The 519,497-nt window shown below is 40.9% G+C and overlaps 1 protein-coding gene, 1 long non-coding RNA gene and 1 other non-coding gene across 10 annotated transcripts; 2 read left to right on the top strand and 1 right to left on the bottom strand.

Moving 5' to 3' along the window:
• The first annotated feature begins 114,471 nt into the window (after positions 1 to 114,471).
• Positions 114,472 to 213,661, top strand: LOC138988877 (uncharacterized). Of its 3 annotated transcripts, XR_011465094.1 has the most exons (4): positions 114,472 to 114,590; positions 153,190 to 153,343; positions 160,114 to 160,201; positions 211,200 to 213,661. It is a non-coding gene; the product is annotated as an uncharacterized lncRNA (long non-coding RNA). The 3 variants fall into 3 exon arrangements; XR_011465091.1 differs by lacking the exon at positions 160,114 to 160,201; XR_011465093.1 differs by lacking the exon at positions 211,200 to 213,661 and having other exon boundaries at positions 160,114 to 161,229.
• Positions 159,421 to 501,008, bottom strand: FRMD3 (FERM domain containing 3). 6 transcript variants are annotated; one of them, XM_005903054.2, is made up of 15 exons: positions 500,400 to 500,726; positions 339,796 to 339,900; positions 306,624 to 306,666; positions 284,719 to 284,797; positions 278,998 to 279,095; positions 272,900 to 273,023; positions 253,972 to 254,059; positions 251,822 to 251,910; positions 248,679 to 248,742; positions 247,251 to 247,339; positions 237,494 to 237,568; positions 237,113 to 237,181; positions 230,890 to 231,014; positions 164,354 to 164,812; positions 159,421 to 159,643 (listed from the first exon to the last, which is right to left on the bottom strand). In XM_005903054.2, exons 1-15 carry the CDS (start codon positions 500,544 to 500,546, stop codon positions 159,630 to 159,632), a joined length of 1,668 nt encoding a protein of 555 aa, XP_005903116.1. In that variant the 5' UTR covers positions 500,547 to 500,726; the 3' UTR covers positions 159,421 to 159,629. The 6 variants fall into 6 exon arrangements, with proteins under 6 accessions (XP_005903116.1, XP_070231524.1, XP_070231521.1 ...); XM_070375423.1 differs by lacking the exons at positions 159,421 to 159,643; positions 500,400 to 500,726 and adding an exon at positions 500,882 to 501,008 and having other exon boundaries at positions 163,891 to 164,812; XM_070375420.1 differs by lacking the exon at positions 159,421 to 159,643 and having other exon boundaries at positions 163,891 to 164,812; positions 230,896 to 231,014; positions 500,400 to 500,728.
• TRNAC-ACA (transfer RNA cysteine (anticodon ACA)) lies at positions 323,822 to 323,893 on the top strand. Its single transcript has one exon. It is a non-coding gene; the product is annotated as a tRNA-Cys (tRNA).
• Positions 501,009 to 519,497: the final 18,489 nt, after the last annotated feature.

Below are 519,497 nucleotides of genomic sequence, written 5' to 3'. Positions count from 1 at the left end.
TCTTAAGCTTATAAAAAGATTACTAAAGGAGCCCTATTGAGTTGCCTTTTGTATTTTCAAGTGTTTAAAGTACCTCACAAAGTACTTAGGAATGCTTTTGAATATTTCTAGCAATATACTCAGGGGAAGGCAAAGGTTATATAATCTGTCTCTAATTTTTTTTTTTTTTTGAAGAATTAGGGGAAAGAGAGGAGCAGAAAGAAATAGGAGGCATTTCTTTTCAGTTTTAGTGTCCAGAAACAGCTAATGAGGAACTGGAGATAACAGAGCAGCCTTTGAGAGCCAATGAATTGGTAGGTAAGGAGAGCTTGCTTATAGCTATCAGCACGACTTTTTAGAAAGATCAGCTTGCTTTGTGGCTGCTCAAGGATTTTAAAAATCAGAGATAATCTTGTTAGAGCATGTTTCTCAAAAGAGTGAAAGATACTATTGTGATGAAATATGTTTCTAAAACACAAATACATTTGGAAAAGAGTCCTACCATATCCCTTCTAAGATAAAGAATGCCGTTTATACTTGTTTAATATTTCCTAAATGTATTTGACTATGGAAGCTTTTAGGTTTGGGTTTTTTTTTTTTTTTTTTTTTTCAATTTCTGTGGGCTATCCACAGAATTAGTGCTCTTGGGAACATACTTTGGGAAATCTTGTGATAGACAATGACAAGCATAATGAGTAATGAGAAATTATCCTTTGCCACTACATCCTAAATAGACCCAACTTCCTATAACAGGGAATGAGCACTACCCCTTATCTTTTTCATCCAGTAAATGGGAGAGGCTTTTGTTGGAAGCCTGTTGTAATCGACCCGCAAGGACTCTCCTTGCAGGTACAAGACCTTTCCTCAGAGCTTGACTTAACTCTGAAGTTACTCTGCCCCAGAAAGATCTGATAAGCCTATTAAGATGGAACTAGATATCCAAGTAATGGCATACCACTGAGGGACCAATTAGTAGGTTTAGGAACTCTCCTAAACAAACACAGCCCTGCAAGAACTTCTGAGTTTTCACATGAGTATTTACTCAAGGCTTCTTATTCCTAAGGAAGTCATAAGGAAATTTTGAAAAGTTTACAAAGAAGACTGTGTCAGCAAGTTTACATCACAGTGATTTACTCAAATTTGCTCAAAGTGTAAAGAGTAAGTGTGTACTCATATCCCACTGTGGTCTTAATTTACATTTCCCTGATGGCTGCTGATGTACACTTTTCATATGCTTAGCCTATTCTTGTATCTTCTTGAAGGGAATGTCTGTTCAAATTATGTGCCCATTTTTTATTGACCTGCCATCCTAATAAGTTGTAAGCATTCCTCATATATTCTAGAAACAGGTCTTCTGTCATCTATATACTTTGAAATTTTCTCCCATGCTATGCTTTGCCTTTTCCTTTTCTTAATGGTGTCTTTTGAAGAGCCCATGGTTTTAGTTTCGATTAAATCCAACTTAATGTTTTATTTTATGGTTTATATTTTTGTGACCCGCCTAGGAAGTCTCTGTCTACCCAGAGTTGCAAAGATATTCCTTCTGTTTTTTTTTTTTTCTAGAAATAAAGATTTTTCATTTTCTATGACACCACCCTTATGGCAGAAAGTGAAGAAGAACTAAAGAGCCTGTTGATGAAAGTGAAAGAGGAGAGTGAAAAAGTTGGCTTAAAGCTCAACATTCAGAAAACTAAGATCATGGCATCCGGTCCCATCACTTCATGGCAAATAGATGGGGAAACAGTGGAAACAGTGTCAAACTTTATTTTTCTGGGCTCCAAAATCACTGCATTTGGTGACTGCAGCCATGAAATTAAAAGACGCTTACTCCTTGGAAGGAAAGTTATGACCAACCTAGATAGCATATTAAAAAGCAGAGACATTACTTTGCCAACAAAGGTCCATCTAGTCAAGGCTATGGTTTTTCCAGTAGTCATGTATGGATGTGAGAGTTGGACTGTGAAGAAAGCTGAGCGCCGAAGAATTAATCCTTTTGAACTGTGGTGTTGGAGAAGACTCTTGAGAGTCCCTTGGACTGCAAGGAGATCCACCCAGTCCATCCTAAAGGAGATCAGTCCTGGGTGTTCATTGGTAGGACTGATGTTGAAGCTGAAACTCTAATACTTTGGCCAGCTGATGTGAAGAGCTGACTCATTTGAAAAGACCCTGATACTGTGAAAGATTGAAGGCAGGAGGAGAAGGGGACGACAGAGGATGAAATGGTTGGATGGCATCACCGACTCAATGGACATGAATGTGGGTAAACTCCGGGAGTTGGTGATGGACAGGGAAGCCTGGCGTGCTGCGGTTCATGGGGTTGCAAAGAGTTGGACACAACTGAGCAACTGAACTGAACTGAACTGAATCTGCCTCTCATTCCCGATAGTCTATTAGTGAATGAATAGACATGATTCTGTTTTTGTATAACTGTTCTTATTCATTTCTGGGCCTAACCTAGATGTCAACATAAAAACCTCATTATTGCCCCCAGAGAGTGCAGACAGATTTCTGCTGAGGGTTTTCATGAGCACAAGACTGGTGCTTCTAGGAAAACAAATTCGCTAATATGAGAAATGCAATGAAAGGACAGGTTTTATACTGCTGTAACACTTTTCTCTCACATTATTTAATGGCCACTGGAAGTTCCCATCACTATCACTTTTAGAACAAAACATTCTTTTCTCTCATCATTGAGTAAATCCTGCTAAAATTAGCCAGGCTCTGCTCAAGAGGTATCATGGCTCCAAGAGTTGTAGTAAAACAATGAGGCACTGATGTTCCTGAGTGCCTGACATACATTTATCTACTCAGTCACCGCTCTGTAAATTAAACTACTGAAGTACTGGCTTGGGTGCAATAAACAATACAGTGTACTTGTTTTGAATGAACATTTGAATCAACAGGATGGGAGTAAAATATTGGGTTGGCCAGAAAGTTGGTTTGGATTTTTCCATTGCATCTTGCAGAAAAACCTGAATGAACTTTCTGTCCAAGCCAATATAAATGCAAGATAACAAGGAGGCCTGAAATACTTTGAGAGTTCCTGGAAAGCCAACAAAAATGGGGATGTTGCCATAGTTTCCAGGAAACACACACTGCCTAAAATCTCAGTATCAGAAGGAAACTGAAAATGCAGCATAATAAGCTCTAGAGTCAGGGGTTATTCTCTCCTCTGTGCTTTAATTAGTGTGATCTTGGCCTTTGGAGACAAGCCACAATGAAAAAAAAAAGTGTCTTCAATTCTACCTGTTGGCAACGTTCTATCCTTATGAAGCTCTTTGGAGCTTCTGCTGGGTAATGAGAGACACAACCTCTGTCTAAAATGAAGATGATTTCCTAATTAGGGAATTGATGGGAGCTTCAAAGCTCAGCACTGTCCGTAACCCAAGGAAACTGTGGTTCTAGCTGAATCACCCTTTTGTTAGTTCTCCATCACCCAAGAAAGCTACTTTATCCCAGAGACAAAATCAGTAGTAAAAATCTAACAGTGGCTTATCGTTAGCCCCAGCATACCCCATATTCACTTTTTTCTTCATTATATGTTACTAAGATAGTTATAAGTGAAATTCAAGAATGTATAACAAGTTCATCAAAGGGATCATAACTGCAATCTTTATCCAGATATTCACAGATGAAAGACAAAAAGAAATGCAGAAAGAGAATTTCCATCTGTAATAGGGCTTAAACATAAATAACAAGTTGGGCCTAAATTAAAATGAGGCTTCAGAGCTGTAATTGTGTGCATGCATACTCAGTCACTTCAGTCATGTCCAACTCTTTGTGACCCTATGGACTAAAGCCCATCAGGCTCCTCTCTCCATGGGATTCTCCAAGCAAGAATACTGGAGCAAGTTGCCATGCTATCCTCCAGGGGATCTTCCCGACCCAGGAATTGAACCCATATCTTCTGCATCTTCTGCATTGCAGGCGGATTCTTTACCCACAGAACCACTGTAAATTTATTATATCTTTCTTTCTATTTACTTTGATTTTTCTCATATAAGAGTTTGCAGGACTCAGAAGTTTACTCCACCTACCACTTGCTGCATAAATGATGGAGACCATGGATGGAAGTATAACTAGAAAGAAGGGCTTCCCTGGTGGCTCAGAGAATAAAGAATCTGCCCACAGTGCAGGAGGCTGGGTTTCAATCCCTGGTTCACAAAGATCCCCTGGAGAAGGGAATGGCTACCCACTCCAGTATTCTTGCCTGGAGAATTCCATGGACAGAGGAGCCTGGCGGGCTGCAGTCCATGGAGTCACAAAGGGTCGGACATGACTGAGTGACTAACACTAGCATGAGCACGGTAAACAGCAGGGGCAGCATACCAATTTTGTAAACCCACCAGGGTGTTGTGAGCATACTAATGTGCAAGCACAGGGCTATGTGTGTGCAGTAAATACCTCTATGGTAAATGAGTGAAAAATACCTGAGTAGTTTGATTTCATGTCTCTCCAGTATGGCCCAGTTTTTTTCCCCATTGAGATCCATTCCTGGACCCTATATCTAATTAAACACACAGTTCCACAGGCAGAAACTAAGTACAATCATTTTCTTTGTTCTGGAATATCAGTGGATCACAACTTAAATGCCCCCTTAGAGCATGTGAGTTCTGTAAGAGCTTTGTCTGTGACTCTTGAATTGATAAATGATTATCTCACATATTATCTTTAATTAGAGATTTTCAAGTTTAAGAGATTTATGTTTTTATCATTTTGACATATCTAAAACCATGTATACTTTATATATCCTCATATGCTATGCTATGCTAAGTCGCTTCAGTCGTGTCCGACTCTGTGCAACCTCATAGACAGCAGCCCACCAGGCTCCCCCGTCCCTGGGATTCTCCAGGCAAGAACACTGGAGTGGGTTGCCATTTCCTTCTCCAATGCATGAAAGTGAAAAGTGAAAGTGCAGTTGCTCAGTCGTGTCCAACTCTTAGCGACCCATGGACTGCAGCCTACTAGGCTCCTCCATCCACGGGATTTTCTAGGCAAGAGTACTGGAGTGGGGTGCCATTGCCTTCTCCAATATCCTCATATATTCTACCTTAAAATATACTCAATATATGAAGAAAACCCAAGAGAATTAACTGAAAAACTTTTCATAAATGATACACTTGGACAAATACCTACAAAATATTTTAAAGAACAAGCATTAATACCCTAACATTAAAAAAAATATTTTATTGAAGTACAGTTGATTTACAATGTGTTAATCTCTAGTGTATAGCAAAGTGACTTATTCTTTTCCATATTCTTTTCCATAAATAGTTTATCACAGGATATTGAATCTAGTTCCCTGTGCTATTCGGTAGGACCTTATTGTTTGTCCACTCTATTATATATACTAGTTTGCCTAACATTTTTTGAAAAATGCAAATCTATGAAATAGGTGTACGTTTGAATAGTTAAAGGGGCCAAAAAAATCCATACATATACACACACAAAATAAAAACAAATCAAGAAATACAAAGGGCCAGTAACAGTATTAAAAAATTAATGCCAAGAATCATCAGCAAAACAAATTAAAATAAGACACTCTTGACATAATGTTGGCTAAATATTTGAGAGCACTGGAGTCCAAAGGTGCGGCAAACTCAGGACCTTCATATATCACTATTAGAAGAATAAAATGTATAGCCTTTCTGAGGGCAACATAGTAATATTCACTTGAGATCCTTTAAGCTGTTCATTTTGTAACTTTTGAACTAGAAATTTTGTTTCTAGGGCTTTATACAAATTAAATAATAAAATATAAACATGCAAGGGTATTTTTTACTGTTATATTTTTCATGAGTGAAATCAGAAGCAATCTGTATGTTCTCTATGTTCAACAATAGGATAATATTGAAATAAATAATATCAAATTTCTATAATGGAATAGCAAGCATCAAAACAGTGTTCTTGAAAAAATAATGAATAAGAACATGGTACAAGTTCAGATGGAAAGAGAGAGATACAAAACTATATTTACAGCATGACACATACTTAAGTATATTGTAATAATTCCATATCTTAATTTCATTACAATAACCTAGAAATGTTTTATTTGATTATGAAAATCCTAAATCAGTGGTCAACACACTTTCTTAAAAGGCCACATTGTAAATAGTTTAGGCTTTGTGAGATTTAATTTGTATTTGATCACAGGCTAAGAGGAAAAATAGCAAAGGTATAATACAGGTTTTTATACTTTTATACAACCATTTAAATTATAACCATTTAAAGTTGTAAAACGGAGAAGGCAATGGCACCCCACTCCAGTACTCTTGCCTGGCAAATCCCATGGATGGAGGAGCCTGGTAGGCTGCAGTCCATGGGGTCTCGAAGAGTCCGACGTGAATGAGCGACTTCACTTTGACTTTTCACTTTCATGCATTGGAGAAGGAAATGGCAACCCACTGCAGTGTTCTTGCCTGGAGAATCCCAGGGGCGGGGGAGCCTGGTGGGCTGCCGTCTATGGGGTTGCACAGAATCGGACACGACTGAAGTGACTTAGCAGCAGCAGCAAAGTTGTAAAAACCATTTTTAGCTTGTTCAGTTCAGTTCAGTCGATCAGTCGTGTCTGACTCTTTGTGACCCCGTGAATCGCAGCACGCCAGGCCTCCCTGTCCATCACCAACTCCCGGAGGCCATGTTAAATAACAGGCAGCTGACTACAATTTTCCATTCCTATCCCCACATTAGTAACTAACTTGGTAAGCTCTCAAGTTGCTTTCTGGTTTAAAATGTCCTATTCAGTAGTTGGGAATATTAATACTTGCCTGATGCACTTCGCAGGACTGTGCCAAGAATCTGATGTGTAGGGAAGCTTTTGTCAAATGTAAATTCTAATACACACTTTATATATATATCTCTCTCTCACAGTGTAGAAGAATTTTCTGTCTTCTGGAGTTTCTTTTCCTTTTTTCTGCCTGCCTAAATCCTACCAGTCCTTCAAGGTTAAACCCTTTCCCAAAAAGCCACCTCCACTCCTAAAGCTCTAACAATCTCTTTTTTCCTTCAAAGGATGTGCATGCCATTTAGATTTCTGTATGTGTGTGTGATTTTCTTTTTTCTCAAATTAGATGACAAGTACCTTGAGGGAAAGACTTGTCTTGGATATTGTTTTCTATCCCTCACTACAAATAGCTCATTGTAATTATTTTGAATTTATTATATATTTAAAACACATCAGTTAAATGAAATGACAGGAATTGTACTATTGCATCTGTTTCAGCATACTCAGCTTTGTGGTTCCACAAAGAAGACAACAACAATGCAGTCTTTTATTTGAAATTTTAAAAATTGTAACAACAAATAGGTATAAGAACATCATTTAACTTTCCAGGACAGCAAAATTGTCTCCAGTAACTCACAGCTACCACCATGCCCTCCTACTTCACTGAAAACTAAAAAGTAGTAATGGTGATAATACATGGCATCTAGGGAGTCCATGGACTTCTTTTAATTATAGGGAGTTGATTGTCTATATTTAGCTATTCTAAACTAGTATCATTTACAGATATAAAATCTCCATTTTCACAAGATGAAATCACTGAAGCACCATTAAAAAGAAGCTGCAAAACTTCAAACAGTAATTAATAATGTGCACGAGATGCTTCAAACTGCACACATTCCAAACGGACACCTCTTCTATGTTTCTTATTTAGTTACTAGACATTATTAGACAGATTTCTGCTTCACTGACTATGCTAAAGCCTTTGATTGTGTGGATCACAACAAACCGACCACCTTACCTGCCTCCTGTGAAACTTGTATGTGGTCAAGAAGCAACAGTTAGAACCAAACATGGAACAATGGACTGGTTCAAAATTGGGAAAGGAGTATGTCAAGGCTGTATATTGTCACGCTGCTTACTTAATTTATATGCAGAGTACATCATGCAAAATGCTGGGCTGGATGAAGCACAAGTTGGAATCAAGATTGCCTGGAGAAATATCAATAATCTCAGATATGCAGATGACACCACCCTTATGGCAGAAAGTGAAGAAGAACTAAAGAGCCTCTTGATGAAAGTGAAAGAGGAGAGTGAAAAAGCTGGCTTAAAACTCAGCATTCAAAAAACTAAGATCATGGCATCTGGTCCCATCACTTCATGGCAAATAGATGAGGAAACAATGGAAACAGTGACAGACTTTTCTTGGGCTCCAAAATCACTGTCGGTGGTGACTGCAGCCATGGAATTAAAAGATGCTTGCTCCTTGGAAGAAAAGTTATGACCAACCTAAACAGCATATTAAAAAGACCTTTGCTGGCAAAGGTCTGTCTAATCAAAGCCATGGTTTTTACAGTAGTCATGTATGGATGTGAGAGTTGGATTATAAAGAAAGCTGAGCACTGAAGAGTTGATGCTTTTGAACTCTGGTGTTGGAGAAGACTGTTGAGAGTCCCCTGGACTGCAAGGAGATCCAACCAGTCCATCTTAAAGGAAATCAGTCCTAAATTTTCATTAGAAGGACTGATGCTGAAGCATCCATACTTTGGCCACCTGATGCAAAGAGCTGACTCATTGGAAAAGACCCTGATGCTAGGAAATGTTGAAGGCAGGAGGAGAAGGGGACGACAGAGGATGAGATGGTTGGATGGCATCACTGACTCGATGGACATGAGTTTGAGCAAGCTCTGGGTGTTGGTGATGAACAGGGAAACCTGGTGTGCTGCAGTCCATGGGGTCGCAGAGAATCGGAAATGACTGAGCGACTGAACTGAACTGAAAATTACTATGTTGAAGCCCTAACTCCCAATGGGACAGTATTTGAAGATGGGATCTTTGGGTAGTAAACATTAGATGAGGTCATGAATGTGGGACCATCATGATAGGATTGGTGCCCTTATAAAAAGAGACACCAGAGCATTGCAGTCCCCCCATCCTCCCACACCCCCTTTAAGAATACAGCACAAAGGCAGCAATCTGCAGGCCAGAAAGAGAGCTCTCACTGGAACACAACACTGCTGACACCCTGATCTTGAACTTCCCAGGTTCTAAAACTGTGAGAAGTACATTTCATTGTTTTCTTGTACTGAGTCTATTTTGCTATAGCAGCCTGAGCAGAGTATTCACATTCTATGTTATAAGGCCAGGGAGCACTGGTTCTGGATATACCGATTCTGGGCTCTGGAGGTGAGAAGGGTTTGAAATAAAACAAAAAGAAGATATTTCTAGAAACTCCAAGAGATGGTAAAATTGAAAGAGCTATATCATTAGGAGTTCAAGAAACCAAATGGAATGACTTTTTAAAAGCTATGCCCAAGAAATAGAAGGCTTTCCCTAACTCCTAGAGAAAGAAGTAAGTGACCGAGGCCCCAAAGATAATATCAGGGAATAGCAGAGTGGCTGAAATCAGGAATAGTTCAACTTGGCAGTTTGGGTGTCCAAAGAGGAAGAGTGGTGGCCCCATCACCATGGCAGGTGGAAACTAGGAGAAAAAAGTGGAGGAATGGCATAAGCAGCCAGAGCAAAGAGACAGCAGAGACAAGGGCAGCTGCTGGACTCTGCAGACAGATGGACACATCACTGGGTCTTCTTTGAGAGACACAAACTATAGAAGAATGGGAGTGCAGCCACTTGGCTAGTGGGAATTACAAATCTGGCAGATTTAGGGGCAGTCAGTTAAAGGAAACTTCCCCAGGAGACATGAGGTAGCAGAATGTTGGGCCCATTAAGATTTTACTTCATGGGGAAGATCCACTGGAGAAGGGAAAGTCTACCTACTCCAGTATTCTTGGGCTTCCCCTGTGGCTCAGCTGGTAAAGAATCTGCCTGCAATGCGGGAGACCTGGGTGTGATCCCTGGGTTGGGAAGATCCCTGGAGAAGGAAAGGCTATCTGCTGCAGCATTCTGGCCTGGAGAATTCCATGGACTGTATAGTCCATGGGGTCGCAAGGAGTCGGACACGACTGAGGCACTTTCACTTTTACCAGTCAGTGTACGAATAAAAACATCAGGTTTGTAGAGGAGGCATTCCTCTGTGATAAGAAATGATAGTTTACCAAGAAGATACAAAAAAACTCCAGAAAACCAAGTTTAAATGCACAGCTATGTCATTTTATACAGGGCTAAAGAACCCTATGCACCTTTATATCCTGCAAGGCCTCAACCACCCATCCATGAGTTGATGAACAATTATGTTGCTTCTGTATCTTGGCTATTGTAAATGACAGTGCTGTGAACACTGAAGTGCATGTATCTTTCTGAATTAGTGTTTTCATTTTTTCTGGATGTATATCCAGGAGTGGAATTGCTAGATCATATGATAGCTCTGTTTTTAGGTTTTGGGGAACCTCCATACTGTTTTCAAAAGTGGCTGCAGCAGTTTACTTTCCCACCAACAGTGTATGAGGGTTCCCTTTTCTCCACATCCTCGCCAACATTTTGTTATTTATGGTGTTTTGATGATAGCCATTCTGACAGGTATGAGATATATCTCATTGTAGTTTTGATTTGCATTTCTCTAATGATTAGTGTGCTGAACTCCTTTTCATGTACCCATTGGCCTTCTGAGCCACCAGGGAAGCCCCATTAAATTTACCTAGTAGTAAATATTTACTGAACTACCAGTGCTCTTTGTTTGTTTCTATTGATTCACATTACTCCTAGATAGCACATTGAAAAGCAGAGACATTACTTTGCCAACAAAGGTCCATCTAGTCAAGGCTATAGTTTTTCCAGTAGTCATGTATGGATGTGAGAGTTGGACTGTGAAGAAAGCTGAGCACCGAAGAATTGATGCTTTTGAACTGTGGTGTTGGAGAAGACTCTTGAGAGTCCCTTGGACTGCAAGGAGATCCAACCAGTCCATTCTAAAGGCGATCACCCCTGGGTGTTCTTTGGAAGGACTGATGCTAAAACTGAAACTCCAGTACTTTGGCCACCTCATGCGAAAAGACTCTGATGCTGGGAGGGATTGGGGGCAGGAGGAGAAGGGGACGACAGAGGATGAGATGGCTGGATTGCATCGCTGACTCGATGGACGTGAGTCTGAGTGAACTCCAGGAGTTGGCGATGGACAGGGAGGCCTGGCGTGCTGCAATTCATGCGGTCGCAAAGAGTCGGACACGACTGAGCAACTGAATTGACTGACTCTTTATTGTCTTTTCATTTAGCTCACAGGACTCTTATTGTTTCTTGTAAAGTAATAATTTCTAATTTTACCTTCATTTTTAAAGGATAGTTCTTACTGGATTTAGAATTTTTGGTTGAGTTTTGTGTGTGTCAGTACTTTGAATATGTCACCCTACTAACTTCTGGCCTTCAGAGTTTTTGGTGCAAAATCAGCTCTGATGCTCATTTAATCTTAATGAACATCATTTATAGATGATGAGTTTCTGTCTTTTTGGTTTCAAGCATTTCTCTTTGTCCTAGTCTTTAAAGAACTGAATGATGATTTATCCACATATGGATCTGTTTGAGTTTATACTACCTGGAATTTATTGAGTTTCTTGGATGTACAGATTAATGTTTTTCATCATATTTTAGAAATTATGGGACGTTAGTTCTTCAAATATACTTTCTGTTCCTTTCCTTCTGTAACCCCCATTATGTGTATGTTGATCTGCTTTAAGATTCCCGGCAGGTTTCTCAGGCTCTGTTCATTTTCCTTCATTCTCTTTTCACTGTTTTCCTCAGACTAGATACTCTTAGTTAATGTATCTTCATGTTCATTGATCCTTTCTTCTGCCTGGTCAAGTATGCTGTTAATTTTGCATTTCAGTTATTATACTTATCTATTGCATAGTTTCTATTTGGTTTCTTTTTACTTCCTTTTATTGGTATTTTCTAATTGACATGAATATTTTCTATTGATATACACATTGTCATCAGACTTTCCCTTTAATTCTTTAGACATGGTCTTTGAGTATATTTAAAATAGGTGATTTAAAGTCTTTATCTAGGAAACCCAATGGCTGAGATTCCACCAGGACAGTTGTTACTAGTTGATTTAATTCCCTTTGTATGGGTTTTACTTTTTTGTTTCTTCACATGTCAAATAATTTTGGTTAACAACTGGACATTTAAAATAATATAATAAGGCAACTTTAAAATTCAGATTCTCCCCCTCTCAGAGTCTGTTGTTGATGCTATTTATAATTCTTGTTGGCATTTATTGTTTAGTACTTCTATGAAATAATTTTTTTGAATTCTGTATTCTTTATCATTTGCAGCTGCTGAAATCTCTGCTGAGTTAGTTTAGTGCTTAGCCGATGACTTCACAGAATGTTTCCTAAACGTCTGGAACCATTACATTCTCCAGGGACTCCTGTGTGAGTTGAAGCGATGCCGTCAATATTCAGTTAGGTAGGTAACTCTGCCTTAGTTTTTACTTCATATTTTCACAGAGCCTCAAGGTCTGTGAGTATTGTGGGCCTTCTCAGGTATTTTTTGAGTATTAACATAGCTTTGCACATGTACATCTCTTTCCTTTTGAGCTTTTTGTTAGTGTATTATTTGTGTCAGCTGTTCTCCACTGCCTCAAGCAGCTGTACTGTAAAAATATTTACCAAATGCTCTCTCAGGAGATGCTTTTGGTACCCAAGTTTGAATGAGGCCAAATAAAAACAAAACTTTTGATTGAGGTCTTACAGGGAATCACTGGATAGGTGAAATAATAATTCTTTGGGAATGAACTCCTGTCTGCTCTTTCTAGTATCAGGAATGTGGACTGTTATTTTCCGGTGATCACTAAGCTGGGGTGGGGAATGGAAGTGAGAAATAGATTTAAGGGCCTAGATCTGATAGAGTGCCTGATGAACTATGGAATGAGGTTTGTGAAATTGTATAGGAGACAGGTATCAAGACCATCCCCATGGAAAAGAAATGCAAAAAAGCAAAATGGCTGTCTGGGGAGGGCTTACAAATAGCTGTGAAAAGAAGAGAAGTGAAAAGCAAAGGAGAAAAGGAAAGATATAAGCATCTGAATGTAGAGTTCAAAGAATAGCAAGAAGAGATAAGAAAGCCTTCCTCAGCGATCAATGCAAAGAAATAGAGGAAAACAACAGAATGGGAAAGACTAGAGATCTCTTCAAGAAAATTAGGAATACCAAGGGAACATTTCATGCAAAGATGGGCTCGATGAAGGACAGAAATGGTATGGACCTAACAGAAGCAGAAGATATCAAGAAGAGGTGGCAAGAATACACAGAACTGTACAAAAAGATCTTCATGTCCCAGATAATCACGATGGTGTGATCACTGACCTAGAGCCAGACATCCTGGAATGTGAAGTCAAGTGGGCCTTATAAGGCATCACTACGAAAAAAGCTAGTGGAGGTGATGGAATTCTACTTGAGCTATTTCAAATTCTGAAAGATGATGCTGTGAAAATGCTGCACTCAATATGCCAGCAAATTTGGAAAACTTAGCAGTGGCCACAGGACTAGAAAAGGTCAGTTTGCATTCCAATCCCAAAGAAAGGCAATGCCAAAGAAGGCTGAAGCTACTGCACAATTGCACTAACCTCACATGCTAGTAAAGTAATGCTCAAAATTCTCCAAGCCAGGCTTCAGTAATATGTGAACTGTGAACTTCCTGATGTTCAAGCTGGTTTTAGAAAAAGGCAAAGGAACCAGAGATCAAAATGCCAACATCTGCTGGGTTGGCTTAAGCTCAACATTCAGAAAACAAAGATCATGGCATCTGGTCCCATCACTTCATGGGAAATAGATGGGGAAACAGTGGAAACAGTGTCAGACTTTATTTTTTGGGCTCCAAAATCACTGCAGATGGTGACTGCAGCCATGAAATTAAAAGCACTTACTCCTTGGAAGGAAAGTTATGACCAACCTATTTGCCAACAAGGTCCATCTAGTCAAGGCTATGGTTTTTCCAGTGGTCATGTATGGATGTGAGTTGGACTGTGAAGAAGGCTGAGCACCAAAGAATTGATGCTTTTGAACTGTGGTGTTGGAGACTCTTGAGAGTCCCTTGGACTGCAGGAGATCCAACCAGTCCATTCTGAAGGAGATCAGCCCTGGGTTTCTTTGGTCAAGCATTTCTCTTTGTCCTAGTCTTTAAAGAACTGAATGATGATTTATCCACATATGGATCTGTTTGAGTTTATACTACCTGGAATTTATTGAGTTTCTTGGATGTACAGATTAATGTTTTTCATCATATTTTAGAAATTATGGGACGTTAGTTCTTCAAATATACTTTCTGTTCCTTTCCTTCTGTAACCCCCATTATGTGTATGTTGATCTGCTTTAAGATTCCCGCAGGTTTCTCAGGCTCTGTTCATTTTCCTTCATTCTCTTTTCACTGTTTTCCTCAGACTAGATACTCTTAGTTAATGTATCTTCATGTTCATTGATCCTTTCTTCTGCCTGGTCAAGTATGCTGTTAATTTTGCATTTCAGTTATTATACTTATCTATTGCATAGTTTCTATTTGGTTTCTTTTTACTTCCTTTTTATTGGTATTTTCTAATTGACATGAATATTTTCTATTGATATACACATTGTCATCAGACTTTCCTTTAATTCTTTAGACATGGTCTTTGAGTATATTTAAAATAGGTGATTTAAAGTCTTTATCTAGGAAACCCAATGGCTGAGATTCCACCAGGACAGTTGTTACTAGTTGATTTAATTCCCTTTGTATGGGTTTTACTTTTTTGTTTCTTCACATGTCAAATAATTTTGGTTAACAACTGGACATTTAAAATAATATAATAAGGCAACTTTAAAATTCAGATTCTCCCCCTCTCCAGAGTCTGTTGTTGATGCTATTTATAATTCTTGTTGGCATTTATTGTTTAGTACTTCTATGAAATAATTTTTTGAATTCTGTATTCTTTATCATTTGCAGCTGCTGAAATCTCTGCTGAGTTAGTTTAGTGCTTAGCCGATGACTTCACAGAATGTTTCCTAAACGTCTGGAACCATTACATTCTCCAGGGGACTCCCTGTGTGAGTTGAAGCGTGCCGTCAATATTCAGTTAGGTAGGTAACTCTGCCTTAGTTTTTACTTCATATTTTCACAGAGCCTCAAGGTCTGTGAGTATTGTGGGCCTTCTCAGGTATTTTTTGAGTATTAACATAGCTTTGCACATGTACATCTCTTTCCTTTTGAGCTTTTTGGTTAGTGTATTATTTGTGTCAGCTGTTCTCCACTGCCTCAAGCAGCTGTACTGTAAAAATATTTACCAAATGCTCTCTCAGGAGATGCTTTTGGTACCCAAGTTTGAATGAGGCCAAATAAAAACAAAACTTTTGATTGAGGTCTTACAGGGAATCACTGGATAGGTGAAATAATAATTCTTTGGGAATGAACTCCTGTCTGCTCTTTCTAGTATCAGGAATGTGGACTGTTATTTTCCGGGTGATCACTAAGCTGGGGGTGGGGAATTGGAAGTGAGAAATAGATTTAAGGGCCTAGATCTGATAGAGTGCCTGATGAACTATGGAATGAGGTTTGTGAAATTGTATAGGAGACAGGTATCAAGACCATCCCCATGGAAAAGAAATGCAAAAAAGCAAAATGGCTGTCTGGGGAGGGCTTACAAATAGCTGTGAAAAGAAGAGAAGTGAAAAGCAAAGGAGAAAAGGAAAGATATAAGCATCTGAATGTAGAGTTCCAAAGAATAGCAAGAAGAGATAAGAAAGCCTTCCTCAGCGATCAATGCAAAGAAATAGAGGAAAACAACAGAATGGGAAAGACTAGAGATCTCTTCAAGAAAATTAGGAATACCAAGGGAACATTTCATGCAAAGATGGGCTCGATGAAGGACAGAAATGGTATGGACCTAACAGAAGCAGAAGATATCAAGAAGAGGTGGCAAGAATACACAGAACTGTACAAAAAGATCTTCATGTCCCAGATAATCACGATGGTGTGATCACTGACCTAGAGCCAGACATCCTGGAATGTGAAGTCAAGTGGGCCTTAGAAAGCATCACTACGAAAAAAGCTAGTGGAGGTGATGGAATTCCAGTTGAGCTATTCCAAATCCTGAAAGATGATGCTGTGAAAGTGCTGCACTCAATATGCCAGCAAATTTGGAAAACTCAGCAGTGGCCACAGGACTGGAAAAGGTCCGTTTTCATTCCAATCCCAAAGAAAGGCAATGCCAAAGAATGCTCAAACTACTGCACAATTGCACTCATCTCACATGCTAGTAAAGTAATGCTCAAAATTCTCCAAGCCAGGCTTCAGCAATATGTGAACTGTGAACTTTCTGATGTTCAAGCTGGTTTTAGAAAAGGCAAAGGAACCAGAGATCAAAATGCCAACATCTGCTGGATCATGGAAAAAGCAAGAGAGTTCCAGAAAAACATCTATTTTTGCTTTATTGACTATGCCAAAGCCTTTGTGTGGATCACAATAAACTGTGGGAAATTCTTTAAGAGATGGGAATACCAGACCACCTGACCTGCCTCTTGAGAAACCTGTTTGCAGGTCAGGAAGCGACAGTTAGAACTGGACATGGAACAACAGACTGGTTCCAAATAGGAAAAGGAGTATGTCAAGGCTGTATATTGTCACCCTGCTTATTTAACTAATGTGCAGAGTACATCATGAGAAACGCTGGACTGGAAGAAACACAAGCTGGAATCAAGATTGCTGGGAGAAATATCAATAACCTCAGATATGCAGATGACACCACCCTTATGGCAGAAAGTGAAGAGGAACTAAAAAGCCTCTTGATGAAAGTGAAAGTGGAGAGTGAAAAAGTTGGCTTAAAGCTCAACATTCAGAAAACAAAGATCATGGCATCCGGTCCCATCACTTCATGGGAAATAGATGGGGAAACAATATCAGACTTTATTTTTTGGGGCTCTCAAATCACTGCAGATGGTGACTGCAGCCATGATATTAAAAGATGCTTACTCCTTGGAAGGAAAGTTATGTCCAACCTAGATAGCATATTCAAAAGCAGAGACATTACTTTGCCAACAAAGGTTCATCTAGTCAAGGCTATGGTTTTTCCTGTGGTCATGTATGGATGTGAGAGTTGGACTGTGAAGAAGGCTGAGCACCGAAGAACTGATGCTTTTGAACTGTGGTGTTGGAGAAGACTCTTGAGAGTCCCTTGGACTGCAAGGAGATCCAACCAGTCCATTCTGAAGGAGATCAGCCCTGGGATTTCTTTGGAAGGAATGATGCTAAAGCTGAAACTCCAGTACTTTGGCCACCTCATGCGAAGAGTTGACTCATTGGAAAAGTCTGATGCTGGGAGGGATTGGGGGCAGGAGGAGAAGAGGACGGCAGAGGATGAGATGGCTGGATGGCATCACTGACTCGATGGACGTGAGTCTGAGTGAACACCAGGTGTTGGTGATGGACAGGGAGGCCTGGCGTGCTGTGATTCATGGGGTCGCAAAGAGTCGGACACGACTGAGCAACTGAACTGAACTGAAATTAAAAAAACACTACAAAGTTCACTGTTCCTATAGAGATACAGCTGTTTTGTTTTGTATAAATGTGTCCAGGGTTGCTTCAAGTTACAGTTCTGGAAAAGTTTGATTCTGACAATTGTTGCCAGTTTTTTTCATTGCCTTGATGGAGGGGCACATTTGAAGGTCTTTACTCTGTCATTTTCACTCATACATCTTGGAAACTTAAGTTATGAAAATCTTCAAATGTGGAACAAACTATTTCCCTCAAAATGCCAGATAATAAGATGTTACTAACATGAGATGGCATTTTGAAAGCACATCTTCATGTTGATAGCTCCATGAATGTTTTAGTGGAGGTAGTCCCATGCCCAAGCTTAAGTGAGACTCTTCCTCTTATGGGTAAATGTAGGGCCCTTTGAAATGACTGAAGCAGCATCACTGGAAGAGTGGTCTATTATTTCCAATACCATGGGGAAGGGAGATTATGATTTGAGAATTTAGAAGGAAATGCTACTCTGGGGGAAAAATCGATGATGGTTCAGGAAGCATGAGTTGACAGGTTTCAAAAGCAGCTGGAATCAGTCAGCCCATACCCTGTGAGGTACCTGTGTAAGGGAACTGAGATTCCAGTCTTGGGACATGCTGCAGTAAACTGAGGTATTGAGAACATTTCTCCCTCGAAGAACCCAGTTGGCTTCACTGGAGATCTAGTTCCATAAGCATCACTGGAACAGGGGACCCTGAATCTACTGAACCATGAAGGATGAGTCTTTAACATCTCCCCTTGTGGCAGCAGGAAGCAAAGACAGTAGTGGACTCATGAGCTTCTTCTTTTCACTATGACCCTCCCTCCTTTTTTGACTGTAAACCTCTAAGGCCCCTGTATAATTTAGTGAAGAGGCAGACCAAAGAGAAAGAAAATAGATTTCCTGTAAATAAGGCAGGAATTGCTTAAATGAACAATTACTTAGAAAAGTAAATAAGTACTACCATATTTTAATTCTTATTTGTGTAGTGGTTCATACTAGGCTATATACAATATATCATTTGTATATATCCTTCTTGGCAAACAACCTCCCCTCAGTTGATTGGATAAATCTCCATTCATATTTTCATTTAGCATCTATAGCTTCCTTTTGGCCCAGCATATCATAATTGACATTATAAAGTGATAAACTGAAATGGATAAACTCATGATTCATGTTCTTAAACTACATAAAAAAGGATGATCTGAAAATTCCTATCTTCTTTTGCTTATCCCTATAGAACCTAGATCCAGATACTTGAGCTGGTGGCAGCTTCTTGCCAATGCATGGATGCCTGCATTGGTTACCTGTTGGCATTCACTCACATCAAGATACCTGTAGAGTTTAATTTAAAATGATTTAGTAGGGACTTTCCACAAATTGGCACACTCACTTTCTCCTCTCTTAGCTAGCAGGACAAGAATTGGTGCGTCTCTATGAGGAGAAACACTAGCTTCATATTTAACTAGCTGAGAGAAAAGGCCATTTCTATAGAATTTGCTGCTATAAAGAAGACACATATGCTTCAAATCACATGGTGCATTGCCCCAAGTCTCAGTTTCCTAAATAGAGAAAAGGCTCTGTCTTCTATGTTCCACACATCTATTTGGTTAAGTACCATGAGCTCTGAGCAACTAACAAGTTTAGCCTTATCTAGATTTTCATAAAATGTTCTGATCAGAAGAATTATTTTAAAAAAGGTGTTAGAGATAATATAAACTATATTTCCATGATCAGAGTTCAAATAAAGCTCAAATATTTCTGCTGCTTTGTTTAAATAATTTAAGTATCAAAATCAAGAAATAGAAAAGACTGTTCTAAATGAAAAACTATTTGAGAAATCATTGTCAAATTTTTGCAAGGGCAAAAATAGCTTTAGCTTTCAGAATAGAGAACTTCTACATAAACATTTACACAGATACAATAATAATAACAACCATATTATTAACTTTGAATTGTTCCTGTTATTTATGTTATTATTCCCCTTTCTTCTTCCATTTCTAAAATCACCTTGTGGAGTCAGTTTATAATCCTTCAAACATCACCTCCTTCGTCTTCTCTTATTTCTAGAAACCACCACACCCTACCTGCCTTGCTTCTCCAGGGAAGCAAATACCCATCTCTAAAGCCTCTGCTTGGCTTGACTGGGAGCCATGGGTAACAGCTTGTAACAAGGTGCACTGCTGGTAGCAGGAATAACATTGGTTGCCTTTTACTCCTTTTCCCTTCTTCTAAACAAAAGAGGACATTCTTGGGAAGTGGAAAATTCACTAGATGAGTTCAGATGCTGGAGTCAAAAGTGCTGACGTTGTGTCCCTGTTCTATGATTCTTCCGTGACATTCAACCCAACTCTCTTAGAACACATAAAACCAGGATACCCCTAACTATGTATGTTGCTCATTAAAGATGAAAACAGTTTTCTTATTTAGGAAAAATAGCATAGGATGTGCAACCAGATGACTTGATGGGGAAGCCTACACTGCCACTTACTGATTAGGCAAATTTGGACATGTTACTTAATTCCTTTGAACCCCAGTTTCCCTTGGGGAAAAAATGGGGAGAACTGCTTAACACTTAAAGAGTTATTACTGTGAATAAATACATTTCTCTGTGAAAGTGCTAATCAAATAGAAGGCAACGTTATTTGACAGGTAGCATATTGTGGATTTCCTAGTTGCTCTTCTATCCCCTATGTTTTCAGGAGTGGTGTGGTCACTGTTTTCTGCAGTCTTTGATGCTACTGCTGGTGTCTTTGCCTTTTCAAAGTGCTCTTCCACGAGAGAGACACTTGTTTACAGTGAATGTTGTCTGGGTACTAGTACTCAATGGTGGGGAGAGCACTTGTTAATCAGATGACTGGGATCCAATCCCAGCTCTGCCGCTGCCCATCTGTGTGAGCTTGGGAAAGTCATGACATCTCTCTGGGTCCTGATAACATCCTCATTATTTAAGCAAGTGTTTGGATTAGGGGATGTTTAAGGATTTTTTCAGCTCAGAAATTCTAAGTCTATCATTAATTTAGATATATGACAAGTTATTGATACTTTCTTTTAGGTGCCTCACCTATAGGATGGCCCTTTTCTTTTTTTTTTAATGGGACACTCATGCTGGAGCCCTGAGCTACCATGTAAGAAGTTTTACTATCCTGAGGTCTCCCATGTTGTGAGGAAGCCTAAGCCGTAAGGAAAGGCCATGTATAGGTTCTTCAGCTGATGTTATCAGCTGAGTCCAGAGTTCAAGTCATCCCTGTCCAGATGCCAGACGTGAGTTAAGGAGCCGCCAGATGATTCTAGACCCAGTCATTAAGTCACCATGGCCTGATACTTCCCTGGTGGTTCAGTGGTTGGACATCTGCCTGCCAATGCAGGGGACATGAGTTTGGGGCCTGGTCTGGGAACTGGGATCCCACATGCCTTGGTAGCAACAGCTACTGAAGCCCATGTGCCCTAGAGTCTGTATTCTGTAACAAGAGAAGCCAGCACAATGAGAAGCCTGTTCACCACAACTAGAGAGTGGCCCCCCCTCAACACAACTGGAGAAAGCCCATGCACAGCAACCGGGACCCATTACGGCCAAAAATAATAGGTGAATAAATAAATAAATATTAAGTTACCTCAGCCTTTCAGTCTTCCCAGCTGAGGCCATAGACATGGTGGAAGAGAGACAAGCTATCTTTCCTATGCACTGTCCACATTAAAAAAACACAGACTCTAATGAAATGGTTATTTCACACTATTGAATGCCAGGATGGTTTTTTATGCAGCAACAGCAACTGAAACATACTCTTAACAACACCATATTGCATAAAGATACAAAAATTTCCCCATTGTCTTTTGAAGCTCTGTTATTTGGGATTAAAAGCTCTGCAATTTGGGGACAAAGTGTCATGAGATGGGAATTAATTAAGCAAATAGTGCCATGGCTCAGATCCTTGCATGCCACATCTTTCTCTGGTGAATGCTTGTGGGTAAGTGGGCTTCTGTCATGGAGTGCATTTCCTCTGTGACCACTCTGCCTTCTCTTACCTCTTCCCACTGTCCCAGCTCTTGCTTATGTTTGATGGTAAAAGAAAGAAGCAGTAGAGTTCAGAGTTCAGAATCCTTACAGTTCTGTTTTAGAATTCATATCCTAAATTGGCTCTTCAAAAAAATCATTCTATGAGGCCATCATCACCCTAATACCAAAACCTGACAAAGATGCCACAAAAAAAGAAAACTACAGGCCAATATCACTGATGAACATAGATGCAAAAATCCTTAACAAAATTCTAGCAATCAGAATCCAACAACACATTAAAAATATCATACATCATGACCAAGTGGGCTTTATCCCAGGGATGCAAGGATTCTTCAATATCCACAAATCAATGTAATACACCACATTAACAAATTGAAAAATAAAAACCATATGATTATCTCAATAGATGAAGAGAAAGCCTTTGACAAAATTCAACATCCATTTATGATAAAAACCCTCCAGAAAGCAGGAATAGAAGGAACATACCTCAACATAATAAAAGCTATATATGACAAACCCACAGCAAACATTATCCTCAATGATGAAAAATTGAAAGCATTTCCCCTAAAGTCAGGAACAAGACAAGGGTGCCCACTCTCACCACTACTATTCAACATAGTTTTGGCCACAGCAATCAGAGCAGAAAAATAAATAAAAGGAATCCAGATTGGAAAAGAAGAAGTAAAACTCTCACTGTTTGCAGATGACATGATCCTCTACATAGAAAACCCTAGACTCCACCAGAAAATTACTAGAGCTAATCAATGAATATAGTAAAGTTGCAGGATATAAAATCAACACACAGAAATCCCTTGCATTCCTATACACTAACAATGAGAAAATAGAAAGAGAAATTAAGGAAACAATTTCATTCAGCATTTCAACCAAAAGAATAAAATACTTAGGAATATTTCTACCTAAAGAAACAAAAGACCTATATATAGAAAACTATAAAACACTGATGAAAGAAATCAAAGAGGACACTAATAGATGGAGAAATATACCGTGTTCATGGATCAGAAGAATCAATATAGTGAAAATGAATATACTACCCAAAGCAATCTATAGATTCAATACAATCTCTATCAAGCTACCAATGGTATTTTTCACAGAGCTAGAACAAATAATTTCACAATTTGTATGGAAATACAAAAAACCTCGAACAGCCAAAGCTATCTTGAGAAAGAAGAATGGAACTGGAGGAATCAACCTACCTGACTTCAGGCTCTACTACAAACCCACAGTCATCAAGACACAAAGACAGAAAGACATACTGGCACAAAGACAGAAATATAGATCAATGGAACAAAATAGAAAGCCCAGAGATAAATCCATGCACCTATGGACACCTTATCTTTGACAAAGGATGCAAGACTATACAATGGGGAAAAGACAATCTCTTTAACAATGGTGCTGGGAAACCTGGTCAACCACTTGTAAAAGAATGAAACTAGAACACTTTCTAACACCATACACAAAAATATACTCAAAATGGATTAAAGATCTAAACAAGGACCAGAAACTATAAAACTCCTAGAGGAGAACATAGGCAAAACACTCTCCAACATAAATCACAGCAGGATCCTCTATGACCCACCTGCCAGAATATTGGAAATAAAAGCAAAAATAAACAAATGGGACCTAATTAAACTTAAAAGCTTCTGCACAACAAAGGAAACTATAAGCAAGGTGAAAAGACAGCCTTCAGAATGGGAGAAAATAATAGCAAATGAAGCAACTGACAATGAATTAATCTAAAAAATATACAAGCAATTCCTGCAGCTCAATTCCAGAAAAATAAACGACCCAATCAAACAGTGGGCCAAAGAACTAAACAGACATTTCTCCAAATAAGACATACAGATGGCTAACAAACACATGAAAAGATGCTCAACATCACTCATTATCAGAGAAATGCAAATCAAAACCACTATGAGGTACCATTTCAAGCTAGTCAGAATGGCTGCAATCCAAAAGTCTACAAGCAATAAATGCTGGAGAGGGTGTGGAGAAAAGGGAACCCTCTTACACTGTTGGTGGGAATGCAAACTAGTACAGCCAGTATGGAGAACAGTGTGGAGATTCCTTAAAAAACTGGAAATAGAACTGCCATACGACAGCAGTGGGATTGCACAATCCCACTACTGGGCATACACACCAAGGAAACCAGAATTGAAAGAGACACGTTTACCCCAATGTTCATCACAGCACTGTTCGTAATAGCCAGGACATGGAAGCAACCTAGGTGTCCATCAGCAGACGAATGGATAAGAAAGCTGTGGTACATACACACAATGGAGTATTACTCAGCCATTAAAAAGAATAAATTTGAATCAGTTCTAATGAGGTGGATGAAACTGGAGCCTATTATACAGAGTGAAGTAATCTAGAAAGAAAAACACCAATACAGTATAATAACACATATATATGGAATTTAGAAAGATGGTAACAATAACCCTGTATGTGAGACAGCAAAAGAGACACAGATGTATAGCCTTTTGGACTCTGTGGGAGATGGTGAAGGTGGGATGATTTGGGAGAATGGCACTGAAACATGTATATTATTATATGTGAAATGAATCGCTAGACCAGGTTTGATGCATGATACAGGATGCTCAGGGCTGGTGCACTGGGATGACTCAGAGGGATGGGATGGGGAGGGAGGTGGGAGGGGGGGATCAGGATGGGGAACACATGTACACCCATGGCGGATTCATGTCAATATATGGCAAAACCAATACAATATTGTAAAGTAATTAGCCTCCAATTAAAATAAATAAATTTATATTTTAAAAAAACATGAAAAAAAAATCTTTGGTCCAACAAAGTCTCACATATCCCAAATCATGCATCCATTCCTTTCCTTTTGCCTCAATTCCAGTCAGTGATGATGGGTCAAATCATTGCAGAGAATGATGCTGGCTGCTCTGCCAAGACACAAAAATGTATCAGGTGGAATCCTGGCTTCCAGTCCATTCATCCATCGACTAGAGTGTATTGGTTATTCCAGTGACTTAAATAAGGAAAAATCAAAAAACCAAAGCCAAAACCCTAAAGATTTATATAACCACTTTTCTGGGGTCTAGTTAGGATCCCACAGAGAAGAAAGTACCTGATAGTTTGCAGATAGGTGCTGATTGCCACCAAGCTCAAGTCTGTTACCTGAGAGCAGGAGCTGAGGACCAGACTGTCAAATTTAGGATATCATGTGACAATGAGATGGACAGTCTGATCTCTCACCTACAGGAGAAAACAGACAGGATTTATTTTCAAGCACATGTCTCTCTTCACAGAGAAGATGGGGCAATGAATGGAGAGTGTTAGAGATTAAAATGTTCGTTTTTCTCAGCTGTGTTATAATCATCATCACAATCATCATATTAATAGTTTTCATTGGAGGACTGCCTGAGGTATGTTGGATTCTGAGCAAGGGATTTATGTGTGTTAGCTCTAAATCTTTCAGTAGTCCCAACAAAATAGATATTTTTATCCCCACTTTACAAATAAGGAAATTGTGGGTCTGGTAATTAAATGTCTTGTTAAAGCTACCCCTGTGTAAAAAACAAAGCTGAAAATCAAATCTGGAACTGGTGATTCCAAAGCCCATGCTTTTTCCAAAGCATTTTCAGTTTAGAAAAAAACTGTGATCTGATGCAAGCACCAAGGTTCTTTATTAGTAAAATCAGCAAGTAAGAGAGACCTTGAAAAACTGATGATATAAAATGAAATTAGCTGTAAGATTCTAAAGTGAAAAATTTAAGTTTCATAGGTTGTGTTTTAATGAAACAAGTTATGAAACGCTAAGAAAGTAATATGTTATAAAGGATCAGAATGTACCAAACTGGAACCTGATAAATGTTGGAAAATCAGATATAATCTATGGCTAACTCCAAGATTTTATATGATTTTTCTACTTATCTTACTATTGCTCATTAGGTTTTTACTTTTGACCATCATTTTAATGACTACATAGTACTCTATTAACATAAATACTTTATTTCCCTAATATCATTATATAAAAAATCACTAATAAGCACCTAATTGTAATTAGGATGGTGCTAGGCACTGAACACAGACCCAAGCCATAAAAAAGGATGAAATCTTGTCATTTGTGACAACATGAATGGCCCTAGAGGGTATATGCTAAGTAAAATAAGTCAGAGAAAGACAAATACTGTATGATTTCACTTACATGTGGAATCTAATATAATAAAACAGGAACAGAGTTATAGATACAGAGAAAAAAAGAGCTGGTTGCCAGAGATGGGAGGGTAGGAGGAAGAGAGAAGTAGCTGAGGGAGATTAAGAGATACAAACTCCCAAATGCAAAATAAATGAATCGCAGGTATGAAATGTGCATTGTGAGGGAATATATAATTGTTTTTTTTTTTTTAAGTAAAACTTACAGAGTAGGTAAATTAAGAAGAAGCTTTCATTTTACAGATGATTCTAGGCAAAGTTCTTAAGTATAACAAGCTTTTACTATACATTCAAAATGAGAATTGATTCTCAAAAATTCAATTGACACATAATTTACTGTGATACAGCCTTCAGAGCCTGGTTTCAACCCAATCATTAAGTAAACAAAAATTTACAGTGCACTGACTATGTGCTGGGAACTGTGCTTTGCTTCGTGATCAACACCAAAAGCCCCAATGGCCTTTTGGGGCTAGGCTCCAAATCTGTGCTCTCGCACATCTGTTTTAGTGCCAGAATCTATAGAATCCCCATCTGAATATCAAGGAGAGTCATGGACATGCTTATCCCATATTGTGTTTAGATTAACAACAGAAACTCAAATATGATAGTAATACAGCATTATTACACTCAAATAATTTAATCAATAGGCCCTGTCCTTGTATGGCACCCATCATCTTATTTAGGATATTGAGTAATCCAGAATGGCTCACATAATGCTCATTTAGGAACTTTTCATGGATTAAAAGTGAATGCCTAGAAACTGAGTAAGATTGAGCTATTGTTGTGTGAGTTTGCTGTTTTGAGTGAAAAGAGACTAAGAATGAAAGCTTATTTATTCCCAGAATTTTGAGTTTGTGAAAGACTTCCCCAAACATATCTAAATACAACATCAAGCAAGCTAAGAGCAGACTGTCATCTCTTAAAGAATTCCTTTCAAAGACATGACATTTTGATTAAAAAGAAGGAGAAATATAGTATTGTTCTTCTCTTGTTAATTCATTCAGGGTTTAAGGCAAGAACACTTCAGAACCCAAGATGATCCTAGTAAAAAGAGAAAACTGAGAACTTAAAAATTTTAATGCAACTGCTGAAGTCAGAATATCTTTTCATTGGCTTCCAATCAACCAGCATCAAACAAAATGATAATAATCTGTTTTCAGCCAGAAGTACTATCCACTCCAAGCTCACAGAATTTCAATCAACATTCAATTTGTGAAAAGCAGCCTGTCCCATTGTCACATCACCGTTTGGCTAATCATGTCTGAGGGGGAGGACAGATTCCCTTCTCACACAGACTGAAGCCAAGTGAATATAGTGGGGGGAAGCCAGCAAACCTGGGTCCAGACTTACAAGCTTCGTGACCTGGACCATTTTTCTTTCACCTCCCAGAACCTCAATGACTCTACCTGCAAATTGGGGACAATGCTTCTTCTCACACAGGTAGATGGGAAGCTGGTGAAATAATGTGTGTAACAAGTGCCTTATATGTTCCTGAAACATGGAAGGGGCTCTGTAAATAATAGCTATTATCATTATCTCTTATTTAGTAGTTCCATTGAATTATTGTAAATACTAGCTCAGTTAGAAGAATGGAAAAAGATTCAGTTAACTAGATCAACTTTTAGATCTGCTACCTACATATTCTATAACCAAATAGCAATGTTTTCTCAGTGAAACAGTTTCAAATATTTCTTCTCTTGAGTAGAAGAAATGGTCCACTGTCCAAACCCTTTCTATCACACCGATACTCTGTGATTCTGTCCCCTGTAAAATGTACATTTCAGAACATTATTTCATGATGAGGTGGGAAAGACATGGAAGCATTATTTAGTTTCATGTTCTGAAAACTTAGGCAGGTGGAAACCAATTAAAATGTCAGTCTGAGTCCAAGAAGTCTCATCATTTTGAAGCCAGCAACATTAAGGGCAGTCACCTCTTGTAAGTTCTCCAGGCTCCGGACCAGGCAGGCCTTAGAGACCTTGGGGACTCTCCCAATATTCAGGATCTGAAGGTGTGAACACTGCGAGGCCAGGGAGCCCACACTCCTGGCAGTAAGAGCAAGGCAGCCAAATACTTCTATTTTGTGGAGACTCTGGAAGGAAAAAAAAAAAAGTAAAATATTATACTGTACTCCCTGATTCACTGCACTTGAGCAGATTCCCCAACTCACCCGAGTGACATTTTTACTTTTTCATGGTGGAAAGTCTGCATTTTAACATTATATTTGAGAAGTGAACATATAGTGCTGATAACACGAAATGAACTGGTAAACTTGATCAACAGATGAAGAAAATTCACTAAGCGTGGTGCCCTCAGCAAATCCAAGCCATGTTGACTCGCCTTATTTATGGTAGTTGTGTTCTAGGAAGCTGCTCAAACACTGGGTTAGCAAATCCTCAATCATTGCCTCTAAGGAAATACAGGGTTAGATTCCTGTGAGCTTCTGGTCATAATGTTTTTGTCAACTGGTTAATACATAACCTTGTTTTAATGTGTGTTTTTGTTTAAAAGCACCTCATTTAATGTATATTATTGATTCATTAACACTGAACTCATGGCCAACAGGACTATAACTCGTACTTGAACAAAGCCAGTTTGACATGTGTATTTACTCTACAAGACACACCATAGCCCTCTCACCCTTAGGAATACTAAATAGCTCTTCAGTACTATATTTGGAGGCCATTTTAATAGCAAGTCACTAATAAAAAGCACAAACAATGGGAAAACATGGCACTAAATGGACCATGAAAAGGATACCTCCTTATAGTAGGACTAAAACAAGAAGATAGAACCTCACCCTATTGGATCTCAGCTGAGAACATGCACCTTGGACAACTCAATTTTTCAGTTCAGTTCAGTTGCTCAGTTGTGTCCGACTCTTTGCGACTCCATGAATCACAGCACGCCAGGCCTCCCTGTCCATCACAAACACCTGGAGTTTACTCAAACTCATGTCCATCGAGTCGGTGATGCCATCCAGCCATCTCATCCTCTGTCGTCCTCTTCTCCTTCTGCCCCCAATCCCTCCCAGCATCAGGGTCTTTTCCAATGAGTCAACTCTTCATATGAGGTGGCCAAAGTATTGGAGTTTCGGCTTTAGCATCAGTCCTTCCAATGAACACCCAGGACTGATCTCCTTTAGAATGGACTGGTTGGATCTCCTCACAGTCCAAGGGACTCTCAAGAGTCTTCTCCAACACCACAGTTCAAAAGCATCAATTCTTCGGCGCTCAGCTTTCTTCACAGTCCAGCTCTCACATCCATACATGGCCACTGGAAAAACCATAGCCTTGACTAGATGGACCTTTGTTGGCAAAATAATATCTCTGCTTTTTAATATGCTGTCTAGGTTGGTCATAACTTTCCTTCCAAGGGGTAAATGTCTTTAATTTCATGGCTGCAGTCACCATCTGCAGTGATTTTGGAGCCCAGAAAAATAGAGTCTGACACTGTTTCCAGTTTCTCCATCTATTTCCCATGAAGTGATGGGACCAGATGCCATGATCTTAGTGACACCTAAATTATAGGATAGCAATGCTCAATGGCAGTGGAGGTTTATAAAAAATATTTTCACATTTCTTATAAATAGATTGTATTCAGGAATATGAAACCACCCCTCACTCTCAAATTACAGGACGTGTAAACCTGTCTGATTGTTTTAAAACATGAAAGCTCGCAGTTATTTGTGTCTGTTCTAGCAGCTTGGTGCTCTTGGTATATTTTTCACATATATCTGTCTGACCTGAGTCACTACTATGACCTAGAAAATTTCAGGTCGTAGTGAGGGCACAGGGAAGATAGTAAGTAATAATACTGTCTACTTGGAGGACTTACATTGTCATCCAGTGGTTAAGAAACTGCCTTGCAATTCAGGGTATGAGGCTTCAATCCCTGGGTCAGGGAACTAAGATCCCACATGCCACGGAGCAACTAAGCCTTTCACCACAACTACTGAGCCCGCATGCCACAGCTAGAGAGTCCATGCACCGCACGGAAAGATCCTGTGTGCCACAACTAAGGCCCCACACAGTTAAATAAATAAGTAAATATTTTAAAACAAACAGAACAGAAGAGCACATTGGGTACTTGCTATTAGACTGCAAGCCCATGCGTTGGTTCTGAAGAAATCAGGCAACTCCCACCAGTCCCTCTTTTTGTGTGACTTTCAGTTGAATGATTACCTAAAGCAGCAGCTCTCCTCCAAATGTGGTTCTGTAACCAGCAGTAACCTGTTAGAAATACAAATACCTAGAGCCCACCCCAGAACCTCTGAGGGTGGGGCCCGGTGACTTGTGGTTTAACAAGCCCTCCAGGTGATTCTCATGCCTCTTTAATTTGACAATCACTGACCTCAGGAATCTTCCTAATTATTCCCAGGTCACTTGAGTAGTTAGCACAGGCACATGGGTCCTGAGTCCATGATTACATCTTGGATAATTGAATTCACTACGGAATAATGAAGCTTTAATCTATATTCCCCAGAACCAGCACAACATAATAAAATACCTTTTTAAACTGACAGTGTATTTTTAGTACATTATTTCAAAATCAATTCATATTACATGAGTAATATGTTGACTTTACTGTTGACTACTGCAAAATTGGATGAGGTATGCAGGACCATGAATGAGTTATTGTGGGATATTTTAACACATGAACTATTAATTTATTGCCCCATCCATCTAGATAGGTTAATTTCTATTAAGGAATTTTTTTTTTAAGACAATAGGAGAGTATTCAGGTGTAGAATGAGTATATGTTGTGTGTTTGTGACTACATTTATGTGTATAGAAGCAAAAATCAGAAATAAAAACAGCATATTATAGAGTGTAAGTATTATAATAAAATACGACAAACCATTATAAGACATTTTTTCTGAGGACATGATTAATTTCCCAGTTATTTAAATACATATTTGTTCTATTGATTTGATAGTGTTACAGCCAAGTTACTCATAGTCCACTAGAACTTGTTACTGAATAGAAGTCAGATTTCACTAAAAGTTAACACAGTGGCTTTCCTGGTGGTTCAGTCAGTAAAGAGTTTGCTTGTAATGCAGAAGACCCAGGTTCAGTCCTTAGGTTCGGAAGATCCCCTGGAGAAAGAAATGGCAACCTACTCCAGTATTCTTGCCTGAGAAATCCCAAGGACAGAGGAGCCTGGCAGGCTACAGTCCATGGAGTGGTAAGAGTCAGACACAACTTAGTGACTAAACCTATCAACACCATGAAAGAATGTGTACTTTAGTATTAAAAAGCCTACACCTTTTTGCAGTGGATACTCTTAGGACCAGTCCTTTACCTCTCTGAGGCTCGTTTCCTCATATGTAAAATGAGGATGTTGAATTTATAAGGGTCCGTAGTGTCTGATCTTAGAGAAGGAAATGGCAACCCACTCCAGTGTTCTTGCCTGGAGAATCCCATGGACGGAGAAGCCTGGTAGGCTGCAGTCCATGGGGTCGCACAGAGTCGGACATGACTGAAGCGACTTAGCAGCAGCAGTAGGGTCTGATCTAACATTCTGCCTAAGGTGGAAACTGAGCTGGAAATGCAAGAGTTAGCTTGAGAACTAGAGTCTCAGAGAAGAGGAAACACTTGAGGTAGAGTCAGGTACTGAGAATCTCAGATATAACCCTTTACTGTTGACTACTGCAAAATTGGATGAGGTATGCAGGACCAGCAGGCATGGTGACCTAAGAGAAGAAATACTGGGGAAGCTTCAACATCAGAATGTGAGAGAACACTGCCTTTCCTACAGTCTTAGGGGAATGTATTTGAGGTGATATTCATATCTAAGAAAAATATAATTCCCCTGAATTCAGCCCACCTTGGGAAGCTAGCAAGATAACTGAATGATTGCCAATTATTATTCAGTTATGATGTCTTTCACATGCTGTTGACCTCATTGTCTGTCCCCTTCTGCTATTCTTTTAGTGTTTGACCTCCAACCCAATTACCTGACCCAGGACTGTCACCTGCTTCCAATTAGCTTGTTAGATCTTCCAGCAGCAAGTCTTGGTATGAAGTCTCAGAGAGTCTCAAATGGAACCTTTTCACCAGAATTTGATCAAGTCCCATCAATGAAAAGCCAAAAGGATCCTTTGACTTCCTGTTCCTATCCAGTCATCACTTTTCCTTTTTTCCTACCCTTTTAGACAAAATTTCTCTGTTCCATTCATTCATCATTTCATGTCAATGTGTTTTTTTACTCTGTCACACCCCTAAAACAGTTCTCATGAAGATCATTAATGATTGCTAGTAGCTAAATCCAATAAACATGCTAAAATCCCCAATTTATATACATTTTAAGTAGCACTGGACACTGTTAACCACTGCCTATTTCTTAAAATTTTTCTCCATTTCTCAAAATAACACATTTTTTTTGTTTTCCTCATATATCTTTGGCTTTTCCTTCTCATTCCTTTTGTAGACTCGGCTTCCTTACATAATCATTGACAAATGGGGCTTCTCAAGGCTAATGGCAAGACCCTCTTCTCCCCTCACAGTATAATCTCTTTCTAGATGTCAGCCATAGCTTCTACAATGTCCATCTCTAGGCAGATCCTGCTCTGAGCTCCAGAGTCCTCTATCCTTCAGTTCAGTTCAGTCCAGTCACTCAGTTGTGGCCGACTCTTTGCGACGCCGTGGACTGCAGCACACCAGGTCTCCCTGTCCATCACCAACACCTGGAGTTTACTTAAACTCATGTCCATTGAGTGGGTGATGCCACCCAACCATGTCATCCTCTGTCGTCCCCTTTTCCTCTGGCCTTCAATCCTTCCCAGCATCAGGATCTTTTCCAATGGGTCAGTTCATTGCATCAGGTGGCCAAAGTACTGGAGTTTCAGCTTCAGCATCAGTCCTTCCAATAAATATTCAGGACTTATTTCCTTTATGATGGACTGGTTGGATCTCCTTGCAGTCCAAGGGACTCTTAAGAGTCTTCTCCAACACCACAGTTAAAAAGCACCAATTCTTTGGTGCTCAGCTTTCTTTATAGTCCAAGGAAAAACCATAGCTTTGACTAGACAGACCTTTGTTGGCAAAGTAATGTCTCTGTTTTTTAATATACTGTCTAGGTTGGTCATAACTTTTCTTCCAAGGAGCAAGCATCTTTTAATTTCATTGCTTCAGTCACCATCTGCAGTGATTTTGGAGCCCCCCCCCCAAAAAAAAAGGTCTGTCACCGCTTCCATTGTCTGTCCATCTATTTGCCATGGAGTGATGGGACCAGATGCCATGATCTTAGTTTTCTGAATGTTGAGTTTTAAGCCAACTTTTTCACTCTTCTCTTTCACTTTCATCAAGAGGCTCTTTAGTTCCTCTTTATTTTCTGCCATAAGGGTGGTGTCATCTGCACATCTGAGGTTATTGATATTTCTCCCAGCAGTCTTGATTCCAGCTTGTGCTTCCTCCAACCCAGCATTTCTCATGATGTGCTCTGCATATAAGTTAAACAAGCAGGGTGACAATATACAGCCTTGATGTACTCCTTTTCCTCTTTGGAACCAGTCTGTTGTTCCATCTCTAGTTTTAACTGTTGCTTCCTGACCTGCAAACAAGTTTCTCAAGAGGCAGGTCAGGTGGTCTGGTATTCCCATCTCTTTCAGAATTTTCCACAGTTTATTGTGATCCACACAGTCAAAGGCTTTGGCATAGTCAATAAAGCAGAAATAGATGTTTTTTGGAACTCTCTTGCTTTTTTCGATGATCCAGTGGATGTTGGCAATTTGATCTCTGGTTCCTCTGCCTTTTCTAAATCCAGCTTGAACATCAGGAAGTTCACAGTTCACATATTGCTGAAGCCTGGCTTGGAGAATTTTGAGCATCACTTTGCTAGCATGTGAGATGAATGCAATTGTGCAGTAGTTTGAGCATTCTTTGGGATTACCTATCTTTGGGATTGGAATGAAAACTGACCTTTTCCAGTCCTGTGGCCACTGCTGAGTTTTCCAAATTTGCTGGCATATCAAGTGCAACACTTTCACAGCATCATCTTTTAGGATTTGAAATAGCTCAACTGGAATTCCATCACCTCCACTATCTTTGTTCATAGTGATGCTTCCTAAGGCCCACTTGACTTTGCATTCCAGGATGTCTGGCTTTAGGTGAGTGATCACACCATCGTGGTTATCTGGGTCATGAAGATCTTTTTTGTATAGTTCTTCTGTGTATTTTTGCCACCTCTTCTTAATATCTTCTGCTTCTGTAAGGTCCATACCATTTCTGTCCCGTCTTTGCATGAAATGTTCCCTTGGTATCTCTAATTTTACTGAAGAGATCTCTAGTCTTTCTGATTCTATTGTTTTCCTCTATTTCTTTGCACTGATCACTGAGGGAGGCTTTCTTATTGCTCCTTGCTATTCCTTGGAACTCTGCATTCTAATGGGTATATCTTTCCTTTTCTCCTTTGCCTTTTGCTTCTCTTCTTTTCTCAACTATTTGTAAGGCTGCCTCAGACAACCATTTTGCCTTTTTGCATTTCTTTTTCTTGAGGTTGGTCTTAATCACCACCTCCTGTACAATGTCATTAACCTCCATCCGTAGCTCTTCAGGTACTCTGTCTATCAGATCTAATCCCTTGAATCTATTTGTCACTTCCACTTATAATAGTAAGGGATTTGATTCAGGTCATACCTGAATGGTCTAGTCATATCTGAATGGTTTACCTCTATCCTTATACCTGCTTAATATCTCCACTTATATATCCTCAAGCACTTCAAACTCAATATAGCCAAGAACACACTCATTTTTCCTCCCCAAAATAACATTCACTTCCAAATTTTCTCTGTCTTTTCACAGAAGTATAGTTTGCAATAAACCAAAAATTGGACAACCTAAGTAAAATAAAAAGTGTGACATATTAGTTCAATGGGATACCATATATTGATTAAAATGAATATACCATAACCATATGTCTTAACATCAGTTCATCTCACAAAAATATTAAACAAAAGAAGGAAGTCACAAAATAATCTGTACAGAATGACTCCAGTTACAAAATTTTTAATAGGCAAAATTAAGCTGTTTTTTAAGGATGCATACACATGTGGTAAAACTATAAATAAAAACAAGATTAATGGTTCTCACAAAGGTCAAGGCCATTGATGGTCTCTATTATATAAGCAGGGTAATGTACATAGGTTTATAAGCAATCAATGATATTCTGTTTCTTAAGATGGTAAATATATGAGTGATTTCTGATTAGTTTTCTTTATACTTTATAATTACCTACTAAATGGTGTGCTAAAATATTTAATATGCAAGGAATTTTTCAAATACACATAATTTTTTAAGATAGAAGAAAGACTGTATTGGTAATGTTATTTATGTAAAGATTTGAAAACAGGGCTTTGGAATTATAGGGAAGGGTAGAAAGGTTCTCATAGGCAAAAGCGCTGTACAACTCACTACTACAAATTTAGGCTGGGCTTGTTATAAATTATGGGATTAGTAATCATAATCATTCTGTAAATGAAGTACTTAAATATGTAATAATATGTGTGTGTGTTTGAACTCACTGAAGAGGTAATCCATGCATGAACATGAGCTGTTGTGAACAATAGTTCTGGAGATGATTGTGGGCAAGCTGAAGCAAGAGATAAACATCAGTAAAATCACATGTTTTTGTAAAAACCTCTAACTGTTGTAAGAGGGTCATGTTGCAGAAGTGATACGTAAAGTCAGCCACTATTTCCACTGTTTCCCTATCACTTCATGGAAAATAGATGGGGAAACAGTGGAAATAGTGCTGACTATTTTTCTGGGCTCCAAAATCACTGCAGATGGTGACTGCAGCCATGAAATTAAAAGACGTTTATTCCTTGGAAGGAAAGTTATGACCAACCTGCTGCTAAGTTGCTTCAGTCGTGTCCGACTCTGTGCGACCCCATAGACGGCAGCCCACCAGGCTCCCCTGTCCCTGGGATTCTCCAGGCAAGAATACTAGAGTGGGTTGCCATTTCCTTCTCCAGTGCATTAAAGTGAAAAGTGAAAGTGAAGTTGCTCAGTCATGTCTGACTCTTAGCGACCCCATGGACTTCAGCCTACCAGGCTCCTCCGTCCATGGGATTTTCCAGGCAAGAGTACTGGAGTCGGGTGCCATTGCCTTCTCTGATGACCAACCTAGACAGCACATTAAAAAGCAGAGACATTACTTTGCCAACAAAGGTCTGTCTAGTCAAGGTTATGGTCTTTCCAGTGGTCATGTATGGATGTGAGAGTTGGACTATAAAGAAAACTGAGCCCTGAAGAATTGATGCTTTTGAACTGTGGTGTTGGAAAAGACTCTTGAGAGTCCCTTGGACTACAAGGAGATGCAACCAGTTCATCCTAAAGGAGATCAGTCCTGGGTGTTCATTGGTGGGACTGATGTTGAAGCTGAAACTTCAATACTTTGGCCACCTGATGTGAAGAGCTGACTCATTTGAGAAAACCCTGATGCTGGGAAAGATTGAGGGGAGGAGGAAGGGGATGACAGAGGATGAGATGGTTGGATGGCACCACCGACTCAATGGACATGGGTTTGGGTGGACTCCGGGAGTTGGTGATGGATAGGGAGTCCTGGTGTGCTGCAATTCATGGGGTTGCAAAGAGTCAGACACGACTGAGCAACTGAACTGAACTGAATATATACTTAACAGAATGGCAGTGGAGGATATAATGGATATGGGTACATTTGAAGATCATAAGCCCTAAAATGTGTTAATGATCTAAAAGCAAATGTAATGCCAATATTTATTACATAAAAGTGGAAGTGGTTACAATGGAATACTACTCAGCCATAAAAAAGAATGGCAGCAACATGAAATTATCATAATTAGAAAGTATCACACTAAGTAAGTCAGAAAGAGAAAGAGAGATACCATATGATATTACTTATATGTGAAATCTAAAATATGACACAAGTGAACTTATTTATGAAACAGACTCACAGACATAGAAAACAAAAAGGCTACCAAAGGGAAAAGGGCTTAGGGGAGGGATAAATTAGGAGTTTGGCATTAGCAGATATAGACAACTATATACAAAATAGATGAACAACCTATTTTATAACACAGGAAACCATATTTAATATCCTGTAATAAACCACAGTGGAAAAGACTACAAACATGAGTATGTATGTATATGTATAACTGAGTCACTTTGCTGTACAGCAGGAACTAACACAACATTGTAAATCAGCTATGCATGCTAAGTCACTTCAGTCATATCCAACTCCTTGAGACTCCAGAGACTGTAGCCTTCTAGGCTCCTCTGTCCATGGGTTTCTTCAGGCAAGAATACTGGAGTGGGATGTCATCCCCTCTTCCAGGAGATCTTCCCAATCCAGGGATCAAACCCAAGTCTCTTACATCTCCTGCATTGGCAGGTGGGTTTTTTTCTTTGTTTTGATTTTAACACTAGTGCTACCTGGGAAGCCCAAATCATCTATAATTCAATTTAAAAAAAGTAGAAGTGGTTAGGTAACATCATGAGAACTAACTCATGATGACATGAAGAGTACAGGCCTTTCTTGAGAAAAAATCCGTAATGAACCCAATAGAGGAAGATGAAGAGTATTCAGATCTTGAAAATTTGGACACAAGGATGGTGGAAAATCTATGTGGCTCCAGTAGGAACCAAAATTCTTAAGTTTCTTAAGTGGCTGAAAAAGATTCAGGGCCATAAGCAATCCAGAGCAGGATAATAATCTGGATCGATATCTAGAGCTGCCATTATTTATCTAATTTTAAAAGACTGACCTCTGGAAACTATTCTTGGTATCTTCTGTTCCTCATGTACTATTCCAGTTTCTTAGCAACTTCTATCCATTTCATTCATAAATATCTCATTTCTCTCTGAGTTTGCACCATCACCACCCTTAGATGCCTTCGTCTCTAAACCACATCCATAATGATTACTAGATGAGAGTCCTGCTACTCAAAGCATGTTTTACAAGCGGACAGTATCAGCACTTTGCAGGAACTGGCCAGATATGCAGATTCTCAGGTCACATCCTGGACCAACAGAGTCATAATCTGCATTTTAACAAAATCCCCAGGGGATTTGTATGCACATAAAAGTCTGAGAAGCACTGGATTAAAGGGCATTAGAAACTTCTTCACAATTCTGTGAGCCCATGATAGTATAAAACCAATTGGTTTTTAGTTTATACTACTGATCTGAGGGTAAAGGAAAGAAAGAAATTCTGCATCAAAGAAGGATTCAGATCAAATCAGATCAGTTGCTCAGTCGTGTCCGACTCTTTTCGACCCCATGAATCGCAGCACGCCAGGCCTCCCTGTCCATCACCAACACCCAGAGTTCACTCAGACTCACGTCCATCGAGTCAGTGATGCCATCCAGCCATCTCATCCTCTGTCGTCCCCTTCTCCTCCTGCCCCCAATCCCTCCCAGCATCAGAGTCTTTTCCAATGAGTCAACTCTTCGCATGAGGTGGCCAAAGTACTGGAGTTTCAGCTTTAGCATCATTCCCTCCAAAGAAATCCCAGGGCTGATCTCCTTCAGAATGGACTGGTTGGATCTCCTTGCAGTCCAAGGGACTCTCAAGAGTCTTCTCCAACACCACAGTTCAAAAGCATCAATTCTTTGGCGCTCAGCCTCCTTCACAGTCCAACTCTCACATCCATACATGACCACTGGAAAAACCATAGCCTTGACTAGACAGACCTTTGTTGGCAAAGTAATGTCTCTGCTTTTGAATATGCTATCTAGGTTGGTCATAACTTTCCTTCCAAGGAGTAAGCGTCTTTTAATTTCATGGCTGCAGTCACCATCTGCAGTGATTTTGGAGCCCCCAAAAATAAAGTCTGACACTGTTTCCCCATCTATTTCCCATAAAGTGATGGGACCAGATGCCATGATCGTCGTTTTCTGAATGTTGAGCTTTAAGCCAACTTTTTCACTCTCCACGTTCACTTTCATCAAGAGGCTTTTTAGTTCCTCTTCACTTTCTGCCATAAGAGTGGTGTCATCTGCATATCTGAGGTTATTGATATTTCTCCCAGCAATCTTGATTCCAGCTTGCGTTTCTTCCAGTCCAGCGTTTCTCATGATATACTCTGCATAGAAGTTAAATAAGCAGGGTGACAATATACAGCCTTGACCTACTCCTTTTCCTATTTGGAACCAGTCTGTTGTTCCATGTCCAGTTCTAACTGTTGCTTCCTGACCTGCATACAGATTTCTCAAGAGGCAGATCAGGTGTTCTGGTATTCCCATCTCTTTCAGAATTTTCTACAGTTTATTGTGATCCACACAGTCAAAGGCTTTGGCATAGTCAATAAAGCAGAAATAGATGTTTTTCTGGAACTCTCTTGGTTTTTCCATGGTCCAGCGGATGTTGGCAATTTGATCTCTGGTTCCTCTGCCTTTTCTAAAACCAGCTTGAACATCAGGAAGTTCACGGTTTAGCATGACTTAATTCCTACCCGACCCATACACCCAGAATTCAAGCTGACAGTAAAATGCTGAGAATTCTTATCAATCCTTCAAATATGAAGAAAAACAAAATAAATTGTGTATAATGGGCATATAAATCATAAGCTGAAGACTTTTTCCTTGAAAAGATAAGGAAAAAGAAGACTGAAAAAAATTTTAAATATTGATAGCAGATAATTTGGGGTGTTAGAAATACATAGTTATATTTATGTATGTTTTTCGTTTTCAAAGAACAATATCCAAGAATAAAATATTTCAAAAAATAATAAATATTTAACTGTGAAAAGAATCAAACATGTACTCCATAGAAGAATAGAGACAAATAATCAATAAACATGATGTTCAATTTTGCTATCAAAGAGCAGCAAAGCAAATTGATAATATAGAACTCCAGTCTATCAAAGAAGCAAATATTTTTATTTAAAATTATAATAGTAGTCAGTGCTAGCAAAGTGAGGTTAGATTACATTGTTAAATTCTGTTGGAATGCATATTGTGACCCCTTTCTAGAAAGCTGTTTTGCAGTATTTGTATTCTTACCCTCTGATCCAATAATTCCACCTCTAAGATTCTATCTTAGAATTTTCATCATATTATATATATGGTTAGTCATTCAGTCATGTCCAACTCTTTGTGACCCCATGGACTATAGACTGCCAGGCTCGTTGGTCCATGGGGATTCTCCAGGTAAGAATATTGAAGTCGGTTGCCATATCTTCTTCCAGAGGATCTTCCCAACCCAGGCATCGAACCCAGGTCTCCTGCACTGCAGGCAGATTCTTTACCGTTTGAGCCAGGGGAAGCCCAAGAATACTGGAGTGGATAGTTTCTTCCTTCTCCAGGGGATCTTCCTGACCCAGGAATTGAACTGGGGTCTCCTGCATTGCAGGAGGATTCTTTACCAGCTGAACTACCAAGGAAGTCCCATACTACATAAAACAGCAAACATTTAATAGTTGTCCAAAGATCTGTAGTGAAATTGTGCATTTGTTTTACACAATCATTAAAAATTATACTTTCAAAGGTTATTTAATGAATTGAGAATATTCTCTCCACGCACCTAATGAAAAGAAATACTACAAAAACTATCCTTGTGATTATAGTTTTGTTTAAAACATTTCCCCACATATAGAATACAGACTGAAAGTAAATAATAAGATGTAAACAGTGCTCATCACTGAGTATTAAAATTAAGGGCAATTTCAAAAAAGGAACAAATTCGAGTCAGTTGAACTGAGATGGATGGACCTAGAGTCTGTTACAGAGTGAAGTATGTCAGAAAGAGAAAAGCAAATATCATATGTTAACTCATATGTACGGGATCTAGAGAAGTGGTACTGAGGAACCTATTTGCAGGGTAGGAATAGAGACACAGATATAGAGAACAGACTTTTGGACTCAGCGAGGGAAGGAAAGGGTGGGACAAATCAAGAGAGTAGCATTGAAACATACACATTACCGTGTGTAAAACAGATGGCTAGTAAGAAGTTGCTGTATACCGTAGGGAGCTCAGCCTGGTGCTCTGTGATGACCTAGAGGAGTGGGATGGGGGATGGACGGGAGGGAGGTTCAAGAAGGAGGGATGTATGTATACTTATGGTTGATTCACATCGTTGTATGGCAGAAACCAACACAACATTGTAAAGCAATTATCCTCCAATTAAAGTCAAGTCAGTCAGTTGTGTCTGACTCTTTGCGACCCAATGAACTGTAGCCTACCAGGCTCTTCCGTCCATGGAATTTTCTAGGCAAGAGTACTGGAGTGGGTTGCCATTTTAACAAATTAATGGCAGTTTTTATGTGCTCCTTTAACTTTGTATGTTTTAAAGTAAAAAAAAAATTGTTTCAGCAAATATATAAGAAGTAAAATAAAACATACATAGAAGATTCTGACATCTAGATAGAAAAGTACTGTGCTGTCTTAAAATTAATGAAATTTCTTTGTTACAAAACCCACTATGCCTTCAATAGGACTTGAACAGAAAATTAATAATTGACAAAATGCAAATAGCAAATAGATAAAGATAAAACTAAGTAATCAAAGACAAGAATAAGAAAGTAATCTTACAAGAGAAAAAACTTTTTTATTCATCAAATCAGTGAAGTTCACTTTGTTCCTACCCCTCAATTTTCCACCCCCACTGCCAAAGAACAGTGACTGGCAAGTGTATGATGAACAGGCATTCTTTTCCACTGTTGATGGAGTATATGTTAATCCAGTCCTTGAGAACATTTGAAAATGTAAATTAAGAAAAGTTAAATCCAGAAATTCTACTTTGAAGAATCTAGCCTTAATAGTCATTAAGGGGGAGATGGGACTCTCCATGCAAAAAGGATCATTGGTGTAGCTTTTACTTCAAAACATTAGGAACATCCTAACTGTTCAAAACTTAAGAGATGGCTAATACATTTTGAAAAGGTTAAAATGATGCTAATAGCAAGCTTTCAATAATGTAGGAAAATATTTGCTAAAATGCTAAAGACAAAGGTTCTATACAATTATTTTTTTAAAAACTGATGCATTAGAAATAATTCAAAGCAAATACAGTCAAAATAGTTTTAACAAAGAAACAAGAAAAAGTACACTGGAACCTTCTGAACCAAAGCATTGTATTAATATTCCAAAGTGAGTGACCGTGAGATATGAAACTGTGGCAAAAGGGACCATTTTGGATTTCAATGCCAACACTTCATTTCTAGTTTTATCTTTCCATTTGACTATGGCAAAATTGTTCAAGGACTAGTATTCAAAAGACTTGAGATAATTCAGAGAAACCACAAGCTGCTGCCAACTTACATAAGAAATGTTGGCCTTCTTAATTTACTTAAATACTTTGCCAGTCAGATTTCAATTTGATGAGGTTTTATTGGCCAGTTCCAGGCTTTTTTTTTTTTTTTATCACAGGGGCCACACTCCTTGGTGTGTTTTTCTACCAAGTAAGCTATTACACAATTTACAAGCCATTCGAGGTGTTTCCCCAAGTTATGTCTTGCATTGTGCCTGCATTTCTGCAGGGGTTTAAAGTATTCTTGTGTTAAAAGTTGGTTAAGAAGACAAGGTTATAATTATAGAAACAGTTGGGAATGTGTGCTGTAGGCATTCAGAGTGGGGGATAATCAATGGAGCCTGGAATAAAATAAAGTAGCATTTATTGAGCACACACTAAGTACTAGTCACTAAGGGTTTTATGTATACTATTTTTTAATTTTCACAACAGCTCTCCTTGATGATTATTATTACCCATATTTTATAAATAAGGTAACTAGGGTTCATGGGCTAGGTAATGGACTTCCCTGGTGGCTCAGACAGTAAGTAATCTGCCTGCAATGCAGGAGAGCTGGGTTCATTCCCTGGGTTGGGATCATGGCATCTGGTCCCATCACTTCATGGGAAATAGATGGGGAAACAGTGGAAACTGTCAGACTTTATTTTTTGGGGCTCCAAAATCACTGCAGATGGTGACTGCAGCCATGAAATTAAAAGGTACTTGCTCCTTGGAAGAAAAGTTATGACCAACCTAGACAGCATATTCAAAAGCAGAGATGTTACTTTGCCAACAAAGATCTGTCTAGTCAAGGCTATGGTTTTCCAGTGGTCATGTATGGATGTGAGAGTTGGACTGTGAAGAAAGCTGAGCGCCGAAGAATTGATGCTTTTGAACTGTGGTGTTGGAGAAGACTCTTGAGAGTCTCTTGGACTGCAAGGAGATCCAACCAGTCCATTCTGAAGGAGATCAGCCCTGGGATTTCTTTGGAAGGAAAGCTGAAACTCCAATACTTTGGCCACCTCATGCGAAGAGTTGACTCATTGGAAAAGACCCTGATGCTGGGAGGGATTGGGGGCAGGAGGAGAAGGGGACGACAGAGGATGAGATGGCTGGATGGCATCACCGACTCGATGGATATGAGTTTGAGTGAACTTCGGGAGTTGGTGATGGACAGGGAGGCCTGACATGCTGCGATTCATGGGGTTGCAAAGAGTCAGACACGACTGAGCGACTAAACTGAACTGAACTGAACTGAACTGTCTCTGAGTCTCAGATTACTTGACAGACAACTGTAGGTAATGCCTACCTCAATGAGTGCTTGATAAGAACATCAGATAAAGAAATACAAACATACATAAATGGAAGCTACATGTAAATGAAATATTTATCATTATTTTACCTGTTTCCATGCTTTTTAACTAAAGCTGCAATGGCTTTGTCTGTGATCTGGGATCCATTAACAGAGTCCTTGCAGGCTGAAAAAGAAATTACATGTCAATAATATCTCTATTTAAAAAGAAGGATTTCATACCAAAAGCTTGCAGTTCACTAGTTATTCAAATAGCTGCAAAAAATATCTAAAGAAGATTTTGTTTTGATAAACCATGCACTCTAATTTTCTTTTGATAGCTTTGGAGGGCTCAATGAGTCAGACACAAATATATATCTTTATTTCTTGAACTTCTTTTCTGTTGCCTTGATTTCATCTTTGGGGGAAACATATTTTCATTTCAAATTATTTTCTTTATTGTGACCAAAGAACATGGTTGTGTAAGGGATATGGAATGCTCCTGGGTGTGGCCACTTAAAGTATAGTTTCCATCGTCACCACCATGTTATTCAGCCAAGAATAGTTTCCTATGGAGATAAATTAAGGAAAACATACAGTGACATCATGATCATTACACTTATTTTCTTTGCTCAACACCAAGCTTCAGTTAGAAATTGACAAAGAAATGAAATATAGTGAGTCTTACATAGCATTTCTTTTAAGATTTACCACTAAATATAATGGGACATGGGTGTCCCTGGTAGCTCAGCTGGTAAAGAATCCACCTGCAATGCAGGAGACCCCCCAGTTTGGTCCCGGGTCAGAAAGTTCCCCTGGAGAAGGGATAGGCTACCCACTTCAGTATTCTTGGGCTTCCCTGGTGGCTCAGATGGTAAAGAATCCACCTGCAATGCAGGAGACCTGGGTTCAATCCCTGGGTTGGGAAGATCCCCCCTAGAGGAAGGCATGGCAATCCACTGCAGTATTCTTGCCTGGAGCGTCCCCACGGACAGAAGAGTCTAGAGGGCTGCAGTTCACGGGGTTGCAAAGAGTCAGAAATGATTGAGCGACTAAGCACAGCAAAGACAATGATGTGTTTAACATGACACTACATGTGTTTCCCAAACAGTTCTTATACGGTGCAGAAAGTATATCTGTGATGCTTGACAACACATCTGATTTTGTGACTCTGGACGGAAAGCCATAATCACTGATTGCCTTTGGCATCTGATATATATTGACTACACAGATTCTATTAAAATATCTGAAGGAGTCCTTGCCTACTGCCAGAGAGCTACCATTAACTTCATCAGAGCTGGGCATTAGGTGGTTAGAGAGGCAGGTGGAAAACTAAAACTACTTTGGCCACAATTCTACTCTAAAAGATTAGTGAAGATCAATTTTGATGTCGGGATGACTGTTTACAAATGCCTGGTTTTCTCTTTCCTTCTCTTTAATCTTTGCTTTATGCTTTGAATATACAATATACAAATTGGAATTACTTCAGTTTGTTGGGGATATAATTAATTTTCTCATGAAAAATATTTATAAGGTAAAGTACTTGCAAAGATTATTTTGTATTCTGATTTTTCTGCAAATCAGAAAAAGAAAAAATTTTCAAGGCAACATATCAGTATAGGTAAAAACATCATACCATTTAAATATATACATATGTATATTAAACAGTTGGACATGACTGAGCAACTTTCACACACACACTTGTAAATATTGACCTACATATTAATATATGCAAAAGCTTTTATGCATGTGCTTATGTGGCTCATTTATGGGTAAGGAATCCATTACTTTCATCTGAGTCTCAAAGAAGTTGTTATCCATAGTATTTTAAGCACTTCTCAAGACTAGGAGTTAGCAAATTATGGCCCATCAGCCAAATGCATTCGCCATCTGATTGTGTAAACAAAGTGTTACTGAAACAGGACTATGTTAGTTTATTTACGTACCATCTAGGGAAGTTACAAAGGCAGAGTTAAGTAGTTATGACAGATTGTATGGCCTGCAAGACCTGAAATACAAACTACCTGGCACTTGAGAGACAAAGCGTTTGATCCCTGCTCTGGACGCTGGTCCATCTGGAAACCTGGCGCTCCTGGTTGTGAACTGAGCCTACCCAGGCCAAGTCTACAAAAATCATGGATGGCATGCTTAGAGCCAAACATTAAATCCTGAAGGAAACATCCTCATGTTTTATTTCTGTAAGAAATAGATATGAGGCAGAGGGTAGTCAGAATCTGAATCCCCTTGTTTAGGTTCCAGTTCAAACTACTACTTACTACACGTGTGAAGTTAGGCAAGTTACTTAACCTCACTAAGTCTAGGCTTTCCTCCTCAGCAAAATGAGGAAAATAATAATACCTATCACTTCATGGCAAATAGATGGGGAAACAATGGAAGCAGTGAGAGACTTTATTTTCTGGGGCTCCTAAATCACTGCAGATTATGACTGTAGACATGAAATTAAAAGACACTTGCTCCTTGGAAGAAACGTTATGACCAATCTAAACAGCATATTAAAAAGCAGAGACATTACTTTACCAACAAAGGTCTGTCTAGTCAAAGCTCTCGTATTTCCTTGGACTATAAAGAAAGCTGAGCGCCAAAGAGTTGATGCTTTTGAACTGTGGTATTGGAGAAGACTCTTGAGAGTCCCTTGGACTGCAAGGAGATCCAACCAGTCCATTCTAAAGGAGATCAGTCCTGGGTGTTCATTGGAAGGACTGATGCTGAAGCTGAAACTCCAATACTTTGGCCACTTGATGCAAAGAACCGACTCATTGAAAAAGACCCTGATGCTGGGGAGGATCGAAGATGGGAGGAGAAGGGGATGACAGAGGGTGAGATGGTTGCATGGCATCACTGATGCAATGGACATGAGTTTGAGTAAACTCCAGGAGTTGCTGATGGACAGGGAGGCCTGGCGTGCTGCAGTCCATGGGGTTACAAAGAGTCGGACATTACCGAGCAACTGAACTGAACTGAACCTCATAGAGATGTTCTAGGGATTAATATAATGCAGATATAACATGTAAAACAGTGGCTTGCATATAACAGGAACAAGAAAAGTTTTATTTTAAAAATATATTGTCAATTAATTAGTGGGGAAGTGGCAGGGCAACTTTTGATGCATTACCTTGAAACTGCTTGTATGAGTGCCATCATGCCCACATCTGTGGTCCCCAGACCAACTTAGATCCACTGCTGTCAATCTGCTAAAAAGGGCCCCTGCATGGAGCAGGACCTTGTCTCCCCTAAGCCCACGGCCACTGCTGCTTGTCTCAGTCAGCTCCTGGGCGGATTAAAACCAAGTGAGCCTTCATTAGAAATGCTTCTGAATCCCTTCAGAATAGGGCATGATCAGAAAATTTTTACTAAGAATACTAGGGAGTAAGAGAAATCAACACAGAGGCCAACAGCTGAGATATAAACAGCTCAGCAAAGGAGGAAGAAAAACATGAGGTGAGCAATTAAAACTACTCGGTATGTCTCTGTTCAATCAACTCATCTTCCTTCAGGCCTGCTTACTGAACCTGCCACACTTTCCTCCTGACAACAGGGGAGATAACTGTATTACCATGATAGGATTATCATGGAGCTCATTCAAACAGCCAATGATGATGTAGCCATTAAAAATTATTTTCCTGAAGAGTTTTTAATTAATTGAGAAAATGCTTAAATGAAAATGACTACAAAATGTTTTATACTTTTTATAATCTCCAGTATTTCTATAAATGTGTTAAAATGCCCTTAAATAAATATGTATTGATTTGTAGCTTAAAAAATGTTATTTATGAACAAAGTGAGGCCAATTTATAGTGGAAAAATCCAGATGAGTGATTACCTCTGGGGGATGGTGGTGTGGGGACTGAATGGGAAGGTGGCATGGGGCAACTTTCTGAGATGGTGGGAATGTTTGCATCTGGATGGGATGGGTAACACAGGTGTCTGCATTTGTCAAAACTCCATAAATGGTACACTTACAATATGTGTGTTTCATTATATATACTGCTGCTGCTAAGTTGCTTCAGTCATGTCCGACTCTGTGTGACCCCATAGATGGCAGCCCACCAGGCTCCCCCGTCCCTGGGATTCTCCAGGCAAGAACACTGGAGTGGGTTGCCATTTCCTTCTCCAATGCATGAAAGTGAAAAGTGAAAGTGAAGTAGCTCAGTTGTGTCTGACTCTTAGCGACCCCATGGACTGCAGCCTACCAGGCTCCTCTGTCTGTGGGATTTTCCAGGCAAGAGTACTGGAGTGGGGTGCCATTGCCTTCTCCAATTGTATATACATTTTACCTCAAAAATAAAAAGGAATTGTAATGATATACATGTTGAAGTATTTAGGAGTGAAGTATACCAGATGTCCATAACTTTGAAAAAGAACTCAAAGAAAATGAAGATGGATTGATGCGCAGATAGAGGAATGGATTGATAGAACTGTGGTAAAGTAAATATGCTATCACCCAACTATAGAGCCAAGGTGGCAAATATAGATGTTAACTATACAATTCCTTTAATTTTTAAACATATTTTAAACTTTTAATTACAAAATGATGGGAAAATGCAAACAAAACCTAAGTCTGGTCTGTCCTTCAATCCACACCAGAGCTTTGTACTAGTGTTGGAGGTAAGAGTTACTGGTAGGCTTTCATAAAGCCAGTTGGTGAAAACTAAGAATTCTAAATTAGATACTTGGATGTAAGTATTCTTTTTTTTTAAAAGGTTATTCATTTGAAATAAATAGCTGGAGGATATTATCAGTTGGATATGTCACTCTATTACTTTTATCTGAGCTGAACAGGATTCACCAAACCCCTAGAATCTGGACCATCTTAAACACATTCTCCATAATGGCGGCCTTACTGACTTACCAGTTCACACCTGTTTTCATTTTTCCACACATAACAGGAGTGACTGATGTAAAAAAGGAACAGAGAAATCAGTCTTTCTAGGCTAGAAGCTTGTCATCCCAGGCAACAGAAATTTTCTACCAGTAGAATCTAAAAGTTTTGAGAGGCTGAGTTAAAACTGAATTATATGAAATAATATTGACAGAGAGCCTCAACTTGATTTCTACTCCTATCCCAGATTCAATAGGCTAAAGACTGGGAGCTGGAGCATTATACCTAAAGCTCCACATTTTCCCTGGGAGGATTCCCAGTGGCTGCCTACTCACCTGGATGGCAGCTCTTAGCTTTTTACAAATAACCAACACTACCAGACATTTCCTGTTCACCATCAGCACCAAAAGTGTTATGCACAATGGTGTTCTAATTAAAGATCACCAAATTAATTTTGTTTTGATCTATTATATTTTTATTTGAAATAATAACTGGGGCTTTCCTCAGACACCAAAGAATCATGCATGGATTCTCAGCCCTGTCTATTTGTTCACAGAAGCATTTAGCCCTTTTTTTTGCCATGCACACCTCTGACAGCCTATATGAGCCTGTGCCTGAATAATGTTTGCAAATGAATAAATTATAATATGTAGGATTGCAAAGGAAACCAATTATATTGAAATACAGTAATCAAAATGTGAAGAAGTTTGTGATCTAACATATTTGCCTGTTTATTAATAGTGTATGTAATATGATTTAGCCACCTGGTACAGTAACTAACATAGTTTTGAAGTAGTGACAGACATAAACTATATTTTGAGATTATTCAATGATTTTAATGTGAAATGAAAATATGATTTCTGTTGGTGATCAAATCACACATTTTGCTAATATATGATCAGTTGCCTAGAGTCATAGTAGAAGGAGATGCTAAATGAATGAATTGTAGGGTAGAAATGAAAATAAATGATTTTTTTCCCCTATTGAAGTTCAAAACCCCTTCAATTCTATCCAGAGACCCCAGGTTATGAGTCCCTAGTCGAGACTTTAGTTATCTTTCTGTTAGAGCAAGCTGGGAAAGGAAAAGCAGGAATGGGGTGAGAAAAAGTCTCAGAGAATAATGAGATTGGGAGAATGAGTGCCAGAGTAGAACAATTCTAGCCATGTGAATAAAAGTGTTGTAAATGTGCTGGCAGGAAGAGTGGAGAAAGAAAAGGCAGGGACAAAAGTGAAATGATAGACTGGAACAAAAAGAAACTTCATTTCCAATGCACCGCGGGTGAGAGTTAGTTACAGCGTGTCCTGATCTGGGGGTGTGACCACTTTTACATGTGACCCTTTGTCTGGGAGCGTGAAACAGGATACTATTAATAATAGCAAGGATGTGGGAAACCTGGCAAGTCTACTGAGATGCGTACCCTAAAGTCTGCAGGAGCCACTGACTCACAGAAACAAATTTACAGATGATTTCCCTAATTTTTTTACTCGTTTCAGCCAGAACCAAACCTACTTGTGGTGGATAGTATATCCCAATATTTCTTAGATGAGTTGCTATTTGCTCCTATTCACTGTCCCAAAACTCAAAGAACAGGGCCCAAAAAATAGAGTGCCTGAGAGGACCATAAAGAAAGCTGAGTGCTGAAAAATTGATACTTTTGAACTGTGGTGTTGGAGAAGACTCTTGAGAGTCCCTTGGACTGCAAGGAGATCCAACCAGCCCACCCTAAAGGAAATCAGTCCTGAATTTTCATTGGAAGGACTGATGCTGAAGCTGAAACTCCAATACTTTGGCCACCTGATGCGAAGAACTGACTCATTTGAAAAGACCCTGATGCTGGGGGAAGATTGAAGGTAGGAGAAGGGGATGAGATGGTTGAGAGGATGAGATGGTTGGATGGCATCACTGACTCAAAGAACATGAGTTTGAACAAGCTCCAGGAGTTGGTGATGGACAGGGAAGCCTGTTGTGCCACAGTCCACGGGGTCACAAAGAGTTAGACACATAAGGGATTTGATTTAGGTCGCACCTGAATGGTCTAGTGGTTTTCCCTACTTTCTTGAATATGAGTCTGAATTTGGCAATAAGGAGTTCATGATCTGAACCACAGTCAGCCTCCGGTCTTGTTTTTGCTGACTGTAGAGAGCTTCTCTATCTTTGGCTGCAAAGAATATAATCAATCTGATTTCAGTATTGACTATCTGGTGATGTCCATGTGTAGAGTCTTCTGTGTTGTTGAAAGAGGGTGTTTGCTATGAGCAGTGCATTCTCTTGGCAAAGCTCTGTTAGCCTTAAACCTGCTTCATTCTGTACTCCAAGGCCAAATTTGCTGTTACTCCAGGTATCTCTTGACTTCCTACTTTTCCATCCAGTCCCCTATAATGAAAAGGGTATCTTTTTGGGTGTTACTTCTAGAAGGTCTTGTAGGTCTTCATAGAACCGTTCAACTTCAGCTTCTTCAGCATTACTGGTTGGGACATAGACTTGAGTTACTGTGATATTGAATGGTTTGCCTTGGAAACGAAAAGACATCATTCTGTTTTTGAGATTGCATCCAAGTACTGCATTTTGGACTCTTTTGCTTACTATGAGGGCTACTCCATTTCTAAGTAGTAGATATAATGGTCATCTGAGTTAAATTCACCCATTCCAGTCCATTTTAGTTTGCTGATTCCTAGAATGTCGACATTCACTCTTGCCATCTCCTGTTTGACTACTTCCAATTTGCCTTGATTCATGGACCTAACATTCCAGGTTCCTATGCAATATTGCTCTTTACAGCCTGTAACTTTGTTTCTATCACCAGTCACATCCACAACTGGGTGTTGTTTTTGCTTTGGCTCCATCCCTTCCTTCTTTCTGGACTTATTTCTCCACTGATCTCCAGTAGCATATTGGGCACCTACCAACCTGGGGAGTTCATCTTCCAGTGTCCTATCTTTTTGCCTTTTCATATTGTTCATGGGGTTCTCAAGGCAAGAATACTGAAGTGGTTATTTATATAAAGACAAAATATTTTCATTATGGAACATCTTAGCAATTCTGAGACTCTTTAAAAATAATGACAGATTCAATATAATAGTTTTTATTCCATATTATTTTCTTCTCAAACTCATACCTAGTAATTTGTTAATCACAATTTCAGCAAAATCAATGGTTTTATCCCTACATAGATCAGTTACTTTTAAGTAAAAACAAAGAAAAAAATCAAGTTATTGTGTATGTCATACAAAGCTAGTGGAGGTGATGGAATTCCAGTTGAGCTATTCCAAATCCTGAAAGATGATGCTGTGAAAGTGCTGCACTCAATATGCCAGCAAATTTGGAAAACTCAGCAGTGGCCACAGGACTGGAAAAGGTCAGTTTTCATTCCAATCCCAAAGAAAGGCAATGCCAAAGAATGCTCAAACTACTGCACAATTGTACTCATCTCACACGCTAGTAAAGTAATGCTCAAAATTCTCCAAGCCAGGCTTCAGCAATATGTGAACTGTGAACTTCCTGATGTTCAAGCTGGTTTTAGAAAAGGCAGAGGAACCAGAGATCAAATTGCCAACGTCTGCTGGATCATGGAAAAAGCAAGAGAGTTCCAGAAAAGCATTTATTTCTGCTTTATTGACTATGCCAAAGTCTTTGACTGTGTGGATCACAATAAACTGTGGAAAATTCTTCAAGAGATGGGAATACCAGAACACCTGACCTGCCTCTTGAGAAATCTGTATGCAGGTCAGAAAGCAACAGTTAGAACTGGACATGGAACAACAGACTGGTTCCAAATAGGAAAAGGAATATGTAAAGGCTGTATATTGTCACCCTGTTTATTTAACTTATATGCAGAGTACATCATGAGAAACGCTGGACTGGAAGAAACACAAGCTGGAATCAAGATTCCTGGGAGAAATATCAATAACCTCAGATACGCAGATGACACCACCCTTATGGCAGAAAGTGAAGAGGAACTCAAAAGCCTCTTGATGAAAGTGAAAGTGGAGAGTGAAAAAGTTGGCTTAAAGCTCAACATTCAGAAAACGACGATCATGGCATCTGGTCCCATCACTTTATGGGAAATAGATGGGGAAACAGTGGAAACAGTGTCAGACTTTATTTTTGGGGGCTCCAAAATCGCTGCAGATGGTGACTGCAGCCATGAAATTAAAAGACGTTTACTCCTTGGAAGGAAAGTTATGACCAACCTAGATAGCATATTCAAAAGCAGAGACATTACTTTGCCAACAAAGGTCCGGCTAGTCAAGGCTATGGTTTTTCTACTGGTCATGTATGGATGTGAGAGTTGGACTATAAAGAAAACTGAGCCCTGAAGAATTGATGCTTTTGACCTGTGGTGTTGGAGAAGGCTCTTGAGAGTCCCTTGGACTGCAAGGAGATCCAACCAGTCCATTCTGAAGGAGATCAGCCCCAGGATTTCTTTGGAGGGAATGATGCTAAAGCTGAAACTCCAGTACTTTGGCCACCTCATGCAAAGGGTTGACTCATTGGAAAAGACTGTGATGCTGGGAGAGATTGGGGGCAGGAGGAGAAGGGGATGACAGAGGATGAGATGGCTGGATGGCATCACCAACTTGATGGACATGGGTTTGAGTGAACTCCGGGAGATGGTGATGGACAGGGAGGCCTGGCATGCTGTGATTCATGGGATCACAAAGAGTCGGATACTACTGAGTGACTGAACTAACTGATGAAGAACATCTGAGATGGGAAAAAATATTTATGAAGCAGGGTAGCCAAGTTTTGAGAGACATATCACCAAGCCCTCCATTTCTGAGGAGACGGTTTTAGTGTGATGACTAAGATTTTATCTAAGGCCCCAACTTTCAAATGTTGAAAATCTAGTACCTGATGTTTTGGGAGTCACCTCCAGCTGGGGGATACTGTTCTCAAGCTAGCTCTCTTGAGTAAATTACTGCTTTTAAATCCAACAAGGTCCTTCCATTTCTCTAACAATGCATTTCATAATCTTTCTCCCCACTCTGTTTGCAAAATTCAACTGATTTTCTCTGTGCTATTGGTATTGATGCAATTCCATATACAATACTTCAAATATTTAAGTATCAATACTTTTCCACTCCTAACAATGGTATGTCATAGTTTGGGTTGCCCCATAAGTAGATCCTAGGACAAGAATTTAAGGGTTAGGAGGTTCAAGAAACACCAGTAGCTTATTGGTATGTCTCTCTAAAACACCAGTGGCTTATTGGTATTTTTCTCAAAGACATTCAATTTGTTAAAGACCCACTTTACTTGAAGAATATTTTCCAGGGCCATTATGGATTATAGTAGATCACTTGTGAACCTACTGCAGTCTAAAATCTAAGTGCCAAGAGATTGCATACAACCTGATTCAGTCACTGGCCTCAATGAAGAAGGCTAGAGTATTAACTTTTTCTGAGTCATGAAATCTAAATACCTAAGTGGGTACATCCATACAGGATTTTAAATAATGGTATCTTTTAGTACAGTCATGCCAAGTAATTCTTTTGTGACTTGTATATCTGGGTATCTCCAGAACTTGTGAAGACAGATGTTTCTGACCAGTCAATCTGTCTTTCTACTTCTGCTTCTACCAGAAACAGCTCCGGTGATTACTGCTTAAAGCAAATTCACAAAGTATGTTTCATGGAACCAACATTGAATAGATACCATAGGAAAAACAGGGTTCTGTATTTTCCAAATACAGTAGCAAGAGTATCTCCTGTCTACAGGCTCTTATGGAACTTTGCCACTTTCTCAGAAAGATGTGGAATTGAATTCCCTTATTCTTGTGGTCTTGTAACTCACCTGTAATTAACAGAAAACAGTGAAAGTAATGCTGCATAATTTCTAAGGTTATAGTCAAGGTTATATCACGGTGGCTTTCACCTTATGAGTTGAAATACGTTTTTGGAACTCTGAGTTTCCATGGAACAATCCTACTGCCCTGAGGACGCCATGCTGTTGGGAAGCGCAATGGAAACTAAATGGAAAGACCACAAGGAGAAGCCCTAATGAGATATGAAGAGAGATTCCCATCTGCTCCTACCTGCTGTTCTAGCACCAGTCACCACCTGTCTGGACCACATGAAAGATTCCAAGCCACAACCACCCAGGTGAGTCCTTCTAAAATTCCTGACTCATAGAAACTATGAAAAATAAGGAAATGATTATTGTTTTCAGACTTTAAGTTTGGGGGCATTTGTTTCACAAAAAAGTTTCTATAACAAAAATTGGGCAAAATTGAGTTAAACAAAATGCTATAGATTTTTGTTTCCCCTTGAAGGATTTCTCAGAGCCTCCCTATGTTAATGAGGATGTACATTTCCAAGACTGGCACTTAGTATGCAGTATTTTCCAATTCTTTTTTTCAAGAAACCATTTTTATAACTACCCTCAAGGGATAACTTTGGAAAATGCTGGGCTAAAATGATGCCCTCTTTTCATGGGTCTGTTTCTTTCTTCCCCAGTGATCTGAACTACAAAAAATAAAGATTTTATTTCATTGTGATAATAAACTGAAGAACAAATAATTATTGGTCAGCCCAGAAAGAGTCACCACTTGGTAACTCCCGGGTGTGACGTACACTCGTTCCAGCAGTATCAGAGAGCAAACAGCGTAAACTCTGAATGTCACTCATTATTTGCTGTGCCAATAATAGCTCCAGGATGTGCTGTTTGTTTTTCCAATGGGTTTGACAAACATTTCGATGCACTAAATTTCCATAACCCTCTGGCCCTTCTATCTTACTTTTAAACTGAAAAGCTCTTAGAAGTAGGCTAAAAAGAAAGATTCAGAGATTTTGGTCCCTAATCTCTCTGAGAGGAAGGAAGGAATTATGCAGAAAAAAAATCCAAATTCCACTCCAGGGTAGTATTAATTTCTTTCTTGGTTTTAAAACAGAGTGCTTCTCCTGTACAGAAAATTCTAAAAGGTCGGGAATGAGGATTAAATTGTTAGTGATTGGGAAATTTGTGCTGCTTTTGTGAGTATTAAAAAATTGGAGAGGCAATATTGAAAAAGTTAGAAATTTTTCATTTTTCTAATCGAACATGTGAAACTGGAATTGAGGTGAAGGGATCAGACTTCAGTAAATATATAACAAGGCAGTATCACCTATGATTTGATACAAGACTAGGAGTGAGGAGAAATTCTTCTGATCCCCAGTTAGGTCACTGTATGACTACAGCAAATAATCTAATCTACGTCTTGGTTTCTCAATGAATAAATCGCCACTCAGTTTTCTAGTTTCTTTACCTAAAGAACTCTAAATAGAGTCAGTGTCAGAGCTGAGACTAAGGTGAAGCCTTAGTGCCCCTTGGGCACACAATTTAAGAGAATACCAAAAATCTTAGTTATTAAGATACATAATATTTAGTGCAATATTTTTTTTTCTTTTTTTTTAAATTTTATTTTATTTTTAAACTTTACAATATTGTATTAGTTTTGCCAAATATCGAAATGAATCCGCCACAGGTATACATGTGTTCCCCATCCTGAACCCTCCTCCCTCCTCCCTCCCCTACCCTCCCTCTGGGTCGTCCCAGTGCACCAGCCCCAAGCATCCAGTACCGTGCATCGAACCTGGACTGGCGACTCGTTTCATACATGATATTATACATGTTTCAATGCTATTCTCCCAAATCTCCCCACCCTCTCCTTCTCCCACAGAGTCCATAAGACTGATCTATACATCGGTGTCTCTTTTGCGGTCACATACACAGGGTTATTGTTACCATCTTTCTAAATTCCATATATATGCGTTAGTATAGTGCAATATTTTTAAAAATCAAAGTTAATGCAAACAAAATCCATGATGAACAAAACATCAAACCTTCAACAAAGTCAGGATCAATATTACTGATTTTTCTTTTTACCCTCAGGCTCCAGTATAGCTCAGCACAGAACTGTTACCGAGCCCTTAAAGTTACATAAATTGAGCTCCACCAGTTTCTCACACATGATGATTGTGACAGACAAGAAATCGATGCTTACATTGGTTTAGGTTCTCCCATACTACTCAGAAACATACTTTTACATATAGGTTATAGTATTTATTTAAGCAAATCACTTCCGTACTTTGAATGAGTCAAATTCTGATAGCCAACTTCAACAGATATAGTTACAGACATAAACACGGGTATACAGACAGACATATATAGATAGATGGTTGTATAGACAAAGCAACCTATCCCAAATGTACTGAAATGGATTTTTTCCACTCACAGTTATTCCCATCCCTCTTCTCCCCTTCCCTATCCTGAGTTTCCTGATCAGCAGAGGTGGTTTCAGTGCACTTTCACAGGTAGGTGTAACAGAGAACACTTAGGATAGGACCTTAACAACTCACACAGGGAATCCTGTGAAGAACATTTAGCTCACACCTCTTTGCAACAGGTCTGTAATTTTGGATAAACTGATTGGGTGCAGATTCTTTCCTCCAACAAAGAATCTGTTTCCTTTTGATCGCAATAGCTTCTATATACAGCATAAGTGGGTCTTTGCTCAGTTTAAAGACAAAACGGGCACCCAAATGGATTAAAAGCCCGTTGCAACAGGCCTGGGACCTACAGATTGGGGTTTACAAATTTTTAAAAGTCCATCTTGTTTCCTAATTATTAAAGTAATATATGCCCACTATAGAAGAATAACTAAATGAAAGAGGAAAGGAAAGGCCAACTGCAATGAGACAGTAAAATGATGTAGCTCCTTCGGAAAAGACTCTAGCAGTTTCTCAAAAATATCAAATATAGAGTTCTCATGTGATACAGCAATTTGACGACCAGGTACCTAGCTAAGAGAACTGAAAACAAACACACGTCCACACACAAATTCATAAGTAAATGCTCATAGCAACATTGTCCATAGTGGACAAAAAGTGGGAACAATACAAATGTCCATCAACAGATGAATGGATGAATGGATAAACAAAATGTGGTATCATCCACACTGAGGAAACCAGAATTGAAAGAGACACGTGTACCCCAATGTTCATCGCAGCACTGTTTATGATAGCCAGGACATGGAAGCAACCTAGATGTCCATCAGCAGATGAATGGATAAGAAAGCTGTGGTACATATACACAATGGAGTATTACTCAGCCATTAAAAAGAATACATTTGAATCAGTTCTAATGAGGTGGATGAAACTGGAGCCTATTATACAGAGTAAGCCAGAAAGAAAAACACCAATACAGTATACTAACGCATATATATGGAATTTAGAAAGATGGTAACAATAACCCTGTATACGAGATAGCAAAAGAGACACTGATGTATAGAACAGTCTTTTGGACTCTGTGGGAGAGGGAGAGGGTGGGATGATTTGGGAGAATGGCATTGAAACTTGTATAATATCATATAGGAAATGAGTCGCCAGTCCAGGTTCGATGCACGATACTGGATGCTTGGGGCTGGTGCCCTGGGATGACCCAGAGGGATGGTATGGGGAGGGAGGAGGGAGGATGGTTCAGGATGGGGAACACATGTATACCTGTGGCGGATTCATTATGATATGTGGCAAAACCAATACAATATTGTAAAGTTAAAAAATAAAATAAAATAAATGTGGTATCATCAATTAACAAAGGAGTTACTTATCCATAAAAAAAGAATGAAATACTGATCCATGCTACAATGTGGATGAACCTTAAAAACATGATGCTAAGTGAAAGGAGCCAAATCCATTTAGGCATTTCCATACAACTTGTATGGAATTCTCAGCCTTGTAACGCTCAGCCACAACATAACCAATAAATTGGGCTTTGGGATTGAAATGCACACTCTGCTATATTTAAAACAGATAACCAAGAAGGACCTACTGGTAAAAAATATATATATAACCCATACACTGAAACTGTCAGTCATGAAGAAGATTCTCTAAAGAAAATACTAGAATAAGGAAGTAATTGTGCTGGAGGAGAGGTCTAGGAAATAGTGGATGACAAGTAGGCAGGGGGATCAAAGCAGTCTTACCCTGAAAATTAACTCTGACTTAAGTCCGACACCATCAGTTCAGTTTAGTGGCTCAGTTGAGTCTGACTCTTTGCGACCCCATGAATCGCAGCACGCTAGGCCTCCCTGTCTATCACTCACTCTGGAGTTCACTCAAACTCACGTCCATCGAGTCAGTGATGCCATCCAACCATCTCATCCTCTGTCGTCCCCTTCTCCTCCTGCCCCCAGTCCCTCCCAGCATCAGAGTCTTTTCCAATGAGTCAACCCTTTCCATGAGGTGGCCAAAGTACCGGCGTTTCAGCTTTAGCGTCATTCCTTTCAAAGAACACCCAGGGCTGATCTCCTTTAGAATGGACTGGTTGGATCTCCTTGCAGTCCAAGGGACTCTCAAGAGTCTTCTCCAACACCACAGTTTAAAAGCATCAATTCTTCGGCGCTCAGCTTTCTTCACAGTCCAACTCTCACATCCATACATGACCACTGGAAAAACCATAGCCTTGACTAGACGGACCTTTGGCAAACAGAACACTACAATGGAATCTGTTTTGAGGGGACTTCTATAACGTATCATCCAAATTGACAAGGGCATTTATTTTTATTGACTGTCAAATCTTCCAGATCAAAAGGGTATTTACTTTTATGGAATGTTAAAACAGCCACAACACAGTTCTTCTAGAGCAAAGCCAACTTTCTAAACCATAGCTCCAGACACAACTTTGGCTATTTTCCTAGGAAGATTACATTCTTTTCAGAAATCCTTTTGTGAAGCTACGTAATCTCTTGCTCCTCAAAGGACAGTCTGAATTTTTATAACATCACTTGCTACACAACAAACTCAAACTCTTAGACATTTTAAATAAATAAATAACATATGATTGGTGTCATGGAAATGATAAGTCTAATCTGTGGCTGTCACATTCGTCCTCTAACAATCCCCTCCCAGATTAAAAAAAAAAAAAAAGGCCATGAGTATTTGAATGTGAAATGGCACACATTATTGACAGAGTAATCACTTGGTGACAGTCTCTGCTTTGAGGGGAGAGGTCATAGAACACTAGGTTATAGAACACTGGGCCCTCAGTGAGTCTGGAAATGGAGATATTTCAGGATTTTCCCTGTTTGTATCTTCCTGAATGGTAACCCAAATCCAAGCTGGCTCCAAATCAGGTCAGCCCTCCCAGCACCTTACTGCTCTTAACCGCAGTGTCTACATCACCAGGGAGCTTGTGAGAATTGCAGAGTCTGCATTTTAACAGCACCCCCAGGGGATCTGTGCACACAAAGTTTTAGATGCCTTGTATATTAAAATTTGAGATTTGCTGCTCTAGTACACACTCCTCCAAGATACTTCTTTGTATACAAAGTAGAGCAGAAAATGCAAATTTTTAAGGAACTTAAGCTAAAAATATTAAGGGTCATAGAAAAAAATCTCCCCTGGACAAGAGAACATTTCATTAGTTTAGCCAGTATTTGGAAACTTTTATTACATGCTAGCAGGTTGCTAAGTTTCCACTTCAACTTTAAAATAGCAATGTGATAAGAAAATAAAATAGCAGTAGAAACTAAATCATCAATGATATCAAGGATGTTTTTAAATCACCGTGAGGAATTAGTTCTAACCGTAATGGAGATGAGTCATACTGAGAAATCATGGCCGGTGAGCTCATATATAAAGGTCTCTGAAAGATAGCAACGTAGACGTAAAAAATAACCATTGTATTAGAGACCTAGTTCCTGAGGAGAATCTTCCTCCCTAAAAGAATTCTTCCTGGAGGATTCTTCAGTGTTTCATTCCTAGGGAAACTTACAACAACCGGTATTTGAACCTGAGCTCAAGACGGAGAAGGCAGTGGCCACCCACTCCAGTACTCTTGTCTGGAAAATCACATGGACGGAGGAGCCTGGTAGGCTGCAGTCCATGGGGTCGCTAGGAGTCGGACACGATTGAGCGACTCCACTTTCACTTTTCACTTTGATGCATTGGAGAAGGAAATGGCAACCCACTCCAGTGTTCTTGCCTGGAGAATCCCAGGGACGGGGGAGCCTGGTAGGCTGCCGTCTATGGGGTTGCACAGAGTCAGACACGACTGAAGCTACTTAGCAGCAGCATGAGCTCAAGGGCCCATCAAAATTATACTCTGTCGGGTTAAGACCTGAGTAGGTGGGGGCAGAAAAAGGGAGGCATCCACTTGGGGGACTGGATGTTCTACTTCCAACAAAGCATGAGCTATATGCTGATTCAAAGTTTCAGTAATACGTACACTATAGTTAGAAAACCAGGTAATGGGAACAAAAATAGTCACACCTCAATAAAGTAATATTAAACAGGATAAATGTCTTCTAGACATTAAAAACTTAAATGCTAGGGATGTGTGCATCTGGTTGGCCTCTAGCATATTTCCCAAAAGGGAATTCTGATGGTGCATTGGTAGATGACAAGAGAATATGGGTCCTCTCAGTGGTCAAATGTCAGACTGGAACCTATTCTTCTTTGTTCAATTGAGTACTTTGGAAAGTTATATAACATGGGGCGTTTGCAAACCAAAGAATATTCTTGCTATAAAAATACAGAGAAAAATTATTAATATTACAAAATCAAGTAAAAATTTTAAAAACATATCTATTTTCAAAAACACAGAAGAAAGTAACTTCACAAAATTATGAAAAAACCCAATAAAAACAGAACTGAGATACCAGGCTGATATAAAAAGTCGACAGCAAGGAAATGACATTAATGTAAATAAATCTAGTGTTGCAATAGCTAACTACAGCCCATCTTGAAGGTGGTGCAGAGCAAAGGAAACAGATGAAGATGGTAACATAAAAAGAGACAGCAATAGATTACAAAGTTCCAATCAGCTGGCCATTGATATCATCCAGAAAAACCAATATAAAAGGGAGCCTTCTGGCTAAAGGCTGAGTGAGGAGGTCAACAAACCCTTTCCCCCCAACAGCATTAAACAATAATCTGTGAAACATTTGTGCTTAAAAAAAGAGCTGACCTGTAAGTAGGAACAGTGGGAGTCTGAAGCATTCTTGCCTGGAGCCCTTCCAGCTTAGTAGGCAGGGGGCAGGCTGTGCTCTGGGGGAAGGGAGTTCGCTCCACTTGGAGGGATGGCAACACCCTTGTCCAGTAGCATTGGTGGTGGAAGTGATGAGGTCAGGACTGGCACGAGTATGTTCCTAGCTCAGGCTTTGCTAGGACTTGGCAGGTGGGAGGGAGAAGGGATTAACTGCAAGTGAGGACAAAGGGACTTTTGGGGATGATGAAAATGTTCTGAAGCCAAAAATCACTGAACTCTTTACCACTAAGCATGTGCAAATTTTATATGAAATTGATACACTAATAAAAGTTTTTAAAAATCATATATAAAAAGGAAAACTTCCTATGGTGAAAAAAAAGCTTGAATTTATAACTCTAATGAGCTCACCATGCCCCTGGCAGAAATTATTGTTGCTCAGACTCCAACTTGTCTTGCCAACCATTTTATTCTCATGCCAAAAACTGTATAAGAACTATGACCTTATCCATGCAGGAAAAGAAAGCCACACAGATTACTGCACAGGAAGAACAATCACACTAAACCCAAGCTTCCCCTGTGCAAAAGTAAATAATAAAAGGAAAAAAATTTTATAGAATTTTAATAGGACAAATTGAGCTCTCAGAATTGTCTGCCAAACTGAGCTGTAGCTCTTGTCAAGGTAACAGAAATACAATCAAGTGCGCTCATTTGAGGGTTCAATCCCTGGGTCAGGATGATCCCTTGGAGAAGGAAATGGCAACCCACTCCAGTATTCTTGCCTGGAGAATCCCATGGATAGAGGAGCCTGGAAGGCTACAGTCCATGAGGTCACAAAGAGTTAGGCATGAATGAAGCGATTTAGCAGCAGCAGCAGCAGCAGCAGTGCTCGTCTGATGAAGAGTTAGTTTACAGTTACAATTGATTCCTCTAAATAGCAGAGAATATGCATTTTAGAAGGAGTTTAATTTGTAAACAATATCCCCCCAATACTTCATAGAAACCCATCTACTGCAAATCTCTGGAGCCTCAAGTTCAATAGCCTTCAGTGATAGTCAAATAACATGAAGGAAGAAGCCAGGTGTATTTCTATGGGGCCAGAGTCTGCATTTGGGGGTTCAGTACTGCTCTTGATAGCTCACTTCTGCATCAGAGAGTGGTGAGGACTGTGGCACGGGTTCCAAGAAGACTGACACTTTTCAAGAATGAGAAACTGCAACCATGTTGCTGGGACTTTTAATTTTTCAAAAGAAATCAGACTACCTAGATTTTATATTTAAAAATCTTGTTTATTCATCAGAAAATAGTTTGTCCAGAATAAGTGGCTTTCATGTTGTTCCATGTTTACAGAAACCTTTCTTCAAATCAAATTCTCCGTAGAACACAAAATATGAGCTAGAACTAGATTATCTTTCAAATACCTATGATTTTGCTTGTACTCGCTGAGTTGTGTCCAACTCCATGAACCCCATGGACTGTAGCCCACCAGGCTCCACTATCCATGGGTTTTCCCAGGCAAGAATACTGGAGCAGGTTGCCATTTCCTTCTCCAGGGTATCTTCCTGACCCAGGGATTGAACTCATATCTCCTGCAATTCTTTACCACTGAGCCACCAGGAAAGCCCCCCGTGATTCTATGAGATACTAAATAAGAGTTGGCTGAGTAATGAATGGTCTGTTATCTAGCTGGTCAGCATATTTAACTTATGCCAATCTAACTCACTAGGTTAGCTCAATTTAATATGTATTAAGTGATTATTATTGACCGGACATTTGCCTTTATAGATGCATGAGCACACCACTGACAGTCAAACATACTTATTTCAGGGCAGGGAAACCAGAACACACAGAGGATGTAGAAAATCCTTCTTGTAGAGGAGGAGGTGGAAGATGTCAGTCAAGGAGACTTTTCCACTGTGCCTTCAAGGATGGGTTAAGTTTTTCCAAGCAGAAACAGGACAGGGAGTGTCCAACAGCCCGAAGAAACACAATAGGTGTGAAAGTGCACAGTACCCCCAGGGAAAATAAGACAGCTGGCACACAAGAAGAAACAGCACCTAGAAATTAAGCATTAACCTGTAAACTGGTGAGTAATTGAATTACACTAATTATTTTCTTACAGTGATTTGCAAGGAGGCAGAGAAAAAAGAGACCTCAGAGTCTTAAGGATATAAATCCTAGCTTATGTTAATAAAATGTGTATTCAGTTATACATTTTCAGTTAGAATCATAAGATCATCTGTTAAAATTTTAATAAGTCAAATCCTCTTAAACTTTATAGATACTTATAGAAAAAATACCTACCGATTTTTTACACAAAATATGGACTTGATTGTCATCAATTTAGTCTTAACTTCTAAGATGAAAATCTATTAACTCATAAAGAAAACAATTTAAACCATCCCAAACTACTTTTCCAATCAATTTTTGGGGCTGCTTCCTCAGTTTTCTAAAAATCCTTAACAACTGGAATGATTAGCTGAAATGCAGACTGAAATCTTGTTCAAAAAACAGATGAGACAGAGTCCTATTTATATCTTTAACAAGGACTATAAAACTTACAGAAGAGATACTGAAACATTCCACATTTCTGGGGTTGAGTCATCCCACAATATAATTTTCAGGTCAGACTTAAGCCTATAACTGCCATTCAGGGCTACTAAACCACTTGAGGAAATCCTGGGTTATGTTCACTCTTAATAGATTACAGGTGACCTTTGAAGCAGGTTTCAACTGTATGGGCCCACTTACATGAGGATTTTTTTTTTCCAGTAAATATTGCACCTGTATTTTCATTTTACAGATCTTTAACTAACTGGCTATGTGAGGGGAAGTCTATATTTGATTAGAGATCACAATATGTGGAATCAAAAGAACTAGGGTTTGAGTCCTGATTCTACAAACTATCCAGCTTCCTGCTCCATCCCCACACTCTCACAGTGTTCAGCAGTCAACCGTATATTTGTAAGGTATACCATATTTTAAAATATGTGTTTAATACAATATTTATTTTCCCATTTAGTGCCTCTTTGAAGTTGAAAGAACCCTCTATTCTTTTTATATTCTTTCTGCCTATTGTTATCATTGTTGTTCAGTTACCCAGTTGTGTCCACTTCTTTGCGACCCCACCTATTCTGTTCAGTTGCTCAGTCATGTCCAACTCTTTGCAGACACACAAATTAGGGCTCCCAATTTTTTTCCAGTACTAAAAAGACAGTGTAATTGGATTCTCCATCTTTTAAGTTTGTCTCACCACAAATTCTACAGTGGGTCTATTGACAGTTTCTCACATACTTTGATGTGCAATAAATAGTAGAAGATGCTTGTTAAGCATAATATTGAAAAAGATCTCACACAGCTTAAAAATATCCATAGTTCAATAAGATAAAAACAAGAAGGGAGAAAATAAGAATAAACAGGAAAAGAAGGCAGAAAAAACTGAGGACAAAGTTTTAGGGTAGTTTACAAAATATAAGTCATAACATGCTCTGTTTTATTAAGATGTTTGATTTCACTTTCAGGGTCTAAGAACTACCATATACACAAAATAAATACTTATTTTTACATTAAAAAACATGTTTAATTTCACAAATCTGAGTCTGGATTTCCTTACAGCAAAGTTGAAGAAGAAAGCATAATCATACTTTCTATAAAGTAAACACAAACAAGTTGTCAGAAGAATGACAAATATTCCTCAGTCTGAGTTTCTTGAGAAATTTATTTCATGGACCCTTATAAAGAGGACAATTTGTAACATAGCTATAAAGAATATTTTGCCTTGAAAGTTTAATAATCCATGAACTTTGAAGAGGGCAAATAAAGTGCTAGAAAATCAAAAAGGAAAGCATTCTTGACAGTGCTACTCCTTGGGGAGCCACACAGTGACTCACAAGTGAATCCTTAAAGACATCGGTACAAAAATGCAAGATGACTGCTTTTTATAAGATCCCTCAAAACAGGGCAAGTGTTTGAGCAATCACCAGCAGCTCAGTCACTCTCTTAGGACCTCAGGATCATCATTTACAAAAAGGGGGGAGCTGATAAGGAGATGGAATAACCTAGATAATCTCTAAGAAATGTCTTTCTAGCTCTGAAAAAATGTTTGTAATTCTTGACTAAATTCTTACTGAGCGCCTACTATGTGTCCTGTGTGCTGTTTCCTGGATAAAAAGAATTCTAAACACACACACACACAGACACACACACACACACACACACACACACACACACACACACACACACACACACACACACACGACACACGTGCCCTCTGAGTATTTTATAATCTTGCTATTCTGAAGAGTAGACTTGCTATTGTTTGCCTGTTATTATATTGCCACCCTGCTTATTTAACTTATATGCAGAGTACATCATAAGAAACGCTGGGCTGGAGGAAGCACAAGCTGGAATCAAGATTGCTGGGAGAAATACCAATAACCTCAGATATGCAGATGACACCACCCTTATGGCAGAAAGCGAAGAGCCTCTTGATGAAAGTGAAAGAGGAAAGTGACAAAGTTGGCTTAAAGCTCAACACTCAGAAAACTAAGATCATGGCATCTGATCCCATCACTTCATGGCAAATAGATGGGGAAACAGTGGAAACAATGGTTGACTTTATTTTTCTGGGCTCCAAAAATCACTGCAGATGGTGATTGCAGCCATGAAATTAAAAGACGCTTACTCCTTGGAAGGAAAGTTATGACCAACCTAGACAGCATATTAAAAAGCAGAGACATTACTTTGTCAACAAAGGTTCATCTAGTCAAGGCTATGGTTTTTCCAGTGGTCATGTATGGATGTGAGAGTTGGACTATAGAGAAAGCTGAGCACTGAAGAATTGATGCTTTTGAACTGTAGTGTTGGAGAAGACTCTTAAGAGTCCCTTGGACTACAAGGAGATCCAACCAGTCCATTCTAAAGGAGATCAGTCCTGGGTGTTCATTGGAAGGACTGTTGTTGAAGCTGAAACTCCAATACTTTGGCCACCTGATGCAAAAAGCTGACTCATTGGAAAAGACTCTGATGCTGGGAAACATTGAGGGCAGGAGGAGAAGGGGACAACAGAGGATGAGATGGTTGGATGGCATCACCAACCCGATGGACATGGGTTTGGGTGGACTCTGGGAGTTGGTGATGGACAGGGAGGCCTGGTGTGCTGCGGTTCATGGGTCGCAAAGAGTCGACATGACTGAGCGACTGAACTGAACTGAACTGAATAGACAGAAAGAGTCTAGTATTTGCACACCCAATGATCCATGAAAGTCAACAGAGAGCAGACACCCTCTGTCCTTCTAAACTGTTTATCTCTGAACTTAGATGAAGCCTGGAAACTCTTATTGAATATTCAAAACTCTTTGTTGACAGCTTCTGTCAGACAAGTTTTCAAACTAATTTGTGCACAGGTGCATATGCTAAACAAGGCACTTAACCCATTGTTTTAAATGGACATTGTGTTCAAACTCCCAGGCATGTTTTCCACTATTAAAAACCCTTAACTGAAAACATAACTAAAATGTGTTGGGCTTTTGAAAACTTGGGGCAATATTGTGCAGAAAAGGCAAAGCCCCCAGTAATTGGATAAGAATAAATGAAGGGAGAATAGAAAAAAATTAATAATCTAAAAAGGAATTTTAAATGGTAATAGTAGAATCTTCAAGTCATTTTATAATGTCATTATGCTCAGCACCTCCCAGATAACACAAATATGTATCTTTATATACATATCATACATATACCATATATATATTTATACATATGTATGTATGGGTGTGTATATTATAGGGCAACAAAATTTGCCACCTAAAATTTCTCTTTGGCTTGCAGATTATTTTGAGTTGAAAACAATCAAGGCCTAAAAAACTCAGGAAGAAACTTTGACCTTCCACCTAACTGCCTGAAGAATTTAGAAAGAGGCTGTGATCTCTTACAGGAATAGAGCTGTCACCAGAGACATCTGCAATGAATATGGGCTGAGTGTGGTGGGGGGACTCTTAGAGATCTGAGTCCACTCTGTGTCCCATTGTGTCTCATGGCCCAGCAAACATCTGTTTATAAACATCTGCTTTTCCATCTTTATGGAATTTACCTTTCCCCCTTTTGAAGTCCCAAACCACTACCCTCAACATCCTGTTTTATCTTTAGTTGAAGATGGTATTTAAGGTGAGGGTTTTAGTCATTTTGGTGAGTTAGTCTTTCTGAGTCTCTCCCATGTATACATGTTATTATAATTTTGTGTGATTGTCTTCCTGTTACTCTATCTAATGCCAATTTAATTCTTAGAGCAGCCAGAAGAACTTAGAAAGGTAGAGGAAAATTTCTTCATCCCTAGCAATATACCTATACACGTGTGTCTTTCCCATAATAAGATGTAATACGTATAAGGCTTCCCTGATAGCTCAGTTGGTGAAGAATCTTCCTGCAATGCCGGAGACCCCAGTTTGATTCCTGGGTCAGGAAGATGTGCACATAGGGAGAATGCCATGTGAAGATGAAGACAGAGATTGGGGTGATGCTTTACAAGCCAAGGAACGCCAAAGATTATCAACCAACCACCAGAACCAAGAAGAGAGGGCTGGAATGAATTCTCCCTGACAGGCTCAGAAGGAACCATCCCTGCTGACATCCTGATCTCAGACTTTCAGCCTCCGGAACCATAAGACAATAAATTTCTGTGGCTGAAGCCACTCAGATTACAGACCTTTGCTAAGACAGCTCTAAGCAAATTAATGGTCCTCTGGGGTGGCACTAGTGGTAAGAACCCCTGGGTTGGGAATATCCCCTGGAGGAGGGCATGGCAACCCACTCTAGTATTCTTGCCTGGAGAATCCCATGGACAGAGGAGCCTGGCTGGCTACAGTCCATGGGATCGCAAAGAGTTGGACACGACTGAAGCAGCTTAGCACAGCACACACAGCGCAAGCAAATTAATACAATGTGAATGAGAGTGACACTTCTCAAAGGATGCCTTTTTATGCTATGTTCATTTTTTAAACCCAGTGAATGTAGTGGCACGTTCACTATATTACATTTTTATATAATTCCACACAAAAGAGATACTGTTTTATGGGGAGGGAGTGGGAAAGTGGGTAGAAAGTCATTAGAATCCAATCCATGCAATTCCCTGCAGGGCAAAAACTGTTCTACAAGGGGGCCTCTGGTGATACCTGAAGAACACCCCTTAAGTGCTGGAAAAGTCGCTTTAGGCCCTGGTCTGTCATAGCCTGGCCAGCATGGCAGCAGCAGTGCAGAGTGAGAGAGCTGGGCTGGCAGTGAACCAGAGCCACCTGCCAATGATCCTCCAGGATACAGCAATCTTCAATCTGGACCTGTTTCCCTGGGAAGGTGCTGCTGCTGCTGCTAAGTTGCTTCAGTCGTGTCCGACTCTGTGCGACCCCATAGACGGCAGCCCACCAGGCTCCCCCGTCCCTGGGATTCTCCAGGCAAGAACACTGGAGTGGGTTGCCATTTCCTTCTCCAATGTATGAAAGTGAAAAGTGAAAGTGAAGTCGCTCAGTCGTGTCCAACTCTTAGTGACCCCATGGACTGCAGCCTACCAGGCTCCTCCATCCATGGGATTTTCCAGGCAGAGTACTGGAGTGGAATGCCATTGCCTTCTCCTCCTGGGAAGGTGAGGGGGGGGTTAAAGAACAATAACAAATAAACCTTAAAGCCCTCCCTTCAACAACACCACAGAAAAGGGCTACTCGTGCCACAAAGTTTCCTAAGCGCCAACATGTGTCAGGAAACGTAACCACACAGAAATGGTGCCGGCCCTCACGCCACTCAGAGGCTAGTGGGGAGGCTGGCCTTCATCAGGTGGTCACATGCAAAACTGAATTAGCAACCCTGATAAATGCTAAAGTATAAGACGCTGAGCGATTATATTAGAAGTGTCAGGGTTCTGAACCCAATTACTGTGTGTTTGGGAGAGTTCCCAAATCACCAAGCGATTCCCCAACTCCAACTGGGTGTCCTACAGTTCAGCTCAGTCCCAACACTATCTGGAGCAGTGTCAGATCCCACAGCCTACGGGCTCAGTCCCACAAGACTGTCCCTGACATCAGATGATAACTGCAAGGCCAGGGGCTACCTTTGCTTCTGATCAGCTGGCTATAAATCAAAGGTTCCCATGAACCCCTCCTTGGGCTCAATTAAGTTTCTAGAGCAGCTCACAGAACTCGGGAAAGCTTTTTACTCACTAGATTACCTGCTACTGCTACCAGTTTATTACAAAGGACATCAAAGGATACAAATCTACAGCAAGATGAAGCGATACACAGGACAAAGTCTTGAACAAAGGAGCTCTGTCCTCAGGCAGTTTGAGGCCCAATAGGTGGTATTTGGAAGAGTTCCAGTTCCCCAACTTGGAAACTCTCTGAAAAAACCTTTGGGATTTTTATGGAGGCTTCTTTACAAGGGCATGATTGGTTAGATCACTGGCCATTGGTGTCTGGTTCAGAGTCCCGCCCTTCTTCCTTTTCCAGAGGTCACGAGTTGGAAGTTCCAAGTTCTACGGTTAGTTTCTCTGTACCCAGCCCTATCCATACATGTCTTCAAAAGTCACTCATTAACTAAACCAGTTGTGATGGAAAAGTTATGAATAATAAGATACCTGTTCCACCTTTATGGCTCTGAAGCATTTTCAGGAACTGAAGACAAGAGACCAAATATGATAACAAAATATACTCCCATTGCTCTTATTGCTCAGGAAAGTCCAAGGATTTGGGGAGCTGTGAGCCAGGAACATGGACAAAGACAAAAATATATTTAAAAAAACATATTTTTGCCCATCTAAATGACCAAATATACATTTCTTACAAATCACAATATCACAAGGTGACATTGGAAAGTTAGAGAAGCCTTCCTTAGGAAGAGATACTTACATTGAGAGGAGGGGTGGAGAGATATTTATACTGAGTGGAGGAGGATGAGAATTCACATGTCAAAGTGGGAGGGTGGCAGGTGAGAGAGGCTCTGAGGCCAGAGGGCTTGGCACAGAGAAAATAATAAAGGCAGGCATGACTAGCATTTAGACAGTGATTAGGAGTGACCCAGGACAAGGCTGTAAGATAGGTCAGGTCACACTATGTGTGCTTTGCAGGGCATGATGAAGGCTGAACTCAATGGGATTAAACAAGGATCAGATTTGAATTTAAGAAAATATCACTCTGCCTACCTCATGGAGGTTTTATAAATCATTTTTAATAATCTCCCCTCCTCTATAGGGAAAAATTATTTTCTATAATAATTATTATTTTCTGGACTTGTTTAGCTTTAGGGCTGTGCTGTGTGCTGTGCTTAGTCACTCAGTCATGTCCAACTGTCTGCTGCCTCATGGACTATATCCTGCCAGGCTCCTCTGTCCATGGGATTCTCCAGGCAAGGATACTGGAGTGGGTTGCCATTTCCTCCTCCAGGGGATCTCCCTGACCCAGGGATCGAACCTGCATCTCTTAAATCTGCATAACCTGCGTCTCTTATGTCTCCTGCATTGGCAGGTGGGTTCTTTACCACTAGCGCCACCTAGGAAGCCCCAATAGCTTTAAAAATGTATTTTCCATTTTAAAGACACTTTTGAAATGTAGTAAATCACTTCATGTATGAACAAAAAAGTACATGCACCAACGTTTTGCTGTTTTAAATGTTAAAATTATGACGTGTCTATGAGGGCACATAGAATAATAGAACTGAAGTAACTCAAGTTCTGTTTCCTTATCTTCATAATCCCTATGCTACTGTTTAGTTTGGATCTACTGGTTAAATGCTTGAATGTGTAGTCACATAAGGACTAGAGACATGAACTAGAAATAATCCACAATTTCTGATCCCGATTCATCAAGAACTCAACTTTCAAATCAATGCAGATTGGTCTGAAGTGTCCACTATTTTCAGGAGACTACTATGTAACTAGGACATCTCTTGAGTAATTTCCATGTATCAATAGAATGGAATGTTTATTAGAGGATAAGTATTAAAATGGCTAACTAAAGCTTATATAATCATTATTAAAATTATTAAAATTCAGCAGCTACCGCAGCAATTGAACTTATATCTTAAAAAGATTTTTTTCAGGGATTAGTACTTCACTGCCAAAATTATTTAGAATTTCCTGTGCATGCTGATAACAACAGACTGACTTTTAATACATACAATTTTTGCTTTTCAACCCTTTACAGTCAGATCATCCAGCAACTGACTGCACCTGGGCAGATCGTCCCTTTCCCCCGGTGCTCGGGACACTACTGGTGTGAAAGATGCATTGAAGGAGAGCCAGGGATGTGGAGGAGGCCACTAGGAAAGAAGCCAATGGAGAGAAAATAGAGACTTAACTGGGATGGTGAATTTGAGAGAGATGTAGGTGTTAGGTGTTAAGGCTTGGTGACTACATGGATATGCAGGTGGGGCAGGAAGAAGAGCATTCTAGCCCCTAGCGTTTTGGAGGGGATACCCAGTGGAATGGCTGTCTCACTGGTATGTAGAGGGGGACTGAAGCCATAAGAATTGATGCCATTGCCTGGGGAGAGGCATTTGTTCTCAATCATGTAATAGTTCTCAATCATGACGACTCTAATATTTAGAAGAGGATCCACTGCTAAATATTATTTCCAGTTTGCAACTGGAAAACCAAAGTGGTTCCATCACTTTTCCACAGCAAGTTAGAAAACCCAGGGTTAATTTTTGACTCATCACGTGCACCCGATAACTCAGCCAAATTGCATTTTAGGAATATCCTTTGGAGATGCTGAAAAGAAATATAGGGCTTGTCACTCTGCCACACCAGGGGACAACTGCCTACAGATGTCATGGTCTCTGGGACAGCTGGAATTTAGACTTAAAGAGCAGGTGGTATGAAGGCAGCAAGGCAGATTTCTTTTCTATATAAATAGATTTTTTAAAAGATTTAAGCACAGTTTCAGGAAGTCCAGGAAGGCTGCTGGAAGATGTAGAAGAAAAACAGGAGAGCATGGTATTACTATAACCAAGACACGACAGAGGACACCTATACTGTGTCAATGGCTCCCTCCTGAGGCAGATGTATTTTCTCCCCAGTTAGACCAGGATCTCCTTGAGAACAGGACTGGATTTTCTAATATCCCCAGTGCTTAGACACAGGGTCTCACACATGGTTGCTGCTGCTGCTACTGCTGATGCTAAGTCGCTTCAGTCGTGTCTGACTCTGTGCGACCCCATAGATGGCAGCCCGCCAGTCTCCCCCGTCCCTGGGACTCTCCAGGCAAGAACACTGGAGTGGGTTGCCATTTCCTTCTTCAATGCATGAAAGTGAAAAGTGAAAGTGAAGTCGCTCAGTCGTGTCCGACTCTTAGCGACCCCATGGACTGCAGCCTACCAGGCTCCTCCATCCATGGGATTTTCCAGGCAAGAGTACTGGAGTGGGGTGCCATTGCCTTCTCCAGCTGCTGCTGCTAGGTGCCCAATAATTGCAAAATGATGGTAAATCAGATGGGCTAGAAGGAACACTGGGCTAGGAATCAATTACCTGGACCTAGATCCAGCTCTAGGAAAAATCAAACATGCAGCCTCAATCAAATACTTTAACTCATCTGAGATTGTCCTGAACAGTGTCTTTTAGCTCTAAAATTCTACAGAAAGGATAAACAGTTCCAGGATAAGTAGCATTTTGCTCTCCATTCATCAGAATGAATCACAGATTCAAAATTCAGAACTTGAAGGGGCCTTACACACCATCTCTTTGCTTTACTCCCCTTGTTCTATGGAAGCCCAGGCTGAAAATGAGCCTTTATTTCAGAAAAGATGTCAGGATTTGAATCCACATCTTCTCCTTCTCAAGAAGACCACTATTCATCTTATAAGTTCACCATCTTTCTTCATGCATAGAACTAAAATGAAACTGTTTTTATAGGTCTTCCCCCTACCCTCAATATTTTCTCTTTAAAGTGTCATTTTGCACAGGGAGCTCAAACCGGTGCTCTGTGACAACCTAGAGGGGTGGGATGGGGTGGGAGGTGGGAGGGATGTTCAAGAGGGAGGGGACATATATACACCTATGGCTGATTCATTTTGATGTATGGCAGAAATCACAATACTGTAAAGCAATTATCTTCCAATTAAGAATAAAAATTTAAAAGTGTCATTAGGGTTCATTCCTGGGAATTCCACATTCATGTTATAACAAACTAAAAACGATCAGTGAAGGCCACTTGATTCTCTGAATATGGATGTGCATACATACACAACGGAAACTGTAACTGAAGCATCACTCAGAAACTCTGCTTATTTACTTCCCGTCTATCTTTCCGATCCCTTGCACAGTATTAAAAGTGTCAGCTGTGACAAAGAGATGAGAAAACTTCAGCACTGTTAACAGGACTAAACCTTGCTAGCCACATACACTCCTTCCACTGCAGTTAGTGACGCTTCACTCAGAACAAAATAAAACAGACCATTGGAGAAAGGAATAGACCAATGTTTTTACTCTGGCCTAATCAAAAGACTCTGTGCTGCTTAATCTTGCCACACACACACACACACATACACACAAAACCAGCTTCAGAAAACTTGTTTTGCAATATAAAATACAGTGGAAATGAAAAGCAAGTTTGATCAGTTCTAACCCAACTGCTGTAAATTCAGTCAATTTTCTCTCCTACAGTGAGATATTGGGCTTTCCTGGTGGTTCAGATGGTAAAGAATCCACCTGCAAAGTGGGATACCTGGGCTCAATCCCTGGGTTGGGAAGATGACCCTGGAGAAGGGAAAAGCTGGAGAATTCCATGGATAGAGGAGCCTAGCAGGCTACAGTCCATGGAGTCACAAAGAGTTGGACATGACTGAGTGACTTTCACTCACTCACTCAACTTGCTCACAGTGAGATATTATTGTGAACATCATCACTTCCCCTGACATATCCTAGACAACCCCTTACCGCCTCCCATCCCCCTTTTCTCTACTTCAGACCTACTGTCTCCCCATGACATTTATTAAACGATCTTGACCCCAATAAAGACATTTCCTGTTTGACTATGTATTGCTTATAAGAAACTTATTGTTCCCTGCGCATTCAAGGGAACCCACTATTTACTTTAAAATTTCCAAGGCACTATGAAATTGTCCCCATCTTTATGCTGTCAAAATCTCAGAGGAGGTCTGTACCCACTGCAAGTTACCGGGGCCCCTTTTGCTTCATTTCTTCATCATGGGGACCCTGAGCTGCCTTCCATACTTCCCCTGGCAAGACAGAGGCCTTTCTCCTCCAACCCAGCAATTCAGCTGTTTGTCTACAACTCTTGAATTCCACCTCCACACCACTGTGTTCTCATACCAGACAGATTGTATGAGGCTGTTTGATTTACCTTCTTTTGACATTCTCTTCTAGTCCTTAGCAGCAGAGTCCTTAAGATGGGACATAAAAAGATACAACTTCAAAAGCAGCACCTAACCATGTGGTGAAGGCCGTGCGGCATGTTTCCAGGCAGGGATAGCAGGCCCAGGTGTATCACCCACTGTCGTGGAATGCCGTCTCACTGAGGCTGGGATGAGAGTACCTGCTGAGTGCCAAGATGTTGTCAGATAACCTTTCTACTGCCTCTTAGTGAAGCTGAGTAATAGTGGAAAGTGCATGGGATAGAGTCTGAATGCCTGCATGGAAGTCCTGGCTCCGCTGTTTATTGCTCTGTGACCTTTTAAAAGTCACTTAACTTCTCTAAGCTTCAACAAATATGGACCTCAGATGGCTTGGTAGGTAAAGAGTAGACTAAGATAGCAGACCCATGTTCTTGTCTCCATTCTGCCATTTGCCAGCTCTCAGTCAATATGGTCTCAGCAGCCTTAGTTGTAAAATAAGAACAATTATATCTGCCCTGTTTGCATAGTGTTGCTACTAAAGGAAAGAAGTGATGGGATGTGGAAAGTCCCATGAGCTATAGTCTTCTGCAAACTGACTTGAGTGAGAGCCTCCTTGCCTTATCCATTTGCCTATAAGACTCTCTTTTGTGAAATCTAAAATTTGACAGAAATGAACTTATCTATGAAACAGAAACAAACCCACAGACAAAAAGAACAGACTTGTGGTTGCCAAGGGTGGGGGAAGGATGGAATGGGAGTCTGGGATTATACAGGATGGATAAACAACAAGGTCTTACTGTACAGCACAGGGAACTATATTCAATATCCTGTGATAAACATAATGGAAAAGAATATGAAAAAGAATGTATCACTTTGCTGTACAGCAGAATCACTATAAATTCAGTCAATTTGAATTACTTTGCTGTACAGCAGAAATTAACACAATATTGTAAATCAACTATGCTTCAATTTAAAAAAAGACAAAAAAAATCTCATTTAAAAGTTCAAACCTATCTAGAACCCTTCCCCACAGCACTGAAATTACCATCCATAGTCACACTTTCGGTCCTGTTATTTCGGAAGGACCGAGAACCCCAGAACATTGGCTCCCTCTATGCTTTAGAGTCACAGTGAGAAATCTCACAGCTGGGCAGTCAGCAAGCCAATCTCCTCCCTTCCCCTGCCCTGACATTGTGTTCTTACTTCCTGGGTACACATGATTGCCTTCCAAACACTAAAAATTCAAGAACTTTTAAAGCATAGAAAGTTTGGAGTTAACTCTCTGTCAATTCTGTGTGAGGTTTTTGATCTAAGCTGGCCATCTTTCTCTCTTCCCTGCTCCCAAATCTCCTCTCTCCACACCAGCATATTCCTTTTCCCTCCTTGCTCTTAAAATAAGAATCCTTGTGCTCACAAAGTTAATCAAGTGTTCTTCCTTAGACAAATCACAAACCACCTAAGGAAATAATGGAGAAAAGTGTTTTTATCCTTATTTTAGAATTAAAAAATATAGGGGCCAGAAAGACTGGGTGACTTGCCTGAAGGCCATATTGATAGTATGTGGCCAAGCCTGGTCCCACACACCAGCCTGCTGACTCAAAATCAACATGCTAACCACTACCCCTAGTGGGTTCCATAGGGAAAACAAGAGGCATAGCCAACACGAACACTCAGGCCTTCTGTTATAGATAGACAGCCAGAATCCAGAGATAAGCTGGAATCCAGAGGTAAAGCAGAAAGGAAATTAAAAAGGTCATTGACTCCAAGAACAATGGGCAGCATTTTGGGGTCATTCAATCCTTCAGAGTCATCTTAAGGTAGTCATTAGTACTCTGTATGGCCCTTAAGATTCCTGGATGCTTCTGCAATCCTTTTCTTACATCTGTGGCCCTACGTTCTATACCTTTTCTTCAGACTTCAAAAATATGGGACTTCTGGTGAAATATATATATATATATATATATATATATATATATATATATATAAAGTGTCTCCATTTTCTACTACTTGGATGGGGTAGGAGTGGAAATACTTAAAAGCTATCAATGAAAATATTCTGGAACAAATAAAACATAATTTTCTCCACTTTTGCATTCATTTCAACAGACATACAGATGGAGCCAGCTCGATGCTTAGGTTTATCAGTCAGTTTCTAGCAAAGTTTGGTTTGCAGAAATTCCAGGATAGCAGTTTAGTGCAGTGAAAAGAACGCCAACTTTGCAGTCAATTGACTTGAGTTTCCAACCCTGGATCTGCCAGTTAATAGTTATGTGGCCCTGGGATGCATTTACCCTGCGTGGGAACATGGGGATACCTTTATGAAAAGTTTTCACACGTAGCAGGTATCACAAATGTAGGGCCTGTGGGCCATATCTGGCCCATAGGCATTACTCCCTTGATTCTCAAGATTGTGAAAAGTAAAAGTAAAAGACTTCCTTTAGAAGAAGTCTGCTTTTACCTGTCTGGCACACTCACACTCCTCCCTCTGCTCTAATACTGACCTGCAATGGGGTTTGTGTTCTTTGCCCAGGCCTGTAGGGTATAGCTGAGTTCAGCTTCTTCTCCAGCAACCCTGTAAGGATAGGAAAACTCCAAGCAGATAGCAAACACTCAGTGAATACTCTGGCTCTCTGAAATTCAAGCACTCTCTGAAATCTGGTAAGTGACGTTCTGCAATTGTTTCAGTCTCTGTTGCTCATCCTCATCTCCTTCCCCATGACGGAGTCTACTGAGCTTGTAGTCTTGGGCCTCTCTTCTTCCCTGAGTACACTTATTCGCATAGGTGACCCCTCCAATCTACAGCTTTAAATATGATCTACATACTGATGATTCCCAAACACAGACATTCCCAAATATGTTCTAGAACAGATGCCTCCCAGGAATGTCAGGCTTTTTTATCTAATTGCCTACATGACTATCTCTACTTGACTATCTGATAGTGGGGTAATCATACATCCTTTTCTCTAGTACATTCTTGGTTTGCTTAGGACAATCCTGGATTGTGGCTATAGCCCCAGCAGCATCACATCTGATTGGGAAGGAAGAAATTACACTATCTGTGTTTGAAGATGATATGATTGTGTATGTAGAAAGTTTGAAAGAACTGACAAAAAAACCCTCCTGGAACTAATAAGTGATTATAGTAAGGTTTTAGATACAGGTTACTATATAGATACAGGTTATTATAAAAGTCAATTGCTTTCGTATATAGCACCAATGAAAAGGAGAATTTGAAATTAAAACATAATATCCTGGTGGCTCAGTGGTAAAGAATCCTCCTGCAATGCAGGAGACACAAGAGTCATGGGTTCGATCCCTGAGTCAAGAAGATCCCTTGGAGAAGGAAATGGCAACCCACTCTAGTATTCTTGCCTGCAGAATCCCATGGACAGAGGAGCCTGGCAGACTACAGTTCATGCAGTTGCAAAGAGTCAGACTTGACTGAGCACACACACACACACACACAGTTTGTACTAGCACCTTCCCAAAATGAAATACTTGGGTATAAATATAATAAAATATATACAAGATCTGTATGAGGAAAACTACAAAACTTTGATGGACAAAATCAAAGAACAATTAAACAAATGAAGAGATATGTCATGTACATGAGTATGAACACTCAATATTGTCAAGATGTCAGTTCTTTCCAACTTGATCTATAGATTCAATGCAATCCCAATCAAAATCCCAGCAAGCTAGTTCATGATATTGATGAATTGATTGTAAAGTTTATATGGAGAGAAAAAAAGGCCCAGAATAGAATATACAATATTGAAGAAGAAGAACAAAGTTGGATGACTCTTACTACCCAACTTCAAGTCTTGTTATGAACCTACACTAATCAAAACAGTGTGTTTTTGGTGAAAGAACAGACAAAGTGATCAATGGAACAGATTAGAGGGTACAGAAGTAGACTTCCCTAAATATAGTCAACTAATCTTTTTTTAAAAAGGGACAAAGGCAGGGACTGCCTTGGCAGTCCAGTGGTTTAGACTTTGCCTTCTAATGCAGGGGATATGGGTTTGATCTCTGGTCTGGGAGCTAAGATCCCACATCTCTCACAGCCAGAAAACCAATATATAAAACAGAAGCAATGCTGTAACAAATTCTATAAAGACTTTAAAAATGATACATGTGCAAAAAAAGGTGGGAGAGTATATAAAGGCAATACAATGGAGCAAAGACAGTTTGTTTAACACATGGTTCTGAAACAACTGGACATCCAGATACAAAGAGATGAAATCTAGACACAATCTTACATAATTCTTTAAAATGGACACAGAATGGATCTGACTGAAATTTAAAATGCAGAACTATAAAATTCCTAGAAGTCATCTTAAACCTCTGTTTCTCTCTCACACACCCTACACTAAATTCATAGGCAAATCCTTTTGGGTCTACCTGTAAAATATATCCAGAATCCAATCACTTCCCACCTACCTACTGCCAGTACCATAAGCTAAGACACCATCACTTCTCATTTCTCTTCCATCTGTCCTTGTTTCTCCCAAGCTATTCTCAACTCAAGAGTGAAATCCTTTTTTGAAAAAGATGAGTTTAATAGAATTTAAATATTACCATTTTGCAACACCTAATGGACTTACAAATCTAAGCAATGAATATCAACAGCTACAAACATCATACATACAAAAGAAACATTAGACATTATATATTTCCTGCTGGAATAATGCAACCATCTAAAAAGCAATCTGAAAAAAAATCGAACCTGAATCTGATAGACCTCTAGGTCTAATTAACAATTGATAGGAAATACAGGAGCCAAAAGAGTTATGTCAGGGTGCACCAAAAGATACAATCACAAGTCCAGGATGTGGAATCTGCACATCCAGCAACAGCAGTTTGGATTTTTTCCGTAAATAAACTAAAAGCTTAAGAATATAAAAAGAGAATGAGAGAGAGACAGATACAAAGAAAGAGAGAGAAACCCATGGATTCAAAAGGATTAATAGACATATCAACCAACTGCAAGGTGTGTCTCTTATTTGGATACTGATTTTAAAAAAACTTCAAAGTATGACATGGGATAACTAGAAGTATGAATATTAGTAGGGTGTGTGATGATATTAATGGCTTACTATTAATTTTAATTTGTTAATAATTTTATTAATAACTATTAATGCTTATCTGTAGGGTATGATTATGGGGTCGGAAGTATGTTTTTTATATGTCTTCTCAATAATCTCCAATGTCTTCTTATCTCCTTCCACATTAAAAGATACAACTCTTATAACGGTGTCATAAAACCTTTACAAACTGGCTCAATTTACCTGTCTCTTTATCTCTTATCACTCTTCCTCTTAGCTAACTAAGAGCTAAATGAAAGGCAGAGAACAGTTAAGAGGGTGGTGGAAGCTGCAGTCAATAGAAACAAGGATAAACTAGAACTAGTATAAAACTAAATGGTCCTTTCATTCTACCAACATTTCTAAGCTACTCTTCAACTTTCAGTACAGAAGCACTTATAAACGCTTTTTTCTTAAAATAAAATCACAGCTCAAATTTAAGTTGTTTTCAAAATTAAATAAAGAATAAAGAGGACATCAAGGAGATGATATGCTCAGGTATATTAAAGGGAAAGGGCTTCCCAGGTAGCTCAGCTGGTAAAGAATCTGCTGCAATGCAAGAGACTCCAGTTTGATTCCTAGGTCGGGAAGTTCCCCTGGAGAAGGACTAGGCTATCCACTCCAGTATTCTTGGGCTTCCTTGGTAGCTCAGACAGTAAAGAATCTGCCTGCAATATGGGAGACCTAGGTTTGATCCCTGGGTTGGGAAGATCCCCTGGAGGAGGGCATGGCAACCCACTCCAGTATTCTTGTCTGGAGAATCCCCATGGACAGAGGAGCCTGGCAGGCTACATTCCATGGGGTCACAAAGAGTCGGACACGACTGAGCGACTAAGCACACAAACTGTAGAAACACCAGATTATACAGAAACGAAGTCTTGTCTCTAAAAGGATGCTCTTAAAGGCACATTATTAATCCTCATGGAGGCTACACACTGTCCCCTGAATAATGAAGAGCACGGTCCTGGATTTAATCACCACCTGAACAGCAAGTATGACAGCTTCTAGCGCAGGTGAGTGCAGCTCTGCTCTCCCAAGTTGGTGCCAGGAGACTGCCCATTCTTCCATGCCAAGCCTGGAGCTGCACGTTTAACTGTTTGTGTGCCCCATCATATCATGAAAGAGGCAAACTGGCCCTTGTCCACAAGGCAAACACAAGAGTGGCTAGGCCTCCCTGCTGACAGTCAGGTGCAGACTGTGTGACTGGTAAGAATCCATAATTACATTTGACACACAGAGTTCCTAATAGAGATGAAGGTCACAGGAAAAGCACTATTATACCCGTAAGCCTTTTCTAAACAACAACCAGAAAGACAAGTCCAGGGACTAGCTGTGGGCTGCCCATTGACGCAGGATCCTGGGAGCCAGAGTGTAAAATAATATGCAAGTCTGTGGCCGTGTCAGCAGTTAGACGCTGTAAGGACTGTATTACTGCCATCACAAGAAGTGTGTGTGTGTGTGTGTGTGTTTATACACACAGGCACACACATACGTGCAGTGAGGAAGATTTGAGTCTCATAGCTGTTGTCCAGGCTTCTTCTTCAGTGGTGGTATGTTTCTAGGTGGGGTTTTCTTAAGATTGAGTACACACTTATCAATTCTGCTGGCTCCTCCTCTCCCTTGCCCATCCCACCCCCACTGCAGCTGGATCACCTGACAGATGAAGGATTTGCTTAGTTGCAAAGCAAACACTGCTCCAGGCTTTGGGCCTGGAAGTTATTAATTCTGTGATCACACCCGCCTTTGACTCTAGTGTTGGTGAAGCCAGTACCACCAGCACCCTCAAGTAGGGTTACCAGGGTCAGAGCTCTATACACCTGCACAGAGAGAATGGCTCTCTTCATCTCTTTCTACAACTGAGGTTTAGATCCAAGATACAACCATCAAGGAAGAGCAGGTCTCTGCAGAGTGTAGAGGTTTGAGAGCAATGCAGCCTGGAGCCAAACTCCCTGGGTTCAGATCCTAGTTTCACCACTGATCAGCTGTGTGGCCTGGAATAGTTCATCTCTGTGCATCCATTTCCTAATCTGCAAGTGGGGTCAAGGTAGCACCTTCTTCAGAGGGTTGTTGGAAGAATTTAATTATACTTGGCTCTCTGTATCCATGGGTTCTGCATCCACAGAGTCAGCCAACCATGGAACAAGAATATTCAGGAAAAAAATTCTAGAATTTTCCAAAAAGCAAAACTTGAATTTGCCGTGCACTGTCAACTATTTGGGCTTCCCAAGTAGTTGGCTCAGTGGTAAAATATTCGCCTGCCAATGCAGGAGACACAGGAGACGTGGGTTCAATCCCTGGGAAGCAAAGACCACCTGAAGTAGGTCTGGGAGGTTACAGTCCATGGGGTCACAGAGTCTGACAGACTGACTGAGTCCCCTCGTATGCCAACTATTTACATAGCATTTACGTCGTATTTACAACTATCTACATATCATTTACATTGTATTAGAGTATTATAAGCAATTTAGAGATACAGGAGGATGTGTGAAGTTTATATGCAAATATTACACCATTTTATACAAGGGGCATGAAAGTCCATGGATTTTGGTATACTTGGGGTTCTGAAACCATTCTCCCATGGATACCTGAAGACAACTGTGGTTAACATACCTGAAGGACTTAGAAACTACCTGGTACAAAGTCAGACTAATTTATGATTCCCTAAATAAGGTAATTAAGTTAGGTAATTAAATAAGGTAACTAAGATCATGGCATCCGGTCCCATCACTTTACAGCAAATAGATGCGGAAACAGTGGAAACAGTAGCTGACTTTATTTTTCTGGGCTCCAAAATCACTGCAGATGGTGATTGCAGCCGTGAAATTAAAAGACGCTTACTCCTTGGAAGGAAAGTTATGACCAATCTAGACAGCATATTAAAAAGCAGAGACATTACTTTGTCAGCAAAGGTCCATCTAGTCAACGCTATGGTTTTTCCAGTGGTCATGTATGGATGTGAGAGTTGGACTGTGAAGAAAACTGAACACTAAAGAATTGATGCTTTTAAACTGTGGTGTTGGAGAAGACTCTTGAGAGTCCCTTGAACTATAAGGAGATCCAACCAGTCCATCCTAAAGGAGATCAGTCCTGGGTGTTCATTGGTGGGACTGATGTTGAAGCTGAAACTCCAATACTTTGGCCACCTAATGCGAAGAGCTGACTCATTGAGAAGACCCTGATGCTGGGAAAGATTGAGGGCAGAAGGAGAAGGGGACGACAGAGGATGAGATGGCTGGATGGCTTCACCGACTCAATGGACATGGGTTTGGGTGAACTCCGGGAGTTGGTGATGGACAGGCAGGCCTGGTGTACTGTGGTTCATGGGGTCACAAAGAGTCAGACACGCCTGAGCGACTGAACTGAACTGAAATAAGGTAATTGAGGCAAAGTAAATGTGTGAGCAGATAACCCCAGGGAGAAAATAGCACAGTGGAAATAACACTGGACTTGGCTTTAGGGATGAGGGCTGGTGTTTCCTGGCTTCCCCATAAACCAGCCAATATCTTAGGTAAATCACTGAAAGTCTTTAGGCCTTATTTTTTGCAACTTGGTTAGTTTGGCAATAACCAATCTCTTTCTAAGATGATGATGAAAGCTCATGAGATGCTAGACACAGCAACATTTTGTAAAAAAGTGTTCTATAAATGTTGGGGATACATCACCTATATTTCTTTTCTCTATTGATATAATTCTCATACAACTCACTCATGTAACATGTACAATTCAGAGGTTGTTATTAATTTTGTAGAGTTGTACACACTCATCACCAAAACCAATTTTAGAATGCTTTTAACATCCCCAAATAGAAAACCAATATTCTTTAGCAGTCACTCCCCATTCTCACACCTCCCTCAAGCTGCTGCTGCTGCTGCCAAGTCGCTTCAGTCGTGTCCAACTCTGTGTGACCCCATAGATGGCAGCCCACCAGGCTCCCCCATCCCTGAGATTCTCCAGGCAAGAATACTGGAGTGGGTTGCCATTTCCTTCTCCAATGCATGAAAGTGAAAAGTGAAAGTGAAGTCGCTCAGTCGTGTCCGACTCTTAGCGACCCCATGGACTGCAGCCTACCAGGCTCCTCCATCCATGGGATTTTCCAGGCAAGAGTACTGGAGTGGGGTGCCATAGGCAGCCACTAATCTACTTTCTGTCTTTAAATTAAACTGTTCTGGAAATGTCATGCAAATGGGATCATACAATGCATGGTCTTTTGTGAGAGGGTTCTTTTGTTTTTTATTTTTTGGCTGCACTGTGGCTTGCTGCATCTCAGTTACCTAACCAGGGATTAAACCCAAGCCTTGGCAGTTAAAGTGCAGAGTCCTAATCTTGGGGTTCTTCAATGGAGGATAATGTTAACAAGGTTCATTCATGTTGGATCAATATTTTATATTGGAGTCCTTTATATTACTGAATATTTTATTCAGTAGTATAGGTACACTACATTTTATTACTCACTCCTCGGTTGATGAGCACTTGGGTTGTTTCTACTTCTGGCTGTTATGAATAATGCTGTTATGAACAATGCTGCACAAGTTTTTGTGTGGGTGTATGTTTTCAGTTCTCTTGAATATATATGTAGAAGTGGGCCCACTGAATCGTGAGATTAATACTATTTTTAACCATTTGAGGAACTGCCGAACTATTTTCCAAAGAGCCTCTACCAACATTGCCACCAGCAGTGAAGTATGTTAGTTGCTCAGTCATGTCTGACTCTTTGCGACCCCATGGAATGTAGCCCACCAGCCTCCTCTGTCCATGGGATTCTCCAGGCAAGAATACTAGAGTGGGTTTCCATTCCCTTCTCCACGGGATCTTCCTGACTGAGGGATTGAACCCAGGTCTCCCATATTGTAGGCATATTCTTTACCATCTGAGCCACCAGGGAAGCCAGCAGTGGAAAGAGTTTCAATTTCTCACATCTTTGTCATCATTTGTTATTTTTTTTTATAGCCATTCTAATGGGTATGAAATGTTATCTCACTGTGGTTTTGATCTATAGTACCCCAATGGCTAATTGAGCATCTTTTCATGTGTTTATTGGCTATTTACATAGCCAAATCCCTTGGCCATTTTTAACTGAGTAATTTGTCTTTATATCTTTGTGATTGGAGTTCTTTGAGTATTCTAGACACAAATCCTGTATTAGATACATGACTTGAAAAGATTTTTTCTTAATTGATAGGCTGTCTTTGTACTTTCTTGATGGTACTCTTTGAAGCATAACAATTTTTAATTTTTATGAAATCAAGTTAATCTATTTTTTCTTTCTTGTTTGTGCTTTTGGTGACATAGCTAAGAAACCACTGCCTAGTCTAAGGTCATGAAGATTTGCCCCCATGTTTTCTTCTAAGTTACAGTTCTTATGTGACATCTTTGATTTATTCTGAGTTAATTTTTGTGTATGGTGTGAAGGAGTCCAACTACATTCTTTCACATATGGATATTCAGCTGTCACAGTACCATTGACTGAAAAAGCAATTCTTTCTCCATTGAATTGTTTTGACACCCTTGTCAAACATAAATTGATATAAAAGTAACAGCTTATTTCTGGTCTCTCAAATCGATTCCATTGATCTGTAAGTCCGTCCTCGTGTCATTATCACATTATCACATCTTGTTCTTTAATCAGACACCTGTTTTTAAATCAGGACGTGTGAGTCCTCCAACTTTGTTCCTTTTCGAGAGGGTTTGGGCTATTGTGTTCCTTGATTTTCCACATGAATTTTAAAATCAGTTTCTTAATTTCTTCAAAAGGAAGCTAGCTAGGATTTTAACAGGGATTACATTGAATCTCTAGATCAATTTGGAGATTACAGCTATTTTAACAATGTTAAGTCTTCTGGTACATGAATATGGGATGTCTTTCCACTGACTTAGATCCTCTTCAACGTCTTTCAACAATGTCTTATAATTGTAATATTGTAAGTTTTGCACTTCTTTTGTTCAATTCATCTCCAAATGTTTTATTATTTTGATGCTTTTGCAAATGGAATTGTTTTCTTAATTTCACTTTCAGAGTACTCAATGTAGGATTATAGAAGTAAAACAAAATTTTGTATATTAATCTTGTATCCTATTATATTAGTTAACTCATTTAGTAGTTCTACTAATAGAATTAACTAGTTTTTAAGTGAATTCTTTGAGATTTTCCAGGTTCAAAAGCATGTCACCTGTGAATAGTTTTTATTTTTCCTTTCCAATCTGGATGCCTGTTTTTTCTTTTTATTTCCTCATTGCTCTGGTTGTTAGAATAGAAGTGGTGAGAACAGATATCTTTGGCTTGTTCCTTATCATAGAGAAAACCATTCAGTTTTCCATCACTAAGTATTATGTTAACTGTGGATTTTTCATAGACACACTTTTTTCAAATTGAGCAAGTTCTATTCCTAGTTTTAGTTTTGATTTTTTTTTTTATCATGAGGGGTACTGGATTTTGTCAGTCACTCTTCTGCATCTATTGAAATGAACATGTGGCTATTGTCTTTATTCTATTGATACAGTATATATAGTATTAACTGATTTTTCTTTTCTGTGTTAACCAACTTTGCATTTCTGGTAAATCCTACTTGGTCACGGTATAAAATCCTTGTTAGATGTTACTGGACTTGGTTTTCTAGTACTTTGTTGCAAGCTTTGTGTCTATATTCACTTAGTTTCAGTGTGGCTAAAGAATATGCTTTGTACTATTTCAGTTCTTTTAAATATACTCAGGCTTGGTTATTGGCCTAATATCTGATATATTCTGGAGAATTTTATATGTGCACTTGAGAAGAATGTGTATTCAGCTTTCGTTGAGTAGACTGCTTTATAGAAATCTAGTTTGTGTAAGTGTTGTTCAATTCTTCTATTTATGTGTTGATATTTTCCCTAGTAATTCTACTATTGAAAGTGGAATTTTTAAGTCTCCAACTTTCACTGCTAAACTGTCTATTTCTCACTTTGATTATGCTGGGTTTTGCTTTATTTATTGTGGCTCTGTTGTGTTTGTGTTTATAACTGTTATATCTTCTTGATGGGTTACTCTTTTTACTGTTATAAAACATCCCTTTCACCTCTAGTAATTTTTTAGCTTCAATATCTTTTTGTATGATATGAGTAAGGCCACTTCTGCTTTCTTCTGACTGTGGTTTGCACGATACATCTTTTCCATCCCTTTATGTCATGTCTTTGAATTTATAGTATGTCGAATAGATAACATAGTTGGATCTATTTATTTTATCCACTCTGACACACCTTTCTGCCTTTGTATTAGATTGTTTAATCCATTCACATTTTTTTTACTATATATCTTATATCAATATCTCATTTATGCATTTTGTTTTCTGTATATATCATGCCTCAGTTGCTCCCATTGAACTCCAGTACCATGAATCCAACTGCCTACTGGACATTACTTTTATGACTCACAGACACCTCAATAATAATAATAAACACACCTAAGACTGAATTTCCCTTTTCCCCAAAGTCTGTTGGTCTCTATTTATCTACTCCATATTTTGGTTAGTTACATCCAAGGGTCTATTCATCCAAGCCAGGTATCTGGGGACTTTCCTCAGGTCTTCCTCCCTTCTCGATTCACATTAAATTGTTCTGAGAGCTGGCCTTTCTTCAAATAATGTCTTTGCATTAATTCAAGATTTTATTGTTGGCCAATCTTCCATCTTTCTTCACTGCCAATCTGTTCTCCACATGGCAACCAAAGTGATCTTTCTAAACCACAAACTGTTTATTTAATCCCTTACCCAAACCTTTCCATTTGTACCCCTATCACCGTCAGCCACATTCTCCAACTTCAGTCATTTGAGAACTACGTTTGTGATTTCACCATAATAACCACCACCATCATCATCACCATCAGTATCATTATTTGCCTATCCAGATTTATTTCAAAAGGCAACGTGATAACTAGAGGTCTTCATCTTTGTGTCTCTTAGTATGAAGCAATAGTGTGCACAAAGAGGCACTTATTAAATAATTGATTAATATATATGTGTTAGAAACAGTGTCTGTGAAATTGACTGATGGATGTATTCATCATATATAAGATAAAATGTGTTTATAAAACACAAAACTTAAACAGCATCAGAAAAAGGAACATGGACAGTAACATCACTGCCCTAAAAACAAACGAACGAATACTGCAGAAGTGTCTCCCAAACAAACAGTATGCTCCTATGAAAAGCTGTTTCTCTAAGTAACTGGTTTGTTTTTCTTTTCTGAGCAATGAGAATTTTATGATATGGCACATTCACCTCTTTTCTCTCGGCCCAGTAAAATTCAGAGTCCATTGTGCAGTGATGTTACAATTATGAAAGGATAAAAAGAGTGTACATTTCTCTGTATTTATTCCCCCTTGACTTTTTCTGTCTGACCCTTATTTTTCATTTGCTTTGATATTACTATCTTACAAAATGAAACATATTTCTTACATTTTTATAAATATTTCAAATCATTTTAGGAAAAAGTAGGGTATAAATAAATAATTTATTAAAATGCTTCTAAGTACTTATAAAACTATCTTCTTATATAATTTAGTAAACAAAAATGAAAATTCATGATAATATTGTACAAACTCCTTTCTGTATATTTATCCACTCCTGCAAACAGGGAAACATAACCAGTTCAGGATATCCCAAAATGAATTATACTCTTATTCATGGCAGGCTGAATTCTATTTCAGATGAAGGAGATTCTAATGTAGCTCAAAGATGACCATACAGTCCCCTTGGGTGCTCTGAGCATGCAACTGCTCAAAGCATTTAGGCTCATTTTCAGGACCTTAGCCCAGGAGTCCTGCTCACTATTAACAACAATGTTCCTGATGCTTAAAACACGAATGTACTGTGTCTGAGCCACAAGAATCGGCTGCTTCCGGTCATTCAGTCTTGTTAACACAGCCAGTTAATTATTAGCTTTGAATTTCACCGTGAGAATGAAACCAGACTTTTTGACTAGTTGCAGGTGAAATTACAACTCATCACCAGACACTGCCACCACCTCAACATGTTTTGTTTACAGCTTAAAGCTTCCTTTGGCTGGATCATGAAAACTGGGAGTTTCCCACACATATACCATCGCCAACTGTCCCTGGACAATCAAAACTACATTGCAAATCAAAGGGAATCTGTGATTTACTTTTTAAGAATAATTTCATAGAAACGCTTTCAATAAGGCTATTTAATTAAAAACAGTTGTCTAACAAAGAATGATATCATTCGATTAGTGTTAACACTTAGACAAATGCATCCATATTTTGGTTTCAATTAATCAATTACATTATCATTAGGAGAATGGTCAGATCAATGGAATAGAATAAAAAAATTCAGAAAAAAATGCATACAAGTATTTGGGTGATTTACCATTTGGAAAAAAAGTTATTGTATAGTCCATAACTTGTCAAATTCCAGGTGGATTAAATATTTAAATGTAGAAAAGGAATTCATAAGAGTAGCAGAAGAAAATATAGGTAAATATTTAAACAACGTCAGAAGTACAAAATGTGTGTGTGTTTTAAAAAAAAAGAACAGAGTCAGAAACCATAAAAAGAGTTCATTACATTAAAATTTAACATTGCTATATCAAAACAACACCATAGAAAAATCAAAAGGCTAATGATAAACTGGGAAAACATTTGTAAAATACATAATAGGATGTTGAAATATTTCACCTTCAGCAACCAAGGCAATATGTGCCAATCACCCAGACTCTAAATGTTTATTAAGGGGAGTTTCTGAAAACCAGTTTTGCAGCCTTTAGCCACTCATCTATCTACTTTGAGAGGATCAAAGGGCTGGAGTTGAAGAGGCTGGAAGTTGGAGTTGAGAGAATTTCTTCAGAAAGATTTGTTGATGTACTGTGGGTAACAACCATGTACTTAGTTCTCCTCTCAGGCCTAGAGAGGAATAATTTAAGATTTCTCAAGGAGCTTGGATGCGCATCCTGGAGTGTGTAGAACAGGATGGATTTGTATTGACTCAACTCAACTCTAAATAAAAAGATGCCCACAAGGGAGAGACAGGCTGAAGAAAACTGGAGAATTATGTTTGGGAAATGACTCCTTTCCCAAAGAACAGGTCAAAGCACATGACCTAGGGAAGAGACACAGAATCCACAGTGTGACTGTCACCTAAAGGGTATTTTCAAAGGGGTCGTAGAGGCAACATCAGGGCATCTGTTTTGGGTAATTTAAACCACATCTCCCACTGAAGACAATTGTAAAAGCTAAGTAAAACCCATTTTAAAAAGTCACCAAAAGTGCTAAAAAACTAACTAAATGGTGAGAAACTACCTGCTGAAATCCTGGAAAAGCCATAACCCAGTGTGCTGAGTCTAGCATTTAAAACTCCTTCTTCCTTAAGGCATACACCCATCCAAGAAAGGCAGCTTAGAGGCCAAGCAGTGATTTTCTCAGTTTCTTGGGATAGAGAGAATCACAAGAAAGCACTCAGCCCTGAAAGGATCAGGACAGGGCAAATCCCCAAGGCAGCCACTCATGGGTTTAATCTGAATTTTAGGGTGAGTCTAGGACTTGGACTTTTCTAGGTGGCCAAGAAAATCTCAATTGGATAAAGCTGATTCTGTGTTAGTAGTGAGCCCAGGGGTCAAGCAGAATCAGATAAGAGGGCTACTGCTACTGCTAAGTTGCTTCAGTCGTGTCCGACTCTGTGCGACCCCATAGACAGCAGCCCACCAGGCTCCCCCATCCCTGGGGTTCTCCAGGCAAGAACACTGGAGTGGGTTGCCATTTCCTTCTCCAATGCATGAAAGTGAAAAGTGAAAGTGCAGTCGCTCAGTCGTGTCTGACCCTCAGCAACCCCATGAACTGCAGCCTACCAGGCTCTTCTGTCCATGGGATTTTCCAGGCAAGAGTACTGGAGTGGGGTCAAGCAGAATCAGATAAGAGTACCTGGCTTCAAATTTTCCCACAGATAACTTTTCAGAAACAATATTTCACAAATGATCAAAGAAAACAAAGCTTATAAGGAGATAACACAAACAAAACCTTGTAAAAAACCAGAAAATAAAATCTCAGAATGAATCTGGAAACTTTAAAGATGATATAGCAGATTTGATAAGGAAACAAATTCTAGAACTGAAAGATAAGAAAAAATACTAAGAACTCAATGGACAGGATGAGGGGAGTGGGTGAAATAGGTAGAGGGGATTAAGAAGTACAAATCTCCAGTTAAAAAATAAATAAGCCACAGGGATGGAATATACAGCATAAGGAATGTGATCAATAATCTTGTAATAACTTTATATAGGGACAAATGGTTACTAGAGTTATCATGGTGATCAGTTCATAATCTATACAAATCACTATGTAGCACATCTGAAACTAACATAGCTTTTTAGGTCAATTATATCTAAATTAAAAAAAAGAACTCAATGGATAGGATTATGTACCACGATGTGCTTACATTTAATATTCAAATGAAGAATAGTACTCTAAAAATCCTTGTAATTTATCATATTAACAGAATAAAGGAGAAAATTGTGTCATTTCACTAGATGCACAAAAAGCCTTTGATAAAATGCAATATTAATTTATGATAAAACCCTTAGTGAACTAGGAATGGAAGACTTCCTCAAGCTGATAAATGTCATCTACTAAAAACCAACAATCAACATCAATGGTAAAATATTACGCTATTTCCCCCTAAGACTGGGAAAAAGGCAAGAATGAATTTTCTCACCATTTCTAGTCAATATTGTCCTTAAGGTCCTACCCAATGCACTAAAGATAAAAGGCAAAAATATTGGAAAGGAAGATGTAAAATTGTCTCTATATTCAGGTAACATCATTATTTATATTCTCAGAAATTTAGAAACAAGTATTATATACATATATAAAAGTGAACTTAAAAAGGTAACAAGACACAATGTCACATTTAAAAATCAACTGTATGCTTTTTTACTAACAGCAAATGTTAGAAAAATTTACAAAATCAAGTTCATTTACAGTAGCATCAAAAATGATAACATATTTTATAATAAATTTAACAAAAGATATGCAAATCTCTGGAGACACAGGTTTGATCCTTGTGTTGGGAAGATCCCCTAGAGGAGGAAATTGCAACCTACTCCAGTCTTCTTGCCTGGGGAATCCTATGGACAGAGGAGGCTGGTGGGCTACAGTCCATGGGGTTGCAAAAGAGTTGGACACAACTTAGCGACTAAATAACAACAAATGCAAACCTCTACAATAAAATGTCGAGAACATAGCTGAGGAATACTATTTTAAAAAGTGAAATAAACGGAGAAATAGACCATGTTCGTGAGTTGGAAGATAGTACAGAATTAGCATAAGGACAAACATATAGATTAATGAAACAGAATAGAGAGTATAGAAATAGATTCACGCTTCTGTGGTCAGTTGACTTTTGATAAAGATAATGGGGCTACTGGGGAGGGGCAGGGGAGAAGGACTGTCCTTTCAACAAATGGATATCATTATGGGAATAAAATGAACATCACTCAAAAATTAACTAAAAATGAATAGACAACCTAAATGTAAAAGGTAAAACTACAAAAATTTTATAAAAAAAAAAAAATAGAGACAATTTTTGTGACCTAGCACTAGGCAATAATTTTTTAGATAGGATATAAAAAACACATATTACAGAAAAAAATTAAGATGAACTTTATAAAAATGAAAAAGTTTTGCTGTTTGAAAGGCATGATTAAGAAAACAAAAAGACAAGCCACTAAGTGGGAGAAAGTACTTGTAATATATGTATCTCATTAGAGGACTTATATCCAGAATATAAAGAACTCTTACAATTTAATCAAAAAAAAAAAAAAACTCAAAGAAAAAAAGGGGGTAAGCTATTTGAATAATTTACAAATGAAGATGTACAAAAGGCCAGTAAGCATGTAAAAAACTGTTCAATATTACTAGTCATCAGGGAAATGCACATTAAATGCACAATGAGATACTGCTACACACATCAGAGTGACCAAAGATAAGAAAGATTGATGACACTAAGTGCAAAACAACTGAAGTCTTACACATGACGGTAGAAACTTAAAATCATGTAACTCTTTTGAAATCTGGCAGTTTCTAAAAAAAAAGTTAACATTTTTACATGTAGCATATGACCTACCATTCACCAGGCATTTATTCAAAATAAATAAAAACACACAAAGCCCTGTACATGAATGTTTGTTGAGGCATTATTTTCCATAGCTAAAAAAGTAAAAATGTCCACCAATAAGTAAATGGATCAACAAAATGTGGTACCTCTATACTGTGGAATATGACTCAGCAATGAAAAAGAATGAGTAGCTACTACATGCAATAATATGGATGAGTGGCAAAATTATCATGCCAAGTTCAAGAAGCCAGACACAAAAGAGCACAAACTGTATGGGTCTATTTTTATAGAACGTTAATTTATCCAGAGAAGCAACGTGTTCCCTGAGACCAGGGGTTCAGGGTGGGACAGAATGCAAGAGTACGCAAAGAAATTCTGGAAGGTAACAGAAGTGTTCTACATCTTGATCGTGATGGTGGTTTCAGGAGTATAACCATTAAAGCTCATTGAATTATGTATTGGGTTGGCCAAAAAGTTCATTTGAGTTTTTCCATAAGATGTTACGGAAAAACCTGAACAAACTTTTTGGCTAACCCAACATATATGCACAACTCTGTGTAGAAAAAGCATTCTTACATATTCTATCTGCATGGTCAAGCAGTTACCATTTCACTGGACAATAAGCAATGCACTGCAAATCATTGAAAAATGCAGCATCTTAGACTGAATTCCTCATTATTTTTTCAATTCTTTTCATGAGAAAGTACACAAATACTAGACAAAAATTAAGGCATTAGAGGATTTTAGATATGGAAATAATTTATTTTTTTTTTTGACAACAACTTTCGTCTTTATTTGGCATTATTTGAGTGCTTAGTTATGTGAAAAATTTTGGTGTTTTGTCTCTGTTACATCAGTTTACTTCTCATATTTAGCTGTTCTATACTCATGAAGGGATTTAAAGCAATGTTCTTATATTTTCAACAAGCTTGATTTTTATAAGACTATAAGAAGTTTGATCCCAGGGTGAAGGTGTGACCTCCTGTGACCTACCAAAGCAGTAGAGATGGGAGCAGCATCTTCCCAGCAGCTGTGATTTCTCAATTCTAAGGACAGTCAATTGTGACAATTTACTTTAAATTAACATGGTTTTTAAAAAATGAATTTAATCAGCAGAGTTTTTCTTTCTACTGTTAACTTGACTTCTATCAAATCATTGTTATTATCTAATTTGTTATAGCACTCCAAAGCATTCATTATCTATGGTTGAATTATAATCATTTAAAAAAGTGGTCATTTGTACTACATGATAAAGTCAATGAAATGTTAAACTTACAAAGAGAACAGCTTCATTTTGTTTTTAAAACAAACTGTTGAGGAAATCAAAACTGTTCATCTTCTAATAAACACAAAATCTCAACTCTTAAAATAGACTGTTAATAATAAGAGAACAGGGATTTCACCCAGTGGGAGGCAGCCCCCTGGGGTGGATTCAGGGGCCACTTGCCAATAATCAGCTTTCCTCCATTTGTCAGAATCACCCAAAGGTCTATGAAGCCTCAGATCACTGGGCCCCAACCCAGAGTTTCCCATTCATGTCTAGGTGGGGTACACAGAGTATGTGCATTTCCAGCAAGTCCTCAGATATGGCCGATTGATATTACTGGTTTCTGGACCACACTTTGAGAACCGGAGTTGTTGCAGGTGAAGAGCTGAGAAAAACTGCAATTTACAGATGATGAGTACAATTTGGATGGGCTTCCCAGGTGGTGCTAGTGGTAAAGAACTTGCCTGACAATGCAGGAGACAAAAGAGACATGGGTTTGATCCCTGGGTGGGGAGGATCCCCTGGAGGAGGGCACAGCAAGTATTCTTGTCTGGAGAATCCCATAGACAGAGAAGCGTGGCAGGTTAGAGCACACAGAGTTGCAAAGAGTTGGACACAACTGAAGCGACTTAGCACGCATGTGGAACAAGTTGGACACAGGTTAAGTGGGGGAAGGAATGATATCCTTGTCAATGTAAGCTATTCACTAATAACTCATGGGGGGTTTAGGGAGGAACCAGAGTGTTTTAATAAAGTCCTTGGGAGCATCTGAGCTGTGCCATGTATGGGATGGTAGAAAAAGAAAAAAAGTGTAGGTCAGGTGAAGGAGCCCAGGAAAGGGACAAAGGATGAGAAAAGGCCTTGCAAAGTAGAGAAAGTTGTCAGGGAACAGTGAGGAATCTGACCAAATGGAAAGCAGCAGCGGATGACATTGGAGGGTAGTTCCAACTTGGGGGAATGCTCTTCTCTGTGGCCAAGAAGGGCATCACGCTCTCCAGAGTTAGAGGTTCTAACTCTGTTCAGTGAGACGCAGCAGGTCATGGCTCTGTGGTTTATTTTTTCCCCAGTACTACCCCTTTGCCCAGGTGAATCCTCTAACCACAAGGCCCCTCCTCACCATCCTTTATTTCACCATTCAAACCCCATCCTTACATGAAAGACTAGTTCAAGCCCTGTGTCATCCTGTGTTCCTTCTTAAAGACTCATATTTACATTGAATTGCTCTCGCCCTGATCAACAATTGGCTAGACATTGTCCTTCTTTCTCGTTTATATATATTTCTCATCTGTGCAGCCAATGAGAAAATTTCCTCAAGACAAGCGCCATTACCCCACAATACCTAGTTCAACACTTGGTCCATGTTCAGTCACTAAGTCATGTCCAACTCTTTGAGACACCATGGACCACAGCACTCCAGGCTCCTCTGTCCTCCACTATCTCCCAGGGTTTGATCAAATTCATGTTCATTGAGTCAGTGATGCTATCTAACCATCTTATCCTCTGTCACCCCCTTCTCATTTTGCTTTTTCTCAGGATCAGGGTCTTTTCCAATGAGTTGACTCCTGAACTCATGCTGAAGCTGAAGCTCCAATACTTTGGCCACTTGATGTGAAGAGTTGACCAGGTACATAATAAGATTAAAAACACCTTACTACTTGATTAGCAGATTGCTAATGATCAAAAACTGTTTTTGATAGTGGTACTCAGGGCTTCCCAGGTAGCTCAGGTGTAAAGAATCCATCTGATAATGCAGGAGATGTGAGTTCAATTCCTGGGTCAGGAAGATCCCTTGAAGAAGGAAATGGCAACACACTCCAGTATTCTTGCCTGAGAAATCCCATGGACAGAGGAGCCTGGTGGGCTATAGCATGGGTCACGAAGAATCAGATGTGACTTAGTGACTGAAAAGCAACAACAACAACAACTCAAAGTGTAGTTCCTGGACCAGCAGCATCAACATTTGGAAATATGCTAGAAATGCACAGTCTCAGGCCCTACCCAGACCTATGGAATCACAAACTGTGGGGGAGGGCAGGCATCTGTGTTTTGACAAGGTTTCCAGGTGAGCCACACTGAATGAATCACAAACTGAAATCAAGATTGCCCAGAGAAGGACTTCCCTGGTGGTCCAGTGGTTCAGACTCCAAGCTCCTGCCGCAGGAGGTGTCGGCTTGATTCCTGGTCAGGGAACTAAGATCCAGCATGCCATATGGCCAAAAAAAAAAAAAAAAGATTTCCAGGAGAAATATTAACTCAGATATGCAGGTGATATCACTCTAATGGCAGAAAGCAAAGAAGAACTAAACAGCCTCTTGATGATGGTGAAAGAGAAGAGTGAAAAAGCTGACCTAAAACTCAACATTCCAAAAACAAAGATCATGGCATCCAGCCCCATCACTTCATGGCAAATAGATGGGGAAAAAGTAGAAACAGTGACAGATCTTATTTTCTTGAGCTCCAAAATCACTGTGGACGGTGACTGCAGCCATGAAATTAAAAGACGCTTGCTCCTTTGAAGAAAAGCTATGACCAACCTAGATAGCATATTAAAAAGCAGAGACATCACTTTACCAACAAAGGTCCATATAGTCAAAGCTATGGTTTTTCCAGTAGTCATCTATGGATGTGAGAGCTGGACCATAAAGAAGGCTGAGCACTGAAGAATGGATGCTTTCAAATTGTGCTGGAGAAGACTCTTGAGAGTCCCTTGGACTGCACTGAGATCAAATCAGTCAATTCTAAAGGAAATCAACACTGAATATTTACTGGAAGGACTGAAGCTGAAGCTCCAACACTTTGTCCACTTGATATGAAGTACTGACTCATTGGAAAAGACCCTGATGCTGGGAAAGACTGAGGGCAAGAGAAGGGGGCCACAGAAGATGAGATGGTTGGATGGCATCACCGACTCAATGGACATGAGTTTGAGCAAACTCTGGGAGATAGTGTAGAATAGGGAAGCCAAGTGTGCTGCAGCCTGTGGGATCGCAAAGAGTCGGACACAACTTAGCTACTGGACAACAACCAGGTTAAGTCAAACCCATGATCAAGTTTAAGATCACTGCTTTTTACGAAGCCCAAGTCCCAAACAAATTCAGGCAGCTTATAAGGGCTTGTAGACATTATAGGGTATAAATATTTTAAATTGTAGAAAGTATTTTATATACAAACAAAAAATGATGTAAAGAGAAAACAAGGATAGGAAAACTTACCAGAGCCAGCAATATACTTGGTCGACAAAATAATGCGAAAAATCAACAAACAGAAGCCTCAATTAAATAGGATAAAGAGATCAGAAGGGGGAGCTCTCACACCCTGCCAGAAGAGCAGAGTCCATCCAGAAGAAAAAAGATTCCTTTTCTGGCAAGGACTCAGCCAATGAAAAGCCACAGACTCTTTGTTGACTACAGCTCTCCCAGCCTCTCTTTCCCTCTATAAAAGCAGTCTCCTCCCCTTGCTGTGTGGGGACTTGCACATGGCTTACTGTGGTTGCAGACCTTGGACTGCAATTCTCTGCTAATTCCGAATAAACTCATCTTTGTTGAGAAATACCTGGTAGTCTGCGTATTTGTTTGGTGGTGGTTGTGGCGTTGCTAACTCACGTCCAGCTCTTGTGACCGCATGGACTGTAGCCCGCTAGGCTCCTCTGTCTATGGGATTTCTCAGGCAAGAATACTGGAGTGGGTTGCCATTTCCTCCTCCAGGGGATCATCCCGACCCAGGGATCGAATCTGTGTCTCCTGCATCGCAGACAGATTCTTTACTGCTAAGCCACATTTGGGGTCAACAACAAATATCACCAAATCCATTATACATGTTAGAGAGCTAAAGTGGCACAATTATACAATTCAGTGTCATGAGACAAAATAAAAGAGTCAGGAGAAGCACAACTATTTCAGGTAGTAAGACCTGCCCATGGGAGACACAGAAAGAGGCTGTATAATGTTCTCAACAACAAGCTTCCAGAAAGCACGAGTCTCCTAGGGCTGTTTCTCAATTGAAATCAATGACCGTCAGAGGCCAGATGAGATTCCACTGAGCTGACAATGCAAAGCAGGAAGACTCAGCTCTTGAATGCCTGAACGTAAATCAGGGAGAGACTGAGGGTGCCTAGAAGAACAGGTGAACTGAAGGCCTCAGCCGCTTTCTCTCAGTGGGACTCCTGACAGGCTCTGGACTGCGGCAGCCACACAGGGCTGCTCGGGTGCAGCCACGTGGCTCCAAAGCTCAGGGGATCCTTATTAATTCTGGACTTTCCCCTTCTCAGGTTAGTGAATATGAAGCTACCCTGGAAATTAGAGGGGCTGCTTTAGCAACTATTTGCAGAGTAAAGTTCCCTTGAAAGAGTTCTTCTCTTACTCCACAAAAGAGTTACTTGGTTTGTTTTTATCCTTCTCCAAACATTTGTCCCAGTGTTGGAAAGTCTGACACCTAAAATCACAACCTTACAATGGCCTTTAATTAAAGTGAGCCACAAATAATTAACAGGTTATTTGCTTCACCAGAGGAAAATTTAAATTTGAGGACTCAGTATATACACTTGAAATGGTAATAACAATATGTATTAAATGTGAAACATAAAAAAGCCCTGTCATGAGCTTGCCGTTAATTTCCCACATAATTTACATAAACACCTGGGAGAATAGGCAAATAGAACAAATTTATTTTTGTTTTATTTGATACTATTTAGTTTTTTATTTTGTTTTTCAAGAAAGTTTAAGCACTATTCAAAAAAAGTACTAATTAAGCCCCTAATCTCACACTTAGGAGCAAAAGGATCCACAGTGTTCTCCCTCCATATAAATTACCCTGGAAGTGGAGCAATCAGGTAGTCTAATGTTTCAGAAAGAAGCCAACAAACTTCCTGTGAAAGTTTTAAAGAAACTTTAAACAGTAAATGCAATAGGTTTTGTGGGTCATATATACAGTCTTTGTCAAATGTCTCAACTTTGCCACTGTAACAAGAAAGCCGACACAGGCATGTCAACAAAAGGGCATGGCTATATTCCAAATTTTTTTGTTTGTAAAAACTGCTGCTTTCCAAATTTGGCCCCTTGGGCCAAAGTTTACAGCCCCTGATTTTGGAATCCTTTTGATCTTTCTGCTGTCTAGGGAAAAGCTTACCACAAACACCAAGGAGTAAGTTATCTAAAAAAGCCAAGTGACCCAAATTAGCAACCTCCTTCACTAATCCCTGGTCCCTTATTAAAAACTCAGCTCTGCCAAAGAATAACAAGGAGAGATAAGAAAGCCTCAAAGCAAAAATGCTCAAAGCCTTTGCAGTGATCAATGCAAAGAAATAGAGGAAAAGAATAAAATGGGAAAGACTAGAGATCTCTTAAAGAAAATTAGAGATACCAAGGGAACATTTCATGCAAAGATGGGCTCAATAAAGGACAGAAATGGTATGGACCTAACAGAAGCAGAAGATATTAAGAAGAGGTGGCAAGAATACACAGAAGAACTGTACAAAAAATACCCAGATAATCACCATGGTGTGATCACTCACACTCACTTAGAGCCAGACATCCTGGAATGTGAAGTCAAGTGGGCCTTAGGAAGCATCACTACGAACAAAGCTAGTGGAGGTGATGGAATTCCAGTTGAGCTATTTCAAATCCTGAAAGATGATGCTGTGAAAGTGCTGCACTGAATATATCAGCAAAGTTGGAAAACTCAGCAGTGGCCACAGGACTGGAAAAGGTCAGTTTTCATTCCAATCCCAAAGAAAGGCAATGCCAAAGAACGTTCAAACTACTTCACAGGTGCACTCATCTCACACACTAGTAAAGTAATGCTCAAAATTCTCCAAGCTAGGCTTCAGCAGTATGTGAACCATGAACTCCCAGATGTTCAAGCTGGATTTAGAAAAGGCAGAGGAACCAGAGATCAAATAACCAACATCCACTGGATCATTGAAAAAGCAAGAGAGTTCCAGAAAAACATCTATTTCTGCTTTATTGACTATGCCAAAGCCTTTGACTGTGTGGATCACAATAAACTGTGGAAAATTCATAAGGAGATGGGAATACCAGACCACCTGACCTGCCTCTTGAGAAACCTGTATGCAAGTCAGGAAGCAACAGTTAGAACTAGACATGCAACAACAGACTGGTTCCAAATAGGAAAAGGAGTACGTCAAGGCTATATATTGTCACCCTGCTTATTTAACTTATATGCAGAGTACATCATGAGAAACGCTGGGCTGGAGGAAGCACAAGCTGGAATCAAGATTGCCAGGAGAAATATCAATAACCTCAGATATGCAGATGACACCACCCTTATGGCAGAAAGTGAAGAAGAACTAAAGAGCCTCTTGATGAAAGTGAAACAGGAGAGTGAAAAGTTAGCTTAAAGCTCAACATTCAGAAAACGAAGATCATGGCATCCGGTCCCATCACTTCATGGGAAATAGATGGGGAAACAGTGTCAGACTTTATTTTGTTGGGCTCCAAAATCAATGCAGATGGTGATTGAAGCCATGAAATTAAAAGACACTTACTCCTTGGAAAGAAAGTTATGACCAACCTGCTGCTGCTGCTAAGTCACTTCAGTAGTGTCCGACTCTGTGTGACCCCATAGATGGCAACCCACCAGGCTCCCCCATCCCTGGGATTTTCCAGGCAAGAACACTGGAGTGGGTTACCATTTCCTTCTCCAATGCATGAAAGTAAAAAGTGAAAGTGAAGTCGCTCAGTCATGTCCGACCCTCAGCTACTCCATGGACTGCAGCCTTCCAGGCTCCTCCATCCATGGGATTTTCCAGGCAAGAGTACTGGAGTGGGGTGCCATTGCCTTCTCCGTATGACCAACCTAGACAGTGTATTAAAAAGCAGAGACATTACTTTGTCAACAAAGGTCTGTCTAGTCGAGACTATAGTTTTTCCAGTAGTCATGTATAGATGTGAGAATTGAACTATAAAGAAAGCTGAGTGCCAAAGAATTGATGCTTTTGAACTGTGGTGTTGGAGAAGACCCTTGGACTGCAAGGAGATACAACTAGTCCATATTAAAGGAGATCAGTCCTGGGTATTCATTGGAAGGACTGATGTTGAAGCTGAAACTCCAATATTTTGGCCAGCTGATGTGTAGAGGACTCTTTTGAAAAGACCTTGATGCTGGGAAATATTGAGGGCAGGAGGAGAAGGGGATGACAGAGGATGAGAAGGTGGGATGGCATCACTGACTCAATGGACATGGGTTTGGGTGGACTCCGGGAGTTGGTGATGGACAGGGAGACATGGCATGCTGTGGTTCATGGGGTTGCAAAGAGTCAGACATGACTGAACTGAACTGAACTGCCTTTGAAATAACAGGGTTATACTGCTGGGAGTTGTTCTCAATTTATTATTGAGCACTGTTTCTCTAATGATGGAATGAAGCCACAATAAGACAATGAGGGAAGCCACTGCATTCTTCTGGTCTGTCAAGCCAGAAACCTCAGTTGCTGTGGATACCAATCCCCACCAATCACCAGCTACCTGATCCTGTTGATTCTAGTAGAGAGGGTCTTAGGCAGGCATCCTCTCCTCTCTGTGCCCACTATTGGCATCCTGACACCTTCTTCTACCTGAGATACATTCCAGACTTCAATATATTGGGTTTTCTTCCTACCTATAGGGTTTTCTCTGCCTATGCAGTTTCACATTGATTCTAGATTGTTCTTTCTGAAACTGTCACTCCCTGCCCAAAGCCTTCAAATGTTTCCTGTTATCTAGAGGATAAAATACAAACTCAGTATATAGCATTTAAGGGACTCCTTCCATAGCTTGACCCCAGTCTCCTCCACAATATTCTCAACTCTACTTTCCACAAGCTGAGTGCTCACTCTTCTTGTCTTTAGCAAGTACAACTAATTACCTCTCCATTATCCATGTTTCTCATCTTCCTAAAAGAAACCCTGTAACATTGGGGAAGATGATGTAACCATGTAAAAAAGCTGAATTTCCTTCTCTCCCTAATAAAAGGAGGTGACTAATGAGATATAAAGTATCACTGAAGAAGTTTTAGGAAAAGAAATTTTTAAATGAGGTTTATGTAGATGATAGTTGCCTTTCTCATTCAGTCGCTCAGTCGTGTCCGACTCTTTGTGACCCCATGAATCGCAGCATGCCAGGCCTCCCTGTCCATCACCAACTTCCAGAGTTTACTCAGACTCACGTCCATCGAGTCAGTGATGCCATTCAGCCATATCATCCTCTGTCGTCCCCTTCTCCTCCCGCCCCCAATCCCTCTCAGCATCAGAGGCTTTTCCAATGAGTCAACTCTTCGCATGAGGTGGCCAAAGTACTGGAGTTTCAGCTTCAGCATCATTCCTTCCAAAGAAATCCCAGGGCTGATCTCCTTCAGGATGGACTGGTTGGATCTCCTTGCAATCCAAGGGGCTCTCAAGAGTCTTCTCCAATACCACAGTTCAAAAGCATCAATTCTTTGGCGCTCAGCTTTCTTCACAGTCCAACTCTCACATCCATACATGACCACAGGAAAAACCATAGCCTTGACTAGACGGAACTTTGTTGGCAAAGTAATGTCTCTGCTTTTGAATATGCTATCTAGGTTGGTCATAACTTTTCTTCCAAGGAGTAAGCGTCTTTTAATTTCATGGCTGCAGTCACCATCTGCAGTGATTTTGGAGCCCCCCAAAATAAAGTCTGACACTGTTTCCACTGTTTCCCCATCTATTTCCCAGGAAGTGATGGGACTGGATGCCATGATCTTAGTTTTCTGAATGTTGAGCTTTAAGCCAACTTTTTCACTCTCCACTCTCATTTTCATCAAGAGGCTTTTTAGTTCCTCTTCACTTTCTGCCATAAGGGTGGTGTCATCTGCTTATCTGAGGTTATTGATATTTCTCCCAGCAATCTGCCCTTTCCTATTATTTTTTTCTTTCTGGAACTCTGATGCAATGGTTGGAGCGCCAGCAGCTATATTGTGGCCATCAAGTGAACTTGAAGATAGAAACCATGACCTCTGGATAGCAGAACAAAAATAGAGAAGGAATCTGGTTCTGTGATATCACTGAGCTATTAAATCAGTCCTGGGCAACTTACCTATAGATTTCATGTTATGTGAGAAAAAAACAAAACCCCTTCTAGGTTAAGCTACTGTTACTTCATGTCTCTGAAACCAGTAACCTAAAGTAACCCCTAACTGATGTAACCTGTGTTTGCTTTAATATTATTCACCCTCTTCAGAATGACCTTCTGTCCTCTATATTACACCTTTTAAATTTTCCCACCTTTTAAAATACTACTCATTCTTCAATATTTGAAACAAATGCTATTTCCTCCTGGATTATTCCTTAATTCCACAGCTACCCAATAGTTTTCTTTTCATCTGCAGTACTAGAGTTCAACAATTGGCTCTGCCATCTACTAGCCAAGATAATGTAGGCACATTATTAAACTTCTTCAAGACTGACTTTCTTCATCTGCAAGACGGGGATGGAGAAAGTTCTGAGTCACATTATTGTTGGAGGAAATCAATGATGAAACAGCATAATGCCTGACACATAGACAGTACTCAATAAATAATTGTAATTATCATTATTATTGCCATTATTGTTGTGTCTCAGTTAATTGGCTAATAGATCTGTCCCCTTTAGCACAAAAGGACTCTTACGGTGGAGCTAATGTCTCAATCTCCTCTTCATCACCACAGCACCAATTTTATAGGTTGGATGAAGGGATAAATAAATTAATAACTAACAGTATTGTACAGACCAGCCAACATGACAATGGCCAGGAAAGTGGACTTTCCAAAAGACTTCCCTTACACAATGGAAAAATTAGAAAGCAAACCTGTAAAGCCAAATGGACACTGTCCTCCCCATTATGATCCATTCATTTGAAATATGTCTGCCTACAGAGGCTTTCATCACTTGCAAGTTGGTGGAAGTGGTGACACACTTGTGCAACCAGAGCAAGTTCCTGGTGAGACAGAAGGGAAAACATACAAATCCATATTTACTCAGGCAGTAGTAGCCACTGTGAGGAATCAGCATCTCTTTTGTGCTCCTGGAATGGAACAGGAGACAACGGGTAACTAAAAGGTTACCACAGAGAGGAAGGGTCACATATCTTCAAAATAAAAGAAATTAAATGCCTGGTATTTGCATACAGTATATATACTGCATGGAGACAAGTGTTTCTCCTCTTTCCTTCTACCCACCTCAGCCTAGGTCATCAAAGTACAACACAGAGCCCAGACCTCAAAGTTTGGAAAGCATCAGTAAAGAAACCCAACAGAAGACAAAAAAAAAAAAAAATTTTTTTTGGCTGCGCCACGTGAAGGATCTTAGTTCCTGCATGAGGGATTGAGCCCACGCCTCCCTGAAACGGAAGCACAGAGTCTTTATCACTGGGCCACCAGGGAAGTTCCAAGACTTTTTAACTCCTTTAAGTTCCCTACAACGCAGGGTCTCATCAGCATTGGTTAACTACAGTGCAGTGTCTTCTAACTGATCTCTGGCATGGAGTTGTTCACAAATATCACTGGTGGCAGGCAGAGAGACACCCCGGCCACAGTTCTGTGGTTCCCTGTTTGACTGCAATCCCATGGCCATGTGTGGCTTCAGCCGTAGGTGTGGGAAAGGGGCCTTGAACTGATCAAAGTGTCTCTGTCAGCAGCCTTCCATCCTCTTCCATGGATGACTCGTTTCTTGAGAAAGTGTGTTACTACTGAAACTGGATAAAAATCTAACTTTCAGATTATATTTTATTAGGAAATGTTTCAGATTTCCTCATCTTGGAGGTCTCTCATAACATCCCACAAAACTGGGTCTCCATCTGGAACATCTATTCCCAAACCATGTAGTTTCTGGAAAGTTGTAATCTCAATTTCAATTTTCATTCCCTTCTGGCTTTCAGCCTAACTCTAAAAATGATGATATTTCATGTCTTATTGTTGCTACTCTATAATCTAATATATTCCATAGGTAAGACAGACATGATAAATTTGTACTCTTGTCTCAATTTTGTTATAAATCTGAGACACTTACCTCCAATTTAGAATCCTATATGTCAATGTGGCAAAAATGTAACTCGTCTCGTCTAGAGCCTCTCTGTGTGTCTCATTCAAATAAACATCAATTTAGCCATCAAAAAATTTAGGTTTTTTTTTTCCTGCAATTCAAATATTTACTGGAATCTTTCTAAAAATATCAAAGGAGACTCAATTCCCATCAAATGTCTTAACCTCATGCTTCCCCGTTTTTCTTTCAAACTTCCTCACAACATGGAGTTCCCCACCCAAGACTACATTTCTTTCTCTAAACTCCCCCAAAACTGTCCTCATCCAATGGACTCCCATCCTCCTCCCTTTATGAATTCATTATCTCCCCCTTCCCCTGGTTTTATTCCTTTCTGGTATAAAATCCCAGGGGCCTATTTGGCTTTCTGCATCACTTTTCCTACAATATTCTAATCATCAACACTAACTTCTAAATAGCCCTATACTTATAATCTGTTGTCCCTGCTACATCAAGTATTTGCATGTGAACTATATGAACAACACAAGCCCTATGGGAAATACGCCCTTTAAAAGAATGTGAAAAATACACTGTATTATTACCCTCTCAGCCTTTCATCTTATGATTATGGATTTCACAACACTCAATAGTTTTATTCTGTGAAGCTATACTTTTTATCTTGGTGTTTAATGACAACAACTACATATTAGAAAAAAATGTACCAAAATAAGAATAGAACACCTGGAGAAGGCGTGGCTGTTTGCTCCCACCTGCTTTAAATCATTTGCTAATATACATAATTACCCATGTGCTAAGTGATAAGTCACTTCAGTCGCCCCTGACATTTTGTGATCACATGGACGGTAGCCTGCCAGGCTTCTGTCCATGGGGATTCTCCAGACAAAAATACTGGAATGGGTTGCCATTTCCTCCTCCAGATAATTACACATCATTCCCTTTAAAGGCATTTTCACTCCAATTGCCACAACTCTGCTAAAGCAATGATTATTGGGAAAAACTCTTGAGAGTCTCACTTGGCTTTAGGAAAAAACCATAATTCAGCGACTCACCAAATTCCATACCCATCTAATCACCAAAAGACGGTCTTACTCAAGCAAGGTTTTTCCTGCTTGGAATTCTTCAAAATTTAAGAAACACTGAGACTGGTAGGTTGATTACACAGTGCATGGCCTGGGTACCTCATTTTATCTCTCCACATCTTGAGGCACATTCTTACAAAAGCCTCTTTCAATGGATTCTAGAAGAAAAAAATACAGCACATGAGATCCATCAGAGGAAACCAAACAGCAATATATTCCTCTAGTGTAATGAACAAATACCCCCACAGCCTCAAGGAGTTTGCAAGTAACCACACTTAATTCAGAGAAAGGAAAGCCTCGGCTGTAAGCTGTGACAAATCTGTGAGTTTTGAACTTTGAATCACCTGGTAAACCAAATCTCAAACAAAGGCTCTGGAAAAGATGATGGCCTTTCTGCACACAGAGGGCATCTTAGTTTGATTATATTGTCCTATTACCAAGTGATGAAACAGCAGGCACCGATTACAACCCCCTGCAGAAACAGCCCCTTCCACCTCATAGCTTCCCTTTATTACTTCCTGACAGACTAAAAATAAAAGAGTACCAGGTGATGCAAACAGCAAAGCTACCGGTGCATATACTCATTTCATCTGAACAATTGTAAGGCACAGCTTGGTTACAATTTTTAGTCATCATTTTTCCTTTTTCTTTTAAATTTTTATTGGAGTATAGTTGCTTTACAGTGTTGTGTTAGTTTCTACTGTACAGAAAAGTACACAAAGATCATTGTGCTATCTTTGAAACTTTTAGTATATCTAAAATTACTCCAAATTTTAAAAAGTTAAAAAACCAGTTAGATAATAAAAATAATGATAAAGACTGCATCCGGAGCAAGTAAAGCAAATTGCTCTTGGTTAACTGAAGCAATGAAGAGTGCAGTTTAACCACAGAGAAAGAAACGGATGTGTCATGGTGAAGCAAACTGTTTTATTCCTCTTTCTTATTAAGATGATTTTACCATGGAAAAACATAAGAATGTTCATTGGACAATGTGCCCAGGAATCCTGTGAGGAATAAATAATAAGCTCCAGAAGTTAAATAAATGCATCCAACCGTATGCTAGACCTTTCTGAGGTTCCAGGTACAGAATAAGGAACATGTTTGCTGGGCAGAGCTGCTGGTATTCTTGCTTCTGTGGTCCAAGTGCAGCGGGAGTAATAGCCAACACCAGAAAGTGGGGCAGAAAAGAACCATCAAAACCATGGGCTTGTCCATAGCACCATGCTCCCCCACTCCTGATGGACAGCTCTGGTCCCAGACCCCTGCCCAGACTGCCTGCCTCTATGAGTCAACCAGCATCACACTCCACAGCCAGACTTGCTGGAGGGCAATACAGAAACCATCCCTGTTTTGAAAGATGACAGAGAACAAGGAGGGGTTTACTGTCCTGTCTAAGGTATAACTACCTATACTTATGTAAGATCAGAGATAAGGAAACTTAAGAACTGAGGACACTCACCTGGAGATATCTTTTCTCCACCCTCACTGGTATGAATGGGATTTCAAACACAAGATTAGTATGCCAGTAATTCTAAGCATTCTGTGCTCTAGAAAGAGAATCCATTCCCGAGGTGGGTGCAATTCAAACTCACTGCATTATTTGCATCGAATGAAACTAAACCAAATACAGCACTTGGCACACAGGAGGTACCCAGTAAATGATTGCTTCTTCCATCTAAACGGCCTCATGCTTATGGAGTTACGTGTTAAAAATCTAAATAACTGTTTCTTTATGGTAGTGAATGTGACAACTGAGACAAGCAGAATCATGTCTAAAAAAATAAGGGTGGAGAGAGTAAATTAGGCAGTAAATGGCTGAAGACCAATCAGCAAGGTTGAAGAGCTACAGTTTTTGCATAAACAGATTAGACAAGTATGTGTGCTTAGTCGTTCAGTCATGTCTGACTCTTTGTGACCCCATGGACTGTAGCCCGCCAGGCTCCTCTGTCAATGGGGATTCTCCAGGTGAGAATACTGGAGTGGGTTGCCATGTCCTCCTCCAGGGGATCTTCCCAACCCAGGGATCAAACTCAGGTCTCCAGAATTGCAGGTGGATTCTTTACCATCTGAGCCACCAGAGAAGCCAAAGTATCCTGAAGCCTGATGCCCTGAAAGACATTTTATATTTAAGGTCTGTTCAGTCACATCCCCAATAAAGATCCTCCAATAATCAAGGAGGGTCAGTTACTGAAGTGCCTGGCTGTATGGGCTCAGTGGGGCTGTAAGTGGAAGTATTCACTAAGTCAGCATCACTTTTGAAAATGAATCTTTTATTTTAGAATAGTTTCAGATATACAGAAAAGCTGCAGAGGTAATACAAACAATTCCTGTGTACCCCCCACTCCATTTTGCCTGTTACACCTTACATTACCATGGTATATTTGTCACTTCTTTTTTTTGCTTGTGCTGGGTCTTCCTTGCGGCACATGGGCTTCTCTTGTTATGGAGTGTGGGGTCTAGAGAACCTAGGCTCAGTAGTTGTAGTGCACAGGCTCTCTAGTTGTGCCTCGCGGGCTCAGTTGCCCTTTGGCATATGGGATCGCAGTTCCCCAATCAGGGATCGAACGCACGTCCTCTGCTTTGGAAGGCAGATTCTTAACCACCAGACCACCAGGGAAGCCCCAACATGGTATATTTATCACTTCTAAAATACCAACATGGACAAAACCAACACAATATTGTAAAGCAATTGTCCTTCAATTAAAAATAAATTTAAAAACCCACAAAAATCAACATGGGCAAATTACTATTAAACAAAGTCCACAGTTTATTCAGATTTTAATAACTTTTTTTTTCCACTAACATCTTTCTTCTCTTCCAGGATCCCATCCAGGTTACCTCATTACATTTAGTCATCATGTTTTCTTAGACTCCCCTTGTTTCTTATGACCTTGATGGTTTTGGGGAGTACTGGTCAGATATTTTGTAGAATGTTCTGTGATTTGGGATCATCTCATGTTTTTCTTATGGTGAGCCTAGGTTTATGGGTTTGGGGGAAGAAGACTACAGAGGCATAGTGCCCTTATGGGTCACAAGCTATCAACATGATTTACCACTGATGATGTTGACCTTGACCAAGATAGTGCTGCCAGGTTTCTCCACTGTAAGGTCACTTTTTCCCCTTTCCATACTCTAATAAATCACTAAGTATAGCACCTATTCTAATTGGGCAGGGGGGCGGGGGACAAGGGAAGCTTAAGCTCCACCTTCTTAATATATAAATTAATAATAAATAAATTATTTGTAATTTTTCTATAAGGAAGATTGATCTCCTCTGCTTATTCATTCATTCATTCACATATTCATCACATTAGCAAGGAAGGACTGATGGATATTTTATACTTTCAGTTAAAATCCAATACTGTTTAAATTATTCTAGCTTTGATCAACTCTTCCAGGATGGCTCCTGTATCCCTTCAGCATGGCCCATTCCTTTTTCTTTCTGAGCAATTCCTTAATTGCTGGTATGTACTATAAGATAGTCCCAGTTCATCTTCTATACCCACTGTCCCAGCCCTGGAATCAGCCATTTCTCCAAGAAGACCAGCTTCCTTTTATGAGCGGATGGTCCTAGAGAACAAGATCTGTGCACTGGGGGTTTGCCGTAGGTTTTTGCACTTTGAGATCACATTGCAACTAATAGGCTTGGCCCTCTGGCATCTTCTTACTGAATTATGGTTGTCAGGTGTCTGGGGTTTTGTGCTTTTCTGTGGTGGGGCCTCACTTTGAGTAATTTTCCTGCCCTCTCTCCCACCCACTCCTCGCCCTGGGCAAGGTACGGTGAATTGTCTGCTTGGTGGTTCTGAAAGTGAGAACTAAGTCAGCTCAACCCCCTAGGGAGCTCTCTCTCTCTCCACTGTGCCCAACAGGAGAGTAGGGACAGCAGTTGCTGTTGGCCCCTGTCAGGAGGGCCTGGGGTTGTCTAGGAAGCAGACGACTGGGTGGAGTCATCCTCACTTGGGGTGCAGGATGAGGAGGCCCCCTGTGGCCGTGCTGCTAAGTTGTGTCAGTCAGTCAACCATTCATGTATTTTTTTGTTTCCTTAATTAACTAACACTCATTTACCTCCTCCAGGTGCCAGGCTCTGTTCTAGGCACTGGTGATACAGTAGTGGAAAAACAGATGAACCAAAAACAGAGTTTCTGCCCTCACGGAGCAAACATACTTGTAGGAGAATAAAGACGACAAGCAAAAATTAGTATGTGAAGGTCAGGAGGCTGTCAGTGCTCTGAAGAGGCAGGGCTGGTGGCTAGAGAGCCAGTGAAGATGGGAGGGAACAAGAACAGGAGTGGAGGACAGGGACTGAGTGAGAGGAGAGGTCAGTCGATGGCTTTGAGCAGAGGAAGAAGGTTTTTCTTTTCCTCTCTTTTTTGAGAGCTCACTCTCACTGCTGTGTTTAAAATCATCCATTGATCATGGGCTGTGGGAAGGCAAAGAGCCAAAGCAGGAGGACCAGCTAGGAGTCTCTCTTGATCACCCAGGCTGGGGATGACAGTGGCCAGGGCCAGGAGGTAGCAGCAGGTGTGGCACTTGGAAGAGAGAAGGTGCTTGGTCTGCACAACTGGCTGGTGGCACTGGACCAAGATGAAAAGGCTGTCAGAAGGACAGGTAGGGTAGAGAGGATCAGGCGTTGACTGGAGACATGTTAAATTCATTACGGTAAGCAAAGTGTTTTGACCTCAGGCCCACAGATGGTTCCCTTAGAACCACCTTAGAAAAGAGCAGAGTGAAGATAAATGGGGAGTGCCTTTCCCACTCCATCATGTGTACCAGGATAGGGGGAGCTGTGGGTTGGCACGTAGGCATTGGGCCTGCATGTCTAGAATCATAAAAGATGTGAATGGGGAAGATGAGTTATGGCTTCTATGTGTCCAAGTAAGCCACATGCCTTGGTCCTCATTCATGCCCACAGCAGCCTTGCACACCTCATATGGGAGACAGTGCAAAAGGAGCTGTCCCTTGGCTTGCTGCCCAGACCCTGGATAACATGCTGTGCCTACTGCATGTCATGCTTTGTATCTTTCTATAAAACAATAGAATCGGAAAGACTAGAGATGTCTTCAATAAAATTAGAGATACCAAGGGAATATTTCATACAAAGATGGGCTTGATAAAGGACAGAAATGGTATGCACCTAACAGAAGCAGAAGATATTAAGAAGAGGTGGCAAGAATACACAGAAGAACTGTACAAAAAAGATCTTCATGACCCAGATAATCACGATGGTGTAATCACTCACCTAGAGCCAGACATCCTGGAATGTGAAGCCAAGTGGGCCTTAGAAAGCATCATTACAAACAAAGCTAGTGGAGGTGATAGGAATTCCAGTTGAGCTATTTCAAATCCTGAAAGATGATGCTGTGAAAGTGCTGCACTCAATATGCCAACAAACTTGGAAAACTCAGCAGTGGCCACAGGACTGGAAAAGGTCAGTTTTCATTCCAATCCCAAAGAAAGGCAATGCCAAAGAATGTTCAAACTACTGCACAATTGCATTCATCTCACACGCTAGTAAAGTGATGCTTAAAATTCTCCAAGACAGGCTTCATCAATACATGAACTGTGAACTTCCAGATGTTCAAGCTGGTTTTAGAAAAGGCAGAGGAACCAGAGAACAAATTGCCAACATCTGCTGAATCATGGAAAAAGCAACAGAGTTCCAGAAAAACATCTATTTCTGCTTTATTGACTATGCCAAAGCCTAACTGTGGAAAATTCTGAAAGAGATGAGAATACCAGACCACCTGACCTGCCTCTTGAGAAACCTATATGCAGGTCAGGAAGCAACAGTTAGAATTGGACATGGAACAACAGACTGGTTCCAAATAGGAAAAGTACAAATAGTACATCACCCTGCTTATTTAACTTATATGCAGAGTACATCATGAGAAATGCTGGGCTGGAAGAAGCACAAGCTGGAATCAAGATTGCTGGGAGAAATATCAATAACCTCAGATATGCAGATAACACCACCCTTATGGCAGAAAGTGAAGAGGAACTAAAAAGCCTCTTGATGAAAGTAAAGAGGAGAGTGAAAAAGTTGGCTTAAAGCTCAACATTCAGAAAACTAAGATCATGGCATCTGGTCCCATCACTTCACGGCAAATAGATGGGGAAACAGTGGAAACAGTGTCAGACTTTATTTTTTTGGGCTCCCAAATCACTGCAGATGGTGATTGCAGCCATGAAATTAAAAGACGCTTACTCCTTGGAAGAAAAGTTATGACCAACCGAAACAGCATATTAAAAAGCAGAGACATTTCTTTGTCAACAAAGGTCTGTCTAGTCAAGGCTATGGTTTTTCCAGTGGTCATGTGAGAGTTGGACTGTGAAGAAAGCTGAGCACCGAAGAATTGATGCTTTTGAACTGTGGTGTTGGAGAAGATTCTTGAGAGTCCCTTGGACTACAAGGAGATCCAACCAGTCCACACTAAAGGAGATCAGTCCTGGGTGTTCACTGGAAGGACTGATGCTGAAGCTGAAACTCCAATACTTTGGCCACCTCATGTGAAGGGTTTACTCATTGGAAAAGACCGTGATGCTGGGAGGGATTGGGGGCAGGAGGAGAAGGGGACAACAGAGGATGAGATGGCTGGGTGGCATCACCAACTCGATGGACATGAGTTTGGGTAAACTTTGGGAGTTGGTGATGGACAGGGAGGCCTGGCATGCTGCGATTCCTGGGGTTGCAAATAGTCGGACACGACTGAGCAACTGAACTGGACTGAACCGAACTGAAGTCTTACACAGCTCTACAGTACAGTTTGGTCAGCTCTTAGACTGAAGAAAATTCTCTAGTGCTGCTTCTTTAATGGGGCTTCCCAGGTGGCGCTGTTGTAGCCAAACCCCCTGGGAAACAAACTCACTCAGAAGGACCGTGCAGATAATGGAGTGCAGTTTATTACACTGGTGGGTCCAAGGCAGGGTTTCCTCTTTAGCCAGGCACCCTGACTGTTTTTTGTGTCTGCCTGTTATATCTCGTGTGTACGTGCCCAAGCCTACATTCCCAATTTTCTCAAGTCTGCTCTGAAAAATGTTAGAAGGAGATACAATTAAGTTAGTCATGTTTCACATTCTGAAGGTCAACTAGCTATGCAGTGCAGCCCACATTACTAGGCACCATTAAGATTACAGAAGGTATTCGATAACACAATGAGTTATCATATTCTTCTTCTCCAGGGAGTCTAGGTATGAGGTCAGCCTAGTCTGGTGTTTATCCTTCTGGGGGGCCTGCTCCATCACTGGTATGTTATCTCCATGGTTACCAGATATGTAGTCCAGAGTTCATTAAAAGTGCAAGATGGAGTTAGTTCAGTCTGGGTGATCTGCTTCTTCCCTTCTTCAGCACTAGTAGTAAAGAACTCCCCTGCCAATGCAGGAGGCGTTAAGAGATGCAGGTTCGATCTCTGGATTGGGAAGATCCCTGAAGGAGAGCATGGGAACCCCCTCCAGTATTCTTGCCTGGAGAATCCTATGGACAGTGGAACCTGGCGGGGCTACAGTCCATAGGGTCGCGAAGAGTTGGATAAGACTGAAGCAACTTAGCACGCATACTCACTTCTTTAATGAAGAATGGATAGTTCCCTACACAGAGACTGCAAGATGGTCTTCTGTGGTGTCTGGCCCTGAAAACTCTGAACAAAAGGGATCCACTCCATCTCTGAAAGTAGTTAATTTTTCAGAAGATTGCCAAATGCTTACACTTAGCTATTGAAAATGTTACTATGTGACAAAACAAGAGTGGTCTAACCTTGTCCTCACATCTCCATGTTTATGAGATGACCGTGTCCTCCATTTCCCAGTGTCCTCCACAGCTGGCCATCCGAAAGTCATTTATTCCACATACCAACAGGATTTCAGAGGTGCCTAGATTTTCACTTAGCCTCCAGCCGTCTTGAACTGCCAAACGCCCCAAGGAAGCACCATGACTCAGCAGTCCTCATGGATGACCAAAAAGAAAAGCTGACCGGACCTGGGCTGTTGGACCATGCTCCTTATAGCACCTTTTGAAAGTATACCCAGGTCCTTCCAGAAGATGTGGCCTTCTCCTAATGGAAGTTGATTAGAGTAAGCCAGGGCTCCTTGATTAGAATAACGAGGAACTTCTGAGGGCCTAGCTCAGCCCACATGCTTCTGAGAATACAGTCTGCATTCCCTGCCGAAGCCCTTAAGAACCTGACCTCCTCCATCGGGTTCAGCAGAGGCAGCAGTCCTTGGCAAGAAGGGCAGGATTGGAGAGTAAAGAAGAAACAGGAGGCCCACGGTCTGGGAATCACCTCGGTGTTTCCCGAGGTTGCTAGACAAAACCACACACCTGAGTGTTCTGGTGCATGTACCATGGGAGGGCTGTGCAAAGAAGGGTAAGTCTCTAAGGCAAGTCGAAATTATTAATTCCTTCAGCTGGGCGGGGGAGGAGGGTCAGTCTATCCCAAGCGTTTGAATCTGAATGTGAGATGTTACATAAAGGTACTAAGAAGACAGGTCGCTCGAATTCCGCGACCCCCTACCCCGGAAAAACAAAACTCTTACATCTTATTTTAAATAAAAAATGGGCACAAGAAATACTCAATAATAGTAGTAAAGTTACTTCTTAGCTTGACTGTCCTGGACTAGAATTTCCCTTCTCGGTCGGGGCGGTGGGCGCTGGGTCAGAGAGACGCCACCTTACACCGCGCGAGGGAAGCGGCACGCGGCGCAGCCCGGGTCGCCATGGAAACCACGGTGGCTGGGCTGACCCGGGGCAAACCCGGGCTGGTGGGTGGGGTTCCGCAGTGGCTGGTGGGGAGACAATAGAGCGGCGGCTGGGGGCTGCGAGAAAGGCCACAAGAAAAACTGCGGATTCGGGGTTCCCAGGACCCACAGCCCGGGGCCCGGGAAGGGTAAGAGAAAGTCGTTTCCCAGCCCACAATCTCCAAATCTGCCACATGATCCGAACCACGTGGTTAGACACCAGAACTCTAGGCGCTCACTCCCTCTGGCTCGCTAAATCAAAGTGTCCGCGGTGAGGACCCAGAATTTGCATTTAACCAGGTGCTTTATAGGGTCGGGGGGTTGGGAGACGGTGGGTTTGCCTGTTCTGTTTTCTCAGCGTGCCACGGTGATAGTAAAAGGATCCGCACCTCAGTTTCCTCCCTAGCGGTTCTCAAGGAGGGGCATTTCTGCGAGCTGGAAATGGAAACCCGGTGCAGTTTCTTGAACTAATGAGTAACTGATTGGAAGCGTCGCTGCAATTTTCGGGTTTCCCACTTGGGGGCAGCCTCTTCCTTCATTCCTATTCATTTGGCAAAGCGTGGCCCTCGGTGTCTAGTCCAGTTAATTCCGGCTGCAGTCTCCGTAATGTAAGGTCTTTATAGAAAGCGAATCTTGGGTGCAGAGAGACATGCCTCTTTAGGAGGAGTGGGACAGTAGCTGAACCTAGAGCTCTAAATGTAGGACTCTCTGAGCTCCAATTCCTGGTTCACACTTAGGGTACAGAACAATGAATCTGTGTTTGTGAAGAAATAATGTTTTTGTTGAGAGTAACATATGTGCACCAGAAAACAGATTTCTCAGCTCTCTGGGCCTTATCCTTTATTGGACGATGGGATTGGACCTCCATCTTGATTTGGACAGCCCTGGCCCTGGCTGGGCTTCAGAGTTAGGTCTGGACCTTGGGGAACCATGAGCCTCATAAACCCACTTTCAGGAGGCAGCATGGAGGTGAAATGGGAGAGGAACCCAGCAGCTACACTTGTGGGGAATTCCCATAGTGTAGTCCTCCCCGACAGTAAAAATGGAACCTACCAAATTTGCGCAGTCTTCCTTAGAAATCTAGATAGACTGAGCTCAATAGAATGGGTTAACCTATGGGTCTCTACTGACTTATGCATTTATATCCCATACTTTCTTATGATAACCTATGTTTATAGGTCTGATTTCTGTGTTATTGCATATATACCATGTGCTCCTCTTATACCATGCTCAGTCAGTTCAGTCGTGTCCCACTCTTTGCAACCCCATGAACTATAGTGGGTTTGCTATTTCTTCCTCCAGGGGATCTTCCCCACCCAGGGATTGAACCTGAGACTGCTGTGTCTCCTGCGTTGGCAGTGGATTGTTTACCACTGAGCCAGCTGGGAATGTTGTGTTATTGCATGCATGGCATATAACATCACATCCAAGCTCACATAGGCTGGAAGTGATAGGGCTGAAACTAAGCAGGATCCTGCAGGGCCTTCCCAGGAACAGATGTCCTGTGTCTCTGCATCTTTTTTGTAGAAGAGCTTTAGCCATTTAGACCTTTCCTGAATTCCAAAGAGCAATTTAATCAGAGAAGTGAGAAAATGCAAAAACAAACAATTGAGCAAGACAGAATAATAATAGTTCAGCCATAAAACAAAGGACCTTTAGTTCCTTCTCAAGTGCTATAGTTAATATCCTGCGCCATATCATTAAGTTGTTTTGCAGACACTTAAAACCCCCACCAGGTGGAAGAAGTCAACCCCATGCTGATCACTAGCACAGAAACCCCAGACTGATTGGAACCAGCAGGTTGATGATTATGATTCCTGAAATCACCCTGTTAACTTCCCCATCAACCAGTCAGAGAATTGTGCATGACCTGATGAAAGACCCTGTGATCCTCTCCCTCACACCGTTTTTAAAAAACCTACCCTGAAAGGCATCAGGGGGTTTGGGTCTTTTGAGCATGAGCTGCCTGTTCTTGATTGGCCCCATCTTGGGTGCCTTGCAGTAAACACTATACTTTCCTTCCCCACAGCCCAGTTGTTGCATGTCATTGTATGTTGTATGTTGGAGTTCTATGTTGGAGTTCTATGTTGGAGTTCTATGTTGGAGTTCTATGTTGGAGTTCTATGTTGGAGTTGTTGTATGTTGGAGTTGTATGTTGGAGTTGTTGTATGTTGGGTGAATGGACCCAAGTTTGGTTTGGTAACAGAGCCAGATCTTCCTTAGCACAAGACAGAACCCAGGCCCAGCACCAGGGCAGATGGCAGGGATTGGGGAGAACATCTGGTTTCATTTTCATGGTCACCTGAGTAATTAGTGTTTTCAAAGTTGGGAGTAGAGGGCAGTCAGCTTTCAAACCATGAGCAGAATAAAGTCCCCACTGTTGGCTTTTAAGTGTGAGCAGGAGGTAATCCTTCTTCAGAAGATATATGGCCAGGAAAAATTTGGAAGTTCATTAAAACGGGGTCAAAGCAAGTGACTTATTGACTGACAGAATTTGTATAGAGCCAGAGCAGAGAGCCAAGCTTGATTTTGAATTTCCTGGTTTCCTTGAGTGGGAGAAAGTAATGCTATTAGTAAGGCTTGGCAACAGCAGGGTTTCTTATTTCTTATTAATTTTTTAAAATTAAAAACTAAAAAAAAATTTTGTTTTGGTGGAGAGATAATAAGAGTCTTGGATAGAAAGAACCTGAAGGACCTGTGGGATACTTAAATGAACCAAAAACAGGTGTGTTGGGGCTGTATTCTGGATTATACGAATTTGTATTATAGGTGCTACTTAACACATTATCGGGGACTTCCCTGGTGGCTCAGATGGTCAAGAATCCATCTGCAATGCATGAGACCTGGGTTTGATCCCTGGGTCGGGAAGATCCCCTGGAGAAGGGAATGGCTACCCACTCTTGCCAGGGAAATCCCATGGACAGAGGAGCCTGGAGAGCTACAGTCCATGGGTCACAAAGAGTCAGACGCAACTAGCAGCTAACACATAGCATGTTACTGACTGGAGGACTTTTGCAGAAACTAATGTCTGTGGCTGGTGATTTGTTATGGAAGTGAATATTGAAACACTCTGGTCAATAATGTTAGGGTAACAAGAGACATATTCATATATCTCCAGTCAGTAAGTTGTTAAAATCATTAATATAGATAGGGTCAGCTGCTGCAGAGAAAACATTTTTGTGACTAGAGAGGATAGACATTTCAGGATACCCAAGGACAAAAAGATTTTGAAGGTGATAGAGATGGTTCTTTGAAATCCGAGTTTCCTTTTTGCTGTGCTCCACACAGACACAAAGTAATAGCTATTTTATCTGAAAAATAGAGAATGGAGATGGCAGAATACAGAGGGATTTCTCCATGCTAAGACTCGATTTCCCAAAAGCATTATGATTTTTTGGACACCCAAGAAACTTCTCTCTCATGTTTTAGGCCTCTATCAAAGAAAGGCTGAATCTCTGGAGGGGATGAATCAAAAGTTAAAAACGATAATAGAAAAGTCTGTGGTTTAAGCCTGCTCTTAAGTGTTAGTACGTTTAATTATGTGCGCTCCTGCCGGGAGCACATGGAAGGCTCATTTAAGCACAACAAAGATGCTGCCTGGAGCTTAGGAGGCTGTGCGGTCAGGTGGTGTGGGATTCCTGCTGGAGCGCTTCTCTTCCTGTTGACAGGCACACCCAGAGTGTTTTCAGTCTGCAGAGCTGGCCCAGAGTTAGACTCAAAGCACAGATGTCCTGAGAGAGGCAGAGAGAGTTTCCTGGCAATTCGTGTCTCTGTGTGAAACCAAGGAAGAACTACAAGCGAAATGTGAGCATCAAAGATGCGAAGCTGAGCAAGGCTCACATACTCAGCTACTGAAAGAAAAGGGCCTGGGGCCCGTTGCTTTCATGCATGGTCACAGTAATTAAATAGCAGGTGTCAGAAAATATCTGACGGCTCTTAGGCTTGAACAAGTGTTTGATAACAAGCAGTAGACAGTCTTCAAAAAAGTTCATTCCCAAAGTTGTTTGTATGTCCGCGAAGATGTTTTCATTCTCAGAACAGGTCCTCCAAACCTGTTTACCCCTGTAGACATTCATTTATTTTGTGGTCACCAACAGATATTTAGTAAGAACCTCCTGTATGCCCACAGAGTGTGAAACATAGAACAGTGAAGAAGCAGACAGAAATTCTAGCTACAATGGCTTAGATTCTAGTGGGAGGAAACAGACCATAAATACAAAGTAAGAAATAAGAGAAGCATGTTATGTTTTAGACAGGGATAAGTGCAAAAGAGAAGTAACAGGGTTGGGGAAAAGGAGTACAGGCATGCAGTTAGGGTAGACCTCACTGAAAAGGGGACATTCAAGCAAAGACTTCAAGAGGTGCAGAAGTTAACTGTGCTGGTGTTGGAGGCTTGAATCCAGGGCTGTGGGGAAACTGAAAGCAAAGGCCCTGAGGTGGAAGCATGATGGTGTGTTTGAAGAACAGAAGGAGGCAGTGTGACTGGTGGGGGCTGCCAGGTGGGAGAGTGATGGGAGATGAGGTCAGAAAAGCAGTGGTCAGAGCAGTGGCTCTGGGGAGTCTTGTGTTCTTTTGACATGTTGGAGCATTTTGAGAAGAATGGTGTGGTCTGACTTTTTAAAATATTGAGATGCAATTCATTTACTGTTCAGTTCAGTCACTCAATTGTGTCTGACTCTGCAACCCCATGAATTGCAGCACGCCAGGCCTCCCTATCCATCGCCAACTCCTGGAGTCCACCCAAACCCATGTCCATCGAGTCATTGATGCCATCCAACCATCTCATCCTCTGTCATCCCCTTCTCCTCCTGCCCTCAATCTTTCCCAGCATCAGGGTCTTTTCAAATGAGTCAGCTCTTCGCATCAGGTGGCCAAAGTATTGGAGTTTCAGCTTCAACATCAGTCCTACCAATGAACACCCAGGACTGATCTTCTTTAGGATGGACTGATTGGCTCTCCTTGCAGTCCAAGGGACTCTCAAGAGTTTTCTCCAACACCACAGTTCAAAAGCATCAATTCTTTGGTGCTCAGCTTTCTTAAATTCACCCATTTGCAGTATGTAGTTCAGTGCTTTTTAATCTATTCAGAGTTGTGCAGCTATCAGCATCATATAATTCCAGAACATTCTCATTATCCCCAAACTCGGTACCCATTAGCAGTCACTCCCCACCATGCTCCCATCCCCCAAGTCCCCGGAAATGACTAACCTACTTTCTGTCTCTTTGAAAGTTTGGGGGCATTTCATGAAATGGAGTCATATAACATGATAGCCTTTTCTATGTGGTTTTTCTTTCATGTTGTAGCACACATCAGTGTAACAGAGCTGGTTCTTAGACTCTTCAAATCAATGGAAATTGATAAGAGGCCAGAGAAGAAACTTAGGCAAGGCTTTACTGGGACTCATGCTGCATCAGGAGGGAACAAAACAAGTAACAGGTTCTTTTGTTCACTCCTTGAGTGAAGGTGAGTTGTTGCCTTACATGCGGTGAGGGTAGGGGCAGGTCCAGGGGTCAGGCAGGATGGGGTGACTTAGGCCCCTTCTCTGATGGTATTGTGTGTAGGGGACATAGAAGTTGGGTTTTTGGTCTTTTTATATCTTGTTCATAATTTTCCCCAACTCTGCATGCATGCAGTTATTTGTAGTCCTTATTTGGATCTTTGATCCATTTTGACTTAATTTTTAAAATTTGGTGTGAGAAATAGTTTCAACATCATTTTCTGTGTGGCTATGCAGTTATCCTTTTGTTGAAAAGGCTTTTCTTTCTGCATTGAATTGTCTTGGTACCCTTATCAAAAATCAGTTGTCCTAAATGTATGGGTTTCTCTCTGGAGTTTCAGTTATATTTTTGGATCAACCTATCTATCTTTGTATTCTGTTTCTTCAGGAGATGTTTGTTGTCCAGGTACAAGCACTTGTAGCAAAGGGTCCCAGGTCCCACATGTCTCATCAGTACCTCATTTTTTCCCATAGCTGAATAATACTGCATTCTATGGATATACCACATTTTATTTATCCATTAATTCATTGATGAACATTTGGGGGGAGTTTTCACTTTTTGTGCTATTATGGCTGATGTCACAGACATTCGTGTTTAATTTTTTTATATAAACATATGCTTTCAATTTTCTTGGTTATATACCTAGGAGTGGAATTGAAGGGTTGTATGGTAATTCAGTATTTAACTTTTTAGGGAACTCCCAAACTGTTTTTCACAGCAGCTATACTTCAGCAATCATGAGAGCTTCAATTTCTCCATATCCTTACCATCTTTTAAATTTTTTTAGCCATCCTAGCAGGTATGAAATGGTATTTCATTGAGCTTTTTGATTTGCATTTTCCTAAAGACTAATGATGTGAAGCATCTTTTCATGTGCTTAGTAGACATTTGTATGTCTTCTGTGGAGAAATATCTATTCATATCTGTTACTCATTTAAATTTTTTTGTTTTTACAGAGTTGTAAATGTCTTTATATATTTTAGATACTAGACTTTTTACAGATGCATGATTTAAAAATATTTTCTCTCATTCTCTGGGTTGTTTTTTCACTTTCTTTATATAGTCCTTTGAAGCACAAAAGTGTTTAATTTTGATGAGTTCCAATTTATCCATTTTTAAATTCTATTGATAGTGCTTTGTGTCATGTTTTAAAACCATTGCCTAATTTAAGATCACCAAATATTATGCATATGTTTTCTTTTAAGAGTTTTACAGTTTTGGTTCTTACATTTAGGTCTTTGATCCATTTTGAATTAAATTTTTAATTTGGTGTGAGGAATAGGTACAATGTGTGGATGTCCTGTTGCCCTTTTGTTGAAAAAGCCATTTCTGCTTTGAATTATCTTGTACCCTTTTCAAACATAAGTTGTCCATAAACATATGGGTTTATTTCTGGAATATCAATTTTATATCATGGATTAACCTGTCTATCCTTATGCCAGTACTATAGTGCCTTGATTACTGTAGCTCTGTATTAATTTTTGAAGTCTAGAGGTGTGAGTCCTTTAAATTTGTTCTTTTTTTTTGAGATTGTTTTGGCTATTCTGGGTGCCTTGCATTTTCATATGAAATTTTAGGACCTACTTTCCAATTTCTGCAAAATAAGCAGCTAGGATTTTGATGAAGACTGCCTTGAATCTGGATATCAATTTGGGGAGTAATGCTATCTTAATAATACTGAATCTTCTCATCGGTGAACATGGAATGTATTTCCATTTATTTAGGTCTTCTTTAATTTCTTTCAATGATAATTTGTTGTTACAGTGTTCAGATCTTGCACTTATTTTTTTTATTAATTATTTTAATTGGAGGCTAATTACTTTACAATATTGTAGTGGTTTTTGCCATACATTGACATGAATCAGCCATGGGTGTACATGTGTTCCCCATCCTGAACCCCCCTCCCACCTCCCTCCCTATCCCATCCCTCAGGGTCATCCCAGTGCATCAGCCCTGAACACCTTGTCTCATGTATCGAACCTGGCCTGGCAATCTATTTCACATATGATAATATACATGTTTCAATGCTATTCTCTCAAATCATCCCACCTTTGCCTTCTCTCACAGAGTCCAAAAGTCTGTTCTTTACATCTGTGTCTCTTTTGCTGTCTCACATATAGGGTCATTGTTACCATCTTTCTAAATTCCATATATATGTGCTAATATTGGTGTTTTGTATTATTGGTAATTTTGGTAATATTGGTGTTAATACTTGGTGTTAGTATTGGTGTTTTTCTTTCTGACTTACTTCACTCTGTATAATAGGCTCCAGTTTCATCCACCTCATTAGAACTGATTCAAATGTGTTATTTTTAATGGCTGAGTAATATTCCAAGGTGTATATGTACCACAGCTTTCTTATCCATTTGTCTGCCAATGGACATCTAGGTTGCTTCCATGTCCTGGCTATTGTTAACAGTGCTGTGATGAACATTGGGGTACACGTGTCTCTTTCCCTTTTGGTTTCCTCAGTGTGTATGCCCAGCAGTGGGATTGCTGGATCATAAGGCAGTTCTATTTCCAGTTTTTTAAGGAATCTCCACACTGTTCTCCATAGTGGCTGTACTAGTTTGCATTCCCACCAACAGTGTAAGAGGGTTCCCTTTTCTCCACACCCTCTCCAACATTTATTATTTGTAGACTTTTGGATCGCAGCCATTCTGACTGGTGTGAAATGGTACCTCATAGTGGTTTTGATTTGCATTTCTCTGATAATGAGTGATGTTGAGCATCTTTTCATGTTTGTTAGTCATCTGTATGTCTTCTTTGGAGAAATGCCTGTTTAGTTCTTTGGCCTATTTTTTGATTGGGTTTATTTTTCTGGAATTGAGCTGCCTGAGCTGCTTGTATATTTTGAGATTAATTCTTTGTCAGTTGCTTCATTTGCTATAATTTTCTCCCATTCTGAAGGCTGTCTTTTCACCTTGCTTATAGTTTCCTTTGTTGTGCAAAAGTTTTTAAGTTTAATTAGGTCCCATTTGTTTATTTTTGCTTTTATTTCCTTAACTCTGGGAGGTGGGTCATAGAGGATCCTGCTGTGATTTATGTCAGAGAGTGTTTTGCCTATGTTTCCTTCTAGGAGTTTTATAGTTTCTGGTCTTACATTTAGATCTTTAATCCATTTCGAGTTTATTTTTGTGTATAGTGTTAGAAAGTGGTCTAGTTTCATTCTTTTACAAGTGGTTGACCAGCTTTCCCAGCACCACTTGTTAAAGAGATTGCCTTTTCTCCATTGTATATTCTTGCCTCCTTTGTCAAAGATAAGGTGTCCATAGGTGCATGGATTTATCTCTGGGCTTTCTATTTTGTTCCATTGATCTATATTTCTGTCTTTGTGCCAGTACCATATTGTCTTGATGACTGTGGCTTTGTAGTAGAGCCTGAAGTCAGGCAGGTTGATTCCTCCAGTTCCATTCTTCTTTCTCAAGATCGCTTTGGCTATTTGAGTTTTTTTGTATTCCATACAAATTATGAAGTTATTTGTGTTAGTTCTGTGAAAAATACCGTTGGTAGCTTGATAGGGATTTTGAATCTATAGATTGCTTTGGGTAGTATACTCATTTTCACTATATTGATTCTTCCAATCCATGAACATGGTATATTTCTCCAACTATTAGTGTCCTCTTTGATTTCTTTCATCAGTGTTTTATAGTTTTTCATATATAGGTCTTTTGTTTCTTTAGGTAGATTTATTCCTAAGTATTTTATTCTTTTCATTGCAGTGGTGAATGGAATTGTTTCCTTAATTTCACTTTCTGTTTTCTCATTGTTAGTGTATAGGAATGCAAGGGATTTCTGTGTGTTAATTTTATATCCTGCAACTTTACTATATTCATTGATTAGCTCTAGTAATTTTCTGGTGGAGTCTTTAGGATTTTCTATGTAGACGATCATGTCATCTGCAAACAGTGAGAGTTTTACTTCTTTTCCAATCCGGATTCCTTTTATTTCTTTTTCTGCTCTGATTGCTGTGGCTAAAACTTCCAAAAATGTGTTGAATAGTAGTGGTAAGAGTGGGCACCCTTGTCTTGTTCCTGACTTTAGGGGAAGCGCTTTCCATTTTTCATCATTGAGGATAATGTTTGCTGTTGGTTTATCATATATGGCTTTTATTATGTTGAGGTATGTTCCTTCTATGCCTGCTTTCTGGAGGGTTTTTTTTTTTATCATAAATGGGTGTTGAATTTTGTCAAAGGCTTTCTCTGCATCTATTGAGATAATCATATGGTTTTTATGTTTCAGTTTGTTCATGTGGTATATCACATTGATTTTGCAAATATGGAAGAATCCTTGCATCCCTGGGATTAAAGCCCACTTGGTCATGATGTATGAACTTTTTAATATGTTGTTGGATTCTGTTTGCTAGAATTTTGTTAAGGATTTTTGCATCTATGTTCGTCAGTGATATTGGCCTGTAGTTTTCATTTTTTGTGGCATCTTTGTCAGGTTTTGGTATTAGGGTGATGGTGGCCTCATAGAATGAGTTTGGGAGTTTACCTTCCTCTGCAATTTTCTGGAAGACTTTGAGTAGGATAGATGTTAGCTCTTCTCTAAATTTTTGATAGAATTCAGCTGTGAAGCCATCTGGTCCTGGGCTTTTGTGTTTTGGAAGATTTCTGATTACAGTTTCGATTTCCATATTTGTGATGGGTCTGTTAAGATTTTCTATTTCTTCCTGGTTCATTTTCGGAAAGTTATGGTTTTCTAAGAATTTGTCCATTTCTTCCAAGTTGTCCATTTTATTGGCATATAGGTGCTGTAGTAGTCTCTTATGATCCTTTGTATTTCTGTGTTGTCTGTTGTGATTTCTCCATTTTCATTTCTAATTTTGTTGACTTGATTCTTTTCCCTTTTTTTCTTGATGAGTGGCTAATGGTTTGTCAATTTTATTTATCTTCTCAAAGAACCAGCTTTTAGCTTTGTTGATTTTTGCTACAGTCTCCTTTGTTTCTTTTTCATTTATTTCCACCCTAATTTTTATGATTTGTTTCCTTCTACTAACCCTAGGGTTCTTCATTTCCTCTTTTTCTAGTTGCTCTAGGTGTAGAGTTAGATTATTTATTTGATTTTTCTCTTATTTCTTGAGGAAAGCTTGTATTGCTATGAATCTTCTCCTTAGCACTGCTTTTACTGAATCCTATAGGTTTTGGGTTGTCGTGTTTTCATTGTCATTCGTTTCCATGCATATTTTGATTTCTCTTTTTATTTCTTCTGTGATTTGTTGGTTATTCAAAAGTGTGTTGTTTAGCCTCCATACATTTGTATTTTTAATAGTTTTTTTTTTCCCCCTGTAGTTGACATCTCATCTTACCACACTGTGATCAAAAAGGTGCTTGAAATGATTTCAGGTTTTTTTGAATTTACCAAGGCTAGATTTATGGCTCAGAATATGATATATCCTGGAGAATGTTCCTTGTGTACTCGAGAAAAAGGTGAAATTCATTGTTTTTGGGTGAAATGTCCTATAGATATCTATTAGGTCTAACTGGTCCATTGTATCATTTAAAGTTTGTGTTTCCTTGTTAATTTTCTGTTTAGTTGGTCTATCCATAGGTGTGAGTGGGGTATTAAAGTCTCCCACTATTATTGTGCTACTGTTAATTTCCCCTTTCAACTTGTTAGCATTTGCCTTACATATTGCAGTGCTCCTATGTTGGGTGCATATATATTTATAATTGTTACATCTTCTTTGATTGATCCTTTGATCATTATGTAGTGTCCTTCTTCATCTCTTTTCACAGTCTGTCTCAAAGTCTATTTTATCTGATATGAGTATGGTTACTCCTGCTTTCTTTTGGTCTCCATTTGCAAGAAATGTCTTTTTCCAGCCCTTCACTTTCAGTCTGTATGTGTCCCTTGTTTTGAGGTGGGTCTCTTGTAGACAGCATATGTAGGTGCCTTGTTTTTGTATCCATTCACCAGTCTTTGTCTTTTGGTTGGGGGATTCATCCCATTTACATTTAAGGTAATTATTGATAAGTATGATCCCATTGCCATTTACTTTGTTTTTTAGAGTTTATAAACCTTTTCTGTGTTTCCTGTCTAGAGACGATCCTTTAGCATTTGTTGAAGAGCTGGTTTGGTGGTGCTGAATTCTCTCAGCTTTTGCTTGTCTGTAAGGCTGTTGATTTCCCTTTCATATCTGAATGAGATCCTTGCTGGGTACAGTAATCTGGGTTGTAGGTTTTTCTCTTTCATCACTTAAGTATGTCCTGGTATTCCCTTCTGGCCTGAAGAGGTTCTGTTGAAAGATCAGCTCTTATCCTATGGGAATACCTTGTGTGTTATTTGTCGTTTTTCTCTTGCTGCTTTTAATATTTGTTCTTTGTGTTTGATCTTTGTTAATTTGATTAATATGTGTCTTGGGGTGATTTGCCTTGTATTTATCCTGTTTGGGACTCTCTGGGTTTCTTGGACTTGGGTGGCTATTTCCTTCCCCATTTTAGGGAAGTTTTCAACTATTATCTCAAGTATTTTCTCATGGCCTTTCTTTTTGTCTTTTTCTTCTGGGACTCCTATGATTCGGATGTTGGGGCATTTAACATTGTCCCAGAGGTCTCTGAGGTTGTCCTCATTTCTTTTAATTCTTTTTTCTTTGTTCCTCTCTGCTTCATTTATTTCCACCATTCTACCTTCCACCTCACTTATCCTGTCTTCTGCCTCAGTTATTCTGAGGTTATACTGCTGGTTCCCTCCAGAGTGCTTTTGGTCTCAGTTGTTGCATTGTTCGTTATCGACTGACTCTTTTTTATTTCTTCTAGGTTCTTGTTAAACATTTCTTGCATCTTCTCAATCTTGTCTCCAGACTATTTATCTGTAACTCCATTTTGTTTTTAAGATTTTGGGTCATTTTTCTGAATTCTTTTTCAGATAGACTCCCTATCTCCTCTTCTTTGGTTTGGTTTGGTGGGCATTTATCATGTTCCTTTACCTGCTGAATATTTCTCTGCCTTTTCATTGTTTAGATTGCTGTGTTTTGGGTGGCCTTTCTGTATGCTGGAAGTTTGTGGTTCCTCTTTATTGTGGAGGTTCCTCCCTGTGGGTGGGATTAGATGAGTGACTTGTCATGTTTTCCTGGTTAGGGAAGCTTGCATTGGTGTTCTGGTGGGTGGAGCTGGATCTCTTCTCTCTGGAGTGCAATGAAGTGTCCAGTAGTGAGTTTTGAGGTGTCTGTGGGTTTGGTGTGACTTTTGGCTGCCTGTATTTTAATGCTCAGGGTTATGTTTCTGTGTTTTTGGAGAATTAGCTTGGTATTTCTTGCTCTGAAACTTCTTGGCTCTTGGGTAGAGCTTGGTTTCAGGGTAGGTATGGAGGCTTTTGGATGAGCTCTTGTCGATCAATGTTCTCTAGAGTCAGGAGTTTTCTGGTGTTCTCGTTTTGTATTTAAGCCTCCTGCCTCTGGCTTTCAGTTTTATTCTTACAGTAGCCTCCATCCATACAGCACCAATGATAAAACATCTAGGTCAATGGTGAAAAGATTCTCCACAGTGAGGGACACCCAGAGAGGTTAACAGAGTTACATGGAGAAGAGAAGAGGGAGGAGGGAGACAGAGGTGACCAGGAGGAGAAGAGGGGAAATCAAAAGAAGAGAGGAAAAATCTAGCCAGTAATCAATTCCCTATGTACTCTCCACAGCCCGGAACACCCAAAGAGACTCACAGAGTTAAGTAGAGAAGAGAAGGGAGGGGGGCGGATAAAGGTGACCTGGGGGAGAAAAAAGAGAGTCAAAAGGGGAGAGAGCAATCAAGCCAGTAATCACACTTTGAAGATTGGATTCTTAAAGGTACAAAGTTAATAAATACCAAAAAGCAAAGATTAAAAGTCTAGATAGAGATTAGACTCTTAAAAATATGGTATTATAAAAACAAAACAAAATCTCAAAAATTATAAAAAATATATAAATGAAATTTGCTTTAAAAATAGGATCTTATTTTTTTGCAAAGTAATAGGTTATAAAAGTGAAAATTAAAGGGGTAATAAAAAACTTAAAAAAATTTTTTTAATTAAAAAATGATAATAGTAAAATATATCTAGGAATTTCTCTGGAGCTGTTGAGGGTAGTGTGGGGTCAGTTCAGTTTTACATAGTTCCTTGTTCCGGCTTCTTCTCGAGGTCTATAGGCCCCTTCCAATGTAGTTAATACTAACTACAGGGTTTTAATCTGTTGCACCTGTCACTTCCAGAGCGGTTCCCTCTTTGTTTATTTTGGCTTCCTCTGTTTGCAGGTATCTTCAGTGTCTAATTTCCATTCTGACCCAAGGGGGCGAAGGTGGTCACTTGTTTAGGCTCACTTGTTCAGTTGTGCTGTGGGGAGGGAGGAACACTGCAAACAAACATCACCGGTGTGTGTGGGGAGTGCTCGCAGTGCCTGGGCCACACTGGGTTTGCCCGCCTCATGGCGTGTGTGCTTTCCCAGTCTACTCAGGCTCCAGGTTGCTCTGCAGGGGAACTATCATGCATTTCCCAGGTCTAAGCCGTTCAGGTTCTCGGGTACTCCACAAAGGCACAGACTCGGTTGGTTGTACCTTCTGTGCCCTTCCCAGGTCTGAGCAGTTCAGGCGACCAGGTGCACTCTCCCAGGTGGGCAGTGAGTCTTGCCACCTCCCTGTTCCCAGCCCCAGGTCTTACCATCTCCCCGTTCCCAGCCCCTCGGTTTCCTGGGTGCACAGGGAGAGCGCCGTCTCAGGTGTGCCGTGTGTCTCCTCTGGGGAGCTGATCTCTGACTGCCACCCTCCTGGCGGATGTCAACCATCCAGGATCCCAGAAGACTTGGTTAGCAACTGGGAGCCTGCTCACAGTTTGGTGGAGGATGCTGTCTCTGGGTCCCTCATTGCCCCTTACCTTCCTGTTCTGGCTGTCGCCTGCCTGCCTCTCTGCCTCCGGCGGGGGGATAGGCCAGTCTGCAGCTGGCTAGCTCTCCTCTGGTATTCGCTCAATCCTTTGTTCTGTGAGCGGACCAAGCTCTGCCTTAGAGCTTTTCAAGGGAAAGTTCTCTCTCTCTCTCTTTTTTCCCTCTCTCTCTCTGGCTATCCCACAGTTTGGGTTGCTGTCTCACGTTAGCTCCCTCAGATTGTCCTCAGGGTATTCAGGCCCCATCCTTACCCTAAGCATGCAACCTGCACCTCCCTGTTCAGCCCCTGCTCGCTGCTGGCAGACGTGAGTGTCTGGGCTACTTCTCTGCTGGGAGTTGTGATTAGGCATATAATCTGTGGGTTGTTTGTTTGTTTTTCCTCCCGGTTATGTTGCCCTCTAAGATTCCAAAACTCCCCACAAAGCCGCCGGTGAGAGGGTTTCCTGGTGTGTGGAAACTTCTCCTCCTTCATGACTCTCCCTGGAATGGGTGGGTCTCCGTCCCTAACTCTTTTGTCTCTTTTTATCTTTTATATTTTGTCCTACCTCCTTTTGAAGAGAATGGGTTGCCTTTCTGGGTGCCTGGTGTCCTCCACCAAGGTTAGAAGTTGTTTTATGGAATTTGCTCAGCGTTCAAATGATCTTTTGATGAATTTGTGGGGGAGAAAGTGGTTTCCCCGTCTTATTCCTCTGCCATCTTCTTCTTCTTTTTTTTTTTTTAATGTAAGGTTTATTGAGGTATCATTTACATACAGTAAAACTCTCCCAGTTTACATATATAGTTCTGTAAGTTTTGAAAAACATATATAGTCATGTAATTCCACAAAAGTCAAGTTATAGATATTTTCAAAGCTCTTAGGAAAAGTTCCATCATGCCTCTTTATAATAAATTTTGCCCCTCCACCGTACTCTCTGGAAACCATTGATCTTTTTCTTGTCAACAATGTCATAAAAATGGAATCCCACAGTATTTAGCCTTTTGTATCTCACTTCTTTCACTCAAAACACTGTTTTGAGATTCATCCATGTTTTGCATGTATCAGTAGTCTGTTCCTTTTTACTTCTGAGTAGTAGTCCCATTTATAGATGTACCATAATTTCTCTCTCCCCTAGTTGGCTTGTTTCCAGTTTTTGACAATGATTAAAGATGCTATAAACATTTTTTATGGTTTTATGTGAATATCAATTCTAATTTCCTTTGCAAGGATACCTGAGAATGGGTGTTGCTGGGTTGTGTGGAAATTTATGTTTAACTTTCTAAGAAACTGCTGAAGAGTTTCCCAAAGTGGGCCTTTTTGTGCCCACTGGCAGTGTATGAGAGTTCCCAGTGCTCTGCATCCTCACTAGCCCATGGTAATGCCACCTTTTATATTTGTCTGTTTACATTCTAATAGGTTTATTGTGGTATCTCAGTGCAATTTTAATGTACATTTCCCTAATGACTAATAGTTTAGAGAGTCTTTTTTATGTTCCTGTTTGCCATCCACATCTCTTTGATGAAGTGTTTCTTCAAATCCTTTGCCCATTTTTATTTATTTATTTTTTCATTTTTATTTTTTTATTGTAACCATTTACAAAAGTAAAAATCATTATTAGCTCAAGCTCCAGTTAAAAGCTGAAGGCTGAATTTGTTCCCTGGACCAGCAGTTTGCCAGTCTTTGTTATGGGTCAGAAAGTGTTGGTCAATATACTTTTTACTGACCCAGAGCAAAGTTTAAAAATAGGGTAATGTAGTGAGCCAAGTTCATTCAGTTTAAAGAACTGCCCTCTGCTCTGAGTTCATGTCCTTCCTCCATTTTGAGGGAGAGAAAAGCATTAAAATCTTCTCTTTCTTATTGATGATATAGGTATTGATATAGGAATATTGATGATATAGGTAGTTTTGTCTTTTTTTTTTTGTTTTTTTTATAATGTAAATTTTTTTAAATTTTATTTTATTTTTAAACTTTACATAATTGTATTAGTTTTGCCAAATATCAAAATGAATCCATCACAGGTATACATGTGCTCCCCATCCTGAACCCTCCTCCCTCCTCCCTCCCCATACCATCCCTCTGGGTTGTCCCAGTGCACTAGCCCCAAGCATCTAGTATCGTGCATTGAACCTGGACTGGCATCTCGTTTCATACATGATATTTTACATGTTTCAATGCCATTCTCCCAAATCTTCCCACCCTTGCCATCTTCTTATTTTGTTAAATCACTGAGTATTTTATTGTTTGTGATGCTATTGTAAATAGAATTTTCTCAATTTCATTTTTTAATTGATTTTTAAGAAATTATTTGTTTTTGGTTCTGCTGTGTCTTGGTTGCTGGATGGGCTTTTCTCTAGTTGCAGCGAGTGGGGCTACTCTTTATTGAAGTGCGCAGACTTCTTATTGCAGGGGCTTCTCTTGTGGAGCATGGGCTCTAGGGCACGGGCTTCAGTAGTTGTAGCTCGTGGACTCAGTAGTTGGGGTTCCTGGGCTCTAGAGCACAGGCTCAATAGTTGTGGCAAATGGGCTTAGTTGCTCTGCAGCATGTGGGATCTTTCCAGATCATGGATTGAACCTGTGTCTCCTGCGTTGGCAGGCAGATTCTTTACCACTGAGCCACCAGGGAAGCCCTTATTTTCCTTTTTGATCGCTCATTGCTAGATTATAGAAATAAATAGTTGATTTTGTATCCTACAAACTGGTTGGACTCATTTGTTAGCTCTAATAGTTTGTGTGTTCTGTAGATTTCACAGATGAGAATAGAGATGGTTTTAATTCTTCCTTTCCAGTTTATATATGCTTATTATTTTATTTCCCTGCTTAATTGCTCAGGGTAGATGCTCCAATGCAATGTTGAATAGAAATGGTAAGATAAGATATTTTCCTGATCTTTGGGGCAAAGTTTTCATTTGTTGCTCATTAGGCATGATGATAACTGTAGGTTTTTCTTGTTAATATGCTCTTGACAAGGCTGAAGAAGTTTATTTTCCTAGTTTGCTGAGTGTTTCTGTCAAGAAAAGATGTTGGATTTTGTCAAAAAAGAGGCATACTTCAGAGAGATTGCAGGTTCGGTTCCAGACCACTGCAATAAAGTGAATATTGCAATAGTGAGTCATGAATTATTTTGGTTTCACAGAGCATAGAGAAGTTAAGTTTACACTATACTGTAGTTAAGTGTGATAGCATTATGTCTAAAAAATGTACATACCTTAATTTAAAAATGCTTTATTGCTAAAAATGCTAACCATTATCTGAGCTCTCATCTAGTTGTAATCTTTTTGCTGGTGGAGGGTCTTGCCTCAATGTCAATGGCTTCTGACTGAGCAGGGTGGTGAAGCCTGGGGGTGGCTGTGGCAGTTTCTTAAAATGACAACAATGAAGTTTGCCACATCAATTGACTCTTCTTTTCACAATGTCTCTGTAGCATGTAATGCTATTTGATAGCATTTTACCCACTTCTTTCAAAATTGGAGTGAATCTTCTCAAACTCTTCTGCTACTTTATCAACTAAGTTTATGTAATATTCTAAATGCTATGTTGTCATTTCAACAATCCTCATAGCATCTTCACCAGAAGTAGATTTCATCTCAAGAAGCCACTTTCTTTGCTTGTCCATAAGAAGCACCAACCTCATGATAAAATTTTATCATGACATTGCAGCAATTCAGGCACATCTTCAGTCTCCCTTTCTAATTCTAATCTCTTGATATGTCTACCACATCTGTAGTTACTTTCTCCATGAAATCTTGAACCCCTCAAAGTCATCCACGAGGGTTGAAGTCAATTTTTCCCAAATTTTTGTCGATACTTTGACCTCTTCCTATGAATCATGAACATTCTTGATGGCATCTATAATAGTGAATCATTTTCAGAGGGTTTTCAGTTTACTTTGGCCAGATCCATCAGAGGAATCTCTACCAATGGCAGCTATAGCTTTATGAAGTGTATTTCTTAAGACTTGAAAATTCTTGAACCATGGGCTACAGCATGGATGTGTGTGTTCAGTTCAGTTCAGTTGCTCATTTGTGTCCGACTCTTTGTGACCCCATGAATGCACAGCACACCAGGCCTCCCTGTCCATCACCATCTCCTGGAGTTCACTCAAACTCACGTTCATCTAGTCGGTGATGCCCTCCAGCCATCTCATCCTGTGTCGTCCCCTTCTCCTCCTGCCCCCAATCCCTCCCTGCATCAGAGTCTTTCCCAATGAGTCAATTCTTCGCATGAGGTGGCCAAAGTACTGGAGTTTCAGCTTTAGCATCGTTCCTTCCAAAGAAATCCCAGGGCTGATCTCCTTTAGAATGGACTGGTTGGATCTCCTTGCAGTCCAAGGGACTCTCAAGAATCTTCTCCAACACCACAGTTCAAAAGCATCAATTCTTTGGTGCTCAGCCTTCTTCACAGTCCAACTCTCACATCCATACATGACCAGTAGAAAAACCATAGCCTTGACTAGACGAACCTTTGTTGGCAAAGTAATGTCTCTGCTTTTCAACATGCTATCTAGGTTGGTCATAACTTTCCTTCCAAGGAGTAAGCGTCTTTTAATTTCATGGCTGCAATCACCATCTGCAGTGATTTTGGAGTCCCCCAAAATAAAGTCTGACACTGTTTCCACTCTTTCTCTTCACTTTCTGCCATAAGGGTGGTGTCATCTGCATATCTGAGGTTATTGATATTATCCCGGCAATCTTGATTCCAGCTTGTGCTTCTTCCAGCCCAGTGTTTCTCATGATGTACTCTGCATATAAGTTAAATAAACAGGGTGACGATATACAGCCTTGACGTATTCCTTTTCCTATTTGAAACCAGTCTGTTCCATGTCCAGTTCTAACTGGTGCTTCCTGACCTGCATATAGGTTTCTCAAGAGGCAGGTCAGGTCGTCTGGTATTCCCATCTCTTTCAGAATTTTCCACAGTTTATTGTGATCCACACAGTCCAAGGCTTTGGCATAGTCAATAAAGCAGAAATAGAAGTTTTTCTGGAACTCTCTTGCTTTTTCGATGATCCAGCGAATGTTGGCAATTTGATCTCTGGTTTCTCTGCCTTTTCTAAAACCAGCTTGAACATCAGGAAGTTCACGGTTCACATATTGCTGAAGCCTGGCTTGGAGAATTTTGACCATTACTTTACTAGTGTGTGAGATGAGTGCAGGCATGAAAACATTAATCTCATTGTACATCTCTGTCAGAATTCTTGGGTGACCAGATTCATTGTCAGTGAGCAGTAAAATTTTGAAGGCAATCTTTTTTGTGATATCCATAGTGGGCTGAAAATATTCAGCAAACCATGTTGTAAGCAAATGTGCTGTCATAGAGGCTTTATTGTTTAATTGATAGGGTACAAGCAGAGGAGATTGAACATAATTTTTAAAGGTGCTAAGAGTTTTGGAATGGTAAATAAGCACTGACTTCAACTTAAAGTTACTAGCTGCATTAGCCCCTAATAAGAGAGTCAGCCTGTCCTTTGAAGCTTCATAACCAGATGTTGACTTCTCTCTAGCTATGAAAATCCTTGATGGAATCTTGCAATAGAAGGCTGTTTTGTCTACACTGAAAATTTATTTTTTAGGCACTTTCATATATTATCTTAGCTAGATCTTCTGGACAACTTACTGCAGCTTCTACTCTAGCACTTGCTACTGGACCTTGCACTATCTGTTATAGAGATGGCTTCTCCCGCTAAATCTCATGAACAGACCTCTGCTAGCTTCAGACATTTCTTCTGCAGCTTCCTTACCTCTCTCAGCCTTCATAGAATTGAAGAGAGTTAGGGCCTTGTTCTGGATTAGGCTTTGGCTCAAGAGAATGTTGTGGCTGGTTGGATCTTCTATGCAGACCACTGAAACTTTCACCACATCAGCAGTAAGGCTGTTAAACTTTCATACCATTTGTGTGTTCACTCTAAAAGCCCTTTAATTTCCTTTGAGAACTTTTCCTTTGCATTCATAACTTGGCTAACTGTTTGGGGCAAGAGGCCTAGCTTGTGGCCTCTCTCAGCTCTAGACATACCTTTCTCACTGAACTGAATCATTTCTAGTTTTTTATTTAAAGTGAGAGAGATGTAGAGGCCAATTATAAGGTTGTTAATTTGTTTAATTTCGATATTGTTGTGTCTCAAGAAATAGGGAAGCCCAAAGAGAGAGAGAGAGAGATGGGAAACATCTGGTCAGTGGGGCAGTCAGAACACACATCTGGTAAGTTCTCCATCTCGTATGGGTGTGGTTTGTGGTACCCCAAAACAATTACAATAGTAACATCACTGATAATGGATCACCATAACTAATACTATAATGTTGAAAAAGTTTGAAATATTGCAAGAATTGCCAGAATGTGGCACAGATATGAAGTGAGCAAATGCTGTTGGAAAAGTGGTGCTGATAGACTTGCTCAACATGGGGTTGGCACAAGCCCTCAGCTTGTTAAACAAACAAACAAACAAAAAAACACAACAGTATCTTGAAGTGTGGTAAAGTGAAGCATGGTAAAATGAGGTATGCCTGTACTTTCTCCATATCTATTGAAATGATCATAATTTTTGTTCTTTATTAATATGGTGTATTATATTGATTTCTTTTCTTATATTGAATTAACATTGCATTCCTAGAATAAATCCCACTTGGTCATAGTGTATTACCCTTTTTATATGTTGCTGGAGTCTCTTTGCCTATATTTTGTTGAGGAGCTTTACATCTATTCATAAGTGGTATTTGTCTGTAGTTTTCTCATGATTTCTTTGTTTTGGTACCAGGCTAATGATTTGGGAGTGTTCTTTACTCATTTTTTTTTTTTTTTTTTTTTACAAAAACTTCTTAAATATTAGTATGAACTCTTCTTAAGATATTTGGTAGAATGAACCAGTGAAGCCCGGTCTTTCTTTGTGGGAGGTCTTTGATTATCAATTCAATCTCTTTATTTGCTATAGACCTATTCATTTATTCTGTTCCTTTTTGATCAGTTTTGGTAGTTTCTTTCTTTCTAGAAATTTACCCATTGTGACCACATTATCTAATCTGTTGGCATACAATTATTCATAGTATTCCCCTTCAATCGTTTCTATGTTTTTAAGGTCAGAAATAGTATCTTTAATTCCTGATTTTAGTAATTTGAGTATCTCTTTTCTTGTCACTTTAGCTAAGAAAATTGTCAGTCTTACCTTTTCAAATAACTAACTTTTGTTTTTATTAATTTTCTCTATCATTTATTTATTCTCAATTCCTGCTCTAATATTTATTCTCTCTTCAGTTCTGCTGCTTGTATTTACTTTTGCTCTATTTTCTTCTCGTTATGAAGGTGGAAAGTACGTTATTTATTTGAAAGCTGTTCTTTTTTTAACATAGGCATTTACAACTGTAAATTTCTCTCTGATCACTGCTTTTATTGTACTCCATAAGTTTTGATATGTTGTGTTTTTGTTTTCATTCATCCCAGTGTATTTTCTGATTTCCCTTATGATTTCTTCTTTGCTCTACTGGTTGTTTAAAAGTATGTTTAATTTCCACATGTTGGTGAATATCATATTTCCTTTAGTTACTGATATCTAATTGTGGTACCCTGTTTACAGCATATAGTTGGGTAATTCTGTCAGTATCTATCTCTTAATTGGAGTGTTTGGTTCACTAACACAATATAATTTCTGAAAGTATTTGCATTGACATGTCTCTGTTTGCATTCTGTATGTCTTTTGTCTTTTGTTTCTCTCTCCTTCCATTACTACCATCTCTTTGTACTAAATATTTATTTTCGAGTGACTGTTTTAATTTCCCTATCATTTATTTTCCATATGACTTCGAGTCATTTTCTTGGTGGTTTCCCACGGGGATTACAATTAATATCTGCCTCTTTTTCTCTCTCCTTTCCTTCTGGGAATTCCATTATTTTTATGTTAGTATCCTTGATGGTGTCTCACAGACGTCTTGGGTTTTGTTCGTATTAAAATTTATTGTTTTTATTTCTCTTTCTTAGACTGGCTAATCTCAACGTATTTTCAAATTTACTCATTCTTTCTGCTAGTTTAGATCTGCTCTTGAGCCCCTCCAGTGATTTTTTCATTTCAGTTATTGTATTTTTCAAATCCAAATTTTCTGTTTAGTTCATTTTATAATTTATATCTCTACTGATGATATTTAGGAAAGACATTAATCTCATACTTTTATTTAGTTCTTTAGGCATGATTCAGACATGATTGAGATAGCTGATTTAAAATCTTTGTCTGTTAAGTCAAACATCTGACCTCTTTCAGAGTCAGTGTTTATTTGTTCCTTTTATCCCCTTGTTTATGGGCCATGTTTTTTGTTGAAAAATGTACATTTTAAATAATATATTGTGGAAGTTTTGGAATTCAGAAATCCCTCTCCTCATAGTCTGTTGTTATTGCTGTTTGTTGTTTATTTAGTGGCTCTACTGAACTTATGTTAAATCTGTATTCTTTGTCAGCTACTGAAATCTCTGCTTGCTCAGGTTAGTTCCAGCTAATAATTGGACAGTTTCTCTAAATGTTGGTAACCAATCTCCCAGTTTTTTTTTTTTTTTTTTTTTGCTGAGGGACAATGTGTGTGTGTGTGTGTGTGAATGATTGTATGAATGTGTGTCTTTAACATTCAGCCAGACAGTTGACAGCTCTGCTTTAACTTTCACTTCTTGCTTGCCAAAAGCCTTAGGTGAGAATTTAGAACTTTCTCAGATCTCTCTAGGACATGTTCACAGCCCTGTGTATGCTGTAAACTCATGGTTTTCTAGATTCCTAGTAATATATCAATGGCACCCCACTCCAGTACTCTTGCCTGGAAAATCCCATGGATGGAGGAGCCTGGTAGGCTGCAGTCCATGGGGTTGCTAGGAGTCGGATACAACTGAGCGACTTCACTTTCACTTTCATGCATTGGAGAAGGAAATGGCAACCCACTCCAGTGTTCTTGCCTGGAGCATCCCAGGGACGGGGGAGCCTGGTGGGCTGCTGTCTCTGGGGTTGCACAGAGTCGGACACGACTGAAGGGACTTGGCAGCAGTAATATATTAGAGTTTTTCAAAGGCTCAATGGGCATCTCATTCCCCAGAGTTTCTTTTTTTCTTTTCAGGTTTTTAATAAGCCTGTTGTTTACCACAGTTATTCACTGCCTCAGGCAGCCTTTAAACAATTGACTCTAAATGTATTGTACAAGTGTCCTTGGGGGAAAAAGCTTTTCTCTCTCAGGGCAAGCTCTGAGCCAGGTCACATCAAGACAGGATTGCAAGGGGAGTCGTTCAGGAAGCACTAGGTAGGTCAGATAATGACAGTTCTCTGATAATGAGGCTTGGAAGGAGCTCCACCTTATTTTGCCACCTTGTGGCTTTCACACTGCTAGTTTTCATCGTCAGTATTATGCAAAGAATCCAAACCCATGGAAGAAAGCTTAAAAAAGAAAGTTACAAAGAACAAAATAAAAATTACTCACACAATCCTACTATACAAGAATAATCAATGTTAATTCTGAATTTTTTTAAAAATTGAAAAATGCTAAATCCTTCAATGTTGGAGAAGGCAATGGCAACCCACTCCAGCACTCTTGCCTGGAAAATCCCATGGATGGAGGAGCCTGGTAGGCTGCAGTCCATGGGGTCGCTAAGAGTCAGACATGACTTCTCTTGCACTTTTCACTTTCATGCATTGGAGAAGGAAATGGCAACCCACTCCAGTGTTCTTGCCTGGAGAATCCCAGGGATGGAGCCTGATGGACTGCTGTCTATGGGGTTGCACAGAGTCGGACACGACTGACGTGATTTAGCAGTAGCAAATCCTTCAATGTGGGGCAAAGGTACTGGGCAGGAGGTTTCTCAGAGTGTTCTGCTTTATGGTTTCTCACAATAAAAATATCCCCATTGACCATCATCCGAAGCTTTCTGCCTTCATGGTCTGACCACCCCTAACCTTCTTCCTGGCAGCACTGAGCTCTCATTTTGGGGACACCCTACATTCCCTGGCTACATGACTTCTCTCCCTGTTACTATTTCACGCCTCTGTGTTGCCTCCAAGCATCCAGTTATTCTGATACACAGCCTCACAGTTTCCCTGACCCGCTGTTGCCCATCCCAGAGGCCACTTGGCATGGTCCACTGCCCCAGCCTGACAACATTAAAAGTCGGTCCTCTTTTCCACTGTGTTGGTTTTTGGCTTCTCTAAATAGCATGGCTATCAGATCTCTGGCCTCCAGGCCACAGGTCCTGCCAGAGGATTAAGTTTCCAAAAGTTTGGCTTGTAATATGCAGATCAAATTTAAATTGGGTGCAGACTGCTCCATTCACTGGAATCCTCATGGTCTGCCCCTGCTCCTCCCCCTCAAAGGAGATCTCTAACCTTGGATAAATCCTTTTGCAAACATGCCAGTTCTTGCTTGAAGGAGAGAGTCTGTGTTCTTCAGGGGAGAATTCCATAAATAGTGCCATCATCTTCTCTAAGGACAAGAGAAAGGCATGTCCTCTATTCTCTCAGACATTTCTTTCTACATGAGCAGGACTGAGCTTCCTTTGATCTCTGCCTCTTTGCTTGACTAAGGTTTTCCGTTATTTGCAACTGAGCTTCTAGCAAAATGAATTTCTCACAGTTTTACCTGACCATATATCTTTTGAAGAAAATTACCTCCTGTCCACCATCAAAAGCCAACACTGGAGGCCTTCTCACTATCTGAGAGCTGACTGCCTTCTACTCATACTTCTCATTATTAATTGTTCAGGTGACCCTGAAAATGAAACCAGTTATTCTCCCCAACCCCTGCTGCTAAGTTCTGCTATGTACTAAGGAAGATCTGGCTCCAAATATTAGCTCTATCACTTCCTGCCTATGTGAGCTTGGATGGGGCATTTGAGAAATTTGTGAGTGTCAGTTTCTTTGTTTGTAACACAAACCAGAAAAAAAAAAAAAAAAAAGCATGGCACAAAGAAGTAGATCTGCAGAGTCTAAAGGATGCATCAGAGTAATGGTCAACACAACACATGTGCATGAGCAAGTTTATTTCATAACTGGAGAAGAACCACCAAAGAGATGAGAAGAAATAGTATCTGGCACTCACACGAGGCAGACAATAGTGCCTGTTCCCATAAGTAAGACCAAAAAACTCATAACTCATGGGGCTTTTAGTAAAATATACAGACTGGGATAAAATATTTCTAGGTGTATATGTGATATATAATGTCCACAATGTATAAAGAACTCTCAAAACTCAATAATTAGGAAACAAGAAACCTCATAAAAAATAGGTGAAAGATTTGAATTCATGTTAAACCAAGGAAGGTGTATGAATGACAATATTCTTAACACAATTAGTCATTAGGAAAATGAACAGTGAAAACTATAGTTAGATACCACCATACACTATTCAGTTCAGTTCAGTCGCTCAGTCGTGTCCGACTCTTTGCGACCCCATGAATCGCAGCACGCCAGGCCTCCCTGTCCATCACCAACTCCTGGAGTTCACTCAAACTTATGTCCATCAAGTCGGTGATGCCATCCAGCCATCTCATCCTCTGTCGTCCCCTTCTCCTCCTGCCCCCAATCCCTCCCAGCATCAGAGTCTTTTCCAATGAGTCAGCTCTTCACATCAGGTGGCCAAAGTATAGGAGTTTCAGCTTCAGCATCAGTCCTTCCAATGAACACCCAGGACTGATCTCCTTTAGGATGGACTGGTTGGATTTTTTTCCTGGATTGTGCCTTGGGTATTGTATCCAAAGTCATCACCATATTACCCAATTTCATGTAGGTTTTTCTCCTGTGTTGTCTTCTAGTGTTTTATATTGGTTTGTGGTCCATTTTGAGTTAATTTTTAAAAATTTATTTTGTTGAAATATAGCTGATTTATCAGAGAAGGCAATGGCACCCCACTCCAGTACTCTTGCCTGGAAAGTCCCATGGGTGGAGGAGCCTGGTAGGCTTCAGTCCATGGGATCGCGAAGAGTCGGACATGACTGAGTGACTTCCCTTTCACTTTTCACTTTCATGCATTGGAGAAGGAAATGGCAACCCACTCCAGTGTTCTTGCCTGGAGAATCCCAGGGGCGGGGGAGCCTGGTGGACTGCCGTCTATGGGGTCGCACAGAGTCGGACGTGACTGAAGTGACTTAACAGCAGGAGCTGATTTATATTTTGAGTTAATTTTTGTAAAGAGTGTATATTCTCTGCCTAGGTTCTTTTTTGCAAGTGGATGTCCTGTTGTTCCTGCACTATTTGTTAAAAAGATTGTCTTTGCTCTACTGTATTGTCTTAGCTTTGTCAAAGAGAAGTTTAAGTAAATTTATTTGGTTCTATTTTGGGTCTCTCTGTTCTATTCCATTAATCCCCTTGTCTATTCTTTCACCAGTACCAAATAGTCTTAATTACCATAGCTTTATAGTAAGAGTTGAACTCAGGTAGTATCAGCCAGCCAAGATTTTTCGTCTGCTTCTATAGTGTATTGACTATTCTGGGTCTTAAACGCTGGACTGGAAGAAACACAAGCTGGAATCAAGATTGCCAGGAGAAATATCAATAACCTCAGATATGCAGATGACACCACCCTTATGGCAGAAAGTGAAGAGGAACTAAAAAGCCTCTTGATGAAAGTGAAAGTGGAGAGTGAAAAAGTTGGCTTAAAGCTCAACATTCAGAAGATCATGGCATCCGGTCCCATCACTTCATGGGAAATAGATGGAGAAACAGTGGAAACAGTGTCAGACTTTATTTTTCTGGGCTCCAAAATCACTGCAGATGGTGACTGCAGCCATGAAATTAAAAGACGCTTACTCCTTGGAAGGAAAGTTATGACCAACTAGATAGCATATTCAAAAGCAGAGACATTACTTTGCCAACAAAGGTTCGTCTAGTCAAGGCTGTGGTTTTTCCTGTGGTCATGTATGGATGTGAGAGTTGGACTGTGAAGAAGGCTGAGCACCGAAGAATTGATGCTTTTGAACTGTGGTGTTGGAGAAGACTCTTGAGAGTCCCTTGGACTGCAAGGAGATCCAACCAGTCCATTCTGAAGGAGATCAGCCCTGGCATTTCTTTGGAAGGAACGATGCTAAAGCTGAAACTCCAGTACTTTGGCCACCTCATGCGAAAGAGTTGACTCACTGGAAAAGACTCTGATGCTGGGAGGGATTGGGGGCAGGAGGAGAAGGGGACGCCAGAGGATGAGATGGCTGGATGGCATCATTGACTCGATGGACGTGAGTCTCAGTGAACTCCAGGAGTTGGTGATGGACAGGGAGGCCTGGCGTGCTGCGATTCATGGGGTCACAAAGAGTCGGACGCGACTGATCTGATCTGATCGCCCTCTCCATATAATCTTCATAATAAGTTTGTCAATATCATGAAATAACTTGCTGGGATTTTGACTGAATCTATAAATCAAGTTGGGGAGAATTTATACATTGACAAAATTGAGTGTTCCTATCCATAAACATGGAGAAGGCAATGGCACCCCACTCCAGTACTTTTGCCTGGAAAATCCCATGGATGGAGAAGCCTGGTAGGCTGCAGTCCATGGGGTCGCTAGAGTCGGACACGACTGAGTGACTTCACTTTCACTTTTCACTTTCATGCATTGGAGAAGGAAATGGCAACCCACTCCAGTGTTCTTGCCTGGAGAATCCCAGGGATGGGGAATCCTGGTGGGCTGCCGTCTATGGGGTCGCACAGAGTCGGACCCGACTGAAGCGACTTAGCAGCAGCAGCAGCAGCATCCATAAACATGGAATATCTCCCCATTTATTTAATTTTTTCCTTGATTCCATTCATCAGAGTTTTTTAATTTTCCTCACATATCATCTATGTGGTAAAGAATCTGCCTACCAATGCAGGAGATGCAAGAGGTGCAGGTTTGATCCCTGGGTTGGGAAGATCCTCTGGAGTAGGCAACCTCTGAAATGGCAACCCACTCCAGTATTCTTGCCTTAAAAATTCCATAGATAGAGGAGCCTGGTGGTCTACAGTCCATAGGGTCTCAAAGAGTCGACATGACTGAGCCACTGAGCACAGCACAATGTAAATTAAAAATGTATTTTAAATTTCAAGTTCAATTTGTCCACTGATAAGAAAGCAATCAACTTGTATATTAATCTGTATCCTGCTTTCTTGCTATAATTGTCTATTACTTCCAGGAGGGATTTTGGCTATTCTTCAGGATTTTTTTTTTTTTTTACATAGACTATCATGTCACCTGAGAACAAAGACAGTTTTATGTCTCCCTTCCAAATCTGTATACTTTTTATTTCTTTTCTGTGTCTTACTGCATTGGCTAGAACTGTCAGTATGATGTTGAAAAGGAGTGCTGAGAGGGGATAATCTTGCCTAGCACCTGATCTCAGTGGGAAAGCTTCAAGTTTTTCACCGTTAAGTATGATGTTAGTTATAGATTCTTTATATCTATTCTTCGTCAAATTGAGGTTCCCCTCTAGTTTTCTGAGAGTTTTAATCATTAATGAGTGTTGAATTTTGTTAAAAATTTTTTTCTGCATCTATTAATACGACTGTGTTTTTTTTTTTTTTTTGCCTATTGATGTGATAGATTATATTATTTTGGATGTTGAGCCAGCTTTCCATAATGAGGATAAATCTCCCTTGTATAAAGTTCTTTTTATACATTGTTACATTAAGTTTGCTAATATTTTGTTGATGGTTTTTATATCTGTGCTCATGAGAGAGATTGGTGAGTAGTTTTTTTTACAATACCTTTGGTTTTGGTATCAGAGTGATTCTGACCACATAAAATGATTTAGGACTTATTCCTTTTGCTTCTAAACTCAGATTGTAGAGAATTAATGTAATTTCTTAATTAAACTTTTGGTAGAATTCATCAATGAACCTATCTGGACCAGGTGCTTTCGCTTTTGGAAAGTTATTAGTTATTTGATTTCTTTAATAAATACAGGCCTACTCAGATTATTTTTTTGTGATTTTTAGCAGGTTGTGTCTTTCAAGAAATTTGTCTATTTCATCTACTTTAATTTGTGGGCATGGTGGTGTTCATAGTATTTTGTTATCTTTTCAATGTCCACAGATTGATATTAGTAATTCTGATATTAGTTATTTAGTCCACAGATTCTGATAGTAGTAATTTGCATATTCTCTCTTCCTCTCTTTTTTAGTTAGCATGTCTAGAAGTGAACTGATTTTATTGATTCTTTTCAGAGAATCAGTTTTTGCTTTCATCAATTCAGCTATTATTTAAATTTTATTTAAAACAAAGAATTAGTAATGACCTGACCTGCAGAAGATTTGTCACACTGTAATTAGGATCATTTACTTTCTCAATTATACAGAAAAGGCTTCATTAAATCCTAGATACTGATTTTAACTTTTACACATTCTCCTTCACTTAGAGCCACTGTATTTAACCCAATCTAGTCACCAAAGTTTGAGAAAATAAAAATATTAGCAAAAAGATACCTCCCTCCCTTCTTTATAAAGGAAGAGAAAATGTTATCTGTAAGATAGACTCGTTATCATTAGATGGTTTTAAATTCTTCAAAGAAAAGGAAAAATTAGCCCATGTGCATTTGATTTTCACACTTAAAATCTAGACCTCAGTTCTAGTCATTAAAGGATTCTCTTCCAATGTTTCCTCCCTCCATTGTTTTAACACAGTCAAGTTCAGTGACATATTTGTCAATATGTCAATTCAGTGAGCCCACATTTGCTGGGCTCAGTGTGAAATTATAATGTGGAGCCCCTTGTTCAAAACACAGGGGGAAAGTGTAGTTGTAGTCACAAAATATAAAAGTTTTTCTTTTAAAAACATTTTATTATAAAACAAGTGATAGATGAGTAACAACATTTATGTATTTCAACAAGTAATATTACAAATTGTGGAAAATAATAGTTTGGTGCCATGATTTCATATAATAAAATAACAGTGCCCTTTATATATCAATATAAATATATCTTGTTTGCAACATAATTTTTTAAGCTTCACTTTTCTGCAAATTCATTTATTAAACCATTAAAACTTATTTTAGCAACTTCATTTTCAGTTGATATAATTGAAAGTAACATCATAGCTTTTAACAAATGCAAGATCACAAGTAATTTTTGATAACTTTTAATTTTGAAAAGGATCTCTGTTGATGCAACTGTTATTGGTACTTTTATGAGTATTTCATAGGCTTTAACAACTTTACAATAGTTCTGATCCGTTATTTTGAAATAGAAATTCAAATATCTCTTAGAACTGGTGGTTCTTCTAGAAAATTTTTTCTGAAATGTTTTAACTTTTCCCGCAAATCAGTTTTTTGTAAGTTTGATTTTAGGTTTAAATGTTAATAGATATAATGGTATTTTCCTGTTTTTTCTGACCTTTCCTATAACTTGCAGAGATTGTACGAGAATCTAAAAGTGGTTTCATGATTTGTATGGAATTTAAAATGCCTGTGTATGCGTTCTAATATTATATCTTCAGTCACAAGAAAAAATTATGTTACACTTATCCGTTAGTAGCCAGCCCATGCAAGGTGGTTTTTTTTTTTTTTTTTAATGAAAATAGTATCATTTTCGGTGAAATGTGAGGATCTTTAAATTTAATTTCTATTTCCAAGCCTTTGGATATTTATTTTGCAATGTTCAGTGATTTTCAATACCAGTGACTGTAAATTCTTTGAAAACTCCTAATTAGTCTCTGATCTAGTTTATTGCAATATCCATGTATACACTTTTATGTTATAATTAGTTAATGACAAAGTATACGACCTAAGTGGCAGGTCTTTTGTCCCATCACTCAGACCAGAGTTAATACCTGGGCCAATCCAAGAAAAAAAATCATGTATGGTGACAAAATCAACTAGAATTATTGTGATCATTTGTAGTATGTACACATATCAAATCATTATTTTGTACCCCTGAAAATAACATAATGTTGTATGTGAACTATACTTCAGTTTTAAAATTTTATTTATTTTTTATTTTATTTTTTAACTTTACAATATTGTATTTTATTGCCATATATGAACATGAATCTGCCGCAGGTATACACATGTTCCCATCCTGAACCATCCTCCCTCCTCCCTCCCCGAACCATCCCTCTGGGTCATCCCAGTGCAGCAGCCCCAAGCATCCAGTATCATGCATTGAACCTGGACTGGCGACTCATTTCATGTATGATATTATACATGTCTCAATCCCATTCTCCCAAATCATCCCACCCTCTCCCTCTCCCACAGAGTCCAAAATACTGTTCTATACATCAGTGTCTCTTTTGCTGTCTCGTACACAGGGTTATTGTTACCATCTTTCTAAATTCCATATATATGCGTTAGTATACTGTATTGGTGTTTTTATTTCTGGCTTACTTCACTCTGTATAATAGGCTCCAGTTTCATCCACCTCATTAGAACTGATTCAAATGTATTCTTTTTAATGTCTGAGTAATACTCCATTGTGTATATGTACCACAGCTTTCTTATCCATTCATCTGCTGATGGACATCTAGGTTGCTTCCATGTCCTGGCTATTATAGACAGTGCTGCGATGAACATTGGGGTACATGTGTCTCTTTCCCTTCTGGTTTCCTCAGTGTGTATGCCCAGCAGTGGGATTGCTGGATCATAAGGCAGTTCTATTTCCAGTTTTTTAAGGAATCTCCACACTGTTCTCCATAGTGGCTGTACTAGTTTGCATTCCCACCAACAGTGTAAGAGGGTTCCCTTTTCTCCACACCCTCTTCAGCATTTATTGCTTGTAGACTTTTGGATTGTAGCCATTCTGACTGGTGTGAAATGGTACCTCATAGTGGTTTTGATTTGCATTTCTCTGATAATGAGTGATGTTGAGCATCTTTTCATGTGTTTGTTAACCATCTGTATGTCTTCTTTGGAGAAATGTCTATTTAGTTCTTTGGCCCATTTTTTGATTGGGTCATTTACTTTGCTGGCTTTGAGCTGTAGGAGTTGCTTGTATATTTTTGAGATTAGTTGTTTGTCAGTTGCTTCATTTGCTATTATTTTCTCCCATTCTGAAGGCTGTCTTTTCACCTTGCTTATACTTTCCTTTGTTGTGCAGAAGCTTTTAATTAGGTCCCATTTGTTTATTTTTGCTTTTATTTCCAATATTCTGGGAGGTGGGTCACAGAGGATCCTGCTGTGATGTATGTCGGAGAGTGTTTTGCCTGTGTTCTCCTCTAGGAGTTTTATAGTTTCTGGTTTTACGTTTAGATCTTTAATCCATTTTGAGTTTATTTTTGTGTATGGTGTTAGAAAGTGTTCTAGTTTCATTCTTTTACAATTGGTTGACCAGGTTTCCCAGCACCACTTGTTAAAGAGATTGTCTTTTCTCCATTGTATATTCTTGCCTCCTTTGTCAAAGATAAGGTGTCCATAGGTGCATGGATTTATCTCTGGGCTTTCTATTTTGTTCCATTGATCTATATTTCTGTCTTTGTGCCAGTACCATACTGTCTTGATGACTGTGGCTTTGTAGTAGAGCCTGAAGTCACGCAGGTGATTCCTCCAGTCCCATTCTTCTTTCTCAAGATTGCTTTGGCTATTCGAGGTTTCTTGTATTTCCATACAAATTATGAAATTATCACTACAGATGGTGACTGCAGCCATGAAATTAAAAGACGCTTACTCCTTGGAAGGAAAGTTATGACCAACTAGATAGCATATTCAAAAGCAAAGACATTACTTTGCCAACAAAGGTTCGTCTAGTCAAGGCTATGGTTTTTCCTGTGGTCATGTATGGATATGAGAATTGGACTGTGAAGAAGGCTGAGCGCTGCAGAATTGATGCTTTTGAACTGTGGTGTTGGAGAAGACTCTTGAGAGTCCCTTGGACTGCAAGGAGATCCAACCAGTCCATTCTGAAGGAGATCAGCCCTGGGATTTCTTTGGAAGGAATGATGCTGAAGCTGAAACTCTAGTACTTTGGCCACCTCATGCGAAGAGTTGACTCACTGGAAAAGACTCTGATGCTGGGAGGGATTGGGGGCAGGAGGAGAAGGGGACGCCAGAGGATGAGATGGCTGGATGGCATCACTGACTCGATGGACGTGAGTCTGAGTGATCTCCAGGAGTTGGTGATAGATAGGGAGGCCTGGCGTGCTGCGATTCATGGGGTTGCAAAGAGTCGGACACGACTGAGCGACTGATCTGATATATAGGTCTTTAGTTTCTTTAGGTAGATTTATTCCTAAGTATTTTATTCTTTTCGTTGCAATGGTGAATGGAATTGTTTCCTTAATTTCTTTTTCTATTTTCTCATTATTAGTGTATAGGAATGCAAGGGATTTCTGTGTGTTGATTTTATATCCTGCAACTTTACTATATTCATTGATTAGTTCTAGTAATTTTCTGGTGGAGACTTTAGGGTTTTCTATGTAGAGGATCATGTCATCTGCAAACAGTGAGAGTTTTACTTCTTCTTTTCCAATTTGGATTCCTTTTATTTCTTTTTCTGCTCTGATTGCTCTGGTCAAAACTTCCAAAACTATGTTGAATAGTAATGGTGAAAGTGGGCACCCTTGTCTTGTTCCTGACTTTAGGGGAAGTGCTTTCAATTTTTCACCATTGAGGATAATGTTTGCCGTGGGTTTGTCATATATAGCTTTTATTATGTTGAGGTATGTTCCTTCTATTCCTGCTTTCTGGAGAGTTTTTATCATAAATGGATGTTGAATTTTGTCAGAGGCTTTCTCTGCATCTATTGAGATAATCATATGGTTTTTATTTTTCAATTTGTTAATGTGGTGTATTACATTGATTTGTGGATATTGAAGAATCCTTGCATCCCTGGGATAAAGCCCACTTGGTCATGGTGTATGATCTTTTTAATGTGTTGTTGGATTCTGATTGCTAGAATTTTGTTAAGGATTTTTGCATCTATGTTCATCAGTGATATTGGCCTGTAGTTTTCTTTTTTTGTGGCATCTTTGTCAGGTTTTGGTATTAGGGTGATGGTGGCCTCGTAGAATGAGTTTGGAAGTTTTCCAGAAAATTGCAGAGGAAGGTAGAGTTTGAATAGGATAGGTGTTAGCTCTTCTCTAAATTTTTGGTAGAATTCAACTGTTAAACCGTCTGGACCTGGGCTTTTGTTTGCTGGAAGACTTCTGATTTCAATTTCCGTGCTTATGATGGGTCTGTTAAGATTTTCTATTTCTTCCTGGTCCAGTTTTGGAAAGTTGTACTTTTCTAGGAATTTGTCCATTTCTTCCACGTTGTCCATTTTATTGGCATATAATTGCTGATAATAGTCTCTTATGATCCTTTGTATTTTTGTGTTGTCTGTTGTGATCTCTCCATTTTCATTTCTAATTTTATTGATTTGATTTTTCTCGCTTTGTATCTTGATGAGTCTGGCTAATGGTTTGTCAACTTTGTTTATCCTTTCAAAGAACCAGCTTTTGGCTTTGTTGATTTTTGCTATGGTCTGTTATGTTTTGCATTTATTTCTGCCCTAATTTTTAAGATTTCTTTCCTTCTACTAACCCTGGGGTTCTTAATTTCTTCCTTTTCTAGTTGCTTTAGGTGTAGAGTTAGGTTATTTATTTGACTTTTTTCTTGTTTCTTGAGGTATGCCTGTATTGCTATGAACTTTCCCCTTAGGACTGCTTTTACAGTGTCCCACAGGTTTTGGGTTGTTGTGTTTTCATTTTCATTTGTTTCTATGCAAATTTTAATTTCTTTTTTGATTTCTTCTGTGGCTTGTTGGTTTTTCCGCAGGGTGTTGTTCAGCCTCCATATGTTGGAATTTTTAATAGTTTTTCTCCTGTAGTTGAGATCTAATATTACTGCACTGTGGTCAGAAAAGATGCTTGGAATGATTTCAATTTTTTTGAATTTACCAAGGCTAGATTTATGGCCCAGGATGTGATCTATCCTGGAGAAGGTTCCATGTGCGCTTGAGAAAAAGGTGAAATTCATTGTTTTGGGATGAAATGTCCTATAGATATCAATTAGGTCCAACTGGTCTATTATATCTGTTAAAGTTTGTGTTTCCTTGTTAATTTTCTGTTTAGTTGATCTATCCATAGGTGTGAGTGGGGTATTAAAGTCTCCCAGTATTATTGTGTTATTGTTAATTTCCCCTTTCATACTTGTTAGCATTTGTCTTACATATTGTGGTGCTCCCGTGTTGGGTGCATATATATTTATAATTGTTATATCTTCTTCTTGGATTGATCCTTTGATCATTATGTAGTGACCATCTTTGTCTCTTTTCACAGCCTTTGTTTTAAAGTCTATTTTATCTGATATGAGTATTGCTACTCCTGCTTTCTTTTGGTCCCTATTTGCATGGAAAATCTTTTTCCAGCCCTTCACTTTGAGTGTGTATGTGTCCCCTGTTTTGAGGTGGGTCTCTTATAGACAATATATGTAGGGGTCTTGTTTTTGTATCCATTCAGCCAGTCTTTGTCTTTTGGTTGGGGCATTCAACCCATTTACATTTAAGGTAATTACTGATAAGTATGATCCCGTTGCCATTTACTTTATTGTTTTGGGTTCGAGTTTATACACCCTTTTTGTGTTTCCTGTCTAGAGAATATCCTTTAGTATTTGTTGCAGAGCTGGTTTGGTGGTGCTGAATTCTCTCAGCTTTTGCTTGTCTGAAAAGCTTTTGATTTCTCCTTCATATTTGAATGAGATCCTTGCTGGGTAAAATAATCTGGGCTGTAGGTTATTTTCTTTCATCACTTTAAGTATGTCTTGCCATTCCCTCCTGGCTTGAAGAGTTTCTATTGAAAGATCAGCTGTTATCCTTATGGGACTTCCCTTGTGTGTTATTTGTTGTTTTTCCCTTGCTGCTTTTAATATTTGTTCTTTGTGTTTGATCTTTGTTAATTTGATTAATATGTGTCTTGGGGTGTTTCGCCTTGGGTTTATCCTGTTGGGGACTCTCTGGGTTTCTTGGACTTGGGTGATTATTTCCTTCCCCATTTTAGGGAAGTTTTCCACTATTATCTCCTCAAGTATTTTCTCATGGTCTGTCTTTTTGTCTTCTTCTGGAACCCCTATGATTCGAATGTTGTAGCGTTTAATATTGTCCTGGAGGTCTCTGAGATTGTCCTCATTTCTTTTAATTCGTTTTTCTTTTATCCTCTCTGATTCATTTATTTCTACCATTCTATCTTCTAATTCACTAATCCTGTCTTCTGCCTCTATTATTCTACTATTTGTTGCCTCCAGAGTGTTTTTGATGTCATTTATTGCATTATTCATTATATATTGACTCTTTTATTTCTTCTAGGTCCTTGTTAAACCTTTCTTGCATCTTCTCAATCCTTGTCTCCAGGCTATTTATCTGTGATTCCATTTTGATTTCAAGATTTTGGATCAATTTCACTATCATTATTCGGAATTCTTTATCAGGTAGATTCCCTATCTCTTCCTCTTTTGTTTGGTTTGGTGGGCATTTATCCTGTTCCTTTACCTGCTGGGTATTCCTCTGTCTCTTCATCTTGTTTAAATTGCTGAGTTTGGGGTGTCCTTTCTGTATTCTGGCAGTTTGTAGAGTTCTCTTTATTGTGGTGATTTCCTCGCTGTGTGTGGGTTTGTACAGGTGGCTTGTCAAGGTTTCTTGGTTAGGGAAGCTTGTGTCGGTGTTCTGGTGGGTGGTTCTGTATTTCTTCTCTCTGGAGTGCAATGAAGTGTCCAGTAATGAGGTATGAGATGTCTATGGTTTTGGGGTGACTTTGGGCAGCCTGTATCTTGGAGCTCAGGGCTGTGTTCCTGTGTTGCTGGAGAATTTGCTAGGTATGTCTTGCTCTGGAACTTGTTGGCCCTTGTGTGGTGCTTGGTTTCAGTGTAGGTATGGAGGCGTTTGATGAGCTCCTGTCAATTAATGTTCCTTGGAGTCAGGAGTTCCCTGGAGTCAGGGTTTGGTGGGCCTGCATTTTGTGCCCTTCCCAGGTCGGAGCAGCTCAGGTGATGAGGTGTTTGGTGAGCGTGGTCGCTGCGATTTATCGCCTCCCTGCCGCTCGGTTTTCTGGGTGTACAACCGGCACACCTTCTTAGGCGGATGTTGACCATCCAGAACCCCAAGAAGTCTTAGTTAGCAAAGAAGCCTGCTTACAGTTTTGTAGATAATGTCTTTTGGGGGCTGCGATTGCCCCCTTCCAGCTCTGGCTGCCTGTCACCGGAGGGGGATGGTCTGCAGCCGGCTATCTCTGTTCAGTCCTTTGTTCTGTGCGCGGGCCTGGCATTGTCTTAGGTTAGGGCTAGCTTTTCGCGTGGTAGTTATCCCACAGTCTGGTTTGCTAGCCCAAGTTAGTTCACTCAGATAGCGCTCAGAGCTTCAGGCCAGCTCCTTACTCTAAGCGATGCAGCCCGCGTCTCCCTGCCCAGCCCCGCTTGCTAGTGGCGGGTACAGGCATCTGCGCAGCTTCTCCGCTGGGGGAGTTACTGTTGGGCTCGTAATCTGTGGGTTTTAATTGTTTATTTTTCCTCCCTGTTATGTTGCCCTCTGTGCTTCCAAGGCTCCGCACAGACTCAGCAGTGAGAGTGTTTCCTGGTGTTCGGAAACTTCTCTCTTTTTAAGACTCCCTTCCTGGGACGGAGCTCCGTGCCTCCCTCTTTTGTCTCTTTTTTTGTCTTATATTTTTTCCTACCTCCTTTTGAAGACAATGGGCTTCTTTTCTGGGTGCCTGATGTCCTCTGCCGGCTTTCAGAAGTTGTTTTGTGGAATTTACTCGGCGTTTAAATGTTCTTTTGATGAATTTGTGGGGGAGAAACCAGTCTCCCCGTCCTATTCCTCTGCCATCTTAGCTCCTCCCCCAGTTTTAAAATTTTAATTTAAAAGAGTAATAATAGTTCCTGCTTAATAGGATTATTGTGAGGGTTAATTAACTGTAAAGTGCTTTAAAAAAATATCTGTGCTGATGCTTCAGAGATGGGCTCCAGGGACCAAGTGGCAAGCTGGCCTCGCACCACAGGTTGTAGTGCTGTCCCTATGCAAAGCCTCCTGTCTCCCAGGGCCAGCTTCCACTGCAGCTGCCTGCATTGCCATGATCTGGGCTTAGGTTCTGGTGCACAGAGTCCCCTCAGGAGACCCTCAGGGACACCTGGGGTTTCAGTCTGCCGTGTGTGTGTGTGTGTGTGTGCATGCGTGTGCCCATGTTCCTGGCACTCAGACCAAATGCTCAGTATCCATGGTGCCCACTGTTGCCTGACTGATCTCCTGCACATTTTGTTATCTTATTGGAGTACACTGACATAACACAAGTTCTAGGATGATATTAAGAATTTCATGATGTGCAAGCAGAGCATTAAACCAAACCTTTGAGAGCAGGGCCCTGTTCAAGTTCACAGATCACACGTGTGCCTGTGAAACCACTCCTGAATCCAGTAGTTCTCAGTCAGGTGTCATCTTGCTCCTCAGGGTGGGCTACCTTGGGTTCTAATTATGTGAGATTCCAATTGAGCCCCTGAAAGCAAGAGTGACAAGATACATTAGCATCAAAAGTAGGCCCTAATCCTTCTTTTTGTACTCTTAGGCACAGGGAATTATCCAATGGAATCTTCTGGGTCATTCCTGTCCTGGGCAGTTCCTATACCTGCTGTCAGCTATCCTTCCCTTCTTCAGGCGAGCTGGACAACTTAAGTGATGGGAGAAGGAGTGGTAACAACAATGGACTTGGAAATCGCCAGGTAAGACTTTGTTGCCCAAGTAACAGTCTAAGATGGGTCTGGTTTAGGGTGAGGTATAGGGCGCTCCCTGGAGAAGGAAATGGCAACCCATTCCAGTGTTCTTGCCTGGAGAATCCCAGGGATAGGGGAGCCTGGTGGGCTGCCATCTATGGGGTCGCACAGAGTTGGACGTGACTGAAACGACTTAGCAGCAGCAGCAGCATAGGGTGCTCTGGGCTTCCCAAGTGGCACTAGTGGTAAAGAACCTGCCTGCCAATGCAGGAGACATGAGACTAGGGTTCAATCCCCGTGTCAGGAAGATCCCCTGGTTGCAGGGCAACCCACTCCAGCATTCTTGCCTGGAGAATTCCATGGACAGAGGAGCCTGGCGGGCTACAGTCTATAGGGTCACACAAAGTCAGACATGACTGAAGCGACTTAGCATGCACACATGCATGAACATAGGGTGATCTGCTCCATGGTCATTCAAGGATCTAGGTTGCTGGCAAGTATTGACATCCAGTGGCTCATAAAGGCTCACATTTAGTCCAGGGCTTAGAAGTGATACAGATCACTTCCCATTCAAATTCCAATGGCCAGAGCTTGGGAATACAGCCATACCCATGTACACTTGGGCTGGGAAATGTAGTCTAATTCTGTGCACAGCATAAATAAGAAATGGTTTTGGAGATCCCTTGCCAGCCTGCACCATAAGAGATTTGCAAAAATGGGAGATTTTGAGTAAGATGTGTATAATCCCCAACCCTCCTGAGACAGGCATGTCTGTTGGGAAGACTTCCCCAAGAGGCAGCTTTCTAGCTGTGACTCCTTGGACTTAATAGTGTTTGGTTCACATTACAGCTAATGTTTTAGGAAGGTCATGCACGGAGTATCTAGCATCAAACAAGTGTCAGGATGACTGACACCTCTTGTTATAAATGAGCAAGTTGGTTTTGGCATAACTGTCTTGAGTGTACTTAGTGTGACTCAGTTGCTCACAGTTAAGCTGATCATCATCACTTGTATGTGCTGATCAGAAGTGTCAAATTCATGACTACACAGGTAAAAGCAACCTTGAGATTGTTTTAACTCTCTACTTGTTTCACACTAAATAAGAAATTCATCATTACAAATGGTAAACAAATTGAATGTGTAGCACTAAATATTCAATGCCAGAAACCTCTTTTAAAATAATCTTCTGTCTCATGTATAGTCCCACACCAAAACCCATGATTTTTAATCTGATTCTTGATACAAGTAGGAGATCTATGACTACAGGGCAATAATCCTTCCCTGTTTTACCTTATCCATATTTAAGAGGAAACAAGCTGGAGGAATTGTTGAAAGAGGGCATTCTAGCTTACGAGGTAAAACTCTAAGACAGAGCATCAGAAAAGGTCCTAGTTAATACCCATTGCTGTGACATATTCTTTAAAAACACCCCCTTTCACTCTCAAAAAGAGTCCTGGTTTGGACAATAAATAGAAACCCTTAGAACCAGGGAGCAGTACCTCTCTATGGCCACCACTGTTCAGGGTCTGGCATGCAACTCTTCAGAGCCAGAAGCCCAGGGTTTTCAGGACACTGAGGCTGACTGAGCATGGAAGGGAGCTGATTCACACCATGGAAGTGACGGGAGACTGACCCCTAAACCAGGATGCTGTGTTTTTAACTTACTGCGAAGACTAACTGCCTAGCAAAGTGGAAACCAATGTTGGTTGGTTAGTATGTTCTCTCCCTTAAAGTGTAGTCTCCTTGGAAAGCTCAAAACCCTTGGGATGATCAAAATCATAGTTCTTGTGGATGAGGAGATCAAGATGAGCCATGTTAACAGAGCTAGAACAAATAATTTCACAATTTGTATGGAAATACAAAAAACCTCGAATAGCCAAAGCGATCTTGAGAAAGAAGAATGGAACTGGAGGAATCAACCTACCTGACTTCAGGCTCTACTATAAAGCCACAGTTATCAAGACAGTATGGTACTGGCACAAAGACAGAAATATAGATCAATGGAACAAAATAGAAAGCCCAGAGATAAATCCACGCACATATGGACACCTTATCTTTGACAAAGGAGGCAAGAATATACAATGGATTAAAGAATCTCTTTAACAAGTGGTGCTGGGAAAACTGGTCAACCACTTGTAAAAAGAATGAAACTAGAACACTTTCTAACACCATACACAAAAATAAACTCAAAATGGATTAAAGATCTCAATGTAAGACCAGAAACTATAAAACTCCTAGAGGAGAACATAGGCAAAACACTCTCTGACATACATCACAGCAGGATCCTCTATGACCCACCTCCCAGAATATTGGAAATAAAAGCAAAATAAAACAAATGGGACCTAATTAACCTTAAAAGCTTCTGCACATCAAAGGAAACTATCAGCAAGGTGAAAAGACAGCCTTCAGAATGGGAGAAAATAATAGCAAATGAAGCAACTGACAAACAACTAATCTCAAAAATATACAAGCAACTCCTCCAGCTCAACTCCAGAAAAATAAATGACCCAATCAAAAAATGGGCCAAAGAACTAAATAGACATTTCTCCAAAGAAGACATACAGATGGCTAACAAACACATGAAAAGATGTTCAACATCACTCATTATCAGAGAAATGCAAATCAAGACCACTATGAGGTACCATTTCACACCAGTCAGAATGGCTGTGATCCAAAAGTCTACAAATAATAAATGTTGGAGAGGGTGTGGAGGAAAGGGAACCCTCTTACACTGTTGGTGGGAATGCAAACTAGTACAGCCACTATGGAGAACAGTGTGGAGATTCCTTAAAAAACTGGAAATAGAACTGCCTTATGATCCAGCAATCCCACTGCTGGGCATACACACTGAGGAAACCAGAAAGGAAAGAGACACGTGTACCCCAATGTTCATCGCAGCACTGTTTATAATAGCCAGGACATGGAAGCAACCTAGATGTCCATCAGCAGATGAATGGATAAGAAAGCTGTGGTACATATACACAATGGAGTATTACTCAGCCATTAAAAAGAATACATTTGAATCAGTTCTAATGAGGTGGATGAAACTGGAGCCTATTATACAGAGTGAAGCAAGCCAGAAGGAAAAACACCAATACAGTATACTAACGATATATATGGAATTTAGAAAGATGATAACAATAACCCTGTGTACGAGACAGCAAAAGTGACTGATGTGTGAAAACAGTCTTATGGACTCTGTGGGAGAGGGAGAGGGTGGGAAGATTTGGGACAATGGCATTGAAACATGTAAAATATCATGTATGAAACGAGATGCCAGTCCAGGTTCAATGCACGATACTGGATGCTTGGGGCTAGTGCACTGGGACGACCCAGAGGGATGGTATGGGGGAGGAGGAGGAGGAGGGTTCAGGATGGGGAGCACATGTATACCTGTGATGGATTCATTTTGATATTTGGCAAAACTAATACAATTATGTAAAGTTTAAAAATAAAATAAAATTTAAAAAAAAAGATGAGCCATGTTAGCTGGAAGTGCTGCTGTAATTTGCAAGACAGGTTTTAATACTTGGTATCCATACAAAGCATATGCTCTATCCTATTTAAAATACTAAGAGTTTTCCTTTGCAATCAGGAAAAATGGATTTGGTTCTCATTCCAGAGATTTTTGAGGTCAGCATCAGCTACAGATAAAGAAGAGGAATGTGTGGTTCCAAGAAACCTCCTGTTCTTTACTAATACAGGAAGTCCCCCACATATAGTAAGTCCCCTTCAAGTTGTGAACTTTCAAAAATTCGAACGCACATTTGCATATCCAATCATGTAAGTTAGCTTATGTGTCTAGCGTACATTGTCATATGCATGCCTCCTCTAAAGTGGTTGTACTTTTGTGTGCTTTACAGAGTACAGTATCTTTATATAAAGTCCAGGAATGTTTGGAAGCAAGCATAAAAGCAGTAGTGATGTAGCTGGTACTGGCAAGAAATGCCAGGAATTGGAGGCCCAGAGAAAGGACGAAGAGACACAAGAGGAAGAAATAACTGAAGAACTGAAGAGGTTCATGATGCAGGAAATGACGAGGGGATTTTATTTGAGGAGGCGTTGTTAGTTTTTAAGGTACAGGACCTGGACTTAGAATGGTACGTGAAGGCTGCAGCAGCCATTCAGAATGCAGTCCAGCACTACTGTGTCATCTATGATAAATGAAACAGAGCTCCTAGCCAGATATCACTGGATTGTTTTTTCAAGAGGACAGGCAGAATTGAATCCAGCAAGGAACCAGAATCTGTTCCATCAACGTCAGGCGTGAGTGAAATTGCAGCTTGCCCTCCTATTGCTAAAGGTCCTTAGGCTCTGCCATCGCTCACCTCCTCTGCCTCCTCCTGTCAGTAGCCCTTCTTGCCTGTTCACTTAATGCCAGCCCCTGTGTGCCAGCTGTTGTGCTGTACTACTGTACTCTTCAAGGTACTGGACTGTTAGATTAAAGATCTCAACGTAAGACCAGAAACTATAAAACTCCTAGAGGAGAACATAGGCAAAACACTCTCCGACATACATCACAGCAGGATCCTCTGTGACCCACCTCCCAGAATATTGGAAATAAAAGCAAAAATAAACAAATGGGACCTAATTAAACTTAAAAGCTTCTGCACAACAAAGGAAACTATTAGCAAGGTGAAAAGACAGCCTTCAGAATGGGAGAAAATAATAGCAAATGAAGCAACTGACAAACAACTAATCTCAAAAATATACAAGCAACTCCTCCAGCTCAACTCCAGAAAAATAAATGACCCAATCAAAAAATGGGCCAAAGAACTAAATAGACATTTCTCCAAAGAAGACATACAGATGGCTAACAAACACATGAAAAGATGCTCAACATCACTCATTATCAGAGAAATGCAAATCAAAACCACTATGAGGTACCATTTCACACCAGTCAGAATGGCTGCGATCCAAAAGTCTACAAGCAATAAATGCTGGAGAGGGTGTGGAGAGAAGGGAACTCTCTTACACTGTTGGTGGGAATGCAAACTAGTACAGCCACTATGGAGAACAGTGTGGAGATTCCTTAAAAAACTGGAAATAGAACTGCCTTATGATCCAGCAATCCCACTGCTGGGCATACACACTGAGGAAACCAGAAGGGAAAGAGACACGTGTACCCCAATGTTCCTCGCAGCACTATTTATAATAGCCAGGACATGGAAGCAACCTAGATGCCCATCAGCAGATGAATGGATAAGAAAGCTGTGGTACATATACACAATGGGGTATTACTCAGCTGTTAAAAAGAATACATTTGAATCAGTTTTAATGAGATGGATGAAACTGGAACCTATTATACAGAGTGAAGTAAGCCAGAAAGAAAAACACCAATACAGTATACTAACGCATATATATGGAATTTAGAAAGATGGTAACAATAACCCTGTGTACGAGACAGCAAAAGAGACACTGATGTATAGATCAGTCTTATGGACTCTGTGGGAGAGGGAGAGGGTGGGGAGATTTGGGAGAATGACATTGAAACATGTATAATATCATGTATGAAATGAGTCGCCAGTCCAGGTTCGATGCACGATACTGGATGCTTGGGGCTGGTGCACTGGGATGACCCAGAGGGAGGGTATGGGGAGGGAGGAGGGTTCAGGGTGGAGAACATAGGTATACCTGTGGCGGATTCATTTTGATATTGGCAAAATTAATATAATATTGTAAATTTAAAAAATAGAATTTAAAAAAAAGTCTGCTTATTTATTTTTTTAATGTATTATTTGTGTGAAAAGTATTATAAACCTCTAAAGTACAGTACTATATAGCTGATTGTGTTAGTTGGGTACCTAGGCTAACTTTGTGAACTTATGAACAAATTGGACTTACAAGTGGGCTCTTGGAATGTAGCCTGTCGGGGACATACTATCTTATGTCCCAAGTTTCCTCACCCAACTCTAAGGGCTGTCAGGGCCCATATCGGTGGCAGACATCCTCTGATGTTTGAGGTTCAGCCAGGAGCAGCCTCCTCTGCTCCTACCTTGCTTGCAACACTGGAGGTGACAGACACCCTGAACCACTCCCCAGCGCCCACCCCACTTCTCCGTAGACAATATACACAATGGCCAGAAGAGGATTAAAATCAGCTTTATTGACAAATTGAAGAACACAGCTGGGATTTGAGGCCCAAGCGAGGTTTTTTCATCTTCTCTGAAGTGATGACAGCTGAGCCCACTGGGTGGGGCTAACCAAACTTACCCACCCCGCCGCAGACCGAGGCTGGAACGTGGAGAGCTGAGTCCTGGGTGGGCTCACCACGGGCAGGTCCCGCTGGGTTTGTTTACTGCAGGTAGACTGGAAGCCCCAAAGCAGGTCCAAGAGAAACAGAGAGAGAGAGAAGAAGCAGGAGGACAAGTAAGCAGGGTCCTTTAGCACATTATCTCCACCCAGTAGAGAAAGGTGGTCCCAAGAGTCTCAAGTTCATCAACCACAACCATCCCAACTGAGGTCACCCCGGTGGAAGCTTCTCCCCAGTACTTTCCTTCCATGCTCTACTGTAGTTAGGAGATCTTTGCCTTGATTGGCTGAGCAAGGAATGTACGAATAAGGAAAAAGGTTTCTCCCAGGAGGTAAGGGTGGCTTAGGAGCCTGGACTGCTCAGTGAACAAGTGGCCAGGGGCTATTTTGTATGAGCCTCCCAGTCGGCAGCCACGATGCAAACACAGGTGCTGGCTAGAGCTGGTGGATTCGGGACTGACTCCCGACATCTCACACCTGAACACTGACCACCAAATTCCTTTTCTTTCCTGTGCTCTGGTGCTCAGACCCCTGAGGACTGCTGAGGAAAGAACTGGGCAGACTTCACCCACCCCCGACCCCTGGATGGGTGAAATGGATGAAGGGGGTCAGAAGGTACAAATTTCTAGTTATAAGATAAACAAGTCCTGGGAGTGTAATGTACAGCTTGGTGATTCTAGTTATGATTCTGTATTGTATACCTGCAAGTTCCTAAGAGAGTCAGCAATCTTAAACGTTCCTATCACAAGGGAAAACAAATTAACTCTGTGAGGTGACGGACCGTGACTAAACTTATGGTGGTAATCAGTTTGCAGTATATACACATATCAAATCATTACCTACCTAAAGTAATATACTGGTATATGTCAATTATATCTTGATAAAACTGAAAAGAAAAAACCCACTAGGCCACACAGCTAGGGTATAATTCAGCTGGACACCTATGGTGTGCCTGTTGTAAAGAGAGTCCCTTTGACTCCAGAGTAACTGACACCTTCTGATTTAACTGTCAGGTGTGAAATCATTAGCTTTGTGCCAAACCAAAGCAGGAGGGCCTTTTAGGCCACACATGCAGGGAAGACAGGAGTAGAATAGGAAAACTCTTCCAGGGCCTGTGAACTGATAGACGTTTAATGGCACGTCTTGCAGAGTCGAGTCTGACGTAGCTCTCTTTGGCTCAGGAAGTAAGGACATACTGCTAGCACTCTGAAGTCCTCCCGCCTACCTGTCACAGAGAAAACCCCTTTTCTGTTTTTTTTTCCTGTGCTTTTCTATCTTGATGCCACTAACTATACTGTCTTCTATATTTGGATGCATTTCCAGTGCATTCAATATTTTGCCTTTTAGCATGGGTGACTTCTGCTAAGTGTTAATCCCATCCATTAGCCATTCTTTTCATAGTATCACCATTCAAGGGTGACCTCATTTCATGGCACCAGATGGCACCTTTCTGTAGTTTCCAACGGGCTATTTATACAACTTTACTTTGAATAAAACTGAATGATTGCAGAAACATTTTTTCCCCAGAGTATTTTTATTAGGGATTCCTGCCACCATATTAACATATAAAACAATCTGGATGTTGACACAGAAATGCAAATTTCACTGTACAAAGATAAGGCTCCAACCATAGGTAACGTGGCCCCCAGATCTCTAGTTTTTCAGTGAAATCAATCATTTTGACTTCTTCCCAGAGTTGTCTTTATATTAGACAAACCACAAAATATGTTCCAGATACATAACATTTTACAATATGTTCCAAGCACAGACAGAAATACACAATACTTCACCTACATTTTTTTCATATCCAACTTGCATTAGCACTAAAGATTGTGTGTGTATATGTATTTGCCATATGTGTGTGTATATAAAACCACAAATGTACACACAGTAATTTTCATGGAAAATTGAAACCTTTGAGGGTTTTATCCACTATGTTATCAGAGAGGGAAAATGAATAATACATGTCACAAATTCCTCAATTGGGGATAAATAAAAACATCTGTGTATGAAGGGCGTATCAGTTGTGTGTATACAAACACACATATATACACATATTCATATATAAACACGTATATACCAATAATATGGAATATACATATACTCACACACTTGCTTTCAATTCTGTATCTTACTATATTATATATCTTCTACCTTTGGAAGCAGTCTTCTCCTCTTTGATTCAGGCAACTGGTGACTGTTTTCTAAGAAAAGCGAGTATTTCTAAAAGACTGATCTGTCCTGACAAAATGGCATTTCAGGATCCGAGTTTTACTTTTGGTAGCTGTTGTTTAAATTCAGCAGACCTTATCCTGTCAGATCCTTCACTTAAAAATATTTTTATTCAACAGTGAAGTTTTTGCCTAAGAGATATTAGCTGGAAATGTTAAAATTATATAGTCATTACTCCTTAGTATAAATCCACTTGGCTAGACTATGTGTGATGCTCATCCTGTCAGCATTTTTCAATGTTTTATGATGTATAATATATGAATTCTATAATTTTAAAATGTTATTTAATATTAATGTAAAAGGAGAAGGGCTGGATGATTTGTTATGGTTAGAACTTCAAAGAAAATGAGATTAAGCATGATTAGAAGAGGGAACTAATTTTCTGCAGACTACTGGCACATCCTTATGTCAGAGATATGACTTTAAGTCATAAACAAGGGGGAAACCACTTCAATTTCAAAGGTGATCATTTGCAAACTTCCCAAATAACCTATAGAAAATATATTTCTATATTGGTATCAAATAATCTTTATTTAAAAGAAAAATCAGTCACTTAATGCACATGAGAAAGACCACCCTGTAAACTGAATAGCAAAGTATAGTATAGTTTGCTGAAGTCTTCATGAGCTGGCTTTTAAAAACGTATTTACAAAATCAAATGTCTAGTAAAGCACTCAGGGCTCCATGAATGAGTAGGACTGGAGTGGCCCTTTTGGAAATTACACTAATGGTAGAGCTGAAGTTAGGAGAGATTATAGGTAGCCCATCCCATGTCTTCATCCCATGTCTTCATTTACATTTTATGGAAAAGTCACTATGCTCTGTGCCCTAAGCTCTGTACTGAACCCTCTTCTTTCACAGTATTGGTATGCACTCTGCATGGAAGGCGTCAGAGCCTTTCTTTCTGTCATGGATTCAGTGGTATGAAGGAAGGTACGAGAGCATTTGTCCCACTTACTATCTAGTTAGGGGGTCATTTCACTACTTCATCCAAGCTGAAATGGTATATTATCTAATAAGTCCCCTCCAGTTTCTTAATTAGAGTCCCAATTATGAATAAGATCCTAAGGAAACCAGGAAAGGGAAAGAGTATAATGACCACCACAGAGGAAGATCATAGGCATTTATCAAAAAGCCAAGATCATTCTCCTCACATTCTTTCTGACTCTCTTGCTCTCTTTTGCACACATAGAATTCTTTTAAAGTTTCTTCCACAGAATCTCAATGAATGGCATGAGGGATCAAAAAATCTGCCTTCAAGTTTCTCCACTTTTATTTAGATCCACTTAGACATATTCATGTCCACTTGGACAGCGAGTTTACTGTTCTTTACATCATCCAGAACCTTGCATCACCATCACTTTCATAAAATCATTTGTCTACCACCACTTGCCTATCAGTCTCATCAGAACTCGTTTTGCTACTTGCCATTTGTCCAATTCCCATTTGCTTCCACTCTTGGGTTAATGTACAGTAATACACAACTAACTAGCATCTCCTTTAACTATTTTCCTTTAAAAATTTCACTTTCTTTTAAAACCATTCCATTGCCTCAGCCAACACATATGGACAGAATGCAAATGAAAGTAACAAGTCATCTTGTCCAAATATTTTGAAAAATGGACCACCCTGTGTCCTCTTGATGCTCACAATTTCTACTTCCTCCAGTTCCATCATCCGTTTCAGGAGCTTATTTTCTACAGTGTTTTTCTACCTATTTTTCTATCTCATATGCAGATAATAACAATTATGTGATTGTTCAGCCAAAAATATTTTAAAAAACAAACCAGTGCCAAGACATTAAAAATTCCTGACATACCCTTTGTGCATTAGTCTTACAATCTGTACACTTAAATAACTCCAGGAAGCTCCTTTTTTTTTTTGCTAAAAATTTACCAAAATATTTTGAACACATAAAAATATTTTTAAAAAAACAAAAGCAAAAGCCCAGCATAAATTTAGTTGTATAGGCATTGGTTAGAGGACATTGTTCTCACTAAGGATTATATTCAAAAAACTTTCCCTTGGGTTTTTACTAAAACTCTGATTCTGAACCTTATAGCTTGTAATGGTGCTATTAAAAAAAAAAGAATCTAATTCAGCTCAATGTATTATAATAGATAAAGAGTATGTCTGTACTATAATAAAAAAAAAACATATTTTTGGTTATTTAGAGGTCATCTTCCTGACCTATAACTAAAATAACTGTGTTTGATTTAAACTTACTTGCAGTGAATTATGGAAAGCTAACTTAAAGCTCTGAATAATCAGTTATGAGTAAGAACACCTATTGATGGTCCCATGACCATTCAGAACCAGGCATTTGCTGGAAAAAAAAACAAAAACAAACCAAATCACTAGTATTGAATATAGCCCTTAGTCATATGAGAAATGAGCTTTATGAGCAACCCAACATGTAAAGTACGAGGTTGACTTTGCCAGCCACCCACTCCTTGAGAGGACAGTAGTAGTCATAGTGAAACTGCTCAAACTCAGGCGTCTGGCGGATTTCACATAAGAAGGAGAGATCAATACCTGACTCCAAAAGGAGGAGGAGCAGGGGAAATACAAAGAGCAGCAGGCCCAGGCCCACCACAAGGAGCCGGGAAAAACTCTTGACCAGTGGGTTCACCCGAATAGTGCCACTCAGAATGTCATAGCTCCATGACAAAGCTTGGCGAGCCTCCTTCATCTCCTCCTCTTCTGCCATTAAAAAGGCATTTTCATCTGCTTCCAGTTCCTCGAATGAATCTGTGTCTTCTCTTTCCAACTCCAGCCTAGATGGACAGTCAAAGAGCATGTCAATCTCATCATCATCAACCGGGGTAGGAAGTAGGCTGGCACTTGGGTTGTATGCCAGTTCAGAGATTGTCAAGGGTTCTTCTTTTATTTTATCTTCCTCTTCACTTGATGGCTCTTCATACTCGTGGGATTCCTTCACTGGTGAGCTGGAGATCAAGGGGGCAGAAATATCTTCTTTGGGCAATGGAACACCTGTAAAGAGACATATTTTTCTTAATTTTAAATTTCAGGTTTTCTTTTTCCACAAAGATCTGTAATGGAAACAAACCCAAACTAATTACTGAATGAGAGGGAGTCCAGAAATTGTTCTGTAGAATCCTGACTTTTAACAAAGTCATTTTAGGAATAGATCCTATACTATAAATTCTTAAGGTCACCATGTTAAACCAAAAATAACCAAAATGCCTCAAATGGTTGGCAATATTTACAACATTTACATGTGAAATTATAGTCTGAAAAGCCTCCAATTTTGGTCACATTTGCAAGAACAAAATGACAAGAAATCACTATTATAATTTTGAGTGTTGTCTTTTGTAAGTCAATTAGAGAGTCTATTATCCAGTAGCATCTTTTATTATGTATTTTTTTGGTCTTCATTTTAGGCACAATTTTGTGGTTTCTCATTTCATGTAATTGCAATCATATTTGTATGAACAAATTTACATCTTACTCCTTTAGACATTTTCTATGTTGACATAAACTCCTACTGGCATTTATAATGGTTGCCAAATATTCTGTTTAGTTAATACAATAATAGTTGCCTAATATGATTAAGTTAATATTAATAGTTAACTATTAATAGTTAATATGAACCATTAATAGTTGCCCAATAATAATAGTTACAATCAAGATTGCCAGAAATATCAATAACCTCAGATATGCAGATGATACCACCCTTATGCAGAAAGTGAGAAACTAAAGAGCCTCTTGATGAAGGTGAAAGAGGAGAGTGAAAAAGCTGGTTTAAAACTCAACATTCAGAAAACAAAGAGCATGGCATCCAGTCCCATCACTTCATGGCAAATAGAGGGGGAAACAGTGGCTGACTTTATTTTTGGGGGCTCCCAAATCACTGCAGATGGTGACTGCAGCCATGAAATTAAAAGATGCTTGTTCTTGGAAGAAAAGCTATGACAAACCTAGACAGCATATTAAAAAGCAGAGATGTTACTTTGTCAACAAATGTCCATCAAGCCAAAGCTATGCTTTATCCAGTAGTCATGTATGGGTGTGAGAGCTGGACCATAAAGAAAGTGCTGAAGAATTGATGCTTTTGAACTGTGGTGTTGGAGAAGACTCTTGCGAGTCCCTTGGTGTGCAAGGAGCTCAAACCAGTCCATCCTAAAGGAAATCAATCCTGAATATTCGTTTGAAGGACTGATGCTGAAGCTGAAGCTCTGGCTACCTGATGCAAAGAGCTGGCTCATTGGAAAAGACCCTGATGCTGGGAAAAATTGAAGGCAGGAGGAAAAGGGGACGATAGAGGATGAGACGGTTGGATGGCATTACCAACTCAATGGGCATGAATTTGAGCAAGCTCCAGGAGATGGTGAAGGACAGGGAAGCCTGGCGTGCTACAGTCCATGGGGTCGCAAAGAGTGGGACACAACTGAGTGAGTGAACGACAAAACATTTAGACTGCTTTGCAGTTGTGGAAAAAAAAAAATTCCGTGAGGTATCGTTACATATACAGCCTCTTGTTTACATTTCTCCCCTTTTGTTTCAGTTCATTTGATGGACGTCTGAAAGGAAAATTACTTGGTCTAAAGGAATGAATATTATTTCTTAAAATTTATTGGGGGAGAGGTATGTCTCAACCCTTCATTTTATAGATGGGAAATCCAGTTACCTACTATCAGGCCTAAGGCCAGCTCTCCTGATTTTGAGTATTGGGTTCTTAGTGGGGAAGGAAGAATCAAAGAAATGTTCCCAAGATGGATCTACAGTATAATACCAAGTTGGGAGCCAAGTCCACTAGGTAAGCCTGCTTTGGGGCTTCCCAGGTGGCGCAGTGGTAAAGAATCTGCTTGCCAATGCAGGAGATAACATGAGGTGCGGGTTCAGTCCTGGATTTGGAAGATTCCCTGGAGGAGGAAATGGCAACACACTCCAGTATTTTTGCCTGGAAAATTCCATGGACAGAGGAGCCTGGCAGGCAGGTTCCATGGGGTTAACAACTGAGCTATTGATCATGGACATATGCAAGCCTGCTTTTAATGGGTACATTTCAGGATTTCCCTCTCTTCAAGATGTGCAGGAAATGATGTTACCAAGATGCCAACATGGGTTGTTCCTAACTTCACTCCAGCTCACAAGAACAGCAACTAACAGCCACTCATGAATGAGACACCAACAGAGAAAATCTTAAAACATGGAAGTGAGGCTGAAGTACCCTCCTGCACCAGAGACCAAGATACCCTGCATTCGAAGGGTAAGAGGAACAGTTATGTTGACCACATTGTCTGTTCCCGAAGCTGGCACATTAAACTGAGAGATCGCCTTGGTGGGAAAAGAGAGCTTGGGGTTACATCCAGCTACTTCCCCTGCATTGTGGGTCCCTTTATAGGAGCCCTTATTGTGGATTTCATCCCATAGTATCACTGGGGACTCAGTAGGGCTCAACCACTAGGAATCTATGAGGGAGAAGGGGGCGGGGAGGGACTTCCAACAGTCAGTACTCAGATCTTGGCTGACCAAATCCATACCTGCAGAGACAAGTACTAGTCCCAACCAGTGGCTTTGCTCACCTGCAGAACCAAGTTGATGGTGCACCTGACCAGGGAACTCAGTAGGGTGCAGGACTGCCTGATTTCAGTCCTCAGAGGAGAGTTAGGAGAGCCCTGGAGTCTGGTCTATTCACATCCAGGGAGAAGAAATGAGTCATAGATCCACCCACTGTGGAGTCTAGATCCCAGCCCCTTCCAACGAGAAAGTCTGGGGAAATTTGGAAGTTACCTAAAATGGGCCCTCCCAGTCCAGCCCAGGGAGGAGCTGAGTTATTAGCTCCATCTGACAGGAAGGGCTGGTAAGAATACCTGGAAGCTGCATCACCCAGCAACAATGGAGCTGAGAAATAGGTAGGCAAAGCTCATTACTTTTAGAGCAAAGCAAGTGGCCCAGTTTGGCTGTAGAACTTAGGGCCTGGGTCAACTTGATTGATGATGACAGACAGCCTTAGTGGCCTTGGAGCTGCTTTTACCACTATGCCTAAATTAGCTTAGTCAGGGAAACTAATTCATAGCCCCATTCATTGCTGAATATAGCCTTTAGTCCACCTGACGAGGGAGCCTTACCAGAGCACAAAAACCTGTGTAGCCCATCCAGCAGCCCTGCTTGCAATTCCCCAAACAATGAGTCATACAGGCACTGGGTCCCATTCTGCTGCCCTACCAGGGTAGGGGAGGTAATCCATACCCCATTTACTACTGAATTTAGTCCCTAGTCCTGACCAGAGAATCCAGACAGCAACAGAACCAATAGTACAGCCTCAGGTGAGCATGCAACCAAGCCAGCAATTCTATCCAGCTGTTATCAGCCAGTGGCAACACCGCCCCCACCCCGCCCCCTGCCATAGACACCCTCAGAGCTTTAACAGTTGCCTAGCTCCAGTGTTCTGGCCTGGAGAATCCCAGGGACGGCAGAGCCTAGTTGGCTGCCATCTATGGGGTCGCACAGAGTCGGACGCAACTGAAGCGACTTAGCAGCAGCAGCAGCCCCATAATAGACGCTAATAGTAGGTCTCATTTGCCTAAGGATGTTGCCAGAAGATACCAGAAACCCAAACTAAGCTGACTAATGAATCCAAAGTGAATCTGCAAAGTCTAGAAGAGGTCACTTATCAGACGCACATATACCAATGTAAGGAATCAAGGATCATGAAAAATCAGGTAAATATGACAACACTAAAGGAAACTAAAAAGGCACTAATAGCCTTAAAGAAATGGAGATCTGTGAACAAAGAATTCAGAATAATGCTCTTAAAGAAAAGAAGTTTTGTGAATTACAAGAATACACAACACTTAAACAAAATTGGGAAAGCAATGAATAAACAAAATGAGAAGTTCAACAAAGAAATAGAAAACATTAAAAAAAAAAACACAAATCCTACAGCTGAAAAATAACTGAATTGAAATTAATAGAGATTTTCAAAAGAAGAATCAGTGACCCAGAAGATAGGCCATTTGAAATTATCCTATCAGAAGCAACTAGAAAAAAGAATGAAAGTGAAGCCAGCCTATAGGACTTATGGGACACAATGAAAAGAAACAGTATTCATATTACAGGAATTCCAGAAAGGGCAGAGGAAAAGGACAGAAAATATATTTAAAGCACGAATGGTTGAAGACTTCCCAAACATGGGAAGAGAAGGAGACCTCAAGATACAAGAGACCAAAGGGATCCTAAAAAGGTTGAACTGAAAAGTACTACACTGACACATATTACAATTAAATTGTCAAGAGTCAAAGAAAAAGAACTTTAAAACCAACAAGAGAAAAACGGTAATACAAGGGAGCTCCCAAAGATGCAGATTTTTCAACACAAACTTTTCAGGCCAGAAGAGAATGGGTTGACATATTCAAAATATTGAAAGAAAGAAACTGTGAACCAAAAATACTACTGGTGAAGCTGTTCTTCAGAAGCTTTCCCAAACAAAAATTGAGGGAATTCATCACCATTAGATATGCTTTACAAGAAATGCTAAAGAGAGGCTGTTGAGTGGAAGTAACAGGACGCTAATTACCATCATAAAAAATAAGATGGCAGTGTAAAACTCACTGGTAATGGTAGAAACATAGTCCAAGTTAGATTGTGTAATATGGTAATACTGGTGCATAATTCACTTACAAATCTAGTTTACAAGTTAAAAAACAAATGTAAAAATAACTGTAACTATAATAATCTTTTATTAGTTATATAAAAATAAGCAAACTGTAATGTCAGTAAGCTAAAATGTGAGGAAGAGGAGAAGTAAAAGTGTGAAGCTTGGGAACTATATTGAAGTTGTTTTTAGCTTACACTAGAGTGTTACAATTTTAAGATATTTTTATGTAAGCTTCACAGTAACTACACAGGGGAAAACCTGCAGTAATTACAAAGGGAACATGATAAAGAAGTCAAAGCATACTGATAGCACAAAACATCAAAATAAGAAAAAGATTGCAGGGTAAGAAATAAGGAACAATGAATTTACAAAACAGCCAGGCAATAAGTTAACAAAATGGCAATAGTAAGTCTCCCTTTTTCACAATAACTACTTTAAACATAAGTGGATTGCATTATCCAACCAAAAGACATACAATGGCGAAATAAAAAATAAGACCCAATGATATACTGCTTACAAGAGACTCACTTTAGCCATAAAGACACATAGACTGAGAGAAAAGAGATGGAAAAAGATATTTCAAGGAAATGGCAACCAAAAAAAAGCAGGAGTAGCAATACTTATATCAGACAAAGTAGACTGTAACCTAAAAATGGTAGGGATAGACCAAGAAGGTAATGATAAAGTAGTCAATACATTAAGAAGATATAATAGTTGTATATTTATCATATTTATTTATGTGCCCACCACTGGTGCACCCAATTACATAAATCAAAACCTAACAAGAAACTGACCAACAAGATGGAAGAATAGAAGGACGGAGCTCACCTCTTCTTAACAAAAACACCCAAATCACAACTAACTTCTGAACAACCATGGACAAAACACAAAAAATGTTGAGCATACTAAAAAATATACCCTACATCCAAAGACAAAGAGGCAATGAGACACTAGGAGGAGTACAGTCACAGTGTAATCGAATTCCATACCTGCCACATGGGTGGCCCACAAACTGGAAAATAATTTCACTACAGAAATACTCCCACAGGAGTCAAAGTCCTGAGCCTCATGTCAAGTTTTCCAGCCTGGGGTTCTGGCAGCAGCAGGAGAATTCCTTTAGAGAATTTGGATTTGAAGGCCAATGGGGACCCCAAAGGACTGGGGCAAACAAAAACTTCATTCTTGGAGGGCTTACAAAAGTCCCATGTACACCAGGACCCAGGGAAAATAGCAGAGACCTCATAAGAGACTGGGCCAGACTCAACTACTAGTATTACAGGGTCTCCTGCAGAGGTGGGGAGTGCCTGTGGCTCACTGTGGGGACAAAGACAGTGGCACGTCTGGGGAGTACTCGTTGGTTGTGAGCCCTCCTCAGTTCAGTTCAGTTCAGTTGCTCAGTCGTGTCTGACTCTTTGCGACCCCATGAATCACAGCACGCCAGGACTCCCTGTCCATCACCAACACCCACTGTTCACTCAAACTCATGTCCATCGAGTTGGTGATGCCATCCATCCATCTCATCCTCTGTCATCCCCTTCTCCTCCTGCCCCCAATCCCTCCCAGCATCAGAGTCTTTTCCAATGAGTCAGCTCTTCGCATCAGGTGGCCAAAGTATAGGAGTTTTAGCTTCAGCATCAGTCCTTCCAATGAACACCCAGGACTGATCTCCTTTAGGATGGACTGGTTGGATCTCCTTGCAGTCCAAGGGACTCTCAAGAGTCTTCTCCAACACCACAGTTCAAAAGCATCAATTCTTTGGCGCTCAGCTTTCTTCACAGTCCAACTCTCACATCCATACATGACCACTGGAAAAACCATAGCCCTGACTAGATGGACCTTTGTTGGCAAAGTATTATCTCTGCTTTTCAATATACTATCTAGGTTGGTCATAACTTTTCTTTCAAGGAGTAAGAGTCTTTTAATTTCATGGCTGCAATCACCATCTGCAGTGATTTTGGAGCCCCCCAAAATAAAGCCTGACAGTTTCCACTGTTTCCCCATCTATTTGCCATGAAGTGACTGGACCAGATGCCATGATCTTAGTTTTCTGAATGTTGAGCTTTAAGCCAACTTTTTCAGTCTCCTCTTTCACTTTTATCAAGAGGCTTCCTCTTCACTTTCTGCCATAAGGGTGGTATCATCTGCATATCTGAGGTTACTGATATTTCTCCCAGCAATCTTGATTCCAGCTTGTGCTTCTTCCAGCCCAGCGTTTCTCATGATGGACTCTGCATATAAGTTAAATAAGCAGGGTGACAATATATAGCCTTGACGTACTCCCTTTCCTATTTGGAACCAGTCTGTTGAGGCCACCATTTCCACCCCAAGACCCTGCCCCATTCAACAGCTTGGAGGATCCAGTGCTAGGATGCCTCAGGCCAAAAAACAAACAGGATGGGAACACAGCCCCACAAATCAGCAGACAGGCTGCTAAAAGTGTTCCTGAGCATGGCCCTGCCCACCAGAGAGACAAGACACAGCTCCGCCCAATAGTGGAAAGGAAGCCTGCAGAAACCTCTTAGCCTTATCCACCAGAGTGCAGAAAGCAGAAGCAAGAGCTACAGTTCTGCAGCCTGCATAATGGAAATTTCAATCACATAAAGTTAGACAAAATGAGACTTCAGAAGAATATGTCCCAGTTGAAGGAACAAGACAAAACCCCAGAAAAACAACTAAATGAGGTGGAAATAGGCAATCCACCTGAAAAAGAATTCAGAGTAATGATAGCAAAGATGATCTAAGATCACAGAAAAGAATGGAGGTACAGATCAAGGAGATGAAAGAAATGTTTAACAAAGACCTAGAAGAACTAAAAAACAAGAGATGAACAATACAATAACTGAAATGAAAAATACACTAGAAGGAATCAATAGAACAACTGAGTCAGAAGAACAGGTAAGTGAGCTGAAAGACAGGATGGAGGAAATCACTGTGGCAGGACAAAGGATAAAGAAAAGAAGAAATGAAGACAGTCTGAGAGACTTCTGGGACAACACTAAATATCGGAATAGATAAGAGCTGAAAACTTCCCTAACAATGGAAAGGAAATAGTCACCCAAGTCCAGGAAGCACAGAGAGTCCCAGGTAGGATAAATGCAAGGAAGGACATGCTAAGATACACAGTAATCAAACTGACAAAAATTAAAGAAAAATATATTGAAACAACAAGGGAAAAGTAACAGATTAACATACACAGTTAATTCCCATAAGGTTATCAGATGATTTCTTTGCAGAAGCTCTGTAGGTTGCAAGAGTGGCATAATATATTTACAATGAAGAAAGGGAAGAACCTACAACCAAGAATACTCTACCCAGCAAGGCTCTCTTTCAGATTCAGCAGAGAAATCGAAAGCTAGCAAAAGCAAAAAGAATTCAACACCACTAGACCAGTTGTGCAGCAAATGCTAAAGGAACTTCTCTAAGTGAAAAGGAAAGGCCACTATGAGAAACAAGAAAATTACTAATGGAAAAGCTCACCAGTGAAACTCATGTTCATGAGTGCAGGCAAGAAATTATCTGCACAAAAATGTGATATCAAAACTGGCAATTATGAGAAGAGAGTACAGATACAGGATATAGAAATTAATATAAAATTAAGACCAACAACTTAATATTGTTTACATAGAGAATGCTGTATCAAAACCTCATGGTAATCACATACCAAAAATCCCATGATAGTTACACAAAAAAGAAAAAGGAACCCAAACACAACACTAAAGTTAGAAATCAAATCACAAGAGAACAGGAGTGGACGGCAAGAAAAAAGACCTAAACAAAACAAATCCAAAACAATTAAGAAAATGGCAATAAGAATATATATATTGCTAACTACCTTAAATGTAAATAGATTAAAAGCCCTAAAAAGACACAGACTGACTGAAGAGGCACAAAAATAAGACCCATATTTATGTTGTCTATAAGAGATGCACTTGAGATCTGGGGACACACACAGACTGAAGGGATAGAAAAAGGTGTATCCCATGCAAATGGAAATCAAAAGAAAGCTGGAGTAGCAATACTCAGAAAAAATAGACTGTAAAGATTGTTACAAGAGACAAAGAAGGGTACTACATAGTGATCAAGGGATGAATCTAAGAAGAATATACAACAATTGTAAATATATACGCACCCAGCATAGGAGCACCTGAATATATAAGGCAAATACTGACAACTATAAAAGGAGAAATTGACAGTAACACAGTAAGAGTGAGGGACTTTAAAAAAATTATTTTAATTGGAGGCTAATTACTTTACAATATTGTAGTGGTTTTTGCCATACATTGACATTAATCAGCCATGGGTGTACATGTGCCCCTCATCCTGAACCCCGCTCCCACCTCCCTCCCCATCCATCCCTCAGGGTTGTCCCAGTGCCCCAGCTTTGAGTGCCCTGTTTCATGCATTGAACTTGGACTGGTGATCTATTTCACATATGGTAATATACATGTTTCAGTGCTATTCTCTCAAATCATACCACCCTCGCCTTCTCCCACAGAGTTCAGAAGTCTGTTGTTTATATCTGTGTCTCTTTTGCTGTCTTGCATATAGGGTCATTGTTACTATCTTTCTAAATTCCATATATATATGCATCAGTATACGCTATTGGTGTTTTTCTTTCTGACTTACTTCACTCTGTATAATAGGCTCCAGTTTCATCCACCTCATTAGAACTGATTCAAATACATTTTTAATAGCTGAGTAATATTCCATTGTGTATATGTACCACAGCTTTCTTATCCCTTAGTCTGCTGATGGACATCTAGGTTGCTTCCATGTCCTAGCTATTGTAAACAGTGCTGCAACGAACATTGGGGTACATGTGTCTCTTTCCCTTCTGGTTTCCTCAGTGTGTATGCCCAGCAGTGGGATTGTTGGGTCGTATGGCAGTTATATTTCCAGTTTTTAAAGGAATCTCTACACTGTTCTCCATAGTGGCTGTACTAGTTTGCATTCCCACCAACAGTGTAAGAGGGTTCCCTTTTCTCCACACCCTCTCCAGCATTTATTGTTTGTAGACTTTTAGATAGCAGCCATTCTGATCGGCGTGAGATGGTACCTCATTGTGGTTTTGATTTGCATTTCTCTGATAATGAGTGATGTTGAGCATCTTTTCATGTGTTTGTTAGACATCTGTATGTCTTCTTTGGAGAAATGTCTGTTTAGTTCTTTTTTTTTTTTTATTTTATTTTTTTTTTGTGGTTCCCAAATCTCATTCTTTTTTTTTTTTTTTAAACTTTACATAATTGTATTAGTTTTGCCAAATTTTGGCCTATTTTTTGATTGGGTTGTTTATTTTTCTGGAATTGAGTTGCTGGAGTTGCTTGTATATTTTTGAGATTAATTCTTTGTCAGTTGCTTTGTTTGCCATTATTTTCTCCCATTCTGAAGGCTGTCTTTTCACCTGGCTTATAGTTTCCTTCGTTGTGCAAAAGCTTTTAAGTTTAATTAGGTCCCATTTGTTTATTTTTTGCTTTTATTTCCATTACTCTGGGAGGTGGATCATAGAGGATCTTGCTGGAATTTATGTCAAAGAGTGTTCTGCCTATGTTTTCTTATATTTAGATCTTTAATCCATTTTGAGTTTACTTTTGTGTATGGTGTTAGAAAGTGTTCTAGTTTCATTCTTTTACAGGTGGTTGACTTTTTACACCCCATTTTCATCAACGGACAAATCATCCAGAAAATCAATAAGGAAACACAGGCCTTAAATGACACATTAGAGCAAATTATCTTAATTGGTGTTTATAGAGCACTCCATTCAAAAGTAGCAGAAATCACATTCTTCTCAAGTGCACGTGGAACATTATCCAGGATTGACCACACACTGGGCCACAAGGTGAGCTTTGGTAAACTTTAAAAAACTCAAATCATATCAAGCATCTTTTCTAAGCAAAATGCAAGGAAACTAGAAATCACCTACAAGTAAAAACCTGTGAAACATATAAACATGTGGAGGCTAAACAATATGCTCTTAAAGAAGCAGTGGATCACTGAAGAAATCAAAGAGAAATAAATAAATACCTAGAGACAAATGAAAACAAAAGCACAATGATCCATGGGGAGCAACAACATTAGTTATAAGAGAGAAGTTTATAATAACAATCTTACTTCAGGAAACAAGAAACATGTCAACAAGCAACCTAATCTTATACCCAAAGCAACTAGGGAAAGAACAAACAAAACTACAAATTAGCAGAAGGGAAGAAATGATAAATATCACAGCAAAAATAGAGACAAAGAAAATAATAGAAAAGATCAATGAAACTAAAAGCTGTTTTTTTTTAAATTGATAAATCTTTAGCCAGATTCATCAAGAGACAGGGAGAGGGCTCAAATCAATAAAATTAGAAATGAAAAAGGACACTACAGAAATACAAAGGATCATGAGACTACTACAAGCAAGACTACTACAAGCAACTATATGCCAATATAACAGACAACTTGGAAGAATGGATAAGATCTTAGAAGGTTACAATCTTCCCAAGACTGAATTAAGAAGAAATAGAAAATATAAACAGACCAATTATAAGTACTAAAATTGAAACTGTGATTTTAAAACTCCCAACAAAAGTCCAGAACCAGATGGTTTCACAGGTGAATTCTGTTGAACACTTAAGAGTTAACACCTGTCTTTCTGAAACATTCCAAAAACATTTCAGAGGAAGGCCACTATCTCTAAGGCCACTATACCCTCACACCAAAATCAAAGAGAACATGCAAAGAAAATTGCAAAGGTCAATATCATTGATGAACATGGACACAAAAGTCTTTGACAAAATGCCACCAATCTGAATCTGTCAATACATTAAAAGAATCATACACATGGTCAAGTGAGATTTATCCCAGGGATACAAAAATTTTTCAGTATCTACAAGTCAATTAGTGTGATATAAATATGTCAACAAACTGAAGAATAAAAACCATATGATCTTCTCAATAGATGCAGAAAAAACTTTTAATAAAATTCAACACCAATTTATGATTAAAAAAAAAAACTCTCCAGAAAGTAGGCATAGAGGGAACATCAGGTCACTCACTCAGTTGTGTCCAACTCTTTGCAACCCCATGGACTGCAGCACACCAGGCTTCCTTGTCCATCACCAACTACCAGAGCATGCTCAAACTCATGTCCATAGAGTCAGTGATGCCATCCAACCATCTCATCCTCTGTTGTCCCCTTCTCCTCTCGCCTTCAGTCCTTCCCAGCATCAGGGTTTTTTCCAGTGAGTCAGCTCTTTGCATCAGGTGGCCAAAGTATTGGAGTTTCAGCTTCAGCATCAGTCCTTCCAATGAATATTCAGGACTGATTTCCTTTAGGATGGATTGGTTGGATCTCTTTGCAGTCCAAGGGACTTTCAAGAGTCTTCTCCAATACACAGTTCAAAACCATCAATTATTCAGTGCTCAGCTTTCTTAATAGTTTAACCCTCACATCCATACATGACTACAGGAAAAACCATAGCTTTGACTAGACAGAGCTTTGTTGGTAAAGTTGTGTCTCTGCCTTTTAATATGCTGTTTAGGTTGGTCATAACTTTTCTTTCAAGGAGCAAGCAGTCTTTTAATTTCATGGCTGCAGCCACCATCTGCAGTGATTTTGGAGCCCCCAAAATAAAGTCTCTCACTGTTTCCATTGTTTCCGCATCTATTTGCCATGAAGTCATGGGACCAGATGCCATGATCTTAGTTTTCTGAATGTTGAGCTTTAAGCCAACTTTTTCACTCTCCTCTTTCACTTTCATCAAGAGGCTCTTTAGTTCTTCTTTGCTTTCTGCCATAAGTGTGGTATCATCTGCATATCTGAGGTTATTGATAATTCTCCAGGCAATCTTGATTCCAGCTTGTGCTTCATCCAGCCCAGCATTTTGCATGATGTACTCTGCATACAAGTTAAATAAGCAGGGTGACAATAATACAGCTTTGACATACTCCTTTCGGATTTGGAACCAGTTTGTTGTTCCATGTCCAGTTCTAACTGTTGCTTCTTGACGTGCATACAGATTTCTCAGGAGGCAGGTCAGGTTGTCTGGTATTCCCATCTCTTGAAGAATTTTCCACACTTTATTGTGATCCACACAGTCAAAGGCTTTGGTATAGTTAATAAAGCAGAAGTACATGTTTTTCTGGAACTCTCTTGCTTTTTCAGTGATCCAAAAGATGTTGGCAATTTGATCTCTGGTTCCTCTGCCTTTTCTAAATCCATCTTGAACATCCGGAAGTTCATGGTTCACGTACTGTTGAAGCCTGGCTTGGAGAATTTTGAGCATTACTTTGCTAGTGTGTGAGATCAGTGCAATTGTGCAGTAGTTTGAGAATTCTTTGGCATTGCCTATCTTTGGGATTGGAATGAAAACTGACCTTCTCCAGTCCTGTGGCTACTGTTGAGTTTTCAAAAAATACTGGCATATTGAGTGCAGCACTTTCACAGCATCATCTTGTAGGATTTGAAAGAGCTCAACTGGAATTCCATCACCTCCACTAGCTTTTTTCATAGTGATGCTTTCTAAGGCCCACTTGACTTCACATTCCAGGATGTCTGGATCTAGGTGAGTGATCACACCATCATGGTTATCTGGGTCATGAAGATCTTTTTTGTATAGTTCTTCTGTGAATTGTTGCTACCTCTTCTTAATATCTTCTGCTTCTGTTAGGCCCATACCATTTCTGTCCTTTATTGTGCCAATCTTTGCATGAAATATTCCCTTGGTATCTCTAATTTTCTTGAAGAGATCTCTAGTCTTTTCCATTTTATTGTTTTCCTCTATTTCTTTGCACTGATCACTGAGGAAGGCTTTCTTATCTCTCCTTACTATTCTTTGGAACTCTGCATTGAAATGGGTATATCTTTCCTTTTCTCCTTTGCCTTTCACTTCTCTTCTTTTCTCAGCTATTTGTAAGGCTTCCTCAGACAACCATTTTGCCTTTTTACACTTCTTTTTCTTGGGGATGGTCTTGATCCCTGCCTCCTGTACAATATCACGAACCTCTGTCCATAGTTCTTCAGGCACTCTATCAGATCTAACCCCTTGAATCTGTTTGTCACTTCCACTGTATAATAATTGTAAGGGATTTAAGTCATACCTGAACAGTCTAGTGGTTTTCCCTACTTTCTTCAATTTAAGTCTGAATTTGGCAATACAGAGTTCGTGATCTGAGCCACAGTCAGCCACAGTCTTGTTTCTGCTGACTCTATAGAGCTTCTCCACCTTTGGCTGCAAAGAATATAATCAGTCTGATTTCAGTATTGATCATCTGGTGATGTCCATGTGTAGAGTCTTCTCTTGTGTTGTTGGAAGAGGGTGTTTACTATGACCAGTGGGGGAAAAGATGTCCTTTTCATTATAGGGACTGGAATGCAAAAGTAGGAAGTCCAGAGATACCTGGAATAACAGGCAAATTTGGCCTTGGAGTACAAAATGAATCAGGGCAAAGGCTAACAGAGGGAACATAACTCAACATAATAAAGATCATATATGACAAACCTATAGCCAACATCACACTCAACAATGAAAAGTAATCATTTCCCCTAAGATCAAGAACAAGATAAGGATTATGTGCCAGCCTGTATGGGGTGGGGTTTGGGGAAGAATGGATACATGTTTTTGTATGGCTGTGTTCCTTCGCTATTCTCCTGAAACTGTCACAACATTGTTAATCAGTTATACTCCAATACATGTGCTTTGGTGTTAAAAAATTAAAATTAAGAAAAATATCTTTTAAAAAAATACAAGGATGTCTACTCTAGCCACTTTTATTCAACATAGTTTTGGAATTCCTAGCCATGGCAATCAGAAGAGGAAAAATGAAAGGAATCCAAATTAGAAAAGAAGAAGTAATACTGATTTTAAAAAACCTAACACTGTGGGTTAAGGAACTAGAAAAAGGTGGTCAAACTGAGCACAATATTAACAGCAGAAAGTAAAAACTAATGATTAGAGCAGAAATAAAACAGAGCACAGGAAAATAGGAAAGATTAACCAAATTAAGAATTAGTTCTTTGAAAAAATAAACAGAATTGACAAAACTTTAGCTGGATAACCAAGGAAAAAAAGATAGAGGACTCAAATTAACAAAATTATAAATGAAAAAAAGAAACACGGCAGCTGATACCACATGAATAAAAAGAATCATAAAAGGCTACTATGAAGAAATATTGATATATGCCAACAAACTGGACAGCCTAGAAAAATGGAAAAATTCTCAGAAACATGCAAACTACCAAGACTGAAACAAGAAATAGAAAGTCTGAATAGACTAGTTACTAGTAAGGAGATTGAACTGGTAATCAAAAATCTCCCCATAAAGAAAAACCAAGGACCAGATCACTTCACCTGCAAATCTTAAGGAAGAATTAACACCAACCCTTTCTAACTCTTTCAAAAAAATCAAAGAGAAGGGAACACTCCCAGTCTTATTTTATGAGGCCCTTATTACCCTGATACCAAAGCCAAAAAGGGACACTATCAGAAAACTATAGACCAATATCCCTCATGAATATTGATGCAAAAACTCTTTATACTAGGAAACCGAATCCAGTAACACATGAAAGGAATCATGTGCTGTGATCAAATGGGATTTATACTTGGCATAGCAAGGATGGTTCAACATATGCAAATCAATGTGATATGTCAAATTAACAAAATGAAATAAAAATCATATGATCATCTCAATAGATGGAGAAAAAGCATTTGACAAAATTCAACATCTCTTTATATGATATAAACTCAACAGATTAGGTATAGAAAGAATGTACCTCAACATAAAGAAGGACATATATGATAAGCCCATGGCTAACATACTTAATGGTGAAAGATTGAAAGCTTTTCCTCTAAGATCATGAACAAGGCAAGGGTGCCCATTCTTACCATTCCTATTCAGCACAATACTGGAAGTCCTTACTAGAGCTGTCAGGCAAGAAAAATAAATAAAAGGCATCAAAATTGGAAAGGAAGAAGTAAAATTATCTCTATTTGCAGGTGACATGTTTTTATACACAGAAAATCCTAAAGACTCCATCAAAGGCTATTAGAACTAATCAATGCATTCAGTGCAGTTGCCCAATACAAATTTAGCATGCAAAAACTAGTAGTGTATCTTCATACTAACAACAAATTACCTGGAAAAAATGATCCTGTTTAAAACAGTATAAAAAACAGTAAAATATTTAGGAGTAAACTTAGCCAGAAGGTGAAAGATCTCTATTCTGAAAACTGTAAGACACTAATTAAGGAAACTGAAGAAGACAAAGTAAATAGAAAGGTATCCCTTGTTCATGGATTGAAACAATTAATATTGTCAAAATGTCAATACTATCAAAGCCATTTTTGGATTCACTGCAGTCCCTATCATAATTCCAATGAACTTTTTTTTTTTACGGAAGTAGAAAAAACCACTCTGCCAGGCTCCTCTGTTCATGGGATTCTCCAGGCAAGAATACTGGAGTGGATTGCCATTCTCTTCCCCAGGGGATCTTCCCGACCTAGGGATTTAACCTGGGTTTCCTGCATTGCAGGCAGATTCTTAACCATCTGAGCCACCAAGGAAGCCCCTATATGGAACCACAGAAGACTCTAAATATATACCAAAGCAATCCTGAGAAAGGAGAACAAAGCAGAAGCAACACACTTTGTGATTTCAAGCTGTTCTATATATAAAACTACAATAATCAAAATGGTATAGTACTGGTATAAAGACAGACAAATCAGTGGGACAGAATCTTGAGCCCAGAAATACACCCAAGCATATTACTCAAATAATATTTGACATGGGAGGCAAGAATACTCAGTGAAGAAAAGACTTTTCAATAACGGTGCTGGGAAAATTGGCTATTCACATGTGAAAGAATGGAACTACACCCAGAGGTTCCACTACTCACAAAAATTAACTTGCATTGGATTAACAACTTAAATGTAAAACCTGAAGCCGTGAAACTCCAGAAGAAAACGTGGTGGTGATGGGGGGAGGGTAAAGCTCCCTGACATAAGTCTTGGCAATGATTTTCTATATATGACACCTAAAGCACAAGCAACCGAATCAAAAACAAGTGGGACTACACCAAACTAAAAAGCTCCTGGAAACAAGAAGCAAACAACGATGTGAAAAACAACCTATGGAATGGGAAGAAAAATATTTCCAACCTATATCTGATTTAGGAGTTAATATCCAAAATATACGAAGAACTCATACAACTCAATAGTAAAAGAACAAATAATTTGATTTGAAAATGGGCAAAAGGTCTCAAAAGACTTTTTTTTTTTCTAAAGGGGATACACGAAAGACCAACAGTTACATGAAACTATGTTCAGCATCATCAATAATTAGGGAAATGCAAATCAAAACCACAATGATATATTATGTCATGCCTTTTAGAATGGCCATCATCAAAATGACAAGTAGTAACATGCTAGTGCGGATGCAGAGAAAAGGAAACCTTGGTGCACTGTTGGTGGGATTGTAAACTGGTTCAGGCACTATAGAAAATAATACAGAGATTCCTCAAAAAGTTAAAAACTGAACTACCATACAATCTAACAATTCCACTTCTGAGAATATATCAGAAAGAAACAAAAACATTGACTTGAAAAGACATCTGCACCCCTGTGTTTGAAGCAGGATAATTTACAATAGTCAAGACATGGAAACCACCTAAGTGTCCATTTATCTGTGAATATGTATACAAAAAGCAGTTACACACACACACTCAACACTAGAATATGATTCAGCCACCAAAAAAATGAGACAATCTTACCATTTGTGACAACATGGATGAATCTGGAATGCATTATGCTAAATGATATAAGTTCAGGTAGAGGAAAACAAACACTATATGATCTCATGTATATAAAGAATCTAATTAAAAAAAAACTCATTGAAAAAGGAATCAGATTTGTGACTATCAGAGGCAGGGAGTAATGAGGGAGAAGCAGAGGAAGAGTTAACAGATACAAATTTCTGGTTATAAGTAAGTACTAGGAATATAATGTACAACATGGTAACTATAGTTAATACTGCTATATGATATATATGAAAGTTGTTAGAGTAGGTCCTAAGATCCCTATCACAAGGAAAAAATTTTTTATTTTTGTTGTATCTATATGAGATGATGGATGCTAACTAAAGGTAGTGCAGTAATCATTTCACAACATTTGTAAGTCAAGCCATTATGCTGTATCAGTCAGTCAGTTCAGTCGCTCAGTCGTGTCCAACTCCTTGTGACCCCATGGACTGCAGCATGCCAGGCCTCCCTGTCCATTACCAACTCCTGGAGTTTACTCAAATTCATATGCTGTATACCCTAAGCTTATATAATGATGTATGTCAATTATATCTCAATAAAACTGGGGGAAGATGATGTGCAGGACTGAATTAATGGTTTTATCTTTGAAATATCAGGAGCTATTTCCTGATAGCTCTGATATGACAGTACTGAGCATCTTAGACGAAAGATACCATAAAACATGCAAGCAAAATAAAAAGGGCCAACAAGCATATGAAAATATGTTCAATGTCATTAATCGTTACCACAATAAGATAGCACTTCACACCCACTAGAATGGCTATTATTTTTTAAAATCTGAAGATAACCAGTGTTGGTTAAGGGTAAGGAGGAACTGGAACACTTGAACATTGCTGATGGGATTTTAAAATGGTTTAGCTGCCATAGAAAGCAGTTTGACAGTTCCTTAAGTCAGATGATTACCATACAATCCAGCAATTCTATTCCCAGGTATATATAACTCCAAAGAATTGAAAACAAGTATCCAAATACTTGTACAGAAATGTTCAAAGCAGCACTAATTCAAGTTAAAAGTCAGAAACAATCCAAATGTCCATAAATGGATGAATGGATAAAATGTGGCTTATTCATATGATGGACTATTATTCAATTGTTGTAGATGTATGACAACATAGATGAATGTCAAAAATATGCTGAGTGAAAGTAGATATCACAGAACCTCACATAACATATTTATCTCCATATGAAATATCCAGAACAGGTAAATCCATAGAGACAGGGATTGTACTGATGGTTGCCAGGGGCTGAGGGAAGGGATGAATGAGGAGTGTCTGCGTAATGGGTATCAGGTTTCCTTTTGATGTGATGAAAATGTTTTGGAACTAGACAGAGATGTAAGTTGCAAAGCTCTGTGAATGTACTAAATGGTACTGAATTTTTCATGTTCAAATGGTTGTTTTTATGTTGTGACCTTCACTTCAATAAAAATAAAAAAAATAAACACAAGCCATAATTTTCCTACCACCAGATAATATTCTATGAAACCTGAAGGGAGATAATGTTCACAGTGTAGACAGGAGTTAGGACTTTCTGGAATACTGCTTATTTACATATTTGGTATTCCATATCCCCAAAAGAAGGGTCATTTTACTCTCCTACTTGGGAAAGCAGTGAAACATACTGTATATGAGTGGTATTACTGCTTTAGGAAGACCACTCCTATTCCCCTTTGGCTATTTTCACCATCCTATGGTCACACGGATCTTCCATGTCTTACCTAAGGCATTTTCTCATATAAATGGTTTTTCCTCCTTAAGTCTCCTTTTCCTAATATGTAACCTGTTCTCCCTAGGCCTTCTGGTTTTCATATCTTTCTCCTAAAACAAGAGGAAAAGGGAAACCTCAAGTTTCCAGACTTGATTATTTTGTTGATGGCAACTCTGGTCTACCAGTTGCTCACACCAAAAAATTTTGACTTCTTCTGTTTACTTTCACAATGGACCTGTTAGCAACTTCTATGTCTCCACCTTCAAAACATACCCAGAATTGGACCACACTTTGTACAATGTCCACTGCCACCAACCTGGTCCAAGCCACCATCTTTCTCATTTAGATTATGACAGTAGCATCTCATCTGATCCCCCTGCCTCAACCCCTGCCTGTGTAAGGGTCACTGTCAACTTGGCAGCGGGAGTCATCCTCTGAAAGCAGTGTGGATTCGATCATGTCACTCAACTGCTCAGGGTCCTCTCATGGTTTAGTATCTTCCTCAGATTATAAGCCAAGTCCTTGCAGGGGTGTCTAGGGCCCTACTCAGTGAGCCCTCTTCTCCTCTCCTAACTGCTGAGGTGAACTTGTTATTCTAGGACCCTTCCCCTTGTTCACTTGACTCCAGCCACAGAAGACTGGCTGTCCCTCACATATGCTCTTTCTTGCTGTTCCTTCTGCTTGGAGTACTCTTCCTTCAGGCAGGTTCATACACTCTCCCTCTTTTTGTAGGTTGTTAAATGTCACCTTCTCAGTGACATTATGTAAAATTTCAGTCTGTCTCCCCATCACTCTCTATTCCCCTTTCCTTATTTATTTTTATTCTGAGAAATCTAGGATCTAAGGATGAAAAACAGAGCACTGGCAAAATGAAGTATTGGTTTCTGGGGGAGACATAATCATGGTCATTAGTCCAGGGTCACAAAAGTCAAACCTGTATGGAGTAGGCAGGTGCTTAACATGAATGAGTAAGGGCCAGGTATGGGATGGTAGGGAGTGGTGGTGATTGGGGGAAAATGGACCATATTGAGCTCTGTTTGAAAGCTTTATTATTCAAATTTTAAAAAACATCTGTGCAGTCTACACAAAATGTACCTGTGAGTATTTTTAGGTCTATAAAAATCAAAGTCAACAAGAGAGTCTGAAATGCAGTAGTACTTGAGTGCAATCTCAAAGATGACAGAATGATCTTGTTCATTTCCAGAGCAAACCATTCAACACACAGTAATCCCAGTCTATGCCCCAACCACTAATGCCGAAGAAGCTGCAATTGAATATTTCTATGAAGACCTACAAGACCTTCTAGGATTAACACCAAAAAAAGATGTTCTTTTCATCATAGGGGACTGGAATGCAAAAGTAGAAAGTCAAGAGATACCTGGAGTAACAGGCCAGTTTGGCCTTGGAGTACAAAATGAAGCACAACAAAGGCTAACGGAGTTTTCCAAGAGAAAGCACTGGTCATAGCAAACACCCTCTTCCAACAAACAACACAAGAGATGAATCTACACATAGACATTACTAAATGGTCAACACTGAAATCAGATTGATTATATTCTTTGCAGCCAAAGATGGAGAAGCTCTATACAGTCGGCAAAAACAAGACCTGTGGCTGACTGTGGCTCAGATCATGAGCTCCTTATTGCAAAATTCAGGCACAAATTGAAGAAAGTAGAGAAAACCACTAGATCATTCAGGCATGACTTAAATCCCTTACGATTATACAGTGGAGGTGACCAATAGATTCAAGGGATTAGATCTGGTAGACAGAGTGCCTGAAGAACTATGGATGGAAGTTTGTAACACTGTACAGGAGGTGGTGACCAAAACCATCTTCAAGAAAAAGAATGCAAGAAGGCAAAGTGGTTGTCTGAGGACGCCTTAAAAATAGTTGAGAAAAGAAGAGAAGTGAAAGGCAAAGACATACCCAACTGAATGCAGAGTTCCAGAAAATAGCAAGGAGAGATAAGAAAGCCTTCTTAAGTGAACTATGCGAAGAAATAGAGGAAAACAATAGAATGGGAAAGACTAGAGATCTCAAGAAAATTGGAGATAACAAGGTACTTATATTTCATGCAAAGATGGGCACAATAAAGGGCAGAAATGGAAAGGACATAACAAAAGCAGAAGAGATTAAGAAGAGATGGCAGGAATACACTATGCAAAAAAGGCTTAATGATCTGATAACCGTGATGGTGTGGTCATTCACCTCGAGCCAGACAATCTGGAGTGTGCAGTCAAGTGGGCCTTAGGAAGCATTACTATGAACAAAGCTAGTGAAGGTATTTCAAATCCTAAAAGATACTGCTGTTAAAATTCAGCACTCAGTATGTCAGCAAATTTGGAAAACTCAGCAGTGGCCACAGGGCTGGAAAAGGTCAGTTTTCATTCCGATCCCAAAGAAAGGCAATGCCAAAGAATGGTCAGACTACCATACAGTTGCACACATTTCACATGCTAGCAAGGTAATGCTCAAAATCCTTCAAGCTAGGCTTCATCAGTATGTGAAACAAGAACTTCCAGATGTTCAAGCTGGATTTAGAAAAGCTAAAGGAATCAGAGATCAAATTGCCAACATCCGCTGGATCATAGAAAAAGCAACAGAATTCTAAAAAAATCTGCTTCATTAACTACACTAAAACCTTTGATTGTGTGGATCATAACAAACTGTAAAATTCTGAAAGAGATGAGAATACCAGACTACCCTGTCTCCTGAGAAGCCTGTATGCAGGACAAGAAGCAACAGTTAGAATCAGACATGGAACAATAGATTGATTCAATCTATTAAACCAATAGAGAAGGGAGTACGTCAAGGCTGCATATTGTCACCCTGCTTATTTATCTTATTTGCAGAGTACATCATGGGAAATGCTGGGCTGGAAGAAACACAAGCTGGAATCAAGATTGTTGGGAGAAATATCAACAAACTCAGATATGCAAATGATACCACTTTAATGGCAGAGAGTGAAGAGGAGCTAAAGAGCTTCTTGATGAGGGTGAAAAAGGAGAGTGAAAAAGCTGGCTTAAAACTCAACATTCAAAAAATGAAGATCATGGCATCCACTCCTGTTACTTCATGGCAAACAGTTGGGGGAAAAAGTGGGAACAGTGACAGATTTTATTTTCTTGGGCTCCAAAAATCACTGTGGACAGTGACTGCAGCCACAAAATTAAAAGACACTTGCTCCTTGGAAAAATAGCTATGACAAACCTAGACAGCATATTAAAAAGGAGAGACATCACTTTGCCAACAAAGGTCCATATACTCAAAGCTGTGGTTTTTTCAAGTAGTCATGTATGGATGTGAGAGTTGGACATAAAGAAGGCTGAGTGCTGAAGAATTGATGCTTTTGAACTGTGGAGCCGGAAAATAGTCTTGATAGTCCCTTGGACAGCAGGGAGAGCAAACCAGTCAATCGGAAAAGAAATCAACCCTGAATATTCATTGGAAGGATTGATGCTGAAACTCCAATACTTTGCCCACCTGATGCGATGAGCCAACTCACTGGAAAAGACTCTGATGCAGGGAAAGATTGAGGGCAGGAGGAGAAGGGGGTGACAGAGGATGATACAGTTGAATGGCATCACTGACTCAATTGACATGAGTTTGAACAAACTCTGCAAGATAGTAAAGGACAGGGAAGCCTGGTATGCTACAGTTCATGGGGTTGCAAAGAGTCGGACACAACTTAGCGACTGAAGGACAACAAGGCTTCTGGTCTATAAATGCTGCTAGGTAAATGCAGTGACAGAATAAGCTAGATTCCTGATGTTTCAGTCACCTAAGTGCTCCAGTACTTTGATCTCAACAACAAAAGTATTCACTTATTTTTGTAGAAAGGAGGAGGTGGGCATGGAAATAAATGCTTTCTTCCCTGTCATAGTTTTTCTGACCACTAGCATTAGATGTGCTGGAGTTTCATATTACTTTGCCCCTCATCTCTGTGCTCACATTTTAAGGTAGTGGGATGGAGTGGAAAGTAGACCAAAGGTTGGACAGCCAAGCTCTGCCACTTATGAGATTTTAGTTCTTAAGTTACTTCCATTGACAGATGAATGGATAAAGAAGATGTAGTACACATATACAAGGGAATTTTACTCATAAAATGAAACAATGCCATTTGGATGGACATGGATGGTCCTGGAGATTATCATACCAGGTGAAGTAAAGTCATAAAGAGAAAGACAAATATGATATCACTTATATGTGGAATAAAAAATGATACGATTGAACTTATTTACAAAACAGAAACAGACTCACAGACTGAAAACAGACTTGTGGTTACCAAAGGAGAAAGGTCAATGCAGGGGTGGGGGATAAATTAGGAAGTTGGGATTAGCAGATACAAACTATATATAATAGATAAATAGCAAGGATCTACTCTATAGCAAAAGGAACTCTACTTAATATTCTATAACAACTTATATGGGAAAAGACTGAAAAAAGAATAGATACAAAGTATGTGTATGTGTATAACTGAATCACTTTGTTGTATACCTGAAATTAAGACAATACTGTAAATCAACTATACTCCAATATAAAATGAAAATTTTTTTAAATTGACAGAGCTCAGTTTAACCACAAAATAAAAGTAACTCCTACCTCATAAGGCTGGGTGAGGGCTACACAAAATTATGGATGCATAAGTGCTATCTGTATCAAAAAAGTTTTAGGAATTAGATGTTACTATCTTACCAAAGAATATTAGGTTACATTGATCTATACCAAGCAGTATGTACATTTGGTCTGTTATGAAGCAGTATCATTTCATAAACATGTAGATTAGTCTTCTTATAAATCCACTCATACAGAGTGTACAAGGAAAATTGCATTATAGTTATCCATATTTTCTTAATATTCTTTATATGATAGATGCTTAAAGTTTCTTTCCTACATGCCCTTTTTTGATAAATTCTAACAATGTCCAAAGAAGCAGAACTGTTAAATTAGTAAGACGACCTACATTGTTTCATTAAATTTCTTTTACTTCATCTATACATGAGAAGCCTCCTGGATGTATCCACAAAGCTTAATGGCTGAAAACTTTTTTTAGAAATGATAAAACAATGATTAAGGAAAAGGAAATAGCTTTCAAATTTATATAATTATGCAGCCCAATTAGGAGTTCTGACACATAGGAAACAAAAAATGTTGACTATTGCAATTATATTTTAGTATAGTAATATAACTGTTTTTATATCATTACCATCATTATTCAACTTGAAGAAATACTTTATGAAGTGAAGTAGCAAGAATCAAAAGATGATGAAGGAGAAGACTGGCCATCATTGATGGACAGGCAGTGTGCCTGTTGTGTATGGTCAAGCAGGTTGCACACTGCTCATTCCAGTCAACACCTTTCACATGATCCCAATGTGATGGCACTTCCTAAAGACACGCCATTTACCACAACACAGCCTACTCAGCCGGCTGCTGACAGATGCTGTTGCTGAAAATACTGTTCTTTATCTTATTGCGAAGGCAAAACATAGAGACCTTTTTTAGTACAGCAGCAAAATTAGTAGCAGGTAAAAATGGAATAAGCATTGCTCACATTTACATTCAGAAGTCAGCTCTCTATTAACACTGAGCATATTTGTGACAGAGTCCAAAGACCACAGCTGCAATTACCAGCAACTTGTATGGTACAAAACAGCCAAAGAAAATGGCTAATGGTCGTTATCTAGTTTGCCTGTGTATGAATGAAACAGTGCAGTATCGGGTGTCACCAGAGCAGATGTCTTAAAATAAAGATAACAGGAACCCCTATCTATCTCATGAGTTTGTGGAAAGGCTCAAAAGTATGTTGACATGTGAGAAAGCCCTTGGCAATATCAATATCAGAATATTGTTATTTGCGTTTATCCACACTAACTTCCTTAGCCAAGACTTTGGGTTACCTGGGGTAACTTTACACCCCTTTGGCAATGCCTTTCCTATCTGGAACCTACCATTGTTGCTGCTGACATTTGGCTGAAACCAAACTGGCTCACTTTGCAGGAGACACTCTTTCAGCCTTGTTGCTTGCTCCCCCTGCCATGACCACACAGTCCTCACCCTGGGAACATTGGGCCTTTCTCTATGATGAAGGCTTTGGCAAATGGCATATTTGGGACCCACCACTCTGGTTCCCTCTGTGGCACTCCAAGTCACCCTATGCTGATACTCAACTATGGAATGCCCCCTAAACCTACAGAAAGAAACAAAGTGAAGTTGCTCAGTTGTGTCAGACTCTTTGCGACCCCATGGACTGTAGCCTACCAGGCTCCCCAGTCCACGGAATCTTCCAGGCAAGAGTACTGGAGTGGGTTGCCATTTCCTTCTCCAGGGGATCTTCCCAATCCAGGGATTGAACCCGGGTCTCCCACACTGCAGGCAGACACTTTACCGTCGGAGCCACTGGGGAAGCTCAGAACAGGGACACAAAGAAAGCAGTACCACCACCTGGCAGGGAGAGGGGGGTATTTTGGAAGACTGTAGAGGATTTTTTGGAGGTCACAAAGATGGGAGTATATCATGAGAAATGCTGGGCTGGAAGAAGCACAAGCTGGAATCAAGATTGCCGGGAGAAATATCAATAACCTCAGATATGCAGATGATACCACCCTTATGGCAGAAAGTGAAGAGGAACTAAAAAGCCTCTTGATGAAAGTGAAAGTGGAGAGTGAAAAAGTTGGCGTAAAGCTCAACATTCAGAAAATGAAAATCATGGCATCTGGTCCCATCACTTCATGGGAAATAGATGGGGAAACAGTGCCAGACTTTATTTTTTGGGCCTCCAAAATCACTGTAGATGGTGACTGCAGCCATGAAATTAAAAGACACTTACTCCTTGGAAGGAAAGTTATGACCAACCTAGATAGCATATTGAAAAGCAGAGACATTACTTTGCCAACAAAGGTCTGTCTAGTCAAGGCTATGGTTTTTCCTGTGGTCATGTATGGATGTGACAGTTGGACTGTGAAGAAAGCTGAGCGCCGAAGAATTGATGCTTTTGAACTGTGGTGTTGGAGAAGATTCTTGAGAGTGCCTTGGACTGCAAGGAGATCCAACCAGTCCATTCTGAAGGAGATCAGCCCTGGCATTTCTTTGGAAGGAATGATGCTAAAGCTGAAACTCCAGTACTTTGGCCACCTCATGCTAAGAGTTGACTCATTGGAAAAGACTCTGATGCTAGGAGGGATTGGGGGCAGGAGGAGAAGGGGACGACAGAGGATGAGATGGCTGGATGGCATCACTGACTTGATGGATGTGAGTTTGAGTGAACTCTGGGAGTTGGTGATGGACAGGGAGGCCTGGCTGCGGTTCATGGGGTCGCAAAGAGTCAGACACAACTGAGCGGCTGAACTGATCTGACTGAAGACTGGCAGGGTCAGCATCATTTAGTGGGTGTGTGTCAAGGATATCAGACATCCAAAAATGCATAGGATGGCCCCACAAGGAATTATCTTGCATCCTACATGACTTTTAGGTGTCTATTAAATATTATATATGTAGGTGAGAAACCTATTTAGAATGATCTGAATTTAGAACCTACCTGTGTTTTACATTTAAACCTAAAGCATCTGGATAAGATTTTAACATACTTTGAATTTTTCACGCATACAACCACACTGGGAAAATTGAAGGAAGTATCTTGCCAAGAGTTCATCTGTTCAGAACATCACACCATGCTGTCCGAATGACCAAGGTGTCCAAGAGGCCTATACAGTAGCACATATTTCGGTATCTGTTGAGTGGCACCCATGTCCCCCCCATTACATTCACAGAAGAGCTAGTGTCCCACTCCTTAATTCTGCCTCTTGGTGAATCATGCTTAAGAAAAACCTTTGTGAGTTCCCTGGTGATCCAGCGGTTAAGAATTCACCTGCCAATATAGGAGACAAGGGTTCAATCCTTGGGCCATGAAGATTCCACATGCTATAGGGCAACTAAGTCCATGTACCACAACTGCTGAGCCTGAGCTCGGGTCTGTGAGCTGCAACTACTGGAGCTCACATGTCCCAGAGCCCGTGCTTAACAGCAAGAGAAGGCACTTCAATGAAAAGCCTGCACACCACAACTAGAGCCCACGCATGGCAACAAAGACCCGCTACAGCCAAAGATAAATAAATAGAAAAACATTTGGAAAGACTTGATTTTTTAATTGTAAATTACTTATAATTTCCCATGACATTATAGTTAGAACATTATTTTGACTTTTAAAGTTATGTGTAAGTAGACTGTGTTTTCTCTGAGGTTCATTTCAGGATGGTAGAGAGGATATTAAGATCTTTGTTATTACGTGGAGACACTGAATCTAAAAGGACTGACAATTGCTGCTTAAGAACTCACAAAACTGTCGGGTCTCTACAAAGGTCATATATTTGTTGCCTATTAACTGGAACCATCCTTGCTGTGGTGAGCTAACTTCTGATTGACCTACTTATGTTGATCAGTGTAGCTATCTTGGCTCTGGGAGGTGTGCTGTACTCTTGAATTGAGGGTAGGGAGAGAGGAGTGAAGGAAGAGTGTGAGAGAAGGAAAGAGGTCATCACTCCACTTCTAGGAAATTGGATGAAATGGATGGAGCTATAGCCTGGAATTCTGGGGACCTAGATTGCATTCCACCCAACTTTCTTTGTGTCCTTGGGTATGTCTATGAGTCTTGGACTTTTTAACCTAAAAATTGACCAGACCTTTCCCAGTTCCAGCATTCTTAGTCTAGGTCTTAATAAAATGTCTTAGGCTTGATCTTAGTCTGCTGCTGCTGCTAAGTCGCTTCAGTCGTGTCCGACTCTGTGCGACCCCATGGACGGCAGCCCATCAGGCTTCCCCGTCCCTGGGATTCTCCAGGCAAGAACACTGGAGTGGGTTGCCATTTCCTTCTCCAATGCATGAAAGTGAAAAGTGAAAATGAAGTCGCTCAGTCGTGTCCGACTCTAGCGACCCCATGGACTACAGCCTACCAGGCTCCTCCGCCCAAGGGATTTTCCAGGCAAGAGTACTGGAGTGGGGTGCCATTGCCTTCTCCAGATCTTAGTCTAGGACTCAATAAAATGTCCCACTTAAAACTATACATGCGCTTTCCCTGAAAGCACCAATCACCTGCATATAATAAACAGAGCTATTTCTGCTGTATCTATAGAACATTGCAGAAGAGGGAAAAAGACAAGGGCACTAAGATTTTTAATTTTTACAGGGCTAGACATTTTAGGCCTGTGATCATGTGATATTCATAAAAGGAGATGAGGAAAGTGAGGCTCAGAGAGGTTAGGTAACTTGCACAAGGTCATGACTCCAGGAAACAACATAGCAGGAGTTTGTGCCCAAACCTGCCTGACTCCAAAGCTTTGGAGTAACCACAATGGTCTTATTTACATTCCTGAAGAGAAGGTAATCTGGGAGGCCCAGAGGGACCCTCACTTCTCAATAAAAGAGGAAGAATCTTCCATGTTATTGGCCAATTTCATTTGCTGAAACCACACTATCATTATATGTAAGGTGAGCACTGGTCCCTGTTTGCCTGGTATAGTTCCTATTGCCTGCTGTCTTAGCAGCATTAAAATGCCTATTTTACCCCTGAAAGGTTTGCTTAGTAGATTTTATAGTCACCTAATTATGTTTCTATGTCACAGCTCCTGTGATTGTATCATGGCCAGGAGAGAAGCAAAATAAATAAATAAAACCACTTACTGTTATGGGGATTAGTGGTTTAGATTAGAAATAAACCTTCAAGTTTATTTTATTCTACATGTGCTATCAGTCTGTAAAATGTTTTCTATCCACATTAAGTAGCATGCAGACTTCCAACTGTAGTAACACAGTATGTCATAAACTATGTGACTCTTTTATCTTCCCTTTTTTGGGGATAAAGTCTAATACTTCAAGTGAAGCTTGTGTCACATACAACAGAGCTATTTCTGCTGTATCTATAGAAGAACATTGGGTTCTTCTAAACAGGATGTTTTCTTTTAAACCTAATGTTTAAAAGAAAATATCCTGAGGATGACTTGTACATTCTCAAAGGAGAGTTTCACTTTCAGGCATGGGCACTGCAAAATATCTCACATTAGAAATGTACCTGATGCCTCCGAATAAACTTGGGAGGCTGCCTGTTCATTCTATTTAAAACCGGTTAGAGTCATCCCAGTGACTCAGGAAAGTATAGACGAATGGAAACTTAGACAGACACACACACTTCACAGGAAATCCTAATATTCCTCCTAGCCATGAGCACCAATCTCACCTCCCTTTGTTATAACCCCCAATGTCTTGCTCATGCCTCTAAGAGTAGCTGAACATTTTGAAACCTTTTACGATGATTTTGATGTCAATATCTAGAATTCAAGAGAATCAATCCTTGTCTTTACATTGCAACAGTCAACTGCCCCTTCCAGACACTGAAGTGTCCCTCACCAAGGTATCCAATGATTAGCATGTTGCTAATGTGCACTCTTTCCTGTCCTTCTCCTGGCCACTGTACCTCTGTGACTCCACACACTCTTGGTTTCTGTCTCATGATTCTAAGCTACTTCTGTCTTTCCCACAGTCTTTTCATGTCTACTTGTGGTAGCCTCAGGTCTCTGCTCTTGTCACACTGTAGCCTGCCACTTGGCATCTCAACCGTATGCATGGCTCCACCATGCTCCTGCAGCATTTCTCTGTACAGCTCTGCACGTCATTAGTGTCCTTGCCCATTTTTCCTTGAAATTAATTTAGGAAACTGTGCACACTATTACCTTTTGGATATTACTATTAAGGTTAAGAGTATAAGATCTCATCAAAAAGTTACAGCTGTGGAAAACCATATGGAGATTCCTCAAAAAAAACTAAAAATAGAACTACCTCATGACCCAGAAATTCCACTCTTGTGTACATCCAAAAAACTTCAGTTTATCAAAAAAAAAAAAAAAACCTTAAAAACATTAATTCAAAAAGATAGATGAACCCCAGTGTGCATAACAACATTATTTACAATTGCCGAGATAAGGAAGCAACCTATCTACCAACAGGTATTTGAACAATGAAGATGTTGTGTATACATACAGTGGAATACTACTAAGCCATAAAGAAGAAAATCTTGCCATTTACAGCAACGTGGATGGACTTGAAAGGCATTATGTTAAGTGAAATAAGTCAACAAAGGCAAATACTGTATATTATCACTTATATGAGGAATCTAAAACACACTACAAACCAGCAAATATAACAAATAGAAGGAAAATCACAGATAAAGAGAAAAAACTAGCAGTTTCCGTGGACGGAAGGGAGGAGGGAAGGGCAACATAGACGTAGGGGATTAAAAGGTACAAACTATTAGGTATAAAATAAGCAACTAGGATATATTGTACAACACCAGGAATATAGCCAATATTTTATTTTATTTTTTAAGTTTTATCGAAATATAGTTGACTTATGGGCTTCCCTGGTGCTTCACATGGTAAAGAATCTGCCTGCAATGCAGGAGACCCAGGTTTGATCCCTGGGTTGGGAAGATCCCCTGGAGAAGGGAATGGCTACCCACTCCAGTATCCTTGTCTGGAGAATCCCATGGACAGAGGAGCCTCACGGGCTCCATGGGGTTGCAAAGAGTTGGACACGACTGAGCGAGTTAATTTATAATGTGTTAGTTTCAGATGTACAGCAAAATGACTTAAAATCCTCTTCTATTATAGGTTATGACAAGATACCAGGGCTTCCCTGGTAGCTCAGTGGTTAAAGCCTTTGCGTGCAATGCGAGAGACCTGGGTTCGATCCCTGGGTTGGGAAGATCCCCTGGAGAAGGAAATGGCAACCCACTCCAGTATTTTTGCCTGGAGAATCCCATGGATGGAGGAGCCTGGTGAGCTACAGTCCACAGGGTTGCAAATAGTTGGACATGACTGAGCAACTTCACTTTCATTTTCACAAGATACTGAGTATAGTTTTCCTGTGCTATACAGTAGGTTTTTGTGGTTTATCTAGTTTATATATTATTGTTGTCTGTCACTAAGTTGTGTCTGACTCTTTGCGGCCCCATGAACTGCAGCACGCCAGGCTTGTCTGTCCTCCACTGTCTCCCAGAGTTTGCTCAAACTCATGTCCATTCAGTCAATGATGCCATCCAACCAACTCATCCTCTGTCGCCCCCTTCTCCTCTTGCCCTCAGTCTTTCCCAGCATCAGGGTCTTTTCCAGTGAATCAGCTCTTCGCATCAGGTGGGCAAAGTATTGGAGTTTTAGCATCAATCCTTCCAATGAATATTCAGGGTTGATTTCCTTTAGGATTGACTGGTTTGATCTCCTTGCTGTCCAGGGACTCTCAAGAGTATTTCCAGCACCACAATTCAAAAGCATCAACTTTTTGGCACTCAGCCTTCTTTATGGTCCAACTCTCATATCCGTACAAGACTAGTAGAAAAACCACAGATTTGACTATATGGACCTTTGTCTGCAAAGTGATGTCTCTGCCTTTATTAAAAGGCTGTCTAGGTTTGTCATAGCTTTTCTTGCAAGGAGCAAGTGTCTTTTAATTTCATGGCTATAGTCACTGTCTGCAGTGATTTTGGAGCCCAAGAAAATAAAATCTGACACTGTTTCCACTTTTTCCCCATCTGTTTGCCATGAAGTGATGGGGCTTGCTGCTATGATCTTAGTTTTTTGAATGCTGAGTTTTAAGCCAGCTTTTTTACTCTCCTTTATCATCCTCATCAAGAGGCTCTTTAGTTCCTCTTTGCTTTCCGCCATTAGAGTCGTATCATGTGCCTATCTGAGGTGGTTGATATTTCTCCCAGCAGTCTTCATTCCAGCTTGCTATTCATTCAGCCTGGCATTTCCCATGATGTACTTGCATATAAGTTAAATAAACAATGTGACAATATACAGCCTTGATGTACTCCTTTCCCAACTTTGAACCAGTCTGTTATTCCATGTCCAATTCTAACTGTTGCTTCTTGTCATGCATACAGGTTTCTCAGGAGACAGGGTAAGATGGTCTGGTATTCCCATCTGTTTAAGAATTTTCCACAGTTTGTCGTGAACACACAGTCAATGAAGTAGAAGTAGATTTTTTTTTGGTAATTCCCTTGCTTTTTCTATGATCCAGTGCATATTGGCAATTTGATCTCTACCTGTGCCTTTTCTAAATACAGCTTATAAGTCTAGAAATTCTTGGTTCATGTACATTTGAAGTCTAGCTTGAAGGATTTTGAGCATTATCTTGCTAGCATACGAAATGAGTACTGTTGTAGGACAGCTTGGACATTCTTTGACATTGCCTTTCTTTGGGATTCAAATGAAAACTGACCTTTTCCAGTCCTGTGGCCACTGTTGAGTTTTCCAAATTTGCTGGCATATTGAGTGCAGCACTTCAACAACATCATCTTTTGTGATTTGAAATAGATTAGCTGCAATCCTGTCACCTCCACTAGCTTTGTTCATAGTGATGCTTCCTAAGGCCCACTTGACTGCACACTCCAGGTTGTCTGGGTCTAGGTGAGTGACCACACCATCATGGTTATCTGGGTCATGAAGACATTTTTGGATAGTTCTCATGTGTATTCTTGCTACCTCCTGTTAATCTCTTCTGTTTTTGTTAGGTCCTTGCCATTTCTGTCCTTTACTGTACCCATCTTTGCATGAAATCCAAGTACCTTGTTATCTCCAATTTTCTTGAAGAGATCTCTAGTCTTTCCCATTCTGTTGTTTTCCTCTATTTCTTTGCATTTTTCATTTAAGAGACTTCCTAATCTCTTCTTGCTATTTTCTGGAACTCTACATTCAGTTGGGTATATCTTTGCCTTTCACTTCTCTTCTTTTCTCAGCTATCCGTAAGGCGGCCTCAGATAATCACTTTGCCTTCTTGCATTTCTTTTTCTTGGGGATAGTTTTGGTCACCACCTCCTGTTCAGTGTTACAAACCTCCATCCATAGTTCTTCAGGCACTCTGTCTACCCTTGAATCTATTGGTCACCTCCTCTGTATAATCATAAGGGATCTGATCTAGGTCATACTTGAATGGTCTAGTAGTTTCTCCTATTTTGTTCAATTTAAGCCTGAATTTTGCAAGAAGGAGCTCATGGTCTGAGCCACAGTCAACTCCAGGTCTTGTTTTTGCTGATTACAAGTGCTGGTGAGGATGCAGGAAAAGGGGCACTCCTGTGCACTGTTGGTTTACCCACTATGGAAAAAAGTATGGAGGTTCCCCCCAAATTAAACAGAACTACCACTTCTGAGTATAGATCCAAAGGAAATGAAAACAGGATCTCAAAGAGAAATCTGCACTCCTATGTTCACTGCAGCATTACTCGCTATGGCGAAGATATGGAAACAACCTAAATGGCCATCAGTATATGAATGGATGGGCTTCCCTGGTAGCTCAGCTGGTAAAGAATCTGCCTGCAATGCAGGAGACTCCAGTTCGATTCCTGTGTTGGGAAGATCCCCTAGAGGAGGGATAGGATACCCATTCTAGTATTCTTGGGCTTCCCTGGTGGCTCAAATGGTACAGAATCCAACTGTAATGCAGGAGACCTGGGTTGATCCCTGGTTGGGAAGATCCCCTGGAGGAGGGCATGGCAACCCACTCCAGTATTCTTGACTGGAGAATCCCCATGGACAGAGGAGCCTGGCAGGCTATTGTCCATTAGGTTGCAAAGAGTCAGACATGACTGAGTGACAAAGTACAGCACAGCACAGATGAATGGATAAAGAAGATGTAGTATATGTACACAATGGAATATTATACAACCATAAGAAAGAAGAAAATCCTGCCATCTGTGACAGCATGGACAGGCCTTGAAGGCATTATGCTAGGTGAAATAAGTCAGAGAAAGACAGAAACCCCATGGTATCACTTATGTGTGGAATCTGAAGAAAAAGGAAAAGTCAAACTCATAGAAACAGAAAGTAGTAAAATGGTTGCCATGGACTAGGGGGTGAGAGAAATGGGGAAAGGGTACAAACTTTCAGCTGAAAGATGAATAAGGTTTGATGTTCAAATGTAAAACATGATCTTTATAGTTGGTAATACTGTTTTACATAGTTGACATACGCGAGAGAGTAGAACTTAAGTGTTCTCATCTGAAAAAAAGATAAATATGTGAGGTGATGCATGTACTAATACGGGGAACTTTTCACAATGTGTATCAAATTGCTACAATGTATACTTTAAATATCATTCAGTTTTGTCAATTATGCCTTGATAAACTGAAATTAAAGAGATTATAAGGTCTCTCTTAAATATTCTATATCTGAATCCTGGCCTTGTATTGTCATGTAACCTTGGACAAGCTACTAAGTCACTCTTTTCTGTAAAATCTATAAAATGGGAAAAATTCAGGCCATATCATATGGGGATATTGTGCACAGAGGAGTCATAAATAAACATGTGGGAAGTGGCTGGCACTTAGTAAACACTCAATAACATTACTATTTACATATTAAAATGTCTGAAAGATCCTAAGGAGAAGAAACCAGTTTTGTTTTATTTAACTTAATAACTGGTTTAGGACTTCCCTGGTGGCTTAGTGGTAAAGAATCCACCTGCCAATACAGAAGACATGGGTTCAGTTCCTGGTCAGGGAAGATGCCATTTGCCACGGAGCAACTAAGCCTTTCAAGCCTGTGAGCCACAACCACTGAGCCCATGTACCGCAGGTACTGAAGCCTGCATGTCCTACAGCTCATGCTCCCCAACAAGAGAAGCCACCACAATGAGAAGCCCACACGCTGCAATGAAGAGTAGCCCCTGCTCACCGCAACAAGAGAAAAGCCTGCACAGCAATGAAGACTCAGCACAGTCAAAATAAATACATACATAAAATTATTTTTTAAAAAACTGGTTTAACTTGACCAGAGATGTTTGAACATAACTTAGTTTGAGAAATACATCTTACTGCATTTCTGACCCATCTCAACTCAAAACCATCCAGTGAGCTACAGAGTCACCACACACCTGAGTGTAGGATCATCAACCTCAGCATTTCCAAATCCAAGCAATGTATGTCCCACCCCAGCCTTTTCCTCCTCTACTCGTTACTACATAATATTAATCTTTAAAGAGCACCACCCTCTGCCCACACCAGCAATCTAAGGGTTGGCCGTAACTTTTCACTCACTGCTTACTCCTAACCTGTCACCAGCTTCTACAAACTCTGCCACTATATTCACTTTCAAAGTGGTCCCTGCCTCCCCATCGCCCCATGCTTGAGAGTGAAAAAAGGTGAAAGTGTTAGTCACTCAATCATGTCCAACTCTTTGCAACCCTATAGACTGTAGCCTACCAGGCTCATCTGTTCATGAGATTTGCCAGTCAAGAATACTGGGGTGGGTAACCATTCCCTTCTCCAGGGTATCTTCCCGATCCAGGGACTGAACCCAGGTATCCTGCATTGCAGGCAGATTGTTTATCATCTGAGCCACCACAGAAGCCCAAAGAATACTGGAGTGGGTAGCCATTCCCTTCAAAGGGATCCCCACCTCTCCATCACCCCATGATTACCACTTCTCAACTGCATAAGAGCAGTGGCCTCCTCACTGGTTTCCCTGATCTCAGTCTCATTCCTGAATTGTTGCCAGAAAAATAGTTTTAAATGCCTAATTACTTGTATGAATTCTCTTCTTTAAATGTTTTTCATGCCTTTCAGGATAAAATGTAAACTCCATTTTAGTATATAAAGCACACCTCTACCCCACACATTTCCATCATTCCTATGTATTCTGTTGTCGTTCAGTCGCCCAGTCGTGTCCAACTCTGTGACCCCATGGACTGCAGCACACCAGGCTTCCCTGTCCCTCACCATCTCCTAGAGTTTGCTCAAGTTCACGTTCATTGCGTCAGTGATGCCGTCCAGCCGTCTCATCCTCTGATGCCCTTTTCTCCTTCTGCCCTCAATCTTTCCCAGCATCAGGGACTTTTCCAACGAGTCGTCTGTTCGCATCAGGTGCCCAAATATGTCACACTATATCATGCCTCCTTGACTTTGTACAAACTGCCTTTCCCTGGAAAGTCCTTCTGCACCCAGATGGCTCCTACTCATTCTTTAGAATTTAATGTTTCACCTTCTCTCAGAAGGCTCTCCTACATAGATGCTTATCTCATAGTTTCCGTGGTTGACTCATCCATTTCTCTCCCAGATAATTAGTCTAAGCCAATCACAGTAATTTAATTCTCTCTGGTTTGGAAGTGGGCATGTGAGCCAACCCTGAAAATGAAAAATGAAGGGAAGAGTTGCCTGGGGAGGGGGGAAGTTCTGAGAAAAGTTTCTTGCTTCTAAGAAGAACATACTGGACAGATAACGAACTTTCCCTTAACATTGTATGTGAAGAAGACACCAGGAATTCTGGCAGGTATCCTGTGGTGCTGACGGCAAATGGTTTGAGGGGGAGTTCTGGCTAACTGACAAGAGCAGTGCAGCGAGATGAAATGAACCTGGCTTCTCAATCCTGGAATCCTCCCTGACTCTGGACTTGGTGCAGTCTTGGGATAATAAATCACCTTATTATCTAAACCAGGGTTTGTTAGAGTTACTTGCTGCTAATGGTGTCCTAACTGATGCAGCTGTCACCATCTCATGGGTCTCTCTGTCATCACAGTCAATCATCACACCAAAATCAGGAACATGACAGAATACCCTCACTGCACTTCAGCATCATTGTGGTGAACTTCAATAATGCCATGTGATAAAGACAGAAAATAAGAAGCATAAATATTGGAAAGGAGGGCACAAAACTGTCACTATCTCTAGGTTATTGTATCAGCTACAGGAAAAGGCAAAGATTCTAATAAGAAGCTAGGGGGATTAATTATAAGTCAGTCAGGTGTTCAGCTTGAAAGCAACAAAGACCATGTAAAAATATGATGATGGAAAATCCCATTCAAAATAGCTAAACACACAAATTAGAACAGGCACATAATATCTAGGATATCCATAAGAAATATTCAAAACTTGCATGAAGATAATAATAAAACATAGCTGAATAACATAAAAGAATACCTTGGAAAAATGAAGGAATATAACAATGTTCCTGAATAGGAGAAGTTAATTATTTTGAAGATCCATATCTCTTCTAAATAAAATTCACTGCAATTTTAATACAAATCTCAACACATTTTCAAAAATGACAAACGAGAAAGTGCACATGATTATCAAGAAACTCTGGCTAAAAAAAGATCCATAAGGGGAATTTGACCTATCTGATGTCAAAACTATACTGTTGTTCATAATGGAGCAGGAATACTAAAATATGCAATTCAGAAATACACCTTTGAAAATAATGAGAGGTTATGATAAATAACTCTGAGAAAAATCATTAACCAATTGGAAAGGAGAAAAAGTATATCCTTACTTTCTGTCAAACACACATTTAAAATTCCAAAGAAGTCAGCAAGTCAGTTAAAAGCAAATATTAGATCAAACCACATGAAATCACTATTTTTGTAGGTCAAAGGCAGTTGACTATCAGAAATTTCACATAGTTAAAGCTAATACATTAATTTTGAGGATGAAAACACAGGAAACATGTTTACAGTCTTGGAATGAGGGGTACTGACAAAATATAAAACTCAGAAAAGAAGTCTGCACGTGTAGAAATTGTCTGTGCATATGAAAAGTACCTGTGCTACAAAGTTAACATTAAAATAAGTTAAAAGCTCAAAATCCTTCAAGCTAGGTTTCAACAGTATGTGAACCGAAAACTTCCAGATGTACAAAATGGATTTAGAAAATGCAGAGGAACCAGAGAGCAAATTGCCAACATCCATTGGATCATAGAAAAAGCAAGGGTAGTCCAGAAAAACATCTACTGCTTTATTAACTACTCTAAAGCCCTTGACTGAGTGGACCACGACAAATTGTGGAAAATTCTGAAAGAGATGGGAATACCAGACCACCTTACCTGCCTCCTAAGAAACTGTATACAGGTCAAGAAACACCAGTTAGAACTGGACATGGAACAATGGACTGGTTCAAAATTGAGAAAGGAGTACGTCAAGGCTGTATATTGTCACCCTGCTTATTTAACTTATATGCAGAGTATATCATGTGAAATGCCAGGCTACATCTAGCTGGAATCAAGCTCAAGCTGGAATCAAGATTGCTGGGAGAAATATCAATAATCTTAGCTATGCAGATGACACCACTCTAATAGTAGAAAGCAAAGAAGAACTAAAGAGCCTCTTGATGAAGGTGAAAGCTGTGCTTAGTCACTCAGTCACATCTGACAGTTTGCAACTGTAGCCTGCCAGGCTCCTCTGTCTATGGGGATTCTCCAGGCAAGAATACTGGAGTGGGTTGCCATGCCCTCCTCCAGGGGATCTTCCCAACCCAGGGACTGAACCCAGGTCTCCTGCATTGCAGGTGGATTCTTTACCATCTGAGCCACCAGGGAAGCCCAAGAAAACTGGAGTGGATAGCCTATCCCATCTCCATGGAAACTTCCTGGCCCAGGAGTCAAACTGGGGCCTCCTGCATTGCAGGTGGATTCTTTACAAGCTGAGCTACCCCGAAAGCCAAAGGTGAAAGAGGAGAGTGAAAAAGCTGGCTTAAAACTCAATACTCAAAAAACTAAGATCATGGTATCTGGCCCCATCATTTCATGGCAAATTGATGGGGAAACAATGGAAGCAGTGACAGACTTTACTTTTTGGGGCTCCAAAATCACTGCAGACAGTGACTGCAGCCAGGAAATTAAAAGATGCGTGCTGCTTGGAAGAAAAGCTACGATCAGTCTAGACAGCATATTAAAAAGCAGAGGCATCATTTTGCTGACAAAGATCCATTTAGTTAAAACTATGGTTTTTCTAGTTGTCATGTAAGGATGGGAGAATGCTGAATGACGAAGAATTGATGCTTTTGAATTGTGATGCTGCAGAATAGTCTTGAGAGTCCCTTGGACAGCAAAGAGATCAAACCAGTCAATCCTAAAGGCAAAAAGAAGCACCAATATTTTGGCCACATGATGTGAAGAGCTGACTCATTGGAAAAGACCCTGATGCTGGGAAAGATTGAAGGCAGGAAGAGAAGGGGGCGACAGAGGATGAGACAGTTGGATGGCATCACTGACTCAATGGAAATTAAAGAACAGGCAAGCCTGGAGTGCTGCAGCCCATGGGGTCACAAAGAGTTGGATACTACTGAGCAACTGAACAACAACAAAATTAAAAGCCAAGAACAAATTAGGAGGAAAAAAGATAATATAAGAATTCTCAAAATCCATAAGGGAAGTACAAAAATGAAACAGAAATGCACAAAGTAAACAAGTAATTCCAAGCAGAAATGCACATGGGTAATTATCCTCTGAAAAGATGTTCACCTTTACAAGTAAAAAGGAACAGGTATATTAAAATAATAAAATCTCATTTTTTTTTTTCAGTCTTAGAAATTGGTCACATCAGGGTTAGTGCTTATGTGGGGAAGAAGTCATTCTTGTACTCACCTTTTTAGTGAGTATTAGTTTTTCAGAGGATAATTTGTTTGCCTATTTCCATCAAAATTTAAAATGTGTATATCTGTCAAATCAGCAGTTATGTTTTTAAGAATCTGTCATAAAGAAATACTTGTATATGCACATTCCTTGGCAGCACTGTCTGTTACAGCCACTAAATAGGAAATATCAATTTCCAGTAATAATTTGGTGATTAAATTATGATATGTCTTCACTAAAAGATATTATTCAGCCAATTTCAAAAGGATACAGATTAATATGTTTTGATATGGAAAGTCCTTCATGCCATATGATAAAGTGAAAAAAAGGAACTATAATACATATCGAACAATCCCATTTATGATAAAAAAAAAAAACCTATAGCCATTCTACATGTCAGTGTACATAGATTGGCTATCAGGAACATTAGGGTCAAGGAAAACATTCTATAAAATTATACTTTAAAATATCTTTTATGAGAACACATCATCTATTATCTATGTCATTATACAAATACAACTAAGTTCACTTAGGAGTGATTTCCACAAATGTGCATGAGGTATGGCCAATTCCAGACATTTCCCAGGATTTTTAAAATTTTAATCATTTGGTGAAAACCACATATAACATATATATATATTCCCATTTCCTCCAAGGACCACAAAATACATTTTCAATGAAAAGGAAACTGGCAGAACCTCAGTTTGATCCCAATTCTTTAACTGATACTATATTTCAGGACCATATTTTAGGACAGCTCTACTTTGAAGATATAGGAGGGTCTTGCCTCATCCAGCAAAGCGCACTTGAAGATCTTACCCTTTAAACAATGAAAGGAGGGAGGAGCATGTTTTGATCGTCCAATCTGCCTTGTCTGTAATCGCCCCTCATTCCTGAGCCAATGGACTGGACACACCACCACTGCCTCCTTCCTAACCGAGCTACTGACTAGCATGTAATTCATTAGCCTTTAGGATGACTTTCTACCATTTCACTTAATGAAAGTGTCAGGACCTCCATTTGAAGCCCTCCCATTTTCTCTCAGTGCCTGCCCACTCTCCTTCCTGCCTCCCTGCTTTTCTCCCTCTTTCTCCTTCTCATCCTTATCACAGACTTCTGACATTGTCGGGTGAGTGGCAGCTGGAAGCCTGCACCCTTCTGAGGTGCAGACCAGAGCCCACTGCAGGGCACGTACCCGTGTTTCTGGCTGTGATCTTGGAACTGTGTCTCAGCAGACGGACAAACACATTGCTGTTGCAGTGGTTCACTAACTGCAGGCGGAGACCCCTCCGAGTCTGGATCTTGACCAAGCATTTTGCCATTACTGTTTCTTCAATTCTCCGTGTCTCCTCTGCCTGTCATGGCCCAGGGCAGCTACCACCAGCCATAGTGGCTTTGACCTTTCACTAACTGTCCATTCTGTTTTAAAGGACCGAGGCAGGGCCCACTGAATGAATCAAATGTCAGGCTCCTAATGCAGCCAACAGAAATAACTCAGGAGGGATCAGCATGGGGCCAGAGGAGGGAGGGGGATGCTATTTTTAAGCTCTCCACTCACTCCCCTGACAAACAATGAAACAATATACAACATCCTTACCCTAGCCAATTGGAAACCATCCAGGCCAGAGGACCCCAGCCCAATGTCCTACAGTGTCCTAGGAACTGAATGCCTCCCCCGCCCCACAAAAATAAAACAATACCCAGGCAACTCTGTGATGGAGAAGCAACCCACCTTGATTTCTTTTAAAAAATATTTGAATCTTTATTATGTTCTAGAGCAGTGCTTTCCAATAAAAATAAAATGCAAGCCAAATTAAAGAACAAAAAGGAAACATTTGAAAAGTGAAAGAAATAAAATTAATTTTAATGATGTGTTTTATTTGGAGCCAAGATATCTAAACTAGTATCATTCACCATGTAATAATATCAAAATAATAAAATAGTTTAGATACTTTTTAGTACTAAGTCTTTGAAATTGGTGTGTATTTGCACACTTACAGCATGTCTCAATTCAGCAAACAGCAGGACACGACTTAGCAACTGAACAGCAATATTGCCAGTGCTCAGCAGCCACGTGAGATTGCCGTATTGGACAACACAGCTCTGGACAAAGTGCTGAGGACCTCATGGCATTATCTCTGTCCTCACAAGGATGCTAAAATGTCCCTTTTTGGATAGAAAAGGAAACAGCATCCTGGAAAGAGTAACTGACCTGACCAAATTCACAAAGTAAGTGGCAAAGCCATGATTTGAACCTAAGCATCCAACATCAGTTGACTAAGAAGACAGTCTCCCAGGAGGACAGCTGCTGGTACCCCTACTTCTAACCTCGTGTTTCAAATGTAGGATCTGAATATAATGTAATTCTCTCTTTCAAGACTTTGAAAGTCCTGCACTCGTACCTCTGAGCATGAAATGTGCTTGCATCCCCGAGTCAGTGTTCTGGGAGCAAAGTATTTTCAATATTTTAGGAATATTGAAAAATTCCTATAATTGAAAATATTTCAGCTGATTAGTAACTGTGCCCCATATACTACCATTCAGTTCTATTTCTTGGCTGGTACATTTTCTCACTTTCATTTTTAGAAAAAAATTTTTTTCCTCCCACTATTGTACATATATACATTTTTCTTCTTTAAATAGCTACTGAGTGCAAAAGATAATTTTCTAATAAAAATATTCTTTTTTTCTCCTCTCTTGACAAAACAAAACATTATATGCAGAGCAGTCAGTTGAAGTTACGCATTATTATATCTCACTGTGGGAATATAAATTGATCTAGCATTTCTGGAAAAAAGCTTAGCAAAATACATTGAGTTTTATAGGCATGATATCTGTCGATTCAAAAATTCCACTTTTAGGAAATTAGCCTGAGGAAATAATGAGAAATGTTGACAAAAATTTATGGACAAAGATTTTCATCAGTGTCATTTATTGTGGAAAGAAAAAAAAAAGTCAATCTAAATTTCCAGTGGGAAAATGATTAAATACATGTGATAGAATATTGTATATCCATTAAAATGTATGTTTAGGAGTTTAATGATGTGAGGGAAAGCTTGCAATATATTGATTACTGGAAGAAGCAGTTTATGTAAGCAGTATGACCTCAACTATATAAAAAAGTACAGTACAGACCAGACTATAAATTTTGATCGGGGAGAATGGGGAAGCCAGCTATGCACTGTGGGTGGAGGTCACTTCTAGATATCCCCCAGAGGGCTCCCTCTCCCCACCCACAGTTCCAGTTTCAACAGGGCAGTTCCTCCTCTCACCAGGGTTAGTCAATTTTCAAACCTGACACTTTAAAGGAAAATACTCCTAAAAATTCACAATATCTTCACCCCTTTGCAGTTCCCTTTTTGATATAATTCTGAGCAGAATCCCTACTTATAAAAAGATAGGCTGCACAGAGGTGGAGCCCTGGGACAGTACCTGCTAGGCCTTCCCTCACTAGCCACCACCAGCAGTTCCTGAAAAACTACTGAAAATCTTTAGGATACTGAAAAACAAATCAGGAAGTCCCCATGCCAAACGAACCAATACTGTGCAGGAACACAGATCAAGGATTTTAAAGATTAATGTGGGCTCACTGGCATGGCAGTAGACCAGGCCTCAGATATTGAGAAAACCTCCCTTTGTCTATTTGGATGGAATATAGATGAATCTGTGTGCTTATCATTATAAATAAAGACAACATGATGTGACTTGATAGCACACGCTAAACAAAGAAACCCCAAAGCAACAACAAAAACAAAACGAAAACCCCTAAAAGCAAATAAAAAACCTGAAACAAAACCACCATCATCCCTTATATCTGTTCTTTTCCATGGAGAGTTATTCTCTCTTAATTCTCAAGCTTCAAGTTTCACTATAGTTTTGAAGTGTCTCCTTCCCTTTTAGTAACTATAATGATAAAAAAATATTTTGCATCTCGTGCATGTAAAATTTTTTTCTTACTTTAACTTGTTCCCACTCTTTAAGTTACTTTTCAGAGATCTTAAGTATGATTCTTTTACCCTCTTTCTTCGGGGACCTTCAGCTTTTATTTAGAGGGAAGGAACCTAGCAGGACCAGCATCCCGTATTATCCCAACCATTTCTGTCTACCTTGCCCTGTTCAACCCAGAAGTGTGGCTACATTTCAAGAGGAAGAAACAAAGGGAAGCAGAGCCAACCCAAGGATTCTGGGAGAAACTGCACAAGCAGCTTGTTCTTGTTCTAGGCACTGCACTCACAGACCCGACAGCAATAGCACAGCATTTGGATGCCCTTGAACACCCTTCCTGTTTAGATTTGTCTTGTTTGTTTGAAGAATCAGGAATGCATGTCTGGGCAGTGACAAGAAGCTAAAGAAAGCAGCAGATATGTGTGAGGAGAGGAATTGATTTTCCACAATGAGATGCCAGAAACACTGATAAATCAAGCAGAAGCCACCGCAGAGGAAGAGAGTTCAATGATAAGAGCTCTTCATAAGCCTGGATTTCATGTCTGCTTTGGGGACAAACTTCCTGGCACAGATTTGAGGCAAGGGAACAAGTCTGTCTTTGCTTTGTGCGTGAATGGGAGCTACTACATGACTTGGAACCCTAGGGCATCTGAAAGTGGAGACCATAAATCTTCACGGGTGTTAGGACAAAGAAATGAGACTGAGTATATCAACTGCCTTGCGTAGTGCTGGCTCCCAGTTGATGAAGGAGAACTTAAAGGAGTTACAGAAAGTAAAAGTAAAAGCACAACCTCTGGGTTCTAATCCTGGCTGTACCATTTATCTGACTTCAGCTTCCATGCCTGTAAAATGAGCAGAGCAAAGGCAGGACCTATCTCCCAGGGCTGCTAGGAGGATTAATGAAGGTGATCCACGAGGCATGTTCAGATCAGGGGCTATCACAGGAATTACTCAAGAAAAATTACTGATTTTTTCCTAACACATGCTCTCTCCTTTACTCAAGGGAAAGACTGAGGATTTTAAATAGTCTGGATTTTCTCCCTTCTGTCAGCCATCTGTTTCTAACATTTCTAGTTACTTTTCCCTAACTAGGAAACAGCATTGCAGGCTGTTAAGTTTACCTGACCAGCCCTGTGACCTCGGGAAAGCTATATAAGCTTGTTGAAGTGTAGTTTTCTGCCTGTAAAATAGTACTGATGTTGACATTCATGTAACTGAGTGCCTGATAAGTAGCAGGCACAGTAAATGCTAGCTACTCTATCATCATCAATATCATGTACCTTATTAGTTATTTTGAAAACTAACAGCTTTCACAGGTGTAGTGGGTTTGGCTTTTAGTTAAAATAGTTATGGAGATTCACTGAAATTGTAGCTGACAACTCCAGTTAGGAAGATAATAAAAAGTTATTACACACATTAAATGTTCTTCATAATAAATTTAGACATCAAGTATCAAGAAACTGATTGTCTCAGTTTATTTGATCCCTAAATTTATTTGATGTCTAAATTATTTGAAAATCCTTGGCACTGTCACATATCATATTTATCATATAATGAAGTATAATAATGTTATAAAATATTTTAATAATATTTTGTGATACAATGGGTATATTCTTGGACATATAATAACAAGAAATGGAAGCAGTTCCCAGCACCACTAAGTGACAGGGCTATTCGACCAGGTAGTCAGTCATTTGTATAATTCAATTTCCTCCTTTGTAAATAAAATGAGACAACATTATGTGTCCTATCCGTTTCGAAGAAATGGTCATGAGTCTCAAATTATAGTAATTCACGGAGAAAACTCTGAAAATGTGTAAGACGGTTTGGCATATTGGATAATCTTCCTCTTATTATCTCCCTTATCAGATGAAGCACTCATTGAGTGTCTCCTCCCTGTAACACAAGAGTACTGCTCGGTGGGGCCAGTCATCACATGCAGTGGTGGGACAAAGGCCAATAAACCTTCTGGAGAATTACAGCTGCAGACAAAACAGAATTCAAGCAGTGCAGCTGGGCTCTCCTCAACACCACTGTGGGGAAAGAGAACACTTTTCACAGCAACTTCATGGCTATAACAGAGCAGCGGTCCCCAATCTTTCTGGCAGCAGGGACCTGTTTCGTGGAAGAGAGTTTTTCCACGAATGGGAAGGGATGGTTTCAGGATGACTCAAGCTCACTACATTTATTGTGCACTTTATTTCTATTATTATTACATGCGCTCCACCCCAGATCATCCCCGGAGGTTGGGGACCCCTGCTGTAGAGGATTCTAACATAGGACTCATCTGTTTCCCTGACCATCCGATACACTGACAACTGCGGCATCTCTAAATAGGGAGCTTATGCGAGCTGTGTCAGAGAGGAACAGACAAGAGAGGGAGAGACAGTAAGAGAGTCAGGAAGGGCGGATGGAGTGTCACAGTGCTCTGCTCAGACCACTGGTGACGATTTCTAGACAGGCAGGAAAAACAGACTGGACGTTCCATCAGACACTGCTCTGCTTTCACTTCCTGCCTCCTTGTGTTCTGATCCTGACTTTTTTACCCCAAATGTACAGAATTAATATTCTTGAAAATAAATCTTAGGTGGTAGTTATTATTATTATCAAAAAAGCACTACCTGCACAGTGCAGGGAAGTAGAGAACAGGTAGGAAATTGGTGGAGGAGATCCCAATAGTCCTCAAAGGTGACAGCCCAGAGAAAATTGCTGCTGACATGTGCTCTGTTTCCTACAAGACCTGCAGGAGTTTTAAGTTCAAAGGGTTGCAAACATGGTTAAAATATTTACAAGTTGGTGAGGCCTAGAGAAGTCATAATGGAGTATGAAATTTTAACCTCAAAGCCAAAGATACCAATGTGTTGTGCTATAAATCATTCTGTGTGATGTTTTGAAACTTTTAAAACTCTATTTTTTCTTTACAGTACTAAAATCAGCTATCACTCCTCTGACAAAGGTCTGTATAATCAAAGCCGTGGTTTTTCCAGTTGTCATGTATGGATGTGAGAGTTGGACTACAAAGAAGGCTAAGCACTGAAGAATTAATTGATGCTTTTGAACTGTGGGGCTGGAGAACACTCTTGAGAGTCCCTTGGACTGCAAGGAGACCCAACCAGTCCATCCTAAAGGAAATCAGTCCTGAATATTCATTGGAAGGACTGATGATGAAGCTGAAGCTCCAATACTTTGGCCACCGATGTGAAGAGCTGACTCACTGGAAAAGACCCTGATGCTGAAAAAGATTGAGGGCAGGAGAAGGGGGCAACAGAGGATGAGATGACTGGATAGCATCACTGACTCAATAAATATGAGTTTGAGCAAACTCCAGGAGACAGTGAAGGAGAGGGAAGCCTGGCGTGCTACAGTCCACAGAGTAGCTCTTTCCAAATACACAGCATTTGCTTAAATTACCTTCACAGGTTCCAAAGTATGATGCTGGAAACATCTCTAGATCTTTAGGAGAAAAGGTATTAATTTTTGAAGTGAATGAGCTTAATGTTTTGTCTTCTAGGATTCTTTTTCTTTTCATTTTCTGGTATTCCAGATTCTACCCGTTAAAGAGGAAGGGCACCCACAGTGAGGTGAGGGGCAGGATAAGCCTAACGCTATGAAAGCCTGAGAAGGAGCATGAGATGCTCTAGCTACAAGGAAATGGGCATCTCAGCCTCAACCAGAAAAGTCATGAAGGACCTGCTGAAGACTGAGAATCACAAGGCTTACTGACAACTCTAAGAACTTCCCGCAATCCCTCATGTTTTCCTAACTTTTCAATGAGATGTGGATCTGCATCTTATTTACAAACAAGAAAGAGCATATCATTCCAAGCAGTCAGCTTTCCATAAGAAATAAAAGTTAAAAAAAACTGTTCATGAGAAGACAGATGTATTGCTGGGCTTCTACCTCTATCTTCCAAAGAATGAATTTAGTCCCTGCCCCTCCAAAATTGACTCTAAGATTTCTGAACAAAATGTTTAAAATGAGCATACTCTGTTTGAATAGGGAAATGTTTGTATACTGAAAAAAATAGAAATAGAGCAAAGAATATAAAAAAACTAACAAGTTATTTTTAAATGACATAAAAAGCCTAACGTGCATTGTACTTATATGAGTTCTCAGTGGAAGCAGGTTAGAACTCTGAATTTTTTGTTTTATTCCATAGCATGGCTTATATGTAATCTTAGAGCTTAGGGTCAGGAACAGAAAAGTCAGCTAGAAATGGCTCCCCTTCCATTAACCATCCACCCTTTAGTGAGAAGATCCCAGGCATCGTGCAGGGAGGGGCATGCAGTTAGACCAGACATGTAAACTGATGGTTAGAAAGAGGGGTTTTAGGAATCAAATATAAGTGGCAGCTCCAGAGAAATGGACAGCAGAGTGGTAGTTACCAGGAGCTGTGGGAGTGGGGATGTGGAGATGCTTGTCAGGGGATACAAACTTACAGTTGTTAGATTAATAAGATCTGGGGATCTAATGTACAGTATGGTGATTATAGCTAGTAATGCAATATTATATACTTAAATATTGCTAATAGTCGATCTTATGTTCTCACCAAAAGAAAGAAATGATAATTATGCTATGGGAGGGAAGTGTTAGCTAACTCTATGGTGATCATCATTTTGTACCATATAAATGTATCAAATCAATACACTGTACATCTTAAATTTATACACGGTTATATATAATTATATCTCAATAAAAAGAATAATAAATGCAAGATTGAAAGAAAAGAAAGCTACTAGTACTTTCTTCAGAGCCAGGAACATGTCATAGGGGAGGAGCCACTTGACAAAACAGTATGGACTGAGCCGGTGGAGCAGAGGAAAATTGGAAGAGCAGTCCCAACAAAGGAAACAGCAGAGGGTCCTGTGTGGGTCAGCAGTACTGGGTGGGGGGTGGGTGGAGAGCTGTAGTCACAGAATGATGAGAGGGTCAGGCAGGACCAATGGAGGGAAATATGGTGAGTGTGGACCAGATTGTGAGGACCCATGAACACCAGGGCTGGACTCTGCTCTACAGTCAATGGGGAAAGTTCTAGAAACTATTTTAATAAAGGTGATGGCTCCAGCAGGAGTTTATAGAGGATGGGTTAGATGAAGATAAATAAGGAAGACACTGCAATGTCTCCAGAAAGAGAAGAGGGGACCTGTAATGAAGATGTAACTGCAGGCTGAAGAGTTGGGGCAATGTCAGTTACTCCTGGGATGGACTTGACAGTGGTGGCCGAGTCGATGCGGGCATGGGAGGGGTATCAAGGCAAGGATGGCTTCCGGGTATCTGGCTGGGGCAACTTAATGGATGTTCTGTCATTCACCAAATCAGAGCAGGGGCAATTTGGAGACTGGGATTTGAGGAAGGAAGAGAACATGAGGGTAGTTGTAAGCCCATTAAGTTTGATGGGTTAGCTGTGAGCAATTACATGGCATCCAAGTGGAGGTGGCTAACAAGCAGAGGAGAGTGCAGGGTGGCAGCGAGGGGCTGGGCACTAATACAAGGAGGCTAATCCAAGAGAAACAGAGAAGGTCAAGGTCACTCTCATTAGTGAAAACACTGCATCTTGAATCCTGTCTCCTTATTCCAAGTTCAGTGGTCTCCATTTCCAAACAGCAGTGAAAAGCAAGCTTTACTGTCTTCCAATAGTGGTTAAGATAATGTTTTAAAATAACTGATTAATTCACCCATACTCACAAAAGTCCTGGAAGCCTTTTCTTGATCCTCAGCCCAGACAGCAAACTTAACCCACCCAACAATAAAACCACCACCACAAAGACTTTAACTGTAAATCTCATAAACCATTCTCCAAGACAGAAAGACCTCCCCCAACTGCAGACTGCTCAAAAGGATCCACACTCTAAGTAAAAGGAAAACCAAAGGGGTCACAAGTAGAGGAGAGTGTGAGATAAGAGACCTAATCTGCAAGGATCAGGTAGCATTCATTGACAGCAACAAGGTGCCCCCTGGTGTCATCATCCAACAAGCCACCCATTAATTATGCAGATGCAGAGTTGTCCATTCCCCTCTTATTCACTGGCCCATGGCACACCTAAAACCCTGTGAATAAAGATATGGCCTGAATACCTATAGATATCCTCTGTAGGATGGTGGTAACATGAAGGAAATCTTCCAGAGCTCTCCATACATGAAACCAGAAGAAAATCTCCCACAGACATTGGACAGGGACTAGGAATTTCACAGCTATAATGCATTCTTTGAAAAAGGTATGAGGAATTTCCCTGGAGAAGAATTTAACCCATCTCTCTGACTAAGACAACCTATAATTTAGATTTTTCCTTCCATATAAACAGCTTTTCCCCTGTCCTGGTCAAACCCAGGACTTAAAGTTTTGAGATGTTATAACTTAGATGTATCAAGGCAATTTATGCACAATGCAGTTTTGTCACATGCCAACGTAGGTACCTGAGGTATTCCTGGAAGAAATAGGTGCCAGTGCTGTCCTTACTGGCCCCAGTTAGCACAGCTGCCTCCGGTCTGTTTAGGATTCTCAACCAAGAGTCTATTTCCTCTGCCTCTGTACAGGGTGAATTTGTTTTCTCATCACTTCTGCTGTATTATTTCACTCCCTCCAGGCACAAGTCACAATTACAGATAAACCATTTTTGTCTGAGTAGAGGAAATTGAATTGGGCTGCATTAATAAATGGAGCTCTATTTTTTTTTTCCATATTTCCCAACAGCTTTACAAATGGTATTAAGAATCAGGCATCTGTGTCTCTCTGTGGGAAAAAAAACCAGGCTTTTTTGGAACTATGGACTCCTTATGTTGCTGCTCTGTAACCAAGGAGCTAAAGGCATCAAGTCTCAGTCCTTCACCCAACACAGCAGCCCAGAGCCTCTCTCTCTTGCATTTTAATTATATGCTCAAGATGAGAAACACAAATGGCCAAGAAATGCAAGAAAAATGTCTAGCCACTCTAAACCACTTTACAGTTTTGTAAAGCTACAATAAGAGACATTCATATATATAATTTGGTGGGAGGTAGGAGAATGAAAGATACTTTTGTATATTTATGTGATTAATAATGTATATATGTTAAAATTGTGACTTCCTTCACTCTGCATGATAGTCTCTAGGTCCATCCATGTCTCTGCAAATGGCACAGTTTTGTTCCTTTTTATGGCTGAGTAATATTCCATTGACTATATGCACCACATCTTCTTCATCCATTCCTATGTTTATGGACATTTAGGTTGCTTCTATGTCCTGGCTATTGTGAATGGTGCTGCAGTGATCACTGGGGTGCACGTATCTTTTGAACCATGATTTTCTTCAGATATATGCCCAGGGTTGGATTGCTGAATCATATGGTAGTTCTATTTTTAGTTCTTTAGGGAACCTCCAAACTGTTTTCCATAGTGGCTGTGCCAGTTTACATTCCCATCAACAGTGTAGGAGGGTTCCCTTTTCTCCACACCGTTTCCAGCATTTATTGTTTGTATGTTTTTTTAAGATGGCCATTCTGACCAGTGTGAGGTGATCCCTCATTGTAGTTTTGATGTGCCTTTCTTTAATAATTAGTGACATTGAGCATCTTTTCATGTGTTTGTTGACCATCTGTATGTCTTCTTGGCAGAAATGTCTATTTAGGTCTTTTGCCCATTTTTTGATTGGGCTGTTTATTTTTTTGATATTGAGCTGGATGAGTTGTTTGTATAGTTTGGAGATTAATCCCTTGCATTTGCTTTATTTGCAAATATTTTCTCTCATTCTGAGGGCTGTCTTTTTGTCTTGTTTATGGTTTCCTTTGCTGTGTAAAAGCTTTTAAGTTTAATTAGGTCCCATTTGTTTGTTTTTATTTTCATTACTCTAGGAGGTGGGTTGAAAAAAAGGTTTTGCTATGATTTATGTCATGGAGTGTTCTGCCTATATTTTCCTCTAAGAGTTTTATAGTGTCTGGCCTTACATTTGGGTCTTTAATCCATTTTGAGTTTATTTTTGTATATGTCAGAAAGAGAAAAACGAGAATTGTGTAATACCGCTTATATGTGGAATCTAGAAAATGACATAGATGAATTTATTTGCAAAGCAGCAACAGACACACAGACATAGAGAACAAAGTATGGATACCAAGGGGGAAGGAGGAGTGGGATGAATTTGGATTGAGATTGTCATACATACACTACTATCTTATAAGATAGATAACTAATAAGAACAGAGAGCTCTACTCAATGCTCTGTGGTGACCTAAATGAGAAGAACATTTTAAAAAGAGGGATATATGTATATGTATAGCTGATTCACTTTGCTGTACAGTAGACACTAACCCAACACTGTAAAGCAACTATAATAAAGATAAATAAAAAATTAAAATTGTAGGGGACTATTTAATGTCACAGAGATATGTTATATTTTAAGTGAAAAGCAAATTACAAAACAGTATATCTAGTGTTTTCTGATATTTATTAAAAATACATAAATGGATTATATACATTCATACCACAATTATTTTTTTGACTTTTCATACTGTTCATGGGGTTCTCAAGGCAAGAACACTGGAGTGGTTTGCCATTCCCTTCTCCAGTGGACCATGTATAGTCAGAACTCTCCACCATGACCTGTCTGTCATGGGTGGCCCTGCACAGCACGGCTCATAGCTTCATTGAGTTACACAAGGCTGTGATCCACGTGATCATTTTGATTAGCTTTCTGTGGCTGTGGTTTTCATTCTGAAGGCTGTAGGATTTTAGGTCTTGCTTCTTGGTTTTTCTAGTAGTCATGTACAGATGTGAGAATTGGACCATAAAGAAGGCTGAGCACCGAAGAACTGATGCTTTCGAACTGTGGTACTGGAGAAAACTCTTGAGAGTCCTTTGGACAGCAAGGAGATCAAACCAGTCCACCCTAAAGGAAATCAACCCTGAATATTCATTGGAAGGACTGATGCTGAAGCTTAAGTGCCAATACTTTGGCCACCTGATGTGAAGAGCCGACTGATGGGAAAGGACCCTGATACTGGGAAAGACTGAAGGCAAAAGGAAAAGAGGGAGGCAAAGGATGAGATGGTTAGATAGCATCACTGACTCAATGGACGTGAATTTGAGCACACTCCAGGATCTAGTGAAGGACAGGGAAGCCTGGTGTGCTGCAGTCCATGGGGTCGCAAAGAGTTGGACATGACTTAGTGACTGAACAAAAATAAAGAATACCATAGTTTGAACATAGGGGATTTCAGATTCCTTTTAAATTTTGGATTTGTGGCTTCTGTATTTTCCAAATTTTTTACAATGACTATATATACTATGACTTTTGATTTCAGATTAAAAACCAAAACAAAACATGTTTGACTTCTGGCAAACCCTAACCCTAGGAAATCATTCTCCTTATAGACTTTCTTTTACGTAAACAAAGGCTGTCCTAGCTGCATTTAGAATTCATTCACTCATTTGTTCACTAATTTGGCAAGCATTAATTTAGCTCCTACTGTGTATCAGAACATCTCTAAGTGGTGGGTATAATGTGGGGATAAGGCAGGCAAAGTTTTTGCTATCATGGAGCTAATGTTTTAGTTAAGGAAGACAGTCAACAAACAGGAGGACAAATAAATAAATTTGAAAGTGCTTAAAAGTGCTAAACACTCTGATGAAAATCAAACAGGGTGGTGGCATAAGAGAGAACAAATGGTTCTCTCTTAGGTTTAGAGAACCACTCAGAATTTGGTACTTAGGGTTTCCAGGGAACTGAAAATGAGGTAAGACTTAAAGAAACAGCCAATCATGCACAGATCAAAGGAGAGGCCCTTCTAGGTAGACATATCAGCTGTTCAAAGACCCTGTGGTGGGCACAGACTAAGAGGACCAGCGTGGTAGGAACACAGAGATTCAAGAGGAAAGCAGTAGAAAATGGTCTAAGGTGGGTAGAGGGCCAAGCATGAACCTCAGAGGCCAAAGTGAAGAGCTCAGATTTGAACCTAACTAGATACAAGTCAGACACGACTGAGCGACTTCACTTTCACTTTTCACTTTCATGCATTGGAGAAGGAAATGGCAACCCACTCCAGTGTTCTTGCCTGGAGAATCCCAGGGACGGGGGAGCCTGGTGGGCTGCCGTCTATGGGGTCGCACAGAGTCGGACACGACTGAAGTATCTTAGCAGCAGCAGCAGCAGATACAAGTTCCACTTGTAAAAGATCACCCTGGCTGCTGTGTGGAAAACATGGGTGGGGGCAGGGGACAGTGCAGAAGCAGAACTATTGTTATCTCCTGAGGGAAATAAGAGTGCCTGCAGCCAGCATGCTGCAGTGGCCATGATTCTGGGGTGTATTTGAAAGTGAATAGGATTTTGCTGATGGATCTGACAATTTTGTACTTCATGACACCACTGGCCAGTGGGAGAAGATTAACCAGAAAAGATGGGCATTTAAAATCAGACCCATCTACTCAAGATGGAGCCAGTGCTGGGAAAAAGTGTTTTGGGGAAGAACAGAACATTGTCCTGAGAGACATGAGACAGGAAGGGAGCTCCATGCAGGCTGTCTACCAGCAAAGTATGGTCCAGCCCCAGGGAGACGCGCCGTCAAGGTCCTGGAGGCATAGATTACCGGGGCTACCACCAGGGCAGGGACTAAGGAAGAGAGCAAGGCTGGCATATGGACTAGGAGAAGACCAGGCAGGGTAATAGAGAAAGCAAGACTCACATCCTGTGCCACAGAGCTGGGCTTCATCTTATTCATCCCCTCCCAGAGTAGGGTGGGATTGGCCCTGGAGTCAGGGGTGGAGCTAAGCCTGCATTTAGAGACCAAATGCTGTAGCAGAGGGGCTCAGGCAGGAACTGATGAGCCCAGAGATCACAAGAGCCATTATCTTTTTTCTAACATGGATACTCCTGCCTTTAATGGCAAAATCCAGTCTGTGTTCAGGTTATCATGTGGGTCATCCTCATAACCTTATTTATTTCTCTTTAAGCCAGAGCACTGACCCATTTAAAAATTTTTTTGTGTGCTGAAGTGGAGATTGGGGGGTTAAAAAGTTTCAAATTGGACTTCTTTTCTAGCAGGAGACATTAAAGGATGTGAGGGCTCTTTTAAGTGAGGAAATGTTCATTTTATATTCCCTTTTAAGCTAGTTGCTATTAATTTTCAATTTCATGCTGGAAGTTTACAATTTACAAAAAAAGAAAAAAAAATGTAACCCTGCTTTTATAGATCATTGTGCCACATGCTTACTGTTTCATTAACCACATTTAAAAAGATGTTTATACTTTTTCTTTTCTGAGGTAATGATGAATGATCCAAAAACATGTCATTAAGAAGAGCGGGAATGTGGGGAAGCACCAGTGAAGGACAGAGTGCGGAGGAAACTTAGAAGACATCTCACCATGTTTTTAAAAGAGGAAATAAGATCCAGATACTGCCAGTGTCCAGCATGTTCCAGAGAAGAAGTAAATACTTATCAAGTGAATGAATGAACTCCAGCCCTCTAAAATCTCTATCCAATGCTCTTTCTACTACCAGAGGATCCCCACTAAGGTTGTGTCCTGCATACACTCAGAAAGTAGAGTCCATCTCACTCCTGGGCATATATCTGAACAAAAATATTATTTGAAAAGATGCATGCACCCACATACTTATAGCAGCACTATTCATAACAGTGAAGACATGGAAACAAGCTAACTGTCCATCAGCAGATGAATGGATAAAGAAGATGTGGTACATACGTAAATGTAATGGAATACTATTTGGCCATAAAACAGAATGAAATAATTCCATTTGCAGCAACATGGATTAACCTAGAGATTAGCATACTAAGTGAAATAAGTCAGACAAAGAAAGACAAATACCATATGATATCACTTATATGTGGATCTGAAATATGGCACAAAGGAACCTATCTACAAAACAGGCTCACATAGAGAACAGACTTGTGGTGGAGGGCAGGATGGAAACTATTATATATAAGATGGATAAACAACAAGGTTCTACTGTATAGCACAGGGAACTATATTCAGTGTCCTGTACTAAACCAGAATGGAAAAAATATGAAAAATAATACATATATATATATATATAATGAATAACCTTGCTATACAGCAGAAATTAACAACACTGTAAATCAACTATACTTCAGTAAAATAAATTTTAGACAAAGAATGTGAAGGATGTTGAAACAATAACAACAATGACAAAAAGAAAGTAGAGTCCAGCACTCATGTAAATCGGGGACTCTGGGCAACTGCAGAACAATTCAGCAAGAGTGACACGGCATCTACCGAAGAGCTTGGCTAAAGTCTAGACTGTGCTTGGGTGACTCACCCCGGTTGACTAGCGTGGAAGACTGAAAGTATGTAAAATGGCATGTCACCCCTGTAACTAGAGCAGATAGATCTCGCGTCTATTTTAGGAATCTGGAGTTTTGGCATGAACAGGGATTTCAGAGTTTCAAAAACAAGCCCTTCATTTTATTCTTGGTGGACTCATCAGTAAGATCTAGAGCAGCTATAGCCAAACTTATTTTTGGGGGAATATGTTTGCTCATACTTAAGAAAAAAATGAGTATTTCTAAATCAGATACATGTACAACCATCAATTCTTTAAAAAAATATTTATTTCTGGCTGTGCTGGGTCATCGTTGCTGCATGGAGTTTTCTCTAGTTGTGGAATGGACTACTCTCTGGTTGTGGTGCACTTTGCCGTGGCTTCTCTTATGGAGCATGGGCTTTAGGCATGTGGGCTTCAGTAATTGTGGCTCACAGGCTTAGTTGCCCCGTGGCATGTGGGATCTTCCCAGACCACAGATTGAACCCATGTCCTTTGCATTGCAAGGTGGATTCTTAACCACTGGACCACCAGGGAAGCCCTGTGTACAGCTCTCTTGATGTATTATAACCTTTATAAAATCTACACAATAGAAATTGTCTGAGGAGGTGATAAAAGCTAAATCCCTAGAAGTCTGAATAGTCATTTCCTCCACCCCAGTGGGCCACTGGGGAAACCCATGGTCTGGGAGCAATGGCTCCAGGGCCTCCAGTTCTCCATCAGCCAAACCAAGAGGAAGGCTGCCTTACTTTGCAGATGGCATTGGGCATGCACCCCAGTGGACACGCCCAACATCCAGTCTTGTGCCAACCAACCAGAGCCTCTTTGCTGAACCCTGCCCATACTGTCCTAGACCTACCTTCATATCAGCCTGGGTATCATAAAGCGTATTTACTTAACACTCACTACCAATCTGCTAATAAAAACATGAGAAAATAGAATCCCATGCTGACTATGGAATCCAGAAAATTACAGCCTCTCTTTTCTAATGACAATGGCTTAGCAATATCTTCACTTTTCTTCTCCTGCGGTTTCTTAGAGATGGTGGTGGGAGTGTTTTCTTGTCCAAATGCCAAAGCAGAATATCTTGCCTGTCACAGACCACACTGGCTGTCACAGCTGCTCACACTGACGCTCTCACCTGGCTCACATCCCAGCCCTCAAGGACCGCGACCGAATTACTTCATGGGACACTTGACTGATATTTTTTTTTTAACCCCAGCTGAAGCCTTTAAAGCAATTAATTATTAATACCTAAGTGCGGCAGCTAAGAGCCAACCTGAGCAGGAGCAGTGATGTGGGAAGCTCCGAACTGAATTGCTTTCACTAATAAGACAAATATTCTCAGCACAAGACAATGAGTAATTAGAACTAGGCCTGGAGTGAGCTATTCTTTATTTAAGAGATTCAGCTTTAAAAATCAGAACATGATTCCCAGAGGGAGACAGCCTTCCTGCACTAAGGCTGTTTGCCCTGCAGCCTGGCTTTTTCAGGAATTCTGTTTGGTGGGCACCTCTGTCCACAGCCTTCCCACCATGGGGGCCCCGGGGAGGCAATGCTCCCAGTGGGCTGGACATTTCTGAGGAGACATTGGGTCCTGGCAGGCTGTGACTGAACCAAACGCTCAAACCCTGCCTTGAGTATGCAGCAGCTCTTCTTACCACTCACACAAGTTCCCTACGCTTACATAGAGTAAGATGTCTCTTTTGATAATTCATTTGATATGATTGAAAACTAAATGCAGCTCCCTAGTTAATGGTTCTGTTTTCACAAGAAGTTGAACTGTTTTAGATGTGTTTGATGTCATGCAAGACACCGAAGCCAGGAATCTGGTAATCAGAACCTGCTCGCAAACCCAGACGTACCTAGCTCTGCGACTTTGGGCAAACTGTGTCCTCTCTCTGGGTTTTCTCATCTGTAGATTCCCAAAAAAAGAGACCATGGGCTACCAGCCAGTTTGCCAACACTTGGGCTAGAACATCCTTAACATTCCTTCTAACCTCCAGAAGCTATGAAAAATATTCCTGTCTCCAAGTTCCCATTCTCATTGCGAAAGACCTCAAACCACAGTCCGGGAATTTGACCTTGACATTAGGCAAAAGAATTGAAGAATTTAGAGCTAGGAATCATTTGAGTGGTTCAGTTCAGTTCAGTTCAGTTCAGTTGCTCAGTCGTGTCCGACTTTTTGCGACCCCATGAATTGCAGCACGCCAGGCCTCCCTGTCCATCACCAACTCCCAGAGTTCACTCAAACACATGTCCATCGAGGTGGTGATGCCATCCAGCCATCTCATCCTCTGTCTTCCCCTTCTCCTCCTGCCCCCAATCCCTCCCAGCATCAGAGTCTTTTCCAATGAGTCAACTCTTCGCATGAGGTGGCCAAAGTACTGGAGTTTCAGCTTTAGCATCATTCCTTCCAAAGAAATGCCAGGGCTGATCTCCTTCAGAACGGACTGGTTGGATCTCCTTGCAGTCCAAGTCTTATCTTCTTGTCTTAGAGATGAAGAATATGAGGCTCCCAAAAGTGGATGAGCTGAGAGCAGAGCTTGTGTTTCTCACTGCTGCAAGGCATTAGTGCAGAAACAGAACAGCTATCCACAGCCCTGCTGTGTTTATGCCGAGGAGTGGGATATGTCTTAAAATGAACGATTTAAGGGATTTAGCCAACTACAGAACTGAGATGATGCACACACTGTTGGCATCATATGATGTAAAAATACAAAATCCTGGCAAGATAAAAACACTTAAATTGCATCAGGAACCAAGCATTTAGCTTCCTTTCAACAATGTAAACACTTCAAATTTCAAAGATCTCTTTCAAGTGAAATGAACTTCAGTTCAGTTCAGTTCAGTTCAGAAGCTCAGTGGTGTCCGACTCTTGGTGACCTTACGAGTACGTAATTCATCAGAAGATACCAGAAACCAAAGTTCCAAAGATGACACAAACTCCAAAGAAAAGCACAAAGTGGGGAAGGTGGAAGCTTTGAAGAGCTTGCAAGAGTGAATATGCAGAGCTCGCTCAGGCTTTTATTTATTCCCCTGAATTGCTCTTGGCATTTCCTACCCTAGAGGAGTTGCCAACCCAGACTTCTTGAGTTCAATAAATGTGATAAGGAATTCTGAAATTTGGCTCTGCAGTTATAAATAAAACCAGAAGCTGACCTCTGCTCTGCTGAGGCTCCTAGCTCCTGTGGAAGCAGGCTTGGCTGCTGTGGGCTTATTAGCAGTGGGAGACTGGGGCCATAACATGGAAAAGTTTGGGAGAGTCCAAACCTGTGCAATGCCAAAAAGTGCTTAAACAGTATTTTGTGTGAGTTCTAATTCAGTATGTTAACCCATTTGTCCACGTTTGAATTAAATATTCTCCCAATTCACTGTTTGACCTATAGTTCAATTTATGATACATTTTCATGCTCTTACGTTTTCAACATTAAGCAAACAAAGCAGGAATTTTAAAAACTGCACACACAGGATGACTGAAGTGGCATTTAAATGGATACGGAAGAAAACTGTTAACACATTGATTGCCTCTAGGAGGTGGGACAGTCTGGGAGGTAATTTTTTTTTTTTTTTGCTTATTTATGCCTTTTTGTACTGTTCAGATTTTCTAGAAGATGATGAATTAGTTTTATAATAAGAAAATACAAGCAAACAGTAAACCCCAAACCCAATGGCAGGGACAAGAGCCTGTGCTAACTGATCTGCTATCACAAGGTAGCACTAACTATAAGGGGAAAGGTGAGCCCATTGTATTTATAAACAGTTCCTGGTGTTCGATGAAACATAAAAGAAATTTCTGATGGACAATTGCATCACTCACAGTGCACATCCTGATATACCCTAAGCCAAAAGGAAGAAATTACTTAGGACATGGTGGGAAATGGCATGGAAGAGAGACAGTAACACACTGAGGAAATGGCCAGGGAACTCTATAAAGGAACCAAAGAGGGAGAGGAAGTTTCATATGAAGTAAGCAGGGAGGAGACCAGACTCAGTGGAGGCAGTGTAACCATGGCACCCTTGGGCTGTTAGACATTCCAGCAGTGATGGGATTGGAACAACTGTGTAGGGTATGTGAGGCTCTGCCTGGTATGGTACAGAAAGACCTGCACATGGAGAACACAGTCGGCCCCATGGGTCACCTTTTAAGTGTTAGGATGGAGTAGGGTGGTCACGAGTACGGCATGCTTGATGAATGAGAACTGTACTTCTTTATATGCTCAAAATGCCTTCACAGGTTCACATATAGTTTTTTTAGAATTTCAACGGTGCCAACTTAAATCACTTATGGTTAGGGCTAAATACTATAAATAATCCTTAAAACACCCCACTTCCCCCTCTGCCCACACACAGTCACATCCATGACATATATGTGCATTTACAAACATACACAGGAACAGAGCTAAAGGGTGGCTTGGGAGATTTAGTTTTACCATCTACTTAATTCACATCTGTTCTGTGATATAGATACTTTTCTCAATCATATGCAAGTGCAGGTTTAAGCCACCATCACACCAACCACATTGCTACTCGCAAGGCACTCCTTTATGGAAACTGTAGTTTCCCCACTGTGCTTCTGTTTTGCCAGCAAGAGGGTGTCAAACATTTTCTACTCTTATTAGTTGTATCTATCAAGAAGATGAAAGCATGGTTTCCTGCCTATTGAACTATGCCAACTTGTACCATCGCTCTGGTGGACAGCAATGCATTCCTCTTCTCTACCATAATCTTTTTTCCTTAATGAAAAATACACTCTACTAATAAAACATGCGAGCATTTTGCTACCTACACTGTGGGGACCTTATTCATGTGAAAATGTCATTTTCACCTAGAAAAATGCTCACTCTGAATTTTTTCTTCTTAGGAATTTCGTAAACTCTAAGGGGCACTTTTCAAATGGTTTGTTCTATTCATCTCAAGCTTTCCACAGCACTAATCTACTGGGATCCTGTAACCAAGCAACTTTGGGGTGACACTGAAAACGTTTCTGTTGCTTAGTGATGCCTAGGAACTGATTTTGTTTTTTCTACTCAGACACAGCCAGCCTCACAGCTGATCCTCCAGCTGTCGTTTGAGTGGCTGGGGTAACATGTTCTCACCCAGAACACTGCTGAACTCATCTGGGCAACAGTGGGCAACCCCAGCTATCTTTGGGAATCTTGAAGTTCCAGGAAAAACAGAGACTGTCAGGACTTCCCTGGTGGTCCAGTGGTTGAGAATGTGCCTTGCAAAGCAGGGGACACCAGGTTGATCCCTGGTCCAGGAAAATCCCACATGCCACAGAGCAACTAAGCCTATGGGCCACAATTACTGAATGCCTGTGCTCCTCAGCATGTCTTTGCTGCTTGATTTGGCTCTTGCTGAGACATAAAAAGTGCTAAAATATCACAATACAAGGGTAAAACTAAATTCATCACACTGTATCTGCCCAGAAAGAGAGCCCATCCACAAAAGTGGAGGCACCTTTGTTGAAAGCTGTATTCTCTGCCTCTCTTCTCTTTATATATCAGAGATATTTGAATCTATTACATTATCTACTTATCCCTATGAAATATCTAAATTCCACTACCTGATACTCAAAGACAAGACATAGGAAGCAGGATATGACTCTAAAACAGTAACTAAAATATAAAGGTATCAAGAACACAGCTGTGTTCCCTGTAGGAATTATAACTTTGAATTTCACAGTACCTAAGACAATTTTGCTCTCGTCTTTAGATTGGGGAGTTCTTTCTATCTGCTGGACATTGAACAATACAGTTGTTTCTACTTCTTTCCCTTTTGAGTAGATTCTGTATCTTGGAAGTTACTATGATTTGCTTGGTTTCAAAACCCACAAAGATGCTCCATAAGGCAAAAGTTCTTCTAGAAAAGAGAATTTTATTAGATATTTATAGAGCTATTTTGGACTTTTCATGAGAGAGACCTATCAGTGTGACTTTACAGCTGGTGAAAGAATTTCTGTAAAGTCACACTGATAGGTCTCTCTCATGAAAAGTCCAAAATAGCTCTATAAATATCTAATAAACGAAAATCCACTCCAGTATCCTTGCCTGGAAAATCCCACAGACAGAGGAGCCAAGTAGGCTACAGTCCATGGGGTGGCAAAGAGTCAGACGTGACTTCACTTTCACTTTTCATAATGCATATGTCTCTTGTCCACACAGTTGTAATGTTAATGACAAGGTTAGTATTTAGCAATGGAACTTCACTATAGAAAATGAAGCAAAATGGAAGTTTCTAATTAAATGTAATTAAGGGTCCAGGGGAAAGCTTACCCAAGCTCCCCCTTACATCTGGGATATTCTGATGTCATCAATAGTCTGGTTTCAATACTCTCCATGGTAACTGCTCTTCCAGCCTTTATTCCCATCTAGACTTCCATGTCTACAGATGACACAAAATCACAATCCCAAGCTTGGACTATCTTTTCTCCCCTCCTCTTCTCCATTAGCCACATCTTCCTTCATTCAATCTTAAGCTAATCCTGATGTCCAGAAAAAGTGATTTCCACTCCAAACAATATTCCAGGCATATAGGAGGAAGCCCAGAAAAATCACTGGTGATCAGAAACAAAAGCTGCTTTTATTGTGCTTTTGAAACATACAAAGACAGAGAAGGCACAGAAAAATGTAGACCAGCAACATGGATCCAGGGACCCTTGGGCTAAGAACATTAATTTAGCACACAGCTTACACAGTGAATTGTTGAGACAGAGCATAAAGGCCATTATAACAAATCAGTTCAGTTCAATTCAGTTGCTCAGTCATGTCTGACTCTTTGTGACCCCATGAACTGCAGCACACCAGGCCTCTCTGTCCATCACCAACTCCCAGAGTTCACTCAAACACATGTCCATCGAGGTGGTGATGCCATCCAGCCATCTCATCCTCTGTCGTCCCCTTCTCCTCCTGCCCCCAATCCTTCCCAGCATCAGAGTCTTTTCCAATGAGTCAACTCTTTGCATGAGGTGGCCAGAGTACTGGAGTTTCAGCTTTAGCATCATTCCTTCCAAAGAGAGGAGCTACCCCGCGTCTGAGGTCAGGGGCAGCGGCTGAGAGGAGCTACCCCATGTCCAAGGAGCGGTGGCTGCGTGGGCACAGGAGGGCTGAGAGGAGCCACTCCACATTCAAGGTCAGAAGGGGCGGCGGTGAGGAGATACCCCTCGTCCAAGGTAAGGAGCAGTGGCTGCGCTTTGCTGGAGCAGCCGTGAAGAGATATCCCACATCCAAGGTAAGAGAAACCCAAGTAAGACGGTAGGTGTTGCAAGAGGGCATCAGAGGGCAAACACACTGAAACCATACTCACAGAAAACTAGTCAATCTAATCACACTAGGACCACAGCCTTGTCTAACTCAATGAAACTAAGCCATGCCCGTGGGGCAACCCAAGATGGGCGGGTCATGGTGGAGAGATCTGACAGAACGTGGTCCACTGGAGAAGGGAATGGCAAACCACTTCAGTGTTCTTGCCTTGAGAACCCCATGAACAGTATAAAAAAGCAAAATGATAGGATACTGAAAGAGAAACTCCCCAGGTCAGTAGGTGCCCAATATGCTACTGGAGATCAGTGGAGAAATAACTCCAGAAAGAATGAAGGGATGGAGCCAAAGCAAAAACAATACCCAGTTGTGGATGTGACTGGTGATAGAAGCAAGGTCTGATGCTGTAAAGAGCAATATTGCATAGGAACCTGGAATGTCAGGTCCATGAATCAAGGCAAATTGGAAGTGGGCAAACAGGAGATGGCAAGAGTGAACGTCGACATTCTAGGAATCAGCGAGCTAAAATGGACTGGAATGGGTGAATTTAACTCAGATGACCATTATATCTACTACTGTGGGCAGGAATCCCTTAGAAGAAATGGAGTAGCCATCATGGTCAACAAAAGAGTCTGAAATGTAGTACTTGGATGCAATCTCAAAAATCGACAGAATGATCTCTGTTCGTTTCCAAGGCAAACCATTCAATATCACAGTAATCCAAGTCTATGCCCCAACCAGTAACGCTGAAGAAGCTGAAGTTGAATGGTTCTTTGAAGACCTACAAGACTTTTTAGAACTAACACCCAAAAAAGATGTCCTTTTCATTATAGGGGACTGGAATGCAAAAGTAGTAAGTCAAGAAACACCTGGAGTAACAGGCAAATTTGGCCTTGGAATACAGAATGAGGCAGGGCAAAGGCTAATAGAGTTTTGCCAAGAGAACGCACTTGTCATAGCAAACACCCTCTTCCAACAACACAAGAGAAGACTCTACACATGGACATCACCAGATGGTCAACACTGAAATCAGATTGATTATATTCTTTGCAGCCAAAGATGGAGAAACTCTATACAGTCAGCAAAAACAAGACTGGGAGCTGACTGTGGCTCAGATCATGAACTCCTTATTGCCAAATTATAACAAATGGTTCTTGTTATTATCATGCTATGTCCAAAAGGGGTATAGAGATGTCTCCAGAGGCCACCATCCTTTGTATCTTGTACATTTTCCTTCTACTCATGGAATTTGTGGCATCCAGTTGCCCAGTCCTGTTTCCAACCCTGAAAATTCCTTTCAGGGAAAGAGTTACTAAAATCCCTTACACTTCAGTATGAATCAGTTGCTATGACCTCCCCCATGGATATTTGCATGCCAGTTCAGTTCACTTGCTCAGCTGTGTCCGACTCTTTGCGACCCCATGAACCACATCACGCCAGGCCTCCCTGTCCATCACCAACTCCCAGAGTTGACCCAAACCCATGTCCATCAAGTTGGTGATGCCATCCAACCATCTCATCCTTTGCCATCCCCTTCTCCTCCTGCCCTCAATCTTTCCCAGCATCAGGGTCTTTTCCAATGAGTCAACTCTTCGCATCAGGTGGCCAAAATATTGGAGGTTCAGCTTCAACATCAGTCCTTCCAATGAACACCCAGGACTGATCTCCTTTAGGATGGAGTGGGTGGATCTCCTTGTAGTCCAAGGGACTCTCAAGAGTCTTTTACAATGTCACAGTTCAAAAGCATCAATTCTTCAGCGCTCAGCTTCTTTATGGTCCAACTCTCACATCCATACATGACCACTGGAAAAACCATAGCCTTGACTAGCCGGACCTTTGTTGGCAAAGTAATGTCTCTGCTTTTTAATATGCTGTCTAGGTTGGTCATATGCCAAGTCATGTTCTTTTATGGGCTGAAGAATTTCCCCCTAAGGAAGGGATTCTTGAATTAAAACTTCAGGTGAAGTTCATCTCTTGGGGACAGAATGACCCACCCTCTTGAAACTGCCCAGTATCCAGATTTTAAATGTCATCATAAAGTTAAGGAAAAGCCTGTTATGTTAGGGTTCATGGTTCTAATAATGTTATCTTATGTGAATTTTTAAAAATTTACTTTGAAATTAATGAGAGTGAAATTTGCCTCACCAGGGTGTGCATCAGTGTGGTAAGATTCTTCCCTGAAGTAAGTAAAGCCCTTAAAAATAAAAAAAGAAACCTAGAAGTACATATATTATATCATTTACAAATATAACAACTTTGGGGCTGAAATGGACCCTTTATATTTTAGCTTGTATTAAAACTGTCAAACAAGGCCCTGTGGAAAAGGGAATAAGGGGATATAAAAGCACTGAGGCAGAAAGGGGATGACTAGTGTAGAGATATTTATGAAGAATTTTTTATAACCACCAATATAATTGTGATTATAGCCGAGAAAATGCCAGTAGAACTTTCTGGAAGGATGGAGATGGTAGCCATTAGCCATGTGTGGCTACTGAGGACTGGAAATCTAGCTAATATGGCTGAGGAGCTGAATTTTTTATTTTAGGTAATTTTAAGTTATTTTTAAATAGCTACACATGGGTGCTTGTATATGTGCTCAGTCACATCTGACTCTTTGTGGTCCCATGGACTATAACTCACCAGGCTCCTCTGTCCATGGAACTTTCCAGGCAAGAATACTGGAGTGAGTTGCCATTTCCTACTGCAGAGGATCTTCCTGACCCAGGGATTGAACCTGTGTCTCTTGCATCTCCTGCACTGGCAGGCAGATTCTTTGCCACCAGCACCATCTGCGAAGCCCACGCGTGGGTAATGGCTACCATATTGGATACAGGTCTAACACCATTACTTCTTTAACATGTAATTTTAGGAATGCTTTGTACCAGTGAACTCTCTCTGGGAGAAACTTATAGAACTCTCAGGATAACCCAGCCTTCCAGATGTGAACAGTTTACTTACTAAAAACACAGTTTATGACTCACTTTGACCTCCGCCCCAACACATTACCCAAGGTGCCCAGGATTGATGCCTCCCTCATTCCTCCAGGGTAAGCCTGCAATTGCCGGCCTTTGGAAAGAAGTGTACTTACCCTCACCTGGTGGAAGTTCCTCTTCCTGCTCACTGGGGGAAGGCAGCAGGGGTTGCAGGGGCTCCATGTTAATGATGAGCTGCTTGTTCAAGGAGTGGGAGCTGCGGCTCTGAGAAATATTTGTTCTGAAAACAGATACAAGCCAGAGGGAACTGGTTTCCATCAGGAACACTGGCCCCTCCGTCTCAGTTGACTACCCAAGCCAGCCCCTGCCTCTAGATTCACATGGTGCATTAGGCCAGTGGTAAAGATGACACACAGCCCTTTTTATCCTTAAGGTCCTGACATGTCTTCTAATGTCTATGTGTGCCAATGCAACACAGTGAAAGAAAATATCTTTCCCCATATGTCCTCAGACTTGGACATGCTGTGCGACAAGACAAGGCATTGAAAAAAGACATGGGAATCAGAAATACACAAGAGAATGTATCACCGAACTAGATATGCAGAAAAGTGAATGGAGGGCATGGCTCAAAGTAATTTAACAACCACCAAAACCCACAAAAACAAAAACTCTGCCCAGAAGATGGCACAGGCCATCTACAGCTGAGAGTTATTTTGGTGTTGCTGGATGTCCAACATCTACTATCAATATTTAATATTCCCACTCAAATTCACACCCTACTCACTAAGCAGCCACAGAATGCAGTTCCACTTTCTCCTTTTGAAAGGAGAACATGTATGTTAGTAGCTGCAACAGGGAGCAGATGGCAAGGAAACTGTGCAGGTTGTCTCATCAAAACTACTGGAGGATAGCCAGGCAGCCCATTTACACTGTCTGCCCTGACAAAGAGGTGGGTGCCTCTGCTGGGTGTTTCAGCACCCTTCCCATCTCCATATTTCCTGTCCAAACTAACACCAACCCATCCTTCAAAGATGATGTCAAATGCCTCCTTCTTGAAGCCCTCCTGGATTGCCTTCACCACTAACTCCCTCTCCCCCTTTCTTCTCACTCTAGTGTCCCTTCTTTCACAGCTCAAATTTGTTATATTTGTTGCCCTGTAATTATTGGTGAATTAATCAGCCCCACCTTTTCTAAGGCAGGGACTGACCTATCCATTCTCATGTGCCTTTTAGCACCTCTCTTGCCATCTTGTTCAGGGGTGCTCAGTTTGAAACTGAAGTAAACTTGGCATTAAGTTGGCCTTTCAGACTGGCATGGGTGTTCTCCAGGCTAGTTGATGGGATTGCCTTAATAGCCTAGGCATTTCTGTTAGGCATCAGGGCCAGACAGAGAAGAAGCTAGTAGCATCTAGAGTTAAAAGCTGCCACTGGTTGAAAAGGAAATTTATAAGGACTTGCTTAACCATGGAGTTCTTGTCTTCATTATCTCATTCTACAATCCTTTATTTTGCAGCTGATATGTATGTATCATTCTGGGGAACCATGGTCCTCATCCTAAACTATTCACTCCCCAGAACCATGATTTTCAAACTTTTTGCACCAAGACTCACATTACAGAAATACATTTGATATCATCTCTCTGCACACACACCAGGCCAGGTGGCGCTAGATGTGAAGAACCTGCCTGCCAATGCAGAAGACATAACAGATGCAGGTTTGATCCCTGGGTTGGGAAGATTCCCTAGAGACGGGCATGGCAACCCACTCCACTATTCTTGCCTGGAGAATCCCATGGACAGAGGAGCCTGGTGGGCTACAGTCCATAGGGTCACAAAGAGTCAGACGCTACTGAAGCTACTTAGTACACATGCATGCTCTACACACATGCACACACAGATACAGGAAGACATAGCTAAAGTGTTTCTTGTGACAGCAGTAATCTTGCTATGTGTGAGACTCTATGTTTTACTTTCCATCCTACTTCATTTCGTTTAAAGCCCTGGTCTTGACCACTGTTTTCACTCCACAACTCCTTGCGTGTGCTACACAGAAAAGCACACATCTCATGGGAGACGGCCAAGGGTCCGGGGGGCGGCAGAAAGGGGCACCTGATCCTGCTGTGAGTGAGGGGAGAGCCAGGAAAGACCTTCCAGGGAAGGTAATGTCTGATAGGTCCTGGCAGGTGCAGTGGCCTATAGGAAAAGGAGGGGAAGCAGGGATTCCTCACAGGGGAAGAAAGGAAGGGAGGAGGAAGAGGGAGATTAAAATCACCAGGAGTGAAGGCTTCTTTTATTGTAGAAAGGTTCTTTTTTTCTTTTTTTGAGATTTTCATGGGATTTCTATCGGCCCTGTGGCTTTCATGACTGCAGTCTTAGTTCTGCAAAGCACATGCTGTGTGTGCAGACTAGTTTTCTGACCTCTGAAAAGCCCATTTTCCATTCTTGCACAAACTAATTCCGAATCATCCATCTCTGAACATGCATGCCAGCTGAACTGACAAAGGTTCTCCTCCAGAAATCACAATGTAGATCACAACCTGGAGGGACCCACAGCGAGCCTTTAGGGAGGCTCTTCTTTTCCCTATCAGGTGAGCGTCTGTGCTGTGGCCCCTCCCTCTCAGAGGCCACCTGCCAGCAGACTCTGCCAAAGTGCCAGGCCTGCTTTGCAGCCCACTCATGAGCATTCTCCATAGAGAAGTTTCTGAGTGAAACTGCTGTTAGGATTCTATTGAGAAGAACAGTTTCCTTTGGGAACTGAAAGTGTGTTCTAAGAGTGGCTTCAAAAAATGATGGCATAATATTGATCAACAAATACAAGGTTTGTGGAGTTAAGGCCACCACTCCTTGGAACAAAAGGAAGTGCTGGCCTGTGAGCAAAAGCTCCATCTGAAGAGACTTCAATGTGAACGTGTCTTTCAGATTCTAGCATCCCATTTTTGGATGAGCAGTGATAATAATATCACCACCTCATTTTTATTGCACTTCATAATTTTAATGCCCATAAGAAAACCTAGAAGCCGGGAGGGATACATGAATCTCATTGTATAGATGAACAAACTGATGATCTGAGACACTGACTTATGCAGGACATATACCACAGCAACAAAGCCAAGATTAGACCCATTCATGACTCCTCGCTTGTTGCTCATTTCAGGTACGAGTGCTGTTTTGGGGAATCCTTTGGTGGAGGCTCTATGCCCAGGTGGTTTAAGGAGTCGAATCTGAACTCTGAGCTACAGCCCTCTACTTCGCTGGGCCCTGGAATGGGCAGGTAATTCTCACCAAGTAGCCAGCTGATAGAGTTTCAGTTGAGGATCTTGTCATCAGCAAAGATCAGTGAGCTAACATGAGAGTGAGCATCTTCTCTTTTTGAAAAACAGAAAAATCCCAAGACAATGTTTTCAGTCTGCATCTGTTTCTCTATGTCACACACACATCAACAGAAGTAGAAGTCCAAGAACTGGCAATACTTTGAAAAGGAGAATCTCAAGGGAGAGGGAAGAAAGCTAAGTGAAGTCTTGTCATTGTTCTAGATGAGCAGAGCTCCTTGAGCACTGCCAGAGAAAGAGCTCACTACTATACTCTCACTTTTGACAGCCACTGCAAAGATGTCAAAACAATTTGAAAATACGATAATTGTTCCAGAGAAACAACTTCCTGCCCTGCAGCCAGCTACTGGGAAGGAACAAGAAGTAGCTGCTGAAAGTGGCACACACGTCACCCTGGCTCCGACCACAGTGCTACTTCTTGGGAGGGCGAGGTCCCCAAGGCAGCACCACGGACAGATCTCAAGTCTCAGAAAAGTAGAGGTAAAGCTGTCATCCCACACTCCCAGTGCATACATTCATTCAACAAATGTCTACTGACCTCCTACTTTGACCAAGCGTTGTGTAAAGTGGTGGGTAAGATGGTGGTAACCAAGATAGACCCAAGCCTTGTCCTCCCAGAGCGTACTTTGTATCATTACTTTAAACAAGTTCTTCCTTGTGATGTCAGAGGTTTGAGAGATACTGCCAAAGAACTGAGGGCCAGAGAGGCCTCCTTTCACAAGCATGTGAGAGAAGGGAGTGGAACAGCGAGAAAGAGCATGGGAATCAGTGCTGAAAGGGCCTATAGAACTTTGGTTGCAGCAATATTCTGGGAGATTTTAGGAGATTCCAGAAAAGAAAAACTATAAATTGAATTGATGGATGCCTCATTTCTCATCTGCTCTGGTGTCTCAGTCCACTCCAGGAAAAGCTTTTCACTTTTCACTAGGGTGAATCTGTACCCTCCACAACCTCCACCACCAGTAATCTAGAGTCTGGCTATTCAAAAGTGCAAACCATGAACTAGCCACATGGCCATCATCTGGGAGCACATTAGAAATGCCAGATTCACGAATCAGAATCTGATTTTAACAGGAACCCTAGATGATCCCTGTGCAAGGTACGGTTTAAGAAGCCTTGATCTAGGAAGGCTTGATTCTCACAAATGATGCAAACGTAAATTTAAAAGGGAAATGTTTTAAGATATTCTTTCCTGATCTCATTAACCCTCTGTAGACAGTAACTACGGGCTTTTGGAAAACCTTGCATGTTTGGAATAGGTCTTTCTGAAAGTATACTCTTAAAAACATTTTCCTACTTTGTGTCTGTGCCTTCAAGGGGGTTCCCCAGAATCGAGTATTTCTTTTAAGATCAAACACTCATGCTTCCAAGCTGGAAGAATAAAACCCAAGCTGAGCCCCTGGGGTAGGTTTGCCCCCCAGCTTCTAGGAGAATGCAGGGGCTTTCTAGGCAGCAGATACTACAGAGAAAAGAGCACAGGACTCAGGGGCACAACACTGGAGTTCTAGGCTTACTTGTGCCACCAAAATATTTATGATCTCAGACAAACCATTTAACTTCTCCAAGACTCAAGTTCCCCTATCTGTAAAATAGAAGCATTGAACAAGGTGATCCCTGAGGTCTTTCTAGACCAAAGAATCTGGAAACATTCCAATGATATGTCCTATTATTTCTTCTTTTTTTGTTTCTGCTTCACTGAGTAACCACAATTGGAGGCAGAGAAGGAGGTATAAAAAGGCTATTTTAAAAAAATGACCATTGTCATTAACAGGTAAACTCTGACTTTCACAGGCATTGCACCAAGGGGTCCCAGCCGGGGCACCCCTGATTCCCTCACTCTACAGTTTTCTCCTGCTTCTTAAAGCAGGAGAGACTGCTTTGCAGACTTGCATGTGACAGCTTCCCATTTGTTGTTCAGTCACTAAGTTGTGTCTGACTCTTTGCAACCCCATGGACTGTAGCACTCCAGGCTTCCCTATCTCACAAAACGTGGTTCCCTGCAATGGCAAACCACTTCGATATTCTTGCCTTGAGAACTCCATGAACAGTATGAAAAGCTCCCACTGGATCACCCCAAACCAGGAATGAATTATTCTCTGTACACATCTGCACAAGATTTCATTCTGACTGCAGTTCTGTTCGCCTGTGTGGGTGCCTACGCTGGCTGGCTTAGCTACACTTCTGAGAGACCGTGGCCTCCTCCTGCCTGACGGCCCCAAGGACCAGGTGAGAGGTACCCAGCTCACTGGATCACCTTGGAGATAGAGAAGGCTGAGCAAAAAATCTCAGCCTAAGGGAGAATCCAAGTTCAAAGGTGGGGAAGGAAGGACTGGTGCCCACCAGTGTGTGAAAACTTCCTAAAGAATATATTTTATGATGATCTTGCCTTCAAAAGGAGGAAAATCAGGATGAGAATGTCCAGCTTTAGATATGGAGCATGCTTGAAGTTTAGGATGTACAATGATCTGTGTAAACTGTGGTGATAAGAGGTCCAGCGTGGTTAAGAGAAGATTTATCATTCCTCAGAATTACAAATATTGCCATGTTAATAGAGAAGCACACCCTTGTCCTGATAATGACTAAGTTCTTCATTCCTCTGAGTGGCTTTGGGGAATTAAAGGTCTGATGAGCGATGGGCACCCTACCCCCTCATGTGAAATAGTCTAGGAGGAGTTGGACCAGTGGGAACTGGCCATGAGTGATGAACAGAGGCAAGGGCAGACGGCATTTCTAAGAGGACAGGATGACGGACTCAGGAGACAGCCCAGCTCACCCACGCCTCACACATTTCCTGCTTGTTCACGTGATACTCCAGGCCAAATCAGGGCAATGACTCCCTGCAGAGCCGGTAACTCATAATGGAGCCCGGGCAGACCTGAGTGAGACCAGGGGGATGATGGGAGTGCCTGGAACCGGGGTTGAAAACAACACAGGGCCAGGCAGCTAGTGCCCTTGCTCCCTTCATTGTTCTAGTGGATTTGGCGAAGTCTGCCTTGAAACCCTCCTGTCTACCCAGAAACCTCCCAGAGCCCTGGGGACCACCCCACTCACCTGTGCACCTCTGGGGGTTCTCTCTGGATTTTGGAGCTGGCTTCCACCACCTCTTTGGCAACTTTACCGCTGCAGAAAAGACAGAAACATGGCGTCTGTGCACAGATGCTCAGAGTGGAAGGGGAGGGGTGTGTGCACTTTTTTTTTTTAAACTTCACAGTGATCTGACCCAATAAGAATCCATGCCTTCTACTCCTCCATGAGGGGATATTACTACAGAGTTTGAGAGATCCTGTGGGCATAAGAGATGAGTGGAAAGGGAGCCCCCAAACTGGGGTATGGGCCAAAGTGCACTGATTTACAAGTATCAATACCATATTCCAACATCAAAGGCTGTGCCCAGCCCAACCCCATCATCAAAGTGGAACCATGGGTACCCACCTATATCGAAATCTACTTCCTTTAAAAAATATCTTGCTGCTTGACACTGTCTTGATCTGACTGGATTTTGCATACCTGTAAGAAAAAGCAGAGCAGAGGTGGTATACCACTGCAAAGTCCAAGTGGAACATGCTGTAACGTGTGGTAATCAGATATTTCTGATGGCCAAGAAAGAGATATGTTATACTGTTATCTCTCTCTCACACACACACACTCATACTCACACACACACACACTCATACTCACACACACACACTCATACTCACACACACACACCCCTGAAAGAAATGTTTTCACCATGTATGTTGCAATCTGGTCTTTTCTATCTGATGTCTTTTCATTACTGTATACGCTGTTGGTGACCCACACATTTGGTATCATAATCTATTACCAGGTCATGATCTGCAAAAAGGACCAGGAAATATTGATGATCATCAGGGATTCTTTCCCAGTTTCTGCTGCAGTGACAGGAAGAGAGTGGGCTCAGGCAGAGGGCATCATTACATTTTTTTGCTGGGCAGACTTTCTTGCCTGGAGCTCTGCCAGCACTGCAGCAGAAAGCAGTTCCCTGGTGACACAGGTCACTCCCCATGTCACATAGAACTCACCTACTGTGTATTTTCTGGGAGATGGCACAGGGGCCATGGAAATGATCACCATGGAAATGATCCCTGGTTTCTGAGTATTAAGATGGGTTAAGCCACCATGACCCAGTGCCCTTTAAAAGAAACCACACCGGTCGATGACTAAGATACATGAGGAGCAGAAGCCCAGCCAAGCCCTGATTCAGCACCTCTGAGCCCTTCCCGTAAATACGAGCAAAACACCACCACTCTGAAAGAACAATTCAGAACATGGGCAGTCCAGAGGCCACACATGGGGCATTTGATTCCTGTGATACCTCAGGACACCTCAAAGTCAGTCACCTTGAGCCTGATGCAGTTAAACCCAACAAATTAGAAAGACTGGGTCTACAGAGTTCAGGATCATTTTTAACTATTGATCATTACAAAATCTTAATAAAAAACAAACAGAACAATGAGCTCTATGGAATTCTAAGTAGAGACAATCACACAATGAGGGCTGTGTCTGGAAGCTTCGGTGAGGGCAGTGAGCTCCATCCCTGAGTCCATGAAGCCTGGCTTCAATCACTTAGCACTATCAACCAAGTGTCTCTTCTGCTCTATGCACCACACAGCTCAAGGAAGACACAAACTTTGCATTCATGGAATGTAACGCCCAGAGGGAAATGGATATTCATCTAGAAACCCCACAAAGAAGAGAACAAAGGTAAATTACAAGCAGTGGTGCTATGAAAAAAAAGATGCAATTAGAGTATGGGGGTGGTGCTGATCTGATCTGGGGGCCACAGAAGGTGGCCTAAGGAAGAGATCTCCCCTTCAAGAGAGGGAAGGTGTTAACATGGCGGGTGGTGGCTGTGTTCTAGGCAGAAGGCCCAACAGGTTAAAGCCCAGACCCTGAGCACTGGGGGAACTAAGATGATCTGATATGCATTTTCCTGTGCTATTATTGGAGAAGGCAATGGCATCCCACTCCAGTACTCTTGCCTGGAAAATCCCATGGATGGAGGAGCCTGGTAGGCTGCAGTCCATGGGGTCGCTAAGAGTCGGACACGACTGAGCGACTTCACTTTCACTTTTCACTTTCATGCATTGGAGAAGGAAATGGCAACCCATCCAGCGTTCTTGCCTGGAGAATCCCAGGGACGGGGGAGCCTGGTGGGCTGCCCTCTATGGGGTCGCACAGAGTCAGACACGACTGAAGTGACTTAGCAGCAGTAGCAGTGCTGTTATTACAACTGTTTTACACAGTTTCACTCACACATTCTCCCCACTAATTTAGTAGGACCTGACCTCGAGCTGTCCTTGTTAAAGATTCGGTCTTTGTCCTCAAGACAATGTAAAGTCACAAAAAATTCTCTTTTGCAAACCATCCAAACACACAGAGAAGAGTACTGGCTACAAAGGATGAATCCAGAGAGCAAGATAGGCAGGAGAGGGGTCAAGCCCAGGGAGAGGGAATCCTGTCAAGGCAGGGCCCAGAGAAGACAGCATGGGAGCCCTAAAGATAAACAGAGCACATGAAATCCACACCGCAGAGGGGTCTAGACGCCTAGGACAGGCTGCTGGCCAAAGCCAGACTACGGACCACATGCACTCAAGAGGAGAAATGGCCCAGCAAGCATCACTAATGGAGTCAGCATCGTTGTGCCTCCTCCCCTGAGGATGTGCCTGGTCTGGGCCTCTTTGCTACCCTACCTCCAATCTTAGCCCCAGAGAGTCACAGGCCTGGACACATTTCCCATCTCAGCAGAGTTGTTGCTCCCAAGTATTCAGAGGTAGGAGGTGAAGAAACTTTTTAAAGCAGTTTCTGCTTTTTTACTGTTTTGTTGTTATTGCTCTAGGTTCCTAAGGATGCTCAGGGCAAGATCAACTGCTAAAAAAGCTTACTAGGAGTCCTAATTGTAGTTTTTGAAATTCAGACTCAACTCTGTACCCATTTTATGGAGGTGTGGCTAGCACAGCAATTCCATAGACAGGGGCTCGTCTAGGGAGCAGTGGGTGGTCTCTCGCCAGTTCAGCCTCAGCTCCTGCCCTTCCAAGTCCCATGCAGAGGCCACTGCCTCAGAACAGCCTCTTGGTGGGAGGCCTCACAGCGCTCCACTGCATCTACACAAACCCACCAAGTACGTCAAGGAAAACTGGCTACAAGGCATGTTTCACAGAGAAAGCGAATAGCTGTCTGGTCAGGATGAGAGGAGTGAAAAAAGCGTTGGCTTCTTCTGACAGCTAAGTGCCCTCGACGGTTATTTGTGTGGTTTCACTGGCTCAGAGACACTCTATCGAGAGTGTTACCACCAATCCCCTGCCCTCCCAAATGTTCAGGGAGACGCCTGATAATGTCTGTGCTGAGATCTTTTATGGAGTTTTAACAGGGGAATTTATTCTGAGAGCGTGAACCTCACAAAACCCCTGGGAATTGGGAAATGGACAGCGGGATGGAAGGAAATGAATGAAGGCAAGAGAAAGGTGGCTGGGTCACAGGACACGCATGCAGTTGTGCCCACCTTTGGCTGTACATCAGTAGATGCTGGAGCAGGGTTAGGAGTACCAGCTCCCAGGAGCCATCACTGGAGAGGCTCATTCAGTCCCTCTAGATAGGGGCCTGGGAGTCTGTATTTTTATCAAACACTCCAAGGTCATTCCAAGGCCGCCTGCTTGCATCAGAGAACCTTGGCGTCCCCACATTCTCCTTGAATGACTCCCAGGTGGCATTTTACCCCAAAACGCAGAAGCTTAGGATCCTTTCCTGCTTTTGGTCCTGTGGCCTTTGTCAAGTCATGTAGCTTCTCTGAGCCTTAGTTTCTTTACAAATTTTTTAAAGAATGATGATATTAGAATACTTAATTCATAGTGTTCTGAGGAGGGTTAAATAAGAAGTGCTAAGTCACTTCAGTTGTGTCAGACTCTCTGTGACCCCATAGACTGTAGCCCACCAGGCTCCTCTCTGTCCATGGGATTTTCCCAGGCAGGAATACTGGAGTGGGTTGCCATATCCTACTCCAGGGGATCTTCCCAACCCAGGGATTGACCCACATCTCTTTTGTCTACTGCATTGGCAGGTGGGCTCTTTACCACTAGTGCTACCTGGGAAGCCTTAAATGAGACGAAATGGTCTGAAAACACCTAAGTACTCCTTGCTCATTATATGATACCTTCCCTCCCTCTCTCCCTTCCCCTACCCCTGATATCACTCTCCAAACCTCTGCATTGCCTTCTCACTGTTGAGCTACCAAAGCCAATTCTCTAAGCTGTGGCCATACCCGGGAACCATGTCAAACACTCTGAAGGCAAATAAAAGAGCTTCAGGCTCCAGCTCTAGCTGACCCGTTCCAGCTCTCTGTTCCCAGGCTCTCTCATCCATGAGCCCAGAGCAAGCCTTCCTCCCAGTGTAGGCAAGGCGGGCACAGCCTAGTAGCAGTAGCAGTTCCCTCTCCTCTAGCCTCCTTTCTGGTCTTCCCTCTCCCCACTTCCAGCTCCAGCTACTCATCAAAACCTCAGCACAGAAGCACTGGCTATTCTCAAATCTCTGACCTCACAGGGAAATCCAGTCCCCAGTTGACCAGCACCTGACTGGGTGACACCTGTGTATTCATATGGTGGCCTCGTCATTTCTCTCTTTTCTACTGTCACAACTCTCCCCGCAATCCCCTAGAACTTTTAGGGCAGAGTCACTCTACCTAGAGACCCCTTCTCATGGCGTTATGGAGTTCTGTCCAGTCCTGACACTGAAAGTCTGATTTAAATGGGATACTCACATTTAAATGTGAGATGTGCATACATACTCACAGTGCCTGGAACAGATAAAGCTTTCTCTGAGTATCAGTGTCATCTGATGTACACACAGCACAGCTCTGCAGGAATATGCCCCCACTCACCCCTGCTTCCAGCTTTTTTCTGGTACCTGTTACCACAGGAGCTGAGGATGGAGGTCAGGTTAGGTGCTGGGGAGACACTGGCTGGTGCTCTAAAGGCCACCTCTAGAACTAACAATACAATTTCCCTTTTCCCTGTGGTTTATAGCTTCTGGAGTAATCACTGTAATAACAATATATGTTATTACTGAGCCCTACTAGGCGCCATTCACCATCCAAAGCACACTGCATTCTCAGTTGCTCAGTCACGTCCGATTCTTTGCAACTGTATGGACTGAAGCCTGTCAGGCACCTCTGTCCATGGGATTCTCTGGCAAGAATACTGGAGTGGGTTGCTATTTCCTCCTCCAGGGTATCTTCCCAACCCAGGAAAAATCCCCCATCTCCTGCATTGCAGGTGGATTCTTTACCATGTGCTTAAATGCACTAATTTATTATTTAAAAATCACTTTAAATACATTAATTTATTTCATCCTCACAGCTCTCTCATAGGAAGAAGCAATCCACGTTCTTACATGAGGAAACTGAGGCACAGAAGGGTAAATTCACTTAACAACGGTCACATCATCGAAGCTGGGGGAACCAGGCTGCAAACCCAGGCTTTTCTGTATTTTTAAAATAATGTCTTGGCCATGCAGGTCCTCATACTTCAGAATGCATCAGAATCACTGGGTGGGCTTTTCAAAAATACAAGGTTCTGATTCAGTAAGTCCGAGTTTGAGCCAGGCCTTTATAACAAGTTCCCCAGAAATGCTGATGCTGGTCCAGGGACCCAAACTTTGAGAATCACAAGATTAGAGCATGAAACCCTAGGCTGCAGGCTCACCCCACCTGGAAAAGGTATATTACTACTAACATCAAGATCCTTCATCCCAGATTCTGAATTTTTAAAATAAAAGCTTTACTGAAATATAATTCACATAACATAATGTTCATCCTTTTAGACTGTACACTTCAGTGGTTTTCAGTATAATTTACAAAGTTAGAGATTCATAAAAAGTATTTTCATTACCCTCAAAAGAACCTCCCAATACCTATTAGAAGTCCCTTCCTTCTTTCACTCCTTAGCATCATGTTTTCAAGTTTCATCCCTGTTGTAGCAGGAATCAGTAGGTACTTCCTCCCTTTTATGGCTCAATAATATTCCATTGTATGGATATACCACTTTCCTTTATCCTTTCATCAGTTGATGGGCATCTGTTTTAACTGTGATGAAGAATGCTGCTATGAACACTCGTGTACACATTTTGGTGAGGACTCAGATTTCAAATTAATTGGGTCTCAGGTAGGGTCCATGTTGTTATTGTTTAAAAGTTCCCCCAGGTGATTCTAATGTGCAGTCAGGCTGAGGATCTCTGGTTTAGAACCTCATTACTCAAGTGTGGGCCATACACCTGCAGCACAGCATCACCTGGGAGCTTATTAGAAATCTGGACTCCTGGGCCCCACCCAGACCTACTGAACCAGAATCCACATTCTAACAGGATTTCTGGGTAACTCTCATGCTCACTGAAGTGTGAAAGGTGTCAGTTTAGGGAGATACTCTGGGTCCTTGACGACCAAGTGTAACACTGCTTCTTTGACAAAATGCACACTAACCCAGACAAGAAATTTATTAGGGACTACCTTTATGTCCTGCACAAAATTCCATAGAAAGCTGGGGACAGAGAGTGTCATTTGAGCTTCCACTGTGTCCCTAGTGCCTAGCACTGTCTCAGCCTAAAGCAGGTGTGAGACAGATTCATCAGAAGAACCACCAGGGAGACACTGTAGGGAATCGAGTGTGCTTTCAGGGAATCAGTGTCCAGAAATGGCACATCCCAGTGCTCTGGGGGTGGCAGCACCCAGAATGCATGGCAGGGAGGAAGCTCTCAGATGGTGACTGTCTAAGTCTGTGTTGGGGATCCCCAGGGGGTTGGAGCAGGAGGGAGAGTTTCTGTTTCTGGGCTCTGTTCCCAGGCAGCAGATCTCAGAGCCAGGGCTCTCAAACCTGATCGGTGGCCCCGGGCCAGCTGACAACTAGCAGCACATTCATGTGTTAAAAGCATACTGGGGAATTCTTGGCCATGGGGCCTCCCTGTTCTCATGACAGGTGAAGTGCAAAGGAGGAAACAAACCACTCCCAACCCAGGAAACAAGATCAGGGCTTTGTGACATGGATAAATCCAGAGTCAGCCATACAGAGTGAAGACAGAAGGAGAAAAACAAACATCGCATATTAACACATACGTATGAAATCTAGAAAAGTAGAACTGATGAACCTATTTCCAGGGCAGGAATAGAGATGCAGACATAGAGAACAGACTTGTGGCCAAGGAGAGGGTGGGACAAACTGAGAGAATCGCATTGACATATGTACACTACCATGTGTCAGATAGCTAGCTGGTGGGAAGCTGCTGTGCGTATAGCAACGGAAGCTCAGCTTGGTGCTCTGCAGCCATCTAGAGGGGTGGGACGGGGGGGGACTCGAGGGGGGGACTCAAGAGGGGTGTGTGTGTGTGTAGCTGATTCATGTTGTGCAGCAGAAACTAACAACATTGTAAAGAAATTATACTTCAATTAAAAAAAAAAAAAAAAAAAAAAAGATCAGCGCCTTGCTCTGCCGGCCCATATCATGAAGGCCAAAACCATGATCAGCTGGAAGCAGGGCCAGGAAAGGAAGCAGGCAGTGGAGGAAGCTCTGAGCTTCACAGAGTCAGAGCCCTTCAGAAGCAAAGGGACTGGGCTCTGCAACCAACTGGCACTCAGAAAACATTCCCCATTCATGGAGCAGGGGGTCATCATAGTCATAGCAGCAGCTACCACTTATTGATGGTCAGTGTGCCTGGCAGGACTAGACACTGCAGGGCAGGGATTACCAATTGAATTTTACAGATGAAAAATACAGATAAGGCTCAAAGTGTTCATTGTTTTGTTTCAGGTCACACGACTAGTAAGCAACAGAATCAAGGTTCAAATTCAAGTCTGTTGGCCTCCAAAGCCCACTATTCTTAACATGAGGCCGCAGTGATACAAGCAAATCATACCTGAGTCCCAGCTCCCTCCTTTCAACAGATGAGCCAGATGTGGCCAGCCACTGGTTCAAGGTCACACTGCTGGGTCAGGATAAGCTATATCTTTCCTCTTTCTTAAGGAACAGGGATAATTATGGGATAATGGTGGAACACAATGTTTGGGCAAATCTCAGGTCAGGATAAATATTAGGGATTAGAAGTCTCAATGGGAGAGATGGGGTAGCCTGGCAGAGGTGTTGACGCAAGGACCCAGTCAACTCTGTATGGTGCCACCTGTTCTCACAGTTACACTCCTTGGGTCTTCTGAAGCTTCTACAGATGACTGGAAGTGATATCTTTGATATGCCTACTTGGCCCATTCAATGATAGAATTGTCAGACTACTTTGTTAGCTGCCAGATAATAAGCATACTCCAAATGCCCCAAATGGATTCCTTTGATTTTGGGTTTTCCCGCTTTCTCTCCCCTCTTTTCAATTGTGTTTTTACATTTATTTTACTCCATATACCAACTGACTCTCTCACTCATGATAAAACAATACATGTGCAAAAACTATTCAATGTCCTGAATAATCAGATTGTGGTGATGGTTGCATAAATTGGTGAATTATACTAAAACCACTGAACTTACACATTAAAACCGTTGATTTTATAGTATGTGAGTATTATCTCAAATTTTTTTTTAATGATTAAAAACAAAAACAAAAATGTGTAGGCTCCAACTAAGACTAAGAGCACCAGACTGTCTGCCTTTCCTTCTCTCTGCTGTCATGTGAATGGAGTGGTCTAGACATGCTGAGTTTTCAGAGGTCATCAGCTATTCTTTGTTTACCAGTCTTCAAACACTGCAGGAGACTCACAGATGCCTTGATGTCTTACTGATATGCATCATCATTCCTAGAAGCACACATTTTGTGAATCATCTCATCCAAGCATTTTTAAATTATGCTCCTGATAGTATCTGCCCAAGACTTGGGAATTCTCATTCCAAACCTGGGAAAGTCATGGGCAAACTCAGACAACTGGTCACCCAACCTCCTGTGGAGCAGTGAGCAATGAGTCAAGGGTCTCTAGTCCCCAGTCCCAACTTGGTCCCCACCAACAGCACAGCTTCTCTATTTTTATCTTTTTTTACATAGGCTTTGTCTACACTTTCTGTGTAAGGAAGAGAGTTCTGTGGCTTAAAAGGGGTTTGAAAAACACTGTTTCAGCCTTCGTTCTCCTGAAGGCCCTTGTAAGCCAAAGCCCAGGATGATCAGAGATTCAGCAGTTTCAGATGAGTCTAATAAGTAAGACTATTTCAGTGTAGGGGGGCAGGGTGGCGGAGTGGAACAAAATCCACCTGGATGAACTCCAGGGGTGAGTGGTGCTGATACCCCAGGCAGGGCTCGCTAGGCTCCTGACTGCGTCCATCACCACTGCTCTTCCAATCAGTAATGATCTCAAAGAGGAGAAGCTAGAACTTACGGAAAAATCCTAAATTTGAACCTCTTTTGAAACCTGAGAGCTTTATGGATGGTTTCTGAAGTTCTATGCAGCACTGACTTTCTACGATCCTAGAAGACCCTGATGGCATTCTACCTACAAACCTTTGGCTCTCATCTCTAAACACTGAAGCCTTCTTACCAGGAATATGTGTGACTCTCTGCCTAAGGTTTATTTTTCTGTTGTTGAGAGCACATACAACCTAACTCAGAGTAAGCCAGAAGTGCTAGAAAGTATTAACTCTACCCTCGTAAGTGTCCCTAAACTAAAATGAATGGGGAATTGGTAGGTAAACAGACCAACCTCTTTGCCAGTCAGTGGAAGAACTTTGAGGCACATTCTGCAGTCTGCTAGGGTTCCCCAGCAGACACAGCTGAGTCCAGTGGCTCACAGTAGTAACTACTCAATATCATGCCCTGTATTTCTTGCTTCCCCTCTCCCTCCTCCACTCCCCTATTGGTACATTCAGTAACCATACCCCATTTGCACTAAGCTCTTCCCAAGGTCTGCTTCTAAGGGGGGCACCAACCAAAAACAGATCCTGTGACATGTTGAATGGAAACAATAATGCCCCTCCCCCCAAAAAGCCCATAGCAATTAGGAAACACCCAGTATAAAGTTCAAGACATGGTCAGGCCAACAGTGGTTGGGAGTCACTCTGAACAATGCAACAAATTTATAACTCACTTAAATATAATAAAAAAGGACTATATTAAAAGAAATGAATATGTAGCTGTTTACAAAACATAAAGGACTCCAGAAGTGCTTTTCAAACCTATGATTAAATGAATAACAGTGACTTACTTATAAAAGGCCTGGTTCTCCACCCCACACTTCCAAAGATGCTTGCAGGCAGCTGGTGTTGAAGTATGAAATGCCAACACGGCTTTTTTCTAATAAAATATAACAAAACAATTAAGGGCACATTAAACACAGTTTAAGTTTTTCATATTTTTCTTTTAAGAATTTACCTATTTGTATCCCATGGCATATCAAACAGAATTGAAGTAACTTATGCATTACTATCAGAGAAGGCAATGGCACCCCACTCCAGTACTCTTGCCTGGAAAATCCCATGGATGGAGGAGCCTGGTGGGCTGCAGTCCATGGGGTCACTAGAGTCGGACACGACTGAGTGACTTCACTTTCACTGTTCACTTTCATGCACTGGAGAAGGCAATGGCAACCCACTCCAGTGTTCTTGCCTGGAGAATCCCAGGGACAGCGAAGCCTGGTGGACTGCCGTCTCTGGGGTCGCAGAGAGTCGGACACAACTGAAGCGACTTAGCAGCAGCAGCAGCATGCTCTACTATGTACTTAGAAGATGCTAAAATCATATTCCCCCTTCCCTCACCCTTTGCAGATATAACTAACCTCTCCAGGTCCTGTTTTGGATAAAGAACAGCTTCATAATCTTTCTCAACACTCCAGGCATCACCTACCTCTCAATCATACTTGGATGAATTTTAAAATTTGCTCACCGTTCTTGAATAGCTAGTGCTTAAACACTAGGCTCAAGAAAATTGAGAAACTTTCAGACTGAGCTCTGAGGCTCTTCAGTAATGGCCTCCTCTCAAATGATAAACCCAACCTACATGTGGTAACTCCTTGATTTTAAAATTCCCAAGACTTATACTTTTCATAAAACTCTAATCAACACTGGTTGATGTCTATCTTTAAGTACTATTAATTTGTTTCCTAATTTTGTATTCTGGCAATTGATAGAGGTAGGGAGAAGAGCCATTAGCTATTTCTCAAGTCAATGAAAGTTAAAGTGTTAGTATCTCAGTCATGTCTGACTTTTTGTGTCCCCATCGACTGTAGCCCAACAGGCTCCTCTGTCCATGGAATTCTCCAGGCAAGAATACTGAAGTGGGTTGTCATTCCCTTCTCCAGGAGATCTTTCCGACTCAGGGATCAAACCCTGGGTCTCCTGCATTGCAGGTATCTGAGGCACTGGAAAGCCCAAGTCTATCACAACCTAGTTTTTACACAGGGGTATATGGTCAGCATTGTTCACTGGATTAATTCTTAAATGTGTAAACCTGGTGTTATTTACCTCTAAATTTCCGGTATTATCACAAACTTTAACATCATGGTCTTTGGGGGCTACATTACTACAGGCACATGTCATACCTGAAACTTTCTCATGCACAGGCACACCTGCACACACGCATGTACAAACACATGCATGCACACCCGACAATAGACAGTAGAAAAGCAGTTTCTGACCTCCTTCTGGGTGCCAATCACATAAAATGTCTTCCCTTCAAACTTCAATTTGCAGACATCTGGCCTAAGAAAAGAAAATCTCTTTGGGTGAGAAGAAAAACAAAAAGTGGCAGCTAATTAAGGTACCCGCTTTCCCACAGGAATCCATCTGACTCACAAATGCCAAGCAGACAGCAATGAAACAAGATATTATCTTATTGCTGGAGGCCAAATGAGCAGGGAAGAGCCCCCAAGTGAATTCTACAGCAATTTTCTTCCCAAGAGAGGAACTGTAGGCAGCTCAGAATTGTTTATTTTATATTTTACAGTTAAGCTGCACCTTTCTTCCAAGGAGCTCTAGAGGTTTCACGAATATTAATGACCAATATTAATTGGCCAACCCACTTTGTGAGGTAGGAAGTATGTAATAGTTATTTCAGATTTGGTTAATGAAACCATATGGATTCACAATATCTGTATCCTTTCACATCCATCTCCAAGACATGCACCACATTTCAAAATTCTCATTTCTGCCCTCCCTGTTTATACATGAACCATTTTGTTAGATAATGAAATGCTCAAAACTATAAGGATACCTTGAGGAACTATAGTCAAAAGACTTGAGGCTTCATTTAAAGGAGATGCTCAGTTAAAATCTACCTGAAATGTAGACCTAAGGTCACCTCCTTGTTAAGAAGATAACTGTAAAGAGAGGAGGGAATTCTATTTTTATTCCTTTGATCTAATTCCTAGGACAGTGATATGTGCCCCTGTGCTTTTCCTGGGGAAAAAGAACAGTGAGGTCATATTAAGCTGTGGTGAGGATTTGCAAGAGGGATAAAGTTCAGTGGATGTTCAAAACAAAACAACGCTAGGTTTAACGTGGGAAGAAAATTTATTTTAGTAACATGTACATGGCTGTTACAAATGTGTTCCTAAGCCACGGCTGGAAGAGATGGGGATGACAACATCCCCCCAGAAATACCAAGATTTAGAACCTAGAAACAGAAGATCTGGGGACTGTCCATCTCAACTCTTCAGTGGACCCGGGAAGAAACTAAAGCTCCAAGGGGAGAAACTTGCAATCAATATGCACAGGTCTAACCTATGGACTCCAGAGTTGAGTAGTACCTAAGGATCAAACACCCTGCAGGACCCTCAAGCCTTTTGTAATTGTAGGAGAGAATGGGGGAAGCCCTGCCCATGCTCCCTAAAGTCAGAAAATCCTTAGAGAACTTATTCTGGAATGGAGTGAAGGGTGGTTAACATCAGAGCTTCTTTACAAATACTGAAGACACAGAGAAGTAAGTAGGTAACCCACCATGCTATGTATTTATAAAACATCCTAGTTCACAAATCAAGTCACTTTCACACACACTATTTCATTTCCTTCTCCCCCATCTCCTTTCTTTCCTGAAAAGTAGTTGGATATAATGAATGCCGACTTTATGAATGAGTACATTGAGACTCAGACAGTTAAGTGATTTATTAGAGACACACGAAAGTTTAAGAATGCTCATTCTGGAGGAAGAGAGTATGTGGGCACAGATGAGAACTGACAGTATGACATGAATAAAGGCAATGACAGAGTAGGTAGGGAAGATATTTAGGCAAATTAGCGTTCTTAGGAAGAGAAGGCTGATCATAAAAATAGAGCAGAAGGTGTAGGAAGCAAAGTGGACATGAGCTGGTTGATTCTATTCTTGTAGAGAAGGTTTGAAGGGAAGGCAGGTGCTCAGAGAAGAGTGCCAAGAAGCGATGGAGTGGACGGGGACTTGATAAAAAGGTGCTGGAAGAAATCCTGATGCTAAAAGAACCATGAAATGGAGGTTCAGATATGCATGAGAGAGCAATTTCAATCCAGGACTGAGGGTGGATGCCCAGAGGCCCATCAAAAACTTTCGACCCCTAGGGCTCAAGCCAAGAGAGTGAGTCCACCACCCAGAGAGACCAGGTGACAAATCTGTCAAGGACCATCAGAGAGGGAACCAATCAAGCTGAAGCTATGAGCAAGACTAAGCCCTTACAATATTCCAATACACACACAATTTTCAGCTTTCTTCACTCTTTGTGTTTTAAAGTACAGTCAAGATAAGTCCAATTTTTTTGATTTGTCTTTCTTTTTATTTTTTAAAATTTTTTTATTGGAGTATAGTTATTTAACAATGTTGTGTTAGTTTCTGCAGACTTCTTCACTCTTTACCAAAACTATTTTGTTCCCTGATTGGACATAGGGGGCACTGCTGGTCCATTCTCCCACGTCCTTACGGACAGAATCCATACTTTATTCTTCCTCTAGATCAAGTGTTCATATAGATGATGTTCTCCCCAAGAGGATGAATCTTGATTTGACCAACCTCATCACAGAATTCTACTTCTTGGAAGGATTGGTTTAAGGAGGCACATATGACCCACCCTGCCCAATTACATACACAGGAAGTCTCTTACAGAGCTTCTGAAAAAGCTATCCTTGTCTTCACAGGAGACACATGCAAAGGGCTATTCTCCTTGAGGGTGTTGCCATGGGAAGATCTGACAACTGAAGTTGAATGCATGGCCATTTTACCTGGGGACAAAAGCTACCACCCTGCGACTGCAGAGAAGAAAATGCAAAGGCGCAAGTCCTTCATGATGCTGCCAGGTAGTTAAGTTAAAGGACCATGGGGCTGCCAGACCCCTGGAACTTTTGCTGTCCTCTCATCTGTAAGCCACTGTGAGCATACATTCCTGTTCCTTTGAGTCAGAATCATCTTCACTGGTGCTTTTGGATTACAGAGGGGTGGGTCTGCAGCAAGAATTCAACAGAAGAGAATGAAAAGAAGTGACAGAAATAGAGGGGGTCCTTGTTGTCTGAGGGAACTTGCACCCTAACCCTGCCCTGAGGCACCCTGTGGTCACCCCTGGTATTTCTTCACCAGGAATCCTGGACACCTTCCCTTTGGAGGCAGAGCCTCTGAGCCTGGGACACACTCCAGGTCTCCTGAGGCCTAGGGAAACCAAGATTGAACTTCATTTATAGATGAATAATCTCTTTGTAAGAAGCTTCAAGGCAGGGAAATGGATCTTAGGCATTCTACCTGGCAGTTCCAAATAGAAAGTGAAAGACTGGGAAAGAAAAACAAGATTAAGAAAAAACAAGAATTATTTTCCAAAGAAGTACTCACCACTTTAACAAATGGATTCTCTTATTTCCCTGGAATACCACAAAGCCTGCAGCGGTGAATCCTAAAAATGTTGTTGTGCCTGTTGAATCCTGAAAAAAAAAAAAAAAAAAACAGAAATAAGAACATATTCAATTAAGGAATATCAAATAAAGGGTAAATTATATGCTTATTCATCCTCAGTCTGGGTGAATTTTAGGTTAAGTACAAAGATCATAGCCATAAACTAAGTTTCTAAGATGGGACTTCCAAGGGTAGTACCTCTAAAATGTGGGCGAGGGCCAGGAATGTGTAGCTTTTCTATTTGAGGAGTGGACCTCTGCCTCCCCAGAAACCTCCTGGGAAAATACAGGTTACTCCCAAACCACTAGTCTACTTCCAAGTGCCTTATGGGACTACCTGAGTTGTCAGATCTACCATGTCAATAGGAAAACTGTTCTTGGTTGTCATTAGCCCTGAAACCAAAGCCCTGAGCATCTAAACTAACTAGTCAACCCCATATGGGATTTCTGGTAATGTAAAAATAAAGATATGCCTGGAAATGCCTCCTTTGATTCCAGCCTCCAGCAGGAAAACTAAGCATGGATAAATTAAGGCAAAGGAACAACAAGGATAACAACAAAACTCAAGTCAGTCTCCAGGTAATAAATAAAACAGACAGGATCAGATTTGTGGATAAAATCTAATTCAAGAAGTGGAATAATCTAATTTATACCATTAGCAGAAAGAGACATCTGGCAAATACTCTGAAATAATCATGTGGGCAGAGGCAGAAGATGCACATGCCACTGTCAACCAGCCTGCCAGCTCTCTGCCCAGGCTGCACCTTCACATCCCCATGCGACTGGACAACAGGGCATGATGGGGCTCCTCAGGCCCTTCTAAGGTCCAGCCTGAGCTGTGAGCTCTAGTACTGGGGACTTCACCGAATACCATTAGCTCGTCCCACCTGGGTAAAGAAATGTCCCGCTGCTGCTGCTGCTAAGTCGCTTCAGTCGTGTCCGACTCTGTGCGACCCCATAGACGGCAGCCCACCAGGCTCCCCCGTCCCTGGGATTTTCCAGGCAAGAACACTGGAGTGGGCTGCCATTTCCTTCTCCAATGCGTGAAAGTGAAAAGTGAAAGTGAAGCCACTCAGTCGTGTCCAATTCTTCGCGACCCCATGGACTGCAGCCCACCAGGCTCCTCCATCCATGGGATTTTCCAGGCAAGAGTACTGGAGTGGGGTGCCATCACCTTCTCCGAAGAAATGTCCTAGTATGACTCAAAAACACACCTTTAAGAGCCTGGTTGATATAAATGCTTAGTTTAGGATTCAGGTTAGTGTCTGGTTTATGTGCAGTGGGTTTAGGATATGAAAAGAACACTGTTTTCATAAAATGCTTCTGAAACACATGTGCTTGAGTACCACGTTGGGAGCTTGTTTAAAAGGCAGGTTCCAGGTTCCCCAGAGATGCTGATCGATGGCTCTGGGGTGGGGCCTGAGTGTTTCTGATACACGTGGTCTTGATCTCCCACTTGAGAGAAAAACTGTCAAGTAATTCAAGTAAAGGAAGAAAGAAAAATATATACTCTAAAGATCAATTAAAAGATTTTCCCTTCCACTTGTGTGTGTGCTATGTTGCTTCAGTCGTGTCCAACGCTTTGCGACCCCATGGACTGTAGCCTGCCAGGCTTCTCTACAATGAGATTCTCTAGGCAAGAATAGTGGGGTGGGTTGCTACGTCCTCCTCCAGAGGATCTTCCCAACCCAGGGATCAAACGCACGTCTGTTACATCTCCCTGCACTGGCAGGTAGGTTCTTTACCACTAGCGCCACCTGGGAAGCCCTTCCTTCTGCTTATCCATTGTTAAAGACTGCATTCTTGCTGGCAATGGCCTTTGCAAACAAACCTGTTAGGATCCCACAACTTCTCAGGGGGTAAAACCATCCAATTGATGGATGAGTGGATGAGCAAGCAATTAGAAGACTCCAATGGAGAAAATCAACTACCCAAACGTATGACTGCAGGACACTGTTGTCCCTTCTCATTAGGGGTGATGGATCAGGCTGTGGGAATATCCTAGAAGGGCTCCTTTAGGCCTGTATACCAATTAACTGTCTTTTGGGTGAAACAATCATTATCTGTCAACCTGTGGAGAGAGGTAGTTACCTTGCATGGGTGAGGATCCACCCCATAGGTTTCCAAAGTGTGAGCTTTCAGGAGTAAGTTAAATTCAGCAACAGGTGGGCTCTGCCCTCTGAAATCACACAAGATTCAGGGAGTTAACATGAAAAATAACAGAACCATGGGGTCCCTTCAATCAATAAAATATATTCTTAACTAAATCAAGAGAGAAATCCCTATAGAAATAGTGATCAATAAACTGGTCATTATTCCCCTCACAAGCAGCTTTTGCTAAGAAATCTTAGCCCGTGTTCCTTGGTTAATTGTTCCATAATAAACACACATGTGCTGTAAAGACTCCAGTGACGAGGACAGTTAAATTAAGGTTATCAAGTTACCAATAAGTAGGCCCTTGCAAATCCAATCTTAATACGAACTAAAACTCAGCATCTGTTCTTTCCTACTTATTTCAAAAGATTCTCCAGGATATAGGGCATTTTTTTCTTGTTTGGGGTACAAAGTGTTACACTATCAGCAGCCTAAACAGAGCCATCCAGGAAAGAAGAGCTGTCAACCATTCTATCGGAAAGCCCTGGATTTTGAAAGGAAATCTCAGCCATTTCTAGTCTGAGCTGTGTCCTCCAGGGTGGTAAACAAGGTCTTGGCCCCAGGAAGAGAAAGGGGGCTGCAAATACAGATGGCTGTGAAGTCCTTTCAGGGCTAGCTTCCAAACAAGGATTATGCAGCATTTCAAAGACTCTGCTTTTGACTAACATTAATATCTCACATGTATCATAGAGAATCCAAACCATTCTCCAAGGATAGTAAGTAACCTGAGCAACCAAGAAGAGTTTGCTAACAACAGGAATTCAGGTTTATATTCACAGTAGAACTATACTGCAATATTAATTCTATTTCCATGCATGCCTCTCCCCAAGATGGATTCCCTTCCCACTCCCTCATGACAGCTAAGAGTCCTTATGCTTCTAATCAAAACAGTATCCCAATTTTCTTCTCTGTGAAGCTTTTCAAAATCTCTTTACTCTGAATATTCACCCTGATACGTCTAAGGAACATCTTTATTCATTTGTCAAGATGAGCACTGTGGTTGTTTAGTCACCAAGTCGTGTCCAACCCTTTTGCAGCCCCATGAACTATACAGCCCCCCAGGCGCCTCTGTTCTTGGGATTTCCCAGGCAAGAATACTGGAGTGGGTTGCCATTTCTTTCTCCAGAGGATCTTCCTGACCCATGGATAGAACCAGTGTCTCCTGCATTGGCAGGCAGATTTTTTACCACTGAGCCACCTGGGAAACCCAAGCACTATAGGGACACTTTTCATCAGACAACTCTTCTTTTTCTAATTTTCCTTCTTTATTTTTGGCTGTGCTGGGTCTTTGTTGCTGCATGATCTGCATTTTTTTAGTTGCGGCGAGTGGGGGGTTGCATTCTTGTGGCAATGCACGGGCTTCTCTCTGCAGTGGTTTCTCTTGTTGTGGAACACAGTCTTTAGACCTCAACAGGCTTCAGTAGTTGCAGCTTCAGCTCTAGAGCACCATGGGCTCAATAGATGTAGAGCATGGGCTTAGCTGCTTCAAGGCATGTGGGGTCTTCCCAGATCAGGGACTGAACCAGTGTCTCCTGCACTGGGAGGCGGATTCTTTACCAGTGAGCTACCAGGGAGGCCCCCAGACAACTCATCTTTGGCCATTTGATTTTTTTCTTCTCTTCACAGTCTCCTTCCTCACCTCAACCACTCTCTCTTGCTTCTCTCTTTTGAGAGACCTTAGTAAATGGATCTTGAAACTCCTAGTATTATCCTCTATGTCTTTTTAAGCTTTCATTCTTTAAATATGCTTTTTATATTACATTCCAAATTATTTCTTTATTCAAGCCTCCAGTTTAATTTCTTCTTCAGCCGTGTGCATCCTATTTTTCATTCCATTTATGAGTGATTTTTAAAATATCAATTAAATGTTTCACTTCCAATGTAATATTTACTTGGCTCTTGAAATAGATGCCTGTTCTTGTTTTATGAAATAAATTCTTCTTTCTCCTCTGAGGATATCTACTTGGTTTCTTTTAAAGTCCAATCCCTTTGATTCCATTAATACTACTTTCTTGGTGACCGCCCTTTGGTTTGTTGCATCAGAGTGTCTTATTCAATGAACTGATGTTTCCTTCGTAAGTGTTTGGTGATTCTTGGTTTGATGCTCATCCTTGTATTTTATGTTATTTGTTTAGTACAATGGCCTCCAGAGGGTGTAGGGAAGGGCAGGACATGTCATATGAGAAGAGTATGAGTTAGTAACTTGATTTCAGGCTGAAGACTGTAGTTCCTTCAGGATATTATCCATACAAGTACCTCCAGCTCAAGCCTGCTATTGCCTATGACTTAGCACAAGGGAACCAATGTTCCAAATGCACCCACCATGATGGCTGCCCCGTTATCTGTTGCCAGAAGTACACAGAACCACTCCTATTCTCTATATGTGTTTGACCTGGATTCCTTCCATTTGTTTCCTATCTTCCAGAGATACCACAGGACTGCTGATGCAAAGATGGTAGTCTTTCTTGCATCTGCTTTCTAATACATTTTCTATTATCCACAGGGACTTGGAGAAGGAAGGGAAGGGAGCCAGAAATGCTACCTTTTTCTTTTAATAGAGGGGATAATCTTTAAATTCATCCTTTACAGAATATATTCCTGAGGGATTAACTCAAACACCTGCTTTAGGAGAGTTGCTGCTGCTGCTAAGTTGCTTCAGTCGTGTCCGACTCTGTGTGAACCCATAGACAGCAGTACACCAGGCTCCCCCGTCCCTGGGATTCTCCAGGCAAGAACACTGGAGTGGGGTGCCATTTCCTTCTCCAATGCATGAAAGTGAAAAGTGAAAGTGAAGTTGCTCAGTCGTGTCCGACCCTCAGCGACCCCATGGACTGCAGCCTTCCAGGCCCCTCTGTCCATGGGATTTTCCAGGTAAGAGTACTGGAGTGGGGTGCCATTGCCTTCTCCTGCTTTAGGAGACTTAAGTCTTTCTAAAGCCTTTCCTGATTTTCTCTTTAGTTTTGGTGTTCTGAAATTTCACTGGGATATATATAAAAGGCGCCTCTTTATTTATTCACCCCGCTCGGCACTATATGACCCTTTCAATCCATCAAATCCATCAGGATCATTTCTTTGATTCTTTTTTTTTCAAGTCATAGTCATAATTATTTCTCTTCTTGACAAAGTAACAAAAGATTCAAGAAAATCACCAAGTATTTTGTTGGAGAAGGGAAAAGGGAATTTCTGAAAGTTTTTTCAAAACATACAGGTATTTCTCTCTTCATAGCTCTCTCATAAGTTCCTGAAGTAAATGCATATGTTTCACCAGAAAATAAAGCAAATTATTGAATCCAAATATTAGGGGCTTCCTGCCTTCTTACCATGCCCACCCCACCCTCACATACACACTGTCTCTATTCTCTCTCTCTCACTCTTTCATACACTCACTCTACCCCCTGGCGGGGAACAAAGCACAAAGCTGAGCTAACTGGCATGTTCCTAAGCAGCACCCCACTCCAGTGGCCCTCAAAGCAAAACTTCAGCTCAATGACCCAGATGGAGGCCAAAGAGAACCAGGACTAGAGGTAAAGCAGCTGGCTCAGTGCCTCCCACAGCCACAGGCCATCAGCTCTGCTCCGGGAAATCCTGCTGCTTCACATGAAAGCCTCTTACTCTGCCCCATACTAAGAAGAGCTCCTCTGCTCCAGAGAGCTGGCCATTCCCCTTAGTGGTAAACTGTCAGCCTTTTTTGTCTAAGCCGCATATTGGCTTTTTTTTTAATTGGAGGATAATTGCTTTACAATGTTTTGTTGGTTTCTGCTGTACAATGATGTGAATCAGCCACAAGTATACATATCTTCCCTCCCTTCTGAACCTCCTTCCAACCCCTCCTCCATCCTACTCCTCTAGGTTGTCACAGAGCACCAGGATGAGCTCTTGGTGTTATACAGCAACTTTGCACTAGCTACCCATTATAAACATGGTATTGCATATGTTTCATTGCAACTCTTTCAAAAACCATCCCACCCTTTCCCTACCCCACTGTGTCCACAGGTCTGCCTCCATTCCTGCTCTGCAAACAGGTTCATCAGATACATTTGTCTGCATTTCATATATATGCATTAATATATATTTGTTTTTCTCTTTCTGACTTACTTCAGTCTGTATAACAGGATCTAGCTTCATCTACCTCAGTTCAACTAACTCAAATTCATTCCTTTTTATGACTAATATTCCATTGTATGTGTGTATGTATATATACATACATATCATAGCTTCTTTATCCATTCATCTGCCAATGTACATCTAGGTTGCTTCCATGTCCTAGCTATTGTAAATAGTGCTGCAATGAACATTGGGGTACGTGTGTTTTTTTGAATTAAGGTTTTCTCAAATTTTGTATGCCTAGTAGTGAGATTGCTGGTAGTTTTATTCCTAGATTTTTAAGGAATCTCCCTATTGCTCTCCATAGTGGCTATGTCAATTTACATTCCCACCAACAGTGCAAAAGGTTCCCGTTTCTCCACACCTCTCCAGCATTTATTGTTTGTAGACTTTTTGATGATGGCCATCCTGACCAGTGTGAGGTGATACCTCATTGCAGTTTTGATTTGCATATTTGTAATAATGAATGATGTTGAGCATCTTTTCATGTGTTCATTACTCATCTGCATGTCTTCTTTGGAGAAATGTCTGTTTCTCCAAAAACTGGAGAAACATTTTTTTCCCATTTTTTGATTGGGTTGTTTGTTTTTCTGATATTGAGATGCATGAGCTGCTTGTGTATTTTGGAGATTAATCCCTTGTCAGTTGCTTCATTTGCAATTATTTTCTCACATTCTGAGGGTTGTCTTTTCATCTTGTTTATAGTTTCCTTTGCTATGCAAAGACTTTTAAGTTTAATTAGGAACCATTTTTTTATTTTTGTTTTTATCTCCATTACCCTGGGAAGTGAGTCAAAGAGGATCTTGCTGCCATTTATGTCAAAGAGTGTTTTGGCTATGTTTTCCTCTAAGAGTTTTATAGTCTCTGTAAACTGAACATTGTTTATTCTTGAAATTCAAGTTCAGTTTTAAAGCACACCTTTTCTATTCAATCTGGGAACAAGTTAATTTTGAAAGGTTATAATTTAGAAGTTCATATTGGAAAGTGAGGAACTTTTTGCTTACCTAGGTGGTCTCTTTCTGACCACTTTCCTGTACTTTTATATGATGAACATCTAATTGCAAACACTCCACCCCAGATGGTAGCAGGGATGCAGTGCTATACAGCTCTGGAAAGCACACCATTGAACTCAAAGACTTCTTTTCATCCAGAGCATCACCCAGAAGTGAAAAGGCAAGCCCCAGTATGGGAAAAGATTTTGGCAACGTGTACAATAAAGAAAGGACTCCTATGTAGAACAAAAAAAAAAGCCTCCAATAAATCAATAACAAACAATAATTTAAAAAGATAACTCAGAAGGAAAAATGGCAAAAGACTTGAATACATACTTCACAGAATAAGATATTCAAATAGCTAATAATCACATGAAAATGTCCTCAACTTCTTTAAGGTCAGGAAAATGAAAAACTTTAAGAAGTTATTTACACATTCATTTGACAGCCAAAATTTAAAAGAATACCAAGCACTCATGAGAATGTGCAGCAAAAGCAACTGTCATATACTCCTGGTGGAAGAGTAATTTGGTAGAACTATCTGGAAAACTGACATTATCTACTGAAGTTAAACATACTGACCTATAACACGGCAATTCCACTCAAAATTATACATACAACAGGCTCTAGACCTGTTGCATCAAGAAACACATAGAATTTTCACAGGAGTGCCATTTGTAGTAACAAAAAATAGGAAACCAATGTCTACCAACAGTAGATTGGATATACAATGGAACACTATACAGCTGTTTTCACACACAAAATGAGTGACCATTACAAAAATAAAACTGAATGAAAGAGGCCAGATACAAACATATACCCACTGAATGAACTCCATTTATATGACTTTTTCAAATTAGCAAAACAAAACTAAAATATTTAGAGTCAGAGATGTGATTACCTTTCGGGGGGAAGGGAGAAGATAAATATTGGAAAGGGGCAAAATAGGGACTTCTGAGGAATTACCAATTCTCTATTTGACCTGGGTGGTGGTTACATACGCACTTGCTTTGTAATTTATGTTTTGTTGACTTTTCTCAGCTGGTATTGTGCTTCCACTTCTTCGAGTTTAAGAAAAAAAGGAAAGGAAAGGGAAAAGACTGTGAAGCACTGGGGACTCATACACTATGGATGTGGAGGGAGCAGCCTTTTCAGCAAACAAGCTACCATCTCCTAGAAAAGCTGAAACTGTGCAAACTCCATGACCCAGGTCTGAACCTGCTTTCTACACCTAGGTTGTATCTATGCTAGGGACTCTTTTACTTATATCCCTATGAGAAGTATTCAAGAAGCCATAGTAATTTTGTTTATAACAGCAGAAACCTAGAGACAATGTCCATCAACAGGAGAATGAATACATTAAATGTGACATGTTCATATGATAGAAAATTAATTACACAGAAGCAGAAATGAACACCTATGACTGTATGCATCAATGTGAAGAACCTCAAAACCATAATATTGGTGGGGGGGAAGTGAAAAACATGGATAGAGTTTGATTTCATTTGTATGAATGTCAAAAACAGGAAAAAAAAGTATATATTACTTACTGATGTATAGAGTATATTTATAAAAGCAAAATAAGAGAATGAATAACCTAAAATTCAGAATAGCATAGAGAAGGAAGGGAGGTGATTTGGGAGGGTCAGGTTAGGAGACCTGAGAGCATCTGGTACTGTTCTAATTCATAAGCAAAGTTATGGGGTCATGGGTGTTTTTCAACTACTCTTTAAATTACACATATATTGCATATACTCTCTTATATTTTATTCATTTACAATGATTAAAAGAGAAATAATTCCTGCCTTTTTTAATAGAATAATTACTGGGTGAAGCATTACACAATCTAAAAGCACTGCTGAATTAAACAGAATAGGTCAGGAATATAACAGATATCCATGCAGAGCCACCTTTTACTAAACTCTCCTGTTCTGAGCAATATATAATTGTTTATATTGCCAAGCAGTAGATATATTTTTTTTCACTTAATATTCATCAAGCAGGAATTCTTATGCTTATTTTATAGATGAGGATTCTGACACTTAAAGAGGAAGAGTAACCCGTTCAAGGTTACTCAAGTATTAAGTGGAGGAGTGAATACAAATCCAAGGCAGCCTGGTTCCAACATGCTTCTCAGGACCTGCACTAACAACACGATATGGTCCAGGGCCATCTGCCTGCTCTCATGGATACCAGGCTGAGCATTTCCAACTGACATGGTTTCTACTGGTTCTTCTAAAAAGCACTTTTCAAATTCTAAGCATTTTTCATCTTATCAGTGATGAGGCACTCCATCCCTGATGACAGGTATTTAGATCTGATTAGACAGCAGTGATGTTTCCATTTTAATCTAGGTCAGAGATCCCCAGACTAGACTCTCTGTGCGCTAAATCCAGATCACTGTCTGGTTTTACACAGCCCTGAGCTAGGAATGTTTTTTGGTTTTTTTTTTTTCCCCATTTGTAAATGGCCCGAAATGATCAAAGAATAATTTAATGCCCTGTGAAAATTATGTGATGTTCGAATTTCAGTCTCCATCAATTAAGCTTTTTTTGAACAAAGACACACCTATTTGCTTGGGTGCCATCTGTGGACACTGTCATGTTATGACGGCAAAAGGCGTGATTGCAACAGAAACCATGTGTCCTGCAAAGCCTAAGGTATTTACTAAATGGCCTAGGATAGAAAAGTTTGCTGAACCCTGATCTAGGAACTGAACACAGGAATAGAAAACTGAAGCTGTGTCTGTCTGTTTCCACACAATAAAGATTAAAAATAGTACCTATCTCTAAGATTTGGTATAAAGAATAAACAATTAACAGATATAAAGCCATCGGATTAGCACCTGGCACAGAGCGTGCTTCCTCCTTGTCCTCAGAATAGCATTTGTTCCCTTGCTAGCTCTGCACATGACTGAAATCAGAAATCTTTTTTTGGTGGAAGCGTCAGGAAGCATGCCAAGGTATTTACAATAGAGCAATGACCCCTCTTCAAAATAAAAGTACTCAAATTGGTATCGTTTGCATTGGGTTTGACTTAGATCTCCAATGGCTACACACTTAACAGAGTTAATCTAAAAAATCATATACAAAGAAAGGCTACAAATGTTCAGAGAAGGAAACAGGTTCAAAACCAAAAGGGAAAAAGTAGAGATCTCAACAGCACTAAGAAAATCCTGAGTTTCCCTGACTCATTAAGGAAGCAACCATTTAGTAGGTTTTCAGGAAGACAATTAGCTCAATTAAATAGAAATTTGTTTTTCTTTCAGATCTCCCACTGGCCATTTGTTTCTGGCAAAAACTCTGTTTGGTAATGGAAAATAATGATTTTCTATCCTTTAAATCTTGCACCAGGAACTGTTCTACTAAGATTAATAGTGTCTCTAATGAGATATTTAGAGATAAAGACCAGTGTTATGCTGAATTCTTTTTCGAGAACTAATAATTCTTAAGATATGCTTTTCTAATAAAATAGGCAAGGTCAAGTGATTATGTATTTAGCTATATATCTTCTTTCTGCCTGTCTTGAATACCTTTTTATGGCCAAGAGGAACACTCTCTTATTGATTCTCCTTTAGCATATCACTGCATAGAGTACAAAAATGCACAGCATCCCAAGAAGAAATGCAAATTATTAGTGGACCCTAATTGTGGAGTGAGGTGTGAATCTTGCCAGCAATGACTTGGGCCACTTGGAGCACAGTTGGACAGCGAAGGGGGTGGATTTGGCTCCACCTGATCCATTTGGGTCTGCAAGCTTCAGAATTAGGCTCATGGTTATAAGATCAATAGAATGATCTGCTACTGCAAAGTAGAATTCTCAACGTGCTTTAGCTTAGGTTTTGGTGCAACTGGATTGCAACTTTAGAGTTTGTTTACCACTGCTTCAAAAGTTTAAGAGTGCTCTCAGAACTTGCCCTTCAGCAGGGCTTGGATTCTTAGCATCCACGAGACTCTGGAGAGCTTGCTATGCTTTACAGCTTTGCTGTCAACTCTCTGAGCTTCAGGAAATCTCCTTTGCTCTTCAGTCCCACCCACGGCTCTCTGCACCTCAGATGATTATTTTTCTTCCTGTGGTCGTGTCCGTCGCCATGGTCAAGGGATGTTCTGCCGTGGCTCAAGGTCAGCAGTGCCTCAGAGGGGTTTCACTCAGCCTTCCCGCCCTGTCCAGCTTTGGCATACTGTCCTTCTTCACTCAGGGAAGGCCTGGGGTCCCAGACTCCAACTCACGCTAGAGACTCTGGGGTTCCAACCAGTCAGGTCAGCCCACTCATAGTCACTAAAGGCTTGTTAAAGGCTTAGCGTCCTCCCTGCCCCCCACCTCTGGCATATTCCTCCTCCTCTCCCTACCACCAGAGGTGAAAGCAGCAGCGGGTCTTTGCTGCCCCAGGAAGGACATTCTGGATTTTAGTACATTGAGGTTTCTTTGCATCCTCATGTTCAGATGAGTTTTTAAAATATGACTTTGTAATTTGTCTAGCTTATTGATGCTATCTTGGTGTTAGAGGGAGATCAATGTCTCATGCTTTCCACATCCTAACTGGAAGAGTGCCCAGTCTGTCATTTCTCTTTACTTAGGGAAATTATATTCTGTAAAATCTTTGAGGACCATTAGGGACCACATCAATGCAGAGCATTAAATAGAATGCTACAAATGTGGGTGGTTGCCATGCTCTGGAGGAGACAGTGGTGATGCTCTGGGGCCAGGCAGGGACAAGACATACAGAAGAGCAGCCACTTAGAGAAACTTCAGGGTACTTTATAGGAACACTCAGGTTTCAGGTCAAGTTCTGTTGCTTCATAATTGTATAGCCTTGAATAAGTGAGTTTCTCAGGCCTCTGTTTCCTTATTGGTGAAACAAGGTGGTCACAAACAATCAAATGGAGGAAGAATGTGAACGGGCTGAGCAGGATGGTGGCGACTCAGGGAACAAATGACTCTTTTAAAGGGCACTGCTGCTTAGCTTTGCTGTGTTGGTCTCAGGGCTTTGTGTTAACAAATCCCGCAGGTGCAAGTAAAGCTCGAATTTTATTCCAACTGATTTCCACTTTTCAAAACTATTATTTGGCCTAAAAACATCTATCTGTGTCAGATGGTAGTCCAAGGATTATCATTATAACCCCTGCTTTGGACTCCAAGAGTCTCTCAAGTGTCATAACTAGCTGTCAAGTTTCTTTGCTTTGGACCAGTGACCTCTTGATATTCAAAGGCTTTGAATGTTAATTATAGCTATGCTGCTAAGTCGCTTCAGTCGTGTCTGACTCTATGTGACCCCAGAGACGGCAGCCCACCAGGCTCCCCCGTCCCTGGGATTCTCCAGGCAAGAACACTGGAGTGGGTTGCCATTTCCTTCTCCAATGCATGAAAGTAAAAAGTGAAAGTGAAGTCGCTCAGTCATGTCCGACTCTTAGCAACCCCATGGACTACAGCTTACCAGGCTCCTCCATCCATGGATTTTCCAGGCAAGAGTACTGGAGTGGGGTGCCATTGCCTTCTCCAAATTAAAGCTATGGATGACCAATAAAAAAATTCAGAAGCAAGTTACTTGTTGCTTCATGAATATTGTTTTCAGGTAGAATCTTTCAAAAACATCAGGCCATGGAGCACGTAGATGATGAAGAGGCTCCCAGCTTGTTGGAGAAGCAGCTGAAGATCACTGGGCTAGGTAGGTCATCTGACACTTTTACAGTTTCTGCTACATAGTTGTTCTTCGACAAATATTTGCTGCATGAAGGGATGGACAGATATGTGGATGGATAGATGGATGGATGGATCATGGATGGGTGTGTGGATAGAAGAATGGATAAATACACTTATAATTTCATCAAAAGTTCAAAATGTCTTTGATTCTATGCATAATTTAGAACCACATGTCAAGGGTAATCAAAGAGTATAAGTGATGACTGAGTCCAGCTTTTAATACTACCCCTCTGTCCTTCTTCAAAGCTGTGTTGCACTTCCATGACATTGCTTTCTCCCTTCAAGTCACCTTAGCCAGATTTCATCTGTATAAGAAATGTTGATGGATTGGGTGCACACATCATTTCTCCCTGGCCGAGGAGCCTGGCAGGCTATAGTCCATAGGGTTGCAAGAGTCGGACACGACTTAGCGCTATCTTTCTTTCTTTTTTTTTTTTCTTTCTTTCTTTCAAGGCTTTCTAGAAATGTCCTGACTCTAAGCCACATAATACAAAGATTTAGAAGTCACTCAGTCATGTCCGACTCTTTGCGACCCTGTGGACTGTAGCCCACCAGGCTCCTCCGTCCATGGGATTCTCCAGGCAAGAACACTGGAGAGGGTTGCCATTTCCTTCTCCAGGGGATCTTCCCAACCCAGGGATTGAACCCGGGTCTCCCACATTGCGGGCAGACGCTTTAACCTTTGAGCTACCAGGGAAGCCCTTCAGGAGAAGCATTTGATGCCAAATCATTCCATCTTCCCATTCCTAAGAAGAGTATTACACCAGAGAATGAAAATGGATTTGATAACCTACCAGAGATAGGGAGAGGGGTGGCAGGGAGAGAGAGAAAGGTAAGGAGAAAGAGATTCAGGGGCAGGGTTAGGGAGGAGGAAGGTAGAGGGAGGGAGGAAGGGAGGAAAGGAGATTCTAGGCTTTTGGAATGAGAGCCTTGAGAATGGAAAGGATACAGGGCAAGGGGAAAGAGGGATGACAGAGCAAAAGCACATTTTAAGAAAGATTGGGGTTGTAAAATAATCTGACATTTCCCCTCTTCCTTTTAAACAGTAAACATTCTTCTCAAAACTGTACAAAATAGTTTCCTAAGAGGGCTCTTGTAAACTACTAATTGGAAGCACAGGTAGAGGGTCATTCCATAGCAGGACACTTATTTCTGGAAAGCTAGACATTTTTGATATTATAAATCCTTGCCAGGAAGCCAGGGCACATGATTTACACAGAATGTGAGTTCTGAGAAATAAAAAGAGAGATAACGAGTCTGTTTAAAATACACCCAGTGTCATCATTACTTCCAGCACAAAACACACTGTATTAGATCATTATGGGGATGGCTAATCCAATCATTTTTATGTTCTTTAAGGCAAGGAATACACCATCAAACCACCTCACTGCCAACTGAGATTTCTGAATATTTAAAAGCTGATGTCTTGTGACTGGAACTGATTCAAAAATCTTGGCTTCTAACAAGAAACCTGATGAACTGGTATTGAGAGGATTAGCTGAGTAGAAACTCCAGGAAAAACTTCAGGGAAGCCTATCAGGGTTCCTGAGAGTAAAGTCATTCTTATTCTTGATCTTCAACCCCCTCCAAGCACCCTCAGAGCTAATGGCAGAGGTCATCCCTCTTAACCCAGATGGTTGGGATTAAAGCTGTGGAAAACAGAAACCAAGAGAGTAAAACATAACTCACATCCCCAGGGATTGTGGGGGCTTCCAATGTAGTGCTGGTGGTAAAGAACCAGCCTGCCAGCGCAGGAGACATAAGAGACACGGGTTCAATCCCTGGGTTGGGAAGATCCCCTGGAAAAGGAAATGGCAACCCATTCCAGTATTCTTGCCTGGGAAATCCCATGGACAGAGGAGCATGGTGGGCTACAGTCCATGGGGTCGCAAACAGTCGGACACAACAGCACATACACCCAGCAGGGATTATGGCAATGGCGTCCTCCAGCCACCAGAGGGCTCTAGAAAGAGGAATATCCTATTTCTAAGCAGTCCTATTGCTAGAATCTCATCTCTGCATACCAAATTCAAAATGTATAAATCATGAGCTCATTTCTTATACCAAATTTTAAAAACAAATATGGATCTTTTTGCCTTAAAATTATCTTCAGAGTCAGGATTTGTTGTTCAGTCACCCAGTCGTATCTGACTCTTTGTGACCTCATGGACTGCAGCACACCAGGCTTCACTGTCCTTCACCATCTCCTGGAGCTTGCTCAAACATCCTGAGTCGGTGATGCCATCCAACCAGAGTCAGGATAGTGAAGAAAAAATTGATTCTAGATCTGTTCTGAAAAGTCAGTGTTAGTCACTCAGTCATGTCTGACACTTTGCAACCCCAGGGACTGTCCTCTGTCCATGGAATTCTCCAGGCAAGAATACTGGACTGGGTAGCCATTCCCTTCTCCAGGGGATCTTCCTGACCCAGGGATCGAACCCATGTCTCTTGCATTGCAGGCAGATTCTTTACTATCTGAGCCACCAGGGAACTCAGGTATTTAAAACAGGTCAGTGAACTAGAACCCATGGATCAAATCTGGTCCACAATCTGTTTTGTCAATAAGGTTTTAGTGAATCACCACTCACTCATTTATGTATTGTCTATGTCACTCTATAGAAGCAGAGTTGAGCGGATGCAATGGAGACCATACAGCCCAAAGAGCCAAACAAATTCATTAACTACACCTGATCTAAAAGAAGCATTTGCCTTCAGCAAGTTTTAGCACTGACATATATTTAAAAATGTGAATGATACGTATCTACATTCTTTAGTTCAGAGGACATTAAGAAGCCCAAAGATGCTTTTACAAAAAATCTTTCTAAATAAACCTCTGTCAGCTATATGCCTACTGCTGCTGCTGCTGCTAAGTCACTTCAGTCATGTCCGACTCTGTGTGACCCCATAGACGGCAGCCCACCAGGCTCCCCCGTCCCTGGGATTCTCCAGGCAAGAACACTGGAGTGGGTTGCCATTGCCTTCTCCGATGCATGAAAGTGAAAAGTGAAAGTGAAGTCACTCAGTCATGTCTGACTCTTAGCGACCCCATGGACTGCAGCCTACCAGGCTCCTCCGTCCATGGGATTTTCCAGGCAAGAGTACTGGAGTGGGGTGCCATTGCCCTCTCCGATATACCTACTAGAATGGCCAAAATCCAGAACACTGAAAACACCAAATGCTGGTAAAGATTGTGGAACAACAAGAACTCATGGCTGGTGGGAATGCAAAATGGCACAGCCAACTTGGAAGACAGTTTGGCAGTTCTTACAAAATTAAATATACTCTTACCATACAATCCAACAATCATGCTTCCTGATATTTACCCAAAGGAGATGAAAATTTATGCCCACACAAAAGCCTGCCCATGGACGATTATAATAACTTTATTCATAATTTCCAAAACTTGAAAGCAACCATATGTTCTAGGTAAAAGGATAAATAAACTGTGGTACATACAACAGAATATTATTCAGCAGTAGAAAGAAATGAGCTATCAATAGAAAGACAAGCAGGAATCGTAAGTACATACTGCTTAGTGAAAGAAGCTAATTTGAAAAGGCTGCATACTATAAGGTTTCAACTACATGACATTCTAGAAAAGGCAAAACTATGGAGACAGGTAACAGATCAGTGGTTGCCAGAGGTTAGGGAGGGATGAATAAGGCAGAGCACAGAATATGTTCAGGGCAGTGAAAATTTTCTATATGCTATTATAATCATGGATATATGTTATTATACTGTTGTCCAAATCCACAGAATGTACAACCTCAAGGGTTAACCCTAAAGTATATGGACTGTGCATAATACCTACAAATCAATGTAGTTTCATCTATTATAACAAATGTACCACTCTGGTGGGGGATGGACATAGATATGGGGGAAGTTGTACAAGTAGAGAGGCAGGGAATATAGAGGAAATCTGTATACTTTCCTCCTCTTAATTCTAATGTGAAACTAAAACTCTTCTAAAAAATAAAGTCTATTAAAACAAAAACTCTATTAGTCAATGAGATTGTGAAGGCCATTAAGAGATGTTTGCCAGCTGTTTCCACTTCACACCTTCTGGACACCTGAATCAGAACTGCACTTCCTGGCTGTTGTGTTGGGGCTTCCCTGGTGGCTCTGATGGTAAAGGATCCACCTGCAGTGCAGGAGATTTGGGGTCGATCCCTGGGTTGGGAAGATCCTCAGGAGAAGGGAATGGCTACCCACTCCAGTATTCTTGCCTGGAGAACTCCATGGACAGATGAGCCTGGCGGGCTGTTGAGTGGGGCCATGTGACTAGTTCTGACACAGTGGATAAGCAGAAGTGACATGTATCACTTCCAAGCTAAAGCAGGGCTTTCCACAGCTCTCTTTTTCCTGGCAAATCCAAGCTCGTGACTGCCCTAAGTGCCAATGATGAACCAAGTCCCCCAACTGACCTCTCATGGGTGTACATCAGAGCAAGAAACAAACGTTTCTTGTTCTAACCCACTGAGCTTTTAGGAGTTGTTTCCTCAGGAAAATCTAGCTTACCTTGACTGATACAAAGATGATCAATAATTGCAGTATTACACTTGCAAAACTATGTCTTCTCCCCTCTGTCAGTCAGTGATGTGGCACATTTGAAGAGGCAAAGCTGACCCATGAACTTCATTCACAAATCTCTTCAACATCTAAAAGAGTCTAAGCATGTAGTCCAAGCAGACTCTTACTAAAATCTTGGCCTTATATTTTCAAGCACCTCAAAATTCTGGAGTCTTTCTCTCTCTCTCTCTTTCTTCCCCCTAAAGAACTCTCTTATTAAGGTCTGTCTATCAAGCCACCTTGGGTCCACCTTCAAGTGCTGTGTAGCCTCCTAAGAAGGAAAGATTTTCCTCTCTGATTAATTTTCTCTCAAGAATCACAACTTTAGTCCTTCCACAGAGAGCATAGGAGGAGAATGATTCTTTCTAATCAAGTAAAAAGGCTGGAGAAGGTTGTGAACCCCCAGAATTAGTACTGTTTATCTGGCAAATCATGGTCCTTTTGTTAGTGTCTGAGAGTCTCTTTTGCCATCTCTTTTGTTTTCTTTCTTGATTTTTTCAGAAAACGGGTAGGAGCGGAACATTATTGGGAGGACCCTTCAAACCCCAACAAAGGCCAACTGGAAACCTTTCAGAAAGTTTCCATAACGACAGATCATTGATCATGCTTTATCCCTTTGCTGTGTGGGACGGTCACAGGTGTTGTGATAACCATGGAGAGTAAGATAGTAACACCCTGGTGCAGCCTCACCAAGTCACAGACGGGTCTCTACCATCTATGACTCTTTCCCGGCACTCTCAGGTTTGCAGAGCAGTCCAGCCAAAGGTCCAGTTCCCACACAAGAAGATCAATACGTTCATGACCTGTGCACAAAGGGCTTGCTGATCCCCAGGGTCACCTCCAGTCTCTGCAGCAAGTTCCCGGCCAATTCTAGAAAGCCCCTTCTCTTCTACCTTATCAGCTTGGCTGCTCTTCTTATCTTCTCATCAAACTTGAAATCTCTCTCTGCTGCACTGATTCATAAACATATGTCTACTTAAGGAGAAAAAGGAGCAAAAACACACAGGAAAATATCCTCTGAATCTCTCTTTGCAATATCACATGATTTGTGGCTGTTTCATCCTCCACACATACAACATTGACTTCTTCACAAGGGCCATCTGGGCATTACAAATGTGTCACAACACAGCAAAGCAGTGTTGGCCAAGCCGTGGCATCTACTTCTGGGATCTACAAACCACAGCTGACTGCTGATGCTCTATATTCTCTAGATGCATGATGACTACTTTCAGGGTTATCAACAAATTCAGGAGCTGGCACAAGGTCCAATCTACAGCTTTCTGATTACAAAAAGCAATCTGGAATCTTCTTTGATCCACTCATTTACTCATGAAACTCAGTAGGTCACCAAGTCTTGCTTCAATGTCTCTCAAGAACGTCTTTAGTTTTTTCTACTCCTATTCTTGTGAGGTCCCCGGCGTGTGTACTGGATGACAGAACTAACTGGTTTCCTATCACAGTCTCCACCCTCACCATGGTGATCACTGCGAAACATCCATATGACTACCAGGTTGCCTTCTGGCTGCTCAGCCCAGGGGATAAGAGCATGGGTGTTAGTGTCAGGTAAGAACAAGGTTCAAGTCCAGACTCTGCTACTAACAAGTCCTTCACTCCAGGCTGTGCTTTCTTCACCTCAGATGGGGAACAACAATGGAACCTACCTCGTAGAGTTCGGGAAGACTGAGTGGGATGATGTATGTTAGGCGCTTAGCATAGTATTTTGGCATCCAGTAAGAGCTCAACAAACATTTATTATCATATGTTCCAAGCATCTGAGGCCCTGCAAATTATGTTCAGAGCAGACTGTTGCACCTCCTTTCACTATTAAGCTGCACAGTGGCTGTGACTCCTTTGTCCCAAGGGTCTCACCCTGTGCTGCTCACATGCTGCTGGTCCACAGCCCTCATGGCAACACTGTGCTAGGTTGTTTCCGTTGCGCTGGACTCCTTGTGACCCCACGGACTGCAGCCTGCCAGGCTCCTCTGTCCATGGGATTCTTCAGGTAAGAATACTGGAGTGAGGTGCCATGCCCTCACAGGATCTTCCTGACCTAGGGATCAAACTTGTGGAATCTCATGCATCTTCTGCATCACAGGCAGATTCTTTACCGCTAAGCCACCTGGGAAGCCCCACGGCAACATCAGGACTTTACTTTTACCTCCAGCCTGCTAGTCCCCGAAATGTAGAAAGAGTAGGCAGACGGTCATATTTTCAACAAAACTTTCATTAGGAGACGATACCCTAAAATTACCCCTGGAAAAGGTACGTTAGTTTCTGAAATCGGTACAATTTCTTGATGTCTAATCATCTTTATCTCTTAAGAACAAAGGTCTTACTAAAGCAGAACCTTTAATGCCCACATGTACAGTCTTCTCAAACTCACCAGAAGGGGGAGTGCCTGCATCAAGCAGGATCTCGGCACTCCCTCTCAAGGGGACAGTTATTTGTTCCAGGGCTCATAATCCAATGACATTAGAGATGTGTATATATATATATATATATATATATATATATATATATATATATATATAATTACCAGGATCCCAGAAGGTGGAAGCACCTCAGTACTTATAGTTCTTCATCCATACTTGTCATATCACAGCCCATGCTTGCTATTATTATCAAAATGAATTCCCTGTTATTTACAAGAATCTAAGTTCTAGTTACTAGAATACCTGAGTTACCTGGATTCCAAACTGGTGATGATTCCTATCCATGCTTCATTCCTTCCTGTTAGCCTATGCATAGTAGAAGTACCACAATACTCAAAAGCCTGGAGCTAGGCCGCCTGGACTCAAACCCTGCCTGTACCATTTGCTAGCTGTGTGATCTTCGGTAAAATGTTTAATCTCTCTGTGCTTCAGTTCCCTCAACTGTAACATGGAAGAACCACGGGACCTATTTCCTGGACTACTGCAAAGATTAAATGAACAATATGTACAAGTACTTAGAATAGTGTCCGATACACAGTGAATAAATATTGTATGTGATTTTGCTCTTTTTAATGGTACTACTCTGTAGTTAACAATCATCCTAGAGCCTCACAGACAAGGCAAAGAAAAGCAGACACTGAATCTGTTATCTTGAAAGCAGCTCAGTAAAGGAAACCTTGCCAATGGATTCTATTTTATTAATTCTTGGGGTCAAAATTTCTGTAAAGACCACTGGACAGGGGAGAGGCAATGCAAAGTTCAAAACAGAAAGGATTACTTAATTATCCTAGATTTCACTTTCAGAAATTCAGGGTAGTCAAAACCCATAAGAAAATATACAGCTTTAATAATTGCTGATGGTTCATAAACAGGCACCCCGGGGACCCCACATCATTGAGACTGTCATTGATGAGGGACCTTGCCAGTGCCCAGAAATATTGCCCTGTCACCTGAAACAGTCTGCCCCCACATTACAAATATTTTTAGTTCACGACATGATTTCCACATTCCCTGTAGTATGAATACTTTCTCACCTCTATCATTCCTACAAACGTCTACTGCTATTACCTGAGTTCATTTTTATGGATTTCCACTATTTTTCTTTCCAGCTTCTGTGACTGCTTGGGGAAAATCTCAAATTCACTGATGTAATTCTCAGGATGCTCATCAGGATCGTAATCACCAAGCTCAGCTGTAACCAATAAAAAATAAACAGAAAGATTAAAAACAACAAAAACAGGATATACATGGAATGGCTCATGCCACCCAAAAGAAGAGAGTGGAACAAGCTCACGCAACAAAATGCTTTTGTCTCTATGGAAAGACTACAGCCTGAGTGTCTAGAAGGTCATATTCTAGTTTAGATTTAGCTGTGTGATCTTGGACACTTGTTGAATGAACTCTCTGAGTCTCATTTTCTTCAACTATACAGTAAAGGAATCTAAATTGTTGTTTCTCAGTGGGGCACTATTGGCATTTGGGAAAATAAACAATTCTTTATTGTTTCAGATCTTCCAAGGTATGAGCTCAACCATTGAGCACTCCCACCCTTCAGGTTCTAGGTGGTGGTGGCACACCCACTATTGTGAACACCCAAAATGTCTCCCAATATTTCCAAGTGTTCCCCATGATAGGAGTGTTACCACCTCTATTTGGAACCCACTGAGTGTTCCTCAAGCCTCCTTTCATAGCTAATTTTCTCTGAGTCGAAGAATTCCCTGACTGGAGCTGTTTACTCTGAGATTTGTGCAGGTGTGGCCCATTCAATGAAAAAAATCAAAACATAAAGGACCCAAGAGGATTTATTTATTTAAAAATAAATGGATTGCTCTTCAAATTAAAGAGTGCGTGTCTAAGTATGGCTGGACATCCCTGATTAAGGTTTCTGGGTTCTAATACAGGGTTCCTGCAGAGGGTCTTTAGGGGTAAAAAGAAATGCCTGCACATTTCTGAGCGCCCAGAAGGTCTATGAGAAGATGGACTAAGGATGAGCACTGACCACAGCCTGAAGCAGCAAAGGGGCTGTTCTTGCAATGGGAGTACATTCTACTGATTCCACAAGCTTTCTAAGAAAAATGAGCCAGAAGAGGCAAGCCTCTCAGGCAGAAATAGCCCAGGAAAGTAAATTAAAGGTGGTGGGAAAACTGTATTGGAGGAACTTGATCATCAACATGACTTTGAAGTAGATAGAAATCAATATGCCTTGAGCACATCTGCAAAATCACATCCAACTCTGTAATTTGCATCTACTGTCCCTGTACTGTTGAATCATCTAATGATGGTAAAAGGACAAAACTGGGAGGAAAGCAAAGCTCTTTAAAGCTTCTCAATAGAGTTCAAATTAGAGTACAACCTAAATGTACATGACATGAGGAAGGACTTTCAAAATAAGATCCCAAATGTCATCAGCCACAGAGGGGAAATTGATTAATTTGATCATATCAATATTAAAACATTTCACTAATATAGTCAAAATAATAAGTTGAAATAACATATTTGCAAAATACAAATCTGACAAAGGCTAATATCTAGAGTAAAGAAAAAAAAATTCCTACAAATCTATAAGTAAATGGGGAGGAATTCCAATAGGAAAAGGTGAAGGAATGTCAACAGCCAATTCACAGAAGGGGAAACCCAAAGAGCTCATGTATGGAGAGTTGCTCAAACTCAACAGTGCTGAGGGGGCTATGCAAACCAAAACTCGAAGATGTCACTTTATACCTATAAGATTAACAAAAAGAAAAAAAAAAAAAGATTAACAAAAAGTTTAGTAAGTCGGATGATTCTATGTGTTGGCCGGAACATGAAGAAATAGAAGTGCTTATGACATATTTGAAGATTCTTGATGCATGCAGCTCTTCTAAAGAGCAAGCCCAGAGTATTTAGTCTAATCTTACAACCCAGAAAGCCCATTTCTGGGCATATATTCTAGAAAAACTCTAGGTGCAACAAAAGATATGGGGCAACTTGGGTGTTCATTACTGCTGAGAGCAGTAAATAGCACAAGGGCAATGTACCCCACTGGACTCTGCAGCAATTCAAAGCAACAAAATAGAACTATACCCAGAAATGTGAGTAGATTCCCCAGGGTTCTGAGCATAAAAAGGAAGGATTAAATATAGCCCCATTTAATTTATGAAACTTAAGAATATATACACACAAAATAATACTAATCATTTTATAAGGATGTTATGTCAAGTCAATGACATACAAGAATCCAGTTGTTGCCTTTAGGAATGAAAATAAAGACTAATGAAAAAAAAGGAAACTCAACCAATAGGTGGGCCAATGGGACCAGGGATGAAAGTGAGCCACCAACTAGTGATTAACTCAATCTAACCTTCAAAAAAAACCCACCCATAACACACCGACACATATAAACACACACACACATACACATGACCCCTGTGAGCTGGCTATGGACCCCAAAATTTAGGAAATGGTATAACTCAGAGCCTACTTTTCCATAGGGAGTGGATCACTGATAGTAAACTATGCCACACCCAATGCAAATGTCAGCTTGCACAGTGGTTAGTAGCATTGTTTGTGCTTATGCAGTTTTGTGTTGCATTTGTATTGTTCGTGGTGGGTACTTCTCCTTTCAGGAAAACTTGTGAGATACAATGGCCTTGTACTGCTAAACACAGCAAATAAGTAGCCTGGCAAACTAAGAGAAGGAACGCCATGGAACCTGCACAGGGTTGCTGACAAGGTAAATGTCAACGTCTGCCCCATCACTTGCCCTGCTTTCTAGTTCTTTGAAGCTTATCTTTAACTTTGACTTCACCTGAAGCAAAAGCTTATGAATGATTAAGCTCATTTAAAATTCTGTTTTCCATCCCAAGAGGAGTTGGGTAAGCAGCATGTGGTTCTCTCCTGCGCATGGTATTGAGGGCAAGGTTACAACAAATAACATACGCACATGGGCTGGCATGTGAGAATGTAAAATTAAAATAAAAGAGAATTTAATTGTCAGCAAAATCCAAAGAGCTGAAGCCAAATGATGAGTGTGATCAGATGATGGCAAAATAGATATTGACTTTAAAGGGCACACAGGGCAGTGGCACTTCCCTTCTTTGGGGAGAGCTTGTTCCAAAAGAACTTGAGATACAAGACATTACAGCTCCAGGGTCGACTTCTTCAGAAGACTTCCCTCACCACCCTTGCTTGATGAGGGGCCGCATGGGATCAGAGTGGGGACCCCCTGTGTCCCTCTATGTAGACACTGAGACACCATCAAAACTTCCTGTTTACCTGTCTGCCCCTATCCCCCAAAGGGACTTCACATAACAATGCCTGCCACCTAGGAGTGTCCAATAAATGCTTGGAGAACACATGGATGAGGGAGTAAACCAATCACTCTTTCCCAGGTACAGAGATAGAGCATACTCTGGTGCAATTTATGCAAGTGCCCTGCTTCAATTAACATAGTGGAGAATTTACTATGTGCCAGACACAGGGGTACTGCAGTGAAAAAGACTCCCAGAGTCCCAGTTCCATGAAATTTAGATTCTACATAAGAGGCAATGCATAATAAGCCCCCAACCAACTTAACAAGATAATTTCTGATATAAGTGCTTATTAAAAGACAACAAAACAGAGACACTAGAAAGAATAATGTGCAGAGAGAGGTTCCTTTAATAGTCCAGGAAGACTTCTTGGAGGAAGTGACATCTAACACAGTTCTGAATAGCTAGAAGGAGCCACAGACCCACAGGGATTGGACATCCAGGAGTAGGAGATAAGATCAGTAATCCTGACATGTTACTGTTTTGCAGAAGGAACAGGAAAAGATGTGTACCAAGAAAGGCCAAAAATAGATCCCTACGGCTTTGGTGTTTGTTTTGCAATTTTCATTATGAAAGACAATGCAAAGCATGCATTGAAAATACTCACATTCAGTGTGTACAGGTAGCAAACTCTGGGTGGCTGCCTGTTTTATATACTCAGAACATTCTGAAAGCTTAAAACATGCTCCTTCAAAGAATGTTAGCAAACAAGATGCCAATAAAGAGTCACATGCCCTCAGCTTTCTAATCCTTTACTCCCCATTTCCTATCACTCTGAAAGCATAAGCAGTTCTGACAAAGCAGATCTTTATCTGCATTTGTAACGATCTCCAAGGCTGCTGTAATAACTCCCCCAGCCACAGAGAGTTTTATGAATCCAGCTTTTACTGGATTTGCTACAAATGGCCTGTGGACACCACTGCGTTTTTGAGCTAAAAGGCTTCTTTGAGGTCTGCCAGTCCATTTCCAACTCTACTCTCCAGACAGCATCTGTGAGTGTGGCCAGTGATAATAGCAATGAGGGATGAAATGGGACCCTGATCATCTGGATGGGGGCTTTGTGGTTTTATCTCAAACATAAAACAGGATGGAGAGTTTCCCATTACAGATCCATATTGAGCTTGCCCTTGGAGAATTGACCATGATTCACTAATGCTTAAATGCGTTCTGAAACGCTCACAGGCTAGTCTGCTGCTCAGATTAGTATTGATTTGCTTTTCCTTTATGGAAGACAGTGCACCCTAACCAGGAACTTGCAGTCTTCACAGGAAAGAACCATGGGGTTCGAACATTCTTTAGCTCTGTGTGTGAGAGGCAGCTTTCAGAAGCACGCACTCCACCTTGGAGTAGATGGAAGGACTAAATCTCATCAGGGTATCGCCGTCATCCTGATTTTAAACTTGAATGTCTCCAAGGGTTTTAACAGCGCTGCCAAAACCTGCTGAGCAGCACTATGTTGCTCCCAGAGGAAGGGGAAAAGCAACACAGATAAACTTCAGATTTCTCAAAGAGTGCGCACACCCAGAAACAGGGTCCTAGGAACCATTTCGCAGCACTGAGCATCCCCTGGGGACAGTGGTGAGTGACAGTGAAACCCCAGGGGAATGATGGGGGTTTCTCTTAGCTGTGAATGAAGCCTGGCATTGTGATCAGACAGGTGACTGTCATGAACCACTTATGACCCCATCATAAGCTCCTTCATTATTTCAGATCCTTTATAAGGGTGACATGCTCATTTGGTAATCTCTGTCTCACCCCCTCCCTCCTTCCTTCCTTCCTTCCCTCCCTTCCTCTCTCTTTCTCTCTCCCTCTCTCTGCATCCCTCCTCTCTTCTCCTAGTTCCCTTCCCCACCCTCCCTTTCTCTCATAAACGTGTCATCAGCATCCAAGCTACAAATGGCTGGAACACCCGAGTCCCTCCAAACAGGCCCAGCTGCCTCCCGGCAGGCCCAGGGGAACAGAACATCTGAGTCATTCTCCACGTGTGTCCCGAGCCCTTCCCCATGGCAATGCATTGCCTTGGGTCCTGGAGACTGCCTTCCCTCCAACAACTTTTTCTTACAGGTAGAAACAAATGAAAACCAACCTTGGGTCCTAAGTGTCTGCCACTTTCCACTAAGTGTTTGTCACTTCCCTCGGGGGCCTGTTCAACCCTCAGACTAAGTCTCATGAAATCATCATGCAGCAGTGAAGGAGGTATGACCACCTCTTTCAATATATGAAGACATTAAAGCTTAAAGAGTTTAAATCACTTGTCTGTGGTGAAATAACCAGGAAATGGGAATTCAGGCTCAAACTGAGAAATGACAGACTGTGAGCCTGGGGTTCTCCTCACCATGCTATGTGACTGTTGTAAAGGTGAAGAATTAGATATGGTACACATATATACACATACTACACATGTGGATATACCTGTATAAATGCCTTGACATTTCATCAAGGCATTCATCAAAGGTTTGAAATGACACCTGTTTGACACCAGCCTTCCTGGACACAGATCGCCCACTCAATATACCCAGCATACCCCACACTTGGTGTTTGGAGCTCAGGGCATAGAAGACCCCATAATCTTTCAGAGCTTGTTATAAAGTCATGCATTCCGTCCCCTTCGAAACAGAGACTCTGAGCTCTCCCTTGGGACCTTGAGGACTCTGTTCATGCAGAGGCCCCTGGGACCACAACAGCCCACCTTCCACCAGGACCCCAGGGGCTTGGGAGGGAAGGAGGGGGGCTCCACTGCTGACCACCCAGCCCTGACTGGCCTCCAACCATGACACGGACAGGATGAGCGCAGGCTGGGGAGGAGAGAGGCTCTGAACAGCCGAAGCTCTGCTGTCCCGTACAACAGTGGGGATGCGCAGCTGGGCCCACACTTACCTTGAACGATACAAGCACCCAGGTAGGCAGCATCCGAAAAGGAGCAGAGCAATCGACCATGGAAAATATCTCTTTTAATTTGCAGGTACAAAAGGTATCTGCAATGAAAAAGGAGAAAGAGTTGCCATAAGTTTTGGCTGAGGCCTGGAAGAAGCAGAAGGATTGTGTATCTTTCATCCACTTGGGTCCCCAGAACCCTACCTGCGCTGCTTGGAGGGCAAGCAGAGGAAAACTGGGAGGGGCCCCCAGAGTTCGGAAAACTTGAAGTGTCTGTAGCCACTTCCAAGAGAGACGGGAAGATAGAGGAGAGCCACGGGGCCTAGCAGCCACCGTCCCTGGGAGAAAAGTCCCACACAATGACAACCACAGCCACCCTCGCCCCCACCGGCACTTCAGGTACAGGTTGCCCGAGCTCTTGGTGGAATGAAGAGTCAGGAAACACACTCAGTCTTACAGAGACTAGTCCCACTCAATCAACCTCGAAAAGACGTGGTTACAAGGCCAGGAAGCCAGCTTATTCTCAGTGAGAGCTGTCATCTGTTTAGTATCCTCTCCTGCCATCTTCTCCAGGTCAGACAAACCTGATTCTGAGTGACAGGGGCTGGGGTGAGGGGTCGAGGAGCAGAGGACAGAAGGTGCTGGCTCCCGTGGAAGGATCAGCACCGTGCAGCTCCAGCATCGCAGAGACTCATTGAGAGGTAAAATCCTTTGAATTTTAATGTTGCAGCAAACTCTATTTTTGAAGACACTGTAGCGCCAAACAAAAAAAATATGCCTGGCTCGATTCAGCTGGGGATGGGTGGGGGGCGGGGTGTCAGCTTGCCACTCCTAGCTCAGGTCATGTCGCCACACTCTCCTCTGTTCCCCACGCCAATCATGCCCTCTTCAGATCTCCTCCTATTTCTTAGCTGGATTGATTCTTTCATTGAAGGGTCAGGCCTAGGGTCCTTATCTCTGACTAAAGTAACTTTACAGATGTTGCAGATTCTTTCTGCTTATTTTACAGTTTAAGTCGCAGAGATCAACCTTTTTCTTCTTTCCAGGTTCCTGAGGCCAGGTACGGGCAGCACCCCATCGGTCCCAGTCACTACCTCCAGAGCTCAAACAATCTCATCTTTTACTCAGCCTGAAGCTGAAGCTCCAGGATTTTGGCCACTTGATGCAAACAGCCAACTCGCTGGAAAAGTCCCTGATGCTAGGAAAGATTGAGGGCAGAAGGAGAGGAGGGCATCAGAGGATGAGATGGCTGGATGGCATCAATGATACAATGGACACGAACTTGGGCAAACTCTGGGAGATGGTGAGAGACAGGGAGGTTTGGCGTGTTGCAGTCCATGGCATCGCAAAGAGTCAGACATGACTGAGCAACTGAATGACAACAAAGCAGCTTCATGCACAGCCCCACTTAGAGAGCCTGCCTGAAGTGCTCAGACCATTCAGGTGCTGCCAGCCCACCTAGTCCCATCCCAGAGCACTGGAGCTCACCATCTCCTGACTCAGGGATGCACTGATGGGTTCAGTGGCTCCCTGGTGGTTCCATCTGATGAATCTTTACCTCACACCTGCTTTAGGCCCTGACAGTGCTAGGCACTGGGGACACCGTGGAGGCTCAAGTGACACTTTCTGTCCCCAGCTTTGTATGGAATTGTGTGCAGGGCATAAAGGTAGTCCCTAATAAATTTCCTGTCTGGGTTACTGTGAATTTTGTCAAAGGACCCATTTTGTCAAGGACCCAGAGTATCTCCTTAAACTGACACCTTTCACACTTTAGTGAGCTTGTGAATTACCCAGAGATCCTGTTAGAATGTGGATTCTGGTTCAGTAGGTCTGGGTGAGGCCCAAGAGTCCAGATTTCTAATAAGGTCCCTGGTGATGCTGAGCTGCAGGCGTATGGATCACACTTGAGTAAAAAGGTTCTAAACCAGAGGTTCTCATCCTGACTGCATATCAGAATTACACGGGGGAGCTTTTAGACAATACCAACATGGATCCTACCCAGACCTAATTAAATCAGAATCTTATTCCTCACCAAAACGTGTACATGAGTTTTCATAGCTGCATTCTTCATCATAGCAAAGCCGAATGCCCATCAACTTATGAAAGGATAAAGAAAAGTGGTATATCCGTATAATGTAATATTATTGACTCATAAAAGGAAGGAAGTACCTACTGATTCCTGCTACAACAGGGATGAAACTTGAAAACATTAAGCTAAGTGAAAAGTCAGACGTAAAAGGTGTATGGACCACATATTGTATGATTCCATTTGTATAACATTTTCACAATAGACCAGTCTACAGACACAGAAATGTAGCTTCATAACTGCCAGGGGCTGAGGGGAGGGGAGAACGGGAAGGACTGCTTGAGTACTCGGTTTGCTGCTGGGGTGATAAAAATGTTGTGGAAGGGGATCACAGTGATGGTGACACAACTCTGGGAACATACCAACCCCCCTGAACTGTATGCTCTAATATCTACCTAAGGGAACTAATGCTTTTGAAAATCCAATTGCCTTGGAGTGGTGGTTCTTGGAGGAGGGCATGGCAACCCACTCCAGTATTCTTGCCTTGAGAATCCCCATGGACAGAGGAGCCTGGTCGGCTGTAGTCCATGGGGTTGCAAAGAGTTGGACATGACTGAGTCACTAAGCACAGCACAGCACAGCTGTTCTTAAATTTTAACCTGCTTTACAATTACCTGCAAAGTCACTTCAGTTGTGTCTGACTCTCTGAGACCCTGTGGACCATAGCTTGCCAAGCTCCTCTGTCCATGGGATTCTCCATGCAAGAACACTGGACTGGGTTTCCATTTCCCTCTCCAACAATTACCTGGAGTGCTTATGAAAATACAGATTGCAGGACCCCATCCCAGGCCTGGGGCAGAGACCAAGTTCCCAGGTGACGCTGTTGCTGTTAATTCAGTGACCTGACTTTGAGGACCAAGGCCCTTGACTATTCAGAATACCAGGGTTGTACGAATACTTGAGATGATGAAATCTTTCTTAAAGATTTTAAACTGCCAGGCTGAATGCCATCAAGTTTCTTTGCTACATGCTGAATGTATACATTAAACCAAAAGCATTCCTTTCCACGTTTTGGTGAGTTTAGCAGTGAAAAATGGTTTCAAATAAATATTCACTCATAAATCAGAGGTTTGGGTTCTGATCCCATAACTCAGATATTGCGTCTGATGAAAGCTTCCTGAGAAAGAAAATCAGCTTTCACAACAGCTGAGATTGGGTCCTTACTCAAATTAGCAAACTCTAGAAATGATCATGGATTATTATGGGTTCCACATAATCCACTGAGCCTTGCAAATGGCTTCAGGTTCAGATACTCATTTTTTAATGTAACAGTCACCAAAAAACAACAATAATAATGCATTTACATGTAGTCTCACCCCTCCCTGCATGAAAGAATTAAGCAATGAAAACACAAGAGGATCGGGGTCACACATTATTATGTACCATTGGTGATACACTTCTCCATCTAGTATGAATTTAAAGATGGTTCTTACCAAAACATTTTAAAGCAATATGCTTTTATTACACTCAATTGTATATAGCATTTACCTAAAGCCCTAGAAATCTAAAAGATTGTAAGGTGACTGTGTAAATGGAGAGATAAAAAGGTTAAAAAATGATTTCAAATGTCCTTCTTGCTGAGTATTCTTGTTGTTTTGCTCTTTTAAAACTGCTTTTCTTTCTCAGTGTTTATTTACACCTAAGCCTGGTCATAAATGTGATCTTAGCTTCTCATTTATTAACTTCTTAAATTTTAGATTAATTTATGATAAAATAACTTATCAAACAAGAAAAACTAAACTCTTTCGAGATAGGGTTTAAACCTAAGTATCTGAGTCATTCCATAGTTTGCAGATTCCTTTCAAATTCTAAGGACAGTGTTAACTCAGAAAAGCCCATTTCTACCTGTGCAAGGACACAGTATTATCTTAATTTCCATCAGAGACATAAAAATGTTCCACTATTAATACCTTAGCTATTCAGACAAAAGTAGGAAAATGCTAGCAAATTTAACTGAGAGGGATTTAACTGGAGTTAGTGACTAAAACTTTGTACCCTTTTACTTTCAAAAGGGGCTTTTCTCAATGTCAACAACAAAAAACACATCCTTAATTTATATTGTGATACATACTCAGTTTTTATCCTCCAGAAAAGATTTTAAAGCAAACAAGTGACAAAAGTGAGCCATTTTGGCCCCCTGATGCAATAACGCCTGGCATGAGTATTTGATTTGATCTTCCTAATTACACTGTTAGCACCCAGAGGGGAGGACAAATATCTCCAATATGTCTCTCTCTCTATTTATTTAAGTAGCTCATACAGCCCTTGCAGATAGCAGAACTGAGGAAGAACTTAACAAATAAATGATTAAATTTTCAAGCCAAAAGCAGGCTGAAGCCACATACAATTTGATTCTATTTGCATGAAATGTCCAAAACAGGTAAACCCATAGAGACAGAAAGCAGATGAGTGGTTTCCTGGGCCAGGGGATGAGAGAGTGAGTAGTAACTGCTCATGGGTATGAGCTTTCTGGGGGTCAGGGGGATGATGACATGCTCTGGAACTAGATAATGGTGATGGTTGCCCAACATGTTGAATGTGCTTAATGGCACTGAATTGTACACTTTGAAACAACAAAAAATAATTTGTTATGTGAATTTTATCTTAATTTTTAAAAAAGGCAGGCCAGATTGCAAAATGCCAACCACCACTTACAATGTCCATCATCTCCTTTCCCCTGCATACCCTGCCCCACCCCTAAGCACAAACCTCCACCAATGGCTATGCACAAATTACTAATAGAGAAAGGCTCCCTTCCAACGTCACCCTTTGCCACTATGGTGGAGCCTGACTGGCCCCTCATGGATAATAAGACGGCACAACCCCCAAGAACCCTACACGTGCCTCTGCACACAATGATCAGAGCCAACTGCCTTTGCTTCTCTTCTGTGCTTGGACCCACACAGATTATTCTGAGAGAAGACTAGATGCAAAGACTTTTTGCAGTCATCAAATTAAAGCCTCATTAAGAACTAAGCATCAAATCAAAGCCTCATTAAGAACTAAGCACTAAGAGCATGGGCTCTTCTTTATACACCGAGTAGGCCCTCCTGGGACCCTGCTCAGTGGCACTGCCAAGGCTGCTTGTGGAACCTCCAGAAAGTAGACTATTTGCGCGTGGCCGCGGCAGAAGGAGACAAGAAGTGGGGGGAGGCCCAAGAACTAGAAAATGCAAATAGCTGGGCTGAGAACACTCTACAAGGAGAGGGTAGCTGGCTCCACGGTTGGTCGTTTAGCAAGTGGAATGTGGGATGACAAACATTCCATTCTGTCAAGGGATCTTTTCCCTTCCAGAAAATCTTAGATCCCCAGGATAAGTCCCAGGGGCTGCACTAGCTATGAATTTGCCCATATCCTAAAGACAGTCATCTTCTGTTTATTTTTAGCAACCCACTGTCAGATGTTTTCAGGGAGCAGCTCCTCCTTATCCCCACTGCTTTTTTGCACAGTTAATTACACTCCTAATGACAACGGTTTGAAAAATCCCAAGACAATTAAGTGCAAGAGAAACAATGCCAAGCCAAATACTGAGCTGAGGCGTCTGCTTGGTGGAGATGCTCTGCTCTAGAAGGAAGACTCAGCGGCCCTGGCTTTGGCTCAAGGGGCACGTTAAACACACAAACAAACAAACAAAATACCTGGTGAGCTCTTCTTTAATCTTCAAGGGTTCATGTGGGTAGAATTTCACTCTAAAGCACATGGTGTATGGTGGATGAGCTGAAACATCATAAAGAAAAAGCATGAGAAAAGCAGCAAAAGACCATGAACTCAAACACACACAGGCGAGTCAGCCATGCAGCCTTCCCCACTCTAGCCTGGGGGGAGTGGGAGGAGGATTTTCTGAAAGAAGAAACAAAGCAACAGTGACCACAAAACTCAATGGAAATGCTTGACAAGACACCTGAAGCAAACTAGGATACAGGTAACCTAGTCGGTCAGTACAGATTTCCATGTCACGGCTCCTTCCTTCTCTCCAGGCCACAGCTTCAAATAACATTTTCTCTTCCAATTCTTTCCACTCTCTTCTGACACATACATTGTTCCTAAGTACCACTCAGGATTTTGACCTAGTGAAATATTTTTTTAGCCTGTGAGATGGAAAAATGTCACCACATATGACTAGTTTTCCCAAAGTGATAGTGCCTTTGAACTAAAATCAAGATTCTTAAAATGCAGTCTGCCATGTACAGATTCTACTCTGTATAATTTTAGTATTATTTTAGTGTTATCTATCAATGAGGCAGTCACTTGCATGAAAAGAAACACTTTTATAACTTCTTGCTTTGTCTGAATCAAGATGGTTATATGTAGACTGAAATTCTGGTTGAGGTTTGTTGATTCTGGAATGTACTAATTGCATTAAAACATCCAGAACTCAATAAGCTCCCAAGGGGATTCTATAGGATTTCTGATACCTTTAATTATAAGACCCCTGTTGACTTGCAATATTAACCTAATAAATGCACACAAGTATAGTAAGATACATTTAGATTTCAGTTCATATACAAAATGAGCATCTTAAAATCAAAGAAGTATGATGATTAGTAGTATTATTTCTATGGACCTGACATTATTATTTGTCTCTGAATCATTATGGTGCTTGAGATCATCTCTGAGTCTACATCCAAATGTGACTATGAAATAGCACTCTCTTCTGTCTCAAATCTTCTTTCATAATAAGCAGGGGTTAAATCACCAGTCAATTCTATAACGTCTGGGACTATTCTGTATGTAGACAAATTCTTTATGTAGAAAGGACTATCAGCATCAAAAATGAATGTATAATGAGGGTAATTTAATCTGGAAAATAATTATTTAAAACAGTTTGGAAGAAAGCATCCAATTCCCAGGAAAACATAGCAGCATCTTGCTGGATATCTCAGGAAAGAAAAACTGATTAAAAATACACACGCACACACACAGGTGTCAGAACCCTTTACTCAACGCTCCACTTCTCCACCAGAAACTAGCAAATTTCTTAACTGAGTTGTTTGACTTAACTGTTTCTTAACTGACCGTGTGTTCCCTACATTTAAGAAAGGGAGCATTTTTCTGGAGCACAAGGGGAAAATGTACACCTCTTATACAGCAAAAAATGAAGAAAAACACAAACGGATTCTTAAGTCATTCATCTTTCACAATATCTAGAAACTCAGTTTTGATTCAAAATACTTTATCTTCACACGTTCCCCAGGTTTCTTTCAATTTGTTTAAATCATCTCTAAAAAATGAAAATTAATAGTGTTTTTAATGATAAAATGTGTCCTTAATAGAAAGATTGAGACAGTTGTTATACAAGCAACAGAACAAAAAAGAAAACAGCATTTTAAAAAGGCTTTTTCTCTTTTCTTTCTTCCTCCTTTTATTAAGGTCCTCAAAATTAATACATGTTTAAGCACAACCAATGAAGCTAGACAGACAGATGATAGAGAGATGAAAGACAGATAGACAGATGGATACTGATAGACAGACAGATGAGCCTTCCCCTTTCACTTTCCTTCACTTTTGTCTCCATTCCTGCCCTTTCTGTCCCCCAGCTCCCCACCCCACCCCAGACTCTCCAACCACTGTTAACAACCACTTCATCTCTATGCTTCTCCACTTTTGCCATCCTCACACATGATTACACACATAAGTAATTTTTTAATTTATTCTCACAAAATAAGATCATACTATGCATGTTTCTCTTATCTCATTCAACTATCTTGCCCATCCATCTAGGACATTAGGTACAGATCTAAATCACTGTCTATAACAACTGCACAATAGTTCATATGATATACTAGAATTTACTCATCTATTCTTTTTTAATTATTCAGGTTGTTCCAACATTACAATACATGCATTCTGTAATGTATACCATATATATTATTGATATATACAATAGTGAGTTATATCATTAAATGCAAGTGTTTTTATTCCATATATCATTAACTATTTCATATATTGTTAAATATATATATATATTTTAATATAGACTCCCAATATTTCAATTTGGGGGAATAAAATCAGCTGACTGAAGGCAAATAGAGAAAAGGAGGCTCACAGAAGGTAGACCCAAATGAGAGCTGTCATTTTCTCTTCTACCTGGTCAGCGTATTTCCTTGCCATGCCCTAGGCTGGCTTCAATAGTTATCTGAGCTCATCGGATACAAATGGGGATTTGCACTCCTCCTAAGGGACCACACAGTGAGGCTCAGAGGTGGTCCCCGGGCAGCCATCTTTGAATTCCATGACTGTAGGCAAGCCTTTCAGCCATCCTTGTTCCAAGACCTGAGGCTTCAGAATGATCTAATGCTTCTTCCACATGGAGAGCCCTTCCATCATTTGAAGACACAGCTCAAGGTCTTTCTGAGCCTTTTCTAAAATAAACATCCTGAGGGACTTGCCTGGTGGTCCGGAGTTAAGAATTTGCTTTCCAATGCAAGGGATTTGAGTTCTATCCCTGGTCGGGGAACCAAGATTCCTACATGCTGCGGGGCAACTAAGCCTGTACACCACAACCAGAGAGCCCACCAACCACAACTGCTGTGCCCATGTGCCACAGCTAGAGGAGCTGGCACACTGCAATAAAAAGCTCACACTGCCAAAAAACTAATACAAATAAATATCCCCAGTGCTTGTAACTGCTCCTCATATGGGAGTTTTGAGTGCCCTCACCCTGGATATATTCCTGCCCCCTCTGTGCTTCCTCAAGCCTGGAGCCCCAGCAGTTGCCAGAGCTGCTCAGGTGAGGGGACCATCACAGGCTTCACTTTGAACATAACTGTTGCTCCCTATCAACAGCCTCCTCTCAGTGCTGATTCACTCTGAGTTTACAGCAGACCAACAGCTGTAATTCTTTTCATATATGTTGCTGCTAAATCAGACAGGAAAAAGTCACTAAGCTCCTGCCATCTCCTCCTCCGTTTTCTGGGATGTGATCATGGAAGAAATTCATACAAGGTTCCAGTGGTAGGCTCACCACTAGATCCCTTATCAGAGAAGGGATGCCAAGCAGCTAGCAGAAAAATCAGGAGGTGGCATTTGTCTTGTTTTTTAGTAATTTTATGTATTTAATTTTTTTTCTTTTTTTTTTAAATTTTATTTTATTTTTAAACTTTACATAATTGTATTAGTTTTGCCAAACATCAAAATGAATCCATCACAGGTATACATGTGCTCCCCATCCTGAACCCTCCTCCCTCCTCCCTCCCCATACCCTCCCTCTGGGTCGTCCCAGTGCACCAGCCCCAAGCATCCAGTATCGTGCATTGAACCTAGACTGGCATCTCGTTTCATACATGATATTTTACATGTTTCAATGCCATTCTCCCAAATCTTCCCACCCTCTCCCTCTCCCACAGAGTCCATAAGACTGTTCCATACATCAGCGTCACTTTTGCTGTCTCGTACACAGGGTTATTGTTATCATCTTTCTAAATTCCATATATATGTGTTAGTATACTGTATTGGTGTTTTTCCTTCTGGCTTACTTCGCTCTGTATAATAGGCTCCAGTTTCATCCACCTCTTTAGAACTGATTCAAATGTATTCTTTTTAATGGCTGAGTAATACTCCATTGTGTATATGTACCACAGCTTTCTTATCCATTCATCTGCTGATGGACATCTAGGTTGCTTCCATGTCCTGGCTATTATAAACAGTGCTGCGATGAACATTGGGGTACACGTGTCTCTTTCCCTTCTGGTTTCTATGTATTTAATTTTTGACCGGGTTGGGTCTACAGGCTTTTCTCTAGTTATGGAGAGCAGGGGCTACTCACTAGTTGTGGTGCTAGCTTCTCATTGCAGAGGCTTCTCTTGCTGCAGAGCACAGGCTCTAGGGTGCTTAGGCTTTAGTAGTTGCACTCCTGGGCTCTAGAGCACAGGCTCAATAGTTGTGGTGCACAGGCTTAGTTGTGCTTTATAGCATACGGGATCTTCCCAGATCAGGGATAGAACCTGTGTCTCTTGCATTGGCAGGTGGATTCTTTACCATTAAACCACCAGGGAAGCCTAGAGGCAGCACTTTTCAAGTCTGAAATTTTCTACCCGTTTTTTTCTACCATCATATATGGTGGTCTCATATTGATCCAGCATCATTGGCCCTGTGTTGCCAACAAAAGAAAAAAAAAATTTTTCCTATAGGTTAAAAGAGTGCATGATCTTGACATAATGAACCACAGGTAGTAGCAGGCTTCTCCTTAAAGAACACACTGAAGGTTGTGGATGCAAAATTATATTATACAGCAAGAGGTAAAACTAAGGAATGCCCCTCACAGGGCTGGAAGAAGCTGAAAAGACAAATAATTTCCCCCTAAAATGTTGATGACAAGATTTATGAGGGTTTGGACCCTTATGTCTTATTCAGCTTTCCAGCCTCAGAGTTGCTTACTGATAAAGGATTAGTTCTCTCCCTGTCTAGATGAATTAATGAATGATGGTGCCCAACCTCTGAGGCAGATGTTAAGGCAAACAGCCAAGTGCTGCTATCACATTTATCCCGCTAGAACACTGGTCTAGAAGGTCCACAGTCTGAGTCACTACAGCAATTTCCAGGATTTCTATTTTGAAAAATCTCAGGTCCTACAAATCAATCTCTGCCCTTCAATAGCTGGAACAGATTCAGGGACTCTAGAGTTGCTTACAATAGCTACTTCTAGTGGGGGGATTAATTAAAATCAACAAAAAAAATGAGTACCTCCTAGGTATCAGGCACAGGTTTAGATATAAACAAAAAATTCTATCTTCATGGAAGACACATTCTAGTGGGATAAACAGATATAAAATGAAAATAAATACATGAAATATGTAGGACATTTGAAGCTCATAACTGCTATGGAGAAGAATAATGAATTTAAGGGGAGAGGGAAGACCATCCCCATCCCTGTTACCTTTTCCCATCTCCACACAAGCAAATCCACCAAACTAAGTGCAATTCTCTTTATTACCTTCTAGAAAATTAAACAAGGGGAGAAATACAATTATGTAAAATTTTAAAGCATTAAACCCAAATGTGTTGGCAGTGGTTTAGGGTCGAAAGCTCAGCTTTGGAGCACTGGCAGACACCCCACCAGCTGCATAAATGCTGGAAAAGGAGCTTTTCCAGGCTCCAGCTGACAGCTGGCATGTGCTCCCTGGGACTAGTCTAAGGTCAAAATCCTCTTGTGGAGATAAGCCCACTCCCTTCGTCTAGCAGCTCAGTTTCTCTGCTATTCCAGCTTCCATGCCTTATTCTTAAGCTACAGAGAAAGAGGAATAGGGCAAAAGATGACACTTATCTGCCCAAACATTTGGTTCAGAAGTGGAATTGGACATGTCTGATGAAGGAGCTATCTATAGAGCAAGAAATACCCAACACAGAGGTAACATGTAGGCAGTAACGCCTATGCTCTGCTCGGGGCCCTTCTCTGACAGTGTCATCAAGAAGAGCCACTATGTGGCATTACTAGATGGGGCACCCTGTAGGGGACAACACCCTCGTTCACTTCTACTGTGGTACTAAGGCTCTGGCATCAGTGATAGAAGCACCCAGGATGACGGGAAACCCAAGCCCACCAGGAGCGCTCAAACCTCAAAAGAGACTTCAGTGATCTTAAGCAAAACACTTAACACCTCTGTTTCCTGCTTTGGAAGAGGGAACAGCACCGGGGGGCACGTCAACCTCCCCAGAGGTGTTTGGACAGATCTAATAGGTTCTTGGTACATGCACTTGGCACAACATGCCAACAAACAAAAGTTCACATTTAGGTAAGCACTCCTAACAGAAGAACAGAAGGAAAAGGAAGGCTGGATATGGGAGGGAAGAGAAGAAGACTGAGTTGCACTTAAGTCAACAGCTGAAAAGCATTTACTCAGCCATGTAAGTGCTAAAAATGAGAACATCACTGAGGAGCAGAGTTGGGAAAAATGTAAAAATCCACTTTAAAATGCCAGGAGCAAGTAATTGCCCCAAGAACAGCAGGGCTCCTCTGGCACAGCCCTTTGTTACCTGCCAGATAAAGGCTGGGGAAGCCAAGTGCTACCGCAGGGAAGCTCAGGGCCCCCTTTTTTGCATCAGCAGATCCCAGGGTATTGTCATTTGGGTGGTTTGTTAACAGTGAGAACATGGGGAGAGGAACAGCCATTTATAAAGCAGAGACAGACTTCCTCATCTCCACTTTGAGATCTTGCCCAGAAATGGGGATAGGGATAAGAAACGATTAGGTGAGCAGCCTCCTCAGTGAAAATGGAAATTAAAAAAAAGGACTTTCTATTTTTAATCAGCATGCAAACACATTACGTCGCTTCAGTCACGTTCGACTCTGTGTGATCCTATGGAGTATAGCCTGCCGGACTCCTCTGTCCATGGGATTCTCCAGGCAAGAATACTGGAGTGGGCTGCCATTCCCATCTCCAGGGATTTTTAACCAGTAACCATCCTCAAATCTTATAAAAACAAATAGGTGAAACTTTTTTTTTTGGCTGGTCAAACATCCCTCAACAATTTTTCTTAAAATACAGTGGTCTTCCTCCAATCATTATAAAGAACAATAGAAAAACATAACTTTGGGAACATACATATAAACTCATGATCCTTCTCATGCACATTTTGGTTGACAGCTATGAACCAGTACCCCCCCCACCCCCCCGCACCGCCAACTCCTTTCAACAGCAGATAAGCATAGCGCCCATGGCTCCAGCAGGCATTTGTCAGGACAGTACTTATACCTAGAATATATCTCTCATGCCTCCCTCTGGGACTCTTGATAAAAGAAGTGTGATCCTATACTGGATGCTTGGGGCTGGTACACTGGGACGACCCAGAGGGATGGTATGGGGAGGGAGGAGGGAGGAGGGTTCAGGATGGGGAACACATGTATACCTGTGGCGGATTCATTTCAATATTTGGCAAAACCAATACAATATTGTAAAGTTTAAAAATAAAATTAAATTAAAAAAAAAAGTGTGATCAATTTTTCAGACTTTCAGACTCTGGAAAAACCACTACAAAGGGTTTGGTGTTGCAGGAAGGACTCCTAGCACTGCAAGTAAGAAAGAGGCTTACTTTCCAAAGGACCTCAAGCAGGCATCAGGGGTCCTTGGCCTGTTCAGCACAACTGACACCTTTTTATTTCTAACCAAAAGTCCCTCCCAGGTCCTTTCACGGGCTTTAGCTTGAGAGCTGAGGGCCACCCCCCACCTCCCCATTGGGCAGCGGTGCAAAGGGACCCTGATGAGCCACGTTCGGTGATGAAATAGCTCGGGAGCACACGTTCTTTCTGTGCATGTGGAAAAAGATGCTGCACACCAAAAGGGCAAAGCATTACTCATAATGAACTGTAACTCTTGGGGTATGATAAAATGAACCAGCCACAGAGAACTGCTCTCTTAACAACTGCTCTCTTCTAGTTGGAAATGATTATTACCATTAAGCGACAACTGTTACTATCATCATCAATGGCACAGATAATCCCTCCATCCCTCTTTGACTGAAATGACAAGCAGCAGCCTCCAAGATGTTACTGGTATTGCACCTCCTCTACTTCCAAAGCAGAGATTAAAAACAACGTTTCTTTAACTCATCTTCCTCCTGTTATAGCTCTCTCTTATGTTTCAATCACACACACACACAGGTACAGGCATATCCACACACCCACACGCGCATGGAGAAAATGAAGTCACCCTCTAAGCACTCTTTTAGGGGACACTGGAGTGCTGAGCAGCTGCCTCACAAATACATGTCCTTGGAATTCTCTGACCGCCTATGCTGTACAGGAGAAGCTCCATCAGGGACTTTGATATTCAACATGCCTAATCTCAAGTTCACCATTTGAACAAATTGCTATAAACTTAAAACTCTCAACTTTCATTTCCTCATCTGCAAAATGGGGATAAGAATGCAACCAACCACCTAAAGTAAAGATCTGTGAAATTTCTCTATAAAGGATAAGAGAGTAAATATTTTTCACTTTGCAGGCATCAGAGCAGCTATCTCAACTACTTCCATCAGTTGTTGAAGGGTGGAAGCGACCACAGACATGATAAAAACAAATGGCATGATGTGTTTTAATAAAACACTGAAATCTGAATTTAATACACTTTTCATGTCACAAAATAACATTCTTTCCTTCTGACCATTTAAAAATATGAAACCTACACCCAGCCTATGGCCATACAAAACCAGATAGCAGGTTGGGTCTGGCCCAGGGGTCCTGTTAACAGAGACCATGATGAGGATGACACAAGTTCATAGGGTAGAGTGCCCAGCAGACTGCCTGAGACCTTCACACTCAACCCAGAGGAGTTACTATCACCCTAGAAGTTGAAGAAGAAACCCATGTGGATGTGGTAGACTCCTTTAACTTGACCTAAGTCATATATCTTGGTTCAAAGGGTGAGAGGGGGACTGTCATTTTTCAGGAAGGAGTGGGGATGAAATACTCATGAAATAGGTGCCCAGATGAAGAGAGATTTGGCAGTTCTTCTAAAGAGGAACTTTGCTGCCTGGGACTAGGGTGCAGTGACCTGAGAATTTCAGCCAAAAAAAGTTAGTAAAAGTACATGAAACTGAAGGCAGGAGATCCAGGTGCCTGCTTGCTGCAGATGTGTAACTCACTGATCCCTCAGGAGTAATGTTGGTTGGTATAAATCAACTAGTAATAATAATTATTATCATTATAACAGCAAAAATAAAAATTTTTATGTAACTTGGTACTGAGGTGTTTTTTCTTACCACAAAAATGCATCTAAAAATGAGGCATTATAAAATATTTCCAGCCAAAGGGAAACAGAAATGAATAGAGCTTTCCTAACCCAGTTGACCCAGATTTGAACCACCTCTAGGATTCATATACCAAGCATGGAATCTCTTGGCCCATCACAGTTATCATTTCAACTTTTGTGCTGCCAACACATGTAGTTTTGAATCACATCACCCATTATGAAACAACATGGGCACTCCGGAAGGAAAAAGGAAGCCCTGAAAGTATCTCCCTGGTGACATAAAGGCTTCCGCTGGAGGATGCTCCTTTTCCTCCACTTTATCCATCACTCCTGCCACATTCTTTCTCTCCCATAAGAAGTGCTGGGTCTTCCCCAAAGCCTAACATTGTACTCAATCAAAGTGACATCCATGTCACCACCAACCACACTCTAAGGATAAGGTTAAAAATTAGAAACCCATGGCTTACCAAATGTGCAAATCAATTAGAATTGTACATTATAAATTTGAGGTATTTTGTCATTACTTTTGTTATCATTATTTCTATCCATGTTCTGAAATAAAGAAAGAACACAATGTGGAAATTATTTATAGGCCCAAACTGCCTATAAATGGACTTTTTCAGAGAAGGATCAAAAAAAGAAATTTTAGATGAAATAGTCAAACCTGGGAGAAAGAAAGACAGTTGGCCAAACCTACTAAGCTATGACAAGAATAAAAAAAAAAACCTGCCCCTAAAGCTGGAAAGAAGCATTGGAGAGAAGAAAACTGAAGAGGGCAAAACCAGCCAAAACTAAACCACAGCAGCTGGGGACTTAGTGTTATGCACTTGACTGATGCAATGGCTTTTGTTCAGACGTGTGAGTTTTACTTTGTCTTTAAAGAATATGGCAGTTTACATTCTTCTGCCTGCTCTCTAAAAGAAGCAGTTTGGTTCTAGACAATAAGCATTTATTATGAACTTACTACTTGCAGAGGCTCGTAGTAAGCCATGGACCAAGTAAAGAAATCTTCAAACTAAATACTAGGGATTAGATGAGTATATCTATATGCCTGAGGACAACAGGCCACGTTGCCCCAAAAATCTAGAGATGGGGATATAGCCCAAGGGATGTTTGAAGAAGTAAAATGTTTGAAGTTTTGCTGTCAGAGCATATGATCAAGTTCAACGAAGAATAACACATACACAAAGGAGAAGAAATGAGCCACAAAACAAAATCATGAAGGTTACCCAAACAGTAAATAGGAATGACAAAGGGTGTGGGAGATCTAAATTGGGGTGCTCAGTGCAGTGAGCTGGGTAGTGTAATCCCCAAATCTCATATCAACCTGAAATCCCTGAATGTGACCTCATTTGGAAATAGGTCTTTGAAGATGTAATTAATTAAGATGAGGTCATTCTGGGTTAGCCTGTGTGCATGCCTGCTAAGTTGCTTCAGCTGGGTCCAGCTCTGTGCGATGCTACGGACTGTTGCCCTCCAGGCTCCTCTGTCCATGGGATTCTCCAGGCAAGAATACTGGAGAGGGTTGGCGTGCCCTTCTCCAGGGGATCTGCTCAGCCCAGGGACTGAACCCAAGTCTCACGTCTTACCACTAGTGCCACCTGGGAAGCCCCCTACTGGGTTAGGGTGTGCCCTAAATCCAATGACTGATACCCTTTACAAAAGATGGAGGGGAAAGTTAAGATACAGACACAGAGAAACATAAGGAGAAGGCAGTGTGAGAGTGGAGGCAGACACTGGGGTGAGGCAGCCTCAAGCTGAGGAACGAATGCCAAGGCTGGCCAGCGATCTTCAAGAGTGAGAGGAGACTTCAGAGGGAGCATGGCCCTTTTGACACCTTGACCTCAGACTTCTAGCCCTCAGAACTGTGGCAGAATCAATTTCTATTGTTTTAAACCAGCCGTTGTATGGTACTTTGTTTTCGCAGCCTTAGGAACTAATATACTCAGCAAAGGGAATAATTGGAAGAATAGAATTATCATCCAAACGAGTCCCATGACTGGGTATGGACCTGTGGCTGTCCTCCTGTTCCTGACACTAGAGCAAAATCTATGCTTCTGGTGTATGCGTGCATGCAGAGTTTCTCAGTCGTGTCCAACTCTTTGCAGTCCCAAGAACTGTAGCCCCCCAGGCTCCTCTGTCCATGGAATGTCCAAGGCAAGAATACTGGAGTGGGTTGCCATGCCTTCCTCCAGGGGATCTTCCCAATCCAGGGATCGAACCCACATCTCCTGCATTGGCAGGTGGGTTCTTTACCCCTGAGCCACCATGAAATGGTCCTGGTACCCTCTGTCTGTGCTACAGCAGAATACATGCTCCCTATTAACAAAATTATATTGGCCCAGGTTTTTCATATATATATGAAAAACAATCATAACTTTGGGGAGGAAGCACCAAAGATATCAGCCAGCAACTTGACTCAACAGTGTTCTTATGGCTGAACTCAAATCCATGTGTTATTCAGAGGATGGGGTTCTCTGCACCTGATTTGCATGCAGAAGCCATTTCCAAGAGCCCTTATCCCGTCACAGAGCTTGGTGGCAGCATAGTACCTGGTTTATAGAGCAAGAATACGATTTTAACTCTTCTCCTGGGCTAATTAGGCACCAGCCAGGATTAAGCAGAGAGCCTGTTTAGAAGACTAAGCAGGCTTTCATCTAGGTCTCTATTTCTGCAGTACACGCTTAATGCATAATGCACTTTGATTCTTTTCTTCGTATCTTTACTCCTTTCTTGACTTTTGCATAAAGCTTCCTCTCCTTTTGTTTATGTTCTCTTTTTATTATCAAGTGATATATGAATATATTCTCATTGAAAAGATTGGCGTAAAATGTAACTATATGTAGTAAGACATGAGGGCCTCACCTCTGTCTACTTCATTCTCTTTCTCAGAGGTAACTACAGTCAGTATACATTTATTTAGTCCATCTTCTGTGCATTTACATAGTCATATAGATAATATGTATTTATTTCCATATAAATGATCTTTATATTTTCATTTATGATCATTCTATACTTGGTATTTTACTTGCTTTTTAAACTCTACAATATATCTAATAAATATTTTGATGTCAATAAAATATGTCTGTTTTTTTCTTTAAATGACTACATGCACTCCACATAATTTATTTAGCCTGGCCAAAACTTCTAGGCTTTTTAATTGCTTCCAGTTCCCAGTGTTATAAGCAATACTCCAATGGACATAATGGACATCCTTGCATAATATATACACATGCTAGAATAAATTTTGCTTTCGACAGACTCACAGAAATGACCTTGTTGTACCAAAGACATAGGGATTTTTAATCTTGAAAGACACAGCCAAATTTCCCTCCCAGATGGCTTTACCAGTTTATATACTCCCACCAGAAGTGTTACCCTCATCCTCATCAACTGGCTATTATCAATATTTACAATTTTCCTGGGAAAATAAGGGCTTCCCTGGTGACTCAGTGGTAAGGAATCTGGCTTCCACTGTAGGAGACATAAGAGATGCAGGTTTGATCCCCAGGACAGGAAGATCCCCTGGAGGAGGGCATGAAAACCCACTCCAGTATTCTTGGATGGAGAATTCCATGGACAGAGGAGTCCAGTGGGCTATAGTCCATAGGGTGGCAAAGAGTCGGATACAACTAAAATGACTGAATAGCAGTATAAAAATATTTTGTTTTAATTTGTATTTTGCTTGTTACTAACGATGTTGAACATCTGTTTATAAGTTTATTGCCCATTTATTTTTATTCCTTCTACATGTTTTTTTTCACATTTTGCTACTGAGTTTTTCTTTGGGCTTGTAGCATCAGAACTTTTTATATGTAGACTTTTTATAGTCTGCATATTACTACTTTTTATATACTTGACAAATGTTCTTCCCATTATTTTGCTTGTATTTTAATTCATTTTATAGTCATTCATCCAACAAATATTTACTGGGAATCTACTTTGTAGAGAAAACAAACCAAATATTCTAGTACAAACACTTAAATTTTGTATAAATTTGTTAGTATTTTGCTTTGTTACTTCTGGGTTTGATGTTTTCCTTAGGAAATCCTATTTGACTCCATAATTTAAAAAAATACTTCTGATGTGATACACCACATGAACAAAATAAAGAATAAAAATCATATTACCATCTGAATAGATGTAGAAAACTCAAATCCATTTATGATCTTTAAAAAAACTCTCAACAAAGTATGTATAAAGGGAACATACTTCAACACAATAAAGGCCATTTATGACAAGCTACAGATAATAAAAGATGCTTGCTCTTTGGAAGAAAAGCTATGAAAAACCTAGGCAGTATATTAAAAAGCAGAGACATCACTTGCTGACAAAGGTCTATATAGTCAAAGCTGTAGTTTTTTCAGTAGTCATGTATGGATGAGTGAGTTGGACCATAAAGAAGACTGAGCGCCAAAGAATTCTTGCTTCCTAAATGTGGTGCTGGAGAAGACTCTTGAGAGTCCCTTGGACAGCAAGGAGATCAAACCAGTTAATCCTAAAGGAAATCAACCCTGAATATTCATTGAAAGGACTGATGCTAAAGCTCCAATACTTTGGCCACCTGATGTGAAGAGCTGACACATTGGAAAAGACTCTGAAGCTGGGACAGATTGAGGGCAGGAGGATAAGGGGGTGACAGGATGAGATGGCTGGACGGCTTCACTGACTCAGTGGACATGAGTTTGAGCAAACTCTGGGAGATAGTGAGGGACAAGGAAGCCTGGCGTGCTGCAGTCCATGGGTTTGTGAAGAATTGGACACAACTTAGCAACTGAACTACAACAACAGCTAGTATATTCAACAGTGAAATGCTGAAAGCTCTTCTTTCTAGATCAGGAATGAGACAGGGATGCCCCCTCTTATAACTTTTATTTGACATAGTATTAGAAGTCCTACAACACTAATTAGGCAAGCAAAATAATAAAAGGCATCCAAGTTGGAAAGGAAGAAGTACAACTGTCATTACATTCAGGTGACATGATATTATATAGAGAAAACCCTGAAGACTCCACCAAAAAACTATTAGAACTAATGAGTGAATTCATTTATGTTGCAGGATACGAAATCAATACAGAAAAATCTGTTGTTATTCTATAAATTAATAACAAACTACTGGAAATGGATATTAAGAAATCAATCCCATTTATAGTTGTATCAAAAGAATAAAACACCTAGGAATAAATTTAATCAAGTAAGTGAAAGACTTGTATACTGAAAACAACATGACATTAAGGAAAAAAGTTGAAGGTGACACAAATAAATAGAAAGATATTCTGTGCTCATAGATTAGAAAAATTAATATTGTTAAAATGTCCATACTACCCAAAACAATCTAGAGATCCAATGCGATTCCTATCAGAATTCCAATGGCATTTCTCAACAGAAAATGTTTAATCTTAAAATTTGTATAGGGCCGCAAAAGACCCCAAATACCCACCCTCCAAAAAATCTTGAGACAGGAGAACAAAGTTGAAGTCATTATGCTCCATGATTTTAAACTCTATTGCAAAGCTATAATAATCAAAACCATATGGTATTTGCATGAAAACAGACACATGGATCAATGGAACAGAAGAGAGAGCCATAAAATAAACCCACTCATATACAGTCAATTAGTTTATGACAAAGGACTAGAAAATACTCAATGGGAAAAGGACAGTCTCTTCAATAGTGTTAGTTTTATCATAATCTTTGATGCTTAGCAATTGAAATATCACAATTTTTTCAATTATCCTTCTCTATTTTAATAGATTAATAGCAAATCACTTGCTTATTATATAATCCTCTGTTGTTGTGTAGTCGCTAAGTCATGTCCGACATCCTCTAACAAGGCCAAAAAATAAAGTATTACCAAAAAATAAAATACTCCTAAATTTTTACCTGAACTTCTTATAAATTATTAAATATATTTAGCTTTTGAATTCATTTGTTATTAATCCCATGCATGATGTGAAGGATGGTTTTAGTTTTTTTTCCCCCAAGTAAACACACAACCCTAAAATTATACCTTGAATCTTTATATCTCTGATATGAAATATAATCTTTCTTACAACCTATATTTCCAAACATAATGGGACTGTTTTTCTCTGTTCTACTGATTCTTTTCCTATTCTTAACTATATCTTAATTACTATATGAGTCTATCATGAGGCCTCTTTTAATTACTATAGCTCATAGGCCTTGATTTGCTATCTAATAGAACATGCACTCCATCATTGTTCATTGTTCTTTTTTGCATATTTATTGGGTACTTTTGAGCATTTTATTTTGCAAATGAGCCTTAGAATCAATTTGTTAAATGCCATAGAGAACCTGATTGAAATTGTGATGTGAAAAATTATTGAATGTACATATTAATATGTGACAAATTGATTTCATTAATATTAACCTGAAACAAGAGAAGTCTGCATTTATTGAGCTCTCTTATCTACAATAACTCCACAGTAAAATTTCATAGATTTATATAGATCTTACACATTCATTTATAAGAAATTTATGCTTTTACTTGTTATTGCTATTATAAACAATAGCACTTCTTTTATATTACATTTGAGAAACTGTTACTGCTTGTATATAAAAAAGCTATTGTATTAGAACGTTAATTTTATATCGAATGTTAAAAGCTATATTAGTTGTTGGAAAGGGGTAGGGAAGAAAGGCAGGTGGAGAACCTGGAGAGATCCAGAGAGGACGTAACCAAGGTTAAGATGCTTTATGGAGCTCTGAGAAGGAATTCAGATCCCTCAGCACCCTAGGCTTGGCTAACAGAGTGAAGGGTAGGGACAAGACAAAGAAATCCCAGAGTTTAGGGGAAGTGATACTTTGGAACTTTGGAGCACACCAAGGAAATGGCAGCATGACGTGTTTAAGCAGAGTGAGCCTTAGATAGTGTGCCAAGTTTCAACCCTGAGGCTGAAGCACGGCATGGAAGAGGCTAAGCAATGTCGGCTTGTCCCAGTGGTGAATACGGATGTGCTGAGATGCAGCCAGTGAGAGAGCCATGCAGCGGGGACCACAGGAGGGCAGAGTCTATAGCCGTGAAGGTCAAGACCATGGCAGGAGCCAGGGGTCTCAGCAGCACACGCCAGTGCATACTCTAGTGGCACCACTGCATCCAGAGAGGACGCAGTGGGAGTGGTGCCAGCAACCAGAGGCCAAATCACGTAAGACACAAGAGTCCTGCAGGACTCAGAGGATTCTGGGCTTGAGAGATGTCACCCTTGCAGCCACGATGGATGCTAAGTTTGCTTCTCGTGCCACGTGATACTGTTTGGTGAAGGACAACATAGGGTATGCATTTTCATATTTAAATTATGGATTCACTAAGCAATTTGCTGAAAGAGATCAAATATTAAACTGGCAGATCCTGAGTTACCCTGAAGTAACAAGGTTAAACTTTCCAGAGGAGATAGGGGTACACAGCAACTAGAATTCAGTCATGGGGAAATAAGGTTCCATTTCCATACTTTTGCCTGTAGAAGGGAAAGGCTACCCTCTCTGGCCTGGAGAATTCCATGGACTTTATTAGTCTATAGGTTCGCAAAGAGCTGGACATGACTGAGCAACTTTCACTTCACTTCCATACTTCTGAGTCATAATAACTTTTTAAAACCTTTACATGCTTGTATAATTTGTGTGATTATATAGATCCTATAGGACATACAATTTTTGTCCTCTTGATGTGTGTCTCTACATATATACACATTGGGCTACATTCCATAGTCATGGGGACAAGGCTAAAAGCTAGTAGGTTTGAAGTGAAAAGAGCCAGTGTGTATTACATAGCATGGAAATACAAGGACTCTTGTACATTCCTGCATGGAAAGCAAGGACTCTGAAAACCAAGCATTCAAAATATGCACTTCATTTAACACTTTGCTTACAGGCAGTCTATTATCTGAGTAGTTTAGAAAGAAAAAAATAACTACCAGCTCACTCCACATTTGTACCTATGGATACAATGACAGAAAAGGGAAATGAGAAAGATAATCCCTCAATGCTTCCCAAGTAAATTATAAAGCCTATCTAAATTCTTACCTAATATACAAGGAATTATTAAAAGTTGACTTTAAAATTTTAGTTCTGGGCAGTATGGACTAGTTACACCCCATCCTGTTTCTTGTATTGACTGCAGCTATAAAACCTGGACAGAATACAGTGCAGCAGCTATTTGAGGTCTCTGGAAAGTAAACAATATCAGGAAGATTGGAAACAAAGACAAGAATTAAAAGGATCAGCGAACCAGTGTTGAGATCATCACATATTCTCTTCTGTGTCCCCTGGACAGAACTCAGAGATACCTGGACATCAGTACAAACTTAGAAGCTCCTAGTTAAGGCCTGAAGAGCAAGAAAAGGGGTTCCGGCAGCATCAAAAATAGCAGCAAGTGGGCAGAAGATTTTCTTTCAGGAAGGTTTTAAATCTAGTATCCTTAATTGTAAAACTACTCACATTTTGTATTTCATCTTGGGTGAGCTTTGGTAATTTGTGGGTTTTGAGGAACTGGTCAAACTTATGTACCTAGAGTTGTTCTGTGGGGTCTGTAGTGACATCTCCTCTTTTGTTCCTGATATTGGTAGTTTGTGTCTTTTTTCTTCATGAGTCTTGCTAGAGGTTCATCAATTTTTCTTGATCTTTTCAAAGACCAACTATTCTCATTAATTTTCTGTATCATGTATTGGTAAATACAGGAACTTGGATGAATTTGAGTTATTAATGCTGAGTTAAAGTACCCAGTTTCAAAAGATTACAAACTGTAAGACTCAATTTCTGTGATCTTCTCAAAAGATACAAACTGTATTGACAGAGAATAGATCAGAGGCTGTTAGTTGTTCAGGAATGGAGAGTAACTACAAAGGGACCACAAAAGTAAGGTTTTTGGAGAGATGTGCTCTGTATCCTGACTGTGGAGATGGTTGCACAAATCTGTATGTTAAAAATTCACAGCACTATAGAACAAAATGAAGCCAGTTTTACCACGTATTCATTTAAAAAACCAAATTTAAAGTAACTCCCAAGTTCAGAGGAGAAATAAGACTAGTTTAAGAAGTTTCTCAATTTTAAAATTTATAATTAATAACTGTCTAGTTTTTTTAATTAAATATTTCACTTTCCTAATAGATTTGCTTCTGCTAAGTCACCTCAGTCGTGTCTGACTCTGTGCGACCCCATAGACGGCAGCCCACCAGGATTTGAGGTCACCATAAAAGTAAGTTTGATAATACTTATTTTTAACAAGATTTGGGGGAAATAAGAACTCTCATGTAACCGTAGAGGAGTAAATTACTATAAGCTCTTTGAATAGGTATTTATCTCTAAGGAAAGATTAAATGCATATTCTTTTTGATCCAACAATTCTATTTTTAGGAAATTCTAGTACAGATGGACAATATGCAAGAATATACATATAAGCATGTTTACTACAGCATAATTTATAATAGGAAAAGACTATAAACAATGCTGACCATCATTAATAAGTAAATCACATAGATATATACAATTAAATATCAGAAAACCATTTTAAATTTTGTGTTTATTTATTTTTTACCTGCTCCACACAGCATGCAGGATCTTAGTTCCATGACCAGGGATGGAACTCAACTTCCCTGCATTGGAAGCTCAGAGTCCTAACCACTGAACCACTAAGGAATTCCCAAAAACCATTTTTTAAATGAAGCTAATCATCAATCACTAATTTTTATTTAAAAACTCTAAAATTATTAAGAAAATGATAAGGTGAAGAGTCATATATAGAGACTGATCTCATTTTTGTTTACAAAAGGCCTTATATAAGTTGGGGGAATTTATATGTAAAGAAAAATTCCCTGAAGGATATATAAATATTCTTAGTAATAGTCATCTCTTTGGAGTAAGCATGGAGATATAAGGGAGAAGAGAAAGGAAATAGTTTAAACTTTTCTGAACTGCTAGAAAAACCACAAGCATGATACTATTAAAAAACTATTTTTAAAAATACTAGTAAGATATAATAATGATTTTGTAGAAAGTTTATTCATCAGGAGAGCTGTTCTTCTGCCTACTCTGGTAATCCACATAGTCTGAGGGATCTTAATGAGGTCAGGGCAAAGGACTGGAAAGCTGGTTATCACTGATGAGTGACATGGGAATGGAGTAAATTCTTCATCCAAGGAATTACTCTCTTACTGCCTCCTCAAAGGCAGTCAGAATATAAACTGCATCTCCACAACCAAAGTAAGATCAAATCAGTCAATCCTAAAAGAAATCAAGCCTGAATATTCTTTGAAAGGACTGATGCTGAAGCTCCAATACTTTGGCCACCTGATGTGAAGAGCTGACTCACTGGAATAGACCCTGGTGCTGGGAAAGATTGAAGGCAAAAGGAAAAGAGGGAGGCAGAGGATGAGATGGTTAGATAGCATCACTGACTCAATGGACGTGAATTTGAGCACACTCCACAATAGTGAAGGACAGGGAAGCCTGGTGTGCTGCAGTCCATGAGGTTGCAAAAGTTGAACACAACTTAACGACTGAACAACAACCAAAGAGGAAGCTGCCTGGGGTTCTGCAACCAGATCCGTTGATAAATTCATGGATGAGTTCCATGGATTTGTTGGACCCAATTTTTCTGGGTTAACAGTCTATATGCCTTAGTTTAAATTCTTCCCTAATTTACATTATAGTGACTAGGACATATGTATAAGAAAACAATAAATTCTTGATACTAAAAGACATCATCAACCATCACAAAACTAGCCTTGTGATCTTGAGAAAAATTACATAATTTTTTGTCTGCTAATGTTCTTAACAATACAACAGAGGACCAGGTAACTGGTAAGACCCTTACCCTTCAGGTAAGAACCTTGCTAGTTCCTAGAATCAGTGAGTCACCGTGTCTGGTTAGAAATTGAATTTTACACAATTATTTTTCCAGATTCAGATTCTATTTGTCGTTAGATTAAAACCAGCCAGTAGTCATATGTCAATCTTGAAACTATTTTTACAAAACATTATATATTCTAAGTTGGTTGTTCAGATTTACTAATTGTAGACACAAAGCTCTTAAGCAGAAAAATCTTCACAAATTTAAAATTTTCTCTTCTATTAAGTATTGAAATACATCTTACTTTATAGATGTTATATTTTAAAAATGTGTGTGGCTTAAGGAAACTATTTTATGACATTTAAGAACCAAAGTGAAACATGTAAAATATCATGTATGAAACGAGATGCCAGTCCAGGTTCAATGCACAATACTGGATGCTTGGGGCTAGTGCACTGGGACGACCCAGAGGGATGGTATGGGGAGGGAGGAGGGAGGAGGGTTCAGGATGGGGAGCACATGTATACCTGTGATGGATTCATTCTGATATTTGGCAAAACTAATACAACTATGTAAAGTTTAAAAATAAAATAAAATTAAAAAAAAAAAAAGAACCAAAGTCAAAGAACCATTTACTAAAAATAACTTTACTGGAAATTTGCCTAAATATTCTTAAATATATAAAAACAATATTAAAATTTTAAGTGATAAAGTAGTTAAGGGTTATCCAAGGATCAGCTAGTTTTTTCTCAGATAAATTAGTTTATTCTCATTAGCCTGCATGTCGTTCTATACAGAGCTCCCTGGTACTTGTGTCCTGCTACTTAATCTTGGATGCTTGTCCCAACTCTATTCCAGCCTCACCTCAAGGGGCTGACTTCTCTGAACTTTCCATGTGTTGCTGCCCCTTACCTGCACCTCTTTCTTGCCCTTTCTCTGCAGCATCATTTGCCCACAGCAGCTCTGGGTGCTAGCCTGAACCGCCCGGCTGACTGTGAGTCCTGCACTGGCCAGACAGAGTCTATTCTTGAGTGAAAGGAGAAGAAAGGGAAGAGACAGACAGAGGTCTGAGTGAGGACAGAAAAGGGATAGGGCAGGAGGGTAAAAGGAAAGAGTTAAGGAATAGATATGTTGGTTACCAGTTTGCCATCATAATTCAGTTTCTTCCTTCTCTTACTTAAAAACCTTGCCTCAAATAATTTCTTCATATTAAAAAAAGAAAAGACTCCCTTGAACGATGACTAGTGACCTAATACGTGCTAACCTGATCTCTGATGAGAAACTGATTAATCACCCACATTTTAGAGCCCTGGGAAAGTTGACATGAAGGGATAAATGGACTCCAGGGCAGGCAATGAATTTCTGAGGTGCATTTCAGAAGTTCTCCTCTAAACCATAAATAAAAGCAGGTTGACTACAGCCTGGCACAGGTGACCAGGACAAAACATCATGCCATCCAGGACCAGCAGTCAACACCCTATTCACAATGCCCCCAAGTGGATGACCAGATATTCTATGCACTACAGAGATGTTTCCCAAGCCAACTTTTCCAAGAGTTCATCGGGGGAGGCGAGGAGGCAGGTCACAACACCAGAGCTTGAAAACATTACTCAGGAAAGTATATTGGGGAGCTTGAGGAGTGGACAAGAATACTTCAATCTTCATTAATGTTATCAGCAAGATTTTAATTTCAAAATACACCTGCCTATCTTCCCACCCCCCTACAACACTGACTTTCCACCCTGAACCATTTACTAGCAAACCCCACAATCAAAGGGGAACTAGGCACCTGTGCCCCTGTTTGAACATGAAACATGAGGGTAAGATGGTGCAGAGGGGGAGAGACACAGGCCTCTAAGAATAGTGACCATGGGGAGCACCAAGGCCAGCAAATAAGAGAAGAGAAGTTACACAGCTCATGGAGAGGGAGAAGTCCCCCCACCCCCAGATCTTTAACTTCATCCATTTCTTTCTTGGCAGGAGAAACTCTGTAAAGAAACAGAATATCATTGGACATTTCAAAGCAAAAGTGAACCCACAGATTGACACTTACATTTCATTTGCTTGGAGATGGACTTGTTAGGTTCAAGCCAGTGCTGGGGAGAAAAAAAGCAGAGATTGTGGGTCAAATGGCTGGACCATGTGATGCATACTTAATAAAAGGAACTTAGTAAAGATATTCTTTTTCCAAAGTACAGCCTCAGTTCCCCATAGATATTCCTTGGGGTTCCACCCTCTGAAGATCAACATGAGCAATTGGGCAGTAATAATATCACAGGCAAGTGTATAAATTACAGAGAATTAATACTTTCTGAGTAGTATTTGAGTCATGCAGTTGCTAGGAGAGAAGGACAAGGGAGAAAATATGCACTTAAATGGGATGTTCCAGTGGCTCTAGTTGGCTCCTAGGTGATTCTTTGAGCTCCATCGCTCTGGGCAAGCCACAGAGGGCTAAAGACTTTGACATCCATGACCTCTAAGAGTCACAGTCCAGCACCATCCTTTCAAGTTAACAGTGAGGCAAGCCACCATTAGCCCTGTCACACACAGAGACAGTTCTTCCTTCACAGTAGGGAGGAACAAATTATTTTAAACATCTTATTTCAGAGGCCTGAGGTCATCAAGAAGAAAAATCAGCTGCAACACAAAACAAAGAAGCTCCAAATCCTGAATAGCTCAGAATCATGTTACCGATAAGTATTTGAAGCAGACACAATGCTGGACCCAGCAACCAGCTCTCTCCACACCATGAGTGAAGGTCACTTTGACATGCCAACACCAGGGCAGCCTCTGATGTTACAAAACATGATGCCCTTGAAGCTGCTTAAGGAATATCAGGAAACATCACTTTATACGCCAGAAGTTTAGATAGATAGATGGTAAGAGGGGTGCCACTGAGTATCCATCAAGATGCTGGGGAGTCCTCACTTATGGGGCACCCTCTCTCTGCTAGATACTGGAGACAAAAGAAGAGGAGGAAACTTACCATCAGTCAAGCACTTACACCTCAGTTTATCTCATTTGCAGGATCCAGTAAGCCTCAGGATTCTGTATTATCCCTATTGTTTGATGTAAATACATAGCCATGAAGTTGAATTAGGAGCTAGTACTGTTGAGGGTTCACCAAGTGCCAGCGTTTCCATAAGCCATCATTACTACCCCATTTACAGACAAGAAATCTGGGGCTTGGGATGTTAAAGAACTTGCCAAAGAAATGGCAAAGTGAAGAAATGGCGATGCCAGCTTTCTATGCAATTCTAGTGCAGAGGCCCTTAACCTTGGGCTTGTGGCTTCCCCACTGGCCAGTTCACTCTAAAATGTATTATTCTCCTCGCTGAACACTCCCTACCTTCCTAGGAACTAGAGAATTGAGTGTCCAGTCAGCAGGTTCCAGTCTAGGGTTTCAGATCTTTGCATTCTTTTAAGAAAAATGGGGTCTCCTGGCTATTTAAATCTAATTCTTCTAAATGAAGAATCTGCCAGAAAACCATGCATTCATCCATGACCTGTTGCACAATCAAACTAATATAGCAAATTTCTTTGTTTCTGGCCAGAATTCCACCAACCTATGTTGGGAACCCTGGTTAACTCCTTTTTCCCTTATTTTTTTGTGGTAAAATATACATAACATCTGGTCCCATCACTTCATGGCAAATAGATGGGGAAACAATGGAAACAGTGAGAGACTTTATTTTCTTGGGCTCCAAAATCACTGCAGATGGTGACTGCAGCAATGAAATAAAAAGAAGCTTGCTCCTTGAAAGAAAAGCTATGACCAAACTAGACAGCATATTAAAAAGCAGAGACATTACTTTGCCAAGGTCCATCTAGTCAAAGCTATGGTTTTTACAGTAGTCATGTATGGATGTGAGAGCCAGACTATAAAGAAAGTTGAGCACCAAAGAATTGATGCTTTTGAACCGTGGTGTTGGAGAAGACTCTTTAGTCTCTTGTACTGCAAGGAGATCCAACCAGTCTGTCCTAAACGAAATCAGTCCTGAATATCCATTGGAAGGATTGATGCTGACGCTGAAACTCCAATACTTTGGCCATCTGATGTGAAGAACCAACTCATTGGAAAAGACCCTGATGCTGGGAAAGACTGAAGGCAGGAGGAGAAGGGGATGACAGAGGATGAGATGGTTGGATGGTATCACTGACTTGATGGACATGAGTTTGAGTACACTCTGGGAGTTGGTGATGGGCAGGGAAGCCTGGCGTGCTGCAGTCCATGAGGTTGCAAAGAGTCGGACATGACTGAGCGACTGAACTGAACTGATACATAACATGGGCCTTCCCAGGTGCTACTAGTGGTAAAGAATATGCCTGCCAGTATGGGAGACATAAGAGATGTGGATTCAATCCCTGGATCGGGAAGATCCCCAGATCAGGAAGATCCCCCTGGAGGAGGGTGTGGCAAGCCACTCCAGTATTCTTCCCTGGAGAATCCCAACAAAGGAGCCTGGTGGGCTACAGTCCATAGGGTCACAAAGAGTCAGTCATAACTGAATCAAGTTGGCATGCACGCACGCATACATAACATAAAATTCACCATCCTAACCATTTTTAAGTGTACAATTTGGCATATTAAACACACTTACAGTGGTGTGCTACCATCACCACCATCCACCTCTAGAATTCTTTTCATCTTGTAAAATTGAAACTCTATACCTATTAAACATTAACTTTCATTTCCCCCTTTCTCCCAGCCCTTGGAAACCACCACTGTACTTTTGGTTATCTCCTTCTAATCAGAAATTATGCTTGGACTTTACACAGTTAAAATTGAACAATGAGAAAGGTATTGATTATACCACTTACTAGCTACAAAATGTTTACTTTCGGTCTCTGTTTTACAACTATAAAATGAGAACAGTAATTGTACCTACCTTGTAAGGTTGTTGTGAAGATTTTAAAAATTAATACATGTAAGTTGCTTAACAGTGCCTGTCATGTGAAAAATATTCAGTGAATGCTTGTTTGCTGATATTGTCACTGTTATTTAATAAGTACAGTTTAATTGGGAAACCACATTTTTCAATATATGGGACACATGAAAAGAATAATAACAGGGGTCTCTGGTGATTTAATTACTTTTCTAGAAATAAATACATAGCATAATTTAGAACTAAGGCATGAAAACAAATAATAGCAGCCTGAGATCAATACCTACTGCTATTGTTTCACAGAGGAGGATACAGTCATTTTGTGAACAGAGTCTGAAATGTAAATAAGTTATCCACATGCTCCTTGCTTGGCATTCTTTAAACTCCTTAGCCCTTCTCTGCCGAATTTCAACCTATCTTCCCACCTTCTCACTGCCTCCAGGGATGACAGGCAAATTTCATTTTGTGCACTCACAAAAGTTGATGGTAATCTTCCAGGGTTGTGAGGAGAACTCAAGATTGGGTGAAGGCTTGGGGAGAATGAGTGTCATGATGGATTGGTTATGTCTGCCATTCATGATGGATTGGCTATGTCTCCCATGGAAGGGGAGGGAACATTTAAGGCATGCCTGTGAGATATTTACCATCTGTGGTCTACATAAATTACTATAAATGATCTGGCCTTCTCATTGTCCTACATAATATGCCCAGCAGTTTCTGATCAGTTCCTATCTTCCTCTTCCTCTCAGCCTACTCATATCCTGCCCTTGTTTCTCAATTACCTTTGTCTAAAATTTAACTACTACATACATTTCCAAAACAACTATTCTTCCCCAGTGGGATAGTCATAGGGTATAGAGTTCTAAGAAAAATAAGCCAGAAGTAATCATGCTTTAAGGAATTTTAGGGAATCATTTATTCAAAGAGGGTCACGCTCAATTTATTGGTATGCACTGAAGTTTAAAGGCTTCCATGATGACTCATGGTAAAGAATCTGCCTGGGTTCCATCCCTAGATCGGGAGACCTGGGTTTGATCCCTGGATCGGGAAGATCCCCTGGAGAAGGGAATGGCTCTCCACTCTAGTATTCTTGCCTGGAGAATTTCATGGACAGAGGATCCTGCCGGGCTACCGTCCATGGGATCACAGAGTCAGATACAACTGAGTGACTAACACTTTCACTAAAATTTAAAAACCTGACTGGCCTATGGCCTAGCAGTTCCTTCACTCTAATTTGGCCATGTGAATGAAGAGGAATGAAACAAGGATTTTCACTGAAATATTATATAAAATTATAAAATATTAGAAATAACATTAATGGCCATAATCAGAAAAATGGGTAAATAAAATCTGGGAGATTCTGTGGCAGTCTTTTCTAGGAAGTAGATCTTTATGTGCAACATGGTTGAATCCCCAAGGCAAAGTGTAGGATGAAAAAAGTGAACTGCAAAATTTATAACCATGACCACAGTTAGTTCCCAAATTGTGCATAGGAAAGCACAGCCACAGTAGACATCTGCTGGACTCCGTGCAAACCCTGAGCTCAGGGAGGTCCACAGTCCCAGTATTAGCACCCACTAAATTCCTTTTAATGTCATACTTTTTCCAAAGTTGGGTTTCCTGTGGTTGCTGTGATTAAAAAAAAAAAAAAAAAAAAGTCCTGTGCAAATTAGGAATTTGGTGTAGAACAGGCAACGAGTGTGGCAGTGTCTGATCTGATCCCAAGGTTTGAGAGCCATGAAGTGTCCAACAGGCATATACTGCCAGTTAGTAGGTAATTATGGTTAAGAATGAACTGGATACTATTTTCACGTGTGTAATGTTTTGAATGGCTACTAAGGCCATAATGGCTATGTTAGGACATAAATACTTATTAAGTTGTTTGGATCTAATTCTCACTAGATGGAACTGTTAAATATTCTTTTGACCCAGAGCACCATGAAATAATTACTAAGATACTGAAAGAGCCATAAACCAAGACAATTCAAGACCCTCTGAACTATGATCGGAGAAGGCAATGGCACCCCACTTCAGTATTCTTGCCTGGAAAATCCCATGGACAGAGGAGCCTGATGCGTTGCCATCTATTGGGTTGCACAGAGTCGGACACGACTGAAGCGACTTAGCAGCAGCAGCAGCTGAACTATAGTATCATATGACTAATGTGTTCTCTTTTTAAAATAAAAAGTACAAAACAGTACCATATATTTTCAAAGAAGACTTAACAAGCATCTAAATGTATTTTTAAACATCTGAAATGATGCTAAACTGATCAAGTGAGGTGGGTTACAGGGAGAGAATAGGAATTTAGGGTTGTCAGTCAAAGAAAACCATGAAACCACAACTTCCATTTTAACTGTGATGCTTTAACTTAAATTTTCACATGCATTCGTACAGTACATGACTATTTAAAAATCAGTTGCAAAGAAATAGCTAAACTCTATCCAGAAAATGGCTCACAGTAAAGAATTCGCCTGCAATGCAGGAGACTTGCTGGAGACATGGGTTCGATTCCTGGGTTGGGAAGATCCCCTGGAGAAGGAAATGGCAACCCTCCCCAGTATTCTCGCCTGGAGAATCCCATGCACAAAGGAACCTGGTGGGCTACAGTCCATAGGGTTGCAAAGAGTCAGACAAGAACCAAACATCATCCAGAGAATAAAAGTGGATTTCATGTAGTTTAGACTCCAGAGGAAGAATCTCATACATAACAGGCCAATGACAAATCTAGCCAGGCATCCAGGTTGACTCAGGAGCCAGCAGGCCTGGATTCAGAAGCCAGCTCTGCCACTTACTAGTGAGTGGTGTGACCTCCATCAAGTTCCTCTGTTTCTTCAGTTATAGCATCATATGAGGTTTAAGTGGGTTAACTCACTTAGAAGCTCTAAGAACAGAGTTTGGATCACAGTGAAGGCTGAATAAACACCAGCTGTTCCCTCCGATCTTCCTCCCGTTCACTGAGAGAGATTCTTAAGTTGGTGACATAGGCCCTCTCGGTGAGACCATATTTGTCACTTTCTTCTCTCCCTCCCCACCCCACCTGCCTTCTGTGCTACATGAACAGATAATTCGCCTTCATTTTTTCATCCTTCCTTTTAGAGGTAGGAGTTGGACAATGAAATAGTCTGTACTATACCAACACATCCTGCTGAGATTGCATGTACAGATGGATTACACGCCCATGAGAAAATAACAACCATGTTGTGGTGTGCTTGGTAATTAGATGTAAGGCTTAGAACATTTATCACATTGCTATTTTCCCTTCAATTGCTACTTGGAATATATGTGATCTTTTAAAGTCTGTTTCCTTGCTGAAAACTGATATTCCTAGAGAGAGGAAGCAACGAAAACCTGCCAACCAAATATCTGAATTTGTGGCTGAAACCTTCATTTCCTCGAATCTTATTTAGAATAAAAATTTCAAAGACTAAGGAAGGTAATACCCAATCATTGATTCTACTTACTGAGCTTCGACAGAAAGATGAACCAGAGGAGGCATCCTTAGCATGAGTTGAAGATATTAGGAAGATGTCTGCAGGAAGAGTGTCTGAAGGCACAGCCCAGGTTCCCTTTCCCTTTAGTTATACAACAGTTAACTTTTTTTTTTTTTTTTAAAGAAGGCTGCCCTCAGGTTACTGGAATCCATTGCAGGGTGAAGAATGAATATCCCACACACTCCCACCTCCACCATCCCACAGCAAGTCAGCTCATAACTAATAATGGATGCTTTTGAACTGTGGTTCTGGAGAAGACGCTTGAGAGCCCCATGGACTGCAAGGAGATCAAATCAGTCCATCCTAAAGGAAATCAACCCTGAATATCCATTGGAAGGACTGATGCTGAAGCTCCAATACTTTGGCCACCTGATGCACAGAGCTGATTCATTGGAAAAGACCCTGATGCTGGGAAAGATGGAAGGCAGGAGGAGAAGGGGGCAACAGAGGACAAGATGGTTGGATGGCATCACTGACTCAATGGACATGTGTCTGAGCAAACTCCAGGAGATAGTGAAGGACAGGGAAGCCTGTCATGCTGCTGTTCATGGGGTCACAAAGAGTCAGACACAACTGAATATCTGAACAACAACAACAACTAATGACAGATGTGGGAGGATAAATACTCCTTATTCCCTTGGGCAGGACAACTCAAAGACATGACCTACACTCTTCCTGAACTCCTCTGTGGAACTGAGCCCAAGTTATTCTCTCTATGACTGCCTAACATCATACCCTGGCCCACCCTCCTTCTCTTAATGTCCCAATCCCCTACTCCCCTATAAGTCTCCTTCTGGGAACATTTCCTAATAAAATTGGAATTTTTATCTCAGGATTTGCTTTCTAGGAACTGAACCTAAGACAGCCTCCCTAACTCTCCAGCCAAAACTGCCCTCCATGGTATTTGAAATTCTTCTATTCAAGAAGAATTCTCAAATTCTTTTATTCCTTTCACCTTAGGCTTGAGCCCTAGTAGGCTGCAAATTCCCTGTGAAGGGTCCCAGTTTAGTATTGTTTTCAGCATTGAAAATCTGACCACATTTCAAGCCAGTTCTTATCTTCTGGGTTGGGGGTAGCAGATTTCAGAACCTCTAAGATTCCTTTAGCTCTCACATTTCATATACTATGAATTGAAGCAGATGAGAATGTTGCCAACAAATATTTCTTTCTAATTTTGCTGCTGCATTTAGCTCTAAGAGATAATTTTTCTCTTTCTCATCATGAGAAATGGTACATTTCTTTCATACTTTCTAATTCTGGCAAATATGGAGAAAAAGATGGCAGGAATGAGTTGGTGATTTATGACTGAGTAGATTGATTTTCAAATTGGTAGATTTTTTTAAAAAGCTACCAAAAGTAAACAATATAAAAGTTAGCTATCTTCAAATCTGGGCTTCTGTTGAAACTGACCCAGTTTGTGATTACAGAATAAATTACACACCTCTCTGTTATCTTTCTCAAAACCCTTGGTTCTCTACACCAAAGTATCTGTAGACTAGAGAAATGTGTTAAATAACCAATAGGGCTTTAAACAATAATGAATAGACCTTCCCAAACAGGAGATTGTTTTTCTCCTCAATAGTAACCAAATCCCAAATCTGCTCTGAAAAGATGGCCTGATTCTCACATCCCACCTGGACAAAGCCCCAGAGTAACTCAGTCCCTGCGTTAGCTAGCCAATTTATGCCATTTCTAAGCCCTTTGCTGGGGAAAAAAAGAATGCCATCAAAATGAAGGCAGCCTTAACAGTGTCCTGGATAAGAAAGTTAGCCTAGGCCTTAGTCATTTCACTCCTGGTAACAATGACTTCCACTCCAGTTTCAGTAAAATCTACAGCAACAAAAATATCTGTAGATCAGGTATACTCAAAAGTTATTGTCCTTTTGTAAGTCAATCTATGTAAGAAAGCCTCCATGGCTTTAGGAATAGTGTTTTTGCACTCCTTCAGCCATAACTGCTTTTGCTTTCTAGGTTCCTAGGGATGAGCAAAACAGAAGTAACTGCCAAGAGAAGAAACACTGTAGGAAACAGGAGAGCAAAAGCACCTTTTTTTTACATAAAGAACCAGATTGTAATTATTTTAAGCTTTGTGATCCATATGGTCTCTGTCAGGACTCCAACTCTGCCATTGGAACATAAAAGCAGCCACAGACAACACAGAAATGAATAGAAGTAGCTGTGTTCCAACAAAACTTTATTTACAAAAACAGATGAGTGTCATCCTGACCCTTGTGTGCCAACCTCTGCTCTACATCCAAGAAATCCATAGTGTACAAGAAAAAACAAATAGTGGTCTGAAAATATAATAGAGTTTGTAAAAAAAAAAAAAATGTTTATTGATGTGCATTTTAAAGTACATTAAAATACCAAAATGCAGTCATAAAGGGAATTATGGGCTTCTTTCATGCTTGTTACAATGGATTTTACCATTATCAGTACCCAGTTACATACTGTGGAACATCTGCCGTCATGTCATATAAATTTAACGATACTATCACCAAACTTTTCTAAAGTTCAAAATTCTCCTAGTTGTCAAACTTATGGATCTTTCCAAACTCTTTAAAGCATGGAATAGTAAAAAGATAAGTTATATATACTGATAACATGGATTAGTGCATTTAAACAACCCTATGGCACAGTTGCTTTTAGTATCCTCATTTCACAGATAAAGAAACTGAGGCACAGGCTAAGGTCAAAGTCATACAAACAGCAGATGGCAGGGACAGGATTTGACCCAGTCTTCCTGTTGTTAAATCTCTTAGCATTTGAGCAATAATGTCCTCTAATCTTCCTTCTTCTTGATATCAGAGATTTCAGTTCATTGTTTTTATGAATTCTGTAACTACCTATGCTTCTAAAATGTCTCTCTCTCTCTCCCCCCTCATTCTATTCTTTCTTCTCTGTATGTTCCTGGTTAGTCTTCATTGCAAGTTTCTCCTTCCGGACCATCCTTTAAAATATGGACATTTATTCAGCTTTCAGTTTCTCCTCTCAACTTATACTCTCTCCCTTAACACTGCAATCTATTCTTCAGGGCCTTAAAATAGTGAGGAGCTCATTGACTCCCAAAATCTCCATCTGTGACCTAAATTTTTTTAAATTTTAGATCCATTTCATTTTAGGGCCTAAGATTCAGATCTATATTTTCAACTATACTGCAAACCTCTCTGCCTCAACAGCTCATAGTCATCCCAACTCAACATGTCCAAAACTTATCAATCCAATGTTTTTGTACAGTTTATTTGGTAAATGGTTCCACTTGTACTTGGAACCTATGTAAGAAGTCCAAACACTCTGCTAGAAAAGCCATGTGGAAAGGCCCTGAAAACACATGCAGAGGAAGGGGGTCCCCAAGCCCCACCTTCTAGTCACCCCCACTGAAGCACCAGGCACATGAATGAAGATGTCTTGGACACAGACCATACCAGCCACTGGCTGAGTGAGCCCAGACAACCCCAGGCAGAGCAGAATTATCCAGCTGAACCCTAATCAAATTCCTGACCCACAACATCCTGAAATTTAATAAAACTGTGCTGTTTTAAACCAGCAAGTTTTGAAGAGAGTTGTTACATAGCAATAGATCACTAGAACTCTTCCTCCTTCTTATGGACTGAATGTGCCCTCACCCATTATACTCACATGCTCCAACCCTAACCCCAAAGTGATGATTCTGGAGGTAAGGCCTTGGCGAAGTAATAAGGTTCAAAAGACGTCATGAGAGTACAACCCACATGATTGGATTAGTGTCCTTATAAGACAACAAAGAAAGACCAGAACTCTCTTGAGCTCTTCCTCCTCTACTCCACCATGTAAGGACATAGGAGAAGGCAGCTGTCTGCAAACCAGAAAGACAGTTCTTACCAGGAAACAAACCCATCAGTACCATGATCTTGGACTATCCAGCCTCTTAAAACTATGAGAAATAAATGTCCTGCTTAAGCACCTGGTCTATGGTGTTTTCTTGCAGCAGTCCAAGATGCCTAAGACACTCTCATTATTACCTCCATCCATATAATACATAATTACAATTGAACTTTGAAAGATATCTATCTGCTGGAGCATAAATGAATAAGAAATATGTCTTCTTTAAACTGTCATTTCCTAATCTATACTGTTTTTATTTATCTAAGTTATACACTATACTCACACTTACATTGCAGTCTCTTCTCAGCTGAACTTAAAAACTGCCTTTAAAATGACTTCCAAACCTGCTTGTGTACATTTAGCTCTAAATTTCTTGCCACTGGAAGTCTCTAGTGAGTGATTTTCTTTATAATTATGGCACTTAAATCTTATTCCCCAAATTAATTTCTATCTTCATTCTGAACCAAACCCAGGAGGTTCCCACTACAGAGGAGAAAAACTGTCCTACATTGGATATCTTCCCATTTTTTCTAACTCAAACAGAGATAACATGGTATTTCCCAGCCCTACTTAGTTTTTGTCTGCCTTTTTAAAAAATTTCAAGTGTACAACATAGTGATTCAATAATTTTATACACTACAAAAATATCACCATGGTAAGTCTGGTTACCATCTGTCACCATACAAACTTATGGCAATATTATTAACTATATTCTCCATACTGTACATTATATTCCCATAGTTTATTTTATAACTAGAAGTTTGTACCTCTTAATCTCCCTCATTTATTTCACTCATCCTCCCACCATCTCCTCTCTAGCAAACACTAGTTCATTCTCTGTATCTATGGGTCTGTTTTGGTTTTGTTTTTTAGATTCTACAATAAGTGAGATCAAGTTCTATTTGTCTTCCTCTGACTAATTCCATTTAACTTAATACCTTTTAGATCCATCCATATTGTTGCAAATGATAAGATTTCATTTTTTTATTATATATATATATATATATATATATATATATATAATCACATCTTTATCCATTCATCTGTTGGTGGACACGTAGGTTGCTTTCATATCTTGGCTTCTGTAAATAGTGCTTCAATGAACACTGGAGTATATATATCTTTTCAAATTAGTGTTTTTGTTTTCTTTAAGTAAATATCCACAAGTGAAATCGCTGAATCATATGGCAACCTCACTTTTAACTTTCTGAGGAATCTCTAGTGTTTTCCACAGTGGCTGCACCGATATACGTCTCCACCAACTGTGCATGAGATTCCTTTTTTCCATATCCCCACCAACACTTTGTGTTTGTTATCTTTTTGATTATAGTCATTTCGACAGATGTGAGGTGATGTCTCACTGTGGTTTAAATTTGCATTTCTCTGATAATTAATGATTTTGAGTAGCTTTTCATGTGCCTGTTGGCCATCTGTATGTATTCCTTGGAAAGATGTCTATTCAGGTCCTCTGCTCACTTTTTAATCTGGTTTGTTTTTCTGATGTTGAGCTGTATGAGTTCTTTGTATATTTTGGATATTATCTCCTTATTGGATATCTTTGCAAATATATGCTCCAATTCAGTAGGCTGCATTTCACTGACAGTTTACTGTGCAAAAAATTTTTAGTTTAATACAATACATTTGTTTATTTTTGCTTTTGTTTCCCTTGACTGAGGAGATATATCCAAAAAATATTGCTAAGATTGATGCCAAAGAGCATACTGCCTATGTTTTCTTCTAGGAGTTTTATGGTTTCAGGTCTTACAGTTAAGTCTTTAATCCATTTTGAATTTATTTTTGTGTACGGTGTGAAAAAGTAGGAGAGTCTGATTCCTTTGCAGGTAGCTGTCTAATTTTCCCATCACCATTTATTGAAGAGTCTTTTTTTACCCATTGTATATGGCTGCCTCATTTGTTATAGATTAATTTACCATATAAATGTGGATTTCTGGGATCTCCAATCTGTTCCACTGATCTATGTGTCTGTTTTCATGTCAGTACCATACTGTTTTGATTATTATAGTTTTATAATATAATTTGAAATGACAGCGTGATATCTCCAGCTTTGTTCTTTCTTGAGATTATTTTAGCTATTCAGGGTCTTTTGATTCTATACAAATTTTAAAATTACTTGCTCTAATTCTGTATAAAATGTAATTGGTTTTTTGATAGGGATTGTGCTGAATCTGTAGATTACCTTGGGAAGAATGGTCATTTTAACAATGTCAGTTCTTCTAATCCATGATAACACTATAACTTTCCATTTGTTTGTGTTGTTGTCAATTTCTTTTATTGATGTCTTATAGTTTTCTGAGTGTAGGTATTTTAGCTTTTAATTTTTTCTCTGTATTTAATACTGTTCAATGCAATTGTCAATGGGATTGTTTTCTTAATTTCTCTGATAGTTTATTGTTAGTATAAAATAACACACCAGATTTCTGTATGTTAATTTTGTATCCTCCAATTTTAAAGAATTCATTTATTAGTTCTAATAGTTTTTTGGTGGTGACTTTGGGGTTCTCTATATATAGTATCATGTCATCTGCATTCAGTGACATTTTTCTTCTTCCTTACCATTTTTCTTTGCTTTTATTTCTTTTTCTTGTCCAACTGATGTGCTTAGGACTTGAATAAAAGTGGTGAGAGTGAGTATCCATGTGTTGTTCCTACCCTTAAAGAAAAAGTGTACAGCTTTTCACTGCTGAGTACAATGTTAGCTATGGGCTTGTCATATAAGGCTTTTATTATGTAAAGTATGTTCTCAATATATTCACTTTCTTAAGAGTTTTTATCATAAATAGAACTGAACTTTTATCAAAGCTTTTTCTGCATCTATTAGGATGATCATATAATTTTTACTATTCAATTTATTAATGTGATGTATCACAATGATTTACAGATATTGAAAAATCCTTGCATCCCTGGCATAAAGCCCACATGATTGTGGTACATGATCCTTTTAATGTATTGTTGAATTTGGTTTGCTAGTATTTTGTTGAGGATTTTTGCATCTGTGTTCATCAGTGATACTGGCCTGTAATTTTCTTTTTTTCTGGTGACTTTGTCTGGTTTTGGTATCAGGGTGATGCTGGCCTCAGAGAATAAGTTCAGAAGCATTCCTTCCTCCTCGATTTCTTGAAATAGTTTGAGAAGAATAAGTGTTAAATGCTTTGTAGAATTCTCCTGAGAAGCCATCTGGTCCTGGACTTGTATTTGTTGGGAGGTTTTTCTTAATTACTGATTCATTTTCATTATTGATAATTGGTATGTTCATATTTTCTATTTTGTACTGATTCAGTGTTGGAAAATTGCACATTTCTAAGAATTTATCCATTTATTCAGGTTGTACATTTTGTTGGCATATAATTGTTCTTCAGTTCAGTTCAGTCGCTCAGTTGTGTCCAAGTCTTTCCAACCCCATGAACTGCAGCACGCCAGGCCTCCCTGTCCATCACCAATGGCCGGAGTCTACCCAAACCCATATCCATTGAGTCGGTGATGCCATCCAACCACCTCAACCTCTAATGTCCCCGTCTCCTCCTGCCCTCAATCTTTCCCAGCATCAGGGTCTTTTCCAATGAGTCAACTCTTCGCATCAGGTGGCCAAAGTATTGGAGTTTCAACTTTAGCATCATTCCTTCCAAAGAACACCCAGGACTAATCTCCTTTACGATGGACTGGTTGGATCTCCTTGCAGTCCAAGGGACTCTCAAGAGTCTTCTGCAACACCACAGTTCAAAAGCATCAATTCTTCGGTGCTCAGCCTTCTTCACAGTCCAACTCTCACATCCATACATGACCACTGGAAAAACCATAGCCTTGACTAGACGGACCTTTGTTGGCAAAGTAATGTCTTTGCTTTTGAATATGCTGTCTAGGCTAGTCATAACTTTCCTTTCAAGAAGTAAGCGTCTTTTAATTTCATGGCTGCAATCATCATCTGCAGTGATTTTGGAGCCCCATAAATAAAGTCTGACACTGTTTCCACTGTTTCCCCATCTATTTTCCATGAAGTGATAGGACCAGATGCCATGATCTTAGTCTTCTGAATGTTGAGTTTTAAGCCAACCTTTTCACTCTCCTCTTTCACTTTCATCAAGAGGCTCTTTAGTTCTTCTTCACTTTCTGCTATAAGGGTGGTATCATCTGCATATCTGAGGTTATTGATATTTCTTCCAGCAGTCTTGATTCCAACTTGTGCTTCATCCAGCCCAGTGTTTCTCATGATGTACTCTGCATATAAGTTACATAAGCAGGGTGACAATATACAGAATAGAGTATTCCTTTTCCTATTTGGAACCAGTCTGCAGTTCCATGTCCTGTTCTAACTATTGCTTCCAGACCTGAATACAGATTTCTCAAGAGGCAGGTCAGGTGGTCTGGTATTCCCATCTCTTTCAGAATTTTCCACAGTTTATTGTGATCCACACAGTCAAAGGCTTAGACAATAAAGCAGAAATACATGTTTTTCTGGAACTCTCTTGCTTTTTCCATGATCCAGCGGATGTTGGCAATTTGATCTCTGGTTCCTCTGCCTTTTCTAAAACCAGCTTGAACATCTGGAAGTTCACAGTTCACATATTGCTGAAGCCTGGCTTGGAGAATTTTGAGCACTACTTTACTAGCGTGTGAGATGAGTACAATTGTGCGGTAGTTTGAGCATTCTTTGGCATTGCCCTTTTTTGGGATTTAAATGAAAGCTGACCTTTTCCAGTCCTGTGGCCACTGCTCAGTTTTCCAAATTTGCTGGCATATTGAGTGCAGCACTTTCACAGCATCATCTTTCAGGATTTGAAATAGTTCAACTGGAATTCCATCACCTCCACTAGCTTTGTTCGTAGTGATGCTTCCTAAGGCCCACTTGACTTCACATTCCAGGATGTCTGGCTCTAGGTGAGTGTGAGTGATCACACCATTGTGATTATCTGAGTTGTGAAGATCTTTTTTGTACAGTTCTTCTGTGTATTCTTGCCACCTCTTCTTAATATCTTCTACTTCTGTTAGGTTCATACCATTTCTGTCCTTTATTGAGCCATCTTTGCATGAAATGTTCCCTTGGTATCTCTAATTTTCTTGAAGAGATCTCTAGTCTTTCCCATTCTATTGTTTTCCTCGATTTCTTTGCATTGATCGCTGAGGAAGGCTTTCTTATTTCTCTTTACTATTCTTTGGAACTCTGCATTCAAATGGGCATATCTTACCTTTTCTCCTTTGCTTTTTGCTTCTCTTCTTTTCACAGCTATTTGTAAGGCCTCCTTAGACAGCCATTTTGCTTTTTTGCATTTCTTTTTCTTGGGGATGGTCTTGATTCCTGTCTCCTGTACAATGTCATGAACCTCCATCCATAGTTCATCAGGCACTCTGTCTATCAGATCTAGTCCCTTAAATCTATTTCTCATTTCTACTGTATAGTCATAAGCGATTTGATTTAAGTCATACCTGAATGGTCTAGTGGTTTTCCCCATTTTCTTCAATTTAAGTCTGAATTTGGCAATAAGGAGTTCAAGATCTGAGCCGTAGTCAGCTCCCGGTCTTGCTTTTGCTGATTCTCCATCTTTGGCTGCAAAGAATATAATCAATCTGATTTTGGTGTTGACCATCTGGTGATGTCCATGTGTAGAGTCTTCTCTTGTGTTGTTGGAAGAGGGTGTCTGCTATGACCATGTGTTCTCTTGGAAAAACTCTATTAGCCTTTGCCCTGTTTCATTCCGTATTCCAAGACCAAATTTGCCAGTTACTCCAGGTGTTTCTTGACTTCCTACTTTTGCATTCCACTCCCCTATAATGAAGAGGACATCTTTTTTTGGTGTTAGTTCTAAAAGATCTCGTAGGTCTTCATAAAACCATTCACCTTCAGTTTCTTCAGCATTACTGGTTGGGGCATAGACTTGGATTACTGTGATATTGAATGGTTTGCCTTGGAAACTAACAGAGATCATTCTGTTGTTTTTGAGATTGCATCCAAGTACTGCATTTCAGACTCTTGTTGACTATGATGGCTACTCCATTTCTTCTAAGGGATTCCTGCCCACAGTAGTAAATGTAATGATTATCTGAGTTAAATTCACCCATTCCAGTCCATCTTAGTTCGTTGATTCTTAGAATGTCGATGTTCACTCTTGTCATCTCCTGTTTGACCACTTCCAATTTTCCTTGATTCATGAACCTAACATTACAGGTTCCTATGCAATACTGCTCTTTACAGCATTGGACCTTGTTTCTATCACCAGTCCATCCACAACTGGGTGTTGTTTTTGCTTTAACTCCATCCCTTCATTCTTTCTGGAGTTATGTCTTCCCTGATCTCCAGTAGCATATTGGGCATCTACCAATCTGGAGAGTTCATCTTTCAGTGTCCTATCTTTTAGCCTTTTCATACTGTTCATGGGGTTCTGAATACTGAAGTCATTTGTCATTCCCTTCTCCAGTGGACCACATTCTGTCAGACCGCTCCACCATGACCTGTCCATCTTGGGCGGCCCCACACGGCATGGCTTAGTTTCATTGAGTTAGACAAGGGATGATCCATGTGATCAGACTGGCTAGTTGTCTGTGATTGTGGTTTAAGTCTGTCTGCCCTCCGATGCCCTTTCTCAGCGCCTACCATCTTACTTGGGTTTCTCTTACCTTGGATGTGGGGTATCTCTTCACAGCTGTTCCAGCAAAGCGCAGCCACTGCTCCTTACCTTGGATGTGGGGTAGCTCCTCTCAGCCACCGCCCCTGACCTTGGACATGGCGTAGCTCCTCGCAGCCAGCTCTTATGATCCCTTGTATTTCTATGGTGTCCACTGTAATTTCTTTTCTTTCATTTCTGATTTTACTTATTTACTTTTTTTTTCTTGATGAGTCTGGTTTATCATCTTTACAAAGAACCAGCTCTTAGTTTCATTAATTTTTTCCATTGTTTTTCTAGTCTTCATTTCATTTACTTCTGCTCTGATGTTTATTATTTCTTTCCTTCTTTTAACTTTGAGTTTTGCTTGCCCTTTTGCTTGTTCCTTAGACTTCCCTGGTGGCTCAGATGGTAAAGCGTCTGCCTACAATGCAGGAGGCCTGGGTTCAATCCCTGGGTTGGGAAGATCTCCTGGAGAAGGAAATGGCAACCCACTCCAGTATTCTTACCTGGAAAATCCCATGGATGGTGGAACCTGGTAGGCTACAGTCCATGGGGTCACAAAGAGTCAGACACGACTGAGCAACTTCACTTTCACTTAGATATTCTAGATTGTTAGATTTTTCCCATTTCGTGAGGCAGGCTTATATCACTATACAATTCCCTCTTGAAACTGTTTTCACTGTGCCCCATGGATTTTGGATCATTCTTTTTCCATTTTTAAATTTCCTCTTTGATTTTTTTCACCGACCCATTGGTTGTTTAGTGGCATATTGTTTAGCCTCTACATATTCATGTTTTTTTTTCCAGTTTTTTCCTGCAGTTGATTTCTAGTCTTACAGTACTGTGGTCAGAAATGGTGCTTGATATGATTTCAATCTTCTTAAACTTACTGAGACTTGTTTGGTGGCATAGCATGTGATCTATCCTATAGAATGTTCCATGTACACTTGAAAAAATGTGTATGCAGTTGCCATATATATATATGTGTGTGTGTGTGTGTGTGTGTGTGTGTGTGTGTGTGTATACATACATATACTTATATATAGTCCACTGGTCTTGAGTATCTTTTAAGGCCAGTGTTTCCTTATTGATTTTCTGGCTGGATGATCTGTCCATTGATGTAACTGGGGTGTTTAAAGTCCTCTACTATTATTGTGTTACTGTCAATTTCTCTCTCTATATATCTGTTAATATTTATGTATTTAGGTGCTCCTCTATTGGATGTTTGTGTGTGTGTGTGCGCGTGTGTGTGGACTCAGTCACTCAGTTGTCGCTAGACTACTTCATCTGTGGAATTTTCCAGGCAAGAATACTGGGGCAGGTTGCCATTTCCTATTCCAGGGGATCTTCCCAACCTAGGGATCAAATCAATGTCTCTTGTGTCTCCTGCATTGGCAGGTAGATTCTTTACCACCAGTGCCACCTGGGAAGTCCTATATATTTACAATTCTTCTGTCTTCTTCTTGGATTGATCACTTGATCATTACATAATCTCTCTCTTTGTCTCTTCTTATAGTTTTGTTTTAAAACTGATTTTGTCTGACAAAAGTCTTGCTACTCCAGCTTTTTTTTTTTTCTTTCATTTCATTTGCACAAATACTTGTTTCCTTCCCCTCAATTTCAGTCTGTGTGAGTGTGTTTAGATCTGAAGTGAAACTCTTGTAGACAGGATATATATTGGTCTTATTTTTTTAATCCATTCAGCCCGTTGTGTCCTTTGATTGGAGTATCTAGTCCATTTACATTTAATTACTTTTTAAAAATTAATTTATTTTTTAATTGAAGGATAATTGTTTTACAGAATTCTGTTGTTTTCTGTAAAACATCAACAAGAATCAGCCATAGGTATACATATATCCCCTCCCTCTTGAACCTCCCTCCCATCTCCCTCCACATCCAATCCTTCTAGATTGTTACAGAGACCCTGTTTGAGATCCCTGAGTCATACAGCAAGTTTCCATTGGCTATCTATTTTACATATGGTATTGTAAGTTTCCATGTTACTTTCTTGATACATCTTCCTCTTCCCCTCCCCCTCTGTCCATAAGTCTGTTTTCTATGTCTGTTTCTCCATTGCTGTGCTGCAACTAAATTCATCAGTATGATCTTTCCAGATTCCATATACGTGCGTTAGTATATGACATTTATCTTTCTCTTTCTGATGTACTTCACTCTGTACAATGGGCTCTAGATCTGTCCACCTCATTAAAACTGATTCAAATGCATTCCTTTCTTTGGCTGAGTAATATTCCATTATATATATACCACAGCTTCTTTATCTACTCATCTGTCAATGGACATCTAGATTGCTTCCATGTTCTAGCTATTATAAATAGTGCTGCAATGAACATTGGGGTACATGTGTCTTTCGATTTTGGTTTCCTCAGGGTACATGCCTAGGAGTGGGATTTCTGGGTCATGTGGTGGTTTTATTCCTAGTTTTTAAAGGAATCTCCACACTGTCTTCCATAGTGGCTGCATCAATTTACATCCCCACCAGCAATGCAAGGGGGTTCCCTTTTCTCCACACCCTCTCCAGCATTTATCGTTTGTAGACTTTTTGATGATGGCCATTCTGACTGGTGTGAGGTGGAATCTTGTTATAGTTTTGATTTGCATTTCTCTAATAAGGAGCGATGTTGAGTATCTTTACATGTGTTTGTTAGCCATCTGTGTATGTCTTCTTTGGAGAAAAGTCAGTTTAGGTCTTTTTCTCACTTTTTATCATTGCAGAGTTGACTACTGTGGGCATGCTCACAGGAAAGGCTGGTACCCAGCACAGTTGGCTGTCAAGCCCTGCTTCATTGGCTGCTGGCTCACTGGTAGGAAGGGCCAGGTCTCAGTACAGCTGACTATGCAGAGTCCTAAAGGGTCCTGCAGCTGGTGTGACCCTGTAGGTGGGCAGGACTGGGTATCAAGAAATCTGGCTGCAGGGTCTGGGGTGGTGGGAGAGGCCAGGTTCTGAGGCACTAGCTTCAGGGCCTAGAGGGTCCCCAGGTTGGTGCCAGCCCACTGGTGGACAGGTAAGCCCCCAGTGCTAATAGATCAGAAAAGAGCTCCAAAATGGTGCTTGGCAATATATTAATATTGTGATAGAATATATATATTGTCCTTGTGATAGAATGAGCTTCCCAAGATGGCTGCTACCAGTGTCTATGTCCCTAACAGGAGTCCCAATTGCCTCGGCCTTTCCAGGAGGCTCTCTAAGATCAGCAACTGGATCTGACCCAGGATCCTTTCAAATTACTGCCCATGTACTGGGATTTGGAGTATATGAGATTTTATACTCATAAAAAATGCACCATTTAAGAGCTGGATCTGTTTCCTACATCTCTCTGGCTCTCCCATATGCAAGCCCTGCTTATCTTCAAAACAAGATGTTCTAAGGGGACCACCTTCCTGGTGCAAGATCCCCAGGCTGGGAAACCTGGTATGGGGCTCAGGGTTTTCGTTTGTTGTTTTTTTTTTTAAATCTAAAAACAAGTTTTATTTGAAAAAAATTTTTTGAATAAGACTCTAAGGTAAAATATCTACCAAAACAAAGTTGCATACTCTTTAAAGACAACAAAATCTAGACACTCAACAGTGTAATACTCACAATATCTAACATCCAATATAAAATTACCAATTTGCAAAGATGCAGGAAAATGTGACCCAAAATAGAAGAAAATTCAGTCAGTAGAAATAGCCATAAATTCTATAGACCATATAATTAGAAGACAGAGATTTCAAAAGAGCTGTGAAAGTGCTGGACTCAATATGCCAGCAAATTTGGAAAACTCAGCAGTGGCCACAGGACTGGAAAAGGTCAGTTTTCATTCCAATCCCAAAGAAAGGCAATGCCAAAGAATGCTCAAACTACTGCACAATTGCACTCATCTCATATGCTAGTAAAGTGATCCTCAAAATTCAAAAGCATATTCAAAAGCAGAGACATTACTTTGCCAACAAAGTTCTGTCTAGTCAAGGCTATGGTTTTTCCAGGGGCCCTGTATGGATGTGAGAGTTGGACTATAAGAAAGCTGAGCGCCGAAGAATTGATGCTTTTGAACTGTGGTATTGCAGAAGACTCTTGAGAGTCCCTTGGACTGCAAGGAGATCCAACCAGTCCATTCTAAAGGAGATCAGCCCTGGGTGTTCTTTAGAAGGAATGATGCTAAAGCTGAAACTCCAGTACTTTGTCTACCTCATGCGAAGAGTTGACTCACTGGAAAAGACTCTGATGCTGGGAGGGATTGGGGGCAGGAGGAAAAGGGGACGACTGAGGATGAAATGGCTGGATGGCATCACCGACTCGATGGACGTGAGTCTGAGTGAACTCCGGGAGTTGGTGATGGACAGGGAGGCCTGGCGTGCTGCGATTCATGGGGTCACAAAGAGTTGGACACAACTGAGCGACTGAACTGAACTGATGGTAAAAATAAAAATAGCTAATGTACCTAAAGAATGCATCAACATAAAAAGGAGAGAGAGATGAAAGATACAAAAGTAAGCAAATGAAACTTCTAAAGGTGAAAAACTCTGAAATAAGAAATTTACTGAATGAGGTTTCAGTTCAGTTCAGTTGCTCAGTTGTGTCCGACTCTTTGCAACCCCATGGACTGCAGCATGCCAGGCCTCCCTGTCCATTACCAACTTCCCGAGTTTACTCAAACTCATGTCCATTGAGTTGTTGATGCCATCCAACCATTTCATCCTCTGTCATCCCCTTCTCCTCCCACCTTCAATCTTTCCCATCATCAGGGTCTTTTCAAATGAGTCGGCTCTTCACATCAGGTGGACAAAGTATTGGAGTTTCAGCTTCAACATCAGTCCTTCCAATGAATATTCAGGACTGATTTCCTTTAGGATGGACTGGTTGGATCTCCTTGTAGTCCAAGGGACTCTCAAGAGTCTTCTCCAACACCACAGTTCAAAAGCATTAGTTCTTCGGGACTCAGTTTTCTTTATAGTCCCACTCTCACATTCATACATGACCACTGGGAAAACCATAGCTTAGACCAGATGGACCTTTGTTGGAAAAGCAGTGTCTCTGCTTTTTAATATGCTGTCTAGGTTGCTCATAGCTTTTCTTCCAAGGAGCAAGCATCTTTTAATTTCATGGCTGCAGTCACCATCTGCAGTGATTTTGGAGCCCAAAAAAGTAAAGTCTGTCACTGTTTCCACTGTTTCCCCATCTAATTTTCCAGGAAGTGATGGGACCAGATGCCATGGTCTTAGTTTTCTGAATGTTGAGCTTTAAGCCAACTTTTTGCTTCTCTTTCACTTTCATCAAGAGGCTCTTTAGTTCTTCTTTACTTTCTCCCATAAGGGTGGTATCAACTGTGTATCTTAGGTTATTGATATTTCTCCTGGAAACCTTGATTCCAGCTTGTGCTTCATCCAGCCCAGCGTTTCTCATAATGTACTCTGCATAGAAGTTAAATAAGCAGGGTGACAATATACAGCCTTGACGTACTCCTTTCCCGATTTGGAACCAGTCTGTTGCTCCATGTCGAGTCCTGACTGTTGCTTCCTGGCCTGCATACATATTTCTCATACATATTCCCCTCTCTTGAATAATTTTCCACAGTTTGTTGTGATCCACACAGTCAAAGGCTTTGGCATAGTCAATAAAGCAGAAATAGATGTTTTTCTGGAACTCTCTTGCTTTTTCCATGATCCAGTGGATGTTGGGAATTTGATTTCTGGTTCCTCTGCCTTCTCTAAAACCAGCTTGAGCATCTGGAAGTTCACGGTTCACACTTGGAGAATATTGAGCATTACTTGACTAGCGTGTGAGATGAGTGCAATTAAGATACACTATATCAGTTGAATAAAGATAAGAATATTTACAGACTCATAATTAGAAATATGTACCAGAAAACATATAACAATAAACAAAGGGAGAAGTTGGTAAAAGGGTATAAGCTTTCAGTTATAAGAGGAATAAGGTCCAAGAATTAAAGTATAACATGGTGACTATAGTTGCACTTTATTATATAATTGAAATTCTCTGACAGTAAAACTTAAATGTTCTCACTACTCCCCCCCAAATAAAGGTAAATATGTGAGACGATGAATATGTTAATTAATTCAAAGGGGTGGGGTTCCTTTTACAATGAATATGTATACCAAACCATCCCTGTTATACACTTTAAACTTCTTGAAGAAAATCTCTACAGTTGTGACTATTCTCCTGTTTTTGGATTGCTTCCCCTGGGTGTGACCATTCTGTGTAACCACCCCTTCTACCTGTCACGTTGTGGTTCTTTCTTTGTATCTTTAATTGTGGAAGATCTTTTCTCCATCAGCTTGTTTTCATATATAGCTGCCCTTTAACAGTTATAATTATGATGTGCCCACAATAGAAAGTGAGCTCAGGGTCTTCCTACTCTGCATATTCCCAGAGATTCTTCCTTATTTCTTCATTTTGACATGAACAAGATGACCAGTTCATGAGTTTGATATCAGTTATGATATCTCAGTTGGTTAGATGACTTTCAGATTGCAACCTCTTTATCAGGCATCCCATTCCTTCCGAGGAGAAGACATCAGGTGTATGTTTATAGAGTCATTGGCAAGCAATCATTTTAGTTAAACATCAAATTCTGCTTTCTTCTGAAAGAATATGACAATTTCTCAAATCTGTCAGCGTTAATACCTTGGACCACAATTAAATTACTGACAACAAATCTGGTTCTCAAGCTGTTATGATAGTGACGTATTCTTTGTAACTTGAATACCCGAAGTCTTTTCCTGCAAAGCCAGGTTACTTGTCTGTCAGTTCAGTTCAGTTCAGTTCGGTCGCTCAGTTGTGTCTGACACTTTGTGACCCCATGAATTGCAGCATGCAAGGCCTCCCTGTCCATCACCAACTCGCGGAGTTCACCCAAACTCATGTCCATCGAGTCGGGGATGCCAACCAGTCATCTCATCCTCTGTCATTCCCTTCTCCTCCTGCCCCCAATCCCTCCCAGCATCAGAGTCTTTTCCAATGAGTCAACTCTTCGCATGAGGTGGCCAAAGTACTGCAGTTTCAGCTTTAGCATCATTCCTTCCAAAGAACACCCAGGGCTGATCTCCTTTAGAATGGACTGGTTGGATCTCCTTGCAGTCCAAGGGACTCTCAAGAGTCTTCTCCAACACCACAGTTCAAAAGCATCAGTTCTTCGGTGCTCAGCCTTCTTCACGGTCCAACTCTCACATCCATACAGGGCCCCTGGAAAAACCATAGCCTTGACTAGACGGACCTTTGTTGGCAAAGTAATGTCTCTGCTTTTGAATATGCTATCTAGGTTGGTCATAACTTTCCTTCCAAGGAGTAAGCGTCTTTTAACTTCATGGTTGCAATCACCATCTGCCGTGATTTTGGAGCCCAGAAAAATAAAGTCTGACACTGTTTCCACTGTTTTCCCATCTATTTCCCATGAAGTGATGGGACCAGATGCCATGATCTTCGTTTTCTGACTGTTGAGCTTTAAGCCAACTTTTTCACTCTCCTCTTTCACTTTCATCAAGAGGCCTTTTAGTTCCTCTTCACTTTCTGCCATAAGGGTGGTGTCATCTGCATATCTGAGGTTATTGATATTTCTCCTGGCAATCTTGATTCCAGCTTGTGCTTCTTCCAGCCCAGTGTTTCTCATGATGTACTCTGCATAGAACTTAAATAAGCAGGGTGACAGTATATAGCCTTGACGTACTCCTTTTCCTATTTGGAACCAGTCTGTTGTTCCATGTCCAGTTCTAACTGTTGCTTACTGACCTGCATATAGGTTTCTCAAGAGGCAGGTCAGGTGATCTGGTATTCCCATCTCTTCCAGAATTTTCCACAGTTTATTGTGATCCACATAGTCAAAAGCTTTGGCATAGTCAATAAAGCAGAAATAGATGTTTTTCTGGAACTATCTTCCTTTTTTGATGATCCAGCAGATGTTGGCAATTTGATCTCTGGTTCCTCTGCCTTTTCTAAAACCAGCTTGAACATCTGGAAGTTCACAGTTCACATATTGCTGAAGCCTGGCTTGGAGAATTTTGAGCACTACTTTACTAGTGTGTGAGATGAGTGCAACTGTGCTGTAGTTTGAGCATTCTTTGGCATTGCCTTTCTTTGGGATTGGAATGAAAACTGACCTTTTCCAGGCCTGTGGCCACTGCTCAGTTTTCCAAATTTGCTGGCATATTGAGTGCAGCACTTTCACAGCATCATCTGCCAGGATTTGAAATAGCTCAACTGGATTTCCATCACCTCCACTAGCTTTGTTCGCAGTGATGCTTCCTAAGGCCCACTTGACTTCACATTCCAGGATGTCTGGCTCTAGGTGAGTGTGAGCGATCACACCATCATGATTATCTGAGTCGTGAAGATCTTTTTTGTACAGTTCTTCTGTGTATTCTTGCCACCTCTTCTTAATATCTTCTGCTTCTGTTAGGTCCATACCATTTCTGTCCTTTATCGAGCCCATCTTTACAGGAAATGTTCCCTTGGTATCTCTAATTTTCTTGAAGAGATCGCTAGTCTTTCCCATTCTATTGTTTTCCTGGATTTCTTTGCATTGATTGCTGAGGAAGGGTTTCTTATCTCTCCTTGATATTCTTTGGAACTCTGCATTCAGATGGTTATATCTTTCCTTTTCTCCTTTGCTTTTCGCTTCTCTTCTTTTCACAGCTGTTTGTAAGGCCTCCCCAGACAGCCATTTTGCTTTTTTGCATTTCTTTTCCATGGGGATGGTCTTGATCCCTGTCTCTTGTACAATATCACAAACCTCCGTCCATAGTTCATCAGGCATTCTGTCTATCAGATCTAGTCCCTTAAATCTATTTCTCACTTCCACTGTATAATCATAAGGGATTTGATTTAGGTCATACCTGAATGGTCTAGTGGTTTACACTACTTTCTTCAATTTAAGTCCGAATTTGGCAATAAGGAGTTCACGATCTGAGCCACAGTCAGCTCCTGGTCTTGTTTTTGCTGACTGTATAGAGCTTCTCCATCTTTGGCTGCAAAGAATATAATCAATCTGATTTCAGTGTTGACCATCTGGTGATGTCCATGTGTACAGTCTTCTCTTGTGTTGTTGGAAGAGGGTGTTTGCTATGACCAGTGCATTTTCTTGGCAAAACTCTATTAGCCTTTGCCCTGCTTCATTCTGTATTCCAAGGCCAAATTTGCCGGTTACCCCAGGTGTTTCTTGACTTCCTACTTTTGCATTCCAGTCCCCTGTAATGAAAAGGACATCTTTTCTCGGTATTAGTTCTAAAGGGTCTTGTAGGTCTTTATAGAACCATTCAACTTCAGCTTCTTCAGCATTACTGTTTAGGGCATAGACTTGGATTACTGTGATATTGAATGGTTTGCCTTGGAAACGAACAGAGATCATTCTGTCGTTTTTGAGATTGCATCCAAGTACTGCATTTCGGACTCTTTTGTTGACCATGATGGCTACTCCATTTCTTCTGAGGGATTCCTGTGCACAGTAGTAGATATAATGGTCATCTGAGTTAAATTCACCCATTCCAGTCCATTTTAGTTCGCTGATTCCTACTTGTCCATACCTCTCCTAAAACAGACATCCAAGTAATCTTGATTTTTGATACCCCTGATACTTAAAAATAAAAGAGGAATCATTTGGTCTGTGACAACCTAGAGGGGTGGGATTGGAAGGAGATGGGAGGGGGGTTCCACAGGGCAGGGACACATGTATATCTAATTTCTATTCATGCTGATGTAAGGCAAAAACCATCACAATATTGTAAAGTAATTATCCTCTAATTTAAAAAATGTTTTTGTTTTTTTTTAAAGAGGACTCATTAAGCAGACCAATTCATGACCAATGACTTGAGGCAGAAGGACAGCCCTCCTCTTCAGTTTAGGGATGTCCTAGATCTCAGGTGCCCCTCTCATTCCTAGTTTCAAGCATCTGTGAAGCAATTTCCCCAGGAGCAGAAAGCAGCCTTTCAATGGAAGGAGCAGCTGGTGGGACATAATGCTATCTAGCTTCCTGGCACCATCCCCAGAGTGAAATTTCAAATCACTGGGCCTGTTTCTTTTTCCATTCCATGTCCTCCCCCAAAGGTACCTCCAACAAAAGCAAATTGCTCTAACATAGGCAAGGTCTTTTCCCATTGTTAACAAAACTCACTGATAGGCTCACTAGTTCTTTCTGGCTGCCAACACAAAAACCTCAAGGCTGTAATTATATTTGGAGGAAGTTCAGCACGTCCCTGCATCCATGATTTCCTAGGTCATCCTATCAGAAAGGACATCCAGTGGCCACATGACACAGAATGCCCTAAAACAAAGGTACTTGCAGAGACTGCCCCAGAGGTGTGATTTTACAAAGTAAATTTGCTGTCCTTGGGTATGTTTCAGAATATCCCTTAAGTTAGAAAAGTCAATGGCACTCATGTAAGTGGGTTAAACAGATGCTTAGAGAGAGGGAAGTTAAAAATCAAAAGCATTGGGTTCAGTCTCCCTGAAGTCTATAAACCAACTACCTACATCAAAGTCCTGGTATAATTCCTCCTCTGGCTGGCTAGGGCTGGGGCATGTCCTTAGCTCTAAAGCAGTGGGGGTGACTTCCCTAGCTGGGTTTGGGGAAAGGGGAAGTGTGGAAGAATAAGCAGGAAAATCCAGAGGATGAACATAACAAATCAAAGCCACAGAACTAGAAATATGAAACCCAACTAATTATTTCAAAACTTCTTTCCAAAGAGAAGTTACCTCAGCACCTGAGCAGAAGTAGTAGAAAGATTGCATTTAAGAAAAAAATACTTGGATAAGCCAAATAAGATCTTTTTCTTCTGGAATTATTTCTCCCAAGACTTCCACACTTGTAGCCTCAGCTTTCTCTTTCAGTAAATGAGGAGACTACTACTCACTTTCTTCCTAGTCTTAGGCAACTAAGATTATATGAGTTCTTTAGAAGATAAATTCGGTGGGCATTAGAGAGGATTTTATTGGCCAGTATTCAGTTTGTCCCTTCTTACATCAATATTTTAAAATAATGGAAATTCTGGGCCTTTGCTATTAAATAGTAAAGGTAGTCATCACTTACTGATTCAGTCCTCACCACTCTCACAGCATATGGGACACAAGACATCTTGTCACACATATGGTATTCCAAGTGTAATAGCGCTAAATATTTAATATTCCACAATAGTGTACTGTAAATCAAATTGTGAAGAGCTGTAGGCAAACCACCAACTCCCACAACAGAATAAGTTCCACATCAGCCTTTCTAACTAACTTGATTTTTTCTTGATTAGCTTTCTATCTAAATAATTCAATATTTTCCATGGAGAAAAAGCACACGAGCTGGTTAAAAACAAACAAACAAAAACCAAACTAACATTTGTCAACTAATCTCTGCTTAAGACTCTCATATCAGCATATTGCTGTGTCTTTGAGCCCTTTTTCTAATTATCCAAGGTTCTCTTCCTCCCTCTTCTCTCCCGAAAGATCATAATAATGGCCATCCTGCCTTTGAAAGAAGTTATCGTTAACATTTCTAGGTTTAAACTTGCCAATCATGGCTGTATTTCCTCATGTAATTGCCTCACCTAGACCTAGCTAATGCATGTGTACAAGGATGCTAAGTCGCTTCAGTCATGTCTGACTCTCTGTGACCCTATGGACTGTAGCCTGCCAGGATCCTCTGTCCATAGGATTCTCCAGGCAAGAATACTGGAGTGGGTTGCCATGCCATCCTCCAAGGGATCTTCCCGACCGAGGGCTTGAACCCATGTCTCTTATGTCTCCTGCATTGGTAGGTGATTTCTTTAACACTAGCTCCATCTGGGAAGCCCAGCTAATGCATAGTAATAGTAATAATATCAATAATAAAAATAACACATGCTATGTACTCCATATATATCATTTATTAAGCATTTACATATCTAATTCCGATATCAATTTCATATGTAGGTGTTGTTATCTATATTAATAATCAGGACAAAGACTCAGAGAAGCTCATAACTTGGTTAAGATCACACTTATTAACCAACAGAGATGGGATTTAATTTGCATCCATGTGATTACAAAGTCCAAGCATCTTTCTAAGTAAAAAGTCCAAGCCTCTTTCTGAGTACAAATTTCATACAATTTTGTATAGTAACTACTCTGCAATCCATGTGGAAGTTACACTCACATTGCATCCTCAAAAATCAAAAGGCAATAACAGCTAAATTACAGGAAAAACAGAACTATTCAGGCAACCCTCTAAGCAGTTTAGTGAATACATCAGAGAAGATGGTTTTGTTTTGGAGTGGCCCTTATTTTTTCCACTAATCTATTACCTGAATCTGAACATTAAAAATTAAGCTAAGTCACATCAAAATATAAAGAACAGTAAACACATAACCCAGAAACTTCAAGTTAAAAGAATAATTTTAGACATACAGAAAAGGTGCCTCATCTTTCCGTAGTGTTAGCATCTTATACAGCCATAGAGCAATTGCCAAAATTAGGAAACTAATATTAACCCAATACTATTAACTAAGCTACAGACTTAACCTGGAGTTCACCAGTTTTCCCACTCCTACACTTTTCTCTGTTCCAGTATCCAGTCCAGGATTCCACGTTGTCTTAGTTGATGTAGCTCTCTAATCTGTGAGAGTTTCCCAATCTCTCCTTGTCCTTCATGACCTGAACATTCTTGAAGGGTGTGGGTGAATTGTTTTGGAGAAAGTCTCTTCCTTTAGTTTGTCTGATGTTCCCTCAAGATTCGAATGAAATCATGCATTATTGCAAAGAATACCACAGAGAGACAGTGCCCTTCTCCGTGCTTGGTATCTGGGAGTCCATGATGTTGGTAAGGGTTTTTATTGCTGATGTTAATCCTGATTGCTTGGTTAAAGTGATGTCTGCCAAGTTTCTCCACTATAAGGCTTTTCTTTTTCCTCTTGTAATTAAAAAATACCAGGATGACAGTGGGTTGGGGGAGAGGATACCTTGAGACTGCACAAATATCTTGATTCTCCTCAAACTTTTGTCCACTAATTTTAGCATTCGTCAATGGATCTTGCCCACAGCAATTATTATTTTGGCACTCTAATAATGGCTTTTTATTTCTCTCATTCTCTCTATATTTATTAACTGGAACTGCTCTGTAAGGAAAAGCTACCACTTCTCCTCCTCTTATTTATCTATTCAGTTGTTTATCAGTATGAACTCATGAATATTTATTTTATTCTATGGATTATAATTCAGTACTATTACTGTTTTGGTCACTTCCGTTGTTTCAGTTCCGGTCATTGGCAGTTCTTTCATGTTGGCTCAGTGCCTTTCCTAGTGCTCTACATTTTGGTTCTTTGAGTATTTTTTTTTTCAAATTTCCTGGTGCCACATGATGCTCCAGGCTCACCTTGTTATTTCCCTATGCTGGCTCTAGAATCAGCCATTTCTGCAAGAAGCTCTTCTTCCTTTTATTAACATGGTATTTGAAACCAAGATCTGAGAGCTAGGTGTGCTCATTACTACTGTGGTATCATTGCCTCTAAGCCAGCTCCGTGGATGGAACTTGGAAATATATGTATGCATACTAGCTATCCACCTTAATACACATACTTATTTATTTCTGTATTTATCTTTGTATATTTAATAACATTAATTCATATTTATATCTGAGTCCAATTTGAAAGATTTTACTTATTAATGTTTTATCCAGAATCTCCCCAGTGACAGGGTTAAGAGGGACAAAAAAGGCTTATGCATTTAAGTGATATCCAGTTATTGTCTAGGCCAAGGGTCAGCAAACTATGGCCAACTGTCTTTTTTGTGAAATACTTTCATTGGAGAAAAAGTTCTACTGGAACACACACACATCCACTAATTTAGGTACTGTCTATGGCCATTTGCCATTAGAATTTAATTACTAAGAACTGCAACAGAAGTTTTATCAGTCACAAAGCTGGAAATACTTTCTGTATAGCCCTTTACAAAAAGGATTCACAGGTTCCTAATCTAGGCTGTGTTTCAAATTTTCACTTGAGAGATAAAATGGAAATAGTGTGGTTTTAAATACCATTCTTCCTTCCACAATTACTAGCCATAACTGTATCTCTGGGCCTCAGTTTCCCCCTTCTGGGGGGAAGACTAAAGACCATATGAGTAAAATTCCTCACATATGATAAATGCTCAACTAATGGTAGCTAGAATTACTTCTGCAGGTAGGCTGTTAATTTTGTATAAAAATCATTTTCAGCAGTGGTTAGATGACTGATGTTGTTCATAGTGTCTGTGTGGCCAGGGGAACTCTGAACCATAATTCTAAATTCAAGTACTTACTTCATCACTCGTTACCCATAGGGTCTTGGGCAAGTAACAATGTTTTTGAGCCAGTTTCTCTCTCCATGGGGCTTCCCAGGTGGCGCTAGTGGTAAAGAATCCACCTGCCAATGCAGGAGTTGCAAGAGACATAGGTTCGAACTCTCCCCATACAAGAGTAATATCTTCACAGGCCATAAGAAATTATGTCTATGAATATCTTTATGCCATAGTCTCCAACAGAAGTCAAAGCTAGGATGGCTGCATCAAAATTAGAATCAAGATGAATTAAAATACCTATTCCTGGCCCTGGCCCCGGCCCCAGGAATTCTGATTCAGGAGGTCTAGAATAAGGTCCATACTAATCGATTTTAGCAAACACCTAAACTGATTTAGTTGCAGGGCTAGTCTGGGAGTCACTGGTACTCAACAGTAAACACCATACAATCCCCTCCGTGATCTCAGCGGTCCCACATCCTCACAGTGTCCTGCCACCTTCCTCTTACTCAGGTAAATACTTGGTTCATTCAAGGGTTCCTGCAAGTGCTACAGGAAACCAAAACCTCCTTCTTCTGAGCCACTGCCTTATATTCCTTTATAGAAGGTTAGGTTCTACTGAAATGCAAATAAGATTCTCCATGTTTCAGAAAACTAATCTATCCCTTCAATATCCTCCTCCTTTACAAAAATACACTCTGTGAGCCTCTCCCTCACTGTATAAGGTCAGTAAACACAAAACCAAGAAGCAGGAGGGGAAAAAGAAATAGGAAAATGACCAGGGCCACCGGTAAGGAGGAGAGCAAATTAAAAAGGGTAGTCACCCCCAGCTGATCCCTTCACACACTGCCATGCTTATCAATAGAGCAGGGTAAGAACAGAGACTGGAGCAGATACAGGGCCTTTTTATGCATAGCTGGGACCCATGCAGGAATGAGAAGCTCTAGGTGGTAGGAGCTGGGATGGAGATTCCTGGGGTCTTTTCAATGTGAGGGACACATATCACTGTGAGTTTGGCAGATGTCATATCTGAACACTCTTAGACTGGTACTCCCGCTCAAAAAGCAAGACTACTCATGCACCAACAGAGGCCAGGAAGGATACATGTGTCTAGGAATAGGAATACAATATACTCAGTCACTCAGTAGTGTCCGACTCTTTGTGACCCCATGGACTGTAGCCTGACAGGCTCCTCTGTCCATGGGATTCTCCAGGCAAGAATACTGGAGTGGGTTGCCATTTCCTACTCCAAGAAATACAGTGGGGGCTGTCAAATTTGGTGGTTCCTAAGGAGAAAGCTTCAAAATAACTTTTGGGCTTCTCTGGTGGCTCAGATGGTAAAGAATCTGCTTGCAATGAAGGAGACCCAAGTTCGATCCCTGTCTCAGGAAGATCCCCTGAAGGAGGAAGTGGCAGCCCACTCCAGTATTCCTGCCTGGAGAATCCCATGCACAGAGGAGCCTGGTAGGCTACAGTCCATGGGGTCACAAAGAGTCAGACACAACTGAACAACTAACACTTTTCAAAGCAACTTTACCCATTATCTGCCAAAGTTTTTTTTTTTTTTTAATTGAGGCAATAGTCACTAACATAACATTTTAAAGTATACATTTTAGGTGGTATTTAAAACACTCAAAATGGTGTATATCTATCACTTCTATCAAGTGTCAAACATTTTCATCACCCTAAAAGAAAACCTCATGCCCATCAGGCAATCACCTCCTTGTTCCCTGCTCTAACAATGGCTTTTTATAGTGAAAGGTGGCTTTTTCTCTATAATGAGATTTTTATGTAATGACTGTCTGAGAAGCTTCGGCAAACTCTAGGTTCAAAGGGCACAAGAACATTCTCTCTTCAGTCAGGTGGGAGCAGCTTTCTGGAAAGGCTTACGGTTAAATTTCCGTTCCCCCTGCCTCAATAAGCCCAGTGAGAACAGTGCCAAACTCTTATATACTCTTATACACACAGAGACATATATACACATGCCCCGGGCTGGTCAATAACCATGTGATCAATAATTATGAGATCAAATGTATCACAATTGCTCTAAGAAGAACCTATTCAGCACCCTCAAAGGCTGAATGCCTCCCCAAGATGGATCTAGATGGTGGTCAACTCTTACCCGCTGCTTCTCTGGGTCCACATAACGAATACCAAAGTAGTCCTTCTCCAGCAAACTGTAGTAGTTGCAGATGTGGTCAATAAGAAACTGCCCTTTGGTCTCCCTCTGCAAAAGAAGCACGTTTATGTTTCAGTCAGAGCTTGCCTTGTACACTCATGTCTAACATGTGCCTCATTCACTCCGATAGGGCTGCAGGTACAGAAATCAATTCACTCATTCCAATCTCTGGAGCCGGGCTTCCGAACTCTTGAGTGCAATCCACAGTGAGAAATTCATTTTCACACGGTGAGCCATTTTACACACACACACATACACACACACGAAACCAAAGGGACACCAAAAAAGGAACCAAAAGAACACCAAACAATGCCCTGCATAGATGCAGCACACTTGACTATTTAATTCTAGTATTGCCATTTACTTTCTAGAATGCTTTTAATGATTTAGAACACTGATTTTACAGCTCAGTGTCTAGTAGAGACCCATAGTTTGCAAAACCACACACAATTCCACATACTACACATCTGGCTGCTTGCTCCAGCTGCTCTGTAGTATTCATTCATTCACTCTTCACAATAGCCTTACAAGGAAGGTCCCCATTTTAAATCTAAAGAGAGGTTAAGTGACTTGCCCAAAGTCACAAAATATGTACGGAGCAAAGCAGGATTTGACCTAGACCACCAGGCTGCAGAATCTGGGCTCTGTGTCATTTTGCCTCTCTAGAGCACTGGTGAACCTACTGGGACTCTGCTAGAACACAAGGTCTAGATGGGAAGGAAATGCAATGAATTTATCAGTGGAACCACCCCAATTCCCATCAGGGAAGGTGGAAAACCTGCTGCCTCAGGCCTCACAGACACATCACATCCATAAATCAACATATAAAAGCGTGTGGTAGACCAGGGTTTGGGGGGAAGACCAGGACTGGGATTCAGAGACAGGTCTGGGTGACCTTGAGCAAACTTCCCAGCTGTCTCCACATCAGTAAAATGAGTTGGTTGGACTAGATTCTAAATTGGCTAGATGATTTTTCCCTCTAAAGTTCTATGAGTAAGAGACGTATCCGCCAAATCTGATTAAGATAAATACCATTACAACAAAACTCCTTAATAGCAAGGACTCTTCCAAGCCCTCATCAGGATATTTGATAACTTTCTGCTTCAATCAAAGTCGCTGACAGACCCATGGAGTGTTGTGGGGATGGAATGTGACCTACAAAAATTAATGAAGAAATCAGAGACCTTAAGTGAGCCACTCTTCCAATCCACTTTAAAACAATTTCGGAAGATTGGTTTGGTCTATGCTACATGATTACTTTTTCATTAGAAACCACTACCACCAGATGAAGAAGTCATTCATTGGCCTGGGATGCAGTGCACTGAACAAAGGATTAGTGCTTATAAGCACATACTGTGATGTGAAGCCTCAATTTTCCTGAAATCACTTTTGAGTATAAATTTGGATGAGCTTTTAACCTTTTCTTTCTTTCTAACAGAACCCATTTGATGTAGCTCAAAAGGGACAAAACATCAAAATGGATAGATTTCTGTAATAGTTTTTAAATCAGGAGGCTCAAATCACAAGCTATATCTGATGACAGCTACATTTGATGTCCAGAATATAATCAATGGATATAGTACCTTTCAAAGATTTATTCTGCAACCTGTCCATCTTAGATGCAGCTGCAGGATCAAGTCACTGAACATAACACAAGTTCATCATTCTATGATTAGATTGCCAAGCTCTCCGCAGCAGAATTTACTATGGTGGACTACCCCCAACATATGCGAGACACACAAGACCTGTGGGTTAAGGCAATGCCTTGTAATGATGGGCGATTGAACAGGCCTTGATTGTGCAAGACAGCTACTGTGGCCTGAAGAAGTAGTACTCCAAAGCACAACAAAGATTTTTTTTAATGATTAAGCACAGCAACCAATATATACTCTAAAGCAATATCTCTGACTACTTAAGAACCTTGAGAGAAGGAAACACCACTGCAGACAATGTAGTGACTGGATAATACAACTCCATCAGAAACAGGGATCAATGCCTCCCACCAAAGCAGATGAGGCCAGTTCCCATGGGTCTAGGCTTCCACGTGGATTCCAGGTCTGTGCTCCTCAGAGCACCACTCTCAGTCCAGCAATATTATAGCAAACTCAGCATGACTTAGGAGGGAGCTTGTTAGAAACACAGGATTCCAGGCACTGTCCTAGACCAAGTGAACCTAACCTACACTTCAGCAAGATCTCTCAGTTATTCATACGCTCATTCAAGTTTGAGGAGCACTGGTCTAGAGAACTTTTCCCAATATGCTGCTGCTCCTGCTGCTAAGTCGCATCAGTCGTGTCCGATTCTGTGCGACCCCATATATGGCAGCCCACCAGGCTCCCCCATCCCTGGGAAGAGTGCAAAAATTGTATCTGTATCCAGAAGGTACATTTTTTTCTCAAGAAAAAAATGCCAATTTTTCCCTGTGAATTGTCTATTCCTAAGTCAGAAAGATCAAAGATTTTTCCAGCCTAGAGAACAGAAACTCCCCAGAATCTGAAACAGAAACAGAATCTGCAGGCTGTCCGCCAATCTCATCATCTCTAGATGCTCTGTGTTGCTTCCTCGTGCCAAGGAAGCCAGTTTACATCTTCATGTTCTGCTCTGTTCCACTCCTCCGTGGAAAGCATGACAATGCTTTTAAGTCACGGAAATTCCTATCAGTCTCATTTTTGTGCATGAAGCCCAGTACGTGCCTAAACAAAAAGACCACCTGGGCCCAGTGTCAAGAGTTGGAAAAGTTTGTTCGGGGATCAGTAATGCAAGAGTGTAGAAGTCCAGCGGCCAGTCCCACATACCTCACTTCAGTGAATGAGCTTAGGGGTGATCTCTGGTTCTACCCCACACCTCTAGCCCCTAGAACTCTGGTGAATGACTCAGACCTTCCATTGGTTTCCTCCTGAGGTTTCTGATAGTAGAGGCCATTATTCACACTCTTAGTGTCTACCTAAGCCGGTGTCTAGCACACTGTTACTGAATCAAAAAACGAGGCACTGCTTTCTCTCATGGAAAACCTAGGTTCTAGAAACTAACAGTGAGTCTCGGGCAAGACACCTCGTTCTATTTTTAGAGATTCTTCAAACATAGTAGAATTAGTTGACTTTCACCCTAATCCTTCAAGGTCTACACAGAGAAGTGGTTACCAAGGATTTCAAGTATTAATATAAAGACTTCTTTTTAATGTCAAAATTTCATTGATTCTCCCACAAGATAGCAGTTATATTTTTAGTACCAACTGAAGAGTAAAGAAAAATCAACTAGCTTCCTTAGAGCTGTTACACAAGTTGTGATTTATTAATCACAACAACTTTCACACATGTGGAGAACAATAGGGCACAAATGTGTGAGCAGGGCCTTCTACAAAGGTCAGTAGGATGTTATGGTCCACACCTCAAGAAAGCACTTGAAATACAGACTTTTGATGCCATCTCGAAATGAAGTTATATAGTCTCAGGGTTGAAAGAATAATCTGTTTACCATACACAAACTCGCATCCCAAAACTGGTCCACACTGTGAATTGACACTTACAAAGACTATCCTAAAATATTGTAAATACTGTTGTTTAACATTTTTGTGTGTGCTATGCTCAGTTGCTCAGTCATGTCTGACTCTTTGTGACCTCATGGACTGTAGCCCGCCAGGCTTCTCTGTCCATGGGATTCTCCAGGCAAGAATGCTGGAGTGGGTTGCCATGCTCTCCTCCAGGAGATCTTCCCAACCCAGGGATTGCAAGCACATCTCTTGCGTCTCCTGCATTGGCAAGTGGATTTTTTACCACATTTTTAATGTGTTAAAAATCTAAACAAATCCAGTCAAGGTGTGGTCTATGGACTTGCTAGAATGTAAAATCTTTGTTACTGGGCCATCATAAGTGCAGAAATTACATTAATTTATTGTATTGTGTTTTCTACAAGTATTGGTCAAAATCAGATTGGGGGAACAAGATCCAGTACTAGTTTCTCACCAGAGTTTAACACACTGACCTAAACCAGGCTGTCATGTTTGAGGGTTTGGTGTGGAGTCTCTTTATACCAGGAGCCTCAAACAGTGAAGGGGGCTGGGCCCTCTCTCCACCTCCTCTGTCCATTTTTTTTGACAATCCTTATTTTGCATGTGATCCCTGAACATCTTCCAGTAATCCCACATTATCTCAGGGTTCTCTTTCACAGATTAGAAAAGAACCTAATTTTCACAGTCAAAAACTAGACTATTTTTCAGAAAATCCCTCTCTCCTCCTCACCCCAAAGTTTGTACTAGAAAGCCTTAAGTCATGAAATCTCTGAGACTTAGTTTCTTCTTGCATGAAAGGGGAATAACAATGATAAATCCCAAATCTACCCCACTGGGGTTAATTTGAGGCTCATTCACGTATTTGTTAAACATCTGTCATACAACAGGCATTGGGATAGGAATTAGAGAAAAATAATGAGCAAAACACAATCTATAATCTCACAGACCTTAAAAATCGGTGGCTTGTAAAACATGAAAGCATTTTTGCAAACTGTAAAGCACTATACCAATGTAAGATATCATTACTACTGATAATTAGAATTATCATAATCTTAAATCTTTGTCTCCAGTTTCATAGCCAAGATACAAGAAAGTTAAGAAAAACAGTATTCACTTCTGAGAATTGGCCTCTATGTGAGAAAAAGTGAACAAAGAGACAAAGAACTTTTTTTTTTTTTTAGCTTAACTCCTTGTCATCAGTTGCTGATGTGCGTTTACTTCAACTCCCTGGTTCAATGACAAGGTTAAAACAACAATATATTTGTGCTTAAAGAAAAAGAACATGAAAAATCCACTGACTAAATCAGCCATGGCTTGTCTTCAGTGAAAAAGTATGGCACGTTTCAATTCCTAAAACTTCAGGTCAAGATTTTTGTTTTGCTGAAGAATTCCTTTTTATATAAATTTTAAAAATGTTATTGAAATATAGTTGATTTACAATGTTATGTTAGTTTCACATGTAAATCAAAGTGATTCAGTTATACATACATATCTTCAAGACATTTTGCTACCTTTTAAATATTGGTTAAATGAGGAAAAGAGTACCAACCCCCAAAATACTTAGTGTTTTGTTTTAGCAACACAAAATACTTATGTGTTGCTATAAACCAATATTTAGGGTTGAATAGGTAACTTCAGGAATGAAGGTATGAACATAATAATAATAATTACTATATACTGAACACTTACTGTACCCCAAGAATTGTGTTACACACATTTAATCTCCTAATAGCAGGTAGATTATCAGGTAACTCATGTTCTCCCCATGTCACAGATTTTTTAAATGGACTCAGAAAAGTTAAGTTTGTCATGTTATAGATTTTTTAAATGGACTCATAAAGGTTAAGTTTGTGTGTCAAACCCAGGTCCAATATGCCTAAGCAGTTGTAGGAACCCAATTTGCAATATTCCCCCTTTTCTCTATGTAGAGACAGGAGAAAACAATGGTATGAGGATTAGGGAACAGTATCAAGCGCCCCAGTTACTAGAATTTGGACCCTGGCAGGAAGACTCACTGGTTATCGACCATTATACCAGATCTAAAGAGAGGCAGTTTCATAAAATACAAACCATATTAGCATAGACGTCAACAGGTTAATTGCCCAGCATTCATACACCCCTTTGTCTTTCCTAAAAGAACCCAGATTTCGTTCAGTTCAGGCATACACATACATGTGTATAAACATTATGTGCAAACACAGGTGGACACAAACAGCATGAGCCTCAGGAAACGATAGGCCACTACTAACTTCTGGACTCAAGCTGAGTTAGTGAAAGGGTTTTCTCACCTCCCTTATCTGATTGGTTCAGGAAAAGACACATGACCTAGTTTAGGCCAATGAGACCTGAGGAGCAATTGACTGACGTTTCTGAGATGGTTTTCACTTGCTCTTCTGAAAGAGCTTATGGAAGAGACTTTCTGTTCACTCTGGATGTTGTTACATAAAAGCCTGAGGCCTGGAACTGCTGCAGCCATTTTGAAACCAAACTATTTCCAAGGAGAGTGGAGTTTGTGTTTGCAGATCATCAATCAGGAAGCTCACCCTAAGTGTGAACTTCCAAGGATGCCAACAACAGTCCTTGTTGTTTCTGACAGTACAAGTTGATCTTTCTGCTTATCATGCTCAACATGTTGCCTCTGGTGAGAAGGTAAATCAGTGCCTCAAGCCAAGCAGAAGAGCACAAGGAGAATGACAGTGCTGATGTGAAACACAGTCAGAGGTTACTGACTAAAGAACCAGAGAGTTAAGTCCATCTACCAACAGGTTCTATTTGGCCAGCACGGTGTTTTTGTGTCTTTAAACTGGGAGACTGCACATGATACCTGCTGCTGGCTGCTCTTGAAAAGGTAGAGGGTCTGGAAGGTAGACCGTGAAGGTTTGCTCAGCTCAGGATCACTGCCTCTTCTATGGTGGGGGAACCCTGCAATCTACTACATTTCCACGTCTCATCACCCAGTCTTCCACGTGTCTCACTTCTCTAACCCCTAGAGAAATGTGTTTACAACCCTAATCTGAGGCAAACTAGAGGCTTTTGAAAGGGTTCCTTGAAAGAATTTTCCTTTAACTACTCAGAAGCATCCTTATAGCCCAGAAAAGCCCTCAGTGGACACAGCTTTGAGCTGCCCTCTGAAGCTGTCCAGCCACTGAAGTGCTAGCACCTTTGGAGGGAAAAGGGCCCAACACAGGCCAGACTGTAGGAAGGATCACTGAGATGAGGGGAACAGGCAGTGGTCTGAAGAATCGGAAGCACAGACCAGGACGCTGGAAACAGTTCATTTTGGGGCTGGCACCCCAGGAACCCTCTCTGACAAACAGAAGTGGGGCTGCCAGACCTAGTTTTCTAGATATAAAGGTTGTGAGTTTCTTGTTCAAAGGGCCCCTTTGTTTGGAACTCTTCACTTGCAGGAGCTGCTCCTGAGAAGGGGTGGCCCCCGCATCTGCACATATAGGGAAGAGCAGCTTTGTCAGTCTCTGCTGGGTCTTCCCCTGGGAAGGAAGAATCCAATTCCCATGTGGATACCTAGAGACTCCAAATGGGGCTTCTAGACAATGGTGAGGCCCAAAACAGCAACCGTCATACTCAGTTTGCTGCCAGGAGCATGTCTTCTGGGCTTCCAGGTAGGTAAAGAACCTGCCTGTCAATGCAGGGGACTAAGAGACATGGGTTCAATCCCTGGATCAGGAAGATTTCCCTAGAGGAGGGCATGGCAACCCACCCCAGTATTCTTGCCTGGAGAATCCCACAGACAGAGGAGCCTGGTGGGCTACAATCCATGCAGTCGCAAAGAGTCAGACACAACTGAAGCGACTTAGCATGCACGTGTGCGTGTCTTCTAGGAACAGGTGGTTATATTTCTTGCATGAATTAAGAGCCTCAATCCATTCACTTTCATTGGCAGATAAATGAAAGATAGAACTAGAAACTGGCAAACTGAATAGTTCTGCTTCTATTGTGAAGAATAAGCATTTGTTGATTTAAGAAAGTGTGGTTTGACTGAATAACATAAAAAATGCTCTGTTTATATCTATGCTTAAAAAGTTCAACCATATTTGTGTAAATTCATACATTTTGTTTGGGAGACACCACAGCTTTAACCAAAACAGAATATAGTGTTAGAAAGGAATTAGCTTTTATAATTGGAATTTAAATAGCAAGTGATATATCACTTTGTTAATTGTTCCTTCCTATTGCAGCCAGTAACTGGTATTTAATATCTGGCTGTGACATATATTCAGAAAATTGTATCATCCTCAGACAGTGAGGAAAGAAGTAATATTAAGGCTGTTTAAATGAAGAGAAATTTAAAGGAAAACAAGTATAGAGGAATCTCTCATGGTTCAATCTGTGGTTCTTACACAGAAATTAAAAGTTTTTCATTTGTGTTATTCTTTTCAGAAATATAAAAGGTAAAACCAAGGTTTCAAGAAGCTGAAGGCCTAATTCTAAGTATTTATCTCCTTTATAGTAATAATCAGCATATTATGGCTAATTAGGAAAATATAGGCTAGATTGATTAAAGGCATTTTTGTTAAAAATACATATTTATAATGTGGGGGAAGAGAGGGCATAGTTATGACTGTAGCAGTGACATAAAAGTTAGAAAATAACAAAAAAAAATACCAAAGCCAGACAGTTACTGGGGTAAAAAACAACTGCCTGAAAATGAGTATCTGGCTAAAAGTAAAGGTCAGACAAAAGTGGCCACCTAGACCCACCAGGGTCTTTGGCAGAGAGTCAAAACCCACTACCTCAGTTCTGTGGTAGCCTCTACACACTCTGAGGAGACAGAAATATACTGCCATCCTCACAGCTAGAAGCTTACTTGTATCAGGGCTGAGGAAGATAAAGGGGTCCCATGGAAGAAATAAAACAAAACTGCAGCCACAAGAAGATAAAGTAGCCAGGACAGGTTGGCCACTCTCCCCACTGCCCGAGTCCTGAGTGGCGTCTTCTGAAGGGTGACCAAGGTGACTGAGCAGGCAGAGTGGCTTAGTCAGTAATGGCTCCATCTATTCACTTTTCTTCTGAGTGTTTTCCACCTCAGTTATCTCTCCAGTGTTCCACAGCTTCCATCCTAAAGGATGGGCTGTGTGTCTGCACTGAGTCAGAGGGTTGTTTCTCTTCTGACTGGCACACAGATCCATCCCAATGTTTGGGGAATCACATTTGATGTGTCCACTGTATGTTTGGGGAATCATATTTGATGTGTCCACTGTTCTTAGCAATTTCCATCACTGACTTGATGGACACGAGTTTGAGTAAACTCCGGGAGTTGGTGATGGACAGGGAAGCCTGGCGTGCTACAGTCCATGGGGTTGCAAAGAGTTGGACACAACTGAGCCACTGAACTGAACCTCTGAATGATTTTAGAGTTTTCCAATTCTAATTCTTTCCACAATTTCAAAAAGTGTTTTGTTGTGTTTTTGGTTTTTTTAATCTCAAGCTAAGGAATCCAAGGTTCAGAAAGTGTAATTAACTTATTCAGGGTCAACACAGCTAGAAAGTAGCAAAGTCAATATTTAAAACCAAGTCTGGTTGATTTGGTTATTATAGCCAATGATTAAAAATGAAATTATTCTTCACTGTATAAAGAACATCTGCAAAACAGCTAACATCATACTTAGCAGAGAAAAATTAGATGCTTTAAGCCAAAGCTAACATACTTAACTGAGAGAAACTAGATGCTTCCTCACTAAGATCAGATACAGGCAAGGACAGCCTCCTCACTACTTCTAAAACATCATGTTGAAAGTTCTAGTTAATGCAGTAAGAAGGAAATAAAAGACAACTAAAATCCGGTGCAGCCAAATAAATAAATAAAAGAAGTAAATGGAAGGCAGACAGATTGGGAAGGAGGCAATAAAACTGTCTCTATTTGAAGATTACGTGATTGTCTTTGTAGAAAACCCAAAAGAATGGACAAAAGAAAATTTCCTTAAACTAAAAAGTAATTATAGCAAGGTTGCAGGATACAAAGCAAAATATACAAAAGTGAATTGCGGGCTTCCCTGGTGGTCCAGGGGTTAAGAATCCACCTTACAATGCAGGGGACACTGGTTTGATCCCTAGTCTGGGAAGGTCCCACGTGCTGCAGGGCAACTAAGCCTGTGTGTTGCAATTACTGAGCCCACAGGCAGCAACTACTAAAGCCCGCACACTGTAAACCCGTGCTCTACAAGAGAAGCCACAGCCATGAGAAGCTCACACACCACCACTTGAGTAGCTCATGTTCTCCACAACCAGAGACAGCCTGAGTGCAGCAATGAAAACCCAGTGCAGCCCCCCAAAAGTGAACTGCTTTCCTATATATTAGCAAAGAACAACTGTAAGTTGAAATTGAAAACAGCACCATTTACATCACCACCAAAAATATTAAACACACTGGTACAAATGTGTACAAAATCTGTGTGAGGAAAACTACAAAATTCTGATGAAAGAAACAAAAGAATATCTGACTAAATGGAGAGCTATTCCATGTTCATGCAGATAAGACTCTATATTGTCAAGATGTCAGTTCTTCCCAACTTGAGCTACAGATTCAACGCAAGCCCAATTAAAATCTCAGCAGTTCCTTTGTGTATGCCAACAATCTGATTCTAATGTTATTACAGAAAGGGAAAAGATCCAGAATGGCCAATACAATATTGATGAAGAGCAAAGTCAGAGGACTGACACTACTCAACTTCAAGACTTAGTATAAAGTTTCAGTGATCAAGACAGTGTGGTATTGGCAGGGTAATTGACAAATATGGCAGAAACCAGAATAAAGAGCCCAGAACAGCAGAGCCCAGAAATAGACACACACAAATATAGTAAACTAGCCTTTGAAGAGAAGCAATGGCACCCCACTCCAGTACTCTTGCCTGGCAAATCCCATGGATGGAGGAGCCTGGTGGGCTGCAGTCCATGGGGTCGCGAACAGTCGGACACGACTGAGCGACTTCACTTTCACTTTTCACTTTCATGCATTGGAGAAGGAAATGGCAACCCACTCCAGTGTTCTTGCCTGGAGAATCCCAGGGACGGGGGAGCCTGGTGGGCTGCCGTCTCTGGGGTTGCACAGGGTTGGACATGACTGAAGCGACTTAGCAGCAGCAGCAGCCTTTGACAAGGAGCAAAGACAGTTCAACTGAGAAAAAGTCTTTTCAACAAATGGTGCTAGAACAACTAGAAATACACATGCAAAAAAAAAAAAAAAAAAAGGATTTGGATGCAGACCTTACACCTTTAAAAAAATTAACTCAAAATGGATTATAGACCTACACGCAAACCACAAAACTATAAAACCTCCAGAAGGAAATACAGGACAAAATCTAGGTGACCTGGGTTTTCAGTGGCTTTTCATGTACAATCCAAAAAGCATAACTGACGACAGAAAAAAAATTGATAAGTTGGACTTCATTAAAATTTAAAACATTCGTTCTGCAAAAGAAAACTATTCAGAGAATGAAAAAACAAGCCAAGATTTGAAGTGTTTGTGAAACACATATCTGACAAAGGATTTGTATCCAAAAATACACAAAGCACTCATAATTCAACAATAAATTACAAACAATTTTAAAAGTGGGCAAAAGACCTTAGCAGATAATTCATCAAAGAACACATGAAAAGATGCCCCACAATGCATGTCATTAGAGAACTGCAAACCGAAACAACACGAGATGCCACCACATGCCTATTAGATAGCTAAAATCCAAAACATTAACAACACCAAATACCGACAAGGGCGTGGAGCAACAGGAACTCTCACTCACTCCTGACAGAAACATAACACGGTGCAGTCACTTTGAAAGACAGTTTGGCTGTTTCTTATGAAGTCAAATGTAGGCTCAATCCAGTAATTTTACTTCTAGATATTTACCTTGAAGAGTAAAAATCTTATGGCCATATAAAAATGTGAACACAAGTGTTTATAGCAGCATTATTCACAATTTCCCCAAATTGGAAGCAACCAAGATGTCCTTCAAGAGATATATGGATAAAAAAACTGGTACATCTATATAATCGGATAATATTCAGTGGTAAAAAGAAATTTGCTTTTAAGCCCTAACATGAAAGAATAAAGTGAAAGTCACTCAGTCGTGTCCAATTCTTTGTGATACCATGGACTGTAGCCTTCCAGGCTCCTCTCTCCATGGAATTCTCCAGACAAGAATACTAGAGTGAGTTGCCATTTCATTCTCTAGGGGATCTTCCCAACCCAGGGATCAAACGCAGGTCCCCTGCATTGGCAGGAAGATTCTTTACCATCTGAGCCACCGGGGAAAGGAAACTTAAATGCACGTTATTAAGTGAAAGACGCTAGTCTGAAAAGGTTACCTATTATATTGTGTATAAATGACATCCTGGAAAAGGCAAAACTATAGAGACAGTAAAAAGATCAGTGGCTACTGACTGTGTGGATCACAGTAAACTGTGGAAAATTCTGAAAGAGATGGGAATACCAGACCACCTGACCTGCCTCTTGAGAAATCTGTATGCAGGTCAGGAAGCAACAGTTAGAACTGGACATGGAACAACAGACTTGTCCCAAATAGGAAAAGGAGTACGTCAAGGCTGTATATTGTCACCCTACTTATTTAACTTATATGCAGAGTACATCATGAGAAACGCTGGGCTGGAAGAAGCACAAGCTGGAATCAAGATTGCCGGGAGAAATATCAATAACATCAGATATGCAGATGATACCACCCTTATGGCAGAAAGTGAAGAGGAACTAAAGAGCCTCTTGATGAAAGTGAAAGAGGAGAGTGAAAAAGTTGGCTTAAGGCTCAACATTCAGAAAACGAAGATCATGGCATCCAGTCCCATCACTTCATGGGAAATAGATGGGAAAACAGTGGAAACAGTGGCTGACTTTATTTTTGGGGGGGCTCCAAAATCACTGCAGATGGTGACTGCAGCCATGAAATTAAAAGACGCTTACTCCTTGGAAGGAAAGTTATGACCAACCTAGATAGCATATTCAAAAGCAGAGACATTACTTTGTCAACAAAGATCCATCTAGTCAAGGCTATGGTTTTTCCAGTAGTCATGTATGGATGTGAGAGTTGGACTAGAAAGAAAGCTGAGCGCCAAAGAATTGATGCTTTTGACCTGTGGTGTTGGAGAAGACTCTTGAGAGTCCCTTGGACTGCAAGGAGATCCAACCAGTCCATCCTAAAGGACATCAGTCCTGAATGTTTATTGGAAGGACCGATGTTGAAGCTGAAACTCCAATACTCTGGCCACCTGATGCGAAGAGTTGACTCATTGGAAAATACCCTGATGCTGGGAACAATCGAGGGCAGGAGGAGAAGGGGACAACAGAGGATGAGATGGTTGGATAGCATCATTGACTCAATGGACATGGGTTTGGGTAGACTCCGGGAGTTGGTGACGGACAGGGAGGCCTGGTGTGCTGTGGTTCATGGGGTTGCAAAGAGGTGGACACGACTGAAGCGACATAGCAGCAGCAGCAGCAGCAGCAAAGCTACTCTAAAACAGAGTCTATTAACCTAAAAAGAAAGGAAGGGAAAGTGGGGAGAAGGAGAAGGGAGGGGAGGGGGAAACCGGCAGAGCACCTCAGGGGATATGAACATAAAACTTGCAACTCAGGAGACTGACCAAGGAAATAAATTTAACAAAATAATCTTGTAATTATCCAGAATAAAATTAAACATAAAGATCTCTTTTTCATTATTTAAAGTTCCAAAGGGGAAAAGTACTGCTTTAAGTAATCTCCACTCTGGTAGCTGAGACAAGATTTTAAGCAAAGTGCTTTCAAGCTGTCTGCATTAATCAATACTTCCAGAATTTAAGTACATCTTCACTTAATACCTGCTTTTTCCCTTAGTTTAGCCTATGATCTGCAACATTTGTCTCTCTAACAGGTGTTGTGAAATAGACAGGCCAAACCCTCTGGATTTCATGTCGCCCTGAGCCCCAGCATTAGGAGAGCAGACGTGAGCACTACCTCTTCTTCTGAGATTGAAATGGGCAGGAATTTGCTTAGAGACTCTTGAGTGGCTGGCATTGTGGACCACACTATTTCAATTACTTCAACTAGGCATTTAATTTAATCCACATGAGCCCAAGAGCTAGCTGCTTTTCCATTTTTAGGAGGGGAAAATAAAGCTTAGAGTGATTGAGTAACTTGCCCAAAGTCACACAGAAAGCAAATGGCAAAATTCAGGTTTGAACTCCAGCCTGGAGTTAGTCTGGAAAGGAAAGACCAGAATCATTAAAAGGAGCAATGTTGCCTGCTAAGTCGCTTCAGTCACGTCTGACTCTGTGACACTATGGACCATAGCTCTAGGCTCCTCTGTCCATGGGATTCTCCAGGCAAGAATACTGGAGTAGATTGCCATTTCCTCCTCCAGGGGATCTTCCCAACCCAAGGATCAAACCCAAGTCTCTTATGTCTCCTGCACTGGCAGGAGGGTTCTTTTTTTTTTTTTTAATTTTATTTTTTTAAACTTTACATAATTGTATTAGTTTTGCCAAATATCAAAATGAATCTGCCACAGGTATACAAGGAGGGTTCTTACTTTAATTTAAAAGGGGAAGAATTACAGGATGTTAGAGTTGAAAGGTACTGTAGAGAGAATCTGATCCAAACCATTTCAGAAATGGGGAAACTGAGGCTCAGAGAGGTTAAAATGAAATAACTTAGTGTTGGAGCTGAGACTTGAAATCAAGAGCTGGAGCCAAGATATACCAGTCAGGGTAGGCTAGGTTAAGCTGCAGTAACAAAAAATTCCAGGAACTTCCCTGGCAGTCCAGGTTAGGACTCCACACTTCCACTGAAGGGGGTGCAGGTTCAGGCCATGGCTGGGAACAAGAATCCCACATACTACCTACATGGCCAAAAAATACATAAAATAAAAAATCACTTCATTAAAAAAAGTCCAACATGTCATTGAGCTAATATCACAAAGGTTTATTTCTTGCCTACAATATATAGCTGATTCTGATTTGATAGGGGAGGGCTTTTCTCATCATAGCTTAGGGACTCCAAATGATGAATTCTTCTTGGAAGCAGCTTCAACAATAATCACAGCAGTGGGAAGGGAATATGGTGAATCCTATGCCTGCTTTGAAACATGTCACTTCAATGTGGTGTACACACACACACACACACACAGGAATATTACTCGGGCATAAAAAAGAATAAAATAATGCCATCTGAAGCAACATGGATGAACCAAAAGCAAAGCAAGTCAGACAGAGGACAAATATCACTTGATATAACATATGTATCATTTTAAAAAATGATACAAATGAACTTATTTACAAAACAGAAAGAATCACAGAGCTAGAAAACAAATTTATGGTTACAAAAGGGGAAGGGGCATGGAGAGATAAATCAGGAGTTTGGGATTAGGAGATACAAGGTACTACATGTAAAATAGATAAATTCCTACTGTATAGCACAGGGAAGTATATTCAATATCATAAACAATAATGGAAAAGAATTTGAAATATATATATAATTGTTTCATATACATATACATAACTGAATCACTTTGCTGTATACCAGAAACTAACATAGCACTATAAATCAACTCTACTTCAATAAAAAGTATGTCACCTCAGCTCATTAGCTAAAGCAAGTTAAAAATCTTGCCTAACTTTAAGAGAAGTTATTGCTGTTCAGTCACTAAGTTGTGTTCTACTATTTGTGACCCCATGGACTGCAACATGCCAGGCTGGGAAATGAAATTCCATGTGCCCATAAGGATGAGAAATGAAATACTTATGAAGAATCCTAATATTTGTCATACAAGGATTGGTCTGGCAGTTAACTTAATCAGCATAATATGCTAGATTTGCCCTCTGAAAGAGAATTTTTTAAATATTCACCTAGAACTACAGTATTGCCACCCACTTTGCAATCTTCACAAATTTACCTTGGGCATCTCTAACTACTTAAGGAATTCAGTGCCTTTGGAGTCTGAGATCTACCTGGAATCACCAGCTGATCACATTATTTTAACAATTATGTGAGAATATAGGGCTTTAAGAAAAACATGGCAATGGTCAACTAGGAGCTGCCATTCATACACAGGGAGAGCAAAGAGATCATTTTTGTTTATGGAATTCTCAAGGCACCCAGGAGCTTAATAAGGAAGATAGACTTTCTCCTGAAATTGCATACAGATGTCTACACTGAGCTCAATAGTTTTTAAAAAAAAAAAAAAACCATGTAGGTTCATTATGCATAGATCCCCTTCATAGTCCCTCCCGTCTATCTGTCGAGAGCCTTGGGCAGAGGGATCCTCCGGCTTCTGAGACTAATCTGACAAGTCAGATCTTGGTCCATTCAAAGTGATGAGGTAAAGCAGCTGGAACAAGAGTCATTGAATTGTTTATGGAGAAATTCAAAACCACTTACGTGGTTAGTGAGGCTTTGCTCAGCTTAAGGAAAGACTTTCCCCCATCCAGGCAGTTAAAAAAGAAATAAAACTAAACAAGGGCAAAGAGATGAATTTGCAAGCAGATCAATACATGTAGCTCTATTACATCCATGGGAGTCAACATGGCTCGGCCTTACACCCTACCCAAACACATTTAAGTACTGAAGAGAAATTCAATTCTCCAGAATTTGTTTTCAAGTAACATTTAGGAGAATCCAAGGTCTAACCCGCAACACTTCCCAAACCCTCTTTTGCCTCTCCAAATTGTCTTCGCCCTCCAGGTGCTGTGAAAACTCTTACTCCCAAATTCCCGCCCCATTGCTGAACTAAAGGCTTCATGTTTTATATCCCCATCCCCTCTCTCTCCTCTATTAGGATGCCTGTTGGTAGCCTTATTCACAACAAGAAATAATTTTTCCTCCCCAGGAGAATGGAGGAGGGAGAAACTGGGCAGAAGGGCAGCTTGAAAGTTCATGCAGGCTTAGAACTACAGAAGTGAAGAGGCTTTTTTTTCAATTTCTTTTTTTAATTGGAGGATAATTGCTTTACAATGTTGTGTTGGTTTCTCCTATGAACAACCTGAATCAGCTGTAAGTATACGTGTATCCCACCCCTGCCATCCCAGCCCTCTAGGTCATCACAGAGCACCGAGCTGAGCTCCCTGTACTGTACAGCAGCTTCCCACTAGCGATCTGTTTCACACATGCCAGTGCATATATGTCAGTGCCGCTCTCTCAATTTGTCCCTCCCTCTCCTTCCCCGATGATATATCTACAAATCTGTCCTCTGCATCTGAATCTCTATTCCTACCCTGCAAATCAGTACCATTTTTCCTGGATTCCATATATATGATAATGCGTTAATATACAATATGTTTTTTTCTCTTTATGGATTGCTGCTGTTGCTGCTGCTGCTAAGTCGCTTCAGTCGTGTCTGACTCTGTGCGACCCCATAGACGGCAGCCCACCAGGCTCCCCCGTCCCTGGGATTCTCCAGGCAAGAACACTGGAGTGGGTTGCCATTTCCTTCTCCAATATGTGAAAGTGAAGTCGCTCAGTCGTGTCTGACCCTTAGCGACCCCATGGACTGCAGCAGGCTACTTTTGTCCACAGGATTCTCCAGGCAAGAGTACTGGAGTGGGTTGCCATTGTCTTCTCCGATATAACAGCCTCTAGGTTCAACCATCTCACTCTTTAAAGGGCACTCTGCAATGGCGCAGGACACATCACCACCCAGGAAGTATCCTGACAAAGTTGCTAAGACTGGGGATGGAACAGGCTGGGAATGAAAGAGGAGATTCACTGAACTAGTGAATTAGTCCCAAAATATTTCCCACTACACCAGCATAAACATATCTAGGCATGGCTGCCCCACTGGGAATTTAATTCAGTGTGATAAATAATATGACAAAGGTCATAATCACAGTGAGAATTAAAGCTACAAATTACTGCTTGCTAACTATAAACAGGGTCGTGCTAAGAGCTGCAGAGAGATTACGTCATTTGCTCTTTCCAACAACCCTAGCTAGCATCGGCCCTATTTGGGTGGATGACCTTCAAGAAATGTATGATTTCCACCCACTTCCATTCCTAACTCTTCTAAGCTACAATTTTTTCCCTCTCAGACGCTACTCTTTATTCTGGCAAAAGACCAACCCAGCATGGTCCTTAACTTACACTCTGTGAAGTCCTAATGCCTGTGCTTCAATTCTAGAAGATTCTCGCATCACTAGTCAGGCAATTAGCTGGTCTGTAGTCCACATAGCCTCTGAAACTCCTGAAACAACCCTCTGTATGCTGGGGGGAATTCCCAGGCGCACACACACATGCACACACACACAAATGATTTATCACAAATATTTAAAGACTGAAAGATGTGGGCTGGGTTCCCCGACTATCACACTCCCCCTCTCTGCAAGGGATGAATCACAAAAGAGGAACAACATCTTGGTTATATTTACATCTCTTCTGACTACACAGCAACCCAAGCCAAGGTTTTCTTTCCTAATGAAATTTAAAGTATAAAGAATGACTGATGTGAATTTTATTAATAAAGGCCATTATCAACTATTGCAAATCAGTCTTCTTTAACTCTCCTCTGTTTTTTTTTCACTCCTTGCAGCAGTCAGGAGCTTCCTGGAAGAAGGAAAATATAAGATGCAATCTGCCAGCTCCTGATACCAAGGAATTTGGGCCCACTGTTTAGCAGTGCACAAATACATAATAATGCATAGACACTCTTGCTCAAATACACGTATGAAAGTGAGAACCCCGTCAGGAATTCACTCTTAAGAATGTATGAGAAGATATTAAAGACAACAACATAAAATGGGAAAAGTAAGACTATAAGATGGGATGAACATTTTTTATAAAATTCTCATTTTTACATACATGTGTGTATTTATACACATGCATTATATGTATATGTAGACATGAAGAATCAAGATTTAAAAGCTAAAATGATGACTATTCATGATGATACCTGCGGGAGATGAGAGCTTCTTATTTTTAGTTTTTCCTTGTGCCTGTTTGCATTTTCCAGTTTTTCTACAGATAACAAGCAATAGATTGGTTATCAGTATACTGTATTTCTTTCTAATCACTTTTTAATCGCTAAGGTTTAATCACTGGCTTCCTCTCTGAAGGGACCATAAAGACTATCCTCCCTTTCGCCACTGCCCTGAGGTATCCTTGAGACTCACAAACCAGAATTCCAGTTATTATCATATTATCTAAAAGTTTCACCTCCTTTTCATCAGGGAGGTAAAAGAAGCAAGAGATAAGAGGTTGCAGGTAGGGAAGATGCTTCTGATCTTGAATTCCCAGTACTGACTTAGAGTTCCCTGCCTCTGCCAAGTGATGACCCTGGGAAAGTCACCAACCAACTTTCTGGGTCTCCAGGTGCCCAGGTGTGCAACAGCGGACTGGTCCTGATGATGGTGAGCCTCCATCCCAGACCTGAGCTCCAGCAGTTCTGGGTTTCTGCAATGCCTCCTATGAAGAGGGCTGCCTCACTTTGTCTAGCACTCATGTGGATTCACTAACACCCAAACCCAACTAGCAGGGGTGCCCCCTGAAACTGACATCATGGAACAAGGAGGGAGAGGCTCTCGGATAAAGAAAGATGATATTGAACATGTCCATCACCCCTCTTCCAAGTCAATGTCTGTGATGAGGGTGGAACCAGGGTTGACAGAGGCTTTTAGCTTGAAAATGTTGTTGCGAAGAGGGCAGGACTGCAAATTGGCTCTTGCTTTCTGTCCTGATGGAAATTCTGACAGTTTTACTCAGTCACAGATTAAATAATAACTTATGGGGTGAGGGGAATGTGTGAAAATGGTACCTGCTTCCAGTTATTAGATAAGTAAGTTCTAGGGATATAATAACATGCAGTTACCACATATTAACTGCAGTTAATACTGTATTGTGTATTCAAAAGTTGGTAAGAGATTTTTTTAACATTCTCACCACACACCAAAAATTGACAACTATATGGGATGATAGATGTGGTAATCATTTTGCATCTTATACACATAAACCAAATCATTATGTTCTACACCTTAACATTACACAATGTTATATGTTAATTATACCTTAATAAATCTGGAAAGATAGTAAGAAATAGAAAAATACCATGACTAACCTCATATCCCTAGAGAAGGAGCTAGCAACCCACTCTAGTATTTTTGCCTGGAGAATTCCATGGGCAGAGGTGCCTGGTGGGCTACAGTCCATGGGGTCACAAGAGTCAGACACCACCAACCTCTAATATCGAGAGGTAAACTATAAGCCTTTTCATCCTGATGAACTATAGACGGAGGTTCGTGACACTGCACAGGAGACAGGGATCAAGACCATCCCCATGGAAAAGAAATGCAAGAAAGCAAAATGACTGTCTGAGGAGGCCTTACAAATAGCTGTGAAAAGAAGAGAAGCGAAAAGCAAAGGAGAAAAGGAAAGATATAAGCATCTGAATGCAGAGTTCCAAAGAATAGCAAGAAGAGATAAGAAAGCCTTCTTCAGGGATCAATGCAAAGAAATAGAGGAAAACAACAGAATGGGAAAGACTAGAGATCTCTTCAAGAAAATTAGAGATACCACAGGAACATTTCATGCAAAGATGGGCTCGATAAAAGAGAGAAATGGTATAGACCTAACAGAAGCAGAAGATATTAAGAAGAGGTGGCAAGAATACACAGAAGAACTGTACAAAAAAGATCTTCATGACCAAGATAATCACGATGGTGATCACTCACTTAGAGCCAGACATCCTAGAATGTGAAGTAAGTGAGCCTTAGAAAGCATCACTACAAACAAAGCTAGTGGAGGTGATGGAATTCCAGTTGAGCTATTTCAAATCCTGAAAGATGATGCTGTGAAAGTGCTGCACTCAATATACCAGCAAATTTGGAAAACTCAGCAGTGGCCACAGGACTGGAAAAGGTCAGTTTTCATTCCAATCCCAAAGAAAGGCAATGCCAAAGAATGCTCAAACTACTGCACAGTTGCACTCATCTCACATGCTAGTAAAGTAATGCTCAAAATTCTCTAAGCAAGGCTTCAGCAATACGTGAGCCGTGAACTTCCAGATGTTCAAGCTGATTTTAGAAAAGGCAGAGAAACCAGAGATCAAATTGAAAACATCTGCTGGATCATCAAAAAAGCAAGAGAGTTCCAGAAAAACATCTATTTCTGTTTTATTGACTATGCCAAAGCCTTTGGCTGTGTGGATCACAACAAACTGTGGAAAATTCTGAAAGAGATGGGAATACCAGACCACCTGACCTGCCTCTTGAGAAACCTATATGCAGGTCAGGAAGCAACAGTTAGAACTGGACATGGAAAAACAGACTGGTTCCAAATAAGAAAAGGAGTTCGTCAAGGCTGTATATTGTCACCCTGCTTATTTAACTTCTATGCAGAGTACATCACGAGAAATGCTGGGCTGGAAGAAGCACAAGCTGTAATCAAGATTGCCGGGAGAAATATCAATAACCTCAGATATGCAGATGACACCACCCTTATGGCAGAAAGTGAAGAGGAACTAAATAGCCTCTTGATGAAAGTGAAAGAGGAGAGTGAAAAAGTTGGCTTAAAGCTCAACATTCAGGGGTACTCTTTCTACCCCCTTCTGATGCCTATGTCAGAAGCTTTCTCTATCTCCTTTATACTTTAATAAAACTTTATTATACAAAAATAAATAAAAAAATAAATAAATAAAAATAAAAAAAGCTCAACATTCAGAAAACGAAGATCATGGCATCTGGTCCCATCACTTCATGGGAAATAGATGGGGAAACAGTGGAAACAGTATCAGACTTTATTTTTGGGGGCTCCAAAATCACTGCAGATGGTGACTGCAGCCATAAAATTAAAAGACGCTTATTCCTTGGAAGGAAAGTTATGACCAACCTAGACAGCATATTCAAAAGCAGAGACATTACTGTGCCAACAAAGGTCCATCTAGTCAAGGCTATGGTTTTTCCAGTGGTCATGTATGGATGTGAGAGTTGGACTGTGAAGAAAGCTGAGCGCTGAAGAATTGATGCTTTTGAACTGTGGTGTTGGAGAAGACTCTTGAGAGTCCCTTGGACTGCAAGGAGATCCAACCAGTCCATTCTGAAGGAGATCAGCCCTGGGATTTCTTTGGAAGGAATGGTGCTAAAGCTGAAACTCCAGTACTTTGGCCACCTCATGCGAAGAGTTGACTCACTGGAAAAGACTCTGATGCTGGGAGGGATTGGGGGCAGGAGGAGAAGGGGACGACAGAGGATGAGATGGCTGGATGGCATCACTGGCTCCATGGATGTGAGTCTGAGTGAACTCCGGGAGTTGGTGATGGACAGGGAGGCCTGGCGTGCTGCGGTTCATGGGGTTGCAAACAGTTGGACACGACTGAGCGACTGCGCAACTGAACTTAACTGAAACTATAAGCCAAAAAAAGTAACTTGTGTTTTATTTTATGTAAACAACTTTGTATCTTTTGCAGAAATTCTATCAAATTCCATTCCCTATCTCCATGCCTGCCCCCACTCCCCCCTCCCTGCACACACACACACTCTGTAAAGTTGGTTGTGATCTTTATGCAAAGAAGCCAGGGTTAGGAAATCAGAAAAACAGATCAAGAGCACTGCTTAGAAACTTTATGTATCTTTAGGCCTCTTAGAACATAGTCCCTTTCTGCTTCTTTCACCTCCAGCCATGGGGACACTGGGTTTTCCTGCTTCTTCTACTGTCCCCCACCCTGCACTTGCTGGCTCCTGTCTCTTTTTGCAAAGGGCCCCCCAGTCTTTCCTCATCATCTACACAGCCAAAACTTGGAAAATAAGGACATAAGTCAAAGGCCACCAGAGCCAAAGAATTCTTTACCACGACCTGAAGTGCCCTGTAGAACAGTCTGGAAGTCTTATTCTGAGTCCAGTGCACCACCGCAGAGTCTTCAGACACATACTTTGTGTAAACAAGGAGAAGCGAAGTTGCTCAGTCGCGTCCTACTCTTTGTGATTCCATGGACTGTAGCCTACCAGGCTCCTCTGTCCATGGGATTTTCCAGGCAAGAATACTGGAGTGGATTGCTATTTCCTTCTCCAGGAGATCTTCCCAACCCAGGGATTGAACCCAGGTCTCCCGCATTGTAGGCAGATGCTTTACCGTCTGAGCCACCAGAGATTCCACCTAGGCCTCCTGGGAGGGAGGAAAATCCCTACAAGTAACAATCAATGGTTAATTATTAATACAAAGTTCTCAAGAAAGGAAGATGAGGTGGCTTTTCTCTTGCAAATCAAAGAAAGATCCTGGTGACAGGCCTCCCAGAGCAGAACATACACTTCCAACCCACGAATGCTACTCCCTCAAGTTATAAGCTACATCTCAAAAAGTTACTTCCCTGGGTACTAAACAATGAGCAGGATGCCAAAGGGTCCTTGTTTGGTGGTTAGCAGATGTTGGCCAACGTCAGCAAGGACACACACCAAAGAGGAGAACAGACAGATTCAGAAATGCAAACTCTATGTATCTGTGGTTCAGCTGCTACTGCTAAGTCACTTCAGTCATGTCCGACTCTGTGCGATCCCATAGATGGCAGCCCACCAGGCTCCCCCGTCCCTGGGATTCTCTAGGCAAGAACACTGGAGTGGGTTGCCATTTCCTTCTCCAATGCAGGAAAGTGAAAAGTGAAAGTGAAGTCACTCAGTCGTATCGGACTCTTAGCGACCCCATGAACTACAGCCTACCAGGCTCCTCCGTCCATGGGATTTTCCAGGCAAGAGTACTGGAGTGGGGTGCCAACTAGCTTTTGTTATTATTGTTTTTTATTTTCCTCCAGTTCATTTTATCACTCACTCTTCTAAATGGTTTCACTCATGCCATTCCCTTGCATGAACAAAGCCCTCCTGCCTCTACTTACCAAAATTCTGTCACTGATGTATTTGCTAGCTCAAGCTAGAGAATTCACTGTAGGAGCTGCCCCTATGCTAGAGCCCTCACAGACTACCACACCCTCAATGACATGTCTGTCCTCTGATCTCATTCAAAAATTGATGAAGCACTACCTTGATCCTCTCATTGCCATATACAATGGTATAACTTGGGGTTTATCAGTCCTCTCAGCTTTCTTTTCTCAAGGAAATGTCTTCTTTGAACTTTTCACAGGAAATTCACAGAATAATTTGTACATAGTAAATGATTTAAAATTGTACCTATCAGAAAAGATGCTCAACATCACTCATTATCAGAGAAATGCAAATCAAAACCACTATGAGGTACCATTTCACACCAGTCAGAATGGCTGCAATCCATAAATCTACAAGCAATAAATGCTGGAGAGGGTGTGGAGAAAAGGGAACTCTCTTACACTGTTGGTGGGAATGCAAACTAGTATAGCCACTATGGAGAACAGTGTGGAGATTCCTTAAAAAACTGGAAATAGAACTGCCTTATGATCCAGCAATCCCACTGCTGGGCATACACACTGAGGAAACCAGAAGGGAAAGAGACACGTGTACCCCAATGTTCCTCGCAGCACTGTTTATAATAGCCAGGACATGGAAGCAACCTAGATGCCCATCAGCAGATGAATGGATAAGAAAGCTGTGGTACATATACACAATGGAGTATTACTCAGCCATTAAAAAGAATACATTTGAATCAGTTCTAATGAGGTGGATGAAACTGGAGCCTATTATACAGAGTGAAGTAAGCCAGAATACAGTATACAATACTGTACAATACAATACAATACAATACAGTATACTAACGCATATATATGGAATTTAGAAAGATGGTAACAATAACCCTGTGTACGAGACAGCAAAAGAGACACTGATGTATAGATCAGTCTTATGGACTCTGTGGGAGAGGGAGAGGGTGGGGAGATTTGGGAGAATAGCATTGAAACATGTATAATATCATGTTTGAAACGAGTCACCAGTCCAGGTTCGATGCACAATACTGGATGCTTGGGGCTGGTGCACTGGGACGACCCAGAGGGAGGGTATGGGGAGGGAGGAGGGTTCAGGATGGGGAACACAGGTATACCTGTGGCAGATTCATTTTGATATTTGGCAAAACTAATACAATATTGTAAAGTTTAAAAATAAAATTAAATTAAAAATAAATAAATAAATAAAATAAAATAAATTGTACCTATCAATTTCACAAAGCCAAAAGAATACAAAAATAGCTAACCCCATGGAGAGTGTAACAATGGAATTACATCCTAATGGAAGTAAAAATTAAACTGGGCAAGGGTGAAATTTTTAGATGTTAATTTAAGGAATTTTTTAATCCCTATTTTCTCTCCCTTTGCTCAGACTTCTTCCCCAGCTGGGGACTGACATGGTCATAACATGGGGTATCGGACCTTAAATTTTACTGCTTCCAATTTGAGTATTCAAAAAGAGAGATTCTATCTCTCAAAGCTGAGCCCTCTGGTTGTCTCCTTTCGTTACAATTACCAGAGCAAAGTTAAGATACCACAGGCACACAGCAGTGCATAGACTGAAAACTCAGCCATTCAAGTTCAGAGAAGATGATAGGGAGACTAATCTAGAGCTCAACTTGGAGATGGATTTTCCATCCCACGCTGGGGAAAAGAAGAGAAGGAAGAGGACAGCTACTCAGATAAAACCAATCTAACACCCAATCTATTGTCCCCAAATTCTCCCTAGGCAGTTCCAAGAATGTTACAATAAATTATACACTCTACTCCATTTTCCCAAAATAATCAGTTCTGTATAAATCAGCAGCACATTTGGGAGTGTAAAAGTTGTGGGTCTACAGACATGAAGGCTAACATTTTCTGTGCCACGATCTCAGAGAGTAGCCCTGATGGAGGAGGGATGCAGAGCAGAAAGGCCATGAAGATGGCAGCATGGGGTGTTTTAAAAGTACACAATATCCCTAGTGGTCCAGTAGTTAAAAATCCACCTGCCAATGCAGGGGGCACAGGTTCAATTTCTGGCCTGGGAAGATCCCACATGTGGTGGAACACCACAACTACTGAAACCGAGCTCTCGAGCCCATGAGCCACAAGTACTGAGTTCATATGCCTAGAACCAGGGCTCCACAATAAGAGAAGGCAACATAGTGAGAAGCCCGTGCCACACAACAAGGAGTAACCTCCGCTCGCTGCAACTAGAGAAAGCCCACACGCAGCAATGAAGACCCACAGAAGCCATAAATAAACAAAATGTTTTTAAAGTATACAATATCCAACCCAGAATAAGATGCCAGACCACTGGAATTGAATGCCCACTCCTGCTTTTGCAAGTTATTGGCTTGCAAATAGAATCAGTTGATCCACTCTTGCTGCCCTTAGCTTACATCTCCCTTCCTCACATTTCCCTCCATCCAACCTAACACTCATTTCTGAAGCTCCTAATTGTTCTCTGAGCAGCTTCTGCCCCCTCACCAAGGGGAAAAAAACCAACTCTCCATCAGCACAGGGAAAGCTCTACCAGCTTCTTCTCATGTTGGTTCAGAAAAAGATGGACAAGAGCTTTTGTAAGAAAATGTGAGACTCTTCAGAGTGGCCACAGCACACTCCTGTATATAATTACAACCTCTCAAATTTGTCAATAAAGGCAAACATTTTGTAATATATGCTCTGCTAAGTCATGGATGTGTATTAGCTCTTTGAATCCTCACAATCACTTTGGTAGATACATTACAGATGAGGAAATGGAGGCTCAAACAACAAATATGATCTGGACCAAGACCTAAATTCTCTTCTATGCTTCTCTAAAGCCTCTGCTCTTTCCTACCACTTTCACAGGTTCTCAAACGTCGGTGTGCACACTTTGGGAACGCTTCTTTCTCAGTAAGTGCTTCTGTTACCCAACCAGTCTTTCCCAGTTTTCCCAGTTATTCACTGGCCTAAGTGTAAAAGTCAGAAAAGGCAATGGCAACCCACTCCAGTACTCTTGCCTGGAGAATCCCAGGGATGGTGGAGCCTGGTGGGCTGCCGTCTATGGGGTCGCACAGAGTCAGACGTGACTGAAGCGACTTAGCAGCAGCAGCAGCAAGTGTAAAAATTTTCTACTGACAGCTTTCCCCCAGGTCAAGACCCCTCCTAATCTTGTTCCCACCACATAAGTGATAAAATCATCCCTAGGTCTTACTCATTTTTCACCAGGATCTTTGAGTGAAGTAACAGTGAAGGAGAAATATTATATGACATCCCTTATATGTGGAATCTAAAAAGAAATAATACAAATTAACTTACTTACAAAACAGAAAGAGACTCACAGACTTAGAGAATGAACTTACAGTTGCCAAGGGGAAGGATTGGGAGGAAGGGATAGTTATGGAGTTTGGGATGGACATGGACACACTGTCATATTTAAAAGAACAGGGACCTACTCTATAGCACATGGAACTCTGCTCAATGTTATATGGCAGCCTGGATGGGAGGAGAGTTTGTGAGAGAATGGATACATGTATATGTATGGCTAAGTCACTTCACTGTTCACCTGAAACTATCATATTAATTTGCTAATTTACTGTACTCCAATTCAAAATAAAAAGTTTAAGAATAAAACAAATGGAAGGGTTTTAGAAGTTTTGGCCACAGCAATCAGAGCAGAAAAAGAAATAAAAGGAATCCAAATTGGAAAAGAAGAAGTAAAACTCTCACTATTTGCAGATGACATGATCCTCTACATAGAAAACCCTAAAGACTCCACCAGAAAATTACTAGAACTAATCAATGACTATAGTAAAGTTGCAGGATATAAAATCAACACACAGAAATCCCTTGCATTCCTATACACTGATAATGAGAAAACAGAAAGAGAAATTAAGGAAACAATTCCATTGCAACAGAAAGAATAAAATACTTAGGAATATATCTACCTAAAGAAACTAAAGACCTATATATAGAAAACTATAAAACACTGGTGAAAGAGATCAAAGAGGACACTAATAGATGGAGAAATATAACATGTTCATGGATTGGAAGAATCAATATAGTGAAAATGAGTATACTACCCAAAGCAATTTATAGATTCAATGCAATCCCTATCAAGCTACCAATGGTATTCTTCACAGAGCTAGAACAAATAATTTCACAATTTGTATGGAAATACAAAAAACCTTGAATAGCCAAAGCTATCTTGAGAAAGAAGAATGGAACTGGAGGAATCAACCTACCTGACTTCAGGCTCTACTACAAAGCCACAGTCATCAAGACAGTATGGTACTGGCACAAAGACAGAAATATAGATCAATGGAACAAAATAGAAAGCCCAGAGATAAATCCATACACATATGGACACCTTATCTTTGACAAAGGAGGCAAGAATATACAATGGATTAAAGACAATCTCTTTAACAAGTGGTGCTGGGAAAACTGGTCAACCACTTGTAAAAGAATGAAACTAGACCACTTTCTAACACCATACACAAAAATAAACTCAAAATGGATTAAAGATCTAAACGTAAGACCAGAAACTATAAAACTCCTAGAGGAGAACATAGGCAAAACACTCTCCGACATACATCACAGCAGGATCCTCTATGACCCACCTCCCAGAATATTGGAAATAAAAGCAAAAACAAACAAATGGGACCTAATTAAACTTAAAAGCTTCTGCACATCAAAGGAAACTATTAGCAAGGTGAAAAGACAGCCTTCAGAATGGGAGAAAATAATAGCAAATGAAGCAACTGACAAACAACTAATCTCAAAAATATACAAGCAACTCCTACAGCTCAACTCCAGAAAAATAAATGACCCAATCAAAAAATGGGCCAAAGAACTAAATAGACATTTCTCCAAAGAAGACATACAGATGGCTAACAAACACATGAAAAGATGCTCAACATCACTCATTATCAGAGAAATGCAAATCAAAACCACTATGAGGTACCATTTCACGCCAGTCAGAATGGCTGCGATCCAAAAATCTACAAGCAATAAATGCTGGAGAGGGTGTGGAGAAAAGGGAACTCTCTTACACTGTTGGTGGGAATGCAAACTAGTACAGCCACTATGGAGAACAGTGTGGAGATTCCTTAAAAAACTGGAAATAGAACTGCCTCATGATCCAGCAATCCCACTGCTGGGCATACACACTGAGGAAACCAGAAGGGAAAGAGGCACGTGTACCCCAGTGCTCATCGCAGCACTGTTTATAATAGCCAGGACATGGAAGCAACCTAGATGCCCATCAGCAGATGAATGGATAAGAAAGCTATGGTATCTATACACAATGGAGTATTACTCAGCCATTAAAAAGAATACATTTGAATCAGTTCTAATGAGGTGGATGAAACTGGAACCTATTATACAGAGTGAAGTAAGCCAGAAAGAAAAACACCAATACAGTATACTAACGCATATATATGGAATTTAGAAAGATGGTAACAATAACCCTGTGTACGAGACAGCAAAAGAGACACTGATGTATAGAACAGTCTTTTGGACTCTGTGGGAGAGGGAGAGGGTGGGAAGATTTGGGAGAATGGCATTGAAACATGTATAATATCATATATGAAACGAGTCACCAGTCCAGGTTCGATGCACGATACTGGATGCTTGGAGCTGGTGCACTGGGACGACCCAGGGGGATGGTATGGGGAGGGAGGAGGGAGGAGGGTTCAGGACGGGGAACACAGGTATACCTGTGGCAGATTCATTTCAATATTTGGCAAAACCAATACAATATTGTAAAGTTTAAAAATTAAATTAAATTAAAAAAAAAATGGAAGGACCAGGAAGCCTCAGCTTCTCTTTCCAAAAACAACAGATTTGCTTCCCACCACCACAGGCAGAATAATGAGGCCCAGCCAGCTTAGAAGGCTAAGCTGCTTAGGAACTAGAACACACATCCCCAGAGGATGTGCCCCAAAGGCAAATGGTACCTTTTGTTGATCCTCAGGGTGTTTCAGAACATGACTTTTCTCAGCACAGCTCCTCCCTGGAATACCTCAGAGTGTCAGGGGCAAGAGTGAAGATCTTTATTGTCTCACCTTCCTCTAGCACTGTAACATCACCTGCCCATCAGACTTGGCTTATTAAACAGTCAATTCCCATCTGTGCTGAAGGCTTTAGGCTATTTCCTCCCAGGCTTCTAACAAAGTCATTTTTGAGTAGGTAAGATAAAGTTCACCATAATAATTTCAGTTAATATATGAGAGGTTCAACTTTTCAATGCTAGTTTGTCTACCCTATGAAAATATGTTAATCCTATATGGAACTGACTTCCTAGAATATTTTACTGTGTAAAGCAGTCCCTACTGAGGCAGGGAGAAATTGCTAGAGAGAAACGGATGAGAGATTTTATTTATTGAGAACTGCCACGTGCAAGCCCTTGGCTAGGTGCTTCACCTGCAGTATCCTGCCTGGCAATGATCCTATGAAGTGGCCTCATTCTACATCTGAGGACACTAGACCCAGAGAAATAGGAAGCAAGTCGCAAATTCCAAATTTCAAACTCCAGTTTGATTTTGTTCCCAAGCCCATGTTTCTTCCATCCCATCATGTTGTCTCCTACATATGTCCAGAAATTTCTCAGCAGTCCGGTGAGGCGCTGGGGGGGTGGTGGGGGCGGGGGGTGGGGTTGCTGACTGCAGTTCTAAATAGGACGGTCAGAATAGGCCTCACTGGGTGGATGGCATTTGATCAAAGAACTGAAGAACTTGAAGGTGTTAGGGGTAGAAATGAAGGAGGGCATGTGTCCCAGGGAGGGCAGGCAGGTTGGGCAAAGGTACAAAGGCTGCATTGTCAGGATGAGTCTGAGCAGTGTCGGGAGGATGGAGTGGGGCTGGAGCAGAGTGAACCAAGGAGACAGGTGCAGATGAGGGTAGAGAAGGGAAGGTGACCAGATCCTATGGGATCAAGGAAAAGGTAGGCCCCAAAGCACACTGAACGATTCAACTCCAAATTTACCCTAACAAGGCCATGAAGCATAATATTTTGTGGTAGTTTCTCATGGAGGGATGGAGGGAGGGATAGAGGAGAGAAGTCCTCAAAATACAGACTATTACTCTGCCAGATATCCCTTTGTAAAGCTGGGTTGCCATTCTGTCTAGGTGGGTGGAGAGCACAAACCTGAGTTTCTCAGTTTAATATCTTAGGTGAGAAGTCAGCCATTTGAGACATAGCTATTTCACTGAAGCTCACTATTATAGATTATTTCATCTCAAAGAGAGGTGAACGTGGAAAAATGTGCAATTTCTCACTCCCTCCATTAATTCTTGTCAAACTTTGAGTCTAAATACAGAAACTCCCTCTGAGTCAAGTTATCCATTCATATTTTATATCAGGTTACTCATGACTCTTCAAAATCTGCACCATTTCTAGAATCAGTGAATGGACAGAAATGGACTTTTATCAGATAATCCTCAATACATAAGGCAGGACTGTTCTAGCTGCCCTCTTTTAAGTAAATATTTTTATGGATATAACATACATGCAGTAAAGTACTCAAACCATAAGTATGCCGCTCAGCAAATTTTTACAAGGTGAACAAATCTACAGAACCACCACCCAGATCAAACATTAAAACATTACTCATGCTTCAAAAGCCCCTTCATACCCTCCGTCATCATCTCCCTAAAGATACCCATTACTGATTTCTATCATCAGTTTTGCCTATTCCTGAATTTTAAGTGAATAGAATCTTATAGTAACATTCTTTATGTCTCCTTTAGTTCAATATAATTTCTGAAAGTCTTACATGTTGTTGTGTGGTCATTGACTTTATTGCTGTACAGTTTTTCTACTGTATGATTACCCAATTCATTAATATATTCAACAGTTGTATAATGATGGACATTTGGGTAGTTTCCAGTTTTGTTTATGTATTACAAGTAAAGCTGCTATGAACATACTTGGACATATATTTGGTGAACATATATAACCATTTCTATTGGGTATATTATACTTAGAAGTGGAATTACTCAGACATGCAGGATGCATATGTTTGCCTATAGTAGATTCTGCCAGAGAGCTTTCTAAAGTGGTTGTACCAATTTATAGTCTCCCTGGTAGTGCAAGAGTGTCCTTTTCAAGCATGTTTAGTTCATGAAGCTTTTGGGTACAGTGGCTACATGCCCTACTACAGCAGACAGAGAAGCAAACTTCTCCATGCCGGTTATATGGCTTTTGCCATGACTGACTAGAAGAGTAGCCTTTGTGAGTAGCTGAACATGTCAGCTAAATGATGACTTGAAAACATTTCAACATCAAATTATGGTCCAAATAAATCATCGCAGTTGGCAGATATTCAATATTTGATGGCCTATAAGTAACTCTGTTCAACTAGTCAATTCAAACAGCTATGTAAGGCTATATTTTAAAATTAAGTGATCATATTGGGTATATCGAAAGTGTAAGTACATCTTTGGAGGTGACCAAGTGATAAGAACTGTTAAAACTATGTAGGCCCCAAACCATTTTTTCTCATACTTCATGGTACAAAAATCTAGGGAACTAGCCATCTATTTTTCCAGGCATGGGAGCAAAATGAAAGGTTCTTTCTGTGAGGAGTGTTGACTCTATTCATGACCCCCTGGCATCCATGCTTTATCCAGGGGATAAAGCTGCGAGCTACTGATGAGCAGAAATATAAGGACACACCAAACCCTTAAATGTTCACAATATGTCAATTCTGCCACCTGCATGTCTTGTAGTTATATACAGCACATGGATCCTACTTTAATAAATAATACAGCTAAAAATTGAACTCAGAGAAACAAAGAATAGAACGGTGTCACTGTGGGCTGGGAGACGATGGGGAGGGGGCAGGGGAGAGAAGATATAGCTTAAAGGGTACAAACTTTCAATTATAAGATAAATAAGCTTTGGAATGGCAAATAGAAGAGGGGAAAGTGGAAACAGTGACAAATTTTATTTTCTTGGGCTCCAAAATCATGGCAGAGGGTGACTGCAGCCATGAAATTAAAAGATACTTGCTCCTTAGAAGGAAAGCCATGACAAACCTAGACTGCATATTAAAAAGCAGAGACATTACTTTGCCCACAAAGGTCGATATAGTCAAAGCCATGGTTTTTCCAGCAGTCATATATGAATGTGAGAGTTGGATGTAAAGAAAGCTGAGCACTGAAGAATTGATACTTGTGAATTGTGGTGCTGGAGGAGAGTCTTGAGAGTCCCTTGGACTGCAAGGAGATCAAACCAGTCAATTCTAAAAGAAATCAACACTGAATATTCACTGGAAGAACTGATGCTGAAGCTCCAATACTTTGGCTACCTGGTGTGAGGAGCCAACCCATTGAAAAAGACCCTGATGCTGGGAAAGATTGAAGGCAGGAGGAGAAGGGGTTGACAGAGAATGAGATGGTTGGATGGCATCACCAACTCAATGGACAAGAGTTTGAGCAAACTCTGGGGGACAGTGAAGGACAGAGAAGCTTGGTGCGCTGCAGTCCAGGGGGTCAGAAAGAGTTAAACACAATTTAGCGACTGAACAACAAAAGCTCTGGAAACCTAGTGAATAGCATGGTGACTGCAGTTAATACTGCATGTACACTTGAAATTTGCTATGAGAATAGAGCATTAGATCTTAAGTGTTCTCACCACACACATACACATACAATCGTAACTATGTGAAATGAGGTTTGTGTTAATTAGCTTGACTGTGGTACTCATCATTTCATGATATATATGTATATCAAAACATCACATTGTAGGTCTTAAATATATTAAATATTATATTTTTGTCAATCATACTTCAATAAAGCTGGGGGAAAATTTTAGAAGAAAAATAAATAATATGGCTTCTTTGGCACTTCAGGCACTTACCCGTCAGAGAATCCCACTATGAAAAAGACTGATCCATCCTCACCCAAACCCTGCTTAAGACTCATGTGTTTAGCAGAACCACAGTGCCTGCTTGCGCCTTAGCTGCCTGAAGTTCCCCCAGTGTGTCCAGAAATCCATGTACACAATCCTTATTATCATAGCTTCTCACAGATGTGCTTTCCCTCATCTCAACTGGGGGATAGATAATCCCTTAACTCTTAGAGGGTGCCAACAGAAGAAATAACTGTTTGAACTTTTTCTATCTCATGCCAAGATGTAGTCAAAGACATTGCCTGTTAAACTACCCAATGCCTGTTATAAGACCTGTCACAAATATTTGATTCTTCCTGAAATGATGGAATTGAAGTCCTAGCCAAGAAGACTATGAAAAAAATGGGACTCTCTTTTTGCTCTGGCTTCTAGAAAGCTTGGAGTTAAAGGTCTGTGCTTAATAATTACCCATCACACACACATACACGAATCTGAAAGGCAAATCTATATAGAGAGAAAGTAGATTAGTAGTTGCCTGGTGCTCAGGGTGGGATCACCAACTCAATGGACATGAGTTTGAGTAAACTCCGGGAGTTGGTGTTGGACAGGAAGCCCTGGTGTGCTGAAGTCCATGGGGTTACAAAGAGTCAGACACGACTGAGCGACTGAACTGAACTGAACAGGGTGGGAAAGGGGAATGGCTACAAATGCAGACAAGGGTTTTTTTCCTTAGTGATGGAAATATTCTAAAATTAGATAATGAAGACAGTTGCACAACTCTGTAAATTCACTTTTAAAAAAATAATTGAATGGTACTCTTAAAATGAGTAAACTTAATGGTATGTAAATTATACCTCAATAAAGCTGTTTTTAAAAAATCAGAGTTGAATCATAGACATTAATGTGAAAGGTAAAACAATAAATCTTCTGGAAGAAAATATAATCATCATGATCTTGGAGGAAGCAGAGATTTCTTAAATAGAACACTAAAAGTATTAACCATATAATAAAACAAATGATAAACTGGACTTCATTAGAATTAAGAATATCTGTTAGACAAAGGACATCATTAGGACTGTGAAGATGCAAGCCACATGCTGGGGAGAGATATTTGCAATACTTATTTCTGACAAAAGACTGATATCAGATTTTATCTTTAAGACACACCTACAAATAAACAAAAAGACTAACAACCCAATTTTAGGATGGGCAATAGACTTGAACAAGTCATTCACAAAAGACAGATCTAATTGTCCAACACACACAAAAAGATACACAGACATGATGGCTACCTCAGTTCCTAGTTCTGATTCCTGTGCCTTTCATTTTCTTTAATGGTGCTTATTTCCTTGTTATATATTTTGATATTCACATCTCTCAAAATCCCAAGAGAAAGTTAATGGCACACTCAATTTAGAGTACCCACACCTCACTCCGTCATCCAAGTGGCCTCTTGGCTGGGACCCCTATTGGTCAAACACAACCAGAAGCCAAAGAACAAGGCAGCTCATACCTATGTCATTGATCAGATCAGTCTCCTGGGTCAGAGAAGGTAGAGTGGCTCTGGAGGGGCAAATGGAAGGGACCTGGCATGCCATTGCAAGCTGCCTGGAATCTCTAAATATGCAGGGAATAAATCATGAACAGAGACCACAACCAGTAAACCTATGCTCCTGGGAGACAAAAAGGGGATTCGTTATAGACATTACATAAGCTTCTCATATGCAATTTATGAAGGAGAAGAAAGGAATAGCAGTTCATTATTATATACTCAGCCAAGATAATGCCCTGCATAATTCATTTTCTATCGATCAGACATAGAGCTGACTCCTGTCCAAAAGTGAAATAGACATCCTCAGGAATAAATGACATACCTTCTTGGAAAGGGCTGTTCTTTAAATTTGCTTCAGAGCTAGTATCTGGGTACTTGGGGAAGGTTATTATCCTAAAGATATAAAGTGAATCTCCTCTTCAATACGGACTTCTTTGTCTGAACAGCCCGAAAGGGACCTTACAACCTCTCCTCCCATCTCCCCTCCATCATATTTTCTCAGCTGCCACATCCTACTCCCCCGAGCCAATTTTCTTTATCCACCCCCACTTACTTAGTTCTCAACCACAGTTTCCACTAGGGCAGGATCCAAGATGTTGTCTACATTGATTTTCTTAAAAGACTTTCAAAGTGTCCATCAAGAAGCACGCAGATGCTTACTTCTCTTTCACCAGCCTCAGTCTATAAGGTGATCTGGGACATAGTTCAGTTACTTCCCATTCTAAACTTCCTTGTATTATGCATGCATGCTAAGTTGCTTCAGTTATGTCCAATTCCTTGTGACCCTATGGACTGTAGCCTTCCAGGCAACAGTCTGTCCATGGGATTTTTTATCCTCTGTACAGTCTGTCCTCTGTTCATGGGATTTTCCAGGCGAGAATACTGGAGTGGGTTGTCATGCCCTCCCCCAGGGGGTCTTCCTGACCCAGGGATTGAACCCTTGTCTCTTACTTCTCTTGCATTGGCAGGCAGGTTCTTTAATAGCAACACCACTTGGGGAAGCCCCTGTATTACAGTACAAAGGAAAAACCAAGTGAATCTGTGCAGGAGACTTAATGAACATGAAAAAAATCCCCTTATTTATCAAACTATGTGTCTGCTGTCAACTCCATTAGAACAAAGATCCTTGTGAGCAGGGATTTTGTCTGTCTTGTTCAGCCTTCCTCGGGGTCTCACACAGCAATTGGCACCTGGTAGGCTAAATGTTCAAGCTGGTTTTAGAAAAGGCAGAGGAAGCAGAGATCAAATTCTCAACATCTGCTGGATCATTGAAAAAGAAAGAGAGTTCCAGAAAAACATCTATTTCTGCTTTATTGATTATACCAATGCCTTTGACTGTGGATCACAATAAACTGTGGAAAATTCTGAAAGAGACGGGAATACCAGACCACCTGACCTACCTCTTGAGAAATCTGTATGCTGGTCAGGAAGCAACAGTTAGAACTGGACATGGAACAACAGACTGGTTCCAAATAGGAAAAGGAGTTCATCAAGGCTGTATATTGTTATCCTGCTTATTTAACTTATATGCAGAGTACATCATGAGAAATGCTGGGCTGGAGGAAGCACAAACTGGAATCAAGATTGCCAGGAGAAATATCAATAACCTCAGGTATGCAGATGACACCACCCTTATGGCAGAAAGTGAAGAACTAAAGAGCCTCTTGATGAAAGTTAAAGAGGAGAGTGAAAACGTTGGCTTAAAGCTCAACAGTCAGAAAACTAAGATCATGGCATCCAGTCCCGTCACTTCATGGCAAATAGATGGGGAAACAGTGGCTGACTTTATTTTTGGGGGCTCCAAAATCACTGCAGATGGTGACTGCAGCCATGAAATTAAAAGGCACTTACTCCTTGGAAAGAAAGTTATAACCAACCTAGACAGCATATTCAAAAGCAGAGACATTACTTTGCCAACAAAGGTCCATCTAGTCAAGGCTATGGTTTTTCCAGTAGTCATGTACAGATGTGAGAGTTGGACTATAAAGAAAGCTGAGCACCAAAGAATTGATGCTTTTGAACTGTGGTGTTGGAGAAGACTCTTGAGAGTCCCTTGGACTGCAAGGAGATCCAACCAGTCCATCCTAAAGGGGATCAGTCCTGGTGTTCATTGGAAGGATGGATGTTGAAGCTAAAACTCCAATACTTTGGCCAGCTGATGCAAAAAGCTGACTCATTGGAAAAGACCCTGATGCTGGGAAAGACTGAGGGCAGGAGGAGAAGGGGACAACAGAGGATGAGATGGTTGGATGGCATCACCGACTCAATGGACATGAGTTTGGGTAGGCTCCGGGAGTTGGTGATGGACAGGGAAACCTGGCGTGCTGCAGTTCATGAGGTCTCAAAGAGTCGGACACAACTGAGCAACTGAACTGAACTGAGGGCTAAATGTATGCCAAATAAATGAGTAATTGGACATGACATTCTTTTTTAAAAACTTTTTGGCCACATCGTGGGATCTTAGTTCCCTGACCAGGGATCAAACCCATGTCCCCTGCATTAGAAGCAAGAGTCTTAACCATTGGACCACCAAGGAAGTCCCTGGATGTGACAATCTCTAACTTCTTCACTGGCAGCACCTGGCTTTAATTCTACCACCCACTCTAACTTGGCTACGTTTGTAATAAACAAGTCCATTTGAGATAAGTAAAAGAGACTAAAGGAAGCCCCTAAAACATCTCTTTGAAAAGCTGGCTGACAAGCTGCAGGAGCAGAGTTTACCATGCTGTTTCATGTCATAAATTACACATTGTCCCTTACTAGGGACAACAACGTCATGCAAAGCCAGCCATCTCAGTGGTGAACCCACATGCAGCCACCTGACCATGCCATTTTATCTAACCTATAGCATCTTCCTGACCACATTCTCCAAATACCACTCCTCTTCCCTTCTACTCAGACCTCGTAAGGGGAAACGGATGCCCTAGAGATTCTCAAACTTTACATGCATCAGATTCCCCCTGAGGGCTGTTAAGATGCAGATTCCTGAACCCTACCCCTAAAGCTTCTGATATAATAGGTCTGGAGTGGGTCTAGAATTTTTGTTTTTTGGTTTTTTTTCATATTTTTATTTTATTTTTAATTTTATTTTTAAACTTTACATAATTGTATTAGTTTTGCCAAATATCAAAATGAATCCATCACCGGTATACATGTGTTTGTAAGAAATTCCCAGGGGTATTAGTTTCCAATTGCTGCTGTAAGAAATTCCACAAAATTAGTGACTTAAAACTACAAGTTAAAACAATTACCTTATAGTTCTGAAATTCAAAACTCTAAGTCCAAAACTGGTCTTACTGGGCTAAAATTAAGTCATCTGCAGGGCTGTCTTTATTTCTGGAGGCTCTAGGGATAATCCATTTTCTTGCTTCTTCCAGTTCCTAGATGTGAACTGCATCTCTTGGCTCATGGTCACAATCTCTTATTTTCAAAGGCAGCAATGGCTGGGCAAGTCTTTCCTGCATCATTCTGACACTGCCTCCCTCCTCCAATTTAGACTCTGTGATTACATTGGACTCGCATGGATAATCCAGGGTGCTGTCCCTATTTTGAGGTCAGTGCTAAGCCATCTTAATGATACATGCTACCTTAATTTCCTGTTGCCTTGTAATTTAACATATCTACAGGTTCTATGGGCTTCCCAGGTGGCACAGTGGTAAAGAATCTGCCTGCCAATGAAGGAGATGCAAGAAATGCAGATGCAATCCCTAGGTCAGGAAGAACCCCTGGAGGAAGGCATGGTAACCCACTCCAGTATTCTTGCCTGGAGAATCCCATGGCCAGAGGAGCCTGGTGGGCTATAGTTCATGGGATCGCCAAGTCAGATGTGACTGAGCACACGTGCACAGGTTCTAGGAATTAGGATGCAGACTTCATTAGAAGGTCATCATCCTGCCTACCATGCAGGATGATGCTGAGACTTGTAGTTTGGGGCCACAATTTGAGGACGCTGGTGTAGGATGATGCTGGCTAACGATGGAAATTGAAGGCCACAGGTTCCAGGAAGGATAGGGAAGGAAGATTGGGTGAAGCAAAGAAATGGGGAGGAGTGAGCTCCAGGGGTAACCCAAGGGAAGAGAGAGAGATAGGGTGGTAGACAGGAGAAAAGCTGCTGCTGCTGCTAAGTCACTTCAGTCGTGTCGGACTCTGTGCGACCCCATAGACGGCAGCCCACTTGGAACTCCAAGTACTGGAGTGGGTTGCCATTACCTTCTCCTTCAGTCATTAGAGTGAGCCTCTCAGGTCTCACACAGAAAAAAAAGAAAGTACCACCACAGGGGTGGTGCTTAAGAAAGAAATTCGTCCCAGCTGAGAACGAAACAGCACCTATCAGAATCATTCCTTTCACCAGTGCTGCTCTCTCAAGAATGCACTGAATATTAACTAAAAACACCTAGAGCTAAAAACACAAACATGTTCTATGGGATGCATTAGTTATATATTTAGAGGGAAAATAAGATTTCTGTTGGTGGCAAGACACATAAGCCAGGGCTCATTTTTATCCTGAATTGGAATTTTCCATTCCTAGAGAACTTGACTAGTGAAGTACGTTACTTTTAAATAGTCTACAGCTGAGTTTGTTTTTGCTGTAACTTTTTTTTTAATTTGGGAAGAGAGAAACCTTAAAAGACAATATGTGTTCACAGTAATTTGAACAGGCATTATGATAGATCTCCCAGTCTCACAAGATGTAAGAGATGTCATCACAGGATTCAGGATCATGAAGGGCTGGTGTGATAGTAGGGACAGTGGAAAGTAAAGTGGGGTGTGTGTGGGGGGGCAGGAGGTGGGGGTGTGGGTGTGTGTTACAGATGGTGGGGATTGTGAGAAGCAAGATAGGAAAGACCTGGGAGGCATGATTCATGTTCTGTGTTCACCTTATTCTAAGAAGCACTTACATCAGCCAACTGAGAGAGTTAAGTAAAGCTCATCTGAATTTATTATTTTTAATAATTTTTACTGAAATATGGTTGATTTACAATGTGTTAATTTCTGCTGTCCAGCGAAGTGATATTCACATAGAGTCTCTTTCATAGTCTTTTCTGTTACGAATTATCACAGGATATTGAATACAGCTCCCTGTACTATACAGTAGCACCTTGTGGTTTATCCACCCTATACATAATAGTTTGCATCTGCTAATCCCAAATGCTCAATTATTATTATTATAAAACAAATGTTTGTCCCTTATGCTGCTGCTAAGTCGCTTCAGTTGTGTCTGACTCTGTGTGACGCCATAGACGGCAGCCCACCAGGCTCCCTGTCCCTGGGATTCTCCAGGCAGGAACACTGGAGCGGGTTGCCATTTCTTTCTCCAATGAATGAAAGTGAAAAGTGAAAGTGAAGTCACTCAGTCATGTCTGACTCTTAGTGACCCCATGGACTGCAGCCTACCAGGCTCCTCCGTCCATGGGATTGTCCAGGCAAGAGTACGGAAGTGGGGTGCCATTGCCTTCTCCGGTTTGTCCCTTATACCAGGTCTTAAAGGCATTTCTTTTCCACAGAGGAGGGAAACTGAGTTGACCCAAGCCACAGAACAACCTAAGGTAGACCACAGACAGAAACTCTGCCTGCTCCCTACACATGAAGTTTCACCTGTGGCTTAAAATAGAAAGCCATACCCTTCTCCTATGTCTCGCTATAAAACAGATCACATTTGCCAGAAACACAGCATCTTAATGGCTCTGTTCCCCAAAGGATGTGTCCAGCCAGCACTGAACTTCCTGGAAGATCATGTGCTCTGTTAGCCTGTAAACTCTACTGCAGGAAACATAATTCCAGCAGATAGACGGGAACATATCATGGATGGTGAGAGAAAGTGGAAGAGCTAGCCGAGAAAAGAATAATCCACCATAGCATCCTGAACTCCCTCAAAAGGCTGAACAGCAGAGAGTGGACCAGCTGACTTTAGAGATGTGGACACTGAGCATTTACATTTTAAGCAATCAGGCACTATGAGCAAACAGTTATACCTCCTGCAGTCTCCAAATTAACAAATATACATATTCCATGATCATCCCCAGAGAAGTTTGAAAGTAAGCTATCCCAGGAACTGGGTTTCCTCAGTATCCCACTCCTCTGCTTATGGTAACAGTAAATCTAGAAGATGCCTTTTGATCTAGAAAGACACAAGTCCTCAGTAGCTCTGAAATGGTCAGCAGAAATAATGGAAACGGTGATCATTTGCAGAGGGTCTGCTGTGTCCTCAGGACCCTGTATACATTCTTGCAGTGACTCCTCATTACAGCCCTGCAAAGCAAGTATTACTATCCCTAAGTTTTTTTTTTTTTTTAACTTTACAATATTGTATTGGTTTTGCCATATATCAACATGAATCCGCCACAGGTATACACATGTTCCCCATCCTGAACCCTCCTCCCTCCCCGTATCATCCCTCTGGGTCGTCCCAGCGCACCAGCCCCAAGCATCCAGTATCGTGCATCAAACCTGGACTGGCGACTCATTTCATATATGATAGTATACATGTTTCAATGCCATTCTCCCAAATCATCCCACCCTCTTCCTCTCCCACAGAGTCCAAAAGACTGTTCTATACATCAGTGTCTCTTTTGCTGTCTCGTATACAGGAGAAAATTGAGGTTCAAAGAAAAACAACAAACCACTTGCTTAAGATCACATAGCCAGGGAGCAGCAGAGCAGAGATCCAAGATCAAGTCTTTTGACTCCAAAGTCTGTACAAACCATGCAAAGAGCTACATTTGATCAATGAGAAAGTGATGACTTTCCTCTTGAGTACATGCTCAGTCGTGTTTGACTCATTGCGACCCCATGGACTATAGCGCACCTGGCTCCTCTGTCCATGCGATTTCCCAGGCAAGAATACTGGAGTGGGTTGCCATTTCCTCCTCCAAGGGATCTTCCAAGCTCAGATCGAACCCCCATCTCCCACACTAGCAGACAGATTCTTTACCACTGCACCATCTGGGAAGCTGACTTTCCCCTGAATAGCCTAAATATTCTTACCCTCTCTTCCTTGAAGCCGGCAATCACCATCGGCAGAATGGTTTGTAATAAAGTTCCCCACCAGTAATGCTAACTTCTCTGCATATTGTAATTTTCTAGCAAATGTTCTATATGCCTCATCCTAAATATGAGAAGTTGGTCAAACTAATCACCATTATCAGGAGAATTCAAAAGGAGAATAGCATGATGCAACGCTGAGACTCTAATAAATGTATTGAGTTCCCTGTCCCAGCGCTGCACATACACACACAAAACCTTGCTATAATTTTTGGGGTTCATGGACTCCCTGAAGCCCACTTACAGACGGGTATGTCAAGAGACCCAAACTTATAAATGTTACAAGCTGACTCTTAGGCCATGCCCAGGGAAGCTCTATGGAAGGCCCTTTACTTCTCCATACAATGAGATGATCACTCCAGCCCCTTCCTGTGCTCAGGGTCTAAATGGGGGTGTCTCCTAATCAGGCACTATTTAAGGACAAACATTAATATAAAGAAATGACAACCCTATATCTGATTATAAAACATCTATGAGGTGTAATCAAATGTACACTGATCAATAAATGTTTCCGTTTTAGAATAAAAGTTTGCTATCACACTAAACTTTATTTTCATCCATCAAATGACTCTTTACTCCCCCTGACCTCCACAGAACTCTGGGGTCACATGGGAGGAGGGGGAGACAGATGGTCCCAGAACTCCATTTGGTGAATTATAAGGGCTGTTCCAACCAGAACAGATGTTTGCATCATCGCTTGGCCATGTGTCCCCAGCGAACAGCCGGGAAATGTTTTGTGTTGCCAAATTTGATAAAAAAGAAGTTACGTTTGAAATGATGATTAGAGATGATCAGCATGGAGAAGGTAGGAAAAAGAAGAGACATCTTAAAATTACAGAAGCCGTGTCTCACAATAGCACAGGTGGTATTTATGGAGTAGATGCCCCACAGGGGCATGGCTTAGGAGGACCCAGAAGGAATGCTTGAGCAAAGATGTGGAAAGGAAAGTTTCTCAAGACCCCTTCAGGGGACCGTAATGAAAATAACTTGAACTAGAGTTCCCCATGGAGAAAGTGAAAATATTAAAGGAGAAAGAAGGTCAATAAAAAGCATCAATTTCTATTTTGTAAGTTAGATACATTGCAGATGAAGCAAAGTAGAGAAATAACATTTTCTGATACTCAGGGATTTGTGAAATAACAGAAATAACACAATTAGAAAAGGACAGTTATCAGTTTATTGTGTTGGCTTAGTGCAACTGAAGTTACTTTTTTCCTATCCAGCTAACCACTCTGAGCCTCCAGGAGAAAGTAAGGGTATCATGAATGCTGAAGCTCCTGGATTTATTCCAGGGACTGTGCATGGACCATGGTCACAGCGAGGACGAGGAATGGGCAGTGGTACTTCCTGGCCACGTGGGAAAACCTGACCGTGCCCTGGGGATGACGGGAGACAGCATTACCCTCCCCAGGAATCCTGCAAGCAAAACCTGGTAAAGTTTCATGCTGTGCTACCCAATTTCGTAGCCACACACCACATGTGACTAACTACATTCCAGTTATAATTGTTAAATATGCTTTAACTTTAGTCCTTGGTTGTACTAGTCCTATTTCAAATTCTCAGCCACATATGGCCAAGTGTCTACCGTACTAGATGGCACACATACAGAACATCACCATCGTCACAGAAAGTTCTATTAGACGGCACTGGCCAAGAGCAAAGCTTCTTTAAACTTTAATCTACATTTGAGTCTCTTTGAAGATCTTGTTAAGATTCAGCTTCTGATTGAGTAGGACTGGGATGGGGCCTGTGACTCAATCTCCTACAAGCTCCTGGTGATACTCATAGTCCTAGCCTGTGGACCCCTGAGAGGCTGGAGTGGATTCACAGCAACTCTGTTATATGCTGTCCTTGGACCGAATGGTAAATATTTGCCCTATTCTAACACAAAGAGGGCCTTTACGTTCACGTCACTGTTCCTCAAAATAACGAGCATTCAACCACATAGAAGTTGTTAAATCTTTCTCCTTTGCCTACGTCTCCATTTCGCACTCTCTGGTTTTAAAAAACTCCAAGATTTACAGAAAAAATGTACAGGGCACTGAATCTCTATCTTTGCGACGTTTCCACTATCTGCAATGGAGATTTCCTTGACAGAAAGCCTGGCATGATATAATTGAAGCAGCTGTGTTTTCAGAAGATAAGCACAGGCCTTTTATATCCCAGACACAGTGGTAACTCAGAGAGGAACAGTCAGGCATGTGCTGGGGTTCGGCATGGCTGCATTAGTGAAATACACAGAGTAACAAAGGGAAAGCAGCTCTCCCAGCTTAAAAACAGAACAAGCCTAGTGCCACAGCTCAGGACCAAATAATATGAAGCACTGTCGCTGTTTCCTAACTGAAATAACTCAGTTGGTTTAGTCTTTGAAAACAAGGAGAAAGTCTTACCTACATTATATATAACTCACCATTTCCACATTATCTCAATTAACCAACGTAACTATCCACGCAAAGTAAGTCTTATTATTTTCATTTTGACAGGTGTGAATACTAACTCCCAGAAGAACTGAGAAACCGAGTGGGCCTCACCCAGATCGCTCTGGCTTTCCAACTCATACTCTTTCCAAAGAGCACTGAAAAACAAGTTCATGAAGAGATGAGAGGAGGGAGATTACACACTCTAAGCAAAATAACTACTACAGACCAGCAACTTTTTCTTCCATCTAGCTATTATTTCCTCACCCATAAGTAGAATGCCTCACCCATTCATCCATTAAAGGATTAATGCCATCATTAAGAGATTTCTGCTAAAAGTGCTAAGGGAGAACATTAACCACTGTGTTCATTATTTGATCTTGCTGGGTTTTAGAGTACGTACAGCTCACAACTTACAATAAACATATACCCCAGTTCATAGAATAGCTGTCCAGAGCCAAGGCAACAGTGAGCTGGTAGCAGGGTCCCCATCATGAGAATTTGCAGCTGGAGCTGGAAGCCTGGGACTGGATCAGCAATGCAAACATTCTCACAACCCAGTGACTTCACTGAAAAGGTAAAGCATGAGATGTGTGGGGGGATGTGGCGGCGGGGGTGGCGCTTAGGAGTAGGGCAGTCACATTATTCATCACCCTAATTGGGATGACTTGAATAGTGAAGGAGGCACTCAGGGACAACAGGAGTAAGCATGCCTTATCCCAGGCACTGTGTGCATGAGCCAGGAAGAGAGATTTGGACTTTTCCCTAAAGGGAAAGGGAGCCACCCAGAGTGGCATAACCCAAATTTCTATTTGGGAAAACTCATTCCAGCATCTATGTGGAACAGGATCAGAAAAGGAAGAGGCTACTCAACCTCAGAGATGTGTGTGCGTGTGTGTTCACAAGCATGAGCAAACCCTACCGAGAAAATACAAAATTCAGGGCTAATTTTAAACCCACTAATCTTGACCTAAATTAGGCACAGAGAAGTGGGGTTCTTCCAACGCCAAAGCTAACCACCCACTCCGCTGATCCTCCCCTGGCGAGGTCTGCCACTTTGTAGAAAGTGGAGCCAACCCTTCAGGCCACAGGGCGCCATCTGGAAAAGCAACGAGTCATTGGGCTCAACAGGAAAACAGCCACAAACAGCAAAACGCAGCCAGACAAATATCTGTCTGGATTGCTGGAATCGTTTATTCACTCAGCAAATATTCGTTGAGTGTTTCCTACATGCCAGGCACAGCAAATATAAATAAAGGTAAACAAGGCACAATTCTTGCCCTCAATGAACTTACTGACAGATAAGGCAGTTGTCATAATACAGTGTGAGAAGCATGGCAAACACTGAGGGGCATTTACAACTCAAGGAGAAGCAGGTGATACCAAGCTGTGTCTTTACATTCTGTGATTCAAAGTGTTGTCCCCAGACTTAGTAGCTTCCTGTGGCACCCAGGAGCTTGCCAGGAAATCTGAATCTCAAGCCCCACCATAGACCAGTGGAATCAGACTCTATTTTAACAAGATCCCTGGTTTATCTGCATGCATGTTAAAGTCTGAGAAATACCATCTCTAAGGATAAGGATGAGAAGCCAAAGGGAGAGAAGTGAGTTGTTTTGTTGTTGTTTAGGTGCTCAATCATGTCTGACTCTTTTGCAACCTCATGGATTGTAGCCAGCCATGCTCCTCTGTCTGTGGGATTCTCTAGGCAAGAATACTGGAATGGGTTGCCATTTCCTCCTCTGGGGGATCTTCCTAACCTAGGGATTAAACCCACGTCTCCTGCATTGGCAGGTGGATTCTTTATCACTTGATTTACCAGGGAAGCAGAGAAGTGGGAGAGGAGATCTAAGATAGAGGAAAGAGCAGAAGAAAAATTACTGGTGTTAGACAGGTGGTCCCACATTCCCAAAGTACAGAGATCAACATGTCCAAAGCACAGAGTAAGTGAGAGGCAAGAAGTGGTCAAAGAAAGTGCTTTCTGAAAAGGGACAGGACCCAGCTAGGTCACTCGTGAATAAAGTGAAAATTTTAGTCGCTCAGTCGTGTCTGACTCTTTACAACCCTGTAAAGACTGTAGCCCACCAGGCTCCTCTATCCTTGGAATTGTCCAGGCAAGAATACTGGAATGGGTTGCCATTCCCTTCTCCAAGATCTCTCTCATAAGAGCTCTCAAATTCTTTGAAAGGTCTTATGCAGGAGACGTTTAAGAAGAACGTCCTGGCAACAGTATGGAAAGAGCAGGTTTGGAGGACCATGGAGAAAATCACAACACACGTCATTGTACCCGGCTGTGGGACATCAAGGAGGTCAGGTGGCCCAGGGCCAGCAGTGGGTCAGCAGGAGCCAAGAATCATTGGCACAGGCTTGATCACTTGGAGAGGGGAGTGTAGCTGGTTATATGAAACCAAGGACACTTCTTTCTGGACCCATTTGTTTTCCCTAATTATACTGCTTCTCAGCTAGATTTGTGCCAAAGAAATAAGAAGAAAAGCACCCAAAGGACCTTCTCTCACGAAACATCAGTTTCGGGAATGGAGCTTGGGCCAGATTTCCTGAAGACATCAAGACATAGGAATTACCTGTGGCATTTGTTCAAAACTCAGATTCCCAGGCCCTGCGGTCATACCCTATGGAAAGATATCACATTTAATGTGTCACTGTACATCATTAATGGCAGGCTTATTTTTCTCCCATATCTGATTCATCCAATACTCATCATTCAGCATCATATGTACAAGCAATTGATTCTTCTGCCAGATGAAGTATCAGTTAATGATAGTATAAATTGACTCTTGAACTCTGATAGATGATAGATAGACAGATAGATAGATGCCTGATGCAGAGCCCTTATACCTTTTATACCTTTTAAAAAACGAGTCTAGAAAAAAAAAAGGGCAAAAAGCGTAACAGCATTTCAAAGAAGAGAAAACTCATAAGGCTAGCAAGCTTGAAAAGATGCTCAACTGATCTACAATCAGGGAGATACTAATTAAAGAACAAGATTCCATTTCACACCCATGAGATTGGCAAGCTAAATTTTTTAAGTTTGGCCTGTAGGTATGCAAATGAGTACAACCAACTTAAAAAATGATTTGGCAACACCCAGCAGAGGTGAAGAAGTGAAGTGAAGTTGCTCAGTCGTGTCCGACCCTTTGCGACCCCATGGACTGTAGCCTATCAGGCTCCTCTGTCCATGGGATTTTCCAGGCAAGAATACTGGAGTGGGTTGCCACTGCCTTCTCCAGGGATCTTCCCCACCCAGGGATAGAACCCGGGTCTCCCACATTGTAGGCAGACGCTTTTACCAGCTGAGCCACCAGGGAAGCCAGGTGAAGGCGAGCACAAAAGTCCTTCCATTCTCTGGGAGAAAGCCTAGAACAAGTCTAGCAGGTGTGTACCGAGAGATATGCAAGAAAATGTTTAGAGCAGCATGCTTTGTAGTAGAATAAAACTGGAAACAATTCAAATATCCAACAAGAGAATGGCAAAATAAAGTTCCTAAACACACGCACTACACATACACAAAGTGCAGACACACACATGATGCTTTTATGTTGCTCTCTTTTATAAATTTAGTCCTCGGTTCATTTAGTGATTTACTATTATTTTCACCATTTATTAAGGCAGGTTCTAGGTATTTTCATAGATTTCTAATTATCATTGGAACATTGTAAGGTATAATTACCACCTTTGAGTTAGAGGACATAAAGCAATTCCTTTGGCCCAAGATCACACCACTGGGAAATACTATTGTCATATGGGTACCAATAACTCCAAAATCCAAATTCCTTCTTACCATATAACTGGGAGCTTTTTTCCAGAAGAATCTTAATCACCACAGTATGTGTTAAACCCGTTGTGTTGATAATGATGTAAACACAATAACTAGTTCCTCTTATATTGCTCTTGATGCGTAGCCCTGTTCTTCACTGCAGTGAAAAACAAAACAGCAAGCAAAAAACTCTTGTGACAGCATCTAGAAATAGCATAGTTTCCTTGGGGAAAAAATGAAAGGTAAAGTCATCTTTACTGAATCTAGGCTGGATTCATGTATTAATCCTGAATACAGGATTAATACTGAAGTATCTATAATTCATGAGAATTAATGTGAACAATTCATAGAAAATCTTTAGATAAAAAGAAAATAAGTGACTAATAACATTACTCCAGGTAATGTGAAATTGGCCATCAGCTTCCCAAACCGGTCACTCCTTTCAAATCTGTGGCCCTGGTGCTGTGAAGCTTCACCACTGCTTGGGGCTCAGGTACTGTGTCCACAGACAGCTTGCTTTCCAGTTCCTGTCACTCTGAAGATCTCTCTTGATCCCACCTCTCACTCCTGCTTTTCCTCTCAGCTCCATCCATTCGTAACCCATCTCCAGCTTTCATCTTCTGTATCTCCCTCTTCCTTTGCTCCTTTCCACTGGGTGACAAACATGCTCCTCAGGACATCCTCCAAAATCTCCTTCTTTCTCAGCTGTGCTCTCCCCATCAAGCTCCCTCTCACTTCCTTCATCACCCACCTTCTTGAAGGAACCCCGTTTGTCCCACAGTCCCACTTCCTTGCCAGCCTCTCCTGGCTTAACTGCCTCCTCATTTATAACAATCGGGCAACCACGTCTCTTAAGCCCAGGGGAGGCTTCAGTGAGAACGTGTATATGATGCCAGGTACCAAGTGGGAGCTCATTAGTTGTCCACTTCTTGAAGTGTTTTTCTCTCCTGGATTTCATTCAGCTCCCTATTCTTTTCCCTGGGTCAGGGTCTTTGTCTTTACTTCTGTGTGTCACTTCCTGAGGGATTTCATTCGTCCCCTAGATCCAGTTGTGACCTCTATGCAGAGAAGCAGATGGTATTTAAGCTCTAGATTCAGACTTGAAGTCTCACCTGTGAATCAACAGGTCCCAAACCAAACTCACCACCGCTGACCACTCTGATCCCCAGTTCTCACCGATGGCTTCTGCTTGCCACCACTTGCCAGTTTCTTATATTTGAGCCTTGGCAACCATCAGAAACTCCTTAATCTCCCCATCACTAACCACTTACTAAGTTCAGTCTAATTTTATGCAACCCATAATGCTCTTATCAAGCCCTTCCTTATCACACTGAAGCTACTTTATCCCTGAGTCCTAGTCTTGACAACTCTACTGGCAACAACTTCAAGAGACTCCTGCCTAACTAATCTCCCCCTCCTCCTCTTTATCCTCCAAACCACTTCAGAGGGATTTTCCTAAAGTACAGCTCTGCACTGCCATCACGTGCTTTCTGCAGTCTACATCTGCCAAATAGAAGCCAAGATCAGCTCAGTTTGGTAGAAAGGGAGTAATCAGTACCAAGAGCCAGGCAGAAGGATTTTTATCTATAGACATGTGTATAAGTATATAAATATATATGTATCTAGGTACACATGGATCACAAAGGTCTGACTGACTAAGGCTCAGAGTAGAAAAGAGCTGACACCATCTTCTTCACATATCCATCCTTCAAGTTGTTAAAATTGTACAATCATGACCTTGATAAAAGAAGAACTTTTCTTACATTTACAAACTTGCTTCAGTTTTTTTTTTTTTAATTCTTTTTAAAAATTTCATGCCAAGGAGCCAGAAAACATTCACCTGTTATCTCCTTACTCTAACATTTAAAGCCAGAGTTAGCACACTGGTGGCCGGACAGCCATTATCTTTGATGTCCAAAAGCCAATGTTTAAAAATTAGATTTCCCCTAAAATCTGAAACAGCTGGCCTTGCCTTGAAAACCCACCTGATCAGGTAACACTGGCTCAGCATGCCATGGCAGAGAGCATAACAATGGCCACCCACTGGCCAGGCCATCCACTTTCTTCCCATTAGTTCATTAAGATCATGTTGTCTGACCCACTAGGAGTTACATGTTTAATCCCTAAACAATGAAGTTTTATTGCAATTTATATGACATCAGAGCCCTCTGACACACAAAATATATCCTGTATATATGTGTATACTAGTTTTAAAACAACAATAATTAGCCTTCCTTGTAGGTGGGATCGACTGAACCCATTTAAGGAACATGTGTGTTTCAGAATGTGTATTTCTAGCTTGTGCAGATTGTCCAATAGTGTGGGTATTTCAGAACATCAGCCACTTTAAATGTACTACTTCCTTCATCCAACAAGACTTCCAATCATAAATGAGTATGATACCAGTGTAATATATTTGTTTTGCAAAATGATATTAGAATCAAGTGTGCACCAAATGTTTATTATTCCCTTGTGAATAATTTACTCTAGTACAGTTCCAGGAATATGAGTTAGGATGATTTGTTCTGCCATCCAGGATTGTTTTTCTTAAAAATTCTAAGACAAACAATTAAATTTCAAAGCTTGAATTTATCTTTGTTTGTTTTCAATCCTTTTTTCCTTATTCTATTCTGTTTCTTTTTTTCTGTTCTATTTTAACTTTTTACTTTGCAGTCCACAAGCTATAACCTTAAAAAGCTTTATGGTTCCATTTTTGTTTGTTTGTTTAACACTGAGGTTAAACATTTGACATCTCTGCTATTTTAGTCCCCAGGAGTATCAGCTTTTGCTGAACATATAATGGTGGAGAGTGTCCCTTGCCTTGGTCTTCCCTTTCCTCTGGATTCCAATGCCCCTTTACATTTCTGCAATCTTGTAGCTCCCTTATTATTTTGGCTTTCCTGGTTTGTGCCTGCATTTGGTGATATTTTTCCATGCTCTCACCCTGTGACCTGACATGAATTCTAATTGGAAGTTTCCATTTGCCTTTCAGGAATGAGCAGTTATCAAAAGATCACCAAGTCATAAATATGTTTGCTTGCCGGCTGCTAGCCCGCCACTGTACAGACAAGGCCATTTGGTTCAGTGTGAAGCTATGCCTTATTCAGAGAAACCCCGTGACTCTTCAGAAGGAACCTGTGGTAACTCTAAGCACAGACAATCCTCTTGAGGCACCAAACATCCCATTTAGTACTTGAACCCTTCACCCAGTCCTCCTTCCCTAAAGCACTCCCAAATCTGGAGGGGACCATGCACTACACCTGGCAGGGCCCAGATCAAAACCCTGCAATTCAAGAGTCCCCCCCATGTTCCTACCCTCTGTATGCCTAGCCTCCTCCCACGATGATGGTCCTTTATAAACGCTGCTGCTACTGCTGCTGCTAAGTTGCTTCAGTCGTGTCCAACTCTGTGTGACCCCATAGACGGCAGCCCACCAGGCTCCCCCGTCCCTGGGATTCTCCAGGCAAGAACACTGAAGTGGGGTGCCATTTCCTTCTCCAATGCATGAAAGTGAAAAGTGAAAGTGAAGTCACGCAGTCGTGTACGACTCTTCGTGACCCCATGGACTACAGCCTACCAGGCTCCTCCATCCATGGGATTTTCCAGGCAAGAGTACTGGAGTGGGGTGCCATTGCCTTCTCCATAAACGCTGCAGGCTCCTCCAAAAACTGCTTCTTCAGCTCTGGCCTTGCCACGGAGCCAGGAGCAGTGTTCTGCCTGGGGTACTGTGCTTCCCTGAACCAAGGAATCCAGGAAACCTCTCCCAGGCAAATACCAGAGACCACTGCCAAGTGGCAGGCAGCCACCACGCTTGCCCAGAGGCCCCAGAGGAATGTGACTGTGTGCCCTTTGTGTGGCCGCCTCCCCATAGCCTGGCCAGGCCCACACTCCCCAATGGCCCACTCACATTCCTAAGTCTAATGTGTGAATCACAGTTAACCCCATAACCACACCACAATGCCACCCACAGCCCCAAGGTCTCTGGAATTTGCAAAGCTATGCAGCCCAGCAGGTTAAACTTTTTAAACAAGGATTGTAGATCATTCACACAAAACCTGCAGAAATATCCGCTTGCAAGTATAATATCAAAGGTATATAAATTCAAGTACAATGTAAGTTCAAGAGCAATATAAAAGTGTTTGAATCATTTTCATTCTTAACATGAAAAAAAAAATCTAGGGACAGTAAGGAAGCCTATTAGAGCTTGCTTCCTGCCTTGTATTAACAAAGGACATGGGTGGAAGTGACGTTTACCCACTTGGTAAAATTCTGCATGCTCAGCAATAATGGTGAAATAAGAGGTTTGGATAGAAGCTAAGATAAGGGGCTTCACTGATGGCTCAGAGGGTAAAGAATCCCACTGACAAGCATGACACACAGGCCCTATCCCTGGGTCAGGAAGATCCTCTGGAGAAGGAAATGGCAACCCACTCCAGTATTCTTGCCTGAGAAATCCCAGGGACAGAGGAGCCTGGTGGGCTATAGTCCATGGGGTCGAAAAGAGTCGGACACAACTTAGTGACTAAACAACAACAAAACAATATAAGGGGAAGAAGGATTAGACCTTCCCCCAGAACCACATCCTGTCCCTCTCCTGTCTTCTTCACAGGCTATACTCCTTAGAGGGGATGTATCAAGAGCTGCCACCTTGCTCGGCTCTACAAATTCCCCCTTTGCCAACTCATCTTTACTGCAGCAGGGGCGCTCTGTGTGAGCTTGAAGGGAGGCAGAGGCATCTTCACTGACATTTCCTCAAGGCCACTGATTTAGTAATTTGTTTTCACAAATACCAAATTCTCTGCAAACTAGAAAATGAATGCTACTCCTGGCTTGTTCTATGCATTGATTACTGGACGCTTGGTCCCCTGAGTCCCAGGTGGAGTGCTAAGTCCCTTTTAGGACGCTGTGCCATTGGTCTCCAAGGTCAGAAAAGAAGAATTTGACTATTGCTTACGCAATACCAATAGACAGAAAGGGACTTCAGTTCACTACCCGGCGTTGGCCACTCCTGGCTGTGTCACCTAGGACACATCACTTGGCTCTCCAAGCCTCAGTTTTCTCACCTCTGCATTGGCATGTGTCCCTCCTTAAATGAAATGATACGATGGAGCACTCAGCACCCTACCTGACAGCTGGCAGGAGCCAAACAAACCTCAACTCAACTGTCCCTCAACCACAACATAACCATAGTAGGCCAGCAGAGTTTCTGAACTATTAAGTCATCTTAATAAGCTTTATAAAAGCAAACTAGTTCATACCAATGCAGACTCAAGCCATGTGTATGAACACTTCTCTCCCAGTGTCTTAAGACTTAACATTTGCTTGGTGATTCTTGAGGTTTCCAAAGTAAAGCAAAGGGGAATGGGTCTCACCATGACCTTTCCTATAAAAAGGAAACTCTAATTAACATATGATGCTAACACCTGAATCCCATATGTAATGCTCCTTGTGCAATGCTTTCTCCAGCTCTGCAGATGCTCACATGGAGCATCAGTTCTACACACATAGACTTCCAGTTCCTTCCTGCTTATTCAACATGCTGCTGCTAAGTCGCTTCAGTCATGTCCAACTCTGTGCGACCCCATAGATGGCAGCCCACCAGGCTCCCCCGTCCCTGGGATTCTCCAGGCAAGAACACTGGAGTGGGTTGCCATTTCCTTCTCCAATGCGTGAAAGTGAAGTCACACAGTCGTGTCCGACTCTTTGCAACCCCATGGACTGCAGCCTACCAAGCTCCTCCATCCATGGGATTTTCCAGGCAAGAGTACTGGAGTGGGGTGCCATTGCCTTCTCTGAGTCAACATGCAATTGCCCTCAATTCATTTCCCCCAAATTTTTAAGTGTCATTTATTTATGGCTATGCTGGGTCTTTGCTGCTGTGCCCAGGCTTTCTCTAGTTGCAGCTGGTGGGGGATACTCCTGAGTTGTGTTGCTTGGGCTTCTCATCATGGTGGCTTCTCTTGTTGCCAAGCCTGCACTCTAGGACAAGGGGGCTTCAGGAGTTGTGCCCCTCAGGCTTCGTTGCTCCACAGTACGTGGGATCTTCCCGGACCAGGGATTGAACCACTGTCTCCTGCACTAGCATGCAGACCCCCAAACGACTGGACCACCCAGGAAGTTACTTTTCAAATTTGTGAGACTCACCTGAAGGGCTTGCTGAAAATGGATATCCACCCCCCATGCACCCCTAGACTCTGATTTGGTAAATCTGAGGTAGAAACATGAGTATACATATTTTTAACACCTCCCCTGTTCCTGTGACCCTAATGTGGACTTCAAACCACAATATGGAAAAACTGGCTGGGCTGTACCATTCAAAAATCCCTAGAGCCTGGCCTGCTACAGAAGTTAAATCCCTCAAAACTAATTAGTAGGAAAAGAGAACCCTGGAATATACACACATCTGGGAATCCTTGGAGCACCAAGGCCTCCCTCGCAGCCCTGAACCACACCAACTTTGTTCACCCTCTGAGAGAGGTACTGATGTCTCCAACTGTTGGAGGAGGAAATGGCAACCCACTCCAGTATTCTTGCCTGGAAAATCCCATGGACAGAGGAGCCTGGTGGGCCACAGGCCATGGGGTCACAGAGTCGGGCATGCCTAAGTGTACACTATTACATGCCGTGACACTATGATAGCGGATCACCTATTTCTCCTTGCAGTCTTGTCAGTTCTGCCTCACCTGGTTTGATGTTGTATTGTTAGGTGAATACATGTTAAGGATTATTATATCTCCTTGGAGAACTGACCCCTTTATCATTATGTAATGCCCCTCTCTATCCCTCATCATTTTCCTTGCTCTGAAATCTGCTCTGTCTGAAATTAATACAGCTATTCCCACTTTGTTCTGATCTGTGTTATCATGGTATCTCTTCCTCCATCCATTTAATTTTAACCTGTATGTGTCTTTATATTTGAAGAGAGTATCTTGTCAATGACAAAGAGTTGGGTTGGGTCTTATTTTTGATTCATAGCTCCTAGCTTCACTCTGGCTCCAGCGTACCCTGCTTCTATTCCCTTCAGTCCCCTTCAGGAAGTTCTGATCTTGGACTCTGACTCTGCAGCATCTTCCTTGAGATTAAGTTGTCCTAGAAGAAATAAATTGTGTAAATCTAGTAAAACTGTTTGCTTTTCTGTCACTTTCAGGGTCAAATCATAGCTCTTGAAACATAATTAAACAAAGTAATTGATACACAAAACCATCTGCACAGCAGGCATTACAAGGGACAATATTTAGCTTTTTCCTAAATAAGAATCTAGCGTGTCTGAATTAATCAAACACTTTTCTTTGGTGAAGTCTAAATTAATAAGATTTATTGTATGTATATCTGTGTGTTGTGTTCCTGTGCATGCACAAGGGATCAACCCATTAACAAAGAAAACCTTGCTTCAGGCAACAGAGATGATTTTAAAAGTTTTCAGTTAAAAGAAAAGTTGTTGCCTATAAACTTAAAGATAAAATAGCCATTTTATCTAGACTAAAGCCAGTTATTTCACAAGGAATAATAACTCTTTTGGACCTCAACAGAAACACACATTTATTTCTAACTCATGCCTTCCCCCAAAAGAATCATGCCATTTAAAGATACACATTTTTACCCTGTGACTGAAGTTTTCCAACCTGGACCAAGTTTTCCAACCTAAAAAAAAAAAAACACACAAGAGAACTGGACAAGGAAAGAATATTGATCCAAGTGTTTTCCCCAAAGGTTGTCATCCTTGAAAATAGTCACAACATATCACACTGAAAATACAGACGGATGGAGCAAACTGAGACAATGTCTAACCACAGGTACCCCTGAAATAGCTAACCACTTAGAATTAATGTCAAACAAGAAATCAGAAGACTGCTCAATAGCTCCATAGGTACTATCTAGAAATATTAACTGAAATTTGGAGATAAGGCAAAAATATGACTAGGCACCCTTTTTCCGGGGTCACATAGAGCAATAGAGCATTGTCTCGCAAAGCTACACAACAGTACCTGATGCTTTATGGAAGACAGTTGGCTTAACTTAATAGTCACTGTTCTGTAGAGTCTAGACACTGTAAAGTTAGATGTTACCTTGTAGAAGATTGATAAGCTACAAATGATTTCTGTCCAATAGAAGAACTAAACCAAAGATTATAGTTTTATCACTTTATGTAACATTACATATCTCAGTTTTGTCTCAGAAAACCTTATTCATCTTAACTTATTGAAAACTATATATTGAGACTTTATCATTTGGCCTACCCAAATGCCTGCTCTGTTCTTTCTCACTGAAGTCTGAGCTTGAAAGTTATTTTCAAAATGACATGAAACCTAAGGAGTTTCCATCTAGCTCACAATTTTCACTGGCCCATCACCACTGACCTAGTTCATAGCGGCTCCTTCTTCAGCCAGCATCAAGCAGTCCTTCCTACCAATCCCATCATCCTTGAACCAGGCTCAGACTCAGCATTTAAGCAAGGTGCACAGAACTGAGTCTTCCATGGAAGCAGAACAAAATGCAAAGAAAACAGAGCCAAGACACCTTTACATCTTTTGAAGTCCAGTACTCTATTTCCTTTATGCTCTAGGGCATGAAGTTTGTATCAGACTTAGCATTTTAGAAGAATATGGAAGTCACGGAAAGTGGTAGAGTCAAGTTAAATGAATGAAGCATTGAACCACATCTGCTTCAAGAGCCCCAAAGGGAGTGCAATAAAAGGAAGCCAGGGAAGAGAGAGAATGAGGGCACGCGAGGGCACATGTGGGAACACACTTACTTTTGCAGAATTAGCCTCTACTCTCAGCCTCACCTCCCACACACTGGCTGCTCTGGTGCTATAAGCAGATTCCCAGTGAGGCTGGAAGTGCCAGTGCAAGGCTAAAAATTTCTGCTAAATTACTATTAAGCATACCAAGAAAAGATCTGACTCAAGGAAACACCTTACTGGATTTTTTTTTTTTTTTAAGGAAAGAAAATGTATTTTCCAAAGTAAGCCACAAAGTATAGGGTGACTAAGCACATAGAGCACTACCCCAAAGGGATAAAACCTATGAACTCCATTTCTCACATTGCTGAAATAAACACTTACTGTCTATTTGGGGAAAATCATGATTGTTACTCACAGAAGATGTCCTAAATGGGTCTTGAACATGGGCACTGAAAAGGAAACACAGGTGGTTTCCCTCTGCCCAGTCTATGTGTCTCTGAAGGGAATGAATGCTTTCTCCATGCAAATGTGGACTTGTACAGTCAGGCCTGACCCAGGGCGCAGCACCTAAATTAGGCGGAACAACCTCATTAGGGACAAGACTTAGAAACAGTCTTCCTGGGACTTCGGTGGTAGTCCAGTGGTAAAGAATCTGCCTGCCAATGCAGGGGACATGGGTTTGACCCATGGTCCAGGAAGATCCCACATGCCACAAGGTAGCTAAGCACAGGCGCCACAACTACTGAGCCCACATGTTGCAATTTTTGAAGCCCTCTTACTCTAGAATCCATGCTCCACCGCAAGAGAAGCCACTGCAATGAAAAGCCTGTGCACCGCAAATAGAGTAGCCCCTACTTGTTGCAACTAGAGAAAGCCCACACGTGGCAGCCAAAATCCAGCACAGTCAAAAATTTTAAATTGGAAAGGAAGAATTAAATTTAAAAAGGAAGGAAGACAGACAGACAGAAACAACTGTCCTTGTTCCGTGCATTCTGTGTGTCACCGGGAGTGGCATCTGCCTCTGGGCACTGCCTCCGCTGTATTATAAATATGTGATTAGTATGTGGAGGCAGGATCATGAAGAGCTATGTGTGCCTTGCTGAAGTGTTTGACCTTCACTTTGTAGTCAATGAGAAGCCAACAGAAATTGTTCAGTCATATAACAACTAGTAATATCAAAGTTATATATCAACAAGAATATATATCAATGAATATAACAATTAGTTCTATCAAAGTTAACAAAAGTAACACAAGCAGTAGCATGTATAAATTAAGAGGAAGCTGAGAGGGGCCAGATGTTGTTGCTGTTCAGTCACTAAGTCATGTCTGACTCTTTGCAACCCCATGGACTGCAGCACACCAGCCTTCCCTGTCCTTCACTATCCCAGAAGAGCATTAACTTTAGTATCAGACAGACTGGATTTCAATACCAACCCTGTGTGCCCATGGGCAACTCACCTTATGTCTCTGAGTCTGTTTTCTAGAAATAGGACCTGTACTTTGCAGAAATTAGAGTTAAGATTACAGACGACATATGTGAGGCACCTAACACAGTCTGGTACCCAGGAGGTGCAACAGTCACCCAGGAGGTTCTCATGTATTCTGGTCCTGCCCTCCTTTCAGGGACACAGTAGAACTGTACAACACTTTCCAGCTCCACTTGAAGTAGATCTTGGCCTATACATGATTGCATTGGCCAATGAAACCTAAAGAGCCAGTGAGATATTCACTCCCTTCACACATTCCCTTCCCACTACTATGGTGAGCATAGAAGCTTCCCAGATGAAGCCTCTGTCTTCCTGGGTCACTGTGTGACCATGGTGAACAGAAATCCCCTATAGAAGGAAATAGTATGAGCAAGAAAATAAATGTTATATGAAGCCACTGAGATTTGGGAGTGTTTTTGTTACTGCAGCAAAACCTATCACATACTGAGAGAATAAAACTCAATGATTCCAAAAGTCTGTTCTTTATGTCTGCCTTCCCATTGTTGTCCTGCATGTAGGATCATCAGTACCATCTTTCTAGATTCCATACATACGCATTAATATACTGTATTTGTCTTTCTCTTTCTGACTTACTTCATTATGTATAATAGACTTTAGGTTCATCCACCTCATCAGATCTCAAATGTGTTTCTTTTTATAGCTGAGTAATATTCCAGTGTGTATATGCACCACAACTTCCTTATCCATTCATCTGCTGATGGACATCTCCGTTGCTTCTATGTCCTAGCTATTGTAAATAAAGCTGCAATGAACATTGGGGTACATGTATCTCTTTCAATTCTGGCTTCCTTGGGGTACATGCCCAGTAGGAGAAGGAGAGGATGGGATGATTTGAGAGAATAGCATTGAAACATATACATGACCATATGTAAAATAGATGACTGGTGCAAGTTCCATGCATGAAGCAGATGCTCTAGGACAGCCCAGAGGGACAGAGTGGGAAGGGAGGGTAGACTGGGGTTCAGGATTGGGGGGACATATATATACCTATGGTTGATTCATGTTGATATATAGCAAAAACCATCACAATATTATAAAGTAATTATCCTCCAATTAAAATAAATTAATTAAAAAAAGAAACCATCTGAGGCAGTGGTTTATAGCTAATGTGATTAAATTAAACCTCAATGATTTATAGCTAATGTGATTCTGCTTGTTATTTCAAAATGCTGTGTTCAAAACGAAGGTGGGAATGCCAGAGAAGTCAAAGATTCCAGCTGAACTGGGTAAAGATGGATCCCTAGGCAGTTCACCAGGCAAGGACCCTCATACATTAGTTATTCAGAACTTAAAAGACGCAAAAATAAATAGTCTCAGTTCCTAATTCTGAACTATACTGCCATGAATTACAGATTTAAAAGGTCACCCTGAACAGAGTAGGATAAATACACAACAGAGTTTCTGCAGATTAAAAGCTCTAGAGTGCTGGGCCCCAGCCAGAATGATCATAATCCAAGAATCGAGGTCAACAGCTCTGAAAAATAAGTCTTAAGTATTTCCAGCCTTTAAAATTCCTCAATGGACCAGAAAACATCTGTTTCCTAATCCAGGAGGGGGAAAAAAGCTTTATTGCTAAATAGTAGTCAGCATCCCAAGCATGAAATTCATTCCCATTTTCCTGGGGAAAAACAATCACACGTTAACCCTTCCTCCCTTGTCATCTGCAGATGCCATCAGCTATAGTTGCCACTACGGGAGAGAAGCTTCACATCCAAACAGAGAGCAGAGTGCTTCACTTTCCTTGGAGTTACCAGAAAAGGTCAATATGAACAACCAAGCACTGGCAATCACTCCTTACAGACATCTGATGAAGAAGGAGAGCAAGTTTGATCCCTGGATCAGCAAGATCCCCTGGAGAAGGAAATGGCAACCCAGTCCAGTATTCTTGCCTGGGAAATCCCACGGACAGAGGAGCCTGGCAGGCCACAGTCTACAGGGTCAGAAAAGAGTCAGATATGACTTAGCAACTAAACAACAACAAAAGCCGGGCAGACTTGAGTTCTAATCCCATCTTTATCACTTACTAGCTGTGTGACCTGAGGCACATGACCCTCTCTTAGATTCAGTTTACTCATATTTAGAATAATGCTAACTCTAAGAGTTACCATTTGTGAGTGCCTGGGCATAAGTAATTCCTGTGCATTTTACTTTTAAATCCTTATAATAACTGACTGAAGGAAGGAGTTACATGGATCTTACAAATTAAAAACAAAAAAAAATGAGGCTCTAAACTAGCTGAAAGTAAAGTCAAGATGCAAATTCAAACCCGTTTGGCTCCTAAACCTGAACTCTCATTCTGGAGGACACTGATTCCATAAACCTACTCTCAGGGTAATAGAAACCAGTGTTGCCCCTACCCAGAATGGACACTCGGTCAATGTTAGTTTCCTTTCCCTCATTTTCCCTTCTTCTATCCACCTCATTCTACCCACCAGCTCCTTTTTACCTTTCCACCATTTTCCCCAATGGTTTATCTGGAATATTACTTCTGAAACTGGAATCTTCAGTAGTCTTAAAAAGATTTCTGAAACATGACAATGTTTATACTAATCTTCCCATTGACCTAAGAAGATATAAATATCAACATAAAAATATAAATGGCTTTGGATATGTATATATAAAGATAGAAAAATACAAGGAAATGTTAACAATGATTATCCCTAGGTGGTGGAATCAAGAGATTTTAGATTAATCAAAACTTACTATCTTTTAGGTTTTTTTTATGTCTAATGAGTTCATTTTTTGGTGGAAGCAAGAAAAAATCAAGTTGTTTTCAAAGTCATAGAAGAAAATTACTGGGCTCTTTTTAATTTTTTTTAACATTTGCACTTACTGTTTCCAAAATAAACAAGGGTATTTCAGTCACTAAAAATATATTTGTTTTTACTTACTTAAAAGAATGTTCACATGCTACAATTAATGCACAGGGAAAAATCTAGTCTGCACTTAAAGCTGATTAGCCTCATGTCCCTTTAACACTGTGAACAGGCTGTGTTAACCATAGTGGATCTGAGAGAACAGCGTATACTCCAGAGAGATGTGGGGGGACCTATGAGCGTGGCCATTGGACCTCTTCTCATGACACAGGGGGCTGGACCTCAGTCAGTGAGTCAGGTTCTTCTACTCTCCTCCTGACAAATCAACGACCGACCTTCCCCCTACCCTTCCCAAAGTGACCATTTTTACACATAAAGGCAAGCTTAGGTCTAGCTTAGCCTCCATGTCACTCATTCAATGATGATTCTCCCAGTCAAGGCTCTTGGCTGCCTGAGAAAATTCAAGCTGAGAACAAGATACAGCCTGTCCTCTTCAAATCTTCCCAGGCACAATAGGAAGCCTTGAGGACTATCTTTGGAGTTTCCTTCAAAACACATGTGCCTTTTGGCTCACGAGTGAAGTCTATTCTCATTATCCCAAACCAAAGTCAAGACAGCAATAGAAAGCTGTGTTTTTGGACCATATTGACCCAAGGTGGCAGGCTCCCATTAACACCAGATTCTGGAAGTCATAGGCCAAGAGATGGGAGATTAGAAAGCCACTTCTGAGTTTGCTGGGATGTTGTAGAGGCCACTGCTGACTACAATTCCTGTTGTCTGTGCAGCTCCAGAGTGGAATTAAGTACTGAGAAATGTTTGCCTTTCATAGGAACTGATGATTTTTTTTCTCTCATGGCTAGATTGCTATCTCCTTTTCAACTTGCCTTCCAGGAAGCTCACAACAAAATACATGGCCTGCCCACAGCAACTGCACAATCACACCACCCACAAACTTGCATTCAGCTTCTCCACGTGGTCTTGACATTCCATTTATCCTGACTGTTCCTTTGCATTTTTTTTTTACTGTGGTAAAAGCCACATAACATAAAACATACTATTTTTTACCATATTTAGCTATACAGTTCAGCAGCACTAAGTACATTCACATGGTTGTGCAAATCTCACCATCATCCATCTCCTGAATTTTTCACCTTCCGAAACTGAAACTCTGTTCCCATTAATTCAGATCACTCAGTCGTGTCCGACTTTTTGCGACCCCATGAACCGCAGCATGCCAGGCCTCCCTGTCCATCACCAACTCCTGGAGTTCACCCAAACCCATGTCCATTGAGTCGGTGATGCCATCCAACCATCTTATCCTCTGTCGTCCCCTTCTCCTCCTGCCCTCAATCTTTCCCAGCATCCAGGGTCTTTTCAAATGAGTCAGCTCTTCGCATCAGGTGGTCAAAGTATTGGAGTTTTAGCTTCAACATAAGTCCTTCCAATGAACACCCAGGACTGATCTCCTTCAGAATGGACTGGTTGGATCTCCTTGCAGTCCAAGGGACCCTCAAGAGTCTTCTCCAACACCACAGTTTAAAAACATCAATTCTTTGGCACTCAGCTTTCTTTATAGTCCAACTCTCACATCCATACGTGACCACTGGAAAAATCATAGACTTGACTAAACGGACCTTTGTTGGCAAAGTGATGTCTCTGCTTTTCAATATGCTGTCTAGGTTGGTCATAACTTTCCTTCCAAGGAGTAAGCGTCTTTTAATTTCACGGCTGCAGTCACCATCTGCAGTGATTTTGGAGCCCAGAAAAATAAAGTCATCCACTGTTTCACCATCTATTTACCATGAAGTGATGGGACCGGATGCCATGATCTTAGTTTTCTGAATGTTGAGCTTTAAGCCAACGTTTTCACCCTCCTCTTTCACTTTCATCATTACTTAATATTTTTATTCTAGTATCACTTGTTAGCTAACTTCAATCCTACGTAAAGTATATTTGAAATAAATTAACATGACACCACACCAACCATGTAAAAGAGGTGCCATCTGGAGGGCAGGCCTCCAGGGGCACCACAAGGGGAGCCTCCCCTTTTCCCACTGCAACCTTGTCTCAGACTTATGTTGCTTCACTATTTGAAATCCATTCATTTAGCAAAACTACTTTTTCTATTCTTGGGTAAGAAAGTAAATATACCTAGGAAGGCTTTCTCCCTATTTACCCTTGCAAAGAACTTTATTCTGGTCCTGTCTAATCGTGCATAGCTCAGCACATGTGTGGATTTAGTAAAAGAGAAAAATGGAGGAAGGATGATTGAATTTGATGAAAGATACGAGGAATGTCTGGGGATCAGGAACATTTGCATGGTTGGGGAATTACTGTTCTGGGACAGGCAAGCTCACAGACTACTTGATACGTGAGAGAGGGAATAGAAGGAGCTAAGAGTCACTCACCTATTTCATGACTTGGTACAAACATCCAAACACAACCCTGCAAGTCTGAAGACCTTGATGTTTACAGTAACTTGTGCTTAAGAGCATGACAGGATTGACAAGGAATGCTTTATAGATTTAATCTCATCTAATCTTCAAAATGGGCTTCTGGGTAGCTCAGTGGGTGAAGAATCTGCCTGCAATGGCGGAGACCACCTGTAATACGGGAGACATGGGTTTGATCCCTGGGTCAGGAAGATTCCCTGGAGAAGGAAATGACACCTACTCCAGTTTTCTTGTCTGGGAAATCCCATGGATAGAGAGACCTGGTGGGCCACAGTCCATGGGGTCACAAAACAGTCAGACATAACTTGGCGACTAAACAACAACAATCTTCAAAACAACCCTGTAAGCTTTCATTATTCTCCTTATGATGTAAATATGAGAACTGTGGCTAACTCAGAGAGGTTAGTAACTTGTCCAAGAGCACACAATTCATTTACAACAGAGAGGAGATAAGAGTACAGGTTGCTTCCAGCAGAAAATGTAACCCTGTGGTGCCTGTGGAACAGACAGCAGGAACTCTGGAACAGGAGGCCCCAGGGTGTGAAATCTGCTCTCATGTGATCCATCCCCCCGGCCCCGCCAGAAGCCCAGTGGTTCCACTCCATGCAGTTCATTCTTAGGTAACCCCGAAATACAGATTTCTGAGTGAAACTAAAACCCATGCTTGAAAATAAAAATCTCCGCCTGCTGCAGCTGACATCCACACCCAAGAAAACACACGCCAAGTAGAAAAGTCCTTTTCTTGTACTTTCCGCCAATTGTTCTGTATTTACCCCATGTACAGGAAAGCATTTCTGGGGCACTTGAGGAGGACATGTTAAATTTACTGGATTCCAAATGTTCTCATTTATTTATAATCAAGAATACGCAAAAGAGAAGGAAAATACAACCCTGAACAGTGAACTGCCCCTTCTCCACACACACAGCCCTCCCCACAGCTGGCAGATCACAGTTCTAATGAAATGAGAGTGAGACAGCTGCCCTCTCCTCCAGTGGGGCCCCTGCAGGGTGGGCCTGGTGGTCCTGAAGTCATGGTCTATGGGCTGAGGTCCACACCCAGGCCGAGCTAACACCCACACCAAGCAGAGAGGGATCCAAACCCAAGGAGCCCCGACCAGCAATGGGACTGTAGGACCAGGCCAGGCTGGATGAATACCAGCTACAGGCCCAAGGCGCCATGATGGCTGAGGCGAGACCCACCATGGGAGCAGACGGGATCTGCCATCAGCATCAGCAGGGAGTGTGGATGACAGCCTGGATCAGGAAGTCAGTCAGTCAGTCCAGAGGAGGCAAACCCCAGGGAGAAAAGGACAATCAACAGTGATGGAGGAAACCAGAGAGCCACAGAGGCCACCAACCCAGCAACACTGGGGCAGGGTAAGAGCCTCTGGATCGGAAGATGGAGGTCAGGGTGTCAAGTCCTAATGTTACTCTGTCCTGCCTGAGTAACCCCAAACCAATGGCTTCTCATCACTGTGCCCACATTTCTTCAGTTAAAAACTGGATATAACAGACCTCTTTCACAGGGTTTCTATGAGCATTTAATACCTGCAGATGTGAGTGAGGGTTTTTTAAGTTTGAATACCAAAAAATTGGTTATTGAGTACGTATAAAAGTCAAGTTTCAATGTTACTTCCCCTATATCCTCCACACCTTTCTAGTCTTCCTACAGGCATGCCCCCCTACACTTCTCCAGGAGATATTATATCACTTACCTAAAAATAAACATCGTCATCTGATGAGAGACATGCCAGTCTCAGCCACAGTCTCCTTCTACTCCCTACTGTCTTGCCCCAGCCCAATTTGCAATTTATGCTACCTGCCTGGTCCTGTAGGCATCTGAGTTTGTGACCCCTGTCCAGGAATCAGAGCAAGCAGCAGGCAGAGGCCCAGGCCTGTCAGAGAAGAGCAACAGTTCATCCAGCCCACCCCAGACCCTGCCACAGACAGCATGTCCACAAACATTACCGTATACTCCCCAGCAGCAGAGCCAACCCCAGAAGAGCAGCCTTAAGTCCTCAGGTGGCACCAGGCACACGACAGCCTTGAGAAGGGAGGTGGGGGAAAGGAGGTGGCTCCTCAGCCTTTGAGGGTGGTCAGTGCAAACAGCAAGTCAGCATCAGCTCAGTCCCCAAAGCTCCACTGCACCTCACAATAGAACCAGTTACCCAGGTAAATTAAGGCACATGAGCCACTTTCCAATCCTTTCCTTAGGAGAAAAAATCCTTTCCTTGGAGGTTAAAAAGATAAAAGTGCTTGAAATGGGATCTGATTTTCAAGCTTATACTTTGCTTTGGCTAAGTTGATTTTAAGGCTATCCAAACCTTGAAAGCACCCAGTCTCCACAAATCCCCAACGATCTTGGCAGCAGCAACCAACAGTTTGTTCTCGGGACTTCTTGTAGCTCCATTGGTATAGCTGGGAGAAGCAAAGGCAGAAAACATCCAAAGAGCAGATGCAGCCTTCCTTAGAGACTCTCGGGTCTCCGGCAACCTGCTGTCTTGCTCAGCTCACAGCAACGATGTAGCCAAACAGGCTTTGGGGTCTTACTCATCTGAAACATGATTGTGTTCACAAGCAGAAGGCTTTCTGAACTGCTGCTGACAGTAGGGAAATCGGGGGGGGAACTGCATTTCCTGAGGGGATATGCTCGGGGTCTCATCAGAAGTTCTCAGGGGCTACTGGCCATATTCAAAATATTTAACCACAGGGAACAGCAAGGTGCACACCGAACCAGGACGAGTCTCCAACCAGCCACAGACCCTTGGAGAAAGGGATGTTATTAGCCACATTTTGAGGTTTTGAAAACCTAGCCAAATATTTTAAAAATTAAAAAATAAAAAGACAAACACACAACCAGTGCACGGCTTTATAAACTTCCATTCAGCCTGTTGAGAGGCCTGGCCACTGCCTCCAGGAAGACAGAATGAGGCCAGTGAACAGCTGTAAAATGTCTTTTAGAAGAGGGACATCTGGTCACGTCCCCAGATCATGGAAGTTTCCTGGCTGAATTCTAGGGTTATGGAGCTTATCCTTTTTACATGAAAGGCTATATTTCCCCTGGAATCATACTGCCATCAAATTGTAGAGTAGGACTTGAGACATCAAGCCCAAACACAGTGAGTATCCCTGCCAGCACATCAGAGCTGACTCCAGGACGCAGAACTCTGGCTCCCACTCCAGAAATCTTCAGGCAACAAGATCCTCGCATTGTGCCCCCTTGATCTCCAAAACCCTTTGCACTGTTTACCAACCTCAGCTTCATCTGAAGTGAAAACAGGTGCAGACATATTTCAGCACTAGAATCACTCTGGTTGGTCGGAAATCACAACCAAGTGAAAGGCTTCATCCTATAGCTTTATAGGAAGATTCAGGAATTGGGAACTGGACTGGCAGGGAAGGACAGCAGTGGTTCACTGCGACTAGAAATAATTTATTCTTAAAATTACCAAGTCAGGACCTGTACTCTCCAGAATTCAGAATACCCTCTGAACTTGATCTAGGGTTCAACTAAAATACCCTCACCTTGATCTAGGCTGTTGGCTTAAGATATTGTACTTGAGGCATCTGCTGTATGCATTTCAAGCCACAAAACAAGTTAAAAAACAAAAGCAAAGCCATAGTAGGTTTATTCTTCACAGTGAATGCCCTTCTAAACAGCCTAAGCTGAAATTTAAAGATATTCACAGATGCATCCATAAAGAAAAAATAACCAAGCCTGATGCAATGCAACTGACAATTTTTTTTTAAAGCTGAAGCAAGTAATTACATAGCAAAGCCTGAGCCGTCTCCAGGCACACAGGTGCATGCACACACACACACACAAACCCACATACACATGCATACACATGCACACATGCACAAACACACACGTGCTGTTTCGGCTCCTAAGTCACAGTTAGCCGCATGCCCACTGCCTCTTTGCTGGATATATTGTGACAGCCACTACGCTAATGAGATCCCAACTGTCACTCTCAGTTTCTACATTTGTTTTTTGTGTTTTCTTCCAAGACCATTGCCCAAAAGGCAGTTATGGGCAAAATGCATCTCATCAGCTTTCTCTCTCCTTCTCTTCAGAACAGCAGGGTTTCCATGTGGCAGCCTGGAACAAAGACCCTCAGCTCCCTCGGAAGAGGGAGGGGAGGGCTGAGACCCTGGGGACATGGTAGACCCAGGGTCTCGGTGGCCACTGGGCTGGATGTTGATCAGCCGTTGGCTGCTGCTGCAGAGACTGCCTGCCCATCTTCCCGGTCAGGAGAAGCAAAATCATTAGGAAACTGCATCTCTAGAAAAAAACCACACTGGAACTCAAGCACCAGAGCCAGTAACCGGGACATGTGAATGCTTTTGCACTGGCAAGATAATTCAAAGTGGAAGCGGTGTAAAAAAGACACTATTTCAAACTGGAGGAGCAGGGAGCGAGATCTCCCCACAGGGATAAAATGTAAGAAATGAGACTTTAATGAATGCCCACTTAATAAGTACCCACACATGAAGTATGGCTGTCCTGGTGGCTCAGATGGTAAAGAATCTGCCTGCAATGCAGCAGACCTGGGTTTGATCCCTGGGTCAGGAGGATTCCCTGGAAAAGGGAACGCTACCCACTCCAGTATTCTTGCCTGGAGAATTCCATGGACAGAGAAGCCTGGAGCGCTACAGTCCATGGGGTTGCAAAGAGTTGGAATACAACTGAGCGACTAACACTTTACACACAAAATATGGTTTGTACAGAAGCCCAGAGGCATAAGTAGTCCACTGCAAAATTATCCTCAACTCTAGAGCACACATGCTGTATGCTGTAAGCCATTTGTTTGCTAGTTTTTATGATGGAAAAAAATGCACCCTATCCTTTTAAACAAAGTCACTGGAAATCTTTGTAAAGGACTGTTTTCAAACACTGGAAAGACAGGCTTCCTCAGTGATTATCTTGAGGGAGGATTAAGAGAGGTTATATTGATCTTAGTAGGTTTCCATATTCCCAGAATATGCACATGGTTTTCAGAAAAGATAGTTTTTGAACTTCTCGTACGAGCATTAGAAGGAAATGTTCCACTGCCCCAATGCACACATACACACGCACACATGTGAATACTGAGGATCCCTGCTGTGTCTCTGTTTGAACAGGGAACAATAACCACTTCCCCGGTGATTGTCTCTGAAACCCTGCATGGAGACAGAACCACTGTGTCGTGAGGGCAGCTGCCAGCTAGACAGAGCGGGTGCCTGACAGGCATGCTGACTTTTCTTGGAAGCACCCATGCTAGCTTCTTACAGAACGGGCTGTGCAATCAGGTTGATGGTTTAACCAGGTGCGAGAGTGAAGTGGCAGAGATGAGGTGAGATGAGACAGCCATTTCTCTCCTGAAAATGACTTGTCCACAAGATCCATCCCACAAAATAGCACTCAAATCAGATCTGGTCCCTGCTCTGCCCTTCATTTTGACAGATAAAAGTGCCAGTCAGGGTGCCTGTACATTATTAACGACTCTTTCAAGGACCCCTGGTGAGTTCTTGGTGGTTTGTGAGTGTAAGGGGAAGAATTAATTCTATTTTCTATGAAAAGCTCAAGCCCCAGGACTTGGTTCAAGATAACAAGAAATCAGCAGGGAGACAGGAGGCCCTAAGACCCCTTCCTCTGGGTTCTTAGAACTTTCCAGCAGCCATGGAAACAGTGACAAACAGTAACTGTGACCTTCCTCCAACAGCCTCTTCTAGTAACTCTCACCTCTGGTGCAGCAGACTATATCAGTAGTCTCCTACATGATATAGGAGGTGTTGAAAGTCTGTAATAAAATCTACACTCAAAATAGGTGTGCTCAATTTCAAATTCTGTTACTAAACAAAACTTGGGTCCACTCATCTGACACACAGCAAAGCTGATTTACTGACACTGGGTTGTTTCAAAGGAAAGTACGATGTTTATTGCAAGCTGCCCAGTGTTGGAGCCAGGCAAGGAGAACAGGCAGCTGATGTTCAAAAAACCTGAACTTCCCGTGGCTTTCAGGGAAAGGTTTTTAAAAACAGCGTGAGGGAGAGGGTCACAGGGTCTGTCATCAGCTTGTGCGTGATTCTCCAACTGGTTGATGGGGAGGTTAACAGGAAGATGTTTCTAGAATCTCCATCATCAACCTGGTTACAACTGGGCTGAGGTCTACATGCCAGTGGTTAGCATGCAGCTAACTTCTTCCAGCTGGTGGGGTTTTAGTATCTGCAGAACAACTCAAGGCTATGGCTCAGGATATTCTCTATAGCCCTTGAGGAGGAACTAAAGGTCCTTGACTTAGTTTTATGGCTAAGCTATTATTATTTTGTCTTGCTTGACTATTTTTCTTTGTCTCTGCATTTTCTCACTCCTCTTGCTCTTTAGAATTCAGGAAAGGTCCAGGAAGCCAAAGCTTTTTTTTTTTTTCCCCCAAACAAGAGGCAAGGGGAGCACAGATTTGAGAAGTGGGTTTGTCCCTGGAGAAGGCCCCATAGGGTCCTGCTTGGTTTCAATTCTACTCGTTCACTATACTAGTAGTTAAATTGGTCATCCCCTTGTTAGCTAATTCTTGAGATTCATTTAAACCATGAATTCATATTTCCCATGTCTTTTGAAGTTTGATTATATGTGAAAAGATCTTTCTTTTGTCCCCAAATGTATCATCTTCTTCTCTAAAATCTAGAAAATTAGATATCACTTCTTAGGCTAAGAGCTACTTGGATCTCTTGACCTGAGCTTGAGTATATATGTAAAAAAACATATCAAAATTTACAAGACAGAAACAGACTCACAGACTTAGAGGATGAACTTATCCACCCCCGCAGCCCCTGCAAGAGGGGGAAGAATCAGGGGAAGGGGTAGTTAGGGAGTTTGGGACTGACTGTACACATTGCTACATTTTAAATGAATAACCAACAAGGGCCTACTATATAGCACAGGGAACTCTGCTCAATATTCTGTAATAACCTAAATGGGGAAAAAAATTAAAAAGAATTGATACATGTATATATATAACTGAATCACTCTGCTGTACACCTTAAATTAAGACATTGTTAATCAACAGTACTCCAATATAAAATTTAAAAACAATTTTTTTTAAATATCATCCACAATTTTATTTACCTTAAATCTCAGATCTTAAATCTGACTTCTTGGAATGAGATTTGTTAAAACAGCTATAAGACTCACTCAGAAAACTAATTTAACTGAAAACAATGCATTACATCTGCTTTATTACTTTCTAATCTACTCAAGAGTAAGAATATGTCTAACCTTAATCATACTCTTAAAATCACACTGACAGATTCTTGGAATCAAGGAGAAAAAAAATCTATTGTAGAAATTTATGAATAAATTTTAGCTCTGCACTGTACTGAGCACTTGAAATGTGACTACTGAGACTGAGAAACTAAATATTTCATTTTATTTAATTTTAATTAATTTTAATTTAAAAATGAATGTCTGATTCTGTTACTAGAAAATAATTTTAAGTATTTATGGAACAACCTGAGTATGTGAATCTATCTTTTCAACTGTAAATTCTATAAACACTAAATATAGATCAGGTATTTCTGATGAAAATTTAGCACCCTACTGGAGACATAAAATACACATAGGATTTCCAAGAGTTGCTACAAAGAAAGAGAATATGCAACCTCATTACTAGTTAATATTGATTATGTACTGAAATGAAAATATTTCATGTGTGCATACTCAGTCACTTTAGTTGTGATCAGCTCTTTGCAACCTGTGGACTGTAGCCCGCCAGGCTCCTCTGTCCATGGGATTCTTCAAGCAAGAATACTGGAGTGGGTTGCCATCCCTTCCTTCAGGGGATCTTCCCAACCCAGGGATTGAACCCACATCTACTGCATCTCCTACACTGCAGGAGGATTCTTTACCGCTTGAGCCTCTGAGGTAAATATTTCACATTAGGTTAAATAAAATATATGATTAAAATTAATTTCATCTCTTTTTATTTTTTAATGTGGCTACCAGAAAGTTTTAAATTAAATATGTGGCTCACGTTACACTTTGGACATCACTGCTCTAGTGGGCTACATATGGCGGGGCAACCAGCAAAAATAGCATATTATTCAATTATTGTCTCCATACAGTAATACTTTTGTAATTATTGCATTATTGTAATAGTAATGCATTATTGTAATGTTTATTATTTTCCCATACTTTTTGCATCCTATCTCTAAATATTAAACAAATATGTGAACAAAATGACTGACGGCTACCCAAAGAAGCAAAGGTTATCTGACCACTGACAGTGGGTAACAGTAAATCCCAGTCACTCCCATACGACCTGGCTCCTGGGCTGGGCGGAATTACATGACAGACAGTCACAATGCTGCTAAGAGGAACTCAAGAGTTACACCCACATTAGCTATCTTAACCAAATATTTAAAAGAGGGTCATTGAGTGTGACATGAGAGAAAATAAAGTCTTTCTAAGAACCATAAAGAGATCTTTTTCAAGCAATGTTCTCTGGAGTACAGGATCAGTTCAGTTCAGTTCAGTTGCTCAGTCATGTCCGACTCTTTGTGACCCCATGGACTGCAGTACACCAGGCTTTCCTGTCCATCAAGAACTCCCAGAACTTACTCAAAATCATGTCCATTGAGTCAGTGATGCCATCCACCTATCTTATCCTCTATCGTCCCCTTCTCCTCCCACCTTCAATCTTTCCCAGCATCAGGGTCTTTTCCAATGAGTCAGTTCTTTGCATCAGTGGCCAAAATATTGGACTTTCAGCTTTAGTATCAGTCCTTCCAATGAATATTAAGGACTGATTTCCTTCAGGATGGACTGGTTGGATCTCCTTGCAGTCCAAGGGACTCTCAAAAGTCTTCTCCAACCCCACAGTTCAAAAGCATCAATTCTTTGGCTCTCAGCTTTCTTTATATTCCAACTCTCACATCCATACGTGACTACTGGAAAAATCATAGCTTTGACTAGATAGACAAAGTAATGTCTGGCAAAATAATGTTTCTGCTTCTTAATATGCTGTCTAGGTTGGTCGTAGCTTTTCTTCCAAGGAGCAAACACCTTTAAATTTCATGGCTGCAATCATCATCTGCAGTGATTTTGGAGCCCAAAAAATTAAAGTCTGTCACTGTTTCCATTGTTTCTCCATCTATTTGCCATGAAGTGATGGGACTAGATCTTAGCTTTCTGAATGTTGAGTTTTAAGCCAACTTTTTCACTCTCCTCTTTCACTTTCATCAAGAGGCTCTTTAGTTCTTCTTTGCTTTCTGCCATAAGTGTGGTGTCATCTGCATATCTGAGGTTATGATACTTGTACTTCATCCAGCCCAGAGTTTCTCATGATGTACTCTGCATATAAATTAAATAATCAGGGTGACAATATACAACCTTGATGTACTCCTTTCCCTATTTGGAACCAGTCTGTTGTTCCATGTCCAGTTCTAACTGTTGCTTCCTGACCTGCATACAGATTTCTCAGGAGGCAGATCACGTGGTCTGCTATTCCCATCTCTTTCAGAATTTTCCACAGTTTGTTGTGATCCACACAGTCAAAGGCTTTGGCATAGTCAATAAAGCAGAAATAGATGTTTTTCTGGAACTCTCTCACTTTTTCGATGATCCAATGTATGTTGGCAATTTGATCTCTGGTTCCTCTGCCTTTTCTAAATCCAGCTTGAACATCTGGAAGTTCACGGTTCACGTACTGTTGAACCCTGGCTTGGAGAATTTTGAGCATTACTTTGCTAGCGTGTGAGATCAGTGCAATTGTGCGGTAGTCTGAGCATTCTTTGGCATTGCCTTTCTTTGGGACTGGAATGAAAACTGACCTTTTCCAGTCCTGTGGCCACTGCTGAGTTTTCCAAATTTGCTGGCATATTAAGTGCAGCACTTTCAAAGCATCATCTTTCAGGATTTGAAATAGCTCAACTGGAATTCCATCACCTCCACTAGTTTTGTTCATAGTAAGGCCTTTGACTTCTCATTCCAGGATGTCTGGTTCTAGGTGAGTGATCACACCATCGTGATTATCTGGGTCATAAAGATTTTTTGTATAGTTCTTCTGTGTATTGTTGCCACTTCTTAATATCTTCTGCTTCTGTTAGGTCCATACCATTTCTGTCCTATATTGTGCCCATCTTTGCATGAAATGTTCCCTTGGTATCTCTAATTTTCTTAAAGAGATCTCTAATCTTTCCCATTCTGTTGTTTCCCTCTATTCCTTTGCATTGATCACTGAGGAAGGCTCTCTTATCTCTCCTTGCTATTCTTTGGGACTCTGCATTCAAATGGGTATATATTCCCTTTTCTCCTTTTCCTTTCACTTCTCTTCTTTTCTCAGCTATTTGTAAGGCCTCCTCAGACAGTCATTTTGCCTTTTTGCATTTCTTTTTCTCAGGGATGGTCTTGATCACTGTTTCCTGTAGGATGTCATGAACCTCCATCCATAGTTCTTCAGGCACTCTATCAGATCTCGTCCCTTGAATCCACTTGTCACTTCCAATGTATAATCGTAAGGGATTTGATTTAGGTCATACCTGAATGGTCTAGTTTCGTCAAGTAGGTTTTCCCTACTTTCTTCAATTAGAGTCTGAATTTGGCATAAGGAGTTCATGATCTGAGCCACAGTCAGCTCCCAGTCTTGTTTTTGCTGACTGTACAGAGCTTTTACATCTTTGGCTGCAAAGAATATAATCAATCTGATTTCGGTATTGACCATCTGGTGATGTCCATATGTAGAGTCTTCTCTTGTGTTGTTGGATGAGGGTGTTTGCTGTGACCAGTGAGTTATCTTGGCAAAACTCTATTAGCCTTTGCCCTTCTTCATTCTGTACTCCAAAGCCAAATTTGCCTGTTATTGCAGGTATTTCTTGACTTCCTACTTTTGCATTCCAGTCCCCTATAATGAAAAGGACATCTTTTTTTGTGTGTTAGTTCTAGAAGGTCTTGTAGGTCTTCATAGAACCAATCAACTTTGACTTCTTCAGCATTATTCATTGGAGCATTGACTTGGATTACTGTGATATTGAATGGTTTTCCTTGCAAACCAACAGAAATCATTTTGTCATTTTTGAGATTGCATCCAAGTACTGCATTTTGGACTCTCTTGTTGACTATGATGGCTACTCCATTTCTTCTAAGGGATTCTTGCCCACAGTAGCAGATATAATGGTCATCTGAGTTAAGTTCACCCATTTTAGTCCATGTTAGTTCAGTGATTCCTAAAATGTCAATGTGGCAAATGGATTTTATTATATATTCAATCACCTCTCTCTATGTCATCTTTAGTTGCCATTACCAAGAAATTCCCAAGGTTCTTTTCTTCCTGCCTATCCAAATGGTGGTAGGCATTGTCAGTTCCACCCACATTTTTTCCTGGGTTCCCATGACACAAGATGATACACTGGAAGATCACACAACCCATCACCCACCACTTCATCTCAGAGAGCTTTAATGCCTGTTTATTAATTTTCACAAATACTGTTAGGGCCTACCTTCTGCCAGGCTCTGTTCTAGGTACTGATGTAATACAACAGAAAGCAAGAAAAATAAAGGTTATCTATGCCCACACTGTTTCTGCATCCTATGATTTCACAGAAGCCTGACTATAATTTCTCAGCAGTTAGAAACACAGATTAATTTTTGTAATTATTATGTAATGTTTGAAATGTACAAGAAGATATTTTTCAAATGTAATGAACAACCATGCACCCATCCCTCCTGAATTCTACCCCATACTTTCCCTCACCACTGATCTCACAGCATTAGTATTTAGGATGCCTGTACATTTCATCATACTTTCACTATACATTCATGTCTCCCTAAGCAGTTATGTGACTTGGCATATTTTAGAATTGCATATGTATAAGTGTGTTTTAAAAAGATGTTTTTAACTTGAGATAAGTAACTATCTGACAGTAGAAATTTCTTTTTTTTTAATTAAATTTATTTATTTTAATTAGAGGCTAGTTACTTTACAATATTGTATTGGTTTTGCCATACATCAACATGAATCCGCCACGGGTGCTTTCAAATAGAAAAATAATTTTTTTTTAGTCACCGCCCAAGTCACATATAAAGGAATATAAATTTAAATATTACACATGACTACAAATGTTCATACCCATAGCATACAGTTCACAGTAAGAATAGTAGGAAGAGTTCAGTGTATTCCATAATCATTAAATGGGAAGATTGGAAATTATTTACATATGTCTTTTTTCCTTCCCAAAATAAACTTTAAATTAGGATTTTTGAATGGTACAAAACATACAAAAGGGTTTACAGTGAAAAGTAAGCCTCTTGCTGCCCTTGACCCCAGCCACCCTGTGGCCATCCCCATATGTGAAAGTGAGAGTCACTCAGTCGTGTCCAACTTTTTGCGACCCCATGGACTATACAGTCTGTGGAATTCTCCAGGCCAGAATACTGGAGTGGGTAACCTTTCCCTTCTCCAGGGGATCTTCCTGCAACCCAGGGATTGAACCCAGGTCTGCCGCACTGCAGGCAGATTGTTTACCAGCTGAGCCACAAGGGAAGCCCAAGAATACTGGAGTGGGTAGCCTTTCCCTTCTCCAGGGGATCTTCCCAACCCAGGAATCTAACCAGGGTCTCCTGCATCGCAGGCAGATTCTTTACCAGCTGAGCTATCACCAATATTACTCCTTATGCATACGCCCAGAGATTCCACACATAAATAAGCAATCATGTATATATTATCTGCCTCTTTCAGTACAAATGGTGACACCTTGCTGATTTCATTTAATGGTTTATCTTAGAGATCTTTTCAGATTAGTGTATATGGAGCTGCTGCATTCTCTTTTTTAATTGAGGTAAAGCTGACACAGAACACTGTATTAGTCTCAGGTGTACAATAATGATTTAATATCTGTATATACTACCTCATAGATGTGCCATGTTTGATTTAGATTCTCTCCCATAGATGGAGAGACAGTTTCAAATCCTCTGAAGCAAACAGTACTGCTCTGAATACTCCCAAATATATGCAATTTCAGAATGCTCAAGAATGTCCATAACACATTCCTAGAATGAATGCTGAGTCAAAGAGTGGTTACTCTATACATATGTTATATACACATATATATACTTAATATTTTGATTAGGGTTACAAAAGAGTCCTCCAAAGGGTTATACAATTTAATTCCTACCAGATAGATATAAGAGCATCTTTCTTCACTGCCTCTTTGTCAATACAATGTATTGTGTGCATTCATTGAGCTAAGTGATAAATATTATCTCACTGAAACAGTAATTTCTGAATGTTTTAAATAATTTTAAAATTCTGTTTCAATAGGGAAAAGTACAACTTAATACAAGCTAAGGGATACAAGAAGGCTAATGAATGAAGCACTCTGAATTTGTTAACAGAAACCAAGCTATAAAACTCAAGGCACGACACTGCTCTATAAAGGGATATATTAGGTTCACATGAGCAATAAAGACAAATACCTAATTACAATATTGCCCAATCTCTTCTAATAAACTAATTCATAATGTTGACACAGGTAAAAGCCTTATAAAAACTTGTAGAGAGAACACCACCCAACACCTGCTTAAGTTCAACTACTCAGAAATATCAATACTATACATGGGAGTCTGCTTTATGCAACATGACTTTTCTGCACTTAACCAGTAAAAAACAGATGGAGGCCAAAATGAAGGTAAAGCAAAGTGGTTCTTCACATGTCACACACACTCTCACTGACCCCATGAATTCCCATCCTTCAGATCAGCAACAGAGTTAGGTCACCTGGGTTCTGAATGAGACGGGTCTTGGCTGCTGGTTCACTGAGTGAACCAGCCCAGTCACTTGACCCCTGTAACCTCCAGCTCCTCACCTATTAGACCACTGAAAATAAATCCACTGAAGTGGATTTTTCCTTGAGGTCCCTCCCAGCTGAAAAAATATTCCTGATATTATGATTAATGGATGATGAGTGGCTTTTCTAAGAGAGGTTGGGTAAAGAGGCCTTCACTCCCCTTCATTTTGACATGGCATTTGCTGGATGTATGGCTACAGCTTGGGAGTCAGTAACCACTGAAACCAAAGGACAGAGATTTCTATGTGCAATGTAGGTATTACAAACCCTGGGACCTGTCCAAGGAGTCAACTGACAGGAGTGTCTGTTCTATCACATACCCTCTTCTATCTGAGGGGGATGAGAAATGCATTCTGAAATGTGGAATGGATAAATTCTATGAGGACATGGAACTCACTCAGCTCAAGACCCTTACAATGGTACTGATTATCTCATCTGTGCACACAGCTTCCATAAAGCCAAACAGACAGATTCTACCAAATGGATTCCCAAGTCATCACTTGCAAAGCCTGTGATGGGATAATGAGTCCTGAGGACTTCCAGGAGGGGCACAATTCACAGAAATAAAAAGCAAGGGGATTAAGGACACAAAAAGACTACATTGAATTAACTTAAAATCCAGAAAAATGGAAAAGTTAGCAGAAAATATTTAAAATCAAGATGCAGTAATGGCCTTGAGGGCATTATGCTAAGTGAAATAAGTCAGAAAAAGACATATATCATATGATCTCACTTTTATGTGGAATCGAAAAACATCAAACTCAGAAAAATAAAGTAGAATGGGGGCTGCCAAGGGCCACAGGAGGTGCAGGAAATGGGGAGATGTGGGTAAAGGGTATAAACCTCCAGTAATGAGTAAGTTCTGGGCATCTGATGTACAGCATGGGAACTATAGCTAACAATACTATACTGTACCCTTGAAATATGTAGTATGAGAATAGAGCTTTAATGTTCTCTCCATAATAAAAATAACAAAGGGTAATTATGTGAAGTGATAGAGGCATTAACTAACCTTATTGTGGTAAACATTTCACAACATATATGTGTATCAAAGGATTACATTGTACACCTTAAACTCACAGTATTATGTTAATTATATCTCAATAAATCTGGAAGAAAAAATACAGTCATAATGGCAAGCTTTATCAAATACAGAAATTCCACAGGCAAAGAAAATGCTAGATGAAACAAGGAACTTGGTACCAGAAAAAAATCTAAGGAAACAAACTGAAGAGCTACAATAGGAAAAAGTATGCTCAGTTTACATTTATGAAGTAATTATTCTTTAATTTAATAAATGTTTATCATTATAGACATTTGGTTATACTCAGCTAGCTTTCTGCCACCTGCCATCAGGTAATTTCACTGTTCATTAGCTGGCCCCCACCCAACAGAGTGAACAGAAGGAAAAGTTAAACTCCTGGCAGCTGACCTTACTCAGGTAAACAGCAATAGTAAAAGGTCATGTGATGTAATCCAGGAGGCTGGGAGAGGAAAATTGAAGTTGAGTCTTAAGAGAATCGACAGACTCCATTTATTCATCATTTAAGAGTGTTCATGGCCATTAACCCACACACTCCTCAAAGTTCTGGCCACTTGGCCCTGGACTTTGACATTCTATCAGTGAGTTCAGCCTGTCTGCTTGTTCACCCTCTGTCTCCTGATCCTGGGCCCCCTGAACCCTGATTCCCAGCTGGAACATTTCCAACTTTCTACAAGCAGACACATCTGGTGCCCTGACTCACATGCTCTCAGCCTCACCCCTTATTTCAACCTAGTTCGACCCAGGCTCCAGCTCATTGTTATGCTGACAGCATCTCATCCTCACTTCTGCCCCAGGGCTTCCCCAAGACACAGAGGCCACCAAGACATCCCCTTGTGCCACATGCTCAGTGCTGCCAAGTTTCATGCTTTTCACAAAAAAGGACTCACAGTTTTCATGAAAAGTCTAATTTTTAAATGTTGGTAAACAATTTAAATCTATTCATAACACTGCGCAGATCACATCATCATCTCAAAGCTTCCTGTTTGAAATGTCTGTGCAAATTGCTGGAAAGGCAGCAAGAAACAAACAAACCCTGAGCTCTAGGAGTCTCCAAGGAGAACCAAAGTGAGAGGCAATTACCATATGAGTGACAAGGATGCTGATGGGGTATGGTAGGCAGAGTAACTGCTCTCCAAAGATGTCCATGGCATTTTCCCCAGAAGTCATGGATATGTGAGGTTATAGGACAAAGGCAAATTAATGTTGCAGGTCAAAGTAAGGTTGTTAATCAGCTGACCTTGAGAGGAGCCTGGATTATCCAGGTGAACCAAACATTATCACAGGGTCCATAGATGTGGAAATAGGCAAAGATATTGAGAGCCAGAGAAATACTTGAAGATGTTGGCTTTGAAGATGCCATAAGGAACCAGAAGCCAAGGAATGCAGGAGACTTCCAGAAGCTGGAAAAGGCAAGGAAACATTATCCCCTAAAGCCTCCAGAAGAAACACAGCCCTACTGACACCTTGATATTTAGCCCAGTGAGATCCATTCAGACTTCTGAGCTCTAGAACTATAGAATAATACATGTGACACCTGCCAGGAGTAGCCAGCACCCTCTGAACTTCAGACTGAGCCATTCCCATTGTTATCGCTGAAGGTCGTCAATCCTCGTGAATTATTCAGGAACTCCTTCATCAAGGCTGGCAGAGAATGACTATTCTGATCAGAGACCACAGTATTATGCAGCCATCATTTTCTGGTTCTAAAAGGACCAGGCAGTTGCCTCCAGTGTATGTGTGTATTCTGTGTGCTCAGTCACTCAGTCGTGTCCAACTCTTTGTGACCCCACGGGCTGTATAGCCCACTAGGCTCCTCTGTCCACAGAATTTTTCAGGCATGATACTGGAGTGGGTTGCCATTTCCTACTCCAGGGGACCTTCCTGACCCAAGGATCAAACCTGCGTCTCTTGCATCTCCTACTTACCACTACTGGTAACCACCTGGTAACACCCAGCTGCTTCCAGATCTAAGCTCAAAGCCTCAGTCCCACCTGCTGGTTCAGGAATCAGCATCTCTCCCAAGTGGGGCACTTGCTCGCTCACATCAGATGATGTGAGCTCACATCAGATCCTTCCTATCAGAAGGATAGGAGATCTCACACGTCCCACCTTCCCACCCTGAGATTAAATGCACTCACTCCCCCAAGAGGTCTGGGATCTTCTTGGTCAGCATTTCCTGGAGAAAAGGCTCTCAGAAAGTGGGCTCAAGCTTCCCAGACACACCAAGGCCTGACCAAAGGCCTCCCAGGACTCATCTGTGTCAGAGGCAGTTTAACCATGAATAGCTCTTTCTAATTGACACCTTGTTCCCATGTCGTGGATTTTCAGCCCCTCTGAGAAGCTCTCTCCCACTTGGACAATAAAATTGATCAAAGATTAATCAGGTTCTCTAGGATCACTGACTCCTGGAGACTCTTATTAAACTCAACTGGCACTCTATTCTTTATTTTCACACTCTTTCCTTTCAATCTCACCAACAACCTTGTGAGCTGATAGGGGATGATGAAGATGGGACAGATGGGGAACAGGTAATGAACATGCCTGAGAGTGCACAGTGCATTAACAACTGAGCATCCTGACTCCTGTTCCAGGTTCTTCCCCAAACTCCAGCCTCCCTTCCTTCCTTCCTTCCTTCTTCCCTCCCTCCCTAATGCAGATACCCCACAAATCATCCTCCAGATTATAGGAAAATTCCAGGCCTTTCTGCTTGACTTTTTCTTTTTTCATTTTTCCAGTGTTCTGCAAAAACAGTCCTCTGTGTGCTGAAACAAAACTCTTTGGAAAGGGGAAATCTGCACATAAGTCACAGAAACAAACATTTACATTAATATCATAAAAGGCCTAACAATGGAACCTGTCTACATGCTTCCCCTGGCAGCCAGCTACCTTGATTAAACTGACATGCTCTCTCACCTTTAAAATCCAGCATATGGTGGGGAATAAAGTACTAGAAAGTAAGGCCTATTTTCTACCAAATCAATTATACTGGTGTTCAAGTCATTTGTAAATTTTTATTTAATTAGAAAAAGTCTTAACCATGCACTTTAAACTGACCAACAACAAAATTCTCAAAGACACTCTGAAGATAAATCATGAAATGCCTTAAAGGGGCTCATCTGTTTAGACCATTCTGGGGCTTTCTATACGAAATGGTTTCCATTTGGAAGTCCCTCATCTCATTTGCAAAATCCAACTGCTGCGCCTCGGGCAGCAACCCAGGTCCTCAACATTCTGTAACTCGAGTACTGCGAGCACCCAGTCCTGGGGGCAAATAAAAGGGAACAAAACACAAGGGGACAGGCAGAACTGTCGAGGCCCTGTCAGTCAGTCTGGACATTAGTGGGCTTCTCTATGATTCCGAGGAGAGCAGAGGTCCTGAAGTTATCACTACCAGGAGAAGTGGGTTTGGCTTTTCAGCAATTTCTTTCTTTAAGAATTTGTATTCTAGTTTGAGCCAAATATCTCCAAAAGACATTTTGCTTTCCTTCTGGCAACAAAGACTGCCTAGCAGGGTGTATATTGAGTGGCCAGGGGCACCATGACGAAACACCACAGACTGGGCGGCTTACACAGCAGACATCTATTGCCTCACAGCTCTGGAGACTGGAAGTCTGAGGTAAAGATGTCGGCAGGGCTGGTTTCTTCTGAGGCCTCTCTCCTTGGCTGGTCGATGGCCAGTTTCTCCTGTGGCCTCACATGGTCTGCGCCCTTTGTATGTATCTGTGTTTTAACTCCCATTTGTTTTATTATTATTACTTTTTATTGGAGCATAATTGCATTACAATGTTGCATTGGTTTCTGTTGTACAAGGAAATGAATCAACTTTAAGTATACATATATCCACTCCCTCTTGAACCTCTCTCCCACCCACCTCTCTCCCACCCCTCTGGGTCATCACAGAGCACCAAGCTGAGCTCCCTGTGCTGTAGAGCAGCTTCCCACTAGCTACTTTACACATGTGCTCAGTTGCTTCAGTTGTGTCCAACTCTTTGCAACTCTATGGACTGTAGCCTGCCAGGCTCCTCTATCCATGGGACTCTCCAGGCAAGAATACTGGAATACGTTGCTGTGCCCTCCTCCAAGGGATCTTTCCAATCCAGGGATCAAACCCCCATCCCCTGTGGTTCCTGCATTGCAGGCATATTCTTTATCCCTGAGCCACCAGGGGAACCCATCTTCCTTTATACCATTTTACACATGGAAGGCAATGGCACCCCACTCCAGTACTCTCGCCTGGAAAATTCCATGGATGGAGGAGCCTGGTGGGCTGTAGTCCATGGGGTCGCTAAGAGTCAGACACGATTGAGTGATTTCACTTTCACTTTTCCTTTCATGTATTGGAGAAGGAAATGGCAACCCACTCCAGTGTTCTTGCCTGGAGACTCCCAGGGACGGGGGAGCCTGGTGGGCTGCCATCTCTGGGGTCACACAGAGTCAGGCACGACTGAAGTGACTTAGCAGCAGCAGCAGCAGCATGTATATATCAATGCTACTGTTTCAATTTGTCCCACCCTCTCCTTCCCTGTCTGTGTCCACACATCCGTTCTCTACATCTGGATCTCTACTCTCGCCCTGAAAACAGGTTCATCTTCTATTTTCCAGATTCTATATATATATGCATTAATATATGACATTTGTATTCCTCCTTCTGATTTACTTCACTCTGCATGACAGACTGTAGGCCCATCAACACTGCTACGCGTGACTTAACCTCCATTCCTTATAAGGACACCAGTCTATTGGACTAGGGCTCACCACGTGACCTTATTTTACCTTATGTCCATCTCTTTAAAGGTTCTATCTCCAAATACAGTCACATTCTGAGGTACTGGGGACTAGGGCTTCAACACATGGATTTTAGGACTCAGTTCAGCCCCTAACAAATTGGCAAAATCCTTGTTGTAAATTCTCACCTGACACAGAAAGGTTATGAGGCTGAGTTCTGTGATCCTCCCAGGTCCAGGGTTCTGGGCCTGTGCTGCATATTTGTCTACTGCATGTTTCTGAGAAAGGGATCTACTTGTTCATCAGGGAAAAGAGCAGATTTACACCCTGTGTGCTGAGCATTTACCTAAACAGATGCCACACCCCACCAGGCCACTGAGAGTCAAACCTTCTAGGTACCCAGTTCATAGAAAGACTGCAAAGGAAATGGGTGCCAACTGGTACGAGCAAATATGGAAGAGCTTGAAACAGTATCTAGAGCTGTGTCATTTCAAAACACATCTCTGGTGTGTTGAACTTCAACTCGGATTCCCGGTGAGCAACCCAGAATAATTCTAACATTTGCTACACACTCACAAGCATAGAGGGGAGATTAACTACAGAATGTCCAACTGTTCAGTAAACCTGACGGAGGTGGTGAGTTCTCGTTAGAAGGTTTGAAGTAGAATAATCCAATCTGGACCACCCCCAAAAGATGCTGGTACTACTGAAGTAAACAAGGAGGATTAGAAAAATCACATTCCCATTGCTGACAGGCAAGCTTCCACCTAACCTTCCCTCTCCCAGCTAATCAGTAACTGTGCTTAGGTTTAATAGAGACATCATAAGACGTCCATCTTTTTTAAGCTTTCTATTTTATATTGGAGTATAGCTGATTAAAAATGTTGTGATAGTTTCTGATAGACAGAAAAAGGACTCAGCCATAATATACAATGTATCCATTCTCCCCCATCCTCCCCTCCCATCCAGGCTGCCACATAACATTGAACAGAGTTCCATGTGCTCTACAGTAAGTTATCCTACTGTTGGTTATCCATTTTAAATATAGCAGTGTGTATATGTCAATCCCAAACTCCCTAACTAGCCCTTCCACTAGCCCTTCCCCACTGGTAACTGTAAGTTTGTTCTCTAAAGACTTGCCTCTTAATATCCAGCAGGTTCTTAAACAAGCAAAAGAATGTCGATGTGTCAATCCTTTGGTAAAACACTAAACAATCTCCCATAAAGATATCCTTAAAGAAAGCATTAGTGCTAGAAAGATGTCTTTCATAAATGGTGAAGAAATGGGCAGGTGTCACCTGAACCAAAAGATGTTGCCTGGCTAGTTTGAAAGAATTACAGCACAATCTTGACCTCAACAGGAAGCCCAGTGGTTGAGTACCTGTTATCTGTGTTTGGTCAGGAAACAAACCATCTTCAAAACTATTATCACAACAGGGATTTGAAGAAATTTTGCTCTGAGTGAAAAGTAATAATAAAGCAGAGAGCTCTGTCTTGACTTCTGAGACGACCATTCAGCAACCATTAAGAACTAAAAAAGCAACTAAAAAAGCAACCATTAAGAACTAAAAGATTCTTCTAAGGTACCTGTGATAAGCTTGCCAAAAGAGATCCTTTTGAAATTCACACACCCTTCTAATTTGTCCCAGTAAAATAATGTCAACACTGCATAGCAGTCCACAGTATGCACCATGTTAAACAAAGTTTACCTGAGTTGACTCCATCTTAATTGCCCCATACATACTTAGATCTCTGACCAGGGATTGAACCTGTGCCCCCGCAGTGGAAGCACAGAGTGTTAACCACTGGACCTCCAGGGAAACCCCAGCTGACATGTACTTTTGAAAGCTGTGCAGGCAAACCTCCTTTAGCCTCACCAACACAGGATGAAGTGGTTACGCTGTGATTGGCCAGCACTCTACAGAATTCTGCCATCTTGACTCTTGTCTCCAGAGAGTTCATGGGCTCCACCAGAGACTTTCTCAGTTTGAATACCGCATTGTTAACTCACAGAAACTTCCCTGCCACCAAAATCCTATCAACTGATTTCTGTCATAGTGAACAGTTTGATTTTTTTGAAGTATTAACAAACATGAGATGCTTTTAATCATCCAAGGTCTTGCTAGATGTTAAGATGCAAGTTTTACTGTTTCTCTATCATACAACATCAGATGGATGTGGGTCACGCCAAGATCTCAGTGCCAGCTACCATTAGAAAGAAAAAAATTGTTTTAATTTGAGAATAAAGACATCAGCCAAAAAAATCTATTTCTGAGCTCACTGTCAGTAATACATCTTGTTAGACACCATGTAAAAATGACATTGCCTAGGGCTAAGGCCCTTTGATTAAATGTAGTTTTGTGATCATTTCCATAAGAAAGTGAACTATAAATTTTGTAGTCATTTGAAACTATTTCAAATGAAGAAGCTAAAAGAGAGATCCAAGATAGCCCCTTGATAAACTTTATTTCCATGAGAAAATAGAACTTAAGTCATTTTGATTTATGTGTCTTTTCCAGGAATATCACCAAAAACCTTAACAACCACCTGAAGCGAAATTCTCAAATTACATTCAGTGAATCCTTGCTTTACAGAGAGAAGTAACCCAACCAGGAATTTCAGGTAGCAGAGTTCTGAACTAAATGATTCTGCAAGCACATACCACACAGAGAAGTGCAGCGAGGTGAACAGAGTTGGCCCAAGCATCGGGAGTGAGTAAGTTCGTTTGTTCTTAACACTAACCATGAGAAACCACTTAGATTCAGAGCCCAGACAAGTCAAGTCCTGCTAGATCTAGTTCCCAGTGCGTGGGAACTCCACATGTCCCTACTGTTCTTGATTCCTCAGAAAATCTGAGGCTTGGTAAACTGCTGATAGTTCCTTGGACAGCAAGGAGATCAAACCAGTCATTCCTAAAGGAAGCTAACCCTGAATTTTACTGGAAAAACTTATGTTGAAGCTAAAGCTCCAATATTATGGCCACCTGATGAGAAGAGCCAACTCATTTGGAAAAGACCTTGATGCTGGAAAAGATTGAGGGCAGGAGAAGGGGCAACAGAGGATGAGATGGTTGGATGGAATCACCGACTCAATGAACCTGAGTTTCAGCAAACTCTGGGAGACAGTGAAGGACAGGGAAGCCTGGCATGCTGCTGTCCATGGGATTGCAAAGAGTCAGACATAACTTAGCAACTGAATAACAACAAACTGCTCCCACCCTCGTCCAACAGCAAGATTAGTAAACTTGTTTGCAGAAACTTTTGGGCAATTAACAGAAAGGATAAACATAATTGCTCACCCAGTCTCCTGACCTTTGCCCCCGCTTTGGGGCCTGGAGAGGAATAGGCACCCAGGCAACACAGGGCCTGGGGGTGAGTGGAGAGGGACAGGAAGGTCCTCTGAGCCCATGACAACAGCCAAGCAGCCAAAAGACAGCTGTGGCTTTGACTTGGAGCCCTGCCCTGAGCCCTGAGGACACTCATGAACATACCCACACCCTCCAACCTGATAAAAGACACCAGCCCTGGAAATGCTAGGAGCTAAGATGCAGCCCTTCAGAGAAGGCAATGGCACCCCACTCCAGTACTCTTGCCTGGAAAATCCCATGGATGGAGGAGCCTGGTAGGCTGTAGTCCATGGGGTCGGTAAGAGTTGGACACAACTGAGCGACTTCCCTTTCACTTTTCACTTTCATGCATTGGAGAAGGAAATGGCAACCCACTCCAGTGTTCTTGCCTGGAGAATCTCAAGGATGGGGGAGCCTGGTGGGCTTCCGTCTATGGGGTCGTACAGAGTCGGACACGACTGAAGCGACTTAGCAGCAGCAGCAGCAGCAAGACGCAGCCCTTGCTATAGCTAATTCAGGCAGGCCACCCCAAAGTGCCCTACCAACGTCCAACTATGTAGATGGTACTCAAAGGAGGTTCAACTAAAATCTGACAAGGTACAGCTGTCAACAGGGATGAGGAATTACACTGGTTGGAGACAACCCATTACCAAGCAAATGAATAAAGGCCACCCAAGTCAGAGAAAGACACAGAGAAAAACTAAAACTCTGGTTTACCCAAAGCGAGCCAAGGATGGACTCTCATCTCCACAGCTGGTACATAGCAGTTCACAACCCAGGGTTAACTGTTATTCAGGTCGCTCTGAAAGAGCTCAACTGTGGCAAAATCAACCCAGGAGAGATTCAAGCAAAACTACACCCTGATAATGCCAGTTCTGAGAAAGCCAGCATGTTCCGTGGACCATCACTAGATGGTATAGCTACAGGTCAAAGGGCTTGAGGATATCCCCCATGCCATGAGGTATTTTAATTTCTACAGCCCCAAATCGCAAAGGCAAGTTAGAGAGTGCAGGGCAGTACAGAAGTGCCTGGTGAGCGAAAGGAGTCATACTTTATTCACGAGGCTACCACTTGTGGAGGAGAAACTTAAAACCTAATCATTTCACCACCTCCAAGTTGCTGATAAAGATAAAATGCCCAGCAAAGGAGACATAGACCTAAAGAACAGACTTGTGACACAGTGTGGGAGGGAGAAGGTGGGACGAATTGGGAGAGTGACATTGGAACATATACATTACAATATGTGAAACAGATAGCCAGTGGGAATTTGCTGTATGATGTATGATAACCTAGAAGGGTGGGATGGGATGGGAGGTGGGAAGGAGGTTCAAGTGGGAGGGGACATATGTATCATCTATGGTTGATTGATGTTGGCAGAAACCAACACTATACTCAAAGTAACTATCCTCCAATTAAAATAAATAAATTTTTAAAAATAAAAGTTAAAAAAAAAAAAGATAAAATGCCCAAACATCTTACTAAATGCACAGAATTAAATAAGAGCATGAGCATCCTTTAAAAAATAAGCATTAAACTGGGGGTCAGAGAGATGACTGAATTCAAAGCTGAGATGGAAATTAGAAACCAGTGGTTGTCAGATAAAGGCTCCAGAGTCATACATAATTAAAACTCACGCACCCAATGCCTCCTCACCCATGTGATGTCTCAGAAAACTAAGATAGGGGTGGGGAGGAAGCCTGGATGAGCAGTAATGAGTTAAAGGGCCAGAATGAGTCACCGCAGGTCCACTGGTTCTCAAACTTGTATGTATGCTGGAATCCCATGGAGCTTTGCAAAAGCAGACATTCCCAAGACAGGGACCTCTGGGGACAGCACTGGGCATCTGTACTTTATAAAATGCAGCTGGTCCAGAGTGCTGAAGCCAATAAGGCTGGCTAAGAGGATCTACGAGCTCTTAACCAAAAACTGATGCAGCAAATGGAAAAGATATTTTTAATGAAGGAAAGGATCTTACTACACACAGCCCCCGATTCCAACTGCCCTGAAGCTCCAACATAAGTCTTTCTTCCCCCAGAGCTCATCTAGAAGAGCTCCAGGGAAGAAGGATCTGGATCCAATCCCATCACATAAGAAAAAGGACAATGGGATCCCACAGTGGACTCAGGGTTGATCTGGGCTTCAGTTCGGACCCTGCCATGTCCCGTATAACTTTAGATGAGCTCCCTAACTCTTCTGAACCTCAGTTTCCTCAGATCAGTCACATGGGGATGTTTTGAGATTTAAATATGACAATACATGTAACTCACCTTGCTTGGTAACAGCACAGAGCACACCTTGCCCCAGGGAAGGAGCTCCTTTTGGCATCCCGGGAGGGTCCACATTCACAAACAGAGCACACACATTGATTTGGAAGATCTGATGAGATGATTTTTTTATGCCCAAGATCTCACATAGTGCTCTGCATGTGGCCAACAAGCAATAAATGAGCATTTGAGGGCTGGATGACTCGAAGGTTGGAGATAACCTGTGGATTTCATTTTGGGGTTATTCTACTTTTCTCTCACTTTTAGCAAAACTGACTGAACGATCAAGTCTTAAACGAGATGGAACATTTCCTCTCATCTATTTAGTTGCTAAGTCTTTAATTAACTGTTACTAACAGAACATGCTTCCCTGGTGGCTCAGACAGTAAAGAATCTGTCTGTAGTGCAGGAAACTCGGGTTTGATATCTAGGTTGGGAAGATCCCTTGGAGAAGGGAAAGGCAACCCACTCTATTTTTCTTGTTTCTGGAAAATCCCATGGACAGAAGAGCCTGGTGGGCTACAGTCCGTGGGGTCGCAAAGAGTCAGACACGACTGAGCAACTAACAACATAAACAACAGAACATAGACGCAAACGACTTAAATGGCCCTGCTTAACTGCTAGAGGAAAACTGCTCACACCTAACTCTATCCCATGATAATTAGGGGGGGCGAGGTAGACAACCTTCCACTTCTTGGCTAGTAAGAGGAAACTAAGGGGAAAAAAGATGAATGAACAAGCCCTTGCTCTGTAAGTACACACAGAACAGACTCGACAACACAGGAAGCCAATCTGGCTGCCTGCCCTCCTGGCCAAGTGGGGACCAGTACTGGTAAGAAGCAGCAAGAACAAGAAACTGAAACTTTCTGAGCAAGTCAGAAATTCCCGGGCCCATCTGAACATCCTGCAACCTTTCAAGCAACTAGAAAAACAGATGATAATCTGCATGTCCCTGTTCATTGTCTTATATCAAAATGTTCGGCCTTATGCTAGGATGCTGGGAGGCGACCGTGTTCCTCTCACCGTTTCAAGCTATCATTCACAGAGAAGGGCCTGAGGACACAGTGGCGGATCAATGGGGATGGGCAGGACACCAGTTTCTGAAGAATGAGAGCAGGATGTTGACGGCTGAATGGACAGGTCTTCGAGAATCCACACTGCTCAGTCCAAAGGCAGAGAGGAGTCAGTGGGCAGGCACTGGTATTCAGGTCCTCTCCCATAAGAAAAGGCTGAAAAGGAGTCATGACACATTCAAAACCTGGTTCAAAACTTCCGACCACAATGAAATAGGTCACCTCTGAAAATACGTGGGATATCTATTTACCAACAGAGATATTTGTATTTAAGTGGTGGAAACCTCTGAATGAAGCAGCTGCTGTTTTATTGAGAGAACTCAAAACTCTCCAGAGAGCTAGCAAAGGTGTCCCACCCGGGATTTGGGTTGATCTGGACTCCAGTTCTGGCCCTGTCACTCCTAACTGTGTCGCTTTAGACAGGTGTCCCAACTCATCTGAGCTTCAGTTTCCTCAGATCTGAGAGGGCTGTTCTGAGTTTAGAACACAAGAATAGGTGTAAATCCCCTTTCACTGTGACAGTGTGGAGCAGGACCTTACGCTCATCCAAGTGAATGACTCTGTGAAGGGACTCTGCTGCTCTCAGAGAGGCCACCTGGAAGAACTGGATTCCAGCGTTACTAAGTGTAATGTACAAGTAGCGTTCCAGGGGCAAATAAGTATAGGGAACACTGCATTCAACAGTGTTCAGCCAATTTCTTGGTTTGCCCAACTTCTCAGAGCAATGAAGGTACTAATGGGCACCATGATCTTCAGAGAAGACTCAAGGTGGGCCATAAAGTATGCAGCATTTCTCAAACTGAATTCTGCAAGAACTGCTTTCCTGACAAAAGAAGCGAGTCCCATGGCCCACAGTTCAGAAAATGCTCATCCAGAACAAACTACAACAGTAATGCATGTGAGAGAGCGGCTCACTCAGACACCCTGTGGGATATGACGTTTCCTGATTGGCATCTACCCAGGCACCATCACAATGGAGGAGACATTCTAGAGCCAGGAATGAGGACAACGCTACCAAGAAAGGGGAACACCAGCCAGAGGAACACCACACCAGCTCATGTGAGGCCATGAGCATCCACCCAGGGAGGTCAGACACATCCCATCCCAGCTCCTCCTCTTAGAGACACAAGAGAATTCCATTAGGGTTTTTTTCTTTTTCATGAGAATAACTCTCTAAATTTATATTGCAAGTTAACAGAAAAGTCAGATTCTTCTTACTGAAAAACTGCTTTTCATGTGAATAGATCCATTTTGTAAAGTATAGAAGCTAGACCGAGAGAGGTGACTGGCACAGGTGATAAAAAATGGTTTGGGGTCATTTCAAAAATGTTCCTATAATTTTTGTTAATATTTTTACATTATACTACCTCAAATGCACATAATTTTCATTTGCATAAAGTGCCAATAGCCTCTATTCAGAGCCAATCCTTCACCAGTGTTCTTTCTAAAAAGCACACTCCAATCTGCCTCTGCAAGTCACCAACCCTCACCACACTCACTGGGGTCACAGCCATGCCTACGGGATCACCCTTCCCAACTCATTCTGCACCACTTGACTCAACCTTCCTAAAATAAGCATCAATGTACACCCCCTTGCAGACCTTGGAGGGTCCCCTCTTTGTTTGTAGGATGTCCAAACACAACCAGCAACTGGACTTTGAGGCTCTCCATAGTAGGACTCCCCCATGTCTTCCCTATGGTCTTATACAACACTCTAGGGTCCTAAGCTCACCTTGCTTCTTCCCGAACCCAAGCCTTTCTGTAATCTAGTCTCCCCGACAGAGATGGCCACCCATGCTTTGCCAACTCTAAATCCTAATCCTCAATTCCTAATTCTCAAGTCCACAGAATCTTCCATGTGACTCCAATCAAGTGCCCCCCTCTCATCAGATTTCTACAGCAGAACCTGTACTCTCCATGTCATACTTCCTCTTTTACTAACTTCTGTTGCTGTTTAGTTTTTTCTAGTGATGTTTCATTTTTCACATGTCTTTGACTTTCCATACAATGAAACTCCAGTTTCTTAGAAACAGGATCATCCACTTGATTTGTAATCCCACTAACAATAATAAAAACAAGAGGAGGGGGAGAGGAAAGGAAGAGGCCGGTCAGTAAGCTCAAATGGGAAAAACCACCCTCTGAAGGAAAGCATTCATGCCAACTTCTGCTCTCCAAAGAGTTGGGGCTCCTCCCTCAAAATTATCACAAGGAATTTGTCTTGGCCTCCTTCAGGATTCAGGCTCAGTGCTGGCAGAGAAGGAAGTAAAAAAACAAATAAATGGGGACTGATCCATCTGTTCCAGGTAGGACAGCAAGGTGATGAAATCTTACAGCCATAAACTCCTGGCAACCTCTGGTTTACATTTTCTTCGCTTTCCTAGAAGTTGAGATTGAGGAGAACTCATGTTTTTGCATTCAGTGCCTATGAGAGTGCAGAGGGCACAAAAACAAGGCTGTGTACTGTGTGTGTGGTGCACACACATGTTATTAATACACAGACACAAACACAGAGAAACAGCATTGAAAACACTTCAGCGTGTGTTACTTTCAAAATTGCAAACCCTTCAAAATTGCAAACCTTTAAAAAGACAAAGTACACTAAAAATACCAGCATGGTGAGACCACTAGAAATCATCATAGTTTTCCCTTTCCCTGTGGAAGAATTACTGCCCTTTGTTACTGTCTGGGAGACCAAACTAGAAATCAGAGCCTGAGTTACTCTTGTCTCTATCATTTATTTAAGCCCATTTCCTGCTAAACGTACCATTCTACATCTGATAAAGTATATAATATTCAGTTCACTCATTTTTGTTACCTCCTCAGAATGCAAAGCAAAAGTTATGATGAGAGAAAAGTCCAAGATTCTTGTGAGACGAACATGTAGCGCACTAGCAGGAGTGCGAAGCCACTCCAGTCATGTCTGACTCTTTGCAACCCTATGGACTGTACTGGGCTCCTCTGTCCATGGGACTTCCCAGGCAAGAATACTAGAGTGGGTTGCCACGCCCTCCTCCAGGGGATCTTCCCAGCCTAGGGATCAAACCAGGATCTCCAGGGTCTGGTAGGTGGGTTCTTTACCACTAGCACCACCTGGGGAGCCCAAAGCACACTAGACTACAACCCAAACGGATCTCTCACCTGTGCACCTGAATGGCATCTGTTTCTGGGGCAATCTGATGAATCAAAATCCAGCTTTAATTAAATTTTAAGACTTTAAAAAAAACAGGTAACACCTTCTAGCAATGATAGACAAGTAAATAGAAAACCTAGACAACACTTTAAGACAAACAAAAAATTCTCTTTGAAGGTATCAAAGAGTTACTAAGACAACCAAAACCTGAAAGACCAAGTTCCCAGAGTAAAGAAGCCTGAAGCTGCCCCACAGTGTCTCCCCACCACCACCACTTAGGCATTTGCTGATTTGTAAACTTCACAGAAAAAAAGAGGATCAGAGCAAAAAAACATCTGCTAGAGGGATGGTAAACTAAGCAGAGCTCTCACCACTAATAAGGAGATATCATTGGAACTCAGAAGCCATCAAAGCAAAGAAGCCTTTGTATACACTCCAATTGTTCAGTGGAAGAGCTACACCTTCTATTATTGAATTAAAATTATCTGTTCCTACTCTAAAACTGTGCCTGCCTGCCAGAAGCTAAAGAAAGAAAAATCCTCTGTGAAAGAACATGTCATCAAGAGCCTCCCCAGTTTTTCATTTATAATACCCAAGATCCAATTAAAAACTACCAAGAAGAAAATAAAATCAGACAATAGTAATCATCTCACAGTTGATCCAGATAGTGGGGTTATTAGATGTTATTAGACTTAGGCTAAAAATCACTGAAGAGCATGTTTAAGAAAATAGATGACAAGATGAAAATCTCAGCAAACACTGAAATCCATATATTTTAAAAATTAGATGGAAATTCTAGAACTAAGATGCAGTGTAATTGAAGAAATTAAGAATGCTACAGGTGGATTTACAGCAGAATAAACCCAGTTGAGAGAATTAGTGTTCTAGAAGATGTTTCAGTAGAAAAAATTTCAATATGAAACTAAGAGATGCTTGCTCCTTGGATGAAAAGCTATGACAAACCTAGACAGCATATTAAAAAGCAGAGAGATTACTTTGCCAACAAAGGTCCATATAGTCAAAGCTATGGTTTTTCCAGTGGTCATGTATGGATGTGAGAGTTGGACCATAAAGAAGGATGAGCACCGAAGAATTGATGCTTTCAAACTGTGGTGTTGGATAAGACTCTTGAGAGTCCTTTGGACAGCAAGGAGATCAATCCTAAAGGAAATCAACCCTGAATATTCTTTGGAAGGACTGATGCTGAGGCTGAAGCTCCAATACTTCGGCCACCTGATGTGAAGAGCTGACTCAGTGGAAAAGACTCTGATGCTGGGAAAGGTTGAGGGCAGGAGGAGAAGGGGGCAACAGAGGATGAGATGGCTGGATGGCATCACTGACTCAATAGACGTGAGTTTGAGCAAACTCCGGGAAATGGTAAAGGACAGGGAAGCCTGGCGTGCTGCAGTCCATGGGGTCACAAAGAGTCAGACATGACTGAGTGACTGAACCACAGCAAGGAGAAGAAAATATCCAGAGTTGAGCATGGAAAGGAAAAGGAGAAATCCAAAGAAAATCAAAATAGAGAATATCTGAATCCATGAAAGAGGACAAATATTTATTGAGTACATGCTGCAGGTTAGACACAGTTATCTTCAAGTAATTAAATCTGATTTCATTAGTCACTGATTTTCATTTGACAAATTTCATAATATTTGAAAGAGCTTTTATTTCAAATATATATTCATAATAAGTTTAGAGAACACTTTACAGTGTATAAAGTGTGATGCCTAGTAAAAGTATACAATGGTCTTTGAAGTTGGAATAAACTCAGTTCACATGCTATTGTCATCCACTACCTGGCCACACTAGCCTCAATTTCCTTGTCTATGAAAAGCAACAATATCTGCCTAGAAAGGTCCTGGGAGAAGCAAATGAGTTAAGATATATAAAATACACAACAAAAATACCCAGACTAAATGAACAGCCTCTAACTTTTCTCTTCCGCAGGTCTCACTTATTTAAACAGTATTCACTGAGAGGGTATTGGCTGAGTATACTCAACCTCAGTAATTACATAAATCAAATGAACGTAACGTGTACCTATTTCAGATCCTATGTGAAAAATGTAGACAAGTGGCTCAGCAGTAAACAATTCTGCAATGCTAAAGGAGACATGGGTTCAGTCCATGGGTTGGGAAGATCCCCTGGGGAGTAGGAAATGGCAACCCACTCCAGTACTCTTGCCTAGAAAGTCCCACAGACAGAGGAGCCTGGTGGGCTACGGTCCCTGGGGTCGCAAAAGAGTCGGGACACGACTGAGTGACCAAACAATAACAATGAGAAAAATATGTGTTGCTTCCTTGAATCAACAATAACAAAGTCACATTGGTTAAAACAAAATGCTGGGTGTTTGCTTGAATGGTTATAAACACAGTGGTGACACTGTCGGAGCTGCTGTGGTGAAGAAGGCAAGGAGTTTGCCCCCTGAATATGTGGGTTCTGAGGGTTAAGGTATCTCCAAATTGAAGATGTTCATCAATAGTTAGAAACCTGAAGCTCAAAAGAGAGGTGGAATTGGAGATAGGGTGGATAAGGAAAGTCAAGAGATTGGCTGAGGCCACCATGGGAAAATGTACAGCAGGAAAAGAGGGTTGATATGCTAAATATAGCCAATACTTTTGGAAACTGCAGGAAAAAGTCACCGGTTTCCCACAACCAGAGTGAGCATCAGTACACAACATGGGTCTCCTGGGGCTTACTTTACCTCGTGAGTCACAATCTTGTCCCACTAACTAGAACAAGACTCCCTATCACATGGTTTCATAGACGTTTGTACTTTTTCCTTTGTGGCTCTAATCATAATTGTATTTAAGTAATGTTTAATGAAGCAATGAATGTATTTCCTTTCCACCTAGATTTTATGATCCTGGAGGGCAAGGGCTGTCTCTTGTTCACCATCACATTCTCAGTACCCAGCAAAGTATCATGCAGGTAGTAAGCACCATTCCACAAATATGATGAATAAAAGAACAAGGAAAACCAGCTCCACGGTTATGAGTCCAGAATCCTGCTTTTCAAAGTGTGATCCAGCAGCATCACCATGCCCTGAGTGCTTGTTAGAAATGCAATCTCTCAGGCTCTACCCCAGACCTACTGCATCAGAACCCACAGCTGATCTGTATGCACATGAAATTTGAAAAGCTCACTGTAGATGCTTTCGATAACTAGACCAAGAAAATCTCTCCCTGAATGAGTAGAGGAAGATGAGGGAAATGGTTTTGAACTCAGCAACCTGGTTTGAAAGTGAAGTCGCTCAGTCATGTCCAACTCTTTGCAGCCCCGTGGACTGTAGCCCACCAGGCCCCTCCATCCATGGGACTCTCCAGGCAAGAATACTAGAGTCGGTTGTCATTTCCTTCTCCAGGGGATCTTCTCGATCCAGGGATCAAACCCAGGTCTCCCGCATTGCAGGCAGATGCTTTAACCTCTGAGCCACCAGGGAAGCACTTAACCAAAATTACTTGAGAGCTAATTTTTTCAAAGACAACTAGGTTGTGTAATTACTGTCTGACTGCTTGCCCTTAAATCAGAGGTTCTTGCTTTAGGGTCACTTCAGCATCACTGATGGTTTTTTAAAATACTGATACCTGGATCTCACCTCATCTTCCTAGAAATTCTGATTTAATGAGCCTGGAGCAGGCTGGACCACAAGGATTTGCAAAGCTCCCCAGGTGACTTTAATGCCCAGCCTGGTGGGCTGCCGTCTGTGGGGTCGCACAGAGTCGGACACGACTGAAGTGACTTAGCAGCAGAAGGTTGAAAAATACTGCCTTGGATAATTCCAAATACTACAGCTGAAGCCTCTTAATCAGGTGTACCCCGGACTGTGTCCAAGCCTCTCTCCAGTCATGGGTTATGCCCAGCCCTAAGGGCAGCAGATGACCAGCTTGACCTTGGGCCAGCCGGCTGCTGGTCTTACACAGAACTTGATCACATTCTGCTCCCCTTCCTAGAACACAAAGGCTTTGTTGCCAACATCCTCAATGAATCCTTGATTGTACTTCTCTTAGCTGGTTACCAAGACCCTCCCATGTCAAGGTCTTTCTTCTCATGAAGAAAAGGTTTTTGTCTCAACTATCAGCATCATTTGATTGAAACTATGAAGCAAAAGTATTCTCTCTGCCCTATTATTTCTAGATATCATCCACAACTCACATATTAGCTTCTCAACCTGAATCTTCAGTCCCCTGACTATCCCTACCTCTGTTTTCAGGCTTCCCTGGTGCCACCTACTGGGATTTCCAGTTGTCCACCCCTCCTCCACACACTTTAGACACTCCAAGGTCTGGGTCTTGTCTGGATCTTTTCCTTAAAAGAATCTACATACTGCTTGTCCTTTTCCTCTGAGACTTGAACTCCCAGTGTGAGAAGAGCCATCAGACTCTCATCTCGCCCCATGAGTACATCCTAAAATACTATTTATGCTGCTCTAAGGCTAAGAGTTGAGTCATTGGAAAAGACTCTGATGCTGGGAGGGATTGGAGGCAGGAGGAGAAGGGGATGACAGAGGATGAGATGGCTGGATGGCATCACTGACTCGATGGACGTGAGTCTGAGTGAACTCCGGGAGTTGGTGATGGATAGGGAGGCCTGGCATGCTGCGATTCATGGGGTCGCAAAGAGTCGGACACGACTGAGTGACTGAATTGAACTGAAGACTTAGCCCAATTTTCTTTCCCTGAACCACAGCCCTGCTCATCTTTCCAGGACTGGCTTCCCTTCTTACTTCTATTTCTTATCCCAAAACTACATTCTGGCAAATGAAAACTCCTGTGTCCAAAGACTTATATTTCAATTTAGAACTATGAATTTCTCATGCTTAACAAAGGGTAAAACTATACAGTTCATTCTCTTTACAGCGACGGCTTAGAGAGAACCACCTAACTGTAATATCAATCCCCTAAGGAGGGTTCTAAATCTAGGCCTGTGACTCCCCATATGGGTTTCAGGGGCTCTATGATGCTCTGCAAATGTATGTGGGGAAAATATGTTCGCTTTTCTATAGAGAAAGTCCATATTTTTCATAACATCTCCAAGGGAGTCCTGAGAACATGAAATGAGCCTCAAAATCATTAGTCATTTGGAAAATGCTAATCAAAACCACGATGAGATACCTGTTCACACCCACTGGAGTGGTTATTGATTGAAAAAAAAAAAAAGAAACAGCAGGTGCTGATGAGAATGTAAAGAAATTGGAGATCTAGTGGGAAGTAAACTGGTGCAGCTGCTATAGAAAACAATTTGGTGATCCCTCAAAAAATTAAAATAGAAGTATTATTTGTTGTTGTTGTTCAGTCACTAAGTTGTGTCTGACTCTTGCCTAATATATAAAATGATTATTTTTAAGCATATAATTTTTAACAAACTTTTCCTGTTTCTTGTCCTTTCTTCCTTCTAACTCTATGCCAGGTAGAATGAAGCAGAAAGATGAGGTTGGAGAGTATACATATATTAGATGTTATTTACTGCTAAGGTCCCAGGTTTATGGATACTAATTACATTATTATAAACAAAAAAGAGGGATATCTTCCATGTTCCAATGATGTGAGTGTATCATAAACTAGGGATTATGATTGATCAAATTCTGTGTACCAGAGGCATTTTAAAGAAAAATAAAAATCAAAGGGGGAAAATGGCTTTTCTAGGTATATTGATAAAAAAGGACAATTCTCTAAGAGAAATTCTACTTTCAGCTTTTTAAAATGATTGTTATTTAGAAGACTATCCATACATTGCAAAACCAAATACTAGAATGACACCACTAAAGGAAAATCAGTATATACAAATTCACATTAGTAAGAAATCCAATACAAACTTTTTTACAACGAAAGTACCATCATTTGTTTAAACTCAAATTCCATGTATGAAACATCGGTTTGTCCCAAATTTCCAGGGTATTCACTTCAAGAATAATTCTATGAGATGTTTCAAAGTAATCTAGAAAAGAGGAGTGACGGAGGAGCCTGGTGGGCTGCAGTCCATGGGGTCGCTAAGAGCCAGACACGACTGAGCGACTTCACTTTCACTTCTCACTTTCATGCATTGGAGAAGGAAATGGCAACCCACTCCAGTGTTCTTGCCTGGAGAGTCCCAGGGACGGGGAAGCCTGATGGGCTAACCGTCTATGGGGTCGCACAGAGTCGGACATGAATGAAGCGACTTAGCAGCAGCAGCAGTCTAATAAGGAAGGGAAACTCTGAAAGCTCAATAAAATCAAACCTGTTTCTTTTTCCCACAGCACTTTACATGCTAATGAGCCCTGTGATCACCAAGAGGGGTACTGTAAACTTTCCCAGTGGTATTTGATCACAGAACCCTTTGCACAGACAGCCAATATCCTGACTTGGGAAACGCTGTTGGTGTGTTTTGGGCTTTTTTAATATATTACATATAAAGTAAATTCCTAACAAATCAGACACAAGGCAAAGCAAACAGAAGTGAAGACAGCAAACCACTAGCACTTTTCCAGCCTTTCTTCTTTCGAGGCTCTTCACTGTCTCCAGGACAACTTAACCATTGGTGACAAGGCTTCTGCATGTGTGTATGTGCTCATACTAAGTCATGTCCAACTCTTTGTGACCCCATGGACTGTAGCCCGCCAGGCTTCTCTGTCTATGGATTCTCCAGGCAAGAATACTGGAGTGGATTGCCATTTCCTTCTCCAGGTGATCTTCATGGCCCAGACAGCAAACCCATGTCTCCTGCATTTCCTGCATTGGCAGGCAGCTTCTTTACCATTGAACCACTTGGGAAGCCATAAGGAAGGTTCATTTACAGGAAGTTCCTACCAAGTACACTTTTGGAAGCAGCATCCACCTGTTTGAAAATTTCAAAGGATATTTATTTGCTGGATTCCCCACCAGATGATTTCAACAAAGACTGTAAAGTTTTTTGTGAGTTATTATATGTAACTCACAAAATAACAATGAGCAAAGAGTTTTCTTTTTTAAAGACATAGATGGATACTACAATCTGTCTATGGAGTGGCCAACAGCATCCATTAAGCATTTACTATGTAGAAAGCCCGAAAGAGGGTTGATGGAATATTCCAAGAAAAATCAGACTCCATGCTGAGAAATCTGTATGCAGGTCAAGAAGCAACAGTTAGAACTGGACATGGAACAACAGACTGGTTCCAAATTGAGAAAGGAGTACATCAAGGCTGTATATTGTCACCCTGCTTATTTAACTTATATACAGAGCATATCATAAGAAACACTGGGCTGGAATCAAGCACAAGCTGGAATCAAGATTGCTGGGAGAAATACCAATAACCTCAAAAATGCAGATGACACTACCCTTATGGCAGAAAGTGAAGAAGAACTAAAGAGCCTCTTGATGAAAGTGAAGGAAGAGAGTGAACAAGTTGGCTTAAAACTCAACATTCAGAAAACTAAGATCATGGCATCCAGCCCCATCACTTCATGGCAAATAGATGGGGAAACAGTGACAGACTTTATTTTGGGGGGCTCCAAAATCACTGCAGATGGTGATTGCAGCCATGTAATTAAAAGACGCTTGCTCCTTGGAAGAAAAGCTATGAACAACCTAGACAGCATATTAAAAAAGCAGAGACATTACTTTACTAACAAAGGTCCATCTAGTCAAAGCTATGGTTTTTCCAGTAGTCAAGTACAGATGTGGGAGTTGGATATAAAGAAAGCTGAGCACCTAAGAATCGATGCTTTTGAACTGTGATGTTGGAGAAGATTCCTGAGAGTCCCTTGGACTGCAAGGAGATCAAACCAGTCAATCCTAAAGGAAACCAACCCTGAATATTCATTGGAAGGACTGATGCTGAAGCTGAAGTTCCAATACTTTGGCCACCTGATGTGAAGAACTGACTCATTTGAAAAGACCCTGATGCTGGGAAAGATTGAAGGCAGAAGGAGAAGGGGATGAGATGGTTGGATGGCATCACCGACTCAATGGACATGAGTTTGAGTAAACTCTGGGAGTAGGTGATGGACTGGCATGCTGCAGTCCATGGGGTGGCAGAGAGTCGGACACAACTGAGTGACTGAACTGAACTGATGCTGTCAATGATTATAGTTAACACCAAAAACAAAGGTCTACCATAGTATATTCTACTAGGTTTAGGGGATGAAAACAGGTATAAAGTGTGTAGTTACTACTCAGAAAAACAGGACATGTAAACTTCTTAATATTACAACATAAATAATTGGTACATAAATATGATGGGTTGCCCTGGTGGCTCAGATGGTAAAAAATCTGCCTGCAATGCAGGAAACCTGAGTTCGATCCCTGGGTCAGGAAGATCCCCTGGAGAAGGGAATGGCAACCCACTCCAGTATTCTTGCCTGGAGAACTTCATGGACAGATGAGCCTGGTGGTTTATAGTCCACGGGGTCGCAAAGAGTCAGACACAATTGAGCAACTAACACTTTCACTTTTCATAAATATAATAAGTACTCTGTTAGCATGACTATTACCAAAAAGACAAAGACATCAAGTATTGGCAAGGATATGGAGAAAAACAACCCTGGTGAACTGTTGCTAGAAATGTAAACTGGTGCAGCCATTGTGGAAAACAGTATGAAGATTCTTCAAAAAACTAAAATAGAACTACCATAGGATCCAGAAACCCCACTTTGGCATATATATCTGGAATAAATGAAATCAGTATCTTGAAGAGATATCTTCACTCCCATGTTCCGTGCAGCATCATTCACAACAGCCAAGATACAGAAACAGCCTAAGTGTCTATCGACAGATGGAATTTGTTGTACATACATGTATACACAGTGAATACTATTCAGCCTTAAAAAAGAAGGAAATCCTGTCCTCATGGATGAACCTGAAAGACATCATATTAAGTGAAATAAACCAGATACAGAAAGGAAAAAATCTGTCTGATCTCACTTATATACGGAATCTTAAAATAGTCAAAATCATAGACACAGAGAGTACAGTGACGGTTACCAGGGCAGAGAGGTAGGGGAAGTGGGAGATGCCGGTCAGTAGGAAGAAAGTTTCAATTATGTAAGATGATAAGTTCTATAGATTTAATGTACAGCAGGGTATCTACAGTTGATAATATGGCATTTTATACTAAAATTTGCTACGAGAGTAGATCTTGTGTTCTCACAACAAAAATGATAACTATGTGATGTGATAGACATGTAGTAGTCATTTTACAATGTATATATCAAAACATCATTTTTACATTCTTAAATATACACAATTTTTATTTTTTAAAAAAGTATTGTAGAACATTATGAAATAGCAAAGTTTCTGAAGCCAGCAGCTATAGGGATGGACTCTTGGAAATAAGATATCTTGGGCTACAAACCAAAAAGGGAGGAGGATGGAAATTTAATCAGAAGGGAAGAAATAGAGGTACCCCAATTAGGCGGAAGAGCTCATGCAAACCCACAGGCAGGAAGGAGCATAGATGCCACCAGCAAACCAATTTAAGTCAAAGAATCCAACCATGAATGTGGGCCCACTCCCACCTCTGAAAGCCACATGAGCTGTGTTTGTAAGTTTAGGAGATGGCAGAGGAGGCGTGATTCCGGACCAGGAGCTGTTGCAGGGACACCCTGGCATCGCAGGCAGCCCCCTGGTCGTGGCAGCGGCAGCAGCACCTTTGACAGTCTGCTTTGACAGTGTGGTTTTGGAACTGTTCCTGGGAGCTCCACCCTGAATCTGTTTGAATCCATTTACCACTCTGCCATTGAGTCTACACCACTTAATAAACCCTTTTGTGTTTAAGTGAGCTATTATGGATTCTAACGTCTACAACTAAAACCTTGTCTGATGCAAATGTAAACTGTGGCGCAGTATAAAATGACCGGGTGTGAATTTAAAACTATGTTGGGTGTAAAGAATCCAAGTACATGTACTGAGCCGGCACACACCCCTACGGACCATGGGAAATGTGTTTCAGAAAAAGCTTCTGATTATAAAGGCACACAGTAGGCCTTCAGACTCACTACAGAGAATTTATTTTCATCATTGGAAGAGAATATTTCTGGTGAAATTTTGGAGCTTAAGGATAAGTGCTGAAAAGATATTCAACATCACTGATTATTAGAGAAATGCAAATCAAAACTATAATGAGGTATGACCTCACAGTGGACTGAATGGGTATCAGCAAAAAAATCTACAAACAATAAATGCTGGAGAGCATATGGAGAAAAGGGAACCTCTTGCACTGTTGGTACAGCCACTATGGAGAACAATATGGAGGTTCCTTTAAAAACTAGGAATAAAACTATCGTATGACCCAGCAATCCCACTACTAGGCATACACCCTGAGAAAACCATAATTTGAAAAGATATATGTACCCCAGTGTTCACTGCAGCACTATTTACAATAGCCAGGAAATGGAAGAAATCTAAACGGCCATTGACAGATGGATGTATAAAGATGTTGTACAAATACACAAGGGAATATTACTCAACCAAAAAGGGAATGAAACTGGGTCATTTGCAGTGACATGGATGAACCTAGGGTCTGTCATACAGAGTGAAGTCAGAAAAAGGAAAACAAATACTTTATATTAACACATACATATGGAATCTATAAAAATGGTACTGATGAATCTATCTGTAGGACAGGAATAGAGACAGACATAAAGAATGGGCTTGTGGACACAGTGGGGGAAAGGGAGGGAGGGACAAGTTGAGAGACATATATTATGAGTGCATATTAGCACTGACGTATATATATACACACTACCATGTGTAAAATAGATAGCTAGTGAGAATATGCTGCATAGCACAGGGAGCTCAGCTCAGCTCTGTGATGACCTAGAAGGTGGGGTAGGGGTGGAGTGGAAGGGAGGCAATATATGCTTATGTATAGCTGATTCACTTTAATGTACAGCAGAAACCGATACAACATTGTAAAGAAATTGTGCTCCAATTAAAAAAAAAAAAAAAAAAAACTCTTGAAAAAAAAAAGGTTAAGTGCTTATTCCTTAGGAGAATATGTTTAAAGTGTTTCTTAACAATTAGTATAAAACTTCCCCCCACAACCCTTTGTATTAATAAATTTCTTTAAAGAGTTTACCTAGATGAAGTGCTCCTTCTCTGTTCCCACACTAGCTATAGGAAGGGACCTGGAGCAAGTAAGCATGTTTTTAAATAATATTCCTTGCCAATACAGAGTATAACATAGGCACTGGAATTTTTCCCAGTCACAGAATCCCCTCAATCAATCATGGGGAAATGTGGCAAAAGAAAAAGGATTCAGTCAAGCATAGACATCTGTATTTTACAAACGTGTTGCCAATTTTCAAAGTAAAAATATCAATGATTAGTCAAGAAAAAGTCTCAGATCTACTGAAAGGGAAATAACGTGGGCTTGGGAAATATTATTTGCACCCTAGTAAAACCAAAGCAGTTGTAAAAAAAGAAACAATATAGAGAAAGGCTCTATCTTCTGACATATATCTAGAGATACAGTCTATTAATTCCACCCCCCAAAAGAAAACATATAATAAAGTCCACTGCTGTGGATACTAAATAAACATATGTCAATGCCTTAGCTTCCTTGTGTTCTGGAGGACTGGTGTAATTCTGTCCCGAGGCTTCAGGCAGAGAAACGAATATCAATGACTAGCTATGTCTGGGCATTCACTAATACATTCTCATCGAGATGACATCAGACACATGAACCTAGATCAGAATTCTGCACAGGGGGCTGGAGAAGATCATTCATAGACAGCCAACCTGAGTTATGCCATTTTCTCACTGGTGTGTAAAATTACATACACTTATAGTTTATATTTTTGATCTAAAATGTCCTTCTGTAATCTGATGCAGAAAATTAGCTGGTTTGCCCTTACACTAACAACCATCTCATTAAACCACAGAGTAATTCATAAATAATTTAACAGGAACATGACTAATTTTCCAGTCCCATTTTGATCTTTAGGAGACAAGAGATCTGTAAATAGTGCATTGTGCTTTACTGCCACATAGCACTTAATTACACTAAGCAATTTCATTAAAACCGAGAAAAATAATTTAGAAGTAGTTGAGTTCTTCAGATCATTAAATTCTGAATGAGAGACGTATCATGTCTCACAGCTAAAGCTGGCTTTCCTGTCAAACCCTTGGGGTGCAGTGCAGCCTCACTGATCCTCCGTTTCAGGGACAGATGGGAAATATTCCTTAGTGGTGGTGAAAGGCGCTTAGTCATGTCTTGACTCTTTGTAACTCCATGGGCTGTAGCCCAGCAGGCTCCTCTGTCCATGGGATTCTCCGGGCAAGAATACTGGAGTGGGTTGCCATGCCCTTCTCCAGGGGATCTTCCCAACCCAGAGATCAAACCTAGGTCTCCCGCATTGTAGGCGAATTCTTTACTGTCTGAGCCACCAGGGAAGCCCAGTGGGAAACACTACTTTGCATCTTTAAGAGTTCACTTTTGGGATTCCCACTACCCAGATATGACTCAGGGAAGAGCAAAGAAAGGACAAGCTAGGTGGGGTAGTACAAAGAGAGGGGCTTCCCCAGTGGCTCAGCAGGAAAAGAATCCGCTTGCAACGCAGGAGATGCAGGAGACTCGGGTTCGATACCTGGGTCAGGAAGATCCCCTGGAGGAGGGCATGATAACTCACTCCAGCATTCTTGCCTGGAGAATCTCATGGACAGAGGAGCCTGGCAGACTACTGTCCATGGAGTTGCAAAGAGTTGGACAAGACTGGAGCAACAGAGCACAGCACAGTACAAACAGTGCTGTGCCAGGTGTTACAAAACCTGAATTCCAGCTCTGTACTCAGGCACTAATGTATCATGTTTCTCTCTCTCACACACACACATAAGATCTGTAAAAATTAGGTGGATTTAACCAAGAGAATACAAGTTCCCTACATGCTAATAATTCTTAAACACCTTCAACAAATTTGAGGAAAAAAGCTCTTTTGCACGCATGTACGCTAAGTCGCTTCAGTCATATCCGACTCTGTGCGACCCCATGGACAGCAGCCCACCAGGTTCCTCTGTCCATGGGATTCTCCAGGCAAGAACACTGGAGTGGGTTAAAGCTCTTTTACCAGATTCTAATATATTAGTGGATATATGGTACAAAGTTCAATGTGTATCATATATATTATATATAACATAAAAAATGTGTGTGTATGTTTTAGTCGCTTGGTCATGTGCAAATCTTTGCAACCCCATAGACTACAGCCCACCAGGCTCCCCTGTCCATGGATTTCCAAGGCAAGAACACTGGAGTGTGTAGCCATTTCCTTTTCCAGGGGAAGATTCTCAAGAAGAGTCCTGACCCAGGGATTGAACCCAGGTCTCCTCCATTGCAGGCAGATTCTTTACCATCTTCCCTTCTACCACCAGGGAAGCTCAATGTAAAACATACTATACTGTATGTATGAGTATATTAATGTATAATCCTACCGCAAAGAATTATTCACATTACTCCCTTGTACAGACAAAACATCTCTGTTGATCAACAGTGAATAACATACATTCACTAAATTCCATGAAGTGAAGTCAAGTCGCTCAGTCGTGTCCAACTTTTTGCGACCCCATGGACTATAGCCTACCAGGCTTCTCCGTCCATGGGATTTTCCAGGCAAGAGAACTGGAGTGGGTTGCCATTTCCTTCTCCAGGGGATCTTCCTGACCCAGGGATCGAACCCCGGTATCTTACATAGCGGGCAGACGCTTTACCCTCTGAGCCACTAGGGAAGCATATAGAGATGCAGCGGTGGGATACAGAGACACAATTTTGAAGCTGAGACCAAAGGGGCTATAAAAACATACTCTGCCGACTTATAATGCTGATAGCTCACCAAGGCAGACCAACACTGAGCATCTCTTCTAGGCTGTACACTTTACAATAGCCTAAGGTTTTGCCCATCATCAGGGCCTCCAGAGTCCCTGGCAAACTACATTTGGCAGCCAGCAGACGGCAGGGAAAAGAATGCACTTTCTCAAACATGGCAGTTCAAGGGTGCTTGCCAGTCAAGTGATCAAACCCTTCCCCAGCTCATCTTCAGCTTGTGTATTCTACCAGGTGAGCCCACCTGTTTCCACTGGCCCATGAATCTATGTCTAAGTCATTAAAACCTATAACATAATGGGACTTATTCTATGCCTTTGTTTAAAGGAACATTAGTTAATGTCTCCATTCACACACACACCCTCCCCACTAAGTCCTTTGATAGCAATCACTGAATATTCAGCACTACGCCTAAATTTGAAGTAAACTCTTGCATTAACAAAGACATCTTGAATCAACATGATGCCATAGACTGATTATGAATATCCTTCCAAGCACCACTGTAAGCATGTTTTGTCTAAGCATTTGGTTAGCAGGGATCCTTTCCACACTGCTTGCACTGCAAACAGCATTACTTCCCATCTAACCCCTGCCATTCATCTTGTTTGACATGCTGTTGTTTTCAGCAGAGCAAGAAGAGAATATTAATGGTGTCACCCAAGTTATTATCAACAGAAAGTAAAATTTATGCCAGTGGGGAAAATGCCATTAGTAGTGGATTATGAAAGGTCACCAAAAAGCCACCGTTCCAAATGAATCAAACAGGTTTTGTCAAAAGCACTTCTAATTATTCCTAAGCACCAAGACTTTACCGCCTCCCTCTCCTCCCCACTCCAAAAAGCCTATCTCAGTGGAATAAGAGATAAAGACCATCTGTATATTTCTCTCTACTTGCAAGAAACTGAATTTTAATACAAACCACCTCATCTCAGAAATCTGCTGAAAGGCCTCTGAAGACATAGATGGGATGTAATAACAGATCTCCAGGACACTGCTGGAGTTGGTGAACTTCCAACACCACAATAGAGGCTCTCAACAAATGAATTGAATGCAGCAAATATTTTCTAAGCCCTCCCTACATGGCAGTCCTGGTCTGCAGACTGGGAAATGCAGACATACTAGAAGAGTCCTTGATGAGAGAGAGAGTTAAGCACAAATCATTCTGTATAAGGAACTAGCACAGAAAACGGAATGATTAAATGTATCAGGAGAGTATGAAGAGACTTTCCCGGGCTGACTACACATTGGGCACTTTTGGACATGAATAGAGTTGAAGTTTGGGGTGAATGAAGTCACTCAGTCATGTCCGACTCTTTGCGACTCCATGAACTGTAGCCTCACAGGCTCCTCCGTCCATGGGATTTTCCAGGCAAGAGTACTGGAATGGGTAAACTCAAGGATCTAGCACCCCAAGAATTATTTTTAAAATTTCACCAAAGTGTCTTCACCACCAGAAACTTACCATGGTTTAACCGCCCATCACAGCAAGGAAAGGCTGGTCAAAATGAATTTTGTCTCAATTTCCCATCAAGAACAAATTTGGTTTTAGCCAGAACAGCAACAGAGCCCAAGCTATTAACTCTCACAGGTTTTCCTATAGCATCAGTAGTCCTACATCTGACTCCATTAAAATATATACTGCTTTTATCTCTTTTGTAAAGAAGCACCCTGAACCACTGAGGTTTTTTCCCTAGAATTCTATTATAGTTACATAACCTACATACAAGGAAATAATTGGCATCAAGGATGCACAAACATCTCGGTAATATGCTCTCCTTCAACTCAGCTGCAGAAAGAACATACCAATGCACAAAAAGGAAAGAGGAAATAAAAATGTTGTTGTTTGGAGCCCCTCTGAAACACTTTACTCTGCATTTAGTCCTAAGCTAACATGAATTTCACGCAGCTCCACTGAAACTTAGCCATCCTTCAATGCAAATTTAGTCCTGGATGCAACTGCAACCCACAGAGGAATTGATCAACAGTGAAAAGAAATATTCCATTGCTTAATCCTATGGATTAGAACACAAGGGATTACACAAGAAGATAAATAGCCAATGAAGCCATAAGTAGAATATCTACAATTTAGAAAAGGGGAATTATGTTTGAAAAAAAAATTGGTCACAATACTTCCACTCTCCTGATATCTGAATCATTCTCCTCACTTCATTTCATACTCACAACTCACTTTCTCCATGAAGGCCTCTCCAGCTACCCACACAAGTTCCACCCACTCAATAGTGAGGTTTTTAAGGCAGGCAGACAGCATGTCTCCTTCATTGAAAAATCTCCTTCCCACTCACAAAACCCAAGGCTGGACCATCAGCATGGTCCCCCCATGTAATGGTCCCCCATTAAATGGTTGACAAAGTAAAAAATAGGAACAGGAAATAATTTAGGCATTTTCCATGCTGCATAATGAAGAAGATCCTACAAGGAAAATGGGGGAAAGAAATTAAAAGTGAATAAATTGTGAAACTGTCAGAAGTCTCCCATTTCCCCCTTCAGCAGAAGCTCACTCCCAAAGACATGTGTGTGTGTGTGTGTGTTTCATAAATGACAGGAGGAAAAGAGGATATTCTTTATTCTGCTCAGGTCTCCAGCCATCTCAACAGCCCTGTCAAGTGGCCCTGGTATGACCTGTGGCAGAAGCCTGCAAGATCTCATATTAGGTAAGCAGAGGTGGAAAGAAAGAGAAGTTCCAACCACTGTACTACGGGGCCTGGGCGCCATGTTTTAGGACCGGTTGAGAGTTGGGCATTTAGAATAACAAACTAATACAAGCTCATCATGAAACTCAGCAGAGCCACCTGGACTGTCTGGTGCCCACAGTCAAAGGTACCATTTCCCTTTTGTCTCAGACATTAGCTCTACACAATGCATTGACTTCACCATCTTCAAATGCAAATTTAGTCATTCAACATGAGATTTTTAAAAAACTGGTCTTATATACAGCTGTACTGAACTCACTACTTTTAAAAACTGTTATTTTCGATTCAACCTCAAGTAGCTGAGAAAAAATGTACACAATACTGCTAAAAATAATAGTATGTTAAAATAATAATACTCTTAAAAATTAATGCCTTCAGGTAAAAAATTCACTAATGAAAATCTCAATAAATGTAACAACCAAGTCCAGTCAACATAAGAGAAACAATATTCAGCCTTCCCAGGTCACACACCCCCAGGGGCAGATCACTGAAATCTCAAAGACAAGAGGACAGCCAAACACTGTTCCAATCCCAATAAATATGATTTGTGTTTCCTGACCTTCTTGCCTTCAATCCCCCCACTCTCAGTTCAGTTTAGTCCCTCAGTCAGTGTCCAACCCTAAAACACACTGAACACCCAATCTCTTTTTATTTTCTATCACCTGGCTTTTTATCTGCTAATTGTGCCTTTTCCCCACAGTCTTTACAGGAACTTCCCCTGCAGTTTGCTCATCCCAGAAGCAGAAACAACCGCAAATCTGTCAAAAACACTAGACCATTAGCGGCAGAGTAGGTCCCAAAGACGGACACTCCTGGGAAATGCTGCAATGGAAAAACAACAGGGCCTTTTTTGAACTTCCTTTTGCAGTTCTGCACTCCATAATGGAATTAACTTTTCATCTATTTGGCACAACTGGGATTTGGAGAATGAGGAGATGCAGATGCTAGAACACCAAAATCCTTCAAAAAATGCCTTTAGTGAGCTTTCTATAATTTGCAGACTTATAGACTAATTAACCAGTTTGTGAAAGATCCAACTTGTTAACACACCTCTCTCTCCCTCTCCACCCCCCCCACCCTCTCTCTCTCTCTCTCTCACACACACACACAGAGTTCCTGTTGTTGCCCAAAGCAACCATTTAGAAAGCAAGCATAATAAAGTGGGGGGAAATGCATGGAAAGTAAATACTACACTCCAGTAGAGCCCAAAGTCTGTCCCAAGCTCATCATTTCACGAGATGCTTCAGTTTTTAAAATGATGACTTTGACAACCATCCATGTATATTTATTTCACTCTTGGAGAATCCCAGGAAGCACTAGGACACTGAAGGTTCTGTGAAGTTCTGTCATTTTTCAAGAGGTTTATCTAAACTAGCATATCCCATGAAACCCCTTTTTTAGTGGAATACCTAGAGTATTTCAGGAAGTATCACTGCACTTAATTTGTATCCTCTTAGCTACATCAATTAGAACATCTGACTGCAGGAACTTGAGATAAAAAGAAACAGTAATTAGTTTGCTGTTCCACCAGGGGTAAGAGGGGAGGGTTTTGATAACAAATTGAACTCTGATCAAGAAAAGATCATAAACGTGATTGGAGACAAAAAGGTGATGCTTGCTGGATTTCCTGACTCTCTGGACTCAATGTTCTCTGCCAGAGCCCTGGGAAGGACAGGCATACTGAGGAGCTTTGTCCAGTAACCGCCGCCCCCCCCGCCCCGAAACACAGACACACTCACCCACCCATCTTGGAGAAAGATACCACATGCTGAAGGGCACCAACCAGGACTCCGGGTCTGTGATGAGTCATCAGGGGTCACCTGTCTGGAAGATTCTGCCACATCAGCAACACCAAAAGCTTCCGTCGATCCATGTCCTTCCACACAAACCCTTGTGGGACCAGCACAATGGAAAATGGGAAGGTCAGCCAAGAAAACCATTTTGAAGGCTCACCCCAACCACTGTAGGAGAGCGATTACATTACAGTCTGTCAGGAAGTGGTATTTTGAGCTCTCGTCTACTTAACTGGGTATGGTTGCCAGGAAAAGTTATCCTCCCCAAAGCAAACTGACATGTGCATGTGACACCAAATTCAGGATGGCAGTAATGCCAGAGAGGGAAGAAAAGGGACAGGGACCAGCGTCCATGGGGTGGGGCTCACATATTTGTTAATCCTTTTTAAATATATTTGTTAACATGCTGCTTCTGAAACTGGATGGCAGTTGATGCTGTCAGTTAATACCTACTCTTGTATGTAATTGTGAAATACATAATTTTAATTATAAAATGTATATGTATCACAGCTTGGGCCCAAGGGGAAAAGTCCCATATGTATTAAGAGTAAATCAAAACATCCTGTCATTCTCTTAGGTCATTGCAGGGCAATCTTGCCCTGATTAATTAATGTCCTAAATGGAAGGTGATTTGATTGAAATATCTTTCTTCTGAAACTGAAAAGTGACACGCTGAGAGAGTTCAACAAAGACAGCAACCACACCGTAAGTCCCGGTTAATACGGGAGCACTTCAGAGGGGACATGATAATAAAGCACCTGCAACCCACCCACTAAGAAATCTTGTCTCTGGGCCTTGCCTGGTTGCCCAGTGGTTAACCATCTGCCTGCCCATGCAGGGAACGCAGGTTGAATCCCTGATGGGGAAACTAAGATCCCACATGCCACGGAGCAACTAAACCCACGTGCTGCAACTACAGAGTCCACACAGCACAACCAGAGAGCACCCTGTGCACCACAACACAAGATCCTGCATGCCACAACTAAGATCAGACACAGCCAAGTAAATTAATTAAATAATCTTTTTTTCAAAAAATCTCGTCTCATTGGGCTGTAAACATGGTATGGGATTTGGCTTGGTTTCTCCCTGCAAAGTGGCCCCAAATGTGCCTCAACAAACTCCACTTTCCTACTGAAAGATGTCTACACTCCATAATTTTCTGGTCACTCAAAGATGTTAGAACAGGTGTGGATGGGTATTTACGACTCAGTCCTACACCTTAAGCTCAGAGTCAAAGCTGGTGACTCCAGCAGTACAGCGTAGAAGGCTTCCTTCCATCTCCCTTTGTTCTGACTCCTCCAGAAGTAAAATATTTTTAGGTCATGGATATTCAGAAAAATCACATCAAGTTTTTCCATGGGTATTTTTCTTATAAGATTAGAATGTGAATGTGCATTATACCCCTGGACCTCACACTAGTTTAAAATAAAAAGGCAACATCGAAAGAAGTGGTTCAGGAAAATCTGGGATGTTTCTCCACTGGCCCCTTTGTCATACTCTTCCCTGGAAACCTACCCAGGGAAGCAGCTCTTTCTGCCATCTTGACAGGTTTTGCTTTCTTTCACAAAAACTATTTTCTTTATGGGTTCCCCTGATAGTTCAGCTGGTAAAGAATCCGCCTGCAATGCAGGAGACCCTGGTTTGATTCCTGGGTCAGGAAGATCCCCTGGAGAAGGCAATAGCTACCCACTCCAGTATTCTTGCCTGGAGAATTCCATGGACTATATTAATGCATAATCCTTTTGGAATTTTTCAAATAGTTAACATCTATCAAAATTGTGATATGTTTTACACCTGCCTTTTTTCTATGTATATATATGATATTTTGAGTGTGCATGTATATTTACATTCTCCAAGCCAGGCTTCAGCAATACGTGAACCGTGACCTTCCAGATGTTCAAGCTGGTTTTAGAAAAGGCAGAGGAACCAGAGATCAAATTCCCAACATCCACTGGATCATTGAAAAGCAAGAGAGTTCCAGAAAAATATCTATTTCTGCTTTATTGACTATGCCAAAGCCTTTGACTGTGTGGATCACAATAAACTGTGGAAAATTCTGAAAGAGATGGGAATAACCAGACCACCTAACCTGCCTGCTGAGAAACCTGTATGCAGGTCAGGAAGCAACAGTTAGAACTGGACATGGGACAACAGACTGGTTCCAAATAGGAAAAAGAGTATATCAAGGCTGTATATTGTCACCCTGCTTATTTAACTTATATACAGAGTACATCATGAGAAATGCTGGGCTAGATGAAGCACAAGCTGGAATCAAGATTGCTGGGAGAAATATCAATAACCTCAGATATGCAGATATGCACCCTTATGGCAGAAAGTGAAGAGGAACTAAAAAGCCTCTTGATGAAAGTGAAAGAGGAGAGTGAACAAGTTGGCTTAAAGCTCAACATTCAGAAAACTAAGATCATGGCATCTGGTCCCATCACTTCATGGCAAATAGATGGGGAAACAGTGGATGACTTTATTTTGGGGGCTCCAAAATCACTGCAGATGATGATTGCAGCCATGAAATTAAAAGATGCTTGCTCCTTGGAAGGAAAGTTACGACCAACCTAGATAGCATATTCAAAAGCAGAGCCATTACTTTGTCAACAAAGGTCCATCTAGTCAAGGCTATGGTTTTTCCAGTGGTCATGTATGGATGTGAGAGTTGGACTATAAAAAAAGGGGAGTGCCAAAGAATTGATGCTTTTGAACTATGGTGTTGGAGAAAACTCTTGAGAGTCCCTTGGACTGCAAGGAGATCCAACCAGTCCATCCTAAAGGAGATCAATCCTGGGTGTTCATTGGAAGGACTGATGCTGAAGCTGAAACTCCAATACTTTGGCCACCTTATGTGAAGAGCTGACTCATTTGAAAAGATCCTGATGCTGGGAAAGATTGAGGGCAGGAGGAGAAGAGGATGACAGAGGATGAGATGGTTGGATGGCATCACTGATTCAATGGACACGGGTTTGAGTGAACTCTGGGAGTTGGTGATGGACAGGGAGGTCTGGCATGCTGCAGTTCATGGGGTCACAAAGATTAAGACATCACTGAGCAACTGAACTGAACTGTATATGTATGTGATTTTTTTCTATAAAACTGCATAATTCTATAAGCACAGTTGAATATCCTACTTTAATTTAAAAGATCACTGGTATTTCCAGTATCCTTCATTACACCTGGAAAAAATACTTTACCAGGTGTACAATATTCCATCACATGAACATTTCATAATTTATTTAACCTTCCTTCCTCCTATTGTTTTCAATTGTTTACTTAAATTATGCTGTGAAACATCTCTCTACATGCATCTTTGTCCTTATTTCACTGTCTTTATCTGAGTCCAGTGTAAAGGGACTCAGATGAGATGAGGACAGATGAGGAGGACTCAGCCAAGGGGATGCAGAAGTAGAGACCCAGAGATACAAGGAAATCAAGGTGGAGGGAAAGGGTCCTGGGAGCCAAGTGACAACAAGTCTCCAGGAAGAGATAGCCATCTGTGTCAACGTCAGCCCATAGGTCAAGTAAGATGAGATCTGAGAACCAGCTGCTGAATTAAATTAAGCAAAAGCCATTGATCCCCTTGATAAGAGGAGAAAAACCTACCTGGAGTGGGCAAAGGAAGCATGCTGCTGCTTCTGCTGCTACTGCTGCTAGGTCGCTTCAGTCGTGTCCGACTCTGTGCAACCCCATAGACGGAAGCCCACCAGATTCCCCCATCCCTGGGATTCTCCAGGCAAGAACACTGGAGTGGGTTGCGTGGGAGGAGAGAAATATCCTTTCAAGGTAGTAATTGAGGAAGACACGGGGTCAAGAGAGGGTGTTAGACTGATGGTAAATATAAGAAAATAGAAAGAATGTAGCTCTCAGTTAAGATGGAATTATTAGATATTATTTCAAATTGCCAAAAACACCAATGGTACACACATTTAAATTTACCTTATAAACCTTCTGCAGGACATAGAAAATGTTCCATGTCTGAAAGTATATGTATCTAGTGATTTGTAGAGTGAGCAACTTTTCTGTAACAAAATTCATGGTGAATGGACTTAGTATTTACTTTTTTTAAAAGCCGATTTGAAAATAGTAATTTTTTTTGTCGTCACCATAAGCAAATAGAGAGATGAGCACAGCCAACTAAAGGTGAGGTCAAACAAATGACTACATTAAAAATGTCAGTGCTGCTGATCATTTATTATATTAACCACTTATTAGTATAACCAAAAATGTTCTGCTTTGATAAAGGCTACGAATGAAATGTAAATGCTTGAATTCTGACAAGCATGTTTGCATATCTCAAGCTTACAGGGCATAATTCAGCCAATAAATCCATAAACTAGTACTTTAAAAGCAGTGACCTTCTTACATTGGAACAATGAATTAATTTACACTATGGCCCCCAAATATGATGCAGGTTCCACACTGAGTACTTAAAATAATTAAAAGTGGTATACAAAACTTTTTAATGATAAAATCACAATTTCACAGCATGAAATTTCCCATTTCAATAAGTTGGTTTGTGTAATGAAAGAAAAACATTAAACAAATAACTGTACAAATTATGAGACCATGCAAAAATTGTGAAAATTGCAGAGTAATGACTGAAGTTTGAGAAACTGATTAAATACAACCCAATTTATTTTGTCATTAACCTTATTTATGTAAAAATAATCCTGTTTTCAACCCGACAAGAATTCAACCTCCCATTCCTAGACAAACTTGGTTACTTGAAAATAAACTAAGCAGAGTTCCCAGACTATCCCAATGTTAGAATCATCAAGGAGTGCTTATTAAATATCATACATTAATGCATATATATGGAAGCCAGGAAAATGGTACTGATTAACATAGTTGTAGGGCAGCAGTAGATGCAGACATAGAGAGCAGACGAGCGGGCACAGTGGGGGAAGGAGAGGGTGAGACAGACTGAGAAAGGAGCATTGAAGCATACATCACCATATGTAAAATAGACATCCAGTGGAAATTCACTGTGTGACGCAGCGAGCTCAACTTGGTGCTCTGCAACAACCCAGAAGAGTGGGATGAGGTGGGAGGTGGGAGGGGACATATGTATACCTATGGCTGCTTCACACTGTGATACAGCAGAAACCAATGCAACGTTGTAAAGCAATTATCCTCTAATTTAAAATAAATAACATTTTAAGAGGAAAAAAAAGAAGTGCTTGTTAATTGCTAATTATTAGAGAAATGCAAATCAAAATTGCAGTGAGGTATCAACTCACACCAGTCAGAATGCCCATCCTGAAAATGTATACAAATAACAAATGCTAATGAAGATACGGACAAAAGGGACCCTCCTACACTGTTGGTAGGATTATGAATTGGTGCAGCCACTAAGGAGAACAGTATGGAGGTTCCTTAAAAAACTAAAAATAGGGCTATCATATGATCCAGCAATTCCACTCCTGGGTATATATCTGGAAAATAAATGAAAACGCCAATTCAAAATGACACATGCACCTCAATGTTCATAGCAGCACAATTTACAATAGCCAAGGCATGGAAGTAACTCAAGTGCCCATCAACAGACGATTGGCTTAAGATGTGATATGGGAGAAAGACATTTAGGAAAAACAGTGATTTCTCCATGTTTGCCACTTTAAAGCTGGCTGTTATGAATGAAGAATGCATTTCACCAGGATATGTAGTACACTTGGTTTTGCAAAGCTAAAAATAAACAAAACAAATCACAGCATGCTTCTAAAATTTTATAGTAATGCCCAACTTCAGTACAAGCTTGAGGAAATTATGTATGATACTCTTTCCATTTGTATTTTAAAGTGTAAGTCACTCAGTCACGTCCAACTCTTTGTGACATCGTGGACTGTAGCCTGCCAGGCTCCTCTGTCCATAGAATTCTCCAGGCAAGAATATTGGAGTGGGTTGCCATTCCCTTCTCCAATCGACATCCCAAAAGAGGTGAACTAAAACTGCTCAAATGGATAATGAAATTATCATAATTTTCTTTTAAATCTATGAATGCCTGTGCCCAAAGGATCTTAAGGTGAATTAGCATTGTAACACCAAATGTTAAAAAAGTAACAGAAGTCAAATTTACATCAACAGAGTATCCCAGTGAATTCCAAACTGGAACAAAAGCCTAGAGATAAAATATTTTGCACAACCTCCCAAATTATATCTAAGGGAATTAACGTAAATAGTTGAAAATTCCAAAATCATTCTAAACTGTTGGAATTTTTTAAATGCAGAGGATTTGTTAATTGCTTAACAAATTCGCAACTTAACAGTTTTGCAACTTACCAAATATTTCTGGGCTCCTCCACACTTCACAGCCCCTTGCACAGTCAAGGCCACGGTCAAGCACTGGCCCCTGGCGTGTGAGCAAAAGGGATTGTGTCCCTTTTGGGTCTAAACACTTAAGAGCTGGTGTGTGCCACCATTCACACTCTTTTTCTCTCCTGCATGGAACTTGGTGGCTTCAATGATGAAAGAGCAAGATGGCAACAGCCAGGATCACAGAGTTACTGCATGAGGGACAAAGGCTCGAAACAGCTGCCCAATGACATTAGATTTGGAAAGAGCAAGACCTGAGCCTTTGTGATATTAAGTCCCTGAGATTTCAGGCTGAACCTGTTGTTATCACAGCATACCCTAGCCAGTCCTGACTAATACACTTCCCAGTCACCTGACTTCTCTGGTTTCCAAATCAGAAATTTCCAGAGCAAAGGGAATTCATTCCATAGCTCTGCTCAGTCCCATCCATCACTGACGCTAGACCTCTTAACAGTGTACTTACTCTCTGTGGTTCTTGTTATACATGGGACTCGGAAGCTCAGCATTGTCTGGCTCTTTATCCCAGCCCACAGAGGACATCAAGGGAAACACTGAAGCCTCATGTTCCTAAAACTTCCTGTGTATCATTTACAAACTTCTTAAGAACTATCTGGGGCCAGACTTGACGACTTGACACAGAAAATCACATCAAGAAACAAATTTTTAAGTAAGCATCTCAAATTTCATAGTTAAAGTTAATAGGCCAAAAGGTTTCCAAATTTAGTTTATTTCTACCTCCTATAAAATATCTGTGAATTTGCCAAAGGAAAGAGTTAGCACTGAACAAGCAATCTATGTCTTCCCCTATATTTCTCAGCCATTAAGCACATAGGACCATATAATTTACATTTAAATTAATTAAAAATGAAAAATACAGTTCCTCAGTTGCACTAGCTGCATTTCAAATGTTTAATAGACATATGTGGCAAGTGGCTACCCTAGTAGACAGTGCAGAAAATTTTCATCATCCGGGAAGTTTTATTGGACAGTGCTGGCCTAGAATACCTAGATAATTTTATATATATATATATATATATATATATATATATATATGGATATAGTAGTTCTTTAGTCTCTAAGTCATGTCCAACTCTTTTGTGACCCCATGGATGACAGTTTGCCAGGCTCCTCTGTCTATGGGATTTCCCAAGCAAGAATACTCAAACTGGTTGCCATTTCCTTCTTCAGGGGATCTTCCTGACCTAGGGAGCATACCCAAGTCTCCTATATTGGCAGGTGAATTCTTTACCACTGAGCCACCAGGAAGCATATATATATATATATATGTTTATTAAATATAATACACATATGCACACATGTATTTTATATGAACAATACACACATATGTTTATAAGAGCAAAAGAAGTATATTTTCTACACAAGAACAGCTCTAAGACTCCTAGCACCCTCTCCCATTAGTATTATAATTACTATTAATGAGATAAAACTGAGAAAAGCAAAACTTTGGAGAAATAGCTCTGAGATTTTTTTAGAAGGGCTTTAAAAAAGATTTTTGAGATGGGACATGATGTTCAAAGTGTATGTTACCTCTAGCATGGGAATATCCTGTTGATTTTCTGGATCTTTGGTTTTTACCACCAAGATGCAAAAATCCTGAAATAGGCAGAGTTGGTGAGCTGACAATCATGACTATTACTGACACTGACCTCCATCAGGCACCAGAGAAAACTAAAGCCAGGAAATTCCAAGAGACCATCTACGTAAACACAAACTCTATGAGGTACTGTCCAAAATGACACCAAAGATACCTCCAGCAAAATGCTTTTCCCCTGCAGGCAAATCAGCTGCAAACTCACTGCACTGACAGTAAGCTGAAAAGCCCAACAGGACCAGCTCTCTAAAACTGAGGATCAGTAAAGGATGTGCTGCAAGGGGTAAAAAATTCAGTATGAATGGTGGAGCGGGTGAGAGGGCCTCTGAGAGTGCTCATCGGTTCTGACACCTGACTGAAACTAGCTACATTAATGAATACAAATGATGATGAAGAAAACTATTTTTGAATCATGCAGGACTCGGAATGCATTAATATGTCACAGCTTTCCACTCCTGCCTATCTCTGCAGGGCATTTGTGAGGCTCAGGTGCCTAGGCTGCTCTGTTAAAAAATAAATTATCCTAAATTCAGATGGCCAACAGGCACATGAAAAGATGCTCAACATAGCTAATCATCAGGGAAATGCAAATGAAAACTACAATGAGCTATCACCTCACTTCTGTCAGAATGGCTAGCATCAAAAAGAACACAAATAACAAATGCTGGTGAGGATGTGGACAAAAAAGAATCCTCATACACTGTTGGTGGGAATGTAAACTGGTGCAGCCACAGTGGAAAACTGTCTGGAGGTTTCTTAAGAAATTAAAAATAGAACTACATATGATCCAGCAATTCTACTCCTGGGTATATATAAAAAAAAAAAAACCCTAAAACTCTCACTTGAAAAGATACATGACCCCAGTGTTCACTGAAGCACTATTTATAATTGCCAGGATATGTAAGCAACCTAAGTGTTCATCAACAGATGAATAGATAAAGATGTGGTATCCATATCTATATCCAGATATATATATATACATACATATAATGGAATACTGCTGAGCAATAAAAAGAATGAAATTTTGCCATTTGCAACACCATGGTTTGAATTGGAGGGTATTATGCTAATGAAATGTCAGACAGAGAAAGATAAATACTATATGATATCACTTTATACGTAGACTCTAAAAAATACAACAAACGAGTGAATAGCACAAAAAAGAAGCAGGTTCATATAGAGAACAAACTAGTGGTTATCACTGGAGAGAGGGAAGGGAAAAAGGCAATCAAGGGGAGGGAAATTAAAAGGTATAAGCTATTATGTCTAAAATAAGTTACAAGGATATACTGTACAATAAGAGAATATAGTCAATATTTTATAATAACTATAAATGGAGTATAAACTTTAAAAGTATGAATCAGTATATTGTATACCTGTAACTTACATAGCTTATAATCAACTTTACTTCAATTAACATAAATAAATGTCCTACAGTGTGATCTGACTACACACCTATTAGGTAGCTAAAATCCGAAATGCTCACACCACCAAATGTTGGTAGGGATGTAGAGCAACAGAAACTCTCATTTACTGTTGGTGGAAATATAAAATATTATGGTTACTTTGGCAGAATCTACAGCCTAAACATAATCTCACAAAATGATCCAGCACTGTGTTCCTTAGTAGTTATTCACTTAAGTTTAAAACTTATATTCACATAACCACCTGCACATGGATGTTTATAGAAGCTTTATTCACAATTGCCAAAACTTGGGAACAGCCAAGATGTCCTCCAATAGAGAAACAAATCATAGCACATCTAGGCAATGGAATATTTATTATTCAATGGGTCATCAAGTCACAAAAAGGCATGGAGGAACCTTAAATGCACTGGGTCATCAAGTCACAAAAAGGCATGGAGGAACCCTAAATGCACATTGCTAAGTGAAAGAAACCAGTCTAAAAACACTATGAATGTCTTATTTCAACTACACTACCATCTGGAAAAGGAAAAACTATAGAAACAATAGTAAAATTTTCAGTGGTTGCTTAAGTTTGGAGGAAGGAAGGGAGGGATGAATAGATAGAAATCAGAGGATTTTCAGAGCAGTGAAACTATTCTATATGACTCTGTTATTGTGGACATTATGCATTTGACAAAACTCAACAAAGTATATACAATGCGAAGAATGACTCTGATGTTAACTCTGGGTTAATAATAACGTATCAATATTTGTTCATCAACTGCAACAAATGTACTAGACTAAGGCAAAATGTTAATAATAGAGGAGAGTGAGAGGACAGAGAAGAGGTAGTGGAAATTATGTATATACTGCACAGTTTTTCTCTATACCAAACACTGCTCTAAAAAACAAAGTGCATTAATTTTATTTAAATCATCATGAATGTCCATTTCCTACTCTAGCATATTCCAGAGCTACCAGTAGGTACTGTAGTACAAGCATGTACTACATGCACACAGACACACACACATACATACACAACATCAACACTGGGATGTGACCACACTTGGAGAACTACTGCTCTACAGAGTCGTTACAGTTAGTTCAGTTCAGTTCAGTCACTCAGTCATGTTCGACTCTTTGCAACCCCATGAATTGCAGGATGCCAGGCATCCCTCTCCATCACCAACTCCTGGAGTTTACCCAAACTCATGTCCTTCAAGTTGGTGATGCCATCCAGCCATCTCATTCTCTGTCATCCCCTTCTCCTCCTGCCCCCAATCCCTCCCAGCATCAGGGTCTTTTCCAATGAGTCAACTCTTTGCATGAGGTGGCCAAAGTATTGGAGTTTCAGCCTCAGCATCAGTCCTTCCAATGAACACCCAGGACTGATCTCCTTTAGGATGGACTGGTTGGATCTCCTTGCAGTCCAAGGGACTCTCAAGAGTCTTCTCCAACCCCACAGTTCAAAAGCATCAGTTCTTTGGCACTCAGCTTTCTTCACAGTCTGACTCTCACATCCATTACAGTTAAGGCTCCTCTAAAGGAGACCAGTATCTCAAAGAGATATTTGCACACCTACGTTCATAGGAACACTATCTACAGTAACCAAACATTCATAGCAGCACTATCTACAATAGCTAAGACATGGAAACAACCTAAGAGTCCATTCACAAATTAATGGATAAAGATGTGTGATAGCTTTATACATAATGGAATATTATTCATCTATTAAAAAGAAGGAAATCCTGTCACTTGCAACAACGTAGATGAATCGAGGGCATTATGCTACATAAAATACGCAGACAGAGAAAGAGAAATAATTCAGTATCTCACTTATTATGTGAAATCTAAAAAAAGCTAAACTCATAGAAACAAAGAGTAGAGTGGTGGTTGCATGGGGCTGAGGTAGGAAAAATGGGATGATGTGAGTCAAAGGGTATATACATCCAGTTATTAGATGAATAAGTTCTTGGGATCTGATGAACAGCATGGTGACTATAGTTAACCATACTGTATTACATACTTGAAAGTTGCTAAGAGATAGATCTTGAATTTCTTACCACAAAAAAAAAAAAATAATAATTATGTGAGGTGATAGATGTGTTAACATTTAAAAAAAATTTAAGGCAAGTCTCCTTTATCTCATAGTTTTTCTTCTCTAATCCTAGCACTGTGATCTAAACACAAGGCAGGCCTGATACATGTTTGCTGAATAAGTGAGTTAATTAGTCAATGAAATTTGGTTTAAAAGGTTGCAGATTTAATGTATTCTTTGGACTCTGTTGCTGCTGCTGTCACTTCAGTCATGTCCGACTCTGTGCGACCCCAGAAACGGCAGCCCACTGGGCTCCCCTGTCCCTGGGATTCTCCAGGCAAGAACACTGGAGTGGGTTGCCATTTCCTTCTCTAATGCATGAAAGTGAAAAGTGAAAGTGAAGTTGTTCAGTCGTGTCGGACTCCTAGCGACCCCATGGACTGCAGCCTACCAGGCTCCTCCATTACCTTGCCTCCAGTACCAGGCAAGAGTACTGGAGTGGGTTGCCATTGCCTTCTCCTCTTTGGACTCTAACCACATGCAAAAATCTAAAGACAGTAAAACATGAGTTTGGAGAAGAGGATAAGAATGGAAAACAGGAGTTAGCTTCTATTACTTTGTAACTTACAATTCAAAGTTGTATAATCATGTCAGTTAATTATTAGGCACACTATTGGGAGAAAAAACAAATAAAGAACTAAACAACTGAAATTTCCTACCCAGAATAGTGAGCTCTACTTTTAATTGATTTGCATAATATGTGTGAAATATATTATTTCCAGATCAAAGTTGTCAATAACAAACTAGTCTGATGATCAAACAGTATTAAAACACAATAAATGACTTTTCTATAATTGCTTTTCTGCCACTCTTAAAGGATACAACTAGAGATTTTCTTTTAAAAATTCTACTTAAAATCTGTGCTTCTCTACATATTACAGGAGTCAATAAATATTTGTTGGAAGAACAAAAGAGAAATGTTACAAAGACAAGATAAGACTCCTATTTTACATAGAAGATACCACATTCACTTTTCAAATAGCAGATACATCCTGAAATTTTTATGTGTGGATCATTCTTTCACAGGAGCATTCAGGTTAGATAGCTGAGCTACCAAGCTAGGGGCTCTAACTTGCAGTTTCTTACAGATACAATTACCTACACTTTTTCCTGGAGAAAGATGATGCAAATGTGTCAATAGTTACATTACACAAAACTAAGCCTTTTAAATAAAGCAGCAATATTAGAATATTCTATCAAGTACCCACCATGAACACCCACATTTGCTACCTTTAGGTACCAAGGCGACTGCTATGTAAACAAGCAGCAAGGCAACCACATCTACTTTCTCTGGGAAAGAATTTCTTACTGTCAGTGGGACTTCATTCCCATCCCTGCAGCAAGTGCACGCATTGAGAGATGCATCGGATTAAATAACTCCATGCCCTTGAATAGAGAGGAAAAGGCAAAACCAATTCCAAGTTTCATATGATCTTTTTTTCTCTGTAATGAAGTTACCTCCTCCTTCCTGCTGCAGCTCCAAATGAGGTACAATTTAAATCAAGAACCAAAATGTGTTACTTATGGAAGCAACTTCTCTCAAGCACCTGAATCATTAAGTTGTTTTATTTGTTTGTGTGCCTAGTTCTGGAAAAGATTTAAGACAGAAAATAGTAACTGTGTTTAGGTAGAGACCAGGGATGGCTCACAAGACTGGGCAATGTCAATCAGGAAGAACACGCAAACACCCAAGTTCCAAAGGAGACTGGGGTCCATCGGTAAAAATCGACTGGTATCTACTGTGTTCAAGGCATTGTGCTAGGAGCCAGGGACACAGTGGTGACGACAACTCATGAGGGCAAAGAGAACGCCCCTGCCCTCAACCCAGCCTGCATTCCGAAGGAGTACCCAGCACCAGAAGAGAAGGCCACATACCACGTTGCCTGGCAAAGTTGGAGTTTAGCTGAAGAAGAGATGCTCCAACTCTTGATGCCTGCCTCTAAACCTCTGAACCACATTTCATAAGAGAAAAGAGGCATCTGGTGTGACCAAAGACCATAAATGGGAACACTGGGCGAGTCAGAAGGAAGCCAGCACTGGCCAATAGAAGGAAGATATGTTCTAATAAATAGACCTGTCCAAGAACGGCATAGACTGCATTGTAAGGTAATGAGTTCGCAGTCACGGGAGCTTCCAGCAGAGGTGGGAAGACACATCAATATGTTTCCTGGAAGTTGGCTGTGACAGGAAAAAGCAGATGCACTAGGACATTAGAGATTACTTCCCATTTCATGATCCAGGAGACTTCACACACACAGTGCCTTGAACATCTCAGCCCTTATCATTTTAGCTTGGATGAGAAGCTTTAATGGCCATAAAATGATAAAACAGGCAATTGTTTCCTTGCTTCTCTGCCATTCAGAGTCAGAAACATTAAACACTGATTTCTGGTCGCTATGCTGGGCTGTAGGGTACCACATGGCTTCAAAATACCAACTGTTTCTCTAAAAAAGAAGAAACTCAGGTCCTAGAAGTAAAAGCACACTGCAGTAATCGCCAAGGTATATCAGTCATGAGGGCAAAGGCAGGTCCACACATACTATAGATATTGGAAGCAAAAGACTCTGTCAGGGTAGGCAGAATTTCTAAATGGCCCTAACGATGTCCTGTCCTTGTCCCCGGGCCAATCATGATGATGAGAGAGCGCTCCTGTGCTTACGCTGTGCTACACAGCACAGCCCACCTTCAGGGAGGGAAACGACCTTGAATTATCCAGATGGGCCAGGTATAATCACATGATCCCTAAAAGCAGGGAGCTTTCTCCAACTGGTAGGAGAAGGGAAGCTAGAGAGAGTCAAAGCATGAGAAGGATTCAATGCACCATTGCAGCTTGTAGACAGAAGGGGCCACCTGACAAGGAATGCAGGTGACCTCTAGAAGTTGAGAGTAGCTCTTGGCCGACAGCCAAGAAAATGGGGTCTTAAGTTCTACAACCAGAAAGAACCGGGTTCCACCACCAACATGAATGACCTTAGAAATAGATTTTTATCTTGAACCTCCAACTATAAGGCCAATCCAGCTGAACCTTGACTGTAGATTTGTGATCCCGTGAACATAGAATCCAGCTGAGTTCACCACACTGCTGGCCTTCAGAGCTAGTAAATGGATGTTGTCTTAAGACTCTCAGTGTGTGGTCATCTGTCACATAGCAGTAGGTAACCAAGACAGAATCCAAATGGTGAAGATAAGATGGTGTAAACCGACATAAGGGTTGGTATGGCCAACATTCAAGGGCCACATCTCCACCATCTAAGTGAACTGGGTAAGTTGAGATCCAGAGATGTGGAAGAAAAGTATCACCCCAGATGACATGGTTGAAACCATGGACAGAAAAGGCCCAACTACTCCTGACACCCAGGAGACTGGCAATCATCAAGGTAAGACAGAACAGATCCTGCCAGCACACAGCAGAAAGGGAACCCTGGTACACTGTGGGTGGGAATGTAAACTGTGCAGCCACTATGGAAAGCAGTAGGGAGGATCCTCAAAAAAAAAAAAAATAGAACTACCATAATGATCTAGCAATCACAATTCGGAGTATATATTCAAAGGAAACAAAAACAGGGTATTGAAAAGATACCTGCACTCATGTTCATTGCAGCATTATTCACAATAGGAAAGATACAGAAACAACCTAAGTGTCAGTAAATGAAGGGATAAGGGGATGGTATAAATACCTGTATGCCATATGGAATAGTACTCAGCCATTAAAAAGAACGAAATCTTGTCATTTGCGACAACACTTCGAGGGCATGATGCTAAGCCAGATAGAAGAAGATAAATACTTCATGATAGCTCTTGTATGTGAAATATAAAAAAGCTGAAATTATAGAAACAGAGAGTAAAATGGTAGTGACCAGGGACTGGGATGTGGGGAAATCGGGGAGATGTTTAGGGCACAAACTTGCAACTAGAAGATGAATAAATTCTAGAGATCTGATGCACAGCGCAGTGATTATAGCCAACAATACTGTATTATATACTTCAAAATTTCTAAGAGACTACATATTAAGTATTCTCATCACAAAAAAGAAATGATAATTACGTGACATGCTAGAGGTGTTAACTAAAGCGACAGTGGTAGTCAAATCACAATGTATAAATGTGTCAAATAACACATTGTACACTTCATTCAATGCCATATGTAAATTATATCTCAGTTAAAACAGAAAAAGAAGGGGAAGGGAGGGAGAAAAGAGGGAAGGGAGAGAGGGAGGAAAGAAAAGGCCCAGTTCACTCCAGCAAGATGGGGAAGGGGAAGTGTGGCTTGTGGGGGCCCTGTGCGATGAATGCTAGGTGCAACTCCTCCCCACAGGAGAGGAAGGGGCTACCCTGAAGCTGGTGATGACGTGGTCAGGGTCCTGCTGCCACTTCAGGTGTGCACCAAGTGCTGCTGACACCCAGACTCCACCTGGCTTCACCGGGGTCTGTGCCCCAGAGCACGCCGAGGAAAGGGCCCTTGGAGAGGAAGAGGAGCAGGGGCCCAGGGAAGCCCTTGCCAGCTCCCTCTCCAACTCCAGGCTGATGTTTATATCCTGAGCTTGAAATTCACATAAAAGTAGAGCACCATGTTCTGGACCATCGGACAGCTTGGCAGACTTGGACATTCTAAAAATTCTCACCACACACGGGTACCTCTCTCATTGGGAAGAGTGCATCAGCCTTCTGATGGGTCTCCTGCTTCTGCTTCTGTCCCCCTTGGATCAATTCTCAACACAGCAACTGAGTGATCTTAAAACACACAGGTCTGACCATGCCACCCTCTAGCAAAGCCTCCCAGTGGCTTCCAGGTGCTTCCAATGACCTGGAAGACCCTCCAGTGGGCCCACCTTCACCTCTCTGGGCTTCCCCCCTGGCCCTCTCCCCTCACTCCTCCACCCGCTCCCATTCCTCAAACACACCATGTTCCCTTCCGCTTCGAGACCTTTGAACCTCTTCTCTTTTCCTGTGATGTTCTTTTCCCAAATACCCACCTGGTTCTCCCTCACTTCCTCCACACCTCTGCTCAAACACCATCTCATCAGAGAAACCCTCTCAGCCACCCTAGAAAGAACACTGCCTCAACCCTGTTCCACCTCACTCTCCCATCCCTCTGACCCAACTGATCTTTCCTATATAGAATTCATCACCACTTGTCATAAGGTTTATTGGTATGAGTGTTTAATCCCAGCTTCTCCCCACTAGAATAGAAGCTCCATGAACTTGTCTTGCTCACTGCTATAATACATCCTCAGATCCTTTCTCAGGACCCTGTGCAAATTAGCATATTTGATGAATGGGAATGAATGACTAACAGGAAGTCATCAAGGACAAGGGTCTCCAATCCCTGGGTCATGGACCATGGCCTGTTAGGAATCAGGCCACCCAGCTGGAGGTGAGCAGCAGGCAAGCAAGCAAAGCTTCCTCTGTATTTACAGCTGCTCCCCATTGCTAGCATTACTGCCTGAGCTCCACCTCCTATCAGATCAGCAGCAGCATTAGATTCTCATAGGATCTCGAACCCTAATGTGACCTGCCCACGTGAAGGATCTAAGCTGTGTACTCCTTAAGAGAATCATCCCCAAACCACCCCACCCCCTCAACCCTGTCCATGGAAAAACTCTCTTCCATGAAACCAGTTCCTGGTGCCAAAAAGGCTGGGAACCACTGTTCTAGGTGATGTTGGGCCATCAGATTCGGTCAGCTAGAGTCAGACAACAAGAGTTCAGGAGACCACAACACAGTGTGATATCAGAATTGCTGTAGAATGTTCAAAGTCATACTCTCCTTATTCATTCTTTCAGCAAACAATTTCCACACATCTGCTCTATGCCTAGTGTCTATTCCTGTCATGAGAATTTCTTCCATACAAAAGAAGGAGCGCAATTCCCATATAATAAAGCATAACAAAAGGGGTGTTTACATTCTCCTAGAGCACCTGAGATATGCAGATGACACCACCCTTATGGCAGAAAGTGAAGAGGAACTAAAAAACCTCTTGATGAAAGTGAAAGAGGAGAGTGAAAAAGTTGGCTTAAAACTCAACATTCAGAAAACTAAGATCATGGCATCCGGTCCCATCACTTCATGGGATATAGATGGGGAAACAGTGGAAACAGTGTCAGACTTTATTTTTGGGGGCTCCAAAATCACTGCAGATGGTGACTGCAGCCATGAAATTAAAAGACGCTTACTCCTTGGAAGGAAAGTTATGACCAACCTAGATAGCATATTCAAAAGCAGAGACATTACTTTGCCAACAAAGGTCTGTCTAGTCTATGGTTTTTCCAGTGGTCATGTATGGACGTGAAAGTTGGACTGTGAAGAAAGCTGAGTGCCTAAGAATTTATGTTTTTGAACTGTGGTGTTGGAGAAGACTCTTGAGAGTCCCTTGGACAGCATGGAGAACCAACCAGTCCATCCTAAAGACCAGTCCTGGGTGTTCTTTGGAAGGACTGATGCTAAAGCTGAAACTCCAATACTTTGGCCACCTCATGTGAAGAGTTGACTCATTAGAAAAGACTCTGATACTGGGAGGGATTGGGGGCAGGAGGAGAAGGGGACGACAGAGGATGAGATGGCTGGATGGCATCACCAACTTGATGGACATGAGTTTGGGTGAACTCCAGGAGTTGGTGATGGACAGGGAGGCCTGGCGTGCTGCAATACACGGGGTCGCAAAGAGTTGGACACGACTGAGCAACTGAACTGAGAAGTGATGGAATGGTCCAGAAAAATTCATGCTATTGGGAAATCCTGTAAAACATAGGCTACATCTCTCAACAGGTGAGAACATTCAGCATTACTAACATGGAGAGTTGCCTACTCTCTAGCTTTTTCCAGCCTACCTATCTCCTCAGGCATGTGTCTGGTGTATCTTTATCTACTGGTGTGTCTTCTTGGACTCCTCAATTTAGAATAAGTACAAGGAGCAATTTTTCACCCTCCAGTTGAATCAGAAAGTGCTCAAGAAGGACACGGAGGCTGTGTAAGCCCCAGTGATGACCCAGGAGTGTTCTAAGATTAGTCAAGCGCTGAGGCCAGCACTTGGGCAGCTGGAGCCATGATGTGTCATAAGGTGGTGACAGAGATGGGAGGGGGTGTGCCGGTTGAGCAGAGGGGCAACAGGACAGGTGGCCCAAGAGAACTGGGAGAAATGTGAGAGCCACCAAGGTCCTCCTCATAGTGATCAGATTTCCACCTCGTGACTCTGCAGCTGCAAAGTGCACCTGGCCCGTGTATTCAGCATAAGACCTGCATGCTTGGCAAGGTCAGCTTCCGAATCATCAGAAAGTGATCTGCTCACGGGGCTGTCTGAGCACTTCATGAAGAATATTCACAAAACAATCTTCCCTTCTCCAGGCAGACTCAATCTTGAGTTGCCTAAACTTTCACATATTCTTCAAAGATGTCAGAAGAAAAGTGTCATGGTCTAAAAAGTTCCACGTTTTTGCATCACAGGTTTGCAGATTTAGGGAATACACATCCTCCGTGATCCCACAGACCATGGCTGCAGAAGTATTCGTGGGAGCCCCAGAGGCTCCACCACAAGAGGCTCTTTCTGGAACACTCCGACAGACTTCAGCTAGAGGAGTGCCACAGGGGAGGGTGGCTTGGCCACCTGAACCAACTGTACCAACTCCATGATTGGGGGCCTCACAGCTAGGCCTGTGGCAGCTGCAATGCTGGCTGCCTCAGACCTCCTGAGCTGCAGCAGGAAAGCAACAACCTCACCCCTGGATAGTCTGAACGATCCAGGCATGTCCTGTTCTCAAACATTTTAAACTGTTTCCCAAAACTCCGAAAGCCCCTAAATATTTGGCTGACTCTGTGCTTGAGATTTTGTTTTTTTTATGGCAAAACAAACAAAGCAGTTGTAATGGCCAAAACCAGAAACAACATAAACATCCATCAACAGTGGAAAAAACAACTAAGTAATATCATCTTCATAGTACTGACTCCCATACATTAGTGAGAATTAAAGAATTATAACCCCAAGGAGCCACAAGGATGAATCTCAGAAATAAAACATTAAGCCCAAGGAGATAGATGCAGGCAGGCAACAGACAGAGTAGTGCAGGTACCTCTTATGAAAAGTCACACGAAGTTCAACAATGGGCACAACTCACCTACATTCACCTACAGGCTGGTGGTCACCTGACTGGACAATGCCCGAGAGGAGGCCTGGGGAGGGCTTCTGAGGTGCCAGTCCAGTTGTGTTTCTGGATCTGGGTACTGTCACCCGAAGCGTTCACTTTATACAAGTGTGTCATGCTGTATGCTTACATATGTTTCTGTATGCATCTCATACTTCAACTGTTAAAGAAGTAGTTCATTGTCAATTCTTTTGGATATTCTTAGTAAACATGCTTCCCAGGTGGCACAGTGGTAAAGAATTTTCCTGCCAATGCAGGAGACACAAAAAACACAGCTTTGATCCCTGAGTTTGGAAGATCCCTTGGAGTAGGAAATAGCAACCCACTCCAGTGTTCTTGCCTGGGTAATCCCATGGACAGAGAAACCTGGTGGGCTACAGTCCATGGGGTCATAAAAGTCAGACACGACTGAGCATGTACACACGCATGCGCACACACACACACACACACACACAGAATTAACATGTACTGAGTGTACCCTGGGCTACAAACTCCCATAGGATTGGCCCCAGACATAAACCCACCTCAGGGCCTTTTCACTGGCTGTTGCTTCTGCTTGCAACGCTCTCCGTGCAGATATCCATCCACAGGGCCTGATTTCTCACCTCCTTCACATTTTTATTCAAGTGCAGGGATTGACAAACTGCAGTCCATGGCCACACTTGCTTTTCTGCCTATTCATATACATGAAGTTTTGTAAGACACAGCCATGTTCATTCCTTTATGTAATGCATAGGGCTGCTTTTGCACTAAAAAGTTGTTCAGCACTTGGCCAGCAAAGTCTGGCCCTTTACAGAAAAGCTTTGCCAGCCCGTTCTGATGCCACCTTCCCAGTGAGGTCTTCCCTGACTTCACTTAAAACTGGAATCTACAGGATGTGGAGGAACAGGAGCCCTGGTGCACTGCTGGTGAGAATGCAAATTTTTTCAGCCACTATGAAAAATATTATGGAAGATCCTAAAAAAATTAAAAATAGAACTACCATATAATCAAGAAATTCCACTTCTGGATGTTTATCCAAAAGAAACAAAATCAGTACCTTGAAAAGATATCTGCAACCCCAAGTTCACTGCAGCATTATTTACAATAACCAAGACATAGAAACCAAGGTGTCCACCAACAGATGAATGGATAAAGAAAGTGTCATTTACTACATAAGGAGGCAAAACCCTATACTTTGAAAACTATAAGACCCTGATGAAAGAAATTGAAGATGACACAAATAGACAGAAAGATATACCGTGTTCTCAGGTTAGAAGAATCAATATTGTTAAAATGACCATTCTACCCAGGGCAATCTACAGATTCAACATAATCTCTATCAAATTACCAATGGTATTTTCCACAGAATTAGAACAAAAATTTTTCTAATTTGTGTGGAAACAAAAAGACCCCAAATAACCAAAATAATCCTAAGAAAGAAGAACAGAGCTGGAGGAATCAAATTTTCTGACTTCAGACTACACAATAAAGATACAGTGATCAAAGCAGTATGGTCCTAGCATGAAAACAAACATACAGATAAATGGAACCACAATATAAAGTCCAAAAATAAACCCACTCACTTATAGTCAATTAATCTAAGACAAAAGAGACAAGAATATACAATGGAGAAAATACACTCTCCAATAAGTCATTCTGGGAAAACTGGACGGCTACATGGAAAAGAATGAAATCAGAACATTCTCTAATACCACATACAAAAAAAAAAAAAATCTCAAAATGGATTAAAGACCTAAATGAAAGACCAGATACTATATAAAATTTCTACAGAAAAACTGAGGGGGAACACTCTTTGGCATAAATCAGCAATATTTTTTGGATCTATCTCCTGAAGAAAACAAAAGCAAAAATAAACAAATGGGACTTAATTAGACTTGAAAGTTTTGCATAATAAAGGAAACCACTGACAGAAGGAAAAGACAATCTACTGAGTGGGAGAAAATGTTTGCAAATGACATGACTGATAAGGGGTTAATACCCAACAAATATAAATAGCTCAACATCAAAACAAAAACCTGATTAAAAAATTGGCAGAAGAACTGAATAGATATTTTTCCAAAGAAGAAATGCAGATGGCCAACAAGCACATGAAAAGATGCTCAGCATTACTAATCATCGGGGAAATGCAAATCAAAACCGCAGTATTACATCACACCTGTCAGAATGGCTATCATCAAAAGAACACAAATAACAAATGTCAGCAAAGATGTGGTAAAAAGGAAACTCTCATACACTGCTGGTGAGAATGCAAATTGGTACAGCAACAGTGGAAAACAGTATGGAAGTTTCTCAAAAAACTAGAAGTAGAACTACCATGCTGCTGCTACTGCTAAGTCGCTTCAGTCGTGTCCGACTCTGTGCAACCCCATAGATGGCAGCCCACCAGGCTCCCCCGTCCCTGGCATTCTCCAGGAACACTCCAAGAATACTGGAGTGTGTTGCCATTTCCTCCTCCAATGCATGAAAGTGAAAAGTGAAAGTGAAGTCACTCAGTTGTGTCCGACTCTTAGCGACCCCATGGACTGCAGCCTACCAGGCTCCTCCGTCCATGGGATTTTCCAAGCAAGAGTACTGGAGTGGGGTGCCATTGCCTTCTCCCGCCATAAGACCCAGCAATCCCATCAGTCAGTTCAGTTACTCAGTCTGTGTCCGACTCTTTGTGACCCCATGAATCGCAGCACGCCAGGCCTCCCTGTCCATCACCAACTCCCGGAGTTCACTCAGACTCACGTCCATCAAGTCAGTGATGCCATCCAGCCATCTCATCCTCTGTCATCCCCTTCTCCTCCTGCTCCCAATCCCTCCCAGCATCAGAGTCTTTTCCAATGAGTCAACTCTTCGCATGAAGTGGCCAAAGTACTGGAGTTTCAGCTTTAGCATTAGTCCTTCCAAAGAAATCCCAGGGCTGCTCTCCTTCAGAATGGACTGGTTGGATCTCCTTCCAGTTCAAGGGCCTCTCAAGAGTCTTCTCCAACACCACAGTTCAAAAGCATCAATTCTTCGGTGCTCAGCTTTCTTCACAGTCCAACTTTCACATCCATACATGACCACAGGAAAAACCATAGCCTTGACTAGATGGAACTTTGTAGGCAAAGTAATGTCTCTGCTTTTCAATATGCTATCTAGGTTGGTCATAACTTTTCTTCCAAGGAGTGAATTTCTTTTAATTTCATGGCTGTAGTCACCATCTGCAGTGATTTTGGAGCCCCAAAAAATAAAGTCTGACACTGTTTCCACTGTTTCCCCATCTATATGCCATGAAGTGATGGGACCAGATGCCATGATCTTCATCTTCTGAATGTTGAGCTTTAAGCCAACTTTTTCACTCTCCACTTTCACTACACTGAGCTATCCCGCGTCCAAGGTCAGGGGCAGTGGCCAAGAGCGCCAGGCTGCGACAGCTCAGGAGCAGCCGAGAGGAGCAATCCCTTACCTGGGTATATGTCCAAAACAAACATCAACTAACTTGGAAAGATACATGCACGCTGGTGTTTGCTGCAGCATTATTTACAACTGCCAAGATATGGAAGCAACCTAAGTGTCCACGAACAGAAGAATGGATAAACAAGATAGCATACACATACACACAACCACACACACACACACAATGGAATACTACTCAGCCATAAAAAAGAATGAAATTTTGCTATATGCAAAAAAGGCAAATAATGTATGGTTTCACTTATATGAGAAATATAAAAAACAAAAAAGCCAAAGTCCCAGATAGAACAGATAAGTGGTTGCTAGAGGTGAGAGGCGGGAAGGGCAGGGGTGTGAAATGGGTGAAAGGGGGTCAAAATGTACAAACTTCTACTTATAGGATAAGTAAGTCCTGGGGATGTGATACAATTGTTGTTCAGTCACTAAGTTGTGTCCAACTCTTTGCATGGAGTTGGACTGTAGCACACCAGGCTCCTGTGTCCTCCACTATCTCACAGAGTTTGCTCAAATTCATGTCTGTTGAGTTGGTGATGCTATCTAAGCATCTCATCCTCTGCCACTCCCTTCTTTTGCTTCGATCTCTTTTTGTGATGTACAGCATAATATTAAACGAGTTTTTTTTTTTTAGTGGAATCCATCTTCACTCCCTCTCCCTCACCACTTTGTCCCCACTCCCAACTTTTGATATAGCATTTTACTTTTGGCTGTTTTCAGTTATAATTTTGTGGTCTCCCTTCAGGAGAATATAAGCTAGATGACGGCAGAAATTTCTATGTGTTTTCTTCTTTTCTAATTGTACTCCTAGCATCTCAAACAGTACCTAACACAGAGTTATAATTCTATAAATATGTGTCGAGTCAATGAAAGAAACTCAAAAGATAATGCCAGGTACTACACTGACCAATTTTATAACCATTAGCTTATTTACAATCCTTGCCTCATTTAGAGGATTTTTTCCCAGTGTGAGTAGGTCTAAGTTAAAATAAGATCTTTGGCAGGCTTAACGTTTTTTTAAAGGTGCAATAGATTAGGGGCGGCAGCAGCAGTCATGACAGGAAAGATTCAGTATTAGCAACTGACCCTTAAGAACAAGGAGAAGGAAGAGAGGGGTGGGTAGTGTTATTAGATTTGTCTACTTTAAGAAAAGAAATCGCAACCCTGAGGAGCTGCTGTCAATAAGTAACCACTCCTTGAGAGCAGCTTATTTGATTGTTGGGTCATACGGTCCTCATCCCAGGAAAAGCAAGGAGCTGATGGCAGCAGAAATAGTTGAAATTCTTGGCATGCTTCCAGAGTTATTTTCCAGTCTCTCAGTAAATCTTCATTTTCTCCCACAGCTAAACAGCCTAAGTATGGTATCTCTTGGTATTATTTCCTACAACTGCATATGAATCTACAACTGTTTCAAGAAAAAGAATTTTTAAAAAAAAACACATATTTCCAAGGATTATAGCTCAGTTTATCCACTCATTTCTGAGGACACAGGAAAGCTGGAAAACACACACCTTCCTCTGTGCCGAGGGCTTAACATACAGTATCCTCATAAAAACACTTGTGACCTAAGAAACTTGCATAACTTAGGTTATAGTTATGAAAAGATAACATCTATAATTGAATTTTTAAAACAAATTGGTTTAAATCTTCATGTTTCTTGTGAGTCAAGGGATAATTAAGAATGACCAATAAAGCAGAAGGCCAACTCTGAAGGTGGCCAACAGAGTGAAGGCCTGAAGCAGTGATTCAGTCATGATCCGCTCCCTCCCCCAGACCTACAGACAGAAAAAGCTCCAGGGTGAGGGATGCCCCAAGGGTGTGAGGCTGCCTGAGGAAAGGAGGGTTCCAATGACAGACACTCTCCTCACCTGTTCCAATATTAACTCCCAGCAGAACATCCAACTGCCTAAGTTAAAACTTTATTATCAAGACATGGAAACAACCCAAATTCCCATCAATAGATGGTTGGGTTAAGATGGGATATTACTCAACCATAAAAGAATGAATATTGTCATTCATTGAAATGAAATATTGTCATTTGCAGCAACATGGATGGACCTAGAGATTATCAAACTAAGTGAAGTCAGTCAGATAGAGAAAGACAAACATTGTACTATATGATAGCACTTAGTGAAGTGAAAGTGAAATCGCTCAGTCGTGTCCAACTCTTTGCGACCCCGTGGACTGTAGCCCACCAGGCTCCTCCATCCATGGGATTCTCCAGGCAAGAATACTGGAGTGGGTTGCCATTTCCTGCTCCAGGAGATCTTCCCGAACCAGGAATTGAACCCAGGTCTCCTGCACTGCAGGCAGATGCTTTAACCTCTGAACCACCAGGGAAGTCCTTATGCAGACTGTAAAAACTAATACAAATGAATTCATATACAAAACAGAAACAGACTCACAGGAATAGAAATTTATGGTGACCAAAGGGGAAAGGAAGGAAAGGGTGGCAAATTAGGAATGTGGATTAACAGATACACACTACTATATATAAAATAAATAAGCAACAAAAATTTACTGCACAGCACAGGGAACTATAGCACTACACTGTATAGCACAGGTGGCTTCCCTGGTAGCTCAGTCAGGAAAGAATCTGCCTGCAGTGCAGGAGACCCAGGTTCAATCCCTGGGTCAGGAAGATTCCCTGGAGAAGGAAATGGCAACCCACTCCAGTATTCTTGCCTGGAAAATCCTATAGACAGAGGAGTCTGGAGGGCTAAAGTCCATGGAGTTGCAAGAGTCAGACACAACTTAGCAACTAAACCACAGGGAACTATATTCAATATCTCATAATAACATATAATGGAAAATAATCTGAAAAATAAATATATGTATGTAACTGAATCACTGCTATATACCTAAAACTAACACAATGTTGTAAATCAACTACTCTTCAATAAAAACACCTTTTTAAATACAACTGCCATTTGTTATTCAGTCACTCAGTCATGTCCGACTCTTTCGCAACCCCATGGACTGCAGCACATCAGGCTTCGCTGTCATTCACTGTTTCCCAGAGTCTGCTCAAACTCATGTCCATTGAATCAATGATGCCATCCAACCATTCCATCTTCTGTCACCCCCTTCTCCTCCTGCCCTCAGTCTTTCCCAGCATCAGGGTCTTTTCCAATGAGTCAGCTCTTCACATCAGGTGGCCAAAGTATTGGAATTTCAGCTTCCTCATCAGTCCTTCCAGTGAACATTCAGGGTTGATTTCCTGTAGAATGGACTGGTTTGATCTCCTCGCTGTCCAAGGGACTCTCAAGAGTCTTCTCCAGCACCATAACTACCATAAGACCCAGCAATCCCACTTCTGCGTATATATCCAAGAGGACTTGAAAGCAGGATGTTGAAGAGATAATTGCACCCACATGTTCACTGAAGTATTATTCACAACAGCCAAGATATAGGAACAATCTAAGAGTTCATCAAGGAATACATATATATACATGACAATGGAATATTTTTCAGCAATGAGAAGGAAAGAAATCCTGCCATTTGCAACAACATGAATAAAATTTGAGAACACTTTTCTAAGTGAAATAAATCAGAGAACAACAACTGCATAGTATCACTTATATGGGAAGTCAGGGTGGGAGGGGAATGTTACAAAGAAACAGTTAAAAAGTGGTTGCCAGGGGCTAAGGAAAATATGGAGCAGTAGGTAAAGGGTGTATACATACTTTCATCTATAAGACGAATAAGGTCTGAGAATCTAATGTTAAACATAGTGATTATAGTCATAATACTGCATTACATATTTGAAATATGCTAAGAGAATAGAACTTAAAGTTTTCTTACCAAAAATAAATATATATAAAAAGTTATTGTCAAGATACAGTAGAAGCCACCACTTGTGCAAACCCAAGCCACAGTGTAAATCCACTTCACCACTTCACACCCACTAGGATAGCTGCAGTCAAAAAGTCAGATGATAACAATGTTATGGTGAGAACGTGGGGGGAATGGAACCCTCATACACTGCTAGCAAGGATGTAAAATAGTCCAGTGACTGTGAATAACAGTCTGCTGGTTCCTTAAGACGTAAACATAGAGTTACCACATGAGCCAGTAATTCTACTCTGAGGTAAATGAAAACACATGTCCACACAAAAACTTGTACACAAATGCTCAAAGCAGTACTATTCATAACAGCAAAAAATGGACACAACTCAAAAGTCCATCAAAAAAATGAATGGACAAACTGGTATATCCATAAATAGAATATTATCTGTCAATGAAAAGAAATAAATTTACTGAAACATCCTGATAAAAGTATGAAGTACTGACACAACATGAATGAACTTGGAAAACATTATATAAACTGAAAGATGTCAGTCACAAAGACCATATATCTTATGATTCTGTGTAGATGAAATGTCCAGAATAGGCAAATCTATATAGACAGAAAGTAGATTCGTTGTGTTGGGGGAATGCAGGGGTAGGTGGGGAGTGATGGCTAAGTGGTCTGGTGTTTCTTTTGGGGGTGATGAAATGCTCTAAAACTGACTGTGGTGATGGCTGCACAACCTTGTGAATATATTAAAAATCACTGAATTATACACCTCAAATGGGTGAATTGTACGGTATGTATATTGGATCTCAATAAAACTGCTTTTTTAAAAAAATGGGGGAATTCCCTGGCTTGAGCTGTAAGGACTCAGTACTTTCACTGCTGTGGCCCTGGGTTCGATCCCTGGTCTGGGAACTAAGATCCCACAAGCCATGTGACACAGCCAAAAAAAAAAAGACATGAAAATATGGGGGGATCCCTCTCAGAGACTCTGACCATCAACAACCCTCATTAAGAAGATGCACTTGGTCCCTCTTACAAATTCTGCCCTCACCAGGTTTACCCGCTAGGATAAGCCAGCAGGTTGGACCTGCGTTCTTATGAGTTCTTCTCCTTCCCTAGTTGGCGACTTACTTGAGAAAAGACTGATAAATTGAATATGAGGCATTTTACAACATATAATGTGTGTATGAATTCACAATAATAGCTCAATCAATCCCCAAATAGCACAAGAGCCCAGGAGGAGCAAAAGCAGTGAGGCTCGCAGAGGGCCCAGAGGAGGAGGAGGAGGAAGTTTGCCATGATGAGGGGCTCATTAGACCTCCTTCCTCTCTCCTGGTGGGAAAGTGGATCAGGCTGAGCACTCTCAGGGCACCCAGGATGGTGAAAACAGCTCTCAGGTATTTTGCAAAATACAATATAATAAAAGCAAGAAGATTCGCAAAGCACCAAGAGGCCACTTGGAAAGCCAGGAAAGAGAAGCAAGAGATGAAATATAAGGCTGATTGCTGAAGGATAGTCTTTTTTTCCATTTGTTAACAGGAAAAATAAATAAATAACTGTCGAACCTCTTGACTTCAATTTCATGCACAATTCTCAGGATTCAATTCCAGGAAGTGTTTCTGCCTCAGCACCTAAATAATTCACAGCTGCTCAAAATATCTACCAGGAACTTGCATCAGGGATAAACCCACCCTGCAGTGCCGTGTTGAAGGCTGTCTGGGTGTCTCTATTTAAATTCCTGAAGAGCAGATGCCTGGTTGGCCATAGTGGAAACCTGCTCCTCTCGCAAGGCCCTTTTCTACTGAGTGGTTGCTTGGGGTAGAAAAAGGAGAGATGTATAGTCAGAAAGCACAGAATGAAGCTATTCTATGATACTTTAATGATGGATACATGTTACTATAAACTTGTCCAAACCCACAGAATGTATAAAATCACGAGTGAACTCTAATGTAAACTCTGGATTTTGGATTTTAATGATGTATCAATGTAGGTTTATCAGTTTTAGTTACAACACACGTAACACTCTGGTGGGAGACGCTGATATTGGGGAGGCTCTGCATATACAAGGATGAAGGGTACAGCAGAAATCTTTGTACCTTATTCTAAATGTTGCCATGAACCTAAAACTGCTCTACAAAAAAAAAAAAAAAGACATTTTGGAGAAGAAATATGTGCCTTTATTCTCAGAGATGGCTTAGAAAGTTGGAAAAGATTTTAGATTTTTAGTCCAATGCCTGCAACTTTATCAGGGAGCATCGGGGTCCAGAAAAGAGAAGCGACCCACTTAACCTGGTGAATGACAAAGGACTAGGACCCAGGCATCTACATTTCCATTTTCGTAGCTCTTTCAGCTTCATTCTAGGGCACTGTTTATGTGAGCTTGATTAATGTCGCTGTTTTCTCTGTGTATCTAAGTGACATACTTATCTAAGTGTATTTAAGTGACATACTATGATTTAAGTTCAAATTAAACTGCTCATTGCTGGTATATAGGAAAGAGATTGATTTTTTTTTTTTGTATATTAACCTTGTACTCCTTGAAAAGGAGTACGTCAAGGCTATATACTGTCACCCTGCTTATTTAACTTATATGCAGAGTACATCATGAGAAATGCTGGGCTGGAAAAAGCACAAGCTGGAATGAAGATTGCCCGGAGAAATATCAATAACCTCAGATATACAGATGACACCACCCTTATGGCAGAAAGTGAAGAGGAACTAAAAAGCCTCTTGATGAAAGTGAAAGAGGAGAGTGAAAAAGTTGGCTTAAGGTTCAACATTCAGAAAACGAAGACCATGGCATCTGGTCCCATCACTTCATGGGAAATAGATGGGGAAACAGTGGAAACAGCATCAGACTTTATTTTTTGGGGCTCCAAAATCACTGCAGATGGTGACTAAAGCCATGAAATTAAAAGATGCTTACTCCTTGGAAGGAAAGTTACGACCAACCTAGATACCATATTGAAAAACAGAGACATTACTTTGCCAACAAAGGTCCGTCTAGGTCCGCTATGGTTTTTCCAGTGGTCGTGTATGGATGTGAGAGTTGGACTGTGAAGAAAGCTGAGTGCTGAAGAATTGATGCTTTTGAACTGTGGTGTTGGAGAAGACTCTTGAGAGTCCCTTGGACTGCAAGGAAATCCAACCAGTCCATCCTGAAGGAGATCAGCCCTGGCTGTTCTTTGGAAGAAATGATGCTAAAGCTGAAACTCCAGTACTTTGGCCACCTCATGCAAAGAGTTAACTCATTGGAAAAGACTCTGATGCTGGGAGGGATTGGGGGCAGGAGAAGAAGGGGACGACAGAGGATGAGATGGCTGGATGGCATCACCGACTCGATGGATGTGAGTTTGAGTGAACTCCGGGAGTTGGTGATGGACAGGGAGGCCTGGCGAGCTGCAATTCATGGGGTCACAAAGAGTCGGACATGACTTAGCGACTGAACTGTATCCTATAATCTTGCTTTAATCACTTACTAGTGCAGAGAAGACTCAGATAGTGTATGTGATGAGGCATTAAAATTTTGTTGGTTTAGTGAATGCTTAATGGCTGATCAACTGTGACTGTAAAATGTTTCTTATCCCTCCTGCAAAAAACATTCATAGGGACCACCATGGTCACAGAGGCACCCAATACCTTCGCTGCCAGGCCCGTTCACACACCCCTTGAGCAAATGCCTTCGCCTTGCCTTTCTGTTCCCCTTTGTCCTGAGGCCAAGTTTCCCTTCTTCTTGCCCCTCACTGACTAGGGTCCTCTGGGATCTAAATAAGTCACTATTCCCTAGAATGAATCTCACATGTTAAATGTCTTTCAGCATTTCTGACTGTTCTTCGCACATCACTGAGGGAGTGGAATCTTAAACAGGGTCTTTGGGAGGAAAGGTCCTCTCAGAAGACATCCTAAGTCTGCAGGACATACAGGTGAGCAGAGAAGGTGAAGAGCACAGATAGGTTCTTTATTTATTCCAGTCAAGCTACAAGGAGAAAAATAAAATGACACAATGGAAGCAGTGAGGATACTCCCAAATATCCAGGATGTAACTATCAGTCATCCAGCACAAATACAAGCCCGCCAAAGAGAATAAAGGAGTTGAGAGAAATATTAAGCGGACCCCAACATTTCTGAGGGCATGTAGAGCCTGAGACAAAAACCCAGTGCATCTTACCTCTAGTTCTAGAAGTGTCAGCCAAGCTAGCCATATAAAAAAAATTCTCTAGGTCACCTGGCCCTACAAACTACACATCAATAGGGTTGTTATTAGTCCCTAATAAAAGGAAGTCATTACTGTTTTCTGAAAATTCTGGAAGGATGTACCAAAAAAAAAAAAAAAAATCCTTGGAGAGTGGTGGCTTCTGAGGAATGTATCTGGGGTGTGGTGTTAGAGGAACATTTATTTTTCATTTAAGAATCTTTTGTATTATTTAGGTACTGAGGAATTTATTTACAGGGCAGCAGTGGAGAAACAGACATAGAGAATAGACTTATGGACATGGGGAGAGGGGAGGAGAGGGTGAGATGTATGGAAAGAGTAACATGGAAACTTACATTACCATATGTAAAATAGAGAACCAACGGGAATTTGCTGTATGGCTCAGGAAACTCAAACAGGGGCTCTGTATCAGTCTAGAGGGGTGGGATGGGGAGGGAGATGGGAGGCAGGTTCAAAAGGGAGGGGATATATGTACACCTATGGCTGATTCATGTTGAGGTTTGACAGAAAACAACAAAATTCTGTAAAGCAATTATCCTTCAATAAAAAAATAAAGAAAAAAAGCATCTTTTGTATTATTTGAACTGATAATATGTGCTCTATAGTAATTATTAAAGAGGAAAGATATCACCTCCAAAACAATCAATGGGGGGAAAATAATTGATTTGAGATGTGTTGTTTTATTTATCTGTAATGACAAGTATTAGGAGCTAATTTCCTTTGTCTAAATCATTAGATGACCCAATTCAAGTGGATTCATCCCAGGTATGCAAGGCAAGATCAAATTCCAAAATCAGTGAATGCAATCCATCACAAGATTCATTTTGATGTTTGGCAAAACTAATACAATATTGTAAAGTTTAAAAAAAAAAAAAAAAAAGAACAAACTAAAAAAGAAAAAAATCACTTGATTATTTCAATAAATGTGGAAAAACCTTGACAAAATCCAGCATCCAATCATGATAAAAACTCTTAGTAAACTCAGAATAGAAGGGAACTTTCCCAACTTAATTAAAAAAAAAAAATCTACAAAAAGTCTACAGTTCATACCATCCTCAATGATGAGAAACTCAAAGATTTCCCGCTAAGATTAATAAATCCCCTCTCACCACTCCTTTTCAAAACTATAATAGAAGTCCTTCCCAATGCAATAAGGCAAGAGAAAGATTGGGAAGGAAGTAACAAAAACGGTCTTTGTTCACAGACATGATTGTCTATATAGAAAATTTGAAAGAACTGACAAAAAACTGGAAAAGGCAAAAATATCATGACAGTAAAAAGCATCTTTCATTTTCATTTAATCCTCAGAAACAGCCCTATGAAATGGGGACTTAATATCCCCATTTTATAGGTTGGGAAAATGGGCCAAGAAATGCATCCCACCCCAGGACACACAGATAGTAAGCACTGGGCTGAGATGTGAACTTTGGTCTGTCCAAGACCACAAAGTTCAAGCAATGAAGGCATAGTCCCTAGGGATGTTAACTGTGAGCAGACACTGTCACGATAGTTTTGCCTTTTCCAGAATGTCATATTGTTTTTAAAAATATGCAAGTAACACACACTTCCCTTGGAGAAGGAAATGGCAACTCACTCCAGTATTCTTGCCTGAAGAATCCCATGGTCAGAGAAGCCTGGCAGGCTACAGTCTATGGGGTCGCAAGAGTCAGACACGATTTAGTGACTACAACACCACCAACACATGCTTACATACGTTCAAATGGTATGGAAGTACACAGAGAAAAGCAGAAAAGTTTTCCATACTATTCCCACCCTGACGTTCAATGTCTCTCTTATTCAAGAGAGGCACCATTAACCACCATTAAGAGGCTAACACTGTGCTATTCAGTATGACAGCCTCTAAAACATGTAACTATTTAATTATTAATAACTAAATTAATTAACATTGACAATTCAGTTCCTCAGTGACACTAGTCACACATTAAGTGTTCAAAAGCCACACAAGACTAGTGGTTACCAAACAAACAGCACAGATCTAGAACAGTTTCATCATCACAAAAGCTCTATTGGAGAGTGCTAATGTAAGTAAAGTACAGAAAGAGGTTCAATTCCTCTCACCTCTGTTCAATACTTATTTCCAGAAGCCCCCACAGCTAGTTCCATCAGGTCCTCTCTGGCTGGACGTAGGACTACCCTAACAGGTTAAATTGCCAACATGCACCGATCATCGAAAAAGCAAGATAGTTCCAGAAAAATATCTATTTCTGCTTTATTGACTATGCCAAAGCCTTTGACTGTGTGGATCACAATAAACTGTGGAAAATTCTGAAAGAGATGGGAATACCAGACCACCTGACCTGCCTCTTGAGAAACCTGTATGCACGTCAGGAAGCAACAGTTAGAACTGGACATGGAACAGACTGATTCCAAACAGGAAAAGGAGTACATCAAGGCTGTATATTGCCACCCTGCCTATTTAACTTACATGCAGAGTACATGAGAAACGCTGGGCTGGATGAAACACAAGCTGGAATCAAGATTGCCGGGAGAAATATCAATAACCTCAGATATGCAGATGACACCACCCTTAGGGCAGAAAGTGAAGAAGAACTAAAAAGCCTCTTGATGAAAGTGAAAGAGGAGAGTGAAAAAGTTGGCTTAAAGCTCAACATTCAGAAAACGAAGATCATGGCATCTGGTCCCATCACTTCATGGCAAATAGATGGGGAAACAGTGGAAACAGTGGCAGACTTTATTTTTTGGGCTCCAAAATCACTCTAGATGGTGATTGCAGCCATGAAATTAAAAGACACTTACTCCTTGGAAGGAAAGTGATGTCCAACCTAGACAACATATTAAAAAGCAGAAACATTACTTTGTCAACAAAGGTCCGTCTAGTCAAGGCTATGGTTTTTCCAGTAGTCATGTATGGATGTGAAAGCTGGACTGTAAAGGAAGCTGAGCGCCAAAGAATTGATGCTTTTGAACTGTGGTGTTGGAGAAGACTCCTGAGAGTGCCTTGGGCTGCAAGGAAATCCAACCAGTCCATCCTAAAGGAGATTAGTCCTGGGTGTTCATTGGAAGGACTGCTGCTGAAGCTGAAACTCCAATACTTTGGCCACCTGATGCAAAGAGCTGACTCATTTGAAAAGACTCTGATGCTGGGAGGGATTGGGGGCAGGAGGAGAAGGGGACGACAGAGGATGAGATGGCTGGATGGCATCACCAACTCAATGGACATGAGTTTGGGCAGGCTCCGGGAGTTGGTGATGAACAGGGAGGCCTGGCATGCTGCAGTTCACGGGGTTGCAAAGAATCAGACATGACTGAGCAACTGAACTGAACAGGTTAAAGGACTTCCCAGGTGGCATTAGTGGTAAAGAACCCACCTGCCAAATCAGGAGACAAAAGAGACTCAGTTTCGACCCCTGAGTTGCGAAGACCCACTAGAGGAGGGCATGGCAACTCACTCCAGTATTCTTGCCCGGAAAATCCCATGGAGAGAGGAGCCTGGCATGCTACAGTCCATGGGATCGCAGAGAGTCGATCACGACTGAAGCAACTTAGCACACAACACGTTAAAGGGATGCTTCGGAAAAGTCTGTCAACTTCTTGATCTGTAATTAAGAAAGATTTGCTTCATTACTGAAGCTCACAGATCATGGAACCACTGCCACTCTCAACAGCACATGAAAGTTTACAACCTCAGCTAAGAACTTGAAACCTCCAGTGTTCCTTGGGGTAGTGTCTGAGACAAAATACTCCATGCATCTTATCTTTCGCCCTGGAACAGTAGTCAAGCTGACCCTGCAAAACAATGGCAATGGTCACTGAACCATACATACCATGCCTCAGTAGGGCTGTCCTAATTATTCTGTAGTCAACAGTAGCCAGTACTGTTTTCTAGACTCCAGCTGTCCACTCCATTGTCTGCACAGTCTGATCACATAATGGCCAGCTCCCCACTGCATATTATGGACCTCTCTGGTGACCTATAAAATCAATGCATTTTTCTGAGTTCCTCACAAATACCATGCCTTTTCCTATGCATAGCCTTCTGCCAGAGGCCCTTCTTTCCCTAACTATACCCCCTTCTCAAAACATTCCCCCAGTCAGCCAGCCAGACAATGCTTACTTTTTCTTTAAAACTCATCTAAGCCATGATATCCTCCAGAAAATCTTCCCCTGGTCTGCTCAGGCTGCATTGGGAGCCCCAGCGGCTGCTCCAGAATTTCGATACAGGAGACACTGTGAGGATGAAGACCCAGTAGAAAGCAGGAAAGGGGATGCATGACTTCTCTTGAAATTACCTTTTATAGCAAGGTACAACTTTTGCTGAGATGTCTGCAAGCAGAAGCACAAAGTTCTTCAAGATGCTCTTATCTGTATTTAAATGGGAGTAAGAAAATATCTGTGATCTATTTCAAAGAAAATATCTGTGATCCACCCTTTTGAGGAGTAGTGACTTCAGAAGAGGGTGACTAGAGATTAAAGGAGGGTTATACCTTCCCCTAAGTGATACCTTGGCTTCTCTCTCTGCTCCAGTAATATCCTAGTGTTCTTCAATCATAACAGTACCATCTTGAAACTGTCTGTGTGTCTGTCTTCTCTACCAGATTGGAAGAGACCATATTCTTACTTATCTTTTTATCTCTGGTACCCAAACCTGTCCTTAAGAGAGGTGCTATTGGACGAATGAGTGAAGTAGGTGGATGGGTTGACGGATGGATGGATGGATGGACAGAAAGGATGGAATGGGACAGTTTTGCCTTCAGACTAAAGTCTCCGAAAGGGTAATGCTCTTGAATCTAACTCTGTCACTCTTTCTCCCTCATTCTATTCCCAATAACATCAAGAAAATGTTTTATATTTAACAACTGCTGAGTTCACTGATGGGAAGAAAGCTGGCATTTCCCTCCCAGTGAGTGTGCTAAAGAAATACTGGAGGAAAGAAACAAAGAAATCTTTAACAATAAACGTTGGATTACAGCATTAAAAACCTCCCTTACTCTAATGGAGGTACAATTTGGAGATAAACCTAAACCACCTTCCTCCCTTCCTCTCTGTGGCATATGATTAAAATCTGCTTTGTTCCTCTAATTTGCTATTCTCAAATTACCACACTGCTGCTGGCACTGCAAACTCAGACTTTGTGGCTGCCCTTGAATTACTGTACAACTTTTCCTCCTTTTTTTTCCTTTTAATCAGCACTGAACCAAGAAGGTGCCATCTACACCCGGTGAAAAACCTATGTCTCCAAACATGGAGACAAAAGGTGTCCTCAAGGTGACCAACCCCCATCCCCCACCACCATGATCCCCTAGCAGAAATAATCTCCCTTGAGGTTTGGAAACACACGAGGTGAAGTTATCCTTGACTTGGCTCCAGGTGGTATACAGTGTTTTTCCCTCCTCTGACTCCAGAGATTTTATTGTGCTTCTTCCTAAGCCTTCCAAACAAACAGAGCCTAACAAGGACATAGCTAGTACCTAAATAAAAAAAACTTTATTTTCATATTTTTCTAGAAGTTTTCTAAATACCATGGCCTAGGATTACTAAGAACTGACTTCCAGAGTCAATCCGAAGACTACACGGTAAATTTACTTTGGATAGATAGATAATTCTATGACATCATCCTCTTTTCTTTCCCTTTGTAATTTTTTGAAAGTTCAAAATACAAGCAATGTCTGTCCCATGCCAAACTTATAAAGGGAAAAGGAAGACCTCTTTTAATTGTGTAGGAATGTTAGATGCCAAAATATTCAAAAATACCTGAACAACTGATGGTAGTTTTCATTTGAAGGTACACTGAGCTACATTGAGCCACATATTGACTACAGAAACTAGAGAAGAACTAAAACTGTGGTCCTTCGATGACACTTAAGAAATCAATTTACTTTCTTTACCCAGAAGTGTGGTCACTGTGAGGTTTTCTCCCTGTGTTATTAACAGTTGTCAGTGGAAAAGAATTATATCCCTTAGACTACCAAAAAAGATTCAAAAACACAATAACGGTAGTATTTAGTGTATAATCCAAGACATCATATCGCATCCTAATTTTGCTAAATAGGCAAATTCAGGCAAATCACAGCTCTGGATCTCAATTTAATCAACTAACTAATTCACATTATGAGCATACAACTCAAGAAAATCAAGAGGCACATGAGCAGAGAGAAAGATGTTGCTAAATAAAGAACCAATAATTCCCAACATTATAACATTGTAGATGATACCTACATATGATAAAGATCACAAAGACTAGCATTATTTTTGGAACAATGGGCAGGCACACATGTAAAAACCAGCCCTCAAAAATAACATCAGTTAATAACATCAAGGAAAAATTACTAGCCAATTTATTGATTAGGCTTTTGTCCTCTCTTCTATTAAAAAAGTTAGTTACTGATTTTTTTAAGGTTGCTTAATTTTATTATCAATCCATTTGTAACTGATATCGTATTCAAATTTTCACAGTTTGCATGTGAAAATTCTGATTCAGTCAATCCTTTTCACACTAACATTCACCATTAAGGCCTAGTGCCTCAAAGATGCACATTACACTTTTGAAATGAGAGGTAATAGACCAAATCGTAATCTGTTAATATGTTAATTGCTTCCCCTGCAACAGAATAATCATATTTAAAACCTTAGCATAATAACAGATCTATTCAGACAAAGCTCTACTGCACATCTAAGATCCAAATCATGTTACCAATATTAAATTATTTCTTTGAGGGATCTTACAGACCTTGAATTTATTTTAATCAACATTCACAATAATCTCCTGGAAACTAAACAGGAAACAAAATTTGCCATTGGATATATCTGAGACACATAAATAGTAAAGAAAAGATAAATTACTGCAGCATAATTTACAAAGTTGTTCCATGACATGTTTACTTCAAGTTTGAATCCTTTTGATAGGATTTAAAAATGTATTATCCAATGTTCATGACACTGTCTCAAAGGGTAACTTCCCTAGAGTGAAAGTCCTGTTTTGTAACTCAGAGTCTTATAGCTTGGAGAGGACTTTTTGTCATTTGTTAGTCCAAGCTAGAAAATGAAAATTAGGAGAAGGAAAGTGCTTTTCCACTGAGACCTCTGAGGCAGCTGCCCTATTTGCAAAATAAAATGGAGAAGCTCTCATTCAGGTGGGAACTGCCAAACAAAGAAAATATGATCAAGCACTCTTGGAAACAATTCCAAAGCTCAAACTCCATTGGTTTGATCTACAAGGATGCCCCAAACAGAAAGACAGACAAAAAAGTAAGACCCATGTAATAGTTCCTTTCATATCACATGACTTCTACAACCACTTGCGTGAATACTAAGGATTCTCTTATCTGTGTCTCCAAGTCAGACATCTCTGCTGACTTTCATTCCTTATTTCCAACTGTGTATGTGTGTTAGTTGCTCAGTCATGTCTGACTCTGCAACCCCAGAGACTGGGGCTCACCAGGCTCCTCTACCCAAAGGATTCTCCAGGCAAGAATACCAGAATAGGTTGCCATTCCCTTTGGGACCACAACCCACTCTGGTATTCTTGCCTGGCTACCTGAGAATTCTCTACGCAGATACCCCACAGGCACTATGAAGTCTACATGCCCAAACTCCTCCCCTAATCTGTTTCTCCTTTATTCTGTCTTCTCAGAATCAGCTTCATGGGTGTGGGATCCATGCTAAGAAGGACCCATGCTTTGTTTAATGGTCTCCTCCCTGGTGGCTCAGATGGTAAAGCGTCTGCCTGCAATGCAGGAGACGTGGGTTCCATCTCTGGTTCAGGAAGATCCCCTGAAGAAGGAAATGGCAACCCACTCCAGTACTCTTGCCTGGAAAATCCCATGGACAGAGAAGCCTGGTAGACTACAGTCCGTGGGATCGCAAAGAGTCGGACACAACTGAGCGACTTCACTTTCACTGTGATCTTGAAATTCTTAATAATTTTTAACAAGAGGCCTCAGATTTTTATTTTCCAGTGGGTTCCCAAAACTTGTGGTCTGTACTGTATTGGTGACACCATGACCCCTGTCCCTGAAACCAACCACCTGGGACTAATCCAAGATTCCCCCTCCCTTCATTTCTATATCCAGTCACGCTGATCATGCCCAAGGTTTTACATCAAGCACAAGCTCACCGTGTTTTGCATGCTTTTTTCCCTTCTTCAAAGAATTGATTTTCACTTGTCCTTTAATTATTAATCAAGACTCATCTATACCCAGTCTGATACAGATGCCTCCTCTTGGTCCTCCACCCATACACCTGTCCCTATGTCTGTCATGTTGTCCTTGAATCATTTTCTTGTCTCTCTTCTTCCAAATGACTGTGAGCCTCTTGATGTCTGATTTTATTTTCTTTTTATCTCCAGTTCCTAGCTCTGTGCTTGGCATATAGAAGATATTTTTAAATGCTTATTGACTAAGATTGAAGTTATTTCAGAAAACCTTTACTAATCCACTTTTGAAAAGTATGATGGCTTGATCTATACAAATGCTCTTTCCCTTTAGAAGGAGCTTCTTTTTTTTCCAGAGTGATCCTCTCACTTCCCTCCTGCACCTTTAGGCAGAGTCACCAAACAAACAGCTCGAGAGCTTGTATTACACCTCTAAGGCATTTTTTCACTGTCCTCTAGGGTCATGGTCCCCTGAGGTCACTTCTGCCAGTGAGAACAGCTGGGCCTCCTATGCCTCTGGGATCTTCCAGACATGGCTGGCTTTATACACAATGATTTGTTTGTGCCAAGGAGTTGCCAGAGCTCCTCCACAATGCCACCAAGAGTCCAGGATATAGGAAGGCAAGAGTGGGAAACGTGGCCCAGAGGGACAAGAATTCTCTCATTAACCCTGAGTCCCCATAAACACTCTCACAGACATTCAACACTTCATCAGACTGGTCATCATAGGAAATCCTGTTTGAAAAACAATCTCTTGATTTGGCGGGGGATGGGAGTCAAAAGGAGGCATTTCATCTCCAGCATCAATGTCTAATTGGTACTTCAGTTTATTGTGATAGACACACCTGGATGGATTTCTTTATTCACTCATTCATTCACTCACTTGCTCAAACATTCACTGAACCTCTACCAAGGGAAATGTGCCAGGTGAGGTATTATCCAGAGAGCTAAGGGTCAAAAAGCTCCACACTCAAGGAAGTTAATATTACTATGAAATAGATAATTTCCATTAAAGCCTTACTATTCCAAATGTGGTTCACAGAACACGGCATCTAGAAGCCTGCTGGAAATGCATCATTTCAGGGCCCTCCTCAGGACCGCCTGAATCAGAAATATGCATTTTAACAATGGCACAGAAGAGCCACATGAATATCCGAAACTGCAAAGCATTTACACATCCCTCCCAGGAGCTGAATGCCAACTCCTTTTAGCCTGAATTAAATTCAGATCTCAGCTGCAAAACCTGCCCTAAGGGCTCCTGATCATAATCCCATTTTCCCCCATCTACGGACTCCACATCTGGCTCTCTGCTATTTCATAGGAGGAGTAACTTGCATCCTTTCCCACACAAAGTGGAAACAGAGAAAGGACCATGCTAGCTACTGAATGCCTATCACTCATGCATGTGAATCTCAGATTCTCTATGCAACAAATTCTGATATTTCCATTCCTGCCATGTTTTCAAGAGTTCCCAAAATGCCTAGTGAGTAAAAGAAGTAACAACTTAAGAATTCAGTGACTGAGGGACTTGATTCAAGCAGTTTATATGTTAAACACAATGCACTGTTGCTGTACATTTTTCATAATCAAAAGAGGGGGTCTCAAAGTAAGACTTCAAATTATTAGAGTTGAAAAAAAAATGAGATTCAGCTGGAGAGCAAGTGCAATTGGGAAATGCTTATGACAGAAGAGCCTGCCCTTGATCTTCTACTCTTAACATTGCAATACACACACACACACACAGGTATATGGTTAATATTAAGAATTTCAAATATACATATACACATTTTTTATGCACATGCTGGGATTTTTTACTTAACTGACATCATTTCAAGTACTTATAATTTGCAATCCTGGAGACCCAAGGTACACGGGAGTAGTTCTTTGTTTTACTTAGGACTATTAAAATTTTTTTCAGGAAGTTCAGTAAATTGATTCTTGAGCTTATTGGCCTCAAAATTCCTTTACACTATTGAGGATCTATAGAATTTCTGTTTATTTGGGTGCTATATCTCAATATTCACTGATCGTAAGTTTTTAAGATAATCAATAATTGATTCATTTAAAAAATAACAAACCCATTGCACATTAACATAAATAGCATTCTTTTATGAAAAATAACTTTGTTTTACAAAATAAAGCCAATTAATTGAGAACAGTAGCACTTTTTACATTTTTAACATCTTTAGTGTCCAGCTCAATAGAAGACAGCTGGATTCTCCCATCTGCTTCTGTAGTTAATGTGTTGTTATGTCTCATATTATCCAGCCTCTGGAAAACTCCATTGTACACTTACGAGAGATTGAGAGTGGAAAAGGCAATCAACATCTCAACAAGAGTGACAAATAGGAAAATAGTTTTTTCAACAAATGGTGTTGGAACAACTGGATATCCACATGCACGAGAATCAAGTTGGACCTCTACTTCACATCATACATAAAAATTAACTCAAAATGGATCAGATGGGGAGTGACTATTAACAGGAAGAGTTTTATTTTGGGGGATGATGAAAATGTTCTGGAATTAGCAGTGATGGCTGTATATATAGTATATATTGTGAATATACTAAAGCTAATGAATTTTATACTTTAAAATGGTGACATTTATGATATCCAAATCACATATCAGTAAAATAATGAATCAAAGACCCAAATATAATAGCTAAAACTATAAAACTGTTTAAAGAAGACACAGGTATAAATCCCATGACCTTAGGCAACAGTTACTTAACTATGACACAAAAATCACAAGGAACAAAAGGAAAAAAAGAAAAAACAGATAAATTGGATTTCATCAAAATTTTAAAAATTTTGACACCATCAGACTAAAAAACCCACAGAATGAGAAAAATGGCTGTAAATCATTTATTAAATAAGAAGTCTGTATCCAGAATATGTAAGAATTATTAGAACTCAACAATAAAACAACAATCCAATCTTAAAATAGCCAAAGGATCCAAATAGACAGTTCTCCAAAGATAGACAAACAGCCAATAAGCACATGAAATGATGGTCAACAGCATTAGCATCAAGGAAATGCAAATCAAAACCACAGTAAGGTATCACTTCACACCCACTACGACAGTTTATAATCAAATAGATAATAATAAGTGTTGGCAAGGATGTGGAGAAACTGAAACCCTTATACATTGCTGGTGGAAATGTAAAATGGAGCAGCTGCTTGGGAGAATAGTCTGGCAAACTATTCAATTCAAAAGATTAAATGGAGTTACTATATGGCCCAGTAATTTCACTCCCAGGTATATACCCAAGGCAAATGAAAATTTTACTGGAATATTCACTGCAACATTCTTCGAAATAGCCAAAAAGTGGAAACAACCCAAATTTTCATCAACTGATGGTAAACTGTGATCTATCCATACAATAGAACATTATTCACCAATTAAAGGGAAAGAAATACTGATACATGCTACAACGTAGATGAGCCTAGCAATTACGCAAGTGAAAGAAGTCAGACACAAAAGATCATTACGTGACTTCATTTTCATCAAATGGCCACAACAGACAAATCTATAGAGACAAAAAGTAGATCAGCAGTTACCTAGGGCTGGGAAGTTTAGGGGGAAAAGGGAGTATGATTACTAAAGGGCATAGGGTTTCTTTGGGGGATTGTCTGATTGTGGTGATGGTTGCACAATTCTGTGACTATCTTAAAGTTATACACTTGAAATGGATGAATTTTATAGTATGTAAATTATATCTCAATAAAACTCCTTAACCTAAAGAGGCAAACAACATCTTAGTATTATTTTGAAAATAGTTTGAACCTCAGGGGCCCCCTGAAAGGATCTCAGGGACTCCTGGGGCTCCCCAGGATACGCTTTGAGAATCGCTGACCCAGACAAAACATCTAGTAGGGTAAACTTCCTAGCAGCCATCTTCCTCTCCCCCTCTTTCTCCTTTGGAAGAGAACCCTGATTTCTAGGCATTGACCTCTCTCCCCTACTCAGACCACCACCAGGAAGGAAGCTGATTCCACTCTGAGTCCGAAGGCACCTTAAGCTAATCAGCACACTCATTTTGATCGATTTCACTCACTGTTCAGGGTGGCAGGTGATAAAATGACTGCAGGACTTTTGCTTTGAATGCTTAGTTGGAAGTGGTTTTTCAATTCCTCTGGAGGGTGTCCCATGAAAATGTGAGAACTGAAACTACTATAACCACTTCACTATAGTCTGAGGATAAAGCCTCACAGAAAGTCAGGATAGTTCTTGAATTAGGTCCCTACTTAACTCAGAATTTCTGGATATGTGAGTGTGTGTGTGTGTGTGTGTGTGTGTGTGTGTGTGTGTGTGTGTTAGTCACTCAGTTGTGTCTGACTCCTTGCGACCCCATGGACTGCAGCCTACCAAGCTCCTCTGTTCATGGGATCCTCCAGGCAAGAATACTGGAGTGGGTTGCCATTCCTTTATCCAGGGGATGTTCCCAACCCAGAGATCAAACCCAGGTCTGCATTTCAGGCAGTTTCTTTACCATTTGAGCCACCAGGGAAGTGCTGATCCAGTAAATATCTTTAATGTTAAAGCCAGTTTGAGTTGGAATTTGTCAGTTAAAAGCACCCAGCTGATATATTGTCCAGTGATGTGGAGCTAACAGTATTGCATCCTCCCCATGGTCAATACACATTGCCTTTGCTCTGAACACATCAAGAGATAAGATCTTAGCAGAGTATTGAAATAACACTACTTTTCTGTCAGAATATACTTAACACAAAGAGCTGGCCCATGTAATCTAGGCATAAATACATCAGAGCTAGACCATGGTATTTAACAAATTGCCTCTCTCTTCTATTCCTTTAGTGTCTGATATTCACTGTACTCTGAATGGCACTCCAGATGAATCTGATAGAGAAAAGAGTTGAGTCGTCCTCATTAGCAGAACATGTGTGGCTGTTATCCGAACCTAGGGTGGATTTCACCTGCAGGCTCATCATGGGGCCTGATATTAAGCACATATGTATGTTTGCAAGTGACCACAAATTCCTGTTAAAACAGATAAGAAACTTAGGATGCAGTAAACAACTTTCTCTTTTTTAACTAAATTAATTAGAATAGTATTCTGCATTTGGGTGATTTTTTAGCGTTTGCAACACGCTTTTATAGATTTCATCTCAACAACCCAATGGAGACTGGTAATTGAGGAATTATTATGCCCATTTCACAGATTAAAAACTGGAGGCCCAGTGATTCACTTGAGGTCTTACAGAGTCAGAAAGTGATGGAGTTTGGGCTTAAAGACATTAGATTCCAAGCCAGAGCCTTCACACTATTTAGAATTAAATCCAATATATCTTCACATAATAGTAAGACAACAGTCAGTATATTTTCATTTCTTACTATGGGCCAGGTATTAAGTACTTGGTATATATTGCATGGGCTTCCCAGGTGGCACTAGCAGTAAAGAATCTCCCTGCCAATGCAGGAGACACAAGAGACGCAGGTTCGATCCCTGGTTGGGAAGATCCCCTGGAGATAGAAATGGCAACCTACTCCAGTATTCTTGCCTGGAGAATCCCATGGACAGAGGAGCCTGGTGGGCTTCAGTCCCTGGGGTCACAGAGTCGGACACAACTGAAAGCAGCTTAGCACTAGCACTATATATTGCATATTTGATTGTTACAACAAGACCATGAGGTTGTACCAGTATTACCCTCACTTTACAGATGAGGAAACTGAAACCAAACTGGTAAAGTGACTTGTCCAAAGTCACCTGGCTGGTCAATGGTTAGAGCCAGGGTTCAAACCCAGGCAAGTAGTACTCTGGATCACAAGCTCCCAACCACTTGGCCATACTGCCACTTCAGCAAGAGCAGAGATGCTTGCTGTACACAAGACAGTGTGTAGCTGCACAGAACCCATGGGCTCAGTAAGGGCTGAACTGATATTTAACAACACAAGCTACAAAGGATTATCCAATAATTGTTGCAGAATTTGATCATACAAAGATTGCCTAAAATAAGCCAGGGCTCAGCTAACATCTTATTAAACGTTACTGAAAGTTTAGTTGTAACAATACTTATTACTCAATTTGACCTATTCTGAAAGACACTACTGCTTGCTTAGCCACCAGCAGTTCCCCGCCCCTTAACACACACACACACACACACCCCTCCATTGCCTCCATGAAGTCAAAGCCCACCTCTCATTATAGAGAGTGAGGAGTACAGATACCAAATATTCACATTTCTAGACTCTTTTACAGCTAAGTCATGGGTATAGGATTCAATCCTGGGCAATGGGATCTAATGAGAGGACTGATGGGAGCCTCCAGGAATGGTATTCCTCTATGATAAAAAGAAATGCAAGAGGAAATCCCACCTGTTACATGGTGGATGTGTTAGTACCTGAAGGACATTCACAACCACCTTATAATGAGAACTCTAAGTGACAAAGGAGATGTGCTGAGGAGGCAGAGTAGAAAGATGGAAAGCTCCTGGTCCATGCAGAGCTGCTGAACAACTCTGAAGCTACCCTACCTCCGGACTTCTCATTAGGTGAGATGATAAGTGTCCTTATTACTCAAGCCACTTTAATTCAGCTGCTCTTTTACTTGCAGCCTAAACATCCTAACTCTCAAGTTGGAAGCAGCTGAAGAGAAGACAGGGCTCTGGATTCTAAGTAAAATGACATGGCTTCAATCTACTTACTTGCCAGGTGACTCAAGTGGCCTAATCTCTCTGCACCTCGTTTTCTATACCCATAAAATTGAGAAAATATTCAATAACACAATAAAATGGAGATAACCCAGGACAGGAATGAAAATCACATGAGATAATATGTATATAATCTGTCAATAGCAATGTTTTAGTCAAAGGTAATTGGTCTAGGTAACAGATAAACTATAGACTTTATAAACTGGAGACATCCATTCTAACCCAAATCCCTTATTTTACAAAAGAAGAAACACTGATTCCAAATGTCAAATGACTCACTACATGTCACACTGGTTGGTAACATAACTAAACTATGTATCTCCTTATTCTCAACCCAATGCTGTCATGCTGTCCTCATGATGACAGGTATGAGCTACATTAAATACTGGGTCAGTAGCATTCGTTCATTCAGCAAGTGTTTATTGACCACAACTATATGTCAAGTTCGGCTCTAGGAACCTGAAGGACTCCTTGAAGAACAACAACCATAACAAGAGTTTCTACCCTCATGAATTTAACAGCCCAGACACAAATTATGCAATCTACATCTACAAATAATTATTAAGTACCTACTAGGTGCTACACACAGTGCCAGACTTACTATTCAAATACAAATTTTTATAATTTTCCAGCCAATTCAAATAATAACAAGCATATTTACCAGGACTTGATAAAGAATAAATAATATGAAAAGTCTACAACTTACACAATAAAAATCAGTATTAAAAATGGCAAGCTCATTAGGAGGAGTGGTGAACACCCTGCCAGCATCTGAAAACGTGGACGAAATGGGGAAGACGACTAGAACTCTACTCTACTTGAAACAGCGCTACTGAATCAAAGAAGTGAGAACTAAGCCATGTCCTTCCACAGTCTCTAGACTTGCAGGGTTGGCTTCGTGGGAAAAGACCAGTAGAACCAACTCATTGGAAAAGACTGATGCTGGGAAAGATTGAGGGCAGGAGGAGAAGGGGGTAACAGGGGATGAGATGGTTGGATGGCATCACCGAGTCAATGGACATGAGTTTGAGCAAACTCCAGGAGATAGCAAAGGACAGGGAAGCCTGGCGTGCTGCAGTCCATGGGGTTGCAAAGGGTTGGACATACTTTGCAACTAAACAACAACAATAGGGAACATTCAGCAACTCCTTTCCTTCCCCAGGCCCCTGTCTAGGGCCCTAGACTCTCCTTTTGCTCCCTATCCAGTTGGAATTCCTCTTTCACCCCACCTAAACAGTCACATGCAAATGACACACTGGAACAGCATCCTAATCCTATGACGAGACAGAGCAAGTGGCTATCAGGCTGCTGACCCTGAGCCATTACACTGAAAGTTTTCTTTGTCAGTAACCACACAAATCATATACTTTGGAAAAGAATATTTAAAAGCTATTATTTTGCAAAAAAAAAAAAAGCATAACACACCTTGCATGAGTTATAGAGGGAAAATTTGTGTAACACTCTCTTAACTTTGTGATTCTCTAGACTGGAGGAAAAAGGCAAGCAAGGAACAAAACACAGATGGATTCCCCAGGGAATACTAGTGACTTCAAAAGTTCTTTTTAAAAAAAAAATCATTTTGTCTTTGTCCTAAACAAATGGAAAGGTTTTTGTGACCTTATGTTCAAAAGTATAATATCAATTCCCAGGTTGGAAATACTCTAGGCAGGTATAATGTCCAAAATCACCAAAATCATCTTTTGATTCATTTTAATTGATTAAATGATAATCACCATTTGGGGGCAGATGTGCGTCCAAATAAAACATTTGATTTTCTCAAGCAATGCCAAAATCAACACTTTGGAACATAGCATTTTAACCTCTTTGGCATCAGTTGGGCCATACAAACTCCAATGTTCCAAATTGTTATTAGATTGGCTACAATCTACTGTTTGCCAGATCACGAGACAGCACATACATGTCATCTGGGGACTATTTATCCATTCTAAGGAAGATTCCCTCCCACAAACAGAAAAACAAAACAAAACAGTGGTGTCAACTCCAAATGGGACAGGACAGGGCAGATAGAGGGCGGAGACAGCTCTGGAAAAGTCAACAGCCCCACTCTCTGTGGCTGACCCCTTTATTAACTACATATTCAATACGGGTTAAAGTTCCTGTACACCCACTTTAGGACTTAAGGTAAAATGTGCAAACTCCTTTCTCTGAAATACAAGACAGTACATGCCAAATGTTTCCGTGCAACCCTGTGGCAGCAGAAAAACTGCCTATCCCATTAATCCTTTTATTATTAAGTTTAATAGCAGTGCTTGGTTCAAAATGAAATCCAAGATCCTCCGGAAAAGTCAGTGGGAGCTCACTTTAATGGGAGGTCATGGGGCACTACATTCCTGCCATGAAACTTAACCCCGTTGTCATATTACAAGTTAGGAGTCACTGTCCCTGTGTCACAAGCTCCCACGAAAAGAAAAAAAAAAAAAAATGGTGGGTGGGTGGGTAACCATTCATTCATTCATTCTTAGTTAACACAGCCCAGAGGCAGATTCTTGCCACTGGGAGACGCTGCTCCCATTCATCTCTCAACAGAATGGGTGCCCAGTGTTTTAAAAACAGCTCACTCAGTCTCAGACCTTCAAGACTTGAGTAGGTGAGAAGAGGAAATTCCAGAGATAAATAAGTAAAGATACTTAAAAGTCAAAAGCTAATAGTGCTTAACCCTAACATGACCTTTCCAGGCTGCGTGCCCTGAATCTTGGGAGAGGGCACACACCTGCCTACATATACAAACACTGAGAGTGCACTCACATGCACACACACACACCATTGCATCTCACAGATCTCCTGCAAGCCCAGAGGCACTTAAGTACTGGAGGATGGAGTTGCCATCAAAGCTGCCTTCGCCTACACAACTCTGGCCTTCTCCAACTTGGTCACGAGCACATGTCACCAATATCCCAAAGGGTGATTTCTCCTGGACCCAGGTCCTGCAGCATTCCCTCCCTGCTGGCCTAACAGCCCTTTTCCTTTCCCTGAAACACTCAGTTTTCAAAGGATTCCTTTCGAGGTAGCTCCAGTCCGAGCAGCATGCCCCATCCCTTAAGGCTTGGAGCACAGGGCTGCCTGGCCTCTCTCACTCCCAGGAAACTTCGCCGCTGCCCCACGCTACAAGTAAAGGCCACCGGTAGAGAGGAGGCAGGGAGCTGGAGCAGGTCCCTGGGACTGAAGGCACCTTCGGAGCCCAGGCGCCAAAGAAAGAATGAGTGGATCCATGCTGATGCATGCCTTCTCCACGTGGAAGAAAGAAGACTGGGCGACATGCAGGTACCCCTCTAGGTTCTCAGAACTCATATTTCCCGACAGGTTAGGAAACAGAGGGGTTAGAGTCCCCCAGGAGGCAGCTGCCCTGTGTCCACTATCCTAAGCGCAGCGAGACGTGAGCGCAGTGTCTAAGCCAGAGGAAGGGGCCCCGGGAATTGATAATGCACGCCCGGTGCCTGTGGGAGACAGTCCCCCCAACCCCATCCCTTAGTAGGGCTCCCAGACTCAGAGCTGAGGAAGAGAAATCTGCCTTTCTAGTAGGCCCCCGGATGGGTTCCTTGTCTCCACGCGCACGCCCACCCGTAGAGGCCCCCCAGTCCCATGGCCAGCGCGTAGTCCGCTCCCTCGCCCCGGCACCTGGATGTGGCAGGAGATCTCCGAGTCGTCCAGCAGCCGGATGGTGCATTTCATCTCCTGGCTGAGCGATTTGATGCTGGAGCTCCGAAAGTGGATCATTTTCATGGTCCTCCTGCCTCTCGGCACACAGTAGCAGGAGGCGAACATGCACCGCGGCCCGGGGAAGCGAGCAGGAGGCTCGGGGCCGGCGCGGCGCTCGCCCGCGCGGACACACACACACTGCCCTGGACACCCGGGCGCGGCTCAGCCCCCGGACAGCAGCGACAACCGGCGCCTGCAGCCACACATGCCGAGCGGCCAGGGCGCGGCAGGCGGGTCCCTCCCTCTCCACGGTCCCCTCCCTCCGCTCCCTCGCCTCCGCCCCGCCCGCTCCTTTCCCCGCCTCCGCCCCTTGCCAGCGCTCCTGCACCTCCCTCCGCTCGGGCTCGCTGGCCGAAGATGCCCTGAGCCCGAGACCCCAGGCGGGCGCGCTAAGCACTCACTCCCACGCGTGAGGAGCCGCGGCAGAAGAAGGCGGAGAGCGGGCTGGCGCTGGTGGCCGGGACGCCCGGGCAGTGGCCTGTTCCGCTGCCGCCGCCGCCTCTGCGTCAGGCTGGGCCCGGCAGCCTCCTCCCTCTCCGGCCGCGATCGCTCTGGCTCCTGAGCGAGCTCGTCCCTGCCCCGGCTCCCCCACGCGCCCGACAGCGCCAAGCTCTGCTTGGCCCCAGCGACTTGGCGGCAGGCAAGGGGGCGTGGAGGGCGATCCTGACCTACACCCGCAGGGAGGATTCCACCGCGGGAGAGGATTATTGGACCTCTGGAACCCTGAGAGTAGCCTGAGGCCCTTGCCTGGCTACAACAGCAATAAGGCTAGTAGACACAGTACTGGTACTCTGAGGATTTTTGTAAGCCTTTCTTTAATATTAACTGAGAGTCAGTCTCCTCTAAGAAACTCAGAACCTCCCTTAATCAGTTTCTCGTTTATGTCTCCCAACACCTGGCTAAGATCTTTGGTAGCAGCACTTTGGGCTTCCCTGGTGGCACAGCTGATAAAGAAATCCGCCTGCAATGCAGGAGACCCTGGTTCGATTCCTGGGTTGAGAAGATCCCCTGGAGGAGGGCATGGTAACCCACTCCAGTATTCCTGCCTGGAGAATTACACAATCAGAGGCTATCTGCTCCAGTATTCTCGGACTTCCCTGGTGACTCAAATGGTAATCCACCTGCACTGTGGAGACCTGGGTTTGATCCCTGGGTTGGGAAGATCCCTTGGAGGAGGGCATGGTAACCCACTCCAGTATTCCTGCCTGGAGAATTCCACGATCAGAAGCTCCTGGCAGCTACAGCCCATGGGGTGGCAAGGAGTTGGATACCACTAAGCACAGCATAGTACACAGCAGTACTTTAGACCTCAGGGAGAAGGTCTTTATCCTGACCCTTCCCCCTTAGAGATTTCCTTCTGCTCCCCAGGAATGGATTCTATTGCCTAAGAATGGAGGTGTGACCCGTCCAGTTTTAGGCCAGTCTCTGCACTTGGGACCCTGAGATTCCACCTCCAGGATGTTGGGGATGAGAGTCTCCTGCCCCTCTGTCTTTCCTAGGGTGGCTCAAGCCCCTGTGTGATGTGCCCATAGATCCAAGGGGCAGCTGTGGAGGCAGGTGGACTGAGACTGGACGTGGAGACCAAGCCATCAGGCAGTGGGAAAAGAGGGGGATTCTCTCCCTGCTGCCCTTTTCTGAGCTCAATAGGTCATTATTAAGGGGTATTTGTTACAGGAATGGCTAATTGCCCAACTGTCAGCTCTTGCATCAGAGGCCCCCCATCCAAAGATATGCCCTGTCTTTGGGTGGGAAGGGATGGTCTAGTCATTTCTCCTAAACTTGGTACACTCTCAGACACCCCCTTGGGGTTGGCTGAGGCTTGCCTGAGGTCTGCACTGCAGTCAAATTCCTCCTTCTACCCCCTCCTGCTTCCTCCCTGTGTTGATAGCTAGTATAAATACCCTGATGTGAAGAGCTGACTCATTGGAAAAGACCCTGATGCTGGGAAAGACTGAGGGCCGAAGGAGAAGGGGACAACAGAGGATGAGATGGTTGGATGGCATCATCGAATCAATGGACACAAGTCTGAGTAAACTCTGGGAGATAGTTAATAAGTCTGGCATGCTGCTGTCCATGGGGTCACAAAAAGTCAGACACGACTGAACAACTGAACAACAAATAAATGCCCAACAGGCCAAATTCAGTCTCAGCATTTGCTTCTGGAAACGCCAAACTGTTAAGATAGGAGAGTAGAGTATATTTTATTTAACAGTTGATAGCTTGATTATTGCTTGTCACCATTTAGATAGTAGTATGTGGACCTCCATGTGTAGTCTTTCCTGGGCTGAGGAATGTTAGGGCAGGACCTGAAGGGAAGGTCAGTGTGGAGAGTCTGGGATTGCAGTCTTGGCCCAGCTGGGAATCCAACTGGCCAACCCTAGGAATCCTGGGAAAGTCTCTGTATTTCTTTTCTCAACTTCAAAGGTGAGCACATCTCACAAGTGGCTGAGAAACTGGGATGAAGCGAGGCGAGACAAGTCTGTACTCTGTAAAGCTCCATGTGCATATGAGATGGAAGTGATGAGAGTGTTCCAATCCCATATGAAAAGTACACCTGGGATTGAATTGTCTCTCCCAACCCAAAGAGCAGTTCTAAGGTAGCCTAGAGATCAAGGAAAAGTCACCATGCCAGATAACCCAAATTTTTCTTTTAAAGCTATATACTTGTCCCTCATTATTGTAGCAACCTTTTATCTCTGAAAGAGTCATGGCTCAATACCCTAAAACTCAATACCCCAAAATTTGAAATTCCTCAAATTTAAGGAAGCAGAAGAAAGACAGGAGGAAAAAGGACAGAACCAAGGTCACCCAAAGCGGTGACAAGCAACAGTCTTTGAAGAAATGAGGAGAATCTGAGATTGGCTATCTAGCCTGGTTTGGAAGGCTGAGATTCAACAACTTTAATGTACAATTTGGAAACCCTTGGAATACATGGGAAATGGCTGGGGAAATTACCGTATATGGTCACCTGGAGTGAAATATCACTGAAGAGAAGGCTTTTAGAAACTGAGTGGCCATGGTCAAAAAATAACATGAAGAACAAGATGTATTCAAAGAATGAACTCAAGGATAAGCTTAAAACTGGACCGCTTAAAGAAAAACAATGACACACTCAGAGTCCTAAATTCTCAGTTCACAACCTTTTAACAACCTGTATTCTTTCAATGACAGAGCTAAAAGTATTCTTTATCAGTTGAATCACTAAAAAGCAGACTCAAAATCTTTTCTATAAGTTGCCAAATGATAAAGTCAATTGAGTTACCAGCCTCACCAGATTTCATGTGGGAGAGATAGTTACCATCAGGAAAGAGTGGGAATCTGGGTGTAGAAATAAAACCGTAAAGGAGGATTTGGATAATTCCTAGGAAATCAAGTCCCCAAGCCCCTCTTGAGAGCAGAACCAAAGCCTCTTCCCTTATATTAATTAGGCTGTTCCTGCCTTGGTTGAAGACCCTATTCTGATCTCACCTGGGGCAGTTACCTTGGAAAGGGCAGTCAATCTCCTTGCCACACTTCATCCACCAACTCTGACTACTCTTGCTCTTAATACTGGAGTCAGATCCAGACACCCACAGAAAGCCAATTACAAAGTCAACACCAAGGAGAGAAAGAATTGCAAGGTCTTGCTAATTTAAACTGAAAAGTATGTATATAAATAAACCTAAATCTGTTGATTTGAGTGCACTTCCCAGTGACTCCGGTTTCATTGTACCTTCTATATAAATTGATCGACTTCTGGTCTCAGCTAAATGAAAATGAGAAGGAAATACCCTGATATGTGTAAAGGAAAAAGTCCAAAGAATCAAGGAGAAGGAAACACCGAAGTAAATGTTCATATATAGACAGCTCGTCTCTCGTAATGATGAACCTGAGGGGGGCCTCACCACAGTTTCTGGAGAATTGTTGGTGAAGGAATCACCACCATCTTTGAAAAATACCACAGTGGCTCTTCTCTGTGACCAGAGGTGCTATGAAAAACCCTGCAGTTGAAAGGAGCCTCCTGATTTCAATGAAGATGATGGGAACCTGGCTTAGCAGAGGACAAATAGTGATACTTAACTTTCAGTGCCTGGGAGGGCATGGGGACACTCATGAGTAGTGGGACCCAAATCGCTTCAGAGTTATATGACCCGCAGGAATTTGCTGATTATTAGATGGCACCCCACTCCAGTACTCTTGCCTGGAAAACCCCATGGATGGAGGAGCCTGATAGGCTTCAGTCCATGGGGTTGCTAAGAGTGGGACAAGACTGAGCAACTTCACTTTCACTTTTCACTTTCCTGCATTGAAGAAGGAAATGGCAACCCACTCCAGTGTTCTTGCCTGGAGAATCCCAGGGACGGGGGAGCCTGGTGGGCTGCCGTCTATGGGGTCGCACAGAGTCGGACACGACTGAAGCGACTTAGCAGCAGTAGCAGACATCCAACTAAAGTCCTTGATCTGTAGAACAGACAAAATTTCTAGGTCTGACCAATAAAAAACAGACTAAACTCCCCTACAAAAATTTCCACGTCTGAACCCATCCCTACAGACAACCAGAGACATTTGAGTGAAGGAAAGATGAACCAACCTGAGGAGTTCAAGAAATTCAAGAATCCAATTCAAGAAATTGGCCACAGCACAGAAGAACTGGCAAGGTCCAATTCTTAATAAAGAAGTGGCAGTGGGAGAGATTGTAAAACCTCATGCTCAGTGGTAGTAGCTGCAGTTCCTTCTCAAAAACTTCCCAGGATTTCCTCACAGTTCAGTGGTTAAGAATCTGCCTGACAATGCAGGGGGACACAGGTTTGATCCCTGAGCGGGGGAGATCCCACATGCTGCAGAGCAACTAAGACCCATGTGCCACAACTACTGAGCCTGTACTCTAGAGCCCACAAGCCAAAACTGCTGAGCCCACGTGCTGCCACTACTGAAACCTGCATGCCCTAGAACCCATGCTCAGCAACAAGAGAAGCCACCGCAAAAGGAAGCCCGTGCACCATAACCAAGAGTAGCCCCTGCTGGCCACAGCTAGAGAAAGCCCTCAGGCAGCAATGAAGACCCATCACAGCCCATAATGAATAGATAAATTTTTTAAATGCAAACCTTAAACTCTTAAGGGACTTCCAAAGATCAAAAAAAAAAAAAAATTCCCAGCCCATGCATCATAGCCCTTTGATGAGCCACTGGAAAACAGGTGGCCTGGCCAAAAAAAGAGTGATTGATAGTTGTGGAGAAAAGAGAATCCTCTCACACTATTGGTGGGAATGTAAATGGATACAGCCACTCCAGAGAATATGGAGATTCCTTTAAAAACTAGGAATAAAACTATTATATGCGCCAACAGTCCCACTATGGGCCATATACCCTGAGGAAACCATAATTGAAAAAGACACATGTACCCCACTGTTCAGCACAGCACTATTTACAATAGCTAGGACATGGATGTAACCTACATGTCCATCAACAGATGAATGGATAAGGAAGTTGTGGTATATATATAGACAATGGAATATTACTCAGCTATAAAAAGTAATGCATTTGAGTCAGTCCTAACGAGGTAGATGAACCTAGAGCCTATTATACAGAGTGATGTAAGTCAGAAAGAGAAAAACAAACATTGTATATTAACACACACATATATATGTGGAATCTAGAAGGGTGATACTGATGAACCTATTTGCAGAGCACCAATGGAGACACACAGAGAACAGACTTGTGGTGTACACACAGGGGAAGGAGAGGGTAGAACAAATTGAGAGGCCACACGTAAAAGAGATAGCCAGTGGGAATTTGCTATATGACTCAGGGAGCTCAAATCTGGTGCTGTGTGACAACCTAATGGGTAGGATGGGGTGGGAGGTGGGAGGGAGGTTTCAGAGGGAGGGGACATAGGTATACCTATGGCTGATTCATGTTGATGTATGGCAGAAACCAACACAATACTGTAAAGCAACTGTCCTCTAATTTCATGTCAATGTATGGCAAAACCAATACAATATTGTAAAGTTAAAAAATAAATAAATAAATCTGAGATTTAAAAAATATTTAAAAACTGATGGTTGTAAATTTTGTGCATTGAGTTTTAAAAATTATTTTAAAGTATTTTCATGACTATTAAAATTGATTGAAAAATTAATGTTTAGGTATAAATCTAACAAAATATATACACATTCTATATAAAAACACTAATGAAAAATCAAAGAACTAAATAATTGGAGAGATACTCCACATCTGTGAGTGGGAAGACTCAACATTGTTAGATGTCAAGTCCTCTCATCCTCATCTATAGATTCAATGCAATTCAAATAAAATTCCAGCAGTTATTTTGTAGATATTGACAAACTTTTGCTAAATTTTATATGGCAAAGCAAAAGCCCTAAAATAGCCAACACAATACTGAAGAAAAACAAAGTTGGAAGACTAATACTACCTGACTTTAAAACAGTGTAAAGCTATAATGATCAGGACAACATGGTACTGGTGAAAGAATAGACAAAATAAATTAATGGAATAGAATAGACAGCCCAGAAATAGACCCACACAAATAGAGTAAACTGATCTCTTATGAAAAAGCAAAGTCAATCCAGTGGAAAAATAATAGTCATTGGATTTTTTTCTTTTTCACTACCCTTTCTGTGTGCTGGAACAACCTGATATCCATATGCAAAAAAATAATAATAATAATCTAGATACTGTTCATAAAAATTAACTCAAATGGGTTATAAGGCCAAATGTAAAATACAAAACTATAAAACTTCTAGAAGATAACATAGGAAAAATATCAAGGTAATTTTGAGTTCAGTGATGACTTTTAGATACAACACCAAAAGTATAAGTTGGATTTGATTAAAATTTAAAACTTTTGCTCTGCAAAAGACACTGTTAAGAGAATGAGAAGACAAACTACAAACTGAAAGAAAATATTTGCACAACACATATCAAAGGATACATATCTAAAATATACAACTCTTACAATTCAAAATAATAAATAATCCAATTTTAAAATAGACAGAAGGTCTTTACAGACACTTCACCAAAGAAGGCAAATAAACATATGAAAAGATTCTCAACATCAAACTTTGTATGACAATTGCAAAATTAACTATATTAAGATACTACTACACATGTATTCAGAGAAGGCAATGGCACCCCACTCCAGTACTCTTGCCTGGAAAAATCCCATGGACAGAGGAGCCTGGTGGGCTGCAGTCCATGGGGTCGCTAAGAGTCGGACATGACTGAGCAACTTCACTTTCACTTTTCACTTTCATGCATTGGAGAAGGCAATGGCAACCCACTCCAGTGTTCTTGCCTGGAGAATCCCAGGGATGGGGGAGCCTGGTGGGCTGCTGTCTATGGGGTCGCACAGAGTCAGACGCGACTGAGGTGACTTAGCAGCAGCAGCACACATCTATTAGATAGGTAAAATTTTAAAACACTGACAATACCAAATGCTGACAAGAATATGAAGCAGGAAGAACTCCCATTCACTGCTGATGGGAATGTAAAATGAATGGTACAACCACTTTGGAATACAGTTTGGTAGTTTACAAAGCTAAACACAGGCTTACCCTACAATCCAGCAGTTGTGCTCCTAGGTACTAACCCAAATGAGAAGAAAATTATGTCCACAAAAAAAAAAAAAAAAAAAACACACAAATATTTATAGCAGCTTTTTTATTGATAATTGCCCAAAATTGGAAATATCTAAGATGTCCTTCAATAGGTGAATAGATAAGTTGTAGTACATTCAGACAATGGAATACTATTCAGCAATAAAAATAAATTTTCAAAATTGAGCAATCAAGCCACAAAAAGACATGATGGAACCCCAAATTTTTGGTTGGCCAAAAAGTTCCTTTGGGTTTTCCATAAGATGTTATGGAGAAACCCGAGCAAACTTATTGGCCAACCCAGGACATACTGCTAAGTGAAAGAAGCCAGTCTGAAAAGGCTACGTACTGTATGATTCCAACTGTGTGACATTCTGGGAAAGGCCAAGATGACAATAATAGGGGAAAGCAGGGGTGGGAGGGAGGAGGTAGGATATGCAGGAACCCTTTGTACTTACTGCACAGTTTTTCTATAAACATAAAAGTGCTCTTAAAAAAATTAAGAGTACTTAAAAATAGATCAATTTTCACCATGTGAGGGCACAGGGAAAAGGCAGCCATCTGCAAGAGGAAGCGAGCTTTCACCAGGAAACCAACTGGCCACCACCTAATTTTGGATTTCCCAGCCTCCAGAACTGTGAGAAAACTAATTTCCATTGTTTAAGCCAACAACAAAAACTTGCCACTGAAAATACTTTGAACACCATTTATATGGCTCCTTCTATTAAATTCTTGCATTTAGTAAATCGTAATTGAGGACATATAATTCCATGCATTACTGACGTCGCAGGAGATCACTCAGCAGTGGCATCACCGCATAGCACCTGCCTATGCCTTTGATTGCCTGTCAGATCATCATATTCATCTGCTGGTTAATTTAACTAATTTGGTTTTGATCAGTAAGATGTTTTGCCTTTCAGATGAATATAAAATATTTAGTGCTATTGTTAAATTAATTTTCGTAATTTTTTAATTAACATAATACTTTTGGTTTTTCATTGTTAATATTTGCTATTAAATTATTTTTAATTATTTTTATTTTATTTTTAAACTTTACATAATTGTATTTGTTTTGCTAAATATCAAAATGAATCCATCACAGGTATACATGTGCTCCCCATCCTGAACCCTCCTCCCTCCTCCCTCCCCATACCCTCCCTCTGGGTCGTCCCAGTGCACTAGCCCCAAGCATCCAGTATTGTGCATTGAACCTGGACTGGCATCTCGTTTCATACATGATATTTTACATGTTTCAATGCCATTCTCCCAAATCTTCCCACCCTCTCCCTCTCCCACAGAGTCCATAAGACTGTTCCATACATCAGTGTCTCTTTTGCTGTCTCGTACACAGGGTTATTGTTATCATCTTTCTAAATTCCATAAATATGCGTTAGTATACTGTATTGGTGTTTTTCCTTCTGGCTTACTTCACTCTGTATAACAGGCTCCAGTTTCATCCACCTCATTAGAACTGATTCAAATGTATTCTTTTTAATGGCTGAGTAATACTCCATTGTGTATATGTACCACAGCTTTCTTATCCATTCATCTGCTGATGGACATCTAGGTTGCTTCCATGTCCTGGCTATTATAAACAGTGCTGCAATGAACATTGGGGTACACGTGTCTCTTTCAATTCTGGTTTCCTCAGTGTGTATGCCCAGCAGTGGGATTGCTGGATCATAAGGCAGTTCTATTTCCAGTTTTTTAAGGAATCTCCACACTGATCTCCATAGTGGCTGTACTAGTTTGCATTCCCACCAACAGTGTAAGAGGGTTCCCTTTTCTCCACACCCTCTCCAACATTTATTATTTGTAGACTTTTGGATCGCAGCCATTCTGACTGGCGTGAAATGGTACCTCATAGTGGTCTTGATTTGCATTTCTCTGATAATGAGTGATGTTGAGCATCTTTTCATGTGTTTGTTAGCCATCTGTATGTCTTCTTTGGAGAAATGTCTATTTAGTTCTTTGGCCCATTTATTGATTGGGTCATTTATTTTTCTGGAGTTGAGCTGTAGGAGTTGCTTGTATATTTTTGAGATTAGTTGTTTGTCAGTTGCTTCATTTGCTATTATTTTCTCCCATTCTGAAGGCTGTCTTTTCACCTTGCTGATAGTTTCCTTTGATGTGCAGGAGCTTTTAAGGTTAATTAGGTCCCATTTGTTTATTTTTGCTTTTATTTCCAATATTCTGGGAGGTGGGTCATAGAGGATCCTGCTGTGATGTATGTCAGAGAGTGTTTTGCCTATGTTCTCCTCTAGGAGTTTTATAGTTTCTGGTCTTATGTTTAGATCTTTAATCCATTTTGAGTTTATTTTTGTGTATGGTGTTAGAAAGTGTTCTAGTTTCATTCTTTTACAAGTGGTTGACCAGATTTCCCAGCACCAGTTGTTAAAGAGATTGTCTTTAATCCATTGTATATTCTTGCCTCCTTTGTCAAAGATAAGGTGTCCATATGTGCGTGGATTTATCTCTGGGCTTTCTATTTTGTTCCATTGATCTATATTTCTGTCTTTGTGCCAGTACCATACTGTCTTGATAATTGTGGCTTTGTAGTAGAGCCTGAAGTCAGGTAGGTTGATTCCTCCAGTTCCATTCTTCTTTCTCAAGATCGCTTTGGCTATTCGAGGTTTTTTGTATTTCCATACAAATTGTGAAATTATTTGTTCTAGCTCTGTGAAGAATACTGTTGGTAGCTTGATAGGGATTGCATTGAATCTATAAATTGCTTTGGGTAGTATACTCATTTTCACTATATTGATTCTTCCAATCCATGAACATGGTATATTTCTCCATCTATTAGTGTCCTCTTTGATTTCTTTCACGAGTGTTTTATAGTTTTCTATATATAGGTCTTTAGTTTCTTTAGGTAGATATATTCCTAAGTATTTTATTCTTTCCGTTGCAATGGTGAATGGAATTGTTTCCTTAATTTCTCTTTGTTTTCTCATTATTAGTGTATAGGAATGCAAGGGATTTCTGTGTGTTGATTTTATATCCTGCAACTTTGCTATAGTCATTGATTATTGCTATTAAATTATTGATTTTCATTAATTCTTTTCACTGTTGCTTCTTGCTTTTCATTTTTTATTTGCTTTGGAAATTCGCATTAGCCAAATTCAGGTATTGCTGGAATTTCTTTGTATTTCTAAAAGCAGAAGACGCGTACACCCATGGCTGATTCATGTTGATGTATGGCAAAAAAAACACCACAATCTTGTAAAGTAATTAGCCTCCAATTAAAATAAATATTTTTTTAAAACAACAGAAGAAGAAACATAATTTAATGAATTCTACTCATTAAATGTATCTTTGCAACTTCAGGAGATTGATTTTTCAATATATGTTATGCTGTATGAAGGCAGTAATATTTATATTTTGTGCATTTGTCAGAATTTTTGCTCTTTATTAAGTGAAAAATTAAAGTTTCAATTTTTCACTTTATTTTTTGCACACTTCATTTCTTTGAATTTTTGATGTTATTTCTTATTGTGGTAAAATACAGATAACATAAATCCACCATAACCATTTAAAGGGTACAGTTCAGTAGTATTTCATAATGGTGAGCAAATATCACCACTATCCATCTCCAGAACACTTTTCATCTGGGAATTTTATGCAACTAAACAATACTCCCTATTCATCTTACCCTTCCCCCAGCTCCTAGCACTCACCACTCTATGATTTTGACAACTCAATGTACTTCGTAAGTGGAATAATACAGTATTTATCTTTTGTGACTGGCTTATTTCACTCAGAATATTGTCCTTAAGGTTCATCCATGTTGTAGCATATTACAGAATTTAATTTGTGTTTAAGGCTGAATATCATTAAATTATATGTATACCACATTTTGCTTATCCATTCACCCACTGATAGACACTTGAATTGCATCCATGTTTTAGCTACTATGAATAGTACTGCTATGAACATAAGTATATAAATATCTCTTTGAGACCCTACTTTCAATTCTTCTGGGTATATATTCAGGATTGCTTAATCACATGGTAGTTTTAATTTTAATTTTTTGAGGAACCACTATATTCTTTTCCACAATGGCTGTACCATTTTATATTCCCACCCACAATGCACAAGTGTTCCAATTTCACCACATTCTCTCCAATACTTGCTATTTTCTATTTTTTTTTTTGATAGTAGTTATCCAAATGGGTGTAAGCATTGTTGTTTTGATTTATATTTACCTAAATGATTAGTGATGCTGAACATCTTTTCATGTGCTTATTGGTCACTTTGGATAAATGTCTATCAAGTCTATCAATTGGGTTGTTTTGTATTCTGTAGTATTTCTATTTTTTTTTGGTGGGGTGGGGGCTCCAAAATCATTGCAGATGGTGACTGCAGCCATGAAATTAAAAGACACTTGCTCGTTGGAAGAAAAGCTATGAACAACCTAGACAGCATATTAAAAAGCAGAGACATTACTTTGCCAACAAAGGTCCGTCTAGTCAAGGCTGTGGTTTTTCCAGTAGTCATGTATAGATGTGAGAGTTGGACTAGAGAGAAAGCTGAGCACCGAAGAATTGATGCTTTTGAACTGTGGTGTTGGAGAAGACTCTTGAGAGTCCCTTGAACTGCAAGGAGATCCAACCAGTTCATCCTAAAGGAAATCAGTCCTGAATATTCATTAGAAGGACTGATGCTGAAGCTGAAACTCCAATACTTTGGCCACCTGATGTGAACTGACTCATTTGAAAAGACCCTGATGCTGGGAACAATTGAAGGTGGGAGGAGAAGGGGACGACAGAGGATGAGATGGTTGGATGGCATCACCGACTCAATGGACATGAGTTTGAGTAAAGTCTGGGAGCTGGTGATGGACATGGAGACCTGGCATGCTGCAGTCCATGGGGTCGCAGAGTTGGACATGACTGAGAGACTGAACTGACTGAACTGATATATTCTGGATATTCATCCCCTATCAGATATATGATTTGCAAATATCTTCATCCATTCTGTGGGTTGCCTTTTTATTCTGTTGCAGTTTTTTTCATCTTTATGAAGTTCAATTGTTTTTATTTTTTCCTGTTACCTGTAATTTTTATATATCTAAGATATAATTGCGAAATTCAATGCCATAACGTTTTCATCCGATGTTTTCTTCTACTAGTTTTGTTGTTTTATATCATACACTTAGGTCCTTGATTCATTTTGAGTTAATTTTTGTATACGGTGTTAGCTAAGGGTCCAACTTAATTCTGGTCCATATGCATACCCACTTTTCCCAGCATCATGTGTTGAAAAGACTGTAATTTTCCCCACTATGGTCTTGGCATCCTTGTCAGAAATCATTTGACCATATATGCAAGAGTTTATTTCTAGGCTCTCTATGCTATTCTGTTGGTCTTTATATCTATTATGCCAGTAATATGCTGTGGCTTTTAGCAAGCTTTGAAGTCAGCAAGTGTTGATTCTCCAGTTTTGTTCTTCCTTTTCAAGTTTGCTTTGGTTATTCAAGGTCACTTGAGTGTCTACATGGATTTTAGGATGGGTTTTTGTATTTCTACCAAAATCATCATTAGGATTCAGACAGGAATTGATTGCACTGAATCTGTAGGTCACTTTGGGTGACATACTCTCTTAAGAATAGTAAATATTCTAGTATATAAACACAGGAAAATAAAATAAAAACATGTTTATTTTAACATGTTTTGTAGTTTTCACTGTACAAGTCTTTTGCCTTCTTGTGTGCTAAGCTGCTTCAGTCATGTCCAACTCTTTGCAACCCTGTGGACTGTAGCCTGCCAGGTTCCTCTGTCCAGGGGATTCTCCAGGCAAGAATATTAGAGTGAGTTGCCATTCTCTTCTCCAGCGGATCTTCCCAACCCAGGGATTGAACCCAGGTCTCTTATGCCTCCTGAATTTGCAGGCAGGTTCTTTACCACTAGCAGCACCTGGTTAATTCCTAAGTATTTTCTTTTTGGTGCTATTGTAAATTGAATTTTTATAATTTCCATTTCATATTGTTCATTGTGTATAGAAATGTAGCTAAGTTTTGCATGTTAACCTTGTATCCTGCTACTTTACTGAATTCACTTATTACTTATAACAGGATTTTATAAAAATCTTTAGGGTTTTCTACTCATAAAATCATATTATCTACAGAGGTAAATTTGCTTCTTCCTTTCTAATTTAGGTGGATTTACTTCTTTTTCTTGCCTAACTACCCTGGCTAGGACTTCCAGTACAATGTTGAATAGAAGTGGCAAGACTGGGCATCCTAGCCTTTTTTGTGATCTTAGAGGAAAAGCTTTTAGTCTTTCACCATTGAGTATGATGTTTAGTGGGGGTTTTCATATATGGCTTTTTATTATGTTGAGGTAATACCCTTCTATTCCTAGTTTGTTGAGTGTCTTTACCATGAACTTTGAAAAAGCTGAACTTTGTCAAATTCTCTGTGTCCACTGAGATGATCATATGGATTTTTCTTTTGTTAATTTGGTGTACCACATTTATCACTTTTCATGTTGAATCAACCTTGCATTCCAGGAATAAATACAGCTTGGTCATGGTATATAATCCTTTTAATATGCTTCTGAGTTCCATTTATTAATGTTTTGTTGAAGACTTTTGCCAATATTCATAAGGTATATTGGTTTGTAGTTTTCATGTAGTGACTCTGGTTTGAGTATCAAGATAATGCTGGCCTCACAGAATGACTTAGGAAATGTTCCCTCCTCTTCAACTTTTGGAAAAGTTTGAGAAAGACCAGCTGCAGCTCTTTAAAAGTTTGGTAGAATTAACCAGAGAAGCCATCAGACTCAGGCTTTCTGTCCAGAGATTTTGATAACTGACTCAATCTCCTTACTATTCAGATAGTCTATTCAGATTTTCTAATTTTTTTGTGATCTAGCTTTGGTAGATTTTGAATTTCTAGAAACTTTTCCATTTTATCTAGATTATCCAATTTTTGGCATACAATTGTCCCTAGTACTTTCTTATAATCTTTATTTTTAGAATCAGTAATTACTTTCATTTCTGATTTTTGTAGTTTGAGTCCTCTCTTTTTTCTTACTACAACTAAAGTTCTGTCAATTTTGTTGATCTTTGCGAAGAATCAACTTTGAGTTTCATTGATTTTTCTCTTTGTTTTTCTTTTATTTCAATTATCTCTGTGCTAATCTTTATTATTTTTCTCCTTGTTCTAACTTTGGGCTTAGCTTCTTCTTCTTTTTCTTGTCCTTAAAGCTATAAAATTAGTTTGCTGATTTGTGTTGTCATTTTTCACTATAAGCATTTATAACTGTAAATATCCCCCTTACCACTGCTTTCAGTATATCACATAAATTTTGATACGTTGTGTTTTCATTTTCATTCATTTCTAAGTATTTTCTAATTTCCCTTGTTATTTTTTCTTTGCTCCTCTAGTTAAGACTGTGTTGTTTAATTTTCACAATTTTGTGAATTTTTAAAATTCTTTATCATTTCCTTTTATGTATATTCTATAGCTATTTCCTTGTTGTCACCATGGGGATTACATTTAACACTCTAGAGCTATAAAACTCCAATTTGAATTTATACCAGTTTAATTTCAAAAGTATACAAATACTCGGCTCCTTCACAGCTCTGTCCCCACTCCCTTTTAATTATTGATGTCACAGTATATCTTTGTACACTGTGTACCCCAAACCATAAATAATTCTTTTCAATGCACTAGTCTCTTGAATTATGTAGAAACTTAAATTTGTAGTTACAACCTAAAGTCACAATGATACTAGACCTTAGACCACTTTGTTTTAACGTATGGATTTATTTGAGTTCATCTTACTTAAACTTCTTGGATGTTTGTATTCGTGTCTTTCATCAAATTTGGGGATTTTTCACCACTGTTTCTTCAAATATTCTCTCTGCCCCTTTCTCTCTCCTTCCTCTGGGGACTCCCATAATTCTTATGTTGGTCTGCTTGATGGTATCCCACAGGTCCCTTAGGCTCTGTTTGCTTTTCTTCAACCTTTTCCTTTCTCAGTCTAGAAAATTTCTCTTGTCCTATCTTCAAGTTTACTGATTGTTTCTTCTGCCTGCTCAAGTCTGCCTTTGAATCTCTCTAGTGACTTTTTCATTTCATTTATTGTACTTTTCAGGTCCAGAATTACTTTTTGGTGTTTTTTTAAATTAATATTTTTATTTCATTCATGCATTTTCTTTACTTTCTCCATATCTTACATTAGTTTTGGGGCATCTTTAAGAGAGTTGTTTTAAAGCCCTTGCCTAGGAGATCTGCCATCATGTTTTTTCAGGGATAATTTTTGTTCAGGTCTTCTGCCATGGAGCTAGAGGATGGGGAAGGGTAGCTGTTACTACGCTAAGAGCTGTAATTGATTAAAATTAACCACAATTTATAATTTACTGTTCAAGCTTCCTCTGAAAGTTGTAAGCCTCCAATAGATTTCTAAGTTCCAAAATAGTTACATTAGACAGATTCTGCCAATTTAATTATCGCCTAGGTGTATAGACAGATTCCTGGTACTTCCTACTCTACCATCTTCTAAGAATCCCCCCACCATAATTTGTTTTAAAATATTCTAAAGAATGAAGATGACCTAGAAATAAGTTGATCTAAAGATTTTCTGAAGCCACAAAGACCTCTAGTTTCATTGAGTGTTTTATAATTACATATTTATATTTTATATATATTATTTATGAAAAATTTTCAACTAAAATTTAAAAGCTATTTGATTCATAAAATAGAGCATTAAAAAAAAAACGATGATTTTGAGTCAATAGCTATGAATTTATAAGGAATGCCTCAACTTTGGATTTGTCTGCCCTGATAAATCTTCTCATCTTCAGCTTAGATGTCATATTTGCGATTAGCAAAGAAAGCAATGGCCCCATGAAAACTACATCACCACCTCAGGTCAATTCCTACATATTAAACTGAAAAGATGTAATCCTTTCTAAGAATCTGAACACTCAAAATAAGAAATAAAATTATTTTATGAGATTGATAACAATATCAGAATGCTGAAACCAAAGTCATGTAATTAGTAGTTAAACCTTAAATGCCTCACATAAAAGCAAAATGTTATCTGCCTGCATGGGAACTGTCCAAAACCTAACTGGGACCACCAAAAGTAAAGGGAACAGAAGAGAGTCCCCCATCAGATGATACTATTAGCAGACACACAGGTGACATTTCATATAATGGAGAAATCATGCTAATTCAGAAGTTTATCAATTATTGATGTAACTACAGATATCAATAACTGTGTCAGCTAATAGTGCTAATTATAAGGCCCAGAAACAAATGCTTGGAGGATCACTATTTGTTCCATAAGCAAAGTGCCAAATCAACTACTGCAGATGAATTATTTGAGGTAATAAATGAAGATTCTTTAACATGAAATATGATGGAAACATTGCAAGTGTTGTGCACTCATGATTTTGCTGCAGTGTCAGAAAGATGTAAAGGCCTTATAAAGCATGAATTTTGTCTGAAATCTTGAGTTTCAAGTAACACATGTTGTTTTATTCAGAAAGAAGCTCGCATATGTAAATGTTTGTCTGTAGCTCTGAATTGCACATTGAATGATGAAACCAAAATGGGGAAATCTAACAAAACACAAGCTTTTAAGAGTCCATCTGGTTTCAGCTTTCCGTGAAGCACAGGATCAGAGTACCACTCTGGTTTTCATACCAAAGTGTGCTGGCATTCAAAGCAAGAGTTGTCAAGAATGTGAGTTGAAATGACAATTTTTCATAAATGAATCTCACCTTGCAGATTTGTTGAAAGATATTCCTAACTTAAGTAACTAACATTTTTATTTTCCTGAAATGAAATTAAAGCTGCAAAATTATTAAATTTAAAAATGTATAAAATATGTGTGTATTGTGTGTGTTAACAAGTGTTATGGATTCAAAGCAGAATGCCAATTTTGATGAAGTTAAAATGGTTCACATATGACACTTGGCTAGTGTTATGAATGAATTATCAAGTTAGTTATATTAACTGACATCAATATATGCTGAGACAAAAAGCTTTAACTACATTCTTAAATCTCTGTTAGACAAAGTTTGGTTATATTAGGTTTAACTACATGAAACTGGCACTTATTGAAGGCCAAAAATAACCTAATACTGGCCGTTTCACATGGCCCAATCTATTATTTAAAATCTATCACCATTATCATAAGAAATTTCCACAAAATTTGAAACTAACCTTTTCAAGTATAAAATTTTATATCTATAAGCAGCTATATACTTTAAATAGATATATTTTCATACATAAATTATACCTCAATAATTAGGTTCACATCCACTGGATCATAGAAAAAGCAAGAGAGTTACAGAAAAACATCTATTTCTGCTTTAATGACTATGCCAAAGCCTTTGACTGTGTAGATCACAATACACTATGGAAAATTCTGAAAGAGATGGGAATACCAGACCACCTGACCTGCCTCTTGAGAGATTTGTATGCAGGTCAGGAAGCAACAGTTAGAACTGGACATGGAACAACAGACTGGTTCCAAATAGGAAAAGGAGTACGTCAAGGCTGTATATTGTCACCCTGCTTATTTAACTTATATGCAGAGTACATCATGAGAAACACTGGACTGGAAGAAACACAAGCTGTAATCAAGATTGCCAGGAGAAATATCAATAACCTCAGATATGCAGATGACACCACCCTTACGGCAGAAAGTGAAGAGGAACTCAAAAGCCTCTTGATGAAAGTGAAAGTGGAGAGTGAAAAAGTTGGCTTAAAGCTCAACATTCAGAAAATGAAGATCATGGCACCCAGTCCCACCACTTCATGGGAAATAGATGGGGAAACAGTGGAAACAGTGGCAGACTTTATTTTTTGGGGCTCCAAAATCACTGCAGATGGTGACTGCAGCCATGAAATTAAAAGACGCTTACTCCTTGGAAGGAAAGTTATGACCAACCTAGATAGCATATTCAAAAGCAGAGACATTATTTTGCCTACAAAGGTTCGTCTAGTCAAGGCTATGGTTTTTCCTGTGGTCATGTATGGATGTGAGAGTTGGACTGTGAAGAAGGCTGAGCGCCAAAGAATTGATGCTTTTGAACTGTGGTGTTGGAGAAGACTCTTGAGAGTCCCTTGGACTGCAAGGAGATCCAACCAGTCCATTCTGAAGGAGATCAGCCCTGGGATTTCTTTGGAAGGAATGATGCTAAAGCTGAAACTCCAGTACTTTGGCCACCTCATGCGAAGAGTTGACTCATTGGAAAAGACTCTGATGCTGGGAGGGATTGAGAGCAAGAGGAGAAGGGGACGACAGAGGATGAGTTGGCTGGATGGCATCACTGACTCGATGGACGTGAGTCTGAGTGAACTCCGGGAGTTGGTGATGGACAGGGAGGCCTGGCGTGCTGCAATTCATGGGGTCGCAAAGAGTCGGACACAACTGAGTGACTGATCTGATCTGATCTGAAG

Source organism: Bos mutus, chromosome 8, assembly GCF_027580195.1.
Source record: "Bos mutus isolate GX-2022 chromosome 8, NWIPB_WYAK_1.1, whole genome shotgun sequence".
In the NCBI taxonomy this organism is placed as follows: Eukaryota; Metazoa; Chordata; class Mammalia; order Artiodactyla; family Bovidae; genus Bos; species Bos mutus.
Note: the sequence above shows the minus strand (reverse complement) of the source record. Positions and strands in the feature narration are given on the sequence as shown.

Coding starts and splice junctions, on each gene's coding strand:
- FRMD3 (XM_005903053.3), bottom strand. CDS start 500,546: ATGTTCGCCTCCTGCTACTGTGTGCCGAGAGGCAGGAGGACCATGAAA. Junction 254,060..272,899: donor ATCCATAAAAATGAACTCAG/GTAATAGCAGTA, acceptor GTGTGATTTCAG/AGGGCAGAGCCCACCTGTTG. Junction 251,911..253,971: donor TGGATCCTCACCCATGCAAG/GTAACTACCTCT, acceptor TTTTTTTTTCAG/GATTCAACAGGCACAACAAC.